Below are 446,917 nucleotides of genomic sequence, written 5' to 3' on the forward strand. Positions count from 1 at the left end.
AAACTCAATCAATAAATTTGTTAAGCAACTTTTGTTCGTTGCATCAGTTACGCTGTTGTAAAGTTAAATTCGCCGCGCTAGATTTTACCCTATTATCGTACAAGATATTCACGCTAGAGAGAGCTACAAGCCTATACCACACATAACACACTATACACAACAGTATACACTATTTTCTAGTGTTTAACTTTACTACATAGGGATTTATATCCTTTTAATATGGTATCGCATAACACACAATTACAAATAGACCACAACAAATACGTTGTAGTAAAATGTTTACAAACATGAGTTCAAATTAGTAAAAATGGGAGTAAAAGATCTTTGGAATATTTTGTCGCCTTTGAGCGAGAGGAAACCAATGTTTGAGCTTCAAGGAAAAACGGTAGCTATTGACATGAGTTGTTGGATTGTGGATAGTCAAACAGTAACTGATCATTCTGCACAACCAAAAATGTATCTTAGGTTTGTGAGTTTGCATTGGTTATATTTATTATTCTTTCAGATTTAAAGTTAAATACGATTGAATAATTATTACAGGAATCTCTATTTTCGTACAGCATTTCTCCTCATGCAAGGAATATTTCCAGTATTTGTATTGGAAGGGAAAGCACCTACTTTGAAACATAAGACAATTGCAAAGAGAAATGACGTTCGCTCTGGTTTTCGCGAGAAAAAAACGGCTTCTAAAGGAGGTAGAACGCAGTTTAATAGAATTCTCAATGAATGCAAGGAAATGCTTCAACTTATGGGTTTAGCGTGTGTACAAGGACATGGGGAAGCAGAAGCAATGTGTGCTTATTTAAATGAAGATGGGGTAAAATATTTATATACATGAAAAGATATGAATCACAGTTACCTAACGCTTTAATAATTATTTTTACAGCTTGTTGATGGATGCATAAGTCAAGACAGTGATTGCTTTTTATATGGAGCCAAAATAGTTTACAGAAATTTTTGTACAAGTACTCAAGGAAATCGTGGGGGTTCAGGTGGTGCTGTAGATGAATATAAATTAGAAAAAATAGAAAAGTTATTAGAATTAGGGAGAAATAAAATGATAGCATTAGCTTTATTATGTGGTTGTGATTATAATGATGGACTGAATGGAGTTGGTAAAGAAGCTGCTATGAAGCTTTTTAAAGTTGTAAATGATGAAGATATTCTTGAACGGTAAAGTATAAATTGAAGTATGTTTGAAATGTATTTTTTATCTAACAAAAATATTATGTACAAATACTATTAATTTTTTAGAATGAAGAGTTGGAGGACCGATACTACTTTAGATTATAAAGAAGCAGAATTACGGAATCCAAATTTGTGTTCGTCTTGTGGACATAGTGGTAAACTACAAAAGCATACAAAATCAGGTTGTATAGATTGTGGGACCACTGTGAAATGCCATGACTCTTATAAGTACGTTTATTATATAATTGTTATGCAACATATTTTATCTATCATATTTATATTGTATTTTTTATGATATACTTTTGTAGAGAGAAAAGAGCTTTATTATTGAATGAAATTGCTTTACGAAAAAAAGCTCTTCTTATTGAAGATTTTCCAAACCAAGAATTAATAGATGAATTTCTTATTAAAAAAGCTTCAGTACCTGCAAAAATAGATATTCAGTGGAAACAACCGCAAGTGAATGAATTCATAGTAAGTTTTAATATAAAACTTTATAAGTTTATTTTATTTATTCTTACTATAACCCGATTTATGTTAGGATTTCATGGAACGATATTTATCTTGGGAACCACAATATGCATTTGAGAAGATATTTCCTTTAGTGACTCGTTGGCAACTTGTACACCTTCCAGATATTTCTGCAGACAACCGTCTAACAATGTTTGATTTATACATACCTGAAGCAATAAAGAAAGTACGGAATATTAGGTCTGTTGCGAGTTACGAAATTATTTGGAAGACTGATAATAGCACGATAAAAAGATTAAAAGAATATATTGCACCAGATAATGTGAGTGATGATGGTGCAGTTATTCCATCCGAATTGGCAAGTATTGAGCCACAAAGTGCTGTACAGAAATGTTATCCAGAATTAGTCGAAGCATTTGAAAGTGCAAGAAATGCGAAAACAAAGAAACGATCGAATAGAAAGAAAATACAAGACGATACAGATGCTAGTGATAAAAAACGTAAAGCAGAAAAGAGGCGTCAGAAGAGAAATGGAAAAACCGAAAATAATAGAAAAATTGATGAATTTATTTCCAAAAATGATCCTACGTCTTTAGAAGAATCTTTCCGGAGGTTGAGTATTACGCCAATAAAATCTAAAAAATGTAAAACATTGGATGATTTACAAGAAAGTCCGAAAAGAAGTGATAAAGTTAAACGCGGTCCTCAGTTCGAAAAAATATTACAATTAGAGAATATCAATTCAAAATTAAATAATACCTTGGATAGAATGTTTAATGAACTTTCACCGGATGATTTTATTGACGAGAACGATGATCATGATGTAAACATGTCGGAGATAATAGACAATATATGTAATCAAAGGGTATTCAAATTTAATGTTTCGGAAAATTTGCAAACATCTAAGGATGAAAATAATTTATGTGAAAAAGACACTGAAGATGTGAAAACAGTTGATGATGTAGTTAATTTTGAAACGAACTCTGATCAATGTTTCAGAAATGATGTAATTCATAATCAATCAGTTGATGAATTTGCTGATATAAATGAATCCTATATTCCTCTTAATCACAGAATAAATTGCGAGAAACCGCAGAAAAGACTTCAAAGAACTTCTACGCTAATAAACGATAGATTTAGTTTTGGATTTGATGATCTTATGAATGATACCGACCCGGAAACCCAATTTCTCACGTAGCATTTAATATGAAGTGCGTTTCTTTACGGAATTAAGTATGCAATTGGTTACTAAAACAAGTTGCCAGAACAAGTACAAAATACCATTCATTGTCTTCATATTATAGTATCTACGATTTATTGTAGTATCTATGCCCATACATAATATGTTTTATATCATTTTAAAAGATCTTTCGTATTTCTAAATAAATAAGTCGTCATTATTTTAAATCTTATATTTTCTTCTAAATTAGATTTAAAGTACTATATAAAATACCACTATAATTTTTCAACATTGAGAATCTCATCTTCATATTTATGTAAATAATAAAATGATAAACAAAATTTAAGGAACGTAGTGAAATATTACCGCGAAGGTAAGAAATTTTTCATCAATAAATGCTTACGATTATCTTAATAACAAAGATTGAGTTACGTATCAAATTTTATGTGTTATTGTATGAACTATGTTTTAATCGCATATTTTTAAAATATGCTTTTAGAATGTTTGAATTGTATTTGTTCAAATGCAAATTAATTGTTTGATACATTGAATGTTGTAAATAGATTATATATATTTTAAATACATCTTCTGATATCGTCTCTTTAATTGAATATCTTATAATGTTATATATGTATATTCTATTTTGCATTTTCTAAACGCTGTAATTTTGTAACAATGAAATAAAAGACTTATATACTGCTTATTAAAATAAAAATAATCTGTATAAATTACTACAATACTAAATATCAAAAACGTACATGTAAAATTATTTAGACACAGGCGTTTATCAGTCTGTATTAGCCTGACTGTTGCATTCATTTGATATCTATAATTATAGAGACCAATTATAATTAATGACAAATTAAATACGTACCGAAGTACCTAAACAAAACGATGCGAATTAAACAAAAACAGTTGATCCATTAAAATATATAAGATTATATACACGTCTTGCACATTCTCCAGAATTTCATATGTTGCTTCCAATTTAATAATGTCATATATACACTGTAGTTACAATAAAAATATTATTAACAAACTGACATATAATAGGTAGTAAAAATAAATAGTATATTATTATGTACATCGCATGGTTGAAACGTAGATAATGACTATTCTCTAGTTTATACATAAAGATATGTATATATCTGACGTATGATGAGAAATACACGAGTTCGTGTTAAGCCGTGCGTACCATTGTTCAGCACAAAGTAGACCCATCTGACAACGACCAGCAAACAGTGGTAAATAACAATAAACTCGTCTTATACAACGAAATAGATCCAAGTTTTCGTGTTGTGTGGTCACATCAATTGGCGAGTAGATGCGCTACAAGCTTTTACATATTAAGGTTTAACTTTTGTGTAGATACATACGTACATATAAAAACTTACGATATTTACATGCTATTCAAAAAAAGAGAGGATGATATTCATAAGGCACTATGTTTCTAGACATTAGGACAATGAGAAACCTTTCGGTACAAAAATGTTGTTAGAAGCTTACTTTTTAAGTTGCAAATAATTTAATTTTATTGCCGGCGGTGGTGTATGCATGCGATGCTATAGTTCAAGAGGATACTCAAGTGGTTTATTCGCTAATAAAAGAAATTTCTGCTGAAGGAATCATCGAGGGATTATTCACACTACTCAAGTTTAAATTAGGTGAACTTCGTCAACATCTATATTGTCAGCTTCAAAGTATTACCCTTTAGCACTTAATCCATTGTCCTTTCCATTGCGTAAAACAATGCTGCGGTTTCCTGTTTCAAGTGGGCTTTAACATCTACGTTGCTTTTTATTTGTATCGTTTTTAATCCTCAAAATACTGTCCCTGCATGATATTTTTAACTTTGATGTATAATAAACTGTTGCACGGAACGAGATCCGGAATACAAGGCGGGTAATCAAGAATTGAACCATTAAAACGTGCAAGAAACTGGCAAAGAGCGAGCGATGTGTGGCGGCGGAGCGTTGTCATGACGGAGCACATTTATGACATCGGTTAATAACAAGGGCGTACTAAAATTGTCACTGTGTACAAGGTCCAGAAACCGGTACACAAGAAGGTACAGCTATAACTTAAATGTTCTTATCGTTACTTAGACGTTCCAACCGAAGAAATAGTCGCAGTGTTGGCTATATGAGTCTTTTCTACACTGTATAGGACTTGTGTATATGAATATGTATATATCATCAGTCCATTTTCGGTTCTACTGACACTTTTACAATTACGTAATAAGCAATGTAATCGAATTGCCATATGTAATTGTCACGTTAAATTTATACAAATGACAATTAATTAATTGTATTAATGAATATGTATGAACGTATTAATGAAAGTATTTGTTAATTTTTATGCTTTTTTATTGCCCATAACTGCCATATTAGCAATCTACATTATATTCTTTAAGGTATTGTGTTTTAAATTTTTCATATTTAACATACTATACTGTTGGAACAAATTATGATTGCATATTATTCAGGTCGGTGTAACTCTGGATCTCTAAAGTTATTCATTCCGGGTGGACCATATCCAGTCAGGAACAGACTCTGTTGTGGATTGTGTTGTGGTTGTGGAACTATGTGGTGGATGTGGTGGCCTCGAAGGGCGACGTTTGCAGGTTGCATTTTTCTTTGGCCAATCGCATACTCTTAATTGCGGGTTAAATTCAAGTCCTTCGTTACATTGCATTAACACCGGTGTGTCTCTAATGCAGGAATAATAGGTTGAGCAGTCGTCTGGATTTGGAAACAGGGTAACATCTTCTTCGTCCTCATTGGGACATTCAGGTGGTGGAGTAGCGGAAGCAAACGCCACCAAAAGAGCGATAACCACAAATATTGCTAAAATAATTATGAAACTTTTAATTAGTATCGTATGTAGTAATTTACTACATTAAGATTAGGTCAAAAATATCGACGAGGAAAAGATATTTGGTAACAAATCCAAATGTACTTTTTGTCCAATCGATCTTAACGTGAACTAAATTAAACTAAAACCAAAACTACCTTACCTTTCATTTTTTCTTTGAAGAGTTCTGTGTTCTAGTATCTTCCACTTTGTTGTCGTTATGACGATCAGGTCTGCTTTTCTATTTATATATCCATCAGTTATACATTTTTTATGATAGAGTATGAAAAAGCAAGTATATAATTGATTCTTAATCTTAACGTATCGTGATAACACTATAGTCAAAAATTGGAGCATAACATGCAGCTATTAGTTGTCAATGTCGTTTCTAATCATATCGTTCTCTGTTTAGAGAAATATCGAGATAATATTTACACTTCTAATTGAGGTAATATGTAATTGTAACGTAACATTAATGTATTAGTTTGTATACCGAAGCGCAAAATGCTTTACGTATTAAATTTTTACAGTTTAATGTTCAAAGTTGTCGATCGCCGTTACATTAATCTAAAGTTCATAATCTAAAGATAAAAGTATAATATAAAGAAGGAACTGTCCTTCGTTAAAAGTAATTTTCAACACTTGGAGAAACAAGCATCAAATAGGTTGTAAATAGATTATACGTTTTTAAATATATCTTCTGATATCGTCTTTTTAATTGAATATCTTGTAATATTATGTATGTATATTCTATTGCATTTTCTAAACACTGTAATTTTGTAATAATGAAATAAAGGACTCATATATTGCTTATTAAAATAAAAATAATCTGTATAAATTACTGCAACACTAAATATCAAAAACGTACATGTAAAATTATTTAGACACAGGCGTTTATCAGTCTGTATTAGCCTGAATGTTGCATTCATTTGATATCTATAATTATAGAGACCAACTATAATTAATGACAAATTAAATACGTACCGAAGTACCTAAACAAAACGATGCGAATTAAACAAAAACAGTTGATCCGTTAAAATATATAAGATTATATACACGTCTTGCACATTTTCCAGCATTTCATGTGCTGCTTCCAATTTAATAATGTCATATATACACTGTAGTTACAATAAAAATATTAGTAACAAACACATATAATAGGTAATAAAAATAAATAGTATATTATTATGTACATCGTATGGTTGAAACATAGATAATGACTATTCTCTAGTTTATATATAAAGATATGTATATATCTGACGTATGATGAGAAATATAGGAGTTCGTGTTAAGCCGTGCGTACCGTTGTTCAGCACAAAATAGACCCATCTGACAACGACCAGCAATCAGTTGTAAAGGACAATAAGCTCCTCTCACACAACGAAATAGATTCAAGTTTTTGTGTTGTGTAGTCAAATTTATATTCACATCAAGTTAGCGAGTAGATGCGCTACACGTTTTTACATATTAAGATTCAACTTTTATGTAGATACATATGTACATATAAAAACTTCGATATTTAGATGGTGTTCAAAAAAAGAGGGGATGATATTCATAAGGCACTATGTTTCTAGACATTAGGACAATGAGAAATCTTTCGGTAGAGAAATGTCGTTTGAAGCTTACTTTTTAAGTTGTAAATAATTTAATTTCATTTCCGGCGAAAGTATCTTCATGCGATACTATAGTTCAAGAGGATACTCAAGTGTTTTATCCATTAATAAAAGAAATCTCTACTTAAGAAATCATCGGGAGATTATTCACATTATTCAAATTTAATTATGTGATTGGAGGCTACATGTTAATCTAACTGTGTAAACTGTATTAGAAGTGGTGTTGAAAAAGTATTGGAAAAGTATGAGGTGTGGAAAAAAGATTCGTTTCTTTTTTTTTTTTTTTATTTAGTAGATTATTTACAATCAATTCTCATACAGAATTTTAAGTAAATTTCTTTGGCGTAGTACTGTAACTTGGACTATAAAAGTTTATATTATGTTTGATTCTAGTTGAATCTAATGCTTCAATCTAAGGGGTTTTGCCTTTTTGGTCTGCGGATCTGATGCGTCGTGTCGAGTAATTGGGTAACTAATAGGTTTTGGTGGTTGTTAACTCTTATATTATATCTGTTTCTGAACTTGGTTATTTCTTCTTTGACTGTGGGTATCTCAAGGTCGCGATGTATTGTTTCGTATGTAACATACCAAGGTGCATCTATTAAGGATCTTAGAGTTTTTGATTGGAATAATTGGAGAATTTCTGTTTCCCATAATTGGATCCCATAGGTCCAAACAGGTTTTAATATGGCTTAAAAAGATTCGTGGAAAGAATTAATAAAAATTATTTGTTTGAAACTTCGTCAAAACCTATATTCTCACTGTTCGAGATTTCGGGTGATCCTCAGTTTATGACACGGACAGCACTTCTGTTCTTTTTGGGAAGTTGGAAATTCTCACCTCGCAAGTTGTAAGATTTGCAAAGCCGACCTTGTCAAGAGGCTGTTTTCTTTTTCTTTTTTTAGTATTATTCAATTTATACTTTACAATTTGTCCAGCTGGACATTTCGTAAATTTTTTTAACTTAATTGCTAAATGACATGTGGATGGCTACCCCTAGCGGGATACCATTTTCGAGTAGAGACTAAGTGATACGCTAAGTGCTCAACGGGTCCGCTCTAAAGTGAACCACATGTCCTAAACCTCAACACCCGATGACTACGGAACACTAAACCAGAATGTTACGCTACGCAACCTCGAGCATGTACGCACAAGATGCACTACACGAGAGACGTCAACGACAGTTCAATTGTTACAGAATTGGATAGAATAGATTCCCACTTCACAGGAAACATTAACGAAAACAGTCCCTCTAGACGGACAGTTAGAATGTAAGTTTGACAGTCATCAAGCACGAGACTCATTACATAGACTCATCACGTACTGGCCTAAGTTTAACACCGTTACGTATAGTTCATATTCTTCCATGTATATTAAACAGTTCAAATAAACTACTAAACACAAGCTTAATAGACATCTTTAATATACATCCACCTTGACGTTCAAGGGTCGCGACATCAACCAACCAGTTGCAAGCTGACTGATCGCGACCTAGTTGGTAATTCGCAACAGTCTTCTTCAAAGTATTATATCCCAGCACTTAATCCAATATCCTCTCCATTGCGCAAAACAATGCTGCGATTCCCCGTTTCAAGTGGGTTTTAGCATCCACGTTTCTTCCTATTTGTATCGTTTTTAATCCCCAAAATATTGTCCCTGTATGATACTTTTAACTTTGGAGAATAGCAAACTGTTGCACGGAGCGGAATCCGGAAGGTAGGGCGAATAATCAATGATTGTAATATTAAAACGTGCAAGAAACTGGCAAACAGCGAGCAATGTGTGGCGGTGGTGCGTTGTCACGATTAAGAGCATTTATGACATCGGCTAATAAGAAGCGCGTAAAATTGTCACTGCGTGCGAGATCCAGAAACTGGTCCACAAGGAGATTCGCGAGTCGTATAGTTATGAAATTTGAACTGACTGACGATTATTGACGATAGATACGGCTATAACTTAAATGTTCTTATCGTTACTTAGACGTTTCAACCGAAGAAATAGTCCCAGGGTTGGTTATATGAAAGAAAAGAGTTCGTTCCACGAATCTTTTTTCTACACCTTGTAAAACTTGCATATTTATATCATCAGTCCATTTTCGGTTCTATTGACACTTTTACAATCACGTAATAAGCAATGTAGTCATATTGCCATATGTAATTGTCACGTTAAATTTAATCAAATTACAATTAATAAAATACTGGTTAATTAGAATGCTTTTTTATTGCCTATAATTGCCATATTATCAAACGTCGTTATATTGTTTACATTACTGTGAATTAATATTTTCATATTCAACATGCTATACTGTTCGAACAAATTATGATTGCATATTATTCAGGTCGGTGTCACTCTGGATCTATACTGTTACTTCCACTGGTGCCATGTCAGGGGAAGCAGTAACAGTTGAATTTGATGTGGTAGTATCTGGCGGACTTGCTGGAGTTGAAGCGCGACGTGTACAGGTGACAGTTTTCTTAGGCCAATCACATACTTTTAATTTCGGGTTAAATTCAAGTCCTTCGTTGCATTGCATCAACAATGGCTCCTCTCTATCGCAGTGATAAAAGGTTGTACAGTCGTCTGGATTCGGTAAGAAGACAGCGCTTTGTCCGTGTCCACTGGGACATTCAGGTGGTGGAGTAGTTGAAGCAAACGCCACCAAAAGAGCGATAACCACAAATATTGCTAAAATAATTATGAAACACTTTTAATTACTATCTTATGCAGTAACTTACTACATTAAGATTAGGTCAAAAATATCGACGAGGAAAAGATATTTGGTAACAAATCCAAATTTACTCTTTGTCCAATCGATCTTAACGTGAACTAAATTAAACTAAAACCAAAACTATCTTACCTTTCATTTTTTCTTTGAAGAGTTCTGTGTTCTAGTATCTTCCACACTGTTGTCGTTGTGACGATCAGGTCTGCCTTTCTCTTTATATATCCGTCAGTTACACATTTTTATGATAGACTATCAAAAAGCAAGTATATAATTGGTTATTAATATTAACGTGTCGTGATAACACTTCAATCAAAAATTGGAAATTGTAGGAGCGGCCGTAACACACAGTCATTAGTTGTCAATGTAGTTTCTAATCATACCGTTCTCTTTTCAGAGGAAGATCGATATAATATTTACACTTCTAATTGAGCTAATATGTAATTCTAATGTAACATTAATGTATTAGTTTGTATACCGAAGCGCAAAATGCTTTACGTATTAAATTTTTACTTTTTACATTTTAATGTTCAAAGTTGTCGACCGGCGTTACACTTTTCTTAATCTAAAAATACAAGTGTAATATAACGAAGGAATTGTCTTTCATAAAAGTAATTTTCAATACTTGGAGAAAAAAATGTCAAGTATATCGAATAAAATATCAATAGATATTTCGTTTCTAAAGGAATGATAATTAATAAAGTTGATAATGTTTCCGAGAAAAATAAAGATATCAAGATATTAGATTGTACTAAAATTTTATTAAATTTTCGCCTAAAGCAGAGCAATGATTAGTGATTATTTTCACATAATTACTTCTACTGCCTTTAATTATCCAAAATTGAAAGGTATCTTATGTTACTATTTTAGAATTAGATAGAATAACAAGCTCATGCAAACAATAAACTACTATAAATGATAAATGAAACATAAAAGTAGAACAAAATAAAGAAAAGATGCAACAGGATTTACGAACGATAAGTAACAAAACTTATCAAACGATTTTTTCGTTTGACATTTGAAGCATAAATTATGGTTGCTGACAGAGAGTAGAAAAAGTCTATAAATTAGATTACCTTGGGTATCAAATCAAATCAACGTTAGCGAATATGTTCATATCCCCGTTTTCGTCTATGCACTCGTTTTGGGGAACATAAGTTTAGAACATGTGAGTCTAGAGTTAATCTGACATACGCTAAGAATGTTCAAATTCGATTTTTTCGAAAACGGGACAACAGGCAAAAGATATTTAATGAAAGATCACCTTTCTTTTACTTTCTTCTTGGAATCAGATATATGCTTATTCCTTCGTCTTATAATTTGCTTGTAGAATATTTTTATCATGGTAATATTTTATCTTATTATATTTAGTGTGATGGCAATTCATTTTGTACCTCTTTAGTGTTGTCAATGGTCCATTACACGTCACGAATTATCTAATACTACAATTTAAAAGTTCTAGTCATTTTAGGAAGCCACCATAATACTATCATGAATGAAATTTCATTCCAGTACGCTTGTTATATTATTATTATGCAACATATTTATCTAGCATATTTATATTGTATTTTTTAAAATTTATTTTTGTAGAGAGAAAAGAGCTTTATCATTGAATTAAATTGTTTTACGAAGAAAACCTCTTCTTATTGAAGTTTTTCCAAACCAAGAATTAATAGATGAATATCTTATTAAAAGAGCTTCAGTACCTGTAAGAATAGATATTCAATAGAAACAATCAGAGGTGAATGAATTCATAGTAAGTTTTCATATAAAATTTTATAAGTTTACTTTATTTGTTCTTACTAAATTTATACTATAAATCGATTTATGTTAGCATTTCATGGAACGATATTTATCTTGGGAACCACAATATACATTTGAGAAGATATTTCCTCTAGTGACTCGTTGGCAACTTGTACACCTTCCAGGTATTTCTGCAGACAACCGTCTAACAATGCTCGATTTATACATACCTGAAGCAATAAAGAAAGTTCGGAATATTAGGTCTGTTGCGAATTACGAAATTACTTGGAAGACTGACAATAGTATGATAAAAAGATTAAAAGAATATATTGCACCAGATAATGTGAGTGATAATGGTGCAGTTATTCCATCCGAATTGGCAAGTATTGAGCCACAAAGTGCTGTACAGAAATGTTATCCAGAATTAGTCGAAGCATTTGAAAGTGCAAGAAATGCGAAAACAAAGAAACGATCGAATAGAAAGAAAATACAAGACGATACAGATGCTAGTGATAAAAAACGTAAAGCAGAAAAGAGGCGTCAGAAGAGAAATGGAAAAACAGAAAATAATAGAAAAATTGATGAATTTATTTCCAAAAATGATCCTACGTCTTTAGAAGAATCTTTCCGGAGGATGAGTATTACGCCAATAAAATCTAAAAAATGTAAAACATTAGATGATTTACAAGAAAGTCCGAAAAGAAGTGATAAAGTTAAACGCGGTCCTCAGTTCGAAAAAGTATTACAATTAGAGAATATCAATTCAAAATTAAATAATACCTTGGATAGAATGTTTAATGAACTTTCACCGGATGATTTTATTGACGAGAACGATGATCATGATCTAAACATGTCGGAGATAATAGACAATATATGTAATCAAAGGGTATTCAAATTTAATGTTTCGGAAAATGTGCAAATATCTAAGGATGAAAATAATTTATGTGAAAAAGATGCTGAAGATGTGAAAACAGTTGATGACGTAGTTAATTTTGAAACGAACTCTGATCAGTGTTTCAGAAATGATGTAATTCATAATCAATCAGTTGATGAATTTGCTGATATAAATGAATCCTATATTCCTCTTAATCACAGAATAAATTGCGAGAAACCGAAGAAAAGACTTCAAAGAACTTCTACTCTAATAAATAATAGATTTAGTCTTGGATTTGACTTGTTAACATAAAAATAATGATAAGATGCGCTACACGTTTTTACATATTAAGATTTAACTTTTGTGTAGATACATACGTGCATATAAAAACTTACGATATTTAGATGCTGTTCAAAAAAAGAGAGGATGATATTCATAAGGCACTATGTTTTTAGACATTAGGACAATGAGAAACCTTTCGGTACAGAAATGTCGTTCGGAGCTTACTTTTTAAGTTGCAAATAATTTAATTCTATTGCCAGCGAGAGTATCTGCATGCGATACTATAGTTCAAGAGGATACTCAAGTGTTTTATCCATTAATAAAAGAAATCTCTACTTAAGAAATCATCGGGAGATTATTCACATTATCCAAATTTAATTATGTGATTGGAGGCTACATGTTAATATAATTGTGTAAACTACATTAGAAGAGGTATTGAAAAGGTATTGGAAATGTACGAGGTGTGGAAAGAAAGTTCGTGGAAATTAATAAAAATGATTTGTTGGAAACTTCGTCAACATCTATATTATCAGCTTCAAAGTATTAGCCTTTAGCACTTAATCCAGTGTCCTCTCCATTGCGTAAAGCAGTGCAGCGGATCTCTGTTTCAAGCGGGCTTTAACATCTACGTTGCTTCCTATTTGTATCGTTTTTAATCCCCAAAATACTGTCCCTGCATGATATTTTTAACTGTGGGGTATAATAAACTGTTGCACGAAGCGAGATCTGGAAGTTAAGGAGCGTAATTAAGAATTGTAATATTAAAACGTGCAAGAAACTGGCAAAGAGCGAGCGATGTGTGGCGGCGGAGCGTTGTCACGATTAAGAGCATTTATGACATCGGCTAATAAGAAGCGCGTAAAATTGTCACTGCGTGCGAGGTCCAGAAACTGATCCACAAGGAGATTCGCGAGTCGTATAGTTATGAAATTTGAACTGATTGACGATTATTGACGATAGATACGGCTATAACTTAAATGTTCTTATCGTTACTTAGACGTTTCAACCGAAGAAATAGTCGCAGCGTTGGCTATATGAAAGAAAAAAGTTCGTTCCACGAATCTTTTTTCTACACCTTATAAAACTTGCATATCTATATCATCAGTCCATTTTCGGTTCTATTGACACTTTTACAATCACGTAATAAGCAATGTAGTCATATTGCCATATGTAATTGTCACGTTAAATTTAATCAAATTGCAATTAATGAAATATTGGTTAATTAGAATGCTTTTTTATTGCCCATAATTGCTATATTATCAATCTACATTATATTGTTTACATACTGTGCATTAATATTTTCATATTCAACATGCTATACTGTTCGAACAAATTATTATTGCATATTATTCCGATCGGTGTCACTCTGGATCTATACTGTTACTCATACTGGTATGCGGCCGATATCAACATGTTCTGCTGATTTGGATGTGGAGACATGTGGTGGATGTGGTGGTCTTACAGGTCGACGTTTACAGGTTACATTTTTCTTTGGCCAGTCGCATATTCTTAATTTCGGGTTATATTCAAGTCCTTGGTGGCACTGCATCAACAACGGTTGCTCTCTAATGCAGGTATAATAGCTTGAGCAGTCGTCTGGATTCGGAAACAAGCTAATATCTTCTTCGCTCTCATCGGGACATTCAGGTGGTGGAGTAGCGGAAACAAACGCCACCAAAAGAGCGGTAACCACAAATATTGCTAAAATAATTATGAAACACTTTTAATTAGTATTGTATGCAGTAACTTGCTACATTAAGATTAGATCAAAAATATCGACGAGAAAAAGATATTTGGTAACAAATCCAAATTTACTCTTTGTCCAATCGATCTTAACGTGAACTAAATTAAACTAAAACCAAAACTATCTTACCTTTCATTTTTTCTTTGAAGAGTTCTGTGTTCTAGTATCTTCCACACTGTTGTCGTTGTGACGATCAGGTCTGCCTTTCTCTTTATATATCCGTCAGTTATACATTTTTTATGATAGACTATCAAAAAGCAAGTATATAATTGGTTATTAATATTAACGTGTCGTGATAACACTACAATCAAAAATTGGAACTTGTAGGTGCGGCCGTAACATACAGTCATTACTTGTTGATGTAGTTTCTAATCATACCGTTCTCTTGTCAGAGGAAGATCAACATAATATTTGCACTTCTAATTGAGCTAATATGTAATTCTAATGTAACATTAGTGTATTAGTTTGTATACCGAAGGGCAAAATGCTTTACGTATTAAATTTTTACTTTTTACATTTTAATGTTCAAAGTTGTCGACCGGCGTTACACTTTTCTTAATCTAAAAATACAAGTGTAATATAACGAAGGAATTGTCTTTCATAAAAGTAATTTTCAATACTTGGAGAAAAAAATGTCAAGTATATCGAATAAAATATCAATAGATATTTCGTTTCTAAAGGAATGATAATTAATAAAGTTGATAATGTTTCCGAGAAAAATAAAGATATCAAGATATTAGATTGTACTAAAATTCAAAGTTGTCGACCGGCGTTACACTTTTCTTGATCCAAAGATACAAGTATAATATAACGAAGGAATCGTTCTTCATTCAAAGTAATTTTCGACACTTGGAGAAATAAACGTCAAATATATCGAACAAAACATCAATAAATATTCCGTTTTTAAAGGTATGTTAAATAAAGATCTCAAGATATTACTTTGAACTAAAATTTTATCAAATGTTTGTTTGAAAGGGAGAATCTTTTTCATAATCATTTTTACATAATTACTTCTATTGCCTTTAACTGTCCACAATTAGAAGGTATCTTTTGTTACTATTTTAGAATTAGGTAAAATTATACGCTTATGCGCACAATAAACTATCTATTATAAATGATAAATGAAACATAAAATTGGAACAAAATAAAAAAAAGATGCAACAGGATTTACGAATAACAAGTAGCAAAACTTATCAAACGATTTTTTCGTTTGACATTTGGAGCATAAATTGTGGTTGCTGACAGAGAATAGAAAAGGTTTATAAATTAGATTACCTTGGGTATCAAATCAAATCAACGATAGCGAATATGTTCATATCCTCGTTTTCGTCTATGCACTCGCTGTGGGGAACATAAGTTTGGAACATGCGAATCTAGAATTAATCTGACATACGCTAAGAATTTTCAAATTCGATTTTTTCGAAAAAGGGACAACAGGCAAAAGATATTTAATGAAAGATCACCTTTCTTTTACTTTCTTCCTGGAATCAGATATATGCTTATTCCTTCGTCTTATAATTTACTTGTAAAATATTTTTATCATGGTAATATTTTATCTTACTATATTTAGTGTGATAGCAATTCATTTTGTACCTCTCTAGTGTTGTCAATGGTCCATTACACGTCACGAATTATCTAATACTACAATTTAAAAATTCTAGTCATTTTAGGAAGTCGCATTAATACTATCATGAATGAAATTTCATCCCAGTGGTTCTTCTGTATTTTAAGATAAAAGTCGAATAAATAGTGTTTAATGTTTTATAGTTATTCAATAAGAAAGGAAAGTAGAAAAGTTGTTACTTGCACTGGTCGAAAGTAACATCGTGAGGATATCATCATATCTGTATATTACTATATATTATTATATATATATAATACAAAGCGTTATAACATTAGGTAATACAAAATTTACATATGGTGAAATATCATCCTTTAAGGTTTAGCAATTGACAAGTATTTAAGTTCATTCTGTGACATTTGTCATCTCCAAATTTATAATGTCGATTCATGTAGTAAAAAATGGAAACATCAATATCATTAATCATCGGAAGCTCAAAGTGATTTGATATAGAAACGCTCGTCAAATTTTCGTTCCAACGAGCGCTAAACGATTGCATCGAGGAAACGATGGCGTTTTAAGATTGTAAATGAAATAATGAAATATTCATCGTGAGCTTAATGTTTATAAACAATAAGAAGTTATGGAGATTGAACAAAATCAGGTGCACGCAATAAAATAGAAGAATGATTTCAATAAAACAAAGGGACAAGATTACAGAAAGTAAATGAAGTTGCTGAGAGGAAAAAAGGAAGACGTGAAAGAAGATTTAATAATAAGGCATGAAAAGATTTAAAATAAGCAACTTTAGAGTCGCATAAAATAACAGAGAAAGTTGAGGGAGATTGGCGAGTAAAATCAGTTGTAAGAAATGCACTTCCTCGGTAGTTAACTTCTAGTTGGACTACTTTGTATGGGAAACAGCATAAAGTAGATTTCACGGAATCAACTTTGTTATTCTAACGAGTAGGTAACGCAACGATATTCCGATGAGCTTTTATACAAAAGCAATCGCTAAAATGCTGAAAAATAAAAGTGTGCATATTAATTTTACAGTGCTATATTAATTCTTTACATAATCATTGATTATAATATAGCGGGTATGCCAGAACAAAAGAATATTGCAATTAACTGATCAATTTTTTTAACTGTGTTTCTATGCTCCCAGGTAAAGTTTATCTTTACGAGTTACGCAGTTTTACTGTTATCGTTATTGGAAACGTTTTTCGGTACCGCATAATGCTTTATAATATAATGTACAGTTCCACAATGTATATTAGAATTTCTCAAATAAACATGCAAGTAAAAATCGTAAAAACTAATCAAATATAAAATTTTCTCAATCGTCAAATTTTACCCGGGAAAATTTCTCTGTAAGAATAAGCACGATTTTTCAGTTGTTGAACCTAACTTTTAGAAATATACTGAACTTTGAATGAAAACAACTTTCAAAAATGCATTATACGTTAAAGAAACGTTGATGAAATTAATCTTCACAAACGTATCAAACATAAAAAGACCTCTGGCGTCGATTTGGACGAGGAGATACGTTTGTCCATTAAAAGTTCTATCTACTTGAAAATCGATTGTTTAAAATCAGAAGGAAGATGGGTCATGTTTTTGTAAAAGATGAAATTAACTTTTATATACTTTGTTCTATAACATAATCGATTTTTAACCTACTTTCCACTACTATACAAATATTTAGTGAAATAATTTATACACAAATAAACCACGCGAATAGAAAAAACGTTGATTCCATGAATTTTGTCTGTATATTTGTTCGAACACAACAGAGATAAACAACAAATGAAGAAACAAGGGACAATTGATTGATTTTTTCTCCGGCATTGAAGACAAGTTGTTTCGTGGGACATGCTTTCGTTTATTAATTGTATTACCTATCACAACTATCTTGCATTTTATTCGTTATTCTTTAAAAAATAGATTACACGTGGCAAGTTTCAAAAATGCATCTAAAAGTAAAGGTCATGATTAGTGTCGGTTGCAAAACGAAAAAGGATATAAAAATCATATGTACATCGAATCATTAATTTTCCTTATTTATTCTGTTAATTCATAACTGACAGAATACGATATCATGGAAATAAAACGAAATCAATAAATAGTGACATATAACGAAACTTAAACCTAACAGCCATGCATCGAGATACCATTATAACATTAGGTTGTCTGAAAAGTTTCTTTCGTTTTATGAGGAAATAATAGACGCACAGCGTTTTTCGTTTTATATTATTTCGTCGAATTACGTACGATCCATTTTGTTCTGTTGAGATAAACACCGCGACGTTTCACAGACTTGATTTCACGTTTATATGAAGATGCACTGTTGTAAAAAACTCGTTTGCGAAAGAAAGACACTTTTCGGACAACCTAATACATACACTATCGCTGGAAAGTACTCGGATTTTATCGTAAACTGCTATGTGTTATTTGCTATTTTAGATACCAAAAGAACGGAGAAAAAAGTTTAATAATGAAATAGAAATTGTGTGAACTCAAATCGTATAATTTTGCGTTGCAATTTTGTTCTGCTAACTTTTTTTAGTTTGTGACCGCTAATTCGGTTTACTGGTCTTTCCGCGATGTAGTCGTGCGACCACATCTGTCCCAGCTACGTTATAAACTGTGGAACATCTTTTCCTCAAAAAACTGGCGAAACAACGTAACGCGCAGCGAGAAATTGTGTAGGATCGTCGTACGATCTTCATTATGAATACGTATCCCGCGGAGTTTAAACCGTTCTCCATGGTTTTCCATTTTCCCGACGAATATTGAAACACGAATTAACGTCTGTGCACGTACCGACACATTTCTGGCGGAACGTTTGCATGAAAAGTAAAATGGAACAAATAAACTCAGCGACTTTCAACGCTGAGAAATAAAATTCTGTCGTAAGTTTAGTATCTAGTTGATTTAAGTACTATTTTTTTGATTTTTTTCGACGCTAGAAATCTCTAAGATTCGAAGTGAACGTTGTATTCAGCTGACTGTGAAAACTAAACTAATTGAGAAACGACGGAAATATTAGAAGAGGATACATAGTGATGTTACACGTGTAATAAGCAGAGAAAAAATTTAATTTTTTAAATCGATTTTAATCTATAATTACAAAATACTTGATATATGACATAATGGCCCAGAAATTGGATGATTTCGAGAGGAAGTATAATTCGGTGTAGTTAAATTTTTTGTAAATTGTCGCGTGAAATAAAAGCGATGTTACTTGCGCTTTTATGTTTGTGTCGTCCTTTATGCCAATGATTTTTACTGGACATAAATAGTTTTATATTTTCTTGTAGGAAATGACGTACTGTTTCGCTGCTGGTTTATTAAAAATTGTGATTCCATTAGAAAAGATGTATGTGACCTGTACATGACAATCTACAAATCCGATTACATCGGATTGTGCTTTCCTCGAAACCATTTAATTCTTCTCTGCACAATTTTTTTTATTCTGCAAGTAATAACTTGTGTGCAGTTAAAATGGCAAGCGAGTGGAGTATTCTATTTTTATTTCATAGCTTTTAGACATAATGGTTTATGCAAGTAAGTGATTATATGCGTAAATACGTGTGTACGTGATTAGTTGTTAATCTTTATTTAATGCGTGTTTGCTTTTCTTGCGAACAAGAAACTGATTTGACAGTACATAGAAGATAAAGAAGCGACAATCGGCTCATGTGTAATCGGTTGATGATACATGATCGCGATAATTTTGAATACTCCACTTATGATTCACTAATGGAGATTGGAACTTTTTTATTCTTCGGTAATCCTTTAAAACAATATTATATGTGTTGGAATGAAATGCTTACGTAGAATACAGCTGGAAATATATCTAGGATCTCTTGCATAATCCAATATTAATATTTTTTTATTGATATTCTAATATATCGATCTTTTAATCGAATATCACCAATGTTCTCCGAGTGGAACTTCTCGTGAAATTTTTAAGTTACAAATTATAACTTTGCATTACTAATCAATGTTTTTGGTAATAAAGAAGAGAAACTTAGTTACAGAAGAAATAAAACTCTGGCGAGCGCGAGTGAAATTGCCACTAAAGGAACTTTTACGAACCGCGTATAATATTTTTACCAGCATCCAATAAGAACTCTAAACACAAAGATTTCTACTCGAGAAGAATTTATCGTGTGCTTTGAATTATTGTTTTTATTTGTTATCGATCGGTTAAGAGAGACACGTACTTAATTCACGCGAGACAGAAGGAAATGATAGAGCCGATACCGCAAAAGCTTAATTAAAGAAAAATGTGTTCTCTTATCCGAGAACTGCTGTATTATTAACACATCCTATACTACCATTGTGCATACAGAATGTTAAGAAATAAGGATCTGAAATTTTACTTTACTTTATATTATTTATATATTTAATACAAATATTTGATTTCCTTTTCAAATCTTCTGATAACATAAGAGATAGGAATTTGTAATTGTTTGTGGTTTACGCAGTATGAAATAGTCGTTCTACTACAAGAGCTTTTTTCAAATCTATATACAGAAACAGAGAATCGAAAACCAAATTTAAAATGTTCAATAGAAATAGATGGTACGAAGTTCATGATTTTAATTTTTATATCAAACCGAATACATTCTGCTTATACTATTTTGTCTCGCTGCAATGTATTCTTTGAAAATTAGAATTGATTAAGATACGTTTAACAGTAAACATATTTTAAGGGTCGTAATTTCCCGGGAATTTGTCACTATTAAAATTACCTTCTAAGAAGATTATTGTTTCTAGCGTATCAGCTGTATCGATATCGGAGAACAGAAGATCACCGATTATCGAATAATATAAATCTAATCTATTAATATAATATAAATCTGTAACACATAGTATAGTTACGAGTGCCGTATAAAACGTAACGACATTAAAAAGAAAGAAACATTTTATGTTTGCCTATAGTATATGTTCTAGCCGTTCGTAGAATATCTATTACCGCACCATCATGTACTTATCACAGGATGCCGATAAGCGATTGCAGCATGCATCGATAACCTATTAAAAAAATGTTTTGAGGATATATAAAGGGAAGATACAATCTTACAATTAGTCAGGGAATCATATCACTTCTGTCACGACACGAAGAAACTACGACTAGAGAAAGAATACTCTACGAAGCCAAGATGAAAAGTAAATTTCTTTTCTATTTAACAAATTTCAATTATAATTTGTACGTTATCCAATTAAATATAGAATTTTAATTATAGGAAATACATATGTTACGTCATACATATTATATAAATACGTATAAATATGTACATTATGATGTACATGTAGGTAATATTTACCAACGATCTCTTATTCATTTGATTCTTCTGTTACTTACAACTGTTGCAATATTTTAAAGTATTAATAAGATATTAAAAAAAAAAAAAAAAAAAGAAAATGGAAGTATACTCATTAAACTGACGTGGAATGTGATTTGCATCATATAACGTCGTCAACTGTGTAAACGAGTGTATTATTCTAACTTCAGAAATTCATCAATTGGTCTATAATTTAACTTTGAATTTAGAAAGAATGAATGGAATTTATAAATTTTTATTTATGAAAATTTATAAACAAAAAACATATCATGTTATTTACAGAGGATAGACATGTTGCCAAATATAGGTAGTATTAGGAATAATAATTATAATTATTAGGAAAAAGGTGAATTCATTTTCCAAGGCTTATCGCTACAGATAGATATTCGAAATAGGCGGTTTCAATACTCTCAATTGAAAGTAATATTAATAGGTTTTTTTTATTTATTTGGATGAAATTTTACGATCAATTCTCATTGAGAATTATAAGTAAAATATTAATAAGTTGCAGGATGCAGTATTAAGCGATATCGGTTGGTAAATTTTTCAGCAATGTTTGCGGTAGTCCTCGCTACGGTCTTTCTGGCCTTTGTTTCTGCCACTCCAGAATGTCCATCTAATCAAGAAGATGTTGTCTTAATTCCGAACCCAAATGACTGCGCATCCTATTATTCTTGCGACGGTGGCGTAGCATACTTAATGAATTGCTCTGTCGGACTTCTCTTTAATCCTGAATTACGAGTTTGCGATTGGGCAGACAATGTAACCTGTTCTGTTACAACCAGTACAGTGTCCAACGAAGTTACACTGCCCAACACAACACCCAGCGAAGAATCCAATGAAGTACTTGTCGAAGAACCCAGCAAAGAGCCCAGCAAAGAACTCAACGAAGAATCTAGCGAAGAAACCGACGAAGATATTATCAAAAAACCCAATACAGAACCTTGCAAAGCATCTAGCGAATCCAGCGAATCCAGCGAATCCAATGAAGAATCTGATGAACAATCTATTTATAAGTAAATAATCAGAAGTTTGAAGGTATCTTGAACTTTACTGTATAAAATATATACAATATATATTTATAAAATAATATATTGTTATTATTTATACGGGATGTTTCAAGATCACTCTTTTTGTCTAAAATTGTCCCATCTCAAAATTCTGTACACATGTTCTGAGCTATCGCACATTATTATGTATCATAGTTATCCATATCATGTATCAAATATAATTAACCTATTATAAGCCTATATCGTTTCCAACTTATTTAAATATATATATATATATATTATCTTTTAATCAAACCTTTCGTATCACGAGTACAAATATTATATAAATACTTAGAAATTACACGTATTTGTGACACGTTTCGAATTATCGTTAAGTGAGATTGTATTTTTATCAACGTAAACATCCAAGTCTTCAATAACGTAAATAGTATAAACAACTATTTTTAATAATAGAATAGCAAGTTCTTATCTCACAAATGAAAGTTCTTATGTTTTCGATAAAAGGGAAAGTTTTTTATACAGGCTGCACGATGTGTAACTGACTAATTTCAAAGTTTCGCCATTATGGAACGACGCTTTTTGTTCCGCTTTGACAAATGTTTTATGGACGCGTGGCAAAATAATTACGGAGAGTTACGTATTTCAGGACTGAGAAAAAATTGTTAAAACATTTTGAGTCGTGGACAAATCGCTGGCGATCAGAAACTATTATTAAACTCGACGACCAAAAGCATAGGATTTGATATACTCCGATGAAACTAGTAATCGCCGGCGACTTGACGACAGTACGTAACGACTCTTTATCAAACTAATTCATCGATAATGATGATTGTACGCAAGTTACATTGGTGACATCACCTGACCACTTGGATCACCTGATTTTAATCGCAGCGGATCTTCCTCTTGAAGTTTTCTTAAAAGTAAGGTGTGTATCACTAAACCAAGTACGATCGAGCAGCTTAACGATAGTGTTCGAGAAACGAACATGTCTTTCGCGAAAATGTAATGACAGATACGATTGAGAGGACTCGACACGTTCCGTGCAAGCATTAACAATAAATGATTTGTATTGAAAAGACTGTTGTTTTCTATTTTATCTAAAAGTTATTGATAGCAAAAATCCATCAGTTATATAGCGTTCGCACTGTATCTGCGTCGAGAAGGAAAAGAAGAATACATATTTCTCCTATTAGGAGCAAACATTCGTTAGAAGACTTATCATCCAATTAACCCAAGTTAATTTGACAGAAAGAAAAGTAAGCACATTGAGGTGATCGACGTTCTCCTCATTAATTGAAATTGGATAGGATTTACGTTTGGGACAGTTCAACGTTTCTGTCGCGGATCATTTCGATGCAAAGTGTAATCACTGGCAAAGTAAAGAGAAAGGGATCCGTGAAATATTCTGTGGAACCATTAAGCGTCCCAAAAGTTCGGCTTACGTTTCACGGAATGCAAGTCGTTTAAAACTTTCCCAGGCAATCGAAAACATCAGTATAACTTTCGTTCGTTTTCTTCGACAATTTCCACGCTTGTGAAAGTTCAAAAAAGATCAGACTTTTCTCGAGCGTTACGACTATCTTGTGTAGGAAATATGATTCGAATGCATGGTAATAAATGAATTCATTGTGCACTTGTTTTGTATCTCTCTCAGTTTAAAAATGAAAGAAATCAGCGTATGTACAACGTAAACGAGAGGGATCTCGGTCGATCAAATTGAAACCATTGTCGCTGTAGCGATGCGAAATGCGAAGTTTTAGAGGCGTAATTATTTTCGTATGTATACAGTGAAGTCGGTATTTTTAATACACTTGATATTTATGCAAATTCATATTTTTATGAAGGTAATTAAAGAACTAGATAGAAAATTCTTACTTAATACAGACTAATTCATCTTAGAAAGGAAATTTTGCTCAACAAATTCTTCTCGACCAATCGATATTTTTTCATATCATTTTAATTGTGTTTAAACGTACGCGAACTAAATTCCGCGAATTATTTAAGATACTTGGAAAATCTTTGATGGAATGTTCATCCGGCGTAACTATCGCAAGAAATACTTTTTAACATTAAATAAGATAGACACCTGCGTAGCTGGAATACATCTCGCATGGGGTTCCAAATGCCTTGTAAAAAAATGTGAGCATCAAATTTAAAAAGAGCGTTTAAATCAATTTCGCTAGCAAGTTGAGCAACAAACGAATTGAATGTAACGTAAAATATCATCGATAAGATGCGTTAAATATTTCAAAAACTTCTGCATGGAAGTTGTATATTGAAACTACACTCAAAGCAACATATCCTCTGAGTATCATACTTCAAAACTATCAGATTGTTAGCAACCGCCGAAAGAAGATCGGTACCCATTGATTTGTCACGGAATGGATGCTTTTTCCAATATTGGATTTCATCACGTACGATCGAAAAACACTCTTGAACATCTTCCGACTTTTCTATAATAGTACAACGAAATTCTTGAATTCAAACGAAATAAACAAATAACATAACACGACGTAATAGAAAACACAATGGAACACAAAACAATCATTGAAAATTGTGCAAATTGTGCAAATTTAGATATGCCGCCCATAACGTTACGTGAAATTGATTACGTATAAAACGTAAGTATTTCTATATAAGTACACGAGTAGAATGTGCATGGTAGTCCAGATCTGCACGCTGGCAGCGTTACTTTACAAAAGTAAATGCAACCATATTACATTTACACTAAGAAAATGGAAACCACCAAATATCCAATCGAATGTCACGCACATAACACAAGCAAGGCAAGTTAAATACCTAGGACTCCACTTAGGCACACAACTTACATGGAAACGACATACTAAATCAATTATAGACAGATGTATTGGCTAATTAGCCGAAACTCTAAACTCAGCATAGAAAATAAACTAAAAATCTACAAAACGATAATAAAACCAATTTGAACGTACGGAATACGGGTATGGGGGACAGCAGTAATGAGTCACATAAATAAACTACAGTCGCTACAATCGAAGATACTGAGATCAATAGCCAATACCCCATGGTATGTCAGAAACGAAGATATACGCAAAGACTTAAAAATACCAACGGTCAAAGAAGAAATCGGCAGGTACGCAGGAAAATACAATGGCTGTTGAAGCAAACAAAACTCTAATAGAAAGAAGACTAAAAAGAAAACACCCCACTGACCTCACTAAAGAAATAAAATAGTCAAACTCGAAGATGGTATTCCGCTGAGGGTGGCCATCCACTTGTTATTTAGCAATTAAGTTAGAAAAATTCACCAAATGTCCAGCTGGACAAATTGTAAAGTACAAATTAAATAATAATAATAAAAAAAAGGAACTTTACAAAAGAGCTTCGAAGCCATGGGCCTATGGGTATCTATAAAATTACGAAAAACTTGCCTGTCTGTACCCCGCTACACCATCTGTGCAAAGCATGTTCCTAAAGAAGGCTATGATGTTGAGAGACCTTTCAAATTGAAAATGAACCGAAAGGAATAGAGGAAGAATAAAGGACTACCGCGTATCCAAACAACGGCATTGATGACACACGTTGAGGATGAGAAACAAAGAGAAAGCAAGGATAAGCCGTGTTCGCATGGTGGCAGATGGACCGAAACGATAGTACTGTTGAATCTATCTCTACTGGAACATCTCAATAACAATTACTTTCCGCAACATCGACGGTATTTAATTCACGGAAACGTGCATGCGTTACGCCATGTCCCGCCACATTCACCGCAAGCCATCGAAATGGCTGTCGCCTCTCGCACCACTTTCCGATCTTTTCTCTTCACCCCGATTAGATCTTGCTACGACTCCATATCTTCTCAAATGGGCTAATAATCGTGTATCTGGACCATTATCACCCTTGATAAGGGCGAGTTGCGAACCGACAAGCTGACAATTTCGGGGAACTTGGAGTCGTTCGAGCGCAAATATGCACCGGATGCACATTCTACGCGCGTAACGTACACAGCCGTGCGATCGTGTGCACACGTTCACGCCGCGTGTCTGTATTAGAACGGGGGCGGTTGGCGAGGGAGAGGGTCGATGGGGGTGGTTACTGGGATTTTCAGTACGCGCGCGATCGCCGTGCCGAAAACACGGCTGCAGCGTGTCGTGCATCCCTTCGGCTGGATGGGCACTCCGTTCTCTCCGTGACGATCTCGAACTTGTTGATGTATCTCGCGGTTCAGTCTTGAAACATACGAGACAAACCTAACGAGATTGATATCAACGGTGATATGCATGGAAATTCTGATGGTTCGTGGAGTGTGTGAATTTGAACGAGGAAGTATCAGACTGTGATAAACGATTGGCAAATAAAATCGACACATTGGAACCTAAGTAGATAAGTTACGATAATATGAACCAACCGACAAATGTAGAATTAAAGTTGACGAAAAAAGGAAAGTCAAATTCGAGGCCCGTGAGCAAAACGATCGGTGAAAAATGTCAATCGTACGCTTCAATGATGTTGCGCCTACGGTTCTATTGAAAATTCGTTGCTTCACATTTGTAACGTCCTAACAAATCCGATAGTTAACTATAAACGCGGTAGAACATTCGAACGTAATAGTCGATCAAAGTTCCCGATTGGAAACTGTTCGCGGGTGGCGGAAGATTTCTCGAAGATTAGCTGACTGACTGTTTCTCGTTTCGACCTATCTACCTAACATGTTCGGGTGTACGTATAAAGAATCAGAGACGTGGAGAGAGACTGGTAACGCGGTGGAACAGAGGAGCGTAAATTAGGTAGGTACATGTGGTCGGGGGTTGGAGGTAGAAATTCGTGAATAAGATCAAAGGAAGACCGGGCCCTTTCTTTTTCCGTGCGCGGCGCGGTTGGACGTGCTCTGGTTCAGGAGAATGAATTTTCAAGAACGTTGCAATCGTACGAGCTGCTTCTGTTCTCGTAGCGTGAGGTATTTTTGTTTCACGGTCGCTGCCACTTTGGAGGGAAAAAGGTCGGCCTGATGATGTATTATGCCGGTATTGTTGTCAGAAGTGCGCAATACACAGAATCGGTAGGCAAAGCGAGAACCCAGTGTGGTAAATCCGCGATCGATACCTTTTAATCTCTACACTCGAAGGCGCGATACGTTTCGAGTGTTCGTTACATCTCGGTATTGTACAGATGTTCGTTCAGCGTCGTCTACGGGTTACGACAGCTGGCATAACCAAGTCATTTAATTAATTGATGAAATTCAAAAACTTGCCAGTTTCACTTAGAAGGCAACGAGACTTCTGTGCCGAATCGAACTTCTCCTTGTTGCACTTGCATTTATCCAGGGATCGACATCTATTTCTTCGTAATTGCGTTTGATTTCGATGAGACGCGTTATCGATGGATTTTGGGTTTATGATACGTTGGCATATGGATACAACAGATAAAATTCAAGGCTATGAGTTAAGTTGCAGAATCTTTCGTCTCTCCAAGGAAAGCTATCGACGATATGCGAATAAGAGTCATCGTGAACGAGACAATGCATAGTTCTGTAACAGGCGAAACTTTTTTTACCCCTCTGACTCTAAATATTTTTTTTCTACCGCGACACCGAGGGCTGTGTAAGCATTTTTTAATGGCCCCGATCGTTCGATTTAAATGATGAATGTTGCGTAGGCGCAGCGAGTGCTACTACCTCCGTATCTTTAATTCCTTTCCGAATTTATTTTCAGCCACGACAAGGAAACCGATAACCGTGACAATTTACGCGCAAAAATTTTAACTTTTGAACATATTAAAAAAAATCACACGTCGTATTTCATTGAGAAAAATAAAGTGTAATAGGTCAACATGGAATCTGAATTCATTTTTAGCGTGAAATGGAATTTTGTGAGTTAGTATAACTTGAACACTTTCGAGCTGAAAGTACACGAATTAAAAGATTAATATCAATCCAAGATCATAGCGTATGAGGCGCAAAATTTTATTCTCCCTTTGCGTAAAAAGTGTCTACCGTCCAGTTGATTACAGCATTCACATGTGTAAAGCATGACATACATATGTACATATATTGTCAATATATTTTTAAATATTCCTAACATGTTCCATATTGTCTGACTTTACGTACATGTTTCATTCATGGATGTGATTCAAGTAAATTGTTTGATGTGGATAAGCGAATCATGTCTATCAAACATAGATATAAGAAGATACTGACTCTTAGAATTTACAGAACATTATTACTTATCATCCAGCAAATATATACTTGTCATATTTTTCTCCAATGATCAATATTTTACAATGATTCTGTATTTATTATTTTATTTGACGGCTGCTCTAAAATCTTGAGATTTTAAATTTCCTTTTCTCAAGATTACTTTTTAAGAAATTATTTTTATCACAAATTGCTAATGTATCGGATAAAATTTAATACGTAGTTAGCGATGGTTTGCCGCTTAAAGTATAATGCATTGTATGCCGCATATTACATTTTTCAGTTCTAGTATAAATTTAAATACTTGTTGAATTTTAATATAATTTATAGTACGAATTTGACGCATTACGCGCGTAATTATTATTGTCATTACGTTGCATACACAGCGTGTATTCGATACATGCGTGCACAAGTTCGCGAGGTCTCCCCGAAATATTTCCAATATGCCGATAAAATCAATAAAGTGATGGAATTTGGCATATAGGAACTCCGTTTTCAGTAATTTGTCGAATTCAGTAATTTACTGATTTGAAACTTCCCGAGCGAATACAATTCCTGAAGCCGGAAAGGTGTATGAACTCATTACAAATTAAATATTTACTTGTGCGACACTTTTACGTCTGGATCGATTTGGATCAAATCATATTTTTCTACCATTAGAAAATTTCTCACGTTTGAGTAAAATGTTGGAATCGCTATTGACATTGGTAACTTCGCGCCTCGCTATATTATAGTGAATTCACTTAGTACAGTATCGAAGATTTTCTTAAAACTTGAAAGATCTTTGATTTTGTCAGTCGAAAGAAAAATGAAATTGAGGTATAACGAATTCGAGGATCGTAGCCGAACGAAACGTAGACGACGAGTTTTGTATTTCTAAATGATAGAAATATAAAACCGGCAAAATGAAGATTAAAATAGAAGAGGAATTTTGTTTCGATTATTCGTTTCGAAAGACAGAGGATATTAAGATGTTGGTACTTTCGAGGATATAAAATATATCTAAAGAGAAGTGCAAAATCTGGAAATAACTAAAATTATCAAGCTGAAATGAAAATACGAAGGAAATTTATAAATTATAATGTAATATTTGTTTCGTGAAGATTATTTACTATCAATTAAAAACCTTCTATAAGCCGAAGGTCTCGAACTTGGACAGCTTTTAAGACAAGCTAAATCTTTCACTCAAACAAGCTATTCTACACTCTTGGGACCTGGCATCTTGATACTTATATAATAAATCACTGCCTTGATCATGGGGTTTTGCCCCTGCAACATGAAGGAAATTTCCAGATCAGTGACACATGCTACAACCGAATTCACTTGTTGCCTGATATATTAAGTAACCTATCACCAGGGAAATATATTACGATAATAAAAAATCTGTTCTACAAATAAAAGAAAAGTTTCATTTTAAAATTCTTCGATAATTGATCAAGATTACGGAGTATATATCGTTGGAGAATATTAATCATTTGAATTTGATAATTACAAAGATACGAGTACTTCTGGTGACTCGCTGTGCACTATAAAAAATTATCCGTATCAAGACAGAAAACAATATCTCTTATTATTAATTATTCTTCATCATTTCGGTCGAAAAATTTTGCTATCGGCCGTATCTCCTAATTTATAAATGACCTCGTCTAGCGTTCAAACGTGAAACCCTCTGATACTTTACAGCCAATTGGCCACATTCGAATGCCAATTTATACACCCATCGAAGGAAATGGAAGCCAATGAAAATTCACTGAAATTCGAGAGCGAAATTGGCGATCCGAACATAACTAAAATCGCTGTGCTTGCGATTGCGGTCATGGGTGAGAAAAAATTACGATATTGCGGGAAATCACCCATTACCCGTGTATCGTTAGTAACAACAACGACCGCGCGTTTCCTTTCCCCGAAAAATCCGCCGGCGAAGCCAAACGCGGCGAGAGAGCGGAGGATTTCTCGTGCTTGGGACGCAATCTTACCAAGGAAATGTGTCCACTGTTCAAATGATATTACTACATCTTGATAACAGCGGGGATTTCTTCTATAAGCGTAATTTCAGGCAAGTGCCACTGGCGTTCCGCCAGGAAACCACGCTTCCGAATTGCCTCGTTAAATTCCCCATAAATACATAGTTACTGTTAGCGACTACGAGAGAGATTCGCAAAATTTGACATCTTCGGATGAACGTATCTCGTAATTTCGTACTTACGAGTCCACTCAACAAATCTATAATACTACTCGTGGGTCTTTTCATTAAGTCACGATATAACGCGTATAATTATTCGAATACGTTGATCAATTTATTGGAAAAATATATGAATTCTGTTAAAGTGTACGAACAGATGCAAATTAATGGTTAGAAGCGGCGTTTGCTAATTAAGCTAGTTACTACAAGTTTGTAGGACCAATAGGTAATAAATTAATATTATGGGAAATATCTGTACTAAACTGTATACTTAAGGTATTTGTAGCGTAGATCGACTTTCTTACGATTTCTTCGAAATTTTAACGATACGTTACTCAGTATGTTACCTATACGTGATTCGATTTTTAGGGAGTCTAGCTTTATCGAAATGGAGATATTCACCTTTAGAATTGAAAGTTGCAACACGCAATCTCGTTGTAGTAATCCTCGCTGCAAAGCTGACTTTTCGATTGATTACGGAAATAGCGTTCTTACAAAATTGTTAAAAAATTTCATCGTTTTCGAATAGAAATAATGTAAAATACGTAATACCGATAATTTCGGCATTCAAAATGCCGTACAGTGTAACGTGAAATTGACGTTCTGTCCATTTCTGAATTGTTTGTTAGCGTGCGCGCGTGGAGACAGCCAAGTAATTCCTGCTTAAAAGAAAAATCTGAGACATACCTGAAGAATAATCTGACTTTTGAGCCTCAGTGTGTTTTACCTTCGAGGGATATTTATTCATTTATGAGTTTATTTTAAAGCGCTCCATCAACAATAAAGTCATTAATGATCGTAATAATATGTTTACAAGATTAAGCGATACTCAATTACATGGAATCGAGTAGGTTCGTCCGTTTTAAAAAAGTCTACCGCGTTATGAATCTTTTCAGAATCATTCGGATTAGACTGAAAATCTAGATGAAAATGTAGGGCAATCCAGTAAAATGTGCTGTATGATTATAGGTGACCCACAAGATTTGTCATTCAGGAAGTGGTTGATCCGTCAAGAAGTGATCTCAAATATCTTAAAATTCTACAGTGGCTATAAGAATATTGCCACCTTCCTTTTCCATCGAAATGGTTTTTTATTTAACCTTCATTTGTCTAATGGTATCCATCAAAATTTGAATTTACACGAAATCCACTATAATAAGTTGATGCAACAAATCTCTATTTAAGTTCCATATTCACTTATGTCGGTGAAAATATGAAACTGCAGAAACATCTGTAATCTATTTATAGCACTCAACAGTGTCGTCTAAACGATATTACGTCGTGACATATTTCATCCGTAGAGGCAAAAGGGTAAAGGATCGCGGGTTATTATTCTTTTTTCTTCTCTGTGTTTTACGTTTTCTTTCTATCGAAGTGCGCGGAAGTTGCGCGTTCCGCGGACGAAAATAATTATCGTTGTACACCAGGAACAGTATGGGAACTTTCGGAGAGCAACGTTAATTGCACTTTAATGCGTATGTAATAATTACATTCGTCGAAACACTTACGGTAGAGGTGCAACGCGAACAAATAACTTTTTCTATTTTCTTGAAAGTTTGCGAAATCTATGTAACTTGTCGATAACGTAATGCGGAAGTTGTTGCATGAACCACGGAAAAAGCTGTATAACTAATAATTATTCGACTTGAACAGTTTCTTTTCTCTTCAACTTTCGTTCTTCTCTTTTTTCTTCCATCCTTGTAGGTACTTTAATGCTGTTTCTTAGTGGAACAAATTAGGGATTGCTTAACTTCAATTATAGAATTTCATTAATTACGGTTTTACTTGTTTCTTCCATGAAACTATAATGACTACTAGTTGGTCTACTATTTTGGTATTAATTTTAATGTTAATTATTTCAATATTGATACGAGGGGTAGAATAGATTCATCGTAAGTTAATAAATATTGTTGATGATATTAAAACTCTGATTACAGTTTCTTATTGTAAATTAACATATATTGTCTCAATATAAGCATTTTATTAAAAGTATAACAGTCTCAGTTATAGGATATATAACAGTTTGAACATGGTTATAACGATTAATATTTTTTCCATAAATTTCTCCATTATATTTCTTTAAATATTTTTCTTACAAAATGCCTCTTAACACTGCTTAATATTTTCTTTCGCAAGAGTGATCTTATTAATGACGTTATGTATTATATATGTAAATCATCTTCTTCGTGTCATCCTCTTTTATTACACTTTTAAATAATTTGATTGTAGTTTTTTTATTACACATCGCTATATCGAAAGTTGAATTAATTTGAGTAACTTTAGAGAACAATAAATCTAAATGAATGGTCTTATAGAAGCTAACTATTGTACATCATCAGGGATAGCTACATCAGAATCGTACATTCGGAAAATAATGCGAAGATGTTTAATTGAGCGATTCATAAAGCTGCAACGTTGATTAAGCAGAACGCATAAAGAGCAATTCAGCGTAACAATGTGGTATCATTGTTAGATTATTATTCGAGTAAAATTGTGCATCGATTTCGCGTATGACATAATCAGTTGCATGCTTCAGTAATAAAAAAACAAAGAAACGATTATAAGTGTGTACACAATTTTCCAAACTATTAGAAAACGTAATAACCAGTGATGTAATAAATAATAAGTAATAGATAACAAACAATAAATAATAATATTTTAACATTAGTCTGACAAAATGCTTTTTGTTTATTTCGTAGAAACGTATGAGTAAAAAATCTATTCGCGATTAACAGTTACAGTAATACTAATATTTTTAAGTTCAATATCAATCACAACCTTTAAATTCACCTGTTTTCCCTTTTTACAAAGAAGATTTTATTATAAATTTTTCAATTGCCAATTTAGTTGCCAAGAATAAAAGAAGTCATGCAACAAGCGTTGTTTTACTTTTTTACTTTTTATAATTTTCTTCTTCCTCTTTTCAATTAGTGTTTAATATTCTACATTAACGTGAGTATTAAAACAGCTATTAAAAAAGGGAATACTAGAAAAAATACGAACAATGTATCCGACGCTAGAATGCGGATGTGCAGTCCTAAGGGAAGTATATTGAAACAGCCGGTCTCGCGATACTTGCATTTTTAAAATGAAATTTTTTAACGAGTTCTCGAACTAAATATTATTATCGTTACACCTTTAAACATTTTTACGTTTATGTCATAACTTTAATATTTTGAATTAGCTCATTATATTTTCGCTGAAGTAAACTTGTATCATATTAATTACTCTCGCGCGATAGCTCGAGACAAGAATTTATTTTCGTGCGAGATAAAATGGTACAAGGGTACTTCTTTCTTTAGATTTTTACGAAAAAAAAAAAAAAACGTTCGCGACGTGATATCGATTCATTTTATTGAAACACAGTCGGAAATTCGCGTACTTGAATTCTGTTTAATCACGTTACTGTGAATTCAATTCGCGACGAATACTTTTCACACGTGACTAATCTTAACTTAACCAACTAATCGTTCGTGCCTTTTGGAAAATCGATGTTCAATGTTTCTATATTTGCTAACTTAATTCCTTAATTTCAGGTAACTGGGAAGTAAATCGTAATTCGTGTTATCGGGAGACATTTGTTGAAATTCAATCTGCATCTGTAAATTAAAATTGAATGCGATTCCGAGTGAAGTTTTAATAATGCTCGCGCGTAGTTTCATTTACAGATTAATAACTAATTAAAACCACCCGAGGAGGGAGCACGCAGCAACAGAACGTCGATGTTTAACGTTCTGATTTCCAATTAATTCCATTTGTTTTCCGATAAAGTGTAAACGTGATTAAACAAAATTTATTCAAGCGTTTATGTCGATAGATCACGCGACTAAAAGTTTCAGAAATTATTCCTTCACCTCTATTCTTCGGATCAACCTACATTCCTATTTATACCCATAACGCAGAACTTAGATAAATATTATTTATTAATGAAATTTATTAATGTCAGAGTGTTATTTTATTAATAAGACATAGCAAATACTCTAGAAAATCGTCATCGATAAATTAGAGGAAATAAGATCATACGCAGGCGGGTATGATATTTCTCCGTAACAATGGAAAATATTTGAGGAATTAGCGAAAATTTATTAGCCGCCAAAAACGAGCAAAGGCTGAACCGGCGCGTTTTCAGTACCCCATGAATGCACCAACAGCTCGTTCTGATTCTACTTTCTTCTCTGTGTTCCCCGTTTTGCTTTGTTTCCTCGCAATTTAATCCCATTGTCGTTACTCACCCGGAACCACCTTTATTTCTGGAAGTTCGGTTCAAAGCTTGTTGCGAAAGCTTTTTCTTGAATACCTGTTCCGCTGGCGATTAAGAAATTGCAACTTTCTTTTCCGGCAATAAATCAGGGAAATCGACTTAAATTTCCTAATCGTTTGCAAAAATTCATTAAATTGCGAAACTTTTTACTTTGTTATTTTATCAGTGTAATTACTTATATCTACACTTTATTAAAATCCCGCAAATAAATAAGATTTTCAATGGTTTCTCACGAATACCTTCTTCTTAAAACATTGAAGGGTTCACCCTACTAACCTTGCCATTAAGTTATACTTAGCTTAACTCGTATTTTTTACAAACGCTTAGCGGACATAAAATCTTTTACTGCTTTTATCACGCTCTTATAATACCGTCGGTAATTAATTCCACTAAATGAACTGAAGCTTAATACTGAATTTCCTTCGTACACTTATATTAATATTTCTCCCGTCATTTTGCTTCAAGCCATCTTCGCTTTTAAAAGTTCGTCGTAAACCTTCGCGACGAAGTTTTCGTTCAAGTAGTTGTTATCTGTTTCACTTTGTCGAGTCATAGTAAGCGGTTCGAATTTTTTGGCAATTACGATTATTCTTTAAAGACAACGTTCAATATTCGTCTGTAAGATTTTGCTAGTGTTAGCATTAAAGTTTCTAATTCATAATCGGAATAGCGAAAGTCGTTAATTAAAGACGGTTAATTAAATGCCACACTCGTTCGAACTTTCGCTATGTTAACATTCAAACTGACTAATCGAATACTGAATTATTAAAATGTTCTATTAATCTTTTCCTTACGTGGAAATTTAACAGTGCAACTATTTACACGCGTATCACCACGACGAAATTAAACTATGCCAACTATTTGAAAATTAAATGCAAAATAATTAGCGAGTTTGAAACTAGTAAAGGTGCAATATTTCATTACCGAAGGGAGTAGACATACGACGTAGATGGGTTAACTGTTAGACTCGTCAAAACGCAAGAATATTCTGTTTAAACGATACTCACATCAGACTGATGCAAGAAAATGGAACGAGTAAGACGCGTTTTAATAAATCTTCTTCAATTTATCACGAAATTCAGTACTAAACACTTTTTGCATTTTTTTTGCAAAATTTCCTTGCTCAAACACTTTTGTTTTACATGAATAATAATAATGTATTTTGATGCTATGTATAATATAGTGGAACAGGATACATTGTATACTTGCAAATTTTTTTTATATAGGATTACAAAAAATAACAAGATCATACAGCGATTACTAAAACTTTTCGATAAAATTGTAATTCAATTCGTTAAATTTTGTACGTTAATCATATCAAACACTATGCTTGTATAATAGGCTTTCACTTCGAGAAATCCATTATGTATCCCAGTACAATCATACTAAGTGTTCTTGCCGTATACGTCTAATAACCATTATCGTTATTATGTATGTCATTGTAGTATAGAAGACAAGAAAGAGATACTCCAAAGAAATAATTTAACTAGATACATGCGAATAACGATCCACTTACCCAGTACGAGGCATAAATAAAGAGTAGAGTCTCCAATATATACAATAATCAGTATAATCAACAAGCGGATGGTTGTACGTGGAAAAATAAGTCGAAAGTATAAAATAACATTTTTCCAATTGAAAATACCGTTTGAAAACTTGTCACGCACAGCGTGAGCTTGTCTAATTTCCAATTGGATGGAAGTGGACAATCGACAGCAAGTTATTTTATACGTGAAAATAGGTTGAAAATATAGTATAAGATACTTTTGCTGGAAGTTTCATTTATCGAAAAAATTGAACTTGATAGCGCGTCGATGTGGTACTCTTGGCTTAAATTGTAACAAATAAAAAGATTTCGTAGTATTTTAAGCAGATATTCTGCTATTGAAACGAGAAATCGTATTTCATTGATAAAAATCTCCTGGTGTTTCGTTCAAACTCGAGATGCCTTTTAATGTCAGAAAAATACGATCGAGTGAAAAGTGAGCAAACGAAAAAAGCGAAAATACGCAGCAGAGTTTATGATATTCGAATGAAAGCGAACATCATAAAGCAAAGTTGATGGGTCGCTTTGGATAAGTTTGCAAGTTGCATTGTTGGCTATGGTAAGTAAGTAAATAAATCGCCGGCTGTCAATCCGGTAGGTGTTAGCAGTTGCTTTAAGTTGCTACGTACAAAGGAAACCGTAGTACGGCTTGGAATTGAGGGATGAATCGATTTATCTCCTTTTGTCTCGCTTCTCTCGTCCTTGCGGTAACTATACGCTTCTAGGTAATATACTTTTAGATTATTCGAGATTATATCTAAGGAGGAAGGGAAACGAAGCGGAAATTAGCGAAAAGTGACAATAATATTACGGATTCAGTGGCACGGATTTAATATAAAGTTCTGCTTATTCTACTTTCTGTTTGTCGTCTCGTTGTTGCTTGCATCAGAGAACTGAAGGATTTAAATTGGAACAACCTGTCGTTTGGCAGGCACAGTCTAAGAACGTAGTTAGTATAGAATTTACGAAATCCTTGTACTACTTAATTAATATATTGTCATGAATATACAGCAGATCGGATAGTATAGATACTTGACCTTGTTGGAAAAATAGAAGGCTTTCAGTTCTTGTTAAAACGAAATATCGATTAACTAACAAGTTTTACATGCTGTTTTGTAATTTGATGACACGTGTTGAATTTTTCTTGTGAATTGGAAACGGTTAATTATCGTTATTAACATAGAGACGTTACTTAGAAATTGCAAACGAATTGTTAAAATAAACTGTAAAAGAATGGTAAGTTTTCGTGCCAATGTGAATGTATCGATATATCGATATCAATGGTACTGTTTCAAGTCGAAATAAAGTCGAAATGTTATTCGCGAATTACGTAAAATAAATTGAATTATCAGGGTAGTCTTCCTTATTTCTTGCAGCTTTTCGATCAAATACTTGCGAAGTCTATGCATTTTCTTACTTCTCTTTTACCTCAATCGTCTTGAATACGAAAAATCGAGTAAGGAAAATCAATCGGATGTTCCGCTGACGTGACAGAACCTGCTAGTTAAAATTAGAATTTTCTTTATCATTCTATCGGAGCAGCGTTTTTCTTCGACTCAAGCGCAAACAGAATACAGTGTCTAATATGAAATGTCATAAGATGGGAAAATATTTGAATTGAAAATAGTTATTAGAAGCGGTTAAATGTAAAGGCGCAGGCAGAAAATTTGGTAAAAATCCGAATCAACGCGGTGGGAACTAGAATTAACATAATATGAAAAATACATTCGCCGGAGAGAAAGGCGCGAAATATTATACTCAAATATTTACTATTTGTCACGTGATTTTGGCGAACGTTATTTATTCAAGGATTTAAAATTCAATTATCAAGAAATTGAATAAAACTCGGTGAAATTTTCTCTATTTGAAAAGGAATTAAAATTCAATCTTTCTTCGATAAAAGTGAAGCTAATTAAAAATTTACTTTACCGAAGCTCCTTTAACTTTTAATGTGATTGACAGCTTTCCAATATTACACATAAATGTGAATAAACGTTGTTAATACGATTTACATAAACCAAGACATTGTTCGTTATCGTTCATTGTTTAAAATTACGAGGTAGCAATTTATCGAGGTTTTAACGGTTTAATATCGAAGATTCCAGAGGAAGAACGCGATAAATCGCATCTTTCGCTTTTTACAGAAAAGATTCGACAGAAATCTAAAGAATAAGATAGGAAAATATTATTCAAATGAAACTGTTATTTTTTTCCACAAATATTCCAGTAACCCATTTCATTCCATCACCAGACTACTATGTTGTTGCAGTGATTGTTATTATTTTGAAACAGTTCACTCGGTACAATCGTCGCATGAATCATTTCTTCCCTTTTGTTTGCCATTTTTTTTTTTTCATTCCTTCTTTACTTTGCGTGTTTTTCTCAACGTACACTTTGATTTCGAACGCAGTTTCCTTTTTGTGTATGCGTTAATAAACGAAAGGAATGAGTACATTTTGCCGATGCACGTTACACCGAGTACTTGATGACTCTGTTTCTAGCGTTATCCTTTCATTTAACAAATTGCAAGATGTTAGAATTCTAGAACATCTTCCTTCCAATTTGTTTTCACTCTCTCAGAAATTACAGTTCATCCTTTCTAGTAAAATCGCGTTCCTGCTTATCTCATTCATGTTTAATTTCTAAACTAGATTGCAACATCACTTTTTAGTATACTTCATTCTGTATTCAGAAGTAGACATCCAGAATTATAAACAGTGCACTGCAAACTAAATGGAGTTTGAGAAAAAGCGATAAGGTTTAAAAATAAATTCATTTTATTCGCCAAATGTTCTAAAGAATATTTTACATACTTTGTGTGTATTTTGTAATTCCTGTACATGTTTATCGTTGCTGTATATGTTATCTTAGATATACTGTACACTTTTGCATTTTATAAAGATACATTTTATACATTTTTGCAACTCTGAAGTTCCCATAAATGTATACAAATTTGCAGTTTAATAATAGTAACTAACAGTATTAATTACTGCTAAGCCACAAATATATAGGTGTGTTGAAATAAAACAGCGCAATTTTTATAACGCGTAATGTGGAATTTATATGTGGAAACTGAAACGCGGACACGGTCGTCGGTGCGTGGTAATTTGCTCTTAAAATTTACATATTTAAACCATTGCTGTTGAAAAATAAAACGAGATTGAAGAGATATTTATTCGACAAAATATATTTACTTTCGTTATACATAATTACCAAATTCTACGATATCTAAATAAATCTGCATTTCCAAACATACTGTATAAATAATAAAATAATAAATGTTCCGATATCTATAGTATTATTTCGCAAAGTATGGTTTATTCAGGAGAACAATTTTGAAAATATATGGGTTATAGATGAAGCGTGTAGCTTCTAGAAATCTTGAATACAAAGGAATGGAGTAACGCGCGAAAATAATTCCCTTAATCATGCGGAAACGGAGGAATCATAATTCTACGTTGAAATACGATCTAGACCAATTCTTGGCACACGTTTGCATGTAGCAACTTTTTCACACTATTATCATCGTATTATTGTTATCGTTTCCTACTTTTTCTTTTGTGCAAGTGAATTTAAATAATATGGTTTATTTATCTGCTCTCTGTTTAAATTTTTAGTTTACTGTACCGAGTCACAGTCAAAGTGCTAATTAAGGTCCAAATATAATAAAGACTAATTATCTTGAAAAATGGCTCGTTCTTTAAGCAAAAATTCCTTTCGACGTAGGAATTAGAACTTGATTTATAAAATAAATGGAATTATTATGATATATAAAATAAATATGATAAAATTGTATTATATTATTATATTAATACAAGCATTTAAATGATTAATTATTAATTCATTAGTGTATAAAATTAACATAGACGAATTGATGTTATTCAAATCAGTTTCACGGTAGAATGTATGTAAAATGCAAAAATCAAACGAATTATTCAATGAATTAATAAAAGAATTAGTTCGAGGTATTTTAACGTTTACCAGTATCTAGACACTGACCGATTTGTGATAATATTATTTAAAAATAACATGAATTAATAATTACTCTCATATGGGGACATCAAATTTATATCATAGAAAACGAAAGGCTTGTGAAAAATTTCGTCTTCGTTTCTATTTACAATGGTTACAGAAGGTAACAGCGCTTACCGTTATTTTCGTTTGATGCGTTTTCCTATCAAGTTCTATATCCCATTTTCATAGCATGAAATTATGACAGTGATACGAAAATAACACGAAATTTAATATTGGACCTAATTAATCAGTATATAAATATTACGATAAATGCAACGATGTGGCGATACTTTCTGCAACTACTGTATTTATCATTACTGTAGTTTGGCTAATAATTCTGTCGTCATGAGTATTACAAAACAAACTATCGCCAAGGGTTAAGTTGCTCGTTAAAATGTTGATATGCCCATTAAATACATCTTTTACAACGTGAAAGCAGCGAATATTCAGTTACGGAACGTACGTAGGGCGAATGCGAAGCTAATATATACCTCGTATGGCAAAAGGTTGATTCTTCTGTGACAGTGAATCGTTTAAACCTCTTTAAATCATTGAAATCGTTTGGTCCATCGAGTTAAAGACTTAAAATCTTAAGGACAATAGCACTTCTGTTGCCACGGCGAGAACCGTTCCGCGAAATAGTCCGGCAAGAAATAATTAAACGGCTAGAGCACCCTTCAGGCAGTGGCGAAACTCCGCTGTCGAGTCTGTGAAATATTACTCCACGACTCGGTTTTCGCAGTCTGTCCTTTTATTTGACGGAGCGCGCGATACCAGCGGTTTCTTACTTTGATTTTGTTCCATTTCCGACAAATGTCAAATGTCTTGGACTATGCGGGACGAGAGCTGATCGTGGCATGAATGATTATCGAATGGTCTCGGTTGAGCGTGGCCATCTCGAAATTTGTCACATTCTATGCTTTCTATGTATCTTCAATGATTCGCCATATTGTCGCAGAGTTTTAAACACGTTGCTTTTGTTTTTCTAAAGAAAGTCCACGGCGGCAGAGAAATACTGTGCTGTCTAACAGTTATTTAACGTTTTTTCATGGTTGGTATCATCTGAAAGAATATCGTTAATATTGTTAGTATCGTTAGTCTTACAGCATTTTTGTCTCGTTGATGGCATAGATAACAACAATAAAATTTAATCAAATTATTTTCGTTGAAATAATTCCATTAAACCGAAACAGGGAAGATCAATTTGTCAAATTTCATGAATTTCCGATGAAGAATTGTGAAATAATGGAGTCCAATGAAATGCAATCATTCCATACATATTTATAAGTATTGATTCGAGTTAGCAAGATAGATTAACAAGCAGAACCACCTTTACATGTAAAATTAAGTATAATTCGATGCATAAGATGTCTTATTTTATTTATCTAGGGTATTCCACCTAAATTGTATACCAAATAACTCGTGAATTATACAGACCGCACTAAGTGGTGCTGCGTTATCGAAATGCCTAACGTTTTGAATTTTTCAAGCCTTGCACGATGCAAATTTTCGGCAATCCACGACGCGAGATATCCGCTTTGCCATTAATTTTGAGATTAATATAGATTTTTGATTTTGCATAAAACATTCGATTTTTGAAGAAAAAGAAGCTCTTGGGGAACATCTACATCCTCAGGACAACTGTATATAGAGATAGAGATCGTCACAAATGAACAAAACTGTGCAGGTTAAAAGAGTCAAATAGAAAATATCACATAAAGCTGATAATCTGAAGCTTATCAGTAATAGATGATTAATGATCAGAGATAGTGATCGACGTAAGTTACTAATATTCGCTGGCGCGTCTTGATAACATTAATCAAGTTTTATCTTCGAAACTATTAATCGTGCAGGCATAATCTTCTTTCATTCTCTTTAAGAAAATTTGAACTTTCCTAAGCTTTTTCTTAACTTCGTTTAATCAAGCTTTTCCCGATCTTGTAGACGTTACGAACTTTAAATTGACACATTTCTGTTGATAAGTATTTATTTCGAAATATACAGGGTGTGACCGAATAACATGTACAAGCAAGCACGAGGTGATTCCTTGTAAAAAAAAAATAAAAATAAAATATGGAATAAAATTGTTTCGTTTAAGGTTTAATTTTCGAGAAAATCGAGGTTGCAAATTTATCAATTATACTTGAACATGGCTAATTCCGGACTGGGAAATATTAAACAGTCGATAATATATTGTTCTACGTGTAAGGATACGTAAAAAACGTAGATTAAAATTTTTTCAAACTCGATTTTCTCGTAAACTAAGTCTTATTAAATGAAAAAATTTTATTCCATATTTTGTTCTTGTTTTTTCATAAGGAATCATCTCGTGCGTATTTGTGCAAGCTATTCGGTCGCACCCTGTATACGATTTTTAATCCATTCACTGTTAGTCAGATTTTTATTATCTACCTGCTGTTACCTAACTGTATCCTAAAAATTAATTTTCATAGAAAATCTATAAATATTATATCGTAAGATTTTCAAAACGTATGTATTTTTTAATAAACTATTCTAAAAACAGTTTTTCTAAATTTATCTTTTCGGTTAAAAATTTATTTTTTAATTTACGTCCACAGGTATGTCGGCCATCGCATGTACATGGCGAAACTACACATAAACTCGGATCTATGAGATGTTATGCAGCGAACATATTAAAGTTGTTAAGCTGTTGTTCACTGTGAGAGTTTCATCTAAATATTTCGAGAAATGTAGGAATTTTTTAACAAAATTTTACGTTCTTCCGTTTTCCTATATTCCTAACGATAGTATTCTGACGTTTCGTACCGAAGGCAAAAGGTAAACATCACATTCTTCTTGAATTCAGTGTGTCTTGAAATTCGATAGAAAACTTTCGTGCGAGTGAAATCAAAATGACTTCTGTCCGTACAGAAACTTACGAAGCGCTTGCGAATGAAAGAACATAAAGAATGCCGGCGATGTCGAATCCAGATGTATGCAGTTCATAATTTACAGAACACCCTAAGAACTTTCATAAGAAGTCGAGGCACTAGACAACGCGTTTGCACTTTTACGTTCCCGTCTTACACTTAAACTTTAAATTGCATTCAGCAACTTTTCTCGCGGGATTTGATTAGCTTTCGATGAAATAAGTGTGTTATTGCTTTACTTTAAAAATGTATTCTGGCACATTATAGCAGATTACACTGTGATTTTATGTAGCTTATTAGGAAAATGAGAAGATGGCAGCAAATTGAAAACAATTATAAACGAAATATGTATCTGTTTTTCTTATATGATACGCTTTCTAAGAATAATTTTTAAAAGCGTTCCATGGAAACGATTTATCGATCTTTTGTCGCGTGTTACCATAAAATAAGATCGAAAGCAAACACATATACGTTTTAAAGTAATTAGGGATTAGTTAGGGGGTAATTAGGGGAAGTTTATGAGCAATAAATGCTTCGCTAATCGATGACTATTTCTATATAACAGAGTTTATTTTACCGCTGGAAATAATAATTGAAATTACGTGATTTTACATGCCTAAAAATATGGCGCACTAATTTCATTTCTTTCATATCGGATAGTTATAAGTTATTGAAAGAAAGTTATTGCTCGAAATATGGCCTTTCCACATCTTTTAGATTAACTACGAGTCAATTGCGATATAATTCCAGCGCCACTTTCCACGGAAATCTTCAAAATTCTCTAATTAGCAATATTAAAGTTACAATTGAAACGGAATGGGTCCATTAATCTTACTTCGAATTTCCAACCGAATTTCTGATCCAGTTCAATAATTGCCAGACTGCAGCAGTTTATGCGAATAATAAATTGGATTAGGCAACACACGAGTATATTTGAGGCCATTTAAAAACTGTGTTATATCGAATAGATTGAATTATATTGAAATTTAAATTGATATTAAAACACGTGTAATAGAACCTTGGTAACGTATTTATGGAGTTGCAGCAATTTACGTACGAAACAATACATATCGCAAAGCCTTTGTAGTGCTAACAATAAGCAATAGAGATGATGTACAATATTCTCTTACTGTGCTAACAACATTCTGAATTCGCATTTGTTCTGTTAAAAGTAGGATTATTTCCTGTATAATATTTCGATTGTTGTCTTTGTAATATACCTATGAAAGGATATATACCGCTCGAAACTTTGTTTAACTTCATAATTAACTTCTTGATTTTGTTCCCAGTTGTGTCTATTCTTCTTAAGCAGCGCAAAGAATTCTATGTCGTTTAACGATAATCGAGAAAACTCTCGTTGTTGACAATATAATCTAATAACGTAAAAGTATTAATTAAATATCTGTGTTATTATTCAGGCAATTAATCTTTACTCCGTAAACTTTTTTGCAGTTACCACGAACCATAATAGAAGATCGTCTACGTTTGACACGTTCTTCAATAGATAAGAGTCTCCGAAAAAATATGAAAAAATTCGTATATCACCTTCAAATCTTCTAAATTAAGATGCTTCAAGTTGCCTAGCCTCCAAATCTTTTTTAGAGGGAGAGTTAAAGGTACGTTACCTGCTTATATGCGGAAAATCTACATTTATCAATTTGCTTGAACATGAAAAATCTCGGTTTACGAAGTAACACTTAAGTACCGTTCAAAAATCATTGAAAGTGAATTCACCAGTGAATTCACTAGAAACGTTAATCGCGTGTAAAATATCAATATTTTACGACGCAACAAAATAATTGAATGGAATTAATTTAAATTCTAAAATTCTAAAACATTATGAAAATTCTATAAACTATATAAATATTAATAATCAACCTAAATTTAATCGTGATAATGGTAGCGATATCTCTATACTTCAGATCATCTGTGAAGCATCCATGAACGAACTCAAGAGTATAGTCTATCCTTTTTTTTCCATCAGTCTGTTACGGACTATCGACTAAGCATGAATATTTTTTGCTAGATAGACATAGATAGACCGTTATCATTTCTAGGGCTCATGGAGACCCGCCAAGTTTAATTTGGCTACAATCCAAGTATAATTTTGCCTGAGAAAGTGACGATATTATCTTGTAAGACCTATCCTGTTAAATTCATGTCTCGGTAAAAATAGGAAAGATAGCTAGAAGAAATTACTTCCGCTACACTGTCTTGTAATTCTCGAACATTAAGCTAGTTTACTATTCAATTAAAACATAATCGTATTTCAATTGTATTTCGGCTTTCCAATTCTTTAGAGAAATATTGAACCTTTCTCTTCATATACATGCAAAGTAATAGTTATGTGCTTGAATATTTATTAAATCTGCATTGAAATTTTTTCACATGTTACAGTGCCGTATAGCTGTCTATATTGTTTTTCGGTGAGGCTATATATTTATGGGCTATATATTTTATGAGTCAATTTTTTCTCTGTGAAAGAGAAAACGCATCGATTTTTATTCTCTATAAAAAAAGACACCCATCGATTGACATATAAAAGAATGTATATAGGTAGTCCCACTTAGAAAGCTATTGATGCTCCTGAAAACGCAAAAAGATGATCTTGAGCGAAAAAGTCATAAATCACAATGTTCGGTTATTTTCAGCTAACGCTGCCATGGCACAATATTTCATAGACGCGAAACTAACATAAACGAGATGTCTTCTATATTCCCGTATTGACTATATCTTTGATAAGATGTCAGTATCATATTTGTATACATATAGTAGTATTTTAGTTTACTTTAGCTGTGTTGCATCGACATTATTTGAAAGAAAAATTCCAATTTGTTCGGAGGAAGAAAAATTGTGGAAAAAGACAGATAGTTTTTCAATTTTCTTCACTTAATTCGAGATTAGTATCCGAGCTTCGATAAAAGGAATACTAGGTAGTATCACGTGGCCAAATTGCACTGACTCTGTCAAGAAAAGTTTGTGGCCTATGTTGCACAAAATTGCATCATGTCGGTACAAAGGAACAGACGTGTGGAAATATCAACCGGGAAACGATTTTGACCAGGACAGCTCAAATTTGATTCAGCTTTGTCTGGTGAAATGTCACGACAGAGCGCGTTTTAAAGCGCTCCATTTATTTCTACTACGTTCGTTCTCGTACGCATTAAGCGTACATATACATACTTTTAGCATATACGATAAAATTTATTCACGATCAGCCATTTTTTTAAATTAAGTTACATACAATCCAAACTGTTATCTACTATTACTACTGTATTACTTATTATTAATAATGATAATATGATATAATATAGCAGTTTAGTAACTTGTAACGTACGATAACACAATATTACCATTTTACATTTACTACGTATAATTTATTTTCTTCTCTCTCGACGAGATAATTACCGAGCTTTACCAAAGTGAAGATAAACACCAAAGAAATATTTACGAAGTTGAAGAAACTAAAAAAAGAGAGCAGCTGGTCAAATATGATGATATTAATATCGGATTCGAACTGTAGGTGAAATGTTTCAAGGATGCCGATCAAACTTTTCTTTATTTGCAAACGGAGAAGAAGTCGAACGAGGCTAGCAAGCCATGCGGCAACGTACAAGACGTAGAGGTGTTTACTGGAGAAGTAACAAATTTTGGCACAAAATTTTTACGATATTTGTTGGTTCTGCAGTTTGGGTCAAGGAGAATTCGAAAGTTGATCCTTTCGTGAATCGATGGGATGATGACGGCGAAGCGGCAGAAATATTCCTAGCGGTATGTCTATGTACTTCTTAATGTTTTTCCCAATGATTCGCCAGCGTTTTCGTTAGAAGTTATGCAACGCTTTCAATACGATTGCCTGCGCTCCTTGGACATTTTTATTTTATACTTAAATATAGGGCACTGTTGCAGATAGTGAAAAAAGGCGGAGTGTTACTACACTGTATAATATATCGGTATTTTTATTGGTGTTAACAGAAACACACATGATTCTATTTTAAAGGGTATCACGAGTGAAATTTTACTGCACGTGAATTTTCGTTTTGATACTATCGTTCTACGAAAACATTGCAATGTTACTTGGGACTCCTACAAACAATAACTTCTCTGTTTTTCATTTGATTTTTAACAAGGATAAAATATTTAATTTCATTTGCCCAATTTTATTAATTTTTTAAATAATTACATCATATAGTGATATTATAACAATAACATCGAAAGTAATGGAAAAGTAGTAATTAATAAAAAAAAAATATAGAAGTTTGTAAGCAACAGCTCTTGATATTAAGTAGAACTAACTTCTTTCGAACGTAGATAGTATCAAATATGAAGATGCTTTTGAATTCAAACTTACGTGCTTTCATATGCTCGCTGTAGGCAATTTTAGTTATATCCTTTGCACTGCGCATATTTTATAACGTTAGAACAAGTTAGATATAATTACTGTAACACGAGTCACTTGACATTCATCTTTTATTCAAAACGTTTAAGAAGTAGAGAGAGATTTAAGTAGTCATATAAGCTGCAAAAATATTACAGAAATTGCAGAGAAATTAGTTCGATGCATAACGTTAACATTAAACCAAGCAACGAATATGAGAACTAATTAGCAAATTATATGCGTTTTACCGGGAACATTTTTAGCTATTACAAAACATATAAATTATGAGACTAGGAAAAGTTTTATAAAAAAAAGTGCAAGACAAAGTCATACTCTTAAGTTCGGTGCCTCGGCGAAATATTTATACATTGGTAATTGTTTTTCAAGAGACGAGTTTTCTCGAATTTATGCACGAAATATTTCAATAAAAACTATGAAATTAAATAATCTACACGAAGTTAAATTACAATTAATACGTTGTTTTGTATTTTGTTATAAATTAAATTTTTCCAATCAAAGGATACTTTTATAAATGTTTTCTACTTTTAGTCCTTTTTTTGTATATTTTACTGAATATTTTTGCATTTCCATATCGTTTGGTTTTATTTAAAAAAATTATTTTAGTTATCCATCTTTTTAAAGCATATTTGACCGATGACTTTTAGATGCTCCAAACACATATATATGTACTGGTAGATCGTTTCTGAAAAACGCAAATAGCATGTGCAATGAGATTTTGAGATGTCGGAAATTTTAACGCACCCTTTGAATTTCCGGAATAGATCGAAACGTTCGCAATTCTATACGATTGCGAGACACGATAGTGCTACAAGTCTGTTTGATTGACGCACGAATCCCACTCTACCTTTTTGGTCGTTTGGAAAGAAACTACGAACACGGTTTTTCTGTATTTTCAGTACGTTTGTCCTGCAATTTTCTTGAAAACACAATTTCTTTACGAAACGAAGGAATTATTCTGCTTCTCTTGCGTTTGATTTCGAGAATCTTATTCCGTTTCAATCAAACGCTTAATTGACACTTATATCGATTACAGATTTTTCATTTTTTATATTAATTTTATATCAGTCAATTTCTGCTCCAAAAATTAAAATTTTGATAGTAGCTTATTGTTTGGTTAATAACGTTATGACACAATATATAAATCCAGAGTAATTTTACATATCGAATTAAACAATCATTTCTTTGTAAATTATAAGCGAGAAGAGAATATTCAAATTCGTTTAAAATATATGAAGCGATAGTAGTTAATTATTTAGCTAATTGAACCTTGCTGTTCCGATTCTTGAGTTCTTAATTTTCTAATTGTTTGCTCTTTTTACTATCCTGTAGACTTTTAGTTCATCGATATTCCAATTTTTCAGTTTCCCGATTTTCTAGTTTTTGTTTTTCTTTGTTCCTTCGATATGCTCATTTTGGCACTCCAATTCTTTCCTTCTACTATTTTTCAACAGTGTGCTTTTCCAGCTTCCCAATATTCTAGTTTCTTAAAATTCTATCTTTTTAGCCATACCGTCACGTGCTTCTAGAGTACTATATTACTTTTCCAATAACATTTAATATCCTAAAACACTCGACAAATATTTCATACCAATAGCACGAAAATTTGTCTTCTATCCATATCTATTTGTCTCGTCTATTTGTATTTACTTATATAACAAATTCTCAAACTGCTAAGACATGTTATCGTTTTTTTCTTTTAAATATATAATGTAAAACTATTTTTATTTTTATTTTATCCCATTTATTTTATTTTATTCTTCACATCGCCTATTTTTAGAGGTGTGGCAGTCTACGTGACACACTCATTACTGTAATGTGAGATCATCATTCCTAAAACGACTTTGAAGCTTTATGTCATTTTGTTCCACTACTTCAATCGTAAATTATACTCAACCCGGATCCTCCAGCTGCAGTCACGATGTTTACGATCTTAGGTTTGCAATAAATCTTGGAACACGATTGAACTAATCTCGAGACAGCGTAGATGATGTTAAAGTTGTGAAAAATATCCGTTTTGATACACTGTTCGTACGTGAGAGAGCGATTTCTAAAGCGTTTTTTCATTATTTCCCGACGTACAATATCCTAATATTATTTTAATATTAATCTAAGTATTAATTGATTTTATTATCGTTGCGTAAGTGCTAAGCTATTACTTAGAAATTTTGAAATTTTATGAAATACAGTATAAAAATATTCTGATGTTTTATTTCCAAGATACTTAAGGATATGTTAATATCAAACAAAATTGCTTTTAAATCAAAATCAGATATTAATGATTCTCCGTGTTTACTATTAGGTAAATATCGTATAGGGCAAACTGAAGATCAAAGGAATAATTATAAATAGGTGAAAGTTAAAAACAAATTTCGATCAATCTGACATCAAAGGTGTATTGCACTGAAATACAATCGTGTGGAAGATATCGGGTATTTACTTTTGAAATAAAAAATTTCGTTCAGGAAACGAGGAATGATACGAAACCTATATCAGTCTATTTAGATAACGTCGTTGAATATTTGCACCGAAATCGTGCAATATGCATGTGTATATATATATTTATTTATTTCTATTGGTTGGCAGAGATCAGTCGTTTATGTGTATATAGATGCAACTTCCATAACGTTATCGCGGTTCGCACAGCATGTTTCAACTATATTTCATATTCATGGGAATCTTTTAGTACATTTTTAAAATAGTCGCCTGACTTCTTTTCACATCGCAAAATTTGCATTCACCTGTATGTGACTGTAAATGATCTATTTGAATAATCATGCCTGTCGAAAATATAGTGTACCTTACAATAGTTGAAACTAAACAATTATATAAACTTGTAACTTAATAACTTAAAACTTAATAAAAATTATATTTATATAAACGAGAGATAATTTCATTCGATGCATATAACTTACATCTATTGCAAGTATTACATAGAAATGAAAAGTATTTTAATCGATATTATAGTCCGTGCTACTTAAACTCGAAACTGATATTCACGTCCGCATAGTTACTTACCTGTACTACTTGCTGCTATTAATCGAAATACGTAAGCCCTGTTACTCTAGAGAGTATCAGTTGCCACTAAATGTACATATAATGTTTAAACTGTTTTTGTTATAAAGATAGCTGTGAAGTATTGTATCTTTTTTATTTTAATACTAATAAATAACAATTAAAAATTATAGAAGCTATTATACATTATTATATTAAAATTGTATAAGATTAAAAAAGATTCAACATTTTGGTCAGTCTATATTTCATATCTGTTCATTTATTTTATAAATATATAATCGTCAATCTATCAAGCTTTGTTTTACCACGATACATTAACATGAATATTGAATTGCTTTTGAAATCTAGTAAATCTGTCGTACTATCAGCGACAACAAAAGGTCAGTAAATAATACGCGTTATCAGAAAGTAATGCTATACTAGATTTAATTATCGAGCTATTTATTCAAAACGTTAACTATGGATTTTTCTTTAATGAAAATTGAATTGCTTCGGCAGTGATCTTGATAACAACACCGTTTTATTGTTCCTATTTCGAGAAATATACGTGTCTCTAATAATAAGCTAATATTTTTCTGTTCAATTATCGAGCAAATGATATCCGAATTTAATTTAATGGAAAATCATAATTTTAAACATTATGACTACAGAATGGTATACATATTTAAAATAATATGTTTTTTTATAATTTTCATTTAATAAAATCAATCTGTTTTCCATGGAACAGATAAAATAAAATTTGAAAAATGAAGCGAAATAATTTTTGTTGAAACGCAACTGTTTGAGAAAATAAACAAAATTATCAGAATTATCTGAATTGTTTTATACTGACTACTTTACTGAATTTCATTGTTGTAATGGAATAATAATTATAATTTAAGTATGATACACTGTAATCTATTTGGCCAATAAAATCTTAATACTTCGTCATTATTTTCAATATTCATCAATAGTATAATAGCAAAAGATACATAAAATACATTTAACGCTGAATTCGATTTAGCATTTTCCTTTTGTTCATAGAATGCCAAGGATTCTAAACTCATAAGAATGTTGCGATTCAGCTTTAACTCGTAACAGACAAAGAAGAGTGCTAAGTTAAGAGTCGGTCTGATATCTTGAGAAACTGCTTTAGCATATTGGAAGGAACTTTCTTAGAAGGTCAAATATGTACAGGCCGACGCAAATAATAGATTTTCACAAATATTTTATAAACATATATTTTTACAAAATATAGATATTCTTCGATAAACAAATAAATATTAGAAAGTAAATATTATATTGTCATAAATTTTTAAACAGCTAAACATTGTACATATTTTTAGGCTACGTTATGATTACGTATTTTTTGAATATTCTTTTTCAGAAGAATCACCTAACTTATTCTTCTTAAGATTGATTATATACATATGCATATTTGTATATCGTATATATCAAAACTTAAAGTATACCCAATTTTTAGTGTACCCAATTTCAATATTTTATTTAATGTAAAGCCTAATTCAAATGTACATCAGGTGTCTCATTTAAAAGATAAGATTATTGCTGTAGTAAATGTTCTAAGATACTGTTTCAGATTAAGTATTATTAGAGAATTATACTCTTGGTGTCAATAGCAGCTAGCTCATTAAGGAACTCAAACTAGCTTTTAACAGTTATTGTTATTTCATAGCATAACCATAATAGTAGTCAGTTGACTTTACAACATTAAAAGTTTGGCAATAAAAGATATAGGGAACTTTTTAGCTATGCCATTTGTCGATATATAGGTAATATTCAACAGTAGTTACAATTTCAAATACAAAATACGAAACTTCATCTATCAGATAAAACAATATTTTTTAATCCTGAACTTTATGTAAAAATAAAATGCGCGAAAGTTATATTATTCTTATGATTCACAGAACTCAAGATAAAATCGTTTATATATTTTGTGTTAATAATTCTCGAAAATATTTAGATCATTATATATTTTTTAACTCCTACAATTAGTATACGTATAATGCGCAAAAATCCAAAGGATTAATGTCCTTTAAGCATTGTTATAAAAATGATAAGAATTAAAATAGTCGTTATATTTCTGGCTTTTCTGCTGCATTATCTATTCTCATTATATAACCAGAAAATACGTGACTTCTGTCTACGTAGCAAATGATAATATAAGTTACGTGCCCTTGTGGTACTATTATCTAATGATACAACTTAAAATAAAAAATATAACAAAATTGCAACGATACTATCTCTAAGGGCCATCTTTGTGAATAAAATTTGGTATGCAATGGTGAAATTAATTGAAAATGTAGACAAATTTCTTACAGACGATTTGAAATAAAAATAAGCAATGATCGAACGATGAACAAGTCTATGAGCAAAATGGCTCGAATATAACGCGTATTGGAAAATATTCAATTTTTAGATAAAACTATAAATCGTATAAATATAAATCAAACGTATAGAAACTTCTAGAACATAAATTATTTTTAATCTATACAAGATAATATATTACATCTGCAACTGATATTTGAGAAATATTTATAAACTGTGCTCTAAATAAAAAATGAAAAGATCTATTTGGGATATATATCCAAATACGTAACGTGAATAAAGATAGATTTATATTTTCATTTATACGATCGAATGATATCATACATTTACCTGATTTCATTACTGCTACACTTCAAACGTCCTAAAAATAATCTCTTAAATCTGTCGATAGATAGTCAACATCTGGTAACGCACATTTACATCTACAATGTACAGCCTCGACAAAATACGCGACATACAGCAACGTTCATAGATTTATACTGCGTGAATACGAATGTGGTACAAAGCGTCATTGAAATCGAATTCCCGTTAGAATTTTGTCTGCTACGTTATCAACTGGTCGTAGAGAATACGTGACTTGTGAGGATTTGGCAAACGATAATGTCTGTTACGTGCTCTCTTGAAACAGGCATCCAGTCACTTTAGAACTTCGGCAAGTATACGAAGCGAATCCCTTTCGTTTCTATTCAGTCGGTCAATAATTCAACCATTCGCTAAACCGCATCGGAAACACCTGTGACAATACTATGTGTGAAATCTTTATCGTATACGCTTTCGTACTTTTTCATTTTCGTTCTGTGAAACAAACATAAACACATGGAGACGAACGATGTACGTAGATGCACTCGTGGACGAAGCAGATACCGAACGTAATCTTGAGAATTTTTATGAACCTGTTGTGGAAAAGTTGTACAAAAGTGGACGAGGAACATTTCACGATGAAAGGTAATGTTTTACGCGAAAAATGTAAATACACTACCATTTAGAAGTAGAATTTCCATTGCCGGAACTAAACATGTCACACGTTACTTAAATTATCGAATTTTCCGAATATAATTCAATTAAGTTGCATAAAATTCACAATTCTTCCTCATGAGATTTGTGCACTTATACCAATATTTCTTTATGCTTTCTTAAAATTAAAAAGCTTTTTTAAAAAATACTGGTAGATTATTGGTTATTGTATGCCTTTTTTTAAAATTAGGAACATGCTTCCAAATCTTTTTCTATTAGATATATTAGAACATATATATTCCTGAAATGGTGACCGTAAACTCTGTAAGGCGCTGTACACGTCAGTAAGTTGTTCCGTTTCAAGAAGTGTCGATATTTGTAAGTTGCTACCGCTTGACATTGGGTTTACGACTAGTCTTGTGTCTATTCCGCTAGTAGCAAGTGAACATAAAGTACAGAATTGATCGAAGTTGTGAGATGAAATCGTTGTGCTTGCTGAGAAAGGTATGGTTTCGATTGAAAATATCAGTTTACGAAGAAAGGAAACGAAGCTTGTAAAGATGGAATAAAACAAGTTGAAAGTATACAAATATCTGATTTAGGAAATACGACTATTATGAAATTCAATGAAAAAAGGTATAAAAATATTTTGTGTCCTACTATGTATAGTTTATAACAAGCATAAGTCTTTGTATTTTTTTTTTTTTTATGATATCTAAACGATAGTAACGCAGTACTTTTAAACAACGAATCTGAATTTCAAAGTCGCTTGTTAATTTTATTATAATAAGAAGTAAAATCGTCGTTGGTTTTTTCATTCGTAATTTCTTAGTACATTACAAGATCTTTAAATTTTATTCCAATTTGTATAACAACATCGAGAATTATCATTTACATGGAACTTTTACATATAACCAGATGTATTGTAATTGTTTGATTACTAAATGATTTATAATAGTCTAATGTATTTCGTTAATTATGTAGTTTTGATGAATGGGGTTAATAAATGTATCTGCCGATTAATCTTTACATTATTGATCATTAACTGGATAATGATCAGCTCACGGGTACCACTCTGCAACTACTAATTGATATAATTCAAAGACCGTAATAGCGTATTAAATTACGTTCAAAAGTTGCATAGAACCAGAGCATAATGTGATATTCCAATCGCATGAACTGGATCAATTTACCAAACTTTGAGTTTAGGAATTTCATAATAGTATATCTTCCTATGCCAGCGCTTTTTAGAACCTTGAATATGTGAACACTCCAATTCAAATTTATCGTGGTAATATCTTTTAAAATGGGAATATCGTATAACCTTTCCTATCTGAACACCTATTATCAGAATGTGTACCTTACTATCCGAACACTCTGTTCTTCAAACGTTCTATTATAAGGAGTATTATAAGTGCAAGCACATGATTCGATTTAAATTTAGTAGTGGTATTTACACAGTATTCTAATATCGTCGAAATCGAAACGACGCGACGTCTTAACTACAGTAGGCGAAAGCAATATAATTAAAGTATCATGAAAATATTGCAACACTTTCATGAAAAATTTCACGAACATACTTTTAATGTTAGATAAAAATATTTAAAATATAATATAAATAGTGTAGCAATACGACACCAGTATCATAATTATATTGATTTGAAACAGATTTGAAAAAGATATTTATTTATTAGGATCATGTACTCTGCCAAAGGTATAAAAATATTTGAACAGTCATTTATCAACACGAAGAACTTGCAACACGAATAATAAATGATCGATGTTGCGAAACACATTGAAGATTATAGGCACTAACCAAATCGATTACATTTTTTAATAAAAGTATGACGTTTTATGAATTGAAATATAGTAGAAGAAAAGGAACGTGAAGGTAAAACTTGTAGAAAATTCCCAATCATAAAGTTAACAAAAATACTAAACCAAAATTGGACTAACATTGTTGAAGACGTAAACTTCTTCGAACGACTTACTGAAACTACATTGTACATGAAATATTTTGCAGAAAGTAATCTTATTCACTGAGCTCCGATGATTTTACTTGTGTTGGAATAATCAGGACCTTCTAATATCCATGCGTTGCGATGTTATTGGTCCCGTAAAGACTGAAAAGGTCGTTCTTTCAGGCATTTAATCGAAAAGTAGGTGGTAGGTACGGCTATATCGCATATTCTTGAAGTTCGCACCAGGTGGTCGTAAAGTTGAATTGCCCACCCACGGAATCCCTTGGAATAAAACCGGAAAGTGCGTCCGCGTCTCGGTAACGAGCACCTGTGCCACCGTGGCTGCTGCTTTCAGCCCTTGAAAACGCGGCTTAACCCTCACAATCCCGGGTTGCTTTTTATGGGGCCAAATAATCTTCTCGATGAAAAGGGTTTCAGCGAGAGGTTGTTCGTCGTTTGAAAGAATTTGTAACAATTTCAACGTAATGGACAGGATAGGGTCACGCGAGAGATATTTCGGAGGATGTTAGAAAGATGAAGCTGACAAATCGAAGGTAGATTCAATCGAATTTCGTGGAATGTTGTCTATTTGATCATAAGGCATTGCGACAGAATCTTTAATCCTTTCTTAAAATGTCTTTTGTTTTCTAATTCTTTTAGGCTATCTTGAATTTATTTCGATCGGTATCGTCATCGTATTTGCCAAGGGATGATAACGATATCACATGATTTAAAAGTTCTTGTTTCATTGCTATAAGACTATATACAATATTTCATTCTCTCATTACCATGCAGGTAATATCTTTATTGCCATATTTAGCCCAATGTGATGAAAAGATATCCTAGACAAAATTTAGCCTATTCCGAATCATCAAATATTAGTGCTATCGCTCGAAGACGAGTAATCTGTTGAATATTCATTTTGTCTAATGCTACGTTGATATTCAGTAAACAATTTCATCAATCTTAAGACACATGGCAGTTCCTAAATATAAAATATGCAAATAATTTTAATTTAATACAATGCAGTGTACATGTGACGGAGAAATGCAAAATAGTAGAAGGAAATGGATGAATTCTGGCAGAATCCGATGGTGCATCTTCCTCTCTGCCCTAACAAGCAGAAGTTGAGTGGATGACCCAAATCCTGAAACAGCTCGTTCGTAATTAGCAATAAAAATGAAGAAAAAAACTAGAGCGACTGCTAGGCGACATAAAGCGGGCATGCAACAAGAAACAAGAACGAGATTTTTCTGCCGGGCACGCTAAACGAGGAATGAGTAGCGTTGTTTAGGAGGAGAAAGTAAGATATTCTAAATAAGAAAATTTCGGAATACGTTACCTCGTTTTATACGATGAATTACAAAATGTCAAAATACATATATCTTTTCAACAGACTCTGCTCATCTACGTATCTCTAATCTATTAGAAATTGCTAGACGAACGTACATAGCAGGATACTAATATTACTTAATGCGGCGAATGCTAATTTATGATGCCTGTAGGCATCGGGAATATTACAAATCACAACTACATATTACATTTCCTCGCGTTAAATTCCTCGTTTACATAGTCCGAATTCGCTTTACTGTCGATAATTATTCGCCTAGTAATAGTTTATTATTAACAGTTTCGACAGCGTCAATTTCTTGGAAAATACGGGCACAGGTGAGCGAAATCAATTTACGAAACGCTGGGGAACTCGGATATTAAATTCTCTGGAATGCATAAATCATAAAGTTTCAATATCAAATTCGTTCGGATCATGTGCTTGGTTCTCCATCGGTTGGGATTTTGTTAACGGGAATAATTCTAATTAAATTTCTCGCCGAATATAGTATATTAGCTAGAACATTAATTATCACCAACGATAATATGTTAGAAGAACGGGACGAGGGATTGGACATTAGAAATTCGTATCGACCTCGAATTTCGTATTTAAATAAAAGGAAAAGGAGATACTCAGGTACACTGTACATGATGTATATTATGTATGTATTTGCGCGAAGCGTAGACGTATATGCTTAAAGTAGTTTTTAACACGTTACGTAAATAGCTCGATATTTGTTGCTCGAAACCATGCATGCTAATTAAAATAAAGGTACCGGGAGGTAGAAGGCATAAAAATTACATATGACGTTTCTTTTACTTTTTGGTTCTCTCACTTTTTGATTGAATATCGAAGAAAAGTTTGAAATTTTACAATTTTAATAATGACAAATATTTTATGATTTATATTTATTATACGCAGTTATTAAGCATCCATAGAAATTATGTGCGAAATAAATAAAATAATTACGGTCGCGAATAATATTAATTTATTTTTACTAGATGCAGTTATTATACGTATATACGTCGATATTACGTGCGAAACGAATACATAAGTAAAAACGAAAATTCAACTTACGTATCTTCAAATAATTGGAGCTTAATATCGATAATTTAAGATTCGACGTTATCTCCAGAGAAGAAGATCGAAACAGCTCATATACATAAAATACCAATATATATATATATACTGATCATAACAAAGTAGTTATACAAGTTGTTTGAAAAAGTTGGGATCAATCTTCGACAGCATGCAGTATTCATAAAAGCAATAAAAAGGGGTCTTAATAAACGTCTGAATATTACCAGTTTCGAAGTTGTAATAGGTTTTCAAGTATAAGTTGTAACTGCCTAACACGCTTTATTGCCTGTGTCCACGTACAAATTGCCAAGTAAATCGTTAAATCAAGTATAATACCAAAGTCATTCAGTAACAGTAACAAAAAAATGTACTTCGCCACTTTATTATTGTATCACAGTGTCCATGTGCGCGTAGAATTATTCCTCAGTTTACTCTCATATCATATTTTAATAATGGTTCTATGAGGAAACGCGATGAAGGGTGTGTTGAAATGAATGGGAGTCATATCGAACATATGGTACGGACAGAGGTAGGTAATACTTTACTGATCAGAACGTCTTATATATCTGAAACTAATGATAGGTGAACAGTGTTTACTGTTATTTTTTAACTTATTTGATCCCAACTTTCTGAAACATTCTATGTGTCATAAAATGTAAGATATTAAAAATCGATTAATTGATACAGTAAAAAAAGTTTAATATTTCTACGATATCCATTGTTATATCGAAAGATACAATTAAAATATAAAAGTGTTAAATAACAAAGCATTGTGTGTATGTATCTTTTTTTTTTTTAAGTTTAGAGAAATGTAAAAGGAGAAGGTTGTGATGAAATAATTTTCTCCTTCTTTTTCTTGATTACATCTGTTTCTAAAGAAAAAAAGAACGACTATGAACTCCTTTTTATCTTCATTTGACTTCCTTTCACGTATAATTATATTGTTGAGCAAAAAATGTAATATTTTTTAATTCACATCAGAATTTTATTTAAAAAATCGCAATTTGAAACAGAATCACGTTTGCAATAAGATTTCACGCTATTTCTCTACCAAAGGTCGAAATGCGTTTATTATAGCTTTTACAGACAGATCTGAATCGGTGAAAACTGTCTTACAAACTGTGTTGTCAAATTTTCAGAATAGTAAAAATCGAATATAACTTTCCTTTTATTTTGTGGATTTTGAAATTATCGCTAAAAAAGTCTTTACGAAATAGTTATACTTCACAGAATCTTCTTATTCGATTGAACGGAAGAATTTATTTATTTTTCCATATCTCCTATTTTTAGAATCTCCTCTTTCCAATGATATTACTCCTTCTGTCTTACACAGTATATAACTCATATCAAATTTTTGAATCAGAAGATTGAGATTACGTATTTGAGTCATACGTACTTAAAATTCTCATCTTGCACCAGACTAAAACTCTGATCAATTAATCTTTCGTCTGTAAAGCTAAATCACATGTTACGTTCTACACGATACCAATACGTGTTCTGATACGTATGAGCAGAAATGTGTAAACGATTATACGATAATTAATCTTCATTCAAATTTAAGAACGCCCTGCCATCCCTTGTTTACTCCCTTCATGGATTTCGTACATGATAAATAATTTTATGCAATAATTAATCTTCTTTCGTCTTCAAGAACATTGTGCCAAGCCTTCTATTGTACATATCATACTGCGTGACATAAATACGTCTATCTATTTCACACGCTACGAAAGTATCCCGCGCTCTGAGTACAATTTTTGGCACATTGTGGCAAAACTTTGCGAAGAACGGTAGTCGAGAACATTGTAGCTTTTAGCGGTTAAGATCCATGCGAATTATTTTGCAAATCTCATTCGTGGTGGAACGGCGCCGGTTTTTATGGCCATTACGCGTGGTCGAGGAAAGTTATTGCTCGTTGCGGGTAGTTTACTAGCTCTAATGCTCCCGCAGAAACCGTATATATTTCTACGTAGCGACGATGTCGGTAATGTTTCACTCGGACCATGTAGAAGTTCGATCGTCACTGTTTTGGGAGAACAAACATTTTTGACCGGGCACGCGTACAACTGCAACATGTCGTTCGCTTCTGTTAGCGAAGATCTATTCGAGGAAATGGCGAAAATTGGTTATGATTCAATTGGAAGAATCGGCAAGCGTTTAATCATCGCTGCTACTAGCTCGATAGACGCGTCAAACGATTTCGAAGATTTATAGTGGCTATATTTAATACGGTGGCAATATTTTTTGAGTGGAAGATTTATTTTTGGAAATGCTATGTAAACGTTGACGGGAACGATGCTAATAATAAACTTCTTCAAAGTTTATAATATGTAATTAATTAATGACAGAAGTTAATTGCTATGTTGGTATTCGAAAGTTACATTTGAAATATTTCAATGAAATAAAATTTCAATTAGGGGTAGTGATTTTGTTAAATTTGTTCATTGATATAAATGAAATTGTTGTAATGAAAAATCGAGGATATTACTTCTCTTCAAGGGACTTTATTTTCGAATTATTTATATAATTAATTATTAGCGAGCGATATTTATACACGATGTTATTCTATCAAATATAACATCAAAAGAATGAGAAAGGTTCGTGCACAAAAATGTCGTTGAAGGCTTATTTTTTAAATTGTAAACAATTTAGAAATACATTGATACCTGCATATAATACAATGAATAAGCCGACAAATTTTCTTCTATATTTCTACTATCATTCGACAATATCTATAGGGTGTTCCAGAGTATTCATGACGTTGATTTTAGACATCAAAACGTGGAAAATATTCATGTTTTAATTCATAAAATCGACTTCTAAAATTTCACTTGTTTCGTTGACAAAGTCACTACTACTATGAAAGAGAATTTATTATCATTAACAACTTATAAGCTGGAATTTGCGGCGTATAAAATATCGCTAATAGTGTTAGTTCAATTGTGCATGTACGAATAAATGGAACACTCACGAATAAGCTATATTTTATTTTATTATCTTCTCGTGCTTTTTGATCTGATCATTTGTAGCTATTGCTTTTATTATATTATAACGAGCGTTATATAACGAATAAAATAAACAATTTGTGACGTTTTGTAAATAATTGGTTTCTCGTTTATTTGTATGTTTTACATACATATATTGCAGTTACTTGACAATAAAATGCTTTTCCAAATAAAACAGTACTACAAACAAGCGAACAATTTTAACATGCAAATTGATTTCATCTTCGAAATATTCTATCATTTGGGAAAATTGTTTATCAATATCAATTTATTACAATAATATTTGTCGCCATTGTTTAAAGTCAGCTCGTAAAAGGAAACTCGTAATAATCTATACGAGAGTTGTGTCAGGTTGAGTATTATTTAGTACGGAACTACATTATATTCTGTTCAGAGTATACATAAGTCGTGTACAGCGTATGAATCCAAATTCGAGTAGGCGAAAGCGAGATTCGACGAGTGAAGAGCGAACAGTTGAGGTGACCAATTAAGATGACGTACAATGGAACTACATAAGTTGTTGTACGTGTACTGGTTGGATTATATGGTGCAACGGCGTTCGTGACAACGACACAAAGTGGAGGGTGCAAATCGCAAATTACTAGCTACCCTATTGCAAATTTATTCGACCATGTATTTTATTTCAAGACATTGCAATTCCTATCATTTATTTAATCCTCTGTATTCATTTTGCTGAACAATTTTTACAATTCTACACAACATACAACAAAGAAGAGAGAACACAAAAAGAATAGAAAAGAACACAAAAGATTTAATACAGATTTTTTAAAATCCAAGTCTATCTATATTTGCCTAGATGTTATATTATTCGGATGCTAGAACAATAAAATATAACAGAGTCAGAGTGTTTTGTTGTAAACTTAAAGTCTTATAAAAAATTTAGTTTTAATGTACCCGATAGAAAAAGCAGTTTCAAACACAATTTCCGATATCAAATTGTATTTTAACTAAAAAATTTAACTAAATCAACTTCAATTGTAATATATATAACTGAGACGATACACAGACTCGTTTTTAAATATTACACGACAAAAGGACGAATCTACAAACATTTCAAATAAAACAATTCGTTTCAATGAACAATCCCATATGCTCCGTACATTCGTAGGCAACAATTTCATCAAAGCAGTCGACAATTACAACTTTCTAATTACAATTACCATTATCATGCGGATCGAGTCTGGATCAGATGTAGTAATTAGACTGGCACACTCGAAGCTTGTTCAGTGGAACTATTTGACTTGAGAGTCTCGTTGACTCGGGGGTATGTCGAGCGAATTTCCCTTATTGACATTAGAAGTGCGGTAAGCCGATGTTTATTGTATTTCGACGATGACACGGATTCATTCGGCGCGATATCTCCGGTAGAAAAGCTACACGGGAAATGGTCTATCGATATTGGCGACGGAACGGTTGGCAGGTCGCGAAACAGCCACGCGAATAGGACGCGCGTTGACTACTTTCTGCATCGTCGATTTCAACCGAACGATTTCTCAATAGGAGAAGAAAAGCCTTTGAAACATCTACCGTGGCCCGTTTCTACCCTTTGACTGTCTAATACTTTCGATATTCTACGAATGAAGATTGTATCGGCAGCTGGTCACCCGTTCACTCGGACAAATGCAATTTCTTCTTTTCTCCCGCGTGTTTGTTAAAATCTAGTTATGTGGTATTTCTTTATTTCTGACAGTTCATTAAAGTTTTATAGTAGTTGGGTGGAATTTTAATTAATAGTCAATATTTTTAACAAATTTTTAACAAATAGAAAATATTTGTTACCCTTGTGAAAGCTGGAAAAATAGAAATAGAGAGATATTATTAATAATTAGAATTATCAGTTAGTTACGGATCGTCGTGTATTTATGCGAAATTTGATTATTCAAAGATACACAGAATCCATACAATTAATAAATAAAAATTTCGTTCGTATTGTTACTACACTTTTTATTCCAGAGAATTTGTTAATATATCGTATGCATTTGACGATGATCTTGATAAAACCGATTAGACTTAGTAAAGTTAATCTGTTAATATAAATTTACCTAGAGACTTGCCTGAAACTTTCTATGTTGAAGGAACAAATCTTAAAACTACTGTCGTTTCATATAACATAATTAATAAACAAAAAATACACAGTAATAATGGAATGGAAGTATTTTGTCATATAACCTCGTCTCCATGCACATTAAAAATATTTTCAGCTTAGACAAAGTAAGATCACACGACACGCAGCGGTGTATGAGATAAATATGTATATTTTTATATTTAGATGTTCATTATAGGACGCTTGGGAGCACAAGATAAATAAACATAAGTTTCACTATTATTTTATTTCCTAGGTTCTCGGTATTTTAGATTAACTTCCGTAAAAGAAAGCGTTTCCAAGCGACTGTTCCAAGTATCAAAGAATACCTTCAATTTTTTTCTTTATTAGAAACAGTGAAAAGAATTTATAAAACAATAATGTGCAGTGTATAAATAAAAATACAAAGAAGACATTGTTACTGCAAAGGTGTGAATGGAATAAATATGTACCTGTACAGTCCAGGTTTTATCATGAAAACATTCAAAATAATGAAAAGCTTCCGATTTTCTTTCCTTTTCTTTTATTCTTCGTAAAATATAACACACCAATTTATAATATAGAGCTACGTATCATGATCTATCTTTTTTACTGGAAAATATAAAATCTTGTATATTAAAGATATACTAAGATTGATCAAAAGTATACCCTTCTTATTCTTTCTTCCTTTCTCTTTCTTCTATAAATCTGTACATCATTAGACACCCAAAAGTATTCCTTTGTGCGAAATTATATCAATAAGAGGACGACAAGCATCTTTCTTTTAATACAAACATGTTCTAAGAAAAAAGTAGATAAATAAACGAAAAAAAAAAAAAATGAATAAATCATCTACAAATTAATTACTTTCGTTGGGATTTCATATAAAAATCGTTATCTCGCAGTGAGAATTTAACAACCTACGATGATAAGTGATAATTACGGGTCTTTAGGCAGTCCATTCTAATTTGTGACATAGCTGGCTCGAAGCCTTCCATTTATTACACAGGATGAGAACGAAATATACGAGCTTCTCATTGCGTAAAATTAGCAAATCGCATCAGCCCTAGCTGGACGAATTGCGCGTTTCTTTTATCTCGCTTCCCTTTGATTACATTGCGACGGATTAGTTTAACATAATCCGGCTTCGCATAAAATTACCCGTTCGCCGTGTTTTTATTTTATGCAACTATATCTTTGTTGCTTTTAATGCTTCTTACTATGTACTGGTTGAGACAGGCAATAGCATACCAAGTGTTCACTTTATTATTCAATTAAGACTTCAATTCAGTTAAGAACGCATGTCATAAACGTAAGAATCTCTATTGTTACTGAAAGACGCGTTGAAAGATTTTCATTGCATATAAAATTATTCAGGATGAGAAGAGAACGATTTTGTTTCCTTCAGAATGTCGGGGTATCCAATTTTCACGCGTGAGAGACTCCAACTTTCCTAAGAAAATATTTAAGGTTTTGTCTGAGTTCAGTAACTCACAATGCAATCTTGCTTTGTACTGTTTCACTCTCCTTGAAATAAAGACGGTATGTATCTTTCTAGAGACACATTAAAACGCGAGCACAGTCGATGCTGCTGTTTAAAGTGAAACAGCTTGTGTCTCTTTGTTGCGTCAATGTTGAGGAAACCTGATTTTTAAAACCCGCTACCGTCCTAAACCTTAATCACTTCTCCCAATGCTACTCATTAAATATTGCCAAATTTTTGAAAATTATAAGTTAATACCGTTTTCATATGCGGAATGAACCGTTTATAATTCACGCATAACTTAATTTATAATAACACAGGATTAACTAGCAACATACTGTACATTAAAACTGCTTCCTTGACTTATCGTGTTCTTTGCATGTACATAGTTTTCTTCCCATGTAGTCATATGCTTTCGCATGCAACGGAAGATAAATTATGTATAAGGAAACACGAAATGAAACTCGAACGTTTTGCACTAAACTTATTTCCAACCACATATGCATTAATTATACATTCTTGAGGCTGCTTGATAGAGGAACGAGTGAATGAATTTGTAACAAAAAAATATATTGAAATAAGTATAGGTATAAGTATAAATACAGCTATAGTGTATGCTGATCCACATCCTCGCTCTTTCAGTGTTACAACACAATAGAATATGATAGGGAGCACGTTCATACATTTATAGCAAAGGACATTACCAAAAAAGTTAACCTTGGTGTGTAGCTTTAGCTGAAGACTATAAGAAACAGCAATAGAAATCTATCTGTAACCTAAAACAAAATTTATATTCAAGGGCACAATAATATGGACCTCTCCTTATTTGTAATTTTTTTTTGTTTCACTAAATTCTATTTTCTTCGTAACAGCGGTGTCTAGGTCACGGGTATACAAAAGGAAAGGTGTAGAGTTTTTCTTGAAGTAATTATTTCAACATACATAGATTAAGATAAATTGAAAATTATCGATATGTTCGAATGATCAAAGCTCGCGCGTCACAGTCGACCGATGGAACGAATCATTTTTCTATCGTTTCTTAAAAATTCTATCGGAACATTGTAAACTAGAGACCTCGTCTTTACCATTTTATGTCCTTCTATGGTTGCGAGCAAATTATCGGTTGATTCTTGAAAGTGTTTCACGGTGATTTCAAGAACGTGGTCTTAAGTGGACGTAAATAAACGACAATCGAATTACTGCGGACTAATCTCTCGTAATACGAAGTACTTCCGTTCCCTGTATCGAAATTCTTGGTACAAGTTCTATCGAAGTTGAGAAACAAAACGACTCCGCAACTAATTGCCGCGTCCATCGATTGGAAGCTTGTCTGAACGGAAAATAATTTATCGTTTCTTCTGTGCAATTTATTTGCCTATATAATGTACTTTTTCATAGTTTGACGAGAAATATCTGCCGCTAGTTTATGTAGCTGGTGTAAATATCGCGAGGTAAACGTGTTTTATCATCTATCTTTCTTTCTATGAAACTGGATGTTTTATGATGAGTAATAGTTTGAAACTTAGAAAGCGCGTGTAAAATATGTTTTTGCAAGATACAAAATTCTATCGAAAACATGTACATACTTGGTGATATACGATGATGTTTTGCGAGAGGACAATGCTCTTTTTCAGAGAGGTTATACGGAGAACTTTAAAGTTTGCAAAGTTTTTAGAACATTTCAGTTTAGGTCAGTCTCGCTGGTAATTAACATCATCCTAGACTCTCGTAAAATTTGATGTAAATATCCACTAGTCATTTTGCCAAGGAAAACGTAGTTTTTGTACGGCAACATTTTCCTTTGTTGCATAATTAAAAGACCAGCGACGTGATTGGAATGGTCCATGTCCTGCTAGAAAGAAGCGAATTTCCAAGGAAGCCTTGGGAAGAAATTTTCAGAGACACGAAACGTTTGGGATCAGTTACGGTGAACATTGAATATTTCAGAAGATAAAATATTTAAAATCTCCTTACAATATGCACAAAATGAACATGTTCGCACTTAAAGATGCACATACTTTCTGAATGTAGTGACATGTAATATTATGATACATAAACTTTAATGATCTCTTACTCTGCTTTAGTAACCCAGAATTCACTACAGTTTTATCTGTAGCATTTTATGTTGAAAATTTATTCATATATATTATAAAATTCGTTCGTATATCATGTTTTATTTTAGTGTAAATACAAAATACACGAAAATCAAGCAACCGTTAACTCAGATAAACGAGATTTCTTTTGCGTGAATAGATATTACTACAGCCGATATGTTAAATTAATATCATAGGTTTGTCATCATTCGATGTTGTGGAAATGTTTCTTCGTCAAAGTAAATAAAATAAATAAATCAGATACAGAAAATTTGTCTCGGGCGAATGCAGACTATAATAATCGATATTTTAAGGTAACGCTATAAGTTCACCAAAACTTTCGACGACACTGAAATTATTTTTCAAATCGTTAAAAATAGTCTTAGTTTACGCGTGATTCAACATCGAAGCACGATTTTCTATTTTTAAAACGTTTTCCTTATCAACACGTACGTGTAATTTGAACTTTACATCGCAGTGCAAATTAGTTGCAATTTTCTACATTTCGGATAAAAGTGTAATATCGTTGCACGTTACTCTTGAAATACGTTATCAAGCGTATATTTCACAAATATTCGGGGAAAGTTATCACGGCGCGTTGTTGCTCTCATAAACTTAAAGCGTAACGATCACGACGATGATAATAAATTGCCGTTGTTAACCACATCGCGAGGAAGATTTAAAAGGATGATGCACGTGAAGCAGCATTAGCGATACGGGCCTGGTCATTAGGAATGCGATTTATGTTCCGCCAGATATGCGGTGCCATCCCGGACAAACCGATTATCAGAGCGAAAACGACGATTGCATCAATCAGTAGAACACGATTTATTGATAATAAATTGAATCTGTTAACCGAAGAGATATCTAACCCGAACACGGCCATGGAAGTAATTCTGTCATTTTCAACGTTTTCATTCAAGTATGGAACATGCAATATACTCTGAATGTAATGGAAGACGTTAAAAGTAAAGAAAGAAATATCAGCATATTATATAAGATCAATTATATAACTAATAAAAAAGATATACGTATTGTTATAATATCTCTGATCAGTCGATTTCGAAAGAACATTCGTGTTCGAAATATTCTTGCAACGAGTCATCTTTGGTTGACTGGTTGGATTTTGACGATGTTATATTATTCACGAGTTAGTTACGAAAAAATATTTCTGATTGAATATCTCTTGCAATTGGGTTTGTGTCCAACAATCTCTTCCCAATTGTAACTCTACCGTTTAAGTTGCAGGCGCATGAATACTTGATCACGGAGCAAAGACGTCAGAGCAAAACATAGCCACTTTGGAAGTACAAATAGAATCCTTTCATTGAATATTACTGTATTTAAATCGGGAAAGAAGAAATCGGTGGATAATTTAGTCGAGCAAAGCAACGACTAATTTTAGTGTCCTAGTTTTTCACACAGTTCAGTTTATCGACGAGAAGAAAATTGTCGCTGATAGGTCAAGGGTGTAATTACACAATTACGATATTTGTTTGCAATACAAGCACGTGTTTAGAAACTTATCGATTTCTTAATTCGTTTACTCATTATGATGATATTAAATATATCACCTGATAATATACACTTCTTGATTCAAATTGTTTATCGAATCGATATGTTAACTGTTTATTAAATCAGTCGATATGTTAAACATTTATCAAATATTTATTAATACGATTGTATAACAGTTTCCTAAAACACGTGATGCGAAATATATCAAGCAATATACGTTAAGCTTTAGTCGAGTTCAATTGTAGGCTAGCAGAAATAGATGATAATTAAATACTTGATAAATTAGATTTCGGAAGTACCTATGTTACCAAAGTTTGATCAATAGAACGCCGAACACTTTCAACAGCTGCAACTTATCTCGCACGAGTTTCTAAATCTACGCTGATTGAGAATACTTACAATTCAAGATCTTATTTCCACTCTCTAACTTTCCTACCTTTCCTAGAATTTTACGACGAGATAACACAATGCCAATAGGTTGGCAACTATTTTCTTTGATATAGTTATAAAAAAGATATGAGATTCGGCGAGAGGATAAAACAGAAAATAAAATTAGAGAAATTATCGATCCTTTCCCGTGTTTCACAATTCCTACCTTAAAATCACAGAAAAAACATGATAAGTGCATTTTTATTAATTCTTCTACTTTAATGTCTAAAAATATAAAATAATTATAAACGCGAAAACCTCTTTCGATCCAGCTAAATTTATAATTTAGATAAATAATATCTTAATATCTTCAAATGTTCTAAATTCTAAACCCGTTTTAAACTCGTTGTCCCGTAAAAAATAGAAAATTTGATTTATCGTATTCTTCCCTTGTACACTTTTCGATCGATATAAATGCTAAACGTCGATATTTTCTGCTGTATAATGTAATTTTCTATACATATGCACGTGTATGTCTTCTTATAGTAATACTTAATAAACGTAAGTAGCTGAATCACAGCCACAGCAGCTGGAAAATGTTTCTATATAAGTTCGATGATATGGAGCATGACAAGAACATATGAATATATACATACATAACATATACGTCATGCTTCACACATGTGAACGACTATGACTTGTATGGGCCTCCTCACTTTGAAAGTAAATTGTTTGAGAAGAACCATCATAGCAAAAGATAATAAAGAATACTACGTGTACGTTGAGAAATTGATGTTATACCAAAGTTTAACATTTCGATACCAAACGTTTAACCTACCGATTTGTTTAATTAAATTTTATCAAAAATTCTGAATTCTTTCAGTACTAGAGAAATAGAAATAGGGAAATAGAAAAGAATTAAACGCGTTATTTAAAGCACATGATCATTTCCAAGTTGTTGTATAAAAAGAAAAGTTTCTCTTGGAACAGCTGTGCAAAGCTTCTACGAAAAAAATCAAGATCTCCTTAATTTGCTACGCATTCTCGTGTTAAATTAATGAAGAAATTAATCGGAGAGCGAGCACGTGGTTCCGTGTTACTGTGCATTACGAGCTTAATTACGCAACGCACTCACCTCGCACAAGCAAATTGAAATAAATTAAACTGCAGGAGTTTGTTTGACAAAGGACTTGTTTCCACATTCTGCTTTACTTTTAATTTGTCCAACTCAAATACGACTTCTTCTTCTGTCTACGTATAATTTTTGTTATAAAGTGAACAATACAATAATAATATTACGAGACGCGTGATTCTTTACGGTTTTAAATGGTAAACGACCCATATATCAAAAAAATCCAAAAAATTATTTCTCTGTTGCAAAAGAGCATAAATCTTGCATTGAATTAATTTTAGTAATATAATGTTATTTTCATATTCATCGTTAATTTGAATTGTGACGTAAGTACAATATGAAATTTATAATAATGGCAATATTCGGTTTAAAGTCGAAGCACGTCTGACAAAGACTGGACGATTCTACTGTGGTCGGCCTATATCATATTTGTACCGATCTGCAATATCGTTTTATTTATTTTCTCATGTGTTATATTATATATTGTATATCATGCAAGAAAATATTATATAACGTTTAATTTGATTTTGAAATTATTGTAGTTTCTGATATTTTTGTCATAGCAAAGAAAGAAGTTCGAATGTATGAGAACGTATGAATACACGTGTCAGCGAAAATCTTGAATTACAATTAGATGTAGTATAAAAGTTACTACATACATATACAATTGTGATTTCTCAGCTACAATAGATAGATACGGAATTACGGATATCTATATAATGATTCAATATTTGGTGATTGCTAAAATGAGATATTTTGTGAAACAATATAATTCTGGTAAAATTATATGACTAAATGGGAAACAATGCAGTGATCAACGAACCTATTAATTTCTATTATCGGAAATGGTTAGTAATAATTGATATTAAACGCTATAAATTTAAATTACTATTATATGAATTACGTTATGTTGTAAGTGAGACATTTTAATGAACCAAGAATTCAGCTATAGAAGCAAAACTTAATATTAATCGTAAAGGGCTTGCCAAAAAATATCTCTTTATTCCTATTAATTCCATTAATCTTTTAAAGTATCGCTTACATAAGCGGGTCAAGAAATTCTTTCAAATTTTAAAAATATATACACGACGTTGCATGGTAGAAAGGTGTAAATATTTTGCCATTCGTTTTTTGCGTTTATCCTTTAAAACACTTTTCTGCTGTCGATATCTTCCGCTTTTGTTCTTCATCTCCGTAGTGTAAAGTTAACGGAATGTAAACTTGTTCAAAACGAGACGAAATTGCACCACGTGACATGATCGACGGGAGTGTTCGACCTGGAAGTGACAGCGAGTGTATCATGAAATGACAAGTATAGTCTATTGTATATCTAAAGCAATCGCGTGTCGAGAGGATCAGCTAAAGCGATATAATAGAACGTATTAAATTTACCATAGTTATTAACATTTAGTGATGTATATTTTTCTAAAGATGAGATTCTTAGATTATGCCTGAATTTATTCAACGTATTTCATCAAATGTTATTTCTCGTTTACGCTGCAATGCATTCAGGCGTAAGAGTGAACTCGTGTTCTGAAGTAGTGGAATAACAAAATTAAACTAATAAAATAGTAAAATAACACGAATTAAACTGGCATCTGTCAGAAGTGGCTCTGGTACAATTAATACCGTCTGAACCTTGAAAAACAAGGTTGAATATACATATTTATTTTCAGAGTTTCCTGGCAAATATATCCCCGAAATTGTTATTTTCGATATTGACATAGATAAATGTCAAAGGTGAATAGAAATGCTTCTGAATTGGAATACAGACTTGAAATGCATCCAACATGTTACGTAAACTCTATGAAATGCTATTGTTTGTCTCCATTTCTGCGTCTCGTTCCTTAGCAGACTATGAGAGGGAGTCTAATGCCTTCCGCTTCAAATGATGCTGATTGAAACTACCAACGTTTTCTGAAAATAACTCCACCTCTCTTACATTGTACCTTTGGCCTGATCTTCTTTAGAGAACGAACGAACGATACTCCCCTTAATGCCCAAGCATGAATAGAAGTTTGGCAATGATGTGAAATTTCCTGTGAAACCTGAAATCCTCAGCTCCTACAGTCTACATCGATTCTCAAAATTAGCTATCCAATGTTTCGAACTGATATTTATTTTGTTAATTGGTAAGAGTGTTCGCGGTTTTGTATTTTTATTATATTTATTCTTTTTATTAGCTTGTTTCTTTAAAGCAAGTTTCATTAACTTCGATCGTTGTGGTTTGAACGAGTATTTACTTCTTCATTAATTTTCGCAATTAAATAAAATGTTTTGAATAGCAACGAATGTTTCTTCAGTTTAAAAATAAATTGCAAGAACTGTGACGTGGTCCTAAATTAATAGTAGTTGTAATTAAAAGTTTCTCTAAAGTGAAAATGTGATAGAAAACGACGGTTGCACAATAATTACGAATCCTGATGGACATGAAATGGAAAATATTCATCATCAGGTAGAATAAGCTTAATTTCATTTTGTTCAAGACTTCGGTAATTGTTTCATGTAAATGATATGAAATATTATCATAAGTATTACGAAATACTATCGCAGATGGCATTAATGGTACATTTTCCCTCCATTTACTATGCATACAGGTAGATGCGCGTGCAAATATGACTCTTTCAATCACGCAATTCAGCTCTTCGCATTATGCGGCTAATTAATCATTCGTCATTTGATTGATTATACAAACACGGAAATACGGATCACCGAATAATCCAAGGTACAGGAATCAGAACAAACTTTCTTCCCACTAATATCTTCTAGGTCAATATATTTGTGGTTAGAGTCTTTTCTCTCATCTCTTAGAGATATCAGTTTTTGCATTCGTGTAATCAGGCTCTTAATTTCATAAAACATTTTCGTATTAAGGAAACACGATTATAGCCATTAAGATCATCGGTTGTCTCGTATCGTTATTATCGATTACGGTAGAACACCGTGTATCTGAATTCTATTCATTAGTACGAAATTTTAGTTAGTGTCCGATTAACTAAACTCCTGCCAATTGAATCCACTTATCTGAACACGAACTCCTATTATTTGAATGAGAAATCATAGATAGCAGGGAGAATCAGTGAACTCCTATTATTATATGTATGAACTCCAGTTCCACGAACTGTTTGTTCCTCGACGAGTTCACACAAATGGAGTACCACTGGTACCTATTACGCTATCTCTATCATCCCTATTTAAAAGCGAGTAGAAAAGTAATAAATAAATCAATAATGTTATACAGAATATTTACATGTTAGGTTTTGTTTTATCTAAGACTTTGCAAACCTGTCCAAATCTATAATAATAGTATTATTCGATTTTAAAGGCGAAGCACGTCTGGCACACTGTACAACTCTACCGTGACTTGTCTATATGAGATTTTTATCGATCTACAATATTATTTTTCCATTTATTTTCCCATACGTACATATATTGTATACACTGTCTACTATATATATATACTATATAAGGAAGAATATCAAACTAAAACTGGTACTATGATATAAACCGCAATTTGGAAATATTTTTCTAGTTTATATCTTCTCTACTCTTCTTAGTTGGTAAAAAGAAGAAAAAAGCAACATACTGTACGAAAAATATTTGTACACCATTTATATATCAACTAATCCAGAGATTTCTCGAATGCAACGATTGGTACGTCGAGAGGAGCAAGCTACGCATTGAAAAATCGTATCACGTGCGAAGATCGCGAAAGCGAATTCGAATTGTTACGAAATAACGCGTGATGGAGCAGCGTCAGATGTGAAATCTCGCGATTGGCGGACGTTTGAGGATGAATTAGACGTTTCACGGTGGTTACCTATTTGACTCGCGCGTCCTTCAAAATGCTGCTTCAAAAGCAGCGGATTTCCACTTGAATACGATGCCCACGGCTGAGATATTCGCATTTCAGGAAACCGTGAAACTGTCGACTCTTCAGCCTGGTAATATTTGAAAAGATAGCTTTTACTTGACAAAACACGAGTACATATTTATCGTATATACCATGTGTTCTGTATGCGCGACATCCCGAGGCTGTTACGAATTTCCTGTTCAATGTTACACAGTGGGCGGCTCCTTTACCGACTCAGCATTTTCCAGCTGGAAGACGCAAAGCGATTTCTAGTGTAACTCCCGCCGGCGAAGGGCTCCTGTTGCAACCGTTGCGATTCTCTTCCATCCAAGCGATTGGCTCTGTTTAGTCAGAGATGTTCGGTTTAATGATGTATAATTCCGCATAGTTCGTACTCGCGCATTGACGCTTACCGCAACATATCTCGAATTGACTTTCTTCGCGCGGGATGTCGAGTTAGAGAATTTCTTCCCAGAATATGTCCCACAATATGATTTTCACAAGATTGGATTAGTAAGTTTCATTGCACTTTCTGCGAAATGATAGAACGATAGATTTGAAGTGCATTTTTAACATCGAATGAGTCATTGAAAAGTCGCATTGACTAGTAACATAGAAGACGGATAACATGGAGAAAGTAACTTTATTCCGTGTGAAATTCAAATGAATCGTTTTCAGATAACTTCATATTTGAGTCAATAAAATTTTTCAAGCGAAATAACAAATAATCTCACAAAGATAATGTACATTACCCAAATAATTACTTTTTAAATATATCGTTTGGATAGTAATCCGCAGAATTTTTATGATCGATACTTTATATCTCCTTTTCTTCATTCCATCGTAATGTATTAAATACATATATATAATATACAGTATATACAGATAGCAGAACATCGATAATACAACGATATAAGAGAGAGATTAAATTTTTCTAAATCCATTTGTTGTAAGAAAGGAAGGAAATATTATCGAAGCGGTTGTTAAATGTTCCAGGTCGTTCAATTGACCTTTCTCGATTTCGTTCTACTTTACTACATTCTCGATTCGTTTATCGTACACTAAACACACTCTAACCGTATATCATGTATTGTGTGCGTGCATCGAATATCTTTCCTATCACAGTTCTTTTCTGTTCATGACGTTCGTATACAAATTGACGTTTTATCAATACTCGCATCTTAAAGGAATTGTTTAGAAACTGCGTGCATAAACTCTCACAGAATATCAAGTGCAAACTGTGCAATATTCGTTTTTTTTTTTTTTTTAAATGACAAGTACATGTCGAATTGCTTTTAAATATTTTCAAACAACATTTATAACTCTATCTCTTTTTTTTTTTTTTTTATCAAACACGCGTTAGCCTCTTGATTTAAGTCGATATTGTAACATGCTAAACAGTATTCACTTGACCCTTTCACACAGCGCACATCACATTGAGAATTAAAGAGAAACAAGTCGTATTATGGAAATTGACCAATTCATATGCAAGACATCCTTGTTATTATTTGAAGATGGAAATTTTGCTTTCCTTTTGATATAGGTATAGTTTATTTCTCATTTTAATACTATGCTCTGATTGTACTAACTAATAAACTAATATCGTTGAGAATTCTGATTGTCAATTCGCTAATTATTCATCTTAATACATTAAACGAGATGAAATTACATAGATACACTACATTATTTCTTTATTTTATCTTTCACCTTCCATTTTTTTTAATTTAATTTATTTTATAATAAATTTATCAAACTAACACTACGTTAACAAACCAAGACCAATATATACATTCAAGTATAAAATTGTTCGTGTCTCTCACAAATGCTGAAGCAATCTGCAAGACATTTTACTTTCGTAGATTCATCTTAACATGTCAAATTTATACAGAGGATCGATGAGGGTCAAATGTTTGAATTATTGAATATACAAGGTAATAGTAGATTGGATAATAAATTTGTATAGGATTCTGAATGTACATGAAAAAGGAATCAAAAAAAGAAGATAAAATTTCTTTATAAAGAGCTTATTAATCAAACATAATTTCAGTCAATGATAATTGATTATTATACTTAGTATCTGGAGAATTTAATAGTATATTAAGATACGATAATTTTATTCGTTCGATAGATAAAAGTGTAACGGCAAAGATAAAAAAGTTAGAGTATACTTATACTGCAAAATATCGTGCAGCTAAAATTGAAGCGGCTAGATACAGCCATGAATGTAATTTCGTGAATTATTTACATGTATAGGTGTACCAACTTGAAGAGAAGCTTTCAAGTAACGGTTCACTTTTTTCTTCGGATCCGGGGTAATGCTTGCAAAACAGAAGCCACTTTAAGACAGCAGGGTGATAATCGAGAATGGTAAGTTGATGTTTTATACTGCATAGTAAAGCGAAGCTACCAGGGTACGAGGGATGAGGTACCGAGACCGTGCTACCAAGGAAGGAAATCTTTTTTTCCACCAACTTCCTTTATGTTCGAAAATAAGAACAGTTCTTTATGAGCATAGCTTCCTCGAAAAACGTAAATTTAAATCGTTGGATAAAGTAAATTGTCCAGAATTATAATGTGAAAGAAAGGAGGAGGGGGGGGGCAGAAATGTATATAGAAATTGAAAACATCTGAATGTTCTGAAACGTATCGACTAATGGATTTTTGACACAAGGATAGATGGTATCGACGGCTTTTATACATTAGTGCAACATGAAACAGGAGATTAATAATTAAAAAAAATGAATGTAGTCACGAAGCAACTTTCGACAAAATAAAATGTTGACTTTAGAGTGTGAATTAATTTAAGAATAGTGCTTTTTCTAATTAATTCTTATTATATACTAATAAAATTGTATGATATATTAACGCATGACATAAACAAATCATACTGTTATTTATGGCAAAATTAAACATAACGGAGAATTGACGAGGAATAATCATCAAAGAGAAATTCATTCGAATAAATCTGATTTTTAAACGTAACTGAATCCTTTGTCCGTCCTTGTGACGATACGTACACCTTTATTTGAATTTGCTGTTTCCAACAATTGCGGTTTCATATTCGAGCTCATATTATTTCATAAACAACTTGATGCATATGTTTTATTTGTAACACGAATATTCGACTGTTTTATCAAATGAAACATTTATTCGACAGTCTATATTAAACATTATTCGAACATTTTACTGCAATAAAAATGAAATAAATTACATTTTAGTACAATTTTATTTTCATGTGGAATTATACGAGCTAGAATATTTTATTAAAATCAAATGACAGAAAATTTGTTTGATACGTACTACTAAATCAGATACACCAACACGTATAATTTCTATTATCATATGTAATAATACATACGTCTAATATATACATATATAATAGTACTTATCGAAAATTTATTGAAATAATAAGAAGAATCATTTTCATTCGCTTCGAAAACGAGCAAAATATTCAGTAAAAAAATTTCATTATAAGAAGGGGAATTTTAATAAAATTTAATTAAATTCTTTACACTTTTAATTTTTCTTTTGATATTATTTTAAATTTCGACCTGAGAAATGTGGACAAATCATATATTTTATGGAAGTTAAGCTCAGATAGTTTCTATATTCATCGAATTGGATGATCGATATGACGAAAATTGAACCGAAACCAAATAACTAATTCCTCTTACATTTTATTAAATACACACTATACGATACATTTAATGAGATGTATATAGAAATAGCTGTACATATATATACTGTCTTTTGTTATCAATTTATTAACATACTTGATTATTGATTATTAAAAGCGATAAGATTTAATTTTCATTCCTATGCTAATTAAGCATATCGTAGTAATTTACAGTATTTCTAGTCTATTGAAGTGAAATCTTCTTTTTTCACGTGTTTCTAATTCACATATTTCCATAGAAAATAAAAGATATCGACAAATCACCGAGCTACCAGAATTTGGTTCACAGATACAAATTCAGCAGCAACGATCGAATAGTATCAGCAAATCTACGAAACGCTTGAAAGTCAATGTTCAAATTGTAATTTGTATAACACTATCCGCCTATCGAGATCAGATCGGTGACAAAATTACCACTCCATTCCAGTTTAACGTGCAAACGCTTCGTATCGATGTGAAAACGTTACATGCAAACGATCCCCCTGCGTTGATTTGCATAACTGATTTAAAAAACAGCGAACAGTAAAGGAAAAGAAGAAAGAAGAAACAATACAAAACGATCGTATTCAGATGAGAGCACGCGTAAAATTGGATTTCTCGTACAACTCGATTTGACCCTTCCAGCAATTTCATCATATAAGCGGGAATCTTGAAAGAAATTTTTCTCAGACCTCGGTCGATTTCTTCCTTTTTTTTTCTTTTTGTTCCAAAAACCTGCAAGAGCTTGAGGAACACTCGAGGTCACGCATCTATGAAAAATTTATCGCGCGTAAATTATGCAAAATTGCTGTACGTTAAAATTCCCGATACAGACCAACTTTACGATACGAACGTGACTTTTTCGTTGTTTGCGACGTTGTTTAAATGCTTTGTCACTTTCGAATCTTCAGGATGTGATTATGAGAAATATTTCACCTATTTCGAAGGAATTTTGTATAACTTTAACGTGGTAGAAAAAAATGATTTAATTGTGAATTTGAGAACTTTTGCTACAGATTGATATGCTCTACGAATTCATCGGGATGCAAACATCGAGGGAGGATTGTTGACTGTACGTCTACATTCGTTATACTGCGAGTTTGTGTATACGCATGTCAAAACCAGGAAATCGTCCAAAAAAATCTTCGTTAATGACCTCTCGTCCCTTTGCACAGGACTGTTGGGAAATATTTTACGAGGTAAAATTAGAGTTCAAATGTAGCTTTGGATTAGTTCTGCACGATGAAACTAAAATTCAAACGTGAATTGGCTTGTTTTTGCTTTACTACGGTTTACTTTTCTACGCAAAATCCTTCGCCTTTGCTCCACGTATGTAGATACTCTGAATTTTTATTTTTTGCGTTTTCGAGCATTGGAATTGTTTTAATTTTCTTACGTAAAAGTCCCGGATTTTAAGGTCACAACAATTAAATTTGCAATTTATTGTACTGTACGAATGGGTACGTAATTAAGAAAATTATTTATATTCACTACGACGAAGCAGTATTCCAGGACCTTTGAACTAATATTATATTAGTTGATAAATATTTAATAAATTTCAGAACATAGTCTATTCCTCGCTGCTATGTGGCATAGCGTTCTGTGAATATGTTGCGACAAGCATTCATCACATTGCATAATAATAACATTATAATAATAACAACAAGTTGTCACGGTAACCATGATACAACCTATAAAAGATTCTAATTGTAAATGAAGAAACAAATCAAAAATACAACACTTGGGTTTTGAGAAAATCAAGTTTGGAATTTATTAAGTATATGCGAATTTGCTTGGGTATGAGTAGACACTCAGTAACGGACAACAAATTATAAATCATAAACTCTCCTTTTACAATGTTATAATTTTACGTAACTAATTAGGGTAACAGAATAATTTGTAATTTGTACAGCTAATATATTATTTTTTATAAAATTATTATGATATTTATGCGGTGTAAATCACCGTGGATTAAAACGAATACCGCAGGCTAGAATTTTAATATTCAAAGAAAGAGAAAACGCGAACATAAGAAAAAGTAGGAAAGAAAAATACAACGAAGCTACTGAAATCTCATGTAAATACATATAATGTTCATTTTACGCAAACTGACCGCCGGGTAGAATTAATTTACGTTACAATGCCGTATCTTGGAAAGTGTTCATATTCTCAAATAATTGCTGCTCATGGAGTGCTTAAAGAAGATGATTCTTTTCACTACCGCTACGTACTTAAGTATATAGCTGAATAGGCTAATTAAAATTCAACAAATTAATATTATCAACATTCTCGTTTCCTTGAATGAATTTTAAATATGTTGTTAATTCATTTAATTAAATGTACGTTCTTCCGATATACTTTTCGCATAGTTCTGCTAACTTTCTGCCTGTTTAACGTAGGCACTATAGTTCGGAAACAATATTTAGAAACGAAATGAAATGCGTCTGAAAGATAGTAAAACTGACAATCAGTTTACGAAGTCTTGTACGTTTCGCAGAATGTAAAGACTGATATGCTATCCTATAAAGATCCTTAAGATAGTTGTTAATAAATTCATAAAGAACGAAGTAAACGTTAATGATCTTGTATTTAATATATAATGAAAGCTTTAGTTTATAAATCCATAAGTAACGAAGAAAGTATTAGAATTGTTACAAGTATTAATATAATATAGAGAAAATCGAAAGCAGAATAAAAAATATATGTAAGAATCAGTTATTCGTTAAGCTGATGTTTATTAAATTAATATTTCGTTTGATGAATACATTTTCTATTAAGCCAAATTAAAAGAATCTAGAATTATTGTTTGTACCTTTTATCTGTTCATCTGTGGCACAACCATTTATCTTCTCCGATCATGTGAATCTATATGAAAACTGTACAAATTCTATTCGAATTCTCTATATCTGCTGTACTATTGTAAAATTTCGGTGCAGTGAATCGTATCGAAATTGATAGAAGTACGTCGTCTGTGTGTACGAATTTCAAACATTCTTCATTGAAGTATCTCGCTGGATGAATGACATTGTAGTACATCATTGAACATTCCCTGTCGGTTGGTCAAATGTGTACGCTGTCGTAAAGTAGGTTGCGGCTGCATACGTATAAACATCTCCAGCGCAAAATTAAATTCCGAATAACTAGGAAGCTAAGCTTCATTTGTGTACATCAACTCTTCACATTTTCTTTACATCTATAATTGATCTTACAAGCAATTTCTACATAATATTTATAAATATCCTGTATATCGTGCGTCCATATACCGATCGATAGTAATACAAATATTCTTTTGTATAGCTTTTCACTGTTGCGTGTTCAGATACGTATTCTTGATCCAAGAAATACGAGTAAAAATGCTAAATATTTATTTCTATCGGTCTTTAAGCAAATAATAGACTGAAATAAAATATTAGAATTTTTAAAGATAACAAGTTTCGTCTGTGTTATAGACTTTGCACGATCCACTATTATTAGCAAAAGAGGAACTAGCACGGATAGACTACACCTTTATCGGTCAATTATGCACGCTTAACACTCGAAAGCGCGTGTATATCTTGAAATCATGCTTGCATTATCTACATAACTCCCTTCAATACAGCTATCAATGCACAAGCACTACGATGTCAGTTTACAATGCAATCGAGCTGAATACGATTCCAAGCCAACCGAACACTACACCTACTGTATGCATCAAGAGTTACGAAAATTTGGAAAATAACGCCCTTTGTTATCCTAACGAGGAATGCCATGTAATCGTGTTTCGATTTGAGATGTGCGATCTTCTCACGCGAGTTATTCGTTTCGATCGTAAGATTGTATTATAGACGCGAACGAAAACAATAATCAAACACGTTTACGATAAAAATATATATTAATCAGAAAAGGTATTAGCTTTCCCGTTTCTCACAAATAAAAGTAATAAAATAATGAGAAAATGTTTCCTTGACATATTTTTTTTTTTTAATAATATAAATAATAAATTCCTGAGAGGGTTAATCACGACGGAAATCTTTCTTTTCTTCACGTTCCCGACCACAACATCCATGCCTCTCAAATAATGAATGCATGCATGCAGAATACAAAGCTGCTATAGTATAGTTTCACCCATGACCCGATTTTCGACAATTCTGTATCGATTTATTTGACCCTACTGCCACAAGACTGAAATTTCGACAGTTAGAAGAATTTAATACTTGCTCCTGCGAAAATCTATAACGAACATGTAACTAAAATTGTAATAAAAGTCCTTTTATCTATATTAATTTGCAAAATCTAATATTTGTCTAATATAGATATCACGTGGATGTTAAAGTTACCAAAATTTTAGTTGATTATAGTTTAAGGAAGTATACGTGGTGTGAAGTTGAAACAGTGTCTCTAATATTTCGAAACAATTCAAACCGATAGTTTGAATAATACAAATCACGACCCAATCGATTGTTTCCCACGGAACGTAATTATTATTTAATTAACAGGTTTCAATGTGTCTCAACGTGTTAATCATTCGTTAATCATGCAAGTACACTGAAACTTCTATCGTTAGCTACTTGATAATGAAAATTTAAAGTCACGTTAAGCCAGGATTATAGCTAACGAACAAGCACAAACAAACGTTGTTAGGATTTCTACTTAACGTTCTCATCAATCACTTTGATAATAAACGAGATACCACTTCGGTAATATCAAGATAGCAAGGATACGAGACTTGTTGAAGTTCAGGGCCGACAGTGTCACTTTTTCTAGTTCTACAAAATCGAAGCTTCTAACGATACCGGGGGTATTCAATTTGGAGTTGAGGATTGTTTACATGCATCATCATCCCTCACTTAATTAATCAATCAGTCAGTTATATATTATCTACTTTGTATTAACATATCAGGACAAGCTAATACATTTTGATGTTACAATTCGCTCACGTGGTTCAATTTTAAAGAATATTGAAAGTGCTGAGTGCAGGTATGAAATGTTTTCTGTTAAAGTTCAAATTTATCCACAAGTTTGTTGGAATTAAAGATTTTATCATGATATTACCTATCCCCGGATCCTTCCAATTATCGGTGATTATCCTACAAAATCTTGAGTTACGCGTTTATCGATACAACACAGAAAGCATTTCGGACATTATATATAATAGCGCGGCTAGTAACTTGCAGCGGAATATCCCCAACATAATTCGTATTGCCGCCTATTCAGCAATCGAAACAATATTTTCTCGTTGCCAAATGGAGAGCAAAAATTCTTAAATAAATTCAAACTGTTCGAAAATGCTGACTACGCGGCATAAAATTGTGGTATACGTTTTCTCATTTGCGATTACAGTCACAGGTGTCGGGTGGTTACGCATGGTCTAACCCAAATAACGCATTAGCGGAAATTACGCAAACGGTATTGCAATCAACAAGCGTTTACTTTAACAGCCACCGGCTGGTAGAGAACGGTTTAATGAGCTGCTTCAAATTACTAGAAAAATAGGCCACGATCACTCCTATCCGACAATTAATAAAAATCACATTTCGCTCCTGGCAATTACTGGCAACTGCTACAGGGTTGATAGTTTGATGTTATTAGGGGTCATAATAAACTTTTAAAACGCACGTTAATCTCGAATAATTTTTTGGTAAGTTCGGATCGTTTAGGAGTGGAGTAGATTAATCCACGTTAGAAGCAACGAAGTAGAGTATAATTAAACTGCGAAAATTTAGAATGATGTGAAAGATATGAAATATATAAAAAGTAATATCATTTATAGCCGTGTCCCTTTTATCTAATTTCAGAAATTTATGTAATTTCAGTATTTTTACCGAACGAACGCTGCAATATGAAAATTACAAATTTTTCACTTATGGAAGTCCCCATATTCTACGAAGGTTATATGGAATCATCTGCTAGACATTGTAACGCTCTTACCTTCCTCAAGGGCAGGAAAACGAAAAGCAGAAAGAAAACAAGATAACAGATTTTATACATCTTTTATCTTTTAAAACGAAACGAGCTAAGGTATCTAAAAATATTATAACCAGGATATTTCTCAAGGATATCAATATTTTACAATGTCAAGAGTATTACGAGATCAATTTTTATCCGCTGAAACAATATTACACGCAACTCGATTTACTATTTGATCACGTACGTAAGTTCTTGTTGGCAACGATACAAGAATCCAGGAGGTAAACACAAGCGAAGACAATAAATTCTCCTATCCATATTTTCTACTAGGAAACTATACCAATTATTCGCTACATTTATCTATGAAACTCAAAGTTATCGTTTCCAACAAAACTACAAAATCGTTGTTACGATCGCTTTAAGCTAACTGAATTTTTTATGGCCGCCTCAGGAACATCGAAAGGACAAAATTTAACGAAGATAATTGACGAGAACGATCGTTAAAGGATACTATCGCTACAAGCAAAGCATTCTTAGTGATAACGTTTTAATCCCCGCGAGACGATGCTGGCCGAGTTAAAAACCGAGATTTAAATCCACTGCGCCTCGTTATCAACAGTAAACTCTTCGTGAATCATTATAACCAGTTGCTCTGAATCATGGAAAGCTAGTGTTTACGCTTTTTGTTTGCTTGCAGGCATCTGTCAAGTTTCAACGCAAATTATCCTTAACTCTCACGTAATCTCGCTCGAGCCTTCGTGTGCCGCAAAACATGGCTGTTGTTTGTTCATTTTCACGAGTGTGTCACGAAGTTCGTTCCGGAGGCATACTCTTTGTAACGATTTCTATTATTCCACTGTTAGCGGAAAAGTCCGCTGTAAAGTTCAACGAACACTTTTGGTTTGGAGCTATACTTCAAATACGAAGAGTGAACTGTAATTGTTAGAGGATCAAAAGTTTTCTTATGGTCGACAAAGTTTTTGTTTATCAAGCACCATGGTCCTCGAGCGGCTTGAAGTACGTTTCACGAATGATACGGGTAAATGGTAAAAGGACACATTTTTTAGTTGTTTTCGGAGAAAGAAAACAGGAGAGCGATATCGGTCTTTGTAAAGAAATAGCCCTTTGTACCTTTTTAAACCAGTTTCTAATAGATCTGTTCTCATAGATCTGAAAGGTATCGTTCGATTCTACTTTTCAGACGCAATAAAATTGAACGATATCCCGACGATAAAGGCATAGAAAGACGAAGAATTCTATTCCTTCATAGATACCCAACAAGTACAAAATACCAAAAGGAAAGATCTGGTACCACTAAGGGAACATCGATCGATTAATACTCGCATGATTATCGACTAGCGTGTTTTCTGGCTTCTGTGTGATTTCGACAAGCGCACGAGACGAGGAAAAACCTGGTAATCCATTGTTTTTTCGAAGAGATAACATACCGTGGTGACAGCTGAGGCTGCTAGTGCGCATGGTTTCGCGGACAACTAGGTACGAGAGGTTCGGTGTCGTTATCTGCGTTTCAAGGCTGTGAGCAACCGGCTCAACAACATATAGAAATACCAGACGATTCGGTGCTGCGGTACGACCTCGGCACTGAGTACATTTCTCTGGCATTTCCTTGGTATTTCACGCGTATCTCAGATGACTATAGCAATGTAACTTCCCAACGTTGCATGTAAATGTGGCTTCGTGCAGCGTATCCAATTACGTCGACGATTACTGTTCTCTTAACAACTACACGAGTAACAAAATCGAACCTTTTTCTCTTTCTTCTAGCGAGAATATGGAGCTAAATAAAAATTGGAGTTCTTTCAGTATCTATGCTTGTAGACGTTGTGCTTGTGACGTATAACGCGCCCTTAATTTGGAAAATTGATCTGTAGTTCTAAATTAAAAATAAACCAACTCTCGAATTATGATACGTCAGTTTCTATTAAGAAGCAGCAAGTCACTTCAAACTTATAAATCCTAACTAGTATTAGAAGTTCTCTCAGTCGTAAATAAAAGGGTTGAAAAGCAGCCAGCAGAAGGAGCAGACAAATTCTTAACCTGAGAAATAAGGAGAAGTCACGTTCAGATCGTAAACCCCATTCATGCTAGGTATCTTAATAGAGAGTACATCGCGTATGAGAAAGTATGTACGGTTTCGAGGGAAAAAATATAATCAAGTTATGAAATTATTGAAACGTGAGCAATTAAACGTCATAGTAAAAAACAAGTTACGATCGTATTAAGTACGTGCTACGTATCAAATTGCGAATTCCACCAAGGACATTAGAAATTATTATTTTTATAACTACGACAAGAATAACACATGGTACATTCAATTCAACATTTCCCATAAACGCATAAAAATCCGCGGTTTAATCATGATCGATAATATTAAAGATATTGTTTAGAATAGCGAAGTAAACGAATCCAATATCGTTTGATGTAACGTTATCGCAATATAAGAAATATTGTTCAACTTGAGGAGTCCAGTTGACTCGATATAAAAGCTTTTTCTATCACTCATGTCGATTTTCGTGTTATCCGTATCGTGGAAGGAAGAACTGGGTAACGGATCGGACTATGTGCCAATACTTCTCTTCGTAGCATACAACGGCGGATTTTACCCGACGTACGATGGCCGTGTGCAATTTGCAGTACAAGTTATATTTCTGTTTATCCTCTTCCGCTTTCTGTTCAATGAGAAACGAGTACATCTGGCTACAATGTAAGATAAGATATAAAAAAACTTCATTTCCCCTCACAATAATTATCTTTATTATCAATGATAGAAATTGTTTAGATCTCTGTATGATATCTAAAAATTAGTTTCTGAGAAACGATGAAAGTGAATGATTGCAAATTGAGCGAAATATTTTACTGTGAAACATTGTTTGCAATTTTATGTTTTGCAAGTCGTATTTGTGCGTTGTCGCAGATCTGCGAGCGTATTTGTATGGTTTCTTTGTTCCAATTGTTTTCTACTATCACGGAATTATTTATTAGACTTATTGACTGTTTATAAAATTATAAATATTGCTATAACATTGCTATATTTATATACTTATATATTCATATATCTTGTACTAAGTAGGCGTGGTGGAGTATGTCCACACCGTTGTCGGATTAATTAGATATATGATTGTTGGATATTAAATATTCAACATTCAATTATTATAATTAATATTTAATTACACCAATCAGGGAAATTGCGATAGTTGTGATTGAATTCGAATAAAAACCCTCTTTATACTAACAAATAACGATCATATTAAAACTTCTACTTGTATTAATTCTACTTGTATTAGTGCATTCGTTATTTATCGATAATAACGTCTTCGAATTATGTTCTGCAGGAATATATTTCTCGTTAATATGTTCATATGTATTACAAATTTTAGAAGCAGTATGCGATTTAGAAATTCGATATTAACGCCCGAACAGTATAATGAATAAGTATATATCTTGAACATCGAAGCGGCTTTCATGTTGAAAGTACAGAATTTGCGTATCTAATGTCGATAGTATGGCAGAAATAATCTTACAAATTCGATGCAGACGTGAAAGGTTAATCAGAAGGTTCGATTTACCATTTAAATGACGTTCATTTGCTATCTCTGCATGCTATATTTACCAATATGCTAATCTATTGCACAGTTACGAGTGTCAAATGCTACTAATTTCGAGATAGATCGTATACGAAACAAGAATTTTAATTGACGACCTTTACGCTGAAATATTTTATAATAAAAGGAAACAGTATTTAATGGAGGGTGAATGTAATATAAAGGTAATTCATATTTATGAAATAATTGTTAAAGCGTTCCTTTTAATCTAACTGTTGGCTGCGTAATACACGTATTAATCCAATATGATTATATTAAAATTTAATTAAGCACGTGTATTTTCGTGAGATTTGTTTAAAATTTATTTATATTTAAAATTTATTTTTAGATTGGGAAAATTGCATTTTATCGTGATATACTCGCTCGATACCAAATAATTACATAACAAGTTCTTCAGTAGAACGCATAGCATCAAAAGTTACTCACAGTAGTCGAGTTATGCGATTCATGTTGTATGTGGTTCAATTCGCGACAATCCGAATGGCAATTTAGTCCCGATATCACGTCCGTTTCGCACGCTGTATCTCTCTTTTTTTTTTTTTTTTTTTTGTTCTTTTTTTCCAACACTTTCATGATGCTCGACGTGGGATGGAACGTGCACCTGGTGCTCGGATCCTCGGACTTCGCGATTTTTGCTACATATAAAAAAATATAAAGCCGGAAAGAATACAGACGAAATATAATCAGAATTTTATTAAGAAAAAAGCTATATTTAACTAAAACTAAATTCGAAATCAAAAGATTAATAATTGTTACGACTGAATTATTTGATTCTGAATGACGTATCAATAATAAATATATAATAGTAGGGTATACACATCGTAAGATTGTTATTAATTTCAATCTTCAAAAGTGCGCAGTATGCACCAAATTATGTGATTTACATCTTCGCTTCCGCAATTATATTTGCATTTTGTTAATTTAGGCGATCGATATAAAAAGATATTGAAACACTAATATGTATTTCTACCTCTTCACTCTCTAATTTTCAATATTTTAATCAAGTAATTAATAACTGTTTGTGGTTGCGACCTGCGTGAAATTCCAATCTACAATTTCGGCTTACAGTTATATGTAAATACAATTAGCATATGAAGTAATATACGAAATCAGTTTAATTCAATATTCAACTGAATGGTAAAATGTTACATGCAATCGGGATAAACCACTCAGTGCCACGGAGAGGATTTACATTTTAATCTAATTCTCACAGACATGCCGGCGATAATCGCATTAGCCGTATTATAACCAATTTCATAGATCAACTTTCTCTTCGAATTAGCGTAACGTGAGCGGAAAATTGATAATGATCGGTGTCACATGTTTCATTAGATGATGTTATTTACAGCTTTATCGTGGCATGCAGACTTTTTACGACTTCTATAATATTTGAACAAACAAAAATAAAAATCTTGTATAAATATCAATAACGAAACTCTGACTAGGGTATTTACGAAAATTTTTTTTTCTCTCTCTCTCTTTAACATCGAAGGAAAATGAGATTATACAAACTGCTCTAACTAAAATTAAAATTAGTAATTTATTAAATACGTGGATGTACACGGGATAGTACCGGATAATTAAAATGATATATATGTACGTTAACACATTATGGAGTTCTTTTTTCTTTTATCAGTTAGTTAGTTTTATCATTGAGTAGAAAATTTTGTAGCAGAATATACTTTTGAGATCTATTTGTTTTCTTTTCCTTTATAACGCGTCTGTTGGCAAACGTGTATTACTGGATATTATACTCGATGATTTACTACCCATGCAGTATTCAAATTATTTGTTCTGGTGCCGATACAACAATAGCTTCTGCACATGGCGGAACGTAACTTTTCCTAACGACTACCAGTTCGGTATGGTAAAATGCTCGTAAACAATACCTTTTCTTTACTCGTGTTTCACACGCGATCTCTTTCCATAAGATTTCCAAGCATTTGCGTGTTTGCTTTGTTATCTTCCCTCCCTCCCTCTCTCTCTCTCACTCTCTCTCTCTCCCACACTCTCTCTCTCTCTCTCTCTTACAAAAAATAGGAAAATATTGTGAAGCGGGTTGAAAATTTATGAAATAAGATATATATAGTAAGATTGGTAAAATTTTGCCACGAATTTTCCTTTCTTTACGATGATGTATTTTTCATCTGTTTAGGTTACATTGTTCGATATATGTCAATAAAACGAGGTCTTGAAATGTGCAATATATCTTGAGATATGCCAATAAAAGAGAATCCGGTTAAAGCTATATATAAGAGAACTATATCTGTATATATATATAGACTGAAATAAACTAAAATGTAAAACGCAAAGAGAAGAAAAGTTTAAAGCGATATATTCTCGATTCAGAAGAACCTAATGACAATGTATTTTCATGAAATTATCATTTTATTAAATAGTATCTTTTATATACTTGTTTATCACGTAGTATAGTTTCATGAATCCTTTGTTTCTAAAAATGTTCATTTATTTCAGCAATAAATTCTTTTAAGCAGCCTATTCGGATCTCCGTATATTCAGCTGTTTAAAAATAAAATAGATCTGTGTGAAATCTTACTAAATAAAGGAAACGATAGTAGGAACGAACAGTAAATGGTACTGAAATTGAATGATACATACTTTATGATAAAGAGAAGAATTCTGGACTTCCTGCACGACGATAAAACTAAATAAATAATGAGAGGGACAGATATATTTGTATACGTTGAATACATATGATGAATATATAAAGAAATCTATAATGAAACATGCACGAAACCAGTCCTAAATTTCTCATTAAACAAAATTGTTAAAATTGAATGTAATTAATTGAAATATTCCATTAACTTTATAATATATGTATATAATATCGATGTATCATTATTTACACCATATGGAAATTTAAAGTACAGAATTATGTTATATTAGCGTTGTGATTAATTTAACAATGATATTTCAAGATTATACACTCGCGCTACGACAAAGCAGAATGTCGAAGGTCTTACTGTACACTACTGTAGATACAGATAGCAGCTAACAATGCTCAGCTGCATCAAATATCATACGACCAGAGTACTATACAGTTCGAGCACACAGATTTTGCATAGCTCGAAATCGGATACTTTATGTACATCTATCAGGATCATGCAGTCACATAACAAATATACCGTATACGCTACATTAGAAAGCCGATTCCAAGTTAATAAGACAATTTCTTCTCAAAGTCTTATCGACACGTTACTAGAAGGTAATCGCCTTTTTTTTATCGACTGACTTTCGATAACACAATTGAATTATTTTCTTATATTCTCGAACAAATTTCTTGAACAACTTTCTTGAAAGAAATAATCACTTGCGCCTCCATTAGGATAATAATTCGGTAAATAGAACCACTATCAATTTCCGTAACATTTTTATCATAGTAAATCCGTCTACTTCAAGCGACTAGTAACTTAACATTTACTTATCGCTTAAGGAATTAAGTTTTGGTACTTTGCTTCTTGTGGCTTTCTCGTTAACGTCCTTCCTAAAATGCGCGAGAAGTCATCTAATTAGAATAACCATTCAAACTTGCAAGCGTGTCTCCGTTCTCATGGAGTTTATCTTCTAAGAAAATTTCCAACAAATTGTCGACGCTTCCCCCGGGATAAGCTGGTTCAAGTTCCGAATTTGGTTTACTGTTTCAGACTAACGACTGCATTATCGTTGGTTTATAAATCATAAGCGACAGATATGAGTTATCGGCAAGAGAAGATGCTTTCCTCGCTTAAGACGATAGAATCGGACAATTGTATTCCAATTAATTCATTTCGGCTCGGGCAAGATGAATTTTATTTAATAATTTGTTAGAAGCTGTTTTCTCAAAAATTAATGAAGATATCCATTTCATTTTTTCTCTCGCTTAATTACATGGTACATAGAAGTTCGTGTCGATCTTGCAGCACGCAACCCATCTGTTTATTACACGACTTTCGGTATTAATTTGTAATTCGAATAAAAATTCGAATGGCTCTTATCGAACCGAACAACATTCGTTTGACCCATCTTTTTGTCTTTTTTTATTGTCCATGGTTACAGAATTAAAAGTCGCTCACGAAAATGGTTGCACATTAAAAGACTACCGCGCCTGTATCATTTAATCACAGGAGAAGTAAAGTCGATATTCTCATTAGTTTCTGAGAAAACAGCTTGTAACATTTTATTTGGGCCACCCTGTATATTTTTATCTTCGTCCATTCTTAAGAAGAACTGGAAGAAGATTCTCAAGCAAGGGGAATATTTCAGCTGAGCCTTAAGGGAAGTACGTCTTTCATGAACAGCCTCCTATGTATTGACATTCAATTGAGCGTGAAGGTAATTTGCAGATAACGATTTAAGTAGGTTAATTACGTACGGGTCTGCAAAGCGAGATATTTTAGATCTAATCAGGTCCATTGAATTATGTTGGCTGGCTCTCAATGTTTCGAGTCTCTCGTCCTGTCCGGCTAATATAACCCATTCCGAGAATGTTTGGTCCTTTGGGGTGCAATAACTAACGCTCGTGTTTGGTTTAACAATGTTCTAATGAAAGTTGGCGTTTCAGACCTTAGATAGCACAATTTCGCAACGTGCGCCAAGAGAATTTACCGGTGTTGGCATGTTTGACGGATTTAACTTTTCCCGCAACCGATATTTTCACCGCAATATTTCAATCATCCAAGATCTATGGCATCGTAGATTTATGGACGGTGGTCACGAAAGGGTTCAAGCTTGGTTTACAATCTTGTTACCATCTCTGGAGAGGATACTGTCAACGTTCCCAGGTACGTTTAATCGAGGAGTTATCCAGCAAACAAGCGAAGCTACAACAACATGTGATAACATTGCTTAGCTCGTACTAAGATATAATAATATAGTACCTTGACCGGTTCATAAGAAAACTTCTAGCTTTACCGAAGGCTTCATTATTTTTTTTAACGAAGCATCGATAAAAAAAGATAAAGTAAAAGATATCTCCTAATAATTCCTTATTTTTTCCTTCAAATTATATTAGATCGTCGTCATTCGTTACAACTACTCGGAATTTAAGAAGAAAACAGAATTGAATATGATAATAATTTTTCACCGTAAATGAAGCACCTTCTGACACAGCAATCGAATAAAGTGTCCTACTCGCGTGATAAAATATTCCTACATAAGTAAATCACCAGTTTGTATTTTAAATATTGAAATACAAAGTTTCATTATTTTACTGTCCAACGTACGGATTAATTTCTCAGAAAGAAGTATTCATTTATAAAATTAAATTTCTTCAGACAAATCGTTCGTCCCATTCTTGCAATTCTAAGACAGTCGATACTATCATATAGTAGGTCGTTGAATTCGTCTAAATCATACTGTATGTATATACGATTAAATTTTCGTAGTATTTTTAGTGAACCTTCGCAACCTGCATATAATTGAACAATTCACTGAAAGTCGTTCGTTAGACTCATCTTACAAGCACGAAGTTAGTACCAAGTTTTATAGTTAGAATTCAAACAGTTTTAAAGAATAGCGTATTTACAGCAACAGGTTAAACTTGCAACTACAAATAGAAAGTAATAACACGTTTATGACTCCATTTCCTGTCAACTCCATTATTTCTCATTGCCATTAATTTATTCTGGAAGTGTAATAAGTACGCAGCAAAATGCGCTACTGCTATTGCTTTTAATGTTATGCCTGCCACTATTACGCAAGATATTGAATGAAAATACAGAATATCTCATCGTACACATCGCTAGAATAATCCTAAGTTGTATTCGAGATAGGATTGCAGTTTCATTATCTTCGCATTAGTAGCTTTTGTTTCAAACGATAGAACGACTTCAAGTACTCGTATTAATGAGAAATATTGTATACTAATAGAATGTGTATGTATATTCCATTATATCAGATTCATGTTCGAATACGAAAGACTATTCTTTCAGAATAGCAGCTTAATCGCAGCTACTTTACTTATTGTTAGTATTTTCAAGCAATACGTTTTTTATACTTTCCACGTTCATCGCGTTTCAATGGTCGACGGTATCATAAACTCGGTCTTTCAAAAGAATGCTGACTTATAAAGCTTATTATGAGAAGGAAATAGAGGCGCCCTTCATAGAAAAGCGAAGCGTGTATTCACTAACAAATAAAAATGCTTGCAGCAGTGGCATATGCTTGCATCCTCCATTTATCACGATCGGCTATTTTGTTTATAGCTCGAGTATCGAAATTTACGAGTTGGACAAACTGACTTCGATTATCGATAATAGCCAGGGCTGATGATGCACGATAATGAGATAGAATAGAGAAGACTATGACGCCGTTGTTTTTCTTTTATTCCTTAAATGTACCTAGAATATTCCAATGTTTAATTTACTTTCTATCCATATTTATATTTATATTACTTATATTTCCGTAGAAAGGAACTGGTTTTTTTTATATAATTTAATGGACAAATCAAATCTTATTTTCCAGGATATTATTAAAAAGAATATTCAGGATACTTTTCACATTTGCATCATATTTATGAATGTATCTTACTTTCAAATAGTCATGCATTAAGTATAAGGGTGGGCAAGCCGAGTAACTGTATTTGCAAAATTATCGTTTAATAGTCGCAAATTGTCAGTGTTCTCTCAAATACGCCAACCGTGAAACCGAAATTAATAAAATTCCAGCTCGCGTTAGGCGTCCATGAATGGCCAGTGAAATATCGTGGAATTTTTACCGAGCTGCTCGTCAGATTTATTACGCGAATGCAGCTATTACTGGCAACCGGTTCGGTTATACCGTAACAGGCCTCGACGTGTACAAATGCGTATTTACCAATTTCAGAATCCAGTTCATTCGCTCCCTCTTGCATTCTGTGATTTACACCGCTCTTCACGGTTACCTCATTCCGTCAGGGACTTGGTCGTGCGTTTTGTTTTAACACATCACATTGCATCACTTTTTCCGTGAGAGCAATTTAATTAGGAAGTTGAGGGACGAAAATAAAGAGAGAAACGAAAAGAATGCGCAAGGAGAAATTAATCGAATCTGAAGAATAAAGACAGATTATCGATATCGACAAGCGCGATTGGATCTCTCCACAGATAGAATTTTGGTGGCTGTTGAAATACCAATAATCGCTAACTGGTGGATCTATTAAGTTGATCGGCATTCTTGGCACCGATCTTCCTTCTAACGTGGAAAGTCGTCCGCTTCGAGAAACTAATAACGAGCAAGGTTATATCCGGTTCAGGAATGGAGCGTCAAATGGACCGAATCGTTTAACGAACAATGGAAAATCCATTTAAAATTAATCTTCTGTAACCCGAGCGCGGAGACAGTCGACTTGTGACAAAAATTGTCGGTATTCGGCGGAAATTGCAGCCTATAAAAGCCGCGCGGAAAGGTAAATTCCCGCCGATCCTTCGGAGGATCAGTCATAAGGAACGCACTTATTCTTACTCGCGTTTTCATTTGCATTTTCATATCGTTCGTTCTAATAAATGCAACAAAAGCTACGATTCAGTAGCATTTTCTTTGTCACCGACGTTGTAGAGATGTTTAGAACGGCAAAGAAAATTAGTATTTCAAATGAATATGGAAATGGACGCGCAGAGATGATCATTTATTAACACAACTTGTTTCGTAAAAAGTTATTTTCGTTATGTTTATAAATAAGGGCAACTTCTCAATCTGTAAATTTTAACAATATCCAACGTTCACTTAAAAGTTATTATAAACATTTTGATGACAAGATACTTGTACATTGTATCCGTAAACATTTTATATAAACTTTTTAGATAAGATTTTTTGAGCTTTACCTTTATTTTTAGACAGAGAAGACCCTTTAGATAAATTAAATTTTTTCATTAGTATTCAAATTCGGTCGATGGATTGATTCAAAACCTTATCAATAATATATTATAGTATACATTATTTTACACGAAGAATTCACCGAATAACTTTGTTGTAGTTAACATTAAAACAAGAGTTCATATCTTTCAAATCTTTTATTAAATAAATCAATCGAGCGCCGGATATCAATATTTCATATTCTGGAGAAATATGAATAGCTTAGCCATAAATATAGACTTTAGCATTTATACGTGTACGATATATTTTAGCTGGTCATTCTTTAAGCCAATACGATCGATTTGTAAGTAATCGATTTGATCGTACTAATTGCTTTGCATATGTAATCCCCAAGTATACGATAAAAGTAGAAAATCGGATTAAATTTACATGGCCTAAGGATCAGATAATGTTTTAAGTTCAGATTTAACTCAAGTTTTTAAGTGATTCGAGGTCAGTATTACATACATACGTAGATGCTTCATGTGACCATTTCTAATCGATAACGAACCATTCACAGAATAATAATAACCTTAATTCTAATGAAAACCGATTTTCACTTAAAGCATATTTTTTCAGCGCAAACTTTTAAAGCTACTTGGAACATTGAATCTATGACATGAAATACGGGACATTAGATTTTAAACATCCTTATTTTGTAAAGATTTAAAGTAAATTCGAAAACCTCTCAGTCGAACGTAATTATGAATTTCCACACTTCCGCAAGTTTTAATGTATTTCACGTTATAAAACAATTATTTCCTGAGATTAATTTTGTAAAAAGAATTCTTCGAGTACGTTAATCAAAAATCCTTCGGAATTGAATAGATCGAAATTCGAAAATCTTTTCCTACGTAGTAGAAAATTGTGTAAGAAGATATATTCTTTTCCTGTGCAATTGAAGCTTCTATTCAATTGAGTCATAAATAAGTTCCAATGCAAGTAGAACGTAATTGAATCGATAGGCGAAAGAAGAACGCGCGTACTAAAATTTGATAAAAAGAAAATCATGTTCGAAGAATAAAAAAGAGCATCATTTAAATGTTTATCAAATTTCTACTAATGAAAGAACATTAATTTTTAATTGCTTACGTAAAATACGTATAATACATCATCATGCTGAGATACCAAGGAAAATAAAGCACAGCGTTTTACGCACATAACCACCTTTCCTCGTCACCTGCATCTTAATAATCATTTGCATAAAATTACGTCGCGTTTTTTCATAGTTACAGAATAAAAAAAATATTCACAATGTGACTGTTAAAAAATTTTTTACACAAGTCTGTCTAGCAACTTGGTAGATAAAGTGTCGAGATTTTCAATTTAAGTTACCTTTAATTTAAGTTTTCAAAGCCATTGAATCAGGACTTAATATTACCGCAGCTTCGAAAACTTCATTTTTGGAAATAAAGGTGAATTTCTTAATTAAAAGTTTTTTCTCTTTTATTTTCAGTCGTTAGATATAAAGAAGAAATAAATGAGAATTAGATTAAGGCAGTATATAATCTTCGGAGTAGGGACGCTCGGCGCTGATGGCTGACCTGACCTACATTAGAAATTTAGGCATTTGTATCGAGTATAAAGTGCATGATGCATAAAACAAAATAATAGGAAAAATCAAATGTAACAAGCAAATCGGATATATTCGTTCTATAAAATCATAAATGCAAATTATAAATAAATTATAAATTTGAAGAAAATAATAATATTTACTGTTTTATTCGTTGCTTTTGACGCAGACAACTGTGAAATTTTCCACAGGATGTGTACTGCTAATGCCTTTTTTGCAATTACTGCATGTAATATCATACTTCCTCTTTTTAATTTCGGTTTTACGTCTCATCGACTTCTAGGTCATTAACACAGTTTAACGTGTTCTTACTTTGTGCCAGCTAAACTTTCTACTTACACCTATTATATTATCTTTTTGAACAAAGATATAACATCGATCTCTGAGGTTTTCGTGCTGCCGCTTTCTCTATTTTTCTGTCTCTTTCCTGTTTCCAGAAGCGATGATCGCTTCTCTCATAGAATTCATTATTCATTAGAAAAGAATTTGATCGTTGTCGTTCTCAAGTGTCTAGTCTTGAATGACCTGATCATCGCTATCGCGACAGTTAAGTAAATTAGTTCACTAGCTTCTGGAAAGCTATATAAAAGCGAAATGTACCTCGGTATAATCACCTACCCTCCTGCTTTTCTATGGTTCTGTATGGTTATGTTCGTTGATTAAAATTAAATTTCTATAGCACAGTAAGTGAGAGTACTTACATAAAATAACACCCGAAGAAGGGAATAAAAGGACGAAGTTTTTTTATCTCTGTCAGAAAATGAGCAAGTCCATAAAGCAATACCGTTCTATAATTCAAAATCGTAGCTGGTAGAATTACGATTCCATCGGGAAACGGATGTTTAGTTATTTAATTCTTCCGTACTCACTAATAATTTCATCTTTCTGCCATTTTAATTGGCAATCTCATCTTTAGAGGATCGTGTAGGAATGCAATAGATTATTTATTCGGGAAATATAGGGCCGTAATCCAGTATACTGGTACCTATGTCTCTGAAGGAATAAACCAACGAATTGTATGTTTCAGTAATGTACAAACGTCGGTGTCTTCCTCTTTGTTTATTAAAGATCCCTGTTGCACTCTCCTGAATGTTTCAGCAGGACTGTGAATTCGTTGTAAAGCCGATACATTCTTTTTCTGCCTACCTTATCTCTATTTATCTTGATCACCGTTCGTATTTCCAAGTAAGCGCCAAAAAGCATTTCCCCTCCAATTTTTGAGTTGAAATTAAACGGATGAAGTGATATTTTTCATACAATAAAAATGTATATTTTTATGCAAATGTGTATTTTGAAAGCATGAAGTGTACATTTTCTAATCTCCACATGTTGTTGACAACACAAATTGCTTGTTATTTGTTCAACAATTTTTATGTATGGTCCAGATGTACGTAATCTTGTTTCAATTGGCAGCAACGACAAACTGTTCGATAGCGTTGAAAATGAATTTGGCAAGGGAAAATATTTTTCAGCGAAGCGATCGACGGTTTTAAAGGTGCAACGTCGAGGGAACGTGACAGGTGAACAGAAAGTGGGTAATTAAAGTCACCCTATTTTCGAGCCACCGCCGAGTACAATGTCTCAAATGAACTTGTTTTAGCGACACATCGATCGTATAAAAGCGACAATAAAAGGTTCGCGAGAAATCTATGTTTACGTAACCCTCTACGTTTAGAAAGTCTTATGCAAAAATAATATACACACTCGAAATGTCAAGGTTTTCCTTTAAGATATTTCTGACGTATTCAAACTTTAATTACACCATCGAGATGCACGTCTGGGTCACCTATTTTATCAAATGGTAAACTCAACTGAGAATTTTAGTAAAAATTAGATACTGTGCGAAATAGTCACAACATACGAAAGATTGATAGTGAATGTTGTATGACAAGTATATTAAACATAGAAAAATCGAATGTTTTCATAATAAAAAGATAATGTGTAACGATCGAGTACATCCTATACAAGATCACTTATTAATTTAACTGTGCATTTAATCATTACAAATTATTAAAATTGGTCAAACATCACATAATCGATGTAGTTACTAGAATGCGACGATTAAAAAGTGAAAACAGTATGGATCGAATGATTTCTGAATATTAGTTTTAACCAAATGAATTTGCGACAATCTCGAGTATTTTACAATCTCGTGGATCTAAAATACTTGGAATAAAATCTTTCCTTTCTAAATACATCTACGTATATAACGCACAAACAATAGCTTCAACGTAGCTTGAACCAAGCCGCGTGATGTCTGTAAGTCGACAAAACTTATTTAGCCGAGGGTAACCTCAGCTTTATCCGTGAAATGCTGCGGGAAGAATAGCAATATTTCAGAAGTAGATTCGTTTGCAAGATACGTTTGCAGGATACACTCGAGAACGTATTTTGTTTCGAGATGATATCCTGACTGGTTCCCGAAATACCCTGACTTCGGAGCTTAACGTTCGGAATGCAGGAGATGCTGTTGAATGGTTGACAAAATATTCGGCAACGTCGTGACCTATATTTTTGCCTCGAAAATACGCACGTCAGTTACGCGTGGTAATAATTAAAAAACGCTTGTATACAGCGTTCGTCGTCGTGCAGTGTGCTGTCCGGAAGTTTAGGTCAAGTCGATAAATACGCGGGAATGAAAGATCCGATGATAACAACGAGAAGAGAGAGTAAAGTGCCGAAAATTACTTTTCGCTTTAGACGGCAATACGTACGTATCTCGGCAACGGGATGTCGTATCAACAAGAAACAAAGAACATTTTGAAGCAGACAATTGTCCGCTTCGCCTTGTTATTCGCTGTTTTCGCGAGAATGTGCTGCTCCCATTTCATTCATGAACGAAATACTGTTTTACCCGAATCTTTGTTACTTTTTTCTAATGCATTTTTGATATAAATGTGTTTCTAGTTAATCAATAGTTGCGAGCAAGAGAAAACAACAGCGTTTGAAATATTCCGTAGGAATTTTTGGAAGAGAAGGTTTCGAAATTCGAAAGATGTTTAATTAATAAAGCCGCGTATTTATATACACGCTGTTCACTATTACGGTACTTTTGAACTACTTTGAATAATTGGATAAGACAGGTTATCAATAAATTACGGTACGAGGATCGACGAAGAATTTCTAACGAACTATTTTACATGAAACAAAATAAATATCAGAACATGAAATTGTATCTTGAATAACGTCAGGTTACTCGGAATATGCATTCTAGTTGAAGATTACAATATTGCAACTCGAATTGAGATCAATGGAATTTTCTTAATGATTGTGACAATAACGTCGCATAACATGAAACTACGGGATTAATTCTACTTGATTGAAAAGCAAAGGGAAATTTACAACGAAAGTAGTAAAATAAAAACGGTGAACAATTTGACAGTAATTTAAGCAAGCCCATTCTTAAGCTAAATGAAGCAATTTCTAGCTGTGTTATACTTGTGTTACTAACACACATAATTTATTACTGAAATATCAATTAACAAGGATTAAAAAGTCTGATTTTCACTACGTTTAAATTTTCGATGATTAACAACTTCTTACGGCGGAATATTAATTCCTGCACGAATTATGCAGAAAAGTTTTAATTGAAGGATATTTTCTGAAATGAAATCCTTTTAATGCAGAATTGAAAATTAAATTATACAGTGTACAATAACAAACAAATATTATAAACGGTAACGCATATTTATAATAGTTGTGTAATAACATTCTTGGTTTCCAATCGTACGTTTTGTATGAAAATACGAAAAATAAAAATTCATAATGATACACAGAGTTTCTTCTATTATTCTGAGACGTATTTCTTCGCAACATTCGATTTTACATTAATCATACAGTTAGTATTCACGTAAGATGCGGTGATATAAATCACATGAATTGATACGATCCTAGTCTTAGTAGGAGGATCATGTGCAAGTTAATAAGTATGCAAAGATCATTTCACATAGAAATGAGAACAGTATTTCACACTAAATTCTTCAATTAATATAGAGGATATAATACTTTTCGCTCGAGGAAGCAAAGTGTAAATCTCCAAGATAAATGATCCTTCTTCGAGAAAACAAGGAAGACATTTAATAAATTTTCAATTACCTTGACCACACAATACAAAGTTTTTTAAAACGTATAAATTGAAGGAAATTTAAAATAAAATTCCACATAGAAAAACTGTTGTTAAACACCTAACAAGTAATAATTACTCTAATAAATAAAAATTTAAAAATTCTTATTAGAATTTTATTAATTGCTCAAATTTTTAATCAAATGTAGGATTCAGTTACGGACAAATGCGCGAACAAATGTACAAAGTATAAGAAATTTTGTATAATCTTACGAAGGATTCATGGACTGTGAGCTGAGAACGCTTTAATTTCGCGTAGGTATACGGAACATTCTTTATAGAGGAGGACAATATGCAAACGAAGACAGGATCGTATCAGAATTTGCCTTAATCAGAGAGAATTTACAGAAAATCGAATTCTCGAACGTGCACACGTACACAAACTCGGCTCATGAAAACGACTGACCCCTGGTACGGCGGCTGGAAAATTGTTTCCGGAGAAGATTATTGCATCCTTGCTTTAATCGAACACCGTAACGTCGACGGAAGTTTAAAGTGCTTGACTTTCGTGTTTCGATGCCATAAGAATAAATTAAATTCGCAGAGAGATATTAACAAGATTCGTCGCGATAACTTCTTAGACAGCTTATCTGAATTTTCAAATAAGGAACTTCCACAGCCTATAAAGCATCAATCGATTGCTTGAAAGTACTATGGTGTTTTAATATAATAAATTACTTTTCAAATTCAAGCTTTACTACAAGATCCGATAATATCCGCCACGTTTATGGTACACGTTTTATACTGACAAAGTATATTAGGTTATCGGATCATTTTGTAATTTTTCTTCATCTTTTCCAAAGGGAAGAAATCCAAGATTAATGGTAATCTATTATTAATTGGCGATATCCTTTTTAGCGAAGGAAGAAATATAAGAACATAGGGAATAAGAATAAATTGTAGCAAATAAGTTAAGAATTCCTTTATAGCACTATTAAAAATTTGTAATTTATATTAAATTACATTTATCACTTCTATACAGATTGACACTCGATTAAAAGATTATATAAAATATTTCGAGCTATTACCATAACATAAATTAATATCCTTAATAGTTTAAATATTCCTTAGAAGCAAAATTATATTAACAGGATTTTGCATATTCAGGACATTGTAATAATTTTAACAGAGTTTCTCTGCGACTTTTTGACTTCATTATGCATGGTATAACGATTTTCAACGTTTGATTGGAAAGGAGCATTGTACATTGCGATTGTGATCCCTGGCGAATCTCCGAACAATTGGTAGAATGAAGAATACTTTGGCAACAAGACGGCTTCTCATTATTACGAAGAAACTATTCTCGAATTCTTCAATTTTTTTAACGGGGAAAAGATTTCTATGATATTTTTCATTCCTTAGATTCGAATAACGATCGTCCATATTTTAAGTGTAAGTATGATTTACATCAGTTACAAGGATATTTCAGCGAAATAAATGTATAGTACTGCTACACCATTTATCAGCGATTACATAGGACGGATATTTGCAGTTTATCACTGTTTCTAAATCATATACTTGCAAAATATCTCTCTCATTTTAAAATTTCGCTAACTCCATTTGTTTGAAACTTTTAAATTAAATGTCATCGTTATATATATCTCAGAAATCAAGATCAGATGATTTAGTTGTCTAGATTAAAGATTATAAGGTATTTTGCAATTTCTAATAACGAACGGATAATACAGAATAACAAGTAATACAAATTTTGTTAATACGTTAAACTAAAAAAGAAAATCACATTATTTTGCGATATCTCTATAATATTTCTATAATGATACTTTCATTTGTACACAACACTATTTTCCACCATATCAGAGATATTCAACAAATAACATTCCTTTGAAGCAAAGACCGGGTAAAGAGCTGAACATCTTGAGACAACTTCATACTTCAACGTAACTTTCTTTCCGAAATGCCCGAAACTCTCAAACACGTAGTGTCCAGACGAATCAAGTTCACCTCTGCTACCTTTAAACTTCACTGAACTTTGCGATTGCGAAAACATTAGGAAATGGAAAGGTCTTGGATGTTTTCCAAGCATGAATGATCGAAAACAAACCGTAGCAGGTATTCGTTGGAAATCGGAGCTGGCACTCGTGGTAATTTCACCATATAACACCTCGGGCGAATTTAATGCTTCTAAGACCATTAACTCGTTAGCAATCTCCTGTTTCAAATGGCTCTAGTCTGGGTTCCGGTCTACGGGGAGTATTCACGAGCGAACCACGGAATGAGATATTGGATACATGTTTGCACGTTCACCGCATGCCGAGGGAACCAAATGCGATGATCGCCTGAAACTGACAACATCGGCCAATGACACACTCTCCCGTGAAAATATTGGCTAAATTTCACCAACTACGCGTTACTATTGGCTTTTCTCCTCCGGATAAACACAGCCAAGTATCGCGGGATAAAGGGCGATAGGGTGAGAGGGGAAGTGGACGTTGTTTTATGCGCGGGACCAGTTCGCGTCGGATCAAAAAGTTTCGCGTTGTAACTGCGGAACGTGGCAGAAAAATGCATCGTGGCTGGGAGCATGAAATATTATCTTACAGCAGCGAAACAACTGTCGTTGGATCTCATCCAGCTAATTTTTTACTCTCGAAACTAACGTCGTTGCAGAGGCCTCGTGTAAAGAGCGAATGGTCCAACTTTGTCCATGAACTAAATATTACGTTGGTGCATATAAAATGACGTTTTCTTAAACAATATTTTAACAACACACGAGCTTATGTTGGTTCAAAGTATTTGCATGTTTCATGGGAATAATTTTTATTCGATTCTAGATATTTCTCGTAACGATTAATTAATTACCGCAGGCAGGTATTTGTTATTTGAAGTAAACTACGAATATTGATAGAATAGCTTATTTTCATTTAAAGTGCCATTTTACTATCGCGTTTGGTGGATTATTTTTTGGAATATATCCACAATATTATATCGATGGTTTTTCTGCAGCCTTCCACCGGTCTTATTTCTTAATGAAAAATCACCAGCCTTGACTTCCACGAACCAACGCTGAACTATCATAACATTTACATAACGTTTTCTATATGCTAAGTTGGTGCCTGTAATAACTTTTGCAGCGTTTTTTATTTTTTTTTTTTTTTTTTTGCAAATTTAAGCTCCTACAAAAAATACTCGTGCAATAGCTCATACAACAAATAATTTGACTATTTACGATAGGCCATTTTCATTACAGTTAATTTCTATTACAATTTCTATTTCTATTATTTCTATTACAATTAACATAATTCGTACATTATATTATATATTTTACGTATCACGTATTTCTATTAAGAACCTTTTTTGAATCTAATATACATATGTTGTAACAAATCTTTTGTTTTATAATATGGTTAAATTTAAATTCCAGCAAAACTACATTTAACACGGGCGAGTTTAATATTTATATGCAATAATTTTTTGCTGTAAATTATTTGTTATGACATTTTTCATGTTTCTAGTGAAAGGTGAATATAAAAGTCGTTAATTAAAATTAACCGAAATTCGAAAACAAAATTTTCATATCATATACAAACAGTGGCGAATTAGAGCGTTTCAATCGAATGTATGTACTTACAAATATTTTATATTTCCCACTAATGATTATAGATTAATAATAATTACGAAATGAAAGCATAATTCTGTAAAGAAGCGAAATAACAGCTGGCTACTGTCATTAAAAAATGCTCCGAAAGAAATCAGTTAATCCGAAAAATTCATGACGCGTCACGTAACTTGCAAATCGATATCTCAGCAATTAGCGTAAATGTGGGAAATGCTGTGGAATTAATTTGCATTGAAGCGTATATCTATGATATCTAATCTTTCGTTCCGACAGTTATTTCTAAAGTTATATATTTTGTATCATTTTCAAAATTGCCTTAACTTCTCCAACAATATTTCGTATGATAGAATAAGGAAAGTTTAAAATCAGAAGCATCGAGCATTAATCAAACGAGTTTAATCCAAACTCCCTTTATCATTAATTCAGTATAAAGGATTTGTACAAGCTCCGTGCTTTCTGATCGTTAAAATTTCATTTGCCATTCATTTGCCACGATCTACGTGATTCGCTTTTTACAAAAGAGAAAGCTAGAAATTCAATGAAAGAGAATCTCACTGGACACGTACCGATGTCCAGCATCTTTTTAGATTATCCTCAACCCAATTTTCGTAATGACAGAAACAAATTCCTACGTACGCTTTTCCCGGAGAATTCCGTTCGCCCTTGATCTTTAATTCAATCGACAACGTGAATTTGAGATTTAACGACAATGGCCGTCCCCATTTTAAATGTGCAATTTCCCACTCTCGGTATAATATATTTTTTGACTCATCGTTTGAAAGAAAACGTTTTTGTAACTCGGTTAGACCTTTTCCATTTTTATGCAGATTATGTATGCCAAGCAACTGCGTTCGCGATGTATTTAAAGTAATGTCCGCTGACGTGAAGAATCGTTCCACGATTCTGGAAGGAATCAATTTACAATTTAATTTCACTTTCTGGGTTTGTCGTTTACATAACAACGTCTGGTGAATTCCTTCTTATGGTTCGGGCTTTCAGATTATAATCTCAGTAACTTGCCAAAAAAGCGCAGCAAAAAGAATATTTTTCTAATAGATAGAGGGGACACGTTAAAAAATTTCTGTGATTCCAGTTTTATTTGTGTGTTTTTACAAGCAAACGACATCTTATTCTTAAATCGAATTCTTATTCAATTCAGTTGAAAAATACTGCAACATTTCCAGTCACCGAAGTACCCTACGTTGATGTTGGTCATGGTATTAACAATGGTATTCGAAAGCTATACGATCTATAATTTTCTTGAAAATATTGCTTACTCGGCAATTGCTATTGGTTTAATCATAAATCTAAAAATTGCCCAGGAAAGATCGTTAAAACGTTTTAGGATTTATTCGATTACGCAACACGAATTTCCTTTTTCGTGCTTTTTCTTATTTTTCCAAAGCCATAAGGTAGCTACCGCCTAAAGGTTTGCGGACTCGTACGTCTTATAGCGGGCGAGTGTTCATGTTCATCCAGTGCAGTTCTATGAGTCGTGTTTTATACACCGTAAACCATTCTCTGTTACTGTGTCAGGTTGGCGATTATTTATTACTGGCTGGGAATCTCTCGCCTTCCAGCTGGGAGTATCTCTATCACTATTTGATCGATCGAAACGAGGTATCCCGAAATTACGCAACCGGATCAGGGCGAGTCTCTATTTGACTTTCGTTCGTCATTTTTGCAGCAGCGATCGCATTAATTTTTCTTTGGGCCTGATTTTGTTTTCTATGCAAAATTTGAAGAAATTATCTATTTCCTTCTTGTTCTGTGTTTCTGCAGTGTACGTAAAAATATTTTCCTCTACTGTGCGCTTATAAACTAAAATAAAACAAAGTAGGTATTTATTCATGTTTTCGCATAAATATATTCTGATAAAAGATTCTCAACGACGTACATTCTAGTCTTCCATCTATAAATTATTCTATATTGTTCTACTGTGTTATCGGTAATAACACTTATATACGATACTTCTAAATATTTATAATCTTATATTCCACCAGAAAATAAAAGATTTAATTTTATTCACGTCGAAGGTAATCTCGACATTATAATCTCAGGAGGACTAATAATGTATGTATATCAGTGCAGTTATCCAACGACATATGCTTCGACAAATTTATAGCGATAAGGAACATTAGATTGCACGCGAATTGAAGTTCCCATTAATTTTTAACCATATATCTTTTACGAAGGATATATGCGCAAGCATATGCACAGAATCATCATTGGACAAAGGGATGAAATTTGACGTTCGCTATATAAATTATTATGAAGATCACAATTTTTAAATCAGATCTTAACACACCTCATATACTCATTTGCACGATTACCCGGACTCCGTATATTTTATTCAAATACAACAAATCAGACTTTGGTAGAATATTTTAGCGATCGATCGTCTCTTTTAAAACCCGCTTCTTTCATTCCCCATTCGCTTCTTGGACTTTGCCATTGAAAGAACGATGCAAAGATGAAACGTTAAGGAGAAACAAAGCTTCGATAGCGCTGCAGTAGAAGCTCTCAACAACCACTTGACTCGAAGCTATAAAGTCAAAGGAAAACTTCGTGATAAATTCGACCGCGTTCTGCATTCTTTCGAGGCAGCTTCCTCTTCAACGGTAACGTATATACGAACAGGCCAGATTTCGACTCGCCAGGAATCCGATTTTTCAACCGGCGGAAGGCTTCAACTTCTGCTCTGGCTATGAATTGCACGGAAGGGTTAAACCACTTCCGTCAGTTCCCAGCTGCAGGATACATTTCCCTCGCCTTTCCTCTCGTCGAATATGCGAGTGACGCGATATTGCATACCGATGTGCACCGTGATATCACCGGTCGTAACGTCGCGTCGCGTCATCGCGGAAAATTAAGTGACGTTGAAGAAAGCGTTTCATTCTAAGAAGCAGCCATCTAGGTAAATATCGTTGAGCGCGATATATTTTTTCTCGCGTCTCGCCGGAATATCACACGTTGTAGATAAACCCATGAAACCGCATTCCCGCATCGCGCTTGTACATTTTTTATCGCGTTGCCATTTCGATTACGAGCTGTCCCTCTTTTTCCTCTTGTGACGCGGTGACTGAGAAAATGTCGAGATTGGGAAGTGGCACGCTAGAGGTGCTCCGAGTTATCGTAAAAAGCGTGCTCAAATGTATTTCTCGATTTTATATGATCATAATCGGAATAGTTTGTTCTCGTGAGGTGCAGTAAAAGGTATATGTGGTTCTGTGTAAGAGTCTTGGATCGTCTGTTGAACAGAAATGTTGTACCAATTGTTGTACCAATTGTTGGCTTACTTTTATATTTTAACATGCGTCGTATATTGTCAACTATCTTTTCGATGAGTAGCGATCATCAACAACGAAAACTTTAAACGTGAATACTATAGTTTATATATATATGTATAAGCTTGTTCATGTTTAACGTGATGTCTAACTTGATAATTATATAGGCAAAAATATCAAAATTAGCTCTTTCAGAGACGATTTATTCGATCTAGCAAAGACAATTATTGTTTATTTTTTTCAGAGAACTAATATGTCTACACATAATGTGGCCATTGGGCGTTGAAATTATCTAATTATAAACGAATTCCATGCACTCGAGAATTCACAATAGTGTTTATTATATATCTCGGAACAACGCTCGAATGACGGAAAAGCTAATGATGCACATCCGAAATAGAGAGGGTCTGCTATCCTTTAAGAGAATAAAATGGAATTTTAATTTGTTTCTTATGCTAGTTATTCGCTCCAAAAATTTTTGTCGCATTCAATGAAACTACAGGGCATAACGATAAAGAAGTAATTGTCAAAATAGGTAAAAAGTTTATCCAAAAATCGTGAATTCTACGCGCATTCGTTATTCTACTGTAAAATACTTTTAATCTCCATAAATCTCCAAATTTCTCTCCAATTATCTCCATAAATATTCAAAGGGAAAATACCTTCAAAGCCTATTATGGAATTTTCCGGTCTTCTTTATTTTATAATTATTTCCCTTTTCAATATATTTCGCATCGTTCAACAGAAATCGTCAGCCAGTCCGACCATTTCTTTCCACATTTTCATGTCCTCGAGTGAAATTAATTGAATCGTTCTGTCAAAGCTCTGTTTTCCCCAGACCTTTCAGTGGTTAAATCGTGAGTGGTTGAATTCAAATCGCGACTTCGCATCGCAAATCTGCGCTATTTACATTAACGCGAGCGCCGTTTTGTGTACGAGAACGGGTCCGAATGCCAGTGCAACTCTCTAGAAAAGGAAACGGTCTGGATTGCTTGTTAAATAAATGCGAAAACAATTGTTTTTGATGACGAACGAAGAAATAAAGTGGAGCGACAAACGGATAACGCGTACGCTTTCAGCAAAATGATTTCATGTTTGGATTAATAGCAATTGGTGATTAATACCAAGTGGCAGATAAGGCAACGCATTTTAAATCAAACACAGAGATTATTATGATTCGAAAGTTGAATAATAAAAAACTCTGAAGAAATTACAAACTTCGTCCCTTCGCTTTTAACACGAAAAGGGAAATAGTCGTACGTATTGCTCGTATCAAAACACTACAGTTAATATGGAGATGATGCAAGTTGGTTTCTTGCTAAGCCACAAATTATACCGTGCAGATGTCTCTAGCTTTATTACAAGCAGAAACTTATGCCCGTGCACAAGCTTAAAATGCTGCCTCCAGGTGCTGAAATATCCCTTGCAGTTGTTTCTTGGATCTTATACATTAGTGCTGTGTACTTCTTTTTAATTAAATTGAATTATTAATTTTTAATTAAATTGAAAGTAACACTTATGTACGGAAATATGTTCAGGGACTTAGATTAAAAAAGGTAAAGTAAAACTTGTGGTAGAAAGGAGCAATAAGATTAAAATATTTATCAATGTACGAGAACCAAATAATTATGTCTCGTTACAGTGCTAATGAAATCTCCAAAAGTTTTGTGACAGAAGTTAGTATAAAAAGCATACGTAACACGGTCGTACAAACTTTTTATAACAAATATTCAAATACTTGCGTAGGTAACTGTATACATTAATATGTTTCTTAAAATACACGGACGACTTCGTACAACTAAATATTACAGTAATACAAAATTATTCACAACTTTTTATTCTCTTCAACGACTGCCGTGTGCATACATTTTCTACAGGATACATAGCTATATATATATATATTTTTTTTTCATTTTCTTTTTAACCTGCTAACCATGCCGCAGCATCTCTCCGAGAGCAACTGGATATATCCTAACATTCGTACATTTTCTCGTTCTGCGTTCTACAGTCTTTTCCACTCAATTCAGGCAAGCTATGCTAATATTCCCAGAACTTATTCGCTCACGTTTACCCAAATCTTTCGATGATGTTCCCCTTTCATACTCTAAATTCAAGCGTTTGATCCTGGTAGCATGTTTCTAACACTAAAAATTCTGTCGCTTGTTACGAACGTACTACGTTTCCATATTAGTAATAAAGTTTTTATATATATGAAGGATATGAAATGGAATATAAAGTCAAGTATGTATGAAAGATATACATATACGAAAGTCAGTATCATAGGAAAAAATGCTAGTACAGTGGAATAACAATACTGTTAAAAATTTGCTTTATTTAATTTAATTATTTAAGAAAGCTGCATTTAATAATTCATACATCTAATAATTGTATAAATACATTTCGATCATTATGCCTCTGTAATCACGTTAACATATTAATTTACACTCGCTCAATCACTTCCAATCACTACATTCATGAGAATAAAATGTAATTAATTTTAATCTTACGCTCATTGGATACACGAATTTGAATTAATAATTAATAACGAAGTGATGTAGCATGTAACGCAACTTAATTCTTTGCGCGTATCAACAGCCGGAATAAAACGTGTTTTTCATTGTTGAAAGATATTAAACGCACGACGTAGTGAACTAAACGTCGCATCGTAATGCAACTAGAAATGTGTAACAAACAAGACCATTGTGTTAGATTTATGCTACTTACGTTCCAACTTAGGTACCAAAAAATAACTCAAGGGAAAAGCGGAGAAGAATGTAAATATCATTTATCTTTTCCGTTACGTGAGACTGTGAGACGCAGGCTTCTTAAATTTTCTTCAAACTTTTAAGTGCATTCTTCTCTCTATAGTAATCTATTTTGCTGCAGTATTGGCATAACAAAGTTTTAAGTTTACTATTTGTTGACAGCGTTAAATCAGCTCTCATAGAAAGGTGGGAAAACGCATTTTGCAATGTATAACAGACAAAAGATACTTTCAATTTAATTTTAACTTAACTTTTACCTAATTTCAATAATTATCTCTACACTAGATTAATAATTATCTCAAGAACACTAAATTAACTGCTACTAAGTAGTGCTAAATTGTTAAGGAGGACCAAAATCAAATCTTTAATAGATCTTAATTTATTCGCATTTAAATGATTTCATTATATCGTTATTGACTGTGGAAAGCGAGAAATCTACTGCCGGCCTGATCTTTGAGATCATTTACCATAGGTCACGAAATTCTCTTCAAATTGATTATTTATAAATTATTTGTTTTTTGCAAATACATTTGCCCACGAATGAAAGTGATTCGAAAGTTCTTAAAGTACGAAGCGTTGTTATACGCATATTAAAAATTCTATCTGAATGTTAATCCAATGAACGTTTAATTTTTTATTCATTGTTCGATGAATGCTTATAAGGGCAATATATATTTTTTAAACGTAAAATATCGCAGCTTATATTAGATTCATGGAGATCAATAAGTAATATAAGCAAAGTAGAATATGATCATATCTGTGATCGTCATAGGCAAGTAAATCTGCTTGGCGTGCAGGTACGTGTCTCGCGTATCCAGGTCAAATGGTTATTATATTACATGCGAAAAATATCTGAATAAATGCGAAATTACAATGCTTTATACTGATAAAGTACCGTAGCACTCTCCATTTATCTGAATTCCATTTATCGGAACGAAATTTCACCTACTGCCCGATTAACTGAATTATAGCCGATTGAACTCATTTATCTGAACGCTAATTCCTATTATTTAAATGAAAAATCGTATGAAATGGGGAGAACCAGTGAACCCGTATTATACGAACTATTTGTCTCTGCCACAGGTTTAAATAATCTCTGTCATAGAAATGGAATTCTACTGAAGTTAAAATTCGAATGAAGCTGGAACTTTTGACATAGTAAAAGATTAGCATCATTATTCTCATCTAGTACAGTATCGACCAATTACTTCGGAGTGCGATTGAATCATGCAACGGAAGAACAAAACGAATCTTTCAGACGAAATACCTAAACCGATATCTACAGCTTTATCAGAAAGGTTTTTGAACTCCCATGCAGCCAGCCCTTCGTTCTTATCTTTTTGCACGTTTCGCTTTGTTTTCCTAGGTAACCTCGTTCCTCGTTTCTCCCGTCACAATAATTCGGATCCTCCATAACGTCGCGTACAGGCCATTTACTTTCGCTAATTTATTTCGAGTATACATATACACATACACGATAAAAAAGTAAAGCGACAGGTCAGCCAGTTAACTCAATTCTTCGCTTCGCATTGTATAAACCAGTAATTCTATGTAGAATATCTGGATATTGACTTACAGATCAGGTTTGACAGTTTATAAACTCAAATGCTTTTCAATAAAATTTATTCGTCGGTTACCTTGTCTCGTTGAATATGAATATGAATGAAGATGTATGACTAATTCAAGGATGTTTACACGGTGTACATAGATAGATGAAAGATCGGAAGTTTCATGGTACACAGATTGAAAGAATGGAACAATACTATATGCTTGTCTAATCAGCGAATGAAAATATACGCTTTTTATTAATTGGATGTCCATTGAATTTTCGATATTCGCGAGTAAGAAAGGGACAATTGTTATTTTTCTAAGCAATGAAATCCACTTGTTGATCGTCTTTATGGTAAGATAGCTAATTGATATTTATGAGCTTCTCTCTTTAAACACGAAAGGAAGCCTAATTATATTGATTATTATTAGCAACTATAAGCTATAATTTATATATATATATAACTCTGCCTTATATAAGAAGTAAATAATTCCGTAACTTCTATCTTCAAATACCTAATCAATTCTATTTATTAAAATTTCAAAAAGAAATGCCCCTCTAAGTTCAGGAGGCAGTTACAGATATATAGCAATATTCTTCTTCGTCAGGATATTCCCAGTAATCTAACTTCATCCTCGATACAACTACCCACAAGAGCCGATAAAGACGTTTAAGTACACCCTTTCAGAGGCTTCCTCCAAAATGCATTGTTCTTTTCTTCGGACCGTAATCTTGCTTCGTCGATCAAAAACGAATCGCCTTGGCGACGATAAAGCTCCGGAATCGTCCCGTACGATGCACGGCCCGGTGGAAAAAGTAAATTGAAAAGGGACGATTTCTCTCGACGCGAACCTTCGCTGTGATCGTGGAAATCATTTATCTTTTATCGAAGCGAAAATATTGTCTTGCAGGAGGCCGCATGATGAACGGAAATGTGCAAATTGCTGAGCGGAAGTCATCGTCAATGGACCGGGGGTAAAGCGCCATGGCGAATCAAACGGCTAATTACTATGGGGACGTTTATCAATGGAACCACACGGTATCGACGGTCGACCGAGATACGCAGTCGGAATACTACCTACCGAATTGGACGGATCTCGTTTTGGCGGGGCTGTTCATCATGTTGATCATCGTCACTATAGTAAGGAATAATTAAACGCGCCTGATCTGATCCTAAGGCGGCTTTGTTTCAGACTATTAGCGACACACGATTTCGATGCTTCCTACGAATGTTAACTGCTTGTAGGAAACGCGAGAAAATCGTTGAAATTCTATTCTCTCTTGTTTTGTCCAATTATACCATTGCTCGTGAGTATTCGGACATTTTGCTCGATTTGTGGTAATAGTATGCGAACTCGATCAAAATCTAGGAGTTAAGAATGAATTAACAATTAGACGCAACAGTTGCTACGCTTTTATGGAATCACCAAAATATATGCTAAATTATCTATTAAAGAATATAGCAAATAATATCATATATTATTTTTATTAATTCTGGAGAATTTATCCTCGTTATTAAAGAACAAAATTATTGCAGTTTGATTTATCGATGATTATGTAATTATAATATACAGCTCGTAAAATACAGATAAGCGTCCGGATACTTCTGAGCGGTGGTGTACCAAATTTTGCGGATTTTTGAAGCGTTTTAGAAATCCTTTTCGTGTGTGAATAGAATATTAAAACATGTGTCGAGATTCCGAGAAGAATTTGATTTAGCTGGAATTTATCCTCTACGCCTTCTTTTTCTAGCTGTCTTGAATTCCGCAAAGAAATGTTGTTTGAGATACTCGAAAGTATCGATTGATTCAAGAAGTATTAGTTATTCGTGTATAAGTATCTGAGATCACAGGAGACTTTTTATACGTTTTGAATGAATCTCTAATGATATTGACAGATAATGACGCATGTTTCATTGTTCAATTCGAGCGTGATTTCAAACTATACAATGAACATTATCGTAAATAAATACTTAATTAATTCAAACAACCAGCGAAGAATGTTTTAAACTAAAACTCAATCTGACGTCCATTTGTATTTGTCCATTTTGTAAATTACATACATTTTATAGTGATTTTAAAATTTCATATTTAATGTAGAATATATAACTATAGCGATGTGTTAGTTATTCACAATATACACATAGAACCATGGTTGCTACTTTTTCCGCTTTCTTTTTTTTTTAAAGTGTAGTATCCATCAATCACTATTTCATCGATTTCATGAAATAAAATGTATACTTTTTACTGTATGGCAGGTGGGCAACACTCTAGTAATTGCCGCTGTGATAACAACTAGGCGTTTACGGTCTGTTACTAATTGTTTCGTGTCCAGCCTGGCGGCTGCGGATTTGCTGGTTGGCTTGGCTGTGATGCCACCGGCGGTATTGTTGCAGGTATATAAAAGTATTTAAAAATAAAAATAAGAGTATTACGAATCCTATATAGGCATACAGAGAAAAGGGAAAAATAAAAAATTAATATAGCAGTGGGAAAATAGGAATAAAGAACAGTTATATCACTATAGGTATTCGAAGGTATTAACAAATAAATGCAAAAGATTTGGGAAATGAATACAAGTAGAAAAATAAAATTGATAAAAGTGCTTCGAAATAAACTAGCAAGAAAGGGAAAAAATAAATATAGGCATAGATAAATAGAAAATATGGCGAAAATGCGATAAGAAGGAACAATGATGAAACTAAGTAGTACAGATCAACGATAATTGATCGATTGTGAGAACATACGAAACCTCGCGTGCCTTTCTACTGAAAAGCCAAAGCTGTTCGTGCAGGAGTTCTGTGTGTATCGCTGTTACGTAAATCAACAGCGCGAGATTTCGTGGGATTCTGCGATTGAGAACATTGGAACGATTTATCATGCTATAAAAGTCGAAGAGGTCACGGTTATAAATGATCACTGTGTTAATGGTGTTCACGCGTACCAGCGTTTTAAAAAAGCTAGATTACATCGTAGAACGTTCCACAGAAGGCAACGGACGGTCTCCCTCGATGGAAATATATAAATTATGTACAAGAGTAATCAGTGAGTCAATTTAATACTATATTCTAATAATATTCTAATTTGAAAATTCTAAACTAAATTATAATTGGAACAAAATGTACGCCACGGCACTGTACTCTATTAAAAAATAAATTACTTAATGGTAGAATATTAAAAGTAATATTAAAAGTGATATAATAAAATTTAATTGAATTATGCCGATATTAGTAAAATCATTTCAGAATAAATAATAATTTTAGTAACGATTATCTCCATTTTTGCTTTAAAAGTCTGTTATTAACACATTTACTTGTAAACATCTAAAAATGAATCACAGATTTCTCGTTATTTTCTTAACGTATTGGCCATTCAGCTTCAAAGTGTCACGTGACGATTACCAACATTGATCCTTCGTTCTTCTTGAAGAGCGAAAAGTAATTTTGCATATAGATTGGAGCAGAGCTGGTCCGTAATGAATGCTCTTCGATACGGCACGAGCGCTATCCAATCAACCGAATGCTGCGGAGACGATTCTTAATGTCCACGATTCTCACTAGGAATGATCACTTTTTCTTGCTTAGCATGATTATATGTTTTAATGCCAAGATAAGTACAGATAATAGGAAACCTTTACAAACTATTTCCTGAAATAATTTTTTTCCATGGTATTTCTTGATCTCGTTCAAAAAGATTTATTAGAAAACTAAACATACTCACGAATTAAAGTATGTTTGTTACTTTAAAAAATTAAACTAATTATTGGAACACACTCAAGAATCTACTAAAGTGCGTTTTTTTAAAAAGCTTTGGTATTAGAAAATACAAGGTCGTTGTGATATAACATCGATATGTATCGTTGTGATTGGACTGTGCATTCATGTGCAAATTTATATTTCCGTGAACGTTGAATTTCTATCACATCTTTTATTCGCATAAATATCAAACACTTTATACGTGTATATGGAAAATGACGGAGAAAGATTTATTATATTTCTCTTATACGTTACGACATTCAATACTTACAGTGTCGACAAAGAGTATTTGTACACCATTGTATTTGTAATATTTATATACTAATTAAATTAGATTCGTTCAAGTGTATTGAAGTTTGTATCATTTAGTGGTCTTTTCGTATTAATAAAAGTGTTGATACTGTGAAAATGATATAAGAAAACGCTCCATTAAAAACTGTATCTCAGATGGCTGGAAACTGTATCTGTACAAATACCTCTTGTCGGCGCTGTATATCTTTGTATTCCGGTGAAACGAGAATCAGAATGAGTATCGCAAGGATTCTGCGGTTAATTCTCACGGTGAATTCATTCCAAAGAGACCGTGAAGTAACGTAATTTCCGGTGTCAATTAAGTCTTCGCCAGCTAGTAGATAGTTATTCTGGGAACTCGCGTAACAAAATAACACGATCAAGAGTTGCATTGCTTGGATAAAAGTTGCGCTTCTACTGCGCATCATCGTCGGCAAAAAGGAATACCAATGAGAATAACGAACGTCGTAGTCGATCGCGAGAGCACTCTACTAGACTACGAATAATTTATTTGCAGCCTCCTTTCGCCAAACGAATTAAAACATTCTGTACAATTAACCGGATGTTAATTAAAGCGGAGTCTGCTAAGATTCATAAGCGGGTGTACAGTTGTACATCGAACGTCTGTAAATAGTAATTGAGAAGTGTCATCGACAGCTGAAATTATTGTTGAAGATATATTAAAAGCTATATTACTTGAAGATTATATTACTTAATTTCGTCTTACGAATGATAAGGTTGATTGAAATTAACTCAAATGAAAACTGTATCTTATAAATAATAAAAAAGTTCTTTTTAATAGACCGATAATTTGCTGCCTTTTTTCTTCTATGGCAAATCTTTTTACGTGAACGGTTTCGCATTTCGGATCTTTTGTGAAGATCGAAATAAAAGCGTCTCAATCTCCAACGACTTTACTTCTACAAAGTGAATTCGTATATGAAAGAACACGGTGTTTCTTTTATGCCTGTAGCTATATGCCTTAGCCGGATTTTTTAAAGGTACATAAAACTGAAATCCCTTCTCATAAATCTCATATATAACTTTCATAAAAAATTTCGTTCATCGTATCTCAATCCGTATAATAATTTTATCAATGTTATGGTCACAAAGTATAAACGACGAAAATTCTTAATGAATAATCAAAAATCTGGAAAGCAAAGCTTCCGTACATCTTCTCAAACGACTGCCAAATCTCAGAAGCTGGCAAAAAAGGAATCATATGTTCCCAAACGAAATTATACAGTCGTTACGCAAACGGGGACAAGCTTTCTTACCAAAACTTTCGAAATTGCAGTCAAAGAGTTTTTATTCCGTTGCCTATTCTTTCTAAATGAATTCGAAAGTCCACCATTTCGAGACGTTATGAGATCTCCATTCTACGTTCTACATAATGGGATAAAGTATTAAAAGGCGTACAATGGCTTGAACACGCCCAAAGCTGAACCATATATAACACACCTACACGTCCTTTGACTGGAGAAAGGAAACACGTACAATGATGTTCCACATTTTCTTTTACGTCTCTTTGTTGCGTTACGCGCTACAGAAGGAAGGTAAGATGAAAAGTATTACGATGTGAATAATGATGCAAAGTACAAAACATTAATCTGAAAGTGTTGCGCATTAAAGTGTATGATACTGTGTTTCAATGAAATAACTATGAAAGAGCACAGTGATTGCAAAATGAGATTGTGTCGTTACAATGTTGATACGTTATTATCAAACAATTTATAACAATGCAAGAGCGAAAAAATACTTTCATTTAAATAAGGAGATTCTCTTTCGAGTGTCATGGTAATAATTTCAATGTTATAATTAATACAGGTGGTATTTTTGCATAGATTTACACGAATTATTTTAATTTATGCGCCGGTATAATTATTCTTTTTACTATACGTAAAAAGTTCACGTACGTGACATCCTTCTGTGCATTAGATTCTTTCATCGCCTACATTTTTCGAAATAATTTCTGCTAAACCAAGTCAAATCATGCTATCTACGCCAGGTTTGTAACATGGAATTATACGCGCACCCTTTCTTTAAATTATATCATACACATCGTCACTGCTAAAAAAATTTTTTTTTAATATGAAAAACTGTCAACCCTGTAGAAGATTGCACGAGATTAAATCTCGTCGCAGTAAGCATTAAGCTCGTCGTCGCGTGACGCCTTTTGGAACGAGCTTTGTGATAGCATATTTTACCGACAATTAGACATTTAGAAAGTGGAGAAATAAAAAATAATGAAGCATATGCAGTGTCTGAATTTAGTGCTAACTATTATTTAAATTATTATTAACTAATTGTAAGTCACGTGTCATCCGAGTGTCAGCACCGAAATGGTAGAAAATGAATTTGATACATTTGAAGCTGTACATTCTTGAACTCTTAAATTAAATATCTAATTTGTTCGAAGATCATACGAAAACATCTGGCGTTAAAAATAGGTTAACTAACTTAGAATAAGGAAGAAGTCAAACTTTTATAACCAAAAAAATAACTTCTTAAGTAAACTCAATCTGTGGATAATAAAAGTTTCTCGCTACAACGACAAGCAGCATTATATCGAGCAAGTCAGAAGTGAAATAAATTTCACGTGATAACGAGTGTTTAACAGCTTATCATTAATCTCTGTCGGTAACACTGATGCACCGGTCCACTTTTAGTTATCTATTGACAAATTGCACCGATAAATTCTATACAAGTTAGTAGGAATTCTTCGACAGTGAAATATCAGTCGCGGTTGTGAACTGGAAGTCTCGTGTCATTCTGAAAACGAGTCTTAACCCCTCTCGTTGTTCCTTTAATTCCCGCATTTATGTATGCTTATTACATCACCTGATCATTAATTACTCTCATTTAATTAATTATTATTACTTAGTAAGTGAACTCGAGAACAGTGTTCAATGTAAATTTGAGAGAGGTAGAGGAACGTTTACAGTAGTCACGTATAGTACTACACTCTAATGGAAAACAGAAATTGTTTTGAAACCATTCTCTAATAACTTTAGCGAGTGGAAACCAAGTTTTCCAGACCAAAGTGTAATACCACCCAACTCGACCAAACTGAAAATAAGAACGATCTTTAAACAGCTCGGTTTGGCTTTACCTATCCAATCCTGACCCGTTAAGTTCAATTGTATCGGCTAAAACCTACGTACTTTCTGCTCCATCCATTTACAGATTAAAATGGGACACCGCCTGCACGGTAAGGGCAAACGAATGAAAACAAACTTCAAATATCAGCGCGTCCTGAGACACTCCACCAAATAATTTGCAAAGCTAACGGAAGTTTGCGCGCGTCTCTTTCGTGCTTCATGGGTCAGCTTGACTGTGTTTGTCGGATGGTCCACTTTAACCATTCTGTTCGTAGCGTCGACTTTAGTCGTCATCCGAAAACTGCCTTTGGGCGTTATTGAAGCCTACTGATCAGCTCAAGTACATCGCAAATAAGATCGAACATTGGCCGATTAGATTCAAACTCTCTATAAATATTTCAAGAAAAAAAGGTAGTACTTGCAAGTAGATTTGAATACTGGTCGAATAGAAAAGTGAAACATTTTTTGAGCATCAAGCTAAAAATTCTGCGTTTTCTCAACGTCATTTTCCTTGATCATCATTGAAGTCCACTATCGTAATTTTCTACAAAACGTTGTAAATCAAATATTATAATTCTAAATAATTGCAAGTGCAAGCGATAAAATAATATTTATGAGATATACAGTGTTTTTCTGGCTCTCATAACGTTGCTATTTCTAAGAGTATCGATTCATTCTGATATCGAAGTACCTGTAGACAGAACTTCGAAAACTTCTGTTACAACTTTAAAGTTATAACCAGACTGCAAACCTTTTGATCCAATTGCACCAGATGTCCGAATACTTTGGATGGTTATATATACTTTTTGTAAAGCATTTATTGTAAGTGAAACACTGTGTATTTGACCATGCTGTGCAATAGTCATGTGGCCAAAATTGCACAAAGGATTTAGATTAGTTCTACAATGATGCGGGTCGGCATCTGTTGCCCGTACAACATGCAACCGTTTCATAAAGAAAGTTTTATTATGTCGTTATTGCGTATATATTAGGTCACTAATTTAACATGCTACTCTAGGTATAATTCAGAATAAACTGAGCGACAATTAATGCAGAAAATATCCCTACGTTAATCAATTCCAAATAAGACTTTGTAAAATGATGTGCAGTTAACTAAATTTTTTAAAACAACGAGATCGTGCATATTTCACGAGATTTCAAAATTGTCACGCAGGAACGATCTGATATTCGCACACTTTATGAAAATGCTGCCTAAATATGTAAATAAGTATTATAGAAGCGTTATTGATTTCAGATCTTTATTTTCTCAAATATCTGTTAATCTACTTAATCACTGGAATATTTAAATTTCAATACTTAATTAACTTTATAACCGTGGTATGTTTTTGGCACCAACTATATTACTATCACTCGCGTAGCAATCAACGCCACAATGAGATTGGAGTCTTGTAGGCTTGTGTGCGCTCAGGTGAATGAGCTTGACGGGCAGCTCGCGGCTGTTTAACCCTTTTAAGTGCTACGAACACGTATATTTAGCCGGTGAATGCCATCATGTTAGACTAAAAGCGTAGACGTCTGGTGCAATGACATCACCGTGAGCCTTTGATGTGTTCAAAACAAATGGATTTGTTTCGAAAGAAAATAATATGCTTCATCCGCTTTACCTAATTTCACGTATAAAACAACTCCATTGATTTGAAAATAAACAGTTTATAATATAACAGATTTTCTCTACCGATGCTACACATCATAATCATGAAGCGCGATATTAAAGGCGATAGGCATTGCCTTTATTACGTTAGAAGCGTGAAGAATTTTCGAGTTAATAAAACATTTGCTTATCACACCAGCAGATACAATCAAATATTCTCTGTAAATGGCAGGTCAAGGGATGGAACGTTAAAAAATCGATAAAAGAATTAATTTACCATTAAAACGAATAAAAATAAAACAAACGAATTACGCATTAAAATGAAAATAAATTGAAATACCAACATAATTCTAAATTAATACAATCTTCACTACTAACACTTTTTACACAACATTTACAAATGTTATCTCGTAATCGAAATAATTAACACGCAACGATGCCTATACATATGTACAAAAGAGATTGTAATATTATAATAAGATATTTAAATAAGATATAAATATCTTAAATTTCCTGTTACGCGATAAAATCTTATAAAGTTCTGCCAATTTCTCCCCAGTTTATGATATCGTTTATAGCTTAACGTGTATAGTGCTCGATGTGTCAATTACAAATCCATATGCATTTAAGCATTCATTAACGAGCAATCTTGAACGAGGTGTCTAATGAAATAAATTTGACGAAGCTCACAGGTGGTACCTGGCAATTGGGCGAGGTGCTCTGCGACTCATGGGTCTCCCTCGATATTCTTCTCTGTACTGCCAGCATCCTATCGTTATGCGCCATATCCATAGACAGGTGAGTGGTTGGCCGCATTCCCGAATCATGGCACGTAAATGGAACGAGATTACCGCAAGAGATTTTACTGCGCGCGAATAGAGTGACCAACGCCAGTTACGTAGGCTGATAGTCGAATACCGGAAGTGCAAGTTTCCCGTTTAGTAGACGAGAATCCGGTCTTCTTGTCTCGTAGAAACGAAATCGTTTAAAGTTTATAGGAGATTTTCTGAAACTGAGAGGAACCGATTCGGTACAAATTAACTGGCCGATCACGTGCAAGCTTTTTCGTATCCGCGTGATTTATATCGATCGATGCTTAACCCGTAGAGATATAGCTGCGCCGTGTCGCTGCAAATTAGAAGTTCCCGGTCGATCCAGTGTGTACCTCGATACTTGTGATGCTGCGATGTGGAAACAAGTAACGAGATTATGAAATTTATTAAACTTTCATCAATTACAATTCTATTGTGTACAATTACGATTTCTTTTATAGTTTGAATTATCTTTTATAAGCCGTTGCATTTTCCAAATTAAATCGCGCTCATTAAACTTAGACTCGCTCAAATACGTAACGCTCTCTCTCTCTCTCTCTCTCTCTCTCTCTCTCTCTCTCTCTCTCTCTATCTCTTTCTTTCTGCAATTTACAACTAAAACTGTGAAAAGCGTGGTGTGAAGTGAGTCTACCTTTATTTTAATTAAGAACTTCCATGTGAATTCGTCGCCTAGTTGTTCCCACGTGCTTCCTAAATGAATTTCATTTTCATCGAAGGTACCTAGCCGTAACTCAACCGCTGATATACAGTCGACGACGACGAAGCAAGAGATTGGCTGGATTGATGATTGTCGCAGTATGGGTGCTAGCTGGCGCTATCACCAGTCCACCTCTTCTGGGATGCTTTCCACGTGCGACGAATCGTGACACTAAAAAATGCTCGTACAACATGGACTCTTCATACGTGATATTTTCCGCGATGGGTTCTTTTTTCCTACCGATGTTGGTAATGCTTTACGTATACGGCAGAATATCCTGCGTGATTGCCAGCCGACACAGAAATCTAGAAGCTACCGAGAGCGAAAACATTCGACCACGTCGCAACGTTTTGGTAAGCATTCTCTGACAGATTACTTTTTTATATTCTCCGAACTTTTTGAAAGATGGCGATTGTTTGAAAGCGTAAAAAAATTAAAAATTAGAGACTTTGCTATTTTTTATTGGATTTATTAGGGCAATTGAGCATTAGAAAATGAATAATCTTTATTTATATTTTAATGAATTATTTATACAAAACTTTGTGGTTATACAAATATTTTCGATTCAATTCTGTGAATACAGAAACAATTAGGAGTAAACAAAAATATAGGTAAGAAGAATTAAGGCGAAGTGAAGGAAAAAGCATATCTCTAATTAACAGGACACATTTTTATGCGCCAAGCATCTGTAAAGCATCATTACGCTTTCTTTGGAAATGAACTCCTACGCTTCTAGCTATATTAATTTACGCAACTTTTCATCTCCAACGAGAAAATACTTATTTGCGCAACGTGTTTCCCTGAAGGCATAGGGGATATAACTCGTATGCTGAACAACTTGAAAAAAGAAATGAGAAGGAATTTAGAGTGCACTGGAAAATTATACGAACATCTGTTATAGTCGACACACAAAACCAATTTTTCAGATTTCAATCAGTAATAGTATTGAATCAATTATAATTAATAGAGTTTTAAAAGAAATGAATCGATCAAAACGATCCAAGATATATATGTGTAATCGATGCATAGAAGTGCATAAAATTAGTCTAAAAGGAAAACAGAGTAATAAAAGAACATTTTTTTCCGACGATGAATCAAATATGTGGAATAAAATGATGAATTTCAAAAATTCTACAACTCATTGCAATTAGAAACTGCAGGAACGAAACAGACGCAGTCCAGTTTGCTCGGAAAGACTGACGAGCGTATATAAATGAGAAATCGATTCGCAATTTCAATCTATTGATACTAATGCTTACAAACCTGTTACGATGACACCGTTCGACAGATTTCCAGTAGGTAATGCGAAACTTATGAATATGGAAGCGCAGACTTGCTCGATATTGCTTTCGATAGTGACACCAAAATCTTGTATCCTATCTCTGCGATATTTTTACGATAAACTTGAAAAATTGATAAGCTTTTTGAAACTTGATATTTTTGTGGAATAATATAAGTTTATGCCTATAAAGTTTCACAAACACTAACTAATTTTTCTAGAAAGTAAGATAATATAATATCGCACTTGTACAATTAAAAGTACACGTGTACACTGCCCCATCTCTCCTTGTTATTCTATTTTGTTGTATCCAATTTGTCGCTAGAAAGAATTTCAATTTGCTCCAATTTACTGCAGATCGAGCGTGCAAAGAGCATCAGAGTACGAAGAACAGAATGCGTAACCAGTAGCGTGACATGCGACAGGGCATCCGACGAAGCGGAACCTCCCAGCACGAGCAAAAGGTCTGGGATTGTCCGCAGCCATCAGCAGAGTTGCATCAACAGAGTTGCGCGAGAGACAAAAACCGCCGCCACTTTAGCAGTGGTCGTAGGTGGATTCGTCGCCTGTTGGTTACCATTCTTCATCCTCTACTTGGCCACCCCTTTCGTGCCTATGGAACCACCAGATATTCTGATGCCTGCGCTAACTTGGCTAGGTAATTATCATAAAGCAGTCGAAGTTGTACTCGATAGAGGATCGTGGTCACTTTATGCATTTTAAGCAAACGGCTTGTTTGTTGGAATTTTACAATTAATTGGTCCTCATTAGGGGCTTTATATGATGTACATCACCCTTTATAAGTTCTTGTCCAAAAAGTAAATAACAAGGCTTTCCCACCTCTGACATTCACCTGATTTTATTCTTCGTAATTAATTTCTGCTTTCTACTTTCAACATCCTACATTCAAACTTTTAATAAAAGACCTGTAAAAGTAGAAGTAATTTCTTTTCGACATCGAAAATCTTTATCGGTGTTTTATAATTGACATAATCCAAATTAGTTAGAAGAGTTAGCTGAGCTGGTTAAATTATCCCTCGTTATCTACTGCTTCCAATATTTTTCGGATAAGAGTGGAATTCTACAAAAGTGAAAAATGATTCTACTTTCGAGGTGATAAAGTGGTCGACCCACTTTCGGATCTCTTCCGTAGTTCGGAATTTTTTCCGAACAGACTATGTTTTATTGATCAAAATAAGTGGAAACCCAAAAGTCCGAAGTAAGTGGAATAGGCTGATGACAGCAATAACCACTTTCCAATGAAATTCCAATTTCATTGTATGGGATACGCATCTCGGCATTACTACAATACATGGTAGATTTTATGATCATCTGTCCCTTTTAGTATACAAAACATTTTAATTTCATAGCTATTGCAAAGGTGACAATAAAAGCTTTAATAGTGGAGAAATTAAATGTGGAGGAATTTATAATGAAGAGCATTTTATCTATTTAATAATAAGGGGTACATGTATGCATTTTACATTTCGTAATATGTTAAATCACAATCACTTCATTTTTATTTCTCATTTCGAGATATCACCATCTTTAATATATATATATATGTATTGTTAAATATTTTTAAAAGCCTAAATGAATAATTATATTAAATTGTTTAATAACTTTTTGACTTATTTCAGGCTGGATTAATTCGGCTATAAATCCATTCATCTATGCCTTCTACTCGGCCGACTTCAGGCTTGCATTCTGGCGATTGACTTGCCGAAAATGCTTCAAAACTAGAACTAATTTGGATCGCAGCAATCGGAAATTACCAGCCCCGGCTAATTGGAAGAAGGACAACATGGAAGACGTGAAAATCGGGGAATGAACGTTGGAACGAATATCCTTCGATCGTGATCGTTAAGAGGATCACTGTGATTTATTTAATAGCGCTAATTACATCGATCACATTCATCTAATTTATACGAAACGTGAAATCTCGTGAACGTCACTGAATTTTTTCATAATTTAATGACAGTCAAATGATATGTATAATATGCGAATATTTGTATTATTCGGAAGATATTACACACATTCACCACCCATTGCAGGTATAGAGATATACATTTACAGTTATCGATACATTTTTATATATAATAGGAATTCTAGTCAAATATAACGTAGATCAAAGAAAGAATTATAATTAATTTGAATTTTTTCTCCATAGTACAACGTAGGAAAAGAAAAAATTACTATTTTAATACTGAAATCCCGACTCATCTAAATAATACACTTATTCGCACATTCCAAGCATTGTAATCGGACAATCGCGCATACCACACGCACAATGACTGCACAATTCATATATTCGTTCGACTAACATAGCGAACAAAAGAGAAGTAAGGATATTTATTTAGCAAAATAGTGGCAACACATCTGTTGCATTCGGTTGTATCGATATCAACATGTATACATGAACATTATTCACGCGGATCCACTTCGTAGAAACCCACCAACAATAAATAATAATCGATCGTAGGAAATAGTCTTCCTTTTGTCATTACAGTATCCTGTCTGTATTTATCGACGCATAGATATCTGTTGATGTAGAAAGTATGCAAGTATACGGATTTTATAACGTCCCATTGGTGTATTTCATTTAAAATGCCTACGTCCTTCTATCTGCTTCTTTGTGCTCAGGTGTTAATTACGCAATACCGGCCTTGTACGCTGGTATCGCAGCAAATTAACACAATGAGAAATTAATTAGCTGCCTCGGTACAAAAGCTGTTTGTTCTCATCCTAGCACAGTGGTGCGTTCTACTGCGCACGACACAAAAGGCGACATTACGAGGGTGTAAAAATTTTAATACGCGATGGAAGTAGGTGGCAATTATTACTCCAGTAAATCGAGATTATTAACACGAAAGGAAATTATATTAATTAGCATCTCATAGAAAATTAACTTTCGTAAATGGTAAATATGATCAAATTGTATAAACAAACATAATATGATTTTTTTAACTCTTTTGATGTGACTTTTAAACCTTGAAACTGTATTTCAATCTTATTTTTATTATTATAAAGAGAAAAAGGTGACATGTTTATAAAATTCGATTATTCCATAAGTAATAGAATTTCAATTCATAAGAAATATCCTAGCTCAGAGTATCTAACAATTAATGTTAATTATATGTATGCTTATATAAAACCTCGAACGCAATTCAAAGTTTAAAACTTTATCTAATCAAAACTAGATGATTTTAGAATGCACACAATCTCTTTATTTTTATTTTATTACTGAATCGTATTTAGAAGGACTTAAGTACTATCTATGAAAGAAACTTTCAAGAGTCACCTTCCTGATACAATAAATCTGTAAATCAATGTGTGCAATAAGAAATTATTCAAATATGCAAACTTATATACTTTTTATAAAGACATTTTCGAAGGAATAGTTTAGAAATTTTGTTACCGTGCTTTTAAGTTTCATACGCATCAAGATTTCCATTTAACATTCACTTTCAATCCAATAAACAAATTGAGTTTTAATGCAATTAAAAACGCGTAAGTGCATGATAAAATCTGCGGTGAGGTTCTACATTTTCTACTTAGCTACTCAATAATATTAAAATTGCAACTCCATTGCCGTAATATGGTAAGAATTTTCTGTATTATCAACTTACAGTAACAATTTTTATATTAACGACTGGAAAATTGTCTAATTTTCCGATCTTATTCTATACTGTATAATAATGAAATTTGTTGTTGTCTACAAATTATAAAAAGTAGAAAAATAATTAATATGCATATTGCAGACGAAACTTATGAATCAATAGATACCCTCAATTACTAAAAACATTTTATAATTCTAAATATGTGCGAGATACAAGCACAGACGATGTGCATAAACATTGTGTAAGTACATCTCGTGTGTGGTACGAGATAAACCTGATATGCAATGCTTTCTGGTATATATCCATGTTGTGGATGATCAGATGACTATCTTACCATTACCATGTTATATACTATTATCGATTTAATATAATTGGAAACATATTAGAAACTATTGATATATGACCATCTGTATGTAATTTTAGGTCAATGTCGGTATACACATTGACTAAGTATCTTGTCGGTGGTATGCATTATGTAGCATTCTTTTTAGCTACATCAGGTAATAAAGGAACGGGAACATAATTCTACAGTTTCAGTAGACAAATTTCGGGCACTCTGTAAACGCAACGCTACATACAGAAAAGTGATCATTTTATAAACGCAACACTAACGAGAAAAGGTAATTACATTAATCGCGATAGGAAAATATCGCAACACTAGTTCTTAAATTGAATTCGATAAAGATAATTATCGTTATCTTTATAAAAAGCTGCTTTTAATATTCGTGATAGCAAGCATCAAATCGCAGCATCACAAATTTTATTAAAAATCAACGTCTTTAATTAAACATTGAATAGCAGGAGACACTACATTTTCTAATAATATTCTTTAGATTATAATACAACATTCGAACAAAAACAATCACGATAAATCTCATAAATCGCAACACTAATCCAAACCGAAATCAGTGCTTTTTCGCAACTCTAATTAAAACAGAAATTAATTCCGAGCGCGGTATTTCGATTACTGCCCAATTTTAATTTAAACCGCAATTAATCACTCGCATTACTAATAAAACAACCACGGTTTGCCCAATGGGATGGTGAGCCGGCATGTTTATAGGCCATGATAGAAACTACTATTATTAATATTACTACTACTACTACTACTACTACTACTACTACTACTACTACTACTACTACTACTACTAAAACTAAAAGCGAGTGTAGTGACAATGTAGTAACAGAAATGACTTCCCATGCTCTGAATCATTTGAATGACCCAGAGGATGTGAAGCCATTATTAGTTGCCCTCTTGAACGACAATTTGTCGGGCCTCTTCGGCGTATAGCCTCTTCTTTCTCCTTTCCTGCTGAAACCTAAATCTAGACTCGAGAGTCTCCAATCACGAAAAAAGGAAAGAACAAAAGTTCGCGGAATTTAACCACCCTTGTACATATGTGCAATAATCATAGTAATTGCAACATTAATAAAACATAAGAACAGAATATATAGCGATATACGTCTGTTTCGAAACCTACTTTAGGACTACGACCGCGAATATAAATTTAAAAAATCAATAGGCAAACCCAAAGACGAGTGGCATTCTTCGCTTATGCCAGTTCTACCATTGATTTTTCAAGTTATGATAACAGAAACAGGTTGGTTACGGGAAAACGCACCTATCCGACTTTGAGACTGTGTCAAACTGTTCTGGCACAACCTACTTATAATTAACATTTATACTAGACAGTGTGTTACCTGTCTATCTAGCTTTATATTTATAAAAAATGGCAAAGGACAAATACACTAACATATTCACTCCATGGTTCTCATATATACCACCCTGAGACATCCCCCACACCCAAGTTCAGCACACTTTATATTTTATACCTTCGCACTCTTATGTACTTACTGACTTTATGTATTTTCTTCCTGAAATTAACTGACGATGACTAGAACCATTACGTAAAACACAATAAACTACGTATATATCTCGATTTTAAGCATACATGAGTTTATAATTGTGATAGTATTTTGTGTATGTTAAAGAATGTTATTTCAAATTACGTTGTGCACGATGCACTAACCATCGTCAGTTGCTTGTGCCCATTGCTAATACCTTGCCCAAATAGCATATGAGCAAGATCCAAGCAATGATCACAGAAAGTGTTAAACCTGAAAATCCTGAGCTAAAAAATAATTACTGCTTCTAGCTTTCATCTAACGGATTAATGATCTTTCAATTTGCAATTAAAAATTTTATTTTAAATTGTTAAAACTCTATGCTTTACTTTACTAATTCGATAAGCAATTAAAATTCTCTCATTAAAACAAAGAAATTATAAATGAACAAGAAATTTATTTGTAAGAATAAGTGACTCTAAGTTAAACATAAATGAAAATAACTGCAGGCGACTCCTTCATCAAAGCAATTTTTCGAATACATGAAAGCAATGTTTAAAATTTGTTGCTTTGATTCCGAAATCTACCTACCGCGAAGTGTCTTCTTGCATTTAATATTTAATATTTATCATTTTTGTATAATGAACATCGAACTTTAATATCATGATATGTAAACTTATACTCAAGCTTAAAATAATCGAAGTCGGAGGATATCCGACTTCTCTGCAGCCAGATTCAGCAATTCACACAATTTTAATATTTACTTTTATAACAAACTTTTTCAAATATCGATGTTGAATAAATTCTGATTTTATTCGGATTATATCTATTATACTATCGATATAAAATTTTTATCATCAAAAATCGCGATACATGTGTGCAAGAAGACCCTATCCTGAACTAATACATAGACCAAATAAGATATTACTACTCACGAGTATGTGTAATTAATACTCGTGGTCACACACTCGCCAAAAATTCTACGTAATACAACCACTCATCCGTGTCGATTCGGACCTTTCGTCCTACGACATGATTGGATGAATGGAGGAATAAAACTGTATTCGACTCACGATTAACTGCAGGTTATGATACTATCAATGTTGCTGTGGCTCAGAAGAAGTTATCATGAATGCATTGAACCCCATGGTGAAAGTGGAGGTTGTGAAAAACCTTTAACAAAAATACGATGAAACATAAAACATAAAAGATAAACACAAGTATTATATGTATATGGAATTCTCTATTTCGTCTACAATAATAATTTGCGATTTTGAAATTATATTCAATTACTCACTTCGTTTCCCAAATCGCAAGGAACAAAAATCCTGTCCTTCGTCGTTGTCCATAGTACCCCGTCTTCTCATACCTCGTCTGCTTCTAATTGTACCAATTTCCATGATTAAATTGAATTTCTTTATCTCTATAAGATCTAAAATTATCCCTCTAAATCATAAAGATATTCAGAAATGCAAAAATAAGTCTAAAAGTTACTTAATTTAATCTTTACCTAATGAATTCTATAGTGCTTCTTCTTGCTGCAGTTCCCGCGTAAAACTGTCATTTCATGGCGGCATAGATCGATTAGAAGAAATTATATATCGATAATAATCGATATAGCGATATGTAACGTAATACAACGTACCATAGTCGTGCGCATATTCTGTACCTCGTCTGTGTTTTGGCGCTGTAACCTCCATCGGCAACGTCGCATTTGATTGGAAAATCATGAAATGGTCTCTTATTTGTTGATGTTCTAACCGTGGAATATGAAGATGTATTACATCTGTTATTGCATCTTAGGTCTATCGTATATTTACATCTCGTCTGTATTCTAAATCAAATCACAACTTGTTTATATTTACATATTGACGTATGTCAATATATAAAAACAAATGAAATATCAAAAATATAACAAAAATGTATAATTCTACGTTTTGATATAAAAGATAACAAAAATACAAAAGTAATAAAAGTATATGGAGTGCCTATGCAATCGAAAAATGAAATATAATGTTACTAAAATCCACATAACATCTTTGAATTCGTGTAATTTTCAAATTCATCGTGTTCGACCTGAAAGTACGAAACACTACTACATATAAACAATGATCACACGATACAGTATTTGGAAACATTAGTTCCCCCACTACTAGATTCATCGAGACAAATGCGAACTCTAGTGCTCAATATTTGAAAATAAACGTTAGTCACTCTTTGCTTGTATATCATTGTGCGAAGTTGTTCGTTTGGCGTAGTTCGTAATAATCCACAGATTATTGGTTTCAAGTGGTATGTATATTTGTATTAATCATTCCCTTTTTAATGTAATTTTCGTAGTTTCTGATTATGTGTTATCAGTGTACCCTAAATTATGAATTTGCATAATATAATAAAAAATGTATAATTACGAGCCAGATTGTTTTCGCGCCAGTTCTTGATATATATATACACTTCAATAGTTGTTCAAATCACAAACGTAATTCATTATTTTTGATACGAAGTTCCAACTTTCGTGGTAACATGCATAATAGTAAATACTTTATAAATAATAGCAATTGAATATGCATTTACACATTTAATTATTCTCCTTTTATATACATATATTGACTTAAAGCATTCACAATCGCTTCTACTTAGAAAGTTATAAATAGATTTGATAATATTATACTATGAGATTGGAAAGTAATTTAATTTATTTATTACGTATTTATGTACATTGGAGAGATTGAAACATATTTATCCGAATTCACTTTTATTTGGAATTCATATGTATATTCTCATTGTCTCATTGTCAGTCAGTAGAATAGCACAGATGGCGCCATGTTGTCCAAACGGCAATTTCGAGAAAAATCTTCCAAATAAATGAATTATATCTACTGCAATTTATATCTTACATAGATAAAGTCTCCATGTTTCGCTTGTTAGTATAACATAATAGAAAATATAATTCACATTCTCCTTTAATCCAATAAATAATTAGATTTATTGGATTTCCTGTATTCTCATCTAAATTTTTAGTTATATTTTTAAGCATTTCCTATCCTTGATGTAATTTTTACTTTTAATTTTGAAAATACTTTTACGGTTTAATTAAATTATGTGTATATTTTAATATAGATTTTTTCATTTTTACGTGCTCATATTGGATATTCATCTTTTTGTTTACTACTTCCTTCTATTCATTTCTATTCAAACCTATTCTTTGTTGTCAATAGTTCTTTATGCAAAATTATAATTATTATTATATAATAATATAATATATATAATGTTATTATAATATAATTATAAATATTTTTATGTATTATATTTTAAAAATTCAGTAATTTAGTTAAATTTTAATACTTTATTTATATTAATAACTAATATAGAATTGCATTATAGGTCTTTTAACCCAATGTGCATTAACTGTGAGTGACTGTGTACCTGTTGAGTGGAATGAAATTTTCCTACAACTGGACAATGCAAGAGCACTTGGCAACTGTACAATTTCGAATTACCTACGATCGGTGAGTCGCATGTTCACTTTTCTTTTTTCCTCAATGTGTAATTGTAAGTAGCCACAGTGCATTAAAATAAATATGTATATGAATATTTATAGGAACATGTTGATATATAGAAAGAATGCATAAAAAGAGATGCGAATAAATTACCTTCATGTAGTTTTATTAAAACAGAAAATTCCCATATAACTTTCGAATATTATGATTCTATTAGGGTTAGAGTATATCATATTTTTAATAATATATATTAATTATTATATTATATATTAATTATAGTTATAAATATAAATTATAAATATTATATATATTAAATATATATTATATATTAATAATATATATAAACAATAAGTCAGGAAGAAAACGTTTTTAGTCAAAAGCAGGACAGACATATTAGGACACAAAAATGTTAAATATTATATTATAATAAGATAATAATAAGGATATTAATAACAGTGAATGAAATTAATAATATACACAGAACAAGATATACTATCTAGGTAGTTTTTACATGGTTCCTATTATATGTCAGTCTATATTTATGTTTTTAAAAAATTTAATGGTATATGTATTTAAGTTTGTTATAACACAGAAATAAAATAACAAACTGCAAGTTTTCGTTTTTGTCATATCTGTATTTGTACAATATCCGTTTATACATCTTTCTTATTACGGGAGTAGGCCAACTGGGGTTACGGATGGGGTACATAAATCCACAAAGTTCCTCGAGAGGAGGAATGGGCGAAAAATTCGAAAGACTCGCGCGACGCGCTTTACTTGCGCCCATACATACTACAAAAAATCAGTCATTATGTTACGCACAATAATAAATCACCAGCGACGTAACAACCTTTCATCGAAACACGCTTTACTCAAGATTTGACGTAACTTTCGCAAAGTATTTTTCTTTTCGTGTCATCCTCGATTCATTATCGATCCTAATCAGGATTATTAAAGTTCCCTCTTCGTTTCTTCATTATGTTAATTCTTTCTTTCTCGTACTTTTATTCCTAGAACAGTGATTTCCAACCGCGTACATATTATTGGTTATCGGGCAAGTATTTAAATTTTCAATACGTTTTTACATTTTCATTTTTAATAGCATTTTAATAGAATTATACAATTTATTTCTCTTACAATAAAATCATAATTTTTATAGGAATTATATATTGAAATACTTTTTCCATTATTGTATCTCAAGCCAGAGGAATCTATAATATTCAACGAGGAATCATTGTGTATTGCGATTTATTGTGCACCGATCTGTGATAAACTCTGGGACTATAATTTGTTCATTCTGCAACACTGATAAAATTACTGATATTTAACTTGTTAATTTGAAGGAACCATTATAAACTTCTCTGTATCTCTCTATCTCGATAAACTCTGGAATCATAGTTTTATTTGCAACATTGATAAAATTACGTACGCTTAAACTGCAAGTAACGAAAGGAATCACAAAAATTCCGTCGTTTTACTGTATCGTTTCTCTTCAGTAAAATTATAATGTTATTATACTTTCATCTGTAACATTCAATAGAATTATTGACTCAGCTATACACATACTTTTTTATGGATTACACTCGTGTGACCTCGCGAGCCGAAGCTTTCATATGTTTTCTCGACCAACGAATAGAAATCAACGATCTAGTTGAAACACACTGTCCTGGAAGGTATTTGCGCGCATAATTGCTACAGAAATCAGCAAAGAATAAACGCTGGTTAATAAAATTGATAAAATTTGAAGCAAGGTTGCACAGAATGGATCATCATGGGCACGCGTTTCATCGTCGTTTAGTATCGTTAGAACAGAAAAGTTAAAACTGTAGAAAATTGAATTTTGTGCGAGCATTTTGCTAAATCAACGAGAAAAAAGAGATGGAGTTCTCGTACTTTCTCATTCTTTCATCTTGCGATCGTGTCTTCTCGTATCGTATCGCAACTTCGATACGATTTCGCCGCCCAGGTATGTACGTGCGATGATTAATTAAAGTTTGAGGAATCGATTAACCTTTTGAGAGTACTATCGTCAAAGAAGCGTCTTTCTGTCTGCGTACGAGCAAAATTTCGAATTTTGTCGAACCTGTAAACGATTTCTTTCAACGAGAAAAATAAACTAGCAGAAGGAAAATCTAGCTTCGTTGATGAAATTGCCTGAATAGAATATAGTGTGTCACGCAACATCGAAGACGCTTCTGTGCGGACTTCTATTACGGCTTTACTTACACAACGTACTATCGCCACAGAATAAATCGAACATAGTCGATCGTGTAATCGCTAAGATTTATCGTTACTCGATTAACCCGTAAGTCTACCGCACATCGTGATTCTAATCCACATGTGCGACAATCAACACTTAACACGTAAGGACATCACATGAAATTTTCTGTATAGAACGATACACCATCTAAGTTATGCTTAAAACTACCTCTTAAAGATGCCTCACCCAGCGTGTCTACTACGAGTTTCGTAATCCGCATTACTATCCGAATTGAACGCTTTCCGTAATACGAGTTTTATAGAAAGATGAGCACGTAAGAAGGTTGGTGATAAGCGTGAATGAAGTACCATTGAAACTTCCTGTTCCGGCCAGAATTTCACGAAGTCTCGACCACATATCGCACGTGACAATTTTCCCTTCCGACGTTGCTCGCATTATACCGCAAGTATGTTAGAAAAGCGTTGCCTTATAGGAGAAAGTTAGAGGGACATAAAAGAGAAATGTAATATCGGAAATTACGCAGTAGACTGGCTGAGATATGTTTTACAAGTAGACACTCGAAGTTTAGGGTGATTTTAATCCTTGCATAGCTTAGGATATATCCAACGGATAACTTAAAGATTGATCTTAACATTATTTAAATGTTAACTCTTATCATTTCAAAATAAACGCAAGTCAGTATACTATTTTAATTGTATCATCGGTGTTTAATTATTCACATGTAATTCATCCACATTGGAACGATAATGATCAATCCTTAAGAACTTATGTCAACGATAGCACACGTTAGTAGAACTATGCAAGAATTGAACAAACTTTCGATCAATGTTGGAGTTTTATTATTTTAGCCGCGTAGGTATGTACGTCATTTAGTGTATCAACAACTGACGTTTATAGGTCTTGGATGATTATTGTCATCCTTTGGCATTCATGTTTTTTTTTTTTTCTTTTTCGTTCCATAAACACCAGTTATCGATTTCACTCGACATTTAAAGCATTAGTCGTATTACATTTGTTTTGTGATATTATATACTTTACAAGCGACTGACCAATCGTCATTAGCCGCACAATCAATCATCCGTTGCTAACGACGAACAGCGTCGGCCCGTGCACAAACGTGTACATGTAAGTATGCTAGTACGCCAGCACGATCGATATCATCGATCCCGCGATAAAGTATCCGTTTACGAGGATCAAGCACTTGTCGAAAATATTTACTTCACGTTCGCTTGCCTGTTTCTTTTACGATTTAGGCCGTAATTGAGCAGTATCTGTACAACTTGTATGAAACTGTGCGGTCGCTAAAGAAGGGTAACGAATCGGATCTTTTCATACGATTTCATTGCGTGATTATAGTCGAATTGATCGTTACACTTGGAAGGAATAAACGGAAGCGAAAATTACCAACTTTTCATAACGCTATAGTCAATTCGAAACGTGTCTATCTAATAGTTTCTAACATTCGAATTATAGAAAAGAATCTGAGAATTCTATCTTCGGGATAATTTTATTTTATTTGGAGACGCGCCTCTTTATTTTTTTACTCGCTAAAACTTTGATAGTGTAATAGCTTTGAGCTAAGTGTCTAGAATCTTTCTTACATTGGAGATCATATTTCTCTTTCGGCTATATAGAAAGTTACGCGAGAAGAGTTTTTTAAATAGAAATGCACGTGCACAGTGACAGGGCTAGAGATACTCTAACGTTCAACGGAATCTACGTCATGTTCAGCTGTATACATATATGTATGTAGAGTCTGGCGGAAAGCAAATTAGAATTTATTAGCTTAATTGTCGTTATTCGTATCGATCACAGTGATATATCATGTGGAATTTGATTTTAACCTGCGCGTAATGTGCATGCCCGACGTTTGATCCACGCAAGCATAGGCGCGAGTCGATGAGATTGTCTTTAGACACTTAGACGTTAGAACAAGTACATACAACACCGATATGTACGGGAAGAGGTTGTTGCTTGGATGTAATCCCTAATTTTTACTGTATTTCGTTTCTCGGGACGTTCGATCACGGCTCGACAACGACATACCTCGACTCGAAAGCGGCTTATTCGCAATGTTTCCTAAATGCTCATTCCACTATATTCCTCTACGCAAACGCGATCGATTATCCCGTTGATGTACATCGTACGGTATCGCAGGTACATACATACAATTATATCGATGACATTATGTCTATACACCTCTACGATTATCTTACACGTGACTGTGCCTTGATAATTTATAATTACGTATGGGATATCTGCTAAAAGATTCGTAGCATACATAATTTGGATCAATGATCTCGATTGTCAATTTCGATACGGTATATGTATCCTCATGTAGCATTCTTATCCTCATATGTGTATGTATATATGTATATGTATGTATATATATATGTATATATATAGATTTCTTTTATATTCAAATATCTATATTACGTGTATATTTATATATGTATGTATATATATATAGTATTCTTTTATATAGGCGATTACAATAGTCACAAAGTTGGGCAGACTTGATTCATATTCGATATCGGAAGGCTGCTCTTATTTCGTAGAAAAAAGTGACGGCGGGAAAGAAGTGTACTCTCTTTTACTATCGTCATTTTCTCATCGTTAGAAGCTTAAATAATTTCAAGATGAAAATACATAGGTATATTTTAATGCCTTTTGAAGAAACGAAACGAGGTCGTAGCGAATCGCGTGGTTGTACGACCTGTATCCATAAATCCTACGAGAGTTGAAAAGCTTTTGGAAGATTAGAAGGTATCATTCCGTTTCAATCGAAATCCATCTAGAGCTTCGTGAAATATCACCGACGACAAATGCAGTCTTGCTAGCAAAATAATTCAGCGACAGCGTTAATAGAAACCGCGATGCTAACGATCACAATGGTAATCGGTAATTAATAAATAGTTCGCATCGACGATTTAGTAGAAAATGGGTCTACGGCGTGCTTAGCCATTTAGAAAGGAAAAACCTTTCGTCTACAATTTTAGATGATTGCATTCGTTCAACAGGATTGTCCGTGCGATTAACATCGGACGAGGATATCTTCGAGGAACGCTCGTCAACGTGGCGGTTATTACGCATCGATTATTCGACTCGAGAGCTCTCGTCAAAAGTATCCTCGTGCCTAATGTACCCTTAAAGAAACGTTAGGATATGTTTGTAGGCCGATCAGATTTTGCGTTTGTCAAACAATCTGCTCGTGTGTTGCTCTTTTACCTCTAAACATTCGTTTCTTTTCGTTCGTTTCGTGTTTGTATATATGTGTGTGTGTATGTGTGTGTATGTGTGTGTCCGTTTTTTTATTTTTTTCTTTTTTTTTTAAGACTTGTATTACACCAATGAATCGACTTTGTGCTACACGTTTTGAGATTATTCTATAGGCCATCAAGAATCGTTGCCTCCTTTTTGCCTTCGAAAGAACGAGACTAGAGTTTCCAAGACGACGTTAAGTCGCTAAAAGACGTTGCAGGTCGAGTCCTAGGATTGAATCGTTATTAACGATACGTATAGATAGTAAAGATTTTTGCTTTATAGATAAGGGTCTCGGAGGGACTCAGAAGTGATCGATAGAAATGAGGTACAAGTCAGGTTAGATCAGAGATAGCCTGCTGGTGTTCTCAAGACAGAACTTTATGTTAACGCGGAATAATCACTTCGCTTTTTCATCTCTTTCGGAACGATTGCCCGTTTATCGCTGGGAGAAGGTCATCATCCAAGATAATAGTAACTCGTAATATTGGGGCCTTAACAGATTTTAACCTTTATCGTGTTCGAAATTGTTTGAATGGTCCATACTCTTGTCGTTTATTGGTCTGTGAAAATTTATTCGAATCGTGATAATCTAGCATTGAGTCGGCATGCATTTCCAGATTGCTGTTGTTACATAAACTGAAATTACAGAGGACTAAATATACCACTGAATCAAAAAACACGTGTAACTAAATTACTAATCGAAATGAAACGAATTCCGTAATTCGATAGGCCATCGTAATTCAATGTGCCTTTTATAAAATTCATTACGATAAAGGTTATATCCGTTCGTAATTAGGATTTGGTCAGCGAAATCATTGATTTCTATGTACCATTAATACACGTTTAGGTTTGATAGAATTATGTCGTAAAAGTATCGTATCGCGCACGCGACATTGTAGTACCTTTATCATGCACGTATCTCCTCACAAATATGTATCGAATGATTTATATTTGACGATATAATAGCGTAATTTCTGTTTCTAACTCGGGCGGGGTAAGCGCAATACTTTCGGACTAATCATCGTCCGTACTTTGTGTCGCGTTTCGATTCTTTCGCTTTTTCTATTATTCTATTCCTTCCAACGTCGCCACAGTTTATTCAAAGATCTGGCAGATCCTCGATAAAACGCTGTATCCTGTTTTAGAATATTCTCCTCGACATTATACCTAGCAATTGTCCTAGCGAAAGAACGAAACATACGTTTAAAGGTTAACGTCTCGAGGGCCATTGCAAATACTATCGATCAATACCAGAATCAAATGGAAATTTGCGACAAATCTAACATGCGATTGATATTTATCGTTTCGATATACCCGATACGAAAAAATTTCATGGACTATTTAATACATCTCCTATGACAGCAACACGGACAAAGTTGTAAAATCGAAATTACATAAGATTCTTGTAGTGGCCCTCGCGATCGTACTCTTTTTCCTTTGTTCTTTGTTCCGGAAACTTCGTATATGAAATTCGCGAGTGTTAAAGGAATCTCTGTTGTCAGTCTACGAGCTACAAAAATTGCATGACTTCTAAACACCGAGTTTGAATTTTTTTTCTTTTTTCTTTTTGTTCAATTGCCATTCATGTTGCCCGTAAAGTTGTTCTGGTAACCACTTACCGATTGCTCTTTGTATTCGGCTCGGCCAGCGAGCCTTAAAACGATTGTCTACCGTTAAATAATTGAAACGTCGAAGAAGTAGTCTCGATCTTTAATTTGCAATAGTTTGTGTCGCTTCATTGATTTCTTCATTATACCTGTTTTACTACGATCAAGCAAATTCTAACTCGTATTAATGAAACGCATTGTATAATTTATTTTCATCGATAATCACGAAATCGTTGATTCAAACGAATACCGTTTTACTGGTTTAGTCGGACGTATGTGATATTCGTATCGAGGCGCTTCTTCCACGAACAAAAAGTACTTAACGATACATTCGCCGGTGAACATATATATTTATTTCACCGAATGCAAATCGGTTCGTACGTTAGCCACGAGACTCGATCGAATCCCAAAGCTGGATCAACCAGAGCACGCGTTTCCGTGACAGATGTCGATCGTCTCTCGTATATCTCTGTCGTTCCTTAATTTATGGGAAAAATGGACCCTCGTCGTCTCTTTAAGACGTGGCATCTTCTCCTCACCCTTCCTCATGTTCCACGCTTTAGTAATTGATGAAAAAAATAGAATCTTTCTTATGTTTCTTCTCCTTGTAGTTTCATCTTCGTTTCATAAGTTGCTCTCTGTGGAATAAATTTACACAGGTACACCCTTATTGCTAGAACCTTCGTGGATGTTCGCGAACAAATTTCACAGAATGTGAAAAATTACTGCCGTAAGAACTCGATACTTCAGGATATCGATTTGCTCTTCAATGTTTCGCCTTGCCTTGCTTGCATCGAGTCGTTGTAAAAACGACACGCAGCGAATTCTTTATAATCGACTACCCACGAAAGGTGATTAAAGGGAAATAGTTAGAAACCGTGATTCTATTGTTAGCTCCGGTATTAATCATCTCGCTGATAAATCATCGATCGAAGCGATCAGAGTTTGATTGTCTTTTAGCTTGTTATCACGATCGCGTGACAACACAAATGGAAATATAGAATTTACGCTAGTTGGCTAGTTTATGGTACAACGGAATCCCAATTTTCGAATTGCAAATTAATAATGAAGATACAGCAATGGCGGCACGATCGTTAAATTGTGATTATCTACGATATTATCAATTATGTTATTAGAATGATCTGAATATCGGATCAATTTTTGTAAAAAAAAAAAAAAAAAGAGAAACCGAACCTTATATCTGTAATTAAAGTATACTTTTCTAAGTACTGAAAATAAAACATCACCTCTAGATAGATAATGATTGAATCTCGTAAAATGCTGCTTTAGTCTTGGAATGGACTTGGATATATTACAAATTGAAATTGATCCCATCGCTAATTGTCCGACTTAGGCTATCGTTATTGCTCATTGTCTCGTCCATGGAACTTTCATTAGCGAGCGTAACTCCATTGCTACTTGCCTGCGTGTTCACTTAGTCTCTTTGTTCCTTGTCTGATAAACTGTAATCTAGTTTGACCATTAACAACTTGTTCATGATCGGACCGTGACACGCTCGACAAGCTCGAGATTCCGAAGTACCAATTCATCGAAACAATCTGTACGTAGATTAGAAAAAAATGCATTAGAAAATCCGGTTAGGAAGTAATTAAAAACTAGTAACTAAGGATGAGATGAACGAGGAAAATAGAACGAAGAAAGACCGTTGAAGAAAACAACGTCTGGTTCCATCAGGAGATAATTTTCACGACGGACTCGTTCTCGTCCTTGAGCAGAAGGCTCAGTCTGAGGTCGAGTTCTCCGGCCTCGAGGGCCCATTTTTCCCTCAGCCATCATGGAGAGTCCGCAGTATGGGTGCCAAGAGTGTGAATCGGGAACAAGGGATACCAATCGACGGTCAGCCGTGTCAATGGAAGAAGATCGAGGCTCACTTCAGCCCCACCTAAGCCTTGATTACTTTCGAACGCCTGCTTCTTCTCCCATAGCATTACCAACAGATTCCTTCCGAGGGCGTCGCAGCTGCTGTATTTGATAGTTTGACGATATTGCGGGTTCCTCGAGTGCCGTATTACGCGTGTTTTACGTTTTTGCAGCCACCTATCGCCATCTCGAAGATATGTTTTCACGTAGGTGTCTGTATCGTTATAAAAAATTGTAATTAATTATCGAAGCATCATTTTATGCACAGCGTAATATCGGGGGATTTAAGTTTTCGCGATAGACTTGAGGCTTCTACGTGTGTAGTCGTGTCTTCGAGGAAAATGCGTTAGCCGATGTATCAGTGTATCTCCTGATAAAGCTGCCTGCCATCTTAGCGAGACATCGGAACGTATCTTTCTCAAAAACACAAGCTCATACCCAAAAGCCTGGATCCTAGATTCATTTTCTGTTGGCAAGAATTCTAATTCTTGTACGTTAATTTACAGTAAACAAAATACGCGTTAATAAAAAGCATTCACAATTGAACGAAAAATCGTACACGTTAGTTGAAGATATTTAGCGAGAAACGCAAGAAATTACCTGGCTCTTCTTTTTCGCCGGGGCAAATGTCTCTAGCGCATATAACCTCGAGTTCGAGCGTTCCCTTGCTTAGGCAGAAACCCAGTTTCACCTCGCCATTTTGACCTCCTAAAATCCATGAAAAATTCACACAATTGATCCAAAGTTTCTCACAAGGGAACCTTCTCCGATAAATTCATTGTTTCTCCTTTCCGTGACAAGTTTTGTATTGAAACACTGATGCGATTAATACACGAAGAAAAGAGAAATGAAAAATTATTTCGAAAATCAAGCTGAAATTCTTGACATCTGTATTTAGTAAATCGTCAAATTATTTACCAGCTATCATCTTGAATCCCTTTGGTGGCACCTGTCCGCGACCCAGCTTTGCGTCAACGCCATTTTCGTTTCTCATCGGCTGACTAAATGTAAAAGAGAACAGAAGAGCAAAGAGAGATTAATATTCCGTAAAATCAAACAAAAGCTACACGAGTGTACGTTAGGGTAGGTCTAAAATATATGAGAATAAAGTACTAGAGTACTAGCAAGCTGAAAGCTAGAGAGCTAATAGACTAACACTAAAAAGTGAAGTCCACTTTACAATTTCATCGTTTTTATCGTTTGTGCTAGATGTTAGGGAAAGAGGGGAGGGGGCTAGAGTGTGCATCTGTAAAGTAAATAGCATTAGATTATTTAACTATGTAGTATGGTGTAATAGAGTATTTATGTTGCATTTTTCGTGTCATTTATGACGATCGTCAATTTTGAAAATTATACTGTTAAATTCACGTTGCTGGTTTAACGACTACTTTATACGACATTTTTTCATGTTCGAAGAACTTTTTATGGAAATACCACAATTATGTAGCCTTAAAATCGTTGAAGTAAATGACGATATTTTCCCTTTTCTTTTAGTAATATAAATAAGCTGAATAACTCATTGAGCAGTTAATTAAAATACATTCTACAGTGAAAAATATATTATTATAAGAATAATTAAAATCATTTTAAAGAATAACTTAATTTCAAACTGAGATATTGTATTAATTTACTTGATAAATTACAATTTTCAATCTGTTATCATACAAATAATAATACAAAAGTGAAAATAATTGGCACAATGTATAATTATCATAATACCACGTTACTGACATTAATTATGATTTATAATGTAGCAAGAACTTTTACCCTGTTGGAAGAATTTATAACTCTGTAATAAGAATTTAATTTGAAACCTTCAGAGAATTAAACAAAGGTTATCCCAGTTGATATTATAGCATGGAGATAATAATTACAGTTCGTTCGATATTTGTAAAATGAGAGAAAACAAAACCGTGGTAGCAACTTTTAATATTTGCATTCAAATTGTTCGAAAATTATAATCAAATTATTATAAGAAAATACTGGATAAATTTCGTTTTAACCTGGCTGAGATTTTATTATTTATAGAAAGAAACAGATTTATTAGATACTTATTTCCAGGAAGTATTTAAAAGTATAGCAAATATATTTAGAAAGTGATAGAGAAACATTTACTGCCACTAGATCTCGAGTAATTTTTTATACAAATATCAACTATCTTTCGCTCCACTAAAGAAACAGATACAGTTAAACGGAGATCATAGTTTTTAGTTATATATTTCTTATAGTCGACGCTACTTACCTCCATTTTTCTTCCTCTTCTGATTCACTGTTGCGATCGTAAAACCTCTCCGGAATATTCATGACGCTGTCTTTGCGCTCACCCCGCCCTGCGAGTTAGAGAAAAATATTTCCTTTCTGTGACCTGTGTATTTCGCGATTGCCCGCCCAGCAACCTGCATGTCGTGTGATTTACTTTTCCGGGTGTAACACGTTGATCTTCTTTCTTTTTTCTTTTTTGTTCCCTTGCTATTTTTCAAAGGAGAGAAAGAGTTATTTCTATCGTTTGCCTCTCTTTTCTCATGGCCGTGCGCAATGCCACGCAGATTGCCGGACAGTCGTTGCTCGAAATCCATTTTATGCATACTGGATCTGGCTGTCTACTCGGGGGGTTCATACTTTTCCAACAAAGCCTTACGTTTCACAATCAACGAAGCACCCAAATTATATCAAGTATCCTCGAAATGGTAAAGCATATTTCTAACTATGCGCACTTATATCTTGTTTGTGACATGTAGAGTAAAGAATGGGATTAAAATGTCGAGTAATTACAGAGTGCTTATCAAGTATTTATGGAGTTGGTTCAACTTTTAAACGAATACGCAACTCTTACAGGAGATGCTACTTTTCGAGATAATAAAATGTTGTCGAACGAAAGTCGAAGCTTTCATTAATTACACAGAGCAACTGGGGATAAATGGCTATTAATATTTCCATACCGACTTTCTAATTTTCTACGTATAAAAATAGTACGGTTCAAAGTTATCTGCAATCCTTAAAAAGTAACGTTATTACCTCATACACATGAATGAGAGGAAAATTTGGAAAAAATTCGAAGATTATAAGTTGTGCCACTATAGTTGTAAATGAGTGGTGTGCAGGGTAGATGATGTAAGGATTCTAAATTTGCCCACATCAGCATCTACGTACATCGATAGATAATAATCGATAAGAATAATGCATCTAATGGTATTACGTTTTATCGGTGAGAAATAAGGTAGATCTGTTTTAAATTACTAGCGTACTATTAAAAGAAGGTATAAGAAGAAAGCATCAAGAGATAAATTCAAGATTAGGACGACAAACCACAATGAAGCCTACTTACGGTTTTCTTAGCTACGTGTTGCAAAACTCTAGCTAAGAATGGAACAGGTACGTCAATTGTAGCTATTTCTTGAACATCTACGGAATTATCGTTATTACAAAGTTGGCATTGCTATCACGAATTACTAACTACTGTGTCTATCGGGCCTACTAATTCTACGCGAGGATATATCCAGGTACAATACTTTAGGATGATGATAGGAGACACGTAAGACACTAATGCAGTCATTCTTCCGATTCAGTAACATTAATCATATAATGTCGTCTTCTATGCAATAAAAATCGGAGAATTTATTGTTGAAATATTAATTTTTTTACGTTAAACTTGTATCTTTCAATTACGTTCATGATTAAATAAACTTTGAGAACTAAATTAAAACAGTTAGTTTTCCGATCTAACAACATTAATCGTATGGAATGAATTAATAAATTTGTTCGCGAAATATCAGCTATCCCAGATTAAAGTTACTGTATCTTCTAATACTTTTCGTCGTTAAATGAACTTTGAGAACTAATAGTTTCCATTATTTTGTGTAAATATTATATCATTTATTATTGTCTCTGTTGTGTGCAACGTATATAGCTGATTATTATTAGTTTCCGAAGGAATGCTAAATGACGCGCGTGAATTTTTTTTATTAAATTTTATTGTTTTTCGTTCCTATTTAAATGTTAGACAAGTATCGATGTTTAATTGTTAGCGTTCAATAACAGTAGCGTTTCGCTAGATATCTGACAAACATGTCAGAAATCTGTCATCAAGCATGTTTGGTACGAATACCGATAGTCTGGTTGGAATCTATTGGAAGATTATGGTAGGATTGAAATTAATGGGTCAATTTGTGGCATGTTTGATGATCAAAGTAGTAAGCTACAGACATATCTCTTTGAATTATCATCTGATTCAAAGAATTTAATTTATAATGGGAATTTCCTGTATTTCATTAGCGAAGGAATTAAACTATATGAAATGGTTGGAAAAAATTTTACACTTTTATATAAAGTTCTATGTAAAAATTGAAATTTTTATAAAATGATACATTATCGTTATGACGTCGTTTCTTTCATGGTATATAAATAATACCGACATTTATTTCGCACGAACTCTTATATCGTATCCTTTTCCTTACTATATGGAATCAAGTAGTATAGGTCGATCATTAGCGGAACACAAACGAGTAGCTGCTGTCGCCTAGCATTCTACTATCATTTAAATGTATTACTTTCCGCTTTATTCTCTTCTACATATTTTTCACGTCCAACAAGAACAGATTTTCTTCCTAAAATTCTTATGAATATTCACGAACATATTTTCGCAACAAACAAATTTCCGCTCTCAAAGTGCATTCAAAAACATATCGAAGATCAGTTTTCCTTACCATGGTTGTAGACATAGCAACGAGTGGTTAGCGATCAATTTAACTATCGCTAATACTACAATACTAAGCGAGCATTTAAAATCTAAATATAAAGCATTACTGCGAGCAGGCAGAGGATCGGCGTAATAAAAAAAAGAAAAAAAAAAAATGGACAGGGGTAAAATTACGTACTACGCAATTTACGAGTTTCCTACAGATATACCTTGACAAAAAATTTATTGAATGCAGGGTGCCTTTAGATGTTGGAGCACACTTACATTTAAGACAACGTTTCGAGCAAAACACAATAATCCGTGGGAACATTTGAAGCAGTCCCATTCTCATTTCTTTCTCAACGTTTTCGTTATAATAGGACCTTCCCCGCTGGGAGGCAATATTTAAACAACGTGGTAAAAGTAACAATGGAAAAAGATAAAATACATTGCCTCCTTAAACTTTCCTTCCGAGTATAAGTTATAAAAAGAACATCGATTACGATCTTTCACGGTCTTAAAAAAAAAAAAAGAAAAGAAAAGAAAGACACGTCTATTATTACAGTTAAAGAAAAGTAGGAAGAGATAAACGTAGAACGAAATAGGAGAAGAAAAGGGAACAAGGACGTTAAAATATAACAGAGAATAGGAAATAACGTTTGCGTTTAGCCGGAATAGGCAAACAGATAAAGAAACGGATAGGCAAGGCAAACGTGTCGGCAAATAGGCAGAGAGTGGAACGAAGAAGGAAAGGAATAGAAAGATGGATAGAGCGAGACTAGTGGAAAATAGAATGGAATAGAATAGAGAGAAAGAGAGAGAGAGAGAGAAAGCGAGAAAATGTATCTTACCGGAAGCCCGTGACGGTGGTCCACAGTGTCCTGTGGTTATTTATCGAGGTGGTATGGAGTGCGGCAGTGGGAAGGAGGCCGAGTTACCGGTCCTCGGAGATACAGGCTCGCACTGCCACACAGTAACCGTTGGGACTACGCACGCTGTTGTCGTTGATCGATGATGTTGTGGTTGGTCGGTCGATCGAGCCCACGATTCGTCGTCGATCGGGGTGTCGGGATGGTGACGATGGCCGATGGCGTTTCGACCGAGCGAACCGAGCATTTTGATCGACCGTGTACGCATGTCAGAGATTGCCGGACGGTGCCGACCGAGAAAGGAGATCAAGAAAATGAACAAAGAGAGAAAATTGGCAGAGCACACGCGCGGCTTTCTTCGTCAGCGGGTCATGAGAGAAGACGAACACTCAGTATATAGTGGAGAACACGATCAGCGCATAGCTTTTGGCACTTGGCGTTTGATGGTTTCAACGTAAACGAGGAACCAGGCCTGATGAGGTGTGGTAGATTGTTACTTTTTGTTTGTTTGTTTGTTTGTTTGTTTTTGAACATGTCGAGAAAACTCACAAAGAGTGGCGTGCAAAGGCACACATATGAAGGAACATCGGGAGCTAGAGCGGGAGAGAAGAAACCAAGGCGTGATCGATCGCGTTCTTCGATCGAACCTTCTCCTCTCCTCCATCCGCTTTCGACCTCCTCCGTTCGTGAATTCCTTTTCAACTTTGCTCAACTTAGCCTTTTTTTGCCAATCACTTTGTTTCTCGGCCTTGTCGGATGATATTAGGTCGTTGGTGTCTCAGGCTGGCACAGGCGGAACGAGTACTCAGCGACAGGCAACAGCGGCGCAACAGCGATCGCACAGAGATGAGCATAGAGCACAGATCATTGCGACGAATGAACTTTTGGAAATGCCAGCTTCTCCAATGAATAGATAGACAGACAGACAGAGGTAGGATGACGCGATATAGCACTGTCCGAACGCGAAACATCCGGCTCGTTCTAGCCGATCGCACTTTCCATATTGTTAGCGAGTGACTCGCTTGTTCCGAACGATTAATCCCTTTCGAACGTCGGTTAACTTTGAATTATCGCAAAACACGACAGAATTATCTTTGGCTCGAGTGAATCGACGTCCAAGTTTTCATTCTTCCAAATTACGTGGCTATGTACATATATACATATGTGTATATATATGTACATGGAAGAAAGTTTTCTCAATTTTCGGATCATCTTATGGTACATGTAGCTGATTATCACGATATCGATGTCGCGTTAACAACAAAACGATCAAATAATAAATATCTGTTTAATTTGTAACCAAGTTTACGCCAAACGCAATCAAAATTTCTGTCGTGTGTGTCGAACAAAATAAAGATGAATTGCGTTTCAAACAAATCATAAGAGACTTCTGACACCAATTTCCGCTGATATTGTTCGATGATCTATAGTCAGTGAAAGCACTGAATCGTCATGGGTGTGTGTTTCAAATTAAGAGAACCGAAGAAAATAAATAGCGAAACGTTCTATACAGGCTAAATCATTATACTGGTCCTTTAACATAGTTACCGTTACAATAGACGTTAATGCTTCAGAAATTTTTATAATTTTTTGTTCTATCGATGCGTCAAAGAACGCAAGGCTCCCTTCCAGGCCGATCCGTTTCCGGCTCGATTAATTTTATCTTGCTACCATACGAACGAGAAGAACGGGGGCTAACTTGGACGAAAAAATTGTTAGGATACTTGTTCGCTCGGTCAAATCGCGCGATATCGATGGGACGTGATTACACGAAGGCACACGGAAAGGAGAAAGTAGAGAAACAAATAGACGTGTGAAGTAAAACGAGTGAGAGGGAGGAAGAAACATGATATATCGCACAGAAAACACATATAAGTGTAAGATAATAAAGGCTTGTGAATGATATATGGAAAAATGCACAAAAATGTACACATACGATACGGACCTACACATATATTTATATATGTATAATAATAATTTTCATCGAAACTATCACTCTTATGTTCTTTTGCGCAGAGAACAAGAAATTTGGTTTTCAGTCAATAGACAAGTTGGTTTGGTTGAAAAACGCAGGAAATTTATCTTCGTTCGTTAGAACTCTCATTCTAAGAAATTTATCTCCTCTAACTTGTTATCGATAGTTTAACGTGTGATCCTATATCCTAAGAGATTTATTTTCACCTACTCGTTATCGATATTCTACGACACAGTACTATTCTCAACTCTATAGATAATAATATTTCAACTACACCTACGTACACGCACTGAAAGACAAGATTCTCAGAGATATTTTCTACTCACAGCTCGAAATCTTGTCTTACCACGTAACAAGAAGAAAAAGAGGCAGTCGCAGCTTTTATGTTCCAATAATCAATCGTCTCTAACGAAACCCGGCTTCCACGTAGCAGAAATCGTATCGAATTGAATGAGATTGGATTAAATCGAATGATGGCGCCCGATAATCATTCTAGCCCGTCTAATTCAGTTTACCTTGCCTCTACGCTCTACACGGATACATGTACGTCCGTGCACATACATTTATTCGCATGCGTACGATACGCACGGCGCCGGCCGACGTGGAAGATTCGATCTGCTGATCGGCTGGTGGACGAGGATGGATCGAGCCGACCGACGATCCAACGATCGAGAACGGTGGTGGTGAGAAAATAAGAGAGACAAAGACGAAAGAATATAGAAATAAATCGACGAGCGGGTGAAAGACAGTCAAACAGATATAGACAGACGGACAGACAGGCAAACAATCGCATGGATGAATGAACGAACTGACGAACGGACGAACGAATGGTTAGGCGAAATGATGGCCAAAAGAGAAGCAACGTATTCATACTCACGGCTCTCGCGCCTTTTGTCTCCCGTGAGACTCATCGTCCTGCCAAGCTCCCTCTTGGCCGCTTTCAGTGATCGTAGACCTTCTAGAATTTCTTCGGGATCCCTCATCGGCCTGGTGAACGAGCTCCGTCGTCGATCCCGATTGTAGTGCACTATATTCGGCATATCAGCTTCTCCCATGCTTCCGCCTGGAAAATCGAACGTCACATTTTGTAAATTCATTGAAGATTTTATAGAAGCGAACTCCGATATTTGGAAAATTTTAGAGAATCAGTGACATAGCACAATATGAATATCGTTGTTAGACGGCTGATATTTATGCGATTTCATATTTGGATAAAATGTGTAATTTGGTTAAATTCGTGTTTAAACACCAGGAACTTCTTTTTGGCAGAATAGTATTACGTAATGGAGGATATTTAGTTCATACAGAATCGGTAAAAGTGGTTAATTAATTTTTAAAATATAAATTACTTAGATAGAGTTAAATTAGTAATTCTAACTTATAAAATACATGTTCCTGGTTTGTCCTCTTTTGCTTGTAATATTGTAAAGTTTTCATGTTCGTATATGATGAAATATACTCATGTAAGTTGAAATACATCTCTGTAGATATTTCAAATGTTTGATAAAAGAATGTTAATCATTCAGGATATTTCGCTGCTTTTTAATACATAATATTAAACGTTAGATAGACTTTTTCTAATCTGTTGAAGCAATATTATCTTACGTAATATTTCAATGTATAAAATCAAGCACTGAAAATCATTTTATGTTAACAAGATTCATAGTTAATAATGCTTTGAAAATACTCGTAGTTCATGAAAGTACTTGAAAGACCGACATCGAAAATTAGTTATAAAATTAGTTTAGCTTGTAAGCTTCCGTGCACTTTGAAGTAAGTATTCAGAAATTGAGTAGATCGAAACGAATTAGCGAAGTCCAAGGATAATTATGAAATCGAAGACACTGCAAATATAATTTTCTCGTTCGAGAACAAGGACATCAACGAAGAGAAGTGTCGTGGATGACCTAAAATTTCTACGACGATATCTCGTCTTGTTGGAAGTTTGATTTTCAACCCTGACCCAGTTTTTATAACATATAACACAGAAGTCAAACAAGCTTGATTCGGTCTGATCTAGATCCAACAGGTTTGTTATTCTGTTTGTTATTCTCTTCTCAATAAAACATTTGTATTATCATGATATTTTTGAAAAGAAGCTATAATACCTAGAACGTTAGTATCTTTGAAGAATGATGGAATTCTTATTAAATAAAGTGGAAATAAATATCTTATGAATTATTCAATTATTTGTAATTGCTACGATTGAACAGAAGTACATATTTTACAAAGAATTGCACGTTATACAGATTCATAAGGACTTTTCATTCAATAGGGTCTTTTGTTCTTCACAATATTCTTCGAAAATTGAATAGTTACAATTTTGTAATGCGAAAATCTTCTTTGAAATAATAAAATAGCATGCGAATTTTAAATTTACTGGAAAATCCTCCACCTTTCTGAACTTTGAGATGTAGTCCGGTGACATTTTATTTCACTTTCTATATTTTATGGATGTAGCGAGAACTTTCGATACAGAAATAAAAAGGTTGAAACGCCAACGAATATTCAGTGAAATACTGAGAACTGGGAAATAATGGTCTCTTGTTCAGCCTTTAGATTACAATGTATGTTCTCACATTTATATTTGACTTTTTCCAGATATCGACGTTTCCATTATCTACTTGCGTTTCACACATATTTGTTTCCTGATAGCGTTCCACCGTTCATAAGAATGAATATTGTACAATGCAGAAATTACAAGAATTTATTCAATGCATTTATTACTATTTATAATTTTTCAATTTCATAGAGAAACATGGCAATGTACACGTAATAGCAGTATTTAAAAATCTCATAAACATGTTCTTTGTAACTAAAGTTACGTTTACAACAGATGTCACATAACTGTGAAATTTATAACTTCTTTACTACATTTATATATTCCGTTTGATCGATTGATTTACAAATATCATGTGCATTCATGGGCAGGTAGTTGACATGATAGCTGATTAAAAATCACATACGTATAGCTTTTGAAGCCTATAGAGCTAGAAGCTTTATTTATAGATCCGAGAAATAATTTAAATCACAAATTAAACGCAATGCAAACGTTCTGCTTGCTAGATGAATACTTAGAGTTTTAGAAATTCTCAAAAATAGCTCCACTCGTCTGTGTCATAATCTCAGGCAACTGAATAGATTAGGAACACGCTAGGACCGAACATACGCTAAAACTACAAAAATATCGATACAAATAAAAAACCGAATTCAATTCGATACACAGAACCGCAAAAATTGAACAACAGTTTGTTATAATTTTCTAAATTCGTATAACATGATCTCTTTGTTAATATTTATGTTTGCCATATTAACGAATACTTGCAATTTTGCTGAATTATATACTTCAACAATAGTCTTATCACGTAGAAAATTTTCGACCTGTACGGTTAGGCTATTGGAACGTATGTACGTACAGACATAAAAGAACCAATGAACGTGCACTTACGTTTACTGTCGGTGCCGCCTTGGCTTTGGAAACTGCTTCTTCGGCTGCCGGGCAACGATCTACTGTAATCTCTGTTAAGTTCGTATGGTTCGACTTCTAACTGTTCGGATTGGCTGGAACCTCTTCTAGAATTTGCATGCCAAGCGTGATCCGGGTGGAGGTAACCGAGCTCCGGACTTCCGCTGTCGCTTTGTGTATCGTCACTGTAGCTTCTTTCGCGCAGTTCCGTCTTTCGCAGTAACCTTTGGGCAATTTCCATTGAAAGAGAACCACGGGGAGAACAGTACGGCGATTTGCTTGCGCGAAGGCCGCGAGGATCTTCTAGCCGATACCTGCAAACGATTCCATTCCGTTCGTGAGTTATCTCGTAGATTGTTCTTATGTACGATATGAAGCTTAAGTTATCGCAATTTTAGAAGATACGAGAAAGTGGCGCGCTGTTCTTTAATAATGGTACAAATTCTTAATATTTTGAATATTATTCGTACGCTGTGCGCGTTTGAACATTTCTTTTCCTTTATATGCATAAACATCCGCAATGAAAATTACATTATCTGTTATACGAGTTACCAGATATTAAGTCGTACTCGTAGTTTATTTAACAAGAATATTTTCTAAGATGCAGCGACGAAACTCGCGACTATAAAACAATAAAAATGAAACGAACAACGAGTTATATCGTTTCAGATGGTTTTAAATTGCAACCAATATATGTCGCGAAGAAGGTAACCGTATCTTTTATTTCTCGTGAAAGATACTTACCAAACAGCTCTATCGTTTTCGAGAGCTCGCTGTAAATCAACGCTGCATTCGCCGAGAAAAACGTTATCGCCATCGGGACAGAAATCCCAGAGAGTTACTTCGATTGCTCGCTTCATCAAACTTTCTCCATCGACTCCGGAGAAGAGCAATGTTGCATTCCAAATTGGCTTTTGACTTGGCTCCGCGACCGCGGTTTTCAAAGTAATTTGATCAGCACTGAAATGTATATGTAATACCGAGCTATTGATATCGCGATCGAATATACCAGGAAACGAATTTACAATAAAAAAAATACGCAGGAAAGTACGGAGCCATTTGATTATTTCGAAAAGAGAACGAAACAATTAAGTTAAGGAAGCATGGAATATTGTCCGCATTCACTCCACATCATCCGATTTCCATTTATTTAGATCGTTACAGAATCATTTGAATGGAAAAAGGTTCAAAGCCTATGAAGGAGTTCGAGATTATTTCTCGTTGAGGTAACAAAGCCTCGGTTAACAAGAGATTGAAAAGCTTATGAAACGTTAGCAAATAATAATAGAGATCGTTACAACCGAGATTGTACTGACTGGAAATTTACTGATATAGTATATCATCCTGTAAACACAATACAGAAATAGCTTCTATAAATACGTAGCTAAATATACGAATATGCTTGGTAATTCATTTATTATTTAGATAAAATTACTCGCTTCTTTACAGTGTTATCTTTCACGAATGACAATTAATAAGATAAAGCGCAAACTAATCGTTCAGAAAGTCGTGCAAAAAGATTGTTCACCAAGATTTTAGTAGACTGATATACTATTTAGCAAAAACGTAGTATCAACGGTGTACAGAGTTTTTGTTAAGGCGTGATTAAAGTAAGTACGTAGCTGAAAACGTACATATTTGCAATAGTGGCAAATGATCCAACTAACCTTCGTCTGGTTGAAAATGCTATTTCTACTAGTTATTATTTATAAGATAATCAAGTCTATAATAGATTTTGATCGTTTTAGCGTTAGGAAAGTAATGTAGTATTAACGACCATCTACATATTAATACGATCTAATTATTGTGCTAATGAAAATTCATTATCTCTTCTCAAATAAACTCTTACCAAATCGGGACTAGAACCAATTTAGCATAGGCTTCCGGTAATGTACCGTATCCCGTGTCTTCTCTGGGGCACAAGTCGTCTGCCATGAAAACAGAAACGATCAACTCCTTGCGATCCGCTTCGTAGGAAACTTGAATCTGTACCCGGCCCGTCACTTGCTTCTCTTTCGCGATTTGTTCCTAAAATAGAGGAGAGGAAGATGAAGATCCGCCGCTTCTAACGACGACGATCAATAAGGCTAATGGCGAGTCTACGAATGAACAAAGACGCGATCTCCGTTTCCGTGAAATCGAAATCGTAGACCCGATATCATGACAATCGGATCAACTTCGCAGAGCATAAGAAAAATTAGTCGAAAGATCGAACGTCTATGTTACACGCGTATCTCCTACGTGAAAATTAGAAAGCGGATTCATTCTCTCATGCAGAAGCGACTTGTGGAGAAATCGTTGTGAGTAAGGCAAAAACGAACAAGAGCGGGCAAACTATGTGTGATGCACATAGTACAGATTGTTGTGATCGTGTGAAGATTATAATTACGCGAGAGCCGCGTTTATGTTTAACAACTATAGCTACGAGAGCATGGTAGCATGATATCAGTGATGAACAACATACAGTCGCTACATTTTCCCGTAAAATAATTTTTATTATTTTGTATTTACTTTGCTGCATTTTATAGATAAGAGATGAAAATATTTGTTACATGCGGTGATTAATTCTGTCGTTAAATGCTTCGTTATATATAGAAATGTATTCAGGGTAAGAAGAATTTTTTTCTAATAAGAAAGGAATTTTTGTATGATACGCGGAAAACAATTTTAGATATTTCTAGTTTCTTAAGTGGAATTGCTATTAAATTGACGCCCGAGTTTAAAGCTTGCGGTTATCTGAAAAATAATTAGTAGAAGTAATTCTGCAAATACAAGGAAACATTATGAAAAATGAAACATTTCAGCAATAAGTTTTCTGTACGAACTTTGTAACAGACGTTTCTGAATTGAGATAGATTCACAGGTGGTCACTGGGGTGGCTTTTCGTAGCGGCAAAGTTAATATGTGCAAATGGAATTCGAGAATAGGATAAAACGTATAAAATAAAAGAAAACTATCCGCTGTGAAACGTATTTTGTATGCATTTTCTACATTGAAAAACATATTTCCTCGTAGTATCTGTCTGTATCTTTTTCTGACTTTCTTTTTATGCAAAAATTACATTGGATTGTACAAAGATTGAAACACTTAAAAAAGACAGATAGCAATTCCATTTAAAATTCATTGTACTTCGTATCCTCGCCAATTCTGTATCAACAACTTTACAGTAGTCACGCCAATAGTTATATTATGATCACAAAAATTAAAATTTTTTGAAGAATTTTACAAAAGAATTATGTTAGAATTTCAACGATATTACCATTTTTCTACAAATTCTACTCAAACTTACGATTTGATCTCAAAATTTAATCAATGTTCTTCATTCTACCAAGTCATGCAACATGCTAAATCACAAAGATATCCTGAATACATCCATGAAAACGTTTCAAAAGTGCTTTTGTAAAATATCTTTATCAGACAGTTTACTATTGCAAAATACAAACTTTGCTCCTTGTTCTCGTATAATCCAAGCTACGATATAGCGAGATTGTAAATTATTGCACGATAAGCGATATTGATTGGTATCACGGCGACACCGGTGTCGCTTTTTTATCTTCCAGAAAATATCTGAAATTTTCGTTCCAACGATCGAAACAACCGTAACTCTCGCTACGCTATGTCATAGCCCGAATTATAATTATTTAAACTCGTCGTATCCCGTTCTAATTTTAAGTAGCAAGAAAACTATTATTCAGGAATTATTAAACATCCAATTAAACGATCATTGTGCATCACTGATCTGTACGATACAGCCAAGAAAAAGGTTCGTTTCCTTCGATCGCAACAAATGGACGTCAGTTCGCATTTCCTGATTTCCCGCTCCTCTTCCGATCCATTGGTCGTTGACGAATTCCTCTTCGTTCTTATCGTCTCATCTCGTTCGTACCGTTTCCTTTTCTCAATTTTCTTGTATCTCGTGAATAAGGCAACGTTGATTTGGATTCTTTGCCTTCTCTTCCCGCACGTACCGTTTTCCCGGACTGTACGTCTGCTTTTTACGTCTATTTAACGCGTTCAATGAACTACGCAAGCGAGGTGTGCGTGTGGTCGCGGCGCTTTTTCGGCCTTAAAGTTTCCATTGACGTGCAGTCGACGCTCGAGCGGGACACAGGGTAGCGGAAACGCAACGAACGGAAGCGAAAAAATGATCGGCCGTCAAAGGATAGTTCTGTGAAATTTCGATGAAATTTTGCTTACTCGGAAAATTTGACAGTTTTTTCGTCGCTTGATTTTTTCGTCGCATAAAAGGTCAACGCGATTCAATTTTCGTGCCTCTTCCCGGTCGTCTTTTCTAACGACCAACGCGTTCAAAGGTTACGCAAAAACGGCGACAAACGATACCGTGATCGTAAGCACGTATTTTCACGCTTATTTTACATTCGATTTGGCGAACACCTTTAAAGCCGAAGCAGAGTCGCGAGAGAAGCGTTGGTGTTGTATGTGCAAGGCTACGATCCTTTTCGCATACGCTTTCCCTTGTTATCGTCGTTAAACATGCGTTTCGAAACTATAAAAGGTTACGGAAATTGAGACGTTCAATGTAGTTTTTCTAGTTACGTGGAAATATCGAAGAAGATATCGCGAAGCTTTGCATTCTATTTCCAATTATTTTTCACTTATGTTTCACGAAAAAGATGTTTTCGTATCATGAGAAAGAATTCTTCGGGCTGATTATATTTCTGAATATAAATTGAGTTTTAAAATAGCCAATACTTTCTGAGGTATTCTAATCGACTAACTTGAAATTTTAAATACGGTGCCAAAGTAGTAGATTTCTTGCGTTACCAACATTTTCATAGTAATTATAAATTAGTTACTGTAGCATTTTAATGATCGTTTCAACGTATCGTTAAATATTCGTATTTCGATTTGTTACGTATACTACGTACAATTAGGTAATAAAATATCATTGAACGATAAAAATACAACAGTAACGTCAGATATACAAAATTATCCAGATCCTTCATCGTTTCAATTGGTGTTCAAGCTGTTAAAGTTCATAGGTCTATTTAGAATTCATTGTCGGATGTAAATTCAATAAAATACGTTAAATTTAACCTGGCATTCAATTCATTTATTTGTCAGCTAATTCAGTCTGCACTGATAACTGACTCCAGTCTAGTGGATTAATTAATTACGTGTTGTGTGACGTCTGGTTTCAAGGTGTCTATTTATTTGGATTAATGTGTACGACCTACTTAGAACAAGGCTATTCATACATTTCACTTAAATGTTCGCGTCTGTAATACAAAGTAAGATTTTTATAGACAAGTAACGTGTCGGAAATATATTTTACAATAAAAATAATAAGCAATTACGTACATAAGTAATTTAACATATATCTACTAATATCATTTGTTGTTATAGCTGTTTTGCAAATAATACAACTATTCTTCGATCTTTACTCTTTCCACTAATAAGCTGAATTAATTCGAACAAAAATTTCGTAACAAAATTTCTGAAATTCTCTAAGTAAATGAAGTGATATCGTTTCTTTTTTGTTTTTTCTATTTTATAAAAATTCTTTTATCACGCTCTTTAGACTGCAGCTGAAGCTGCTATTAATCGAAAAAATATTACTCCCTCGTCATCTTCGTTTCATACAAAGTAAACAACATGAAAGTGTTGGCAACTTATAATCTGCTTCCTAGAAAATCGTTCGATATTCCGCGAGGGAAATCAATCGATCAACGTTATAGCACATGTGTTCCGATAGCACTTGGCGCGTTAAACGTATCATGATGGATTTTGTGAGAAGTTTGATTCAGAGACGCGATTCTTTCCGAAATCGAGTGGCATTCTTTCGATTTTCTCATTTCGTTGGACATTTCCAACCGATTAGATTGCAGGGAAAGCGTAAGCCAAACGCCCGCGATTTCGTGCTCGTTTTATTTCCTCCGAACGAGTCAAGGGCTGCGGAGAATTTTCAAAAAAGTCCCTTTAGCACCGGCCGATCGATAAGAAAGTTTCGGACGTTTGGCGCACATATACATAGTTTAGCACGAATTTACTGATCGTGTAAAACTGTGCGCTTAAAAACAAAAACAAAAGTCGGTACGTGGGTAGGTAGATGTACAAACAGCCAGATAGACGAACAGGTAGAGACAGAGAGCGAGACAGAGAAGAAATACACAGAGAGAGAGAGAGAGAGAGAGAGAGAAATGGTGGAGAGAGAGAGAGAGAGAGACGAGAAAGGAACGTAGAGCGAAAATAAAAAAGAACAGGGGGTGGAAGAGAAGAATGAAGATTAAACCCTTCGTTTCGTATGTGATATTTGAAATATAATAAAATGAAAATTTATAATAAGTAGAATATGTAATATAAATCTACTATATATATATATATACATTAAAAAGGAAATTTCGTTAATTTAGAAAATTCTGACTACAGATTTTAAAATAATTTACGCATCCATCGAGAGAGAATAGATTTCTTCGTTATACTAGGACATCCGATACGTAATGTCGTTTTAAATATCCAAATATTAAATATGATAGAACAACGATAATACGATATACTATCACTTAGAGCAGAGTGTGTTGAAGAGCGATAATCTCCTAAAGGACATTATTTGTAAAAACTATCTGTTATTTTATAGATCTTTTATATTATTAGATTAGTCTTTACGACTAAAAAAAATGATTTAATATCGATCTTAAACGATCCGTGTTCCTAAACTTCCTGTTATTTAGAAAATTGTACGCTTAACAAATGGATAATCTGTTGTTGCCAGATTAGAGGAATATATTAAGTATGTTATTAATTCCAAGAGATATTTAATTTTTTCTATGCTTTCTAATTGCTTTTAACGAATGAACACGTTGATATTAAAAGAAATTTCTTCGAAGTTTGCTAAATCCAGTGGTTTACCCACCAAAGCTGCCTGAAATCCGTCTAATTGTTAAATTACGGTCATAGTGATTTCACTTTGATTCGAAAGTTCATTATAAATCATCAAACATATATCATAACGATGGAATATTTTTATTAAAATTTTCTCAAGCGGCAGTAACAAGAAGTAGCATTGTATGTCAGAATAGAGATGATAGTCATTGTCTTTTACGGCTACGATTATTACAAAGAATTTATTTTACACCCTTTGTTACTATCCGATCTAGAAATGGGTGATTTTACTGCCAATTTCGAGGAACAAGTACAAACATACACGCGTTCGAGATGGTTCCCTACCGAAAGTCCGCTGCAGAATCCATTTTTCTATTTCTGATGGTTTTCCGATACACTTTAGGTGATTTGCGCACAACGCTATCCACGAAATTTAATGTTTTTGCTATTTCTTACGTGGTTGAACATTTTGAATTAATCATTTTTATGTTTCGTTGTTAAATCGAACGGCTAGATCTTGCTTTGCCATAAAATTCAAAATTATCTGGAAAATTTGTCCTTTAAAATTTCCTCGCTTTTTATCCTGTTCTGTATAAATTTGAAAAACGCTTTTGCAGAGAACACAGTCGTATCGTCTTTCTTAAACTTGCAAGGTAATAAAAGACCTCGCTTAAATATGTATGATATGCATATTTAAACTCTTTTCTGCGTTAGAAAAATGACCTGAATACTTTAAACCCTTGATTTAGCACGAAGAATGTTTGTTCTTACCGAGCTTTATGATAATTTCGAATTTCCCAAACATACAACGTGTCATTGAGCCGGAATAAGAAACGACATTACTTATACGAATGGCCTAATATCAAGGAAGAATTAAAGAATATAGCGACATACAATCTGAGAATTTGAATATCATTAAAACGGAATTTAATCTTGTGCTTTCTATAGATACCAAGAATTCCTTTCATTTACAGCCGTATCGCTATGTGCCTTTGGTGCTCAAACTGTTACTTTAACGTGAAATCTTACATCGAATTAGCTATGCTAATCACGTTCTCATGCTTCTTCCATTCGTTGTCCTTTAATCTCGTGAAACGAAGAAACAGGACAGCAAACGGAAGAAAAGAAATTAACGTAACACAGGAGGCTCGAAGGAAAATGTTCGAAAGAAACTATAAGAACTGATCGCTGCTAAACGACGAAGTAGCCATACCTAAACGACAGTACGAAACAAAATAGACAATGTAAAAGGAAAAGAAGGAACGCAAGGGACGAGCCGCAAAAGAAAATGAACGCTAATATAACAACTAGAGTCGTGCCAGTTGGGAGAGAGTAGCATGGAGGGCCAATATGCTAAGTTTGTTTCAACATGGACAACTTACATTTCCTTTTCTTTTCTCTTTCGTCAGCGGGTCTATTTCTCTTTTAGTCTCTTTTTCGTAGCCATACAATTTCTTTAAGAAAAGGGGTCAGGGAAAGCGGCGAAACATGGGAAGAACGGCAGAAACAGTTATGGGCTATACACAATGAAACTTTCGGGCTCACAGAGAAACAATAAGTGGACGAATGTCGATGTGGTGAAGAGACGTCGCCGGAAATAAACGTGAGACGTAGTAACAGAATTTAGAGGTACAAAGAAACAGATGCCTCGTGCAGCTTCGTAGAGCCGTATAGAATAGTACAAAACACAGAATCTTGTGTGTAAAAAGGGAGCAACAGGGAAGTTCACAGGTGAAAAGAAAAGCAAAGTGAAAGAGAGGATGGCGAAGAAAGGCGCGCGCACGCACACGCGCATCCGCTCTAACCATTCACGTCTCCACTCGCATGATATGCACGTGCGTCCGTATGCTGGTACACGTGTATATAAGTATCTCTGATCGGTTCTACCACCGCACATTTACGTTATTTACGTATCTTTGTATATTTTTCCTCTCTCTGTCACGTGTGTCCTGTGTTCGTACACGTTCACACGTATATGTACACCACCGACGAAAAGTTTGCAAGCATCAGCGTTTTTCATGATTTTTTGTATCCCTTCGTTGTCGTATAGATTGCGCGATGTTTAACGAAATAATTGAAGATATCGGAAAGTCTAGTTTCGCGAATAACTATTCTCATCGATATTTATAAATTCTTGCCAGCCATGTAATACAACTGTAAAAAATTGTAAGATAAACATACATCACGAAGTTTCTCGCAGGAAAGTCTATGACAATTACATTTTTACATAGAAAGACTTAGACGAATATTTTTCCTTCGTGTGACGGTCTATCGCGACGTTAAACTGACTTCTCGCTTTAACTACGTACCTATCGTACAAAACCAGAAATTACCATCGCCATCAAAGATGCGTCGTCCGTTTCTCATCGTTCGAGCATTACATCGCTGCGAAACTTTCTGTCGGTAGTACACGTCCAACGAAAAATCCAAGAAAGGAAAAAAAGAACGAGCGAAGAAAAAGATCGAGCGCTTCCACGCGTGACTGCAGCTCGAACTTTCGCGTAAGAATTTCTCTCCTATGTATCTTCGTTTCTCTTTTGAGTTTATTTTCAACTTTATTTTTTCTCTTCTATTGTTTATTCTCTGAGTTTATTTCTATCTTTACATCCGGTTACACAGATTCGCGTGAATTATTAAATTCTTCAGGTTCCTCGCGTCGAGGACGTGCAACTGCATTGTTCTCGCCCGCTTGCAACGATCAACTATCAGCTAATTAGGAGTAAATGTTTATTGTTTGTGGACAGCGAAAGATATTCGGAAACGTATGTCCATGTGTCTATATGTGTGTACTTCTGTATGTCTGTGTGTGAGCTTCGACGGGAGCATGGTCAACACGTCAGTCGATAGCTCGGATCGAGACGGAATATCGAGCAATTCGACGGAATATCGTGGGACGAAAGCGGAAGAAAGGAGAAGAACGGTGACGACGCAACTCGCCCCAACTGACACTCTCGTGTTCCGTTCTCTTTTCGTAGTCAGACGGTAACGCGCGACTAAAGGGATCTTTTCGGTGCTTCGAGCGGGGACGACTCACTCTCTCTCTCTCTCTCTTGCCACGAAAAGGCAGACGGGGAAAGCGGTGCTGTAACGTTCGTTCTCTCTCGCGAAGCTTCCAGGACATATCGAGGTTTGCTTAGGGTATATTCCGCTCTGTATTTTCCGCAGCGGACCGCATACGCTCGACGACATACACTTTCCGTCTGACTTTTCTCTTCGTCAGTCGCATATAAACTAAACGATCTTCGAGCGGTATGCGGCCGAAAAGCGCTAGTTTAGTGTGAAGATTCGCGTCTCCTTCGTGTTCTAGTTTATGAACGCGGTGCTCGCTTTTCTCTACTCTCTACTACGGTTACACATAAAACCGGTGCACAGACGCACACATTTCTTAGCGTTTATCTAGACCGATTGTCGTGCGCTCCTCCGAACAGCGTCAATTCATCGTGTAAAGCAGCGAACGAAGCAACCTTATATGGTCAAAGGGAAGCGCGCTACAACGAACGCGATTACGCCGAAAGCATCTGCGTATATATAGCTTTCTCCAACGATAAGAACGAAAACATTGATCGTTACGGAGGAAAAAGGACTGTCGTAACGATACGCTTCGTCGCTCCAAATTTCAAAGCCAACGTGCAGAACCGTACAAATGCTGGTCCAAAGAAGTTTCGTTGCAGGTAACTCAGCCACCGTGGTATTTCCTCCATTGCATTCGAAGAAATTCCACGGAAACGTTATTGTTCTACTATCGCATCTTTCTAAACTTTCTAGTTTTGGTATATAATAGCGCATAACAGTTAAACGTTAATTTCATATCGTTTTCATTGTTTTATTATTCATATTGAATGGTAACTTAGCTTTAAACTGTGTCCACCCGAGCGGATTTCCTTCAAAGTACATACGAGTACTTGAATTTATGCTAAAACGAGCAAACGTAACGAATCTGGCTCGAAAACCAATTACATACGTACGTTCATTTGAGCATACCTTACTGAACTCCATAATTACGATCCTTTAAAGTATTCGACATTAACTTTCTATTTCTACGTGAAAATATCACCAGCTACAGAGAATAACTCGATTTTTTTTTTTTTTTTTTTTGTTTCAAATGTTAAATACCCATATCTATAATATTTTTTTAAACTTTCTGCATTTACTGTATACTTCTACTTAAAACGATCTCCACCCACAAATCATGAAACAAAACTGACGTCATTTCTATTGCTACTCCGAACGGATTCACGCTCATCAAATAGTTTATTACGAAATCCTTTCGTTAAATGGAAATAACGTGGTTGCGCGTATAAAGCATCGCCGAACTAAATATAAAATTTCATCCCATTCAGCGAGGCTGATTCCAATTGACGTCAGAGACTGAATGCGCCTCCTGGATGGCCGACGTCAATTCCATAAGTGTTCGAATGAAGCGAAACCGTCGTTAACTGACGTTAGCCATCCCAAAGGGATGCATTTGTTCTAAAATCAGTAACCTAAAGCACGCGAATTCAAACGTTTCCAGTGTTTCACGAATAAAACGCAAATGGCGCAAATATCGATAAAAAAAGAACATTCGAAAACGAATTTCTTTGATATAACTATGAGCACACGTATACCACACGTGTACTCGAAAAATTGTCTCTTTGTATATTTTAAATTATAAAAGTATACAATTTAAAAGCATAAAATTCATCGAGGTTTTATATTTTTTAATTATTTTAGAACATATAATCTATCGTGTTTGAAACGTGTTTCGTAAATTTCTTCCTATATTTTTCAATTGTAGTGAAACATTTTACTTAACGTAAGTTAATATAGATAACATAGGAAGAATAATTACCAGATTTTTTAACTTCTTGACTCAGAGGTTCTAACGTCATAGCTGATGAACGTGTTTATCTTAAAATTAATTGTGAGTTGCGTTTCATGTCATTTCTTGATAAATTCATAAACTTTTTGCAACGTGGGGCTAGTGTGCGATATTTTCAAAATATATATAGATATTTTCACGCTCTAACTAGAAATAATTTCAAGATTTCGGTTACATTAACGTAATTGTGTACCATAAACGAAGTAATTAATGTCACGTTAACTGAATACCTCCTACGCAACGTAGTAGTTTTGTATAACGTAATTGTAAATATACAATGTGATATTAACACGATGATACGTATATATAATTTGTAACAGAGTATTCTGCATTATTCGGATATACTTTCTTAATCGAGTTTCGCTACATGATATCTTGTTATGTCCAATAGAATCCCATTGGCACGAGCTACCTACAACCTTTGTTTTCTGCTTTAAAACCTTACTTGTTACAGTCGTATGCAACTTTGGCCAACTATAAAATTTGGAGCTTATAATATGCAGTAATATGTTAACATCAGAAAGTAAGATTCTAAGATGCAGTATCTTGCAAACTCCTTCTGATATACGTAATTACAATAATTCTTACGAGAAACACCGAGACACGAAAGCGATACCTACAATAATTAGAAGAAGAATCCTCTATTGATTTGGTCCTGTGTCGTATTTACTTGTAATATTACATCGAACTGGAAAAGTATATTTTGCCTTTCGAAACTTTTACTAGGATTCCGGTTACTCTCTTTCATTACAGAGTATCTCTACGAATTAAAAGTTCAATGTGAAATTTACAAATTCCTTTTCCGTTTGCAACCGTACCTCTTAAGTTTATATTCTCTTCGAAGCCAGTTGAAAGTTTAACAGAAATAAAACGGGATTTCTACCGTTTGTTTTTCTTTCGCGCTACGAATACATACATCTTTTAAACTTAATTTCTGTGCGATCGATGAAAGACGAAGCTCCTCTCTCTCGACAACCAAGAATATTTGCACAAAGAATCCCAAGAATTCGTCGACTTATTAAATACGCGAACAACCAAGTACCTAGATCGCATTTTTCCCTTTTCCATCGACCTGCCTTTCCTATAATAGATCCGTAATATCCTCGGCGTTCCCCGGCCGAATTACCAAACCAGATGCTTTCCGCTTCGGCGATAACGAAACACGGAATCCATCAGCTCTTCGTTCAAGAGCAATGCGATATTAATCGTTTCGTTTCTTTCATTGAAAGCAACGAACCGGACGAAAGTTAAGAAGAAGACGAAATCATATAAAAGATTACGCGACTAATCGATAAAGTAAATTACTTGCCTGCTCAAACGAAGGTTACAGTTTAAAATTCTCTTGTAATTTCAACTTAACAACGATCTTATTTATATACGACGTACACCTATTGTCAGAAACCCTGTATAATTATTTACAGATCCACCCAAAGAACAGAGACACATATTTGATGATACGGTCTATACAGGTAACGTGCTTGATCAAAGAACATGTAAGTATCTGTCATACAAAGAGTGATAGGAAAGTCGTTATGTCAAGCAAGCCCGACAGTTGGCCCGAATTATAGTTTACACTGATGCATGGGTGATCCTTAGCTAAATAGCACCTAAAGTCGATACGAGAAAGCATATTCTCTTTCTCGTTCGTGGTTCTCGATAGTTTCTAACTGGAAGATTACGTTGTCCATGACGCACGTTATCGAACGAGACATCGATCCAAAGCATATATACGTATTTTAAGTCGAGTAAGTTTGATCGGAAAGACTCAAAATTACGGAAACGTCACGATTTAGTTCCATTTATTTCTACGCCTATATTATTCCTAAATCCGTTGCGAAAACCGAAACGTGTTCACGCGTCGGTAATAATCCGTGCTTTTTCCGCAAGATAGAACAGAGGAAACGTTTCTTTGTACTTTGTTGTAGAAAATGATGCAGACTCTAAAAAGACAACGATATTATACCTTTTGCTTCGTTCGAACTCTGTCGTGATCGTACAAACGTGAATTTTTTTTAGAAATATCTTTCTTCGATGTTGCATTAAAAGTATATAAATTGAATGGTCGATATGATCGAACGATTTTATGTTCATTACGCTTTGATTGATACGTAACAAAAGCTGCAAAAACAAAGCTTATGATAATTATTTAACTGATCAATTAGTCGGTAATTAATTAGCTGTGTTAATTTGTCTGATATCCAGTTGTCAAGCGGAGCAAGAACTTTCTTATTCTTTATTTCAAAAGGTCGATCATTTCATATACGTGAAAATATAGTTTCTGCTGAACAATTGTTTGTTACAACATGTCGATTTGATATGTATCGTCGAAAATTTGTGTCATACGAAACATATTAAAATTCGTTGATAATAATTTATTTCTAAAAAAAGGCATTCCAAAGATGATTGACGGGAGTTAAATACTGTCAATACTTTAAACGTTTGAGAATGTGTATATAACTTTACATATTATATAATATTGGTGTAAAAGTACATTTTATACCGTCGAATAATTATTTACATACTTCTTCAAACGATTTACATTGTGCTCAAAAATATGCGAGAAGTCAGAAACAATTTCATTCTTCATTTTACATATTAAAGAATATTACGACACGACAAAAGTTTTAAGACCCAATATGTGATAACGACGTTAGTGTTTGCGCATTATCAAGCCACGTGTAACTGTTTCATCGTTTAAATTCTTTGTCTATAAACCGTTTAATTTTTAAACTCGACTTCGTCACTGTATCAAAAGATAATAAAAAATATTCCAACGATTTACGTAGTAATTATGATATGTTTACCGTTAAGCTTGTTAAGACGATAGTTTAAATCTTTATTCTGTCGATTTCATAAGAAAATCACAAATAAATTAATTCCAATTTCACGTCATTAATTTGTACGCTTTGGTGAAATCGATTATTAACGTTATAAATCCACCGAAATATGTTGATATGCATTACTTATAAGAGCAGCGTACATCTATTGAAACATTCAATTTCTTTCGCTTGAAAAATTTAAATGAAATATGGAACGAGGCGATAACAGTAAGCGGCTAAAAACATTTTTTAGTTTATAGTACGTTATCAAAAAACGACGAGAACGGTAAGCTTCTAAAATTAAAATATTCCCTTCTTTTTTTTTTTTTTCGATACAAAACGCGTATAAAATTTGGTCTCAGTTATATCTATAGCTATTGCGTCCCTTTAACGAGGTGCGTCAGAATTGGAAATTTCACGGTAACTGAGGAAAATCGCGGCCATCCTCGTTTCATCGAAAACTGTACGCCCGCATCGCGATTTCAATTTTCCAAGTTCCGCGGTTTCATTACGAAATTCATTAAATTCAGACCGATCGGCGGTTCAGCAAATATTTACGATTCACTCTCGCGTTCTAATACACGCACCGTGTACACGCAGCGCAAATTTGACACATTACCGATCGTAGAAATAGAACGAATGCAATTTGGAAGCGAACATTTTCCACGAAGCAGAGTTCGAAACGTTAAAGCCACTTGGAACTTAGGTCGGGAAATTCCCCCACTGCGTTAGTGCATTAAAATTCAATGTAGCCGTCAACGATTTCTTCGCGAGGCAGAGAATTTCAACGATGATTCGCCTTGGCGAAATAAAACTGCGAAAAAAGGGGAGAATAGAGGCGAAAGAGAAATTCAAAGAAAATTCGACTTCGATAGTTCAAGTTTCTCCGGGATCCTCCGTTCTTTCCGCAGACGAATCGGTGAAAATCGTTTCGTACCCTCCGGTTCATATCGTAAGAGCACGCGTCATTACTTACATGGAATGTAGCCTTTTTACTATAGTCTGTCAAATCCGCTGTCGTCATCTCCTATTATTTTATATAATCGTGGTACACGTGGTACACGTAGTTTAATACGTGTAAGTATAGAAATACGTACGTAACAAGTAAAATGGCTCGGTAGTCGCATCGGATACGGATCATGAGATATATACAAAGCGAAAGACCGAGAGAGGTGGTGATCACTTCCGGTTTCTAAAGTGTAGGTGGTGCTATTGCGCTTCACTTTCCGCTACACTAACAGAACTCGGTCTAATCGAGGTTTACTTCTCCCGTGTAGTTTATGCGTATGCGTGTACATTGCGTGGAAATGAGAGAAAGAGAAAAAAAGAAAGAGAGACGGTCACGTGTAGGTGTCAATTTATGAACTCGTTATACCGGCGTCTTTGGCAGTTTCCTGCGCGTCGGTGATGAGGGCGTTTTATCCGTTTCCCCTTCTGAAAAACATTTCAGGTTCGTCGTAAGAATAAACAGTAAATAGAGACACACCAGACAGTGCCGCATTTTAACTTTATAACCTGACATATTTGTTTTACTTTTAATGGCTTAGTTATTTTTTATAGACAGAACCGTATGGTTTTAGTAGAAACGGCGTACGAAATTGCGTTGTGGTACAATAAAGAAACGAACATCGCATAAACTAATATATACAGGATATCTTCCTTTGTCGATATCTTTCATTGACATAAATAGGAGAAAAATGTTATATAAACGTACGAGGTCATTTGAAACTTTATTGAAAAATTTGCGACAAAAGTACAAAGCACTAGAGAAATGACGATACACGGAAATAGATTAATATCGTATATAGAGCGTTGTAAAATGTTGACTCTTTCCGTGAGTAAAAGATTGACGATGATCAAAAATAGAATCTATTACCGTGTAGAAAATTCATTTTATTTCAATTCAATAAATCAATCATCAAGTCTTTAAGTACCAGTTCACTATACGTATTAATATTTACTTAAAACATGAGTAACGTGAAAGTGGAATATGTATATCGAATGACGAAGTTTATTGTTTCTCTCATATTTTATTTCATTTTATTTTTTGTTCTGACTCTCTGATAAAACTTCGACTAACCTATGTTTGTGTTTAACATATTTTTTTTTTATTTACTACCATAAAAAGCATTTATAAAATTTGACCGAAGATACTGGGACAACGAATTAACTAATAATTGACATATCTACCAAATAATGATATAACCCAGTTTTTTAAACTGGAATGGATATCATATGGAAGTTAAAATCATAGCTTTCGCAAAAAAATATACCTGCAGATATTAAAAGTAGGAGAAATATTTCAGGCAATAAAGTTAAATATGAAGATGGTGTATTTTCAAATGTTCATTTGCGCTGAAACGATATGCAATAGTTTTCTACTCGATATAATGTGCTGCACAACGCACAGATTACAAACTGTAATCCATATTTAAAGATAACATCGGAAGGACGAATGCACTTCTACTGACAAACGCGAGGGATTTACTCTTTTCCCGTCCTTGCGCGCGTTAAAAACGCGCTTCTCTGTATCGCGCGTGACTGACGAGTCCTCGTTCCGTACAAGTTATCGATTTTAAAGCCGACGATGCACTTCGCCGACACTGTCAGCGTCTAACGATTAGTCGTTTTCGCCTAGTAGCACGTGTACATGACGATTTCGACGATGCTTTGCGATTCGTTCTCGTACTCACCCATCAGCAGTCCCAGACTTCCCGGCCCTTTTCCCGATGACGGCACAGCGGCTAAATCCTCCGGCAGGTCCCCGCTGCGTATTTGTGACGCGTAAAAGCAGCGATAGTATACAATAAAGCAATTCGAATGACCAATCTGCGAATTTCATTCGTTCGACTACTTCTCCTCACCGGTCTGTTAGATATTATACTTACGTGTCGCCAACGTGCTCGACCACCAGCTCGATCACATCGTCGCCTCGTTCTGTTATTTGAAGGACTTCTTCGAAACTTCGATCTACCAGAGACACTCCGCCCCACTCTAGCACCTGCAGAAATAGACAAATTTTTATTCGAGTCTCGTGGTTTTCGTAGACGTGGTTCACAGACAAACCGGGATTTCAATCATTTCCTATTTACGGATGGAGATATTTCACGATATAACGTCGTTTCTGCGATATCATAAACCACACGAAACGAGAAACGAGAAAGAATTATTTTTGGAAGCATTAGAACCACTGTCTACGGAAGAATCGCTTCTACGTAAGCGTCTAGCGTAAGCGTAGTCTATTAGAAGACGCGACGATGCGTCTACAACCGGTCTACGAAGACCGAACATTTTGTTTCATTACTATAATGAAGAGCGACGAGCAAGACGCTTTCATCCTATATCAGTACATTCGTTTATAGCTGCAACATAAGCTACCGACAACGTTAACGCCAGTCGTCATGAGGGAAACGCGTAGCAACGAAAATAATTCGCTGCTGTTTCGTGGACAGGTGCACGTTACTTTCAATGACCGCTGCATGGGAACGTACTTACTCTTGGCATGAACGCGTCTAATGCGCGTCTATGAAGCAACGCTTCATGGACGGTGAGTCTTAGAGGCAGAAAATTTTATTTTCTTATTTTATCTTCTTTTTAACGACAGCTAATTTTGCAAATTGCAAACGTATCGTTTTTAGATCGCTCAAATAATAATTCTCAAATAATGTTCTAATCATTATCGAGGATACTCGACGACACTCATTTTCAGTAAATCTTTTGATACTTATGAACGAGGGTGTACACTCAAGGAGTTATATAAGAGGAGAATAAACGAACTTACTGGACGATAAGAGACGGATAATTTGGTTCTAGGAGTAGGACACAGATCTAATCGCGAAATTATATGAAAGAAGTTTGAACCGGTCAGTTATAGTCAGACCAAGAATTGCTCGCATCTGTTAAATCTAGAAAACTTGCGAAATCTTCCTACTGTCTTAATTGCTTCGATAAATTTTCTGTTTGAACGGGAATAAACCACAAACCTCGTTGAGTTCGTTATATTCGGTTCAAGTTATAATTTGTTGTAATACCTAACCGTCCATCTGACAGATAATTCTATCATCACTTGTATCGTGTGTAAGATCCGCCCATCTGTCTCATCGACTCGTTTAGTATTAAAGAAAATATTGCGCCGTGTGACTACGAAGTTTTAGGATTAGCCTCGTAAAAAGTAGAACTCTCGAGGAAATGACTTTAGTTGTTTCAAGTTTTCGATATAAGTTCGTATTAAATTTGTACAGCATATAGCAAGATCGTAAAATGTTCGAGTAGCTACGTAGAAATCATTGGCCAAAGTATTTGTGACAGACGCGATTGAAACGAATGGATTTAATAAACATAGGTGAGATTATGATTCTATGAAAATTCTCTGTGCTTATTATCTTCGTTAAACTGTCGCGTGTATTTAATATCTTCACGATGCAAAATTAAACGATCATATATTATTGAATTCGCACGATTTCGCAAGATATAGCTTTCCAGTCAACGTTCACGATTGCGGAACGTTTGCGTTGCGCACAGCTGTCGATAACTTAATTAAAATCACAGCTGGAGAGAATGGTTGTCGATACTTGCACGCATTAACCGCTTGCAATATGTTAGCTGCTCAACAGTGGACGCAAGTTGCCAGAACATCTTTATTTTCTTCGGAATCTAAATGGCCATTAAATTTCTATGCAACAGCCTGCATCCATGACACCAATTTTTAGTCATAAAGTTTGAACGTGTGATCGAATTTCTAGAAGAGCGATGCAGCAAACGTAATTTTAAAACGAGTGAAATTTTTAGAAAATCTGCTTCGCAAAGAAGATTGGTCTTTTGAAATATTGTGCCAAAAATATGTACGAGAATTGATCATCGAATGATACCGAGGATGTGAATTTTTAATTGTATCGCTTCTCTAATACAATGTTGCATTGTTATATGTATATTTAATTATAGTCTACGTAGTGTTAAAATTGTCTTAATATTACGCTTTATGCTCCTACGTTTTTCTGAAAATAGAGCAGGAATCATTTCAACGAAATGATTATAATTTTGATTGCAGCAGGGAAATGAGATAGCTTTATTTAAAATTTGTATTATTATGATAATAGATGTTATGGAAAAAAGAACCAGGATTGTCATTGTACAAGTACAAATCTCCGAAGATTTCAGAAATTAACACGCTCCATCCAATTTTTCCTATCTTTTCATATAACTCTAAAAATCATTGCATTTAAAACTTTCGAATAAATATCGAAACATCGTTTTCCGAGATAACGTGCCGCGTTGTAAGAACATCAATGAATAAGAAATTCGTCAGAATAACGCTCTAAATTCGAAAAAGGAAAAAATATTTCGACGCTACACGCGAAAAGAAGCGTATGAGATCCTACCTTGTCGCCGCGTTGTACACCAGCTTTTGCCGCTGGTCCATCTGGCACGGTCCACATCACGTATGCAAAAGTACGTCCATCGGCCACTGTTTTACCGCCGATTATCCTTAGGCCAAAACCAGCGGCTGTAAAAATCAGATGAACGTTCAAGATATATATCGATAGAACGTGCACGGTTTTGCTATGATGCATTAAATAAATTTTGTCGAACGTGCACGCAAGAATTTCGGAAGTTACACAACGAATTACGTAAAACAAAGTTCAGTAGGGTAACAAATTCATTTGATTGACAATTTCATAGTGCTTTCACGATGCTAATTCCGATTATCCGGATAAAAATTTCATCGTATTTGATGGCTGCGCAATAATAAATAATATCTGGGGAAGTAGACACGCGGGAAGGCTGACCTTTATATTTGTAAATTGGTATTCATCGCGGCTAGTGAGTTCACCGACAGAGTACAAAATTTCGCGGTATATCTGAAACGCAATCTTTTGTGCGAAATTCTAAATTAAACGAGCTTTACGGCTATAACGCGCGGCCTGTTTCACTCGTCAATCGATAACGCGAAATGTCACGACAACTTTATTATTACGTGACACCTACAAACGTCACCTGTTCGTTTTTCCCTTTCTTTTTTTTTCTCTCTCTTTTCTTCTTTTCATCGCACTGCCGCCTCGTTACGATTGCCCTGTAATCCATATTGAAAGACTATCTTCCGATTTCCGCGCGATGCACAAGTTAATGGCGTATTGGCGAGATACGTTAAAAGATCGGTATGTACACGGGATTATTGCGAGTAGATATGAATATTGATGAACCTGGAGAAACTGCCTCCGACTCGGTTAACACTGGTTTCCCGGTGGTTCGTATTGTACGTGATATTTAGAATCTTCGTTTGTTAAATACAAACTAAAAAGTTTTGTAAAAAGAATAGATACATCGATCGAACGTGAAAAGAAATAACGTAGAGTAAAAATTTTGTTCACTAAGTATTATTAGTATTATTTAACCTTCGTTGATGTATTTTTACAATTAATCGAAGAAATTTACGTGTTATCGACATGCACAGCGAATCGAGTTTGTTAGTCAATAAAGATATATAGTGTAATAATTAAAATGTCGTATCTTTTATTGAAAAATGGTAATTCATTAGGGTATAGATGGAAATGTAGATAAATCGTCGTATCCAATAATTGCGAGGATACGAGTGCTTCTGTGACTCACTGTGGTTTATTAATTTTTGATCGAGATATTAAGATATATATTAATTATCACACATTTTCTCTTATCCGTTGAATCACGGAACAATTTCATACCTAAAGAGCGATTTGAGTGGTTGAAAATAGAAGCAACAGAGAACGCTGAAGTGTTGAAGTTAAATCGATATTAGCTTAATTCTCTACAAAAGATAAATGGTATTTTTTCGCGTAAAAAAAAAGAATAATCGAACGTGATAGTTAACGATCCAATTAAAAAATGCTCCAGAACATGACCTATTCAGGTAAAAAAAAAGGCCTCACACTTTTGACCATTTTTATAAAACTTTGTAATTGATATCTGAATCGATGTTTATTAACTTCAACAGTATAATTTCCGTATACGTCCACCATCGACTGTTTAACATTGATCGATCGTTTAAAGGAGCGCAAAAATGATCTCGCTTGTAATCTAACAAAATTAGAATCCATCGTTGAGCTCTACAATCAAAGTAAAACAACGATTGAATTTCTGTTATCGTACGTCAATTGCTACTAATTTCCATCCAAATACAAACTCGGAAAGTCAAACTCGGAAATGTTAATTTTATCTAAGCGAAGGAGATTACACAGTTATAGACGAGCGAAAGCAAACGACAAATAATGGATATTCCTCTTGATAGATGTTGGAGTAACGAAGTAAGCGCGTGATTAACACCGAATTAATTTAATGCGACGACTACCAGGACGATTAATGAACCACGTTAGATACGCGACATAACGTATATAGCAACAGGTTTTAGGGGATTTTAGCGCGATATAGCAATTGCTAGATTAACGAGTCTGTAAGTCATACGAACGAAAGAGCCAGGCTAATCAGAGTCGTTAATCGCCGAGTTCCTCGCGGAAATTTCACTTCGAATCGTCTCTCCTCGTTCCATCGTCCACTCTAACGAATTCTTCGCTTTTTCTTCCGACGAAAGCTAAGGTGGAACACAGCGTTCATAATCCTGGGATGGATAAATCGAAAAAGGGAAAAAAGAGCGGTCGAAAATTGAACGAAGTAGAAGGTCGGACGATGAAAAGTTCGTTGCTCGTATGGAGAGAAGCGGGCAGAGTTTTGATGGGCGTCGGCGCGAGAACGCCAATCAAGGGCCGTCATTCAGGCTTAATTAACAGGCTGGGAACAGCGGACCTGCGATAAGGTCTGCAGCCGCAGGCTTGCTCTGGTAATGACGTTGCAGCGCAATTATCTGATCGGTTGGCCGTTTCTCCGCGGAATTTTCGATAAATACTTCGCCAGCCGGAGTCCATCTTGTTAACGTTCGTCCACGGGACGAACGTTGGTCCCAACGGTCGTGAAAATTTGCCTCGCAGATTCGCGGCAAATCGAATTTCCCGTCGCCCTTTCTCCGAAGCGATCGGATTAATTCGCCGAACAGAGCCGTCTCGCTCGCCAAAGTGCACAGATAACACGCCAGCATAATACAGCGATGTAGCGAAAAGACGCTTCCAATTACACATTCTCGATCCTCTGGACGTTTATAAATCTTTATAAGGTTGATTTAAAACACGCGAAACGGAGAGGATTTAATGCACGAAGACTGAACTGGATTAGGTATAAATGTTTGATGGATGAGGGTGAGAGATATTGATATAGGAAGAAGATGAATAGGTTCGTTTTTCAAACTTTTTCACTGTATCATTTCGTGAACTGAATTAATTAAAACTCTCGAGGATATTGTGAATGAGATTTCTCTGTATGATTAGAATGAATGTTACGTAATAGGTTTTATATCGATACTTCTTTTTATTTCTTTTTTTTTTTTTTCTTTTACAAACAACACTCTCTCTTTTTTTGCTATCTATATCCTTATTCCTTGAATAAATATAAACAGAATATAATAATATGCTGAAGTAGATATTTATAAACTTTTCTCGTTTAAAAGATACGAATACACGCAATTTGCATGATCAGATCTAATTCCAATTTGCAGAACTTGATCTTCTTGCACTTTTATAAATTTTAATTAGCTAGAAGTTTTCTAACGATGTTATTTATAATTGGCTGCGAATTTTTATCTTTTTTTGATAAAATAGAATGTTTAAGCAGTTTTATGGTAATTTTACTGTTTATTTAACATTTCTTTCGTTCCCAAGGATATCCATATGTGAGGGAAGCTGTTCAAATATAATATAATAGAGGTGTTTTCACAATAGCGAGATCGTAAAATCAATGGAACGTTAATGTAAACGTGTTTCGTATATTGGCACGAATATGTCGACAGAAATGTAAGTAGATGAAAATTTGTAATTATGAGCAAAAAAAGTACGTGCGAATAGATATTTAATATCTGGTCAGTGTACTGTATGCAATATAAGGAAACGAATATTCGCACATAGATCACAGTTGTATTATATTAATCGATACATGAAGTGTCTCGATACTAGAAGGTGCATTTCGAAAAACAAAATTTCTCTACACTTAAGTCAAATATCCCTTATACCTAGTGAAATTGTTTTAAGACTAATTACAGTATTTATTTCAAAATTTGATATTGAAGTATTGTCAAGTATAGTTAAAGAAGCTATTTTTAATTCTAGCTTCTTAAGGCCTATTTTTGTAGAAAATACTGCTTATCCACATCTTTACCCAATGTACGTTATCAATTACTCGTATATTTACTATAATTCGTACGTTTATTTCATTTCAATCTAATAGTGCAAATTATAAAAATTTATAAAAATATAAACAAAGTACTATAAATTAAAAGTCAATCCTAATATAGATACTTTACGTATAAAATATTAAATTGTCTACCTTCTGTGAATGCGTTTCGAACACTTGATATAGCAAAGAAATTCAAACGATTGTACAAGTACCACGTTTATGAAGTTATATAATGACTTTAAAACGACTTAAAAAATAGTTCAACTCCTTTATGACCCCGTTATTCCTTTGTGCTCTTTATAAATGTCCCTTAAAAAATGACGCAAAAGCGACTCAATCTAAAGTTATTACAGAAATCTGCATATATAGTTCCTCCCATACAAAGCGTGTTTGAAACTGAAGTCTAAAGCAAGTCAATTTATCACCATTACAGCTTTCTTTCGTTTTCCAACTACGGCCACCACGCTATGTCCTATTTTATATGCCTTATAGCGTTTTTGTGAATTTAAAATATTCATGAGGTTTGTCACCTAATTCGAGTTATGGACATCGTTTCGAATATCCAATTATATGTATAAGAAGGAAAAATAAGATCGATTATTAAAATTGAAATTCTCCGGTAAACAGAATTAAACTAATACCGAAAGTTAATTTTCCTCGAGCTAGTAGCATCGATGCTGGTAGAGAAATCTTGAGTTATTCCTGTTCGTCATTAAACAAATTTTTTCTTATTATTTCATAGAAAGATGATAGAGTTTTCATAATGAAAGTCTTCGAGAAAGTATTCTGATAAGTCAAGAAAATATTTAACATATTTCAAATGAATGTTTTACTACGACAAGTAGCTTTCGTAATTTCTGCATCGTTTCGCATTATCTGGACAATTGATTTGAAATGCCTTTAAAAGAATGAAACGCTATCGTGTGTTTGATGCGATGTAACTTGATTTCTCTCCTATTGTTTTTCTAAAGAACAGAGAATAAAATAACTGCTTGTGTTTAAATCCATGAGTTGAGAAGAGAAACTTCAATGCTATCGTTTACGATTGAATTTCAGTCGAGCCAAACGTATGGAAATTAGAGAAGATCGTTGCATACGTACACGATGAGATGAAAAACTACCGTGCTACTAAACTCATGTCGCGTATAGTTTCATTTTTAGAGAAAAATTGTTGATGATAAAGAAGCAATTACTCAAAAAATGAAAGTACTCTTCTAAAGCACTATAAAAGTAGTAATATTGGTGACTATCAAATCTAAAGGGAGTAATACATTTTTATATTCTACTTTCCGTAAGACGTAGCTGGAAATAGGGAAATTCTGTTCGTTATAACAACTTCTCTTCAAGCTTGAAATTTCCACGATATTCACATTTGTTGTAAATCATAAATAAATATAATAGAACTGGTGAAAACAAGGACCAGAGTAAACAAAGGACAAAGGAGGGAATTACTCGATGCCTGAATAAATCATTCCCGTACAATGCGAAATTTTATTAACTTGTTGTGTAGTATTTGTGCAGGAGTTCGTTTGACAAACAATGACGAGTAAGAGTCGCAGCAGGCTCGTTTGAAAAGGATCGTGATTCCGTGCTAAACAGCGCAAGGCGCGAATAAAAAAAAAATATTTGCATGAAAGGAAGTCGTCATTGAATAGATTCGCTGAAATGAACGAGGAATTCAAGAGAAGCGAGAAAATTGAATTTCAAAGCAACAACAGGCTGCCTCGAAAGAAATTATGGCTGTTTGGTTCGAACGCTCCGAACATCGTTTAAAACCTATTTATTTACATAGACACTTAAAGAAAATTGGAACGAGAGAAAAAGAGCGACTGGAGACGAGAGGAATAGGAAGAAAGGAAGCTGTTTAAAATCGTGCTGTACCAAAATTCAACGGAATCGACTTCCTCTCAAATGTAATTTCACCTGTAACGATAATTTGATCCAACGTTGATGTTAGGTTAATTATAACGATAATGCAAAAAAGGATAAAGATTGGCAACCTAATCTGTGTTGCAAGCAACAGCCTTTCAATTTTTAAATAACACTGGAAACACGTGTAATGCGCGTATTTTTCTGTTGGTTGGCATTAACAGTTTTAAATGCTTTGTCATTTTTTTTTACTTTTTATTTTGGTCATTACCTCAAAATCGTAATTATATAACGTGGTGTAATGTATATGATAAGTATGAAGCCTTAAGGATATGTATTGTCTTGAGTGTTAAGGACTCTTGCATAACTGTAAATATTTCATTGCAAAATTAATAAGAATAATTATAAATATTATTTATACTAGATACAAATCTTTTAGGGTTACTAGTATCTACTATAATTTTATATTTTATTATCGATATTCTATGATGTAGTAGATGTACTCTTAAAGTGGTATACTTGATAACATTTTGTGTCTTGCACTCTAAAGGCTCGTACGAAATTGTCCTTAACCATAGCATATAAATGTAAAATGTATAAGACAGAGAAGAATGGCTATACGCAAAGGGAAATGAGCCGCACATTTAGACATTATCTCTACGTATATAGCGTGAAATGGACTTCTGTGTAGAACCGTCTATTAAGTATTTACGCACAATATGTCAAAAATGTGCGTGTGTATGATAAAACGTGGAAATAAAAAATTTAATTAATTTTATACAGCAACGATAAAAGATAATATACAATGAAACGCTGGTACTCTCTGAAATCGTCTTAAGACGAAACTTATCTCCATTCACTGCTACATCATTAAATCAAACAAAACTATTCAACTTCGAACTTTGAACTTGGAACTTCAACAACGTCTAAAGGTCTCTGACAAATAGCTGATTTAATTAAACAGCACGCGTATATATTTCAAAGTAGCACGCTAGTTATTTAGTTATCCGAATTATTATTTATCTTGTTCGTGATACTTTTCATCATTTCGAAAGATTCTGTAAAATGCCATTACTGCTCTCTGTTCGATTGTAAAATTTTCAGTACAAGATACTTCGCAGATTTACGACTTCCATATATCTTTATCCAACAAACGGTTATCGTATTGGAAAAACTAAATAACGTCGTACGTTTTGCATAAATTGTGGTCAAGCTAAATACTTCGTACATTCGATTTAACAACACTTCTTCTAGTTAACTACCCCTTTTCCCCCATCTTTGGCTAATAAATTTGCTCGAAATTGATGAGAAAGGCAAGCAAAATCAACCAATGGACGAATAACATTTTTACCAATACCTTGGATGAAACTGCAGAGATATGAAACTGGAAATAATTGTTAGTATCTACTATAGTATCACCGTTAACGCGAGTAAATTCGTTGCAATAGACTCATGCATGCATCATTGGTTTCATTCACAATTTCATTCACAATGGACACAATCGACCATTTTAATGCGTTCGTACGATATCTTTTTATTGAATTACTCGCGTATCGGTTTTATACTATTCACGAGGCTCGCCTATGATGAAATATTAGATACAGAAATTAATTTTAATTTGTATGTGTACTATTAAGGTCGTCGTTCGTTTTGTCGTACTTGATTTTTCAGAACTCGATGCCCTGATCAATTTACCGCGCTGCTGTAAAGGAGTGAAAAGTGAGCAAACTTATCTGGCAACCCAACGAATAATTAAATATGACGCGTACTCCGGCTAGACCCATGTCACTGTTTTCATTGCTTTCGCTCTATACCAACCTTTATGACCGCGTTTTATCTCGTTTACCCAGCTGGTTAACTGCGTTCTGTATCCCTGAATATCTACACGCACATTAAACGTTCGATTGGATTCGAATAGTGGCTCGATATTCGAAAGTAAAAATAGGAAAATATCGTGTACGCTGAACATGCTCTTACGCCCCCGCTTCTAGGTATTACAACGTCTATCTATCTCGTATATAACGAAACGAAAAATCGATTAGTATTATACTTAAATGACGGATAATACGGAAAAGAGAAAAAAATTCAGAATATGTAAAAAAGAAAAGAATTCGTGTTAAATTATCGTGTACTCACTCCTGTGCCCTTTGTCCAAAGTTGGATCTCTTCTCAGTTTTATCCTCCTCTTTGCATTCACCCATGGCGCTGTAATGAACAATAAAATAAAGTGTGGACATTTATTTTTCGATTCCAATTTAAGAAAACGATTTATTCAGTTTACAGAAATAGAATAAACGGTAAAAGATCAGTCGTTTTTTAAAAAAAAAGTCTGCTTTCTCGCAACGAGGCAAGCGATTTTGGAAAGTATAAAGAAAGGTGTTTTTGTTAATACCGACGGTCAATTGGTAACAAAAGAGGAATCTTTGACGCGTCGAAGAAGATTACGTTAGTTTTCCTTTTTATAATGCAGACGCGTGACTTCCACTCGATGTAGCGTGAAAGCGATTTCGTTTATACTTTACCCCGAATTCGAGTACCGATCGATGCTCATTCTTGCAGAAAGTGCGGCTTGATGTCTCCTAGTATTTTTTACTAGTGCTGGATATCTTCGTGAAGAGCCGCGAAACGAAACTGAACATCAATTGACAAAATGTGCGTTGTCACGAAAAGATTGACAGTCCAAGTTCAAGAAACAAATTGAACGAGGATCATCATTAAGAAAATTGAAAATCGTTTCATTATCGAAGCAAGTCCATTCTTTAAACAATTTCCTTGTGTGCCGTATCATTCGGTTTGTTCTGTGCTTGTGTTATATACCTCTGTCAAGCGAACTTTATGGAATTTTTATAAAGCTTATTATTTATTGAACTGTCTAGATATATCCAGTAGACTAGACATTTCTATTTTCGGCCGAAATTGAAATTTTCTAGAAACTATCGTAGAAAAGCTTCTCATATCCGTTTTATGACGACCTTCGCAGGAATCTGTAAACTGATAAAATTTCATATCCCGCTAGATCCGTTAGAAATTGCATCGAAAAATCGGGTTTATCTTTTGAGATAATCTTCACCTTGCTTTATGTTCAGCCCATCTTTTTTTATTTTCCTATTTGGACAACTTTATCCCGACGGATATACAGGTACTTTCATTCTTTTGAAAAATGTCCAAAGCAGGTGTTACATCCAAAGAGACTTTAAAGGAGAAGAAGATTCTCCATATCTTGTTTTATTTGATTCTAAACTTTTCTACAATATACTTAACGCGAAGAATAACAGGTGCTATCTCACAAATCTGCATATAGCAAGGTACACGGTGTATATTTGCATTCAGACAAGAATATTATCGTATGAATATTAGCATATGGATTTTGCGATATCGTTGTAAATACTTTGGAGTATCGCTATATCTTTTCTGGTATCTTTTCGCTAAAAATAACTTTTGCTTTTAATTTCGAGCTTTTTATAACTCGATGAGAAACCTCGTTTCTTATTTTAAATATATTTTGAATACGTAGAAAAAATAGCAATATCGCGTATTTTAACATACGCGGCATAAGATGAAACTCGACGTTTAATTAATTTTTCAAGTTAGATATGTAGGAAAATTTTTCAATTGAACAAAATCCTACGGCTTGAAATAACCAGCTCTGAAAACTGTTCCCCGATGGAAATTGCAAATTTCTGCGTTAAAGTAATTTATGAAATTTCCTTTCTCCTTCTAATAAGAGAGAAAAGTATTAAAAATAACCTATTTCATCTCGAGCACGATGGAAAAAGCGACGAATGATTACGTAAAACTGCTACTATTAGAAACGTTTTGTCGCAAACTTTTTTATCAAAATTTCCTCTGATCATTACCATTTACTCAGTTTTTTTACGCTTCATTGCCTTAATATTTTTATGCGCAACTTTTTTTCACTTTTCCCCTGCGGATACATTACTATCAAACAATTTTTGTAAATGTCGCTTCCAACGTTCACAAAGCTTTTTCCTATTATAACGAATGAGCTTGCAAGGATATTCCGCTTTTTACTAGAAAAGCACGGTTCCAGATTGTCCACCAAATTAAATTCCCCATTCCTAATTAAAGGAATTTAATTACCGGTAGGGGAGAAAACCTCCTATTTAGAACATGGTACACCGCAGAATTTGTTTGGATCTGCCTATCCGTGTCTTATATGTTTAGCTTTAAAGAATCTGATAATGTGAACTGTTCTTCGTTCTTCCTTTCATCGCTAATTCATTTACTTTCTATATTCGTTGACTTTTTTAATTCAATGAGCACGGTCTCCTAAGAACTTTGCGTTTAAAGTCCACGTGCTTTTTCTCTCTTTAAAATCTAACGTAAATAGAAATTTGAATCTCGTTAGAGAAGTGCCCTCAAGAATTTAAGAATAATATCGTCTCTGTTGGACTTGAGAAAATAAAATAACAACGTAGAATAAAAGAGATGAAAGGACAGAAAAAGATACAAAGTAAAATAATCCAAGGGAAAAAGAGAAAAAAACAATAATTAAAATAATAAAATTGAAATTACATTCAGCAAGAAAAAGAAGAGAGAAATAGCTTGCAAGGACGAGGTTCGTTGGATAATTAACGAGAAAAGTTACGAATCTCGAAAGCGTCCCGTACGAAATACACGCTATCACGTATCACATCGAGAAGAGGATATAAATAAAGAGAAATTTTCTCGCGCTATTCGTTTTCCTAATTGGATCAGCGTAAATCGCGTTTTCGTTCCATAAGCAACTGCAATGACCTAAATTCGACATTTAAACATTCGACTGCATCTCGGGTCCATTTAATCTCCGTATCACCCTTCTACTTAACGATCTCCGATAACGTCGGTATTAGTGGAACATTATATCTCTGATTTTAGTTACGTCAAGCATCCTACGTAGCAAGACTTTTGCTCGAGGATCCGTGAGAGATTCTCGAAGCACCAAGATAACCGTCGAAGTTATTGTTAGCAGATAACGCGCCTCGGGCACGAAGGAAGCAATGAAAATCTCGCGACGCGCTAATATCAAATAACATTGGAAGTATACTTTTAATGAAAGATTCTACTACGAGATACTTACTCATGTCATTGTCCGCGTGATGGATAACGATCTTGATACTTTCTCCATCCACCAGGCTTCCTTGTCGAGCAAGCTCACGATCTTCCGCTGCGACTCTATTCACAGCCGACGGAGGTACTTTGGCAGCTCCTGAAGAACCCGAAGATACCAATCCCTTTATCGCGTTTATATCCGGTCTGAAATCAAAACGTCACCAGTTGATTTTTATATCGGAACACGGAAGCATCGATGAGGAGTAAGAACGATGGAAAGGAGACTGTAGGAGTTAAAAAGGAATATTGGAATATCGAAGCTTAGCTGTAGCGAATGTACACCTACACAAAAATTTTAATATTTTATATAAAGAGAAGACATATTTTGATTTATTTCGTTCTTTGTTAAAATAAACAGAACAAAACACTTTGGTTTATTCTATTAATTGAAAATGATACTTCATACTTGAAAATTATATTTGACGTGGGCCATGTAGATGTTTATGCGTTTATGAAAGATTTGAATGTACAAGAACTCGAATGTACATAATATGCAAAAATATATAAAACATCCAAAGTAAGGTACTTGTTGTAACATTTCAAGGATGAGGCGATTCTCTATTTACGTTCCATTTCTTTAATCCTATTTATAAAAACTGGAATTTCCATAAAAATTTGCCATCTATCGATAATTCATTTTTATGTGAAGCGGAAACCGTACTACACACGAACGATATATTTTTTCATATAACCTTCGCGTCAAATCCTAACAGTTTAAAAATCATACGATGGAAATGTTGGATGAGATAATTCGCGAAGATAATTTCGTCATCGAAAATATAAAGAATAACTTACTACACACGGATACATGTTTACGATATTGCAACTGTACGATGAAAAAGTAGATCTCATTATTCGTTCGTTAAATCATAATGTTTTGCGGGATTTCAGTTTTGCTAAAATTCCCGAATTCCATCGCGTTATTAGTGGAATCAGAACACAATGCAGAAACTTGCTAAATTCAGTTTCCACGTTGTCTATTTCGTTTCGCTTCGGTATCGATAATTAATCGTGCGTAGCATGAATCGATTAATTTGTGCAAATTGAAATGATTTGAAATTACGAGAACAATCGTGATTTGAGACACTGCGCCGTTTTCGCTGCCTCTTTGAACTGAATTTAATTGCGTTTATCTGTTAGTACGTGTTTGGTTCGTGTTTTCCGTGAAGAAAAATTGATTCCAAAATGAAATACAAAAATCTCAACCAGCAGTCATTTGGAGAAAGAATAAATTTCTTTGTTCCTCTTTCTCTTAACGATACCGTTAATGCTTTCGAACACTGTAACAGAATTAATTACGAAATAATAGAAGTAAATTCTATAACGTTGAAATAGGCAGCGCAAGTTAAATACTACCAACCTATTAACTAATTCAGCTTGCAACAAAATAACGATCAAACGTTCTGACCAGCTGAATCGAATGAAACCGGAGCCAACACCGTTTCAACTAGTCGAAATACAGCAACGAATTCTATTCCCTGGTATTTCGTGTACCAAAACTCAGCCGTAATTACAATCGAATCCCCTTACAATGCTGCTTCGCTTAGAAACATTTGAATTAGCAGAGAAAAACGTACCGATTCGAGGTTGAGGGCGGAGGGCACTTATGTTCGTCATCGTCGTCTTTCTTTCTCCATTTCCATGCGAAATCCTAATTAATCTGCTTCTCGAGCGAAGCAGCTAAAACGACCAGAATACTTTAGAACGCTTTCGCCACGGTCGGGAAGATCGAGTGGCTTAAGTAGGTTCATGCTCGAAAACCGCTGAATTAGGTGAAACACGGCATTCCGCGTGGTTTCTACTCGACTTGCTCGTGATTTGAACAATCGGTACGACCGATTTGAATACATCCACGGGGGAAAAAGCCTGGGATGGTGATTAAGCGTCGTTGAAAAAAGAAAAGAAAAAGAGAAAAAGAAAAGAAAAAAAGAAAAGTAAAAGTTGCGAGATGCTGGATATACCGTCGTGAATTATCGTGGATCTTCCGGCATAATCACGCGAACTTTTCCAATAACCGAGAATTCAGTGGAAAAAACGCAGTGAAATATTTTTCACAGCAGTTTTAATCGTTTCTGAAAACTTTGCCAGTCGGAACGGTCTGATATCTGGCCGTTGAAGCTCAAACTGTTTCTTTTTAAAGAACCATCGGTCAGTGATTTTAATCCCCGGTTCGGTTGCGATTGGCTGACCTTTACTTAACTCTTTGCCAGATCACCTTAATGGCTCTGCGCAACATTGCATTGCGACCTTGATATTGGATTCGATATATCACAGTGTGCTACAAGCAGTTCTGTAAGAGCTTGGAGAGTTTCAAATATATGGAAATTGACCTTTTAAGTGAAATTTGTTACACGTGTGGATTTTCTAATTACGATTAACTGATATCGTCAATATTGTCACGAATTTACAAAAATCGTTGATTTTATCGTAGTTGTAAATTGTAAATTAATGATTATTTGAATCGTCCCAACGTTCTTGTATCTTATTAGCTTTTTACAAAATTCTGGAGGAATTTTAATGGAGTTATTATTTTTGTTTATTACTTTTTATTGCTTTCTTTATTGTCTTCGTTTATTGCTTTGAATATATCATAGATTTATGTGGATTATGAGAAAATATGATTTATTACCCGATTAATTGTGCAACAAACGTAGCATTTATCGATTAATTTTAAGAATTAAAAATTTTAATTGGTAGCTTCTTTTGCTTTCATCGTGTCTATCTTTCGTTATTGCGGACGAAGCTGCGATGATAGTGTGAGAAATATTTTGATAACTGGTGAATTCATCGAGTCCCGTGTAATTCCTATGTTCTTTACATTCGATCCATCGTTCGGATACACTTGTGGATCGTAAAATAGAACATTGTCGTTTATTTGAAGAAATAAAAACTATATTCCGATCCGCGGATAAAAATCGAGACAAAATCGGTGATTGAAGCATTACACACAGAATACATAGAGTATCGTGTCGGAACGATTAGAAATACAAAAACGGAGATAAAATACCATCGATGTTTCATCCTTTTGTTCTTTCCCTATCCCTCTCTTCTTTCACCTTTGTCAACGGAGCTTTTTGTTACTCGAGCAAGCATTAAATGCGTTTTTACAAAAGCATTGTTAATCGAAGCGATATATCAACTTCGATCCAAACAATATCTCTTGATGTTCTACATTATATTTACAATTACACGTATATGAATCAGTATCAAATTCCATGAAAGTTGATAATTTTCATTGTAATTACGTCCACCAAATGAATAGGTAATTCTGATTTTGAAATCGTCGAAAACAAAACGTGTGTTTCCCTCTGAATGTCGCAGTATAAACACGGAACACCGTCTAATCTACTTTCAAGATCGTGTTAACTTCCCGAAAACGAAGGAACACCTTCGTCTTCGAGGAGAATGCAATTGCCGGCGTAATTCGTAAGTACGCAAACCTAATGAAAATCGAGAAACAGCCTCGTGCCGGATATTAATAAGAAGCCAGTTGGCGGGGACACGGCTGAGAATTCGCGGAAATTCGGATGGATGCGCGAAACTACGATTACCCGTGTACAGGAGAAACGAGGCTGCAGCCGAAGCAGGACGTGTTCGCGGGAGATTGCATAAGTGTGGCATTAATTATTTCTGTAGTGGCGGGAACGTGGTGTTTGCGATCTACTCGACTTTTTGCTGCTTCTGCACCCGGCCCTGCACTTACGAGGGTAGAAAAGGGCGGAAATGCCGGCAATTTCCCACTCACGGACGGGATCTCCGGGAATTACACCGCTTTTTAACGCTTTAATCGTCCCAACGTCTTGCCTGCTTCTTATTTTCCTCTTGGAAAAACAATTACGAGCTACGGGTTTGTACAGCGTCTTCAGGCGCAACGTGTACTCTACTGCTGATTCTAAAATGGAATAGAAACTGCGGACGAAGAGGAAATTTGTACAGTAGAACCTCGATTATCCGAATCTCCGTTATCCGAATTCTCTATTATCCGAATCCTCTGTTATCCGTACGTTTCATTATCCGAGCACGTTTCGCATGTAGAAAGTTCAATCCTCTAGAAGAATTTTTGTTAACTACCAAGAAAAGAGAGATACAATTTCACAAGCAATTAAAAGTATCGTTGTTATATGGTGGCATCTGCTTGGGTGGCCATTAAATGTGTGATACTAAAAAGAGCATGGAAAAAACCATCGAAAACACCACGCAGGAGGAAGTGAAAAATATTATTACAAGTGTGGGAGAAACTCTTCCTGTGTTGTTGCAGAAACGCTCTTTCTACGATATCAGAATTCGCGATAACGACGATATGATTGAATGACTTCAACGTGCTGAATTGTTCTTCAATTGATCGTGACGTTGACTAATGTTACGTGTGCCTTGAATAACAGATTGGAACATGAATATAATGCGGTAATGATGACATCCTTCAACATTTCGAAGCAGTTCGAGGCTTTGGAAATAGAGTCAAGATGGTAGGAGGCACGAAAAGAGTGTAATCTTAACGAATTAAATCTTCTCAAAAAGTTGTGTGATTCAGCAGCTAAAGAGATCCTGAATTCATAAGGCTTTAGCATATTTTATTTCATTATTTATGCTTTTTTTAAATACGTACATGAAGGTGAACATCAGGGGAACAACTGTTATTCGAAAATTCTCTTATCCTGAAATTAATTCGGATAATCGAAGTTTCATTGTAATATCAAGGCTTTTCAGAAACAGTTACACGTATCCTTTGGTGTAATATAAATTATTAATGAAGATAAACGAATTTAAGTTTAACCCTCGAATCGCAAGTCATTACAATATAAGAAATTTCCTCCATTTTGTGTCTTCGCTCTTTAAGAACATAATTTGCTATTCTTTACTCGTTTCGGGAAAGAACAAGATTACAAACTTTAGATTTGTTCCCGGAAGCTTCTCTGTTTTCGAATGAAACAGGAAAAAACGAAATACCTTTCCATAAAGACATTTCAGATCCGTACCATTCAAAGTATCTTTCTGGAACATGTCCTTTCGAATAGGTTTTTCCTGAGAATCTCTTAGCGTCCTGATATGTAGTACGAAGACATTTATACGTTAAAATCTCTAAATCTGCAAGTATCAACTGTAAATATTTTGTAAAGATACACAAGACATCTGTATTACGAAGATATGAAAACATATAAATACGAATATCTAAAGGAGCCAATAAAGAAACTGGAATGGTTCGGGAATATCATAAAGACATACGTCTAACATAAATTTGAAATGTGCATCGAATGCGAACGGTCGATAAGCCGTACAAAAATGAAACGTATTTTTCCATGTTGTTCGATAGAAGATACGAGAATTTTACGAACCACAAGGAAATTCAGCCGTACGTTATAAACGTCCAACATATAATAACATGGATAACGATAAATGCACAATGTTCATCGAGAATTAATAAATTCAAACTACTCAAAGTACATTCATAAAATGTTATTCGATTCAAAGTAAAATTCAGTTCCCTCTGAGCTGCTATTTCTTGAAAGTAGGTCTCTTATCTTCTTTCTTCAAAGAGAAAATATTTCGTTTGTAGGGAGGAAGTCTCCGAGGACTTAGAAAAGGAGCTGAAGCTGAACACTGAACACATAGACTGCACGACACGAAAGTTTCCGTTTCGTCATACACAAACAAAAAGAAGGGCAGAAGTAACTACATTACGGGTATCTTGTAATACAGTATCTGTTGTTACGTGTATTTGAACAGAGACGAGTACCAGAAATTTCGAGAAACAGATTAATAGAAATGACATGGAATTAGGAACGATCTGTTAGTTCTCGTGTTTATCCAGAAAACACAAAGAAATTTTCATTGCGTGTATTCTCATAAGGCAAATGAGTCGAGAACGATCTTTCACAAATAATTAAAATCGAAAGAAATGTCAATTGAAATTCAGTTTTCACATATTCTACGCTTATGCACATACGTATGTAGATCTTCTCGAAGGATTATATATAATGCTCATTTTTTAAATATTTCAATTATTAATTACTGATAAAATTAAGTGGCGATAAATGGCATATTGATGATGAGAGAGATTGCGAAGGATTTTTGCAAAGAAAACGATAGCAGTTTGGAAACATTTGGAGAAACTAAAAGAAAAGAATGTCTACTTTTAGAGATTTTTCGATATATAAACACTTTACATCAGATATATAAATATATAGGTCTTTCTGCGTGATCAGAGTATAAACAACTGCTTTCAAATTCATTTAATCTTGTTCCTTTCCCAGTCAATTGAATTATTTAAAACTAATTTTGCGACCTTCCTTATTGTTCTTCTTACTCCTCAAACACGAAGCTTTTCTTCAATATACCGAACTATTAAAAGAATAAAAGAGAAGTAATCGCGACATAGTAAATTGCACATTTAATGACGATAATCCATGAAGCGATTGATAACGAAATCCGATAAAACCAAAAGCATTGATATACATAGATAATGATAACTAATTAGTCAGTGGAGTATATAAAGCGAACCTGAAATGTTGGCCAGACAAGTCGTGTGTACGGTAACTCAGTGTTTGGATATTTAGAGCGTTTTTCTCTCGCAAACGCAAAATGAAAGGTAAGCGAGCTACTTTAATGGATACCTAGGAATATTTTATTCGGTGAAATGTCAATGAGAATTAGGAACTGGAATTTGAGCTATTTACGCGAAAGTAAATCTGAGATAAATAGAATCTTGATCATTGCTTTCTTTTCATATCGTATATATTCCACGCTATACTAAAACGAGTACGTAGCATAATTGAAATGTGAAATCTCCGTTATCTGAACTAATAGGAAGACAAAATTTCTCGATCATTCTGCTCGATTATTCTAATTTCTATGAAATTCAAAATCTTAGCCGAAATATTGCTTCGAAAGTGGATTGAACCTCGTAGAGAAATGATTCTGACAGACCTGTTCTTGTCCTTTTTTAGCCCTGGTTTTCGTTGTTCTTGTGGCTTTCCTGATTTGCGTAAACTGTAAGAGTCAACAGAGTCTAGATGCTTATGCACAAGATTGTGAACTTATAACCGAGAAGCAGATGATGATTGCTCATAGATGCAATTGCAGCAATTTTATCATTTGTTCGGTGAATCCGCCAGTTCTCATGTCGTGTCCAGTCGGCCTGCGCTTCAATCAAGAGATACAAGTTTGCGATTACAAATTCAACGTGAAATGCGTTCCCGAAACAGGATGTCCACCTTCGTAACTATCAACCTGTTAGTTTTACGAATTCTATTTATTCTATTTGTCTCTGTATAGAAATATGTTTCGTAGTCATTGCTGTTTCTAGAACTGTAATTCTAAACGCTGATCCACCGTTTTCAAGTTGTGTATCACATGTCTAAAATACGAAGTACACGCATAAATACGTAAAAACAGACAATCTTATCGATCGATGATTGAGAAACGATAACGTGAAATATTTAAAAAGACACTTGCGAGGAGATTAAACTTTATTTACAGTAACTGGCATTAATAATCAAGCATCGTACCTTCCAAGATATTTCTACTACATGTGTATTTTTTACGATAGCATTCGTCGCTTCATTATCTTCTGATTCACTGGAACGAATATTCATATATTATATTTCGTTTCTATAGTGCACGCGACTTTTCAACTAACGAACGTGAAATTCAATACGCCGAAATTTTTGTATAAAAAGCAATATATTCCTTAACGAAATATTATAATGTTACGTATAACGAATATCTATGTTGTACTGTATTTATTATCAAGCATGATCAATATATTGTCAAGCGCATACTTTCTAAAATATAACAACATTTCAAAGTATCTAGATAGTTTTATTCGGGATAGAGGATATTTTACAAACTTCATAATGCTTGAAATTAATCTATCGATAATCCTCGGCATAAATTAGAAATTCGAAACTCGTTTCCAACAGTTAGAATAGCTGAAGGATAGCCCGCTACTATCCCCAAATTTATTCCCTATAAAATTATTCCAGGGAAGCCACTTAATTTGTGCAGGGAAGCATTATTAAATAGATAATATAATACTCACAGTTGAGAGCCCCTTCGTCTGGTGCGACGTTCTTCGTCAGGGCCTAAAACAGACGGAGGCACCACCTTTGGCGAAACCACTGCCACAGGAGATGCTTCCAAGTTCATCATACTCTCATCTTCAGCTCCGACTTCATAGGGCATCACCGGCTTCACTGCTCGAAACGATGATCTACGAGCGGTCGGTCTTTCCTCTGGTTTCCTGCCACCTGGGAGAAAGAAATTTTCATTCGTGCGACCGCCTTTATATGTTCATTTAGTAACAGCAGTATTATTCTACGGATATATTAAAGTTATCAGAGTTAAGTTGCAGCGGCAGCGAATAAAAATTCAGACAGAATTTAATATTATAATATTTCCAAGATAGAATTAAATTCCCTAAATGCCTTAAATACCCTAAGATTAAGTAACCTAATTCAAATGTAATCCAAACTGTCGTGGTCTCTTATGGCCCAAAGGTATTACTCAAGGCTTAATCCCTCGTGTTTAGTACGTCAGAAACAACTTTCGAGTTATTAATAATTTAAAACATTTTTTCGTATGCATCGCTCATCGTTCAAACCGGTTTGGTATTTTATTGCAAGAAAAGCTTCTGTTTTTTAATAATAAACAAATTTTAAGTTACTTTCACCTATAGTTAATTATGAAGAATTATTCGTTCGGTTTGTTTAATTATTTCAGAAAATTCTGTAACTATGTTCCACGGATATAGCCGTGTAATCATACTGTTGACTTTTAACCGCTATGATGGATCAAGCATCTTCATTACGTAAAAAGAAAGGAATAAGTTCAAGGATGAGAAAATTATAGAGGTATTTTTAGCAACTTTATATCCTGACACGCATACTGTCGTTCAAGGATCGAATGAATAATTTTCGCAATTACGATCGAATCTCCTTAACCTGCTTCCGTAAAGGGTTTAAACCGAATTAAAGCCTCAAATACCGCGTAACAAGCGCGTAAATTAATTAGAACGATGTTCACCTCGTTACAAAGTATTTCGACCATTAGAGATTAAAGTTTGAGTTAGAGATCCGACCAAAATTAAACGAAGTTAGGCCCGGGCAGGCTTCTGGACATAGATGTGACTAACTAGGAGCCGCGCTTCCTGAAGGCAGCTAAACTCGATTACATGTCCACAGGACTTTCGTCCAGTCTCGTAAGGATCGCAAAAGGCACCGCTGAGATAATCGAATGGTCTGTCCTTTTGTAACTATCCTACGGCGATCCCTGCGGTCGGACACAGGATGACATACTCTTATGTCTAACCACCATGACAAATATCACGTCTGGGAACAATTTAAACGCATTAACTTGGTCGGACCACGTTCGTATATTTTATATATATATAAATGGAAGTAAGGTAAGGCAAAAAAAAAACGATAAATTCGAGACAATGAATAAATTGGAGATTAGGTAGCAAAGATATCCATTATTACCTGGTATCTTACAATGCAAATGTTTCGATTGTGTATCAATGTTTCGCTATGTAAATTCGCTTTTCCACTTTGGTATGCTCTTATTTCGTTCCTTCTTATCGTTGATCTGAATTGCAATAAAATTGCAGGATATTATATTATATATATTTTGTAATATCTGGTATTAGTATTTAATTTAAGATGTTAATCATATAATGAATTTTCCACTCAGTGACGCTCTACTTTCCCGTGCGTCATTTTATTTCTATTTAAAGCAAATTACATTATATTTGCACGGATTAAAATCATCTAATTAAAATTGATCTATCCTTGTTAATTTCTTAGTTTCAATTATTATAAAAGTTTAAAAAACGACTTAATGTCGACAGGTTAATTAAAAGCTTTCTAAAATATTCCAAAATTAATGTTTCACAAATAAATCTTTTAATATTCTGAATGATTTTCATGATTGATTACGCTGTACGTGACTATTCACCGCCATTTTCAATATATCTGCTCAGTACGTTAACACCAAACGGTATTAGTATTTAAATACACGAGATACGAACGTCAAAGAGACAATTATCGAATTTTCATACTTCGTTTCACTAAATTTAATTTCATCGCGATCGTTGTTCCATTAAAATGACAAAGATACAGTGCACGCAACGCGGTTAATAATCGGCATTCACTGAGTGCGTTATATCATAATGGAAAACTGCAATTTATCAACTACTTACATATGACGCCCTTTAATTAAAACAAGAATTAATTAATGCAGCCGCTGTATCATAAATTTTCCATGATCCCCAGCTTCATAATATCAAATACGTGATGAAAAATTACGTTAATATACTTAATTACTAAATCGGCATGCGTCCCCTTTCTGCTTTCGAATATTCTGCAGTTGACGAGATCGAAATTTTATTATTGCACGTTGCAGCCGTGACAACATTTGTATCGTAAATTCTATAAAGTTCGCAAATTCTAGAAATTAGAAATGTCAGAAATCGATGTTTTCTAAATAATTTCATTGCAATAATATTGCATGATATTGCGCGATATTGCGTAATACAGCCCATCCTTACCTAATGAAAGTTTAATCGTAAAAGATATCGTAAATTGTCAAAGCTTACGCACAGCCGAATATTTAGACTTTAAAAAGTGGAGAAAATCAATCACGCAGAAGAATCTAATAGCACAACGTCGATTGCTTCGAAAGAAATTTAAGAAATTCTATAGAGTACGATCAATGATTTTCGTAGATTCTGAGAAAATGTGTAATAACGATGAGATACTTAAATACGTTAAATACGCTATACTTAAATACGTTGTAATGGTTTTGCAGAACACTGCGTGAAGCATGATGTAAAACTTTCAAGAATAATATCGTGAAGAACATTTTTATACGCTTTTCCCATATGTGATGCGGCTTGAAAATTGCATAGCCACACGTCTATAGTTTTCAACACGATCGTTATTACTTGTCAGGTACATGTAACATATCGATTCCCGTGGAGGGAGTGACGTCACACATGCGTGACGGTAGTAATTTTTCATTTTATAACCACATAAATAAAAGAAGTTTATTAATTACAGACCAATGGCATGTACGTGCAGTAAAACCTCCATAATCTTAACGCCTACTAATCTAAACGTTCCACGGTCCTCTGTTAATATTTAATATGAAACTGGTAGCAGATGCGCTAATACTTTGTGTGCGACAGTACCAAAAAAGAGAGTGATAGTATTAGCTGTCTAAAATAAAAAAAACAAAAGATGCTTTATTCAGCTTTAGAAATTAAAAAAAAAAAAAAAAAAAACGGAACAATGACACAAAATAAAAAAGTGTATACAAAGTCGGATTTGTACGCGTCCCGCTCACCACCAACGATATACGAAAGATGTACATTTACGTGTGCCGGCGATAATGTGTTGATACAACGCGATTTACCTTGCGCTGAGATCGACGCTCTTTGTTGAGCCGCTGCGATGGCCATGGCGTTAAGTCCACCGGCTCCTGGTGTGGCATACACGTCGTAGGCTGATGCCCGTCTCGGTAGTTGCACAGGAAGCCCTAAACCAGGTTCCGGATGAGCGTGCTGTCCTCCGCCTCCAGACATAGCCGCCACGTTCTTCATTTCGTCGTCGTACGATCTTTGCCTGGTCATTCTGCGAGCTGTACTACTTGGACGTCGTACATGCCTTCGACGTTCTTCCTCCTCGTCCGGATTCAATATATCCGGTGGCTCGCCTAATGGAACACGAAAGATCGTTATGGTTTTGTGGAAGTCACGTTTTGCAGCGAAATGTTCAGATAAGATATAAGACATAATCGTTTTAGGAAATTTAGTAGGCCAGATGTTTTGGATATATTCAGGTCACGATTGCAAATAGCGATTTCTAAATCTTGCAAATCGAAACATTAAAAACGAGTGTCGTACAAAGACACATGGAATATTAACACGAGTTATGTCTGAGTTATCATCTCACAAATTATTTCCAGAACGAGTATCAAGTTAATACTCTTCTACAATTTGACATAGTATAAAATTAATGAAACTTTTTCTCATAAACGTTAATATTATCGTATTAACAACGTACGAAATACATTACCATATTTCGTAGCAAACAGTTTAATAATCGAGCCCAGAACAATAATTACTACGCTTTTATTTAGTAATGAAGAATTTCTAATAAAGTGTATACATAACACGTGTATTTATTATTTCAAATACGAATATGAATCGTATACTTCAGATGATATCTGCTATTATCATCAGTAACATCGAATGAAACGTATCGTTGTTACATTCCACGCGATATTCAATATCCTACGTAAATTTATTCGTTTAAGAAAAAGGAAAAAGAGGAAACAACACGACTAAGAATTAATTCAATTTGTCTATAAAAAGCTTCAATATCCCTTTATATTTCTACGAGTTCCATATAAACCCATGTTTCGCTATTCTATAATAGAAAGATAAAGATTCCTTGAAAGAAGACTTCAGAAAATAACATTTCCTAAAATTGGATCACCTGCAGCTGGAAATAGCTATTCCGCGTTTATTTCGAAAAGAAGAGAAACGACTGGCAGAGGAGAACATGGTTACAAAGAGTAAAAAGAAGAAGAGAAAAGAACAGAGAAAAGAAGAAAAGAAAGGAATTTAAATCGTGAACAAAGATTCTTACCGCCGACGGAAGATGCTACGACAGCGACCCTCTGGGGACTGGTGGCCCTACCCCTATCGACCTGATGACGATCCGGCGAGGTCGCCCTAGACCTGATGTTGCGATCCAGGTCCCTTTCCCATCTGAGCTCGTCGCGGCGTTCTCCTGCAACCTTTCGAAACTATAACATTACGACACACAGATTAGAGTTTCACAGGGAGTGACACCATTGCGTGAAGGAGTTATGACTGTTGGCGTGACAGTGCTCACATCGGGGAGTGTATCGTACACTGATACGAGAAGCTATGAGTACGCGGGGAACTGATATGTCTGGAAAATATTGAATGATGAACTAGTTACGGCTGCGTTCATACGATTACTCTATTTCTTTTCTCAGTTCTGTCTCTACTTTCTTCGCTTTCTTATCGTTTGTTTTTATTCTCGAGATACGCTTTCTAAATCTAATCGACATTTGACAGAGATCATGAAACGATTTATCGTTCAAATGTAACTGTAATTTTAATTTTCTTTGAATTTTCACGAAACTAAAATTATGTTCATTTTTCTTAACGAACAACCAATTAATGCCATTTTTAATAGAAAGGGGAAAAAAGTTACTGCTGCCAGACATAAATCCTTTAATTCGGAACTATTATTTCGTTTGGAAAATTAATTAACTTCGCTACTGTACTCTTTCAAAAATCATTAATAACAATCAATAATATTACGCTATCGACAAGTATCGTACAATTAACGTATTCGTACCGTACGGTGCGAGTACGCAATAACAAAAAAATTATTGAAAAATTTATTGATTTCTACTGTATCACAAGCCTCGTTAGCGACAAAGCTAGCAGCGTTTCGATTGATCTTCTATAAAGACTTCGTAAGTTATTAAGGATACGAACAATTATGAAAAGTTATGGAAATCCATGTAAAATATATTTAATTAACATAATTTAATTTCTTAAACTCGCTTGTAAAATTAAATTGTATTACTATCGCATACCTATCATTAGCTTAAAAAGTTTGGAGATACTGTTAATACTATCGATATCTATTTTTCCTAGCGCCAATAAAATAATTCTAATGAATATACTAAAAATATTATAAGGCAAAAATATAATCGGCAATATTTGAGTGAAGCACCAAACTGAAGTGGAAAAAAGAAGTAAGAGTAATTAAGGAGAAAATAGGTCATTCGCTGTCAGACACAGTTTGCATCTAATATGATAGAAACCACATTTCTATAATTTCTCATTTAAAAATTACTTCTGTTCAAAAATATTCAGATCAATAACACATTTTTAGAGGCATATAATTTTCTACAATTTATTTTTTTTTTTTTAACTTTTTATTATTTATACGAGACTAATGAATATGTTCTTGTAATTATACTATGAATAATTTTGTTACTCTATACAAAAGCTTAAATAATAAATTCCGTAAATTGCAATACGTTCTCTTTTTCATGCAAATTGTCTAATAAATAAGTATTTCGAAATTGAGCTGGATTTATTATTCAAAGTAAATCAGGATTTTCATTAAATGCTGAACAATAAACTGACGAAGATATGCGCTGATCCATTTCATATTCCATAAAAAAAAAGCTTGTAAGGAATGGAATTTTTACTTCGAGAAAAAGTTAAGCAGTAACTGAACTTTCTAGACCAAATTACTTCCAAGTTTATTTCTACCCTTGTCATATAAAGTTGAGTAATTGAAAATTATCTCCATTTATTCCTTTCGTATTTTCTACAAAGAAAATAACTCGAGTTTAACTGCTATTATACTGGTAACTACTTTGTACTAGTAACTATCTATATTGATATACTACTTTCACAAGATTTCTTAAATATTTTCTATACAGAGCTTTCATTTGAAGGATTTCCACCTAAATATCTCGAAGGCAATGCATTTTCAGCGAAAGTACCGAATGCAAAAATCTCATGGTTTCGAGGGAACAATACAATTTGTGCTATTTGCCTCTGACTGGTTGGTCTTTACCAAGATTATTTGAAGATCGATTTCCATTTCAAATAGAAACTTGTATATTGTATTAGAATATACAAGAATCCTATTCTGCAAAAGAAAAGAAGAAACTTTGTGTTTAATTTTTCTTTTTTAATAGACCAGTTTAGAAAAACGTTTCATAAAATAACAATTTTTTTATATTCACAACTCGTAAATTAGAGGATGGAGAACTGTCAGATACGAACTACGCTTACTTAACTCTTTGGTAATGATTGCGTGATAAGGTGAAATGAAAATTCCACCTTTTTATACGATTTTCTAATTACTAGCGTAATTTTTCACGTCTTTTATGTTACTACACGAAGAATAATCAAATCTAGTTTTATACAATCTCTACTTCTCGCTTTAAATTTATCAAATATCTTCAAAATGCTTCAGGAGTAAAAATACGTAGAAACAATTTTTTATCGCGAAAGGAAGACAGGATACAACGATGACGTATGTACAAGCCGATCAGCTATTTATCTCGAGCGGATTTATTATTCGCGTTTCAGACTTTGCGTTTATCACGCATCGAATCCCGGTAACCAGATCCCATAAACAATCCCCGGTAACGGCTGCAGGATCTTTCCTAGCTGTTCGAACTCTTCAAATTTGTAACTTGTTGTCAGGAAACGTCAGTTAGTAGAGACAATTACTGACGTTGCCATGGCGAGATTGAAAGGCTCGGTGAAAAAGGGAGAGCCGTGGAGCGAGAAGAAAATATAGGAAATCCGTTTCCCAACGGCGATGCCGATGTCACCATATCGGAACAAGTGCACGTGCACATAGCCGTTTTACGAAGTCGAAGAGACGTCGTTATTTACGACGAGCTTTACCTGATTCCTACGTTTGACACCGATTTATCCAAAGAATTATTATTCATGTTTCTCCAATTAATTATCTATGGCATCTCTCCTGAAACTGGTCCGTCGAATCGATTTTCGGATTTCGGGGCCGAAGCTACTAGCTGACGACCGGCTGTTCCAATTCGAGGCGTAATCGAGGAAATTGCGTCAAATTTTAACGGAATCGCGGGATCTAATTTTCAGATTCCCCTCGCTAACATCGGTCGTTCGACGCTGGTACTTCAGCCCCGATAAATTTGTCGCGAACTGTTACGCCGAGGTTCGTGTGTGCTTCGCGTGCTTACGTCACCAACCTGTTTCGGTCGAGGATACGCCACTATACATTATTCATAAGTTTGGTAAACCGTTAATTTGTGAACTAACGATCCTCTGCATTCTTTATCCGCGGCTGCAACCGATGTACGTACATCTCAACAAATCTACTTTCATTGATTGCGCAATAAATTACGACAGAGAGGGGCTGTTTCGATTCATCGAATAATGTTAAGTTCTTCGGAAAATTCGTAGCTTTCCTGACCATTCGGATATTACGTTCTGATTTATTTTTCGCTGGTATGGACGAGGATTGGATCTTTAACCAAACAACGTGAGAATAAAATGTGTTGGGCCTTAAATCGACTGTGTAATACTTCGTTTTATCCTACAAGTGTATAACTATGCGTACAAATGAAATTTGATGGAAATTTGCTTTAATAAAAGTAGTCCTTTTACAGAACCTACTAGTCGTACCCTTTCGACTGACTTTCGCATGCAAGATAACCGATCCTGTCGATTATCCATTCCCCTTGAGTTGGCAATTAGTCAAATACGCGTGTACTTGACAAGCTTTTAAACTCGATTTTTTCGAAGACAAAGCCTCCAATGGAATCTTGTAGATTTTGATTTTCATCTTATATCAACTACCAAGGTATAAAGTCTTCCTGGCCTCCTTCATGCCACGAATTTAGGACCGCCTATATAAATGTATAGAATTTATTACAAAGCACGAAGGAAAACGTGAAATCACTACGAGAGAATTAGCTGAAGCTAATGCTTGGAGGATCTCGTTCTACAAAAGGCTACAAAGGGTTTAACCATTTCAAGAACGAAACTCAAGGGAGTTCTAGGCGCGATTACGTGGGAAACGCGAATCGAAAATTGGAGAAATGAGTAAGGAAATAGAAAAATGTATTTCGTACTAATTCTCTTGTTACACAGAGATTGAATTCGGTCTCTTTGTTATTGGCAACCGCTAATTTCCGGTTGTGTACCGAGCAAAGATTTAGAGAGGCAGAATCTGCGATTCGCGACCTCTTTTCACTTTCTTGTTCCCTTTTTTCGACCGATTTCCGGATTTACCGTAACCCGACGCTCTCAATCCCTAGCCTGCCATCCCCTCCTCGCGTGGCCTCGTCCCTGATTTCAATTTCATTCCACTTTCTTTCGTTTCCGCAGTCGTTTCCAATGAAATGAGATTCTGCCGATTCTTCTCTCGACTGACAAAAACGATTTCCAATAAATTCTTAGGATCGAAAGCGCGACTGTTCTCTTATTCTTAGCTCCTCCTTCTCCCTTTTTCTCTTTCTCTCAATTTGCACACTTTGTATGGATCCCTTATTGCCTGCGTTTCTCTATCCAAAGAACACTTATAGATTGCATTATGATTGCTATGAATGAAGCCATTAATTGGCGGTTTTCCTTTGCAAATTATTATAGAAACGTAGAAGTTGCAATGAAATTTTTAGAAACGCGTGCTACCAAATCAAATCGAACGAAGATGACGCAATGAAACAATTATTAGTTGATTTTCCTTTAATTTTTTGATTTCAGCCTCACTTTGAAACTAAAAAGAGATATTTTAGCATAAAATACTATATATGTATAGCGACTATGTTGCAGTAGTAACGAGGCAAAATGTAAATGTAAAATGTAAAGGAATCCGATAAAATGTTTCATGTTCAAATATCTTTGAACTAACGACTTCCCCAAAGTAATATTTCCAAAGAAATAGGAGATAAAAGTACTAACACGATAATACGTGGTTGTATACGTGCTCGTAAATATTTAATAATAACATAGGAAGAATAGACCACTTAAAATCATTCGATTTCATCTCGTTGTTTTCCTCTGAACTTTGACCCACTTTAACAATGCTGATAGCATCTAACTGTTAAAGTTTCGTGAAACGCTCTATAAAGAAATTGGTACCCGAATGAAGATTAAAAAAGAAAGGTAACTATTTTATATCAACGAACAGTGTTGTTAGATTAAAATCGTTGTGTCTATTTTAGAAATTTCTAGTAAGATAGTTTATTTTACTTCTGTTTAATTATCGACAAGCATTTACATTATTAGATAAACTGACGTTTTCAACAATTTAATGAACACTACAATTCCTAGCAAAAAAAGTCCAGCAAACCGCGTGCTAATTCTGTAATTTCAACTTCAGTGTCAACATTCGAAACGTAATTACTAACGTCGACACGCTCATTTAATAATTCGTAAATACGCTTCTCCCAACGACAGCACTCACATAATTAACTAACGTAGTTAAATATTATCAAGTCTTACAACTACTTCTTTATCCTCTGCAACCTGCGTCATCGTTACTGTTTAACATTACGTGGGCCGCGACGAAGCTCCACGAATGAAAAACTCCGCCGCTCGAGAACGAATGACGCAAGTACGAGCTTCTGCTTCCTAGCGAGCTCTTTTCATCTTTCTTTGACGCGTCCAATTCTTTTCACACACTTTTAATATAGCGAATGATTTTAGCTATTGGATCGGGCTATGACATGGTTTCAAACGAATTTTGGAAAAATTGTACAGAACAATTTTCCGCTACTCAACCAGGCTTTTCGTCGTTGTAATAAGAGAAAACTATACTCAACTTTTCTGAATCATCTCGTAGTAAGGAAACCTATATGAAACTATATACTTAAGACTATATATAATTTATTAAAAAATAAGTAAACGAAAATATAATGAATGTTCTCGTAATCAACGTAGAATGACGAAAATAAAATTCGAAAATCAGAAACACGCACGATGCTCAAATTAATTGCAAAACAGAATCTACTGTCTTTTTTTTTTCTAATTTTGCATAACGAAGCGAATAAAATCGTACATGTGAAAATCTATTTGCAATTGAACATACTTGCACGTTAGTGGCATCAAATGACACATAAACGAGAATTATATTTAATTAATCAAGAAACGTTTTCGAGAAACACGGAGACGCATAATCCCTCAAAGGCACGACCTTCAAAGCCTCAATCTTCAAAGCAGCTGTCTCAAAGCTAGCTTTCGCGTCCTATTTCTTGTTACGAACATCCACTTGCTCTCCGACTTCCAGTTAAGTTTCAACTAGAATATCTATACTTTAAGAGAAACCATACACCCCGAAGTTCTAATTTATTATACGAACCGTGGATGGTTAACGAGTCGCCGTATAATATAATTTCTAAATGTCACCTTCCTAAAACAATTTTTACCGCGTGCTCTTTGGCCAAGGTTTTGTCGGGCGAAACTTTTTGTTCGCCATCGTAACTCGTTTCGAAACTTTGTTAATGACTCCTGCAGAAGATCGTAGATAGTAAAATGACCGTCTTCTACGAAGATGAAATTAGTCAGGGATATCTCTTATGCCTCCGCGGTACTCGTTAACGAGTGCCATTTAGCCAATGATTTAGGCGAAGCATCTCTCGCAGCTGGAAAATTAACTGCTTCAATTTTATAAAGTGTACACGCTTAACTGCAAAAATAAATACAGATACAATTTTGATAATACGAAATTGATCGACGGATGTGTCGAATCTTAAAACTGCATCTCTGCATAAAAAAAGAGAATTTGAATCATCGTATCCTTCTGCCTCATACGTAAGCAATAAAAAAAAAAAAAAAGAATAACGAAAGAAGTTAAGAAATCAGCTTTGTTTCCTGTGCTTATCATAAACCATGCCAATGAGGACCGATCTTTGACAAAATGTTTCTCATTATGTTTTGTCATTCGTGAGGTTTGTCAAATTATGACAGTCTATTAGATCAAATCATTTGAGAAAGCGTATCTCGAGTGAAACATGTATGAGAAAGAAAACGTTTGTAAATATTCTACTAATCTATTAACAATCTTAATGAAACACTCAACCCTTCATAGCTGCGACAACTATAGTCTCGATTACAAGCGTCCATACGATCTATACTATTTTGTCTATCAAATCTCGAAGTTGGAATATTGGAAGATCGCGCGAAGAAAGAATTCCGGATGATTATTTTGCGATCGAGGAAAGAACAGGACGAAGCATACTTTCGAAGCATAAGACACGTTGCAACGTACAAACATGCATCTAGCGACGGAGCATCATATTGCGAGACAAATAACCCACGTTGACATCCAGACTAAATAAAATTGCTGGAGGCGAGCGTGCTAGATAGTACTGGTATACCGCCAACCGATCAAAGCACAGCTGCTGGCAATGTTCAGTTCTCGACCGCAAACAGTTACTTACAGTCAGCTAGTGAAGGGTTAATGTTTCCTTTACTTTGATTATTCGAGATAATAATAGGATTAACGCGCTATCGATTGCAAGTACGGCGTTATTTCTGCTGTAGCTAACCAAAAATAGATTATTCTCTGCTAGAGAGTTAGAAACACTTGAGATATCGCGTCGTTAGATCGAAGAAAAATGTGACTCTTTGATTTATACAATCGCCAATTATTATATAGTTGCTTCGTTAATATCTTTCTACCTTCTTCTAATATGATTTACGTAGAAATTAATATAGTTCCTTCTGTTGCTCTTCTAACGTATGGACGTTTATTGTGTTTAGAATGGAACGTAATAATAAATCACATTCTAATTAAATAAATATATCTATAAGATTAGAATATAAATAATAAAGGCATATGGGATGCAAGAGGAACATTGTAAGGTCCAGTTTACGTTCTGAGTTCTAAATCTGAATGTCAAGTACAAGAGATGTCAAGCTTGATGATTGAAAAAGCGTATAGTGTAACTTATAAGAATATACCAAAAAGAAATATAACTATCCTTCCTAGTCTGGAAGAAAAGAGTTACGAAAAATAAACAAGAAGAAGTAAAATATGCCTAGAAAATTGAATTATTTCGTTGCTGAATCGAAGCGAAAAATATTGACGTTTCATCTGTATAACTCGATATTTTCAATACAAATATCACAAGTATATTCGGTACAAGTATAACGATAGTTAAAAGAATGGGAAATAAAATATCAAAGTAATTATTACAAATATTATTATCTTTGCAGAAGATTTTTATCAAAATCTCCATTCAAACTTGCAATCGATACCATACATCCTTTCTTAAGCATGACCGATTGAAATGAATACGATGCACAAAATAGATGTGGCAATGTATTCTGTTTCATTGTCGAGAAGCACGATTGTTTGAGAAGCACAACTCACAGACGTCACATAACGGCCAACTTACCTTTTCGAGTTCCTTCAAACTCGCGGGTGACACATCCGAATGCCTCCTGAGTTCCGGGCTCCTCGGAGGTGCCAGTCCGGAACCGAGACCGCCGATTTGACTTCCGCTCTGACAGCCGAGTCTCGCGTCGCTATGCCTCCTCTGGAGAGCCTCTAAAACTGGCACCTCGAGTAAGGAATCGGTCGATTCCTGTGTCACTATCGGCTGGTCCCGAGACGCGAGTTTTCGTCGACACACGCTGCACCGCCAGGACGACTGAAAAAACATGCTCGTGAAACTTTCACGCTGGCCAATCGATCCCAAGCGACGAATAAAACGCTCTCTGACCAACCGATAAACGATGTCGTTTGTTCCATCAGATATTCGATTCGATGAAACACCTTTTGTGTAAGCAGCGACTACACGGCAAGTTTCACTATCGGTCTACGTAGATTTGTTAATAAAAAGCAAAGTATAAGGATTGTTCAGTTTTTGAACCGGTACCTCTATTTTATATACAGCGACCTACGAAAGTGTTTTAATATTTGCCACAGAAAGATCTTTTATGGATACGTTTTGCGTATTGTACAAAATCTTTATTAGCGCGTAGACTGCGGATTTGTTTGCATCTATGCGAGATTTGAGTGTGCAAAAATACGTAGAATATGCAAAGTATCGGGGCTGCAATAGTTTCTGACAGGTATAGCAAATGTCTATATTAATTCTGTCTCATTACTTGTATTTATAAAGATATAAATTATTGCATAGATATACGCACTTTGATCATGAGACACGATTATGATTATTGTGGTAGGAAAGGTAAATTTGTATTAACATCTATCTGTCGATGTAATCGATGAATGTAATCTGACTGTAGGTGAATTTGCGAATTGCCAACGAAATAATTAAAAATTCATATCTAGAAGGATGTGTTCCGCATTAATCATCAGTGGCAATCTACCATAGCGCAAAACCGTCCAGACACGTACGTATGATCCAGCTTTGATTAATTTTAAAGCTGTTTGGTCGAACGCGTCGAGGGGACTAACCGAACGTACGTCAAATAAACACAGGTAACAGGGAAAAATAAGAAAGCACGAAGAATGGCTGATAGAGAGGTATCGCGAGGAATGAGACGAACGAATATAAATAGAACACGAGAAAGAAACGTACGAAACGAAACGACGAAGACAGAGGGAAAAAGAAGATGTAAAAATGAATATAGAATATTCAATGAGGGAAAATGATAAAACGAAATCACAAAGAATATAATGACAATGGCGAAGAGAATACGAAAATGGAAAAAATGGAAATAGGTAAAAGAAGATTAGAATAAATTGCATTGTGCATCCGTTAGGTTATTATCTCGTTTTTTTTTAAATCTTCCTGATATTCGAGATAGATGGAAACAGGGATAACGATAATTAAAAATGGCTGTGAACCAATGGCGTAACTATCATCGACACAGAGATAGACGATATTGATTATCTTATAAAATTTATGTATCAAAATAAACGAACAGAACTTTTTTATATCTAATAGAATGTCAAATTGCGTTTATGAAAAACTGATGCAGAAAAATATTTCCATTCGTATTTCTTATATTAAAACAACAAAGGAAGGCGTATTTAAAAAAATAAAGAACCGTATGCCTTTACGCGAATTGCCTTGCTTCCTCTAATTAAAAACAAATGTGCAGCCACGAACATCGTCGACGGTGGCATTCATAGAAAATTAAACGCCATAAAAGTCGCGTGCATACGCCGTTGCAAAGAATTCTCGTTTCCTACTTTAGCCTCTATTTCGCGCAGTGTACAAGCTATATCTACCGTTTCTAATAAATGCTTCTCATTTCTGCGCCGCTTTAATCACTCGATTATTGATTTTGATGTCGCCGTTTATTTTTCTTAATAGATATACAATATGCGTCTTAAGATGTTCACAATTGCAGATTTATTCCTCGGTAATATCTAAGATCAATCATAAACGTAGAGAAGAAGATCAATCAATCTAAAGTATGTTCATTCGTGTCTTTGATATTAAGTTATTTAAGTATTAAATGTAACGATGAAACTGCAAGTTTATTTAAAAGAAAGATACCGCGAGTTGTTCGATAAAAGTATTCGTCGTTGCTCTCTACGACATTAAGCCATCTGTCAGCCAACTGATGAATTCCATCACTGGAAAATGTCGTGTCTTTAGACAAGATCGAATTGTCAGAGCGTCGAGGAAGCAGGACTTTCTGTGAGATCGCTGCGTGGCAACGTAAACCACACGCTGTTTTCGCGGCAAAAGAGATCATAACGTGTCTTGTTTGTGACGTGTTGCAACAGCCAGCTTATTCGCCTCACGTTACTCCTTCGAGTACTACTTGTTCCGATCGATGCAACACGCCATATACGATACACAATTTCAATTAGCCAATAAGATACAAAAATGACTCGAACTTTGGATTTCTTCTAAAGACGCTGCATTTTGCCGTGATGAAATTCATCACTTGCCTGGTAGATGGCTTAAAGTCATAGAAAACAACGGCGAACACCTTTTGATTGAACAACCTGCTGCATCGCTTTCCAGATAAACCTTAGTAAAAGATTTGCATCATTCATTTGTACACCTGTATTTAACGCGGCTCCTCGATCCTTTCTTTAAACGCAGCCAAAGATCGTACATCGTTCGACCATTCGCTGAATGTGTCTTCTACATTCCACGAAACCTTTCAAATGCACTTTTGTCGTAGGTAGAAATTATCGGAATTATCGGACGGCAGGTATCCGAAATTAATTGCCGGAGTTATCGATTGATCGTCCCGAAATAGATTTGGCTATAACGCAAGAGAGAGAGAGGGGGGGGAGAGAGATTTGAATCGCCTACCGGATCGTCGGAATTCGTTGTCGTTGAATAGCAAGCGCAGTCCTCGCAAACTTTGTGTTGGCACTCGCAGCAGATTCTCGAGGCTTCTTCAGGCGCGAACGACTTCCGACACACTCGGCAATCGTCCCCGGTTTTCGACTTCCTGAAACGTCCAAGTTAACAGACCGTTGAAGTTTTCGTGTTCGAGAATTCCCCTAAGACGAATACGTTTGCATCCGAATACGGTCAACCATCGGGTTTTGGAGCAAACAGTCGTCCGGTTCTAAGAATTTCCCGAGACTAATGTATTATTTGCTATTATGTATTATGTTCCAGTTATTTGCAAGCTTTAAATTTCATATATCGAGTGTGCCAGCTTTCTCGCGGCAACTTTTGTCAAAATATTCTATGGATACAAATAAGAAAATATGTCACGCGGCGCTTTATATAGCGAACTTTTGCATTTGGTTTCAATATTTTAGTACATGTAGGACATTCGGCTATTTTAAATTATTCAATTCGCCGTATTCGGATCGTCGAAATTTTAGCATTTACTACTGAAAATACTCACGTTTTCGTTGATTCTGTCGTCGTTTCTTCCTTAGGCTGTGTCTCTTCAACTGGTGTAACCTTAGCGGGACCAAATTTTGTGACTACGAAACAGAAACAAACCGAGGCAGGTAATCAATGTGTAGGTAAATACAATTTCAACAAATTGCATAAAATTTATTAAGCAACCGTATAATATTACTCTCGAATATTCCAAAATTATATGATGTTACTATCAACACGTAACATATATTCTCGTCTTTTTATTTTCTAAAAGACTGTAAAGAAATTACCTTAAAGGGAAATACATGGAAGATGCGAGCAATTTTGTACCTTCTCCTATTTTATCTAGAAATTCTTGAATAACATAATTCAAAGAACGCTATTAACTCTGAACATATGAAACATATGAACAATGTGTAATTGTTAAGGAATAAAAGTACATTAAAATTACAATAACTATAGGTACAGTATATATAAATTGTTCTGAATTTGTCAAATCCTAAATTCGTATTGTTTCCGTTCATAAAGATAAAATCGTAAGGAAAGGTACGTGTAAAGTAAAAGCATATTGTAAATTATGAAATATCCAGAACTCTTAAACGAGAAGCATCCTATTTATTAAACTGAACCAAACGAAGCACAGTAGTAGTGGCATATCATAAGAGATACGATATTTAGAACGATTAATACTCCTTTGTTCGCAACTTCTATCGGATTGTACACTGCAATAAGCTCTAAAAACAAAACGTAGCCAACACGTACTACAAGTTATACGGAAGCTTGCTTTGTGAGATTACTGTTGAAAATTCACGAGGGCCATCGATAAAGAGACTTGCAAATTTCTGTACAGAGAAAAACTCAACTTGCAGATGTAAGTAAAAACGTTCATTGCGATGCAGTTGTTCAAAGCAAATATCGTACACTAACATCCACAAATTTCAATAACTCGATTATGTGTATAAAAGCCTATCTCATTTTTTCTCGTTCTTAGTCGGTTTACTAATCTCGACCATTTATCGAAACTGATAAAATCGTATAACGTTGGTTTTTATAGAAGATTATTATTAAATTCATAAAGTCAAAAGCAATTCTCGTCATCTTTTCGCGAAATGAACAGATTCGTGTATCATACAAAATTGAAATTGTTTATTTAGGATTTGCTGAACGCTACATTAAAATAAACGATTCATCAAGGTATTAGCCCAGGATTAAATCGTGATAGTCCTTCTATCACTCTGAAACAACCTTCTCTATCCCGTATAAGAGACTTATCTATCCTATAACTTGAGAACCAAACAGGATAATGATAATAACACGTTATTAAATAATAAATATTACCCTGTGTTAAATAAAAATAAACCAAAACTAACTGAAATCTCTTTTTCGAAGATGATATTAATTTATTTGTAAGTTCACCTTCTCCTTTGCACCGAAGGAAGGTAGAAAAGTCTCTCGTTTCGTCTCGAAAAAAAGCCTACCCCTTAATGCCATTATCTGCGGATTATTTAACGAGTCTCGGTTAGCTAAGCTCTCGAGCCAATAGAAGCTTAAACTCATTATTGCCGCGGTCCGGGATACTCGAGGGCGCAAAAGGGCGTAGCTGAAAATGCGGTCGAATCGTAACCAGCGTTCGTGTAAATCTTTAAACTGACGAAGAGTTAGGCTCGTAATTACCGCCGCTGGCATGGTCCTCTAGTATACTTGTTAAAAAGTTGGCCGAAAGGGGAAAAGTAAGTAGGAGACGCTGACGAAGCTACCTTCACGATGAAAAATGGTTGCGCATCTTATAAATCTGTCCAGAACAGGAAAGCGTACTTTAATTTAGAGGAAAATTAGTATCCCGGGGATTTTCAGATCGCTCATTCTGATGACCCTCCAATGGCGATGACGAAAAACAAAACGACCAGTTCAGGTGTAAAGGATAATTCTCGTTAAAAAAACTTTGAGAAGTTTGTTATTAAAAATAGACGAATCAAGACAAAATTGCGTTTAGTATGAGTGAAAAATTTGTAGTAACGTTATTAGTGTAGCAGTGTTGCAGATAATGACTTAGTTGCCAGCTTGCGCGGACCCGCAATGACTTAGTTGCCAGCGCATATTTCTTTCTGTACTTCAAATTTATTCGACTGATTGCGTTCGGTTGAGTCGGTTGTTCGGACGAACGTACAGTCGTTTCTCTGTCGATCGGTCGCTGCAAGATCCTAGTCAGCGGTGTAATAATTTTATAACATCTTCTGAAACTAGGAGATTTTATAACGATATGAAAATTAATTATCCAAGAGTGATTTCGTTATTTCATTTCTTGTCAATGTTATCATGCCTTAATCTTCATTAACGTGCATTTCCTCGCCGTAATAAAGAAACATTAATTTAACAATTTTAGTATCTTAAATAGGTTAGTAGAAAAGGTTTATAATTACGTTTGGTCCAGTTGGAGATTAAGATTTTCAGTTTAAGACTTTGAAAAAGGTTTTTTACGTTTTACAACCTCCTTCGTAATTCAATTTTTAGATTCATATGCAATCTGTCGTTTAATTAAGCTAATTGCCCCTCGCGAAAATTAGTAATAGAATCATGTAAGGAAACATCTGGAACGTTTTTATGTTGTCAAATGAATGCATCCGAAGAATACATTCCCAGGATTAGGTAGCGTGCGTAACGTTTATGTGCTGTTTTTAGGAAATTACATTTTGTTAGAAGTGATTAGCGAATTAGATTAGGTTTAATATCGTGAGTGGTGATATTTGTTCCGATGACAATCGTACTAGAAATAGTATTATAGGCTTGTCGCGTGAAATTGTTCATAGTTGACTGGTTAACAATCCATCAAGGTTATGCTTGAATGAACCTAGATTTGTAGTTGTGTCATTCAACACCCGCATTAACAGAACGTTCTCCGATCTCTCTACATTTCTCAATTATTTTATCGTTACTTTCACTTCATACAAACAACAAGGTGACATTTTTGGAATGTCAGAAAATCACAAAAGCAATCTTTGTTTTATTCGTAACGATTTCTAAAAAACGAGAAAGTAACGTCAGTCAGTAGTTGTCAATTTTTGGTCAAAAAGTTGAGTAAAATCGAATTAATCGCAGTTTATAAGATTGAAATATTACAGATAAATTTTTTGAGTTTGATAAATATTTGAGTTACGAAACTACGAGTGAAAAATCAAGAAATTTCAAGTTTTAAATTAATACCTAGGAAGCTCAGATTGACGATTAATCAAGACTGTTTTCAGAGATTAAACTTGCTTCGGATTAATTAAAATTTAGTAATTTACTCGACTCTATCGAAAAACGTAGACTTTATTAATTATTACTATTACTAGTACTTAATATTTCTTTTTTATCTCAAATTTGTGCTAATCAAAAAATCGTTAAACTCAACAATTGGAGAGACTCAGATATACTATATATATATAGTATATTAATATCCCTGAATCTTTCTCTTTCTCTCCTTCGGGGATATTGTAACGAAGCTATCAGATACACCATCAGACCCAAACCAGTATAATACCGAATACGATTAAATAGCTATTAATTATAGATAGCACGTAGCCAGCCTATTGAATCTGATGGAATGTCAATCATATTGTAATATCTGATGAGTATTTCCCTAAACATATAGTATCCATCAAACTAGTACTCATCAATAAACTCCAAATTAAATTAATCAGCTTAAATTAACCAGTTTCAGGAAGAATCTTACGCTGTAGAAATATTTTTCAAGTTACAGAATGTGAGTATAAAACGATTAGTTTTCTTTTCTCCATTCTATAATTGTCAAAAACTATCTCCTTTCAAAAATGAAACAAAGTCGTTTCAACGTCGGCAATATGATTTTTCATTTTCACTAGCGCGGTCGGCATTACGAGTCTTTCAGTTCCTGGCCTGATCTCTTATTGTTTTCGGTTTTAAAAAATTCTAAAAAAATTCTGAGGTACTCGTTACAGTTCCTAATTTACTATACGGGTGGTACCTCGGTCAAATGTTTAAACCTTTTTGCGATAAAACTAAACATTTGTCGGAAAGTTACGAAACAAAGAGAATTTGTTTGAAGGTACACGGTTTTGTACTAAGCAAATATTCAAGAAAGTTATCGTAGTGTTCTACCCACGAGACTATGATCTTTCGAAAAACAGATAAAGGAATTATCCAGCCCTTAGAGAAGTATATAATTCCGAGTCCTAAATTTTCGAGTGGATTACCTATCATTGGCAGATGACTCGAGATCTTATCTCAAACGTATGTAAAACATAGGAGCCACGCGATAAACTGACACTGAAAGCATCATTTCATGAGCTCACTTTACCCTCGTCGTATTCAGAGCTAAATTGAGCGAAGCAAACAGCATTTGGACAATCGTAATCTTGTAGATGTAAGCATTTTCAGGTGTAGAAATCGCAAGGTCCGGAGAAATTAAGCAATGAAAATCCCATCTGCACCTCAGCCATTCGTATCACCGCTAGATGATTAATAATGCGAACATTCTTAGATTTCAGATGGAAGCAAGAAACTTCGATCAAATACGATCTTGTACCCGCGTAAGAAATCAAAGTTTTAATTATAGAATGTTAACTATCGGAAATTCTTCGTCTATATATATACATTCTTATCCTTACTTGGAATTGCTCTTCGAGCAACGACGCATAACCTCGAAACGATCGTCGAACCGATCCTGAGAAATTTATTCAACGCCTGGAAGTTTGCGAACGAAGTCGACGACGAGCGATTTCTCAAACAGCGCAAACAAGCCGGATTACGAAAAGATAGAGAAGGCTCGAAGGAAAGTAAAGTGGAAATGCTGAAAGAAGGGCCGTCCTGGGATTCGCGGAGGCTCCTTTATCGCCCTCGTATCGTCCTTCGAATATTCGCAACTTCGTCGAACAAAGGGAACGGCTCGGTGTCTTGCACGAACGATCACCGCGAGAATAAACGTCTAATTAACCTAAAAGTTATCCGACCGCCGCTCGCTCTCCCTTGCCTCCTTTTTACGCGATGCAAAATTTATCGGCAGGCTTAACTGTCTCAACTCCATTTCACGTTCCATCGACTCCCTTACTTTTATGCGCAACGTCGTCCCATCATTTGGAACGTTCCACTTTTGCGCGAGCCTCTCCTTCGTATAATTGCGACATTGAAATATTACGACAGCAGTTTCGATTTGTATCATTGATCGGGATTACGGCGATTGATTTATAGAAAAACAAAGATGTCAAACTGTCTGTTCGAGAACTCCTAAAGTTGTTGTCGAGATATTTATTACGCAATGGGAATGTCAATTTCTTTGTAAGAAGATCACAATCGATCGTGTTTGACGATGAAGATGAAAATTGAAAAATTTTAATTACCATCGAGAAAAATATTGTACGTCTGTAGAAATTTGATGCTCGTGTTACTGACATATGATGTATCTCTGAATGACATCCCTTCTACGTTTGATACAAATTTTATTTCGCAGAATGATATTTATAAACCGATACGAATATTTTTATGCTGATCATTCCTTGAAAATAAATAATCAACCCACGTTTCGTGATTGCAATTTACATCTTCTGTGTTCTATCCGATACACAATTTTTAATTAGAACTCTTTGAACGAGACGAAAGGTTCGCTAAAAACGACGATAAAAAAAAAACTCCATCGCTCTGGCAAGGGACGAATGAAAGGAACGATTCCCTTGTGCCCATTTAATTGTGCCAGACGAAAAAAATAAAGAAAAAGAGGGATAATGTAAATGCTAAAGAGGCGACTTTTGCCGGACCACTTTAGGGTTGTATAATCCTCGAGTATTCTAGCGTTTCGAGGGTGGCTTTTAATAGTTCTCGCCTATTTTGGTTATCTCAATGACCCTCCATTCAACGAAGCGTTCTTCAAACGAGACTATCCCACGAGAAACAGAATTTGTCGAAAGAGAAATATTAATTAAACATAAAAACTTATTGAAACGAAAATTAATGAAATTGATAAGTTGCAGAGGCGTTAATTTTTAACTAATTTCAAAATCTCAGTGTTAAAAAGGGAAATATTAATTAAATATATATAGAGAGAGAGATTAATGAAATAAGGAGAAAGGTTAATTTTCAAATTGCTCCAAAGCTATCTTTATTTCCTTTAAACTACACTCCTCCTTAGAAAAGAACTAACATTAACTTTATATGAATTTACCAGAGATTTATTTATCTATGAATTTAATTGTGGATATTTACCTATTAAATTAATTATAACTCGATTAATTGCATTTATATTAATTTGAACAATACGAGAAAAGGTATAATTCTTCGGGATAATAATTAAATAATTTTAATTAGACGTGAGTGTTTCTACACGTTCTATGTATGCAGTTAAATAAGGAAAATTACGTCTGAATGAAGTTTATGGTATTTAAATGTTTCGTAATGACGAACCATGCTATGTAATCAATAATAATTAATATTTCGATACTTCTTCTCAGTTTGTTATATTTTAATGATGTCAATTTGATAATTATACCGCCTGGAAGGTTGTAACAAAATTATTCTCTATTATTTCCCAAAATATTCGCTAGTAATCTATCATAAAGTGTTGCTGTTATTCATCAAATGAATATAATACAAAATTTCATTTACTGTATTATTAGATATCATTGTATGTGTATATATGTATTTATGCAGGTGTAGTATTTATTGTAACGGCGCTTAAAACCTAGTACAATCTATGTTTACATAAGTACACGTTTAATAGGATTTCGTTTGCGTTTTAACACGTGGCCTGTATCTATACCGCAGTATTTCCAATATCGTTTGTTATATTAATGTACATCAATGTATACTGATATACACAAATAACCATGCCCCATTATTTATCGTATGAAATATATTTTACATTATATCAATATTGAAGGTACATAAATAAGTTGACTTCTCGAGTGTTGTATTTCATTAATTCAATCATTTCCATTTAATTTTATCGAACGATGTTTGTCTTCATTAAATTATTTACTAAAACAGAAAGTAATCCTACATGTAACAAGAGAATACTTCTACTTTTCTCTCTCGTTCTCTCTCTCCATATTTAAATACCATTTTACTCAACATTCATCTCATAATTACATTTTGTCTCGCAAAGTAGTACGAACGTTCTATACATAGATTCCTTTAAACAGCATTATGCATGCATACGCGAAGGATAAAATAGGACTGCGCCTTCAATATTTCATCTCTCCTCGTCAAGTTAGTCAATATTTCGTCTGTTTGTAAGTTATAAACCAATTAGCATCGTTAATCCGAGGAGTTCTCGAAAATTTATCGAGCTACAAACGAAATTTCGTTCGCTTTAATTAACGCGAAAGTCGCTTAAGAGCCTGATTATTCGAAAATCGTAAAACCGCATTATTTCCCTTATATTTCGTATTCCAGGATATTTCCATATTCCATCTGCTGGTAACCTCAGCTTTTAATAATGCCGCGGATCATATTTCGTTTCATTCCCTGAGATCCATCCCTATAATTACTTGCAGGCTTAAAACAATATGAGATCTGTAAGGATAGAACGTAGCCGGAATAATTAAATACTTTCGATTCGATAAACAGAAATTTTCGCTTATCGACTAGAGGAATTTGCTGGACTATTCGAACAGTAATTTCGTTATCTTAGCATTATTAAAAAGTATTGGTAGCTATTACCGTTTAGTAGACAGCAATACCTTTAGAGCGATGTTTGGGCAAATTGTAGAAAGTTTTGATTAAATAATTACGTTAGTACCATAGGTGGATGGAAAATTCACTGGAAGAAGTACGCGCTCGATTATTAAAACACTGCTTTCGTACAGTGCTTGATAATTGATCGAAATTGCCGGAGAAACAGTTAGTTCGTCAAAATTTCACCGATATACCTTTAGGATAATGAGCCAAATGAGACAGCAAAAAGTTACAAAGAATATTTGCAGGCATTGCGAAAAAGATAATGAGTTTATAATTACACGCTGATCTCAGGTTTCCTGGTGCATACGCCGTTGAAGGAATTTCATCGAAAATATCTACATTTTAACAATTTTTAAATAACATATACAACGTGTAAAATAATGTAGCATGTCTGTTTAACAGCTACAATGGAAAATCCAGTGCACGTGTTCACTAAAAGTGAACAAAAAATACGAATTATAAAAAATACGATGAAACAATAGCGGAAGAAAATTGCACGCTTAGGCAATCACGAAACAACCTTTGTTACCAGAAAAATTCATTGGAAGAGAGTAGAAAGATTTTACATTGAAGATAGTGGTAGACAAAACGCTATAAATAATTCATTGCTCATACTTCAACCAGCAATCTTGACCTAGATATATTTATTATCTTTCTAGAAGAACGATTATACAAAATAATTTCGTTTTACGATTGGAAGCAGTTTGTTTAACGATATCTCTACACGTAACGTTATTATTACACTTATTATCTTCTTTGCTTCTCTAGGATCCGGAGTTATAAATAAATAACAAACTGTAGTTCATAAATTTTATCAATTTAAAGTCTGAATAGAGAGAAAATTACTGAAAAGCGCTGTAGAAATAAAAATTCGTATTTGGATTAAAAGGCGGAACGACTTGCTAAAACTAATTACTACGTACAACTTGTTCCATCGATAAGAGTTTCTCGACGAAAAGCTTTTGGAAACCTACATAAAACTCTGCGTAAATAAGAGACATAAATATTTATGTATCTCATAAAAGAATAAAAATTGCTACAATTATAAACATACTTCCCTGTGGAAACCGATCGATATTAATTAAAGGATTACACTTGAAAGCTATTTATCGACCCTTTTAACCCGATCACTTTGCTTCGCTGAATAAAAAAAGAAAAATTGCTAAAAAAAAAAAACAACGACTGGCATATTACTTCTCCTAAGTGGTACGGTCGAATCGCGTTGTCGAAAGCATAATTGATAAGATGGTTCGGAAACGATGTATCGCAGCACATATCGCAATAATATCTACACAACTGTAACTATTATAACTGGAAATTCGCAAATTTTTAGATAAATGTGTTCGCTGGTCTCAGGCATATCGATCTTTCCACCATAAAAGTTTCATAATTTTCCGAACGTTCCTGACCACTAGATAACGACAACGTGGCTATTGAAATATTCGTTTTTGGCTGTCGCACTTCCTAGCAATTTGTAGTCGCAGATACACTTAAAAGTAACTTAAAAGTGCAATCAATGTCGTTTATCCTAATATTATGAAACGTTTCTTTCGTCGTTTAATTACGAGTTTTCTTAGATGAAGTTCGTTTCCTTTGTCTGCTGGAAAATTACCTTTTCGCAGTTGCGTTACTGTCGCTCTGGAACGACGATGTTCAAACGTCTCAAGATATCCTGTATTCGATCGTGAAGAGAAGATGCAAAAAGGACCGAATAATAATAATAATCTGGACGAATAATCTCCGTGTTTTCCTGCGCGAACGCGTACCAAGATATTCTCAGGTTATCCGACCTCCGACTCGCTCGCCGACCGTGTTCCATTAATTATCTCGATAATTAACAATGCGATTGCGTTTCGAGATCAATTACAGCAATGACCTCCTCGATATCAAACGGCCGGTAAGCAGATTGAATCCAATCGTGGCAGATTACAACTAAATAGCACGGTTTGAATGTGTGCAAAATCTCTGCACACATGTTGAACATGGTGCGCGTAGAAGAAAGGAAAAGGAGAGGAAAACAGCCAGGTACGTAATTGTCCGAAAAATTCGAACTAATTATTCGTGCTTGATTTGCAATTGTTCTACGAAGAAGTGAAACATTCATTTGAACCGTATGACATTACGCCTTTTCGTATATTTAATTTATAAATGTTCTAAATTCAGGGTACTTAATCGTTGTACGTATCGTTTCGACAGAGACATTCCCTGTGAAATAAAATTTGTGGAAACTCGTTTTAGAAATAACAACGAAATGAAAATAATAGAAAATACTATTAAATTCGTTCGTGAAATAGCTTCGCATGTAGTTTGATTGACCGGTTTATCAATTGTCTGCTTCAATTATCTGCTTCAAAACGAATATCTCTGGTTATCGACTGCGAGTGTATCGTACATTTATGGCGTACTCTTTGTTTTCATTTATTGAACGATGGAAAAGTAATAACGCGTATATAATGAATACAAATTGCAAACGTTAGCCTTTCACGTCGCAGCCGTCGAAAGGCTGACGCTTGGTATGAAATTCGCCGGGTAGAATGTTACGAAAATTTACATTTTCCGCGTGACGATCGAGTATCTATCAGCCCCTGGAAACGCGTCATCAACGTCTGTGACGTGGGCGGGATTTTATTTCGCAATTTGTAGATTCACATTCACACCAGCGATACAGCAATCAGTCGACACGCATCGATAAGGTGCAACGTAGTATGTATTTTTAAATCAAATTTTTCAGCCACCGTGAATTATTTAAAGGAGACGTAGTGATTGTAATCATAGACGCGCAAACGCTGCAAAAAATATTCTCATTCTTCAACGAAGCGCTTTTTTCATCAAGTTGCACATTTCATTTCCATGATATTACGTTTTTAATGTCTACGCCTGCAAAACATATCGGCATACTCATTTTCCAACGAAGCGTTTCTATCATGTACGTTTCATTCTCGTAATATCAAATTTCCGTAATCATGTGAATCAGGGCTACGAAACGATATGAAACTCAATATGCCTGGAGTTAATTAATTAGTATATATAAATGCTATAATAAATAGCATTCTTCGCTTTATATTAAAAAATGTACGTATTTTCAAGCCTGACTGCGTGTGACTATGCGAATAAAATCTGAAATTGAGCTTCCGATTAAATTTATTTGTCGATATTATAGGACGCACCGTAATCGCTCAGAAATATTCTCAACGTATTATTTTTCTGATCAAACATAATCAATCAGTCAATCGGACGACTAAAATTATTTAAAATTGCCGTACGATTTATTTCCTATTTAATTTATTAAACATGGAAGGAGATGAACGCGTTACGTGAAAAGAGTTCGCCTATCGAGGACAAAGTAAATGAGGCAAAAAATTAGAAATATCGATATTTTTATCACGACATTTACCCGAATAATTGACGATAATTGATAAATACAATTAATTTATACTTTCCATCCGCAAGTTACAAAACGACTGCGTATTTATCACGAAACGAAGAAGCGCTGTTACCAAAAAAAAAAAAAAAAAAAAAAGGAAACTTAAAGAGAATGCGACATAAGATCGTTCGCCACTCCTCTCTCTTTCCTTCTCTTATGTTTCTTATTTTTGTCCGACTTTGCTCCGTCGTAAAATTCGAAATAACGTTATAAGTTGCATTAAAACTCGTAATTCAACGACCGATCGTATACGATGGCATCGTGAGAAACAAAAGGAGAATCTCGCGAGAGCGAACTAGAGTGGAAGAAGAGAAACCTTGCCGTTTAATCGACGAGTTTTCCAACGAACCCGCGTCGTAAAGGTGAAAATAACGAAATGGCGGAAGGCCATGGGAGCGAAGCGAAGAAGAATACGTCGTGTGGCAAAAGAAAACTGTCATCGACAATGGGGTTGGACTTTATTTCATTTGGTAAATTCGATGAGAAAGACTGTAAAGAAGAGAGCGAGCATCGCCGAAAAGTAGGTTAGCTGGTTGCGTCGAAGGAGACGAGGAACCTGTACGAAATTGCAAATGTCTGTCGAGCTTCGGGAGCAAATTTTTCAATGGGATTCCTTTCTTCCCCTATACAAATTGAGCCGGGTATCTCGCGGGATCCGATATCGGCCTTTCCTCGATAATTTCTCGTCGAATTAACATTATTGCAACGCCCTCGGCAACTTGTTCCTTGTTATCATCTTTTCGTGCAATACGGTCGTTGGAGATATCGCGAGACGTTCTACCATTTGGTGGAGATAAGTAAAAAGTCTGAGAAGTAATTTCCTCGAAGGTAAAATAACCTTCGAAGGAAGAAGATATCGAGAGCCACTTTATATTTTTCTGGTTTTCAAAAACGAACGAAGAGCTGTTCGGCTGACGTAGCTGCGTTTTCTTTCCAGTCGAATCATCGTGAATAATTTGTTGAAAGACACGAGTAGATAAAAAATTTTGATCGATAGTTGCGCTATTAATATTGAATTTCTAATTAATTTCCGTAGGAGTATATAAATTACCATCGTTGGGAGTTTCACAATGTAGTAAACGTGTCTCTGAAACTATTGACAGAGTTTCGGTAAGATTGACCTTTAACTCATTTCGTTGTTCGTCTTCGTCGAATAGAGTTTCAACCAGACTTTGTAATCTGTTTTATCATCAAAAATACTTGCAACTATTTAACACGATACCGTAGCATGAAGGATTGACACAGCTATAATAACAATCGATAGCATCGTACGCAATCTATCAATAGATATATCCATCGTGTGATAAAGCAAAATTAACATCGCAAACCTCTCTCAAGCGTATAAATATTTCTAAATGTCCCATAATATTCCAAAACGTATGATGTATTCCTACTAAAAGAATATGCAGACTACACCTTCCTACTACCACTGTACATTTTCGAATATAAGGAATACCTGTCGACGAGTTTTAATAATCTTAAACGAGGGTATCCCCCTAAAAAAAAAAAAAAACGCTAAATAGAATAGATTGCGTAGGATAAAACATTCCTTTCATACGTAACGATCACCTCTCTCTCTTTTTAGCTTTGAAAATCAGTCTATCAAAAAAGTACTCGGTTTATTCCATCTTGAAAGCGGCTGCAACTAGCGGTTACAGTAGCCAACCGCGCAAACTGACTGTTACAAAGCGTTGTCGACACATCGCGTTCATCGCGCGGAGGCACGTATCAGCGTTTCCTCCGTTCTAGAGAGCACAAATTCCGAAACTCTCATCGCACGTTGGAACAAAAGAAAGAACGCGGAGCCCGCGACCGCGGAAAACGGGAACAACGGCCATGAGCGGGCGACAGAAACTATGCACATTCGAATTACAAATGCATCTCGCACGTCGGCCAACGCTGAATGAATTGTACTTGTCGGTCGTGTAATTTCGAGCAAATTACTCTGGCTTTGAACGAAACCGAAAAGAAAGGAGAAAAAAGAGAGAAGAAAAGCGAAAAGGGAAAGGGAGAAACAAGTAGAGAAGAGGGAGAAGGGAGAAAAAACTCGCAAGGGACAGAGGAAATCCGTCGTTTCGCGATTGTCCCCGGTCTCTCGCTTTCCCGCTCGGCGCCACGTTCCTTTCTTTTTTCCACTCGTTTAAATGCGACCCGACAGTAATTAAGTAAAAAACGAGCACGCTATTTATGCGGATTTGTTTCGTTTGCGCGCGTTGGCCGCGCGACGCGTCGCAGCGTCTCGCTTCTCGTTGCTTTCGTTTCAACGAGACTCGTCGAAATACAGCTATTACAACGGAGATAACGAACCAGCGAGAAGAAGGCGTTGCAGCGTAATGGCGATAGTTGCAGCCTCGAGCTCGTAAAACCAACCTGTTTTACGCGTATTGTCTTAGAAGAATTTTTAATTTATTCGTTGATCTTTGCTTAACTGTGTTTCGCTGACGAAGGAAAGCTGGAAGTTGATTGCCGATTGTACGCGAATAATTCGCGCAATGCGCGCTATAAAACTTTGATTATCTAAAATCTATTTTCCATATTAAACTTCTGTAATTTTTTAGAATTCTCTTCGCCTAGTTTTCAACTACGTTGAAATCACTCGTAATTGAACGTATCTCGAGGCTTTACCGTGAAGTGCAACTTTTTCAAATGAAAGCTCTAATCGATATTTCGATACACGGTGCTCGGTACGCTGCACGTTACATTAACGAAGAGTAACCGATTTTTTCGATAGTACACGGTTATACGAGGAAAAAGATATTCGTGCGTGATTGAACAGATCGGAAAATAATTTACAAATTTCGTGTCGGATAATTGGATTAGAAGAACTGGCGTTTCAAATGAACCATTGAAAGATGTAATATCGTTGTTACGTTCGAAACACGCAACGACCATAAAGCCGGAAAACTCGCCATTATTTTCCATAAGACCGAAAACCTTGCCACTAGGAAATATGCGGCCTTGAGGTTCATGAAACACCGTTGCACCTAATATAACGTTACCCTCGTAATATCTCCCTGCACCTATTACACGTTACCTTCTTAATGATTCTTCGTCGTCCACTTCTGACAGCTTATCAATATCATTTACTCTCACGTTAGGCCGACTTTGTATAAATATTTATTATCTTCGTGCAACAGACAGTACAATTTTTATACGATGGACTGTTTCCTACCACGCCTTTCAAATATTCGCCGTACGTATCATCCAGTCGGAATGTTCTATATTAACGTGTAATAACGTATAATCTCCATTTGCGTGGGATGAAGATTTTATTCGAGAAAACAGCGTTTCGTACGCACCAACGTAATATTATCATGTTCTTAGGGGAGGAAAAATAAGAAAGGGAAGTGTCGCGTTTTCTTCACAAAGACACGAAATTAGTCGTCTGGTTAAGAATAGCAGCGTGAAACTTACCGTCGCGTATCACGCCGCTTCCCAGCTGCCTCCATTTGCTGAAGGTAGTGCCGCCTTCATCCGGCGTAACCGATCCGGTTGTTCCGGAATCTGGTTGCGTCGTCACCATCTACAACAGAAAATAGTATTCACCGTAAGGACAGCCTTTAAAGCGAAGCTTGGTCGCCGCGAGTTGGACGACTCTCGCTGGATTATTATAGCCGGAGTTACGTGATAAAAGTAATCGAAGCTCTACCACTCGTAACAGGGATAACTGCGAGGAACATGATCGATTTCTAAGAACTTAGGATGCTTTCTCTTCGTCGCGTGTCGCTATCTTCGTTACAAATATCGCTGGTTTGGTGGATTTACGAGCGCGATGAGCGGTTCTGTACGTGATATGATTTTTCAATTCCAACGGTATGGCGATACGGATACTTACGAAGTCTGTCTGTGAATAGGGGATAATTTTACACACCCATTCATAAGCATTAGGATATCTACGGTTCTCGTGCAGACCGTGATAATTAACCTGGATTTTCGGAGAAATGGAAGAGGTTATTTTCGTGTAAGATTACGAATCAAATCAAAAGCAGATAATTCAGTAGTATAAATTTGGAAAATCTATTTACAGGAATTACAAGAAAATAGTAAATTATTAATCATATGCTGGCTGCACAGTGCTGTCGTGTTGAATCAAAAGGACGTATCTGCAACGTTCGCTTGAATCAATCCGATTCTGCCAGGTAGCGTAAAGTTAGTTTACACATATGTGTATTAAATAACAAAGCCGTATGTGCGTTGAAACCAGAAATATAGCGGCTTGTATTTCGGGCTTACGTGAAATGGATGCCTGGTTGTTAAATGGTAAAATACTGATTTTTCTCACAAGCGTCGTTCGAACGGATACGTCTATTTGAATTAACACGGCAGGATGTTTCGATGGAGAAAATTTGTAGTGAAGCACAGTGGCCATAAATAGTATTCGCACACGATAGAATATTTATCACAGTATTCGCATATTAATCCTAGAAAAGTTAAGAGAAGGTGAAAAACTGTCCACAAAATTCGAAACGTTAATGAACTTTCGAAAATTTCAAGCGTCTTAGGATCAATTAATTAGTTCTAATTGTAAGTGTGTTCAATTTCGCGTCGTTTGACAGTACGTACTTTCGTACTAGACGTTTAATGCAAAAGTGATGTAAGTGAAGAAAGTTGATTACCGGATAATGAAGGGGCAAAGTAAAAATTTTGTAAAGCTTCAAGGCTGGCGATCCTCGCTTATTCTGCTATCCGCCGAGAAACTAACGAAGATATATTCCCGCGACTTCTGCGCAAAACAGAATGAAGGTTGTGCCAGCAAATAGGCAAAAAATTGACTTACACCACTTTTGCATTAAACGGCTCACATATACATACAGTATATTCGCACATATCCTTATTTTCCACGAACCCGTCTTTTCATCAAGTTCTACGTTTCATTCCCGTTGTTTCAAACTTTGTACGCTATTTTTGTACACACCATATGTGTTCCTATCTCATATTACTGAAAGAATCAAACAACTCCAATCCGCCTCTGTATAAAGAAAAATACGTATCCAAAATAGGAACTGTAGATCGGCGAGAATATACATCGATCGATCAGTTACAAATCAGCCCACGATTTCTTTTTATTCGTTGTTTATTAACGAAACCCAGTCTCGATTGGATAGCTCTTTCGCTCGATCGAAAATATCACACGCGAACGTACAAATAAAACGGCGACAGGCTGTTAGACGACTTCCTTCCCATCATGGATATATCCCGAAGCGGCGAAAGCGTAGCCAGTTGAAAAGTCAAACACTCTGGCGACCTATATTTACAGTAACTTTTCCTCTGCCATTATCACGGCAAATAGAAAACGCTTATAAAGTATAGTCTAACACCATTGTCAAACGAAGGTTTGAACGGGAGGTCAATATTTTTGTCGACCTAACGATTATCTCGGGTTCGTGGACGTTCGTTCCTTTTTTAAAGTCGAACGATCCACGCGGAGATTGACTTCTTGACCCTCGATAACTCGATGGTATTCGCTGCATCGCGGTTGAATAAAATTTAACATCGCACAGACCGAGAGCCAATCTAATAATCGGAATGTAAATCGTCGCTTCTTTGGCATGTTATCAGCCATTTTCTTCCGCTCTTCGTTTCCATATCTCTCTGCCTGATCTTCGATTCTCTATCCCAAATATTCAGGTAGCATGTATGGTACGCTACGTCTCGTATACAGCGCCAGCCATAAAGCGAACTGCGTCAGACGGAAAATACTTCCACTTGACTACGTGTTATCCATCGTGTGTTTTTCATTTGTTTGTAAATATAAATACGTGTACCCATTGTTCACAAGAATTTTTTAATAATTTTCGGTCATGTTTCTTTAATCGGAGAAACGAATTCTCTCATTTAAAGGGGCTACCTCGTTTAAGAGATTGAAGGGAGCTGTCTCTTTCTGAAGATTAGTAACGATATTCCGTTAGCAAGGTAAAAGAACGTAACAAACGATAAACAAGAGTGAAACAATCGATAGATGACACGAAATACGAAAAACAACTGCAGAAATACTGATTTAAAGAAGAATTGTAATTTGTCGCTAGAGAAAGATTGGGAAGACAGATTCGAAAGCAGGCAAAAAGAAAACGTTTGACACATACGCGTGTAATAGTATACGATGAATATTCTATATTTCTTTACTTTAAGAAAAACTCTACACCTTTTTTTGTTTTGTATATCCGTGACCTGAAGACTGCCGCTACGAAGAGAATAGAATTTAGTGAAACAAAAGAAAATTCCATATTATTGTGCCTTTGAATATAAATTTTGTTTTGCATTACAAGGTCTAGAAACAAAAGAGCTATAAGTAGATTTCTATTGCTGTTTCTTGTAGCCTTCAACTAGAGCTACAAGGTTAATTAATTTTTTGGTAATGTCCTTTGATATAAATATATGAACACGCTCCTTATCACCTTTATTCCTATTGTATTGTAACACTATAAGAGTGAGGATCTGGATCAGCATATGCTATACTTATACCTATACTTATTTCAATATATTTTCCTATTACAAATTCATCCACTCGTTCCTCTATCAGTCAACCTCAACATAACCGTTGCATCACAATTCGACTATCCGTCTTTCTTTTTCTTTCTTTTCTTTATTCTACGAGTAATTAATTTTTATAATCGAGACCCTGTTGTACTATTACGAAAGCCTGTAACACGTGTTCCATGATCTTGAACAACGTGATTACAATGGATCGTACTGTACGCTGGTCTCCGATACATGCATACAAATGCACAGAGGCGGAACGCCAGCGTGTTCTGTCCTTCGCCCTTCGATCCACGAACAGAATAGAACGCAGGCTCGGCTTTTGGGAGGATTCCAAAGAGGCCAAGAGGAACGCGCGCTATCGTAATCCGAGTGAGCGATGGAATCCCGGAATGCAAATTCAACGGGGAATATTAAACGGCCGATATTCTACAGTGGCCTTCTGGTAATGCACAGCCGACGCTCGGCTCGGCCATATGGCGTGCCACGAGCTTTTGTTAGGCGGCCGGAAAACGAAAATGCGGTCAAACCGTGACCGAATCGAAACGTGTATACATACTGCGTGCATATGTCGAATAACGCGGGTTCGCGCGCTTCTCTACGCTACCGAAGTAGTACGAGTCGCTAAATGGTGCAGCCTTTCGCGCTGACGATTTCAATCGACGAAATTTTTATGCATCCCATTGTAACGCTTGCACTTCTTTGTCCTTTTTCGAGATTGCATGGCCGTACAAAAGCACGTGTATGAATTGTTAACGAGAAAATTGTAGGATGAATGGACGTCACTGGAGATCGAAAATCGGACTACCTTTGAACGATTTGGCGGTACGAAGTGGATATAGGCGGACTTCTCTAAGAGTAACAGACGTCGAAATGAATGTTGCGCTTTCGGTCTTGTCGCCAGTTTTAAAATTAGTTTATGCAAAGATTAAGATTTATGTGCTTTTATAATCGAAACGGCAAGAGTATTTAAATTCACGGCTGATAATACAGAACGAAAGTAAAGAATAAAATCTTGTATTTACAGAGACTAAATTCTTTTTTACAAGGAGATAGATATGTCTCACGATAAATGTAAATTGCAATCTTAAATTAATACATCAACGTGCAAATGATAAATCTTATAAAGTGAGAAATTCTCAGGTTTTACTATCACTTTTATTACTTTTTATCAGAATTAATCGCAAATTAAATATTTTCCCCCGCCGCTTCACAGTCACGTGCAAATATTTCCTTGGTTCCATACATTTTCCGGTTTCTATAATTAAAAGAAACAAGAAGATAAGGCAAGCTTCTCGAAAATTGATTAAATTTCCATCGTATTTATTACAAAAAGAAACATTGAGAAAATGTATTCGTATATTAAGCCGATAAGTATATCTTTTGACATTCGCACAAGAACAGGTAAAATAGCCGGGAAAGCAAATTGTGCGTGAAACGTAATTCATTAGCGTTGGATCCGTGACAAATTCAACGCAACCCTCGTGAATCTTTCGCGAAACAAGCCGTTGCTTCGTGAAACTCAATCTGGAAATCCACGGTTTTGATTAAACAAACCCGGATATCAGTTACTAACACAAAGCACCGCTTTTGTTGAGATTGCTCCCATTCGTTCGGCCAAAATTCCTTTATTCAATTTATTTGTTGCTCTCTCCCGGTACAACCAGACGAATCTAACAAGTGGAAACTATCAGAGAACCACTTATTCCGAAATTAAACGGCTTTATCTCCTTCCAAATACTTTAAACATAGCGTAACAACGTTACGATGAAACACGATTTACATTTTCATTTCGCAAATAGAGAATCAGCTTACAAACGATAAAGATTAAACAGTAGATTCTTCTCTTTCCTTCTGTAAGCTATTTTGAACGATGTTTCATACAGTGGTGGCTAACATTTTCTGCGTTCTCTTGGATAGATAACAACAAACTGTGGTCCATTAGTAGAATTAAAGATCTTTGGCTGCACGAAAGTAAAGTCTGTAGGAGGAATTAGGGTCAAAAAGTGGGAGACGTGCAGGGATTTGTAAGATATCTCCAATTGTCCATAAATCTATTGTAATAAGAGATTTCTACGGTTGCGACCAATTAGGTCAATCAGAGACAGCAATGGAGAATGCTTTAATCGAAGATTCTACGTAGAATCATAGAATGATGGAAATCGACGTACTGCGTTGTTATTGCCGTTCTGTTTGGTCACGTACATTTGAGAATTCACTTTTGCTCGGCTCAGTAGTACACACAACATACAGATATTATCTTGAGACAATTAACGAATAATTAATGTTATTATCTTGTATTATTTTTTCGGGTGCGTATCGTCCAAGTATTAATTCGTTTCAGATATAAATGAAAGAAATACAATAGAAATTCGTTTAATTAAAATGTTCATCGTGTTTTATATGAATTGTTCGAAACTGGAAAATCGATTCGAAAACATATAGGAAATTATTTTACTCGATAAATCAGTACACAAACAATCGACATGAACAAAGAATAATGAAGGTGTATTGTCTGCTTTCAGCAGCCGACTTTTCAATTTTATAATAGATAAAAAAGATAGTTAAACAATTACCGGTTACATTTATACATAATACATTTATATATAAACAGACGACAGGCCGAAGTTCTACGTTATTAAATATACAATATTTATTTCATTCCTGATATTTTATTCATTCTCCAGACGCGAGATGTTTCAATTTATTCATCTAATCTGCTATTGACTTTATAAAGCTATTATTGCAGCACAATAACGTAGTATAAAATAGAATATCAGCATCGTATTTTTCCACCAGCCGTATATTCAGCATTATTAAAGCCATTTTTATACATGGTAATATGAGAAGATAATTGAAGAATTTAGAAGAGTTTATAACAGTCATAAAAATGGATTAAATTTCTAATTAAGACTCTGACTAAAGTTCAAACTAATAAATTTTGCGAAAATTAGTGCTCTCACAGGAATATACAATGATACGTTTTTATTCGCCAAACTACCATGCCAGGAGTAATAAAATTTAATTCCTACTTTTAATTCCAACATTTGCAATTAATTTCTGTGAAAAGTTACGCTGTTCTAAAACACACAACATAAATATACGCACAGAGACAACTTTATTATGCAAATAGTCAGAACTTTTTGATACGAACGAACGATATTATAAAGCAAACGATACCCTGTATTGTTCGGAAGATTTCCAGAGGAACATTCGTTACTCGATATTGTCTGCATTATCTCCCTTCTGTAAATCGAATGTCAACTTTTCGTCGTATCATTCACCAACAGGTATAAAGATCCAACGCGGAACATTTTTCATCGCAAAGAGTTTTCCTCCCGGACCTTTTTTCCCCAAGTACCCAATCCAACCGTCTACCCAGCGAAACGAATCTCTGAGTTATTTATGCAGTAGCCTCTTCTCCTTTCCTCGCCTTTTGTCGGCAGAGACAAAATCAAATAGAAATTTTCACCGTCTCAGTGCCATTGTAGCAACGTCGCGAAAGTACAAAGGATTAATCATTTTTAGAAGTTTACATTGACAATGAGAAGACATATGTGGACTTCATTCGCATCCCTTCATCAATACGAGTTTATCGTTGTAGCTCGAGGACGTTCGATTCGTTCCACGTAAATTCCACCCTGTCCAACATATCAATTGTCAAAAACTTTCCAAATTTTTCAAACATTTGAATTTATTATCTCCCTTGACGAAAGACTCCTCGTTCAGCTTAGTAGCGTGTTGTATCATACTTTTTACGCATCTCCAAATGTTCCGGTTGATATTTCTTACGATTTTCCCAAACAGGTTAATATTCTTTATTAGAAATCCGGTAGCATCGATGGATTTTATTATATTTCTAGCAGGTAAATACCTAAGAAATTCAAATTACGAGGAGTATCGTCTCAGCTTGTTCATAGAGTAGCAAAATCTGATGCGACGTGTAACAAATTTGATGTTAAGGACGAACGTCCCCAAAGGCCGTGCTGGCCCTAGGAAATATAATCCAGCCGTCTCGATCTTGACACGATCTTGAAACAATGCCATTTAGTCCGTACTCGAGGCGTACAGCCAGTATTATAGAGGAATATAATTCATTGTCAGTCGGTCCTAACTCACGTCAGATTGCGGTGATGCAAAGAAATAAGGCCATGTTGAAGCTCGGTCGTGTATGTAGACGCTGTAAATCTGGCGGGGTCGGCTTCTAAAAAACGGGAATGCTATGGATGAAATGCTAACTGTTTGCTTGAGAATGTGTGTCTGTCCGTTGTACGTTGCCTCTGGATCACCTCCAAAGATTTTCGTAAATTGCCATCATCAATATATTTTATTCGCTTGACAAAACGGGCGCAATAAAACTGTCTCTTTTTATTGCCGTTGCTACGAAGACAACGGTTTTTTATCCTATGCTTTTTATCAAATTTATTTATCAGCTTCTTGTGTCTCCTCGGTTTAATTTCATTCGGAAGAAAAATTGTTGGAGCGAAGAAAGTGTCGAACGGTTCCTAAGAGCTCATAGATTTCAAATAGCACGCCATATCATGCAAATGACAAAAATATATGAAATAGTTAAAATAGTGTAACGCTCTGACAATACTCGTGACATTTAATATCGCATTTAATATGCGAAACAAATTTTTTCTTCAGATTCCGCTTCTTTAATTATATTCGTACAGATGTGAGTTTGTATAAGAATTATCGTATAGAAATGATAATACCAAATGGTATTAATTAAGATGGAGAATATAAATGATTACCTTTTTGACGAAGGATACCACGTGCGCAGGTATCATCATGAATATAGTGGCGTAGCCTGTCTTCGGTAGGCAGAAACGGAAGAAATACTCTTTCTTTTAGCTCCCTGTTGCGCCTTCTTTGGCGTTCTGGTTTCCGGCTCGGGTTACCGGCATAAAGTTGTTCTCGTGCTAGATATCCGCTATGTTCTTCGCCCTCGTTTCACAATAAGTTGTCAATGTACCAAAAACAAGATTGCTCCAACCAAAATCGATAGAATGTCGAGCCACTTGGCTCACCCTTTAGCCAAAAAGGCATTCCCATGAACTTTGACTTGTTTTACACCGGGTATCATGGAAAATCTCCCTCGGGAAATAGAACGGCAAATGATCTGAAATAAATACAATATTTTATGTTAAACACAGTACCACACATGTAGTCAGGCTTATTTCTATCGTAGTAACTAAGATCATATTAATAGAGAAATTTAATAACAGAATCGATCGACTGAAATCGACCGATTAATAAATTGATCGTATTAAAAGCTGTTAGTGTCCGTTCATTAAACTTCTCCATGCAAAGAGACACAAATGTTTCTCTGTCTTTAATCTGGCCTTAACATATGCTTCAAATAACAGCGGATTAATCTGCGATGATACTTCTAGCATTTGAGAAGACATTATGATACTTATACTGGTAACTAGAATCCTATCTTTAGACAGTGAAGGTTGAAATTGTTTGAAATACGTGTAACATTCGAGAAATAATAGAATTAATATGGTATTATTTAATTTAATATTGTTTCATTACTATATTAGATACTTTAATGAAAACCTCACGATTAAATATATTAATAGCGCTATATTTTATGTTACTTTACACTATTTTATTTGTAACATTCTTTAAAAACCCATTTTACGTATAGCGAATATTTTTATTGATGTCTATGTCGGAAATAATTTGGATACTGCTGGAATATTTAGAATTAATGATTTTATTACTATTTTGTGATGACTAGAATTAATATCGTAGATAGTGAAATTTGTAAATATCGTTTTAAATCCAAGATACCTTTATAATCTACGAAAAAATATTATCCTCTTCCGAGTCTAATGAACATAGTAAATCCGTTACTGAAATCAATGTAGCAATTACATAGCTCGTAATATCCTTAATCTTGTTAGAGCAAATATGCTTGGCTAAGTATATCTATATTTGTGCAATAATTTGTTACATTTCAATTATCGTATGTAAACAGAAAAACATCTATATTCACATAATTATCGTTGTATTAATCGTTACGACTTACTGTAGTGATCGTAATAGCAATGAAATATAAGTACATCGGATAAAATGTTAACTTTAATCGAAATAACGTCATTGTTTTTATCGCGTGATTAAATAAATAACAACGTCGTCAGTATGTTTATCAATATAATAATATCACAAAATTTAAAATGTTGCTACTTAGAGAAAGTCATGTGCAGAACTAACACAAAGTCACTTTACCCTCCACCATCAAGTAAACATACGAAACTATTTCACTTTAGGTTCAAACATTAATTAAGTCTATGATAAGCACTCTCTATCCGCGTCGAAAGTGACTGTTTAATAATTTACGTTGATACTGTACTGTCATCCGAGATACTTCATTCGTGCATAGTGGCATAATCACCGATGTATCCTGAAACGACAATATTTTAACTCACTTAAGTGCTTTTAATACGCGGAATACAGTTTCTAAAATATTACAGTAGTTTCCGGTATACCTGCTGTTATAAAAAGGAGTCCACTTAAATCAACATTTTACAGAGAATTATTCTAAAAAAAAAAAAAAAAATCAGGTCTACTTAGAATTTCGACATTTTTTCCTACCCAGTTAATTATTATTAAAGTGTACGAACGCGTTATTTTTTAATTGGTAGAGCTACCTCTGTACCAGAAATCTAAATTAATTATTTAAATTGCTACACAAGTTAATTCCGAGTTCAGTAAAATAAAGTTTATTTCTTAGTTATAAAATTATACCTCAGATTTTATGACGAAACGTTACGTCCATCCACTCGCGTTACGTAACAATACCTAATTGCTTTCGGTCGCAGTTAAATAGCTTAGAATTAGGATTACCTAATTGTAATTATACAATCGATCGTCTATAAATTCAGCTGTGTTCTCGAGCTTCGAATGCAACGAACAAAATTCATAAAACACAGGATAATCGCAATCTGTGTATTCTCTCAGTAGGTACGTGACACAGAACGATTTCGTGTAAAGTGAAATTCGTATTTATTTTTTACTATCGATATCAGAGCAGTGAGATGTCAGACACGCATAATCACTGTACGAACCATTGAATGTTTAAAACAAAGATATATAACATACATCGCATTCGCTTGATGCAAATCTGTATCTTTTAACGACAATGAGAAAAACGAAAAGTACGATTATCTCTACAAAGTAACCAAATATAAGCGACTTGATGCCGAAACATCGAAAAGAAGGAAAGAGTAGTACTATGTCTGAAATTGGTATAAGTCTGCAAGAGCACAGAGAACGAATTTGATGTACGTTTAAACGAGTTGAAGATATTGGAAATCGGAGCAAAGAATGGAAGATCGAAATTCAGTAGCTTTCGTAGCTTTCTTTGCGATAAACGGATGTTAAGCTGGCTTTGGAATACGTTTATTGGTACTTTCGCTATTGTCAGTCCAACCATTTCGACATTTCTGGTATTACAGTAATTTAAATACCACTGGTGATTTGTAATTTATAATATATATGTCGGGTTATCGTTAAGACTTGGATTAGGGGCGTGTAATGAATCTTCACCGGAATTGTTCATCGTTGTCACACAATCGAGGTAGCGTTTATTAACACAAGTGTGGATGTTACAAGACTGGCAAGTGGCCGCGGTAATTAGACACTAATGACAAGGACCTTAAGTTCGATAACGAATCCGCGGTCAACGGGATAACAGATGTACTTTGCTCCAAAGTTTAAGTCGGACTCGACTTACTTCTCGCGACACAAGGATTAACTCTGACTAACTCTTTATTGAAACGTGGATTATTCACCGGTCGTACAGACACTAGATAACTGACTAACGAGACTGCAAGAAAGGGAATGACTTTCCGTCACGATGACGCTACGGAGGAAAACTATGATGGGGTGTGCCTAAGAGCACGAGATCATCGGATTCGTCGAGGAAAGCCTCCGCTCGGAAGGTGAGGGAAATGGACGTTGCTGTTAATTGGTTAATTTCTATGTTGGTAGTTAGAAAAGGATGCTAGCCGCCCTTGAGAGAGAGTTCCTAGCGGGAAGTGTCGCACGTGAGGAAAGCAGATCTCCCTTATCTTCCCGCAATAAGTGACAGATTTACGGGCTGATAGAATAAAAACTGTTTGTCAATTTGAAGGACCTTAGTTAACTAAATCCTAAGATTGATAGCGGGTCATCAGGCTAGCTGAACATATACCGTGAATGATGCATCGATATCTGGCGATCATCTTGCCCGAAGAATAGGATCTGTGTGTGGCGAGCCACGGGGCCGTTGGAACGTTTACTGTTAAGTGTCGGTACGGCTAATTTTTTAAAGGAGAGCTATGCAATTCTATACCTCTGTTAGGTGAAACGTTCATTCCGTGACCGCGGCTACGTTCGGCGACTAGTTGTCGCCTCGAGCCAAAGCTCATTATCTCAAGTCTCGAACAATTGTATTTGGGTTATTTTGTAAAGGCTACAGTATTGGGGGTTTTCCAAGTAATTCCAACGGGAGGACCCGGTGTCCTTTCATCTCCGACATATATTTAATGTATATATAACTCATTATGTGCGTGTAAAATTATTATCATTATTTAATTTAACCATTATTGTATATATAACCATTTATTGATATGCGGTTAATTTATAATTACGATATTATGAAACCATAGTTATAAATTGTACAGCAGATATTTCTAATTTTTTTTTTTTTTAACTTTGAAGACAATTAATTGCTTCAATCATCTCGAGAGCCTTAAACTTAATAGATCTATAACGTTATAAACATCTAAAAATATATTGTATTTTTATCGTTTGCATCCTTTGTATCGTTTGCGAGGCAAGGATGACGAATAGGTACTTTATAAAAGTAGAACCGGAAAGGATCACTTTGTACGGAAGGAAAGCTTTCGATATCTTCAAGTTATATTTCTATTCAGCAGGAATCGCGCTACGTGTTTAGCGAAGATTGCAGAGTTATCGTGTGTTGTAAATTGTAGGAATCTGAGTGAAGAATCAATGTGGAACTGCAACGATTCAATTACACTTTGAGGAATGACCATTCAGGTATATTTAATCAATTCCGTAAAGTATCAGATTACATTGCGATGAAATGAGAGGATCGTGTTTTACGAGTACATAAAAGTGCTCTAAAGAGCGGAAAAATAAAACAATTTCTATCAACAACCGTAGCAATCACGTTTTTAGAACGCTAAATCGTAAAATGTTTTTACCACTAAATTTCTTGCGTGTTTAAATGGAATAACATTTCTAAAGTATAATAATATAGCGATAGATAAATTATTGATAATAACAATAAACATAATAATGAAATTAAGAAATATTAAATAATAAAGAATTAAGTGAACGTCGAAGAAAATTATCTATAATTTTATACAATAATCATTTTTATACAAATTTATTTCTATGCATGATCGATACGTTTCTTGTTTCTCCATAATTTATACAAAAGTATTACGATACTCGTATTATAATGAAAATTCTTAAAACATCTCCAAGTGTAAATCGTCGATTTTGTGAATAGTAATACTGACATATACATTAAATTATACATCATTATATATCTTGCCTAATGAAATCCTTTTGTGTTTCCGTGTCACAGCTATAGGTTGTTCGATTTGCGTGCAACGTTTTGTATATGATTATACGTATATATTAAATATGAATATTTAATAATAATTTGAACAGTCAAAAACAATTTGTCATTTGCGTGACATAATTGCACGTGGTCGTAATTCAATGGCTAGAAGCTGCACGTTTTCCTCCATCAACATCATTGTTCACCCTTATTGATCTCAATAATTAATTTTGAGCGGCGTTCAGCTTCTTCCTCCAGAACATGGAGAAAACGAATTCCACGGAGCACGCAGCGTAAGTGAGGAATTGCTAAGGAGTTGGAGCTCCTTCGTTGGGATCATTACGAGATAAACTAATATGTGCCGGACCATTATGAGCGTCATGCTTGAAATTCCACACCGCCTCCGTTTCCACCTTTATCCGGCTTCTTTCTCCCTTAGGAAGACGTCGAATCCTATCTACGCCTTTTATCCTCCTCCCTCCGCTTCCTTCGCCCCATAAAACATTTAGCGCAGAATTTTACGCAATCTTGTTTGCACCTTCGGTTAATTTGAAGGCCGGAGTACGAGTTTCGTTAATCTTGGACTTGTAACGAGAACAAAAACAACAAAAATAACAATATTGTAGATGGGCAACGATACTTAATTAAAAATGAAAATGGTATTAACGCAATGAACGTTGTATTTTAGTTCGTTATGATTTTACTTCGTTAATTTCGTTCGTTCCGCTTATATTCTCGCGATTAATTGCTATCTATTCGTTCCTGTGTTAATACTTAAATTTAATAGCTTCTGCGCCACGTTTAAAGCTCCGACATCGTTATTTTCAGAGCGCGATGTTTCCTTGTATTTGTTATTTCAAAAATATACAAACAGCCTTAAATTCATTAAAACTATATCAAACTTTTCTCCGCTATTCTTCTCTTTCCATTGAAAATCAACGTACGGTACGAGTATTCGTGAAAGCCGGTTTTTTTTAATCACGACCAAACGATCAGAATTTCTCGAGCTCGAGCATCTCCCTAAATTTTTACGCAAATTTCGCAGCATCCAAGTTTTATTTCGCCCTGATATCGATTCGTAGCCGCGCCGTCTAAGGTGCCTCGTCTGCCATCGAAATTTTTATCGATACTCCGGAAAGTTTCGTCGACGAGAGAGCAACCACGTCGAGAAGAAAATTCCACCAACCCTCGTCTCGTCTCGCTTGCGGACCGAGCTATGTCCGCCGATGAATCCGTCGAATATTCTGACGAATGCTTTGAATGTATGGGTTTACATTGGGCTGGAGGCTGAATAAATTACCAAGAGTATATCAGACAGGCAGTGCAGATGTTACAAAAGACGAGGTCGTTGGAAACTACGAAAATCCGAATAGAGGCTCGCTTCTATACCCTCTCAGGCATAAAATCAACTCGGTCAGAGTATTCAGTATGTCGATTACGTTCCCGAAACGACACTCGAGCGCGACAGTGTGGTCGATCCTCTCTAATATCTTCAGCTTTAATATTTTTGTTCTGGCTCGAACGAAGGGTTTCGAACATTATGTTTACGGTTACGGTTTTCGCTGTTTCAGCTGATGCGTTTGAACGGTCAGATCTCTCGTTTTTAAGCCACGGAATGTTTTGTCGTTGAAAGTAATTTAGTTAAAAATCTTCTTAGTTAAATTAAGTTGGAAATGTGGCAAAATAAACGTGCATGTACATCGTAATAATTTATAGTATTTCGTTAAATTCATTGGACACTATTGTCTTTTCCTTCTAAATAATCCTTAATAATCTGTTAATTAATGACGCAGATTTGATCAAGTTAGTTTAAGGTAATAGTCTCAGAATACAGTTTTTTGACGACAGATGCTTTAAACTGATAACAATTTTAGTAATAACTGTCAAAGGACGAACATTATTTGCGTACATCGAAAGTGACTAACAATTTACTGCCATCGCGACTACTTCATTCAGGAGACAGAATAGTGCCATAACCGTCAATGTATCCTCAAGAGGCAATATTTTATCCTAGTTAAATGCTTTTAGCACGACATATAATTTCTTGATTATTGAGGAAGCATCTAGCAAATTTACTTGATTTATTATTACCGAAGAAAATTTTCTTTTTCAAATCACGATACTATATTGTTTGTACAATATTCTCGCAAATTTCGAACTTTCTTAGTAATTATAAAAAAGAAAGAAGAGTCATATCTTTAAAAAAATATTTTCCACGAACTTTAACAATTTACAATCCGAATATTCTTATGCGATATTTTGTTACAGTCGTCCAACAACTCCAGTGCATTTTACATAGCGAAACTTTGTAAAACCAAATATTTTGTTGGGAAAAGATAAGAATTTAAAAAATAATTATACATTTTTACCGAGTTATTTTCAGACTGATGACCAATCTCGTATATTTTCATATGTATTTTTACACTGTCTCTCCGAAGAATCTATCTGCCGTGTAAATGTAAAATCTAGAACCAGACATACGAAACAACTTCCTTTTTTTATCACTATTTTTTTCCATGCAAAAAGATACAAGACAAAATTTGGTACTGGTGTTGCACTGGTATTGATCTAATACAAACAGTTAATTTTTATACTGACACAATTCTTCCATCGAATGTACAAACTGTTATATACAGCTTCGCGTTTTTTTTTATCAGAAAAAAAGAAAAGAATACAAAACAAGGTATTTTCACAAACAGGTAAATTTTGATATCGACATAACTATTGCATCCAACAATACAAGTTGTGGTTCGTTTAATCGGAACAATGGACGTATCTCTTTAAACCATAAAAAATCGGTCTCTCGATCTCGATAAAAAGAAAAAGTTTCCTTCCTCTACGCTTTTGTGACACGGGCTTTCCCGCCCCTTGGATCAATGTCTTTCTATCGCGGAGGTGAATCTACTTATCTCGGGGTTATCACGGTATAGTAGTAGAACCTTATAACCAAGTCTCCGACACAGAAAATCATCAAAGATCGTGTTATTAATGGCGAAGCGCCATAAAATGAAGTTGCATGGAGGAACAACGGCGTTCAATATCGATAATGTAATAACATAAATGGAATTCGAACCGTAGCTAAACGAATCCGATCGCGATATTTTAATCAATTTCTTTTCAAATGGAAATCCGAACCCTTTTGTTCGAATGGAAAAAACCTGCTAACTTTTACGATAATCGTACGACCTACACGGATATTTAAAACGAGATATGAAATTGGTTCATCAGATATATTTAATAACAGTGTCGTATAATAGAAAATTTCTCAATGATCTTTCGATAAAACGAATTTTCAAAAATATTTCAAATAGTATTGTCCGCGTACTATTGCGTCGTACAATATGCCGATAATATTTCTGTTTAAATGGAATTAATGTTTCCTATTTATGTAGCAATCCGTGAGAATTTCCGTCAATAAATTTTTCGCTTTATTCGCTTTATTTGTTTGAGAAAAGTAGGGGCAACATATGGTTAACGCACTGTTGGCACTCAATGCATTAAACGATTCTAGAGATATTTATTTTATACGAAAAACAGCATATACTCTCTACCTGTATACGTATTTTGTTAATAATTTAATTATGATACTGCGCATTAAATTGTATTCGGTTAAATTTTGAGCTACGCTCTTTGCTTTCCTCTTCAACGATAACACTAACTGTAACAAATAATGTACAAAGATAAATTTAATGAAAATAATCATAAGAAAGGGAAGAACGTGATAGGAACTTATCTGTAGAATTCTGCTAAAACCGATAGGAAAAAAAGAAGAAAAAAGAGGTCAGAGGTCGAGGACACAGGTATAAAGTAACAAGACGGATTTTTTAATCCTTTTAACGTGAAAGAAGAAGGCTTATAACTGTTCTCAATTGATGTTTCTTGAGACCAATCGTGATAAATTGCAGTTGGAAGATCGACGTACCGTGAATCGAGCTCTAGCTTGTACACAGGGATTACATTGCTCACAAAGAGAAGACAAATCTTTTTCATTTTCTTCTTACCAAAGGTTGTTAAAGTATTCTAGCCCGACCATAGTAATCGTGAAAGTAATTCTATCTTGCATCGTACTATTCAAGCTTTGAAATTGTTTTCGTTGATTTAAAAGATAATAATTGTATCAATAAAATTACATTGCGCGCGTTGCAATTTCGAACCAACATATTTGTTAATCCTTCCTTTATGCTCGAATCTCTATAATTCAATATTGTGTGTTTGGATTAATTGAATTTTTTCATATTGAGATTCATCAGATCCTATTTTATTTATTTCTATACAAATTGATCACTGTAACGTTACAAACGCAAATGCTTATTAATTTTCTTCGTTCATAAGCATAATACGAGTACGATGATAAGAAGAATTACAAATCAGGGACTGTCTTATTTGATATGGAAATAACGATCGTATCTCCCTATTGATTCCCAATATCGATAGTTTCACCGTGATCGTTTTCAATTCTCGAAAATCTGTTTCACCGCTTCAGTCTGATTTTGGTGAAGAAGAAAGGGTCACTTTAGATTTTACTGCTCAAGAAGGTATTTTTCAAGAAGAACAAAATCGATTCCAAACACTTGGACGATATCCCTCGCCAGACATTCAACAATGCTTTCCCGTCGTCTTGATGCTTTGAAACTATGTAGTTGGCGGCTACCCAAGTACCGACTATTACTACTTGTTGCGGATGTCCAACGCACTACTACTTACTACACTAAGAATCTCCCTTGTTTTATCGATGTTTTCGCCTTCGTCCATGGGACAAATGGGACGCCCTACGGCTTTCGACATTACCCTGCCTCTAATGTCATCTTTTTTTCCGTCAAGGAAAGTACAAAGCAGGTTCTTCCAATTCAGAAATATCCGATAATCGGCGTGTTTTCTATCAACACCTTCGAACTTCCGCTACCTAAATGCACTAATATCGGGACGATATCGATAACATCCCTCGTTGTATCATATTTCACCTCAATTTTCTTTCTTGGAAGAAATGATCTTCTCTACGATAACGCGTCGATTTATCTGAATGCTAATTTTCGTGGGATACGCTCATAAAGCTTATGAAATAGAATTATGAACAATATAAAACTTATCGTTCTAAGCTAGTTTATAGGAACTATATTATTCAGTGAAAACTATAGAAGTATAAAGTCACGGAGAAGATATATAGAAGATAAAATCTAGCATAATAAAGGTGAGAGATACTATAAATGAAATGTCACGAAAGTCGTGCTTTATTTCCTAGGAAACTCGTTAAAGGCGCAATTCTTTTTGTTTTATTCGACTTCCTTCGCGTTATCGTGATTGTTATAAAATAGATATGCAACATTTAAATCTCATACGATCGTCTTAACCGAGCTAGTGTTAACCATTTGACTACAAACGAGTGTGATCGTGCTCTTAACACATTCGCAGGGAATGACACCATTTTACGGTCATGCTTGCTTAAATAGACGTACGAACGACACATTCTCATTTGTTTCATGGTTTGTTCGTTAATATTTCCACGGCGCATTAACGTTATAAAGATACTTACAATTAGAGGAAGATTTAATCCGAAATTACTGTTTCGTTTATTTTTAGCATTTACATAGCGAGTTTAATGATATTTCAATGTGTAAAATAATGTTGAAAGTGAAGATAAGAAACTGATGATATTTTAAATTATATGTATAGTATATATCAAAAATAATATTGAAGCAATATTCAACGAATTCGCAGATTGTCTAGAGATATACGCGTGTAATTCTGTGATGTAGATATTCTATCAAGATAATACTTAACAATTATCAAGTAGATTTAGAAGCAGAAATTAGAAGTAGAGATATAGAAGTTAGCCTCGCTCGACAATAAGTAGAAGAATATTAATAGTTTCCGACGATACTAGAAGTATTAAATCTTACTATAAACGAAGGAACGTATAATTTGTAACTACTACAAGTACTAATTAATCGTAGAATTTATAAAACAACGTTGATCGGTTAATATGTTATAGAATAATTTATTTCCATAGATAAATATGTTCTATCTTTGACTACGATCATCGCAATTTCCAAAACTAACGATAAATAAATTCTTCGTACGTAACGAATGTAAAGAATTGTAAAGGAAAAAAGAAAGAAAAATAAAATAAAGAATTATCGTGGCTTGAAAATTAGTCTAAAAATGAACTTTATGGCTGTTGTTACAAATGTAAAGGCAGCTAAGAATAATAAATAAACTATAAATAAACAATAATGAAACCACTCGTTAAAACTTCTTGGAAGCTCTGGATACTTCGCGAAATTCATCTGCATGCGATAATTTCGTCTCTGCGTTAAGGAGACACGTCTGATAGTGAGACGAGTAGTGCAAAATATAACACTGCAGTCAACTAACAAAGCATAAGCACATATAAAGGAAAAGTAATAAACTTACTCGCAAAACTTGCTTTAATCTGGTGAACTCGAATCTTTTAACACGCTACAACCCCTGATTTCTACAATCGTGACCATGTTCGTGCGCGAAGCCAGAACGCAATTAATTATCAAAGATAATACAAGCAAAAGTTTAATAAAGCGTGTCAAAGTTTTTATCTCCGTAGCTGTCCCTCGTATTCGTGAACAACAGAAGCTTTGCTTCCTGCTGTACATTTGCGCAGCTGTTAATTAATTTCTGTCACTCTCCTTTAAATCTCCAGTTTTGAATATCCGAATATCTGTCAAATATCTGTTTGGAATTCAAAGTTGTGCCTGTAGTCAGCAGGCAAAAATTAACAAATATATGTATATATCTGTTTGGCATTTTACTACGATAAAATTAAATGAAATAGACGTTTGCATATCTTTAATTATTCGTTGTTTGCTTGTCACAATGTTACAGTGTTTTGCTCCTACAAAGTATACCATTATAAAGGAAATAGCATCATAACTCTTTACGAAAATTATTAATTCCTAGATTTCAGATTAAAGTGGAAAATTACAATTAATTATAAATTTTCTCCCTTACAAGCAAACAAAACTTGAGGGTTATTAGACGTAGAGAGTCAACAATACAACAGCAAGTAACTGCCTTGTTATCGGTTTATGATCGACACGCAATCGTCCTCTTATCAACGTAACATTCAGAAATTTTTTATCGCGATTAAAATGATAGTATTCATAGGTAAACACATTTATGTAATTTGGATATATGTGTCATCTACCGTGCCACTAAATAGATGTCAGTTTCAATTAAAAGTAAATGTATGGAACAGAGTTAAATCATCAATATCCTCGTCAATCACTAACTGTTATAAAATCTGTAGCATCGTACGTAATCGATGGAATTCTAGCAAAAGGTCTAACTAAATATGTAGCTAAATATCGGAATAGAATAATAGAAAGCATTGGACGCTTCTCGTCTGATCCTCATGAAAATTCAATTGAACGGGACCAGGAGGATGCTCGCGAGTGCTCCGAAAATGAAACGCGAAACGCATATACATGATGTTAAAGAAAGGACCTAAGAGCGTGAAAGCTCATAGCACTCGCTCAGAGGAATACAAAATTTTTAATCGGTATGCAAGATTCGTACAAAAAGCACTTGAGATAATCGAACGCTTATTATCGATAACTGTTACGTCTCTATTATACCTGTTATATAAAACACTTGTGAATTTCACTAGCACTCTAATGAGACGTGGCTGTCACCATTATATTGGTAAAATTTGAAACCAATCTGAAAATGTGTCCAGAAATGATTTGCAACGCAAAATTGGAATACGATATATATACTACAAACGTAAATTTAGCAAAGAATTGCCATACAGAATGGACAGTCATCTTAAGCATATAATAATTGTTAAATATTCCACAGAATATGAAGATTCACTGATCTATAAATAGTTGTCTATTTAAGTACTTGTATGGTTTTTACGAAATATATATTTCTATCAAATATCTTGTAATTTCTATATATATATTTTCAGATTCGTTTACAAATTCAATTACATACATTATAGAGGGACAGAGCAGCAGCTTCTTCCTGGCTTCAACATCAATGAAATTAATATACCGATGCTAATCTAATATTTAATGTAATTAAATTATACCCGGAAACATCCGTCTGTAAATCCATCTGCTCTTTCTCTCGATTTAAAAATCCAAACTCTTTATACGAGAGGGCGAAGAGGATCGCAAAGTTACTTCATTATAGACTATGACATCCAATTACGCGTTGTTTGGCTTTTCGAGAATCGGTAAAACGCGAATAATTGTAAAACGCTAGTAAATAATAAGAAAAATCTGATCAACTGTATCAGGTGGATGCGCTTAAAAGTCTCGTTTCCTGCCACCTTACTTGTAATGTTGGAAACAGCAAAATAAAATAAATGTAGAACATTCCAGCGGATATTCGAGCAACGGAATAGCGCGCGTACAAACATACACACACACACGTATACAGCCTGTTCCTCCGGAAATATTCAGTGGAAAGGATTCGTTCTACTAACCTGGCAGGCTGCTCCAGTTAAACGGAGGGAAATGGATCCACGATATATACGGTTTAATCAATATGTCGGGATTACGAGTCGTGGAACGCCTGACCGAAGAAAGACCACTTGGCGTGGCCGAGGAAAGGGTTCTCGAAGAAACGAACTCGGCCGGCCAGCGTGCCAAGGAAATTGCTTTTGTCAAGATTACCCACGAGTCATTTAATCTCTCCGTCGAACGCGAGTTAACCCGGTGACATAAATGGCTTCTCATAAGGGGAAACGATCGCTTTACGGTCTTTTAAAAATTCTCAGCTCCGCCGCGGCCAATGAAAGGTAACGTCAGAGCTTTCCGGCTAGACGAACGTGTACGAACTTTATCCTCCGTCGCGGAGCGCGTTGAATTTTAAATTCTAAGGAACAGCTTTTTAGCTGCGAGACGATAATTTGTTAGTCGGAGCCAAATTTTAGAATTTGTCGATTTCTCCAAGAGAGAAACCGCCTTGAGAATGGATTTTCGTAACATCGTGCGCTGCTTGCTCGTAGAATTACGTGACACGTGAAAATATCAATCGTGCAAATTCTGGAAAAACGTATGCGGAAGAACTCCGTAACTTACGTAGCGGAAGGCGAGTCACGTGCACCACCTCTCAAAGGTATCCGAACACGTACTTATTTTTAATAAGCTGTATTATGGAATTATAAAATCACAGATAGTCGAAGCTGCGATCGTTTTATTCTTTATGATCAGCATAGATAATCATACGATATTAAATTGATGGAAGCAGATTAAAACAATTTAAAAAAATATGCAATAGCAAAACTGACGCTTGTAGTTGTCAAACGTTATATTGAAGCATTTTCTTACTTGACGAACTCTTTGATTCCAGATCCTTTTAAATTCTCGAGCTAAATACGATCAGTAATATTTAAACAACAAATATACATAAAAAGTACTACACATAACATGCTAGAAATCTTTATGGTCAGCTACAAATTACTCACTACTCCTATTATTATTTACTTCGATCGAAGAATTGTACACTAGTTAAGTCTAAATTATACATTTGTCACTAAATTATAGGATCAACAACTTTTCTACTTTAACTTTACTCCACGTTCCGTACCAAATTTATTAAACGTCGATATACTTTACATCGCAGCCCATTAGATTGCATTTCGTAATCGCATGTTAAGGAACGAAAACCTGGCAAAAATGTTAAATATTCACCCGACTCTGACTCGATGTTCCCTACCGCACAGGGCCATGAAATCTAACAAGCAAATCTAAATAAACCGACGTCGATTATGAGAACAAGTAGGTATGACAGCGAGCCAGATATCCGTGCGCTGAAAGCTGAAACAACCGAGTAGGAAAAGAAGAGGAGGAGAGAAAATAAAAGAGGAAGACCGTATTAATATTAAACAGCTAAAGAATTTCTCGTAATTGAAATGAATAATGCATGCCGTGTCTCCGTTGATTCGGTATGATCATGGTAATATGGACGCCGCGAATGGTTAATCAGCAAAATCGAATGTAAATGCTCGTAGGCGCGGCTAATTCTTCTTTCCCTATCGATTCGATAATCCAGTTAACGGAGATCAGGCAAACGAGAAAAAAGTTTTAAATATTCGGTGAGGGAAGTTGGATGTGCTTGAAAATGCTCCAAATAGTAATTCCGGGAATTCTGGTCGTATTACCGGATCGTCAAAGCTCTTCTTGCCTCGCATCCTGTTCTGAGAGGCTTTTGTGTGGTGCGACCAATCGATCGACTCGATTAAAAGCTGGCAACTCGATCCGCGCCCGCTGAAACATCGTAATCAAACCCGAGATAAACTCAAAGGCAACACGGTTCTCGGCGATTTAAACTGGCTACGGTGAAACGTTGGTTCTCGAACAGCAGCAAGAAATCCAACGATGAGTCGAGTTGGAATTACAACCACGATGCCGGAGATCGCGTCAGGAAACACTGGTTGACGATATAAGCAATGGAACAGCTTGAGAAGGGTCGACTTAACGACATCCAGAATTTGTCTTCCTGACAGAAACAATAAAATATGGTTTTTCTCTTCGTCGACTCGGACCAAGTCACGGTGAGTGAGATTTATCGAATGGATGATGTTGTCTCCGTGGAATCAAATCCAGTCACAGGGAGGATGAGATTGACGCGGATACGTGTATTTTTCTTACTTCCGTGTAAATTGTTAGCGACCCATTAATCTTATTTATTTATTAAACTAATCGTGCTAGAAGGATACCGAGATTATTAGACGATGCAGCTAATTGCGTGTTCTGAATGCAATGTAATACGTTAATTCGGCTAGCTGTCGTCAGAAATACTTTTAATTGCGGATGTTGCGACGTTGAGACAATAATTAATTTTTTTTTACTGTTATTTATTTTACTGCATTTTTACTTATAAGCATACAAGACTATAGAAAGCCTGATAAACGAAGCAGAAAGTTCGTTCGAAGCGCCTCGATACAATTAGTCGAGGAGAAAAATTGTTACGAATCTTAACAAAACGAAGTAAACGTATCGAAAATACGTTTCGATACGATGCACAAAGGAAAGTATAGAAGGTAAAGGATTAGCATCGAGGGAATTTCGGCGAGCACGTTAATCTTCGTGTAACGTTCTGCTCGTTTTTTAATCCACTTCGACTCGATTTGATTCAAGACACGCCTTCCTTGCGCAAGCTTGCACGCCACGCAATTTAAATAATTCTGTCACTGAATTACATTTTGTATATGCGCCAAATAGGTCGAGTGCAGATTAAATATTCTATTGTATTTCGTTCCGAAATTCAAGCAATGGACAATTAAAACGACCATGTACATATTCGTAAATGAGGAAAAACACGAGCAACGAACGAGGATGGCTTCCATTCGTAAAGAGAATACCTTGTAATCTCGGAATTGAATGAAATTTTATGTTAAATTATTGTCGTCCCAAGCGTCTCGTAGCTTCCAAATTAAATGAAATTTCACGATAAATTACGGTCTTATTAAGAAACGCTCCACGTGTATCTGCACGAACAGGTATATTCATTATTTCGTTCGTTTCGTTTCAAAGGATGTGGATGTGTTTTGTAAACACGTGTATTATACGAGTGTAACAAAATTCTATATTTTTAAGAATGTAAATTTTTAAAAGAAATCGTGATACCAATTCAGAACTTTCTGGACAGGGTACGTATTGTTATAAATTGGCATAGCGCACGTAAAATGATTCCTCCAATAATTAATATTGCATATTAAACAAATGAAACGTGGAGATTAAGCATAAATAGGGATTAGGTTCATAATATATTTAATATGAAGTTTGTTGCTTCCTAGATTGAAAGGAATGGAAATTGCGAATACAGGAAGCTTGGTAAAATTCCATCTATAGTGTATAGCAGTATAGCGTAACACGTTACACAGAATGGTTCACCTAACTTGACCATATTAAATTACTGCTAAACCGTTCGTTGCACGAGAAAATTTTACAACCGAAAGTCGTCTGGTCTCAAGAATAATATATAAACGTAGTAACCAGTCTCACTTTTCTTTTTTATCGAATATCATCTTAAGCTTTTTAAATAGAACGTGTAAAATTTAATCCTGTAATTTGAGAAAAACGTAAACGCTAAATTGTGTATCTATTCGGTACTAATAAGATAATAATGAATAAAAAAATCTATATGGATTTTAAAATAGAAACATATCATAGAGGATTATATTGAATAATATTTCTCTAGTTTAGTTTAGTCTAGTAGACGGCTCGTCAATTCAGTTTGGCTGAAACTTTCAACCAAAAAGTAATATTTCCTATTACGTTTCCGTCAAATATTGCTTTTTACAACTATAGTAAATTGAAATAGATTAATATCATCTCTTCCAGAAAATATCCTAAAGAATCGGTGGCATTGTAAGATCTACGAGCTTCTTATAATTTTGTTCTTTATTTTAGTAGTTTTTATATATATAACACTGACATAGTTCTCCCTTGCCCTAGTCTAGTTATCAGAAGATGTAGTAGAATAAAATGACGAAAAAATCATATCGTATCGTCATAGAACAACATTGTTATACAAATAGCCAGTACAAACTCAGCTTGAGTTCTCGGACAACTAGTCGATGAGAAATTAGCTTTCGCAAATAGATCGCCTACGTAAACTATCTGTACAGGATTAACTATCATTTCCAATTCCGCCTACTTATAACTTTCGGTTATCGGTACAGCTAACAAACATTGTCAGTAATTCATACAAAACGCATGTCATTTCGACGTATTGGAGTAATAACGCGAGCGAAGGAACTGCCTGGATTACGTGTGTGAAAAGGCAAACTTCTCTCTCCTGTTGCACGAATATAGGCTTTCACCTGCATACAAAGGCCTCGATACCATCGACAAAGTATTGACTCTGACCGCAAATGCCTATACATATGTACATGTATACTTTTTTTCCTTTAACGACACTGGTCAACGAACCAAATATTGGCTTTTTGTTCGATGAAAAACGACGTATTAGTTGCGAGGGTGCAGCTGTGCAGAAAGTAACCTTTCGGATATGCACTAATTTGCCAAAAAAAAGAGTGACGCTGTTATAACAATTGATTTTATGTCGAAAATTAAAAAAATTGAATATAATGGTTGGTGCAGAGCAGTGGTTTTCAATTTATTTATCCACTATATGTGACATATTTTGTAACATTCTTCAATATAACGAAATCCATCAGCGAAAAATGAACTAGTTTACAACAACGTGGTATAACAACTGTATTTCTTCAACAGGGAATTGTTACTCAAATTACGTATTTTCGTTATATTTCCAGTGTATTTCTTTACACTATTCGTAAAATATGTAAAGTCGTTTTTATTCCAAAGTTTAATTATTCAGGTTGGAAATATAAAAGACATCAGGGGCATTATTTGTCTGTATTTATATACAACCTAGATTATAGTATTTCTGTTGTGAAATGTACAATAACGAATTCTATCGGAAACAGAGACAGTAAGAGCGAGAGGATTTTACTTTTGAAGACTGAATCAAGGAATAAGAGTAGAACGAATGTATGTATATTAATTATTTCATGTTGTACATTTTTTAACGTGTGCTTAGTTTATATAAGAGTTAGTAAAAAAACATTCAGGTTTCATTTTGTTTCGGGTATTTTGCAGCATAAAATACAAAAATTCTCTGTTATTTATAATATTCTCTGTTGAAACCCGGAACTGGATTTTCTCCATTCACGTTTCCATATTTTCGTATTATTTATTCTTGTAGCTGCAATACATTTAGAAAATCTCTCGGCGAGAGGAATTGAACTTTAATGCTGATTCACGATTGTTATAAAATAATCTAGGACACTTAAACATCGAAATTTTTAACATATCCATTCGATCTTCGCTTGTAATAACACAGAAGAACGATCGGATTACAATAAACTGATGAACGTTTGAAAAATTTGATACATCAAATAAACCTCGTATTTTATGAAAATCCAATTCTACTTTCAAACGAGCCGAGGAAAAAATACGGTGTTGTTTTCATATATCCATATTTAGTGACCTATATAACTTGCATATAAATATTTATAAGTGCAAGGAAATATGTACACGTAAATATAATTCACTATCGAAAGAAATACAGTTCCACCTTTCCAAATCCGTATCGAGTGACCTATATAATTTATATAAATATAAATATTTTGAAAATACAGTATAAAAGTATTTTAAACCAGCTTTACCTTAATACGTTAACAATCATTGTGGCTTATTTATTATAGGCAAATATTCGTAAATTCCTTTGTTATTGTATCGAGAAAAATCGAAAAAGGCAAAGTAAACATGGAATTTAATTAGCAACATAATGTATTTTATATATTTTTTCTTAATATAATCGTATCTTTTTGCCGGTAATTTTATCCAGTTTTATTCAATGTATCGTTTCCTTCTGTATATCATTTTTCTACATCTTTTATAAGAAAAAAAAATCAAGTCGAAATTCAATACAAATATTTGATATTTTCTGACGTATTTACTTTGTGACTTTCATTCTACTTCGTCATAAATTTCACCTTATACCACTAGGGGAAACTAGAAAGGTTACAGAGTACTATGAGGAAAAGTAAAAAGGTTACAAAAGATTGTTTTTGACAAATATAATATTTCTATTCTGGAGTAGCAAACTTCTGGTACCATAAAAAATGAAACTATATAGTACGATGTGAAAAAGATATACTTGCCTCTATGATTTTCATGATTTTTATCTATTATTAAACTCGTACTAAATCTCATTTATCTCAAATTCACTGTTATAACGCATTAAAATTTTCGACTCTTATTTTTCAACACTTGATATGTTATAATACATATATATAACACATATACAATACGTATATTTATATTTCTCAATAAAATGAATCTCGAATTTTCAGATATCAAATGAAGGTACATGGGATACGTTTGTTCGTGTAAATAAAACGAGAAATAAAAATAAGCTGTTTAAAAAACACGAAAACAACAAGATATATGAAACTTTATAAATCCGCTCACTTACGAAGACAAAAATTTTATCAACGTTTTCCTTGGTCCGGGAAAATCTTCACCCACGGGTTATTTAAACAAATAGTGTCGTCAGTCGCACGAGCTTTGCAACGGGTAAATAATTCGAGCCCTACGCTACGCTCAGTCCATTTTAATTAAAACCATCGAGATTATATCACCATCGTTACTTTCATGTCCCTCAAACGTTACTTTATCCGGACGCATACATACGAACTATCTGTATAAGCCGAAATCACGTATGATAAATTCTTGTTTATTTGAAATCACGCTGCAGGCTTACAGCCGTGAGGTAACTACAAACGTCCATCAAAGCCAAAATCAACGATGTGATATTGAATTTTTTTAGAGATAAGATTTATTACGAGATTTTCCGAACGTATAAAAATTGCCGTATAATAGAAGTATAAAACTTTAAACGTCAATTACAGGCATTATAGTATATTGGGATTAAAATCGACAATACGATATCCAATTACTTAGTCGCAGATTTAGTTATGGATTACTCGAGATTACCTGTACTTTTCCAATACACTATGCACAACCTGGAAATATTTACGATCGTGTTTTTAACGCACGATTCTCCGATGATCACGAAGCTAAAGTCTACTGCCACAAAAATTAACCCAACAGTGTATAACTTTTCAATAGATAATGGTAGAATATTCTATGAAAGAATTAGTTTCATTTTAACGCAAAGTATTCTGATCCATATAGCTGTTGTTAATTATAGAATGGATATTGGAAATCGTAGATGTTTCAAATTCTTTAAATTATTCAGCGCGTTCATCTATAGATTTAGAATATAAGGTACAGAGAACAGCATATATCTATTTTTCTGTCGTCACGTCCGGAAACAATTCGAATGTTTTCTAGTAGGAAATAAATAATATCGAAAAGAAAACAGATAAAAGGCAATCGGTTCTCAAAAGCAAGACTCTCCTCAATTAAAATCAAATAAAAATCGAACGTACGTCGTGAAAAAATTCCCCGTACAAAGAGATTATCCACGAGTCTCCTACGATCCTCTACGACGAGAAGCAAAAGCCAAGCAACTTGAAAATCAAGATCTTCTGAAATCAAAGTAAAAAAATCGAATTTACATTTGAAAAAATTCCCACGAACGACGGTGTCTCGCAAACGTTATGACGTGACGAGGAAAGGGAAAGTCGGTAGAAAGAATCGGACAAAAAGGGAAAGGCTCGCGAGAATAACGGCAAGGAGCAAATGATACAGTTAAAGGGAAACGCGGAGCGCTGACGGGAGGGTGGAAGCAACCGTTGGCTAGGAAATGGCTGCCACCTGTAGCTATTGATCGGTAGGGTGAAGCCGAGTGCGTGTAGCGTAGTTGCCCATAGCCATCCCCCTTCTCAGCCGCATCGAGTTTTACCAGAAAAACTGTTGCTAAGCTTACAATTATAATCCATTACGAGCCGTTGTCCTCGTCACGACGTGCGTCGCGTTTCCGTTTCCTCGCTGGTGTTCGTAACCCTCACGTGTTTGCTCGCAGACCTGGCCGACCAACTTTCGGATCGTGCGCTAGCTTTTTCCCCGCAACTGGACACGCTCGATGCTATCGTGATTTTTAATACAGAACATTTATATGAAATTCTCGATGAGAAACGGGTAGAAGAAAAGGAGATCTAACGCGTACGATGTCCTTCGTCGTGCGACTTAAACCTATCTGGATTTCTTTTTCCATGAACGTTGCCAGAATTTGACCTATTCGTTGCCGATAAATAATGCACTGAATTTACGGTAACGAATAGAAAGTGCATGCCGTGTAACGCGAGATTGGCAAGCAATACTCGAAAAGGTATGTCGATTCAGGAGCTGCACATGTCGATCTTGTACCGAAATGGAAGCGCATATCGAACATCTTTTACAGACGTGAGAGTCGATTTTTGTACGTTTCATTGGCAGAATCGATTCTACAATCCCTATTGATCGCTCCTTTCTCGTTCTGCTTCTCTCGTCAGATGCTATAAGATCGTGAAATCTTGCATTCTTTCTTCCGTTCGCTCAATAGAATCTCAGCACTGTGCAGGTACCGTCTTTTGTGACTAATAGTAAGAAGCTAAGTAAAGTGAAATTTTTGCATTTGAATCGACACGAATTCGTGTTAAAATGATTGCATTCCTAGTCGTAATATTTCCATGTGATATATGTGACGCGCTCGTCGTCGAATGTGCAATATCGAATCTTCGTGCAGCCATACGACCAGGAAAGCAACCATGTCGGCTGACTCGCGACCGTGAACAAGTTCCACGTCTATTCCCACCACGATCCGTAATTACATTTCCATTTTAATTAATGCATTCAGAGTCGGACGAGTTTCCACGTGGCCACAACTAGCTGTTCGATTTGCACGGCAGCCTTGTCGTTCGTGGAAAGCGATGTTTACGCTTACGGAGGAATCGACACGTGCGCGATAATCGAACTCGACGCTCAAATGTTCGTTTGTTCGTGAGAAAACGAACTATTGCGGGGAAAATTCGAGCCGCACGCGAAATATAATTCTGATACAGCGGATTTGATTTATCAGCTTCGTTCCCTATGAAAAGCGAAATTTCTTCGCGAAGAGTTTCGCTTCTCGTTGATTCTCGTGGACGTTAATCTTGCAGTTTCACAAAGATTTCGTTGAAGCACAAGTTATACTCGAAGCACCGAAATTTATGAAACACTTGGCCATAGAGAGTGAAACTTTTTCGCAGAAAACTCGATTTATTACTAACGAAGTCTCGTGTCTTGATACTCGTCTCCGTTCAATTGATTTCTTTTCAAAAAAATCCTGCGTAGATGTAATTTCATGGAGACGAGCAACTTAGTTTCGGGAATCAATATATTAACTTTTAAGAAAGAGCGATTTCTAAAATATTTAAATTGCCTTCGATATCGGAAGAAGAGTATTCCAAGTATTTGCAAGTGTTTTCTTTTCTCTTTGTAACAATGAGAATAACTTGAGAATAAAGTATAGCACGAATAGAAATATTTCAGAGGCAATAAGCTTGTACTTTCGATCGCTGTATTCTCCAAAAGATTATTATTATTTATTATACAAAATATGTACTGATCAAAAATAAACGTTACGCTACGTATCTGTTAATAATTATAAATAAAAATAAATTTCAGGATACATACGATAAGCGTCAGGATATAAATTCTATTCAAAGCTCCAAAGCTTTATAATTTGTTATTTGTAACAACAAGCCTCAGAACCAACAACATAAAATTTACAAACTTTCGAATTATGAATCTCTTTACCATAGAGTGTGGTACATTTTCGCGGGAACGTCGATTAATCTGTAACGATATTAGAATTAATTCATTGATCTGTTTTGCCGAGAAACACTGTATAGATAATAATTTAATTCATAGAAGCGTGAAGCTTTGTCTGAAGAAAGATTTACCTTCTCGAGGAACGTCCGGCTATTGCATTTGTATCACAAAGTATTAAAACAGAAGCTTCCTTTATCTGAACATCAAACATACTAATGTTCTACTCTCCAAGCGTTTTACTATTCAAATATTGTACTATGTAACTGTATAATATTGTACTATATGCATAAACGCCCTACTGTCCAAACAGCATGTTTCCCTTTATTACTCTACTATGGAATTAGTATTACATGTATTAACACCTCGTGTACGAATAGCGTGAAAGATGAAACTGCTCATATAAAATAAGAAATATCCTACTACAAAAAGTTACGAAAAGAAACGAATGCTTCAATGTTACAAAAATATGAAACTATGAAATACTCGCTACACACAGAGTTACCAAAAACTCTTGTTCATTGTTATCTATTAAATAGCAGAAAGTTTTTCTAAATTTCATTTGTGCAGAATGTAGAAATTTTAGATACAACAATAGCATATAAAGTTTAAATATCGTTTTATTCCTTCGTTCCATATATATCGAACTGTAATGACAATCTATAAAACTGAAAACATTTTGCTGTCAAGAACAAAATCCGGTGAAAAATCCATATTTAGTTTCACATTTTAAAACATTTTCACTATTTTCACTCTGACTGACAAGCATTTTAAAGAATTTACTTTCGTTGCTTTTAGTATTTATAACATAGTCATAGCATAGAAACTTGTCGCAACGATCATTAATCACTTAAACGTCTCTCTTAAGCACCATCTCGGATATAATTCATCTATTCTTTTTACTGTTATTCCTAAAGAGAAGATATTTCTTCTTTTAACAATTACATTATAATTAACGCGTTAAACATGAAAAATAAGAAGAGAAAGTAAGTGAAAAAACAAATGAATTTTCTTTCTGTAGTTAATTATTTAGTGTGGCATCAAGAGCTTGCAACAAGTTCACACTTTATTATACAGTTTTGTGTGCTTTACATAACTTAGAAGTCTTTGGGTGTCTTCGTGCCCTTTAAGCTGTTCTTTAAGGCGGGCTGTATGTCGGATTGTCATCTATAAGGCTGATATTTCCTGCGTTTCTAGGGTAAGACGTTACACAGTCAGTTGTATTAGGTCAGTGCAAAAGTTTGTGTCCGATTCCAACGTCACTAAATTATTTGTTTGCAACTCGCGTCTGTTATTTCATGTGCAAACTTCATAGCGGGCAAAAAGAACAATATTCGACTGTTATTTCAACGGCAGGCTTTTGTGTTCCGGCAGTTTTTACATTGCAACAGAAAAAAGATTTTGAATACGAGCGAAGAAAAGAATCATTTGCGTCATGTCACGCTGCACGTCATTTCGGAAAAGTTCAAAGATGGGAACTGCTGTAATAAAAAAATTCACGGCGTTTACCAAGACCAGTGCAGCAGATCTGCGTGCAATAAAAAATGTACTCTGTAACTTGTTCAGTTGAAATTGAAGAATTATTTTGCGATAAATTAAACAAGGCGTTTATCAAAGAAGATCGATCAGAGCGTGGCTCGTCGTCTACTTGGAAATCGTCACGTCTGAATTTTACAAATCAGTTTCTTTTTTTACTGTACCAAGAGCACGATCTTGGTAAACGACCAGAATATTTTTTACGTCAGTTTCTGGCGTTACACTTTTCCAGAATTCGTAGAGCACATGACGCAAATGAATCTTCCCTTCGCTTATTTTCAAAATCTTTCTGTACAATATGAAAACTGTGAAAACACCAAAGTCTGTCGTTGAAATAATAATCGAATATCGCTCTTTTTATCCGCTACGAAGCTTGCAAGTGCGACGACAAATGCGACTCGCGGATAAATAATTAATTTATTGACATCTATCAAAATCCGGCACGAACTTTTACCCTGAGTCTAGCGTATCCAATAGCGATTTTGGAGATTACAACTTGATCGTTCCTTGACAGCGAGCACGGTATACGATTTTTTCGAAAAAGTAATTTTTTATCTTTGATCGAGGCTTTTTTGTACCTGTATGTTTTTCATTAAGCAGGAGAGAAATGTATTTCCAATGTTAAAGTTGTGAAAAGAAAAAAGAAAACAACGATCGCCATGTCCACGAGTTTTATAAAGACCAATGAATGTACAAAGTAATTAAAATTGACCGTAGGCACTTTGTTTATCGTGTTTTCATTCCGTCGATAAATTGAGACCTAGATCCATCTCCCTGGAAAAAAAATGAATTTAAAACAATGCAACGCATGTCAAAAAGAGGACAAACACCAAAAGGAATTTTATGAAGTATCAAACTAGATTGACGTCAAAACAAATGAAAAATTGTTATCTCATATATTGTTCACTTTCAAACCTATCCGCCCTTTTAAATGATATTTTTTCTTTACTTCCTAGTATCATGTTTTCGTTCATAAATAAAGTTTCTTTTATCACAGTTTTACAATTTATTTATTTAATGAACAACCTTCAAAGAAATTCTTCCCATCGTGGAAAAATAAGAGGAAACATTCTTTCTCTCTCTGTCTCTCTTTCGAAAGAAACCAAATTTTTAAATCCAACCTTAATTTGTGCAGCATTCGGTCACATCAATTTCAATGTTTCGGTTGTTCTTTCAGACTGTCTCGTCTTTCTTTCAATTAAGCAAACATTATTCCCTCAATCTCAATTTCATTACGACTCGCGTCCCACGGTATTCCCAGTTTCGTCCTGGTATTCCTCTGGAAAATTGAACTTTCATGCCTCCCTTACAGTCACGCTTCGCTGCATAGATACCCGAACACTATCACGACCTGCAGTAATATCCATCGACGCAGCTGTACACAATGTTACATCGAAGAAACTAAGAAAACAAATAGAGCTTCCGAGGATTCGCCGGCAGATTCTCGGTAACAATGCGATAGCTTTCCAGATGCATTTGCCATGCGACAATGACACATCGTCATAGTCACGTTACGCGCAGATAGTTTGCATAAGCCAGAAGTGAACAAAGATGCTGTCGGAAGCGACTAGATTTGTTATCAGACTACAAGAACAGTCTCTTTGCTGGAATATCAGAAGAAATATTCCACGACAAATTGTCACACAGTCGGTCTGATTTATCAAAGGAACTAAAAACCTGCTTTACGCGCAAAGTCATTTGCGCTTGCGTATCGATACAATTATTATTATTAATGTATTTCTAAAAGGAATTTAAAAAATTCAAGCATATAGCTCGCAAAGATCTTAGGATAAAGTTTTGATCGACGAGATCTTCAATTTTTGCAAAATTACAACAACATTATCGATGCTTATGTCTCATATTTTCTTTATGACGAATGATCAAGTGATTTGACCTGTGTAAACAGAAATACACGAGTTTTTACTTAAAGAGAATTATACTGCTTCATAATGCAAATGTACCATTAATCCTGAAGAGATCATTCTCTTTGAATCATTTATTTCTTATTATAAAAATCTACTTCAATCCACAGTTTTCTTTCCAATTTTACAACACTGAATTACACCAACCACCTCGTATAGTATTACGATGGAAACGAATTTATAAATAATTCCAACATATTTATAAAATCAATCAAAATTATACAGTGAATTATATAATACATGCGAATAATTTACATTAACAAAAATAATAAATAAATCAGAAATTCATCAATTAGTACACAATAATGAAACACGCTATAACATAAACAAACATAATAGTAAGAGTGCATGTAACTGTCACTAATTAGTACAAACTAACGTAATAAGAATGGCATATAAATGCCGCTTTACGTAGAGAAGATTTACTCCTTAAAAGTTGAAAAACCACTGTACTGACATTACAGCTAAGTGTTAAGAGAAAAGGTTTCACCATAAGATGGGTACAAAATTTCTAAAAATTTACATACGGTGTTCTACAGTTTGGGATAATATACCGCATTATAAATAGTAATATCCACTGTATTATCTACTGGTAAAAAGTATCAATATTTTTACAGGATTGTAATTATTAATTAACGTTATTAATATCGATGCAAGCAAAGAAGATCTGAAAAATAATCACATTTTCACTAGGTCGTTAATTTTATTCTGAGTAGCGCAATTTTATTCCATCTCTGTTATTTTAATATTTGTAACAAACTTTTTTAAGCCCGTTCCAACGTCTGGGTCTCTGACAATGGACTTGGATAGCGCCTGAACGAACCTAATGTCCCGCATTATTTGCTACTTTGGATCTTGGCCATTAATTTACAGAGATTTCCTTCGCGTTTCTGAAGTTTCATCGCGTAACGATCCTCGTTATTCATCCGGTTGCGATTGCACACGCTCGCTCGTTTTCTCCATTTGGCTTCTATCCAGCCACTTTTCAGTCGCGCGCATTGTTCACACGGCTATTTGCAACTTACAATGCAACCAGAAATGAAACGAAACACGAAGTAATTGTAAGGAATATGATTGATTAAAGTGAAACCGGTAGAAATAGTCTTTATCGCTGCGTTTGATTTCATCAAAAGCTCCGTTTAATTTGAATTCTTCCTCTGAAATATTTAAACGCCGCTAATGCTTTTAACGAGAAGAATGGATTATATCAGGGAATGGTATCGACGAGATATATTTGGAATAATTGAAAATTTGATTATGGAAGATTTGATAATGGAAAATTTAATTCGACGCGAATAAATATTACATTTTTAATTATCGGGGGAAGATATTTAAAGGCATTTAACGTTTAAAAGCTTTAACTTCGATAAATCTGTGATAGCAGGGCGTTCTTGAGCCGTTGAACTAACATTGTTAGCGATATTTTGCTAGTCACGAGTTATAAATTACTAACACTAGTAAATTCTCTTGAGCATTAACAAGGAATCTTGGTAATAATATAAGTGAGATTACGCGTGTGAATATGAGCAATCATCTTTATCAATTTCCACGAAGGAAAAGGTTTGCGATCGTAAAATGAGTCTATTAAAATTAAAGTTACAAGCGCATAAACTTATGTAAACAACTATCGATATTGATTAAAAGAAATCAACTTCTTATTCCATGTACAAGTACAGCTAAGCGTAAACCAATATCGTTTATCAAAGTAATATGTGTTTGTCTTTTATCGACAATAAAATAAACGATAAACTCCAGTTTAATAAATACAATGTTTATTATTATGTTTATTATTACAATATTATAATTACAATAATTATCATTGCAATTATTTATCAAACTGTCAGAACTGGTATAACAGTTTATGAAAATTTCACGCACGTTTTGCATTTACTGCCATCGATGCTTTATTGTTTATATGGGGACGTTACTGGAGCATAGAAATCTGTTAACACGAGATAATATATCGTAAAAGTATATTGAAAAGAAAATTATTAATAACTTCGCTAGATGTGAAAGATACAACTTGGAGTTTCTTATTGAATTCTTTTACGAATACATAAAGTACGTTATTTCTCACCAAAAACCATAAAACTTTCTTCTACCTTTGATAGTTTCCAAGATAGCCTCGACGAAAGTTGGGAGAATAGTTTTAGCCTTTAAACTTACATTATCGCAGTTAAGAAAAAAATACGTGTCCCTTACTTTTGTCTGCTTTACAAACCTATAAAGTTTTATGAGAATCAACATTGGATAGCGAGTTCCACTTCTCTGCGAGTTTTACTTTATGGAACAACATTGTTCTTATTATCAAGTCCGTAGTTTCAACCTTTCCAGATTGAAAATAATCAAACTTTGATTTCTACAAAGTGGACAACGAGATTTATCCAAAATTACGATCAATTTAGTTTTCAATCGAAATATTGACCGAGATCAGAATATTATGCAAAAAGTATTATCGTACAATAGGAATATTAATAAGCATTGCAATGTTAAAATACATTCCATTGCAATGAACAGTGAAACGATCATAGAATAATATCAATAAGCTTTTCACAAATGTTATTCCATGCTATTTGTACGTAATGCTTGCATTGGATTAAATAGTTAAATAGATATTTAAATAATTAGTCATTTCAATTCATGTAAAGAAGCAGTGAAAACAAGACGACAAAAGTTATAAAGGATCAATATGGAATATTTATGATTGTTCATATTTCAGTTAATTATGAGAAATCTGAATTTAATAAAACCATTCTAGTCACACAAATCTAACGTAAAATAAGGCAAATAAATCGACGAAAATAGAGATATGGTATACAGTAACAAAAATACTTTTGACGTACGACTCGAAGAAGAAGCCAAGCAACGATTATACATACAGTGAAAAATTATTCAAAATTATTCGAGTTGATCTTGACAACATATTTGAAACAGATCAAAATCGGCAAGGCATCGTCTATTCTAAATAGTTAACAAATTTCATTTCCTTCCGATTATTTAATAATATTATTTAATAATATTATTTAATAATAATAATATCTCGTCATCAAATCTTTCATTCCGTTTCTGCAGAGTTTTAATACTTTTGAACTACCAAAATAAAAAATTCCAAATGAATCGCTTAGACGATCTCGTGCGAATTTTGTTTTACGTGATTATGTTAATTTCATTTTATGTACTTATACAATCGCACGCTTACTGTAAAGGCTTTAACCTGTCGATATTAACAAATAAATAATAAACGGTAATAATAATACAAATTAAAATCACTAACAAGACAATCCGCGGGATTGAATGTGAAATTCCACTGAAAACCATCACGATCCGAAATACCTATACGTATATATATTGTTATAAGCCAGTATCGCAAAACCCCAAGCCAAAGAACGAATATATCATGAACAAACGAGGGAAATTCGAAGGTCATCGAACTCGAATTCATTGAAACGGGCACGCGAAAAATATCGCGACTCGATTTCCGCGCGTTCGAGCGTCCGTTCGCAAATCTCCGAGCGAAATCACCGGCACGACGGGACAAAGATTCGTTTGCCGAGTTTTCAGAGAGAATTGACGGCAATGCGATTACGATTTCGCTTAATAGCACGGTGTTCCAGTGGAAAACGGGCCGGCGCGCCGCTCCATTCTTCCCACCCGCGGAAATTTATGTACATTCTATTTGCAAACCGCTCCCACCACGTCCCTCCCTGTGAAATTGTGAAATTTCTAGCGCGCGGTTCCACGATTCTACGCGATCTTCTTCTCCCTATCTTTCCCTTTTTCTTTTTTTTTTTTTTTTTCTTTTTATCCAGTTAAAATCTACCCGCTGGTCGATAGAAAACGACAGACAAGAAAAGCAGGAAATCTATTAGCCTCGTTAGTTGAGTTTGTCGGCACCACTAACAATATCGCTTGCGATTAACCCGGCACCGGTTCGTGCGTAGCGGCACTAACATCGTTTCGTTGTGCGCGTTATCCGAGCTGCTAACGCGAAAACAGCAAATAGAAAGATTGTTCCGTGCGCTAGAGATAATACGCGTCGTTCTCGGCGGATGAACTCGACGAGGGAATTCGCTTGTACGAAAAAGAAACGAGCACGTCGACGATGGAAACGCGGCGAAGATAAATCCACGCGTGGAAAAATGACGGCGAAGCTTCCTCTGGCTCGTGATCTCGTTTAGCCGACGCGGAAATGACGTGACGTTTTCGATTGAAGGGACACGTTTTCACGAGCACACCCTGACGCGGCTCTTTTTATGAAAGAAAACAACCACATGCTCGCGAGAAGAGCAGGGAAAACGGGAATGCGAAATAAAAGGATCTTTCTAAACGGTGATGATGATTGGTCAGAAAAGCGAAGAGGAAAATATTGTCGATATATCTATATATAATTTGAAGGGAGGATTGAATTGATGGAAATTTGCATAATGTATTTTTTTATAGTATCTTTGATACGCTGTGGTGATAGGATGCTATACCAGTAGAAGTATTCCAAGCTTTTCCCTTCAATTCGAGTTAAGAATAAGATAACGATATCTTTAAAGTAATTTGATTTATTCGCTCGTGTTCGAATAGACAATTTGTATAGCTCAAAACACACGAACTTCTTAATCCATTTATAGTAATTTCTATATGTGAATTTTATAATCTATTTTTTTAAATGTACAAACTAATGACAATTTATGATTAAATGTACTTCTTTAAACAGTAGCATATGTAAAGAAAATCATATATGAGATTTATAAGTAATAATGCTAACAATATAGGAAAATATAGCAACACCATTTCTTGGCAGCTTCTAAATTGTTGGAGATATTATAAGAATAGTTGTGAAAAATAGTTGTGATAGATGTGATTTGACTGAAATTAAAATATAATTTATTACGATACAAGTCTAGTTTGCTATAATTACTCTTCGTAATTTCCAATCGTTCTATTTCCGCTTCTCTATCGTTACGTCAATTTGTTCAATCATGCATATAAACCAAATATAGCATACACATTTAATTATCAGTAAACGGCCATGCAAATAAATTAATAAACAGAATATATCCACTCCTACGATATTCTGTGTTCGTTACTTGCTGAATTTTTTAGTTTGCTTAAAATATTTCAGAGAAAATTTGTTTATGATTTTAATTATGCAACACACGTGGCAGATACTGAATTGGACGAATATTTTTCAAGAAAGAAAACCATGCACAGAAAATCTTCTATCCACGAAAAGGTATCTTATCAAAAATACTGATTGAGAATATAATTCACCTGTTATTTAATAAACTATTATACGAAAAACATAGAATCCTACTTCAGAAGTCAACATATACAGAATTACCATTTTATCGTATATCCCTCGACCTGATCAAATAAATCAATTGACCCAATTGTTAATTTAAATAACACATCTCGAAATGCATCCTACGTATTGTATACGGGTATTTGAACGATCTTACATAAAGGTAACATACGGTGCAATTGTATTTTCATTAGGAATACGAAGCTTCTAACGTGTGTACAGATAAAGCGGAAATAATTTGAATATACAGATGGAATCTCTTACCAGAGTGTGAATTATTCAGTGGATGTATACAGCAGAGATATGGAATAAATTTTGACGAAAATAGATTGTATAATAAGTGGTAACTACGCGTTCTAGCAAAAAATTGCCATATTCACGATGAAATTCTTAGATGAACAGCTTGAACGCGCGTAGCTAGATAGAGGGTGGATGAATTATTTTTTAATTATTCATGCGATAGGAAAAATCGTCGATTCGTTCGACGCGAATATAAAAATCTTTGAACGATTCTTTTCATCGGTGCCATTTAGACGCTACTCCGTGGAATTGCGAATGTGACGTTGAATCTACGGAGGATCGAACTGAAATTTTTTCTTCTGATTAAAAAGAAGTAAGCGAAAGAAATTCGCTGGAATGAATGATAGTCCCTCGAAAGTTTGATAAAACTTTTTTTATAAGATATTAAACCTATCAATTTTATCTCTTACGCTTTATTTCTATCGCGTTTGAAATAATCTCTTCTTTTTTCATTGTTTTCTTCGTCGTGTTAGTGATAGAGTTAATAATTTAGAATTAATCCTGATGCTTAACTACATACGTTAAACGAAATTCACATAACTTGCCTTAGAATAAGAACGCGTTGTCATACCGCGATTGTTTTAGAAGATAAACGATTCAAAGTTGAAATCTACTCTGTCGCTGCGCATCGGCTGTTGTCTACTTTGCCAGATTTAAATGCAATCTTCTATAAAATTGCCGGAAATGAAGTTAGTTAAACGGATTTCGTAATAGTTGGTTTGTAGTTTCCTGTGAAAAAGTTTAGCAACGCGGTATTGTGCCACGTTAAAATACCTAGCGCACGCTATGTTAAAATGTTTTCAGTACCTATACTTTAAAGATGGTTACGTGGTATTGCAAATTTTACAATTTCAGCTTCGAACGAAAAGGCTTTAGTAACTGGGAACTGGAGAACTCTCACTCGCAAAGAACTTTAAGGCAACTTCTTCCTTCCATTGTGACCGTACAATCACAAAAATAAATCATAGAATGTTACAAATGTGGGCAATGGAAACAAAAATGATACCAATAGCATGTTCTGTACTAGAGTAATCGCCAAATATATCAGCGAGGAAAGTAGTATATTTCTACAAGTGAAAAACGAAATGTAACATTGTTTCAGAACCGATAAAGAGAATGGGATAAAGTGGTGCGCGGCAAAGCCCGCAGACTCAGAGGATTAAACAAACTGAATTGTTTATTGAATTTAGATATACGCACGGGACAACCACTCCGCTAAATCAAAAGTCAAAAATAGCTAAAACTAGCAACGATTTTTAATAATAAACGAGAATGAAAGCATTAATATGGACGAAGGTTCAGAAAGTTAGAGTTCTGGGAATTCGTGCGTGAGTCGACGGTGAATTCGACAGAATGGCTGAGTGACGACAATAGGCATGTTTAATGCGTATATAAGGGTGTGCATTCGTACATATGTAGAGCCGAATGTCTTTAAGAAGAACGGTCAATGCGTGGTGAGAATGAAATTTTAGAGAGTTAGGCAAGCAAAGTTGGTATTTGGAGAATTCAGAGCGTACAGGCGGAATGTTTAATAAAAATAGCGCCAAACCAAGAAGTAGAAACAAATATAATAATGCTCGTGTAGTAAGATTATACACCGTGTATTTATATCTCAACCTACTCGTATAAAACGTATTTCCAAAACTTGTAATCTCGGGAAATGGAAATCATAGAGAAATAAATTGAGGGTTACAGATGTAACGAAACAACGCTAACGAAACTAAATTACAAATTAAGTGTATCTCGTACACGCAAAGTACTTCTGAAAGAGGAGCGTAATTAAAGAGAAATGAATTAAAATCGAAATGGTGTGCGCGAAAACGGGAATAATTACAGTTTGGTGACGAAGGTTCTCGACAAAGGTAGATCGAAGAAAAAAGGAGGACGACAATGGTATAGATTTACCCAATTTTTATTTGGAAACCATCCCCTGTCGTTCGCGGTAAAAGTTTCTTTTTCGTATGCGGAAAGAGTCTCACGTTCGCGAAGCTGCTTGTTTTTCGTTATTTCGGAAAACGGATCCCCTGGGTAGTCCGCGGCTAGAATTACAACGAAGGCTCGCTTCTCTTGTCCACCCTGCTCTATTCAAACCTAGCGAAAAAAGCAAGAAACAGAAATTCAATTCGTCGAAATTTAGCGCCGGCGTTGCTTGTAATTGCGCACACGTCATCGCGATATCTCGCTCTTTAAAGCGGTAGAAAACATTTTTCACGATAATACCGCATTTATTTTTATCATTCGTCGAAGGGAGACGCAAAATATTCGCTTTTCCTCGGAGGCCTTACGAGGGACGATCGCTAAAATATTCTGCAAATAAAGCTTGCCACGATTTGCAGGAGTTTTATCGCTCAGAGGGACCAAAAAGTCGATTTTTATAGTATACTGCACCCTTCGATGCTTTGGAATCTTGAAAATATGCTGCTTCAGGGTTTGCATAAAATTCGATAGATTATCTACTCTTCTATGAATTATTGCTCTTGCGATATTGTTGATACTAGATGCTTATGTTTCGCGTTGCCTCTGTTATCGATAGATTAATGCATCGATAGCGTTGCTCAAATTGTACTATTCGTAAATGTTTATTTCTATTACTTTTACTTGTAAACATATTTAAATAATTTTGTAGATATCGGTAATAGCAAAATAATAACGCGTTACTCCGTTTTATCGAAGCGAGGAAATTCTTATAACTCGAACAATAAATAACGTTTATTGGAACAGAAAGAAGTTAAAGAAACTATACATTTGGAACAATGACAAAGCGCATAATACACAAGCTTATAAGCGATATTAACACGAATAATGGAATCAGAACTAAATTTTCAGACGGAACTCACTCTATCGCACCGCTAAACGTTGAACACTAATTTTCCGAAATCAGATAAAACCAACTTGCACGACTCAAGATCTCAAACTCTCTTGCGTACATATAACCTGTTCGGTAATTTCCCTATGAATAGCTAACAAGAATTCCACTTCACTTTGAGAATATTCGCGTTTCTCCATTTCCTCCGTTTCACCCTCTTGCCGCCTCCCAAACTGCCGAAAATCAAAATAAAAGAAATAAAGAAGAAAGAGGAAACGTATCACGGGATCTCAAACGTCTTTCTGCTCGATCAAAAATAAACTTCTCAACGGCCACGTGCCTGAAACTCCTTATCAATAATGCAGTGTCCCTATATACGTCACCGCGAAATCGTAGCTGAAACGCGACCGGAATTTCGAATTCTTGCCTGTCGAACTTGCGGATCCTCGAGAAGATCCTCGAACGTATATCTGGTAATCCCACTGGATCAGCGAGCCCGTTGAAGAATTAATGCGTCCGTTAACGGGGCTGATACAAGCAGCATTGTTGAAGCCGTCGCAATCGGAGAAAGCGTCTCCTCGGCCGAGGGCAGAGGGGACCGCGACAAACGAAAGCATCAGAAATCGAAGGGCGGCTTGGGACACGAGCGGATCAGATAAAATCGGCCAGAAAATAGGGAGGGCAGAGAAAGGGCTTGGCCACGATAAGGCCGTCATAAAAATGTTACGAACGATCAGGGAGACCCGATAGAGGGTCGAAGGTCCGATCTGTGTCCGATAAGACGCATTCACTTGCTTTGTAGCCGGCTGTGAGTAACGTGGCTATGTTTACTTAACTCATTGAAAAATTACGGTCACAGGGGTGGCCCTGTCGGCCCTGCGAGAACGTGTAACGAAACAATCTCGCGTGATCCGCGCGAACGTGAAACACGTCGGAACACCGCTCGATAATCTGAAATGCGAGAACTCGTGGATCCGAGCGAGTTTACGGACGTTCCGCGAGTTCTCGTTGATTTACCGAGGATCGTACATGCGTATGTATTTCACTAGGAAGCACGGAGGAGGATAAGAGGCGAATTAACGCGACGTCCCGACGCAATCGATCGAACGCAACAGCACGAATATCCGATCGAATATCGTCGATAGGTGAGTAGTATCTACGACAAGTTATCGGGTATCCGAGCGTGTACTCGGTAGCGAGAACTCAGCTGGAAGTTTCCTGTATGCATAATCAGGCTACGTTTTCGTAGTCGATCGCTTGCCCGCTGCCGAGGCAGAAAGTTATTCCGCTTCTTGACACGTTTGCCATGCACGGTTATTTGTAAGCCAAGCCAGGCTACGTGTTCCCGTGTTTCCGTTCTCTGCATATGATCTCAGTTCTACTATATACGGACCGAATAAACCGTCCAAATATTCCGATCGTGAAAATGTTCCGCCGTCTCGAGATTACTCGCGAAAATGGGTGCATCGGATTTATGGATTAAAATCGGACGAACGGTTCGTTTCATCTATCGGGATGGCTAACTGAAGGTGAACATTGATAAAATGACACCGGCGAAGTTTCCAGCGAATAGGATATTGGTAATATAAGTAGAACTACGTTCGTTGTTCCGACGCTGTCTATTGCTGTTTTGTTGCTTATCGCTCGAATACGTACACTCGATTTTAATACTATTGATCTTAATTCTTTTATGCCCAAGTTAATTCGTAGTCGCAGATACACACAAATTTGTCTGTAATTTTCCTGCCTATGATTCGTACAAAGTTGTTAACGTATAAAAATATAAGAATATTTAAAAATAGAACGAAAATTTCTGAATCTGTAATTCCTGGATTAATCTCTGATAAAAGTAAAGGGTTAATTAACTTGTATTTCTCCTATTTCCGCTCTTTCCTCTTCGGTGCTGTTTTGGTTTCATTAAGATCATTATCTCTTAATCGTTATTTGGACACTTATATCTATAAATATTTACAAACTTAAGTTAATACTATATATGTGTCTATTTTTATCTCTTTTTTCGTCTTACTACTACCGTAAATATTGGTTTAATATGCTATTTTTTATTTTATATAAAATACTCACAGCTATTTATTGAATTAATTCAATCTTTTAGAAACGTGGTCCATTAGTATCTCAATTTTCCTTATTAGCAATAGTATGCCACTCCTGCAATATTATGGTACTTGCATGATATGAATCGATATTCCGTTACAAGCTTCGCAAGATGTAATTAATGTAGCATACTTTTTCCTCGCTTTCGAAAATTCATATTTAAAATAATAAATCGATGATGCAATATAACACGAGGTTACTACATTGTCAAACTTCACCTATATTCGCCCATGAAATTTTTGTCAGCATTAATTTTTTTTCTAAAAGCAACATGACACGTAATAATAATATTTTCGCGAAAATACGAATAAGTAGACTAAAATATCAATGACAAGCAATTTATCTTACACTTTATTATATAATTTATATAAACAATTCAATCGATATTAAATATTACTCTCACATAATACTTCCTTGAAGCATTCTACAACTATAAATGTATTAACTTCCTGCATTTCGTCGATATTATACGATATTATACAGCAATTAAGATTTTAGAATAAAGATTAATAACTCTAAAAACGCACGCTTAACTTAAGAAAGAAAAGGCAGAATCACAGTTAAATCATGGTTTTATGTATACACCTGGCAAATGTTATGTTTGTTTGATACATTGCCTAGCATAATAACAAATACATCCAAAGTATAAGCCATAAAAAGTAGAATACGTTTCTCTTTTATAGAGTTTTTTAATGAGATCTAGCAAGAAATTGAATTATGCTGCAGTGAACATTTAACTGGATATTATTTATGAAAGCTTGAACTACGTTGCTCACCATTTTCAATTACGTTATAAATTAACGCTTCCTTGTTTCGTACGTTCTTTTTGCGAAGGTAGAAAAGTTGAGAGAACTTTCGTTCCACTAATGTAATATTATTGATAGAATTTATTATTCGCGTGGCAGCATTTTAAACTGAAAGTAGTTCACGATTTAATTTTCCAGGAAACATTGTGCCTCTTCCGTTGGGAGAAGCGAAAGCGTCGATAACATTTACAGGGCGAATATTACTCAATTATTTAACAGTTGAACAAAAATTCTATCGTGAATTACGTAACTTCACCAGCTCTCCTCTGATAAAAACATAGCGTCAGATTGATTGATATATGAAGATGAAATAGAACCATTCCCAAGACCATATCCCAAGAAGAAAATACAAAGTTATACCTTATATTAGAACTATCAATTTTAGGATCTATATCGACTGAGCATTTTTATTCCTGTTAATTAATACCTACTACAATACCCAAAAGCCTCAGGGCCTTCTTCTAATACTCTGTACATTTGCTTAACAAACGAATTAACTTTTCGATACTGTTTCATCGTAGCAAACATCATTTTAATATTCCACAATTACGAACGCCCAAAGTTCAACTTCACTCAACGCTAATCCCTTAATGAGAAATAACACAAACGTACACTAACCCATTCTAACTACTCACGGCTGCGGTGAATCTTCGCATCAAATTAATTACTCTTGCGTAACCGAGCATTCATTTCGGCTAAGCACCAAAATCCCGATCTAAAACTATGCACACATCAACGCATCTCGTTCGAGGAGCACATAATCCGATGACAAAGCTCCTTCACCTGACTTTTTTTTTTCTCCCGAAATCCTTTTCAAACTTCGATCTAAATCGAGCCACGGACACATTTGTTCCCGTAGCCAGACTAACGCAGCAACCACAGGCTGATCGAGAGAACATTAAATTTCTCGGGTGTACAAGGCGGAAAAGACGGAGTCGCTAGCTGTCGATGTGGTCGAGCAGCAGGGAAAGAGGATTGAATTTAACTTCCCCTCCTCTCTGGAGTGCCACTGGCAAAGGGGTGGTTTCGAGGTCGAGGGCTGTCGACCGACCTCGACCGATCGATATAGCTACAGGTGTCCGAAACCCTATTCGTTCTGGACTCTCGTTGGAGGAAAAAAAGACCTGAGCACGGTGTCCACCGCTAGTTTCCATCACAGTCCACCATAGCAAAGCATCGTTACTTTAATCCGTTTCACTATGTAAGTTTTTCTTGCTCGAGGACAAATTGTATTTTCCTGCGGCGCTACTAGACCAGACACGCACATGAACACGCACAAGACGTGTAGGTATGTACATGGAGTGTCGTGCTTTGCGGCAAGGCTTCTTCGATCGATCTAGTTACAGGTGTTCGAAAGTACGTTCTCCGCTTGTCGCCGGAATATCTCAAACGACCTGCCTCGAGCGACATTGCAAAGCCCATGTAGCTATCCTCCTTTGTCGCCGTTTTTAGCGTCGTTTTTAGACTCGCGAGAAACTGAAGTATCGCACACTACCGCCCAAGTATGTCTGGATAGATATTTAGTTATCTTTTACTGGATACGATCTAAATTACACAATTCCAAACAAACAGTCTATAATGACGTGGAAGATGTTGGACGAATATTTCGCACGAGTAGACAGGAGGCGATTATTTATGTAGAAATAAATCCAAAATGTAAAATACAATTTTTTTCATCCGTGAGTTAATTTTTAGGAAAAGCATCTTCCAAGTGGATACAGTATCACGATTAATATATGATAAGGTTTTAAAATAAAGAATTTTAATTTCGTATGACGTATCTCTTAATTGCAGAATAACATAATAAAGACCACTATCGTTGATTCGTAGATTTAACATTGTATCATACTACCATACGTATACCATACCAGGATAAGTTGGAATATAAAGTAGCATAAGTAATCGATGTAATAAAATATCAATGTTAACTGGAAACCATACTAAGCCGAAAGCCAAGGATTATAATGATGAATAAATGAAAATAATAAGTCACGTTCACATATATTGTTAATGCAAGTCGGTCAAAATTTCCATACACTTGTGAACGTGTGTAGTATAACCGGGATATTGATAAAACGAAGAAGTATAATCCGTACCACAAATCTATCAAACTGTCCAGATGCTTATGAGCAATAGCGTATGTCGCTCAGAAATGGATCAGCGGTGGAGATGGACGATTTTGCTGATCGGTCGCGAAGCTCGTTTAAACTTCCCGTATATTTGAAATAATGGATGGCTCGGTACATAAATTTTAATAGCAATTGCACCGACGAGTTTCCATTGGTGGTTTCAGGCGGAGATTTATGCTACGAAGCACTCGCGCCGGTTCATTCTTCAACGCTGCAACCTTCGGCGGTCTGAATTTATCTTGCCACTTTGTAACTGCGACTGCTCTCTGCTCTCTCGTACACCTCTGACAATTCTGGCTTTGTATAAGTCTGACTTTGACTTTCTACGACTCTAAATGGTCTTTATCGTATCACGAAACTCTCCGTTTGTAAGAGCGATGCCGACATCCTGAAATTCTCTCGGATACCCGTGTTTTGGCCCGAAGAAGACTAGATTTATCTCACGTAATTCGTCGTCACCAAGTAGAACTTCGTACGTATTTTCTAGATCCACTCGTGTTACTAGTTTAATCCTACTGCGTTCGTGAAGTCGATCTCGATTCGTTGTATTCTTTTTAATATCGAAAATGTACTTCTTTTCAATTTCGTATTGAACATGTAAAAGTATTTATAGAAGTAAGAGCAAGATCGGAAAATAAAGATTCGAGGGTCGTAACAGGATCAAATGCAAATGCGTGCTTGTGCTTCGGTTTTTCTTTGCTTTGGGTATTACGTGAATTCTGTATACTTTTTACACCTTCTCTTCTTGCATTTTGCACAAGCGTGCAGTTATCTCTCAACGACAAAAATATGTAAATGTTTCAGGAACGAGTGAATTAATAATAACCACGTTTCCAAGAAATGTGAAATTATTTCATACTCTTGACTTCTATAAGAAAAAGTATTTAATTACATTTTTCGTTTCTCGTGTTCGTCACACCACGAATTGCACTTTTACCTTCATCGAGCATTGTTTTTTCCGCCAATAGATGATGCTTGAAAACGTTCAAAACCCGGACGGTCTTTTTTGTTTTACCAATCAATGCGGTGCGCATCGGGTTTCAGATATTTCATGCACTTTATGCTCGCGTTGCAATAGTCTCGTCGCGATAAAGAGAGACGTACACAGGCGATGACGAAACATAGACTGAACCGTTCTAAGGTTTTCTATCGCTCGATGTTGCGTGTGTCAGAAAAGCCGATATAGATCAACTTGTCGATAAGTTGAAAATACCGAGCACAAATATTTCGTTTTGTATCTAACATTGCGTAACGTGAAATTCAAGTGTACTTGCCAATTATTCGATATAAATTGTCGATAACGATAGCGAAAACAGACGAAGCAGTCATATCTATTAATAGCAATAATAAAAAGCAGCTAGTAATAAAAAGCAAAAACCTATTAATGTACTTTGCTGTACACGCAAGTACAGCGAAAAATTATTACCAAATGCTCGCAACATTTTTTTAAATAGACATAGGAATAGGCGTGATAAATAAGTCTATTCTTTTGCACAACTTTGCAAAGAATTCCCTTATATTGGATGCGAGAATAAAATTCATTAAAAATAGAGGAAAATTGTGAAAGCAGAGTAAGCGAGGAAAATGCGATTATACAACGAATCTTAAATCGTTATCGAGAATATTGCATTCTTCTATGATTATAGGGCTTGCAATTATACTCGACTTATTGATAATCGAATGTAATTGTTCAAATGTCAAAGTTCGAGAAATGTTTCTTTGAAACGAAGTTCTTTCTGATCCTTTAAGACTTGTTGCGTCACCCAAGAAGCACGGAACAAAGAGATATATACATACAGATATATATAGAATATTAAAAGAAATTTACAGAACGCTTATTAGCTTTATTGCATCAAAGAGAGTACGCTTTGGAGTCTTTTGATCAGCGAATACGGAACATGAAATTTAATTAGGAAGTACCAGCTATTTCGCAAAACTGGTACATGTTATTTGTTTATAGAAAAAGTAAATAATAGTTTTTATATTCGCTATAAGTAGGCTACGAATTTTTATGCAAATTCGTATTTTTATTCATATAATTAAAAGAACGAAATCTAAGCACAGATTAATTCCATCTACTTAATTTTTGTACTTTACGTGCGTTAGATATACTTGTACGCCTTTGAATTTCCTATAAATACATAAAACTCCGCTAAACTAAGTCTACCCTTTACGAGCATTTAGTTTAATTGGACCTTTCGTTTTGTTTCACCCCTATCCATGATATTAGATCGACTACGCGAGATATAGTAGGTATCATTCACAACAGGGCGCCTAATTATCCCCTTTGTTATTAGCAGTATGAAAGGAACCCCTGATGAAACTCGAATGGTGTCATAAAGAAAATGAGATATAAAGATAACTTTTTGTTAAGAATACTTCTTTCCCAGAGTATCATATATTTAACGAAGGCTAATCGTACGTAGTATTTTTCAACCGATGATACTTTTCATTGCGCGGAATCCTTGCCTCTTCGCTATGAATGTCACCGTAGAAAGTAATATTCAAAGAGAACCAGTAACAATCAATACAACAGTAAAACGGTACTGATACCGCAGCCAAAGTACCACCGATAAATTTATTCCAATAAAACGGGAAGCGGCGATATAAAGATCATCCGCACATTTTCATTGCAGACAAGCATATCGACGTCGTGGAAAGTTTCGTCTAAGGAACATTAAAGGGCCCGGGGATATTCGATGCAGCGAATACACGAAAACGCATAATGGCTCCTTTGATACCGTCAAGTGCTCTCTACTTTTACCTCGATCTGACTGAGCGAAACGCCGTGGCTTCTGCTTACCTTCCTTTACGCAACTCTCCCTTCGCTCCTACTATGTGACTTATGATCGAGAAAAGACGCATATATACATGTATGTATGTATGTATGTATACATGTATGTATACATGTATATATATAAGTTTTTAAGGCGACGAAGAGATGTGTTTTCACGACGGCCACGAAAGCAGCGCAAGAGGCGAACAGACAGAGTAAAAGAGATTTAACGGCGCGCGTGGACTCCTAATAAAATGGCACTTGTTACTCAGACGGAGAAGCTCTGTTAGTAGTTTTACACAGAATCTGATCGAATAATATGTACAAGAGGACTTGGAGCGATTCCTTTATAAAAACAAGAAGAAAACATAGAATAACATTGTTTCATAGGATACTTTGATTTTAAGAAAATCGACGCTAAATGTTTTAGGTAATTGGAATTCATTAATTTTTCTCTGCTATTCACGGCTTTACATTCATATCATAGAGGTTCGTGTTTAGATAAGCCGATTCAACCGGTAGAACTACGTTTAATCGGACAGAAACTAAAATTTCGTGCACTTGGCTACTTAAACGATCTCGTCGTAAATCTCAAGTTACGCTTGTGTTTGTGGCATTAGGCAATGCGGAACACAGAATGAAGCGCACCGTGAACGATTTTCACCGATTTTATTTTCCTCTGTTCGTTTGAATATAGAATTCTTCTCTTCTTTGCAGTGACGAAAATTTCTATGAATACTTTCTAGCTATGTTTCAAACGTTTCGTTCGCCATCGGAAAACCGCACAGAGGCGGTCACGGATTTTTAACATAAAGGGTAATCTCTCTCTCTACCGCCATTCCACGAGTTCGCTTTTTTATTTTTCATTAATACACCCGTTCGTTTCTTTCCTTTTGCGCTACACGCTGGAGTACGAAGATACGCATGATATACCGTATGCGGGAAGATTATCGATATCGAAATTGCTATTCCGCCACCGTGCGGTTACCGCTCGTCCAAAAAACAGACATTTGTATAGGCCTTAATTTCCACAATTCATCCGACCGCAAGGAAAAAAGTAGAACATCGATTGGTGCAATTTCGTAGTAAGAAAGCCACGTGCGTCATTGAAAACGTAATTACAGTTCAATTTGCCCCAATCGCGAACGCATTAAAGACCAATACGGCGAACATAAACACGAAAAATCCATCGGTCGAGACTTGGAAAACGTCGAGCTTCTGCAACGAAACTTCTGCAACCTTCGTGGAATTGAACGCGTTCTAAAAAAAACGAAACTTTCTTCGAACGAAACGAGAAAACGAGCGAGGATTTTCCAGCGATTTTTTCCCTTCTTGTACCAGTCTTCTAAAAAGTTCACTCGTGACGTTTCGTTTCAAAATTAAAACTGGTCGTCTCGCGTGGCTGCGAGGAACTTTCTCGAGAAAGGATTGACACAATTCCAACGCGCGGCTGTTTGTTTTGCTGCAGTCGTTAGCTTCGATGAGCATCCTCTTCGCGGTTCTTCGCAGCCTAATTTCCAACGAATCCGAAACTGATGTTCAAACCGGAGGAAACTGGGTCAACCGATCATCATGTTCGCGTTCATATTCCGGAGAAATAGGAAACGCAAGCGCGTTTTTCTATCGACCACCGTATCCTTCAATGGCCGAGAAAGAGAGAAGATCCTCGAGCAGCTTTTCCGAACGAGTAATCACTCGGCAAAATTGTTGTTCTGCCGTCGACAACCGATCACGATAACAGCCGGGGCTGATTTGTATCGTAATATCGATACACGGCCAGTTACGTTGTTGCGTTGCTTCCTGCAATCATTTCAGACGTCGTGTGCACGCAAATGACGGTATATCTACTCGTTAATTGACTATCATTGGGAGAAATTGAATTGAAGTATAATATATCCATGGCTGATAGATTTCAAGATAATTAGAAACTTCGTTATTACAAACATTTATTATAGGATATTCACTTAATTTAGTTACACGGACATTTGAATGCTGGAATAATTATTTGAAAGAAATTAAAGAAATAATTCATCCTGTACATGTTAGCATAATTATGTGAACTACCTATCGTTATATCAATCTTCATTGAAGGATTTTTTTTTATTCAGATGTCTGAACGTTTTGTTATCCGAACAATATATATTTCCTTTGTTGCTGTAATATGAAAACGGTATTACATGCGTTAACACCGTTTATAAAATGGCATCAAGAAGAAAACGTGTAATAGATACCAACAGTTAAAACGGAACGGGAGATACTTCAAAAGCTAGAAAACGGTCACAGTGTTGCAAAAGTCGTAAAAATGTACGTAAACCTATTGTTGAAGGCATTCCCTCTTCGAAGCATTTACGGTATTAGGAAAAGATCATTTAAGTGGTTTAAGTCACAAATAGGATACAATTCAAAGCAACTTAATATGTCTTTATCCGATTTAATAGAAAAATTGTTCTTTGCTATCGTTAGTAACGATATTACTCCTGTTAATAAATAATTAGTTTCTTTATGTAAAAATACCCTAGTCCGAACGATCATGTCGCTCTATCAACTCCGATATCGAAGGTTTCAGTACATAAAGAATAATAATCCGATGGAATATCAAACTTATGCTAACTACTCATCGATTGACATTTACAAGAGAGATTAGATTATACTATCCCGATGATCAAAGATCTTAAAAAATAGGTGAAAAAATAAAAGTTTAGTAATATAAAAAACAGATTGATTGAACAGATCGATATAATTAAACGATCGGATTTTATATCGCTTGCTTTACGATATGATATCACACAAATGCTTATACAATTTGTACAAGTATAGACTATAATTCACTATCGAGCTTAACAGAAATAAACTTGCGATATCGTAAACAGTGCTCATAAACAAGCGAAAGATCAGCATTTCGAAATCAAAGCTTACAGGATTTCAAGGTCGAGCAATTCCTCGTGTTAGTAAGCTGCAAGATCTCTCAGTTCATTCTGTTTATTATTACTATTATCCTGAAAGTAGTAGTAAATAGAAGTAATACTACATGAACCGTGAAACAAGAGGGGCGGGACGCGTCAGGGGAAGATACGGAACAGAACGAGAGAAAATGGATGAGAGAGGATGTTCAGCAGATCGCGTGGCCACCACCAAGGAACTAGGCCAACCGATGACCTTCCTGCAATAAGTAAGTAAGGTGATACACACCACTGTGGAAAATTATAACGGCAATTCCCCAAGAAGCTCGTTGAAATATTCATGAAGAATCGTTAACGAGAAAGAAAGCGGATTGGTCGTTAACCCTGCAAAATTATACAATACAAGTCGAAAAATTATACAATAAAAGTCGCAAAGTATGTATGTATGCATGCATGCATGCATGCATGTATGTATGTATGTATGTATGTATGTATGTATGTATGTATGTATGTATTTATGCATGTATGTATACACGTATGATAGCGATTTCTATTGGATTAAAAGTATGTATGTTTAGTAGAATGGGTACTGTACGAAAACATAAAAGCCTTACGTTAAAAAAGAAAAATTCGTTGCATATGTTTTAGATGAACCGATTTTGCGTTCGAATAACCATTTGCAGTGGAACGTGAAATGGAACGTGAACGATAAATGTATTCACGATATAAAGTGCAACATACATAGTATCCCGCGAAACAGAATATTTCAAAGAAACAGCAATATTTCACACATGATTTTATGAAACATTACCTCGAGAGTTTCGATTATTCGAGCGCTTTATTTCGTTCTCTTGATTCCCCTTCTACTAGATATAGTCGGCGAATGCAAAACTCCTACAAACATTGGGAGATATTTCTTGAACTGAACCATATTCATTGTAGCGGTCAATAAAAAGCGTATAATAAATTGTTAATAACTTATCGAAGGTGTTTTATCACTCTAAATATAAAGAACAGTTTTATGTATCTGAAACAAATCCTTATTTCGATGTTGTGAATTTTCGAGCGTGCATCTGTAAATTTCTCGGTTATTGGATTGCCCTGCGATCCAATACGTATATCTTGTGAAATATTTTTTGAATGAACTTGGAGTGGGCGAAATAAAATATCGGACACAAGTATCTTTAATCGTACACGCTGTAATTTACTGTATTATTCGGTTGAAACGATTGACAGACGTTCCATGTTTTCTAATCCTCGAATAGCAATGACTGAATCAGTCTCTATGTAGATATTTCGCTTTTACCATCTCTGAATTACTAGATATGTGTCGTAATCTATTAATAAAACTCCATTACTGGAAAAAAGTCTTTTCGATTTGTCTTTGATGCTATTGACAATTTCCAGATTCTTTGGTATAATAATTCTGATATTACGTGAACACTGTAACGCATAAAAATAGGATTCTTAGATTTTAGCTTTATCAAAACGCCAGAATCATTCGACGATATAGTCCTTATCGGAAATAATAGATACAATAACAAATGCACAGTTTATTAAACCAATCGTTAGTTTCCCAGTATCGCAAAACCCTTTGGAAAGATAATCAACGATACAACGTACATCGAAGAAAGCAAGTAGTTGAATAGCAGAGTGATATCGGATATCAGAAACTATGGATCGGATACTACTGATACTGCCGATGTACTGACGTTTTCTCGGACGTCTGTTGACTCTGTTGTATCTACCAACGGAACGTCGGAATCGTTTTCCAAAAGGACAGGATTCTCATCGAGAAACCTCTGACCTAAACATGATTCACTGTGGCTCTCGTTAATATCGGTCCTCTCGGAGAATAATTTGAATATTTCGATAATGCAAATCAAATAACTAAAAATATATATACATAAACCAAATTAATCTCCCAATAAAACGCTTTTGTTTACAACGAATTTAAACGGGAGATTTTTTTGTTCCGTACACATATTTGGTAGTGTAGTAATTTCGTTGCGATTTCTCGTCCGACCGACGAACACACTTGACACCAAAGGTGATACCATAGCCAGTGCTAAAATGTCATGATATCAATGCGTTAAGATGTCAATATGTCAACTGCATCGACATTGTCACGCGCTTTCAAGTTTATACGTGGAACGGGCGTTCGAGAGCAATACTGTAACTTGCGTTAATTTACGAAAATGAGAAAATGTCAATCTGTCATCACGTCAAGGTATTACATTATCGGACATTAAAGTCTAACTTTAAATCGTTTTAAAAATCCGACCAATCACCGTGGAAGCTTGACGTGTATCGGAACTAAGTAATTGTAGCTCAATTTATGAAAAAGCTTTTCAAGATATTTACGAGACTCGAACAGAATTATGCGTCGGAGTATCCCGATTATCTCGCAAAATCACGTTAGCGATACAAGTTAATTCTACTGTATGAACTATGCTTCTTTTTGTTATCCTTTTAAAGATCTCGAGATTCCCAGAGGCGTTCCTTTCAAATGCTTGCGAAGTTAAAAGTAAAAGATTTTAATATTTTACCAACAACGAGAACGAATACCTTGATTTTATAGAATGAAAATTCGTTACTTATAACTTGAATTTCATTCGCTTATAAGCAAAGGGCTAAATATGTAAATTTAATGGAATTAAGGAAAGCTAGGAATTCACACTAACTCGGGTAACTATTTACGATAATAAAATACACTAACCACACTGACGAATAATTGAATTAAAATTTGAAATATATAAATTGGGTTAATGAACAATCTTTAATCGCGACATATTCCTATTTGACAAATCCAATTCCAATTTAGAAAGGTTGGATAAATACATGAATCTAGATCGTGTTCGGATACAATTAAAGAACTCGAGGAAAAGTTGCAACACATGACAAGATCTTTAATTCGAAAATGCTATACATAAAGTTAAACTGTAACGGAAATCTCTATACGTTTTCAAACTTTAAATACTCATTATTATACGCATTCGTAAAGGCTTGAAAATTCATTCTGAAATCCTTTAAATAAATATGGATCTTATAACATCGTTTCCCGTGCTTCTTTCGTTTCTAAAGAAAGATACACTTGCACCACTTTTTCACCGAGTCTCTCAACTGCGTCCGTCTTATCCGTTTATTTTTATAATTTATCCATTTTGTTTTACCCTTGACAAAGCATAACCGATATATTTCCCCTCTTTCGCAAACATTTTCTTTCGCCGTAAAGCATACTCTGCTACGCGTAGCCTTCGGCCCGTTTCACAAGTTGGCGAACAAAAATATTTGTCCGACGTTTAGACGTTTATCATAAACGTTCGTTCATGATCCGCGACACGACCGACTTGAAAACGTAACAGTAATATGAGTTTGATGAAACGCGTGTAAAATAACCTTGCAGTTTACCAGGGCTTGAGCAAACGCTCCTTTGCTCCGATTTCCACGTGGATAGATAAAATGGGGGAACACAAGCATAGGACAAATCGTACGATAAATTTCCGCGGCAATGTTAATTCTTCACGAAGGATCGTAACGACTTGGCACGGAAACTAAGAATTGCACGAGAGTATCGCGCGATTCGACCAAATCGAGCTCCTCGTCCCTTCTTTACCAATCTATTTACCCTCTGTAACGTCTTAAATCTTGCGAAATAGTTGCTCCATTAATTAAAATCTTCCAAGGGTAACAGACATGGAAAGTCGTGTGACCCGACGTGTTCCATAGAAAGTTCAAAGAAAAGCCTACGCGGCCGGTCAAATGTCAAGCTACCGATCACTGAGCAAGCTAAAAATATACTTCAACCAGCTAAAAAATAAAATACGAGAGATCCCATTCGGGTCCTCCCACGCGAGGATGGGTACTCGAGTTCCCGAGGTACGGGATGGATTCCGAAGAAGCTCACGAACGATCTGTCCGCCGCACAGAATCGCGATATTGTCGGGAAGATGTGAGAAAGAGAAGTGCGAAGGAGGGCGGGGGTAGAGAGTCGTAAGTTTCTTGGCGGAGCTAGTATTCCTCATGCGAGAGAAACGGAAAGGAAAAGGCGAGAGGAAAGGGACGTCGTCCACAGGCAACCGTGTTATTAAAGAAGGGTGAGATGGGTCGAGGTGCGAATACGTACGAGATTCCTTGCTTCCTTTCAGCGTGCTGTCGTCGATACTAAACGATCTTGGAAGAATCGCTCGGAACAATAGAAACGTTCCCGGTTTATGTCGCGATTCCCGACGAAAGAAACGACCAAGGTGTAGAAGGAACGAGCCCGGAAGCGTGTACACTCGCGAACTAAGGAGCAAAGGCGAGCAAATTCCGCGAAATACAAAGGAAACCATGCGACTGAGCGTTTGCTTTGCTTCCGAGCGAAACTCCGGGCACGGATTAATTTGCGTTTTCGAGATTGTAAAGTCCAAGTTACTCGGCAACTCCGTTACATATCCGCTGCGCCGTCGCGACATAGAAAACGACCAGTCTCGGCACGAGTGTCCGACTAATCTCTTACGCCAACCACATTTCCATCCTACTTTTCAACGGCTCGTTAACCGTACGCTTCGAGAATGAAAAAGAAAAAAACAAAGACCTGAACTGGATCACTTGACTCGGTTCTTTCAACCACTTGAAGCATGCGTTTTAACGCGTAAACACAGTGTTCGACGATTGCGTAATTGCAGGATTTTCTATTTTCTTTATACACGACTGTTCTTTGTTAATATCCTTTCAATAGGTATAATTACGAGCATCGAAGTTACGTATAAAGAGAATATCCATTTTAATAGTTTGATACAATGGACTGAGAGGCAGAGAGGTGGGTTATTATGATCGATGAGATAAGCAAGTAAAATTAGTTGTTTGTCCGAAACGACACGATGCATGATGTATCATTGCTGAAATAGAAAAAGAGTAAACTTGTAATTCCATCAAACTTAAAGAACGTTGTAACTGATTCTTAGATTCCACATGAACTTTTCCGTATAAAATTTTCAATGGTTATTTTCTTAATCTACATGCAGTATCTTAATTTATATAATGCAATATTCTTGTTCAACGTTACTCTTAGCGATTTTTCAAGTTTCATTTAGAAACACGTTATATATCGTAAATTTATAATAACATTAATACTGTTCGTGACTAAATTCTCATGTTTATTCGTGGAATTGTCCAGATCATTTATTTCCTTCTTAGTAGACGTTTCGCAGTTCGCTTTGCAAGTTTCAGAAATAATTAGATTGTACTATATAAGCTTTCTTCGATGTTCTTCGTTATCTTCACGAATGCATCAAACTTTCACAAAACTTCAGTTAATCTTAGCTTCTTAATCACTGGTCCGCTTATTCGATTATAGAGTTCTATCACACACATAGCCAAATTTATCAAGTGTAAAAATAATTCGCACTTATTCGAGAATTGTTCGCCTCGGAAGGTCATAAATAGAATAATGGAATAATCACGATAAAAATCACAAAAAGATATTCACTTTTATCACGATTAACTGTTAAAATGTGAACTGCAAACATGTTTATTGATATAGGAAAAATACACAATCAATGGGGAATATAATTACCAATTTTTAATAAGAAATGTAATTACAGAAGGACTGAAGATTGACGACATTATCATGAATTCGCGATACATAAAGGAACTTTAACAAACAGATCGGTCGATAGATAACATCGTAAGCGCTTGCAGAAGCATTGCGTCGAAAATCGAAATTGGATCGAGTATAAATCCCTTCGGAAAATTCGAACGAAAAACTTAATCTTAACACAACCTGATCCGCCGTAAACTTTCGTACGTGACGATAGGATGTAGGAAAATTGCCATCAAGAAACCTAGCAGACCTTTAGCGCGCGAACTCAGCACGCGATTTCGTCGACGATAAAATCGAAGAAAATCCGTGGGGAAAATTGCCGCGACGTTCGTTAATTAATTAATCCATGTTACTTCTTGCGTGTTTCTCCAATAAAAAAATACATGGTAACATATGGAAAATATATGGAAAATAGAAGGTAAAATTATGTAATTCGAAGAATTACAATGAAATATAATTTTTGAATGAGTAGATATTAATTGATAATAAAAAGCTTCCTTCCAGTGCTATACGTTCACTTTCTGATACTTTATTAGGTAAAATTGAAAGTACAATTGAGCACATTGAAATGAAAATATGGGTATGACAGAAATATGTAAAACTGATAGATAGAAAAGTAATTACAGTTATTTCGCTAATATTGCCTTCATATTTATATATATATATATAATTGTTTTTAAGAAACGATCTAGAAATTTACAATTTTATAGATTATAATAACACTATTATTTCAAAAAAATAGTAGTATTTGTTTATTGCCTGCATGAATCGATTATTTATTCTCCTCTAAAACTGAATGAAATACGACGACGTAAATTTTGCTTGGTAGAAGCGTAAGTACCGCTTTTTAACAAAACGAGTGTTTAGTTTTTAACAAATTACCTGAATAAAAGAATTCAGATGATAAAAAAGAATCTTATGCGGTCTTTAATAATTCTTCGGTTTCATAAAACAAGAAGTGAATGTGGGTCAACAAAAAATATATACCACCAAAACAATAGATCGTGTATAGATGTGCGTTCATGTTGCTCATTTTACCTACGTACTAAAAGTGTACGTAAATTTCGGAATCATTTCTTTTTATCAACATATTCACTGCGCTTACATACTCATTCCAATTTTTTAACCAATATTGTATAATAATTATATACGTCGTGAAATTTTCGCTACTATCGGATTTTGAATCCAAAAAATACTCTACTTTGCTAAAAGTATAATTGTGCAACTCGTCAAGTATCACTTATCAAACGCAAAATTGTTTCAAGCCACGTAAATACTTTGAGAGAACATCATCAGATACGCTTCTGTCCAAATCAGCGGACACTTACAACTAGTACATTTAGAATGAAAATAATTAAGTTGTACTTACAAAATAAAGTTGACACTCGTTAATCGTTTGTATTATAAAACAACAGAACTAAACTATGCTACGCTTTAAAGATGTTATAGCTAAACCATTTTTATAAAAATTAAATTAAACATTAACGAATGCCCTATTTATGATTACGAGTATACTTCGTTAGCTATTTCAAATGAACTAGAAATCGGGCAACATACGTTTCATTTAGCGATATTACGAACATTAAATGCTGTCAAACAAAATGTACAGAAAGCCCGTATCTGCGAGCTGGATTGTTAATTTATTCGATCGTGTTTGCTAACACGACCTGTTACACGCGTCGCGTGCAATCAATGCGCGCGTCACGACGCTCGCAAATGTATCTAGTGTTAACATTAAAAATAAAATATGCACTTTCGCTTTCTCTCGCAACGTTCCATCTTACTCTCGTTCGCAGATTAGCGCGGCCAACGAATCCGAACGATAAGATCGCCATGCAATCGCGAAACCGTGAGAATCGTTGAAAAGTAATTAACAAGCAGCTGTTCTTTTTGTTCGGCGAACATTCGATCAATGTACACCCGAGGCGAAGGCAACCGCGCGATAAGAGGCGAAAAGCACAAGAGATCGTCGACAGAATGGAACGTTCCTGGGGAATCGGGGAAATAGGAGCGGAAATTAGTCGATTAAAACAGGATCAAAACCATCTCGAAATTACGTTTGCATGCGTGGCTCGTTTCCCACGGAAAACCACACATGCCGTAGAATCGAAATATGAAGGTTTAAAAGACGAAAGAACCCTCGGCCAATTAATTACCAGTGTCATCGGTTCGGCTATTCAGGGATCGGCCACGCTGAAAAACACATCGACGGCAACCAATTAGGCGAACCATTTCCAATTATACAAGACGAAAACGTCTCTATTCCGTTGAACGGTATCTAGTCCACTTTATGGATCGAGCGTATCCTCTGATCGAAACGTGAACCGAAAGCGAATACGTATTATCATCTCTCCTGTAATGAGGAGAACCGATTTGTTGGATTCACGTTGGAACGCGTGAAATGTACGTCGATGATTTGACATCGATTTGAAGTACACGATAAGGAAGCATAGAGAGATAAGACGATGGAAGTAACTGCGACTCGAGAGGTCGATGGAAACGCGCGAAAGCGGTTTTAAGAGAAGAGCCGGAATGACCAACCTGTTACTTGAAAGCTGCGGAAGCTTCCGAGCGGGGAAATGCGTGCGTTCTTTCAGCCGCGCTCTCGCGTTCAGCTGCCCCTCCGGATGGATACACGTGCTCCCGTATATTCTACAAACGTACGTGGCCACTTAAATAGCGATACGTGTATTTTTAACAGTGTGTTTCTTTACTCTCTGTTTCCTGTAATTGACTTTAGTGTCTATGCGTGGTTAATATGTGCGCGCGAACACGTATGTTCACGCGCTGCGTGTACCTGATGTACGTGTATACCTGTGTGTACGCGTATGTATATATGTGTATTTATAGGTATGTGTCAAGTTCTAAGTACAAGGTGTGCCTGTACGCGGTTCTCCGTGGCTGGAAAAAGCGATGTCGCGCATGCCCGCTTTATTAGACGCGCAAAGAAAAACTCGCGGCGAGCGACCAACTTGACGGAGAATGGACAAACAAAAAAATAGAATCACCGTTATATCTAGAGCGACGATATCGTCGGGCAGGCTGCCCGGCTTGCACTGCCCGGGTCTCCTGTTTCTCCCACCGAGCGAACCACTCGCCCCTCCGATTCCCGTCTCTCCCGGCTCTCCTGCCTCTCCTGTCTTCTGCCTGGCGCTCTCCTTACACCCCCGTTTCGCCAACCCCCGCCACTTCGAACGCGCCTGCCGAAAAAGCTCGCCTATTCTATACGCTACCTCTCGCCCCTTTTCATACTCCTTTTACCCTCTTCCCTCTTTACTCTCCTCCTCGACGATCGTCCTTTTCGCTCCTTCAATCTCCTTCAATGCCGTTTCCTCTCGTTCTCAATACGGTTCTGTCAGCCGTAACTTCGACTCGCAGACTCTAAACCGAACTCTCTCTCTCTGAACGCGATGCCTCTATGTCCCTCGTCCTCGTTCTATCTTTCTCTTTCTTGCCGTTCTCACGTCCCACCGCGAACCTCAGCTCAAGGCGCAAGCTCGTCCTTCTCTCCCGGATAGGAGAAGGGAAAAAGACTGTCGACCAGGTGGAATATCCTCAGGAGGACCCAAGGGATCCGACGACGAGGCGCGCCTTCCCTATTCGCGCGCATTTTCACGCACGTGGACGGAACGCACGGGGGTTGAAATGAGATCCGCGTCCTCCACGGACAGACAATCGCGATTCCGAGGGATCTTTCGAAACTTTCTCTCTTAGCGTCGAGTCGGTGGAGCTTGAAAAAGAAGGAGCAGAAACTCGTAACCCCCCTAGTACCGGTTCGGTCGTTTCTACGAGAACACAGAGAAACTGCTCGTTCAAACGAGAAGCTACGTGACGCAAAGACGCATCAAAATATTAGAAAAAGAAAATTGCGCATTTCTCTGGCAGACTTTGCTCGGTAAAGGATAAAAGATAATTTTAAGATGCAGAAATATATCGCAACGTCGATTAACGGTACGAGAATATTACCCATCGATCGATTCGCTTTCACCCCCCGAAATAAAATTTCCTAACGAAGGCTTAACCTAAATTCACGATTCCACTTTATCGATATTCCCGTCAAACTTTCCCCTGGCTTCTAATAACGAAAAAATTGATGGCACGAAAAGGAAACTGTTCGCGCTTTGATGCATCTTCGTCTCTGCTGTTGTCGTTACTTCGAAATTGACTTCTTCGCTCTTTTCTCCGTAGGTCCTCGAAAAACGGACGAGAGGACAATAGATACGGGTAGGACAGGAGACAAAAGCCTGCATCTAAGGGATCAATTGGTTGGAAAATTCGAGCAATGGAGCTGGATGCAGGTAACGTGAAAAACGACGCACGAAATAGAATTTTCAGAAACAGTGCTTGTTGCTCGTCGAAAATAAAAGCTCACGATTGTATTATACGCGGAGATCGTTGGCGACCCGCTTTGTAAACTGATGCGTTTCCTATACCCAGAAAAATCGAAACGTTTCTCCCCTGCACGATATATCGATCAATTTTATGTAAACAGCTGACACACGCGACGGTTTTTCATTGCGGAGGAAAAAGGTACGCGTGAAAAACGCTTTGTTCCCCTTGACTTTCAATTTTTCGCTTTTTCTTTTTTCTGCTTTTTTGTTGGTTTTTGCCCCATGCGGTTGCGAGTGTTTTGCCGCGGGATCGAGAAATTACTATTAATACAAGCTTCAACATACCGTGCAGCGGGTTTTGTAGGCACAGTCGGATGTTTCAATTTACCTTACAATCCATTAAAATAGATAAGCGACGCTGTTAACGTAATGCAACGTTATCAAATATTCAGGTTTCATCAGACTAGAAAGTACATGGCCCGCACTTCCTGAAACCTCATTTTACTCGATCTAACGGACAGAGCATTTTGTTCGAGAAAAAATATATACCTTATACAAGGTAATCTGTTGCAGATCGAATCTCGAAGATTTCGCTTTAATATTTAGTACGTGTTATGAAATTTACTCCTATTCTATCAATCTTGCTGACTTGTTTCTGGAATCGAATTTTCACTGAAGTTTAAAGAAATGAAACTTTCGTTCGTGTTACTTGTTATCTTAAATCAAATTAATATCATTATATCTTATAAAAATTGTACATCCAATAAGCATTATCACTTATATCGTTTTCGTTCAAACAAATCAGATTGTTTAGCGTACTTAATAATTAAAGGAGCGATTCTCTTCAGAATTCTTTTAAAGAACTTTATACGTACAATAAGATAGAAAGTTAAATATAACAATAAAATAAAAGCGAAAAAATTTTATTCTTCATTTTTGACTTATTTTCACATGTAGAATGATCTTCTGCAGATCCTCCACTCCTCTCTGATTAAAGATTGATCAAATTATGTTTGTAAAATCTATTCATGAAAACGAAAGACGATTGTGCTTTTAATTAGAATTACGTATTTTCTTTCCATTTTCACCACTTTGAACACACATAGGTCAATTTAAAATTCTCTACACTTAGCTATCTAAAATTCATATCAGATCCGCTTAAAAATCTGTTTTAAGCAACACATTGAAGATCATCGTACTTACGTGTCTATCTTATTAGAAATGTATGCAGAATAAACTGACACTATAGTCCGAGGAGATCTTTCCAAGTAGTGTCAGACTTCAGCACTATACCCATGGTATACCCGTGAGTCATTCTCGAAAGCACGTCTAGAAGATCCCATGGGCATTCCCTTATCTTGCATTGTCGAGTTGGGTCGCAGATCTTCTCACAACTGCCTGAGGTTCTCTTTAAAAAACGCAATGCACGAACATCGTGTGGCAGCTTATGAAGCTGTCTCTTGAATACCTAATCCACTGCCTCATCCACAGCCATTATAAAATCCGCTAATAATGCCCCAACTTCAGTTTCGACAATTAGGTACTAATTAGGTACTAATTACGTTGTAGCTAATAAGCAATTAGTACCTAAATACTTACTTTATTAGTAATTGGTAGTTTAGCGTTTAGTACCTAAATACTTACTTTATTAGTAATTGGTAGTTTAGCGTGCAATGAATTTTTTTTTTTTGCAGATTGTTTATCTTGTTTTATTTTATTTATTTTTATATATTTTTTTATTAAGTTACGAATATGGTAGAAGCGACGAGTGGCGAGGATGGCGGCGTGTAGCGATGGGATCCGAAACAATTCGAATTATGATTCAAGACTCAATGGAAACTTTTACGAGTTTTAAGCTCCGAATCCTGTTCGAAGTGATTCAAATTTATCGCCGCATACACGATAGAGATTCGAATTGTTTCAAATCTCACATCATTACTCGCCGTTTCGCTATAATCTCGTACTTAGACGTTTCTAGCATATTGATTTTGTAATTCATTTTTGTGTCCTCATCATTTATTTAAACCGAATTGCGTTACCGATTATTGATTATTTCAATAGCGTTCAACGTGTAATTAGGTAGCCAACTGGTTAGGTATGAATTACGTAATCAACTAATCGATTTAAAAACATGCAATTGACGTATGACGTATATGGAATCGAAATGGCAAATTTTGAATTTGATTAGATACGACATATTACTATAATTAATATTAGCAAACCACCTTTCGAAAAAGACAAACTTTTAATTTGAAACATTAACACAATAACGTAGCAAAAATTTGTTGTTAAAGTGACGGAAAAATAACAGATATTTATTTATTATGATCCTGTATATTTAAAAGCATGAAACATTTTGAAACTATATGAGTATTCATAATTTAGAAGATATATTAACATCCATTGTATTGCTATATTTAATGCATAACTAACATAGCTAATAAGCAGTTTAGTTAACACATTCGCAACATTACTAGTATTACTGTTAAATATGCTGTAAAAAGAAAATAATAGTATAATTTCTGCTAAATAATATAAATACTTGAAACTTCGTTTTAAGGTTGTCGAATAATCGTGTACAAAAATTAATAGGTATGACTACATAGAAAGAAAAATACTTAGTCAAGCCTAAAATATGCTGAAACATAATCGCACGAAAATATTTAGATAAAGTATTCAACGATATTTCAATATTTTAAGACTTATACGCTATTAATAAAATGTGTAAAAATTAATGAAATTTGTGATCTTCGGAAAGTACAGTGGAAAAATCAATAATGCAGCAAGGAATATTCGTGGTGTATATTAATATTGAACAAATGCAATTATAATTTTAAATTATCTTAACTGAAATTACTAATTTTATTATCAGTGATTTGATAATATTCGTCAAAATCATAAAAATATATTCATCGATGCATATTTTTATACGCGAATATAACTTATATATTATAATATCCTGATTAAAAAATCAATACTAATGAAAAATGCATTAATTCTAGTCAACATACATTCATTCCCTTTTAGTTTTATTTAAGATATGGTTAAACATATAAAGTAAAATTAAATTCATTAGAGAATATGTATACTTTGTAAATAATCAATGTTTTGAAGTAAATCAGAAGTTATACAAATCGCGAATTCTGATTATCATAGATGCAAGTTTGCTGTCGTGAAACTGGTGCCGACAGTAATTCGTAACAGTAATGCGAAAGGATTATCAAGGAAATTGAAGTAACTATGTGATTACACGAGAATCTCTCGACGAAGCGCCTTAGGTCCAAACAGATAGAGCTATAGTACGATAAATTTTGTACCGGATAATTTCTTTCGTGAAAAGTAAAATATGCGAAAACGAAAAATTAATTTAGTAATGTAAACAAGTATCAACTATATATGTTAAATTATTCATACAAATGTTTTCCAAATATATTAAAATTGGACATTTTACAGCTTATTCTTTGGAAGACTATTTTTATGTTAATTCTTATATCATCAACAGAAATCTATAATTTTTCATTATCAAGAATATTAAATAAAGAAGACATTTTTCTTATAACATTTTGGCAATGTAGATATTTATATACGTACATGTTGTATATATATTACATTAAAGACATTATGGCATGTATGCATACGAATAGACCTAACCCCAACCTAACCCCAATCAATTAAATTTATGCTTTCTGTATATTTCTATATTTTGTATTCGTATTAGTAACTAATAATCAAGTTAGTATTTTTAAAAAGTGTTTTTTAACATAATCCTGTTTTGTATTATCTTACATAAGACTTCAATACATGTATATGTATGTGTGTGTGTGCGCGCGCGCGCGTATGCGTATATATATATATATGTATATGAATCGAACGCATGCGCTGAAACTTGAAATAAACCAAATGATCAAAGGTAAGTGAAAAAATATTGAAATATGATATATTCTATAAATGTGATTATTGAGTTTCTGTAAACAAATATATATTATATATAATTCTATATTTTTTTAAGTATATACAATAAATAGTATTGAAAAATGTTTAAATTAAAAAAAACTGTATTATATCATAACTTTTACAAAGTTTCCACAAAAGAAATTACATATAAGATATTTTGTTATTAATTAAGGTGAAAGTACTGCTATAATCTTGTGAGTGAATACAGAATTTATCTAATATATTACATCAGTATAGTAATTTTATAAAGTTAGGCTGAGCTGATAAAGGTTATGTGAAGTTGTGTTTTATAATTATATAATCATTTCTTTTAACAGAAACAGAAACGCGAAAATAATAACCACAGTAGTGTGATTGCTTATCAAGAAAAGGAGAAATTTATACAATGCAATCCGGTGAATGGCAAGAATAATATTTGTTAAGTATTGTATTATCAAACTTTTTATTTATTTATATTAGTTTTGTTACAGGTGAGAAAGATAGTGACTTGATGCCAAAATTAGATCTTGTAAGAGATAAAAATAAATTAAAATATAGTGATATAATATATATGAAACAAGCAGAAGAAGCAGCTATTCAAAGAGCATCCCAATATGCAAAAAGACGTAACAAGTGTGCGAAAGCAGGTTTTGCTCTAGCTGGTTTATCTTTAGGAATTTATCTATATACCATATATGCTGTAAAACAGGAAACATTTTTAAATGATCTATATGAACCTGAAAAAATAATTGAAAAACCTAGTTCAAAAGCTAACGTCGCTTAAAATTATTTGTATTTGTACCTACATATTATCTAAATACAAATAAAAAAAAGAACAATGGCAACTCTAAGGTTACCACCTTTACCAAGTATGAAAGATTTGTTAAAAATGTATAGATTGCATGCAATGAGACAGCTTTCTCAAAACTTTATCTTAGATCAAAATTTGTCAGATAAAATAATAAGAAAAACAGGAAATCTCTCTGATTGTCATGTATTAGAAGTTGGTCCTGGTCCTGGTGGATTAACTCGATCTATTTTAAAGTATCAACCAAGGAAAGTAATTGTTGTGGAAAAAGACAAAAGATTTAAGCCAACATTAGAAATGTTGGCAGATGCTTTTGCAGCGGTTAATGGTAACATGGAAATTATTTTTGATGACATAATGAGATTTGACGTGGCTACTGTTCTTCCACCAACTGAAGCTAAAGCTTGGACAGATATAGGTCCAAGGATTAGATTAATTGGTAATTTACCATTTAATATATCAACACCTTTGATAATAAAGTGGCTACGTGCAGTTTGTGAAAAAACTGGTGCTTGGAAATTTGGAAGAACTAAAATGACATTAACATTTCAAAAAGAAGTTGCTGAACGATTAATATCTGAACCATCAGATTTACAAAGATGTAGATTATCTGTAATGGCACAAGCTTGGACAAAACCAGTATTACATTTTATTATACCAGGTATATTATTTCAGATCTTTTTAGATTGTTTAACTTTTATATTTTTTGTTCATAAAAAACTTAATACATTTATTTTTGCTAAATATAGGTAGTTCCTTTGTTCCTAAACCAGATGTTGATGTTGGTGTTGTAACATTTATACCTTTAACTGTTCCACGTACAAAACACGAATTTACAATTTTTGAGAAAGTTACACGACACATTTTTAGTTTTCGTCAAAAATACAGTGTACGAGGTATTGAGTAAGTAAAGATCACAGGAAAATATTTTTACATTCAACATTTATCCTCTATATATTATCATATTTTAAATTGATAAAAAATAGTTATAAAAGTAATGAAAAGAATTATAGAATTCAGTAATACAAGTTTGAAATTTCTATATACATTTCAGAACATTATTTCCTCTAGAACATAGGAAAGAATTGGGACAAATGATGTATAAACTTTCTGATTTGGACCCACAAACAAGACCAATGCAACTTACAGTAGAGGATATTGATAAACTTGTTAGTGCATATAAATATTTATTAGAAAAGCACCCAGAATTAAGTTTTTATGAATATCGTGCATCACGCCACATAGTACCATTATCTGATACAAAGAATATAGAAGTCGTGGAATGTACAGACTAAAATTTGTCTTGAAATCTTATAAAATAAACATAAATAACAATAATTTTATTTTTGCTATACTTTTTTGTGTTTACTTTTATTCACATATATCATGAATGTTTTAATAAATCAAAAGAATTTATAAATTATTTAATATTTATACTTCTGTTAATAATTATACATGTAAATATTTTCGAGAATATGATTCGTTCCATTTGCCAGTCTCGTTATCACATTAAATTTCAATTTTACCAGGTTAACCTATCAATTTTAACTCCGCAATTACGTTATTAAAAGTAATTTAACAACTATTATTTTAAATACTTCCACGATTGTAACAATTATATATCTTTTCCAACTTATATCTTTTTCTCATAGAAACACTAAATAACTTATGAATGCAATAATAAAGAATTCGATTATATTTTTTATCGTAAAAAATTAAAAATCATAATTACATTAAAATACATTAATTTCAATTTCAAGTAATTTGCACGAGACCAGCTCTTTACATTACATTGTGTGTATGTATATTGCTTGAAAATAGAGTATAAGATGTAAGAAATAATATACAAGATACATTACATTTTGAACTAGTAAATGTATGTATAATATTTTAATAATACATATATTGTAAAGATACAGAAGACACTGAGTAAAAGGAAGAATTTGAACATGATATTTGAATCACTCTTCTAAATCTAAATCTTCTAATTCTTCTTCTAAGCCTTCTAAATCTTCCTCTTTAAATAGGTTTTCATTAATTGCTAATGCAGCTGCACCTTCACCAACGGTAACTGCCATAATAATATAAGCTATTAATCTCAAAATATTATTTTAAAACATTGAATATATTTTCTACAAACCAGTGGAGCCGCTTTCGTTATTTATATCTTTATTATTTTTCAACCGATCTGCACCAGCTACAGTTATTCCAGAAGTATCAATTTCACTAGCTTCAAGTGCGAGTCTGTCCATGTCAAGTTCTCTATATTCTACTTTCTCTTCAGTCTCATCTTCCTCGCGTACATAACTAGATATTGCTTCATCTCCATCATCAATGCCTAAAAATATTTTCAAAGTAAATTTTATACATGTGTTAAGAGCATAAAATATGTAAGATATAAAACAATAAAGAAAAATACCATCTCCAGCTGCAAGCTCAGGATTAAAGTAGAACATTTCTCTGCCAGAAATACCAACTTGACGTCCAGCTTTGTAATCGTTTCGTCTTTTTTCTTCATCTTTCAGTGCTTGCTCTTTCTTTTCTTTTAGTTTTCTCTTCTTCCATGCCAAAAATGTCTCTAATGTTATTTTAGTCTGCCAAAAAATGTCAAACAAATTTCAAGAAAATATATTAAATACTAAAAATATTTATGAAATATAAATATAAAAGTTTATATTATATTGTTTTACAGATTATTAAAATATATTCATACTTGATTTGGTCCCAAATTAGCTCTTTCTGTTTCAATTAAATCTTCTAAAGAAATTTCATCTTTTTTATCTTCTTTCTTTTTATCTTTCTTAAGGACAAAACCTGGTGGTAATGCGTGCCTGTAGATACATTTTTGCCCCGATGGACATTCCCAAAACCAACCATATTTTGATTTTTCAACTGCTTCTAGGAAATGTTTACAAATCTAAAATTAAACATTATTTACTCTGTTGTTTTTCAAAAAACTAGTAGCAAAATATTATGAAGTTGAGCTTACAATATCTGTAGTTGGACGATTACCACTGCCATGCTTCTTCTCAACAACTTCTTTCAATTTATCTTCATCCCATTTATCCATAGTATCAGTTTCTTTATCATCATCTCTCATATCACAGTATAATGAACGTTTTTCTGCTTTTCTTTCTATACTTAAATCATGAGAAAATTTGCATTTATCACCTTTTGTACATTGTCCTTGTTTAAAGAATGCACATACTACTGATTTAGGATCAGTTCCTGCAAAAAAGTAAATAATTATTATTTTGAGCCCAATATGTTTTTTCAAAATAAAAATAATAAAACGATAAAATATCTGTGAAAATTAGAACTTATGCTAATATATTCAATTAATTCTTGATAATTGTATTATATCTTTTAACTAAGTGCTGCGATAACCTTACTCAGTTAATACCTTTATCTATCTTTTGTGTTTGCACAGGTTTAAATATGAGAGCTAATTCTTTCTGCTCCTTTAATTTTTTTTCTTTTTCAAGTTTTTTAATATTAGGATCTTCTAATTTCCGTGAATTAACACCACCTGATTTTACCTGCTTCTCTACTTGCTGAATAAATTTCTGTTGTTTGGCACCTTTCTTGTTCTTTATACCAAAAGTCTTATCCTAGAAGAAAAATTAATATTTAAGTGAAAAAATATGAAGAGTAAGAAATCTCAGTACATATACATGTTTAAAATAAAGAATATGGTATTTTGAGGTTATAAATGTTCGTATTTAAATACCTCAATAACTTTTTCTTTCTTCTTCTGCTCCGCCTTCTTACTGGGAGCAGGTGCCTTTTTGGGTGGCATTTCATTCGCTTTTTTGTATTTACTGATGGCAAATATAGAAAATCTAATAACAGAAGATACAAATGTACAGAAATTTACTTCTGAACCATGGAACAATTCATATACTTATACATTTATAAATGTACATGTAGTAGTAACACGAAACGGACCATAAAATACATATTCTGTATATAAGAAAGTGTGAACGATAATAAACGGACTGGACACATTAAACTTTTTTATTCAAAAAGTTCTCTTATATAAATATATTTATCCATAAATTTTATTTTAGAAATATTCATTTTAATTCGAAATTTCGACCTCATCAAACATAAGTAGTAATTATAATACATTATTATTTAATTATTATTTATAAAAATATAAAGCGTTAATATACTATAGTATTAGACTCATAATAAAATTTTATAATAAAACTATGTTAAAAATGTATCTATAAATGCTATTATTGTATCTGACTCCACTTACCTTTTGATCTATAAATCTAATAGAATATTAAATATTCCTTTACTTATCTATTTAACATTTATGTTAGAAATATTATATTAACATAAAATAATTAAAGATATATGATATGTTATAATACATCATTTGACAAATCATAGTACGTATAACACAATCCATTTGTTGGGTTAAATCTTTCCGCTCAGTATATTCTATGTTCTTCGGCGTTAACGTGGAGCGTGTTCAATTTCTTTCTTACCCGTAGATTGTGGTTAGAATCGCTTTAATTCGATTTTCCTTAAGAAACGGAATGGCGAAATTCGATTTAACATCACGTATAGGTCAATATCTTGACCGGCATTTAGTTTTTCCACTTTTGGAATTCCTATCTGCAAAACAGGTATAATAAAAAAAAAAAGAATATTTTTGCTTTAGACAGTTTGGTTATAATACACTTGTGCTTCTTAGATTTACGATGAGGACGAATTACTTCAAGCTAAGCTCGATATTCTTAGCAAAACAAATATGATAGATTATACAATTGACATTCGGAAACAGCTTTACCCTAACTTGGAAGTGCCAGAGGTACAAATAAATTTAATAAGTGATAATTATATGTTTATAAATAACAAGCATGATTGAGAACTTCAAATTGTAGGAATTGAAAGCTCGTCGTGCAGATGTACTACAAGAACTTGGTATTTTACAAAATAATGTGTCTGTTGTTGTGCAACTTATGAATAATGAAGAAGTTATGAAGAAAATGGAAAATATGCGAGATTCTAAAGCATTGAACAATTATCTTACTCAAGAATCTGAGGTAACCACATATGGTATCTTATTTTTGTATAAATCTAACAAATTAACATAAAAAATATTAAAAAACATTTTTCTATCAAGTTGTTATGTATAGTATTTATGTATCTCTTATATATTTTATCAAATTTATTTTAATTTACATATATTACCTTTTTATAGTTTAGAGTGGAAATGATGGATAGTTTCGTGAAACTAGCAAAATATCGTTATGAATGTGGCAATTATTCTGTTTCTACATCATATTTATATTTTTATATGCTTATAATGCCACCAAGTGATAAGGTACTGATATAATAGTTATATGTTTGATACAAATAGATTAATTTATATTATTTTTAAGATAATGAAGCAGACATTTGTAATTTTTAGAATTATTTAAATGTACTTTGGGGCAAACTGGCATCAGAAATTCTAGTGCAAAATTGGGAAACTGCATTAGAAGATGTAAACAAATTAAGAGAATACATTGATAGCAATGTCATAGGAAATTCTCTTCAAGTATTACAACAAAGAACATGGCTTATTCATTGGAGTTTATTTGTATTTTTTAATCATGTGAAAGGCAGAGATTTAATCGTAGAAATGTTTCTTTATAGACCACAGTATGTGAATATTTTTATAAATATTATATTACTAACATAATGTACTAAGTATGATAAAGCATATAAAATTATGCGGATTTGTTGTTTTACAGTTATCTAAATGCAATTCAGACAATGTGTCCTCATATATTGAGATATTTAGCAGCTGCTGTCATCGTTAATCGTTCCAGGCGATCAATCTTAAAAGATCTTGTAAAAGTAATACAGCAGGTTTGTAGTAATTCCTTATTAAAATAGTTGGTAAATATCCACAAAAAAGGAGCCATTTCCGATTTTGCTGATTTTGAAATATGTTGTAAAGCTCAACATTTCTAACAACTTTTCCTTATATATATAACCAGCAGTTTGTTTCGGTTTTCGATTTATATGCAAAAATATCCAGTTGCTCTGCCCTACTTTTCAAGCTGGTTTGGGTTAGTACATAGTAATATTAATTCGGTTGCTCAATATTATTTATATTTATTCCCGGCGAACGGATTGATATTACTACATAGTAATCCAACTCAGCTTAAAAAACAAAGCCGAGCGACCGGATATTTTTGCATATAACTCGAATACTAAGGCTGATCGCCGGTTACATGCATAAGAAAAAATTATTAAAGATGCTAAGATTTACAATATATTTCAGAATTATCGAAATTATAAATGGCTCTCTTTTCGTGAATATTTACCAAATATTTTTAAGTTACACATAATCTTAAGACTTATTAATTGTTTATTCTTTACAGGAATCTTATACGTATCGTGACCCCATCACAGAATTTCTAGAACATTTATATGTCAATTTTGATTTTGATGGAGCAAGACAAAAACTACAAGAATGTCAAACAGTTGTATTTAATGACTTTTTCTTAATTGCGTTACTGAGTGAATTTGTCGAGAACGCACGTTTAATGATCTTCGAAACATTTTGTAGAATACATCAATGTATAAGTATTGGGTATATAATAATTTTGTTTTTAATTATGTACATTGAAATATTGGAATATATTTTCATAATTCGTTAATACATTTTTATATTACAGAATGCTTGCAGAAAAGCTTAATATGAAAGCAGATGTAGCAGAATGTTGGATCGTTAATCTAATTCGTAACGCACGACTAGATGCCAAAATAGACAGCAAATTAGGGCATGTTGTAATGGGTGGACAGCCCGCATCTCCATATCAACAATTAGTGGAGAAAATTGAAACTTTAAGTGTTCGTAGTGAAGCATTAGAAAATTTAATTGAACGGAAATTAAAAGCTAAGAATCAAGACCCTGTAAGTATAGTGTGGAACTAACTAAGGTCAGTATCATTCACAATCATTTTTCATACATCAGTATTTTTTCGCTCTTTTCAGTCACCTGATTAACTCAAAATGATTATGATTCTCTCCATCAAGAAATCACACTTTACATATAAATATTCTTATATATTCATTCATTTTTTACTAAATTTTTTTAATTATTACATAATTGCTTTCTTAACAATTACATTATCATATAATATACACTTCACTTTCATATAATGAGAATAAAAGGAGAGGCATATTATACTAATACTTGTTCATTAATTTTTTTCAAATTAAGCTATTATACTAAGAATTACATTGTAATTGAATCGTATCCTATACAATATCCAAGGTATTATCCATTCATCAAATCATTCATATATGCATAGATCAAAAGTGCAAAAGAATTTTCTCTCTCTAAATGTAATTTGTTTTTTTTTTTTCTTGTACACATTATAGCAAACTGTTTTATTTTTTACAGTACCAAATCTCGTGGAATCTGGACTTATGACATCATGATGCAATATGCAGGGATATTGTTTAAAAACATCCAATTGTTTAATTCAACCCCAATCTAAAAGCGAAACACGCGGAGTGAAATAATTCAATTCTATGCATGTAAGACGAAGCCAGACTTCTAACGTAAAACGAATATATTTTTATTCATACATTTTTCTTAAAAAAATTAAATTGAATGAATAAAAATATATTTGTACGAACATTGTATAAATATACGTGTGTACATTACAACATAAAAACTATTGTACTGTTTGTAATATGTATCGACACATTTCATTATAAGAAACGTGTTAAAAAGAAGTATAATTCAGTAATTTTTTTTTAATGTATCTCATTTCAAGTACCTTTAAGTCAGCTCTCTAACAAAAGATTTTTATTTAACTTAAAAAATAAATATATTGTTTTGATCCATACAATGATATAAAGAAATTAACAATCAAACTTATCAAAATAAATGGAAGTTAAAAAATATAAACTTATCATTTTAAACAATTTTAATATTAGAGATAGATATTTTACATTAAAAATTTCCATTAATGTATACGAAAATAATATAGTTTTCAACATACATATTCTAATAATATTGACAGTATCATTTATTTCTTTGTAAAAACATGTATAGACATAAAATACTGTATGTTAGAGAAAATGTAATTTTATGATTGAATAACAGATATTTCGGTAAATTAAAAGACTCGATATTAATGAATATTGTCATGAATAATAAGTTGCTAATTTTATCAGTAGCTAATCATTTGTTTCTATCCAAGAATGTTCTATATCTTCGGGAAAACCGAAACTACAACCAGTATAAGAATCATGATTGATGCAATATATTAAAACACTCCTCCAATAAGGATCATGGGCTAAAAGTGTAGGATTTCCTAAAATGATAACCAAAGCACGACCTCGTGTAATTGCAACATTAAGTCTTCGAGGACATGCAACAAATCCAAGAGAGTGTTTAATATCTTCATTTATAAAATTAATTGAAGAGCGCACAGTTGAAATGATGATAACATTACGCTCTTGACCCTGAAATCCTTCAACACTACTAATTTTTGGTAATTCCACATCTAATTCCATGAGTAATTCACGAATTTGAAGAACCTGTTAAGTAATTAATGAATAAAGTATAAAATAATTTTATAGATGTTTTTGACAAATTATGTTCAATTATATTACCTGTTTTTGATAAGGAGTTATAATTCCAATATCATCAGGTGTAATACCGCATTTATATAACTTTAGTAGATAAAGATATACTTGAGTTGCTTCTTCAGGATTATACCAGCTTGGATTGTCATCATCTTTACAATTTTCGCCATTTACACCATGAAAAATTATAGCTGGTGGTGTATCCTTTCTCTTTGGCAATTCAGTAGCTAACATTTGTAAAAGTCTGGCTTCTTTGCTTGTTTTAGAGGATATCTAAAAACATTATTTTTCTTAATTACAATAATATAAACCTAAGAAATGAGTCATCGATAATATAGAGATAAATGTACCTGTGCTTTTAATTCAGAATCATAAAATAATGAACTTGATAATTCTAGTATTTCTGGTAAACTTCTATAATTTATAACAAGCTTTGTAACAAGTCGAGGATCGTAACATGTTTCAAAGCCATTGGGATCTTTCTGATAAGGAAAATGACGTAGCAATCGTGATAAAAATGATTCGTTTAAACTAAAATTCTTCGCTATTTCACTTTGTACAACTGGACCAAGTTGTAGTGGATCGCCTGCGAGAATAACTTGCCCATAGTCACAATGAATAAAACTAAGTGGAATCATAATTTCTGGTTCTGTTGCTTGACCAGCCTCATCAACTAATATATGTGAAAAATGTCCATGAGAAAAGCCTATGTTATTTAATATTCCTAGTGCAGTACAGGTACCAATAGTAATTCTATGACGTCCAAGTATACTCATAGTACAATTTAATTTTAGTCCTACTCCATTATACTTTGGTGTTTCAATTGTTGTTTCATCTGCTAATTCTGCAGTAGCACAATATGGCAATAATTTACTAGGTATAGAATCACTACCCAAACAATGATAAGCTATGAGTCGTACCTAAAAAAAAAGAAAAGTATTTAAATTAAATTTAAAAAGTTTATAATTTATACTTTTATTGCAATTTTCAAGTAAAATAGTATGTGTAAACAGAATTAATATAAAATGGATACTTATAATGAAAAAAATGAAAAATCAATACAATATCAATGTTAATTATCTTCAAATTTATTTGTGAAACTATTTTCGTCCTGTTATTGTTATTTATTAAAAGTTCAAATTAAATCCACGTAAAATTATAGTAGAGTGGGATTATGTAAATTTAATATATACCATATCACCAGGTTTAAGTATACCACTATCGAGAAGTCTTTCTGCTATAAGAGTTGCTGAACTATTAGATGGTGTTGCAACTAATAATCGACTTTCAGGTATAGTTGACAAGATTTGCAGAATTGTTTCACAAAGAGTAATGGTTTTTCCTGTACCAGGTGGTCCAAATATTACATAAGGCAATGGTCGTGCATATCCTTTTAAAATGTTTCTTACAGCTTCTTTTTGATAATGATTCAAATTTTTATTAAACCAAAGCAACTTTCGTTTTCGTACTTGTGAAATAACTGGTTGTAATTCACTACTATAGGAAGAAATTGATGTCTCTTTTGAATTTTGTATTGCTGTATTTATTGAATCTTTCGTAACATTTACTTCACTCTTTATTTCAATACATTGTTTGTTTTTTACATCAGGTTCTATTGTAATTTCTCTATTTTGTTCAATAGGTTCAACATTAAATAATCGTTGTACAACTGACATTTTTGTAAATGATTTTGACATATTACTAGATTTATTACTTGTAGATGTAGTACTAGTGGAAGAAGATTCTGATGATATAGAATCAGTTCGTGGACGAGTTAGTAACTTAGAAATTGACTTATCTTTTGTTTCAAGTTCTTCAAGATCTAACTGAGATTCTTTTTCAATTACATGAGTGGGAAACAAAAAGTTCTGACCAAGACGATTTATAGCCATATCAATTGCATTATGACAACGTTGTATGGCTGATCGTGAACATTTAAATGTTACTTGACAATCTTCATAATTATATTTTTGATGAAATTGGTAATTGAATTTCAAAAAAATTTCCAAGTTTGTAACTTTGTGAATAAATCCTTCATATTTTAATTTTCCTATTTCAAACACCATTAAAATTTATAAATAAAAAAAGTATAAAACAATTAAAATAAATAATAATAATTATTGATTAATATAAACATCAGATATATTATGGTATAAAATTTCATAATGTAATTTCATTTTAAATTTTATAACATACCTTGAGAACTATCCCACTTGAAAGATACTATGGCCCTATCACCAACAAGGAGAGAAGGACGTTTCTCTGCAAGCCCTGGCACTTCCATAACCAAATATTCTCCACAGTGTCTCATTACTGTGCTATTTATATTGTATTGTTGCATATTTATTATTTGAGCAATTTCTTCCAGATATAATAAAGAATGAAACCGATCTCTATATGATTGAAAAGAAAGTCTATTTGACAAACAAGGTATAGCATTTTCTATATCATATTTCCACTCAGTTTGTGATTTTCTTTCATTTATGTACTTTGATATTACATCCCAATAAAGCTTAGGAATTTTGTATATCATGCTTCGCACTTTAATAAATGATGGTGGTTTACATGGACGAATACCTGGAATGTATGTAGCTTCATTCCATTCATCTTGGTCTGGTACATAATTAGTTTTAGAACTACTACTTTTAGAATTTGACTTGTTTTGTATAGTTTTAGGTTTAACAGTAATGTTAAAAAATCGTCCAATTTCAAAATCTTTGAACTTAAAGATAAATAATTCTTTGCTTATACCAATAAATTTTGCTGTACATTTAAATATATAAGTTAATTTATCAGAAGGATTTAATACTGAAACTGTATTAGGAGTAATTGGTTGAATTAATATTAGTTGAGAGTGGCTTTTTTTTATCATGAAACAACCTTTACGCAATACATGAGTAGTATTACCTACATTTTCTATAGTAATTGTTAAATTTTTTTCCTCTTGTACATTTAAATCAATATTTATATTATCACTTATAACAATACCGCATTTATTTTTTACAAGTTCATTTAAATCTTTTTTTAATTTATATGAAGTATTACTTAATGTTGGTAAATTAGCTTCTTTAGGGACCTAAAAAAATTAATTTTTAGTAAAATTACATTTTACTAGACTTTTTATTATAAGTAATCTTTCTTGTTGTCATTAAGTAAAATTGATTGAAAATACAATTTAATGTATTCTCAAAAATTAATTGTAAAACAATTATTTTCTGTTTCAAATGTTAAACTTGCCTGAAATACTGGAACCACAGTCAATGATCTCCATGTATAAAGTCCTTGGTCACTCTCAATACTATCACTTATTACTTTATCACCAACACAAGGAATGTAGCCAGCTTCACATATGTTTCTATTAAATACAACACTGTTTTCAATAACACCAACTCCTTTAATTGGATCAAAACTAGTTACAGTTCCAATATTTAACTTTGATCGTAGAGGTTGTATTTTTTTTATCTCTAAAATTTCTCCATTTAAATTGTAAGAAATTTCATCGATTTCTACTTCTGACTCTAATTGTAACCAGTCTCCAATTACAGGGATAAAATCAGATTGTACTTTATTCAAGTCAACAGTGATGTTGTCAGGTTCTACAACTAATAGTCGATTCTTACGTTCTGTAACTTTTCCAATTACACATCTTGTTAATGTTTCTGGTTTGGTACTATCAATCTCAGAATGTTCTACTTCATTATCCCATGATTCATTTGATATAAAAATCTCTTTTATTTTATGTTGCTTTTCTAGATTGTCTTGCTCTGGTGAGAGCAAATAAGAAACTTTATCACCTACTTTTAAATTACTTATTGAAGTATTTTTTATATCATAAACATAAAAGTCATCAACTACTATGTAATCTGTGGCAATAAAAGTAATACTTCCTGTTTTGTAATAACTTGCATCTGTATTAAAACTTTCATCTTCTTTTATTTCTTTTCTATACACATTTTCAATGCGAGCTATAACATTGTTTATTTCTTCATCTGGTTCGTCTTTAATGGATGACCTATGTCCTATAGCATACTTTAGAAGGGTACATATAAATGAAAACATATTTAATTTCTATTATATCTATCCATGTACCTATGAAAATTTATTTTTGTCATTAAAATTCACGTAAACATTGTATATAAAAAGATATTTGCAACTTAAAAACTTCGAATAATTAAGATATACCGATCAATTGACTGGTATCTCCACTCTGTTGCCTTAATGTAATCCAATTCTTTCCTTAATGATTGAACGCGTTTTAAGTGTAACTCTCGAAGTAGACGATCCTGTTGCTTTTGCTCCTGTAACTCGGATTTCATTTGATTCAAAATTTTCGAAGTTTGATTCCCAACAGAGGTTAGTTCCGAATCCTGAGATTCCGAAGCTCTTTGTCCCGGTGAATGGCTCAAACTTCCAGATGACAAAGTAGAGGAATTCATAATTTTATGAATAACTTGTTATGAGTAACGTTTCAAAATCACACATACTGTTTAGTAATTTTCAAATTGTATATATATAGTTTCCTCTTTTCTAAAATGGTACCACTCGTTTACAGCAAATGTAGCAAACGCCGTTTACTGTATAAATGTATCAGAATATATATATACACAGAATTTTAGCGGAATATATCAGTCTATAATCTATATGTATATTGAAACCAAACAAAACTATGTACTTATAATATTAATATTAACTGACCCTATTTTAATTGTAAATTATATTTAGAAGATACAAATTTTGTTTACAAGACATGATGAAAATGATAAATTTCCAACCAGTTAAGATAAAAATATTTTGTTTATATACATTATTAATAATGATTTTTAACATAAAGTTCAATTCGTGAACTATACTACTATACTTACACGTACTTAACACGAAAACAACGATTCTTTTAGATAGTTCTTTCAAATTTTTCAAACCTATTTCTAACAAAAACCCAATATGATTCTTTTCCCTTTTTCGTTTAATATATTCTTTATTTAAATTTAAAGTACGTCAATATTAAATTACCAAAAAGAAAACATGAAAAAGAGCAGAGTAAAACAATTTAATGTTAGTACATCACAGCATGATTTTTTAGTAAAACCTTATGGATTTTGTTGTGATATCAAAGACTACGATCCAAAATTATTCGCATTAAAAGAAGAGCCCGAGCCACTTTTTCCTTCAAGCGGTCCACTCGAAGGAGGACCTGATATTAAATTCCGCCTTCAAGAACATGACGACATCCAATCTTTCAGACAACGAAGTATCCAAAGAAATGCTCAACGAGGTGGACTTCGGAGTAAATATCGAAGTGGTCAACAAGTTATTTGGAGCAACCAGTCGTATGCCCAACCGTATCGACGTCGTAGGTACCGGACCCCCAGACCTGAGGGTACTGTAAAAGTCCTTGAAGATAGAACCCAAGGTAGAACCCCAGATAGAGATAGAGGCATTGAAACTTTGGGTGAATTAATGATATGTAAACGATGCAGAGGACCTCTTCGATGGTATTTAGAAGACGAAATAGCAGCTGCTCGTGACGTTATGATGAAGAGAAAGCAAGAAATATACAAAGCAGAAATGGAAAAGAACATTAAAATTGCTAAACAGAAAGGTATACGATTCGTCTCAATTATGCATATAAATTATTGCAAAGCATTTACAAAATTAAGTTTTTCTCCAATTATTTTATATATAGAAATATCAAAATAATATGATTAATTTCGTTCAAGTAATGCTGAGAAGAAATAATGTAAAAAATGCGCTATGGATATTGTGATGTTTCTTTTTTGATAATACAAATTTAATCATTCATTTCTTTTTTGTACAAAAAGGTGTTTATTGTAAAATTATTAAATTTTTTTAAAATGTATTTTTATATTATCATAGTTTTAATAAATTTAATTTTAGAAGTAATCTTATTCCTTGTGCAAATCTTCAACAAACATTTCTTACATGATATTATTATATAGAAAAATTAAGACATTAACTTCCTTTATATAGAAAATAGAAGACGACGGAGGAGGAAGAAAAAATTAAGCAAATTTCATGAGAATATATTCAAAGGAGATACATTTATATAGAGAAGATACATGTGAAGACAAATAAAAAGATATTACATAAAAGAAAGAACCTAATATAACATTTTATTGTAATAGAAATGTTTACATAATCTCATGTTTATTAGAGAATGAAGTACTATGAATACATTATGCGAAAATTACGTGAGGTTGATTTCTTTCAATGCTTTAGTGATATCTATAACTCAAAATTACAAATACGTTTATATATATACATAAATATATGAAATTAAAAGTAAGTAAAATGATTATTTCAACATTTTTCATACAAAGCATATTTTCATAAATACTGAACTAAATTTTCATCAAATTTTTTCTGCAGCATGCAATTTATTTCACTACATGCGTTCATTAAAATTATTTATAAAGTTATATATAAGATTATTTATAAAGTTTATAAAGTAGTATATAATTACACACATATATCAATACTGCTTTAATAGAGCATAATTTATTAGCATTTCAGAAACAGAAGAATTTGAATCCATAGAAATACCTGAAACCCCTCCTATTCTTTTGAAATTATGATTAATTTTAACATTAATGAACCAATCTTAACATATCTTAATATCGAAAATTTTTCATTAATTCATAACAATTTCTTATTGTAAATTTGAAAAATAATCTGTTTCTTAAATACAAACATATATGGATTGAATAATGTATATGCAGTTAATCTTTTTAACACAGTATAAAAGTAATGTTTAGATTTCGTATTTACGCATGTTATTTTATTACAAAAAAGCCATTTATGGAAAATCAGTTGTACATATATATATATATATAATATTATACATACATATATGTATATCAACTAATAAAGTATATTAACAACATCACTCTTAAAGACGTTTGATGTTATTATTAAGCATTATTCAAATAAACATTTACTATTTATTGAGAAAGACGGAAACTACTCAGTTACATACTTAAATTTTTATAATTTATTTAGTTTTTATCAACACCAGTTGGGTTGAAATATTATTTTATGTTTTCTTTCTAATTATTTTTAAAAGATGAAGAACACTATATAGTATGAAGTTTAATAATTAATATTTATTTTTGTTTCAATAAAAACTAATATCTATAAACAAAGAATTTAATTTTTTATCTTTTTTATCTTCTTTTTATCATAAATTTGATAAAATCATAAATTTTATAAAATCTATTGAATCATAGAATTTTTCCTTAAATTTGTAATTAGTACCTTAATAATAGTAATAATAATAGTAATATATTTATATCAGTATCTATATAGGCTCTATGAATAATTGTAATATTTTAAAGTGGAACTTAATTTTTTATTAAATCACTACAACATCTGCACTTAATTTAATAAACGAAAAAGGTTATATAATTTATAATTTTTTGATGAACCATTGTATATAGATATATATAAATAAAAAAGATAGAAAATTACATATATTCCTATTAATAATTCAAAATCTAATTCAAAATGAATATTTTAAAGTATATAAATTTATATAATTTTTATATATTATATCAAATTTATATATGATTTTTTAAAATAAACATTTAAGTATTTAAATATATCTCTGAGATACTATTGACCTCTTTTTTATTTTATGTTAGAATACACTGTATTGGAACAGAAAAACAGTTTTGAATAACTATACATCAAATGTATTCTTTGTTATTCTTTGGCAAAGTACCAGAAAATTATATTGCAATTAAAAAACAATATATATTGTAATTACTGTAAGAATATTCCATTATCATTTTTTATAAAACTAGTTTCTTTTATAATATAAAAAAATTTCTATATTTTAATGTAATTTGATCAAACAATACAAACTACTGCTCTTAATTATGTAGTAAAAAGATAAAAAATAGCATAAAAATAAAAATAATGTTTTATACTTCAGATTTTTATATTTAAAGCTGCAATATTCATTTAGGAATGTTGTCCTTTACTGAAAGCTTCTGTTTTGTTTCTGGTAAAAGTACATTTTAATATTATTCTCTATGTATTTATGATAGTCTTCGTATTTTTTTTCATGCAAGATATTATTCATATAGACAAAAAGTTTTAAATTAAATGTAGATCTCTCTAAAAAAAAAACAAGTGACCTTCATTTTGAAGAAGTAATTTTAGTATCATTCACAAGTAACAGCATCGTGAAGTGTTTGTATGTAATCATTCTGATATTTTAGGATCATCATCTTGCCTATCAGTAATCTTAACTTCGTTGCTTGTTATTCCCGTAGATCGTAAACCCGAAGATACCTTTTCATTTATATTGCTTACATCGGAGCAACCTTTAGAGTTCATTATATTAACATTTACTTCATCAGTGTCTCGTGTATAACAGTCTTTGTTACTAGAATTTTTTGTTTCATCAATACTCAAGATATTAGTTTATTCTTTTAAAACACTTATGGAAGTATCTTTTCTTGTAGTTTCCTCTAGTATTTCTGCAGATTGTTCCCTTAAATCTTCTTCTGATCCTAATGTGTTTTCATCTTTAGAATTTTCACAAGACTTTGTTTTTGAAGTTACTATATTATTTTTAGAATCTGTTATATTAACATTTACCTCTTCAGTATTACATTTTTCTTCCTTATCAGTGCTTGAAATGTTAGTCTCTTTTTTTAAAAGATTTATAGGGAGACCGTTTGTTGTAGTTCCTCCTAGTGTTTCCACAGATTGTTCCCTCACAAATTCTTTTAAGTTGGATGTATTTCCATCTTTAACATTCTCAGAATACTGAATGTTTGTATTTGGTTCACTTATTTCCATTTCAGTATTACATATTTGTGATTTTGATATTATTACATTATCTTGTTCTTTTCTAACATCTTCTAAGCCACTTTTAATATCTGATGAGTCTGAAATTGTATTCAATGTTACGTTCTGTATTGTACTTGATAAAACTTCTTCACTCACAGTTTTTACTCCAGCATGTATTTTAATGTCTTGCATTTCATTTTTATCACTATATGTCTCTATTTCAGCTTGTGTCTTTAAATGTTCTAAATTTTCTGTTGTTTTGTCAATTTCGTTTGCAACAATACTATTGTTATGGCCATTAAATGTATCTTTATCTTCTTCTGGTTTATCCATTTTCATATTTTGGACTATTTCATCTACAGTAAGTTCTACAACATTGTTAGTATTCAAACATGAATTATCTGTGTTTTCTCCTATTTCTTGATTTTGACTTTCACTATTTTCTGGTAATCCGTTTATATCTACATCTTCTCCCTCGTTTGTTTCATTCACTCCTTTTATTATAGTATCTTCAGATATATTTTCCACAAATGGTACTAAAATATCAGTAATATTTTTCCCATTAAAACTTAATTTAACAGAGAAAATATTACTGGTTTCATCAAGAATCTCGAACTGAAACATTGTTTTTCCACCTGCAGCAAGTTCTTCAAATATTTTGCAAGCATCTAAAGGCCAAGAATTTATACTGTTTGGTTTTTGCAGAGCACAACATTTCGATAAAGGAGGGATATTTATAATGTCTGCTGGTAACATTCGTGTTTCGTTTGTAATCGTTATGTTGCCATAATCTATACACAGAACTTCAGTACCTTCTTCAGAATGTGAAAAAATTTTTGCCCTGCGCCATTGACCATTTTCTAAATACTTTGCAGCACAAATAGTACCAATTTCAAATATACTTAATGGAAGGAAACTAGGTGCTGCTTGTAATCTCTCTAACATTGTATTTAAATCTGTAGTGTTGCTTTCTGCTTGAACCCAAAATTCATCAGGTGAATTGATGTGACTAACAAATACATTTGGTGAATTTTCTTCACCCAAGGGAGATAATCGTTTCTCTATAATCGGTGGGTGACGTTCACAAAAGTTTACAAGTATATCTGTTACATTTTTACCATCTAATGTTAATTTCACCAATGATGTTTCACCTTCATCAATTACGTCTAACAAAAATATAGTTGCTCCATCAGCTGCTAATGTTACAAATTCCTCACAAGCTCTTTCTGACCATTTCGTAATCCCTTCTGGCATAATTAAACGACATTTTCTTGATAGAGGAGGTATATTTGCAAGATCTGACGGTATAGTACGTATTTCGGTTGAGGTAGCTGAATTTCCATAATCTATATATATAACTTGTGTAGCACTATCACTGTGTGATATAACACGTGCCCTATACCAACATTCATCTTCAGGATATTTAGCAACACACAATAAATTTTCTTTAATTTCATCCACTTTGGAATACATATGTGCTACAAGAAATCTATCAGTCAATATTTCTAAATCAGTAATAGATTTTTCTTCTTGAACCCAAAACTCATTTGGAGAGTTAATGTGACTTACAAAAGCAGAATAGGGATCCAATTCAAGGTCAATTATTTCATCTATTAATTCTTCTTCTATATGAATCTTTACAGCATGATGATCTTCGACTAACATTTCACTAATACTTTTACCATTTATTAACAAGTCTACTCGTTTTGGAACACTATTTGCTATTACCATGGCTTCCAGAAGCACATTACCTTTTACTAAATCTTCGAATTTTTTACAAATTGCAGAATTCCAATCTTCTGTTTCTGCAGGTATAACATCTAATCTGCATTTAATTGCATATTCCTTTATTTCTTTCCACTCATCTGACATCTGTCGAATCTTTCCAGATTTATTATTGATGATATCTGTATTTCCATGATCGATAAATCGAATAGTGGTGATATCTTCATCAGCATCGAGTACCTGTGCCCTATACCAGAAATTATTTATACTGTCCAAGACAATGCATAGACTTCCTTCTTCTAATATTCCATCTATCTCTGGAAATGTAAGTGCTTCATGTTGAAGTTGCATGTGTTTACTACGAAGGTCTACAATATCATCTGCATAGTGAAGCCAGAACTGACTAGGTGAATCTGCATGAGCTACACAGACTTTATATTTACAACCCTCTGTCATATTATGAATTGCAGATTCTCTCATTCCATATATCTTCTGTTCTGATATTAAATTAAGAGAACGGAATTTGTTACTGAACTTTTCTCCATTATGTAGCAATTCCACTACCCATCTTTTGTTAACATTATAAAAAACGCAGGTAATACATTTATTTACCAAATGATGTTCTAATATATCTGATTGTTCAAATACTGTACCCTTAATTATTACTGATAGTGAGACATTAATAGCTAACTGGTGTGGTGTATAAAATTGCGGATCTAACACCATTACTCTATCATTGGACACACGGGTAGACATGCCAAAATCAAGGTAATTTATATAAACTCCACTATTAGAATAACTTATAATCTTAGCTCGATACCACTGACCATTACTGCTTCTAACAGCGCATAAGTGACCCACCTTCGGTTTCAATAATTTTCCGGAAGCAGGATAGTACGTATTGAGTGCACGAAGTAAATTTTTCTCCATTTGGTAGTTTTCAGTACACTTTAGCCAAATACTACCAGAGTGATCTACCTGTGCCACTATTACTTCTTGAGTAGAATTAAGAATAGGCATTGGACATATTGGTAATAATTTTTCATCTGACTTTTCAGGAATATTTATTTTATAACCATCTAGGTCAAATAATTTTACGATAAGTCTGCAAAAATAAAATTAAATTTTATATACATAGAAAAATTAATAAAATCATAATTAGGATAGATAATTGCATTGTGATACTACCAAACTAAGTGAGTACAGTTTCTTTTAATTAAAATTTTGCAGAATTAGCAATATTACTATTCTTCAAATTCATATGCAGGGTGGATATGAATTTGATGGATTAATGATACATGAATCATTTATCACTAAAAATTTTAATTTACATTTAAAAAAAAAGCACTGGTCAAATAACTACGAATGACTTCATTTTCTATTCACTTATTAGGGTAGTATCATATCATAGATTTCTCTGTATTCACATTACCAATTTCTCTGAATTTTATAAAAGAACATGAAATAAAAATATATTTTGTTCATTAATAGAAAAATATTCTAGTAACAATTTATAACAAGCTGAAGATTAAATTTACCTATTATTGTCAATTTCTTCCACATATATAATTACTTCTTTTCCCTCAATATTTTCTTTGAATTTAGTATCTGTCTCAGAAATAGTATTTCTTACAAGGGAACATTTAATTGATTGATACTGCATTACAGAAAGTTCTCCTGGTAAAGCTAACACCTAAATTAATAAGTTATAATAATAATCAAAAGTTTTTATTAAACAAAGACAATATAAAAGCAAATAATCTAAGGATATTTTTATTATACTGAATATATCATACTAAATATTTCAAATATTTAATCAAGTGCATTGGTTAGTATTAAGCAATATACTATTAATTTAAAGATTTATACTTAAGAAATTAATAATCTTAACATAAATAAAATCTACTTTAGTTCTACTATAAATCTTTAATTCGCTAAAATGAATTGTATTATTGTATTAACATTCTTCAATGCAGCAAGTATGGTATTAAGTAACTTCTACTCCTAGCAATATTACATTATCTATACATAAATTGAATTTAGCATTTAAATTCATCTTGCTTTTGTATTTTTCTTTTTTGCAAAACTCACACTATCTGACAGAATTTCATGGTATGCTCCAGTATCAATGAATTTTACATTAAAGCCCGTGGATTGTGAATAGCGGCTATTGATTACCGCCCGTCTCCAAACTCCATTTGAATAAACCAAACAACCTGTGCCTGGGCATATCTCATGGATTGATAATCGTTGCATCACCTGCCATTGCCATACTTATCCTTACTAATATTGTAAATTTACTTAAATTTTTATGCACAAATTTAATTTTAAAAAATATTATAATGATATTAGTTTCATACTACTCTTGATATGATCTTCAATTAAAATTTTTTTGATGAATAAATAATTTTTAGCCTAATTTTTTATAGAAGCTTGAAATATAAATAGAGATAAGTTACTTATTAAATATAATCTTATTTTTATTAGTATCAAAATACTACACATTGCAGAAATGATTAGATATATGTATTCAATATATCTATGAAAAAAAAACCGAAAAATTAACATGCAATGTTAGACATAACAGAATAAAGAGAATGAAATATTTACTTCTATTGACCTAGTAAATTACGAATGTATTATATAAGTGAGTATATAGAAATAAAAATAACAACACAAAAACATTAATTAACAAAAATATTAATTTTAAAAATACACACAGTTTATTATGTAAAATAAATATATTTAAAGTTAAAAATATCTAAATATTTATTCTTGTAAAAAAAAAATAAAAATTTTAAAATACACAAAATGCTAAAAGTTAGAATAAAATTCTCTAAATAAATTTGAAACGAATTTTGTATTTATACTATTAATGTACTCAAAATGATTTTATATATCTGTTTTAATATAAGTACTCTAATAATAAGTAGTGAATGTAATGCAATTCTATGATTGTAGTACTGCACAAAATACATAAGTTTACCTCTTCTTACTTTATAAAATACATTTTATTTACAAATTATTAATCAAATACAGCTCCATTAATCAAAATACAAAATGGCAGAGATATTACTGTGTATGATAAATGTATAAATATATTAAATACACTGAACACATAACTTGGTAGAAGAAAGTGTCAGTACAGGACAAGGAAGATAAATTTTACTTTGATTAAGTTATTAATACCATACATCGTGCAATGAAAGACATATAAAAGACAATAATAAAAGACATATGATTAGAATAATGAAGATTAGTAATAGATTGTTAATTCAGTAATTGCATAGTTTCTCTTATAATAATTTTTGTTAGTTTGAGGATTAGTTTGTTATAATCTTTTCCAATTTTTTAATATCACAATCAAAGGTACATAATAAAAAGGAACAATTGCAATAGTAATTAAACCTCTTCAATTAATTATTAGCATAAATATTAATAATAATCATGTATCAGTACAAATAGTTCGTAACTCATGCATTAAAATATGTGCTATTCAAATTTTAACAACATAATTAAGTTAATTTTATGTTTAAAGCATTGTTTTAACAATTTTTTGTTTAAAGATATTTTTTCTCTCAATTTTATAAATTTAATATTTTAACTAAATTTAGAAAGATCATAATATTTCTTATTAACAGATGTTTAAATAAATTAGATCTACTGAACAATAATCTTTACATATCAGTAACTTCCATGCATCAAATATAAAATTAAACCTGCATTTATCTATTCATCTTAAACTGTAAGTACATGAGTACTATGTACTTGCAGTGTAATATAATAGATAGGTACATAATCATGAATAATGATTAATATTAAAGATTAATATTATAATATAATCGTGAAAAAATGGATAATACAATAGATATATACATACATATACATAAATAGATAGATACATAATCATAAATAATGTACTCATGCAATATCTACTTAGATTACTATTCATGATATTTTATTTAATAATGTAATTAAATATATTTGCATGTGTGTAAACGTACCTCAGGATTTTTGTCAACCATGTATGTATTAATTATATCTTGACATTCAGTAGCTGAAGGTAATTGTATATAGAATTCTGATATATTTCGAACACTTGAAACTTTTACTCGAAGTGCTTGACCATTTAAGAGATTTATATCCATTCTTTTTATGTTAGATTTAATTGTTGGTGTTGAAGTATTATTATCTGAAAGTAAAATAATGCTACATATTATATACTTCTTGATTGTTATTAAAATTAATCATATGTAAGTATGTTTACTCATGTTTTACATTTTTGTTCATGAAATATATTTAATCGTTTTTACTTATTCTTTTTAATACATATCTTCTTTTAAAATGCAAATTAAAATAGTATTATACTTCTTATAATTTTTTATTACGCTAAAATCTTAAAATAAGATTCAATGTTATATTAGTCAATTATTTCATATGTTATTTGTATTAGCTCTATTATTAACATTTAATATATGTGCGTACGTTATATATATAAAATTGTAAGAGGTACACTTTTATAAAACAAAATTATATATTTATATCGTTACATTTAAAAAAATATATTACAAAATATAAGACTCATTTAATATTTTTCATTAAAGATTCTTTTGCCTACTTTTAAAAAGAAAACGAATTATTTAATTTTATTTTTAGAAACTGTTTAAATCAGAAATAAATAAGTTATGAAAAAGATATATAAAAAATTATCTTACCTTTAACATCAACATCTGATTTAGTACCTGAATTGGATAATGATGCAAGATTTAGTTCAGCTAACATGTTAGCTACATCCTTTCCGTTATTAATTAATGATATTAAATATTTATTATCTTTTTTATCGTGAAAAACACACGTGAAGTTATCAACATTAAAGCAATTATCAATTGCTTTTGTATTTGCTTCAGACCAATTAAAACCAACTGGTGGAGCAACATTTAGCAATGAACATTGGACAGCTTGTTTAGGAAGACGCATTAATTCCTTTTCTACTGGATAAATGTTCTGAGGATCAACTATAGCACTATTTCCAAAATCTATATACTGAATATGATGACCATTTAATTTATTTAATTCAATGATTTCTGCACGATAAAAAGCTCCATCGTCAGAGAATATTGCTACTACTGGAGATCCAACCTAAAAGTATTTATGAAAACCTGTTTATAATATATGTAACACACGAAAATTTTAAATCATCCAAATCAAATAATCACCTGTAACATATATGAAATTCGTTTTTTTGTAGCATATATCCTCTGAATTTCATTCATCATAGACTTAAATTCGTTTTCGTTATCGAGTATTTGACAATAAAAATTATTGGGATTTGTAAACCATGTAATAACCACATCTTTTTTAGTTCCAGGTGCATATGAAATTGTATTCCATTCAATTATGTTTTCTTTTGTTTGTTCGGTATTCTCACAAAATTTTTTATTTATCAAAATCTCTGCTAGCCCATCATCAGTCAATCTTTTCAGTGAGACACTGTACATACCATCTTTTTCATTTATAAATTCTGCTTCTACTGTTTTATTAATAACTAAATTCGCAAAAGCTTTTATTTTGTTTGAATCAAGATCATCATCCTTTACACCAAATAGTTTACAATGTATAGCTTGTTTAGGGAATTTTATAAATTCCTTTTCTATAGTTTTAATTTTATAAAATTCAACTGTTTCTATATTGCCATAATCTATGAATTGTACAGTTGCACTAGTTTCTTGAGTGTCTTTGATTTCAGCTCTATACCATTTTAGGTCTTTTGAATACTGAGCAATGCAATATGTGCCACATAACATGTCAGATTCTTTTAGTAAGTGTCCTTCATTTTCATATATTGATGCAATATTATCCATCATAGTCTCTAAACCAATATAATCAGAATTTAATTGTATATAAAAATCACAGAGACTATTTATAACAACTACTTCAGAAAGTTTTATAATTCCAATAGTTATATTAGGATGTGGAATATAAAATTCATTTGTATGATTCATAAGGTTTTGTCTTTTTTCATCACAGGTAGAATTAGCGATGTTTAACTTATTTTGTATAAGCCTATATCCTTGTCCTTTTCTTTCTTTAAATCTATTACTATCATGATAATCGCTATTTGTTTTTCCATTTTTATAATTTCCCTCATTATTTCTATCACTGAATTTGTTACTTTGCATTCTCTGAGAAATGCCACCACGTCTAGAATAACTACCACGATTAGTACTACTTTTTCCATGTTTGGTATTGCCCTTAAATGATGTATCTGAAGCTCTATTTCTATTACCTCTGGTACCTTTCCCGATTTTAGACGAATCATTACCATCATGTCTATTGCTCCATTTATCTTTTGTACTACGATTATTAGAAGACTCATCTCTCTTACATCTTTCATTTTGTGAATCATTATGATGAAAATTACTTCTTTCATTCCTACTTTCAATTGATTCACTTAATCCATTTTTAAAAATTTTATACTTATTCTTTTCTTGATCAGTACTACTGTTATGTGTTTGATGCAGTGATATTGATTGATTTTTTTTATGCAATTTATTTGTATCCTCATTTTGATCAGTTTTCAAAATCAGTTTAAAAGAGTACTGATTTTTTACATGTTCAATTGGAACTATATGAAACAATTCAGAAAGAATATTCATGTTGTGCTCTTTTTCATACAAATCTACCACTAGACCATTAGAAGTTACATCTATAACTTTTATATGGAAGCGTTTTTCCAAAGTGTACAACTCAAACCGATCGTGAGTTTCTTGAGTAGGTTCAATCACTCGATTACCATGCAAAGTACATTTTATAGCTTGTGCTGGCAATGTTTTGACTAAGTCGGCACGAATTGAACGAAGAGACTTTAAAGTTACAGTTTCTTCATTACCATAGTCTACATATAAGACTCTTATATTTTCTCCATTTACGTTCAGAATCTGTGCTCTATACCATTGATTATCATATAAAGCAGCACAAGGAAGACCAATCTTTAATTCTGCTAGACTTAAAGTAGGCCCAGGTGTACAAAAATCTGCTAAATCATTCATTATTAATTCAAGAGATGGCATATAATCCTCAAGTCGTACAAAAAATTTTTTATAAGATTCCACAAACGAAACGTAGACATTTACTACGTCTCCTACTAATAATGATTTTGGTGTTTGGTATGTAAAACAATTTATAGATTTCAGCATAACTGGAGGTGGAAATGCTTCTCTAAGAATGTCTTTTATGTTTTTTCCATTATCATATAAGTCTCCATATTGTACTAAAGGTGGTCCCTCTGGTGGGCAGACATGCAGAACAAGGAGCTTTCCTGCTAGTACTTGTTTAAAATATTCTTTCATTGTACCTGTAACATTTAATTCGTGTACACCGCTTAATGTGAACCGAATAGAAAGCACTCTAGGATTAATAAAGTGAGGTGGTAACTTGAAAATATCTGTGTATGGTAATACTTCCGTGTGACCAAAATCAACATAATAAAGTTTACACTTATTTTCCATAACAGACATTACAACAGCTCTGCATAACACCTTATCTCGCGTATAACGACCTAGACATACTGATCCAGGTAATGGAGGTTCTTGTAATGGCTCTAGAGGATGATTGTTAATATCTCTCATGAGTATGCGCAATACCTGAGTGGTACTTTGAAGTTGCACAGAAAACTTATGTGGACCATCTTCTACAAATGAAACATATACATCATGCTTTGATGATACATCCAAAACGCGAGATTTAAATACAAGAGCTTCTTGAACAGAGGCGTGCGTCATATGTTTTTGCTGAACTGCACAGCATGAACAAACATTTTGTTGAAATCCTTGATCTTCATTTTCAGCAGAATGTAATGAACTCAGATTTTTTTCATATAATAGCAATTCAGGTTCTGTTATACCTCTTGAACTAGAAAGATATATAAAAGTTTTAATAAGAGTAATGTCTGTAAATTCTTCCAAATTCTCAACAACATTTTATTAAGTATAATTAAATATAATTTAATAAATAATATGAAAGTCAATATTTAAACTTATAATCGATAATAAAATGCAAAATTATGAGTGACACAAACATAAGATTGTGAATAATAATTGCAAAAGCAATATGACATAGAAATATTTATTTTATAGATATCAAAATAAAATAAATACCTATACATTTCTAGCAATGTTGCTTTTTTTGCTATGCGTTTCTTGATTAACAATTCAGTGAAATCCTCATCATTGTACAGAAGTTTAATAAAATTATCGCTGTTGGTTATAGTATGAATCATAATTTTATATTCATTGTACCGTAGAGTCTTCTGAATTGACTCAATTATTTCTTTAGACCAATGACCATTTGAAGGTAATAAATGCATTAATGTAAATTGAAACGCCACAGGTGGTAAAGATTGTAAAGATTCAGAACCAGGTATATCGTCAAGTAAATGTATTTCTTGTATTGGAAACAATTCAAGATTACCATAATCAATGAAATGCAAAAGCACAGTATCATCAATATTATTTATATGCTTTATTCTTGCTCGATAATATCCATCATTTTGAAATTTAGCACAGCAAAGAGCATTTATGCGCAAACTGGCTGACTGAATTTTAACACAGTTTTGACGTCTAGTAAATTGTTCAACAAGGGGTAAAATCATACGTTCTACACATGTTGCAGAATTTTTATCAATTTGACCCCATATTCTGAGGAATGTATGGCATGGTTCAATATGAGTCACAAAAATAATCAACTCTGAATTTTGTTTTATGCTCATTGTGTTATGTAATTTTTCATATAAGAAAAATTTGTATTTTTTTATATATTTTTAAAATTTTTATTTCATTAAATTTAAATGAACTTGTGTAATCTGAAATACAAAACTTTTGTTAGATACCTCAAAAGTAATTTTACTCAATCCTAACCGTTATCGGAAAATAGGCTACCTTAGCCGCGACTTATCAAATAATGAGATCGGAGGATCATGCGATTATAATTATTTCTATTCTTATATACCTTCCCTAACGGCATTACTTCTTATGTATATAATTTTAAAAGTTACCGATATAAACAATTTTTTTTATTTTTACCATATTGTATCAAATGGTATCACGTAACCGTTGAAATCCGTTGAAAACCGTTGAAAAAAATAATTAAATTATTTGACTCCTTACTCATTTGAATGTAGTATAATAAAAACTTACATAAAACTTCTTTTCACATATGCTACTGTTTGTTCTATTTGTAATATTAAATATGTAGATCACATTCATCAATTGCAAATGACAACATACATCTAAACCGATATTCTTTATATGATACTGCGTATAAAAAAAGGTATATCAATATTACAACTAAATATAAAGCTAGATGTAATACAAACCTCACAATTAGGGTATCAAAGACATTTTTTTTAATTCATTTTATTAGAAATTAAATAATCACCAACTTTTCCACAAAATTTCTCTTTCACATACATCAGAATCTGACGGTTCACCGGCTTCTTATTACGCCCACGGAAGTTTTTTTGAACATTATTTAGAAATGATTAGATGGCGCGAAAATTTAAATTATATGCCATTTAAGATACATTCTATACATTTAATATTGTCAAAAAAGATATAAATGAATTTTAATTTAATATTCTTTTCAAATATGCGTAATAATATTTACTAAATATATTAGTATAATTGTGAAAATAGTAATTTTTATTTGTAAAATTCCTTATAAATATTTTTATTACATTTTCAAATAAAATATTACTGTGAAATATTAATTGTTAATGAAAAATATATTTTGTTAGTATTATCATATATGTGTGTTACTAGAAATAAATATGACAACTATGTAATATACATACATATATTTATATATGCATATATGCTTTTCTATATGCTACTATACATATATTCATATATATACATATATATAAAAGCATATATTTTTAATTTTTAAGAACCGTTACAATACATGTTTTTAAAAATTATTTTTACAAAATTGCATTACATAATTTTTTTTATAAAATATACTCCATTAAAAACTAAAATCTTCCATAATTTAAACAATTTTGCAAGGCTATTAAAATATTTTCTTTAAGTAACATTATTGTAATCACATCAGATAAAGAAAATTATCTTGTCTCTATCAGAACTATATTTGTATATAATTTGCACATGATTTTAGTCAAGTTTTAAAGCTTTTTTGGCAATCTCATCTAAAGTATATAAAATGTATTTAATCCCTAAATAGAATATCTATATGTTGTGTAGGAATTTAATCAAACTGATGTTGATTTAAATGTTAATTCGAATATAAGTACATGTAATTGATATCATGATACTATACTATATCATAATACTGACATAATAAATATGAAGTATACGATAGTAAATGATATTAAAAGATCGATAGAAAATTATATTTTACAAATACAAATAGGGTATTTAGAATGCCTAATATCAGCTAATATTAGAAAATACAGATCTTACTCTTATCTTTTTAAGATCTGTAAAAAATTTTTCGGTTGTCGCAAATTCTCGGCACAATTTATGTACTTCAGAAGAATGTCTTATTTATATGTATTTGAACATGCTGAAATGCATGTACGCGAAATTACTTATATTAGTCGTTTCAGCAGTTCTGGCAATCTATTCCTCCTCTGACGAGACCGAGTTGCACTGCGACGCAAGCCCACTAGGTGTTGGTGCGACATTATAACAGAGAAAAGTAGTTAGAAAATTCATTTAATCTTTTATTTTTTAAAAAAGAACGAGTGAAACAGAGTTAAAACATCACAATTTCAGAAAAGGGACACTTGCATTACATCATATTTACGATTCGTTACGAAAATCATAATAAATTATCAATCATTCAAATCAGTGTTAAACAAGAACGGAAATAAACTCTTGAATCACTCGTTACGATTTACAGCTTCAAAGCTATAATTAAATTCCTGATTGTCAAATTATTGTAAGCAATGAGAAACGTAAATTTTCTCAACTGGTTTTTTAATACTACATATTGCGTTTGAAAATATTAAATTTGAATGAAATCTAATACTAAAATAATTAGCGATTTACATCTATGATGAAAGAGAAACTTAATGTTGTATGAAATTTGATGCACGGCAGCATGGTTTTAGTCTAAAAAGAATGAATCTGTCTTATTTTATTTAAAAAGAAGTAAGAATTTTAAGCATAATATTATCAGAAAAGTAGTAATATATTTTGTAATTCGGTAAATATAACAAAAAAAAAATAAAATAAAATAATAAAAGTACAAGAAAGTACCTAACATATGCTCTATTTTTATTTTTATCACGAAAAATCGAAGATTCTTATATAATATATCTAAAATTAATTATTTATTTCATATTACACATATCTTTCTTTTATTAAGAGATTATTATATATTTTTAATTTTCTCTTTTTATAATATTTGTAAAAATATTCAAATAAAAGTTTGCATAATTATTTTAGTATTTATAATTTCTTTTTACATTTAATTTTTAATTACTGGAGGTGTAAAACTATTCGGTAAAAAATATTTTTATATTACTAGAATCGATAGTATTATCACCATTATTGTAAAATTATATACAATGCACGAGAAACGCTATGATTTTTTAACAAATGTCCAGTTTATTTTTAACGATAATATTAACAAGTTGAATGAAAAATTATGTTATTTTTCGATGTGCATCAATTTAAAAGATTAATATAAGAAATGCTTACAACAAATGCAAAAAGATGGCAGTGTGCTAATTATATCGAACATATAAATAAGAAAATATTGCTAAATTTCAGAATATATTAACATTTTATGTGCAAAAACAATAGATTATTGTTATTTTTTAAGATACAAAAAAATTTTAAATATTCTTAATTACTCTCAATAACCTAAAGTTACGATATAACATAATCTACAATAATTATGAAAATTACATAAATATGAATTAAGTAGAATCAACATTAAAGTACAGGAACATGGAATGATATTTCTTTCCTGGAGAACATTTTTTAAGGAGATGGTAAAAAGTGTAAAATTACTAATATATACATTTATAAAGCCTGAACATTCGTAATATGCAAAAGAATATTTAAAATGATCATCCACTGAATATTTAGTTGTGAAAGACTTAATTGTACTTAATTGTTTTTTTTTTTAATAAGCATCACAGAGCAATGTACAGATTGCATGTCAGTACATCACATATATAAATGTTCTGCATTTTTGAACATGTACATGAGTTTATTATACTATATTTTTCATTTAATAGGATGCACATTTATTTCAATAAATTAAACTTTTTAAAAATGATCTTCATTTGATGAATAGGAAATATTAGATGTTTGTAGTCATTATAATGTAGGATGAGTGGAAGGTGATTCACTTCCTTCATCTTCCTCTAATTCATCATCTGTATCTGAAGATAAATGTTCTCTCAGAACTAAGGAACGCATTTGTTCTAATACCTGATGTAAAGAGTCTCTTTGTTCCATTCTGTCATTTAGAGGTGTAGCATCACCACTTGCTGTTCCACCAGCTGGTGTTTGTGGTGTATTACTTGGAGGTACTGGAGTATTTGTACCATCTCCGGTGCCTTTAAACAAAAAGTTACATTACCCATATATATAATGCTAATAATCATTACAAAGCTCTTACAAGTACAAATAAAACTTCAACAAACAACTGGTTTTAGTAATTATTATACCCATATCATCACTTGCAGGACTAGCTGGTCTTTCTGCTCCCCTTACTTCTCTAGTGATTTCTTCATCCTGATTAATTAATCTTAAACCTGCTACTCCTTTTTTTGGTACATTATATAAATCACGTTTAATTTTTCTTCGCCTAGAAGGATCATTTCTACGTAATTGGAGCATTGAACCAAAATCAGCAATATAAAGAAATCCTGCGATCAATAATTCACAATTCCGTTTGCCTTGTTTATATGCAGTTTCTAATTCATGACTTGTACGTTGATCATATTGCCACCAACCTGTAACAATGTAATTCAAAATTACACAAGTTCTGCTGTCCATAGAATCAAAATCAGAGTTAGAGTCAGAATCAGAGTCAGAGTCAGAGTCAGAGTCAGAGTCAGAGTCAGAGTCAGAGTCAGAGTCAGGGTCAGGGTGAGTGTGAGAATCAGAATCAGAGTCAAAGTCAGAATCGGAGTCAGTATCGGAATCAGAATCGGAATCAGAATCGGAATCAGAATCGGAATCAGAATCGGAATCAGAATCGGAATCAGAATCATAATCATAATCAGAATCAGAATGATTACATAAACAAATGTTAAGTGTTTCAGCTGGGGAATTTACAAAGAAAAATAACTTGTATTCTGGAATACAGAAGTTTTATTATAAATATACATGGAAACTAAATTGTAATTCTTTTATAACAAAATAATGGAAATCCTTATACTTTTTACATCATACAATATTTTACATGAAAATTTATAACAGGTATATTGTGCATAATACTATAGATAGTTCTATGAATGGTTATATAATGTATAAATACAATCAAAAACACTTTATGCCAATCATATTTAAAAAGATATAAAAGATGCAATTACAATTTATTTTATTCCTGAAACACCCTTACAAGGTGCATCTTTTCTATCACGCTTAATATTACGTTTATAATATGGTTGATATTTTCTGTACTGACAATTGTTTTTAAAGTCAATTATATAAAGCATGCCACAAATTAAAATTTCACATTGGGTGCTACCTAGGTTGTAAATAGCCTCCAAATCCTGGCTAGTCCTTGAATCATATTTCCACCAACCTATGAAGGGGTATGATATAAACTTCTCTATACTTCATCACATGTTTTTAACAAATAATGAAGTTATTTACTTTTTACATTCAATGTTCTAATAACATTGATTTTATTTGTAATTTGAAGTATATTACCTTATTATCTTAATAATTTACTTCTTTAACTCATGTTTTTATATCTTTGTGCATAACATCTATGACATACATATATGTATATTTGTGTAGATATATTTACATTTAATAAATTATATTTATAAGAAGTATCTTATCTGTAGCTAAAAAATAAAATAAATTTGTGTAATAAAAGATACTATACCATTTCTACCTTCGTAAAACCATTGGTATTCTTCTTCAAAATGTTCTGATTCCTTTTGTGCTTCATCTACTTCTACCAGCTGTGGTCTATTAAGAAAATCAGGAGGAATTTCTTGACGACACATGGGACATCTTTTGCTTTGATTCGCAACACCTTTGACACAGAGGTAACAATATATATGATTGCAAGGTAATCTTGCAGGATATATACATGGTTGAAGGCAGACTGCACATTCTAGGACTGTTGTTGAACCTAAAAAAATTCATTTGTAAATAATATTGTAATAATAAAGACACTTGTTTGAGTAATACATATGACATTTTTCAATTACGTACAACCGAAATATAATTACTTTAAATCGAACGAAATATTTTTAATGTATTATCATGAAATTAATCAATAATAGTTTATACATGTTAACGGAAGTGATAATGGGTTCAATACTTTCGAAACTATTTCAAAACTATACCTTCTTTTTCGTCAGCCTCCTTCTCTTTATCGTTAAGTGTGCTACTTGTTTCTTCCTGTGAGTGAAGTTTCGCTTGAGCCATAATTGCAAACAAATTTAATTCTTCATTAAATGAAATAAAAAACCTTGTGGACAGTAACACACATTATGTCAACGTTAAAAGAATTAACAGATAACGAGTCTACCTTAAGCCATCTTCGTTGTTTATGACAGGTCAGGGGTTCTGAATTATAAAAACAAGTGAATGAATGTTTGAGAACCCCTTACATTCATTGCTTACTTCGCATTACGAAATTCATAACATACGTAGATTGTAGCATTGTTGTAACACATAAGGATTAATTTAAATATTAAACTTTTAGTATTTAAAAAGTAGCAAGACAAATCAACAAAAGCTTATATATAGCAAACTTCTATTTTTTATTGAGATATAGTCATTATTGATAAATGTTTACTTTTATCTTATTTATACATATCAGCTTATATATATATGCTACGTTATATTCGAAACAATTTGTGTATTATAAATATTTTTCAAACATTTATTGATTATTATTTAAATTTGATACACTGATGTTTAATATACCTTATTATGTCACGTGAGAGGTCTGATAAAATTATTTGTCATTTCTAATCTATATCTCAATTTTGAAAATATCGAACATATAATTGTGTAATTTATGATGTAATTGTAACTATATTTAGTGAAGTTGTAGGAGCGCTACTTCCTCTCCGATTTTGAATATGTTCTAAAGTGCAACGTTTTGAACAACTTGTTTCTATACATATAACTGGCGGTCAGTTTTAGTTTCTAAGATATTCGCAAAAAAAATCTCACTTCAGTGTATTTTCGTCTATAGTTGTGCGTTTTAGTGACAGCGTATACGTCAGAAGAATGGTTTTAAATTTCTTAGTGTTTAACATTTTTTAAATATCATTTATTATGTTTAGTAAATTTTTAAATTCATGTTTAATTATTGGTAAATATACAGATAGAACCTAACCTCTCAGATATTGATGACTTTTTAATATGTGATAAAGGTAAACAAAAAATTATCAGTATCATACAGTACCTGTACTTGTATATGTATAAATATATCTATATTGGTAGAAAAAATACTGATTTTTTAAAAACAAATCTATTTGTATTTATCATTGCTTCTAGCTGACATACGAGTAATGAATATGGTAAATAAGGAACAATATTAATCATGCTGTAATATACAGCATGCAAATAAGTATATTTGATTTTTATTGAATGACGGATTTAAAATAACAATTATGTGTCTAAAACCAATCTCAATATAAATATACATCTATATACAAAACGTATGGCTTAGGTCTTAAATAAAATTATTGTACAATATACAATTTCAAGTTTGTGTGTTAGACGCCATAAAATACTGTTAATTATTATTCAAGGAATAGTTATATACTATATCTAGTAGATTAATTAATTTATATATAAATCATTACCAAGCTTGATTTTACGGAACATTTGGCAGTTTCTTAGTTCTCGTAAACCGTAAGGGTACAAAGTATAATAACCCTATTACCTCATTTTTAAAATTATGTACATTATTATCAATTTATTTTCGGGAAAGTTAAATGTCTCTATAAAAATACATAGAAATAAAAGCTCGATTCGTACTGCAGTATTTGATATAATCTGATAAAAAGTACCCAATACTACACCGGTCAGTATCACAGCTACTCTCTGCTCTTTTAGTTTCAATGCAAATGTTAAATAGTCCTACGCGTGGGCAATTACTCATTCGGTATACATGTAGTTGCGGTATCCGGGAGAAGGGAAAAACAGAACAATTTGTGACGTTATATAATGTTGTACAACGTGTTGGCTACAGCGACGTAGGAAACTTAAGTTTCTGCAACGTACTGTAACCGAACGCAAAATAGTCTGCGCACGGCAAGAGTTAGATTTTCATATTACTCATTGATACGTACCACCAATGAGCAGAGGAAATCTTTTGGTCCAACACATATATTCTCCTTGATAAATCACTGCTAATTCATCTGGAGATCATACGTCATTTTAATCGATTGCACGAACTTATTCGTGCGTGTTTAGGAATCACAATCACCTTTAAATAATACCTGTAAATTTAGATTCTACTTTTATATTTAATCGTGTCGTTTCTTCATCAATTTCTCGCGACACCGCATATCATGATATTTGGTAGCGCTCCACGACGTTTACGCCATGCACCAAGAGATTGTGCGTGTGTTTGTAACGTCCTACACCACCTCTTTGTTCTGGCGCCATCTTCGGCCTACAATATAATATTTGTTGTAAATGAAACAATGATTATTGAGAAAATATAATATATAAAAATTCTATCTTTATCTTTTATAAACAATAAAATACAATAACGAAACTCGATTTCATTAAATATGTTAGTTTTACAGACATTAGAATAAAAATTATGTAAATTTCAGAACATAATGTAAATTACATTATAATATCGCATCGTATTTTATGTAATAAAAATATCACCTTAAATATAAAAGTTTCCTTTGATGATAATTCTTGAATTTCGAAATAATCTTCAAGGTCTGTTTCACAACATACTATACACTTATCCAGATACAACGGTTCCTAAAATAGATGAAGTTTCACATAATAATAAAGAGCTCAATTGTGTACATCTGATTTAAAATCGTGAAAATAACTTACGCGCAATAATGAATAACGTCCAAGTTTTTCTTTAACTAGCAATAACGTAGCTTCCTTGATACCAATGTGTCTTGGAAAGAGAGAATCGTCGTTAAATTCAAGGTCCTCTGCATTTGGCTGTAGAAAAATTTGTATAATGTGTGAACAAGCGTAAATTATAAATACAGAATGTCGTTAAATATAATTGTAAACGGCATGATTTATACCTTGCCATTAGTAACCAACATGGCAGTTACAGGAGCAAGCTTGACAGTACGCCCGCGTCTCCAATTGTTATCTGTTGGCTGAGCAACTAAAAGACGTCCTTCTAATACGAATTTTGCTTCTTCGTGAGCCCATTCTAATACTTCTACGGCCATCTATTATTTAATTGTTGTGTTAATTTACATTTAACTTAAATATATTTAAAGTTAATTATACAGTTAAATAATGCATTCGTATATTTCAAAATAAATTATTTCTACATTACCTTCCTTAATTTTATATTCACCATATCCTGTTCACCAATAGGTCGTCTACCATTCTGAATAATTGAAATTCTTCTCCAAAGCTTTGTCGAAGTTACATCCTTTGCTTCCTGTTATTACATTATTAAATTTGTCCATTGTGCATGTAATATTTACATATTTACATCAAAATATTGACATTAATTTTATTCGAAATTTATAATACAGATTAATGATATACTTACAGCATTCATATGTTCCAAATGTAACTCTATGGTAGCCTGAGCTTGTTTTAGTCTTTCCTTTGCTTCTTGTATGTCTGGTCGTACAGAAGGCGTAGCTTTCAGTAATCGAGCCAACAGGAGAGGATATTTCGTTACTCTTTGAACGGGAACCTAGAAGAAAAGAATTACTTTTTATATAAAGTCTTGCATTTGAAAAGATGTCATAATTCCACTTTTCCCTTACCATTAGGAAGGAATTCAAATTCATTCTACGTAAAACAGTGTTTTCCATTTGTGAAACCTTTAGAAAAATTCGCAGTAGTTCTTTTTCCTTCTCTAAATTCTGTAATAATAAGCTTGCGCTTCCTTGACGGGTACAATAGCTTTCAAATGCATGTAACATCCGCTCAGATTCCAGGAAGATTTTTCCTACATCTACCGTTAGAAGATCTTCATCCCCGGATTCCTATAAATTATTTAGAAATTATTATCTTTATTTGTATACAACCTTATTTCTTAAAATCAATCAGAATGTTAGATTAAAACGTTCATCTATCGATAATAAAATGAAAAATCTACTTGATACACTTCTATTCAAATGTGCATTATTTTTATTTATAAAATTATATGTTGCAGAAATATCACAGGGAAAATTTAAGTTAAATTACTTTAAAAAATTATTTTCAACTTTATTCAATATACAGTATGATCACAATAATGTGTAATATATATAACAAGAATTGATGAACGTACAAGTAATAAAAATGGTATTGAAGGGCTATCTATTTACCTGAGCAAATTCCACAGCATCTTTTAATTTCTCTGCGAGTACAAGGTTGTGTTCGAGAAGTTCTTCTACGTTGAGGAAAATCGCTGCAAGCTGCTCGGATGTGAGAAGCCCAGCCCTTAGCATAGGTCTGTGAAATTCTTCGAGAATAATTTGTAGATCTCTTCCGTACTTTTGTTCAGTCTCTACAATCTCTGTAATGATTTCTTTGCGCTCTACTCTCTTCTTAGAGCATTTTCTACACACGAAAGGGGCGTACACTACACCACTAAACAAACATAATAACAGTTATTAAAATCCTTACTACATTAAAAATTAAATTACAAATTCATATAATTAAAAGTAGTAGTGGTAGTAGTAGCAGTAGTATTTATTACTTAATAATAATAGTACTTTAACAAGATATTAATGGATATATTTTTACAAATTAGGAAAGATTGTAACACTAAAACATTGAAAATATATGTATATATTCATACGATTTTGCGTGCATTAAAATATTATCTAATTCATATTCTACTAGAATATAAATTGTAATTGTATTTATTTCCTCTCAGGTATTCTTTTGTTAATTTGTACACTAATATTATTATATCATCGCTTACCTGTCTGTTATTAAAGGATCCAAACGTTGTTCGCAGTCCTCGCAGTGCTTTGAATCACCGGAAATCACTTGTGGGATTCCACTGAGGAGACTTCCTGGTCCCGAAGAGACATTTCCTGCCCTCCAACGTCTTGGCACGCCCCGAGTGCTGCTGGCTTGACTGCTTTCTGATCCCACTCCGCTATCAGTTCTTTCTATATCTACGGCTCTTACCTTTAAAAATTGTAACTCACATCACGACTTTTATCTGAGTTATCATTACATGTATTACGCGCGATGTTATCTTATTTACGTGTGTGCAATAAACTTTTAATTGGAGAAACAATAAATAGACGATTATCGCGAGAAAAATACAAAGTTGGTTTATATTAATGCAAAAGTATGGCATCAAGAATATATTGATTTCTGATTTCGAAGCATTATAATAATGTAATATTATACAAGAAAAAACAAATAGAAGAAAGATATAAAACTCTGATGGAAACATACTTTTGATGTTTCCGATGAGCTGGTCAATATAATATTGCATTCCTCACTGCTATCGGAAACGTTGGATATCTGCGAACTCTTCGAACTAAGATCGCCGAGGCTGGTCTCCTTTTGCTCATACAACGCTTCAAGATCTCCCTCTGTATCTTCTTCGTCCTCATCGTCGTCGTCATCTTCCTCTTCGATGGATGTCGCTTGATCCTTCGAGTCCATAAGGTAATTAAGCAATTCGAATTTACTTGTGATATTCTCTTCTTCTGGCGATGTAGACATTTTCTTGAAGAAGTCCTCGGGACTCTTCGACAAATACGTTTCAGCAACATCCTCGGATTTTTTGAAAACATTATCCGTCAAGTAGGACCCAAGGAACTGATCGGAATTACTTTTTCTATAGTAATCGATGTCACCGAAATATATTCTGTCTTTTATGTAATCCTCCGTGGGTGGCGGACTCAGTGGCAGAGGCGGAGGTTCGTCGGGAATCTCCTCGTAAATGGGCTCCTTGATTACCTCATAGGGATTCTCCTCAAGGAAGAGATTCGTCGAAATGAAATCGCCATCCGAATTTAAGCTGGATGCTCTCGAATAATTCGCCTCGAGAGTTGATTCGGAACTCTCGTACTCCTTGCTCTTCAGCAAACTTTGCTTCAGTATTTTCAAAATAGCTTCGCCGCTGTCTTCGTCGAGGATCTCTCCATTTTCTCTTGCCTTCCTTAGGGAATCCTCGAGCAGTTTCGAGATCAGTGCCTCTTTCGACAGTCCCAAAAGTTTCGACGAATTTTCCGCATCTTTTTGCTGTGTTGTTTGTTCCGTTCGTGTCGCTCGTTCGTTCGTTATGTAAAACTTACCACTCTTCTCCGTGGTAGAAGTTTTACTTTCGATATTTAATCTCATTTGCTTCTCAGAGTCCCTTAACGTTTCTAGGACACTTGACGCTATTCTATTCTCGGACGAGGTTTCGTTGTTTCTTCGAGGATATTCGGTCTGTTCGATAGATTCCGATTCAATCGCATTTAACGGTTTTGATTTTATATCTTCTTTGTCGCTTTCTTTGACAGATTCGACCACGATGTTTGACTTATAGTTGTCCAAGATCACAAGCGTTCGATTTTCGCTAGAACTCTTTATTCGCGGCAAGTTTTCCGAGTTTACCGAGATCACCGTGGGATTGTAAACGCTGTCTTCTCCACCGACGCTGATGGTCACTTTGTTGTCCGGCGATGTTTCAGCGGTAGGAGTTGTGTCACCGTTGATTAAAATCGACGTTCTTCTCGACCCATTAGTACCCGGGCCTATCTGCAATCGATGTATAAGAGGCGAAGCTCGGGGACTGACTGTGATTTTATACACGTTGTTCTCCATGGTCGGCGATCCGATTTCGATTTTCGACGATCCGTAGGAATTCGATGTGCTCCAAGTGGTCTTCAACAGTGGACTGCTTCGTTCCGATTCGATATTATTCACGATTTTCGGTTTCGCATCAAAATCGCTGATTTTATAACGATGTTTCTGTTTTCCAGGCGGAGGAGACCAACTTGTTGGCCTCATTCCTCGGAAATGATCACCGTTCCCATCAAAATTCCTTTGAATTTCTATCGAAGATTCCATCTCTGGCTTAATTATACTTTCAGCAGGAACTTCTTCGATTTCTTTTGCGTTTGATAATTCCGATTGACATTCTATTTTAATCGAATCAGTCTCTTCCTTCAAGTCTGAATCTTTTATCGTCGCTGTCGTAGATTCGATTGAATCTTTATGTCGAATCGTTTGCTCGTTTGAACCTGGCGACGATTCTTTCACTTTTCTACACAGGCTGAGGCGCATGGTATCCATAAAAAGCACATCGCCGGCTGATACCTCTGGTCTGTTAAACGATCGTTCGCTTTGGCTGCGTGATAAAGACGATTTTTTGGAGTTTTCTGTAAATTAGTGACAAGTATTATTCGATCTGCCACTAAAACATGGTATATTTGGTTGAAATTGTTATCAAAGTATTTACATATTTACGATATAGAATCTAGCGTGAAATTATGTAAATAAAAGAAGAAAATGCGTATTGTTAGGAGGACAGTAAGCTTGTTCTTGATAACAATTTAAGTCATGAAAAATGAACAGATTTATCTTTTGGTAAACAAATACGGCTGTGTTGCAAGGTATAATCACATGCAAGTGTGAAGTCGTGAATAGTTATGAAAAGAAGAGAAAACGCGTGAGATCTCTAAAATGCATAATTACACGCTCGCGATACCCAGAGAAAGGAGAATTATTCTGTAAATTGTCTGAAGATTTATGACTTCAAGTTGGGGAAATTCTTTAAGAAATTATTATTGTTAACGGATATCATGCTGCAAATTATTTTCAATAATCGAATATTATTTCAGAAAGTGTCCATAATGGCAAATAATAGAAATCTATAAATTGTAGATAGGATTATAAATATTTTTATTTTTATTTTATTTTAATTCACGTTTACATTTTATTCTATCTAAATAGTATTTTTACTTTATTTGCCCTCTTATCGAATATGATATTTTACAGGATAGACATTAAAAACACGAGGATTACTTTCAAACGACTAAGACGATATTTTATACTAAACATTGTTTTGCAAGGAAACGACTAAAACGATAAATCAGTGAAACTATAGAGGAAGGGAATAATTGGTGTTTGTGCGAAAAGAAGCGATTCTGGAAGTTGCCAATTGAGGAAAGGAAGGCCATTTGAACATACAATGACTAATGGACATGTAATAATGTGCATTTTGTAAAATAAAAATTCTCATGTACTCTGCTGGTGACACGATAAACACTGATATCTATAAAATAAATCTAGATATTGCGTTGCATGTAAGATAGGCAACCTTGATTCTAGTCTGACATTGATTCGATCTAAACCGTACGTTTATTACGTATGACCATTTAGCTAGATGAAATATTACATCTGTAATATTTTCAGGCTTGTGTTACAATATGTTTATTTTTTTCCTTAAACGGTATGTTTATCTTTTTCTTTTTCAAGGTGTAACGATCGTCGTTATGGTCCATATTTTTGATCTAATTTATCTATCATTTTGTGCTAAAAATGATTAGGAAAAGCGACAGAATTTTTCGCAAGATCTAGTGAAAAAGGTACATTCAATGAATATAATACAAAGAATAATCGAAATTCTTACCCTCGGACTTCAATATCAGGTCCTTTTCGTCTACGGCGATGCCTGGAATACGATCCTTGCATTCCTCGATCTTGATCTGCGATTCGGTGTCCTTCTTCATTCTGATCTCGTTCGTCTCCTCTATCCTTTTCCTTTCTTCGTTCTCTTCCTTCGCGTTCTCGCGTCTCGACGAGTGAACAGTTTGATCAGTGAAGTTTCGTGGAACGATATCTTCGCTCCGCCGTTGTACCTCGACGTTCTCTTTTTTCTTCGAGGCAACACGTTCCGCATCGCAAGAGGATACGAACTTATCTACCTTAATTCCTTCAACAGGGTTAATAGGATTTTGGCACACATGCTGCGAGATTCTAGGTTCCTTCGGTCGAACTCTATCCACCTTCGGATCCTTGATATTCGGAATGGTGATGAAATTATACTTTTCTCTCTGTTCGTGCGACGATATAGTTACTGGCTCCTCCTCTTCTTCTTCCTCTTCCTCTTCCTCTTCCTCTTCCTCACCCTCCTCCGACTCGTCATTATTCGGTTGCTCCCTGGGTGAGGCGCAGCTCGCGATCCTGCCGATTCTGCTCCAGGATAGTCGCGTTACTTCGGACGGTTTTTCGGGCGCGAATATAACATTGTCGACATTGAACAGGACGTTCTTCCTACGTGTTTCGAGCACCTTCCCCCGCTTCAGAATACTCTTCAGCGTTTGTTTGGCTTCCTTCAGCCTTCTCGGTGGTCGCTTCGGTGAAACCTTTGGTATGGGAATCCTCGTGACCGGTGCAACTTCCTCGTCGTCTGAGATTTCTCGTGGCTCGTTGAACACCCTTATTCTCTGGCCACCGATCGCGGCGACCGCGCTTCTGTTCGGTATCCTCTCGATCGATTTCACTTTCGAGGGATCGAACAGGCTGGAAAGCGGTCTCGCGTCATCCTGCTCGAGGGCGTTGTCCGACAGGTCGTCGCTCAGATCGTCCTCGTCCTTTTGTTTCTTCAACAACAAATAGGGATTTACGTCGCACACGAGGATGCTCTTTCTTGAATCACCGGCGCTCGACGGCCTTTCTTTCCAATCATCTTGATGGTTGCTTTTCGTCTGACTGGTTTCCGGTGTTTTCACCACCGAGCAATCCGACCAATCGTTCTTCGCGCTTTTCACCTTCTTCGGGATTCGAAGCAGCCTGACAGCGGTCGTCGAGACCGATTGATTTCGTGAATCCGTTAGCAGTGGCGATTCCTCGAGCCATTCGTCCGTGGACACGCCAATGAAGTTCGCACGTTGCTTGCGTCCTGTGTCCTCGTAGCTGGCGCTCGCCTCTTTGTCGAACCATTCGGATTTCGAGGAAGTACCTTCGATCGAGCCCTTTCGCTCTTTCGTGTTCCGCGCCATACTTTGACTCCGAGAGTCGCGTTGAGACAATGGTCGGTGCGGCGAAATACTGCGTGCTCGCGTCCTCGGCTCCACTAACCGATTCCGACGCATCAGGTCGTACGGATCGTCTATCGATGACCTCAGCACTCCTGCCGATTTTCAATTGCGTTCACTAACGATAAACGTGAGATATCGGAACGGTTTTGCGTTTGTAATTTGTGGAATTCTAACGCGTGATATTTAATCGCGATGGAAATTCTTTGAACGTGGTAAATGAATAGTTTTAAACGTAATCGCGTGAGATATTTTGCTTTCCATTCTTTTTTTTTTTTTTTTAAAAAGATATAATAATGGAAGAAGGAACATTGCTAAATTTCTATTAAAATTAAAAATCTCTATTATAATTAAATATATCTATACAAAAAAAAAAAAAATGAAAAAAAAATACCTATAGATAAATATATAAATTTAACTAAATTGTGTAACTTGGTGTTGTTGCACGAAGTAAAGGTACACTTTGAATCGTTCGGATTTTCGCTCAAGTATGTCACGCGAGAAATTTCATTAACAAACTTAGCAACTCACTAATGCAGCCACTTACCACGCATTAGCAAACGTTAACCGATCTAAGCGGCGCGTGTAGGTACGCGTTAATTACAAAACGTATCTCTCCCTTTAGCTGCTCACGTTTCCTTCGTGGCATGAGCAAAACACGAAAGATAAAGAACAATCGGTAATCGATACTGTAACCGCTAAATTCTTCATCGATAGAGAGACTTACCGGCGAGGCTGGGCCTCGACCTCGAGGAAACCGGTGGTAACCGACATGTTCCTCCTAAAGGTACACCAGCCAATCGATGACCACCGCATTTGCGGCAATTGCCGAATTTCCGGGTGGTTCCGCTGAGAAATTCCGGACAGGAACATACTACCAATACTGGTGCTCCCGGTGGCGGCGGAGGCGGTGGTGTCATGAAGCCTCGTGGCTCGTGTCCAGGTCTCGAAGACCGAACCGTACCATAGAGCCATGGATCCCCGTAGATCATTTGACGCGTTATTCCGCTGCCACCGCTTATCGTTCCCCACACTTTGCCAGGATCATCGGTGCTTTGATTCTGTCGCGACAGACCCAGTCTCACACTCCACGATTTCTTCCCTTTGCTCAGCGTGTCGTAATTCTGAAACGAAATGATAGTCGTAGATCATTAGTTGTAAGTTAGAGTTTAGAGGCTTTTTAACTGTACAAAGTTCTCAAGGTTTATACGTCGAACCTTTTGGGTTTGAATTTGAGTGAAAAGACGATTGTAAGTGGAAGCAGGCTTGGGAAAATTTTGTATGAAATATAGAAAGAAATATATGTTTAATAAGAGAAATGCGTAAAGGGAAATTGTTCGTAGTATCGATGTCTAACATTACTAGCATCTAAAGCTGTAATAAATTCTTGGAGCGATTATTGTTTTCTCTTCCGTAGTTGCGGTAAAAGTGATTGATGCGCCTTAAAGTATAATGTAACTTGCATTTTCTATGGAATTCAGTGATATTAAAGTAACGGTGATTATCTGAGAATTTTGTTAAAACTATTAAAGCTATGTAATTATTTAACATTAATATCTATTTGTTACATATAGGTACTTATTTTATAAGATAGATACGTATTTCTTATTTCTATATGATAGTTTTTATTGTATAATTTAATTTTTTTTTCAAATTACTGCTTTTTGGCACTCGATAGATTTAAACATCCTATATTTGCACCGTGATAGAATGTTAAACTACTTGTCCATAAATTAATTTTTAACGGACTTAATTCTTCGGTCGCTAGTCAATTTGTATCTATCCATCGACTTTTCCTTCAGGGCATCGTTTCAAAGCAGCAAAGCTTCAACTGTGAGTGTAATATTAGACGCATTATTACATCACAAGTGACAATGTGTTAGTAATCAGCATAATGTTACTGCAATATCAGCGTTCACAAATGACGTACCATATGTATAGTATTCGAATGGACGTCTCAGGATACAAAAAAAATATAGTTTGCTTGGATATTAACATATACATATGTAGATTAAGCAATACAGTTGCGACAGCGTATACCTGTTTCTCTGGTTCAAAGAAGTAGCAAATACTTTTTGTGTAAATATTTTTTCAAAAGAAAATGCACTGGAAATGTACGTACGAATTGCTTGAAATGTTCTATTAAAATATTTTTATCGCCATGCCTATAATAATTAAATGACATTATAGATAATGACAGGATATATTATTATAATTGCAATTAAAAATTTTATCGGAATAATTTCGGAAACACGTCAGCAAATAGATTCGTGCGTTTTGTAGCTGTTAGTCCATTTTTCATTCATCTGCAAGGAAATGAATTTTCTAGTACGCATCCTTTTATTTGGCGGTGTCGTTAATATTCGATGCATGTGATTATTGCGAATAATTGCTGTTGTTATTATTATCATTCGAAAGGGAAGATATGTACGTGAAAGCTTTCGTTTTCAACAGGATATCCGGACTTAGTAAACGGAATTTTTAATGGCTGTGTTACACTGCAACTCCAAATATTAACACTTTCAATTTTATATCTATACAAGGCTCTCGGAAACTTTCGATCGTGTTGTCAAAAAGGAGAGCATCGATTGAAAGTGAAAAGTGACTACCTTTCATTTGATAAGTAAACTACACGTATAGGATCGCGTTTTCTTTGTACCAAAGGTACGAAGATTTTTAAGAATATAGCTGTAACGGCACATGAGGTAGAGGACAATTCAAATCATGTCGTTGTTTTGACTCGGAGTATCAACATCGTTAGGATATATATATATATAATATAATAATAAATAAACTCCGAGCAAAACAATGTCGCCGCTACGAGCAACCGTCAAACGAAGACGAATTTGAATTTTCCGGTTATTCCCTCGACCATGTTTTCCAGAGGTGAGTCAGTCGTGCGAATCAATATCAGTTTTATCAGTTAGTCTCGAACGATCTTATTAGCGATTTATACACATATTGTCTTTAGCAAATCCGTTAGTACGAGCGTCTTAGCGAACACTATCTATATTTATTTATTTATTATTTTAAAATATATTTGACGGTTTCAATATCTCGTACTCTCGTCATTTAAACCACACCAAACAACCATTCTCTACATAGCTGTGACATTTTTAAAAATATACGAAAAATATAGAAATAATTTTTTGAAGTGAATCATCGGCCATGAGCTCAGACATGGTATGGTGGTGGAGGTCACAGCTTGTTTTAGGCTGGTACTGTGAGTTTCGAAACAAAAAGAGAGAAAGAAAGAGAAAAAGAGAAAGAAGTGGAGAAATATCGCGGGTGGACAAAGGCGACCAACAGATTAAACATCTTTTCTTCTATAGAAAAGAAAAATATCGACTGTATGCAGGTTCGTAAAAAATTTTATTTTTAGGAAACTATAAAGAAATCGACGAAAGAAACTGAAAAATATTTGGACTGGTCTTCGCCTGGTTTTTCTGGTTTTCATGCTGTGCTACTACTTTGATACTTGCTTCTTTGAAAGAGCACCTTTTAAAAGTAACAGGAAATCTATCGTGAAATGGTATGCATTCGCTAACAGGTTCTACTCGATGGAAAAATTTCATCCGTGGTAGACGAAAATAAGCTTTCGATCGGTTTCGGACTCGACGTCAATGCTAATTTTCCTATTCGCTTCATTCTATTTTTCAATTTGCAAAGTGATAATGGCTGCGGGCATTATTTCGAAAAGAACGAGTTCGAACAACGGAATGAAGTTTCGTCTTAAGCATACGTGCGACATCACACAAGGCGTAATTAACAGGAGAGTTACTTGGAAAGCGAAAGCTTGGTTCAAACCAGGAAACTCAACAAGCAATGGTCTCTCGACCATTGTTTCTAGGAAGGGAAAAAATACTAAGGTGGGATTTGCGTGCACGTCGTGCGAGCTCGAAGGTTAGACACGATCTACGATCTTTCAAGAAAATATGTGAAATTACGCGCGCATCCTGCTTTCCATTGACAATCGCAGAAAATGAATGGATAAATTGGCAGGTGAGTGTATATTTAGTTCTGAAGTTTGTCGATTGAAAATCGGAATAAGATAATGGTCAAAACGCTTTGATATTATCCGGACCGCTTTCTTTCGTATTAACTATCTTTTTTGGCCAGATGCTGAATTTACGTCAGCATGTGAAATTAAAGTATACCTATCAGAAGCAAAAACAGTCGGAGGAAATTGTGATATTTTCATATTTATTTCTTATGTTACGTTTTAAGCATTTAGTCCGTTAAAATAAGATAAATCAGACTTGGACATATATTACTGTTATTTGTACGGACTTATATATAGTGTCACTTAACATTCATGAATAATATTCTCTTTTATTGGCCGGAAGTTTATTAGTAGGTTTTGTAGTAATTTAAACTGGTCTTTAATGGAACAAGAAGGACCATTTCGATTTTCTTGCCTTGCGATTAGAATGAACAAAATGATTAACAAATAATAGAGAAATTATAGTTGTGGACATAGTAAAATATATTATATTATGCTATATTATTATGTTATGTATTAATTTCTATCATTGATTGATTTCTTTATAAATATATTCATTTCCTATGAATTTTATATAGAAACTTTCTGAAACGTTGTATAGTATGCATTTATTCGTACTTAATTCTCTTCAGTTAACGTATATTATTATATTCTTATATAGATTCGTAGAACTCATAAGAGTTAATAGTTCAATTAACAAGTCTCATTTGCAGTTACGTTTTATAGGGGCTGCATGTTACATATTACGCTTTTCTAAATCTTATTACATTAATTAGAGTAGCAGGAAGGGGACTTTCATGTTCTTGGAAGAGGAAAATTGTGACAACTTCAAGACTCCTTAATAACCAGCTGGTATAATTTGTCTTAGGTTGTCAATGTAGGTGCTTACAGCTGTCGTTCGGACAGCCTCGTACGAAGTTGTAAAACATTTCCTCGCCAACGAAGTAAAACACCTTTAGTCGACTATATACGTGTATCTCTTATTGAAGCCATGTAAGACGAAACAAAATTAATCTTACATATTAGTTTTATAGTATCTGTGTCATTACATTAGCATAGAAATCTGCTTCATATATCTAGCATTACATACAATAATTACAGGTGAAGGATATATGGTTATGAAATTCTGTGAAAGAAAAACAACAACTTAAATATTTCAAAGCGAATTAGCTCCGAATAACAGATCGGAGATTCATCTCGTACTAACATATCCGTGCGAAGATAATTAGTACAGAAGTTACTTGCGAAACGGGAGCTTAATTGACGCTATCGATAATTTTCCTTGTTACGTGTTAATCCATCTTTCGCACAGATCTTTGCACGTGAATATATACAAAGCAGAGAATATATGTTCCTGGCAGCTCTCGTTCCTTTTTCTTTCAAACCTTTCCCTTTTCAATTTCATCAAACCTTCGATATAATTTTCCTTTGTTTCGTACCAGTTAGATTTTACAAATGGACCCTGTATCTGCGACATTATTACGTATCATCGATAAAATAGTCCAATATCGTACATTGCAGCCAACTTCCAGGTAAAATGTACGATTTATTACACGTACGAAACAATATATTTCTTCTCCTGTATGGAAAATACTCAAATCCTACGCGTCACCTAATTCCAAAGAGAACGTCTCGCGGTTTCCTAGCCGTTTTCGCGGCATTACGGTGGAACCATCGGCGAACATGAGAAACGCTAAATAATGGTAATGAACGATCATAGTAAATTGCTTCCTTGGTGCTTCGTGAATCGAGGAGGGCTGATTCCCAGATCTATCGGAGAATAACGTAGGAAATCGGCAACTTCCTCTCCATTACGCTCAGTTCGGCCGTCTGAGGAAAAGGGACGCGCGCCATGGAAAAGGAGGTTATTTGCATTTCACAGGCGGATACTGCCGGTGATACGGACATTGTACGACACGGCACACGAGGTCGGAAAATGGGGCAGATAGCTCGCCCGAAGGCAAACTCGATACGCTTTACTTTCTCGCGTCGATGCTCGAGACTTTCGTAAAAGTCTTGTTCCACAGGCTCACGTAAGAGGAGCGGTCCGTACGTTCGATTGGTGGCTCGCTCGGAAAACAACAAGAACGCTATATGTATGTGCAGGGCCACCATAAGTGTGCACACAGCGCGAACCGTGTTTCAACGATCATAGAAAACGAGGTGATATCTCGCAGGTGCAACGGGAGAACGGGTGTGGCCGACAAAATTTCAAACGAGCGTTCTAGGTTCAGCGTCTAGTGACATTTTCATCGACTTTTTCCGATCGGTGAAATTCCTGCGGATAACGATGGATTTAACGAGCGTGGATTGGCCATTACATTGCTGTTACTGATCGTTCGCACGATACGTTCGTTCGATAATCTGTAAGACGCTAGTTACAGTTTCTTTACAAACTCGAGGAGCAAAAGGATGAATAATGAACGTTTCGATGGAATTTCTATTCGTAGATAGCAGAAGATGTTTAGTCAAATAATTAATCGGATTTGGATTATCTGATGGACGATCTGGTCATAGGATATGACATCGCGTTATTCAACATGTTGCTACGTAGCTATATAGGAGGATTTGTATTCCCTGTATCAAAATTTTGATAATATTATACCTATGTTATGATAAAATTGCGTATAAAAAATAAGAGGAATTGCTAACAAAATTACGTTTCAATTATTGAACAATGTTTTGAGAATCTAGTTGGAGACAAATGCAGGCTCTTCTCGTTAATGCTAGATATTTCTTATATCACGAAGCTAGGAATGAAAGAATTTATCGCAAAAATGTGACGTATTGATTAGAAGTTTTGGAAATTGGATTAATTGAATTACAGATAAACCTATCTACGCGTAAAATAGTTTGTAATTTCCAAATCTTATCGATTATCGATATGTATTATTTTGTAAATTCTACAAAACTGAAAAATTGGATAATTCGACGATCGTTACCATTTTCTAGTTATCAATTTTACTATTGAAATTACCGAAACTCAAAACTTATAAAATGTTTTCTAATTAAAACATTCTCCAGTCATCGACATTTAAATTACTGAAATTTCAGACACAATAAAATACAATAATACAGTAAAATACAATATGAATAACAAATAGAGTCATTAGCAAAATTATTTGGATGTTTCGTGCGTCTGGATTATAGATAATCCAAAATGCGTTCTTTCACAAAATGTAAGGGAAAAATAAAAAGTGACTGCAACTTTCTTCCCAATTTTAGTGAAATCGAGATTAATTAAGTGAAATACATGCAAAATCGTAATTAAATTACAATTAATGTCACATCCCAGTTATTATTTAGTCGACTTTAAAATAATACATAAATATATATATATATATTATGATTTAATTCAACGGTTAAATAATTCAACTGTAATCGCGATTTTTTTACTTAGAAATTTCGAAAGCGAGGCTAACGAAACGTAAAACGAGTAAAAGTGCAGCATAAATTACAAATAAAGTTGCGTTTAAGCCACTCGATAGACAGTTTTGAAATTCTCCTAACAGACTCTACGTCGAGTCTACTTTGTTGTTAATAGTTGTTTCTTACCCCTCTTCTTTCTATCGATATTTCGCGCTGATTGAAAAGAGAAAAGGCTTTTTAAAAGTAATAAAAGAAAGAGTAAGTAATTTATTTGATCGTTCAACGTCGCAACTACTCTCATTTACTGTTTCCTCAGTGATCCAACCTTCGTAATTTCCGCGGCAAACGACGAATGAAAACTATTACCACAGCTACGACCAAGATTATGCTTAATGCTTTTTACACAATTAGTGAGATAAGGTTGATATTACCGGAATAGAAACTTTCTGCAGGCAAATAACGTTAATTGCACCGTAAAATCACGAAGCTTTCAAATTAGTCGAAGGTCCTTGACCTCCGCATATAACTTTACCTCCACGTCAAATTGAAAAACATCAAATTCTAAATGATTCATAAAAATTTTTCTAGAAAAATACGTTGCTGTTGATTGGATCTCTAAACATGTTCTGTGATAAAGTTCAGCGAAGCGCATTTTAAGCGACTGTCGGATAGAGACATTTACGACGAAGGCAGAGTCGCAACATTTTTTCGTACACTGGTAATTTATTTAGATCCGTAGAAAATGTTTTAACTATATGGAAATAAGTTCGATACTAAGAACGAAAAATTGTAGAAATAGCGAAACGATATTTCATTAACGAGACTGAGAAATTAAGCGGAGAATAAATAACGATCGACTTCTTCCTTCCAAAGAGATAACGACAAGGAAAATCAGAAAAATATGATAGAATTTTCTGGTCAACCTAACGCACGATCGTTTGCTTGGTTTAAATGGCAAATCGAAGAATCGAATGTATTGAAATGTCAAAGGGAAGGTGAGAATCAAAAGTCGACCACGTATGACATAAAAGGCAGAAGTCCACTTTCCCCCGATGGCCAAGGCTCGAGAGATCAAGATGACCTCAAGAGATGGGCATTTTCTATTCGCGTGACGTCTCCTCCTCCTCTCTCTCTCTTTTTACCTCTCGTCGTATCTTTCTCTTTCCCTTTTCGCAAGAACCGGCGCACTCTTCCCGTATCGATTCGTTTCCTTCCTTTTTTCTCCCCCGTGTATTGCTCTCGAAATGGATTGCAACTAGTCGTGATTTCAAAAGCGCAGTTCCCTTCTTCTTTTTTTTTTCTTAAATCTCTTTCCGAAGGCCATATCTCGTTTGGACGCGTGCCACGAGGCTAGAACGAAGGAGAACGAGCAAGGAAATTTTGTAACGCCCAACTTAGATTTTAGATGGCCTGTCCAGAACGGAGTTCGAGAAATCGTCTTCTACCTGAGAGATAATCGAACGATCTGCGTTCATATTACTATATTTAGAATGTGACTGGTTTTTCACAATGTGCAGGGGAACAGTGCGATCATTCGATCTCGGTATTAATGCTGCGCATCCTTCGACTAAGAATAGAATTTCGTTTTATAACTTCGAAGAATCGCTCGCAGCTACTGGTCGTGCATAATTTTCATATGAAATGTTTTTATCTTAATAAGGGACGCACGAGAAAAATTTACGGCGAGAAATATAGAGAATAAACGAATTTTACTATTTGTTATTTCTCTCAGAAAAGTAAAAAACAACGATGCTTCTTCGGTTTCAATGATTTCGTTTTTAAGAAGGTTAACGAAGAATTGCTACACATCAGAGGATGAAAAGTTACTAAAAGGCAAATGAGCTCTATTAAGTGGATTTCAGTGCTTGCAAACTAAAGAGACTATCAGTCTGAATGACGAGTTAACTCTGGTCAACGAGTTAAAAATTTGTTACATTGCTACGTATTCAATGCGGTCATAATAGTAGTCTTTAACGACAGTTTTTGCTAAAAGTTCACCTTGAACGTAAAAGAAATCCTCAGCGTTTGATTGATATTCAGCACTGAACAGTTCTGAATTATTGGAATTGATATTTTAGAGTTGCCGTTGTAAATCATCGACATGATTAATTGTACGAGCATCAGTGCCGAGCGATGTAAGTACCGAAGATTGATTTACGCTATTTGTTCACGCTCGATGCGCAACAGACTAATAGCAAATCCGGAATCAATGGCGAGCAACAAGCGATAGAAAACTCTGCGTTCGAATTCTTACGAGACGTTCGCGAAGCTAGAAATTGCAAAGTCAGTCTGCAAGATCGGAAAAGTACATTCTTACGTCGAGAAATGTATGCACTACTTAACACGTTGTCGATCGGTGAAAACCATCGTTCTGCTTGCGAGTGCCGAGCAAAAAGACGCACAAATTTAAACGATTAAAAATAACAAAATACAACGACGCGGATGACTTTTGCAATAGAAATCATTCGAAGATTTTAAAAGTTTACACGACACGAGAACATATTTTCGTTGCGCAGAATATTTACAGCTTAAAATCTTTTCTTTCGAGACGTAGGTTGGAGGACTTTTTTTCGTGGAGATTTCGTATCTAAAAGTATGATTTTCGTGAAAATGTTACGTTCGTTTGTTCAAATAAAAAGTATAATGAAAGATAAAATCGTCAATTAATTTCAAAGCGAACCAATCGTGGAAAAAATGCTCGATTATCATTGAATTAAAATTCCTCTCTCGAATCATTCTACTTTACACATACAAAAAAAGACAGCGAATACAATAAATTAGCATAGCGAGTAGATTGCAGACATTAAACTCTTCAAAAATGCACGAAACGTCCGGCAGAAGCGTCTTAATTCGTAGATGCTAATGCGATAGCAGCCGTAAACTTTAATTACGACGACGAAACGTCCAGTTCACTTTCAAACTCGCGCACCAAATAGCAAAAATCCAGGGTACAGTGCAAACAGTAGAAAAATCGTCTCATCTGGAGCGTTAAGCTACTATGTATAGTTACACGACGAAACACTTATATTACTTTGCAAACGTATCGCAAAGCCACTGACATATTTTCAGTAACAAATTTCTACCGTATTTGGTAAGCTGCCTATCTGTACAACTTTTGTATCTATATTTTTTGAACAATTTCCATATTCTATATATATATATATATATTTTTTTTTTGTTTAACACGACAAAGAAGAAAAAATACTTAACTATAAATAAAACGTCAAATGGATAATAAAATTATGTCCGCTACAGTGTCGGAATATTAAAATAAGAGTCACTTAAGAGACTGACAATTTAGAGACGAGCAGCGAGCGTCAAAATATTCTCAATGTACCCACCCATACAGGTGTTATACGCAATCGAAGACAGGTGAATATGGGCGCTATCCCGATAGGATCTTGCAAGCGACACGGGTGCACGCGCATGCACCGGGGTCACGGCGGATGCACCATAGATGCATCATACCCACTCGCCTCTATGGCAACCAGAGGCTACGGTTACACAATCCTCGTAGCCTGCATACAGACGATACCGCAATTTGCGAAGCGCCTTTTCGCTCGCCAATCTCTTTGCGTTCTGCCGTTTCTTCGACGTTTCCTTAACCGGATGCTCGGGCCTCGTCTTTTCATAAGTTCGTGCGCGATGTTTTCACCGATTGACACGAAACGTGGGTGCTGATAACGATCTTCGGCGCACGATCGGTGCACGCGAGCCAATTGATAAGATTCGACGACTTCGTATCACGTATCGTGTTACGTACATCGGTGCGTTTTTAATTGGTAATTGTGAAAGCTCGACTGCTTTCAGAAAGAGAATGTGAGAGTGTAAGCTGGTCCGATCATTGGCCGGTTCCGTTTATCGACGACGATACCGTGATCGTGGCACGAACGCCAAGTGTTTGGCAAATAGATCGTGGCAAACTCTTGTGAACGAAATTTATCAGAAAACTGTTCCGTTTATTTTTTTATTTCGAATCTCCGAACAATCAGAAACTTGATATATTTACTTCTGGCATATAGATATGTAACGGTTAATCTTTGGAAAATATTTTGCAAAGTATTTTCCCCTGACAATGCTATCTAAGTCGTTCGTATCGTTGAAAATTGTTCAATGCATGAAATTTATCTTATTTTAATCATTCGAGAAAACTTGACGCGAGTCATCGATTATGACTGTGATAAAACGTTAAATAGTCAACGTGTTAAACTTATGTCAAATGTGCTAACACGTTATGCATATTCTACGAGCATAAATGTCGTATTTAACGTGTATAAATATCCGCAATCTAAGCATGATGATTGTACCTGTGCATATAAAGATTCGTAATACTTCTCTACCGGAAGAAACTTTCTTCTTTGAAAATGCAGGAAGAATTTAGCACCGGATCGACAGACGTATCAAGCAATCTATGCTTAATACGAAAAGAGTATGTACTTCTGGGACGCAATATCTTTAAAGTTCTATCGTAACATAGCAATGTGGGCCAAACGCAAAACCGGTTGCATGTTGTTACACACGTAAGTCAGTTGCCACTGTATTGGCAACATTTGACAAGAGTGCAGAAAAGTCATTATATACCTATGTATTTAAGGAATACCGGATTCATTGTACCAACTTCAAAGCGAAAGAAGCACAAAGCTAATAACGCAGATACCGTCTACGTATATCGTAGAAAGAATTTCTTGCGGATACTCTACTCTTAACTCACGGTTAATTTCTTTCGCTGGCTTTTTTGTCGTAATGAAATTTCCGAAATTGCGGGGTCGAATTTCGTCTCGTGGCACTGGTCCCGTTTTGTTCGATGTTTCGTCGTTGAACACAGGGACTGAGTGCGAGACACGAGATAACGCGTACTCGAGTTCAACTGCGCGCAGAAGACGCGACCAGCGGGTATTCGGTATCGGTGGCGAGGTCAGGTTTTGAGGTAAAACCAGAACCAGCCTTTGTGTAATAGCTGGACGAATTAAGTCGCGTACTAAGTACGCCAGTTCTCTTACATCATCGGAAGAGCTGGTTTGTCCTTGCCAAGATGTTTCGCGTTTCAGGCTTTCGATATGAATTTATCCCGAAGCAAACGCAAACGCACTCTGTTTCAATAGTAACACGAGTAGAAAAAGTTACCTAATGAATTAAACATCCTATAAATAATGTCATCAGCTATTCATCGTTACGTTGATTTACTGTCTCGTAATGAGCTTTTTCCGATGCAACGACGAAAGGAATCTATGTATATAAGTAACACGAAGAAAAACTGAATGACACGCGAGACGAGCTGTAGAAACTTGCATATGTACATGCTGCTATTGCATATATCCTATATCGTTACATAAGTGGCTGGTCACGAATTGTAATTATCAGCCGGCTTGTGCGAACTTTCTCTGTACGGTTTTTATCAGAATGAACACGGCCTTAGTCCCGTTCTCAGCTAATAAATTCGAGGCGCACTATGTACATACAATTATGTACGTACGTACACGTATATGTATACTATTCTTGAACGTACAACTTGATTTTCGATGTGATTTACGTAAGTGGCTTTGAGTAAACTGAATTATTACACGAGAATCGGCATGTTTTTAAAAAATTGACGTGCCACTGACTCTTTACAAAGCAAGATAAGTGTAGGATTGAGATAGCCACGAATGCGATCTGTAGATTAGGCATGTTTATACATTTGGAGGAAATTTGAGGGCACAAAAATGTATAAAAACGCAATATGTAGGAAAGCACGGTAATACACGTAAAATACACAGAAACGTGCAAATACGCGTAAAATACACATAATACACAAAAATGTATGAAATGTTCAAATGTTCATTTATCATAAAAAGAGAATGTAGCGAATTTCTATTTGGATTCCATTGCGCTAAATAATATTACAACTTACTTTTCCGGGAGTAGGTGAGACCGATGTTGGGTTTAACCCCTGCTGTAAATGATACATTTTCGGGGTGAGCACAGATGGAGGTGCGCCGAGGCTACCCGGGGCGACAGCCACGCTCGTCATGGTCATTTCCTACAATGGACCCAGTCCTCGGCTTCTTCGAACCACCTGTCCGCGGCCTTCTGCGATCTACGTAATTGTTCATCCTCGTACCGTGACCGCTGGAACATATACGCGTGCAACTTAAGTCAAGTTTTCCTTCATTCCTGAACTTTATGTCGGCAAAGCGGATAAAGCGTTGTGAAAGTAAATTAAGGAGCGAATGGAAATTATAAAACACTAGCGCAACATTTTGTAAGTGTTTAACGAGCTTCTACCTGACTTAATAAAATACAATACGATAAAAGAATAAATAGATAAATAATTTTAGACAAATTAGAATAATCATGTTCGAACACGCGTGTGGAAGAAATTATTAATTAACAATCCGTATGTTCGTATGGTGATCGTTCGAAAGTAGAAGAAAGCAACTGCGAATTCCCCAAAACTTCACGCGGACTCTAAAACTTTACCTCCATTTCCATGTTATACTGATTTCTCTCAGGAAATCGTCGTGAATATTCAAATGCAACGCCGACGAATGAAGCGCGAAGCTGAAAAGACGTGTCTTTTTACGCGCGTTGCCACGGGTATAAAATCACACCGAAATGGCGATTTGTTAAGCAATCATTTCGATCGTATTACGACACTTCACAATGGTACCGCGTAATTTCACTCTCGCCAGGAGATCGCAATTGCACAATTTTCGTCGCGCCAGACGAGACATTCGGGCGGACCTAGAAAGCGTCTAGGAAATGCTAATTTACCAGAGTTACTGGTCTTGCTGTTACGTGCACGAGGCCCCCACGAATATAGTTGTCGACTCGACAATCTGGTGCAATGAATCGAGGATTACATAGTATAAAATTACAATTCCAATAAACGTACGTACAAGTACGTAATTTCTTCTTTAGGTTTCCTTATTCATATTTGTTACAATCTTATACCACTGTGACAACTTAATTATCTTAATTATTTCGTATTTGTTACCTGTACGTATATCGATGGTAAAATTTCTTAATATTTTTCTCAATGAGAAACTTTTCCGACGTAGATCCGAATTTTGATACTTTAAGGGGAAAAAAGAAAATAGAAAAAAAGAAAAAAAAAGAAAGAGTTAGACAATAAAGTATTAATTAGAATTCACCATACGAGAAAAATTCGCGTTTGGAATTTCTAATATAATAGATCCGGAAAGGAAAGGAAAGAATTTAAAACTTTTACAATGTAGGTTGACACACCTCTCTTACCGTCAGCGGTGTAACTATACTCTCGATACTGTTACTTCGTACTGGTGAGATTCATTATGATGCACCGGCATGTCGCTGACTGATTTTTTTTTAAGAATCATCGTGACACGCATTTCATTCCGTTGATCTCATTGCCGATACCTATTCGCATGAATTTATCTTACTAACCTTCATTTCATATAAGCCAAGTGCTTATGTTTTAAAAGGATAGCAATATATTAATATAGTTCCAAGAATAAAAATTTATCTTTGGAAAAGGAAAAAGAAAATATTGAGATTTCGCTACAGAAAATTTAAAGCTCTTTGTAATTGATCAAGTATTAATGATTTGCTGTGTTTCTATCTCTATGCGTCATTAAATATAGTGAAACTAATAATTTTTGCTTCACACATAAAATGAGGTCTCAAATGTAAAAATTCTTCGTTTGAGATCAATATCTCTATTCTTAAACGATAAATCTCCCATTGTAGATCAATATCTTGCGACCAAGATAGTTATAAGTAGGAACAAGTGAAAAGTAATAAGAGAAAATTGACTGCTGGCACAAGACTGTATCCGAGAAAACAAAAGACAGGGACCTCGATGGTATTTTATTTTCGTAAGTATCCATTAAACCAAAGAGAATATGATCTGGTTAGGTGGTAAACTGACCCGATAACGGTTCTCCAGAGAAACGGTTATCGACACGCAAAGACAGAGAAAACGTAAAAATTGATATAAAAGAATGCCAAGGAGTATTGGATAAAAAAGTGAAAATGTCGCGGATGAAAGAGCAGGAGATAAAAATAAAAATTTTTTATCTGTTATGGAAATGATCATATCGAGACTTAACGTATCTAGTTTTAATCAATTTTGCCTTCTACAGTTACAAAATGAATATATCGTATATTCAATTTATGCCTTAGTCTTATCTGCTATTTATCTCCTGTATCTTGTAATGCGTAACAATCCAATACTAATTATAAATTCCGAACGTTGAAGAGAATTTTGTAAATGCCAGGCTAATTTCGTAGCTACTTCCGTTTCCGGATACAGCTTAATAGAAAAGCAGCAACGCAAATACAAAAATATCAACCAATTCCTCCTTTCACACAGGTTCTTACCAATAAAATTGCATATCTAATAGTTTCTTTGTTCCTGCAAAATAAATTGCCATCTCGAAAAAGAATATTCAAGAGTTCGTTTTTGCATTTCTATTTAACATATCACTTTCACTGTTAGTGAAAACACTTTCGGTATCGGTACATATGCCAGAAATTTCATTTATTCCAACAAATTTTATCACTTAGAACAAGTTGAATTTGAAATCTCACAATTTGCTAACGTTAATTTAATAAATTCCTCGTGTTATTCTATTGTGGAATCCTCAATGGGAATGGAATGACTCTAATGTTTCCCACAAGAATGCCACTATGCTCGTGGAGGGAGAACGGGCACAAACCGCAACTAACGCAAAATAATTTCTGTCTTAATGGCCAATTTTGCCACATTTGCTCGTCGGAAAAAGCGTGTGGGCGAGGCGTAGCCACAGACGTATCGATTTCGTAAGAACTGGAGAAATCAGCGGCTGTTTTACGGCTCACCTAGCCGAAACAGTTGAAGATGTTAAAACAATCAAAGAAGATAACCGGCTCGATTCAGAAACTGGCGATTCCTGCTTTTTTTTTTCGTTGAAAAAGGAAAGGAAAGAGAAAAGTAAGAAAAGATTGTCGAGAAGCACGAAGAGCATAGCGTAAACGTCATTTATCTTCGTTTCCACGCAAAGCGTTTGCATCCTGCTAATCGCATTTTTATCGCTCTCATTCTTTTTAATGATAGCGCGAAAAATGCTTAATTAACTTCTCGTCTAGAAGAACTTCTTTCTCAGTGGAAACTGCCGGATTAGCATCGCATCGTGTGAGAAATCGCTTATTAATTTCACAGATATCTTTTATCCCTGGCACTTCCTACGTACATATTATAAAAATATCGCTATAGTCTTCAAATTCCGTACGATATCGTAAATTCTTATCGATCTACAAACGTATAAATGTGTATTATTAATTGTTTTAATATATCGTTTTTCGACGGTGAATGAAGTAACGCGATCAACGCAACATTCCATGTAAGTACAAATATTTAGTATACCACGATTGTTAGGAGTTATAATGCTTTTGTGTACTAGCAGGATTAACAACGAGGAAGTGAATTGAATAAATTCTGCACACTCGTTAATTTCAACATGTGTTGCAAGATATCTTCGTATACACATGTATATCTGTATACCATCAAATTGCCATCAAAAACGGGAAAAAAATAGAAATGAGGAAAACAATGATTTTGCATTTTCAAACTTATTAGAAATCACAATTTTTCTTTTTAAAACACCTATTATAAAATAATTATTTACGTTACATACTTCTTGTATACAAGTAGATACTTGTAATACTACTAAGAATTACTATGTTTCACGTTTATTTCTTACAACTGGCAATCTAATGCGCGAACGATTCGTTTGTATAAAATGCATAACATTTTAGGTATCAAAGTAATCTAACAGGCATTGAGAATCTTTTACATTAAAATCAAAGTATTTCGTGATACTTTCACACGTGCGGCGATTCTCGCTGTTCTAAATGCGCACTTAACGATCGAATTTACAAGTCTGCGTAAAAAGATGTGTTTTCTACTACATTTTGCTTCACTATATATCGAATATTCTAAAGAATACCACTAACAAATAAAAATTGGAATTAACTAATCAAATATTAAAAGTCACTTGTTTAGTAAAGTTTAATTATCAGAGAAAGAAAATTCTAAAAAGTTGACGTTAAATTATTCTTTTTCTGAAGAATTTAACTTCAAATTTACTTCAGTTTCACGGCAAATAATTAACTATGTTTCTCAAGCATATGACTTAACATATTCTTCAATCTTTTTTTATTCTTTAATATTCCACGTCGACAAAAAAAATTAAAATGTCATCTTCAACATACGTAAGCATGCTTCTTTATTTCGCTGAAAGGAGGAATGCAAGATTCCGTAGGTACGCGGAGAAACCATCCCGATAACCTCCACAACTTTCTTACCTCCACAATCGATCGAGGTGCAAATATAATTTTGTTTTTCTCTCGCTTTTACCTCGATACTGAAAGGCTTGGCCAGGAAAGAAACGAACGAGTTCCTTCGTGAAACTCAAGCCGTTCTCGGGTCCAGTAGAAGACAGGCGAAGTTGTTACGCGAACCTGGCCGCCTTCCGTCTGCTCCTGCATCTACAGCACCGTGCAAAAGACTTAAAACATCTACTTTTACTGATTCCTATGGCAACAATTAAACGTATTTTTGGAAAGCAAATCCCATAAACCTATCATAGAAATTACTATTAATTTTCCAGTTAAATAGTTTTTAAAGTAATAATAATTAATAATAAAGTTAAAATAATATCAAATATACTTCTGTTCGTTCATAAAACCAGAACATTTCTATTTCGTAGATGGTCTAAAATTGTTGCCTGGTGCTGTATATCCATTCTATCTGGCTTCCAGTATTTGTGCAAGTATATATATACTTACTTACTTGGGTGGACAGACTTTCCTCGCTCCATGAAAGTTGATTCTCTTTGGGCGTGAGTCGCGTGTGGGGTTCACAACTACAATTCTCGAGTGAATGGTATAAATTGAACTCGAAAGAGTCCAAGCCGATCGACACTTTACACGCCTACCTTTCCCCCAAACTATTCCACAGATACATCGTACGTTCAACGTACAACCAAAGTCAGCTAAACGCTATGATTTTATGCACGAATTCCCTTCAATGCTGATATCCAATTAATTTAAACATACGTGCAATTCTCCTTCCGAGTTCGACTACAGCAATTTCAAAATATTACTCGAAATTTGTTCAAACACTTGTACCTTAACGTACGTAACAAGAATTTTGATGCATATAAAAGAAAAATATTTCAAGTGGAAAGAACAGCAACTGTTCCGTATTTCGCGTGATACTTGTCGTTTCGGATTACATATCCCATGTAATACTACGTTACACTCTTACGTTATCGCTGGCTTGAGTCTCTAATGTATATGCAATACCGTAAGGCAAGATACTTTTTTTTTCAGTAACTGAATAGACCAGGGACATTGCCACGGACATTCTTCGCTGTGTAAGTGACGAATGCAATCTGTGAAGCGATTATGAAAAAAGAAACGAACAACTGTACAATGTACAAGCGCAGCTTCGCACACGACCTTCCGTTGTTGAATAAGAGAACACTAAGCCCGTTAGTTGCTCCGAGAGAAATAACATGCACGAGATGTTATGGGAAAGAAGAAAAAATGTTAAATGCCTATAGTTCTCGCCACGAGAAATAAAAAGTATTTATTTTAAACAGGTTCTGAAATCGATACCTTCGATGTAAAATGTAATTTGGTATATTTGTGTGTAGGAGAGTATTCTTCGCTCGTCCATAGAAAGTGATGTAATTAAATTAAAATAACGTGTGGGAAATCCATGTTCTGTCGGATGATGCGAAACAATTTATGATTCTTAAACGTGAATATTAATTATCTTCAGACGGAAAGAGGACATTTTTAATGCGTATTGCGAGAGCGGAAATAGAGTTTCGTGCCTGGCACTGTAATCTTACGTTGATATTAATAATAAATAACTAAATTACAGATATTTGTGTAATTGCATATTTTTGTAGACGTAACTAAGGAAACGAAGAACCTCGATAAACTGTTTCACCTATCGAATATTATAGCAAGCGACTATCTATTTAAAGATCTATTTACACATATGTGTAGTACGATTGTGTAGAAAATTTATTGGTATTATATATCATAGGTAGTAGAAAATCAATCAGCAGCGAATAAGTGAAAGAATCTTAAGAATGCCGCTGCAGGGCAAACACAAGTGTTTCGATAATATAATTTGTATCAAGCATTCACGCCATATATACGTTATCCAATATCGGATTCGGTTTCGAAAGAGCACAGATGCACGAACAATCGATGCAACTGAATTCAAACGCTTCTTCATCTTGAAACGTTTCCTAACCTCTAAAGTACTCGAGTAAGTAGTTACGCGTGTCGGTCTATCTAGGATCCCTATTCAACGGAGAAATACGTACACAAGGTTTGGTTAAATTATGTAAGCCCTCTGACGTTCTTATTGACCTGCATATATGTACTAGGAAGGTAAAATTTCTTCGCATTCAAGCATATAATGTAACCTAACCTACTCCCACCTACGATGTAGGTAGACGGCTTTCTTCGCTTCAAGAAAGTAGCCTCACTTCGGGCGTGCATCGCGGATATATACGCGCAAACATTTTACGCAAGTTCGATCTCTCCTTTCTTCCCTTTCCTCTCTATTCCTTTCACAGCCGCTCGCGGCCTTTCTTCGCGTCCTCTCTTTAAAATACATTTCCATACATACCAGCGATCGGCCAGTTGCGTTTCGATAACGTACAAAGACTATATGGCAAACATACGACAGGCCTAATTTTCTCCAGTTTCTATTTCTATCGCATTTATTCTTGGAGGACGAAAGGGAGTAGATACTTCTTCAACTTTTCGATTGTCGTAACTCAGATCGCATGATGCAATTTGACGAAATTTCTTAAGTATCGTTTTTATTGAAACGAAACAAGTTTCAGAGATTTAAATATCTCGTTTGTTATTTTTATTGCCGGTTAATTTAACGTCCTTCGTAAATTTCAACGAACAGCGATAAAAATGAACGAGCTAATAGAAAGATGCGTTCGTACGATGTGCAAGAGAGTCGTCGATGTTGATAGACTTGATGAAACCATATATCATGAAGGAAATCGTGTGTGAAGTTTATCAAGAATTTATAATATTAATGAAAACCTAACGATATAATTTTTCTGTGAAATGATCGAGTAAATTACAAAAATTATCATGTACAGAGTGGTCGATTTTATTTCCTAAATACGAATTGCTAGTTAACTACTTGTTGGATAAAGATACGTTCAGACAAGAATTCAATCTCAAGGGGGACATAATCTGGCGTAATTACTTTTTCTATAAATAGACGCGTAAAGGTCGTACGAAGGTGACATACATTCCCTTAAATGGAATCATATGATTTTTAATGCTTTTAATGATTTTTAAATTTTAACTTTTATTTCGTGAAATCTATCCTGTAAAATACAAGGGAACACGTAAGGTACGATTTTGTATTTGTTTCCCTTGTTTCTTTATGCGATAAGTTCTACAAAATAAAAGTTAAAGTACCTACTAGACGAATAGTTTTTTGACACGAATGGGGATAATAATTTTGAATAGAGAATGTCAAAGCAGATCGTCTGGTGAATTAAAAATTACATTATTCCATTTAAGAAAATGCGTATCACCCTCGTATGACCTCTACGCGTCTATTTACAGAAAATCTAATTACACCTAGTTAAATCCCCCTCGAAACCATTCAATTCCTGTCTCAACATATATCTCATACAGCACCAGTAATTCGCATTTATAAATTAATTTCGGTGCAGTTGACGCGTATACTCGTCATTGCTTGCTTTTACCTGCACATCCCGTAAGGTATTTTTGAAACTAAACTTCGCTATTAACAAGCTAACCGATACAATGTTACGATATTGCGATAAAATGTTACGATATTAATTAATACGAAGTAAGGTAGATTGTATCACAGTTCATAATATTGCAACGACGTTATGGTTTTGAACGTTCATGTCACGATCGCAATGAGGTATAGCGTCTTCCGATAAATTAGCGTTAATTTCTGTTTATATGTTCGCGATATAGGCTTTCATTCGAGTCCAATAGAAATAGATTAATGGAGTTCTCGAAGCCGGATTTCCTCCTTACGCACGAGATAGCATCGGATTAAACCTCGGTCGATCGGTTTCCATTTCTCCTTCGCGTCAACGCTCGTGACTTGCTCGTTTCGATTCGGCCGGAGATCGAAATTGCCTGCCGGCATTTATTGTAAATTAATCTCGGGCAAACTCCACGATTACAAATTACTATGCATTTCCACGTAATGCTTCAATGTAGCACACTGTTCGCTGTAAAACGCTTCGAGGAGGAAGACGCTCGCGAGGGGGCAGAATCACTTCTGTATTACAAAATATCATTACATGGTGGCATGAGCGCAAGTTATGAGTTTCGTTTATAAATTTCCTCGTAGCGGTATCTCATTTATTCGCGCATTCGCTCGCACTGTGCTGAATGTGCGATTTTTGCCTTTCCTACGTATATTATTTACGTATTTATATATATCAACGTTCGTAAATATGCCAGGACACGTTTGGAAGAATGAGATACACCCGTAAAATTATTGCAAAATTATTAAGATTCTTTTGAAATTCATTACCATCTTTGGATCTTTGAATCGTATCGTAATAAAAATCATATTCTTATTCTTATTTCTCATAATTATTCTTAGTAATATTAAGTGTTCTCTTCCTTTAAATCTGCCGTATTCCTGGTTTCCACTGTCTTGATTAATTTTGCACACTATATCATTACATTTTCTTATATTTTCTACGTATATCGTTATTTAATTGTATGTAAATGCTACTACAAGTTAGATTGAGATTTTAGGCTATTGAATTTTGTCTATATTTTTCCAATGGGATTTCAATTAAAAGAGGTAATTAAAGAAAGAAGAAGACTGTAGTTAACAAATAAGGCACATGCACACGTTAGATAAGACAATTTTTTTATATTCATATATCGCCTGTGTATTTTATGTAACACATGTTCTATTTCTTTCAACGTATTCTTCGCACTGTAAATAAATTGTATTTATAACAGCAGAACCGTACGAGAAAATTGCGTCAAAGTTACTTTCAAACGAAAGAAAGAAGAACATCGCTCGGTGCTGCTACGTCCATTAAGGCACCTGTACATTGCAAATGCAAAGCACAACGTAACGTAAAGCGATACTTTTACGGTATTCGTAAACATTTGCAAATAGCCGAACGGGAAATGTGTAAACGAGATCCTGTTTAATCAACTATGTATGTATGCTTCGTGCTTATTAAGTCTGGATCATTTGTTTGGATTATTTGCATATTGATTGATAATTCTCATAAAAGAAATTACCACCATTTATAACTAGATATTTTTTCCTGTTGACAACTATCTTTAAGTTTTTGTACAGTTGTACACGAAGGGACATAAATTAGACATTTCGACAAAAAAACATATAGTTTCATCGTTCAAGGTAAACTACTGTTGCATTTCTGTGGGAATTGCAATTCAATTCCTCTGTTCGTAATAAAAATAGAAAAAAGATGTGATCAAGAGTAATATCTTCGATATTTCTCAATTGATCTTTCATTGCGTAAAATATCTTGTACAATGTTACATACTATATCAAGTACAGTTATTTATCCGACGAAATGTAAATGTAATGTAATCGTATAGCAGAAAAGAAAGACGCATATTTTATACGTTCTAAATTTAAATGCTGTCCTGTCTCTGTGCTTTCTTTTTCTCAAATAAACACAGTTTGCACATACGTGTACACGCACATATCGATGTCTTTTACACCATGAGATAGCTACACAGCCATCGAACAAACTCAGTCATGCTCCGTTTACTTCGGGTCAACAAGGAGGCCACCATATGTAAGTAGAACTGTCTGTTTCTTACGTCGCGTGCACACTATATTTGCTTTTCTATAGCTTTATTTAATAAATAATTTCATTTAACTCTTCGTTGTGATATACCTTTTTACAAGAAAAAAGACTGCAAGTATCTTGTCTATTATATATTCGTGCAATAAAAATGAATATTCACGTTTAAACGTGCAATTCTTTTTACACTGCGTGTTGCTTGTTTTGGATTTGCTTCATAGTATACATTATGTTTGTATGTATATATGATATTTGTAATCTATACTTTGAAATAATTTATTTTAAAATATACATTGAAATAATTTTTCTCTTTATTTCATGAATTTAATGCGATGTAAGAGATATTTTAAAAAGTATGTATATCTACGTATATAATAAATAATGGAAGAAAAAAAGAAGAATTTTCTTAACATATTAATTACTCCTAAACAAAGAGAAATGGAATAAAATATTATCAATGAAGTTCAGCGTAAGACCACGCTAAAAAGGAAGTTGTTCTTCATGTTAGTCACGCGTTTGACGTATATATATTCATCAGTGATATGTGAAGATCTTACACGAATGTCTAGCAATCGGAAAGTAAAGACAATGGCCTCCGCTCGTGCACTGCTCTCTTCCGGAGACAGGGTTAACAGCCTTTGCCACTAGTTCATCCTTTTATGATCATACACGCGTATTCTATTCGATATGCACAAATAGCGGAAAACACGTTTGTTCAGTAGAGCAAAATTTTAAATAACGCAGTTCATCGTAGTTCACCGTGTCTACGCGCATTCTGATACACGGGATACTCTTTGTTACATGTTCATTCACAAAAGAATTACATTTACAGTTAGTCATGGAATAGTCAACGTTTATTAACTAGAGTTAAAGTTAAAAACTAGAGTTAACTAGAGGTAAAGTTATTAATCTAAATTTAACTGAAATCTACATTCAAAGTGGAGCGAAAAGCGAATGACCTCTTAATTAATCCTTATCATTTTTATCTCTGTAGATTAATATCTTAAGGTTATAACTTTTTTAAGACTTTTTAGCAAATTACCAAGAAGCCAGTGGATAGCAACGCAACAAGTAGTCAAGGCAAATAGTGTTTAGATAAAAACATTAAACGAAGATTTCTAACCGTTTGCGATCGGACGACGATACGTTTGCAGTTTAACCGTAATTATCGTGTAGCATTTTATATCGCGTTATCGAGAATTTTTTTCCCATTACAAAACATACAACTAGTTGCGAAAAGAATTTATGTTGGTAAATACTTATACGAATAAAAACATCTTTTTGCTCATGTTTTGTCACACTACACATAAATTAGCGTCTACTTACGTACAATTGCGTTATCATTTTCTAGGCAATAGATATATAAGTTTTACAAAAAGAGAAATATAAAAGTAGAGACATCATCGCATGTGAAGTAGAAGTAGAAGTACATGTGAATATTATATCGTCCGAAAAGCTTCTTTCGTTTCATAAGGAAATAGTGGATACACTATATTTTCCGTTTTAAATTATTTTATCGAATTACGTATGATCCATTTTGTTCTATCAAGATAAAGATTACAACGTTCGACAGATTAGGTTTCATGTTTGTATAAATATGCGTTGTTGTAAAAGGCGTGTCTGTAAAAGAAAGACACTTTTCGGACAACCTAATATAAAGGATTGAATAACGAAATACTGATCGTAAGACTAAGAATACCAAAATAAAGGGAAAGGAGAAAAGCAAAAGCAATTACATATAAAAGAGATAGTATTTGATATAACAACAAGTTGGCCAAACATTCGCTAAACTGAACGCCGTTCAAGGCCTACAAAGTTCCCGATACCTTATTGAGCGGTACAGTTACTTAAGTAGGCGATCTTCTAATCATTCTGACCTCTATAAACAGACAATGGTAAACCAGCTATGATTCAGAACTAAACCAGTTCAGAATCAGAAATACCTTTGCAAAGACCTATACCTATATATAAAAGAAATAGGCAAAGCCAGCAATGAACAATATTCCATATAATAACCTTAACAATTGTTACAGCATATGTAGCTAATAACATTGCTTTCGCGTGTGATTGTCGCGTCGAGCAGGCTAGCCAGTCGTAAAAGGTAAAGCGGGAGAATTTGCGACTGAGAGAGAGAGAGAGAGAGAGGGAGAGAGAGAGAGAGACGGAGATAGAGACAGGAAGAAAGTCGATGTTTCCTTTCTCGATAGCGAGAATTCAAACCGGTCGCCCATCGCGTTTCCAAGTTTTTGCTTGCAAGCATTCGCCGTGACCAACGGTTCATCGACGAACACGGGGCTAAACGGGTCATCTCCATTTGTCTTCACCTCGTAGCTTTTAAATTCGTCCGTAGATCTCGGATAGAAGTCATTTTTCTCCGGTATGACGATAATTACCAGCGACAAAGTCGCTCGAACAGCAACGAATTTGTTGCAGGATTTTCGCCCATGAATCTATAGAGCTCCTCTTTTTATCTAAGTCGATAAATCCTTCGAAGGGAAGTAAAATCGATGGTAGTGAAATCCTAGGAAATCTGTTAGCACCGTTTAACGAGGAGCAATAAATCTGACTGGGCAAGTCGAGGAATATTTTTTTGGTCGTGAGCTAGACTTTCTGGAAATGAATACAGCGAATGTGTGAGTAACGTTCAAAGGCGGAGGAAATACATTCTTCGTTTGAATGGAGTGTGTAGGAACCTAACGTTTTATTTTTTATTCGTCATCCAATGATATATGTTAACAGGTAATTATGATATACCTACTTTGATATACGTGTTACTCAACGAAATTCGTTTAAAAGCTTTTCCCATCGTTTAAAACTAGCTGAGACTCGAGGCTTCGTGAACAACATTTCTGATTTAATTCCACCGTTCGTAAAAAGATCCGCTCGATTGCCATTAAACTCAATTCCAATCGGTAGCACATCCAGACCAGTGTTAATTACCTAACTCGATGGATGAAAGAAACGCGATGCAACTTCGTCTTACGGGACTTCTCCATCTCGTATTTTCGTAGAAACGAAACGTGTGTGTGTGTGCGTGTGTGTTTCAACACGAACATATAAAAGTTTTCTTCTCCACAGTTAACTTCGAACAATCAGACGCTTGAAGAATTAAATCCATTGAAAATATTAATCGAATTATTATCTTAAATCGTAGTTTTATTTCAAAGCTACGATCTTAGCACACGGTTTCTGTCCAAACTAGTGCCTCTGTATTCTTTTTCGTGAGTAGGTTAGCCACACGAACACCGCGGTGGCATTCGACTATTTACTTGCCCATTGACACACTTCGCAGGTGTGGCGCAATGTGGACTTGACGAACGCTCCAACTGCTGCATTGATTTCACGGTATTTCAAACTTCAATATGAAATTCATAAGATCGCGTGAAGGAGGGGCAAGATGTTCCATTAGCGTCAAACGAATGCTACATTCGGATAAAAATTATGGCTGAGGAATGAGTTTCGAGCGTTGATGTAATAATTCTGCATGGTGTAAATGTAATTGGAAGCAGTGAATAATCGGTCTAGCGTAGCTTATTTTTCATACGTATATAAGCCAATAAATGTACGTTTATCAGTATGAAATGCATTCTCGAGTATATATATCTCCAGATATTACGTACTTTTACAGAGTTGTAATTTAATTAACGACAAGTATATGGGTTCTTGTGTCTGGTTTTATATCTTTTATGATATTACGAAGCTAAGATTTTACTGGAAATACAAATAGCTTTCGATAAAAGTACTGATTATCGTGAAAGGTATATGTTAGATCAAAACATGTAATAAGCAAAATGAGAAAGCAACGTATGAGATGGAGAAAGAGCATCGGTAAAGATAATTGTAGCGAGAAATGGTAAAAGAAGATTAAAGATAATCGATACGTAACGTGTAAGATAGAAACTCGAGACTACTTGTTAACTTTTCTATCGCATCTGCCATACTATTCGACGAATCAACGTGTTTTACTAAATAATTCGTATCTTCTCGAATAATATATTTCGTAACTTTTGAAGTCTTGTATTCGCATTTATGTAGAATTTACATTATTCATTAATCGATTTGTAAAATCTAAAATCTTGTAATTCCATCTCCGTAAATAGTCATCCTCGAATCTACTGTTTTAAAGAGAAAGTCGTACATTTGCATTTTTCGTCAACATCGGAATCTTTATTTGTCGAGTAACGTTATCTACCGATTAAATAACCCAATACCATTTATTAAAATTTTCTGAGTGACTAACGGTTGCTGTCGAAAGTCTACGCCAGATTCAAACAGGATCTTCACGATAAAATGGATGACGGTCCAACAAAGAAATTCACGAGCCACTCTGAACGATTTAAAACGATCAAATATTCTTGAAGCTATGGAATCTCGATACGTTTACAAATATTCTTCAAGCAAACCATTAGTCGTGAATTTAGAAAAGTTTTGACGAGTCTTTCTTTGTGCTGATACAGATAATTTTGATAATTTTAGCTTTAACTATCTATGTAGCGTAAAAGTTTCTTTCTCCAAAGAAAGTTCCCGAGGAATTACATCCATCGAATGGCTGACACAGGTACAAGGCATGAAAAGAGAAACGATCACGGATGAAAAACACTTTGATTGATAGGGGAGATTATCTAACTGAAAAAGGTAATAGAAAATGGCAACTAACGATACCAATTAGTCATTGTATTTATACAGATCAATTAAGTTTAATAATATTTTGAATCACTCGAGTCCAAAGAACTGCTATCGCAAATAATTTACACGTATTATACTATGGTTGGCATCGAGCATTATCGAGATACACGTTCGTCGAAAAAATTATTCGAATAAAATTTTTAGTTTACCTGTTACTTGCTTTTGTTGCTTTATCTTAAATAACGCTGTATGGATGATAATGTGTTCGAAAAGCTCGTTATTTTATTTGATTTCACCAGCAAAATATACAGATATTTATCTGCGGCACATGGAGTTTCTACTCCAAAATTTTCGATGCGTTGCTTTAGATACATTCGTTTTCATGCGTCTTAACTTTCCCGTTGCTTCGGTGTTTCGCAGCGTTTCAGTATCCAGTTGTTTCCAAGGTGAACATTTTACGGCAATAGACGTATTTCTTATAGAAGAAAGACAATTATCTATTAGCGTTCCATCGGATGTATTTTCAACTTTGATGCAACCGTGATAACAGTTCGATTATTTTTTTATTCGAACGCGACAAGATGAATAGTTCTCCGATGCGGTGAAACGCGAGGACATCGAAACAAAAGTGGGAACAAGTCAACCTTCGCAACTTTCAAGGAGTGAAGGTTCAGATTAGCGGTATATTAATACCAGATATAATTCTCATTCCTTCGTACACGTATCGTATGCTTAATCCAAACTCGAAAATAAAAGCTTCTCGTGTTCCATGTCACACATACTTTTTGACTTGTCAAGGTTTAAGCATATCGAACAAACATATAGCATCATGTACACCGCTTTATGTTTACGATAATTTACAAAAACGGTGCAATTTTTAATAGAATCTTCCAATTTGCGTTTAAGTGCAGGTTAAAGCTGTTTCTGTTTAATAGGAAAAAAATATGCGCATGATTATCGAAATGCTTTATACAATCGTAATATAATGTACATGTACAAATAGAAATAAGAAAGAGAACGTTACATTAGGAGAGTACTTCGTACAAGTGAATTGATTGATATCTCGTAAAAGAAGTGCCGTTAATCTTGCATTAATAAATAATAAATTGTACGCAGTAGAAATAGAAAATTAATATTTTTACTATACAATACGTTTTTGTGATTCAGCGTTCGTGGCAACACGCGTATCGATTTTAACGAGCTTTATACATTTTCCTATTTTTATTCGCGAGTATAGCTGGTGACGATTAAATCTCTCACTTGCTTCGTACCACGTTTCGGGAAATGTTTATCGTAAGAAAAGAGATGCGATTCGTCATTTTCATCACGCGCTGCCGTTCTCTCGTTGTGACTCGTTGATCGGGCAAGCTGCTTTAACAGGACGCTTCGCTATTACCATGCTGCTGCAAAGCGGAGTACGTACAATACACGCTGTATTATCCGTTTCCAACACAGTCGCGCATAGAATCACAAAAGGTTACTAGGTTTCACATTGCGTAATTATGTCGTCGCTCGTTCCTCCAGGAACTCGCTCTGTTCACCGTGTCTAAATTTTTGTTCGAGTTCGATTGAAACGAACGAGCGGAGTCTCTGGCTTCTTGCAGAGAATTTTCCACAAAGGTGAACGCTTCACAGAAATACCACGGCCACCGGTAAACAGATGTATTATTCATGCCAAAGATCAAACGTTAAGCATTAAACGTTAATAATTTATCTTTTCCACGGTTAAAGAGGAATTGAATAGAACGGTGTGAAAACAGAGAAAACGGAGTTCACTTTCACGTGGAAATGGATCTCATACTTATTTTTTACAACGTGCGCGTTTTTTCTGTTTCCTTCTTTTAATATTCATTGACAAATATTCGTGGAACGTACGGTGTATGATTTCGATGACGATGCTATTTCGTTGCTCGTTTTGAATTGAGAAATCGTTGCTTCAAAACAGTTTTTGATCCAACGAATGATAATAGTGTTTCGGGGTCATATGTTCCACGTGATCAGCTTCTGAAAGTAGCCAGACAGACGGTCATTTTTTTCGCGTACTCGCATGATATATCCAATCCTTGTGACTCTGGGAAACCTGTTTCGTCGACCTTTAAACGATAATTGCCGTTTATTGGAATTTTCGTTCGAGCTTCGAGCACCGATGGATCGTTCGTCAAATATGGAACGAAATTTTATCATTCGCTTACATCGAGCAATACCAATTTCGATTAGGATACGAGGCCTATAAATACTTCTTGCAATAACAAAAAAAAACTCTATTTACTTATGAAATTTTGTTTACGTGTGATCGACTGACCGAATAAACTGATCTTCTGTCCATTAAATCTGAACGCGAACATCTATTGCCACGGATGAAAGCGAGGAGAATCAAGAAACTCCTGTTGTGTGAAATCTCGTTACACGAGCTGTTCAGATAGACGAAGTTGTACTATACAATTTAACAAAATTTCAGTCTAACTTCTATCATCCTAAAGTTATATTGGGTTGGCAACTAATTAATTACGGATTTTATCATTAGGTGATATTGACAAAATCCGCAATCACTTAGTTGCCAAATCAATATAACTTTAGGATGATAGAATAGCTTGGCTTATCAACGAATTTACGTATATCTAAGATCTAAGATATTCGAGAAATAAAGAAATAAAACATATCAGGTGGCTCTTTGTTCGCCGGAAAGTGAAAGAGAAAAGAAATCGAGTCAGAGGAGTGGAAGTGATCGAAGAACACCGGAAACCACCGTCGAGACGAATTTCAAGCGTTCGTCGCGTGTTCGCGTTTCCGGGCGGAGAACGTTCGACCTCTTTCTTCTTTTGGCCACAGCTGTAACGTGTAATTACTCTCAATTCGGATTTTCACGTCCCTTTCGTGCCTGCGCGCCTCTCGAAACACGAGAAAGAGCGCGCGCACTCTCGCCAGAATTCGAATCCTCTTCCCACTGTGTTTACTTTCTACGAAAACAATCAGAGGGAATTTTACCGCGATGCTTTCACGATTGTCTCGCGTTCTCATTGTTCCGTGTACGTCAAATCCTATTGAGTTAACACCGCGCTGTCCGCAGCGAACTAACGGCAAGCTTTTTAACTTCTTTGCGCCTTTCCGTGTGAAGACAATTATCGTGCACGCATCTTGCCCTGTTTGATCCATGACAACTTTATGGGATCTTTCGATCCCTCTCGTCTGTATATGTGCAAATCGACTCGCGTTATACACGAGAAATGCATCGTACATACGCGCAAGTATTCCGCTATTTGTTTGCCACAGACGTCTAACGTTTCGTAAGTCTATCCCCTGTGATTTTTGACTAGAACTGTATTTCCTTCGTCTCTCGTTTCTGCGGTCGAGAATCAGAAGAATCAACGGACTAGCATGACGCAACTGGCGGTTACTCATCTTGAATTCTATCGTCTTATGGTAGAAAGACCGTTATAAATTTTCTAAACTATACGTTTTCTAAACTCCTTGATAAACAGTAATCTGAACTACAGAAAAATTCACTGTTAACATAGTCGCGCATTTTTGCCTTATCTTATTGCTGTCGATGAATATTACGAAGCTCTTATATTATTATTATTATCTTGTATTATCTTATTATTATCTTATATTATAATATTACGAATCTCTGGAAAGAGATATACCGTGAGAAATAGAAGCATTGTTACAGCTGGCTTATCGTAGAAATAATTTTTTCTATTACTAAATATATGCCATACGTGTAACTGGATATTGCACGCAAACACTCGCAGTAGTAACAAGTGTAAGCAACAAAAACAAAGCCACAAATATCGTGTAACGTTAAAAGAGTATCTGAAAGAAATTTAGAAAAAAGAGTGCAAATATAACAGCAGATATATAAACCAGAAAATCTCTTATGAATCTAAATTATACGGCACGGTGAATATAATGTAAAGTTGCTTTAAGTTTTGTTAAATTAGAATCGTAAATGAATTGAACGCGTCGTGCATCGGAATAGCTTGGTTGATATTATTAACGAGCAAAATCGAAAGTATAATGCAAGAAGTATACTTAAATATATTTTAACACGAAAAGATACACGCATACGTTTTTTAAGATACACGATAACGTTCTACGCGAACCAGGCAAGAAAGTTGAATTATTCAAGCATTTCCATCGAAAAAGGTGCAATTATATTTTCTAACTATCTGGTTGCATCTGGTCGGCTAGTTCGTTAAGAGAATTAATTAAGTACATTTCCTTAAATAAATTAAACAATAAAGCACTGACGAAAGTAAGCTTTCTCCTCTATTTTCATCCTTATGGTTGCTTTATTCCTAAAGAGATATTCGATAACTCGAGTGGTTCTGAGGCGTAACCACGGTAGACATTTAATTTTAAGAAGAAAAACGACTGTAGACCTATGTAGAATGAAAGAAACCTTTCCTTTCGCTCGACTAACTTCGAGCGGTAAATCGTTCCGATCCAATAAATAGGAAAAGAATATCGCTGTGCATAATTTTTCCCATTCAAGCGAATCGGTTCTGCCAGCTCGGTCGATCGCTGTAGCTCGATCTCATCGAAAATCCTTATCCCTCCAACGTGCAATTTCTCGTGTCACTTGTGACGAGTCGCGAGTCTTACTATTTGTGTCTACAAAGCGACGCAAAAAATTCCTACGCTGTAAGGTAAATAATACTAAACGTACAATGAAACGAAATTATTCCACATATTCTGTGTATTATTCAATACGAACGTACAGAATAAGCGTTAAAAAAAAAAAAAAAAAAAAAGAAAGAAAGAACGAAAGAATAAAACGAGTTTCAAAAAAAACGAGAGAATAAAAAATAACACGTGCGATAAGAATATCCATCAAAATGTCCTAACAGAAAGAGGTTCATCTCGTATTTGCTATTTTTTTTTAGGTCAGTTTATTTACCCAAAGGCCACTCATAACTTCGACTACGATTTACATACGGATATCTTTTCCAGAATACTAATGTACTGTATTCTTCGGAAGTACCAGTTCTTCGTCATGCACCTTTCGGTTGGACCTAAAAAATATGCAACCTTGGCTGCTTTCACGTGAATAAGAATCGGCCACGGGAAAATCAGAGATTTCTACTCGAATACCGTATGCCTCGTACAGACGTTCAAGATAAACGCGTAGCTCGTAGACAGGTCGCCGAAGAACTGTTACGGCAACGTTTGTTCAAGCACGACGAAAAAACCCGAGCCAAAGGGGGTTAAGTTAAACCGTTGACACGTGATATTCCAGTTCGACCGCGGACGCAATAGTATCCGAAATTAACAAGAACGATTCGACATGGTTTTCAAGTGGGAACACATAGTGTAGGTCTGAACGGGGAATTTATTCCTATCACGAATCCTGACGGCGGAGGTCAATCCACTTGGAGTCAGGATACTTACTCAAACTGGACTTACTGGATATCGTGGAATCGATGATACCGAAGGTTGTAGATACGATTCATGGAAACCGATCGCGAGATATTTCGTTAGTTATGGTCTCGAACGAAACAAATCGAACGAATCGAACTGCTCTGAATGTGCTATGGGAAACTGTTAGCCGAAGGCCTAACAGTTCTTCGACCTTCTAAAACTGTCCAACTTGAGATAGTCGAGAAACGTTTGCGGTTCGATCTGATGGATCTTAAAACGTCGGAATTGCTTGGAGGTAAGCTAGAGCGGCAAATTGTTCGAGAATCGGCTAAGAAGTTAACTACCAAGGCAGACAAAAATTGCTTTCGTTTGATCTTTTTCTTTTTTTTTTTTTTTTTCTTGTTCTTTATGCGTTATTAACGCTTAGGATGATCAAGAAGAATGTTGAGATTGCGTTGGTAACAGAGTAATAACGAATGGAAAATTTGCAGACGACCTCGTTAAATGTTCGTTGCGGATTCCAAGTCAATTCTCACACTACGACTAACACTAAACCGCCGTTCAAACGCGGTAATTTGTTTTAACCCGTTAACCCCTTATTCCTTTTACGATTACTAGATCGGTGGATTTACCAAAGGAAGAGCACTCGTTCGCCAGTTTTAATTGAATTGCTCGATAAGGATTTATCGTATAAAATTCTATATATTATATATACATGTAAATATATTTCTTGCACTTGCATATTATAGTTGTACAATTATTTTCATTATGAAATATATTTTTGAATATCTTCTCTGGTAAGATAAAGCTCGCAGAAATGTTTCTTCGGCTTTTGAAAAACATCATATATCTTCTTGTATCCCTTTCTCTGGTATTTTATTTATCAGATGAAATTTCTAAGCAATGACGTAAGATTTTTGTTTTGTTTTAAACAACAGAATAAAATGACAAAGCTATATATTCTTTGAGTAACCAATTCTACAATTTAGGGATAATAATTATTATAAAAAATGGCTTGGTTTCGGGATAATAGTAAGCCAGTAGAATACAATAAAGTTTGAAAAATACGGACATACGAGTAGCTACGTATCTTCCATTATGTCTTAAAGATTCGAATATGAGATATTACTATATATATATATAGTTTGACGAAAAAAATAACAACTATTCTTTTTTAAGACAAACCGTAAATTTATATAATTTCAGTATTTTTATTGAATTTACGTCGATCATAAAAATGTTTCCGACAGATGCATATTATGTACCGTGCAGGAAAACGTTGCATATTAAATAATCATAATAAGTCACTGTATGGCTTAAATGAAATATTCTTGACGCAGATGGGCTTATTACCAAAGAATTCGATAATTTTTCAGCGATTATGTAATTTGCGACAAATCTTACTTAATGTTACAAAACACTCCGGGACGTTCTTTTGAAATATCGCCACGAGCGGCATTATAGCTGAATTACAACAATTATGTTTCGCGTGTTTGGTATATCCTCCTTTTCTATTAAAAATCTGGATAGAAGAAAATAACACTCGTAAGTACCGAGACAGGATCGATGAGTTAACAACTTCAACGAAGGTTTCTTCGTTTGTACTCACGTAATAGTACACGTGATCATTATCTATGATCTAAAGAAAAAAATAAAGGATATACAGAAAATCCGTAAACGCTTGAATACTGTTTTCCGCTTGGGAAAAGATTACTGCTGCTCCATCGCGTGAACCAGTATTAATAAATAAAAAGACATAGAGAATCCAGCACAACCTATTAAGCTACTTTGAATGTCTAAAATAGAAAAATACACGTTCATATTACGTCAGTATCTATCTACAGTCTTAATACAGTATAAAAATATACTTTGAACAACGTTATTTCCGAGAAATTGAAACATTAATTTTATCCTATTCTAATATCAAAACAGTTATTTTTTATTTGTGCTCCTTTCTCGTTCTGTTTTCGTAGGATAAGAATTATTCAAGAAGAATTAATGGTAGGAAATTAATTAAGGTAGAAAAAATGACAAATTAATTAACTCAGTCTATAAATTTCAGATCGAATATTAATATCCTTCTGTGTTCCGTATACCTTCCCAAGACTAAATATTTAAGAAATGAAAAAATATATTTCTTTATGTATTTCACCTGGTTTTTCGATATTCCTTTTTAGGTTAAACTATAGTCGAAGCCACGTGATTCTACCTTGTTCGAAATACCAAAAGGTAGCAGTGAAACAAGCGACCGCGTTTCTCCGCGTTGAAGGAATGCATGCAAAATGACCGACATAAGAGTTTACTTATCACCTGAGCGTTAAAATGTAAAATTTCAGCACATTGTGTTGTTTCCTTCAGGCATTTTTAAGACGACGTTGTTATTATACTATAATATAATATTTCGTAATTATATAATAAAGTTAAAATGCATTTTTAAAAGATATAAATGTTAAGTATTAATCGATACTTTTTAATAATCATTATTGCAATCGTTTTTACTTAACATCGACATAAAATTAAATCTAAAGTAGATATTTCATTTCTTCTTAGTCGACGTCAATCTTTACCATCAATTATTCATGCTGTGATGATGAAAGAATATTTTAGACACTTTTTCAATGTACAGACATTTAAAGGTCAATGGTCCATAGATTTGTTCACGTAAGTCAGTTATTAAGTAACGTTTGCAAATCAACACAAAAGCCACCAAAATTAGAAAAGATTTCTTTCTTAATTGTACTTTCTTCATGATGAACGCATCGTATAGTCAAGTATAGTGTAAGCAACAAGAGTAATTTCTACACAGTCATTTATTTTTTTTTCTGTAAAGAATTTCAGTGTAATAAATGCAAACTGCTTAGAAGGACAAAATTAATTTTTCTGCGTTTGAATAAGAATTTGTAACCAGCAAATTCTAAACATTCACACTATATAACGTTTTACAATAATTCCTATTTATATAAATATATAATTTATCTTTATTTTTATATCAATTTTATAGAAATCATTTATACTATTTAATTTAATTATTAAATTACATAAATTCATACATTATTTCTTGAAAAACTTTCCTATTTTCTTTAAAATCTCTCTTGGTGATCACATAGTCGAGCGTCTAGAGTCCTTCAAATGTTTCGACAATTAACCTCAAATCCTACTATATCTGCAATCAAATGTCCAAACAAACACTTGCAGTTTTTCAAGAATTAGGTTATAGTCTATATAGACAATCTAATTGTATGTAATAGTTATAATATCATTAATATGAATAATTTCATCAAATGGACTGTTTCTTTCCCTCTTATGTCATCTTTAGACATATTTTTTATGTGTATCTCTCGTTTGCTTAGAACTAATTATTTTATCTATTGCATTATGTATAATGAGTTTATTTATTCATTAGTAATAATAATAATAATAATAATAATAATGATAGTAATCGTAACAGTCGTCTTACAATATACTTGACATTTCTGCACAACTGCGTCCTCTCAAAATGTCAGAATATTCTAGGAATTTTATATCTGTCATTTCTAACATCGATAAACTCCCCATATACTCATTTCCTGGCACGATCAACGACGAATCCTGCGTACATACACGTTAAACGACAGAGACGCGAAACGAGACCACGAGGAAAGCAGCCGAGGCGAGAGATAAAAGCGGAAGCGGAGTGATAAGAAGAAGCTGGACTTACCGCGGCTGCCACCTAATCCGTTCACGATCGTATCCAGAGTGTCATGGCACAACGATACAACAATATAATCAGCCGCGCACACTGGCGAACCGGCTTGAAAAAGGAACCACCGTCAAAAAAACTTTGAAAACAGAACTTCACTGACAGTTTATTTCCACACTGTTTTGCATATATGTACTCTAGAGGACAGACAGCTGTGGTCCACGGTTACATGTCGCACTGTCGCACGCGTGCACCGGGCCTAAAATTCGCAGGTTAGCTCCGATTGACTGGCGGACCTCGATCGCCGAGTGGCAATCGAACGAAATCGATTCACCTCGAAATCGAATGGATCGAGACTACATATAAAACGAAGCGAGCATGCCGAACATCGCCGGCCAAGTGAGAGGCTAGCGGCACTACCGACCAACCAATGTGACGTCAGAGTGCCTCCTCTCTTTTTGCCATTCCATGGCGAACGCCGCGAGAAAGGTGCCTGTACAACTTCGTATTCCCTTCTCTTCTGTCCTTGTTTGCGAGGAGCACCGAGGAAACCTTAAGGATACCTCGCTGCCAGCGAATATTTTCATCGAAATTCTTTGGACGAATTACCTTTACAACCGTACTCGATAGGGATCATCCGCGAAATAGTACCTCGAAGAGAGAATCCTATATACCCGTGGCAAACAGGCGGAAAACATGAACGATGGTTAAAACGTTTGTCGAATCGACTAGTGAATTGCACGAGGCTTTTGGTCAAGCGTGAAAACGTGAAATTGGTACACTTAAATGGTCCAGTAACCAGTGCTGGAAATGGAGGAGACTGACAATGAGATTGAAAAATTGAATAAGGCAACTCTAGAAATATCGCATCGAACTGTATAATTGTGTTTTAATATAATCGATAATCGTTTTTCAAATTTATATAACTTTTATATTCCTTGTACATATCACGAAGAGTATTATATTACATGAAATGTGAAGCTAATTTCGGTCATATGTTATGTAGAAAGGAAGGTAATGTTAGTTTTAGTAATTGAAGAAAATTGCAGTTTTGCTTTTCCCTCGTTATCCGTTCAATAAACTTGTCGCGCGTATGTATTTTATATAGCCGATGAAGTTTTAGACACAAACTAGTTGATGAAGTGTATTCAAGCGTTACTATATCAGATTGGTTGAGTAATAGACATTTTTTTTAGTTTTTCACGATATCTTAGCTTAAATGTTAAAGCGTAAGAATACTGTTGCCAACGAAGTGTATTTATTTATCTTGACAAAATATAATAATATAATATAATAATATTATAATTATTAATTCTCGCAGATTTCATTATACAATGAAATTAAATAAATAATGAATAAAGAAGAAAATTAAAGGCGTTTCACATTTTTTTAAACTTATGGCGGATGTAAAACTTGTCGAATGTATTTAAAAATCCGTAAATAACAGTCTCTCAGATATACGTGGTTTTTGTAAACTGCATATCGATGTAGATGTCATTATTTACGTAGAAATTGACTTTCACTGAATAAAGCTACTTTTTAGGTAACAATCATATAGTTAAAGTGAACCAAGACCAATGTTACGCTTGGTTCACTGAGCCATTCAATTACGTACGGGAAAAAAGAGATACGTACATATAGAGAATATAGCAGACGTCTGATTATCCGCAACGAATGTGAAATAGATCTTATAGATACATAAAATTATGAATTTTTCAGGGCAAGGTGAAAAAACTACAGGTGTCCATTGAACAGCTGCAAAAATATCAGTATATATACAGTCATAAAATTGCATATTTATTTCCTTCCCTTCCCCAGAAAGCGCCGAACGAACGTATACATATATCGACTAAAGAGAAAGATATCCTTTTTAATTTAAATATAACTGTTTTTTTATAATTTATACATGCCATAATATACAATAATGTTTTGATTGAAAAATATTTTTCAACACAACGTAATAATAATAACATGAATGTAAAGTTTCGAAGATGACTTACCTTATAGATACATAAAAAATTCCTTTACTTTAAAAAAATGATCGGCACTAATATAATTTGCTGAATTACCAAACCTTTTATAATTACCAATGTCCATAAAAATTCAAATAATTTACTTCAAAAACATATTCAAAAGTGAAAAATAAATTAAAAATACGTTAAATGACATTTATACTTGCAGAATTTACCAACAACTGTTAAGGAAGGGAGTCTGCGCTTCTACAACGCGATTCTCTCATTTAGGTCAAATTCCATCCTACAGGAATCTCTCGTAACTTGACCTATTTTTGCTGCACGTTTTAGTTGCCCTTCAGTACACCAGGTGTAGCAGCCATCAGGGCTGGATAACGCTTGAAACGTGACATTTCCAAACGAGCCGGGCATGGATCTTGTTTTTCTTGAAAAGGTTTGGTCATGTCACCCGTTACATGACACCTTATGCGCTCCTCGAGCATGGCGCAAAGCGAAGACCGAGCACTTTCACGTGGAGGCCGCGTTAGTAAATATCATGGCCATATTTTCTATCTGCTCGTCTTTATCTCGCCTGTTCTTCGTCGCGAGAAGCACGCCTATCTCTTTCTGCTTCGCAATAATCGAGTGTGGGTCATTACACGGTCTTGTCTCCTTATTTATTCGTCGTCGACGCCGCCACTTGTCGAAAACATGTCGCGCTAACCAAATCCTCCGATTTTCCATCGTAAACGTTCCTCCGGCTGCAATCTGCACGGTGTATCGCGTTCCACTGCCTCAATTATCGCGCTTGATTACATAAAACTCTGCTATAATTTTCGTGTCACGGTCCCATTTTCGGATAATTCTTTTGAATCTCCTCGTTGTCATCGAAAGATATTAATGCACAAAATAAAGAAGCAAGCAAAGATACATAACAAAGATATGAACCGTTTCGGTACTAATTGTTCTCCATGCCACGTATCAACTTACAGCCGTGTACAGCCGTCTGTCAGCGATGCGAAATTGTGGCCGTTTCTTCAATTTAAACGTTTTGTTAATCATCGTTCCTTCCAAATGCTTGCGCAAATAACGATACTCTAAATGAGAACTGTGGGGATTTTAGAAACATTGTCCCAATTGCGAGCCATCTGATTCAAAGTTTCCGTAAAGATACGCATATACGAGAACGTTTAATGCGAAATAATTAGTACGCTAATGGCTTAACACCGACGAAGTGTTTAACTCTTATCACTAAAACGGCGAATATTTGTTCAATTTCGTAGCTTTACGATCGTAGTAAAAGGAATGGAATCTAAATAATGATTTATTTTGAGGTGGACATGTTAGTTGTCCCTTAGTGCGTTAGCCGGTATAGTTGTAAGTGACAATGCGCTACTGCTCGTGTGAAGGCCAAGTTATGGCGAGACAGGTTCTCTGCTGCGGATGTAGAGATGGCGCTGAGGGATTTATTTTGACCTGTATTTTTTTTTCATTTAAGAGTCGTGAAAGAAAAATTGGACTCCGGTCGCCAGGATTTGAACCCGGGTGTCACGAACGTTCGTAACCTAAGGCGTTTACCACTGCTTTTTTTTTTATTTTTTATAACGTTTATTGACCAAGAAGATGAGTATTACATGTATGTTATTCACAATAAACAATAAATTTCGGTTGTGGGGTGGTTTAGGCAAATGTACCGATACGTGACATAGCCATACAATATTATGTGTGTCAGAATTATATTTTTTTTTTAGCGTTATAATTTATAATTAAATTTAAGTCGCTGTAGAGCGGTGCTTACATACCATATTGTTTTTTCTTCCTATCTCTGTCCTGAAAACCTGGTCGCAAAAACAGGACAGGCGTTAACCATTGCGCTGCCGTCGCCCGACGCTAGTTAGTGTCGTCCGGTGGTATTTTGCTGTCGAGTGCTGCCACAGTTTCACCTGTTAAATATTATAATGACCGCTTAAATTTCAATATTTTATATATTTGTACATATCATGAGCACGTAAGCATCCATAAATAGTAGGCAACAGCAACGGAATTTTTACAAGCGTCTATCATGTATACATGTGTTCATAGGTCAAGAGAATGGATTCTGACGAATGCATATAGACATTCGTAGGGTCGTAACAATGAAAGATGAATATTATCGAGAGCGAATCGTCGCGACGGCAGGGGCAAGTTCTAATTCGAAACTCGGACGAGTTTCACCGGTGGAAATTCAACGAATCTTTGCAGTTTCTAACACTTCGCGTGATCTTCTACGAAAAGCAACGTCGATCGCCATGGAACTATTGCGAAGTGCGGAAGCAAGCCGAGTTTACGATCACGACTTTTTCTTCGGTTTTATAGCATGGCATCCGAGTCTCGGTCAGTGGACTGGAGCCATCACGAGAGTAGAAGGAAGCCTGCCAAGGAGAACGAGAAAATTTTCCCTCAGCATCCGCGATCCTCTGTTCCCTATTTCCGATCTAATATGCTATCCACAAGAAGAGCGATCGCATACAACAAGCGAATATTTTTTATCAGATCGGCAAGCAAATTCCTTCGTAATCTACAATACCTTAAACGTACTCGTGGCAGAATGATCGACAGTTCCTTCGGTATCTTGCACGCTGGTATTCGCGTTACGTTAACGCTACATTAAAGTGACGTAACATTTATGCAAGTTATTTGTCGGAATGATATTTTTAGTTACGAAGCGTTCGCTCGTGAAACGTCGACCTTTCCAGTCAGGACGAACGCTTTGTAAACTACCGACATTAATCATCGCGCGTACAGGCTGTTTCAAAATAACAAGCGAGAACCGGCGATGAATCGGTCGATCTGTCGGTTGATACGTTCAATAGATTTCAAGCAAATTACTCAATGAATTAATTTGGACACCTTATCGAATTTAGTGAATGCTTTCTATTCAGCGAATGCAACGTTTCATATTTTCATGACAATTCATAATAATGTTATAATCTTTCTCCAGTCTCATCAAGTACACAGCGGAATTTAATACGAATTACTGAAAATTTGTTATGAACTGTTTTGAATAATTTAAAATATGTTCCTAGAAGAAAGTGGTTGCCTGCCACAGCCACCTTTGTTCAAAGCAAGCGTTCGAAGTGAAAACCGTTCGTTCCGATAAATTTGAACGTACCTTCTCACGATTTTTTCTCATTATTTTCTTCGCTCTCTATTGCCAAGAATGCAAAGGAAATTAATCGGCAAACAGATATATTTATTCCATGATCGCGTATTAGTTATCGAGACACTGAACTCTTAAGATAATTAATATTGGGTTGGAAACTAAGTAAATACGGATTTTGTTAATATCACTATTTTTTTTCCGCGAGGAGGGGAAAATGCTATTACGCATACCCAGTAATGGGTTACTAGGTTATGTGGGAATCGGTAGACGGGATAAACCATACCCAACCCCTCTGGTAGGGAGTAAAATCCTCTACTTACATATTTATAACGATTTTATAGTTAAAAAAATAACTGCATATTCTAGAAATATTTGTTATTTCAATTCTTACATTAAACGCAACAATTTTGTCACATTTCTGTAGTATCTGTCAATAATTATTTCTTTTTAAATAAATCATAACAGACGTGAATAGAAACTAGTTTTACGTAGTATCTGTTTTATAATAAATATACATATGAGATGGATTAAACGTGTAGGTTTGTTTGATAAAGAAACGAACGGATGAATTTGTAATAGTCAGTTGTATTAAAATCAGTACAAATACAAGAGATAGTGTATGCCAATTATAATCGTCGTTCGCTTAACGCTACTATGCCTATCGGAAACATAATAACAATAATATCCTAGGGAATTTACTATTTATATATTTATATCGGCGGATGTTACCACGAAAAGTTAACCTTCTTATGTAACTCCGGCTGGAGATTACAAACAACGGTAATAACAATGTGTCCTCAATTCATTTGCCTTTAGACTTTGTAAACCAAAACAATCGTTAATATTCAAAGGTACAATAATACGATTCTCTCTCAAATTTGAATTTTCCGTTTCCATTTGAACTTTTTTCGATATATAAAAAGTAGCCACTTTTTGTTCTTTGTATCAATATTCGAAGTTTATATTGGAAAGATGTCTGTGATCAAAATTCGTATACATCATTTTATGTTCTTACTATTGTTCGTATATATTCGTACACTTATATAATAATTTATATAAGTAAAAATAATTTATATATGTTTATAGAAAAGTATTTATCAAGTGTACGATAATAAATCTATAAATGGAAGGACAGATTTCGTTTCAAAATCAATTTTTATGGAGACTACACACAATTGAAGTGCGATCGGCTCTCACTACGGACAGTCCTTCCTTAAGATATTTACAGTATAACGATAACTATATTTGACATTATATTCGGTCTTACAGTCTTACAAATATACCGTTATACAGGTATCGTTAATCCATTCGTTACTATTGTTCACTTTCACTTAGCTAGATGATATATTACGGTATACTTAAGCCCTTAGTAAAGATTTTCACTTCGTCATCCTAACTTATAATTCATTTTTATGAGGATTATGAGGGTTGCTGTGTCGAACAGTACGTCTATTTATTCTAAATTTCTTCAAAGATTTGACAATTGCCAATATTTCCAGCTTATACCTGCTATTAGATTCCTTTGCTTCAACGTTTTCCTGTTGTTCTCGAGCTCTCTTTTTAACTACAACTATCGGACTCACATATTCGGACAAGAAGGTATTTGACTTTCGACATCGAAATTACTTGATAATTCTGCGATCCCTCAAACGATCGTTTTTAAGCGTTGTACACTTATCATCGACGCTAAACTGCCGCTGTTACGAGACATTTGCAGAGTCTGCATTCGTCGCGTAAGTTCAACTTCGCAACGCACTAGTTCAAGTTCGCGTTGCATAAGTTACATATCGCGGTTCATTCCCGCAATCTTTAGGATCGCGCACTCCCATCATATTTTAATGTATATATTATACAACATTGTACAGTGTACAGTGTTTATTTCAAAGGGGATAGGTTTTCCGTTTTATCAACCACGCATGTGACTTCGATACTTAAACGACATAATCCGTGCAAATGAAGTGCGTCACTATCCGTGTAAATTATATTTCTCATATCTGGAATATTTAGATTTCTGTTTCTTAAAACGTATGAATTCATTAATTATTACAGGCGTAATATATAAGACTATTATTTCGATTTTGATTATTATTTAGTTATGATCGTAGGTATAATGTTAATGGATATACGCAGTCCTAGAGTTTACAATATTAGTTTCATGAAATCTTAGAGTTGAGTCACCGATATTCGGCGTATCTGTGGAATCTCCAAATGTGGCAAAAGTCAAATAAGAATGAGTCACTGTGGGCGTTTAATATTGAATTTTAATACATCACTGACCACGAATAGCTCGGTAAACCTATGTCGCATCGATTTAGTAAAACACTTATTTTCTAGCTTGGTAAAAAAAATTCGAAACAAACGAACAACGTTCCAGCATATAAAAATATTTCATGCGTCTCTTGTATAATATTTCTTTTACATAATAACGTTCAAAATTACGTTGAAAAATTCATTTACTTTAATAACGAATATTCAAATGCTTCTGTTATCTAAATTTAATGTAACTTGAAAAAAGGAAGCGTAATAGCTATTTGTTAGATATACGAATCGAGCGATCTTTCGAAGGAATTGCGAAAGGTTGAAAGACGAAAGAAGTAAAAGAAAAAGAGCTATCAAATACTGTTTACATTTTCGACGACAACGAACTCGAAATAGCAAAGTCAACCTGTTTTTATTAAAATGGCCATTGTCGATTAAAGAGCTGCTCGTTCATCCGTTTTTGCGGTCAACGTGTGTTTTCTCGCGTTTCACAGCACTTCGTTCTTTTCCACGTAGCATAAAATCTGTGCATGCGTGAAAAATAGATGAACGGTATCTAGAAATAAGTGTAATTCACGTCATATTTTATGTCAAGAACATGTGACTGTAACAAATCTGACGTTATCGAAGACTACGAAACCTTTCTAATTTTCGCGTCGTAACGAAACGTCCAAATCATGTCACATTAATTTAATTGTTATTCAACTGCCAAACGCAAAACGCTCGAAAGTAGTTACAACGACCATTTGCATCTTTTCTTATCGTCCGTTTTCATTCGTTTGCACAGCGGCAAACTTTTGTCATCGTATATGAAGCTATATATTACTAAATGATACGAAATTAAATATGTTTGGAATTGCAAAAGACGAATTACGAGAAATGTGATCTAAGACCAAATAAATGTAGAAATAAACGTTAGAAGATCAAACGAGTATAGTAAAATATTAACGATAGATTATATATATTTCTCTCTTTTTTTTTTAAGAACAAACAAAGTCGTACGAATAAATAAATTCACGTGGTCGAACGACTGGCCTTATTTAAATTTCATTGGAATTTCGTTGGAATCATTTTACGGATGTCAGGTGCGATGTCAGGCGAACTTGGGGCAATTTCCGCTCCAAACATCTATCGATTTTATATTCAACTGGAAAACGTGAAAATCGAGCGAGGAAAACACGGATAAAGACGGTTGAGGATAATTAGAAAAGTCGTCGACTGACACGACCGTAGTTCATGATCTTGAGCGGCATTCTTGAGTCGTGGGAGTCCTTCGCATAATTAACGCAACAAAAGAATGCAACGGTGAAAGAGAAGCTTAGAAAAAGAAAATCGCAAAGGGGCACGAGGGAAAAGGATGGAAACGACCGCCTCGGCAAAGAGACGCGAGACGAGGAAGGGAGTAGCCTTAAAGAGAAAAGGGAAAAAAAAAAGAAATACGAAACGAAGACGGGATACGAGCGACATAATTAATGATTTCACCGTAATAATTAGCGTTTTCACTGATGTTGAATCGCTCGTACATCCTTCCTCGTACTATCGTGTTTACTCTCGCTTCGAGTATAACGGTACCTGCGAAAAATTTTGCTCATTGCCTCGACATAGATCGTACGTCGTCCATATCTTCTGAAATCATTTTTCTTTCACGCAACAGTTTTCTACCACGTTACACTTACAGAATAGTAGGAAAAGGAAGCATACGTAGAAAATATAATTATGATGTTAATCTGTAGGTAATGTAAAAGAGACAATTCAACGAAATTTTTCTTATTATGTTCGTAAAAGTTGAATATCAATTGTATAATAAGGATCGTCGTCGAACGACGAAGAAACACGGGAAACGTTAAAAGATTTGTCGTTTATCGTAAAATGTAAGAATGCGTAGAATGGTTGAAGATGCTTCGAGCTATGTGTAGCTTTGAATTCAATGGGCTGCCGGGTGTGAAACTTGCTGAGCACATGCATATTATCGGGAGGATCTTGGCCTCGCATTTTAATTATATCGAGAACGTGTCGCATAGTACTTTCTCTCGTCGTTCTAATAATCGTTAACTTTATGTATTAGACCTTCTATATAAATAGACCTTCTTCTATGAATCACTTAGTTTTCATCGTCTAGCGATTTCAGAAATGAAATTTCACATCCTAAGAATCAACTGCAGAATCGTTCGTGAAATTCGGTCTTTCAATGGCTCGTTAAAGCTCGATACGTGGAAGCTGCAAATATAAAATAGAAATTTGATCGAAACGAATAAATGTTAATCGACGAAGTTAGCGCGATTGCAAATTAAAATGTCACAAAAGGTAAAGTAAATTGGTATTTCAAGCAACAGTTCCTTCTTATAATTAGGGAATACCGTGCGATCGAATCACCTACTTCTACGTGAAATTTCCGGAAATTTCATGATATTTCTTCTACCTTCTATCCCGAACGTAACAAACTGTAGAAACTTATTTGGATAATAATATATCTTACTTCGTAAGCGTTTTACCATCGAACAATGGAAATTAACTTTCGAAGAACTGCGAAAGGAAACGGCTAAATTCGAAACAGCAGCGATTAAACCGTGGGTTAGAACAATTTTCTTAGAATGAAGAGTTACGTAAAACATCGTGCACTGTGTTCGATACACCGATGAGGCACACAGTACGAAACACTCGATGCGTGTAAGAGCGTTTTCCGCAACTGTGATCCACATTATAGAATAAAGGTGGGTGCAACGTCTAACGGAATGCCGTAGATACCACCCACGACCGAGATCACTAACATTTCACATATGGCCGTTATCCAAGGGTAATTTTCGCAACGTGGGAATCCACGACCTTTTGGTTCTGCATTCGCCTCGATTGATCGCATCTGAATAGCGGGAAAAAGATATTTCGCAAAGGGGATTCCACGAGAAGAAAATCGCGAGGATCAAGACGATTAAAGATCCGGTTGCTTAGACGAGTCTGAACAGTTAAAATAACTTTAGGGGAACAAATTTATAAATAACGTGAAGATATTTAAAATGCAATGTAATATAGAACGTTCAATGACGAATTTGTTTTAGAGATGAAAAAGCTCGCTACTCTATTCGATAAAAGCGTCTTTCAGATATACTCTATGTACTTTCACTCGTAAATGGAATTCATTTTTCCGGAGATATTCGCATCTTGTATCACGGACTACGCTTTATCTTGAAACAGATATGTAAATATCGTTGTTTGAGTTTGTTCATATAGATGTAAATTGAAAATATGTACGTTAAATACCGATGATGAGGGAAAAATATCATAATATAATAGTCACTCCACTCATCTCGCTAAAGAAATGAAATAGTCAAACTCGAAGATGCTGGGGGTTGCTATCCACGTGTTATTTAGCAATTAAGCTAGAAAAATGTACCGAATGTCCAGCTGGATAAATTGTAAAGTACAAATTAAATAATTAAAAATAATAATAATAATATAATAGTAGTATTTTGCTGAGTGTATAGTGATTTGATTCTTTGAAGACGAAGATGAAGAGAATTTTAATTTTTTTTTGAAAAAAGATAATCTTCCCTGTTGTCGCGTTAGAGAATCAGTGTTTCAGCGAATGAACATATTCGCGATATACCGTTCCCATTTGGTATTTTCTCGATCGAGAAGAAAACGTAATAGAACGTTTTATATAAGAAAAAATACGTCTTAATGTCACATTTTATTGCTATGCACTTTCATCGTTCCGCGTATCTACTCTACACGTAACAATCGCTTTAAACATGATCGATTGGGATTTCACTGTAACTCCATTTAAATTATACAAGAAACGACCACAATTTACGTAATGTTTTCCCCTTAAAGCGTGCAAAAGTAACGATTATCTTCTCACAGAAACGTGAGAATAAAAACGTAAACATTTACACTTATATCCGTAATTTTGTGACACAATCGTTTTCTATTCCAAATTACCAATAACGTTATTAACCCTTTCCTCGCCGTTTTATTTACTTTTTCCATATTTATCACAGTTCAGGTAATTTTCTACTTTCTCTTTCAATTTTAACGTTTTACTATTATCGTGTTTTCAAATGTTCAATACTATTTTCTTTCAATCATATCTCTAACTCATTATTATTTTATCAATTTGTTCATCTCAAATTTTTAATCATAATTATACTATACGTATGTATTCTTTCTTTTCACGTTAAACATTTATTACTCTTACTTCTCGTTTGTTCGAGATTCTCTACCTTCGTCCTGTGCTTTTATTGACTTGGCAACTAAGTAATTGCGGATTTTGTCAATACCACCTAATAACAAAATCCGCAATCACTTAGTTGCCAAGCCAATAGTTTTCTCAAGTTATTTGGCAAATAAACGGCTCGCTTAACGTTGACAAGATCGCTTCTTGCATTTTACCATTTCGATCGGACGCGAATACGTTTGGGGGAGAGGTGGTGTTGCAATCAAGAGGCTGTGCACAGCACTTTCTATTTGGAACGTTTCAACAGCGATACAATTTCACTTGTTCCGCGGTATTTCGCCCGTGACTTGGTCGACGATCTTAACGATCGCCACATCGTCGCGGTCACGTCGATCGAATCTCACCGAACAAAGAAAGAAGAAGAAGAAGAAAAAAAAAAAAAAAACTCGACAGAAAATGGCAAGAAAAAAAGAAAGGAATCCTTTATGCAGGAAATATGCACGCGGTTCCGGGTTCACGGCTGTGGGACGACGCTGGTCACGCGATTCACGCGGTCGGATAATAATAATTAACCGTAAGAGAACGAACCTTCCTTGAAGGGCTGCAGGAAGTGGCGAGAAGAGTTGTTAACGAACTTACGCTTCTGATTACGCTTCTTACGCGTACGCATTGTCCGAGCCGACCAGATAAGAAACACAAAGAAAGCGCGATAATAATTATGGTATTTAAAAATATCGCGAATTGTATTGTACGTCTATACCGAATGTAGAAATAGACAGATGTTTATTCCTGACGTAAGTATCGTATGTATAATTGATGACTCGTATTTTGATGAACATTTAATTACGATTACTAATCATCGTTGAGCGTAGCAAGCAAGAATGAAATATAATTTATTGTTATTTCGCTCGTTCATTGTATATAATTGAAATTAGACGTTCTTGATATTGATTTATCGTTGAAAACAATTTTTGTTATCATCGTTAGCGAATAATCATCGATGAACACGAGTGAAATTTTGCTGCGCGATTCCGCCGTCCGTCTGTATTGTTCTTAATAGGAAAACAAAGAAATGCATACAGGGTCGTAGCGAGATTGCGCGATGAGATGTCGCTCGTGTGCATTCAGAGTAATACCTTACATGAACTGCGTTAATCCATTAATGAAATTAAATACGCAATTACATTTTAAAATATACATATGTACATAATAATAATATTTATTGTAGTTGCAGTTCCCAGGGATTCATAGAATGGAGTTGATTTGCAAAAGCTCTTGCACTTACTCATCTCTCCACATCGTGAACATACCGCAATCCATTCATATCCTATATGTATAGCAACAGTCATTTAATTAAACAATTTTCCGCTATTTAATATGAACAGTGCTTTATATTCTTCGGCGAGAAATAAAACACCTTTACGATTAAATAACAACAGCTTACCTTAACAACAATGAAAATTTTCTTTCATTAATTATACATGCTGTATTGTGATAATAAAAGAATGCGATCTTGTTAACGGCCGTAAGAGATAAATAAGTCTGTGTACACACGTACTGGAATCGCGTCTTTTTAAAAATATTCTTTTGTATGAAACGTCTTCGCTCGCCAAGTAATTCAGTTTGTTATAAGAGAAAGTGATCACGAGTTTTATACATTACGTTAATACCTAGCCTCTAATACAGGACTCTGAACTCGGCGTCTATTCTATTCTATTGTCACAAATTATTGTTGCCACTTAGAAAAAAGGAAGAAAAGAATTTATAAAAAGAATTTAGAACGATATTTTCGATAAATTTTTGTTTAGTAGTAATTTTGTTCATTTCTTTGTGTACATTAAAATATAGCATAGACTTTAATACTTATTTTCAAAAGTATATTTGCTTTTTAAATATACTTAATTACGCATTATACGTTTAAGCCCGGAACAAGTATCTTGCAATTCTTTGATATTCTTGCAATACATACGTGCGTTTTGTGTTAACTTCCCGCCACGTCTTGCGTTCGCTTTCATATCGTAAATTTACTGAATTGCAAAGGCAGCCATGAATATGGTAACCTGTTTGCAAAACGATAGAAAAATGTATTTTCTTTATATGCGGTATTTTATATATATGTCGGATAAATTCTTTCATTGTTGCCAGACTTCTTGAAACAGCATTTGGTTCCATGTTTACTGATTTAAAGTAAAACGAGGCAAAATTTTTTAATTGTTTGTTCAATATGCGTACTTAAAATACGTAAATATACAGACAACGTTTGGACGTAACATTCTATCAAAGCAGAGATTGCAAATTAAGTATCAAAACAAAATTGATATATTGATCTATGCAGTATTAGACCAGAAAATATATAATACAACATTAATAATAGATAATATTTGAATCAATATTTCCATTAAATAAGGAAGGAAAGACACAAATATCTCTATACCAGAAATATATTGGTAAATATTTAATGAACAAAATTGCATTACAAGAATGTGTAAATGTACATATGCAATTGCATTGTTACAATTTGTCCTTTTTGATATTACACATTGATAAGTTTATAGAAGCAGTGCTACATATGAAATAAACATAAAAAAAGTAAAATAAAAAAACTCTATTAATACTACCAATTTTACTAAACATTTCCGACAGATTCTACTCTTAAAATAGCTTGGAACTTCCTCCGCGAAGTCTCAAGACTAAATGGAGTGTGGACTCTTTCTGGATGTTATAATCTGAAAGAGTTCTTCCATCTTCTAGTTGTTTTCCAGCAAAGATCAAACGCTGCTGGTCTGGAGGAATACCCTCTTTGTCCTGAATTTTAGCCTTAACATTCTCTATTGTGTCAGATGCTTCAACTTCCAAGGTAATGGTTTTACCAGTAAGTGTTTTGACAAAGATCTGCATTCCTCCGCGAAGTCTCAACACTAAATGGAGTGTGGACTCTTTCTGGATGTTATAATCTGAAAGAGTTCTTCCGTCTTCTAGTTGTTTGCCAGCAAAGATCAAACGCTGCTGGTCTGGAGGAATACCCTCTTTGTCTTGGATCTTAGCTTTCACATTCTCTATTGTGTCAGATGCTTCAACTTCCAAGGTAATGGTTTTACCAGTAAGTGTTTTGACGAAGATCTGCATTCCTCCGCGAAGTCTCAACACTAAATGGAGTGTGGACTCTTTCTGGATGTTATAGTCTGAAAGAGTTCTTCCATCTTCTAGTTGTTTTCCAGCAAAGATCAAACGCTGCTGGTCTGGTGGAATACCCTCTTTGTCTTGAATCTTAGCTTTCACATTCTCTATTGTGTCAGATGCTTCAACTTCCAAGGTAATGGTTTTACCAGTAAGTGTTTTGACAAAGATCTGCATTCCTCCGCGAAGTCTCAACACTAAATGGAGTGTGGACTCTTTTTGGATGTTATAATCTGAAAGAGTTCTTCCATCTTCTAATTGTTTGCCAGCAAAGATCAAACGCTGCTGATCTGGAGGAATACCCTCTTTGTCTTGGATCTTAGCTTTCACATTCTCTATTGTATCAGAAGCTTCAACTTCAAGAGTAATAGTTTTTCCTGTTAACGTTTTAACGAAGATCTGCATGTTGGTAGATCTAAAAACTATATAAAGAAACAATGAAGAAAATGGATGTAAGCATCACAAGATTATTGACATGGGATGATAATAATGTAACATAAATTTAAATTCTTGTTTGTTAAAGAAAGATGGAAAGAATGAATATTTTTTGTATGATGTTATTGTATTGAAATATTGTTATTTTCTTGAAGAATTGGTTTATTACTCTTCAAATATTGCATTGTCCGTATAATAATAAAATATGATTTAAAATTAAACATATGGTTATTGCTAAGTAGTGGATTAATTATGAATCAAAATGGCGTCTTAATCGAAGTTACAAAAAGATTGGACAATGTACAAGAAGTGGAATGTCACTATGTAACTCTTAATTTGATGAAATTCTTGAAATAATATATACTTATATATACAAGTATAATTATATATAAATATAACTATATATATATATATATAAGTATGTCATAAAAAGAACAAGCATTCGTATTAGATTTATAAATGAACTGTTTTTTGTAATACAACGTAATGTAATCGATGTTACATGACGCAGTTGGAAGCCGATTTGAGAAGATGTTAATATATTCGAATGCTGCAAATGCAAAATGGAGATTTAACAGTAGAATTGCAAAATATTGATTATCTGACAACTTATTAAGATTCTTATGCACAATTATAAAAAAAATATGCAATATACTTACACGCTTCCAAATAATTCGTAAAGCAAGTTCTTCAAAATGTCAGATTCCGACGAACGTTGTCTTTCATAGACAATATAGTAAAGCCAGAGAAAGGGACGTGAAATGACGTAAAACATACATATATGTAGATCCTAGGTATTTAATACCACATATGTCTCTGATATTACTAAACGTAAGTTTTAAATTCCCTAGCTTAAACCGATACGAAAACTATAAAAAAAATTTGAATATTGTAAAATTAGTTATTCTTCTCTTAGAAAATTCTTGTATATGAGTTATTGCAAATATAATAAATTTAAATGTTTAAGTAAGTTGCAAACTTAATATTCATGAAAACAATTAAATTTGATATATTTGTTATGAAATAAATATATTTGAGATATTTAAAAAATTTTCCAAGTCTTACATATTCGGGACTTGTCTTATACACACACATACAGACATACATATTTTCGAAAATATCATTTCCAATTGTCCAAAATCATTAAAAATGAAATATACAAACGCAAATTATACACTCCAATATACAATGGTAAATTAAAAAACTATAGACCACAATTTGTTCACAACAAACAATATTCAAATATATTTTATAAGTACAGTAAATAAGAGGCGACATAGAAAATCCAAATATGCCATGAATGTATTTATAATACTTTAATGAACATAAATGAGTTAGATAAATGCGTTCTTAAGTGTACTAAGTTAGTATAAGAAATAATACTAATATGCTATAACATAACATATTATACTTTTAAATTTATACATTAAAGCAGCTTTAGTATATAACAAATAAAACAATAATATATAATTAGATATAATTAATAAAAGATAATAAATTCTTTTTGTATCGCTAATTTTTCATGATCTATTTATCACTTCTAATATAGCTTTTCTGTCAGCTTCATTTTTTATACCAATTTCAATTAAATCTTCATTAGTTAAAGTCATAAACAAATCAATGTCAACCTAAAATAAATTTACAATATTAATTTATAATAAAATTTTATATATATATTGACGTATTGACCTAATCCGTAATGTTTTAGTAAAACAAACATTTTTGCTTTTTCTGAATTTAAAATTATTACTCTTGGAGGTATCCTGTAACGTGGTGGCTTTGGTGTATTTTCCCCAAATACATTTTCATCATTCATATTTGGAGGAACATTTTGTTGGCGCAATGGACTAAATTCAAGCACATATTCAAGACTAGTATCAACATCTTCTTTGTCTTTACTTTAATATTTAAATCTTGTGGCCTATTGCAAACAATACAGTTAAATTAAAATATCCTAGTTATTTTGTATATGTTTCTATTGCGAATTGCAAGCATTGATGGTAATAATACCTTCTTTTTCCTGGATCTTAGCTTCCATATTCTCTACTGTGTGGGAAACTTCAACTTCTAAGGTAATGGTTTTACCAACAAGTGTTTTAAGAAGAGATCTGCATTCCTCCGCGAAGTCTCAACACTAAATGGAGTGTGGACTCTTTCTGGATGTTATAATCTGAAAGAATTCTTCCGTCTTCTAGTTGTTTGCCAGCAAAGATCAAACGCTGCTGGTCTGGAGGAATACCCTCTTTGTCTTGGATCTTAGCTTTAACATTCTCTGTTGTGTCAGAAGCTTCAACTTCAAGAGTAATAGATTTTCCTGTTAAGGTCTTAACGAATATCTGCATGTTGCTAGATCTGGGGAACTGTACAAAAAGACAAAAAGATTACATTAATGTACAATATCGTGAAAAATGTTCTGCGGTAGTAAATCCTAAAATAAACATTTTCTAAGCAATCGCTGTATATTTTTTTGATTTTTCATTTATAAAAATATTAATCAGCTGAAATTTTGTTAAACAAAATGACGGCGTCACAGAGTACAGGTTATTTGAATACTCATCTAATACCTTTTTACATAAATATGGAAGAAGCAGCTGTTATATTTCCATTTCTTGAAATAATTTATAGAATAGGGTAGATATTTGCAACGCAAGTCAATTTAAATTTGTTTGATAAGCAAATATAGAAAAGCTTTCGAAGGATAATTCACAATAAACAATGTTAAATAATGTACAACTTGTACATATATACATATTTGCCAAATTATAGATTCTAAATTCCCTACATTGAAACATTGTAGTTAGGTATTACGGCCGCGATTGGTGGGAAATAAAGTTTTTGATATGGGTTTGCGTGGATCGGGCCGGCGTAAGGTAGGTTCAGCGCTTTCGCCGGAATCCGTGCCCGCGTTTTGAAAGGCATCGCGGTCTACGAAAATTAGCCAATTAAAAAACACCTATTTTGATTAACTTTTTACAGAATGATGATACCATTAACAGGTGCAAGACATTTTTTTAGTAGCGATGATTTAGTTTGAAGGAATGACAAAAATCATCAATGTTCAGTGTAATTCCATGGTCCTCATATCGTGGAATGTTTTCCACTCAATTGTATTGAAGAAAAATTCATTTCGGGTAATGAAGGTTCCACATAGATTTAATGTTTAGAATAATAGCTGAATTTACTCAGGAGAGATAAAGCTATTAAGAAACGCACCCATTATTATAGAATCGTTATAAATAGAAAGATTTTTCTTTTGAAATTCTATTTCCGGTTTACTTAGGAATTAGAAACATACAGCAAGATATAACAAAAATGGAAAATTTAGAACGTTCATTTGTGGCACTAAGAATCTTTGGTGCCTAAGGCGCATAAAATGCATGATGCTAGAGAAAGATAAAGAAAAATCAGAAAAACATGCGAAATGAGGGTAAACGGATACCGTAAATGCGCCGCTACATTGAACACGAATATAATCACGTGCTAGAGACATTCAATAATGAGAATGGTCACTCATTTTAGCAATTTGAGGATTGTTAGTAACAAAACATAGGCATCGTCAATTTTAATGGTTTTACTTTGTCGATACTTTTTTTTGCATTTGTCAAACGAGAACGTTCTCCTCGATATTTTTCAAGATTTTACTGCTTTTCAAGCTAAGTGTATTACTTTAAGTAATATCTTTAATCTTCGTTTTTACTATCATCTAGTGCATACGCAATTAACAATTTTAGTGGCAAATTATAGTATATTGTTGCAAAAACGTAAGGAACATTTGCGAAAAGTGACAAAGACGATATATGATTGCGATGTATATATAATATGATATGATAGATAAAATATAATATAACATAATGCTACAACGTCTTATTATTCGCATCGCGAGAGAACTTTATCTCAAAATAAATTTATAAAATGTTACAAACGGTTGAATTTTCCTGCAGAAACCCTGTGTGAGATGTTTCACATATTAAACAAATTGCGTACTTATTTGGAAAAATACTTTTATTATAATCCGCGGTGATGAATACCGAGGCCGTGTATACTCTTCCGTTATTTATTAAAATTAAACACAGAATAAATACTTGCGGTTTTAGACAATTCTATTAATCTAAAAAATAAATTTTTATCATTTATCCTAGCAGCAATGCAAAATGGTGTAATATCATCATTCAGAGATTTCAATAGTGCCGACGGACATGCTTCATATATAGTTTCAAACGTATCTTTATTTATTGCAGCTGCCAATCCAAAAACAGACATGCCTACAAACGAACAGAAATAAAGAATTTACTGATATAACAACATTATATATTTTCACACAATACATTAATTGTTTACCTAAATCAGTTGATATATGATATGATATATGATATATCAGTTGAAATATGATATGATAGATAAAATATAATACAACATAATGCTACAGCGTCTTATTATTCTCATCGCGCGAGAACTTTATCGAAAAATAAATATATAAAATGTTACAAACTGTTAAATTTTCCTACAGAAACCCTGTGTGAGATGTTTTCACATATTGAAAAAATTGTATACTTATTTGGAAAAATAATTTTATTATCCTCGGTGACGAATACCGAGGCCGTGTATACTCTACCGTTATTTATTAAAATTAAACACAGAATAATAATAAGTATTATAATAATAATAACTTATAATAATAAGTAACAGTTTTTACTGATATTTTAAACAACGTGTTAATATTGCCAAGTAAAAACGAAGCAATTAAGAATTCTTTGAAAAGTGGCAATGTTTCCGAAAGTGAGTAAGAGATACATTTTCTCGCTGTATTATGCGGCCGTGGCTTATTCAACCAATGATAATACAGTACAGTACAATATAGTAAGGAGCGGAGCATCAATGACATTTGATTGGTCGATAACTTTCGCATTCTGCACAGTGCCTTATAGTGGGATGAAGGAGTAGTGTGGTAGGGATAAGTATATAAATAGGCACTAGCAGCAGGGTTGAATATTCAAGGTTCAGTATTCCTCTAAGAGTGGAGTGGTTTGTGTGGCTCGTTCGTACGATAGTGCAGATTACATTTAACAATATAAAATATACAAGAACAGGATATTAAATCTTTGTCAAGATTCTATTTGAAGATTTGGTGAGCTGTTGTAGCGGTACGTAAACATCTCATATTCGTAAGTTTTGTCTGGAATATATTTCTGTTTGATCAATTGTACACGTATAATATTTCTCGAAAATAAGTTAACTAAAAACGTTTTATCATTTATAAGCCAAAATATCGTAGCGAAAGAATTTATGTAGATTGTAGAGAAAGTTTCGGGATCCTTTAAACGCTTCAAATATCAAATAAAATCGGTGTAATTCTTCAAAGACAATTTTTAACTTTTACGCTAAAATACACGGAACTGAGATTACTTTGATAATATCGGCTTGTTACAATTACTAGATATTTTAATTTCTTTTTTTTTTTTAAATAGGTTTGATAACTCTACAAGTAACAATAAGGGCAAAATGTTTACCTTATACAACATGCTATTCAGGCAAACACAATATGAAGAAAGGTCAGACGGTTCAACTCCGCCTAATGATACAACTCCGCCTAATGATACAACTCCGCCTAATGATACAACTCCGCCTAATGATACAACTCCGCCTAATGATACAACTCCGCCTAATGATACAACTCCGCCTAATGATTCAACTCCGCCTGATGATTCAACTCCGCCTGATGATTCAACTTCGTCTGATGTTTCAACTTCGTCTGATGTTTCAACTTCGTCTGATGATTTAGATGATTCAGATGATTCAAATTCGTCGGATGATTTTGGAACAGAGTTATCTTTGAGGCCGTCAATTCGAAAAAGTGTCGTGAGGCGCTCGACGTTGTCAGTACCACAAAGGTTGCCGCCACCGGTGCAAAGGATTAATATAGTGTCGCCGATTCTATCGAAGAAGCGTTGCATTCGAAAACATTATGTTGATTTTCGTTTTGAAGCAGCAAGACGTTCTAGTTTTCAAAACTGGCCTGTATCTTTCATTGACCCTGCTAGTCTTGCAGCAGCAGGATTCTATTATATAGGCAAAATGGATAAAGTCAAATGTTTTGCGTGTCGGGTGGTGGTAAGTCACTGGGTAAGGGGCTGTACTCCCATACAAGTTCACGAGATATGGTCTCCAGAGTGCAAATTTGTCCGCAATGAATATTGCAACAATGTACCAATTAGAGCAGATCCTGATAAATATCTACGGATGAAACAAAGAAATAGAAATATATTTTGCCCTTTTGGTTTACTATATAAAGATTCATTTAATTTTACTGACCATCTATTTTTAAGATATGGACAAACACCGACGGCATATCAACTTAGCCGTTTGGGATTAAAAAAAGTTATGAAACCAGCAAATTTGGATTATGCTAGTTATGAATCCAGATTAAATTCATTCGAATCATGGCCTGAATATGTAGCACCGCTAATTAAAGTATTAGCCAAAGCAGGCTTCCACTACACCGGAATAAATGATTTTGCTATGTGTTATCATTGTGGAATTATTATAGGAAATTTGAATTCAACTCATGACCCATGGTATCTACATGCAAAAACGTCTGCTTATTGTTATTATTTAATAACAGTACGGGGCTGGCAATATGTTAATAGTGTAACACGTAGAAAATTATATGCAGCTTCAGCAGAAGTAAGTAGAAAACTTAAACCCTGAACCATATGTATAATTAATAATTCCAATATATACTTATGTACATTATATTTATTTCAGGCACCGATACGAACTACAGTTAGCAGACGTGTGAGATCCACTATGATGAAAAATGAAACTAACGAGATGACTCTCGTTGAAAAACTTGGTAAGTAATAAAAATAAAAAAAAAAATTGATCATAAATTCTTTAATTTGTATGAAATCCGTATACGTATAATAAATTTTATTATATATTATATCTAAATATACTGTTTACCATTTTAGCTGCTCTGGAGGAAAAAAATCGAGCATTGAAAAATGCTCGATTGTGTAAAGTTTGCACGCAACGAGAAGCAACGACTACGTTTCTACCTTGCGGACATTTAATAACTTGCACGTATTGCTCTCATGCTTTTGAAAAATGCATAATTTGCAAAAGAAAAATTAAAGCACAAATTCGTACATATTTTCCTTAATGCATGCACATATATATATAAATATATATAATTATGTACATATATTTTAATTACCTGGAGTTTGTGGTAAACGGCTACAGATATGCAAAGATATTTCATTTGATATATTGAGCTACACAGAATATTTAATAATTTCTGTTCAATAGTCGTAAATAAAATCTATTCTCCATTGTATACAGAAACCTTTAAGTATAAAATCAAGTAATGCATTACCAAAGGACAGAGGATTAAGTACGTATCTTAAGGAAAAGGGTAATATTATCTCACAATTAGAATTTTCCGATAAATATATAGATGGATTGACAGAAGATGTGAATAATGATATAGCATTAAGAACGCAATTAACTAAAATTCATCAAATTCATAATGTACAATTTCATGAAAATATGAGGGCAAAATTAAACAAGGATGTAAAAGAAAATCAAAGTGGTACTAAGATAATAATATACCTTTACAAATACCTAAAAATTGTAATTACTTGTGTTACGTCGCACGAGATGGTCCGTGCGACGTCCCTCACGGTCAGGCCGCCGAGGGACACTGACCCGCAATAGACCCAAGGAACCACCATAAATCACATCTGTTAGTTATTCAACTCTATTCACACAAATATCTTCGGTTTATGGATGGTCCCTTAAACGGTCCTTCGGTTTCTTGCACGCTCTTACTGATTACGGAGAAAGCAGACGTGCTCAGCGAAATAGCTGGTTTTTCCCCAGGAACAAGGACATCCATGAGCCATATCTGCAGGAGACTTTCTCCTTGTACTTTGTTTCTTAACATTGGCTAGAACCAATGGGCATCGCAGATCGTTACCCTCACTTTTATACCAAAAGGTGCGAACAACGAATCTGCGTTCTTAGTTCAAAAAGGGTACACTCACATCGAGCTTTCTTCCTAAATAGTACGAGACGGGTCTATTACTGTTCTAACTCTTCTCGGGCAGTCAAGTTCACTGTTCTAACAACCCTCGGGCAGTCAAGTTCTCGGTGCTCTGTCTGTCAAATCGATCAACCTTCGGGTGAATCACTGTGCTTTCCGACACGACGAAGTCAAACAATTTCTGTCGACGCAATAATTATTGTAGGCTAGTGTAAATAAATGTCTATATATTATATAACTGTAGATTCCAGTTATATTCAAAACCAAACACCCCTATTATCCCAAATGAAATAAGGGGATCGCCCTGCTCGTGGTGTCGATTCGTATAATTGTAACGGGAATTTACGACTCCCGTTGACGCGCTTCAACGCGATCGCGTCTCCCCGCGACTGGACGAATAAACAGTACTTATTAATAAAGTATAATCACACATCAAGAATACAACAATTTTACAGCCATTTCGTATGTAAATGTATGTAAATGTATCATATACAATATATAATTATTATTATAATATATAATTAAATATAATTAATAAAAAGTTATAAATTCTTTTTGTATCGCTGATTTTTTATGATCACTTCCAAAATACCTTTCCCGTCAGCTTCATTTTTTATACCAATTTCAATTAAATCTTCATACAATACAGTTAAAATATCATATTTAGTTTGTATATAATATAGAGTAATAACTAATGTACCTCTGCAAAGCTAGTTGGCTTACGTTCTTTCTACTTTTTGAACAAGTTAGCATTTCTTCACCTTCATCTGCATCTACAAATAATTGTTTATCTTTTGTTTCATCTTTTATATTCAAATTAATTTCCTCATTATGTTTATTTTGTGTAAAATATATATTTGGAGAAGTAGGTAACAGTTCGTTCAGATTGCAAGTCAAGGTGGGTGAAATTAAACTACTCTGAACACTTTCTGAAAGATTTGTCTCTATACTTAATGCACAAGGTTTTAAAAGTTCTTTTGGATCTTTTATGACATTGTTCTTACAGTTGACATTATTGCACATTGTAGTATCAAATGTAACTATCAGTATCTTATGAACTTCTAATGGAGACTTATTACTATTATTTTTATTTACTAATTTGGAAAGATTTAAACAGTCCTTGTTATCTGGTTTATTTTCTGTAAGAATGTTATCGGAGTTATTATTCCAATAATCTTCTGTGTTAAAATATTTTGCCAAATTTTTTATTTCTGGTACTATTGACTGCTTCATCATACAGTAAGTATAGTCATCTATTTGAAAATCGATGATAAAAATGAATAAAAACTCTGCCAGCAATATTATGTATCGTTATCGTATCAATTTTAAACAAAATGTAATATCTTACTACTTTATGAAACATTAAATCCTAACTCTATTAATCTAAAAAATAAATTTTTATCATTTATCATAGCAGCAATGCAAAATGGTGTAATATCATCATTCAGAGATTTCAATAGTGCTGACGGACATGCTTCATATATAGTTTCAAACGTATCTTTACTTATTGCAGCTGCCAATCCAAAAGCAGACATGCCTACAAACGAACAGAAATAAAGAATTTACTGATATAACAACATTATATATTTTCACACAATACATTAATTGTTTACCTAAATCAGTTGATATATGATATGATATATGATATGATATATGATATATCAGTTGAAATATGATATGATAGATAAAATATAATACAACATAATGCTACAGCGTCTTATTATTCGCATCGCGCGAGAACTTTATCGAAAAATAAATTTATAAAATGTTACAAACGGTTAAATTTTCCTACAGAAACCCTGTGTGAGATGTTTTTACATATTAAACAAATTGCGTACTTATTTGTAAAAATAATTTTAGTATAATCCGCGGTGATTAATACCGAGGCCGTGTATACTCTACACTAAACTCTACACTAAACATAGAATAAATACTTGAGATTTTAGATAATACGGTTTACGACCGTAATTATGCTACCAGTAAACTTTGTAGTCACGTATACCCAGGTATACGATTAGTTAAAGAATTACCTTCGATCCTTAAAGTGCATAGCATTATATTTACTTACGATTGTACACACCAAACCGATGAAACACCTACATCGATTAAAAGTTGACGAAAATGGAAAATCTGAAACATAACGATATGAAAATTCCGTAACAGTTTTTACTAATATTTTAAACAACGTGTCAATATTGACAAGTAAAAACGAAGCAATTAAGAATTCTTTTCTCGCTGAATCATGCGGCGATGATTCATTCAACCAATGATAGTACGGTCTGTAGAGTACTTTACAGTAAGGGGCGGAGCATCAATGACATTTGACTGGTCGACAACTTTCACTCTCTGCACAGTGCCTTGTAGTGGGGGGAAGGAGTAAAGTGGTAGGAATAACATATGTAGGAAATAGCAACAAACTTTAGTACTACTCTGACAGTGGAATAGTTTGTGTGGTTCGCTCGTACGAGAGTCCAATATTAGAAAACTTAACAATATAAAATATACAAGAACAGGATATTAAATCTTTGTCAAGATTCTATTTGAAGAGTTGGTGAGCTGTTGTAGCGGTACATAAACATCTCATACTCGTAAGTTTTGTCTGGAATATATTTCTGTTTGATCAATTGTACACGTATAATATTTCTCGAAAATAAGTTAACTAAAAACGTTTTACCATTTATAAGTATCGTAGCGAAAGAATTTATGTAGATTGTAGACATAGTTTCGGGATCATTTAAATGCTTCAAATATCAAATAAAATCGTTGTAATTCTTCAAAGACAATTTTTAACCTTTGCGCTAAAACACACGGAATTGAGATTACTTCGATAATATCGGCTTGTTACAATTACTAGATATTTCAATTTCTTTTTTTTTTAAATAGGTTTCAATACACTTCAAGTAACAACTTGGATAAAATGATTTCTATAATAAAATTGCGATATTTGATGGAGCAAGATTCAGAATCTTCAGAAAATGAAGAATCACTGCCTATTCCTTCGACCTTGGTAGATGATTTAAATTCGTTGATTGATTCAACTTCGTCGGTTGATTTTGTGTTAGCGGTTGATTCAATATCGCCGGTTCCATCCACGTCAAGTGGTATCCAAGAAAATTATGATGATTTTCGTTTTGAAGCAGCAAGACGTTCAAGTTTTCAAAACTGGCCTGTATCTTCCATTGACCCTGCCAGTCTTGCAGCTGCAGGACTGTACTATACGGGAGAAATGGACATAGTCCGTTGTTTTGAATGTCAATTGGAGATAAGCCAATGGTCAGAGGGTTATCCTCCCATGCTAATTCATGAGTTGTATTCTTCAGACTGCAAATTTGTTCGCAATGAACATTGTAATAATGTACCAATTGGAGCAGATCCTGATAAATATCTACGGATAAAACAAAGAAATAGAAATACATCTTGCCCTTATGGTTTACTATATAAAGAATCATTTGATTTTAAAGAACATCGGTTTTTAAGATATAAACGAAACCCAACGGCATATGACCTTAGCCGTTTGGGACTAAAAATAGTTAAAAAACCAGAAAATTTGGATTATGCTAGTTACCAAACTAGATTAGATTCATTCACAACATGGCCCACATATATGACACAGACACGAGAACAATTAGCCGAAGCGGGCTTCTATTATAGCGGAATAAATGATATCACCATCTGTTACCACTGTGGAATTCAAATAGGAAGCTGGAGAATAGAAGAAGACGTATGGGTACAACATGCGAACTTGTCTCCAGGCTGTCCTTATTTATTAACAATACGGGGGACAGAATATGTTAATAAAGTAACAGGCCAAGAGTTATATGAAATTTCTGAACAAGTAAGTAGGAAAACTTACAGCCTGAACCATATGTATAATTAATAATTCCAATATATACTTATGTACATTATATTTATTTCAGGCACCGATACAAGCTACAGATGAAAATCACGAGAGATCCCATACTGAAAATGAAACAAATGAGATGACTCTCGTCGAGAAACTTGGTAAGTAATAAAAATAAAAAAAAAAATTGATCATAAATTCTTTAATTTGTATGAAGTCCGTATACGTATAATAAATTTTATTATATATTATATTTAAATATACTGTTTACTATTTTAGCTGCTCTGAAGCAAGAAAACAAGAAATTGATAGATGCTCGTTTATGTAATGTTTGCTCGGAACGAGAAGCAATGATTACGTTTTTGCCTTGTGGACATTTAGTAACGTGCCAGTCTTGCTCTCGTGCTTTTGAAAATTGCATAATTTGTAGAAAACAAATTAAAGCACTAAGTCATACATATTTTGCTTAATGCATGCACATATATGTATATATATATATAATTATGTACATATATAAATTAGCATATTCATATCTCTTATATGATTATACTTTATAATTTTTTAAAAATGACGAACACGCATTAAAATGTGTGATACTGTGTACAGTTAAATTAAGTGTATATATCAGGAAATGACAAAATATTATACTTTTAGTACTATTTCTACAGTAATTTGTAAATAGAAACATAATATTAAACGAATCAAATACATTTTTTCTGTATATCTTTTAATTTTTTGTATTTTAAGTGTTACTTAATTAACCATTAATTTGAATTATATATCTTATCTTATCTGAATAAAGTTAATTTTTTCCGGATATAACTAATTGTTCTTTGTTTTATTTCCCCTATTCCCCTATTGTTAGTAAAATGAAACTGTATTATACATATATATATATATATTTCAAATCATAAAAATCGTAGCTTACATTTTCTTTTATTATACTTAGTCGTCCTGTTTTCTATTCGTTAAACAATGCCAATTAAAAGACAATCTAATTTTTATATTGATAACACTTCGAAGTTTTAATGCAAAGAACTTGTTAGTTAGAAATGGTCATCTATACGGACCAACTGAATGATGGATAGAAGCAATATGACGTCAAAGTAACGTGTAAAAATGGCCGTAAAATATCCAAAGTATGCTCAATTTTACATAGTCATGACTTTTAAACCAGTAGATTCCCCGCCTTAAAACTTCTATTTTCGCATTCTACACGTCGAAAATTAGAAAATTAGAAAAATTGCAAGAGAAGGTCAATAATTTTTGGTATCTTAAAAAAAATCTGAGAGAGAGTGCGATACCTCGACACTTGGCACCATGGTCGTATGTATGTCGTAGAGCACTATCTCTGTCCTTCAGCATGATCAACTCACCTGTAAGATCGCGCTATCCATCTCTATCATTCTATGGGAGAACTACATGGTGTCGATGATAACTATTTATGTAAGTACATAGTAATTAATTCGTTCGTTACCGAATACGCTATGCATAGTGTTGAAATTTGAATTGCGCGGCGTTTACTTCAAATGGCTTGAAGTTACGAATATACAACATAATTGAACATTACTGAACCGTTGTGTTACATATGAATCTGGCCTTATATTTAGCGATATCAATATGCAATTTAGAATCGAAATTTGAAATCACGTTCACATATCTGAAATGCCAAATACATCTATATATTGGTGAAAAATTCGATGCCAGTACTATAGCAAGGAGTGAATAAGAATTCAAAATACAGGAAATACACTATTGAAAAACTTTGTTTAGTCGTTAAAAATCACAATAAATTAAAAGGTTTTCATTCAGCCATGCAAGGTTATTAAAAAATGTTTTGTTTTCTAAGGGAGAATTTCAAGCAAGTCTCTATTAAAAAAGCTATGCTTACATCTTAACATGTAGTTACCTTCAATTTTTCGCGCACTTTATGGAACAAAGCGGTTCAACGATTCGTACCAACATACATAATATAAACTCCTCAGTAACTGCTAAGTAAGATAATACGTTGGTAATAGAAAAAGAGTCGTCTTTTTACTTAACAAGAATTTAAATTTCTTTTAAATATGAAAAGTTTAGATGTTTCACATACAAGTTTAATTTTAATGTAATTGAGAATAAAGCTTCTTCATAAGAATCATATTTCAAATACTACTACAACTTTTAGAATGTTAAATGTTGGCTATTCATTCGAAAATACGTTTTTGAAAAATTGTTAGTATAAATTGGATCTACAAGAACATAAAATAATTATGAATAGCAAGCAATTATATATAATGGATGCTTGTGAACCAAAAAAAAAAGAACAATCGGTTCTGTACGCTTTATTTCCGGAAATGAGTAACCTATGTTGTGCAATTTGCGAAATTGATTTTGTTGAAGTTCATGATCCATATTTATTTATATTTTACTAACAATAAAATTTTAGATTACTTATTCATTTTATATCTGACGTTGTTGCTTCACCAGTAATGGGTACAGAAGGATATATATTTGTTATAACGCATAAACAATTTTCTGAAACTGGTAGATTGGACAAAATTTTGAGAAATTTTAAACTGGTCGCGTATTCACGAGACAAATCTTTAATGACTCTAAATATATGATTTCAATGATAAACTGGTTTTTATTTCTGTAAGTATCGCGAGGATTAAGATCAGTTACTACAGAAGTTTATAAAAGTTGTCTTAGGTATACGATACAAACTAAGATAGATACTATGTGGAATAAAGTTGATGATTATTTTGTTCAAGGAAAAAATTTTTATAACTTTATAGAAGGAACTAGAGCATTAAAATTAGATATACTTATAGGGGGCAATACAAATATTTAATTTTGTTCCTCTTATAACTAATATTAAAATAATGTGAAAAATATTAACATTATAAAGTTTTTAGAAAGTATAACGTATTTGCAACTTCATGCAGAAATACTTAAAATTTCATATATAAGACTTGAAGACTATCTTTCACCATCTCTTATATCACTATTATTTCGCTATTTGTAATGGAATTTTATTTTATGAAATTAAATTCTCAATTTCCAAATCTAAAGTTTTTACATATCCTCCAATGTGTGTAGCAAGTAGTTTATTAGAAATTATTCCAAATAGAAAAAAGGAATCTACAACTACATATTTTTTATCTGATATTCTTATGAAAATATCTAGAGTTTGTGGTAAACGGCTGCAGATATCCAAAGATACTCTCCATTTGATACATTGAGTTACACAAAATATTTAATAATTTCTGTTCAATAGTCGTAAATAAAATCTATTCTCCACTGTATACAGAAACCTTTAAGTATAAAATCAAGTAATGCATCACCAAAGAACACAGGATTAAGTACGTATCTTAAGGAAAAGGGTAATATTATATCACAATCAGAATTTTCCGATCAATATATAGATGGATTGACAAAAGGTGTGAATAGTGCTACAGCGTTAAGAACGCAATTAACTAAAATTCATCAAATTCATAATGTACAATTACAAAATTAAACAACAAGGATGTAAAAGAAAATCAAAGTGGTACTAAGATAATGATATACCTTTTTCAAATGTACCTAAAAATTGTAATTACTTGAATTATAAAATAAATTTCATAGGTATTCAATGTTTAAATATTATGCAAAATTCATTTATACAAAATATGGAAAATAATTTTATCCCAAATAATAATAATTAATAAAAGATTACAAATTCTTTTTGTATCGCTAATTTTTCATGATTTATTTATCACTTCTAATATACCTTTCCTGTCAGCTTCATTTTTTATACAAATTTCAATTAAATCTTCATTAGTTAAAGTCATAAACAAATCAATGTCAACCTGAAATAAATTTACAATATTAATTTATAATAACATTATATACATATACTTATATATATGTAACACCTAATTTGATAACATATTTGCTTCTTATTCGAAAAATATAGGCACGTATTGACCTAATCCGTAATGTTTTAGTAAAACAAACATTTTTGCTTCTTCTGAATTTAAAATTATTCCTCTTGGAGGTGTCCTGTAACGTGCTGGTGTTGGTGTACTTTCCTCAAATACATTTTCATCATTCATATTTGGACTAACATTTTGTTGGCGCAATGGACTAAATTCAGGCACATATTGAAGAGTAGTATCAAGATCTTCTTTGTGTTGAATATTTAAATCTTGTGGCCGAATGGACTGCAATCTTTCCAAACAATACAGTTAAATTAGAATATCCTAGTTACTTTGTATATGTTTCTATTGCGAATTGCTAGCATTGATGGTAATAATACCCTCTTTGTCTTGGATCTTATCTTTAACATTCTCTATTGTGTCAGAAGCTTCTACGTCCAAGGTAATGGTTTTACCAATAAGTGTTTTAAGAAGAGATCTGCATTCCTCCATGAAGTCTCAAGACTAAATGGAGTGTGGACTCTTTCTGAATATTATAATCTGACAGAGTTCTCCCGTCTTCTAGTTGTTTGCCACCAAAGATGAAACGCTGCTGGTCTGGAGGAATACCCTCTTTTTCTTGGATCTTAGCTCCCACATTCTCTGTTGTGTCAGAAGCTTCAACTTCAAGAGTAATAGTTTTCCCTGTTAAGGTCTTAACGAATATCTGCATGTTGCTAGATCTGGAGAACTGTACAAAAAGACAAAAAGATTACATTAGTGTACAATATCGTGAAAAATGTTCTGTTGTTGGAAATCCTAAAATGAACATTTTCTAAGCAATAGCTTTATATTTCTTTAATTTTTTATTTATAAAAGCATTAATCAACTGAAATGTTGTTAAACAAAATGATGGCGTCACAGAGTACAGGTTATTTGAATACTCATTTAATACCTTTTTACATAAATATGGAAGAAATAATTTTACCAATAACTGTATTAAGAAGAGATTTGCATTCCTCAGGCGAAGTCTCAACACTAAATAGAGTGTGGACTCTTTCTGAATATTATAATCTGAAAGAGTTCTTCTGTCTTGTAGTTGTTTACCACCAAAGATCAAACGCTGCTGGTCTGGAGCAATACCCTCTTTTTCTTGGATCTTAGCTCCCACATTCTCTGTTGTGTCAGAAGCTTCAACTTCAAGAGTAATAGTTTTCCCTGTTAAGTTCTTAACGAATATCTGCATGTTGCTAGATCTGGGGGACTGTACAAAAAGATTACATTAATGTACAATATCGTGAAAAATGTTCTGTTGTTGGAAATCCTAAATTAAACATTTTCGAAGCAATAGCTGTATATTTCTTTAATGTTTCACTTATAAAAACATTAATCAACTGAAATTTTGTTAAACAAAATGGTGGCGTCACAGAGTATAGGTTATTTGAATACTCATTTAACACCTTTCTACATAAATATGGAAGAGATAGTTTTACCAATAAGTGTTTTAAGAAGAGATTTGCATTCCTCAGGCGAAGTCTCAACACTAAATGGAGTGTGGACTCTTTCTGGATAGTATAATCTGAAAGAGTTCTTCCGTCTTCTAGTTGTTTGCCACCAAAGACCAACACTGCTGGTCTGGAGGAATACCCTCTTTGTCTTGGATCTTAGCTTTAACACTCTCTATTGTGTCAGAAGCTTCTACGTCCAAGGTAATGGTTTTACCAATAAGTGTTTTAAGAAGAGATTTGCATTCCTCAGGCGAAGTCTCAACACTAAACAGAGTGTGGACTCTTTCTGAATATTATAATCTGAAAGAGTTCTCCCGTCTTCTAGTTGTTTGCCACCAAAGATGAAACGCTGCTGGTCTGGAGGAATACCCTCTTTTTCTTGGATCATAGCTTCCACATTCTCTGTTGTTTCAGAAGCTTCAACTTCAAGAGTAATAGTTTCCCTGTTAAGTTGTTAACGAATATCTGCATGTTGCTAGATCTGGGGGACTGTACAAAAAGACAAAAAGATTACATTAATGTACAATATCGTGAAAAATGTTCTGTGATTGGAAATCCTAAAATGAACATTTTCTAAGCAATAGCTTTATATTTCTTTAATTTTTTATTTATAAAAACATTAATCAACTGAAATGTTGTTAAACAAAATGATGGCGTCACAGAGTACAGGTTATTTGAATACTCATTTAATACCTTTTTACATAAATATGGAAGAAATAATTTTACCAATAACTGTATTAAGAAGAGATTTGCATTCCTCAGGCGAAGTCTCAACACTGAATAGAGTGTGGACTCTTTCTGAATATTATAATCTGAAAGAGTTCTTCTGTCTTGTAGTTGTTTACCACCAAAGATCAAACGCTGCTGGTCTGGAGCAATACCCTCTTTTTCTTGGATCTTAGCTCCCACATTCTCTGTTGTGTCAGAAGCTTCAACTTCAAGAGTAATAGTTTTCCCTGTTAAGTTCTTAACAAATATCTGCATGTTGCTAGATCTGGGGGACTGTACAAAAAGACAAAAAGATTACATTAATGTATAATATCGTGAAAAATGTTCTGTTGTTGGAAATCCTAAAATGAACATTTTCTAAGCAATAGCTTTATATTTCTTTAATTTTTTATTTATAAAAGCATTAATCAACTGAAATGTTGTTAAACAAAATGATGGCGCACAGAGTACAGGTTATTTGAATACTCATTTAATACCTTTTTACATAAATATGGAAGAAATAATTTTACCAATAACTGTATTAAGAAGAGATTTGCATTCCTCAGGCGAAGTCTCAACACTAAATAGAGTGTGGACTCTTTCTGAATATTATAATCTGAAAGAGTTCTTCTGTCTTGTAGTTGTTCACCACCAAAGATCAAACGCTGCTGGTGTGGAGCAATACCCTCTTTTTCTTGGATCTTAGCTCCCACATTCTCTGTTGTGTCAGAAGCTTCAACTTCAAGAGTAATAGTTTTCCCTGTTAAGGTCTTAACGAATATCTGCATGTTGCTAGATCTGGAGAACTGTACAAAAAGACAAAAAGATTACATTAGTGTACAATATCGTGAAAAATGTTCTGTTGTTGGAAATCCTAAATTAAACATTTTCGAAGCAATAGCTGTATATTTCTTTAATTTTTCATTTATAAAAATATTAATCAGCTGAAATTTCGTTAAACAAAATGATGGCGTCACAGAGTACAGGTTATTTGAATACTCATCTAATACCTTTTTACATAAATATGGAAGAAATAATTTTACCAATAACTGTATTAAGAAGAGATTTGCATTCCTCAGGCGAAGTCTCAACACTAAATAGAGTGTGGACTCTTTCTGAATATTATAATCTGAAAGAGTTCTTCTGTCTTGTAGTTGTTTACCACCAAAGATCAAACGCTGCTGGTCTGGAGCAATACCCTCTTTTTCTTGGATCTTAGCTCCCACATTCTCTGTTGTGTCAGAAGCTTCAACTTCAAGAGTAATAGTTTTCCCTGTTAAGTTCTTAACGAATATCTGCATGTTGCTAGATCTGGGGGACTGTACAAAAAGATTACATTAATGTACAATATCGTGAAAAATGTTCTGTTGTTGGAAATCCTAAATTAAACATTTTCGAAGCAATAGCTGTATATTTCTTTAATGTTTCACTTATAAAAACATTAATCAACTGAAATTTTGTTAAACAAAATGGTGGCGTCACAGAGTATAGGTTATTTGAATACTCATTTAACACCTTTCTACATAAATATGGAAGAGATAGTTTTACCAATAAGTGTTTTAAGAAGAGATTTGCATTCCTCAGGCGAAGTCTCAACACTAAATGGAGTGTGGACTCTTTCTGGATAGTATAATCTGAAAGAGTTCTTCCGTCTTCTAGTTGTTTGCCACCAAAGACCAACACTGCTGGTCTGGAGGAATACCCTCTTTGTCTTGGATCTTAGCTTTAACACTCTCTATTGTGTCAGAAGCTTCTACGTCCAAGGTAATGGTTTTACCAATAAGTGTTTTAAGAAGAGATTTGCATTCCTCAGGCGAAGTCTCAACACTAAACAGAGTGTGGACTCTTTCTGAATATTATAATCTGAAAGAGTTCTCCCGTCTTCTAGTTGTTTGCCACCAAAGATGAAACGCTGCTGGTCTGGAGGAATACCCTCTTTTTCTTGGATCATAGCTTCCACATTCTCTGTTGTTTCAGAAGCTTCAACTTCAAGAGTAATAGTTTCCCTGTTAAGTTGTTAACGAATATCTGCATGTTGCTAGATCTGGGGGACTGTACAAAAAGACAAAAAGATTACATTAATGTACAATATCGTGAAAAATGTTCTGTGATTGGAAATCCTAAAATGAACATTTTCTAAGCAATAGCTTTATATTTCTTTAATTTTTTATTTATAAAAACATTAATCAACTGAAATGTTGTTAAACAAAATGATGGCGTCACAGAGTACAGGTTATTTGAATACTCATTTAATACCTTTTTACATAAATATGGAAGAAATAATTTTACCAATAACTGTATTAAGAAGAGATTTGCATTCCTCAGGCGAAGTCTCAACACTGAATAGAGTGTGGACTCTTTCTGAATATTATAATCTGAAAGAGTTCTTCTGTCTTGTAGTTGTTTACCACCAAAGATCAAACGCTGCTGGTCTGGAGCAATACCCTCTTTTTCTTGGATCTTAGCTCCCACATTCTCTGTTGTGTCAGAAGCTTCAACTTCAAGAGTAATAGTTTTCCCTGTTAAGTTCTTAACAAATATCTGCATGTTGCTAGATCTGGGGGACTGTACAAAAAGACAAAAAGATTACATTAATGTACAATATCGTGAAAAATGTTCTGTTGTTGGAAATCCTAAATTAAACATTTTCGAAGCAATAGCTGTATATTTCTTTAATTTTTCATTTATAAAAATATTAATCAGCTGAAATTTCGTTAAACAAAATGATGGCGTCACAGAGTACAGGTTATTTGAATACTCATCTAATACCTTTTTACATAAATATGGAAGAAACAGTTTTACTAATAACTGTTTTAAGAAGAGATTTGCATTCCTCAGGAGAAGTCTGAACACTAAATGGAGTGTGGACTCTTTCTGAATATTATAATCTGAAAGAGTTCTTCTGTCTTGTAGTTGTTTACCACCAAAGATCAAACGCTGCTGGTCTGGAGCAATACCCTCTTTTTCTTGGATCTTAGCTCCCACATTCTCTGTTGTGTCAGAAGCTTCAACTTCAAGAGTAATTGTTTTCCCTGTTAAGTTCTTAACGAATATCTGCATGTTGCTAGATCTGGGGGACTGTACAAAAAGACAAAAAGATTACATTAATGTACAATATCGTGAAAAATGTTCTGTTGTTGGAAATCCTAAATTAAACATTTTCTAAGCAATAGCTTTATATTTCATTAATTTTTTATTTACAAAAACATTAATCAACTGAAATGTTGTTAAACAAAATGATGGCGTCACAGAGTACAGGTTATTTGAATACTCATTTAACACCTTTCTACATAAATATGGAAGAAATAGTTTTACCAATAACTGTTTTAAGAAGAGATTTGCATTCCTCAGGCGAAGTCTCAACACTAAATGGTGTGTGGACTCTTTCTGAATATTATAATCTGAAAGAGTTCTTCAGTCTTCTAGTTGTTTGCCACCAAAGATCAAACACTGCTGGTCTGGAGGAATACCCTCTTTGTCTTGGATCTTAGCTTTAACACTCTCTATTGTGTCAGAAGCTTCTACGTCCAAGGTAATGGTTTTACCAATAAGTGTTTTAAGAAGAGATCTGCATTCCTCCGTGAAGTCTCAAGACTAAATGGATTGTGGACTCTTTCTGAATATTATAATCTGAAAGAGTTCTCCCGTCTTCTAGTTGTTTGCCACCAAAGATGAAACGCTGCTGGTCTGGAGGAATACCCTCTTTTTCTTGGATCATAGCTTCCACATTCTCTGTTGTTTCAGAAGCTTCAACTTCAAGAATAATAGTTTTCCCTGTTAAGGTCCTAACGAATATCTGCATGTTGCTGGATCTGGGGAACTGTACAAAAAGACAAAAAGATTACATTAATGTACAATATCGTGAAAAATGTACTGTGATTGGAAATCCTAAAATGAACATTTTCTAAGCAATAGCTTTATATTTCATTAATTTTTTATTTACAAAAACATTAATCAACTGAAATGTTGTTAAACAAAATGATGGCGTCACAGAGTACAGGTTATTTGAATACTCACTTAACACCTTTCTACATAAATATGGAAGAAATAGTTTTACCAATAACTGTTTTAAGAAGAGATTTGCATTCCTCAGGCGAAGTCTCAACACTAAATGGAGTGTGGACTCTTTCTGAATATTATAATCTGAAAGAGTTCTTCAGTCTTCTAGTTGTTTGCCACCAAAGATCAAACACTGCTGGTCTGGATGAATACCCTCTTTGTCTTGGATCTTAGCTTTAACACTCTCTATTGTGTCAGAAGCTTCTACGTCCAAGGTAATGGTTTTACCAATAAGTGTTTTAAGAAGAGATCTGCATTCCTCCGTGAAGTCTCAGGACTAAATGGAGTGTGGACTCTTTCTGAATATTATAATCTGAATATGTTCTTCCATCTTCTAGTTGTTTGCCACCAAAGATGAAACGCTGCTGGTCTGGAGGAATACCCTCTTTTTCTTGGATCATAGCTTCCACACTCTCTATTGTGTCAGAAGCTTCAACTTCAAGAATAATAGTTTTCCCTGTTAAGGTCTTAACGAATACCTGCATGTTGCTAGATCTGGGGAACTGTACAAAAAGACAAAAAGATTACATTAGTGTACAATATAGTGAAAAATGTTCTGCGGTAGTAAATCCTAAATAAACATTTTCTAAGCAATAGCTGTATATTTCTTTAATTTTTCACTTATAAAAACATTAATCAACTGAAATTTCGTTAAACAAAATGATGGCGTCACAGAGTACAGGTTATTTGAATACTCATCTAATACCTTTTTTCATAAATATGGAAGAAACAGCTGTTATATTTACATTTCTTGAAATAATTTATAGAATAGGGTAGATATTTGCAACACAAGTCAATTTGAATTTGTTTGATAAGCAAATATAGAAAAGCTTTCGATGGATAATTCACAGTAAAGAATGTCAAATAATGTACAACATTAACAGAGGAAGTCATTATATAGAATTATTATATTATTGCATAGAAAATCGTTGAAAAGTGTTCAGAGTAATCTTTTTATATCATTTTATAATAAACCTTTGAATTTTTCCATATACGACTCTTTCAATGGCAAGTTGTTTGCTTGGATGTTATCGTTTTTCAGATGCTGTTTAAAGCTGTTATTACATTGGATTTGGTTTTGATATTTAATTGATTCATACAGATTAATTAGTTTTGTATGCTGTGTATTTCACCATCTTGCACAGCCAATTACGACACATCGGATACGCAGATAAAAAAAAAAAACATGACGGACGGGGGAAAACAGAAGAGAATCGCAAGCAGTTGCGCCAAATTTGGATGTAGGAACTAGTGATGATACCAACATGACATTTATCTCAGCAAAAGCCAGTTTAGATGTCCAGCTCAGAATCTATGGTGCCTAAGGCGCATAAAATGCATGATGCTAGAGAAAAATAAAGAAAAATCAGAAAAACATGCGAAATGAGGGTAAACGGATACCGTAGATGCGCCGCTACATTGAATACGAATATAATCACGTGCTAGAGACATTCAATAATGAGAATGGTCAATCATTTTAGCAATTTGAGGATTGTTAGTAACAAAACATAGGCATCGTCAAATTTAATGGTTTTACTTTCGTCGATACTTTTTTTTGCATTTGTCAAACGAAAACGTTTCCCCCGATATTTGTCAAGATTTAACTGCTTTTCAAGCTAAGTGTATTGCTTTAAGTAATAGCTTTAATCTTCGTTTTTACTATCATCTAGTGCATACGCAATTAACAATTTTAGTGGCAAACTATATTATATTGTCGCAAAAACGTAAGGAACATTTGCGAAAAGTGACAAAGACGATATATGATTGCGATATATATATAATATGATATGATAGATAAAATATAATATAACATAATGCTACAGCGTCTTATTATTCGCATCGCGAGAGAACTTTATCTCAAAATAAATTTATAAAATGTTACAAACGGTTGAATTTTCCTGCAGAAACCCTGTGTGAGATGTTTCACATATTAAACAAATTGCGTACTTATTTGGAAAAATGCTTTTATTATAATCCGCGGTGATGAATACCGAGGCCGTGTATACTCTTCCGTTATTTATTAAAATTAAACACAGAATAAATACTTGCGGTTTTAGACAATACGGTTTACGACCGTAATTATCTTTCCAGTAAACTTTGTAGTCACGTATACCCAGGTATAAAATTAGTTAAAATGTTGCATTAAAATAGGACCATGGACACCAGACCGCTGAAACAATAACACCGATTAAAAGTTGACGAAAATGAAAAATCTGAAACATAACGATATGGAAATTCCGTAACAGTTGTTACTGAAGTTTCAAACAACGTTTTAATATTTCCAAGTAAAAACGAAGCAATTAAGAATTCTTTGAAAAGCGGCATCGTTTCCGAAAGTGAGTAAGGGATATATTTTCTCGCTGTACCCAGCAGCCATGGCTTATTCAACCAATGATAGTACGGTCAGTAGAGTACTTTACAGTAAGGGGCGGAGCATCAATGACATTTGACTGGTCGACAACTTTCACTCTCTGCACAGTGCCTTGTAGTGGGGGGAAGGAGTAATGTGGTAGGAATAACATATGTAGGAAATAGCAACAAACTTTAGTACTATTCTGACAGTGGAATAGTTCGTGTGGTTCGCTCGTACGAGAGTCCAATATTAGAAAATTTAACAATATAAAATATACAAGGACAGGATATTAAATCTTTGTCAAGATTCCATTTGAAGAGTTGGTGAGCTGTTGTAGCGGTACGTAAACATCTCATATTCGTAAGTTTTGTCTGGAATATATTTCTGTTCGATCAATTGTACACGTATAATATTTCTCGAAAATAAGTTAACTAAAAACGTTTTACCATTTATAAGCCAAAATATCGTAGCGAAAGAATTTATGTAGATTGTAGAGAAAGTTTCGGGATCCTTTAAACGCTTCAAATATCAAATAAAATCGGTGTAATTCTTCAAAGACAATTTTTAACTTTTACGCTAAAACACAAGGAACTGAGATTACTTCGATGACAATATCGGCTAGATATTTTAATTTCTTTTTTTTTTTTTTTTCTTTAGGTTTCAATACACTTCAATTCACTTAACTATTTGGATAAAATGGTTCCTGTAATGAAATCGCAATATTTGACGGAACAAAATTTAGAATCTTCAGAACATGAAGAATTACTGTCTGCTTCTTGGACATTGTCAGATGATGCAAACTCAACGGTTGATTTAACTTCGTCGGTTGATTTAACATCCTCTGAATCTTCAGCCAGGGTGGGTGATTTAACATCACCGATGCCGTCGACGTCGTCAATGCCACCAACATTCCTAATACAAATGCCGCCGGATCATCCAATTCCGGCGGTTCCATCCACGTCGCGTGGCATTCAAGAAAATTATGATGATTTTCGTTTTGAAGCAGCAAGACGTTCTAGTTTTCAAAACTGGCCTGTATCTTTCATTGACTCTGCCAGTCTTGCAGCTGCAGGACTGTACTATACGGGAGAAATGGACATAGTCCGTTGTTTTGAATGTCAATTGGAGATAAGTCAATGGTCAGAGGGTCATACTCCCATGCTAATTCATAAGATGTATTCTCCAGACTGCAAATTTGTTCGCAATGAACATTGTAATAATGTACCAATTGGAGCAAATCCTGATAAATATCTACGGATAAAACAAAGAAATAGAAATATATCTTGCCCTTATGGTTTACTGTATAAAGAATCATTCGATTTTAATGACCATCGATTTTTAAGATATGCACGAAACCCGTCGTCATATGAACTTAGTCGTTTGGGACTAAAAAAAGTTAAGAAACCAGAAAATTTGGATTATGCTAGTTATCAAACTAGATTAAACACATTCACAACATGGCCCACATATATGACACAGACAGGTGAACAATTAGCTGACGCGGGCTTCTATTATACCGGAATAAATGATATCACCACCTGTTACCACTGTGGAATTCATATAGGAAGCTGGAGAACAGAAGAAGACGTATGGAAAAAACATGCGGACTTGTCTCCAGGCTGTACTTATTTATTAACAGTACGAGGGACAGAATATGTTAATAACGCAACAGGCCAAGAGTTATATGAAATTTCTGAACAAGTAAGTAGAAAAACTTACAGCCTGAACCATATGTATAATTAATAATTCCAATATATACTTATGTACATTATATTTATTTCAGGCACCGATACAAGCTACAGATGAAAATCACGAGAGATCCCATACTGAAAATGAAACAAATGAAATGACTCTCGTCGAGAAACTTGGTAAGTAATAAAAATAAAAAAAAAGAATTGATCATAAATTCTTTAATTTGTATGAAGTCCGTATACGTATAATAAATTTTATTATATATTATATTTAAATATACTGTTTACTATTTTAGCTGCTCTGAAGCAAGAAAACAAGAAATTAATAGATGCTCGATTGTGTACAGTTTGCTCGGAACGAGAAGCAACGATTACGTTTTTGCCTTGTGGACACTTAGTAACCTGCCGGCATTGCTCCCATGCTTTTGGACAATGCCTAATTTGCGGAAAAGAAATTAAAGCACTAAGTCATACATATTTTGCTTAATGCATGCACATATATATATATATATATAATTATGTACATATATAAATTAGCATATTCATATCTCTTATATGATTATACTTTATAATTTTTTAAAAATGACGAACACGCATTAAAATGTGTGATACTATGTACAGTTAAATTAAGTGTATATATCAGGAAATGACAAAATATTATACTTTTAGTACTATTTCTACAGTAATTTGTAAATAGAAACATAATATTAAACGAATCAAATACATTTTTTCTGCATATCTTTTAATTTTTTGTATTTTAAGTGTTACTTAATTAACCATTAATTTGAATTATATATCTTATCTTATCTGAATAAAGTTAATTTTTTCCGGATATAACTAATTGTTCTTTGTTTTATTTCCCCTATTCCCCTATTGTTAGTAAAATGAAACTGTATTATACATATATATATATATATTTCAAATCATAAAAATCGTAGCTTACATTTTCTTTTATTATACTTAGTCGTCCTGTTTTCTATTCGTTAAACAATGCCAATTAAAAGACAATCTAATTTTTATATTGATAACACTTCGAAGTTTTAATGCAAAGAACTTGTTAGTTAGAAATGGTCATCTATACGGACCAACTGAATGATGGATAGAAGCAATATGACGTCAAAGTAACGTGTAAAAATGGCCGTAAAATATCCAAAGTATGCTCAATTTTACATAGTCATGACTTTTAAACCAGTAGATTCCCCGCCTTAAAACTTCTATTTTCGCATTCTACACGTCGAAAATTAGAAAATTAGAAAAATTGCAAGAGAAGGTCAATAATTTTTGGTATCTTAAAAAAAATCTGAGAGAGAGTGCGATACCTCGACACTTGGCACCATGGTCGTATGTATGTCGTAGAGCACTATCTCTGTCCTTCAGCATGATCAACTCACCTGTAAGATCGCGCTATCCATCTCTATCATTCTATGGGAGAACTACATGGTGTCGATGATAACTATTTATGTAAGTACATAGTAATTAATTCGTTCGTTACCGAATACGCTATGCATAGTGTTGAAATTTGAATTGCGCGGCGTTTACTTCAAATGGCTTGAAGTTACGAATATACAACATAATTGAACATTACTGAACCGTTGTGTTACATATGAATCTGGCCTTATATTTAGCGATATCAATATGCAATTTAGAATCGAAATTTGAAATCACGTTCACATATCTGAAATGCCAAATACATCTATATATTGGTGAAAAATTCGATGCCAGTACTATAGCAAGGAGTGAATAAGAATTCAAAATACAGGAAATACACTATTGAAAAACTTTGTTTAGTCGTTAAAAATCACAATAAATTAAAAGGTTTTCATTCAGCCATGCAAGGTTATTAAAAAATGTTTTGTTTTCTAAGGGAGAATTTCAAGCAAGTCTCTATTAAAAAAGCTATGCTTACATCTTAACATGTAGTTACCTTCAATTTTTCGCGCACTTTATGGAACAAAGCGGTTCAACGATTCGTACCAACATACATAATATAAACTCCTCAGTAACTGCTAAGTAAGATAATACGTTGGTAATAGAAAAAGAGTCGTCTTTTTACTTAACAAGAATTTAAATTTCTTTTAAATATGAAAAGTTTAGATGTTTCACATACAAGTTTAATTTTAATATAATTGAGAATAAAGCTTCTTCATAAGAATCATATTTCAAATACTACTACAACTTTTAGAATGTTAAATGTTGGCTATTCATTCGAAAATACGTTTTTGAAAAATTGTTAGTATAAATTGGATCTACAAGAACATAAAATAATTATGAATAGCAAGCAATTATATATAATGGATGCTTGTGAACCAAAAAAAAAAGAACAATCGGTTCTGTACGCTTTATTTCCGGAAATGAGTAACCTATGTTGTGCAATTTGCGAAATTGATTTTGTTGAAGTTCATGATCCATATTTATTTATATTTTACTAACAATAAAATTTTAGATTACTTATTCATTTTATATCTGACGTTGTTGCTTCACCAGTAATGGGTACAGAAGGATATATATTTGTTATAACGCATAAACAATTTTCTGAAACTGGTAGATTGGACAAAATTTTGAGAAATTTTAAACTAGTCGCGTATTCACGAGACAAATCTTTAATGACTCTAAATATATGATTTCAATGATAAACTGGTTTTTATTTCTGTAAGTATCGCGAGGATTAAGATCAGTTACTACAGAAGTTTATAAAAGTTGTCTTAGGTATACGATACAAACTAAGATAGATACTATGTGGAATAAAGTTGATGATTATTTTGTTCAAGGAAAAAATTTTTATAACTTTATAGAAGGAACTAGAGCATTAAAATTAGATATACTTATAGGGGGCAATACAAATATTTAATTTTGTTCCTCTTATAACTAATATTAAAATAATGTGAAAAATATTAACATTAAAAAGTTTTTAGAAAGTATAACGTATTTGCAACTTCATGCAGAAATACTTAAAATTTCATATATAAGACTTGAAGACTATCTTTCACCATCTCTTATATCACTATTATTTCGCTATTTGTAATGGAATTTTATTTTATGAAATTAAATTCTCAATTTCCAAATCTAAAGTTTTTACATATCCTCCAATGTGTGTAGCAAGTAGTTTATTAGAAATTATTCCAAATAGAAAAAAGGAATCTACAACTACATATTTTTTATCTGATATTCTTATGAAAATATCTAGAGTTTGTGGTAAACGGCTGCAGATATCCAAAGATACTCTCCATTTGATACATTGAGTTACACAAAATATTTAATAATTTCTGTTCAATAGTCGTAAATAAAATCTATTCTCCACTGTATACAGAAACCTTTAAGTATAAAATCAAGTAATGCATCACCAAAGAACACAGGATTAAGTACGTATCTTAAGGAAAAGGGTAATATTATATCACAATCAGAATTTTCCGATCAATATATAGATGGATTGACAAAAGGTGTGAATAGTGCTACAGCGTTAAGAACGCAATTAACTAAAATTCATCAAATTCATAATGTACAATTACAAAATTAAACAACAAGGATGTAAAAGAAAATCAAAGTGGTACTAAGATAATGATATACCTTTTTCAAATGTACCTAAAAATTGTAATTACTTGAATTATAAAATAAATTTCATAGGTATTCAATGTTTAAATATTAAAAGATTAAAGACAAAAACATTTAACACTAGAGGAGAAACTATCAAAAGCTAAATTTGATAAAAATAGCGTTCATTTCCACATGATCCTAAAGCAAAAAAAAAGTGTACTTATTAATAAAGTATTATCACACATCAACAATACAACAATTTTACAGCCATTTCGTATGTAAATGTATGTAAATGTATCTTTATAAGCAAAAATAGAAATGTATCATATGTGTTCTTAAGTGTACTAAGTTAGTATAAGAAATAATACTAATATACTATAACATAATATATTATATTTTTTAAATTTATATATTAAAGCAGCTTTAGTATATAACAAATAAAATAATAATATATAATTAGATATAATTAATAAAAGATTACAAATTCTTTTTGTATCGCTAATTTTTCATGATTTATTTATCACTTCTAATATACCTTTCCTGTCAGCTTCATTTTTTATACAAATTTCAATTAAATCTTCATTAGTTAAAGTCATAAACAAATCAATGTCAACCTGAAATAAATTTACAATATTAATTTATAATAACATTATATACATATACTTATATATATGTAACACCTAATTTGATAACATATTTCCTTCTTATTCGAAAAATATAGGCACGTATTGACCTAATCCGTAATGTTTTAGTAAAACAAACATTTTTGCTTCTTCTGAATTTAAAATTATTCCTCTTGGAGGTGTCCTGTAACGTGCTGGTGTTGGTGTACTTTCCCCAAATACATTTTCATCATTCATATTTGGACTAACATTTTGTTGGCGCAATGGACTAAATTCAGGCACATATTGAAAAGTAGTATCAAGATCTTCTTTGTGTTGAATATTTAAATCTTGTGGCCGAATGGATTGCAATCTTTACAAACAATACAGTTAAATTAGAATATCCTAGTTACTTTGTATATGTTTCTATTGCGAATTGCTAGCATTGATGGTAATAATACCCTCTTTGTCTTGCATCTTATCTTTAACATTCTCTATTGTGTCAGAAGCTTCTACTTCCAAGGTAATGGTTTTACCAATAAGTGTTTTAAGAAGAGATCTGCATTCCTCCGTGAAGTCTCAAGACTATATGGAGTGTGGACTCTTTCTGAATATTATAATCTGAAAGAGTTCTCCCGTCTTCTAGTTGTTTGCCACCAAAGATGAAACGCTGCTGGTCTGGAGGAATACCCTCTTTTTCTTGGATCATAGCTTCCACATTCTCTGTTGTTTCAGAAGCTTCAACTTCAAGAGTAATAGTTTCCCTGTTAAGGTCTTAACGAATATCTGCATGTTGCTAGATCTGGGGAACTGTACAAAAAGACAAAAAGATTACATTAATGTACAATATCGTGAAAAATGTTCTGCGGTAGTAAATCCTAAAATAAACATTTTCTAAGCAATCGCTGTATATTTTTTTGATTTTTCATTTATAAAAATATTAATCAGCTGAAATTTTGTTAAACAAAATGACGGCGTCACAGAGTACAGGTTATTTGAATACTCATCTAATACCTTTTTACATAAATATGGAAGAAGCAGCTGTTATATTTCCATTTCTTGAAATAATTTATAGAATAGGGTAGATATTTGCAACGCAAGTCAATTTAAATTTGTTTGATAAGCAAATATAGAAAAGCTTTCGAAGGATAATTCACAATAAACAATGTTAAATAATGTACAACTTGTACATATATACATATTTGCCAAATTATAGATTCTAAATTCCCTACATTGAAACATTGTAGTTAGGTATTACGGCCGCGATTGGTGGGAAATAAAGTTTTTGATATGGGTTTGCGTGGATCGGGCCGGCGTAAGGTAGGTTCAGCGCTTTCGCCGGAATCCGTGCCCGCGTTTTGAAAGGCATCGCGGTCTACGAAAATTAGCCAATTAAAAAACACCTATTTTGATTAACTTTTTACAGAATGATGATACCATTAACAGGTGCAAGACATTTTTTTAGTAGCGATGATTTAGTTTGAAGGAATGACAAAAATCATCAATGTTCAGTGTAATTCCATGGTCCTCATATCGTGGAATGTTTTCCACTCAATTGTATTGAAGAAAAATTCATTTCGGGTAATGAAGGTTCCACATAGATTTAATGTTTAGAATAATAGCTGAATTTACTCAGGAGAGATAAAGCTATTAAGAAACGCACCCATTATTATAGAATCGTTATAAATAGAAAGATTTTTCTTTTGAAATTCTATTTCCGGTTTACTTAGGAATTAGAAACATACAGCAAGATATAACAAAAATGGAAAATTTAGAACGTTCATTTGTGGCACTAAGAATCTTTGGTGCCTAAGGCGCATAAAATGCATGATGCTAGAGAAAGATAAAGAAAAATCAGAAAAACATGCGAAATGAGGGTAAACGGATACCGTAAATGCGCCGCTACATTGAACACGAATATAATCACGTGCTAGAGACATTCAATAATGAGAATGGTCACTCATTTTAGCAATTTGAGGATTGTTAGTAACAAAACATAGGCATCGTCAATTTTAATGGTTTTACTTTGTCGATACTTTTTTTTGCATTTGTCAAACGAGAACGTTCTCCTCGATATTTTTCAAGATTTTACTGCTTTTCAAGCTAAGTGTATTACTTTAAGTAATATCTTTAATCTTCGTTTTTACTATCATCTAGTGCATACGCAATTAACAATTTTAGTGGCAAATTATAGTATATTGTTGCAAAAACGTAAGGAACATTTGCGAAAAGTGACAAAGACGATATATGATTGCGATGTATATATAATATGATATGATAGATAAAATATAATATAACATAATGCTACAACGTCTTATTATTCGCATCGCGAGAGAACTTTATCTCAAAATAAATTTATAAAATGTTACAAACGGTTGAATTTTCCTGCAGAAACCCTGTGTGAGATGTTTCACATATTAAACAAATTGCGTACTTATTTGGAAAAATACTTTTATTATAATCCGCGGTGATGAATACCGAGGCCGTGTATACTCTTCCGTTATTTATTAAAATTAAACACAGAATAAATACTTGCGGTTTTAGACAATTCTATTAATCTAAAAAATAAATTTTTATCATTTATCCTAGCAGCAATGCAAAATGGTGTAATATCATCATTCAGAGATTTCAATAGTGCCGACGGACATGCTTCATATATAGTTTCAAACGTATCTTTATTTATTGCAGCTGCCAATCCAAAAACAGACATGCCTACAAACGAACAGAAATAAAGAATTTACTGATATAACAACATTATATATTTTCACACAATACATTAATTGTTTACCTAAATCAGTTGATATATGATATGATATATGATATATCAGTTGAAATATGATATGATAGATAAAATATAATACAACATAATGCTACAGCGTCTTATTATTCTCATCGCGCGAGAACTTTATCGAAAAATAAATATATAAAATGTTACAAACTGTTAAATTTTCCTACAGAAACCCTGTGTGAGATGTTTTCACATATTGAAAAAATTGTATACTTATTTGGAAAAATAATTTTATTATCCTCGGTGACGAATACCGAGGCCGTGTATACTCTACCGTTATTTATTAAAATTAAACACAGAATAATAATAAGTATTATAATAATAATAACTTATAATAATAAGTAACAGTTTTTACTGATATTTTAAACAACGTGTTAATATTGCCAAGTAAAAACGAAGCAATTAAGAATTCTTTGAAAAGTGGCAATGTTTCCGAAAGTGAGTAAGAGATACATTTTCTCGCTGTATTATGCGGCCGTGGCTTATTCAACCAATGATAATACAGTACAGTACAATATAGTAAGGAGCGGAGCATCAATGACATTTGATTGGTCGATAACTTTCGCATTCTGCACAGTGCCTTATAGTGGGATGAAGGAGTAGTGTGGTAGGGATAAGTATATAAATAGGCACTAGCAGCAGGGTTGAATATTCAAGGTTCAGTATTCCTCTAAGAGTGGAGTGGTTTGTGTGGCTCGTTCGTACGATAGTGCAGATTACATTTAACAATATAAAATATACAAGAACAGGATATTAAATCTTTGTCAAGATTCTATTTGAAGATTTGGTGAGCTGTTGTAGCGGTACGTAAACATCTCATATTCGTAAGTTTTGTCTGGAATATATTTCTGTTTGATCAATTGTACACGTATAATATTTCTCGAAAATAAGTTAACTAAAAACGTTTTATCATTTATAAGCCAAAATATCGTAGCGAAAGAATTTATGTAGATTGTAGAGAAAGTTTCGGGATCCTTTAAACGCTTCAAATATCAAATAAAATCGGTGTAATTCTTCAAAGACAATTTTTAACTTTTACGCTAAAATACACGGAACTGAGATTACTTTGATAATATCGGCTTGTTACAATTACTAGATATTTTAATTTCTTTTTTTTTTTTAAATAGGTTTGATAACTCTACAAGTAACAATAAGGGCAAAATGTTTACCTTATACAACATGCTATTCAGGCAAACACAATATGAAGAAAGGTCAGACGGTTCAACTCCGCCTAATGATACAACTCCGCCTAATGATACAACTCCGCCTAATGATACAACTCCGCCTAATGATACAACTCCGCCTAATGATACAACTCCGCCTAATGATACAACTCCGCCTAATGATACAACTCCGCCTAATGATTCAACTCCGCCTGATGATTCAACTCCGCCTGATGATTCAACTCCGCCTGATGATTCAACTTCGTCTGATGTTTCAACTTCGTCTGATGTTTCAACTTCGTCTGATGATTTAGATGATTCAGATGATTCAAATTCGTCGGATGATTTTGGAACAGAGTTATCTTTGAGGCCGTCAATTCGAAAAAGTGTCGTGAGGCGCTCGACGTTGTCAGTACCACAAAGGTTGCCGCCACCGGTGCAAAGGATTAATATAGTGTCGCCGATTCTATCGAAGAAGCGTTGCATTCGAAAACATTATGTTGATTTTCGTTTTGAAGCAGCAAGACGTTCTAGTTTTCAAAACTGGCCTGTATCTTTCATTGACCCTGCTAGTCTTGCAGCAGCAGGATTCTATTATATAGGCAAAATGGATAAAGTCAAATGTTTTGCGTGTCGGGTGGTGGTAAGTCACTGGGTAAGGGGCTGTACTCCCATACAAGTTCACGAGATATGGTCTCCAGAGTGCAAATTTGTCCGCAATGAATATTGCAACAATGTACCAATTAGAGCAGATCCTGATAAATATCTACGGATGAAACAAAGAAATAGAAATATATTTTGCCCTTTTGGTTTACTATATAAAGATTCATTTAATTTTACTGACCATCTATTTTTAAGATATGGACAAACACCGACGGCATATCAACTTAGCCGTTTGGGATTAAAAAAAGTTATGAAACCAGCAAATTTGGATTATGCTAGTTATGAATCCAGATTAAATTCATTCGAATCATGGCCTGAATATGTAGCACCGCTAATTAAAGTATTAGCCAAAGCAGGCTTCCACTACACCGGAATAAATGATTTTGCTATGTGTTATCATTGTGGAATTATTATAGGAAATTTGAATTCAACTCATGACCCATGGTATCTACATGCAAAAACGTCTGCTTATTGTTATTATTTAATAACAGTACGGGGCTGGCAATATGTTAATAGTGTAACACGTAGAAAATTATATGCAGCTTCAGCAGAAGTAAGTAGAAAACTTACACCCTGAACCATATGTATAATTAATAATTCCAATATATACTTATGTACATTATATTTATTTCAGGCACCGATACGAACTACAGTTAGCAGACGTGTGAGATCCACTATGATGAAAAATGAAACTAACGAGATGACTCTCGTTGAAAAACTTGGTAAGTAATAAAAATAAAAAAAAAAATTGATCATAAATTCTTTAATTTGTATGAAATCCGTATACGTATAATAAATTTTATTATATATTATATCTAAATATACTGTTTACCATTTTAGCTGCTCTGGAGGAAAAAAATCGAGCATTGAAAAATGCTCGATTGTGTAAAGTTTGCACGCAACGAGAAGCAACGACTACGTTTCTACCTTGCGGACATTTAATAACTTGCACGTATTGCTCTCATGCTTTTGAAAAATGCATAATTTGCAAAAGAAAAATTAAAGCACAAATTCGTACATATTTTCCTTAATGCATGCACATATATATATAAATATATATAATTATGTACATATATTTTAATTACCTGGAGTTTGTGGTAAACGGCTACAGATATGCAAAGATATTTCATTTGATATATTGAGCTACACAGAATATTTAATAATTTCTGTTCAATAGTCGTAAATAAAATCTATTCTCCATTGTATACAGAAACCTTTAAGTATAAAATCAAGTAATGCATTACCAAAGGACAGAGGATTAAGTACGTATCTTAAGGAAAAGGGTAATATTATCTCACAATTAGAATTTTCCGATAAATATATAGATGGATTGACAGAAGATGTGAATAATGATATAGCATTAAGAACGCAATTAACTAAAATTCATCAAATTCATAATGTACAATTTCATGAAAATATGAGGGCAAAATTAAACAAGGATGTAAAAGAAAATCAAAGTGGTACTAAGATAATAATATACCTTTACAAATACCTAAAAATTGTAATTACTTGTGTTACGTCGCACGAGATGGTCCGTGCGACGTCCCTCACGGTCAGGCCGCCGAGGGACACTGACCCGCAATAGACCCAAGGAACCACCATAAATCACATCTGTTAGTTATTCAACTCTATTCACACAAATATCTTCGGTTTATGGATGGTCCCTTAAACGGTCCTTCGGTTTCTTGCACGCTCTTACTGATTACGGAGAAAGCAGACGTGCTCAGCGAAATAGCTGGTTTTTCCCCAGGAACAAGGACATCCATGAGCCATATCTGCAGGAGACTTTCTCCTTGTACTTTGTTTCTTAACATTGGCTAGAACCAATGGGCATCGCAGATCGTTACCCTCACTTTTATACCAAAAGGTGCGAACAACGAATCTGCGTTCTTAGTTCAAAAAGGGTACACTCACATCGAGCTTTCTTCCTAAATAGTACGAGACGGGTCTATTACTGTTCTAACTCTTCTCGGGCAGTCAAGTTCACTGTTCTAACAACCCTCGGGCAGTCAAGTTCTCGGTGCTCTGTCTGTCAAATCGATCAACCTTCGGGTGAATCACTGTGCTTTCCGACACGACGAAGTCAAACAATTTCTGTCGACGCAATAATTATTGTAGGCTAGTGTAAATAAATGTCTATATATTATATAACTGTAGATTCCAGTTATATTCAAAACCAAACACCCCTATTATCCCAAATGAAATAAGGGGATCGCCCTGCTCGTGGTGTCGATTCGTATAATTGTAACGGGAATTTACGACTCCCGTTGACGCGCTTCAACGCGATCGCGTCTCCCCGCGACTGGACGAATAAACAGTACTTATTAATAAAGTATAATCACACATCAAGAATACAACAATTTTACAGCCATTTCGTATGTAAATGTATGTAAATGTATCATATACAATATATAATTATTATTATAATATATAATTAAATATAATTAATAAAAAGTTATAAATTCTTTTTGTATCGCTGATTTTTTATGATCACTTCCAAAATACCTTTCCCGTCAGCTTCATTTTTTATACCAATTTCAATTAAATCTTCATACAATACAGTTAAAATATCATATTTAGTTTGTATATAATATAGAGTAATAACTAATGTACCTCTGCAAAGCTAGTTGGCTTACGTTCTTTCTACTTTTTGAACAAGTTAGCATTTCTTCACCTTCATCTGCATCTACAAATAATTGTTTATCTTTTGTTTCATCTTTTATATTCAAATTAATTTCCTCATTATGTTTATTTTGTGTAAAATATATATTTGGAGAAGTAGGTAACAGTTCGTTCAGATTGCAAGTCAAGGTGGGTGAAATTAAACTACTCTGAACACTTTCTGAAAGATTTGTCTCTATACTTAATGCACAAGGTTTTAAAAGTTCTTTTGGATCTTTTATGACATTGTTCTTACAGTTGACATTATTGCACATTGTAGTATCAAATGTAACTATCAGTATCTTATGAACTTCTAATGGAGACTTATTACTATTATTTTTATTTACTAATTTGGAAAGATTTAAACAGTCCTTGTTATCTGGTTTATTTTCTGTAAGAATGTTATCGGAGTTATTATTCCAATAATCTTCTGTGTTAAAATATTTTGCCAAATTTTTTATTTCTGGTACTATTGACTGCTTCATCATACAGTAAGTATAGTCATCTATTTGAAAATCGATGATAAAAATGAATAAAAACTCTGCTAGCAATATTATGTATCGTTATCGTATCAATTTTAAACAAAATGTAATATCTTACTACTTTATGAAACATTAAATCCTAACTCTATTAATCTAAAAAATAAATTTTTATCATTTATCATAGCAGCAATGCAAAATGGTGTAATATCATCATTCAGAGATTTCAATAGTGCTGACGGACATGCTTCATATATAGTTTCAAACGTATCTTTACTTATTGCAGCTGCCAATCCAAAAGCAGACATGCCTACAAACGAACAGAAATAAAGAATTTACTGATATAACAACATTATATATTTTCACACAATACATTAATTGTTTACCTAAATCAGTTGATATATGATATGATATATGATATGATATATGATATATCAGTTGAAATATGATATGATAGATAAAATATAATACAACATAATGCTACAGCGTCTTATTATTCGCATCGCGCGAGAACTTTATCGAAAAATAAATTTATAAAATGTTACAAACGGTTAAATTTTCCTACAGAAACCCTGTGTGAGATGTTTTTACATATTAAACAAATTGCGTACTTATTTGTAAAAATAATTTTAGTATAATCCGCGGTGATTAATACCGAGGCCGTGTATACTCTACACTAAACTCTACACTAAACATAGAATAAATACTTGAGATTTTAGATAATACGGTTTACGACCGTAATTATGCTACCAGTAAACTTTGTAGTCACGTATACCCAGGTATACGATTAGTTAAAGAATTACCTTCGATCCTTAAAGTGCATAGCATTATATTTACTTACGATTGTACACACCAAACCGATGAAACACCTACATCGATTAAAAGTTGACGAAAATGGAAAATCTGAAACATAACGATATGAAAATTCCGTAACAGTTTTTACTAATATTTTAAACAACGTGTCAATATTGACAAGTAAAAACGAAGCAATTAAGAATTCTTTTCTCGCTGAATCATGCGGCGATGATTCATTCAACCAATGATAGTACGGTCTGTAGAGTACTTTACAGTAAGGGGCGGAGCATCAATGACATTTGACTGGTCGACAACTTTCACTCTCTGCACAGTGCCTTGTAGTGGGGGGAAGGAGTAAAGTGGTAGGAATAACATATGTAGGAAATAGCAACAAACTTTAGTACTACTCTGACAGTGGAATAGTTTGTGTGGTTCGCTCGTACGAGAGTCCAATATTAGAAAACTTAACAATATAAAATATACAAGAACAGGATATTAAATCTTTGTCAAGATTCTATTTGAAGAGTTGGTGAGCTGTTGTAGCGGTACATAAACATCTCATACTCGTAAGTTTTGTCTGGAATATATTTCTGTTTGATCAATTGTACACGTATAATATTTCTCGAAAATAAGTTAACTAAAAACGTTTTACCATTTATAAGTATCGTAGCGAAAGAATTTATGTAGATTGTAGACATAGTTTCGGGATCATTTAAATGCTTCAAATATCAAATAAAATCGTTGTAATTCTTCAAAGACAATTTTTAACCTTTGCGCTAAAACACACGGAATTGAGATTACTTCGATAATATCGGCTTGTTACAATTACTAGATATTTCAATTTCTTTTTTTTTTAAATAGGTTTCAATACACTTCAAGTAACAACTTGGATAAAATGATTTCTATAATAAAATTGCGATATTTGATGGAGCAAGATTCAGAATCTTCAGAAAATGAAGAATCACTGCCTATTCCTTCGACCTTGGTAGATGATTTAAATTCGTTGATTGATTCAACTTCGTCGGTTGATTTTGTGTTAGCGGTTGATTCAATATCGCCGGTTCCATCCACGTCAAGTGGTATCCAAGAAAATTATGATGATTTTCGTTTTGAAGCAGCAAGACGTTCAAGTTTTCAAAACTGGCCTGTATCTTCCATTGACCCTGCCAGTCTTGCAGCTGCAGGACTGTACTATACGGGAGAAATGGACATAGTCCGTTGTTTTGAATGTCAATTGGAGATAAGCCAATGGTCAGAGGGTTATCCTCCCATGCTAATTCATGAGTTGTATTCTTCAGACTGCAAATTTGTTCGCAATGAACATTGTAATAATGTACCAATTGGAGCAGATCCTGATAAATATCTACGGATAAAACAAAGAAATAGAAATACATCTTGCCCTTATGGTTTACTATATAAAGAATCATTTGATTTTAAAGAACATCGGTTTTTAAGATATAAACGAAACCCAACGGCATATGACCTTAGCCGTTTGGGACTAAAAATAGTTAAAAAACCAGAAAATTTGGATTATGCTAGTTACCAAACTAGATTAGATTCATTCACAACATGGCCCACATATATGACACAGACACGAGAACAATTAGCCGAAGCGGGCTTCTATTATAGCGGAATAAATGATATCACCATCTGTTACCACTGTGGAATTCAAATAGGAAGCTGGAGAATAGAAGAAGACGTATGGGTACAACATGCGAACTTGTCTCCAGGCTGTCCTTATTTATTAACAATACGGGGGACAGAATATGTTAATAAAGTAACAGGCCAAGAGTTATATGAAATTTCTGAACAAGTAAGTAGGAAAACTTACAGCCTGAACCATATGTATAATTAATAATTCCAATATATACTTATGTACATTATATTTATTTCAGGCACCGATACAAGCTACAGATGAAAATCACGAGAGATCCCATACTGAAAATGAAACAAATGAGATGACTCTCGTCGAGAAACTTGGTAAGTAATAAAAATAAAAAAAAAAATTGATCATAAATTCTTTAATTTGTATGAAGTCCGTATACGTATAATAAATTTTATTATATATTATATTTAAATATACTGTTTACTATTTTAGCTGCTCTGAAGCAAGAAAACAAGAAATTGATAGATGCTCGTTTATGTAATGTTTGCTCGGAACGAGAAGCAATGATTACGTTTTTGCCTTGTGGACATTTAGTAACGTGCCAGTCTTGCTCTCGTGCTTTTGAAAATTGCATAATTTGTAGAAAACAAATTAAAGCACTAAGTCATACATATTTTGCTTAATGCATGCACATATATATATATATATATATAATTATGTACATATATAAATTAGCATATTCATATCTCTTATATGATTATACTTTATAATTTTTTAAAAATGACGAACACGCATTAAAATGTGTGATACTGTGTACAGTTAAATTAAGTGTATATATCAGGAAATGACAAAATATTATACTTTTAGTACTATTTCTACAGTAATTTGTAAATAGAAACATAATATTAAACGAATCAAATACATTTTTTCTGTATATCTTTTAATTTTTTGTATTTTAAGTGTTACTTAATTAACCATTAATTTGAATTATATATCTTATCTTATCTGAATAAAGTTAATTTTTTCCGGATATAACTAATTGTTCTTTGTTTTATTTCCCCTATTCCCCTATTGTTAGTAAAATGAAACTGTATTATACATATATATATATATATTTCAAATCATAAAAATCGTAGCTTACATTTTCTTTTATTATACTTAGTCGTCCTGTTTTCTATTCGTTAAACAATGCCAATTAAAAGACAATCTAATTTTTATATTGATAACACTTCGAAGTTTTAATGCAAAGAACTTGTTAGTTAGAAATGGTCATCTATACGGACCAACTGAATGATGGATAGAAGCAATATGACGTCAAAGTAACGTGTAAAAATGGCCGTAAAATATCCAAAGTATGCTCAATTTTACATAGTCATGACTTTTAAACCAGTAGATTCCCCGCCTTAAAACTTCTATTTTCGCATTCTACACGTCGAAAATTAGAAAATTAGAAAAATTGCAAGAGAAGGTCAATAATTTTTGGTATCTTAAAAAAAATCTGAGAGAGAGTGCGATACCTCGACACTTGGCACCATGGTCGTATGTATGTCGTAGAGCACTATCTCTGTCCTTCAGCATGATCAACTCACCTGTAAGATCGCGCTATCCATCTCTATCATTCTATGGGAGAACTACATGGTGTCGATGATAACTATTTATGTAAGTACATAGTAATTAATTCGTTCGTTACCGAATACGCTATGCATAGTGTTGAAATTTGAATTGCGCGGCGTTTACTTCAAATGGCTTGAAGTTACGAATATACAACATAATTGAACATTACTGAACCGTTGTGTTACATATGAATCTGGCCTTATATTTAGCGATATCAATATGCAATTTAGAATCGAAATTTGAAATCACGTTCACATATCTGAAATGCCAAATACATCTATATATTGGTGAAAAATTCGATGCCAGTACTATAGCAAGGAGTGAATAAGAATTCAAAATACAGGAAATACACTATTGAAAAACTTTGTTTAGTCGTTAAAAATCACAATAAATTAAAAGGTTTTCATTCAGCCATGCAAGGTTATTAAAAAATGTTTTGTTTTCTAAGGGAGAATTTCAAGCAAGTCTCTATTAAAAAAGCTATGCTTACATCTTAACATGTAGTTACCTTCAATTTTTCGCGCACTTTATGGAACAAAGCGGTTCAACGATTCGTACCAACATACATAATATAAACTCCTCAGTAACTGCTAAGTAAGATAATACGTTGGTAATAGAAAAAGAGTCGTCTTTTTACTTAACAAGAATTTAAATTTCTTTTAAATATGAAAAGTTTAGATGTTTCACATACAAGTTTAATTTTAATATAATTGAGAATAAAGCTTCTTCATAAGAATCATATTTCAAATACTACTACAACTTTTAGAATGTTAAATGTTGGCTATTCATTCGAAAATACGTTTTTGAAAAATTGTTAGTATAAATTGGATCTACAAGAACATAAAATAATTATGAATAGCAAGCAATTATATATAATGGATGCTTGTGAACCAAAAAAAAAAGAACAATCGGTTCTGTACGCTTTATTTCCGGAAATGAGTAACCTATGTTGTGCAATTTGCGAAATTGATTTTGTTGAAGTTCATGATCCATATTTATTTATATTTTACTAACAATAAAATTTTAGATTACTTATTCATTTTATATCTGACGTTGTTGCTTCACCAGTAATGGGTACAGAAGGATATATATTTGTTATAACGCATAAACAATTTTCTGAAACTGGTAGATTGGACAAAATTTTGAGAAATTTTAAACTAGTCGCGTATTCACGAGACAAATCTTTAATGACTCTAAATATATGATTTCAATGATAAACTGGTTTTTATTTCTGTAAGTATCGCGAGGATTAAGATCAGTTACTACAGAAGTTTATAAAAGTTGTCTTAGGTATACGATACAAACTAAGATAGATACTATGTGGAATAAAGTTGATGATTATTTTGTTCAAGGAAAAAATTTTTATAACTTTATAGAAGGAACTAGAGCATTAAAATTAGATATACTTATAGGGGGCAATACAAATATTTAATTTTGTTCCTCTTATAACTAATATTAAAATAATGTGAAAAATATTAACATTAAAAAGTTTTTAGAAAGTATAACGTATTTGCAACTTCATGCAGAAATACTTAAAATTTCATATATAAGACTTGAAGACTATCTTTCACCATCTCTTATATCACTATTATTTCGCTATTTGTAATGGAATTTTATTTTATGAAATTAAATTCTCAATTTCCAAATCTAAAGTTTTTACATATCCTCCAATGTGTGTAGCAAGTAGTTTATTAGAAATTATTCCAAATAGAAAAAAGGAATCTACAACTACATATTTTTTATCTGATATTCTTATGAAAATATCTAGAGTTTGTGGTAAACGGCTGCAGATATCCAAAGATACTCTCCATTTGATACATTGAGTTACACAAAATATTTAATAATTTCTGTTCAATAGTCGTAAATAAAATCTATTCTCCACTGTATACAGAAACCTTTAAGTATAAAATCAAGTAATGCATCACCAAAGAACACAGGATTAAGTACGTATCTTAAGGAAAAGGGTAATATTATATCACAATCAGAATTTTCCGATCAATATATAGATGGATTGACAAAAGGTGTGAATAGTGCTACTGTTAAGAACGCAATTAACTAAAATTCATCAAATTCATAATGTACAATTACAAAATTAAACAACAAGGATGTAAAAGAAAATCAAAGTGGTACTAAGATAATGATATACCTTTTTCAAATGTACCTAAAAATTGTAATTACTTGAATTATAAAATAAATTTCATAGGTATTCAATGTTTAAATATTATGCAAAATTCATTTATACAAAATATGGAAAATAATTTTATCCCAAATAATAATAATTAATAAAAGATTACAAATTCTTTTTGTATCGCTAATTTTTCATGATTTATTTATCACTTCTAATATACCTTTCCTGTCAGCTTCATTTTTTATACAAATTTCAATTAAATCTTCATTAGTTAAAGTCATAAACAAATCAATGTCAACCTGAAATAAATTTACAATATTAATTTATAATAACATTATATACATATACTTATATATATGTAACACCTAATTTGATAACATATTTGCTTCTTATTCGAAAAATATAGGCACGTATTGACCTAATCCGTAATGTTTTAGTAAAACAAACATTTTTGCTTCTTCTGAATTTAAAATTATTCCTCTTGGAGGTGTCCTGTAACGTGCTGGTGTTGGTGTACTTTCCTCAAATACATTTTCATCATTCATATTTGGACTAACATTTTGTTGGCGCAATGGACTAAATTCAGGCACATATTGAAGAGTAGTATCAAGATCTTCTTTGTGTTGAATATTTAAATCTTGTGGCCGAATGGACTGCAATCTTTCCAAACAATACAGTTAAATTAGAATATCCTAGTTACTTTGTATATGTTTCTATTGCGAATTGCTAGCATTGATGGTAATAATACCCTCTTTGTCTTGGATCTTATCTTTAACATTCTCTATTGTGTCAGAAGCTTCTACGTCCAAGGTAATGGTTTTACCAATAAGTGTTTTAAGAAGAGATCTGCATTCCTCCATGAAGTCTCAAGACTAAATGGAGTGTGGACTCTTTCTGAATATTATAATCTGAAAGAGTTCTCCCGTCTTCTAGTTGTTTGCCACCAAAGATGAAACGCTGCTGGTCTGGAGGAATACCCTCTTTTTCTTGGATCATAGCTTCCACATTCTCTGTTGTTTCAGAAGCTTCAACTTCAAGAGTAATAGTTTCCCTGTTAAGGTCTTAACGAATATCTGCATGTTGCTAGATCTGGGGAACTGTACAAAAAGACAAAAAGATTACATTAATGTACAATATCGTGAAAAATGTTCTGTGATTGGAAATCCTAAAATGAACATTTTCTAAGCAATAGCTTTATATTTCTTTAATTTTTTATTTATAAAAACATTAATCAACTGAAATGTTGTTAAACAAAATGATGGCGTCACAGAGTACAGGTTATTTGAATACTCATTTAATACCTTTTTACATAAATATGGAAGAAATAATTTTACCAATAACTGTATTAAGAAGAGATTTGCATTCCTCAGGCGAAGTCTCAACACTAAATAGAGTGTGGACTCTTTCTGAATATTATAATCTGAAAGAGTTCTTCTGTCTTGTAGTTGTTCACCACCAAAGATCAAACGCTGCTGGTGTGGAGCAATACCCTCTTTTTCTTGGATCTTAGCTCCCACATTCTCTGTTGTGTCAGAAGCTTCAACTTCAAGAGTAATAGTTTTCCCTGTTAAGGTCTTAACGAATATCTGCATGTTGCTAGATCTGGAGAACTGTACAAAAAGACAAAAAGATTACATTAGTGTACAATATCGTGAAAAATGTTCTGTTGTTGGAAATCCTAAATTAAACATTTTCGAAGCAATAGCTGTATATTTCTTTAATTTTTCATTTATAAAAATATTAATCAGCTGAAATTTCGTTAAACAAAATGATGGCGTCACAGAGTACAGGTTATTTGAATACTCATTTAATACCTTTTTACATAAATATGGAAGAAATAATTTTACCAATAACTGTATTAAGAAGAGATTTGCATTCCTCAGGCGAAGTCTCAACACTAAATAGAGTGTGGACTCTTTCTGAATATTATAATCTGAAAGAGTTCTTCTGTCTTGTAGTTGTTTACCACCAAAGATCAAACGCTGCTGGTCTGGAGCAATACCCTCTTTTTCTTGGATCTTAGCTCCCACATTCTCTGTTGTGTCAGAAGCTTCAACTTCAAGAGTAATAGTTTTCCCTGTTAAGTTCTTAACGAATATCTGCATGTTGCTAGATCTGGGGGACTGTACAAAAAGATTACATTAATGTACAATATCGTGAAAAATGTTCTGTTGTTGGAAATCCTAAATTAAACATTTTCGAAGCAATAGCTGTATATTTCTTTAATGTTTCACTTATAAAAACATTAATCAACTGAAATTTTGTTAAACAAAATGATGGCGTCACAGAGTATAGGTTATTTGAATACTCATTTAACACCTTTCTACATAAATATGGAAGAGATAGTTTTACCAATAAGTGTTTTAAGAAGAGATTTGCATTCCTCAGGCGAAGTCTCAACACTAAATGGAGTGTGGACTCTTTCTGGATAGTATAATCTGAAAGAGTTCTTCCGTCTTCTAGTTGTTTGCCACCAAAGACCAACACTGCTGGTCTGGAGGAATACCCTCTTTGTCTTGGATCTTAGCTTTAACACTCTCTATTGTGTCAGAAGCTTCTACGTCCAAGGTAATGGTTTTACCAATAAGTGTTTTAAGAAGAGATTTGCATTCCTCAGGCGAAGTCTCAACACTAAACAGAGTGTGGACTCTTTCTGAATATTATAATCTGAAAGAGTTCTCCCGTCTTCTAGTTGTTTGCCACCAAAGATGAAACGCTGCTGGTCTGGAGGAATACCCTCTTTTTCTTGGATCATAGCTTCCACATTCTCTGTTGTTTCAGAAGCTTCAACTTCAAGAGTAATAGTTTCCCTGTTAAGTTGTTAACGAATATCTGCATGTTGCTAGATCTGGGGGACTGTACAAAAAGACAAAAAGATTACATTAATGTACAATATCGTGAAAAATGTTCTGTGATTGGAAATCCTAAAATGAACATTTTCTAAGCAATAGCTTTATATTTCTTTAATTTTTTATTTATAAAAACATTAATCAACTGAAATGTTGTTAAACAAAATGATGGCGTCACAGAGTACAGGTTATTTGAATACTCATTTAATACCTTTTTACACAAATATGGAAGAAATAATTTTACCAATAACTGTATTAAGAAGAGATTTGCATTCCTCAGGCGAAGTCTCAACACTGAATAGAGTGTGGACTCTTTCTGAATATTATAATCTGAAAGAGTTCTTCTGTCTTGTAGTTGTTTACCACCAAAGATCAAACGCTGCTGGTCTGGAGCAATACCCTCTTTTTCTTGGATCTTAGCTCCCACATTCTCTGTTGTGTCAGAAGCTTCAACTTCAAGAGTAATAGTTTTCCCTGTTAAGTTCTTAACAAATATCTGCATGTTGCTAGATCTGGGGGACTGTACAAAAAGACAAAAAGATTACATTAATGTATAATATCGTGAAAAATGTTCTGTTGTTGGAAATCCTAAAATGAACATTTTCTAAGCAATAGCTTTATATTTCTTTAATTTTTTATTTATAAAAGCATTAATCAACTGAAATGTTGTTAAACAAAATGATGGCGCACAGAGTACAGGTTATTTGAATACTCATTTAATACCTTTTTACATAAATATGGAAGAAATAATTTTACCAATAACTGTATTAAGAAGAGATTTGCATTCCTCAGGCGAAGTCTCAACACTAAATAGAGTGTGGACTCTTTCTGAATATTATAATCTGAAAGAGTTCTTCTGTCTTGTAGTTGTTCACCACCAAAGATCAAACGCTGCTGGTGTGGAGCAATACCCTCTTTTTCTTGGATCTTAGCTCCCACATTCTCTGTTGTGTCAGAAGCTTCAACTTCAAGAGTAATAGTTTTCCCTGTTAAGGTCTTAACGAATATCTGCATGTTGCTAGATCTGGAGAACTGTACAAAAAGACAAAAAGATTACATTAGTGTACAATATCGTGAAAAATGTTCTGTTGTTGGAAATCCTAAATTAAACATTTTCGAAGCAATAGCTGTATATTTCTTTAATTTTTCATTTATAAAAATATTAATCAGCTGAAATTTCGTTAAACAAAATGATGGCGTCACAGAGTACAGGTTATTTGAATACTCATCTAATACCTTTTTACATAAATATGGAAGAAATAATTTTACCAATAACTGTATTAGGAAGAGATTTGCATTCCTCAGGCGAAGTCTCAACACTAAATAGAGTGTGGACTCTTTCTGAATATTATAATCTGAAAGAGTTCTTCTGTCTTGTAGTTGTTTACCACCAAAGATCAAACGCTGCTGGTCTGGAGCAATACCCTCTTTTTCTTGGATCTTAGCTCCCACATTCTCTGTTGTGTCAGAAGCTTCAACTTCAAGAGTAATAGTTTTCCCTGTTAAGTTCTTAACGAATATCTGCATGTTGCTAGATCTGGGGGACTGTACAAAAAGATTACATTAATGTACAATATCGTGAAAAATGTTCTGTTGTTGGAAATCCTAAATTAAACATTTTCGAAGCAATAGCTGTATATTTCTTTAATGTTTCACTTATAAAAACATTAATCAACTGAAATTTTGTTAAACAAAATGGTGGCGTCACAGAGTATAGGTTATTTGAATACTCATTTAACACCTTTCTACATAAATATGGAAGAGATAGTTTTACCAATAAGTGTTTTAAGAAGAGATTTGCATTCCTCAGGCGAAGTCTCAACACTAAATGGAGTGTGGACTCTTTCTGGATAGTATAATCTGAAAGAGTTCTTCCGTCTTCTAGTTGTTTGCCACCAAAGACCAACACTGCTGGTCTGGAGGAATACCCTCTTTGTCTTGGATCTTAGCTTTAACACTCTCTATTGTGTCAGAAGCTTCTACGTCCAAGGTAATGGTTTTACCAATAAGTGTTTTAAGAAGAGATTTGCATTCCTCAGGCGAAGTCTCAACACTAAACAGAGTGTGGACTCTTTCTGAATATTATAATCTGAAAGAGTTCTCCCGTCTTCTAGTTGTTTGCCACCAAAGATGAAACGCTGCTGGTCTGGAGGAATACCCTCTTTTTCTTGGATCATAGCTTCCACATTCTCTGTTGTTTCAGAAGCTTCAACTTCAAGAGTAATAGTTTCCCTGTTAAGTTGTTAACGAATATCTGCATGTTGCTAGATCTGGGGGACTGTACAAAAAGACAAAAAGATTACATTAATGTACAATATCGTGAAAAATGTTCTGTGATTGGAAATCCTAAAATGAACATTTTCTAAGCAATAGCTTTATATTTCTTTAATTTTTTATTTATAAAAACATTAATCAACTGAAATGTTGTTAAACAAAATGATGGCGTCACAGAGTACAGGTTATTTGAATACTCATTTAATACCTTTTTACATAAATATGGAAGAAATAATTTTACCAATAACTGTATTAAGAAGAGATTTGCATTCCTCAGGCGAAGTCTCAACACTGAATAGAGTGTGGACTCTTTCTGAATATTATAATCTGAAAGAGTTCTTCTGTCTTGTAGTTGTTTACCACCAAAGATCAAACGCTGCTGGTCTGGAGCAATACCCTCTTTTTCTTGGATCTTAGCTCCCACATTCTCTGTTGTGTCAGAAGCTTCAACTTCAAGAGTAATAGTTTTCCCTGTTAAGTTCTTAACAAATATCTGCATGTTGCTAGATCTGGGGGACTGTACAAAAAGACAAAAAGATTACATTAATGTACAATATCGTGAAAAATGTTCTGTTGTTGGAAATCCTAAATTAAACATTTTCGAAGCAATAGCTGTATATTTCTTTAATTTTTCATTTATAAAAATATTAATCAGCTGAAATTTCGTTAAACAAAATGATGGCGTCACAGAGTACAGGTTATTTGAATACTCATCTAATACCTTTTTACATAAATATGGAAGAAACAGTTTTACTAATAACTGTTTTAAGAAGAGATTTGCATTCCTCAGGAGAAGTCTGAACACTAAATGGAGTGTGGACTCTTTCTGAATATTATAATCTGAAAGAGTTCTTCTGTCTTGTAGTTGTTTACCACCAAAGATCAAACGCTGCTGGTCTGGAGCAATACCCTCTTTTTCTTGGATCTTAGCTCCCACATTCTCTGTTGTGTCAGAAGCTTCAACTTCAAGAGTAATTGTTTTCCCTGTTAAGTTCTTAACGAATATCTGCATGTTGCTAGATCTGGGGGACTGTACAAAAAGACAAAAAGATTACATTAATGTACAATATCGTGAAAAATGTTCTGTTGTTGGAAATCCTAAATTAAACATTTTCTAAGCAATAGCTTTATATTTCATTAATTTTTTATTTACAAAAACATTAATCAACTGAAATGTTGTTAAACAAAATGATGGCGTCACAGAGTACAGGTTATTTGAATACTCATTTAACACCTTTCTACATAAATATGGAAGAAATAGTTTTACCAATAACTGTTTTAAGAAGAGATTTGCATTCCTCAGGCGAAGTCTCAACACTAAATGGTGTGTGGACTCTTTCTGAATATTATAATCTGAAAGAGTTCTTCAGTCTTCTAGTTGTTTGCCACCAAAGATCAAACACTGCTGGTCTGGAGGAATACCCTCTTTGTCTTGGATCTTAGCTTTAACACTCTCTATTGTGTCAGAAGCTTCTACGTCCAAGGTAATGGTTTTACCAATAAGTGTTTTAAGAAGAGATCTGCATTCCTCCGTGAAGTCTCAAGACTAAATGGATTGTGGACTCTTTCTGAATATTATAATCTGAAAGAGTTCTCCCGTCTTCTAGTTGTTTGCCACCAAAGATGAAACGCTGCTGGTCTGGAGGAATACCCTCTTTTTCTTGGATCATAGCTTCCACATTCTCTGTTGTTTCAGAAGCTTCAACTTCAAGAATAATAGTTTTCCCTGTTAAGGTCCTAACGAATATCTGCATGTTGCTGGATCTGGGGAACTGTACAAAAAGACAAAAAGATTACATTAATGTACAATATCGTGAAAAATGTACTGTGATTGGAAATCCTAAAATGAACATTTTCTAAGCAATAGCTTTATATTTCATTAATTTTTTATTTACAAAAACATTAATCAACTGAAATGTTGTTAAACAAAATGATGGCGTCACAGAGTACAGGTTATTTGAATACTCACTTAACACCTTTCTACATAAATATGGAAGAAATAGTTTTACCAATAACTGTTTTAAGAAGAGATTTGCATTCCTCAGGCGAAGTCTCAACACTAAATGGAGTGTGGACTCTTTCTGAATATTATAATCTGAAAGAGTTCTTCAGTCTTCTAGTTGTTTGCCACCAAAGATCAAACACTGCTGGTCTGGATGAATACCCTCTTTGTCTTGGATCTTAGCTTTAACACTCTCTATTGTGTCAGAAGCTTCTACGTCCAAGGTAATGGTTTTACCAATAAGTGTTTTAAGAAGAGATCTGCATTCCTCCGTGAAGTCTCAGGACTAAATGGAGTGTGGACTCTTTCTGAATATTATAATCTGAATATGTTCTTCCATCTTCTAGTTGTTTGCCACCAAAGATGAAACGCTGCTGGTCTGGAGGAATACCCTCTTTTTCTTGGATCATAGCTTCCACACTCTCTATTGTGTCAGAAGCTTCAACTTCAAGAATAATAGTTTTCCCTGTTAAGGTCTTAACGAATACCTGCATGTTGCTAGATCTGGGGAACTGTACAAAAAGACAAAAAGATTACATTAGTGTACAATATAGTGAAAAATGTTCTGCGGTAGTAAATCCTAAATAAACATTTTCTAAGCAATAGCTGTATATTTCTTTAATTTTTCACTTATAAAAACATTAATCAACTGAAATTTCGTTAAACAAAATGATGGCGTCACAGAGTACAGGTTATTTGAATACTCATCTAATACCTTTTTTCATAAATATGGAAGAAACAGCTGTTATATTTACATTTCTTGAAATAATTTATAGAATAGGGTAGATATTTGCAACACAAGTCAATTTGAATTTGTTTGATAAGCAAATATAGAAAAGCTTTCGATGGATAATTCACAGTAAAGAATGTCAAATAATGTACAACATTAACAGAGGAAGTCATTATATAGAATTATTATATTATTGCATAGAAAATCGTTGAAAAGTGTTCAGAGTAATCTTTTTATATCATTTTATAATAAACCTTTGAATTTTTCCATATACGACTCTTTCAATGGCAAGTTGTTTGCTTGGATGTTATCGTTTTTCAGATGCTGTTTAAAGCTGTTATTACATTGGATTTGGTTTTGATATTTAATTGATTCATACAGATTAATTAGTTTTGTATGCTGTGTATTTCACCATCTTGCACAGCCAATTACGACACATCGGATACGCAGATAAAAAAAAAAAACATGACGGACGGGGGAAAACAGAAGAGAATCGCAAGCAGTTGCGCCAAATTTGGATGTAGGAACTAGTGATGATACCAACATGACATTTATCTCAGCAAAAGCCAGTTTAGATGTCCAGCTCAGAATCTATGGTGCCTAAGGCGCATAAAATGCATGATGCTAGAGAAAAATAAAGAAAAATCAGAAAAACATGCGAAATGAGGGTAAACGGATACCGTAGATGCGCCGCTACATTGAATACGAATATAATCACGTGCTAGAGACATTCAATAATGAGAATGGTCAATCATTTTAGCAATTTGAGGATTGTTAGTAACAAAACATAGGCATCGTCAAATTTAATGGTTTTACTTTCGTCGATACTTTTTTTTGCATTTGTCAAACGAAAACGTTTCCCCCGATATTTGTCAAGATTTAACTGCTTTTCAAGCTAAGTGTATTGCTTTAAGTAATAGCTTTAATCTTCGTTTTTACTATCATCTAGTGCATACGCAATTAACAATTTTAGTGGCAAACTATATTATATTGTCGCAAAAACGTAAGGAACATTTGCGAAAAGTGACAAAGACGATATATGATTGCGATATATATATAATATGATATGATAGATAAAATATAATATAACATAATGCTACAGCGTCTTATTATTCGCATCGCGAGAGAACTTTATCTCAAAATAAATTTATAAAATGTTACAAACGGTTGAATTTTCCTGCAGAAACCCTGTGTGAGATGTTTCACATATTAAACAAATTGCGTACTTATTTGGAAAAATGCTTTTATTATAATCCGCGGTGATGAATACCGAGGCCGTGTATACTCTTCCGTTATTTATTAAAATTAAACACAGAATAAATACTTGCGGTTTTAGACAATACGGTTTACGACCGTAATTATCTTTCCAGTAAACTTTGTAGTCACGTATACCCAGGTATAAAATTAGTTAAAATGTTGCATTAAAATAGGACCATGGACACCAGACCGCTGAAACAATAACACCGATTAAAAGTTGACGAAAATGAAAAATCTGAAACATAACGATATGGAAATTCCGTAACAGTTGTTACTGAAGTTTCAAACAACGTTTTAATATTTCCAAGTAAAAACGAAGCAATTAAGAATTCTTTGAAAAGCGGCATCGTTTCCGAAAGTGAGTAAGGGATATATTTTCTCGCTGTACCCAGCAGCCATGGCTTATTCAACCAATGATAGTACGGTCAGTAGAGTACTTTACAGTAAGGGGCGGAGCATCAATGACATTTGACTGGTCGACAACTTTCACTCTCTGCACAGTGCCTTGTAGTGGGGGGAAGGAGTAATGTGGTAGGAATAACATATGTAGGAAATAGCAACAAACTTTAGTACTATTCTGACAGTGGAATAGTTCGTGTGGTTCGCTCGTACGAGAGTCCAATATTAGAAAATTTAACAATATAAAATATACAAGGACAGGATATTAAATCTTTGTCAAGATTCCATTTGAAGAGTTGGTGAGCTGTTGTAGCGGTACGTAAACATCTCATATTCGTAAGTTTTGTCTGGAATATATTTCTGTTCGATCAATTGTACACGTATAATATTTCTCGAAAATAAGTTAACTAAAAACGTTTTACCATTTATAAGCCAAAATATCGTAGCGAAAGAATTTATGTAGATTGTAGAGAAAGTTTCGGGATCCTTTAAACGCTTCAAATATCAAATAAAATCGGTGTAATTCTTCAAAGACAATTTTTAACTTTTACGCTAAAACACAAGGAACTGAGATTACTTCGATGACAATATCGGCTAGATATTTTAATTTCTTTTTTTTTTTTTTTTCTTTAGGTTTCAATACACTTCAATTCACTTAACTATTTGGATAAAATGGTTCCTGTAATGAAATCGCAATATTTGACGGAACAAAATTTAGAATCTTCAGAACATGAAGAATTACTGTCTGCTTCTTGGACATTGTCAGATGATGCAAACTCAACGGTTGATTTAACTTCGTCGGTTGATTTAACATCCTCTGAATCTTCAGCCAGGGTGGGTGATTTAACATCACCGATGCCGTCGACGTCGTCAATGCCACCAACATTCCTAATACAAATGCCGCCGGATCATCCAATTCCGGCGGTTCCATCCACGTCGCGTGGCATTCAAGAAAATTATGATGATTTTCGTTTTGAAGCAGCAAGACGTTCTAGTTTTCAAAACTGGCCTGTATCTTTCATTGACTCTGCCAGTCTTGCAGCTGCAGGACTGTACTATACGGGAGAAATGGACATAGTCCGTTGTTTTGAATGTCAATTGGAGATAAGTCAATGGTCAGAGGGTCATACTCCCATGCTAATTCATAAGATGTATTCTCCAGACTGCAAATTTGTTCGCAATGAACATTGTAATAATGTACCAATTGGAGCAAATCCTGATAAATATCTACGGATAAAACAAAGAAATAGAAATATATCTTGCCCTTATGGTTTACTGTATAAAGAATCATTCGATTTTAATGACCATCGATTTTTAAGATATGCACGAAACCCGTCGTCATATGAACTTAGTCGTTTGGGACTAAAAAAAGTTAAGAAACCAGAAAATTTGGATTATGCTAGTTATCAAACTAGATTAAACACATTCACAACATGGCCCACATATATGACACAGACAGGTGAACAATTAGCTGACGCGGGCTTCTATTATACCGGAATAAATGATATCACCACCTGTTACCACTGTGGAATTCATATAGGAAGCTGGAGAACAGAAGAAGACGTATGGAAAAAACATGCGGACTTGTCTCCAGGCTGTACTTATTTATTAACAGTACGAGGGACAGAATATGTTAATAACGCAACAGGCCAAGAGTTATATGAAATTTCTGAACAAGTAAGTAGAAAAACTTACAGCCTGAACCATATGTATAATTAATAATTCCAATATATACTTATGTACATTATATTTATTTCAGGCACCGATACAAGCTACAGATGAAAATCACGAGAGATCCCATACTGAAAATGAAACAAATGAAATGACTCTCGTCGAGAAACTTGGTAAGTAATAAAAATAAAAAAAAAGAATTGATCATAAATTCTTTAATTTGTATGAAGTCCGTATACGTATAATAAATTTTATTATATATTATATTTAAATATACTGTTTACTATTTTAGCTGCTCTGAAGCAAGAAAACAAGAAATTAATAGATGCTCGATTGTGTACAGTTTGCTCGGAACGAGAAGCAACGATTACGTTTTTGCCTTGTGGACACTTAGTAACCTGCCGGCATTGCTCCCATGCTTTTGGACAATGCCTAATTTGCGGAAAAGAAATTAAAGCACTAAGTCATACATATTTTGCTTAATGCATGCACATATATATATATATATATAATTATGTACATATATAAATTAGCATATTCATATCTCTTATATGATTATACTTTATAATTTTTTAAAAATGACGAACACGCATTAAAATGTGTGATACTATGTACAGTTAAATTAAGTGTATATATCAGGAAATGACAAAATATTATACTTTTAGTACTATTTCTACAGTAATTTGTAAATAGAAACATAATATTAAACGAATCAAATACATTTTTTCTGCATATCTTTTAATTTTTTGTATTTTAAGTGTTACTTAATTAACCATTAATTTGAATTATATATCTTATCTTATCTGAATAAAGTTAATTTTTTCCGGATATAACTAATTGTTCTTTGTTTTATTTCCCCTATTCCCCTATTGTTAGTAAAATGAAACTGTATTATACATATATATATATATATTTCAAATCATAAAAATCGTAGCTTACATTTTCTTTTATTATACTTAGTCGTCCTGTTTTCTATTCGTTAAACAATGCCAATTAAAAGACAATCTAATTTTTATATTGATAACACTTCGAAGTTTTAATGCAAAGAACTTGTTAGTTAGAAATGGTCATCTATACGGACCAACTGAATGATGGATAGAAGCAATATGACGTCAAAGTAACGTGTAAAAATGGCCGTAAAATATCCAAAGTATGCTCAATTTTACATAGTCATGACTTTTAAACCAGTAGATTCCCCGCCTTAAAACTTCTATTTTCGCATTCTACACGTCGAAAATTAGAAAATTAGAAAAATTGCAAGAGAAGGTCAATAATTTTTGGTATCTTAAAAAAAATCTGAGAGAGAGTGCGATACCTCGACACTTGGCACCATGGTCGTATGTATGTCGTAGAGCACTATCTCTGTCCTTCAGCATGATCAACTCACCTGTAAGATCGCGCTATCCATCTCTATCATTCTATGGGAGAACTACATGGTGTCGATGATAACTATTTATGTAAGTACATAGTAATTAATTCGTTCGTTACCGAATACGCTATGCATAGTGTTGAAATTTGAATTGCGCGGCGTTTACTTCAAATGGCTTGAAGTTACGAATATACAACATAATTGAACATTACTGAACCGTTGTGTTACATATGAATCTGGCCTTATATTTAGCGATATCAATATGCAATTTAGAATCGAAATTTGAAATCACGTTCACATATCTGAAATGCCAAATACATCTATATATTGGTGAAAAATTCGATGCCAGTACTATAGCAAGGAGTGAATAAGAATTCAAAATACAGGAAATACACTATTGAAAAACTTTGTTTAGTCGTTAAAAATCACAATAAATTAAAAGGTTTTCATTCAGCCATGCAAGGTTATTAAAAAATGTTTTGTTTTCTAAGGGAGAATTTCAAGCAAGTCTCTATTAAAAAAGCTATGCTTACATCTTAACATGTAGTTACCTTCAATTTTTCGCGCACTTTATGGAACAAAGCGGTTCAACGATTCGTACCAACATACATAATATAAACTCCTCAGTAACTGCTAAGTAAGATAATACGTTGGTAATAGAAAAAGAGTCGTCTTTTTACTTAACAAGAATTTAAATTTCTTTTAAATATGAAAAGTTTAGATGTTTCACATACAAGTTTAATTTTAATATAATTGAGAATAAAGCTTCTTCATAAGAATCATATTTCAAATACTACTACAACTTTTAGAATGTTAAATGTTGGCTATTCATTCGAAAATACGTTTTTGAAAAATTGTTAGTATAAATTGGATCTACAAGAACATAAAATAATTATGAATAGCAAGCAATTATATATAATGGATGCTTGTGAACCAAAAAAAAAAGAACAATCGGTTCTGTACGCTTTATTTCCGGAAATGAGTAACCTATGTTGTGCAATTTGCGAAATTGATTTTGTTGAAGTTCATGATCCATATTTATTTATATTTTACTAACAATAAAATTTTAGATTACTTATTCATTTTATATCTGACGTTGTTGCTTCACCAGTAATGGGTACAGAAGGATATATATTTGTTATAACGCATAAACAATTTTCTGAAACTGGTAGATTGGACAAAATTTTGAGAAATTTTAAACTAGTCGCGTATTCACGAGACAAATCTTTAATGACTCTAAATATATGATTTCAATGATAAACTGGTTTTTATTTCTGTAAGTATCGCGAGGATTAAGATCAGTTACTACAGAAGTTTATAAAAGTTGTCTTAGGTATACGATACAAACTAAGATAGATACTATGTGGAATAAAGTTGATGATTATTTTGTTCAAGGAAAAAATTTTTATAACTTTATAGAAGGAACTAGAGCATTAAAATTAGATATACTTATAGGGGGCAATACAAATATTTAATTTTGTTCCTCTTATAACTAATATTAAAATAATGTGAAAAATATTAACATTAAAAAGTTTTTAGAAAGTATAACGTATTTGCAACTTCATGCAGAAATACTTAAAATTTCATATATAAGACTTGAAGACTATCTTTCACCATCTCTTATATCACTATTATTTCGCTATTTGTAATGGAATTTTATTTTATGAAATTAAATTCTCAATTTCCAAATCTAAAGTTTTTACATATCCTCCAATGTGTGTAGCAAGTAGTTTATTAGAAATTATTCCAAATAGAAAAAAGGAATCTACAACTACATATTTTTTATCTGATATTCTTATGAAAATATCTAGAGTTTGTGGTAAACGGCTGCAGATATCCAAAGATACTCTCCATTTGATACATTGAGTTACACAAAATATTTAATAATTTCTGTTCAATAGTCGTAAATAAAATCTATTCTCCACTGTATACAGAAACCTTTAAGTATAAAATCAAGTAATGCATCACCAAAGAACACAGGATTAAGTACGTATCTTAAGGAAAAGGGTAATATTATATCACAATCAGAATTTTCCGATCAATATATAGATGGATTGACAAAAGGTGTGAATAGTGCTACAGCGTTAAGAACGCAATTAACTAAAATTCATCAAATTCATAATGTACAATTACAAAATTAAACAACAAGGATGTAAAAGAAAATCAAAGTGGTACTAAGATAATGATATACCTTTTTCAAATGTACCTAAAAATTGTAATTACTTGAATTATAAAATAAATTTCATAGGTATTCAATGTTTAAATATTATGCAAAATTCATTTATACAAAATATGGAAAATAATTTTATCCCAAATAATACATCGAGATACCCAAATTTTACTGTATCGAAGGAAAGAACAATTTCTGCGTACTTTAAAATTCAAAAGATGAATTCTTATGCCAATGCAAAAGTGGTATCTTTTCCTACATTTTCTTTGTAACATATATTTTATCTTTCATTGTTTATGCTTCGCTTATAATCTTCTCTATTTAAAAATAGCTACCGCAAGAAAAAGATTAAAGACAAAAACATTTAACACTAGAGGAGAAACTATCAAAAGCTAAATTTGATAAAAATAGCGTTCATTTCCACATGATCCTAAAGCAAAAAAAAAGTGTACTTATTAATAAAGTATTATCACACATCAACAATACAACAATTTTACAGCCATTTCGTATGTAAATGTATGTAAATGTATCTTTATAAGCAAAAATAGAAATGTATCATATGTGTTCTTAAGTGTACTAAGTTAGTATAAGAAATAATACTAATATACTATAACATAATATATTATATTTTTTAAATTTATATATTAAAGCAGCTTTAGTATATAACAAATAAAATAATAATATATAATTAGATATAATTAATAAAAGATTACAAATTCTTTTTGTATCGCTAATTTTTCATGATTTATTTATCACTTCTAATATACCTTTCCTGTCAGCTTCATTTTTTATACAAATTTCAATTAAATCTTCATTAGTTAAAGTCATAAACAAATCAATGTCAACCTGAAATAAATTTACAATATTAATTTATAATAACATTATATACATATACTTATATATATGTAACACCTAATTTGATAACATATTTCCTTCTTATTCGAAAAATATAGGCACGTATTGACCTAATCCGTAATGTTTTAGTAAAACAAACATTTTTGCTTCTTCTGAATTTAAAATTATTCCTCTTGGAGGTGTCCTGTAACGTGCTGGTGTTGGTGTACTTTCCCCAAATACATTTTCATCATTCATATTTGGACTAACATTTTGTTGGCGCAATGGACTAAATTCAGGCACATATTGAAAAGTAGTATCAAGATCTTCTTTGTGTTGAATATTTAAATCTTGTGGCCGAATGGATTGCAATCTTTACAAACAATACAGTTAAATTAGAATATCCTAGTTACTTTGTATATGTTTCTATTGCGAATTGCTAGCATTGATGGTAATAATACCCTCTTTGTCTTGGATCTTATCTTTAACATTCTCTATTGTGTCAGAAGCTTCTACTTCCAAGGTAATGGTTTTACCAGTAAGTGTTTTGACAAAGATCTGTATTCCTCCGTGAAGTCTCAAGACTAAATGGAGTGTGGACTCTTTCTGAATATTATAATCTGCAAGAGTTCTCCCGTCTTCTAGTTGTTTGCCACCAAAGATGAAACGCTGCTGATCTGGAGGAATACCCTCTTTTTCTTGGATCATAGCTTCCACATTCTCCGTTGTTTCAGAAGCTTCAACTTCAAGAATAATAGTTTTCCCTGTTAAGGTCTTAACGAATATCTGCATGTTGCTAGATCTGGGGAACTGTACAAAAAGACAAAAAGATTACATTAGTGTACAATATCGTGAAAAATGTTCTGCGGTAGTAAATCCTAAAATAAACATTTTCTAAGCAATCGCTGTATATTTTTTTGATTTTTCATTTATAAAAATATTAATCAGCTGAAATTTTGTTAAACAAAATGACGGCGTCACAGAGTACAGGTTATTTGAATACTCATCTAATACCTTTTTACATAAATATGGAAGAAACAGCTGTTATATTTCCATTTCTTGAAATAATTTATAGAATAGGGTAGATATTTGCAACGCAAGTCAATTTAAATTTGTTTGATAAGCAAATATAGAAAAGCTTTCGAAGGATAATTCACAATAAACAATGTTAAATAATGTACAACTTGTACATATATACATATTTGCCAAATTATAGATTCTAAATTCCCTACATTGAAACATTGTAGTTAGGTATTACGGCCGCGATTGGTGGGAAATAAAGTTTTT

At 33.8% G+C, this 446,917-nt stretch overlaps 20 protein-coding genes and 1 long non-coding RNA gene across 40 annotated transcripts; 11 read left to right on the forward strand and 10 right to left on the reverse strand.

Annotated features, from left to right (window-relative positions):
• Window positions 1-244: 244 nt before the first annotated feature.
• LOC139987905 (flap endonuclease GEN) lies at window positions 245-6,410 on the forward strand. 3 transcript variants are annotated; one of them, XR_011799962.1, is made up of 7 exons: window positions 245-465; window positions 541-817; window positions 887-1,173; window positions 1,255-1,416; window positions 1,497-1,662; window positions 1,730-3,391; window positions 6,358-6,410. XR_011799962.1 is itself a non-coding variant. In XM_072004709.1 (6 exons), exons 1-6 carry the CDS (start codon window positions 308-310, stop codon window positions 2,855-2,857), a joined length of 2,178 nt encoding a protein of 725 aa, XP_071860810.1. In that variant the 5' UTR covers window positions 245-307; the 3' UTR covers window positions 2,858-5,668. The 3 variants fall into 3 exon arrangements, 2 of the variants coding, with proteins under 2 accessions (XP_071860810.1, XP_071860811.1); XM_072004709.1 differs by lacking the exon at window positions 6,358-6,410 and having other exon boundaries at window positions 1,730-5,668; XM_072004710.1 differs by lacking the exon at window positions 6,358-6,410 and having other exon boundaries at window positions 323-465; window positions 561-817; window positions 1,730-3,923.
• Window positions 5,184-5,999, reverse strand: LOC141445773 (peritrophin-1-like). Its single transcript, XM_074111755.1, has 2 exons — window positions 5,856-5,999; window positions 5,184-5,685 (listed from the first exon to the last, which is right to left on the reverse strand). Exons 1-2 carry the CDS (start codon window positions 5,860-5,862, stop codon window positions 5,351-5,353), a joined length of 342 nt encoding a protein of 113 aa, XP_073967856.1. The 5' UTR covers window positions 5,863-5,999; the 3' UTR covers window positions 5,184-5,350.
• Window positions 6,411-9,506: 3,096 nt separating the features above from the next.
• LOC139988097 (peritrophin-1-like) lies at window positions 9,507-10,278 on the reverse strand. Its single transcript, XM_072005076.1, has 2 exons — window positions 10,163-10,278; window positions 9,507-9,990 (listed from the first exon to the last, which is right to left on the reverse strand). The coding sequence occupies exons 1-2, from the start codon at window positions 10,167-10,169 to the stop codon at window positions 9,662-9,664; spliced, it is 336 nt and encodes a 111-aa protein (XP_071861177.1). The 5' UTR covers window positions 10,170-10,278; the 3' UTR covers window positions 9,507-9,661.
• A 1,411-nt stretch (window positions 10,279-11,689) lies between these two features.
• On the forward strand, window positions 11,690-12,956 carry LOC139988617 (uncharacterized). The gene is made up of 2 exons (XM_072006264.1): window positions 11,690-11,783; window positions 11,862-12,956. Exon 2 carries the CDS (start codon window positions 11,868-11,870, stop codon window positions 12,954-12,956), a length of 1,089 nt encoding a protein of 362 aa, XP_071862365.1. The 5' UTR covers window positions 11,690-11,783; window positions 11,862-11,867.
• Window positions 12,957-14,144: 1,188 nt separating this feature from the next.
• LOC139988076 (uncharacterized) lies at window positions 14,145-14,959 on the reverse strand. Its single transcript, XM_072005045.1, has 2 exons — window positions 14,800-14,959; window positions 14,145-14,627 (listed from the first exon to the last, which is right to left on the reverse strand). The coding sequence occupies exons 1-2, from the start codon at window positions 14,804-14,806 to the stop codon at window positions 14,311-14,313; spliced, it is 324 nt and encodes a 107-aa protein (XP_071861146.1). The 5' UTR covers window positions 14,807-14,959; the 3' UTR covers window positions 14,145-14,310.
• Window positions 14,960-21,253: 6,294 nt separating this feature from the next.
• On the forward strand, window positions 21,254-22,838 carry LOC139987914 (uncharacterized). Its single transcript, XM_072004733.1, has 2 exons — window positions 21,254-21,412; window positions 22,139-22,838. The coding sequence occupies exons 1-2, from the start codon at window positions 21,406-21,408 to the stop codon at window positions 22,606-22,608; spliced, it is 477 nt and encodes a 158-aa protein (XP_071860834.1). The 5' UTR covers window positions 21,254-21,405; the 3' UTR covers window positions 22,609-22,838.
• A 3,836-nt stretch (window positions 22,839-26,674) lies between these two features.
• LOC139987969 (probable G-protein coupled receptor No18) lies at window positions 26,675-126,276 on the forward strand. 5 transcript variants are annotated; one of them, XM_072004820.1, is made up of 8 exons: window positions 26,675-27,364; window positions 76,509-76,622; window positions 113,035-113,264; window positions 114,381-114,518; window positions 121,567-121,679; window positions 122,431-122,764; window positions 124,048-124,348; window positions 125,331-126,276. In XM_072004820.1, the coding sequence occupies exons 3-8, from the start codon at window positions 113,109-113,111 to the stop codon at window positions 125,519-125,521; spliced, it is 1,233 nt and encodes a 410-aa protein (XP_071860921.1). In that variant the 5' UTR covers window positions 26,675-27,364; window positions 76,509-76,622; window positions 113,035-113,108; the 3' UTR covers window positions 125,522-126,276. The 5 variants fall into 5 exon arrangements, with proteins under 5 accessions (XP_071860921.1, XP_071860923.1, XP_071860924.1 ...); XM_072004821.1 differs by lacking the exon at window positions 26,675-27,364 and adding an exon at window positions 54,022-54,345; XM_072004822.1 differs by lacking the exon at window positions 76,509-76,622.
• On the forward strand, window positions 84,143-86,909 carry LOC139988168 (uncharacterized). Its single transcript, XR_011800044.1, has 3 exons — window positions 84,143-84,414; window positions 84,494-84,813; window positions 84,998-86,909. It is a non-coding gene; the product is annotated as an uncharacterized lncRNA (long non-coding RNA).
• Window positions 126,277-131,337: 5,061 nt separating the features above from the next.
• On the forward strand, window positions 131,338-290,412 carry LOC139987918 (cytochrome c oxidase assembly factor 3, mitochondrial-like). 4 transcript variants are annotated; one of them, XM_074111757.1, is made up of 5 exons: window positions 131,338-131,447; window positions 132,540-132,664; window positions 285,512-285,621; window positions 289,926-290,003; window positions 290,079-290,412. In XM_074111757.1, the coding sequence occupies exons 4-5, from the start codon at window positions 289,994-289,996 to the stop codon at window positions 290,369-290,371; spliced, it is 303 nt and encodes a 100-aa protein (XP_073967858.1). In that variant the 5' UTR covers window positions 131,338-131,447; window positions 132,540-132,664; window positions 285,512-285,621; window positions 289,926-289,993; the 3' UTR covers window positions 290,372-290,412. The 4 variants fall into 4 exon arrangements, with proteins under 4 accessions (XP_073967858.1, XP_073967859.1, XP_073967857.1 ...); XM_074111758.1 differs by lacking the exon at window positions 285,512-285,621; XM_074111756.1 differs by lacking the exons at window positions 131,338-131,447; window positions 132,540-132,664; window positions 285,512-285,621 and adding an exon at window positions 289,531-289,564 and having other exon boundaries at window positions 290,079-290,411.
• Window positions 133,641-284,453, reverse strand: Fife (regulating synaptic membrane exocytosis protein fife). Its single transcript, XM_072004736.1, has 23 exons — window positions 283,865-284,453; window positions 230,050-230,417; window positions 222,230-222,338; window positions 207,725-207,806; window positions 207,175-207,316; window positions 204,322-204,576; window positions 196,014-196,173; window positions 194,776-195,075; window positions 191,405-191,612; window positions 183,335-183,510; window positions 180,391-180,459; window positions 172,515-172,639; window positions 170,025-170,137; window positions 169,830-169,903; window positions 168,512-168,570; window positions 154,463-154,641; window positions 153,358-153,573; window positions 152,596-152,927; window positions 150,025-150,210; window positions 143,871-143,958; window positions 142,547-142,629; window positions 142,229-142,336; window positions 133,641-141,842 (listed from the first exon to the last, which is right to left on the reverse strand). Exons 2-23 carry the CDS (start codon window positions 230,086-230,088, stop codon window positions 141,541-141,543), a joined length of 3,405 nt encoding a protein of 1,134 aa, XP_071860837.1. The 5' UTR covers window positions 230,089-230,417; window positions 283,865-284,453; the 3' UTR covers window positions 133,641-141,540.
• On the forward strand, window positions 189,816-192,027 carry LOC139987917 (peritrophin-1-like). 2 transcript variants are annotated; one of them, XM_074111761.1, is made up of 3 exons: window positions 189,816-189,952; window positions 190,311-190,595; window positions 191,349-192,027. In XM_074111761.1, exons 1-2 carry the CDS (start codon window positions 189,946-189,948, stop codon window positions 190,583-190,585), a joined length of 282 nt encoding a protein of 93 aa, XP_073967862.1. In that variant the 5' UTR covers window positions 189,816-189,945; the 3' UTR covers window positions 190,586-190,595; window positions 191,349-192,027. The 2 variants fall into 2 exon arrangements, with proteins under 2 accessions (XP_073967862.1, XP_073967861.1); XM_074111760.1 differs by having other exon boundaries at window positions 191,407-192,027.
• On the forward strand, window positions 290,365-291,733 carry Mttfb1 (mitochondrial transcription factor B1). Its single transcript, XM_072004729.1, has 3 exons — window positions 290,365-291,056; window positions 291,145-291,298; window positions 291,450-291,733. The coding sequence occupies exons 1-3, from the start codon at window positions 290,426-290,428 to the stop codon at window positions 291,688-291,690; spliced, it is 1,026 nt and encodes a 341-aa protein (XP_071860830.1). The 5' UTR covers window positions 290,365-290,425; the 3' UTR covers window positions 291,691-291,733.
• Window positions 291,734-292,250: 517 nt separating this feature from the next.
• Window positions 292,251-294,321, reverse strand: LOC139987910 (zinc finger CCCH domain-containing protein 15 homolog). Its single transcript, XM_072004727.2, has 7 exons — window positions 294,126-294,321; window positions 293,799-294,006; window positions 293,385-293,623; window positions 293,109-293,312; window positions 292,815-292,989; window positions 292,536-292,733; window positions 292,251-292,466 (listed from the first exon to the last, which is right to left on the reverse strand). The coding sequence occupies exons 1-7, from the start codon at window positions 294,192-294,194 to the stop codon at window positions 292,357-292,359; spliced, it is 1,203 nt and encodes a 400-aa protein (XP_071860828.1). The 5' UTR covers window positions 294,195-294,321; the 3' UTR covers window positions 292,251-292,356.
• Window positions 294,322-294,834: 513 nt separating this feature from the next.
• On the forward strand, window positions 294,835-298,169 carry Eif3e (eukaryotic translation initiation factor 3 subunit E). Of its 2 annotated transcripts, none has more exons than XM_072005822.1 (9): window positions 294,835-295,035; window positions 295,104-295,220; window positions 295,294-295,455; window positions 295,614-295,736; window positions 295,824-296,056; window positions 296,149-296,266; window positions 296,785-296,996; window positions 297,082-297,345; window positions 297,813-298,169. In XM_072005822.1, the coding sequence occupies exons 1-8, from the start codon at window positions 294,946-294,948 to the stop codon at window positions 297,338-297,340; spliced, it is 1,314 nt and encodes a 437-aa protein (XP_071861923.1). In that variant the 5' UTR covers window positions 294,835-294,945; the 3' UTR covers window positions 297,341-297,345; window positions 297,813-298,169. The 2 variants fall into 2 exon arrangements, with proteins under 2 accessions (XP_071861923.1, XP_071861921.1); XM_072005820.1 differs by having other exon boundaries at window positions 297,082-297,319.
• A 157-nt stretch (window positions 298,170-298,326) lies between these two features.
• Armi (probable RNA helicase armitage) lies at window positions 298,327-303,067 on the reverse strand. Its single transcript, XM_072005801.1, has 6 exons — window positions 302,246-303,067; window positions 301,205-302,084; window positions 300,202-301,058; window positions 299,359-299,928; window positions 299,036-299,281; window positions 298,327-298,960 (listed from the first exon to the last, which is right to left on the reverse strand). Exons 1-6 carry the CDS (start codon window positions 303,065-303,067, stop codon window positions 298,598-298,600), a joined length of 3,738 nt encoding a protein of 1,245 aa, XP_071861902.1. The 3' UTR covers window positions 298,327-298,597.
• A 3,381-nt stretch (window positions 303,068-306,448) lies between these two features.
• LOC139988401 (protein tudor) lies at window positions 306,449-319,045 on the reverse strand. Of its 6 annotated transcripts, none has more exons than XM_072005757.1 (8): window positions 318,924-319,045; window positions 317,707-318,410; window positions 314,767-317,461; window positions 314,293-314,689; window positions 313,555-313,742; window positions 311,642-311,812; window positions 311,089-311,243; window positions 306,449-310,655 (listed from the first exon to the last, which is right to left on the reverse strand). In XM_072005757.1, the coding sequence occupies exons 2-8, from the start codon at window positions 318,315-318,317 to the stop codon at window positions 307,454-307,456; spliced, it is 7,419 nt and encodes a 2,472-aa protein (XP_071861858.1). In that variant the 5' UTR covers window positions 318,318-318,410; window positions 318,924-319,045; the 3' UTR covers window positions 306,449-307,453. The 6 variants fall into 6 exon arrangements, with proteins under 6 accessions (XP_071861858.1, XP_071861857.1, XP_071861854.1 ...); XM_072005756.1 differs by having other exon boundaries at window positions 311,642-311,809; window positions 314,266-314,689; XM_072005753.1 differs by having other exon boundaries at window positions 314,266-314,689.
• A 967-nt stretch (window positions 319,046-320,012) lies between these two features.
• Window positions 320,013-325,211, reverse strand: Rnf146 (Ring finger protein 146). 2 transcript variants are annotated; one of them, XM_072006145.1, is made up of 5 exons: window positions 324,117-325,211; window positions 323,648-323,899; window positions 322,254-322,541; window positions 322,015-322,142; window positions 320,013-320,233 (listed from the first exon to the last, which is right to left on the reverse strand). In XM_072006145.1, the coding sequence occupies exons 1-5, from the start codon at window positions 324,196-324,198 to the stop codon at window positions 320,171-320,173; spliced, it is 813 nt and encodes a 270-aa protein (XP_071862246.1). In that variant the 5' UTR covers window positions 324,199-325,211; the 3' UTR covers window positions 320,013-320,170. The 2 variants fall into 2 exon arrangements, with proteins under 2 accessions (XP_071862246.1, XP_071862245.1); XM_072006144.1 differs by lacking the exon at window positions 320,013-320,233 and having other exon boundaries at window positions 321,330-322,142.
• A 140-nt stretch (window positions 325,212-325,351) lies between these two features.
• Rhogef64c (Rho guanine nucleotide exchange factor at 64C) lies at window positions 325,352-371,241 on the reverse strand. Of its 3 annotated transcripts, none has more exons than XR_011800167.1 (15): window positions 370,849-371,241; window positions 347,204-347,421; window positions 334,669-335,065; window positions 332,534-334,036; window positions 329,362-331,280; window positions 328,874-329,085; window positions 328,272-328,536; window positions 327,726-327,947; window positions 327,503-327,652; window positions 327,281-327,388; window positions 327,018-327,170; window positions 326,812-326,928; window positions 326,632-326,733; window positions 326,219-326,407; window positions 325,352-326,150 (listed from the first exon to the last, which is right to left on the reverse strand). XR_011800167.1 is itself a non-coding variant. In XM_072006143.1 (15 exons), exons 2-14 carry the CDS (start codon window positions 347,327-347,329, stop codon window positions 326,279-326,281), a joined length of 5,403 nt encoding a protein of 1,800 aa, XP_071862244.1. In that variant the 5' UTR covers window positions 347,330-347,421; window positions 370,849-371,241; the 3' UTR covers window positions 325,352-326,150; window positions 326,232-326,278. The 3 variants fall into 3 exon arrangements, 2 of the variants coding, with proteins under 2 accessions (XP_071862244.1, XP_071862243.1); XM_072006143.1 differs by having other exon boundaries at window positions 326,232-326,407; XM_072006142.1 differs by having other exon boundaries at window positions 325,352-326,407.
• A 13,553-nt stretch (window positions 371,242-384,794) lies between these two features.
• LOC139988400 (uncharacterized) lies at window positions 384,795-446,434 on the reverse strand. Its single transcript, XM_072005752.1, is given in 43 exon segments — window positions 384,795-385,936; window positions 388,081-388,308; window positions 402,232-402,466; window positions 402,752-402,979; window positions 403,257-403,353; window positions 403,356-403,479; window positions 403,988-404,225; window positions 404,510-404,737; window positions 405,023-405,250; window positions 405,528-405,624; window positions 405,627-405,753; window positions 405,756-405,943; window positions 405,946-405,983; window positions 406,269-406,493; window positions 406,752-407,009; window positions 407,295-407,506; window positions 407,508-407,751; window positions 408,037-408,248; window positions 408,250-408,486; window positions 416,744-416,871; window positions 430,824-430,917; window positions 430,919-431,124; window positions 431,127-431,161; window positions 431,447-431,674; window positions 431,960-432,187; window positions 432,465-432,561; window positions 432,564-432,690; window positions 432,693-432,883; window positions 432,886-432,920; window positions 433,206-433,433; window positions 433,718-433,945; window positions 434,231-434,458; window positions 434,736-434,832; window positions 434,835-434,961; window positions 434,964-435,154; window positions 435,157-435,191; window positions 435,477-435,701; window positions 435,960-436,217; window positions 436,503-436,714; window positions 436,716-436,959; window positions 437,245-437,456; window positions 437,458-437,594; window positions 446,092-446,434. Coding segments are annotated over 43 exon segments (8,496 nt in total). The 5' UTR covers window positions 446,423-446,434; the 3' UTR covers window positions 384,795-385,006.
• On the forward strand, window positions 396,925-398,318 carry LOC139988558 (baculoviral IAP repeat-containing protein 7-B-like). Its single transcript, XM_072006146.1, has 3 exons — window positions 396,925-397,842; window positions 397,925-398,009; window positions 398,143-398,318. The coding sequence occupies exons 1-3, from the start codon at window positions 396,925-396,927 to the stop codon at window positions 398,316-398,318; spliced, it is 1,179 nt and encodes a 392-aa protein (XP_071862247.1).
• Window positions 411,051-411,947, forward strand: LOC139988559 (E3 ubiquitin-protein ligase XIAP-like; the record flags this gene model as incomplete). Its single annotated transcript, XM_072006147.1, has 1 exon — window positions 411,051-411,947. A coding segment is annotated over exon 1 (897 nt), but the record flags the coding sequence as incomplete, so codon positions are not given.
• Window positions 446,435-446,917: the final 483 nt, after the last annotated feature.

This window comes from Bombus fervidus, chromosome 6 (assembly GCF_041682495.2).
Source record: "Bombus fervidus isolate BK054 chromosome 6, iyBomFerv1, whole genome shotgun sequence".
Classification (NCBI taxonomy): domain Eukaryota; kingdom Metazoa; phylum Arthropoda; class Insecta; order Hymenoptera; family Apidae; genus Bombus; species Bombus fervidus.

What these genes read in the sequence shown, in the direction of transcription:
- LOC139987969 (XM_072004820.1), top strand. Translation starts at nt 113,109, where the DNA reads ATGGCGAATCAAACGGCTAATTACTATGGGGACGTTTATCAATGGAAC. An exon ending in CACCGGCGGTATTGTTGCAG is followed by an intron (nt 114,519 to 121,566) that starts GTATATAAAAGT and finishes AATTTGACGAAG; the next exon opens with CTCACAGGTGGTACCTGGCA. An exon ending in TGCGCCATATCCATAGACAG is followed by an intron (nt 121,680 to 122,430) that starts GTGAGTGGTTGG and finishes TTTTCATCGAAG; the next exon opens with GTACCTAGCCGTAACTCAAC.
- Rhogef64c (XM_072006143.1), bottom strand. Translation starts at nt 347,329, where the DNA reads ATGACCATGACGAGCGTGGCTGTCGCCCCGGGTAGCCTCGGCGCACCT. An exon ending in CCTGATATTGAAGTCCGAGG is followed by an intron (nt 331,281 to 332,533) that starts GTAAGAATTTCG and finishes ACTAATTTACAG; the next exon opens with AAAACTCCAAAAAATCGTCT. An exon ending in TGAATATAAAATTAAGGAAG is followed by an intron (nt 327,171 to 327,280) that starts GTAATGTAGAAA and finishes ATTAAATAATAG; the next exon opens with ATGGCCGTAGAAGTATTAGA.
- Mttfb1 (XM_072004729.1), top strand. Translation starts at nt 290,426, where the DNA reads ATGGCAACTCTAAGGTTACCACCTTTACCAAGTATGAAAGATTTGTTA. An exon ending in ATTACATTTTATTATACCAG is followed by an intron (nt 291,057 to 291,144) that starts GTATATTATTTC and finishes TGCTAAATATAG; the next exon opens with GTAGTTCCTTTGTTCCTAAA. An exon ending in TACAGTGTACGAGGTATTGA is followed by an intron (nt 291,299 to 291,449) that starts GTAAGTAAAGAT and finishes TATACATTTCAG; the next exon opens with AACATTATTTCCTCTAGAAC.
- LOC139988617 (XM_072006264.1), top strand. Translation starts at nt 11,868, where the DNA reads ATGGAACGATATTTATCTTGGGAACCACAATATACATTTGAGAAGATA.
- LOC139988558 (XM_072006146.1), top strand. Translation starts at nt 396,925, where the DNA reads ATGATTTCTATAATAAAATTGCGATATTTGATGGAGCAAGATTCAGAA. An exon ending in TATATGAAATTTCTGAACAA is followed by an intron (nt 397,843 to 397,924) that starts GTAAGTAGGAAA and finishes TATTTATTTCAG; the next exon opens with GCACCGATACAAGCTACAGA. An exon ending in GACTCTCGTCGAGAAACTTG is followed by an intron (nt 398,010 to 398,142) that starts GTAAGTAATAAA and finishes CTCTGAAGCAAG; the next exon opens with AAAACAAGAAATTGATAGAT.
- Fife (XM_072004736.1), bottom strand. Translation starts at nt 230,088, where the DNA reads ATGATGATACCTGCGCACGTGGTATCCTTCGTCAAAAAG. An exon ending in AGGCGGCACCGACAGTAAAC is followed by an intron (nt 150,211 to 152,595) that starts GTAAGTGCACGT and finishes TCGATTTTCCAG; the next exon opens with GCGGAAGCATGGGAGAAGCT. An exon ending in GGGATTCAAGATGATAGCTG is followed by an intron (nt 142,337 to 142,546) that starts GTAAATAATTTG and finishes CATGGATTTTAG; the next exon opens with GAGGTCAAAATGGCGAGGTG.
- Eif3e (XM_072005820.1), top strand. Translation starts at nt 294,946, where the DNA reads ATGGCGAAATTCGATTTAACATCACGTATAGGTCAATATCTTGACCGG. An exon ending in AATTCCTATCTGCAAAACAG is followed by an intron (nt 295,036 to 295,103) that starts GTATAATAAAAA and finishes TGTGCTTCTTAG; the next exon opens with ATTTACGATGAGGACGAATT. An exon ending in CTAACTTGGAAGTGCCAGAG is followed by an intron (nt 295,221 to 295,293) that starts GTACAAATAAAT and finishes TTCAAATTGTAG; the next exon opens with GAATTGAAAGCTCGTCGTGC.
- LOC139987905 (XM_072004709.1), top strand. Translation starts at nt 308, where the DNA reads ATGGGAGTAAAAGATCTTTGGAATATTTTGTCGCCTTTGAGCGAGAGG. An exon ending in CAACCAAAAATGTATCTTAG is followed by an intron (nt 466 to 540) that starts GTTTGTGAGTTT and finishes TAATTATTACAG; the next exon opens with GAATCTCTATTTTCGTACAG. An exon ending in CTTATTTAAATGAAGATGGG is followed by an intron (nt 818 to 886) that starts GTAAAATATTTA and finishes TTATTTTTACAG; the next exon opens with CTTGTTGATGGATGCATAAG.
- LOC139988401 (XM_072005753.1), bottom strand. Translation starts at nt 318,317, where the DNA reads ATGAGCATAAAACAAAATTCAGAGTTGATTATTTTTGTGACTCATATT. An exon ending in ATCAGATGTTGATGTTAAAG is followed by an intron (nt 313,743 to 314,265) that starts GTAAGATAATTT and finishes TTTTACTTTCAG; the next exon opens with ATAATAATACTTCAACACCA. An exon ending in GAAGAAATTGACAATAATAG is followed by an intron (nt 310,656 to 311,088) that starts GTAAATTTAATC and finishes TTATTTTTGCAG; the next exon opens with ACTTATCGTAAAATTATTTG.
- LOC139987910 (XM_072004727.2), bottom strand. Translation starts at nt 294,194, where the DNA reads ATGCCACCCAAAAAGGCACCTGCTCCCAGTAAGAAGGCGGAGCAGAAG. An exon ending in AGAAAGAAAAAGTTATTGAG is followed by an intron (nt 294,007 to 294,125) that starts GTATTTAAATAC and finishes TTTTTCTTCTAG; the next exon opens with GATAAGACTTTTGGTATAAA. An exon ending in CTAATTTGGGACCAAATCAA is followed by an intron (nt 292,990 to 293,108) that starts GTATGAATATAT and finishes ATTTTTTGGCAG; the next exon opens with ACTAAAATAACATTAGAGAC.
- Rnf146 (XM_072006144.1), bottom strand. Translation starts at nt 324,198, where the DNA reads ATGGCTCAAGCGAAACTTCACTCACAGGAAGAAACAAGTAGCACACTT. An exon ending in GGAGGCTGACGAAAAAGAAG is followed by an intron (nt 323,900 to 324,116) that starts GTATAGTTTTGA and finishes GAATTTTTTTAG; the next exon opens with GTTCAACAACAGTCCTAGAA. An exon ending in GTTTTACGAAGGTAGAAATG is followed by an intron (nt 322,542 to 323,647) that starts GTATAGTATCTT and finishes ACATTGTTACAG; the next exon opens with GTTGGTGGCAATATGATCAA.
- Armi (XM_072005801.1), bottom strand. Translation starts at nt 303,067, where the DNA reads ATGTTTTCATTTATATGTACCCTTCTAAAGTATGCTATAGGACATAGG. An exon ending in CTGTGGTTCCAGTATTTCAG is followed by an intron (nt 302,085 to 302,245) that starts GCAAGTTTAACA and finishes TAATTTTTTTAG; the next exon opens with GTCCCTAAAGAAGCTAATTT. An exon ending in TAACTCCTTATCAAAAACAG is followed by an intron (nt 298,961 to 299,035) that starts GTAATATAATTG and finishes ATTACTTAACAG; the next exon opens with GTTCTTCAAATTCGTGAATT.